This window comes from Bos taurus, chromosome 6 (assembly GCF_002263795.3).
Source record: "Bos taurus isolate L1 Dominette 01449 registration number 42190680 breed Hereford chromosome 6, ARS-UCD2.0, whole genome shotgun sequence".
Taxonomy (NCBI): Eukaryota; Metazoa; Chordata; class Mammalia; order Artiodactyla; family Bovidae; genus Bos; species Bos taurus.
In genome coordinates, this window is record NC_037333.1 from 87247123 (window position 1) to 87823838 (window position 576716).

General features: G+C 39.0%; 2 protein-coding genes and 1 non-coding gene across 4 annotated transcripts; 1 reads left to right on the plus strand and 2 right to left on the minus strand.

Moving 5' to 3' along the window:
* Window positions 1–1843: 1843 nt before the first annotated feature.
* On the plus strand, window positions 1844–78122 carry NPFFR2 (neuropeptide FF receptor 2). The gene is made up of 5 exons (XM_005208126.5): window positions 1844–2124; window positions 66716–66771; window positions 70515–70846; window positions 73544–73643; window positions 76817–78122. The coding sequence occupies exons 2-5, from the start codon at window positions 66728–66730 to the stop codon at window positions 77649–77651; spliced, it is 1311 nt and encodes a 436-aa protein (XP_005208183.1). The 5' UTR covers window positions 1844–2124; window positions 66716–66727; the 3' UTR covers window positions 77652–78122.
* A 100585-nt stretch (window positions 78123–178707) lies between these two features.
* On the minus strand, window positions 178708–459027 carry ADAMTS3 (ADAM metallopeptidase with thrombospondin type 1 motif 3). 2 transcript variants are annotated; one of them, XM_024993300.2, is made up of 22 exons: window positions 458071–458209; window positions 457631–457658; window positions 437147–437553; window positions 312665–312821; window positions 242597–242796; window positions 218664–218747; window positions 216276–216432; window positions 215303–215408; window positions 214764–214907; window positions 214001–214133; window positions 211940–212053; window positions 209749–209894; window positions 208378–208553; window positions 206667–206800; window positions 204918–205041; window positions 201412–201492; window positions 199451–199614; window positions 193830–193995; window positions 190634–190766; window positions 187840–188047; window positions 186000–186117; window positions 178708–181419 (listed from the first exon to the last, which is right to left on the minus strand). In XM_024993300.2, the coding sequence occupies exons 2-22, from the start codon at window positions 457641–457643 to the stop codon at window positions 180845–180847; spliced, it is 3540 nt and encodes a 1179-aa protein (XP_024849068.1). In that variant the 5' UTR covers window positions 457644–457658; window positions 458071–458209; the 3' UTR covers window positions 178708–180844. The 2 variants fall into 2 exon arrangements, with proteins under 2 accessions (XP_024849068.1, NP_001179726.1); NM_001192797.1 differs by lacking the exon at window positions 458071–458209 and adding an exon at window positions 458959–459027 and having other exon boundaries at window positions 180845–181419.
* Window positions 459028–477253: 18226 nt separating this feature from the next.
* On the minus strand, window positions 477254–477325 carry TRNAC-GCA (transfer RNA cysteine (anticodon GCA)). Its single transcript has one exon. It is a non-coding gene; the product is annotated as a tRNA-Cys (tRNA).
* Window positions 477326–576716: the final 99391 nt, after the last annotated feature.

The window sequence follows — 576716 nt, forward strand, 5'->3', positions numbered from 1 at the left end:
TTTTAATTTGTAATAGAATTCTTGCAAGCTAGACATTACCTCACTGTCTCATTAGAAGCTTTGCCATTATTCCTAATTCATTCTGGTGATATATTTTTCAAGTGGTGGTAAGTAGAATCATACGGGGGTGTGTGTGCACTCAGTTTCTTAGTCAGTGTCCGACTCTTTGCAACCCCATGAACAGTAGTCCACCAGGTTCTTCTGTCCATGGAATTTTCCAGGCAAGAAATACTGGAGTGGGTGGCCATTTCCTATTCTAGGGGATCTTCTGGACTCAGGGATCTAACCCACATCTACTGTGTCTCCTGCATTGGCAGGCAGATTCTTTACCACTGAGCCACCTGGGAAACCCTATGATATGGAGTGATGGGTCATAATTTTTTTTTTTTTTTTTTGCTTTGACTTGAGAATTTCTGATTAGATACAGAATGCCTTTCTCTTTTTAGCTTTATTTTGATGAACTTTTACTTCTAAGTCCTGCCTCCTATTAGTATCTGTTTATCTGTTTAATGTCTTTTATCCTAAGACTTCCTATGCCTTTAAATGTGGTTGCTGCTGTTGTTGCTGTTGCTAAGTCGCTTCAGTCGTGTCTAACTCTGTGCGGCCCCATAGACGGCAGCCCACCAGGTTCCACCGTCCCTGGGATTCTCTAGGCAAGAACACTGAAGTGGGTTACCATTTCCTTCTCCAATGCATGAAAGTGAAAAGTGAAAGTGAAGTCGCTCAGTCGTGCCCGGCTCTTAGCGACCCCATGGATTGCAGCCTACCAGGCTCCTCTGTCCATGGGATTTTCCAGGCAAGAGTACTGGAGTGGCAAACTCACAAAGTGTGACTAGCATCTCTGCCCTGAACTATGCAAAGGTTTGGGAAAGATAGCCCTTTCAGGATCCTGAACACAGGATCCAGGTTTAAACACACACATGTCTGAACCTACGACCTTAATCCAAGACCAAAGAATCCTATTTTAAAAGATTTCTCCAAGCAGCTTTTTCTTGTATCTCACAATCTGCAACAATTTAAGGCAGAGATATGTAACAGAGAGCTGAATTTTCAGCTCCTTGAGCCTATTATGTCATTTAAAAACAACCTCTGTGATATTGGACAAGCCATTGAATTTCGTGCCTTGGTATCGACTGGAAATAATTGTACACTATGACTTAACAAGTCTGTTGTGGTTTCCCATAGCTGTCGTGCTGTGAAGGTCCAATCTGATAACTTATGCAAACAAAGACCCTTCACAGACTTTCCCCACACCTGACCCTCATCTCTGTTACTCTCCTAAATCACCTTTATCCCTTTCTCATAATTGTACAAACCTATAAGTTAGTTACATATTAGGCACGATTTCTCTATTAGCGACTTCCAACAAAGCACATTCTTCTTGTTAGAATCACTGAGTTTTTCTTTCAGGTTCATTCCTTTCTCCTTCTAATTACAGCATGAATTCACATTTCCACAATTCCAGAGAGGATTTCTTGCAAGCTAAAAGGTCTTTGCAAGAACTCACGGATCAGGGTCCACTTTGGAGAACGGGAGGGTTTTCGCAGTCTGCATGCAGCCTGCAATGAACTCTTTATCCCTAAGAGAATGTTACAACAATAAGGTTTACCGAATGCTTACTATGTACCAATCACCACCCCAGGCATTTTGCACAGACACACTCATTCTCAGATTACCCGGTGACTATTATCAGCCTTATCTGTAGTTTACAATGAAATCCCAGACATAGGGAAGCTCAATCACCTGCCCAAAGTATGGAGCCAGGCAATCAAAGACGCAGTATTAGTCATAGTGATGCTTTCCTTTGCTGCACACGGATTCTGAATTTCACAAGGAGGTATCCGGATGCCCCTTATCGGGATATGAATACTTTCTTTGGGCTCCCAGCAGCTGGCTGCTGCCCCCTGGAGAGTGACGTTACATCGGAGGGGGGCCAGGAGGCAGAGGGCGAGCCAGCGTGCGAGCACACAGCCCCAAGCGTGAAGCCTGCAGGCAGGCGCCGGCAGGGTCCGAGACGCCAGGCGGTGGCAGGTGGAACCGGGACAGGATCATCGGAACCTGTTGCTGAAACCCAGCCAGGACACTTCGACGCCGCTGGGGCTCTGCCCTGGGCGTGGTCTGCAGGTAGGGGAGCGGGTCAGACTGGGCTGGGAACCCCAGTGCCCGCGGCTGGCTTGGATGATTCGCATTAGCGATTGGGGAGTGTTATCTTGGATTTTGCGACTTTATTCTTTCCACTTTCCCCAAATCCCTTCCTAATCCCACGGGGCACTGTCTGTGGACTCCCTTTGGTCACCAGCGTGACTTTTTGGGGCTTCTGTGCCCAGGCTGTCCAGACCACTGATGCCTCTTCCCAGGCTGCTAGTGCTGGGATGGGGCTAGGAACCGGGAAGAGGGAGCCACTTAAAACCCCTCCATAGCAACCCCCAGCCCCCTTTTAAAATAACTTTCCTGTTGAGTCTTCTTGAAGTCCATGCCGGATACTAGCGAGTTTTCTAAACTTCTGTCTACATTTGTGATGATTTAAGCAATGATCTTTGGGTATGTGAGTGAGGCTGCATCTTGTATGCTTTTATTTGCCAGAAAGGCTAAAATGTGTTTTTTTATCCAGGTCCAGCACAGAGCCTCCACTGAAGGCTCTTGGAGAGATTTTTGTAAAGCTCTTTCTAGGGTGTGAGAAAGAATTTCCAGACAATGCCAAGGTTAGCCTGTCTTTTACCAAAACTCCAGGCATTTGCCAGAAGTTCAGCCCTTGGTCAAAGACAGTGTCCGGTGTGGAAAACCAGGAGCATTCTCTGCTCTGCGCTATGGTTTTTGTTTAAAGACAGAACTATAAACTAAGAAACAAAGATTCATTTGCTTATCCCTTCTTTTGCCCTCAGCTAGACTAGGTATTTCAAAAAATTATTTATTTTAAAGAGTCAAATCTAAAGATGGCATGTTGTAAGAATATGATAGATTTCTTTTCTGATCAAAGTATTAAAAGTTATTTTAACCATGTGTCTAAATTTCTCTTTCCATTATACATCCAAATCATTTTCAACTGATAATGACCAAAGAGGGGAAAGATAGGCAAATTCTGGTTTGTAATGTGTAAACACATTTCTGTTTCCAGCTTCAACTCTAACTATGTAAACCGAAGTAGCTTGTGTAAAATCATCTTAATATTTTAAGTTATGATTGAATTTGCAAAATTGCTGTGAAATGCTCAAGATAGAACCATTACCATGAACAGAGAGTTGAGTGGCAACTGTAAACAGAGTTTGGTTAGCGTCTTTCATCTGTTAAAAGCTGCTATCATTTAGGAGAACAGGTCTTCACTGTATACTGCATTATCATCATTAAAAAGTAGTTGTTATAATAACCTAAAATGTAATTTCAATATTGCTTGATGATGCATTAATGTGTTATTCATATGTTATCTTCTGCTTTTTTATTAGCATAAATATTTTTCTAAAATCCATATCATCCAAGAAGATCTTCCTAATAGCCATTTTTCTTGATGTCCATAGGCATCTTCAGGAAAGTTTGAATCTCAAACATTTTTTTCTTAGTCTATCATCTATCTGTCTATTTTATCTTACATTTTTATTCCTGAGCATTTTATGAATAAATTATGAAGTATTTAAAAGTCTGTATTAGAAATTTGTTGTCTTGTTTTTATGATTCTTTAAGTCATAGCTCCTTTTAAGTACACCAGTATTCTTTTTTTACAGATTCAAAGGCTGTAGAATGTATAGATATAAATTTACTATTAACCAGTGAATGATTTGCTCCTGCAAAAATTGTTTATTGTTCTTGTATTTATTATTATTTATCAGTGTGTGTGATTGCTGATAAAAAAATTCATGAAAATGACTCTCTGATAAATATTCATGAATGTTTTCACTGTAGTGCCCTAGAGTGGATCTCCAGCTGTAATACAGACATAAGAATAACTGTTCCTCAAAGCATCATATATTAAAAAATAATCATTTTGTAAAATATTACTTTCCTTATTCTGGAGAGGGTAAGTTGATTTTAAATGAAAACTTTAAAACTGTTGTACATATTGAAAGAAAGATAAATATAACCTCATGTTCCTAAAACAGATCTATATAGTTTTATATTAATCTTACCAAGTAGTTCTCTTAAAGACATGAATTTTATGCCTGCGATTAGCCTGCTGTTGACAGCTGATTTTTCTTTCCTTCCTAATTACCTTTAGTTTTAAGTTCTAGCTCTGGGGGATAAACTGGCTCTTAAATGAATTTTCCAATTGCCTTGAAACTGAACATTCGGAGTCTAGAAGGTCCCTTACTCTATCAAACCAAAGGCAGATGGAAAGATACTGCCCCAGCAATGAGTTACAATGGTCACCACAACAGACAGCTTTTTTGAATGAGTTTCATGGAAATGGCAACCCACTCCAGTGTTCTTGCCTGGAGAATCCCAGGGATGGAGGAGCCTGGTGGGCTGCCGTCTATGGGGTCACACAGAGTCGGACACTACTGAAGTGACTTAGCAGCAGCAGCAGCAGCATGTCCTTTAAGCATCTTGTGGAATTCTGAGATACCAGAGTTACAAAAATGAAGAGATAAAGTTCTTTTCTCAGTCAGGCTTCTCATTGGCTCTGTGCCTAAGGCAAATCATTTAACTTGAGTCTAAATTTCTCAAATATAAATGGATAAGTTAGAATATGCTTTCTAAAATCTTTTCACCCCTCTGGGTTTCCATTTCCCAGGCAAGAGTACTGGAGTGGGGTGCCATTGCCTTCTCCGATGATAAGAGGGCAGACGACCCAGGGTGAGAAGTCACAGATATCCTTGTTTTGCTACTTGAAAGCAGCCACCCTTAGGCAAGGCCCTGAAAATTCTATAAAATCATTATCTCCTGTCTCCACTGGGCGATTAGAAGGAATGAATGGAGCGGTATAGGTGACTGTGCTGGGTGCAGCCTCTGGCACAGCATTGTTCTTTAGGACACCCATCTCTGACAGATCTAAAGTCTTTCCTGTCTCCAGTGGGGAGGAGATGAGAGAAGTGCATAGAAATTCCTTCCATGTGTTCAAGTGGCTGTTACCAGTACATGCATGCGTGCTAAGTTGCTTCAGTCATGTCTGACTTCACGACCCTATGGGCTGTAGCCTATCAGGCTCCTCTGTCCATGGGATTTTACAAGCAAGAATACTGGAGTGGGTTGCCATTTCCTTCTCTGGGGGAGCTTCCTGACCCAGGGATCAAACCTGTATCTCTTGTGTCTCCTGCATTGGCAGCAAGTTCTTTACCACTAGCCCCCCCCCTCCCCCCGGGGAAGCCCTACCAGTGCAGCTTCCCCAGGATGTATCAAGGATTGGGACACAGGATGATCAGAGCTTCAGGCATGGGGTGAATGCCTCTTTGATATTTCACCAACTCTCCCCTCATACACAAAAAGTCAAAATGAGTCAGAACAGCACAAAAGTCAAGCTCCATGCCACACAGACTGAGAAGACAAGCCCTATTCCAGTTCCCTGCCAACCTGGGTGTAGTTCTGTTCCAGTTTAACACACCAGACACATTATATCAGGGGAATCATAACAGCTGCAGAATCCCAATCACACCACTGCAGTAATTTAAAGAAAGAAAGAAACTACAAACAAAATAACACCTGAAATGCCAAGAAATTGGTTCTCTCTTAACTTTGTTGCTACTGAAAATTTAACATGTCTAAACACTACCAATATTTCTGATTTTCTTTTTGGGCTGTTGAGAGGCTTCATTTAAGTGTCTGCATAAAATCTGGGTTCCACTGAGGCACTTACAGACTAAGGCATCTTCTGCTGGAACTAATGCATCTTTGAATTGCAGTTGACCTTCATTTTCAAAATTCTAAAGGGTCTACCAAGCATATGAGAATATTTTAGTTCTGCTTGTTTTGGAAAACAGTTTCTGAAAGTCAAATGAGATAGTGAGAGCTAATCTTCAGTGAGTTTTGTCGATAAGGAAACAGAGGCTTGGAAATGATTTTGCCCAAAGTAAGCTAGACTGAGGAATTGGGATAATGAATTCATGTAGCCTTCAAGTCCATGAGCTTAAATTCAATCCTGCAGGGCCCCTGAGTACATAGTAATAGCAGCTTACAATCAAAGTACTTATTTCTGCATATGCCAAGCCTTTCTAAACAAACAAAGCTGCATTCTTAGGAAGAAATAAATATTACAGGCTTGATTAAGTTTCTTATAAACCAAAATAGGAAACATTCATTACTTGTGAAACTTTTTCAAATGCCTATACCTAAGTCCCACCACTGGACATAAATTGATCTGGAGTTAGCTCTAAGTATTTGTATTTTTTATTTCACTTAGAAATGAAAAGAATCTGCATGCTTACTCTTAAGTGAAAATAATGGGTCCCAACCCACATTGCTGTTTTCAGAAATAGATAGAAGAAACTCAAGTATTATCTGGGAAAAGAGATATTTAAAGAAAACAGGGCAAGGGGATAAAGATTTTGTGAATCCATTCTCCTCAGAACTCCAGCCAAATCAAATAGTTGTGTATATTAGTTTATTTCCTGTGAACATAAAACTCAATAAGGGGAAATTTCAGATCAAGAAGTTGCTCATGACTTTAAAGATTCTCCTTTTCTTCGGGGAAGAAAACAGCAGGGATCTGTAAGTTTTGCAAACTACTTCTTTCACAGAGCATCATCTCACACATCCTGTCTCCTTGCAAAACTGAGACATTTAGAGAGGTGTCACCTGAACTCTCCTACTTTCCTTTAAAGTAGGGTATCTTATTTAATGGCTTTTCTTAAAGACTCAAATAAACTGAAGTGAACTGAAAGAACCTAAAGTTTCTAACTTTTCCTTTACCATTTCATCCCTGTCCCTGCAATCTTACACAATGGTATTAAAGTGAAGGTAGGCTCGCTAGGGACTCAGCTTCCTACCCTTATAAGCAGAGTGCATTGCATGATTAACAGGTACCCTCTAGTAGAGTTTGGCCTTCTCTGGTAGCTCAGATGGTAAAGTGTCTGCCTACAACGAGAGTTTGGCCTTCTCTGGTAGCTCAGATGGTAAAGTGTCTGCCTACAACGCAGGAGACCCAGGTTCAATCCCTGGGTTGGGAAGATCCTCTGGAGAAGGAAATGGCAACTCACTCCAGTACTCTTGCCTGGAAAATCCCATGGATGGAGGAGTGTGGTAGGCTACAGTCCATGGGGTCACAAAGAGTTGGACATGATTCTCTAGTAGAGTTTATAGCCTCTTGCTTCCTCGGTCTTTTACTCATATCCCCTGGTTGCCTTTCTGGAATTCCCCATCCTCAACAGGTTTGCAAAGTCTTTTTGTCCTTGGATGGCTGCTGATGTCATCAATATCACAGTGCTCCTTCAGGCTTGAAAGTCTTTGGCTAGAATCCTGCTGCTTTGAGGAGATTTGTTCTCTTTGTCGCCACTTCTTTCCCTTGGAAAAGCTGCTTTGAGTGGTTTCTGACCCAGAGCACGGTTCACACTTCTCCCACAACTGGCAGCCCTGGGGGTTCACTGCAGACTGTGAGGAGCCTGCCCAAGTACCCCATCCTGAGCGTGCAGTTCATCATATTTTGATTGTCCAGGTTTTAGGAACTTCTAATTCAAGTTTTTCTATAGAAGCAGGCCCTCGAAGTGTCTACAGTCTGCAAGCCTGATGAATTTTGAGTTCATGCTTAGTGCTCATTCCCCTTGTCCTTATGTGGTGCCTCCAGCCCGGAACATTCCAAGCTCAGACCTCCTTACAGGTTTTGGACTTGCCTTCTCCCCACCTGAGAACCTCAAACGTCAGAGCTGCACAGGCAGGGATCAGGTCTGGTGTGCTCCTAAGGCTACTTGTCCTCACAGTGTCCTCTGGTCTGTGCCTGAGCTACTGAGACTACCTTTGTGTCTGTGTTCTCTTGCTTCTGAGCTTCCTCTCCCTAAGGAGAATGTAAACTCCACAAGAGATCAACTTGATGCTTTTACATTAACTCCTGGCTTCAGTGTCTAGAACAATGTGGCACACAGTAGAGACTCAGCAAATATTTGCCTAGTGAAAATTTCATTTCCATTAACCCATCAGATTCTCCTGTATCCTTTTGCATATCCAATCAAGATGCTAAAACTTCAGTCTTTAAATCCCATTCTTCCTTTATGCTTTTTTATCCTCCTTTCCACTCATCCTAGCTTAACTAAAAGGTCAATCTGTACATATTTTTTCATTTCATGTGGCAGAAAAAGCTTTTAAAAAGCCACTTAGTTACCACTGACTGCACTATTTGAATATATGTGGGTTCCATGGTATCTGTGTATGTGGATTTTTAAAAATAATCTGGGCCTAAGCACTAAGAAAGACTAAAATATGGTAAAAAATACTACAACATTTACTTTTAAGTAAAGTTAAATCCACCCATTCTATTATTGTAATCAGCATATTATAATTTCATCTTTAAAATATTTTGTTTTTAAAATATATGCATATGTAATTTTATATAAGTGCCCAAATTATATCATATTCTGTGGCTACTAAATTCTTAATTCTTCAGTTTACTTTGGTAATTGCCTCTGCCCACTCTTTTCTCCTCTGTTACTGAATCATAAGTAACTCATGTTGGCAATTGAGTTCTATTATTCTAGCTTTTCCTGTGCTTTTTATAACCATTCACATGTATACATATGAACACATGCTTGTGTATATACACATGCACAATCTTTTTATTTCCAGTTTTCAAAATTGTATAATTTTTCTTATTCATTAACACTTCATGAAAAGCCCTTCATTGCAACTGTTCAGTTCAGTCACTCAGTCATGTCCGACTCTTTGCAACCCCATGGACTGCAGCATGCCAGACTTCCCTGTCCATCACCAACTCTGAGAGCTTGCTCAAACTCATGTCCATTGAGTCAGTGATGCCATCCAACCATCTCATCCTCTGTCATCCCCTTCTAGTCTTGCCTTAAATCTTTCCCAGCATCAGGGTTTTTTACGAGTCAGGTCTTTTCCAATGAGTCAGTTCTTTACATCAGTTGGCTAAACTATTGGAGCTTCAGTTTCAGCATCAGTCCTTCCAATGAATATTCAGGACTGATTTCCTTTAGGATTGACTGGATTGATCTCCTTGCAGTCCAAAGGACATTCAAGAGTCTTCTCCAAAACCACAGTTCAAAAGCAACTATTCTTCAGCACTCAACCTTCTTTATGGTCCAACTTTCACATCCATACATGACTACTGGAAAAACCATAGCTTTGACTAGATGGACCTTTGTTGGCAAAGTCATGTCTCTGCTTTTTAATATGCTGTCTAGGTTGGTCATAGCTTTTCTTCCAAGGAGCAAGCATCTTTTAATTTCATGGCTGAAGTCACCATCTGAAGTGATTTGGGAGCCCAAAAAACTAAAGTCTCTCACTATTTCCATTGTTTCCCCATCTATTTGCCATGAAGTAAGTGATGGGACTAGATGCCATGATCTTGGGTTTTTGAATGTTGAGTTTTAAGCCAGCTTCTTCACTCTCCTCTTTCACTTTCATCAAGAGACTCTTTAGTTCTTCTTCACTTTCTGCCATAAGGGTGGGATCATCTGCATATCTGAGGTTATTGATATTTCTCCCGGCAATCTTGATTCCAGCTTGTGCTTCATCCAGTCCAGCATTTCTCATGATGTACTCTGCATAGAAGTTAAATAAGCAAGGTGACAAATACAGCCTTGACATACTCCTTTCACAATTTGGAAACAGTCTGTTGTTTCATGTCCAGTTCTAGCTGTTGCTTCTTGACCTGCATACAGATTTCTCAGGAGGCAGGTAAGATGGTCTGGTATTTCCATCTCTTGAACAATTTAATAGTTTGCTGTGATCCACACAGTCAATGGCTTTGGTGTAGTTAATGAAGCAGAAATAGATGTTTTTCTGGAACTCTCTTGCTTTTCCAAAATTCAACAGATGTTGGCAATTTGATCTCTGATTCCTCTGCCTTTTCTAAATCCAGCTTGAACATCTGGAAGTTCTCAGTATATGTACTATTCTCGTTTGGAGAATTTTGAGCATTACTTTACTAGTGTGTGAAATGAGTGCAACTGTGCGATAGTTTGAACATTCTTTGGCATTGCCTTTCTTTGGGATTGGAATGAAAACTGGCCTTTTCCAGTCCTGTGGCCACTGCTGAGTTTTCCAAATTTGCTGGCATATTGAGTGCAGTACTGTAACAGCATCTTCTTTTAGAATTTGAAATAGCTCAACTGAAATTCCATCACCTCCACTAACTATATTCATAGTGATGCTTCCTAACACCCACTTGACTTAGGCTTCCAGGATGTCTGGCTCTAGGTGAATAACCACACCATCATGGTTATCTGGGTCATGAAGGTCTTTTTTGTACAGTTCTTGTGTATTCTTGCCACCTCTTCTTAAGATCTTCTGTTTCTGTTAGGTCCATGCCATTTCTGTCCTTTATAGTGCCCATCTTTGCATGAAATGTTCACTTGGTATTTCCAATTTTCTTGATGAGATCTCTAGTCTTTCCCATTCTATTGTTTTTCTCTATTTCATTGTTATTCACTTAAGCAGGCTTTCTTTTCTCTCCTTGTCATTCTCTGGAACTGTATTCAGTTGGGTGAATCTTTCCCTTTCTCCTTTGCCTTTTGCTTCTTTTATTTTCTCAACTATTTGTAAGGCCTCCTCATAAAATCACTTTGCCTTTTTGCATTTTTTCCTTGGGGATGGTTTTGGTCACTGCCTCCTATACAATATTATGAACCTCCATCCATAGTTCTTCAGGAACTGTGTATACCAGATCTAATCCCTTGAATCTATTCATCACCCCTACTGTATAATCATAAGGGATTTGATTTAGGTCATACCTGAATGATCTAGTGGTTTTCCTTACTTTCTTCAATTTAAGCCTGAATTTTGCAATAAGGAGCTGATGATCTGAGCCTCAGTCAGCTCCAGGTCTTGTTTATGATGAATGTATAGCTCCATGTATTTGCTCCATCTTTGGCTGCAAAAAAATATAATCAATCTGATTTCGTTGTTGACCATCTGGTGATGTCCATGCATAAAGTCATTGCTTGTGTTGTTGGAAAAGGGTGTTTGCTGTGACCATTGTGTTCTCTTTACAAAATTCTGTTAGCCTTTGGCCTGCTACATTTTGTAGTCCAAGGCCAACATGCCTGTTACTCCAGGTATCTCTTGACTTCCTACTTTTGCATTCCAATCCCCTGTGATGCAAGGACATCTTTTTTTGGTGTTAGTTTTAGAAGATCTTATAGGTCTTCACAGAACCATTCAACTTCATCTTCTTTAGCATTAGTATTTGGGACATAGACTTGGATTACTGTGATGTTGAATGGTTTGCCTTGGAAACAAACTGAGTTCATTTAATCATTTTTCAGATTGCACCTAAGTACTACATTTAGGAATATTTTGTTGACTATAAGGGTTACTCAATTTCTTCTAAGGGATTCTTGCCCACAGTAGTATATCTAATGGTCATCTGAATTAAATTTGCCTGTTCCCACCCATTTTAGTTCATTGATTGCTAAAATTTTGATATTCACTCTTACCCTCTCCTGCTTGACCACTTCCAATTTACCTTGACTCATGGACCTAACATTCCAGGTTCCTATGCAGTATTGTTCTTTACAGCATCGGAGTTTACTTTCACCACCAGACAGATTCACAACTGAGCATTGTTTCTGCTTTGGCCTAGCCTCTTCATTCTTTCTAGAGCTACTTCTCCTCTCTTTCCCAGTAGCATATTGGATACCTACTGACCTGGGGGGCTCATCTTACAGTGTCATATCATTTTTGCCTTTTCATTCTGTTCATGGGGTTTCAAGGCAAGAATACTGAAGTGATTTGTCATTCCCTTGTCCAGTAGACCACTGGAGCTTTATCAGAACTCTCCACCATGACTATAGTTAACAATATTGTTTTATATACTTAAAAGATTTAAGAGAGTAAATCTTAGCTGTTCTCACCACCAAGAAAAATGGTAATTATGTGAGGTAACTGACCCTAATGTGGTAATCATTTTGCAATATATATGCACATTGAATTTTAAAGACTTACACAATGCTATATCTTATAAAGCCAGGAAAAAAAATTTTTTTAATTAGCATGGAGACATTTGAACTCAGGCTTAAAGAGAGATTGAATTATATGGAATATTATACTGCTAATTTCCTCTTGAGCTCTTTGGTTTGTATTTCTTTAAAGCGGTATTCTGAATTTTAGAGGAAAAATGTTTTCATTCTGGAGTACTGAGGGAGACCCAGTGCTATACTTATATGTAACCTGAACCAGTATTAAATGGAGGCTAAATTGGGGTGATTAATAAAATTATAAAAATTTTAGATCAAACTAGAAAAAAAATGAATACAGGGTATCTTTTGCAATCATCAGATTGAAAAAAATTAGGAAGGCTATGTTCAAGCTGGTTTTAGAAAAGGCAGAGGAACCAGAGATCAAATTGCCAACATCCACTGGATCATGGAAAAAGCAAGAGAGTTCCAGAAAAACATTTACTTCTGCTTTTTTGACTATGCCAAAGCCTTTGACTGTATGGATCACAATAAACTGTGGGAAATTCTGAAAGAGATGGGAATACCAGACCACCTGATCTGCCTCTTGAGAAATTTGTATGCAGGTCAGGAAGCAACAGTTAGAAGTGGACATGGAACAACAGACTGGTTCCAAATAGGAAAAGGAGTACGTCAAGGCTGTATATTGTCACGCTTATTTAACTTATATGCAGAGTACATCATGAGAAACGCTGGACTGAAAGAAACACAATCTGGAATCAAGATTTTTGGGAGAAATATCAATAACCTCAGATATGCAGATGACACCACCCTTATGGCAGAAAGTGAAGAGGAACTAAAAAGCCTGTTGATGAAAGTGAAAGTGGAGAGTGAAAAAGTTGGCTTAAACCTCAACATTCAGAAAACGAAGATCATGGCATCCGGTCCCATCACTTCATGGGAAATAGATGGGCAAACAGTGAAACCAGTGTCAGACTTTATTTTTCTGGGCTCCAAAATCACTGCAGATGGTGACTGCAGCCATGAAATTAAAAGACGCTTACTCCTTGGAAGGAAAGTTATGACCAACCTAGATAGCATATTCAAAAGCAGAGACATTACTTTGCCAACAAAGGTTCGTCTAGTCAAGGCTATGGTTTTTCTAGTGGTCATGTATGGATGTGAGAGTTGGACTGTGAAGAAGGCTGAGTGCCTAAGAATTGATGCTTTTGAACTGTGGTGTTGGAGAAGACTCTTCCGAGTCCCTTGGACTGCAAGGAGATCCAACCAGTCCATTCTGAAGGAGATCAGCCCTGGGATTTCTTTGGAAGGAATGATGCTAAAGCTGAAAGTCCAGTACTTTGGCCACCTCATGCGAAGAGTTGACTCTTTGGAAAAGCGGAGGGACTGGGGGCAAGAGGAGAAGGGGATGACAAAGGATGAGATGGCTGGATGGCATCACTGACTCGATGGATGTGAGTCTGAGTGAACTCCGGGAGTTGGTGGACTGGGAGGCCTGGCGTGCTGCGATTCAGGGGGTCGCAAAGAGTCGGACACGACTGAGTGACTGATCTGATCTGATCTGATCAGAGCCAAGCACTAGAGCAATGGAAACTCTTATTTAGTTTGATCACTTTGGAAAGTGATGAAAGTGAAAGTGTTAGTCGCTCAGTCCTGTCTGACTCTTTGCGACCCCATGGACTGTAGCCTACCAGGCTCATCTGTCCATAGAATTCTCCAGGCAAGAATACTAGAGTGGGTTGCCATTTCCTTCTCCAGAGGATCTTCCTGACCCAGGGATCAAACCTGGGTCTCCTGCATTCCAGGCAGACCCTTTACCATATGAGCCACCAGGGAAGCCATCATATTTGGTAAAATTGAAAATGGACATGCTTGATATATGTACATAAGGAGACATGTATAATCTCATTGTCATAGAGTATTGATGAGAGCATTATCTGCAATTAGAAAATGGAAACAAGTCTCTAGAAAATGGATAAATGCTCATATGAGGAATACTACCACTAAGGACGAAGAGAAGCTGTCATGCATTGGTTAAATGGAGAGACTGGGAAGATTTGAGCACTGCTCTGTTTTAACTTGGGACTTGCCTGTTGGCTCAAATGATAAAGAATCTGCCTGCAATATGGGAGACCTGAGTTTGATCCCGCAGTCCCCTGGAGAAGGGGATGGCAACTCACTCCAGTGTTCTTGCCTGGAGAATTCAAGGGACTGAGGAGCCTGGTGGGCTGTATTCCTTGGGGTTACAAAGAGTTGGACAGACTGAGCGACTAACACTGTCATAACTTTAGACAGCTATTTATCCTGTAGCTCTGTAAAATATGGATAATACCTACCTCAACAGTTAAGTATAAACAAGTTAATGCATGTAATGTGTGTAGAACATTGGCTGTTACACAGAGAAAATTCATTAAGTGTTTTATTATTATTATTCAGAGAGTCAAAGAATGAACTAGATCTATCTATATGCACATGGAAGTATCTTGAAAAACACTATATTGAGTTAAAAAGAAAAAAGTTTCAGAATTAAATACTCACTATGGCCTGGAAAATCCCATGGATGGAAGGAGCCTGTTAGGCTGCAATCCATGGGGTCGCTGAGTCGGACATGACTGAGCGACTTCACTTTCACTTTTCACTTTCATGCATTGGAGAAGGAAATGGCAGCCCACTCCAGTGTTCTTGCCTGGAGAATCCCAGAGACGGGGGAGCCTGGTGGGCTGCCGTCTATGGGGTCGCACAGAGTCGGACACGACTGAAGTGACTTAGCATAGCATAGCATAGCATGATAACTAAAGATCCAGAGTAACCCAAATCCCCACAAATCAATACATTTTACTGCTTGCACATATTTGTAGGGAGAATGTAAAATGATTGCCTGAAGCCAAAAAGACAAAGCATTGGGAAGCTTTACTTCATCACATTTTATTTCATTTATAAAATAACAGTCTTGCAACAAATAAGATAGATATTAATACTTATCAATATGTAAGTCTTATCTATAATATTATGACCTTTATATTGATACTTAAAATGTTTCAAAAAATAAAAAGATAAAAATATAGTAAAAATTTTAAGTTGAAAAGTCAGAAAAATGTGGGGAAAGTTTTCTAAAAGTGTAAAAAAAAAATTAAAACATTATTTGATAAAAGCTTCATTTAAATAAGTAAGAAAAACACTAAGATTGATTTCATATATTAATGGACAAGTTTCATGCAAAATCAATTACCAAATAGAAAAAATATATAAATAGCTTAAATATTTATAAAGATTCTGTCATTTTAATAACAACTTTAAAAATGTTGAAGCAAAAATATAGTTTTGTTGATCTCTAACAACTAATGTCACTGATTCAATGGACGTGAGTTTGGGCAAACGCCAGGAGATAGAAAAGGACAGGGAAGACTGACATGCTGCAGTCCATGGGGTCGCAGAGTTGGACATAACTGAGTGACTGAACAGCAGTAGCTTATAACTAAATTTTTTAAAAATTATATTAGTGAAACAAGCACTGTATATCTTATGGTTGTGGCACTGTAAAGTTTTAGGTAATTTCAAAATAATTTAGTATAGATATAAAATAGTATTTAATCATCTGAAACATTTTTGAAATGCAGCTTTAATATAAATACTAGTAAATAAAAAATGCTGAATTAAACCCCCCATAAGCAATAATGTTTGGTTATGTTTAACATCCATTGCCCTTAGGATGTGTGTGTGCTGTTGCTCCAGTCATGTCCACGCAAAGAGTTTCTTTGCGACCCCATGGACTATAGCCCACCAGGCTCCTCTGTCCACGGGGATTTTCCAGGCAAGACTATTGGAGTGGGTTGCCGTGCCCTCCTCCAGGGAATCTTCCCAACCCAGTGATCAAACCTGTGTCTCTTAGGTCTCCTGCATTGGCAGGCAGGTTCTTTACCACTAGTGACACCTGGGAAACCCCTGCCCTTAGGGTAACCACCTAAGTTTTTGTTACAGCCTAAAAGGTGCTTTTTGATTCGATCCATATCTGCTTATTATGTGGAGCTTCCCTTGCATGATGCTATCTCTCCATCTCTAGGCTGTAACCAAAGTGAACTTCTGCCAGGGTCTCTTCCCTCTCAGTTTTGGTGAATATTGAATTCTGTAATTCTCACTGACCTCCCCCCACCCAAGTGGTATTCTCTGCCTCAATACGACTTATTCTTGACTTAATTTTTTCCCGCCCCCCCACAGGAGGCCTGTTCAGTCCAGGTTAGAGAGGTTTCTCTGATATGCTTGCCTTAGAGCTCAGGGTCCACACTCATACTAGTCATCATCCTTGTATTATAGTTAACTGACTACTGTTTGTCTTTTATGCAGGACTATTAGCTTTTTGAAGGCTGGTAAGTCTGAGTATTGTGTTTAGTTAATAGCAGAATATACTGAATGAATGCATGAATTAATGTATGAATGAATGAATAAAAATTATAGAAAAATATGCTGATGTGTTAGTAGTTGGGGTTCTATGAAGTTTTATACTTTATAATAATTTCTTTTCTGCCCACTTGAGTTTGGAGCCTTTTAGATATAGATGCAGCAGTTTAAGTCATGGAGACTTAAAATAATAGCTTTCTTACCCCTCTACACTGTTGGTGTGAGTGTAAATTGGTGAAGCCACATGGAGAACAGTATGGAGGTTCCTTAAAAAGCTGAGAATAGAGCTACTACCATGTGACCTGGCAATCCCACTCTGGAGCATGTATCTGGAAAAGATGAAAGCTCTAATTTGAAAAGATTCATATACCTCAGTGTTCATGGTGACACTATTTACAATAGCCAAGACACGGGAGCAACCTAAGTGTCTATTAACAGACAACTGGTTTAAAAATATTTGGCGTGTGTATACAATAGAATACTATGTAGACTTAACAAAGTGAAATATTGCCATCTGCAGGAAAGTGGATGGACCTAGAGAATATCATATTAAGGGAAGTAAGTAAGACAGAGGTAAATATTGTATGATATCATTTATATATTGAAACTAAAAACAAATACCAATGAACTTATTTACAAAATAGAAACAGACTCACAAACAGTGAGAACAATATTATGGTTACCAAAGGGGAAAGGGTGAGGGGAGGGATAAATTATTAATAGATACACGCTACTATATATAAAATAGATAAATAAGGACCTACTGTATAACACAGGGAACTATATTCAACATCTTGCAATAGACTATGATGAAGAAGAATCTGAAAAAAAATATTTATATCTATCTATCTGAACTTGAGATATATATATATATATTTTTAGCTGTGCCTCATGGCTTGTGGGATCTTAGTTCCCTAAGCAGGATTGAAACTTGCACCCTCGGCAGTGAAAGCAAGGAGTCCTAACCACTGGACTGCCAGGAAATTCCCTCCATCTATCTATTTGAATCACTTTTCATGTATACCTGAAACTAACACAATATTGTAAGTCAGCTATATTTCAATTAAAGAAACAGCTTTATTACTGATGAGACTGTGGGCAAGGGAATTTCCTCTAAAAGTTATTCCTAAATTGGACCATTTTCCACTTAATTCCTCAAATACAGGGAAACAACCCAGTTCACACAATTTATATGATTGTGAATACAGATCATATAATCCTTATAGGCAGCAAGTTCCAAAAGAGTAATAGAAAGGACAGATTCTTTAGCTTTTTTCTCCCAGATTCCTTAAGTCTTATGAGAGGAGTAAGTGACTGAAGCCTCAGAAGGCTCATCTGAGAAAATTTCTTTCAATATGGAAACATTTTAAGAGGAGGGGATTCTACCTCTGGTGGTAGTAATTTGGGTTTTCCAATTTTGTTTATATTTTCTGTATTTTCTAATTATCATGCACTCTTTTTAATTTGATATTTATTAATATCAAAAATATTAAGTTTTTGAAAAAAATAAGTTTGAAACGTAAGTTGCAATAGTAATTTTCCTTTGCTACTTATTATCTCACAAGTGTTAGTTGAGGCAATCTGCAATACATTTATATTCATGTGAAAGATCTCATGTGAGAGAATGAAAGAAGTACCTAATGGAAAAAATAAACAAATTTCTTGAAAATTAGCTAAAAGAAAAATATACATATTAATGATATACAACTGTACAAGGCCTCTTGTGTGAGAAAATTATGTTTTAAATGAAGTGATCGGTGGCAAGAGATATGAGCACTGAGGCTTTCTTTATAGTCCTTTGGTAATGTGACCAAAATTTTTTCCCTTATCTCCTTTTGCAATATGTTCACACTATTTTTCCACTTGTGATCAGTAATCTTGAGTTTCATTGAAGCTAATATGAACTTTTAGAGCTAGAAAGAACATTAGCCATAATTTTTCTTTTCTTCTTAATTTTATAGATTATCAAACTATAATGTATAAATATCAAACTAAAATGTATAAATATCAAGCCACATAACTTAGGGACAGCCAAGATGAGGTGTCACATTTCCTATCCTCCTACTTGATGTCTTTTCTGCTAGAGCATACATCCATCCACCACAAGGTCACAACTTTTGAGGATCTTGTAAAGAAAAATAGCAATACACCTTCCAACAGAGAAAAGGAAAACACTCCCCCTCCTCTGAACACTTTGTGAGTAAAGCATTAAGGAGTACTACTAGGTCAACTAACGTGTTCTCTGTGGAACATGTCATTAAAATTGAAAGCACTTATCTCATATGCAAATACTTAAAAACCTAGCTTTTAGGTTTGTGTTTAATAGTTTTAGTGCTCTGTTATACAACATAATTGGGTGGTTTTCTATATAAGTGAATAACAAGGATAACAGTGCAAAAGCAAAACTGTTTGAGTTTAGAGCTTGTCTTCTTAAAATTACTATTTGGAAACAAGAGCCACGGTACATTTAATTATATGGAATTTGACAGTTTCAAGATTGAGTTGTTTCTTTGATTATCCTTTTGTTATACCTTTGTGTCTTCATAAAGGATATGTGTATGTTCCAATGCATTCAGTATGGACAAATTTTAATATAGCTTGCTAGGATACTGTGCAATAAGGCTTTTGAGAGTGGTTAAATTGGAGAAGGCAAAAGCACCCCACTCCAGTACTGTTGCCTGGAAAATCCCATGGATGGAGGAGCCTGATAGGCTGCAGTCCATGGGGTCGATGGGAGTCGGACACGACTGAGCGACTTCACTTTCACTTTCCACTTTCATGCATTGGAGAAGGAAATGGAAACCCACTCCAGTGTTCTTGCCTGGAGAGTCCCGTGGATGGAGAGGCCTGGTAGGCTGCAGTCCATGGGGTCACACAGAGTTAGACACGAGTGAAGCGACTTAGCAGCATTTTGGTTAATATGGGCAAAAGGACCTAAGAAGCTATCTTTTAACTAAAGCTGTAGAACATAGACTACCATGGATCTACAGAATGTTATTTGCTGTTTATTTTAAAGAGATGGAAAATGTTTGATAGGGGAATTTTTTAAACTATAACAATTGTAGCCTTGAACATGATAGTATTTGATAACTAAGATTTAACTTACAAAGTGTGATCCACGAGCTGTGTTCTCTTGGGTTCATAAGTTCATGTTTATATCAAGAATTCCAAATATCAGTTATTAGACCTTGCAGATTTTGTATTAGCTGAAGAGAATGCTAGCCTTTGAGGTGAGATAGATATAAGCTCAGTTTAGAATAAAGCTATAGTCACACACTACTTAATGGCCTTTATCTGAATACCAAAAAGTTGGGGGGAAGACTTCCACATTTCTAGTTCATTTTTAAAAATCTATTTTTAATTAGAGGATAATTACCTTACAATATTGTGTTCATTTCTGTCATATATCAACTTGAATCAGCCACAGGTATACATATGTCCCCTCCTTCTTAAACCTTCCTCCCACTTTCCTCCCACCTCCCATCCCATCCCACGCCTCTAGGTTGTCAGAGAGCATCAGATTTGAGCTCCCTGAGTCATACAGCAAATTCCCACTGGTTATCTACTTTACATATGGTAATGTATATGTTTTAATGCTACTCTCTCAGTTTCTCCCACCCTCTCTTTCACTCACTGTGTCCACAATTCTATTCTCGATAGGAGCAATTATTTTATAGACATCTAATTAAAACTGTTCTCACATTAGTATCTCCTTACCTGGAAAACCAGTACCAGTGAATTTTCTTTGTCTATGCAAGACATTTATGTAGCCATAGAAGACAGAACTGTAATAGTAATATAAATAAAAGGAAAATCATATCAGTAAAGGTTGACCAAGTGGATACAGTAATTGCAGAAGAAACAATTTGATATCATCAGTGATAAATCTAGTGCCCACAGGTCAAGTTATAAGAAAAGGGATTTAAATAGGGCACTATTTCCAATTGAAATGCATCATTCACTTGTACTAGAGTTATCTAAGATAAAATAACAAGTTTTTTTCCTTCTTCCCACAACTTTCCCATGTAGTGTGTTATTTTTGCACATCAAATATGAAATTTAACCCTAGGTTGGTGGCACAGTGGTAAAGAATCTGCCTACCAATGCAAAAGATACAGGACATACAAATTTGATCCCTGGGTTGGGAAGATCCCCTGGAGAAGGAAATGAAAGCCACTCCAGTATTCTTGCCTGGAAAATTCCATGAACATAGAAACCTGGTGGGCTACAGTCCATGGGGTCTCAAAGGGTCAGACACGACTGGGCATGTATGCAACGCCAAACACATTCTTCCATTTAGGAAGACTGGTTAATTTTTAATTAGTTTTTATTGGAGTATAGTTACATTACAATGTTGGTTACTTTCTGCTGTACCACAAAGCAAATCAGACATGGATTCATATTTATCCCCTCTTTTTCATATTTCCTTCCCATTGAGGTCACCACAGAGCACTGAGTAGAGTTGCCTGTGCTATACAGTAGGTTCTCATTCAGTTCAGTTCAGTTCAGTCACTCAGTCATGTCTGACTCTCTGCGACCCCATGAATCCCAGCACGCCAGGCCTCCCTGTCCATCACCAACTCCTGGAGTTCACTCAGACTCACGTCCATCGAGTCCATGATGCCATCCAGCCATCTCATCCTCTGTCATCCCCTTCTCTTCTTGCCCCCAATCCCTCCCAGCATCAGAGTCTTTTCTAATGAGTCAACTCTTCGCATGAGGTGGCCAAAGTACTGGACTTTCAGCTTTAGCATCATTCCTTCCAAAGAAATCCCAGGGCTGATCTCCTTCAGAATGGACTGGTTGTATCTCCTTGCAGTCCAAGGGACTCTCAAGAATCTTATCCAACACCACAGTTCAAAAGCATCAATTCTTCAGCACTCAGCCTTCTTCACAGTCCAACTCTCACATCCATACATGACCACTAGAAAAACCATAGCCTTGACTAGATGGACCTTTGTTGGCAAAGTAATGTCTCTGCTTTTGAATATGCTATCTAGGTTGGTCATAATTTTCTTCCAAGGAGTAAGAGTCTTTTAATTTCATGGCTGCAGTCACCATCTGCAGTGATTTTGGAGCCCCCAAAAATAAAGTCTGACACTGTTTCCACTGTTTCCCCATCTATTTCCCATGAAGTGATGGGACCGGATGCCATGATCTTCGTTTTCTGAATGTTGAGCTTTAAGCCAACTTTTTCACTCTCCACTTTCACTTTCATCAAGAGGCTTTTTAGTTCCTCTTCACTTTCTTCCATAAGAGTGCTGTCATCTGCATATCTGAGGTTATTGATATTTCTCCCGGCAATTTTGATTCCAGCTTGTGCTTCTTCCAGCCCAGCGTTTCTCATGATGTACTCTGCATATAAGTTAAAAAAGCAGGGTGACAATATACAGCCTTGACGTACTCCTTTTCCTATTTAGAACCAGTCTTTTGTTCCATTAGTTATATATTTTATACATGATTGCAGCCATGAAATTAAAAGATGCTTGTATCTTAGAAGACAAGCTATGACAAACCTCAGTTCAGTTCAGTTCAGTCACTCAGTCATGTCCGACTCTTTGCGACCCCATGAATCGCAGCACGCCAGGCCTCCCTGTCCATCACCAATTCCTGGAGTTCACCCAGACTCATGTGCATCGAGTTGGTGATGCCGTCCAGCCATCTCATCCTCTGTTGTCCCCTTCTCCTCCTGCCCCCAATCCCTCCCAGCATCAGGGTCTTTTCCAATGAGTCAACTCTTCTCATGAGGTGGCCAAAGTATTGGAGTTTCAGATTTAGCATCAGTCCTTCCAATGAACACCCAGGACTGGACTCCTTTAGGATGGACTGGTTGGATCTCCTTGCTATCCAAGGAACTCGCAAGAGTCTTCTCCAACACCACAGTTCAAAAGCATCAATTCTTCGGCACTCAGCTTTCTTTGTAGTCCAACTTTCACATCCATACATGACCACTGGAAAAACCATAGCCTTGACTAGATGGACCTTTGTTGGCAAACTAATGTCTCTGCTTTTCAATATGCTATCTAGGTTGGTCATCCAATCCCAAAGAAAGGAAGTGCCAAAGAATGCCCAAACTACCACACAATTGCACTCATCTCACATGGTAGTAAAGTAATGCTCAAAATTCTCCAAGCCAGGCTTCAGCAATACATGAACCGTGAACTACCAGATGTTCAAGCTGGTTTTAGGAAAGGCAGAGGAACCAGAGGTCAGATTGCCAACATCTGCTGGATCATTGAAAAAGCAAGAGAGTTCCAGAAAAACATCTATTTCTGCTTTATTGACTATGCCAAAGCCTTTGACTGTGTGGATCACAATAAACTGTGGAAAATTCTGAAAGAGATGGGAATACAGGACCACCTGACCTGCCTCTTGAGAAACCTGTATGCAGGTCAGGAAGCAACAGTTAGAACTGGACATGGAACAACAGACTGGTTCCAAATAAGAAAAGGAGTACGTCAAGGCTGTACATTGTCACCCTGCTTATTTAACTTATATGCATATTACATCATGAGAAACGCTGGGCTGGAAGAAGCACAAGCTGGAATCAAGATTTCCGGGAGAAATATCAATAACCTCAGGTATGCAGATGACACCACCCTTATGGCAGAAAGTGAAGAGGGACTAAAAAGCCTCTTGATGAAAGTGAAAGTGGAGAGTGAAAAAGTTGGCTTAAAGCTCAACATTCAGAAAACTAAGATCATGGCATCCGGTCCCATCACTTCATGGGAAATAGATGGGGAAACAGTGGAAACAGTATGACATTAAAGCAGTGTAAATGCATTGTTGCCTATTCCTTATTGAGAGGTACAATTTTCAGTGATTTTCCAAAACTATGATAGCAAGTTTATGGTTTGCATAGATGTTTGTTATCATGTAGAGGTAATTCTCTTATATTCCTAGCTTTAAATATCATAAGTAGTGGTAAATACCATATTTATATGTTGAATCCACATTCATGGATTTGAAAACTCAATTTTGAGATTTTTAGCTTGCTTCAAATTGATTTGCAGATACAATATAATCCAAGCACATCTCAGCATACTTTTTTTTAAGAAAATGGTAAGATGTTAATCTATAAGGAAAAGCAAAGAACCTAGAAGAGACAAACTCTTTTCAAGTGAACAAATTTGGAGGATTTAGACTACTTAATTTCAAGATTTATTGTAAAGCTACAGTAATTAAGATAGTGTTATTAGTTTAAGCATAGACATATAGATCAGTAGAACAATAATAGAGAAATAGACCCACGGTTATTTGGTAAATTTATTTTAGAAAAATTATCCAATGTAAGTCAATCAGAAAAGGACAATATTTTGAATAAATTACAATGAAACAACTGGATATCTCCACGAAAAAAAATTTTTTTTCTCGACCCTTACCTCATATCACAAAAGGTGAACCAAAATTGAGCACAAGCATAATATGAGCTAAAAATATTTAATTTCCATTAAAAAATAGAAAATCTTTTCAAATTCGTGTAGGTAAAGATTTCCTAAATATGGCAGAAGAACAATAAGCCATTAAAAAAAGATATCGTTAACTATCAAAATCAAAGGAAAAAATTTATACTCTTTAAGAGACAATCAGAAAAACAATCCACAAACTAGAAGTAAATATTGTAACAGAACACATAACTTACAAAGGGCTTATATCCAGAATACATAAACAATTTTTATAACTCAAGAATACAAGGGGATTCTTTGGTGGTCCCGTGGGTTAAAAATCTGCCTGTCAATGCTGAGGATATGGTTTCGATCCCCGGTCCAGGAGGATTCTACATGCCTCGGGGCAACTAAGCCCATGCACCCCAACTACTGAGCCTGCACTCTAGAGCCTGTGCTCCACAAGAGAATCTACAACAATAAGTGCACACAATGCAACTGGAGAGTAGCTCTTGCTCACCACAATTAGAGGAAGCCCAGGGATCGAACCCAGGTCTCCCACATTGCAGTTTTTGGGAAGCCACAATTCAACCCATGACACTGAGAAATGGGATATTTACATTATCTCGGAGTGTTTCCCACCATATACTTTTAAGTGGAAAGGGAAAAAGACTCCACATTGGAGAAACCTGGCAAATGAAGGTCAGCATCCTCTGTGATAGTACACATCCTAGTGTGTGCTTTCTTATATGGTGCCCTCCACAAAATTGCTTCTGTGGTACTTCTGCCAAAAATGCAGAATGTGAATCTACTCCTGAGGAAACACTAGACAATGGGGTGACATCCTATAATACTTTCCAGGAAGTCAAGGTTATGAAAGATAGGAAGGGAGGATGGAAAGACGTCACCAGAGAAAGATTTCTTTGGTTCTAAAGGACAGTGTCGGGAGGTGGTAATATTTGAGTGAGACCTATGAGATAGTGCTTTTATCAATGATAATTTCCTGATTTTGATCATTGTTTTGCAGCTGTGAAAGAGACCAAAGTTCTTAGGGGCTTAAGGGGACTTATATCAGTATCTTACTGCCACAGAGTTCAGAAAATACTACACATACGTAGAAAAATAATGATAGAATAAATATGGCAAAATGTCAGCAGCTGGGGAATCTGAGTGAAAACTATATGGAAGTTATTTATATTATTGTTGTAACTGTCCTGTAATTCTGGAATTGCTTACAAATAAAAAGTCTGAAATTTTAAAATTTTGAAAATGTAACTCTGTACTTAAGAGGAGTCTGATTCTAGAATGTCAGTCTGGCTGGAAAACTCATGTTACATGTGCCCTGTCTTCTGTAACCTGGCTTTTGGCGACAGTCTAGCAACCTGACTGGTTTTCTAAAGTATCCATGGTTAGTTAGAGAATAATCTGTTCTAAGGACTTCCCTGGTGGTCCAGTGGTTAAGAATTCGCCTTCCAACGCAGGTGACATGGGTTCAATCCCTGGTCAGGGAACTAATGCCCACATGCCACTGGGAAGCCTGGGTGCCAAAACTAAGACCCGATGCAGCCAAAAATAGACAAACAAACAAACAAAAAAGAATAGTCACCTCTTTGACAACCCGTGAACAAGCTTAGGGAAAATAAAATTTCTGGACTGTTAATGATTTATTTTGAATTATTTGACTAAGTTTTTTTTAATTTAGAGTTTCATCTGTTTTTTTTTGATAAAGATTAACTCTGCTCTGGAATTAAACCAAATTGGAGTTTCAGGACCAGTTCATTGGAATATGTAGTTGTTTTCCTGCAATGTGGGTCAGAGTGCTGCCATCGTGTCCTGGTGTCCCAATAATAGATTGTATCTTTAGACATGTGGGTTTTCTTCTATCATCTTAATGGTTGTTAAAGCCAATTTGTGCTTTCTGTAGTGGTGCTCTGTGTACTTAATGATTAGAAGGAGAGATGATGGCTAGGTTGCTGACTGGTGAAAGAACTTTGTTACAATGGGAAATGTGTTTCTATGTTCCTTATCTTATTTTATGGCAGTGAGCAGTGTCATAAACAGCTAGTATTCTAGTGTGATCTAAGGTTTTTCTTAAGTATGTTTGGTTAAAATGTAGTTGCCAGAATAATTTAGGGAAAATGTCGAGTGGAACTTCTGGGAAAGGAAAGCTTGACTTATATATGATAAAAACTAAGAGGATGAGGTCTTGGAAGCATGCAATATTAATACTGGGTGTTGTACTACAAGGCATTAAGAGGTGCTCTGGGACAGAGACAGTTTCACTTTAGAGGTTCAACATCTGTTTTTCCTATTTGTTGCAGCCCTTTATACCTTTTAGGACAATAGGTTAAGTTTACAAATCAATTTTAAAATATGCCATCACAAAGCTAATCCTTTTGTTTAACTTTTAAAAATTCAATTTTTTCTTCCCACTGCTAGTGCCTTTTGCAGGTAGTAATAAAGTTAAACTGTTGCACAATAAAATTTCCCAGTTTATTTTCTTCTTAACCAGTGAAATACTTCTCTTTGTCACTGACAATGTAAAAAGATCAGGCTAATGTGGGAATGCAAGCTATCACTTTTTTTTAAACTGTAATTGAATCAGATCTTCTGCAAAGACAATCCTCCATCCTTTCACGTAATGAAGGTACAACTAGAAAACAGTAACTACCCACTTGCCTGGAAGTCAAATAAAATGCATTTTTAGGCTTAAGGAAGGAACCAAGGAATTAGCCTTACTGTCACAATTGATCAAAAGATTTCCCTATGTTATAAGCTTGACATGATGTGAAGTGATAGCCCTAATATGTTTTGGTAAGATTATATTAAGGCAATATTTCTTAGCCTGAATTATCTTCCCTTCTTTGTTCATATTAGACATAAAATATAAAAGTAGGATAGGGAAGAATATTTAGAGTCTATCAGATCCACAGCTTATCAGCATGTGGAAAAAAAAAAAAAGCTTGTCTTTCTTCAGTTCTTTTTTCTGGGGTTGGATCTTGCAAAGTGGACATATTCCAAAGGATTTATTACTTTTTAAATTGAAAATGAATTCAGTTGAAGGGAAGAAACAAAAGCATGAAAGACTGCTACCTAAACTTCCAAGAAAAGTTAATCTTTCCACACCACATTAGTATTTTCATTTTTAGTCTTGATGTCTTGAATGAAGTATATTGCAAAGGGTCTGAATATCTGGAATTACATACACTGTACATAAGTCCCTCTCACTATAAGTAAACAATATCTTATTACAAAAGAGAAAAAAATGCTTAATTTTTCTCAAAAGAATGATAGTAAATAGCAAAGCATAGAAGAACTGTTAGATCAAATATAATCTTAAATGCAGGCTTCCCTCATAACTCAGTCCATAAATAATCTGCCTGCAATGCTGGAGACCCAGGTTCAATTTCTGTGTCAGGAAGATCCTCTGGAGAAGGAAATGGCAACCCACTCCAGTATTATTGCCTGGAGAATCCCATGGACAGAGGAGCCAGGCGGGCTACAGTCCATGGGGTAGCAAGAATTAGACATGACTGAAGACTAAACCACTAGCACCATTATGTTAAATGAAATATACATAAAAATAGACAATAGCAGCACAGTTGAAGTGTTAGCCTCTAATTTGAGTCCAACTCTACGACCTCATAGATTGTAGCCTTCCAGGCTCCCCTGTCTATGGAAAGAAAACTGGAATGGGTGAGAAAACTGGAATGGGTAGGCGTTCTCTTCTTCAGGGGGACTTCCCAACCCAGGGAGTGAAGCCATGTCTCCTGTACTTCAGGTGGATTCTTTACTGTCTGAGCCACCAGGGAAGCCAAGTAGTCTAGCAATGCAAAGACTAATACAGAACTCTGAATTTGTCATTTTCATGGTCACTAGCGTTATAATAAATAGCTTTAGTTTTAGCTTAAAAAACATAGAACTATTGACTATTTTAAACATGATAATAGCTCAGCTATCGCAGGTAAGTTCAATATTTGCAAATTAATATCAAAAAGCAACAGAGACTTTAAAATATCACTCAAAAATTTAAGAGAAATAATTTTTGTAGGTCAACATTTTCAGGATTACACAAGCACAAATTTTGACATATATTAGAACAGTTAAATTTTATCTATTTTGTTCTTCTTGCAGTTTTAAAATGTATTAAGGTATCTACTAAAATATCTAAGGGTTTTTTTAATGTTTGGTTTATCTCTAGAAATTTTATATTTTTATGCAAATACAATTTAGTTAAGTTTGAATTTTATAACTTATCTATCCAAATATCCAAACTTTTCTTTGAGTTAAAGTATGCCATGCTCCACATTTATCTTTCTGTAGCAACTAAATGATCAACATGGAAGAGGAATATAACTGATTTTGAAGGAGATTGCTGGGCACAAAAGCTTATATTGAAGAAACAATGTAGCCTAAGGATATTGTATCAGTAAGGTTCCAGTTAGAAAACCAGAGACCTATTCTATTTTAATCAAGAAGAAATTTGATACAGATTATTAGGTGTTGGCAAAATCGTGGGAAGAAATGGAACCATGAAAGTCAAGGACAGCTACCGCTAGATCTCATATTTGCTCCAAACTTTCAGAGAACCAGGACACAAAAGAAACTGCCACTAGTGATCACAGCTCCCCATCACGGGGGTACATGACTTACAAGAAGGCCCTGAGTCTGCCAAAGCCCTTGCTACTTCTATTTTTGCTGCCAGAGGAGTTGTAGTATCATTTCTACCTCTCTTCCACCTTCCAAACAACATTTGAATAGCTCATATCAGTGTCTAACATGAAACTCTGCTGGTAAGGTAAGATACAAAGAAGTGCATTGAAGGATCTGGGAATGCTGCTGAGTTGGGAACAGCCATATGGGGAAGTCTATCCCTTTGGCTAGTCAGCATTTTTACACATCTTTCCATGCATATTGACCCTCCAAATTATAAGATTAACAATGTAAGTCTGCTAAATTTGTGACAATCTCTCTCATGGAAATGAAAATGTGCTTAATCTCTTCCAAAATATAGGAAACCTCCTAATCATTATATCCATTACTGAGTGTTGCTCAATCCTCTCTGAACTGTCACAATTTCACTTTGATATCTAGTAATCTGAAGACTAATTCTACATTTAAACACTACCACACTGTATATAATATACTGGTGGAAGAGGAGAAAGTAAAAATAAAATAGTACATGTATATACACACACATACACATACACAAATATATTACCTAAAAAATTAAGAAGAAAGTATTCATAGTTAATATAGTCTTCATTTATGCACTTTGTCATCGGACCAAAATTGATATTTATAACTTTGTTCAATACTTATTCATTGTTCATTTGATCTCAGTAGGGATGCTTACAGACTGTGTTCTTTACCAAGTTGACTGACCCAAACCTTCATTCTTGATGTCCTACCTGTGCTGGCTTGTATAGATTCCATTCAGTTTTACTACTGAACATGAAGGTATTAAGAAAATCCTCTAGGATCTAGACACACTTTCACTGTATATAACAACCATCCTACTCCCTCTTGATAATCTGATAAGTTACTTCACCTGGTACAGTAATCTCCTTTGCCTCTTGGTTCAATGACACTGTGATTCCAAAGTAGTTAAGTGTGATCTCAACCACCTGTTCACAAGAGCCATTTTTGTGTCCCCTAGCAGTAGTATTTCTCTTTAAGAACTAAAAGTTTAAGCCAAAAGAGCCTAAAGGTGGTGGGCTGGGATGGAAAAGTTTTGCAATTGGATTATTACAAGTGCTAAAGAACAGAGTTGCTGCTACTTTTACCCCTGGTACAAGAATTTATGTATTCTGTTGTAGGGAAAAATAGCATCTTATTGTTGGTTCAGAGAAAATAAGAGTAGTTTGTAGAACTGGTTTCATTCCAAGTTTTTGTTTCTCAAGGAGACAAGTCTACTGTTTTATAAAACCCATTATTTCTGAATGATAGATTCCATGGAAAGATTGATGAATCCATTAGGTACCATATGATTGCATCCTTCTTTTCCTATAAAATATTTCTTGAGCAGAAGCATAATGGGCAACACACTATGGAAATGAACAATGTATTCAGTAAGAATTTAGATAGTAGTGCTGACAAAAGTGTTTTAAGGAGAAAAGGCACATTTATATCCATAGTAAGAGTCTTTTTTGCAAGAAAGGAACCTCACTGCAGTGGTGTTAGCTTAGTCAGTTTCAAAGAAAGAAGACATGTTATTGAACCCAGATGCAATATCCATGGATACTTTGTTGATGAAACAGTTAACTAACCACAGAGCAGCTTGGGAAAGAGGCTAAATAACTATCTGGAACAGGTCATATTATATACCTGACTATTGAGAGCCTCTCTTTGGTGGGCATTTCCATGAGACACAGACTTACAATATGTGCTCATTTAAATTGCTTGATCTGTATACTTCTTCCCCAGACCCTGTACAATCCTCCAGAATTGGTCCATTAGTCATTGACAATTAATCATTGTATATCAATATCTTTGGTAATCACTCAAGACAAACTATACAACCAGATGTGCTAAGCAACTTGGGGTCTACCAAGATTGACCTGATGCCTCTCAGAGCCACTTCTGTTTCTTTTGGTTGGTGTCATCACATCTCATGGGACCATTTAGCTTGTCATCAGGAATTTTTCAAGAGGCCTTAGGTGTGGATGCAGGGAGAGGTGGTGACACAGCAAGAATAGATGTGATAGGAGATGAACTTATTTGTATAACTTATAGTTTCTGGACCTACTCAAGTCTGATCATATATGTTGTAGCCTGGTGTATCAGGTAATACCCAGAGTGCAAGAGACAAATCAGGTCACATCATCTTTTATTTTTCTACCGTCAGCAGTTCTCTCTCAACCTAAGCACAAGAGCAAGCTAGAAACTGTTTTTGAAAAGGTAATTTGCCATTTTCAAGGAAGAATACAGATTTTCTGTGAAACCCTTAGAATTGCATGTGTTTTTATCACTCTAAAGAGGATTTCCATTTATTATCGCTGCCTGTCAAAATCTTTTAAGCACAACTGGATCTCTACAACCTTAAGACCAAGGTGGCAGAGTAGCTGAGGACCCACAGCCCAAATCTCCTGCAAAACCTCTTGCTCTGGGCTTCTCTAGAATTTAGAAATATTAGGGGTTAGTTAGCAAATACATCAGTTATCTATGAGTAAATATTTTTTATAAAATCCAGATGAGCCCATCAAGTGCGGTGTTTCCTAGTTGCTGAAGGGAAAAAACACAGCAACTGGCTTTCCCTTTGCAGTTATCTGGACCTTGGACCATTATCTCTCTGGACACTTCATTAAGATGCCAGATTCCTGAATTTTCATGGCTATTATCTTCTACCTGCTGGTATTCATGTGTTTTATCAAGGCATCAACTGTATTAGCTAATGTCTGCTCAACAGGTCTGATTAATATGATTTCTCATTTTAGTAGATCAGTAACAGGAATGTGAGTAAGGTCCCTGTGAGCTAGATTATGAAACAGGGCTGAAGAACTGACATAGTTTGACAAAGCCCTGAGGTACAGGAGTGAAGATATGCTGTCTTTACGCAGTAAAAGTAAACAAGTTCTTGTAGTCTTTGGGAGTTTCCATGGAGAGAGAGACTTTTTCAGACACAGAACTGCACCCCAGTTCCAAGGGCTCTGCTGATTTATTCCTGTAAAGAAGTACTTCTGGAATAGCAGAGGCAAGAGAATCAATACCTGATTTAAATTTACAATAATATTTTGCCGGGTTCTGAAGCTTACTTTATTTCACTTTAAAATTTTTCAAATGTATTTAATACTTCTATTGATTCATGTGTATTTGATTTTCAAAGAACTGCTTATATTCAATGTGTACAATTTAATGAGTTTGGACACATGAAAACACCTGTGATACCATCACCACAAGCAAGGTAATAGATAAATCCAATACTTCCTAGAGTTTCCTTGGGTCCCTTTGTTTTTGGTTTGCTTTGTAGTAATAACACAATATGAGATCTACCCCCTTAACACAGTCTGAAGTGCATAATATCATAATGTTAACTGTAGGCACTCTGTTGTTCAGCAGATCTCTAGAGTTTATTCATCTAGTATAACTGAAAGTTTAAAACCATTAAATAACAACTCCTCATTTCCTCTACTCCCTAGTCCTGGGCAACCAATATTGCATTCTCTGCTTCTAAGAGTGACTGTTTTAGATACCTTATGTGAGGGAATCATGCAGTATTTATCTTCCTATAACTGGCTTATTTCACTTAGCCTAATAGCCTCTTGGTCCATGCACGTTGCCACAAATGATAGGATTTCCTTTTTTGTAGGGATGAACAACAGTCCATCATGCGTGTATATATGTATGTATACACATATAAGCTAGAGGTTAGTGAAAGACTTAATCTGCTGAAGCCTATATATCTGCCCACCATTGCTGGAGGAGCAGAGTATGTTTCCTTAGCTCTCTTCCACCTTCCAAATCTCATGTAACAGCCTTTCACCACTGGTCTAACCCAGGGCAAAATAAGACTTGGTTTTCAGCCCTTGTGACCTGGGAGCATACAGATAAGGTTGAGAATGGTTCTCAGCTATTACCAGACAATCTGACATGGTGTTATGGGTATGAGCCATCCTACTTGGGGTCAGATTCTGCTTCTACCACCCACCAGTTGTGTGACCTTTGGTGAGCCACCTGGCTTCTCTGTGACTTGGTTGTGCTAGTTATGAAATGTGGATAATTTCCCTAACTTGAAGAAATTTTGAGAGTTAATGCAGATAGACTGTGTATAACAATGCTTGACATAAAATAAACCTCAATGCGGTAAGGAATTATTATTAAAATCTAGAGTATGGTTTTGCCAAAATCCAAATAAAAAGATTAGGCAAATATTCGATTTGTAACTGTGTAGTACGTGAGTTTTTTCGGTATTTTTCCCCACGAGTCATAACAATTTAACATCTCCAGGTGTACTTTATGTTTAAGGCAACATAGTCCGATAGCTAGGTTTAGGTCTAATTAGCATTGCTCTTAGGTTAAGGAGGCATCACTATCTGAAGACTCATAGTAATACACTTTAATCACTATTTTTTGAAGGCTAAGGAACAATTTTAGTTTTTAGCACTTTTTTTCTGAGTAGGATGACAGATGTGTATATTGTTTTTTTCTAATGTTCATCTTGTTGTTCAGTCACTCAGTCATGTCCAACTCATTGAGACCTGACGGACTGCAGCATGCCAGGATTTCCTGTCCTTCACTATCTCCCATCTTCAACCAATTCAGCATCACAGTAATCTAAGTCTATACCTCAACTAATAATGCCAAAGAAGATGAAGTTGAATGATTCTATGATGACCTACAAGATCTTCTAGAACTAACACCGAAAAAAAGATGTCCTTTTCATCATAGGGGACTGGAATCCAAAAGTAGGAAGCCAAGAGATACCTGGAGTAACAGACAAGTTTGGCCTTGGAGTACAAAATGAAGCAGGGAAAAGGGTAACAGAGTTTGGCCAAGAGAAGACACAGGACATACAAACACCCTCTTCCAACAACATAAGAGATTATTCTACACATGGACATCACCAGATGGTCAAAATGTTCATCTTAGGAGTCTTTAAAAAATTAAAATTCCTTGAAAGAATTTCTCCCTATCCATAACATAATAAAATAAGAACTAATGATCTTATAACCTAAATTTCTCTAGGATATTTTTCCAGAAGAACTGATTACAATATAGTCAATTAGATATTTTTCAAGCTGAATTTATAGTTTATGTTTTAAATTTTCAAAAGTAAACATACTGTAATAGATTACAAAAAAATGGTTGCAGTTCTTCATCCTCCCCTATATCTACACTCTTCTCTCCTAAAGAGATTAAGAGTTTCTCTACCCCTTGAATGTAGGCTGTGCTTATGACATTTTGTCAACAAGAAGTGATGGTATTTCCAGGACCTGAGGCTCTGTGACTTTGACTCTTTTGCTCCTCTGTCTTTATCACAAGAGCACACCATGTCCCAGCTAGTGTACTAGAGGATGAGATTTGTAAAGACACCTGAACGCAAAGCCGACTCAGCTCAGTGTCCCAATCAAAGCCTCAGACACACTGAGAAAACCCAGTCAAGAATAGCAAAGCCAACTTATAGCTGTTCAAAAACGTGTGGGTGAACCCCCCCAATCTCAGTTCAGATTATCAGACTTCCCAATAACCTTAGAAGGAAAACAAAATTATTATAGGTGTCTAAGTTTGTATGGCTGTTCATTACACAGCATTTTTGTAGCACTAGATAAGTGTGCATGACACAAAGATTAAAACAAACAAACAAAAAACCCCAAAAACCTAGCAGTGTGTATCAGTTCAGTTCAGTTCAGTCACTCAGTCGTGTCCGACTCTTTGCGACCCCATGAATTGCAGCATGCCAGGCCTCCCTGTCCATCACCAACTCCCAGAGTTCACTCAGACTCACGTCCATCAAGTCGGTGATGCTGCAGTGTGTATACTTAAATTCAAAAGTATTTTTGTTTAGGAAAGTCAGAAAAGCATCATTACCCTGTCTTTGATTCTTTTTCTAAATATGTAAAGATTTCAAAAACATTTCAGGGGAAACATGGAATATTTGTTTTCATAACCAAAAGCAGGCTTGTATTTCTTATTCTCAAAGAATCTGTAGGCAACACAAACAAGTCAGAGGAACTTATTCATTCTTAACATTTTACTTTCTACACACATTTGCTACCTCTGTTGAAATAAACAGGGTAATTTGAAGAAACGAATGGTCTCTCTTTAGTGTTGCTGTGCAGCAGGAAGTCAGACTCTAAAGAAAAAAAAAAAGTGTTGTTAAGTATTTTGGGGATGTGGAAATAATCTGAAGAAAAGTAAGAGAAAAATGTTATAGTGTTGAGCAACACAGTTTCAAGCACTCAGCACAAAAGCTTAAGGCAAAATATTAATTGACATAAATAAACAAATTCATCTACAGTATTGCTTGAGAAAGACAAGAGTAATTATTTCTCAGTAACTCCACTTTAACTTAGGACCAAGTGAAATTTTCCAGCTGAAGAAACAGGGCATGGAGAAAACTGCCAGAGAGGGTTTAAGTTAGTGCAGGAAAAACCAGTCTTTCAACTATAATGTGCTAGTCACCCTACTAGGTGCTAAGGACACGGTCTTAGCCAAAAGAAATGACTGGTAATCTATATGAAAAGCAGAATGAAAGCGTATATAAGATGGGAGTCATAAAATTTGCCTACATAATCAGAGAATGAGTTGCAGAGGAGAAAGTTGGTGACTGTGTCTCAATTTATGTTTATAGTTTACCAGATAGGGGGAAAAAATGGCGGAAATAAAAAGAAGTTGTGTATACAAAGGAATGGAGATGTATACAAGTAACTCATAATGGGAAGACTCCAGCTAATAGGAGCATAAGTGCTCTGAGACAGAAAATGATAGAAATAAAATATGATTATTGATGGGATGTTAATTTGTCTGCAGCAATAGGTAACTGTCTCAAAACTCAGTTGCTTAAAGGGCTTCCCAGGTGGTGCTAGTGGCAAAGGACACGGCTCGATCGCTGGGTCAGGAAGATCCCTTGGAGGAGGAAATGGCAACCCACTCCAGTATTCTTGCCTGAAGAATCCCATGGACAGAGGAGCCTGGTGGGCTACAGTCCATAGGGTCGGCACAGAGTGGGACACGACTGAAGCGACTTAGCACACACTCACACACAGTTGTTTAAAAGAACATTTATCTTATAGTTTCTGTGGCTCAAGAAGCAAAGAGGTATGTTTTAGCTGTGTCTTCTGGCTCATAATCTCTCATGTGACCGCAATGAAGTTGAATACCAGAGTTGTGGATTCATCTGGTGACACGGAAGGGGAGGGGTGTGCTTCTAAGCTCACTTACATGGTAGGAAGATTCAGTTTCTTGTGCCCTGTGGGCCCTAGGTCCCCTTCAGTTCCTTGTTCCTCTCTCTAGGCCACTTACAACTTGTCAGCTTGCTTCATCAAAATAAACAAGCAAGAAGAGCCAGAGACAGAGAATGAACAAGATGGAAGTCACTGTCCTTTGTAACCTAACCTCAGTAGTGACTTCCATAAATTTTGTCATATTCTATCCTTTAAAAGCAAGGTTCTAGGTCCACCACCCATTCAAGGAAGAGGGAGGGCAGATGACACGAAGGCATAGATATAGATACCAGGAGGCAGAGATTATTGGGGCTATTTTAGAAATAGCTTCCAAAAGATGGCAAATGCAATTTCATCCATCAGGAGGAGTAGTACTCTGGAAGAGATGGATGATGAAGAAAAGTGAAACTGATGATGTATGCAAGAGGCAAATTGGGGAGGGCATTTAGCAGCCCGGTGGAGTGACAGGAGAGTTTGCACAAGAGGGATATATTGATCCCTGAGCTTGAGACTAAGAAATACTAATGCTTATCACCAGAGATCTAGGAATAAAAGGGTTTCAAGTGCCTCAGCAAAGGTTTACAGCTTTCAGATGAGCACAGCATTAGCCCACAGTGGTGGGAACCCTTGTTCCCTACTCGTCCCTCAGAGGTGTGCTGCTGCTAGGGTGATGCTTGCAGCAACACCTGCTTGTCAAACTTGAACCTGGACATGAGTCGGCAAATGTCAATCCACCTGAGGAGCCCCACGGTCAGAGAGAAGAATCCTAAAGCAACCAGCACAGGCAGCTCAGGAAGAAACTACTGAATATGACAGGTAATTTGCATAAAAATGGTATCAAGAACCTTTTAGAAATTTAACACAGAGCACTGAAAGACAGAATGAAAATCATTCCTTTGGAATCAAATCATTTTGTAGGCAAGTGGAAGGAGATAATGTTAATAATTGAAGACTTAATTAGTGACCTGGAATATCAAGTTAAAGAAATGGCCCTTTGGAAAAAATTGAGATAAAATACAATGAGATGGAAATAATGGATACCTGAAATGCAAATAATATTAATTCTAGAAGAAGGAAAAGGAATGGAGAAATAATAAGCAATTGTTAAAGAAATGGGAGAAAAAGTTTGGTCTGAAGGAAGCTTTCTTTTTCAAGAAATTGAAAGAGAAAGAAAGATCCAATATTCATGTTTTTAAAGCAACTGCTAGTCATGTGTTAGCATAAATATTTAATTCTGATGAAAATGAATTTATTTTCCTTTTATAATAGAAAGTAATAAAAATTTACTGGTTTTCCTCTCATGCATGCTATTCCAGCCAAACGGTCCATTTGGTGGTCCATCCCACCACAATTCCCAGTCTCATTTCCTTCTGCTGGTGCACCCTTCCCCCAGTGACAGAGGGACTATTCGCTTTTATTGGAAAACAAAAGGGCGTGCTTTAAAAGTTACATCAAGACAGCAGCCTATGAGATCTGCAGGTCTCACCACCGCACTGCTTCAGGAATCTTGGCTCAGCCTATCAGCTTCCCTGTTGACCCCATATGAAATAGCAATCACCACTACCGTTGCAATTCCTATCCCCCTTTCCCTGCTTAATATTCCACCTTGCATATTATGCATGCACTTGTTATTAGCTCTTCCCAACTCTGAGAGTAGGACCTCCTTTGTCTTGTGTTTACTGCTGTATCTCCAGTCCCTAGAACAGATAGGGGCACGTGGTAGGCATTCAACAAATATGTGTTGAATGACTCAATTAACAAATGAGTAAATGAGCAAAGTAGAAAACTCAAATAGACCAATTTTTGTAGAAAAAAATGGGAAGGGAGCAAGCAGATGGGTCTAGCTGACATAGCATAGAGGTGATCAAGTATAAGCTTCTGGAGTTTTCCTGAGGTTCATGTATGTGACTTTTCCTTCATTAGCTGAATGTCTTTGGACACATTTCTTTATTTCCAAGTTTCCTCAGTTTTGAAATAGAGATGATAATTACAGCTTATAACTGATAATTCAATCATGAGGATTGACTGTCTTAATAAGAGTAAAGCACATAGATCAGTGAGTGGCATAAAAGTACTCTATTTTTTTAAATCTTTTGGAGAATAACACCCATGCTATTTAAGCTACTTTAATGAGGAAAGCAGAAAAATATAATGCTATGCCTTGTAAAGAGCATCTAAATCTCACCTTTGACTAATTTTATTTATGACTACAGATTGTTTTTCTAACAATCTGAAAATCAGCTGTGTCCAAAGAGCAATGGAGTATGACCTACAAAAGAGTATCCTATGAACACAAATAATTAATTGTAGATTGTCAAAATGAGTCATTAGATCAACACAATTTTTAAAACTAATTTTATCATTGCATCCTAGGAGGAATTTCATAAAATTTGACAGTCTTTCCTAATTAATGCACTAAAATACAGAAATAAATGAAAACTGTTTAAGTATGACAGAGTCTTCAAAGTCCAGCTGGAAAAATTCTAGGAAGTGGATGGCTTAAGCCGTTTTTATTAAAATAGAAATAAGATAAAGATGGCCCTGATCGCTGCAGGTGTTGTGTTTATTATCACTCAACACGAAAGTTCCAAAGCATCTGCATTAAGACAAGAAAATAAACAATTCTGATGAAAGCTATAATACAGTCAAATAACCTTTCCACTGACTGAGAAAAAAACCCAACTTTCAGGGGGAAACATACAGAGAACTTCTACAAATTAGTAAAGAAATGGCAACCAGCTCAATAGAGATGTTGCTTGAGATAGAGATAGGAAGTTCTCAGCAAAGTAAATCTAAATAGTAACCACATGGAAATATATTTAACTTAGTAATAATGAACTATACATTAAATTAAAAATTAGATCATACCTATCCCATGTGAAGTCAGAAGGGGTGATCATACCCACTTCCCTTATTAATTGCTGACATTTATCAAGCATTGATGATGTACTAAGCACTATTTTCATGCTCCATATATATTAATTCACTTATTCTTAATAACAAATACATGAATTAGGTACTATTATAATTATTCCCATTAGTAATTTGTTCAAAGTCATAGAATTAAAAAGTTGCAAAGCTAGAATTTGAACCCAAGCAGACTGGCTCCAGACTGTGGCCTTAACCACTACTCCAGACTTCCTCATTGCTGTCAGCAGTATAGGAAGAGAGCCCTCCTCGTATGTTACTCATTGCAATGAGAATTCTAGCCTCTTTAGAGAGTAACAGCACAATATCTATTGAGATTAAAATGTTGTTTATACTTTGGCCCCACATTTTACGCCAAGGAGTCCATTCCCTAGGGAAAAACAACTCAAGAATGTAAGGGTATGTGTATGAGACTATGGATTACATGGAGTACTCAGGAATCGAGGTTAAATGGATGCATAATTGTAGAATAACAATTAAAAGACTATTTCATTCTTGTAATGAAACTTGTAATTGCTTCCTTAATATTCATTTCCATATTCTTAGAAACTTTATTTTTATTTGACAATTTTTTCTATATATACCCCCTTCAACCAATGCCAATAGTCTATGCTCTTTGAAAAATGGTGACAGCTAGTTCTACCTTAGTTCTAAGCATGACCTACCTAACTGAGGTCATATTACTGCTATAAAACAGAGCTTTCTGCAGTGATGGAAATGTGCAATATAGTAGCCAGCAATCAATAAGCTACTGAGTACTCAAAATGTGGCCAGTGTAACTAAGAAAACAACTTAACTTTAGTCACATGTGGCCAGTATTTACTGTATTACTGCAACCTCAACTAATCAGTGCAATATCATCACCTAAGCACAATAATTAGTACAAGGATGTTACTGATTCAAATCATGGGGAATAATCAAGCTTTCCCAGGGTCTTCTGGGAAAGAAGTTTTCTGCCTATTTTTAGAACATGCTTCTGACAAACTCTCTTTGGACGTGGATAAGGCATTATGTAGCCTCAGAAGTAATTGAGGGTCTTACTGGAAACCATGAAAGAAAGCCATCTTTAGAATAAGTAGAAACAATGGAAGACAAGTGTAGACAAACACAAACCAGTTTCTTTTTGATGCTAAACTATTGAATAAAACTAACTCTGTAGTTGATCCTACTTCTCTTAATATATTTTCCAGTAACATATGCCATGAATCACTCTTATTATTAAACACATCTTTTGTGGGTCTCCTCTTGGATTGCAGTACGTAATAGATTGTATCAATCAAAATAAGATTTAAAACTTTCAGTTGAACTGAAATTAGTTCTAAGAAATATTTTAAAGGCAAAAAGCAAGATGCATAAAGATTATGATGTTACATTTAAATGAATGATTCAAAAATACTTAGAAGTGAGAGATTATTGACAAAGGGAGAAGGTTAGAATGATGCATATGGTAAAGGATTAGAACTGGAGGTATCAGTATGAACTCACATTTAGGTTAATATAGAGAAACAGGGTGGCATATAAAAATAGGTGTGCATATATAGGTGCTGGTGTCCATATTTCTATTTCCCTGCTCTGTCAGCTAAGATGGCTTAGAAGCAACAATTCTGTTCTTTCCCACAACAAGCACACCTAGACCTAGATCTGGGTTTCTAAAACTATTCTCCAATAAGCAAAGCTCCTTAGAGAAAAAGCTAATTATGAGATTGGGACAAGAAACTCACGAGGTGAACCTGAAGCATCTCATAGTGCCAAAAAGTAAGCAAGTGCCCCCCTCACCTCAAGAAAAAAAGATCAGGGGGTATGTTAAAGGAAACAAATGTGAGAGCTCCCAGTAACCAAAGCTGAAACATCCGAGCAACAAAACAAATGAACTAGTATTCAATGATAACCCAAAGTATAAGGTATATCTCATGAGTCCATCTTGATATAAAAATGAATTAAGAAATGGGGAAAAGGAGACAATTCTCTCATAAAGAATTCCTAATAATTTATATAGCTGTACAATGGCACCCCACTCCAGTACTCTTGCCTGGAAAATCCCATGGGCAGAGGAGCCTGGTAGGCTGCAGTCCATGGGGTAGGGAAGAGTCGGACATGACTGAGCGACTTCACTTTCACTTTTCACTTTCATGCATTGGAGAAGGAAATGGCAACCCATTCCAGTGTTCTTGCCTAGAGAATCCTAGGGATGGGGGAGCCTCGTGGGCTGCTGTCTATGGGGTCGCACAGAGTCGGACACAACTGAAGTGACTTAGCAGCAGCAGCAGCATACTTCATCTTCAAGATGCTGGAGGAGACCACTCAACTCCTTTAAGCATGGGCTATGCGTAGTAACTTCCTTCCAAAGACTACAGTATGGAGGGTGGGGGGAAGAGTGACTCTATGGAAGAAAAATCTGACAAATACACCTCAGTCAGGAAATTAAAGTCAATGTCAAAAGTGATAGTCATACTAATAATAGATACCCTTGATGTATAATTAGAATAACACTGTACCTGTGGTCTCTCTCCAAAATACACAACCATCATGTAATCATGGGGAAAACAGGAGATAAATGTCATTTTGAGGGACTTTTTACAAAATACATGACCAACACTTTTTACAACTGTCAAGGTTATCAGAAACAATGAAAGTGTGAAAAGTTGTCGCATCCAAGTGGAACTTAAGGAGACATGATGGCTAAATGCATTGTGGTCTTGTGAATGGGGTTCTGGAACAGGAAAGGACAGTAGGTAAAAACTACGGAAATATGAATAGTTAGCAATAACGCACCAGTATTGATTCAGTAATTTAACAAGCATACCACACTAATATAAAATATCAATAATAGGGAAAACTGAGTTTAGAATATATGGAAATTCTCTGTGCTATCCTCTAAGACAGGAGTCTAAGTATCATGTAATAATGATTGAGGGAGTGAGGAATTAGAAGGGAAAATCAGAGGGAAAATGACTGTAGCAACATGGAAAATACCTAGAGCATAAATCAATCAGAGCACAGAATGTAAAATGTATCAATCATATTGTAGGTAAATAATACTTAAATATGCTTGTGAACAATTCAAATATTCCAGAAATAAATGAGGATACTGATGAAATCTTAGTATCAAGCAGGGAGGTTTTTATTCTTTTGTTTATGTTATTTTTATGCAGTACCAATAGTAAAATATCAACACTCGATGAGGGAAAAAACATAATTCTGGACATCATCCACAGAAATTATGATCAATTGATCTAGGGTTATTTAGCTTGAAGAATTTGCTTTTATTTATTTACATTTTTAGCAAACCAATCCCTCAGGCCCCAGTGTTTCTCATTCCCTAACATGTTTAATAAACAAACTGAAATACAATGAATGTCAGTACTTTTGGGTAATCTCACCCAGCAGAGCCATGGATTCAGGGAGAAGAGTATAATTAAATATAAAGATCAGAAGGACATGAAGGAACTGATATTATATTGACTTTTGACAAGTGAGTAGGATTCTGGGCTGTAAGAAAAAGAGTGTGGCCTAAAAACGAAATACAGATAGCACAGGCAAGGTAGGAAGGAATGAATGACATACTTTATGTGTTTGGGAAAAAGCAAAAGGGCCCCTCAGGCCACAGGGCGTAAGGGATGGGCAATAAGTCTAGGAAGATCCTGTGTTAGTCACTCGGTCCTATACGACTCTTAGTGAACCCACAGACTGTAGCCCACCAGGCTTCTCTGTCCATGGAATTCTCCAAGCAAGAATCAGATCAGATCAGATCAGTCGCTCAGTCATGTCCGACTCTTTGCAACCCCATGAATTGCAGCACGCCAGGTCTCCCTGACCATAACCAACTTCCAGAGTTCACCCAGACTCACGTCCATCGAGTCAGTGATGCCATCCAGCCAGCTCATCCTCTGTCATCCCCTCTCCTCCTGCCCCCAATCCCTCCCAGCATCAGAGTCTTTTCCAATGAGTCAACTCTTCACATGGGGTGGCCAAAGGACTGGAGTTTCAGCTTTAGCATCATTCCTTCCAAAGAAATCCCAGGGCTAATCTATTTCAGAATGGACCGGTTGGATCTCCTTGCAGTCCAAGGGACTCTCAAGAGTCTTCTCCAACACCACAGTTCAAAAGCATCAATTCTTTGGTGCTCAGCCTTCTTCACAGTCCAACTCTCACATCCATACAGGACCACAGGAAAAACCATAGCCTTTACTAGATGGACTTTTGTTGGACAAGTAATGTCTCTGCTTTTGAATATGCTATCTAGGTTGGTCATAACTTTCCTCCAAGGAGTAAGGGTCTTTTAATTTCATGGCTGCAGTCACCATCTGCAGTGATTTTGGAGCCCCCAAAAATAAAGTCTGACACTGTTTCCACTGTTTCCCCATCTATTTCCCATGAAGTGATGGGACCAGAGGCCATGATCTTCGTTTTCTGAATGTTGAACTTTAAGCCAACTTTTTCACTCTCCACTTTCACTTTCATCAACAGGCTTTTTAGTTCCTCTTCACTTTCTGCCATAAGGGTGGTGTCATCTGCATACCTGAGGTTATTGATATTTCTCCTGGCAATCTTGATTCCAGCTTGTGTTTCTTCCAGTCCAGTGTTTCTCATGATGTACTCTGCATAGAAGTTAAATGAGCAGGGTGACAATATACAGCCTTGACGTACTCCTTTTCCTATTTGGAACCAGTCTGTTGTTCCATGTCCAGTTCTAACTTGCTTCCTGACCTGCATACAGATTTCTCAAGAGGCAGATCAGGTGGTCCTGTATTCCCATCTCTTTCAGAATTTTCCACAGTTTATTATGATCCACACAGTCAAAGGCTTTGGCATAGTCAATAAAGCAGAAATAGATGTTTTTCTGGAACTCTCTTGCTTTTTCCATGATCCAGGGATTGTTGGCAATTTGGTCTCTGGTTCCTCGGCCTTTTCTAAAACCAGCTTGAACATCAGAAAGTTCACAGTTCGCATATTGCTGAAGCCTGGCTTGGAGAATTTTGAGCATTACTTTACTAGCATGTGAGATGAGTGCAATTGGGTGGTAGTTTGAGCATTCTTTGGCATTGCCTTTCTTTGGGATTGGAATGAAAACTGACTTTTTCCAGTCCTGTGGCCACTGCCAAGTTTTCCAAATTTGCTGACATATTGAGTGCAGCACTTTCACAGCATCATCTTTCAGGATTTGAAATAGCTCAACTGGAATTCCATCACCTCCACTAGCTTTGTTTGTAGTGATGCTTTCTAAGGCCCACTTGACTTCACATTCCAGGATGTCTGGCTCTATGTCTGGCTCTAGTGATCACACCATCGTGATTATCTTGGTCCTGAAGATCCCTTTTGTACAGTTCTTCTGTGTATTCTTGCCATCTCTTCTTAATATCTTCTGCTTCTGTTAGGTCCATACCATTTCTGTACTTTATCAAGCCCATCTTTGCATGAAATGTTCCCTTGATATCTCTAATTTTCTTTTTTTTTAAATTTTATTTTATTTTTAAACTTTTAATAATTGTATTAGTTTTGCCAAAGGAGTGGATTGCCTTTCCCTTCTCCAGAGGAACTTCCCAACCCAGGGATTGAACCCTGGTCTCCTGCCTCACAGGCAGATTCTTTACCATTTGAGCTACAGGGAAGGAAGATAGGTAAATGCCAAATGCAGCAAATCATCAAGTGCTACTCTGTGAAACCTTTTTCTTACAGTTTATCACTAATCCATTTTTGTATTAAAGAATGAAATAACCTAATTTGGTCTATGTCATAGGAAAAATACTATGAAAGGATTGATTTCAAGAAGAAAGTTGGGTGAGACATGTTTTGTATATTTGATATTTGGGGAAAACTCAATATTTTATCTTTCTTATAACTAAATAAAATTGATTTTACACATTTGTTTATATCTCACTTTTAGAAAACTGCATGCAAACTACTCCCCTAACAACCATGTACCCCCAAAATGGATATGAAGCATCAAATACATTAGAATAGACAAGAAGTCAAGATTAGACTGAAAAGAAGTCATTGGCTCTGACCATTAGGAAGTAGCCTTAAGAACAGATTCACTGAAGAGTGAAGGCAGGCACCACTATGGACTAAAGACAGAGAATATTATTTTTCTTCAGGAAAACTGATGAGTGAGTGCTATACAGAGGCAAGTTTGAGAGTCATTTTAGCACAAATACGACCTAATGTATCCAAATCATGAGAGAGGGAGAGTCCATGTGATAGTCATCCCCAGAGAAGGATCACTCATCACTTACTTATGTTGCACTCCTAGACTGGAGATCTGTGATGTAATCATAGAATGGAGTTAAAGAAGCAGTGTACACCATCAGCAAAACATATTTTTAATTCTTATTCAATGATGCTGCCTATAGCAAATGGCATTTTTAATAAAGAGTAAAATATTTCCCTTTTAATTGCAAAGTAATAAATGATCTAAATGTAACCTTATATTTTCTTCAAAAAGAGAAAATATCCCCCCACCTCTGTCTATCTAGTAATGACTTTCCAAGGTACATAGAAAAATAAAATGTTTTAAAATAACATCTTTTGTACATGTGTTCAGCCAGTCAGTTCAGTTGCTCAGTCATGTCCGACTCTTTGCGACCCCATGGACTGTAGCACGTCAGGCCTCCCTGTCCAACACAACTCCCAGAGTTTGCTCAGACTCATGTCCATCGAGTTGGTGATGCCATCCAACCATCTCATCCTCTGTTGACTCCTTCTCTTCCTGCCTTCAATCTTTCCCAGCATCAGGGTCTAGGGTCTAGGTGCGTGTGCTAGGTTTCCATTAGCTACCCCTACATTTATCCTAATGTTCAAGCTATTTAAAAATTTGTCGTTGTTATTTCATTGCTAAGTCATGTCCCACTCTTTTGTGAATCCATGGTCTGAGTCCGCCAGGCTCCTCTGTCCATGGGAATTTTCTAGGCAAGAATACTGAAGTGGGTTGCCATCTCTGCCTCTAGGGGATATTCCTGACCCAGGGATGGAACCTGAGTCTCTTGTGTTTCCTGCATTGGCAGACTGGTTCTTTACCATTAGTGCCACCAGGAAAGGCACTATTTAAAAGTACTCCTTTCCTAAATCAACTATACTCCAATGAAAAGTAAAAATACTCTTTCCTGACTTTCTTTCATCCAGACTTTCACCAGTGTAACCTGTGTATGTGATACGACATATTTATTACATTTTTCTGTTTGCAGGCATAAACTACTATTAGAAAAACATTCTGTGCCTATAGAACATATTGTGGGACCACTTTAAGTACTCCTACTACCACTTCCAGGAGCTGAGGTGGGCTAGGCAAGTGGAAAAGTAATGGCTAAATCTAATAAAAAGTAAAATTAAATATAAAGAGAAGGAACATTCAACCGCTCTCCTATTCACCATCCTCTCACAACTGAAGTCCCTTGCTTCTATTTCCAGATGACCGTCAGTGAAGAGAATACAAAATTTATTTGTACGAATTTAGTCCTGGGGTAAATGAAGTTGTTTTAAAAGGAGGTAGAATATTAATGTAGGGCTTTCCTGGTGGCTCATTGGTAAAGAATCTGCCTGCTAATGCAGGGGACATGGGTTCAATCCCTCATCAGAAAGATCCCCTAGAGAGGGAAATGGCATCCCACTTCAGTGTTCTTATCTGGTGAACCCCATGGACAGAGGAGCCTGGTGTGCTGCAGGCCACGGGGTCACAAAAAGTGAGACACAACTTAGTGAATGAACAACAACAACAAAGAATATTAATTAGCATCCCAAAATGTTGTTTCCTTTGCCAGTCTTTAAAAATGAAAGTGCTACAGGCTTTGCCAGGCAGCCATGTAGGAGCTCACAGCTCAGATAAGAGCTTCCTCTGGAACCATCTAATCTCTTAGTACAGATGTGTCTGATTTCTACAGCAAACCTTCCATGAGGTTCTAATTTTCACTTCATTCCATTTGCCTGTTTAGATATGACAGTTATTTTTAGACATTTTAGCTCTAAGGAAGCCAGTATTTACTGACATATTCTTATAAAATTTTGATTTGCCTCAGAGGATATTTCACTCTAGAGTGAGTGTAAATTAGGTTGAGTTTTCCTCCTCCATAGATTTTAAAGGTCATTTATATTGTTTGTATGTGTGTTGGGATGGAATGGTGGTGGCATTTCCTCCTTTCTTTGATAGAACTATTCTTATATTAAAAGTAAAAAGCACATATAAATTAGAAAAATAATGGTATCTGATCTCTTACAATGTATAGTTGATGTGTTATCTCAATGTTTGTTCAAAAAGGCATGTTATATTTTATCAGGCAAACTTATCATGCTTTAGCATTTTGGAATTCCTCAGTAGTAGACTGTCTTATCCATCACTAAAACACAATCTTAAAAAACCACATTTTTATTTCAATGTAGCAGCTAATTTGTAATAAAAGTTGATATGTAGATTATTTGGCTATATGTTTTATTCTACAGTGAGGATTTGCATGCATAATACCACTAAAATGTTTAAAAGACAGTACTGTTTGAAAGCACACAATAATTTTTTAACTAGGAACTAAAGAAACAAAGACCAAATCATTTCTCTTCCATCTTTTTAAAAGGCATTTTAGTTTGAGATGACTGTCAATTCACATACAGTTGTAAAAATAAAACAGAGAGATTCTATGTCCATTGATCAAGCCTCCCAAAATGGTAATATCTTACATAACTATTGCATACTGCTACAACCAGGAATTTGATACAATTCATTGACCTTACTCAGATTTTTCCAGTTTTATATATTCTTCCAGTTTTATATATTCTTCTTATATATATTCTTTATATATATATATTCTTCCAGTTTTATATATTCTTATATATGTGTGTTTCTCTTTAGTTCTATGCAGTTTTATACCATGTGCAGATTAGTTGGGCCACCACGATAGTCAAGGTACAGAACAGCTGCATCTCAAGTGTCCCTCATGCTACCTATAGTAACAACCACCTCCCATTCTCCAACCTCCTTAGGCCCTGGCAACCACTAATCTGTTCTCTATCTCTAGAATTTTGTGACCTCTAGAATGTTGTATAAGTGAAATGATATGGCATAAAAAAGTTTGAGATTGATCTTTTCCACTCAGCATAGTTCTTCTGAGTTGCTTTTGCACATTAGTCAAAAAATAGTTGGGCATGTTTATGTAGATCTACTTCTGGGTTCTCTATTCTGTTCTGTTGATCTATGTGTCTATCTATCCCAAGTTGATCTATACTTTTATTTCATTTCTATCAAAATCCACACAAGATTTTTTTTGTGGACATAAGCGAGTTCTTTCTGAACTTTATATGAAAAGGCACAGGGCCACGAAGAGCTTAAACAACTTTGGAAAGAAGAAAGTGAAAGGAATCTCTCTACTTGATACTAAGGCTTTCTATATAGCTATTCATAAAGGAAATGTGGTAGTGATACAAAAATTAACTCAAAATGGATCAGAGACATAAATGTAAAACTTCAAGATAAAAAAAAGGAAATCTAGCGACTTCCCTGGTGGTCCAGTGGCTAAGACCCCAGGTTCCCAATGCAGGCGGCCTCAGTTTGATCCCTGATTGAGGAACTAAGACCCCACATTCCACAAGAAAAGATCCTACATACCATGACTGAAAAACAAACATACAAACAAACTCTAAGTGCTGCAACGAAGACTGATGATCTCTCATGCTGCAACTACCACCCAATGCAGCCAGACAGCCAAATAAATAAATCAGTTTAGTTGCTTAGTCGTGTCAGACTCTTTGTGACCTCATGGACTGCTGCATGCCAGGCTTTCCTGTCCATCATAATAAATAAATAAATAAATGTTATTTTAAAAACCTAGAAGAAAATAGGAAGAAAGATTTTGTGATCTTGGTTAGGGAAAGATAAAATCCATAAATTAGACTTCATAAAAATTATGAACTTCTACTCTTCAAAATTCTGATTGAACCTTTACCAATATACTACCTGACCAGGACATGTAAAGGAGAAAGCTAATAACTGATTTCATAAATTTTAGTTGACCTCCCAATATCCACTTCTGAAAAAATTTAGAGAGGCCGAGTGCAGTGAACACTTGAAGAGAGTATTTTGTTGAAGAAAACTGGTAAAGGATGATTAGGAGAAAATATTTGCAAACGAACACATCTGATAAATGACATATCCAAATACATAAAACTCTAAAAATTCAATATTAAGAAAATAAACAGTCCAGTGAAAGCTTGGCAAAAAATTTAAGCAAACACATAAGATATATACATAACAAATAAACACATGGAAATGTGCTTCACCACCATTATCATTAGGGAAATGGAAATTAAAACCATACTGATTAGATAAGGCCAGAAGACAATGGAGTTGAAAACCTTCGGCTCACCTCCTCTCTAAGAGCACACCAAAGTCACAACTATCTGTAGAATAATCATCTGTGAAAAAAGACCAAAACCTACCAGAAAACAGCTACAACTAAAAATAAGATGAAGGAACCACAAGCCAGGCAGACTCATAATACAATCAAGTCCCCTATCCCCAGGTGGCTAACCCAGAAACTGGAGAATTATATTACAGCAGTTCTCCTACAGAAGTGAGGATTCTGAGCCCCACGGTGGACTCCCTAGTCCAGGGTACTGCACTAGAAGACAAGCCCCACTCCCACCCCAAGCATTTGGCTCTGAAGACTACCAGGGTTTAATTTCAGGAGTCCCACAGGACTAACAGAATAGAGACTCTGCTCTTAAAGGACTCACAAATAACCTCACTTGCCCCAAGACACAGAGCGAAAGCAGTAATTTGATAAGAGGCTGAACCAGTCTTACCTCTGGTCTTGTGTCTTCTGGAGAGGCTGGGGTCAGCTGTCGTGTCCAACTCTTTGAGACCCCATGGACTGTAGCCCACCAAGTTTCTCTGTCCATGGGGTTTCTCTGGGCAAGAGTACTGGAGTGGGTTCCCATGCCCTCCTCCAGGGGATCTTCCCAACCCAGGGATAGAATCCTGGTCTCTGGTATTGCAGGAAGATTCTTTACCATCTTGGGCTTCCCTGATGACTCAGATGGTAAAGCATTTGCCTGCAATGTGGGAGACCTGGGTTCCATCCCTGGGTCAGGAAGATCCTCTGGAAAAGGAAATGGTAAGCCACTGCAGTACTCTTGCCTGGAAAATCCCATGGACCGAGGAGCCTGGTAGGCTACAGTCCATGTGGATGCAAAGAGTCGGATATGATTGAGCAACTTCACTCTCTCTACCATCTGAGTCACCAGGGGAGCCTAGCAATCAATCAGGCTGGGGGCCAACCAGGCCTACCAGACTATGGCACAGTCAGCCTACCATGACAGGGGGACCCAAGCAATTATCTTGGGGGAACCCTTAGAGCATATATTGGGTTGGCCAAAAAGTTCGTTAGGTTTTGGTGTAAGATGATATGGGAAAACCTGAACAGACGTTTTGGCCAACACGATAGCTGGGGTGAGGAGCTGGGAGTGTACTGCTGGGGTGCACAGAATATTTCCTACAGAAGGCCACCTCTCTAAGGTTGAGAAACCTAACCCACCACAGACATAAAAATACCAATAGCAACCTTGACCAAATGAGGCAGCAGAGGAACAAGTTCCAGGTGAAACAACAAGATAAAACCCTCAAAGAAGAACTAAGTGAAGTGGATATAGGCAATCTATCTGAGAAAGACTTCAGAGTAATGATTGTAAGGATGATGAAAAACTCAGGAGACTGGATGCACAGTGCACAATGTTAGAAGTTTTTCTAAAAGAGTTGGAAATTATGAAGAACAACCAGAGATAAAGAATGCTGTTGTTCAGTCCCTGAGTCCTGTCTGACTCATTGCAACCTCATGGACTGCAGCATGCCAGGCTTCCCTGTCCTTCAGTTGTTCCCTGTCCCTCAGAGTTTGCTCAAACTCATGTCCATTGAGTCGGTGATGCCATCCAACCATCTCCTCCTCTGCCGCCCCCTGCTCCTCCTGCCCTCAATCTTTCCCAGCATCAGGGTCTTTTCCAATGAGTCAGCTCTTTACATCAGGCAGCCAGAGTATTGGAGCTTTAGCTTCAGCATCAGTTCTTCCAAATAATATCCAGGGTTGATTTCCTTTGGGATTGACTGGTTTGAGCTCCTTGCTGTCCAAGGACTCTCAAGAGTCTTCTCAAGGATCCCAATTCAAAAGCATCAATTCTTCAGTGCTCAGCCTTCTTTATGGTCCAACTTTCACATCCATACTTGACTACTGGAAAAACCATAGCTTTGATTATACAGACCTTTGTCAGCAAGGTGATGTCTCTACTTTTTGATACACTATCTAGGTTTGTCAAGAATACAATCATTGAAGTGAAAAATACACTAGGAGAAATCAACAGGAGATGGCAGAGAAGGGCAAACTGACTACAGCTCCACTGCCTGTGTGTGTTTTAATGAAGTTCTATTACAAAATAACTCTGCTTATTTGTTTAAAAACTGCCTACAGCTGTTTTGTACTGTACAACAGAGTTGAATAGTTTATTACAGAGAACTTTTGACCCACAAAGCCAAAAACACTTACAATCTGTTTTTTTTTTTTTTTTTTTTTTTTTACAGGAAACATTTGTTGACCTCTGTATATAGTTCCTATAAGAATTCCATGTCCCACATGGTTCTTCCTTCCTGGCTGAGCCCTTACTGATACAGCACCTGTATCAGTGGACATAGAAAGAAGAAGGCTAATAATTGATTTAGTAATTCTTAGTTGGCTTCCCAGTAACCACCTCTGAAAAAATTTAGAGAAGCCAAGAGTACAGTGAACACTTGGAGAGGGTATTTTGTTGCAGAAAATTGAAGGACTATAGCATTTTCCCTTGCCTATGGTTTCCCCAGCCACCTACAACATTCACACACTTCATAAGCAGGAGACAGATATATTCCTACCATATCCAGCCTAGTCACAGAGTGGGATGGAAATAAGAGGGAATTTAAGAAAACCACCATGAGTTTGAGACTTAAGACTCATAACTGACTCAGAGGGCAACAGACTGTCTGGCACTACCTATGGCAGCAAATAGATGGTTGCTTTTGGAAAGTAACTGTACTCCCAGTCAATGTCTATAGCATGGCTCTCAGGTAAACACAGAATTATTACTGTTCTTTACTCCCAGCTTTATATCTTTTGTCGTTGGTATCGCAGACTTCTTTGTTGTTGAGTCACTAAGTGATGTCTCACTCTTTTGCAACTCCATGGACTGTGGTCCACCAGGCTTCTCTGTACTGTCATCCCATCCCTCTGTATGGGATTTCCCAGGCAAGAATACTGAAATGAGTTGCCACTTCCTTCTCCAGGAGATCTTCCCCAACCAGGGACTGAACCCCCAACTTCTGTATTGGCAAGCAGATTTTTATGACTGAGCCCATCTGAAACTTCTAGAAAACCAAATAATCTTCAACTATGAAGGAGAAGGAAAGATAGTCTATTGGGAGAAAGGATCAATAACTTGGATTTTTTTATATATATATTTTGCATTTCAACACTTAGTTATGAAGTTGTTTGGTTTTTTATTCCCTGCATTTTTTTTCTTCCCTTTCCCATACATGTTCTAGGTTGTTTTTTTTTGTTGTTGTTGTTCAACTAAATATACGTCATGCTGAGATTATCACAGAATAAAACATGTTTTAATTTTAGACTTGTTTCTGCCTAATTGCCCGGGCAAATGATGTTCTATTATATTTTTTCACTTTTTATTGACATAATTACTGATTAACAAGAGCAACTGAATTATGTCAGGTTCAATGAATTAGATCTGTGAGACAATTTAGATGTAAAGAGTTGTTAATTGCTATCTAATTAAAAACAAAAGCCTTTGAACCCTCCTACAATGATTATACTCCCACCCCTCTCAGCAATGCCTTAGTAGAGAAAACTAAAATTTTGAAATGAAGCGAATGTCAAGTGACATTTTTGTAATTCTTGGGACTACCAATTAAGACATGCATGCATATAGCCATAGCAAGCCAAAATCTAAGAAAGGAAAGAATGGGTTGAAAGTGTGGGTTTCCTAATTTTATAAACCGAAAGAGGACAGGAGCTGTGTATGACTCGCATGATACACACTAACAAGAGGCTCAATAATGACTCCTGGTCAACAACGTGCCCCACAGGGTCCTTATGGACATTCTTTATGTGAAATAATGCATCAGGAATTACTGAGTACCAAGTACACAGTAAGGGCTTCCCAGGTGGCTCAGTGGTAAAGAATCTGCCTGCCAATGTAGGGGCTGCAGGTTCAATCCTGGGTTAGGAATATCCCCTGGAGAAAGAAATGGCGACCCACTTCAGTACTCTTGCCTGGAAAATCCCATGGACAGAGAAGCCTGGCAGGCTATGGTCCATGGGGTTGCAAAGAATTGGACATGACTGAGCAACTGATGAGCACTGAGTACAAGTTCATAATAAGTACAAAATAAATGTCTTTTCCTTGGTATCGCCTATTATGTTCTTGGTGATAAAATGTCAACCATCGCTCTCTACTGAAGGCAGAAAGTATTTTAAAAAATAGTCCATGAACTAGCTTAGACAAGATACAAATATTTAGATACTTTTTGTTTTGCAATGTGTTTCAGCTCTTTAAAGCCCTCAAAGTCTTCTACTAGTTCTGATGGTCTGGTGCATGGATTTCATTAACAGCTCTATTTCTGTCAGTCTAACTGTAGGCAGGCTACATTACTTAAAGCTATTCTTGCTATCTGTAGTGTTCTACTGAGGCCTCTTAGCATGTGAGTTGATAAACTTACCACTGAAAAATAGATCTTAATTAGGTAAAAGCATTCTAGAAATTCAGATATAGAAAAATAAGCTACATATATCTACATGTTTTTTTTTCTGATTTTTCCCTGATTATAAGAAAATAACCTCATGTCCATTTACTTGAACATTTTAAACTCTATAACAAAGAAAAAGTTTAAATTGATGGTTGGATTAGTTCTATTTAGTATTCAAAATACAATCACATTACTTAAATAGTATGCAATTCTTCAAAAATAGATCCTCTGAAAGATGTTTGACAGAAAACCACAAAATTCTGTAAAGCAATTATCCTTCAAAAAAACAGTGGCAAAAACAACAAAATAAAGAAGATTTTTTAGAAGAATATTAACAGCTTATTGATAATGCAGAATAGATAGCAAAATTATTGTTGGTAGAGACCAAGTTGAATATAAATAGTGTAAGATTACACAGGGTTTAAAAAAGTTATGTTTGTTATGAGAACACCAGAGTGTATATTTTAAATGACTAAACTGTTGATTAAATTTGAAATGCATATTTAATGATAAGAAAGTTAGTAAGTATTTTTACAAGTCTGTAATTTCCTTATAAATATTCTTAGAAATACTGGGATAAAAAAGGAAACAAGTTTAAAACTATATAATGTTAATAGACTGTTAGACACCATCAGAAACACCTGTTGCAGTCGAGTGGCTATTTCAGGCTAATATTTCAGTGGTGTCCATCAGTATTTTGATGTGTGGGTGTGCTCTGAAGTACACGACAGCTTGTAGTTTAATTTTTAACACTAACCTCTGAGCTTTGAAATATATGAGTTGTGATCCACACATCAGCTTGTTAGAAATATGTTTAAGACCCACTATAGAGTCTGTGAATTGCTTTGATAAATGCCTTGCTGTTTGCTGCTGTGGCTAATACATTGGAAAGAAAAATTAAAATAACATTCAAAAATTTTCCATGGCCCTTTGTGTTTCTTCTGGAAAGATAGCTAATATGCTTTCTACTGCTTTCAACTTACAGAGATTGTTGCAGAAGTAGACAGACTTGGCTAAAAATATAATTGAGGAAAAGTTAAACCAAAACTTGAAATTTTGCTCTTTTTTTTTAATTGCTACGATTTAAGCATTAGTAAATTCTCTTATTTAGGTAATTTTTATTCAGTTATGACAAGTGAAAAGCCCTCTAAAGGATCTAGAAGAATCAGAAAAATACATCAACTTTCTGAATAACAAATTAACATGAGTGTGAGGTCCATAGGCTGAAGATAAAAGGGCATTTGTTTGCTTTCTGGAATCAGGTGGCTAGGATTGGATGAGAGAAAATGAAGGGAATGAATAGGGAGGGTTAGAGCAGTTCCCATAAATTGAGGTTAAAAGAAATTTCCCCCCAAAAAACTCTGATTATGGTAGGTATGGCTGGGGGGACTGTAAGAAAAATGCGACGTAACATTCAGTTTAAGGTTGTTTTCATCTCTAGCTCTATTGCAATTCCCCAACATCATCCCAGATCAAATACCTAACATAAGTGTACTTTGAAAACTTAGCGCGGAGAGGCCAAGAAGTCTAAAGGAACAGAGAATTTAGTGAGAGCCAGAATCAGGAACAAGAAGGAAGCAGATGTCCCATGTCATCACTTTTCCCACATGCTTGCACACGTAAATGAGTGTTAGTTTTCTTAACACACACCTAATGTCTGGATTTGTTCCTTCAGAAATACTAAAGTATTTTGATTCCTAAGAATAATTTTAGGCTGTTTGTGCTAAAGTTCTAATTTCATATTTGATATTGTCAAACTTTATAATAAACAGGTATATGGTTTAGCCAGCAAAATCAAGTTTATTCAGGGATAGCAGAGGAATGGGCTTCCTCGGTGGTGATAGCAGTAAAGATCCTGCCTGCCAGTGCGGGAGACCCAGGAGACACGAGTTCCATACCTTGGGATTCCCCTGGAAGAGGGCATGGCAACCTACTCCAGTATTCTTTCCTAGAGAATCCCATGGACAGAGGAGCCTGGCAGGCTACAGTCCATAGCGTTTCAAAGAGTCAGACACAACTGAAGGGACTTTACACACACACATACACACACACATGCACAGAGCAGAGGAATCACAATTTGAGACAAACTCTGGTTCACCATAAGTAAGTCTGGAACACAAAAAGGGAAAGCATTCTTTTGCAGAGGAAAGGAGGAAATTGGACTGTTTTGAATGAAAGTTTACTGGAGAAGAGCAAGCCTTTGTGGGGTGTGACAGCTTCTCATTGGCTGAGTTGCAGCAGTTTTTTCATAGGCTGGGTTGTTTACAAGGAGAAAATCTTGCTTCTTCCTGCTGGGATCTGTAAAATAAGATTCTTCCTGCTGGGGTATGTAAAATAAGCTTCCATAGGTGGTACAAGTGGTGTATATGTGGTACATGCTCCAGCGCTCTAGGAGGCTTTCTGACTCCATTTTGAATGGGGCTTTCCTTTATCCATTTCATATAAATTTGATATTTAACTTAATATTTGATAATTCTACTGCAGTTCAGATACTGTATTTTCAACATTCAATATTATGTGCTTCAAAAATTAATAGTTTTTCATTATCCATAAAATATCTATATTTTATTAATACAAATGGGGAAACTGCTTACTTCAGACTAAAATGAATCAATAACTCAAGAACTGAATCCATAACTTAAGAACTGATAATAGACTGTATAGACTTTGCATTTAGACTTGAATTCAAATTTCACCTTTGTTGTTTAATTTCTGTACAATGATGAATAAGAATATTTTGAACTTTCAGTCTTTTCATTTATAAAATAGGGATAATCATACATGAATTTCAGAGTTGCTGGGATTATTAAGTGAAATAATAAATGTAAAGCAACTAACATGTGACTCAATAAATTTTTAACTGTTAGTAGAATATTCTGGTCTCTATAATAGGAATAATAACAACAATGATAATAATAATGTTATAATAACAATAATAATAGTATTATTATAATTTTTACCAATTTGTTTGGGTCATCTTTAAGTTCAGATAGGACAGGAAGTTTTGCTTGTTTTTTTCTTTGTGTATCATTAGCAGGAGATTGAATTTGGGGAAGGAGGTTTCCTGTTAATATAATTTCTTGAATTTGCATGCAGAGTGTAATAAAATGCCATCTGAACAAAAAGGTAGTTATGCTATAATTGAACACATAAGGAGCAGTGAATTGAAAGTGATGAAGATTTCAGAAATTTCTTAAGTGTTTGTTAGATAACTACTGCCAAGAAGATGGTTTACTTTCAGGCTGTTATCATTTTCAACCAGCTAGAGAGAACTCAGGGTCTTTTCATAGCTTCATATTGAGATAAATGATTCTATTTTCTTGTCAATGACAGTTTCCAGTTGCTAAAATATAATTACTTGAAAACAGTTTTCAAGAGCTAATTTTCTATAGAGGAAGAAGAAATATCTATGCTATTTCCACTCATTTACACATTAAGTAATGAAGTTCCATTAAGAAAAATAAAACAAATAGTTGGTCATAAAAATCTGTCTTTGTCCTGTACATTACTTCATTTTAACAAATTTATTGGGATAATTCATATACCATTAAATTCACTGACTTCTGTACATTAATTCTTTTTTTGAAGTCATTAATTTATTCATTCACTATTGTTTACCTACTAGTAATTCTTAATAAAGATATGCTTAGTTCCATGCAATCTAAGATTCCAAAAACAAGGTCAAAATAAGTATATTTGTATTGAATACCAAATTTGTAAAAAGAACTAAAGGAAATAGAGTAGGTCCTCAAAAGAGACAGATATTTACAATATATTTTCTCCCTTGAGGCAATAACATTAAAATTAGAGGAACTGGACATAGGTACATAAGAAAGATTAAATTTAAACAGATTTAAATTTAAAGATTAAAATTTAAAATATATATGTGGAATGCCCCTCTTGAGGAGAGTGGCACATATATTATCCAACTGATATGCTCATGAGTAAGGTTGTTAGTCAGGAGGTTCACAAAGCCACAAGGTATGTGCCATACTTTTCAGAAATATTATATTTTAACAGGAGAAATTAATAAAACCAATATAATATTGTAAAGTTAAAAAATAAAATTTAAAAAAAGGAAAAAAAAGAAAATATTTTTTATTCTGAAAAATTCAGATATATTATGAGGTGAAAATGTATAAGTCATTCTAAGTTCAGCTACTTCCCCAAATTTCATGGGTATAGGTCCATTCTCCTTAACCACGAGTCCCTTAGTGGAATAACCTGAGTACTAAGAATTGAAGATAAGGCTCATGAGATCCATTGGGTATAGTTTGTGAAAGAAATTAAATGACAGATTAGTGAGTTTGGAGTTCAACTGGTAGGAATGAGAAGCCTTTGAAGAATGCTAAAGAGTGGGAAACCCCAAAATACACTATTTTAGGAAATTACTACCTATACTGCGATAATTACAACTTAATATACAGGATGAGAAAGAATTTACAGGATGGATGAATGAAGAGAAATTATAGGCTGAGACCAACTTAGAAAATGTAAACACAAAGGATTTGTTAAGAGAATTGCCTTGTTTTGAGAGTCAATTCTATAATGTGATTCATAAGAACTGTCTAGGGTTCCTTCTTGATTATTCTTGAAGATTAAAAAGATTATTTCATTGGGTCCCTCAATTACTAATCTAAAATCTAAGAATAGTTTATAGTGAAAGAGAAAACCTATGAAGTTTTGACTTTAAGGGAATACAAAGAGACAGTAAGATATAGTGCCATGTCATTTCTAAACTGTACTAACGAAACAGAGCAGAACCCTACGGTCCTTCTCCACCATGTCCTCAGCCTGTCTTTAGTCTATAGAAAAACTTTAGCCAAAGAGTAAGTTTAATCAAAGAAGCGAGAAAATGTAGAAGCAAAGAATAATAGGACAAAACTATAATAACTGAGTCAGTAAGAAAAATGAAAGACCTTTAGTTCCTTTTCAAGGGCTATAGATACTATTCTGAGCCTTTATCTGTGAGCTGTCTTATAGATACTGAAACCTTCACCGGGTGGAAGAAGTTAATTCCAAGAATTGGCCCCAAGGAAATAGGAACAAACCAACTCTGGAAGTGAAGATTAACTTTGGCTCAAATGGTAAAGAATCTGCCTGCCATGCAGGAGACCAGGGTTCGATTCCTGGGTTGGGAAGTTCCTCTGGAGAAGGGAATGGCAATCCACTCCAGTATTCTTGCCTGGAGAATTCCATGGACAGAGAAGCCTGGTAGGCTACAGTCCGTGGGGTTGCAAAGAGTCAGACACGACTGAGCAACTAACACACACACACACACAAAGGAATCAAGATGGTGCAGGTCAGACCACCCCATAACCAATTCCAAGATGACTGTCAGAACTCACTGTGCTCTTTCTCCATGTAGATCCCTCCCTCTGGCTATAAAAGCTCTTGACCTCTGATTGTCAGAGTTGTGGGGAATTGGCCTTTGGACAGGCATCTGCCCTCTCCCCTCACACCACCCTTGTTGTTGGCATCCAAAGCTCAGATGGTAAAGCATCTGCCTGCAATGTGGGAGACCCAGGTTTGATCTCTGGGTTGGGAATATCTCCTGGAGAAGGAAATGGTAACCCACTCCAGTATTCTTGCCTGGAGAATCCCACGGACAGAGGAGCCTGGTAGGCTACAGTCCATGGAGTCACAAAGAGTCGGACACAACTGAGCAACTTCACTTCCTTTCCACTAATCTTGTCTCTTTATTGGCTTTTGAGGAGTGAGCAGCCAGACCCCACTTTCAGTTACAGTCTTAGAAAATAATTACAAATTAGTAATCTGTGTTGATTTGTCTTCATCAGAAAGAAATACACTTTCCAAATAAATCTTATCAGAAGTTATTAAAAATACATCTTATTTACCATAAGAAATTGAAATAGATGCAATCGCAAGCTACTCTAAATAGCAACCTTTCTTAGAAAAATAGCAGTGATCTCAAAGGTGATAATGTTTTGGAGGACTGGCCTTGTTGGTAGAAATATTTAATGATCAGTTTAATTGTGGCTCCCTGGGGATAAAGAGGTCTTAGAATCGTAGAAACTATGACAGAGTAACTAGCCAAGTCTCATTTCTGCCCAGATGGATCTGTGCTTCAGCCACCTAAGCCTTCAGCTGTATTTAATTCTCTCCATTTCTGTAGATGGTAAAACATTCCTACACAGGAAGTAAAGAAGTGACCATAAGAGCAAAACTCTTGGTATTCCCCATCAGTCCTAGGCTCCTCTTGAAGATAAGTCTGTTATTTTTGACCACAAAAGTAAGGGTCAGCTTCCAAGCTCTGTCAAATCCAAAGAACACCCCAGTGGCAACCCTAGAAAGAAAATCGAGACTTTTCCTGGTCCTTTCCATCTCCCTAACCTCTCCACCTACAACTCTGGCAAGGATGGAAACTGAGATTAATGAGATGAAAGTGGAGATATGTTAGAGCAAGTCAGCAAAGAGACAAGACAAGAGGCATCCTTAGTGGAGATTTAGTTTATTATACTTGTATGGCTATGTTAATAACTATGCTGCTTTTTATCATCAGAAAATGATTAGAAAATATTAAGACTTCTTCCAAATTTTACCCAGGGACAATGGGGAAATTAGCCTTAAATAATAAAATTAAAGGGTCAGTAGTATACAGATATAACTGTTTTTACATTGCATCTCACAAATCATGCTTGTTCAGTGTAGCTGTTACATTCAAATAAAATTGTCTCCCTCCCATGTGCTTTAGAGAATCCAGTATCCACATGTCTTCCCTACCACAGTGTCTCCAGGAATTCTCTGGATAAATATGAAGAATTCTGTTCCAATCTTTTCCTTTAGAGCTGCTCTTTTTTCTCTGCCCTACACTAGCCCAAATATTAGAACAGTTCCCTTGATAATTGAAAAATACCTCTCACAATGGCAGTTATATCTAACAGATTTGCTGACAATTTGGGAATCTGGGCATGGAGTAGTATAAGAGTGAGTTTAAAATCAAATATTAGGCATGATAGATCTTATGACTTCCCTGGTGGCTCAGACGGTAAAGAATCTGCTTGCAATTTGTGAGAGCTGGGTTCCACCCCTGGGTTGGGAAGATCCTCTGGAGAAGGGAATGGCAACCCACTCCAGTATTCTTGCCTGGAGAATTCCACAGAGGAGCCTGGCAGGCTGCAATCCATGGGATCGCAAAGAGTTGGACATGACTGAGCAACTAACACTTTCACTTTCATAATAGAGTCTAGAACTTTCTCAGCCATATCCATCTCATTGAACTTGATTCTGGCCAGTTTCCAACTTTCAAGTTGTCCACTCCCTCAGCTGTGTTGCTGACCCTCCACTCTTAGGATACCCTTTCTCTCTTTCCCAACTTTTCCAGTTATTAGCTGTGGAGCCTGCGTCAGGTCACGTAACATTTTTCTCTCTTACTTTCTTTATATATTAAATTGAGATACAGTTAGTATCTACTTCATACTGTGATTAAATGACATACATAAAGCAATTACCACAGTTTCCAGCACAGAGGTGATATTAAAATACTCAAAGGTAATAAAGTTCTTAAGGTAATTTAAAAATGTAAGTATAATAAAGTATTTAACTATATCTTTGGTTATTCTACTCAAACTCATTATGCCCTAGAGGGTAAGGCTGTATGACGTTAGTCACTTTCTTATATGAAGAGAACCCTTCTAAGTATTTTTCTAAGTGAAACATTTCTCACTCCAGTAGAAGCCATAACTTCCTTGAAAATAATATTACAATTATTCACAGGACATTAATGGAAAATATAAAGTAAAAACACCAGTAGGAGATAGACTGAAATATTAGTCTGTGCATTTCTGGATATAAAGATAGGAAAAGTTATTCAATTCTCTGTGCATATTGTATTTTATAGCTAAAACCTGAATCACTTTCTTTGAAATCTTACTCAATTTCATGACTTACTAATAATTTCAAGGCAATTAAGAGGCTTAATCGAAGAAGGTCTGGAATACTGAAGGTGACTCCTTAGGAACCCTCTTCTGGGATTAGATGCTCACTCTCTAGCCCAGAGTAATAGGTGAGGTCTCTAAGTTAGGTTTTGTAGTATCACCTATCCAGCAGAGCGAGTATTCAATCCATGATATATCTTCATTTTATATCTCAGCTTACATAACATTTTCTAAGGAGTCATACCTCCTCAATCCATAGACTCTAGGTTTATTTATTCTAAGCAAGTCTTAGGAATATCCTATTAAAACCTTTAAATAGATAAGGCCATAATCTTAGATAATAACATTACTTTACCTGGAGATCTAGTTATTATGTTCACATAATAGTCTGAATAGTCTGAATCATCAGCCTTCTTTTCTTCTCTGAAGGCTTTCTCATGATGTTTGGGGGAAAAGTGGGCTACCAACCAGCTGCTTCAACACCTCCAATCAGTTCACTCTCTAACCGCAGTTAAAATTTCTTTGCTACAAGTTTCTGAAATTTTTATTATATCACCACACCCTTTAATATTTTAAACAAAGAATAGTGTCTCTCATACCTTGACGGTCACCAATATTTGAAATACCCGACAAGGAGTAGAAATAAGCCATGTTCACAGTGAACATAACTCTTTCAACATCTTTTGATATGCTTTTTCCATCTCAATTACTGATATCGTCAATTGTGCATAGCTATTTGAAACTTCTTCCCTGGTGGTTCAGCTGGTAAAGAGCATGCCTGCCAATGTAGGAGACATAAGAGGCACAGGTTCAATCCCTGGGTTTGAAAGATCCCCTGGAGGAGGAAATGGCAACCCAGTCCAGTATTCCTGGCTGCAGAATTCCATGGACAGAGGAGCCTGGCGGGTTATGGTCCATGGAGTCACAAAGAGTTGGACATGAGTGAAGCTACTTAGCACACATGCAACCTTCTTTATTCAGAGGAAAGAAGTCTAAGGGTTTTCTCCCAACACCAGCTATTAATCAGCACCAGGTATGAGAATGGTGTTAGTAAAGTTCCTCTTACACTCTCTGAGGCGTCCAAACTTTTTTTTGATCCAAGGGAGCGCTGGAATCTCTCTTCAACCGGAACTTCTACAGAGGCTCTCTCTTCTGTGGATGTCTTCCCTTCTCAGCATCCTGCAGGTTTTCCCAGCTGTGGCAGAAGACAGCTGGAACCAGTTCATGGGCTCGTACTGGTTCCAAAGCCCATGTGAAGTTTGTCTGCCTATTAAGCAATGCCCAGGTGGGAGAGACTCCTCCTGAGTCCTTTGGCATTCGGCGCTGGACCCCACAACTCCCACAGTGGCACTTTCGTTCATAAATGAATACCAAATTTTAGTTGTTAAATGGGGGTGGAAAAAGGAAGGACATTTTGTACTTACATGATACTACTGCCCTCTGGTGATATATTTGAAATTGTTTTGAAAATTAAAATATTAGGTCATATCATTCTGTCTCTTGTAGTTTTTCACCCCCAGTTTAAGCATGTGCCTTTTCAGCACTTCTGTTACTGCTGTTTTCTGTCTCAACTAAATGATTTTACCAATTTAAGTTGTCATAACTGCTTGCATTCAATTTAGTCAGTTCATAATTATTAAATTAGTTGCTTAATAACTACAATACCTTTTAATAAAAATAATTAGACCTTCAGTTCAGTTCAGTCACTCAGTCATTTCCGACTCTTTGTGACCCCATGAATCGCAGCACACCAGGCCTCCCTGTCCATCACCAACTCCCGGAGTTCACTCAGACTCACGTCCATCAAATCAGTAATGCCATCCAGCCATCTCATCCTCTCTCGTCCCCTTCTCCTCCTGCCCCCAATCTCTCCCAGCATTAGAGTCTTTTCCAATGAGTCACCACTTCACATGAAGTGGCCAAAGTACTGGAGTTTCAGCTTTAGCATCATTCCTTCCAAAGAAATCCCAGGGCTGATCTCCTTCAGAATGGACTGGTTGGATCTCCTTGCAATCCAAGGGACACTCAAGAGTCTTCTCCAACACCACAGTTCAGAAGCATCAATTCTTTGGCACTCAGCTTTCTTCACAGTCCAAATCTCACATCCATACATGACCACTGGAAAAACTATAGCCTTGACTAGATGGACTTTTGTTGGACAAGTAATGTCTCTGCTTTTGAATATGCTATCTGGGTTGGTCATAACTTTCCTTCCAAGGAGTAAGCATCTTTTAATTTCATGGCTGAAGTCACCATCTGCAGTGATTTTGGAGCCCAGAAAAATAAAGTCTGATACTGTTTCCACTGTTTCCCCATCTATTTCCCATGAAGTGGTGGGACCGGATGCCATGACCTTTGTTTTCTGAATGTTGAGCTTTAAGCCAACTTTTTTACCACTTTCACTTTCATCAAGAAGCTTTTTAGTTCCTCTTCACTTTCTGCCATAAGGGTGGTGTCATCTGCATATCTAAGGTTATTGATATTTCTCCTGGCAATCTTGATTCCAGCTTGTGCCTCTTCCAGTCCAGCATTTCTCATGATGTACTCTGCATAGAAGTTAAATAAACAGGGTGACAATATACAGCCTTGACATACTCCTTTTCCTATTTGGAACCAGTCTGTTGTTCCATGTCCAGTTCTAACTGTTGCTTCCTGACCTGCATACAAATTTCTCAAGAGGTAGGTCAGGTGGTCTGGTATTCCCATCTCTTTCAGAATTTTCCACAGTTTATTGTGATCCACACAGTCAAAGGCTTTGGCATAGTCAATAAAGCAGAAATAGATGTTTTTCTGGAACTCTCTTGCCTTTTCAATGATCCAGTGGATGTTGGCAATTTGGCCTCTGGTTCCTCTGCCTTTTCTAAAACCAGCTTGAACATCAGGAAGTTCACGGTTCACATATTGCTGAAGCCTGGCTTGGAGAATTTTGAGCATTACTTTACTAGCGTATGAGATGAGTACAATTGTGCAGTAGTTTTAGCATTCTTTGGCATTGCCTTTCTTTGGGACTGGAATGAAAACTGACCATTTCCAGTCCTGTGGCCACTGCTGAGTTTTCCAAATTTGCTGGTATATTGAGTGTAGCACTTTCACAGCATCATCTTTCAGGATTTGAAATAGCTCAACTGGAATTCCATCACCTCCACTAGCTTTGTTCGTAGTGATGCTTTCTAAGGCCCACTTGACTTCACATTCCTGGATATCTGGCTCTAGGTGAGTGATCACACCATTGTGATTATCTGGGTCATGAAGATCTTTTTTGTACAGTTCTTCTGTGTATTCTTGCCACCTCTTCTTAATATCTTCTGCTTCTGTTAGGTCCATACCATTTCTGTCCTTTATCGAGCCCATCTTTGCATGAAATGTTCCCTTGGTATCTCTGATTTTCTTGAAGAGATCTCTAGTCTTTCCCGTTCTGTTGTTTTCCTCTATTTCTTTGCATTGATCGCTGAAGAAGGCTTTCTTATCTCTTCTTTCTATTCTTTGGAACTCTGCATTCAGATGCTTATATCTTTCCTTTTCTCCTTTGCTTTTCACTTCTCTTCTTTTCACAGCTATTTGTAAGGCATCCCCAGACAGCCATTTTGCTTTTCTGCATTTCTTTTCCATGGGGATAGTCTTGATCCCTGTCTCTTGTGCAATGTCATGAACCTCATTCCATAGTTCCTCAGGCACTCTATCTATCAGATCTAGGCCCTTAAATCTATTTCTCACTTTCACTGTATAATCATAAGGGATTTGATTTAGGTCATACCTGAATGGTCTAGTGGTTTTCCCTACTTTCTTCAATTTAAGTCTGAATTTGGCAATAAGGAGTTCATCATCTGAGCCACAGTCAGCTCCCAGTCTTGTTTTTGTTGACTGTATGGAGCTTCTCCGTCTTTGGCTGCAAAGAATATAATCAATCTGATTTTGGTGTTGACCATCTGATGATGTCCACGTGTAGAGTCTTCTCCTGTGTTGTTGGAAGAGGGTGTTTGTTATGACCAGTGCATTTTCTTGGCAAAATTCTATTAGACTTTGCCCTGCTTCATTCAGTATTCAAAGGCCAAATTTGCCTGTTACTCCAGGTGTTTCTTGACTTCCTACTTTTGCATTCCAGTCCCCTATAATGAAAAGGACATCCTTTTGAGTGTAGTTCTAAAAGGTCTTGTAGGTCTTCACAGAACCGTTCAGCTTCAGTTTCTTCAGCGTTACTAGTTGGGGCATAGACTTGGATGACTGTGATATTGAATGGTTTGCCTTGGAAATCAACAGAGATCATTCTGTCGTTTTTGAGATTGCATCCAAGTACTGCATTTCGAACTCTCTTGTTGACCATGATGGCTACTCCATTTCTTCTGAGGGACTTCATTAGACCTTAGATAATCCAAAATAGATAGAAGTAAATACCACCACCTTCCTGTCCTTAAGTCCTTGTACAAATACACATAAATAAAAAGGAAAACATGAAGAATACAGTAAAATTAATAATAACAAGCATAATAATAGAGGCAATAGGGGAAAGTCCAAAGAGAGAAGGATGACAAAAATGGAGAGGGCTTGCCATGGTCAGCTTTGGTGTGTCTCACAGTCTAAGTAAACAATGCTTGCTGACATTTGCCAACTTGGTCTATTTAATGAGTCTTTGATATAAGAATAAAGAATATGGACTCTTCTTTCAGATGGATAATTCTTTCTATAGTATGTGTAAACACTGTATTATAGTATATTTAAACCTAATAAATTAGAGTCTCTATGGATTCTTTCCTAATTGAAATTTGGGGGATACAACTATTTTGGGTAAAGTAACACCATTTATAGCCAGAAAGGCAGGAGACTTACAGGAGACGTGGGTTTGATCCCTGTGTCAGGAAGATCCCCTGGCATAGGAAATGGCAAAGCATCCAAATATTCTTGCCTAGAGAGAACCATGGACAGAGGAGCCTGGCATGCTACAACCCATGGGGCCACAAAAGAGTCAAATGTGAGTGAGCAACTAAACAACAACATATAACTTATTACTATTGTGAACTTATAAGAGGAACTTAAGCTATGTCAAGTGGTTTATTCTATACAAATGAATTCAGATAATAATATGGAAGCATTTTTCCCAGACTATAAAAAAATCTGGAAATAAGAAAAAAGTTGAGAAATATAAATAAGCAAAAAAAAAAAAAAGATATTATCCAACCATTCCATCTTCCAGAGTAATCTATCTATCTACTGGCAGTGTTTTGGCAAGTACAATTCCAAGAAGGAAAAAATTTTAAATCATTTCTTCTCCTGACTTCTCTTCCTGAAGACCTAGATACTCTTCCTATAGATGAATCTGAATAAATACAATTTTTAAAATTAATTAGCCTCCAATTAAAATAAATAAATTTATATTTTTAAAAAATGAGTAAATTGTCATAACAGGATTGTAAATGGAACTCATGAAGTTTATCCTATTATTCCTATTTTTTCTCTCCAGAATTGAAGATGAATGAATGAAAAAGAAAGCTCACAACCAAGTTTTGTATTCATCAGGTATTTTCCCATGTAGAAATAGAGAATATAAGACTAATTTTTGGTAAAATGGCTTATGTTTACAATTTATCTATTTAGCATGTATGTTCTAACTTGTAACATTTAGACTTTCTGTTATTAAAAAGACATTACACATTTTCAGTGAAGCATTTTGAAACTACTGAATCATCAGTATGTGTAAATTTGCCTTCCTCAAACTGATGTACTCAAGTTTCTTACTCCTTATATTATTTCATCTAGAAACAAATATGGTTCACAGAGTATACTTTAAATAATTTTAGTTTTAAAGGTGTTCAACCAGGGGTACATTTTATTTAAAGCTTTTTAATCAACGGTATGGAACTTTTAAGTGCCCAGTAAGAAAGATGCCTGATACATGAATAGCAAAGAGCAGTTGCCCCTGATGTATTACATTGAGATAAATCAGGATCTGACTTTTCTCCACTTCACTATAGTAATTCTATGAGTGATGATGTTGTTCCCAAAGTCACATTATTATAGGTTAATCTAATGGTCAAAGCTCTGACCTCATGCACAAAAATTCTATAATTGAATGTTAGGAGAAAATAACACTTAAAATGATGGACTCTTTAACTCTTTGCATTGCATTTTGCGTGCTATTTTGCAGTTAGCAAACCAATAATAGGATTAGTGAAATCCATATTGGCACCCAAAACAAAATATGATTTTAGTTTATAAAAAATCTACTGGGTGACTTTCCTGGTTGAGAATATGCCTTGCAATGCTGGGGACGTGGGTTTGATCCCTGGTTGGTTGGGAACTAAGATCCCACAAGCTTTAGAACAACTAAATCCACACATCACAACTAGAGAGTCCATGAGCAGCAACTAAATATCCTTCACGCCACAACTAAGACCCGAGCTATCCAAATTAAAAGAAAAAAAATTGATTGGAATAAGAGGAAAAGAGACTCTTCTGTCTTGAAAGACTGACATGGAGTGTAATATAATACACTGGAAGATTCTGTATTAATCCTCCTAACCCTCTAATCTCAACAGATACATCATGGATGCATATCTGCTTCGGACACATGTGGTTGCTTTCAGCCTGGTTATAAGAAAAAAGAATGTGTAAATATAAAGCATTATATCTTACGATGTATTCTACCCATATGTTTGCCAGCTCTAATTGAATCCACAGAAAAATGTTTTTTATTAGTAACTCTTACCTTCCTACATTTTTCTCATGTCTTTCTCATTTGTATTTAAAGTGCTTCCTTGCCTTAGGTACAAATATCTTTAAATATTTGTGTGAAAGCTTTTCTTTTGGAAACTTTAAAATGATTTTTGTCAAGCTGGTAGGTTTTCTCAGTGCGTCTCTGGACCCCAAAGACTTTCTCAGCTTGAATTTGTATAGCAGCCTACCGTTGGTTCCACTCAAATTCCTTTCTTTTTCTCTTCTCCAAGCCCTCACCCGATCCCATGCTCACTTTGCTTTTCACTTCCAGTTTTTGTCTAACTTTAGGAATATGAAGTGCAGAAAAGCAAAGATGAATTTTAAAAATTTGAGGAAAGGGAAGAAATTAAATGGTAAAATAATGGGAGCTGTTGGAGAAAAATGATCCTCACTGAGTTATTTTTTATTAGTAAAAAACTTGTTTACCCTTCCCTGTACCTAAAATACAAAAACTATCCAAAGTCAAGTATCAGAAGTAAGTAACACATATATTAATCTTATATAGCACTGACAAAAATAGACATGCTCCCCTAATATGATGTAAATGTGTACTTGGTAAAAGACTAAAAAATGCTAAATGATAATGAGGTCATTAAATGGTTCAGTCTCTGCAAACTAGGGTCTGATTATCTACCTGTAAAGACATTTGGATTTACCCTCAACAATTCAACTACTAAAAACACAAATATGGGAGCTCCATAGTACATGTCCACTATCAAGTTGATTTTCATTTAAGGACACATATAACATTCTATCCAATTTACAAGGCATGCAGAAAAGAGTTAACAAGTAGGCCCGAGTGTGCTATCTTTAGAAGGGCCCAGTTTGCAAGCTGGATTAGAGTCTGGGAATTTAAATAAATTCTAAACAGCTCCCTATCTTGATACAAGCTTTCCTTAAATGGCAGAGTGGCTCACAGTGCCTAGTTTGTTTATACAATCACAAAGTTCATGCTGCACATTGAATTTCCATCTGGGAGCCTAGAATTTAGACACATACTAAAAAGAAGTTGCCCATCTGATCTCTCTCTAAAAACCTTGGAATGGAGTAACAAGCCTTCCTCCTAGACAACATTTAACACTTGTTGTCAAACTTGTCACTGAAAGAATTAAGCATGTCCTGTGAGACTCCACTGGGCTAGGACTCTTGGAACCCTGTGCCTGGTTTCCTGAAGATTTTACTCCATGTGTAAAGCTGATTTTGCTTGGGATCACTTTGCTATACTAAAACTAGCTGTGAATACACTATACGCTGGTCTTCCCAGGTGGCTCAGTGGTAAAGAATCCACCTGCAATGCAGGAAATGCAGGTTCGATCCCTGGGTTTGGAAGATCCCCTGGTATAGGAAATGGCAGCCTCACTCCAGTATTCTTGCCTGGAAAATCCCATGGACAGAGGGAGCCCGGAAGGCTACAGTCTATAGAGTCGCAAAAAGTCAGACACCACTGAGTGACTTAGCACACACACACAGTATGCTGAGTCCTGTGAGTCTTTCTAATAAACCACCAAACTTGGGAGTGTTACCAGGGACCTCTGACACCCATTGATTTTTGTCTTTCTTAAGATATATAGATTTTAAATAAATATTTATCGCATAAATACTATGTGAATTGAATTATGCTATGTGAAACCAAGATAAGTAACCCAGGCCTACTTTAAGAAATTCAGTTTTGTGGCTATGTCTACATACAGAACTATATAAAAAGAATATCCAATTAACTGAGTCAAAGCAGAATAAGGAAAATACAGTAAGCTCTTTTCAATGCAACTTTTGAGATGTATACATTTCATCTCATCCAAATACCAGGAAAGCTCAAGGCATGTTAGTTAGAACAAGTAGATTTTGACAGGTTATGATATTTGAAGGCAAAAGAAAGAGGAGTTTTGCAGGATTTCCCTTGAAATTTTGCAAGTGGATAGAAAGTATGGTAAATAAATGAATAATATAGAATATATCAAGGAAAATGACATAATAATAATTTTTACTTGTAGCACAAAGTGGAATTTTCAAATGCTCTTGATTAGAATCCTAATAATTTGAATGTCTGATTTATAACTCATTTCTATTATTGGAGTGTGTAACCATTCCCTTTCTGCAGGGGATCTTCCTGACCCAGAGATCAAACCTGGGTTTCCAGCATTGCAGGCAGATTCTTTACCATCTGAACCACCACGGAAGCCCTTTTAAGCAAAACTTATGGGTCACTGTGTGTGTGTGTGTGTGTGTGTGTGTGTGTGTGTATTTGCTCAGTTGTGTCTGATTCCTTGCAACCCCATGGACTGCCGCCCACCAGTCTAGAATACTAGAGTGGGCTGCTGTTTCCTTCTCCAGAAGATCTTCTTGACCCAAGGACCAAACCCACATCTCCTGCATCTTCTGTATTGGTAGGTGGATTCTTTACCACTGAGCCATCAGAGAAGCCCAGGGGTCCTTAGAGAAAATCCATCAAAATTCCATGGAATTTTAAAAGCATCTTTCTAAAGCTCTCTTAAGCTTATATTCTCTTGATTTTTAATCATGTTTTTCTTTTCTGCCTCTTTGTTCAGGTCCATCATGAGTGAGGAATGGGATTCAAACTCTACAGAAAACTGGCATTACATTTGGAATAATGCCACAACACATGATCTGTACTCAGATATCAATATTACCTATGTGAACTACTATCTTCACCAGCCTCAAGTGGCAGCGATTTTCATTATTTCCTACTTTTTGATCTTCTTCCTATGCATGGTGGGAAACACAGTGGTTTGCTTCATTGTAATGAGGAACAAACATATGCACACAGTCACTAATCTCTTCATCTTGAACCTGGCCATAAGTGATCTACTAGTTGGTATATTCTGTATGCCTATCACACTGCTGGACAATATTATAGCAGGTATGTTGATCCACTCCAGTATTCTTGCCTGGAAAATCCCATGGATGGAGGAGCCTGGTGGGCTACAGTCTATGGGGTCACAAACAGCTGGAAATGACTGAGTGACTTCACTTATGTTGATTTGTGTACAGCTCAAAGATAATATAAAAAAATATTTGTCCCATATCCCTGCAGCTATGGTACAGTCATCCATTCATTTCAAATATTTACGGAGTTCCAAGAACTTCTCCAAGTAGCTGTCCTCATGAGGCCTACATTATAAAGGAGGATAAAAAAACAACAAACAAAAAACTATATAAACAGAGAATAAAAAGAATTATGGGGAAAAGTAAAGCAAGTGACAGAGATGAGATGTGGAGGCTGATTTTTATAGAGTTCACTGACGGTCATCCATGAATGATGACACTTCTTACTGAAGACTATGAATTTCCTTGGCAGTTCTGAGCACATATAGTATGGTAGGAATGTTATTGAGACTATATGCATCATAAAGCTCTAAGAACTGCTAAGTGTGGTTTCCATTAATATGATGTCTTCAATATAACGTAAATAGATATTTAGACCCTCTTGTGGTTAGCTGGGCTTCTCTGGTGGTTGGGAGATTTCCAACAGTTTTTGATGGAAGGCAAGCAGCAGGACCAATGATATGTCACAAAGTGGTAGTTTCATTCATGGAGTAGTAATTTACATGTGCAACATAAACAATGGTTCGGGTGCTACCCTAGAGGACTTCCAGGTCCGTATTACCACTTCCTAACACAACTTTATGTCCCTCTCTTGTGGCTCAGCTGGTAAAGAATCCACCTGTAATCAATCCCTGGGTTGGGAAGATTCCCCTGGAGGATGACATGGCAACCCACTCTAGTTTTCTTGTCTGGAAAATCCCCATGGACAGAAGAGCCTGGCAGGCTGCAGTCCATGGGGTCACAAACAGTTGGACACAACTGAGCGACCAAGCACAAAACATCACATTATATACCCCAGAAGTATAGGAATGGTGTATCTATGGCTCCTGGTAGAGTTTTGGTACATAGTACCTGATTAATAAATATTTGTTGTACAAACTAATGAATAGCACTCAAGATACTCATATTCCAAATCTGTATAAGAAAATATAAAAAGTATTTAGATCAAACAAGCCATATCATGGGGCTACTGTGGTGGCTCAGGAGTAAAGAATTTGCCTGCAATGCAGGAGATGCAGAGATGTGGGTTCAATCCCTGGGTCGGAAAGATTCCCTGAAGGAGAAAATGGCAACCCACTCCAGTAATCTTGCCCAGAAAGTAAACTGATGTTGAATGCCACAAAAGGGAAAGAACTGTGGTGTGGTTTGTTGTTACTGCTGTGTAGTCAGACACGACTGAGTGACTAAACAATAATAACACAAGTCATATCACAGTTCTTTTCCATTATGGCATTCAACATAGGTTTACTGAAAAATGGAGATTTAAGAATTTATTTCTGTTTCTTTCCTTTCTCTGAAGTGGGAGTCAGGGAATGTTTGAGTGGCTATTCTATCATAATATACTACATAAATTCTGTGTTTCCATGATGCTTGTCATTTAAAAGCAATATTTATTAATGATGTACATTTAAAAAAAATGATGTACATTTTTAAGATGTGCTAGACAAAAAGAGTTGATAAAAATTGTTGTCTCAATAAACTTAAGAAATGATCTCAATATGTCTCCCATAAATATCTATAATTAAATTACTAGTTAAGTTTTTTCATATACAGTATCCTTCCCTACCCCTGATTCCTATTCCCAGGAGGCAGCCACATTCAGCATTTTTGCATTTATTTTTGGTAATTACTATAATATTTCTGAATAACATGTTTTTATTCTAGTATATTATCCAACTGCAGAAGATGCAATTTAGTTCTCATTATCCTCTTCTACCCCAAGAGATAGTTTCCCTCACCAAACTCCACTGAACTGACAGCACTAGGGCAAAAGAATGTAAATCCATAGAAACTGTCTGAATGTGAAATTGGAAAAACAACATGACTGGTTGAAATTTGGTATAAATACCAACAGACACATTTATACAGAGCCACAAATATACATTCATTTTTCACCTCCCTCATTCTCTCAATATGAGCACGTCATTGTTTTTTGTTAAATCAATATTTAGGGTATGCATTACTATTATTATATGTACCTTACCCCTGCTGAACCATGTAGAGTACTATGATAGCAACCTTTTCTCTTATAAAATGTTTTTGTTTTCCTGGATTTAATAAGGGCATAATCTTTTGATTTGTTTAATGTTTTGAGTATAGCTATCAATAATGTTTTCTCAGATTTTCTTCCAGGAGAGTTAAGTTTCTTGCCAATACCTTCAAACATATAAAGTACATATATGTGTTTTTAACACATCAAAAAGATGTAAATGAGGTGAATAATAAAGCTTCCAAGCTTGTTGTGGGGATTAGATATGTTAATAGATGCAAAATATTTATTAGAGCATATAGAATGTTGAAACTACTGTATAAGCTTTGACATTATTAATATACTGAAAAACAAAGCTCTAAATATATTAATGAAAATAATGGGAAATGTTGATTGTTCCCTGGATCTTTTAGGAAACAGTTACATGCATCTAATTTCATGTCTTTCTCTTCAAAATTTCAGTGAAATTAAAATATACATGTATGATCTCTCTGAAGACTAACTGTTCCATTTCCCTTTCAGGATGGCCTTTTGGAAGTACAATGTGCAAGATCAGTGGCTTGGTTCAGGGAATATCTGTTGCGGCTTCTGTCTTTACTTTAGTTGCAATAGCAGTGGATAGGTAGGTCAACCCCAAACTCTGAATCCAGAAAATTGAGCATGTCTGCAACTATTCTACCTAACCAGTGAAAAATGTGTCATCTACTACATTTGGGCATATCTGTTTAAAATTGTATTCATAATATATCCTTTTATATATATATATATATGTAGTATATAATATATATACATATGCATAGTATATATGTGTGTGTATATATATTTGTGCATTATATATACATAAATTGTATCCACAGTATGTATCCCTTTATATATATATATATATAGAGAGAGAGAGAGAGGGAGATAGGGTGTATGCATGTGCATGCTCAGTTACTCAGTCATTTCTGATTCTTTGTGACCACATGGACTGTGGCCTGCCAAGTTCCTCTGTCCATGGAATTTTCTAGGCAAGAATACTGGAGTGGGTTGCCATTTCCTACTCCAGGGGATCTTCCTGAGCCAGGGATCAAACCCATGCCTCCTGCATTTGCAGGAGCATTCTTTACCACTGCACCACCTGAGAAACCACACACACACACACACACACTAAGAGTTCAGTAATAAAATAAAACTAGTAAAGTTTTCATATTTTAAAATTAAATAATTAGAGATGATTCATGTCCTAGTTTGGCCTGCTATAACAAGGTATAATACGTTATTTGATGAATGAATAAATGAAAAAATAATACTTGAAGTTTCCATAATTGTTTTACAAAAGGAGCAAAAATACCTAGAACAGCACCTATGAAGTTATCCGTAATTTAAGGGTGAGTAAATGGGAGAATTCACTGATTAGAAGACTAGATGAACACTTGGAGGTTAAGACAGAAGACCTATCACTTCATGGAAAATAGATGGGAACAAAGTAGAAACAGTGGCAGATTTTATTTTCTTGGATTCCAAAATCACTGTGGATGGTGACCACAGCCACGAAATGAAATGATGCTTGCTTCTTGGAAGTTACAAGGGAAGCCTGGTGACAAACCTATACAGTGTATTACAAAGCAGAGACATCACTTTGTGGACAAAACTCACATAGTCCAACCTATGGTTTTTCCAGTAGTCCTCTAGGGATGTGAGAGTTGGACCATGAAGAAGGCTGAGAGCCAAAGAATTGATGCTTTAGAACTGTGCTGCTGGAGAAGACTCTTGAGAGTTCCTTGGACTGCAAAGAGATCAAACCAGTCAATCCTAAAGGAAATCAACCGTGAATATTCATTGGAAGGACTGATGCTGAAGCTGAAACTACAATTGATGTGAAGAACCAACTCATTGGAAAACACTCTGATGCTGGGAAAGATTGAGGGCAGGAGGAGAAGTGGGTGACAGAGAATTAGATGGTTGGAGAGCTTCACCGACTCAATGGAGATGAAATTGAACAAACTCTGGGAGATAGTGGAGGACAGAGAAGCCTAGCGTGGTGCAGTCCATGGGGTTGCAAAGAGCTGAACACAACTTAGCAACTGAGCAACAACAAAAACAAGACTTTACATATGCTTTGAAGGAGTTGTAAAGAAAGACAACAGAGTAGTAAAAGCTCAAGCTAACTAGTCGTTATATAAAGATATTAGATAAATTAGTTTGGGTTGCTTCTAAGCCATTTAAAAACTCTGTTTTCTTACCTGCAGATCTGGAAAACAGTAAGTTTCATAACATTTCAGTTTTATAGAGTCATCAAAAAAATCCTAGAAAATTCAATAGATGATAATACTTTGAAAAATGTGTTATGCAGTTGCATAGTTGTATGGTTATCTTATACTGCAGAAGGAAATGGCAACCCAGTCCAGTATTCTTGCCTGGAAAATTCCATGGAAAGAGGAGCCTGGCAGGCTACAGTTCATGAGGTCACAAAGAGTCAGACATGACTGAATGACTGAGCACATGGTTATCTTATAATGAACATAATGAACATCAATAATAACATTAAGAATCACAATGACAAAAATTAACAGCAGTAAAATGAACCAGTGTTACTCTTCATATTGATGTTGAATTTTCATGCTCCTTAGAAGATATGGAACACCAGGAAGGTGTATAAACAGAACTCATAATTGGCAACTCTCAGAGTCTTACAGCTCTGAAAAAAACCACCAAGACACTTGGTGGCTCAAAACAGCAGTGTTCAGTACTTCCCACAACTCTGTAGATTGGCTGGGTGTGGTTCTCCTACTCTATGTCTTATAGCTGAAATTGCTCATGCTTCCACTTATACCATGCTTGCTAATGTTCAACTAACTGGCCAAAGCAAATTGCATGTCCAAGCACACAGATCATATGTGAGGGGACCACAGAAGGGCATGAAGGAAAGTATAAGAATATGGGCTCTGGAGCCAAACCACATGTGCAACAATCATGTGTGATTATGGGCAAGAATTTTTACCCTTTCTAAGACTTTTCCCCATAAAAGGCTTAAAGATACAATCCATGCAAACCAATGAAAAGGACCTTAGAACAGAATATTAAATGTTCAATATGGGCTGCTTAACACTAACATTTTTATTATAACTTTAAAATTTTTATTGGAGTAGAGTTGATTTACAATGTTGTGTTAATTTCTGCTATACAGAAAAGTGAATCAGTTGTAAATACATATGCATACATCCGTGCTTTTTTTCTAAAGGTTTATTGTATTTATTTATTTAATTTACTTTTTGGCTGTGCTGGGTCTTCGTTGCTGTGCATAGGCTTTTCTCTAACTGCAGCGAGTGGGGCTACTCTCCGTTGTGATGCACAGGCTTCTTGTTGCAGCAGCTTCTCTTGTTACGGAGCACAGGATCTAGGTGCGCAGGTTTCAGTAGCTGCAGCACATGGGCTCTGTAATTGTGGTTCACAGGCTCTAGACGCTGGCTCAGTAGTTGTGATGCATCAACTTAGCCACTCTGCGGCATGTGAGATCCTCCCAGACCAGGGATCAAACCAGCATCCCTTGCACTGCAAGACGGATTCCTAATCGCTGGACCACCAGGGAAGCCTGAGTACTTTTACTATTAATAGTGTCTGATATACTCCACTTATTCGTATTTTGAGTTGAAATTAATCTCATATAATAATTACAGAAAATGCGTCTCTCCTAATTCTAACTTTCTACATTTTAGGGAGAACGTGGATGAAGACTGCAGTTACTGAAATTTAATTAATGACTCAGCCAGAAGTTATGAGCAGTCCTTCACTGATATTTGCCTTTCGTTACAGGTTCCGGTGTGTCATCTACCCTTTTAAACCAAAGCTCACTATCAAGACGGCGTTTGTCATCATTATGATTATCTGGGTCCTGGCCATTGCCATCATGTCCCCATCTGCAGTAATGTTACATGTACAGGAAGAAAAAAATTACCGAGTGAGATTCAACTCCCAGGATAAAACCAGCCCAGTCTACTGGTGCCGGGAAGACTGGCCAAGTCAGGAAATGAGGAGGATTTATACCACAGTGCTGTTTGCCAATATCTACCTGGCTCCCCTGTCCCTCATTGTCATCATGTATGGAAGGATTGGAATTTCACTGTTCAAGAGGAAAGTGCCCCACACAGGCAAACAGAACCGGGAGCAGTGGCATGTGGTATCCAAGAAGAAGCAGAAGATCATTAAGATGCTCCTGACCGTGGCTCTGCTTTTCATTCTCTCCTGGTTGCCCCTGTGGACCCTGATGATGCTCTCAGATTATGTTGACCTGTCTGCAAATGAACTGCAGGTCATCAATATCTACATCTACCCTTTTGCACACTGGCTGGCCTTCTGCAACAGCAGCGTCAACCCCATCATTTATGGTTTCTTCAATGAAAATTTTCGTCGTGGTTTCCAAGATGCTTTTCACCTCCAGCTCTGCCAAAAAAGAGCAAAGTCCAAGGAAGTCTACACTCTGAGAGCTAAAAACACTGTGGTCATCAACACATCTCATCTGTCAGCACAGGAATCAACAGTTAAAAACCCACACGAGGAAACTGTGCTTTGTAGGATAAGTGCTGAAAAGCCCTTACAGGAATTAATGATGGAAGAATTAGGAGAAATTACCAGTAGCAATGAGATGTAAAAAGAGCTGGTGTGATGATTTTAACTCTGCTGTGTGATATATATTGAAATATTGTTGATGTCTATGGCTTCGTTCTTTAGTTCTTTCTATGAATGTTAGAAACCCTCTCTGAAAAAAAGTCAACAAAATGAACCTCCTGTTTGTAATCAACCTTATTGTATTTAAAATATATACAGAAACATACACAAATTGGCATGGATAAATCTATTTTCTAGGACTAGTTTTCAAAGCCTCATCTTTTCCAACTTTGCTGTGTATATATATGCAACACACATACACACACATTTTCATCAAATGGTGATAAATGGGCAGTTCTTTGCATGAGAGCATGTTTTGCAAACTCTCCTTTTGCTTTTGAATTGGAAATTTCAGACTACAGAACTATTTATCTGTGTGTGCTTTTAAAATGTACTCAGCTTTCTTAGAATAAGAACTGCAATAGCAAATAAAGGGACACTGTATTTCTTTGTATTTAAAGGCTGACTTTTTTCCTTTTAAAAAGTACAAAGTTGGTAACAATTGCTCCAAATGAGTTATTGTTGAGTTTTAATACTTCCATAAATGAATTTAAGCCCTAGCTGAACCCACGTTTCTTGTAGAGATGATTCAGGATCCCAAGTTGACCTCCTTTCTAATAGAATCCCTGACATAAAAAAGTCAATCTTGTAATAAAGCAGCAGTTGTCAGAGGAAAGCAGCTCTCTTTTGAAGGGCTTGATCAGAGATGTTCAACAGTCATCGTAAGACTCCCAGAAAATTTGAACTGATTATTCCAGATTTCCTACTGGGCAGGACATTTAAATCTGGAAGTCCTACTTGATTAGCAAATTAATACTGCTACTAAGAGAATGGTGAACCCCTGGATTCTGCCTGGTTAGGATTATGTAGTGACAATAGTCATAAATGCTGGCTTTTATTCTGGGGTGGGATAGACCCTAGAAAATTGGGAATTATAAAATAACAAACAGTTTTGCAAATAAAAATAAATGTCTGGGCTTGGACCTATCACGTTTTCTCAGGCTGTAATGTGGTTTAAGGTAAAAGCTTTCCAACACTATAGGCCTTTGAGAAAATGATTGTTTTAGTTGGGTTTATGCTATATAATATTTAAATCCATATGTGTTACATATTTCCAAAACCTTTTTTGAATTTCATTATTTCTTCTATATCATGTTGTCTATGTGTTATGAAGAACTTATTTGGGACTTCCTTAATAACCACTTTTGTGATTATAAAATAATAAAATTTACATTACGAAATATCAAAACATATATTATCAAAATAACACCTGTTACTAGTGGAATTTTCGTGAAAAACAGAATGGTGCAAAAATTGCATGTAATTCCTCTTCAAAGGAGAAATAAAACAGTGAAAACACTATGTAGATCAGCATCCTGTATGTACATCTTTGCCAAGAGTGATTATTCAGGAATGATTATTTTGCCATTGTCTACCTTACAATATCATTAATACATATTAAATTTCTACAATTGTGCTACTTTAATGGTGAAAAATCATTTAAACTTGTGGTTTTGATTACTAGTGTGGCTGAATATTATTTCATGTTTCTTATTGATTTGTATTTATTCCTCTTCCCATTCACTGGCCATTTTCCCATTGTAGTTTTGTTGTTGTCTTTTATCTATTACTATGTACTTTGGGGGGCTTCCCTTGTAGCTCAGTTTGTAAAGAATCTGCCACCTGCATTTGATCCCTGGGTCGGGAAGATCCCCTGGAGAAGGAAATGGCAACCCACTCCAGTATTCTTGGCTGGAGAATCCATGAACAGAGTAGCCTGGCGGGCTACAGTCCATGGGGTTGCAAGAGTTGGACACAACTTAGCGACTAAACCACCACCGTGCACCTTTTGTATCAACCATCAATAACAGGCAGAATTGGTCTTTAAAAAAAAAAAAAAACATAAAAATGTTGTCTTTTCTCTGCTTAAAAGCCATTAATCATTTCTTTTCAAATTAGGGGAAAAATAACAACAACAACAAACTCCTTATCAGGACTTACACATTTTTAGTTTTTCTGCCCCCTGTCCACCCCTTAATCTTGTCTCATATCCTACACACATCATTCACACTACTTATCTAGTTACCTAGTGGTAACCATTCTTACTGTCATTTGGGGGCATATTTACATGCTTTCTTTAATAAAGTAATGATTCTGGGACATGTACTTTATAACTTCTTATTCATTTAGTATATCAAGAACACATGTCCATGTTGTTTAATATTCTTCAAATATCCATTCCTTAATTTACTAAGTTTCCTTTCTGAGGATGAAAATATAAGCTATTTCCTAAATCTATAAAATGATGCAGTTATGTGTACTTGTATAATACTGGGCATATTTATAATTATCTTAGAATAGACATATAAAAACACAACTGCATGTCCAAATGCAGGTACATTTGATAATGTTTTAATACACATTGTCAAATATTTCTTAAATAGGTTTTAATATTTCATACTTCCCTTAGTGGTGTAACTGAGCTATCCATAAAGCCTATCCCACTCCAGTATTCTTGGGCTTCCTTGTGGCTCAGCTGGTAAAGAATCTGCCTGCAATTATTTTGCAGACCTGAGTTTGATGTCTGGGTTGGGAAGATCCCGTGGAGAGGGGAAAGGCTACCCACTCCAGTATTCTGGCCTGGAAAATTCCATGGACTGTACAGTTCATGGGGTCACAGAGTTGAACATGAATGAGTGACTTTCACTTTCACTTTAGTGGTGTAACAGGGTTTGCTCACTCACACACTTATAATATGGCATATTCCATAGAACATGGACTTCCCTGGTGGCTCAGACAGTAAAGCGTCTGTCTACCATGCTGGAGACCTGGGTTCGATCCCTGGGTCAGGAAGATCCCCTGGAGAAGGAAATGGCAATCCGCTCCAGTACTATTGCCTGGAAAATCCATGGACAGAGGAGCCTGGTAGGCTACAGTCCATGGGGTCGCAAAGAGTCGGACATGACTGAGCGACTTCACTTCACTTCATCTTTACTTCATAGAACAAAATTATCTTGTCAGTTTGGTCAGAGAGAACTTGTATACCTATGTTTGTTTCATTCCATTGTTATGCAGCCGGACATTAAAATAATCTTCATTTAATTTGATTCATTTGTATTCACTTATCTTCACTTGTATTTGTAGCAGAAGAAAACATTTCCCTTTTCTTTCTAGTTTGTTCACTGATCTATAATTAAATTGACATAAGACGGTACAGAAGGGAAACAAATTTAATTACAAATGTATGGGAGCCCCATGAAGACATGAGAGGCTCCCAGAGAGTCAGGCAACTGAGGCTTTTATGCATCCTGGACTAAGAAGAAGAAGGGTAGGCGATGGAATGTCAAAGGAGAGGAAGATAATTCACAGGAAAATGGAAAGAGAAAATATTTGTTAAGGAAATGTTTGTCACACCATGCAAAGTCTTTTTTATGTAAAAAAATATATATATATGTATATAGATATCAATTCAGTTTAGTTCAGTTGCTCAGTTGCGTCTGACTCTTTGTGACCCCATGGACTGCAGCACGCCAGGTCTTCCTGTCCATCACCAATTCCCAGAGTTTACCCAAACTCATGTCCATTGACTCGGCAATGCCATACAACCATCTCATCCTCTGTTGTTCCCTTATATATATATATATGTTTACAATAGCTCTCTTCCTGGTAGGCTCCCATCTAAATTATTTTAGGGAGTTAAGGGACAGATAAAAAGTTCTTCTTGAGTCTGTTGGGCCTTTATCATGTTCAGCTTGAAATAACCCACCTGCCACAATGGCATATTCTGGGGTGGCCTCCTCTGAAGCCCATCATATTCACTTGTATCTCTTTCTTAGTTAATTCCCTCTTCCTGTTCTTTACTTCCTATTTGGTTAGATTATTTGATTTTTTTCTCAACAGTGTATAAAAGTGCTCCCTAAGTCAAGATATTAATCTTTGACTAGCAGACATGTTTCAAACATTTTTTCTATTTGATGTGTGACTATGTATGTGTATATGCACAGATATGAGGACAAAGTTTCAGCCACTATGACAGAATCCTGAAACACACTGGATTCTTAAAGGATATAGATGTTGATTTTGTGCTTGATGTTAGCAGTCCAGCTCAGTGGGGACCTTATTACCACATATTAGCCTTTACAGATGAGGAACTGACTTCACAGAGGTAAAGGAAGTTGTTCAGGGTTATGCAACCATAACCCTGAACATAAACAGTGACTCATGGAGCCAAATTCTAACCCATTTCAGCATTTAATGAATATTTATTATGTGGCAGGCACTACATTAAGCTCTTTACAGGAATCATCTCATTGAATCCTTATATACTAGGAAGTAAGTTTTAATATTCACCTTTTCAAACAGACACAAAGGCTGAAGCTTTCAAATATTAACATAAGGAACTATTTAAGAATATTTATTCAGGAGTCAGATTGTCTAGGGCTGCATCTTGACTCTGCCATCTAGATATCAGTTCCTAAAATTCTCAATAACTCAGTTTCCTCAACTGTAAAATGGACATAATAATAGAAATCATTTAGCAATTTAATGCAATACCATTTGTAAATAGACTAGAACTATACCTAGTATTCTTCCATTTATTAAGAGGAAACATAGTTTGTATCAGCCTAATGTCTGTAATCAATTTTTAAGAGGCTTATTCCCACTTAGGTAAAACTCAGAGGTTGAAGATAACTGTTCTAAACTGGCTGCTTGGATAATAACCATAAAAAACAAACAATATAAAACTCAATCTTTTATTGTACCTTATGTACTAGAAAATAAATATGCATCATGATTTTCTACTTTGTTGCTTTCTTATATATTTCTAGCTAGCTTTCTTTTTCAAGCAGTATTTTTTTCAAAAAGATATTTACCTCATTACAAAATGAATTATCCTATACATATGTCTTCCAAAGATGTTTCCATGTAAACAGACAGTGCTCAAGTATACATTTTCCCAGACAGTGGGAAAACAATGGAATGGTACTGCAGAATAACAAAACGGTGAATGAACACAACAATATAAAAGTAAAAGCCCAGTGGGCCTCAGTCCATGGAGTTGCAGAAGAGTCGGATACAACTTAGCAGCTAAACAACAACAATAACAACAGTATTTTCTATTCAAGTTCCATTTATAAGATTATAACCCAGATATAACGAGGACCTTATAGTTATATATTGATTACAACATTGAATTGTTCTTGTTTTATTTCAACCTTGGGGCAGGATTCAACACTTTTCTTCACTTCCTAAAATAAATCCTCACAACAACTGCAAAATATATACCAGCCACATTTCACATCAGAATACTAAAACCCAGAGAGGCCAAATAAGGTTACTCAACAAAGAAATTTGAAACTGGTATTTAAATTCAGGAGTGCTGAATGCCAAAACCCATAAAATAATTGGTTAAAAGAAAAGTATTTTATGAATTCTTGTTTGCAAACAAATCTTAAGTAAAAATGGCATTTGCTTTTTTCAAGGCAGTTTGATGTAGATAAAGAGCACAGGCTGGAACCTGAGGCATTAAAATTTTAATTCTGCAACTTGCTAGCTGCATAACTATAGGAAATTTACCAAGATATTCTAAGGACTCACTTTCCTTATGGATGAAAAAGAACATATTTATCACATTATTTATAGAAAGTAGTACAGTGTTTAATACATATGGGAAGTTGTGGCCTTTATCAGTTTAAGTGGCAAATAATTTCAAGATATTTGATTTTGTATGTGTGTAAGGCTGTAACAACTTAAGCCCAGAGACCTGAGACAACAGTGAAAAGATAATTCAAGTTTATTAATCCTGAAAAGCCTTAAGTAGACTTACTCAAGACTTTCCATCTTAAGTACTTAAAATCAGCCACATTCATCATCTGGTAACTTGCAAAGAAATGTTACATTTTTCTATTTATGAAGTATCAGTTCTTTAAAGAAAATGATGCATTGTAGGTTCAGATGAGTTGGACTGAGTGTATTGCATCCATCGTCAAGGCGCAGTTCATGAGCTTTAGGGGGTAAATAGAATATGTGCTGCTGTTGTTTAGTTGCTGAGTCTAGTCTGCCAGGCTCCTCTGTGTGTGGGGTTTTCCAAGCAAGAATTTTGGAGTGAGTTGCCATTTCTCCAGGGGATATGGGCTTCCCTGGTGGCTCAGAGTTAAAGACTCTGCCTGCAATATGGGAGACCTGAGTTTGATCCCTGGGTCAGAAAGACCTCCTGGAGAAGGAAATGCAAGCCACTCCAGTATTCTTGCCCAGAAAATTCCATGGGCAGAGGAGCCCGGCAGACTATAGTTCATGGGGTCCCAAAAAGTCAGACACAACTGAATGACGAACACTGTACTTTTTCTCCAGGGGATCTTCCCGAGCCAGGGATCAAATCTGTGTCTCCTGCATTGGCAGGCAGATTCTTTACCCCTGAGCCACCCTGGAAGCCCTTATGCCAGATAAATCCTGCCCCAAAGACTGTAAACCTTTCTCTGAACAATCTCGAACACTTTCATGCCCCTGTATTTTTGCTCATGATGTGGTCACTTTAACAAACAAAAAACGTTTTAAGGAAAATGATAGCGTTTTTTTTTTAATAATAAAAAATGCAAAGACTAGTCTAGCTTTTCATTATACAGGCAAAATTGAGTGGGTCAGAAAATATATTCCATCTGCAATAACCACATAATTTACCCATTATACTGCTATTTACTGCTCCCCTATCTAACGGCAAACTTTCTACTTGTGCATCCTTCTCACTTATCCAAGAGCTTTCCTCCTGTGATTATGCATCATAAATTCCCTGTCTCATTCTTTACTAGATCATGTCTTGAGAATCAAAAATACTGTAGTGGGCTTCCCTGGAAGGTCAGTGGTAAGGAATCTGCCTGGCAATGCAGGAGACACCAGTTTGATCCCTGATTCAGGAAGATTCCACATGTAGCAGAGCAACTGAGCCCGTGCACCCCAACTATTGACCCTGTGCTCTAGAGCCTGGGACCTCCAACTATTAAGTCCATGTGCCTTGACTACTGAAGCCTATGAAGCCTGGAGTTTGTGCTCTGCCACAAGAGAAGCCGCTGCAATGAGAAGCCAGAGCACCACAACTAGAGAATAGCCTTCTCTCTCTGCAGCTAGAGAAAAAGCTTGGGCAGCAATGAAGACCTAGTAAAGCCAAAAATAAAAAAAATAAAATAAAATTTAATTCAGAAAATACTATAGTATCTGCAATTGTAAAATCAAACATAAGAATTTTCTCCTAAGTACTCATCTTTTTCCTAGTCCTTCTGCTTTACTTTACAGCAAAATTCACAAGAGGTATTTTTAAAGTCAGTGTTTACTTTCTTTGCCTTTTCATACTGTTCGTGGGGTTCTCACACCAAGAATACTGGAATGGTTTGCCATTCCTTTCTCCAGTGGACCACGTTTTGTCAGAACTCTCCACCATGACCCATCTGTCTTGGGTGCTCCTGCACAGCATGGCTCATAGCTTTATCAAGTTATGCAAGCCCCTTCAGCACCACAAGGCTGTGATCCATGAAGTTGTCAACTGCAATACTTTGGCCACCTGATGTGGAAAACTGACTCTTTGGAAAAGACCCTGATGCTGGCAAAGAGTGAAGGCAAAAGGAGAAGTGGGCAACAGAGAATGAGATTGTTAGATAGTATGACCAACTCAATGGACATGAATTTGAACAAACTCCAGGAGATAGTGACAGACAGGGAAGCCTGGTGGGCTACAGTCCATGGGGTCCCAAAGAGTCAGACACGACTTAGTGAGTGATCAACAACAAAGTACTATTTTTAGTTATTCTCCATGGAGACCACTTCAATCAATCTCTTACCTCTTCCACTCCACCGAAAATGCTCTAGTCAAGGTAACATTGATTGCCATGGTGCTATCCAGTGGTTATGATAAGGCTATGATCAGGTCTTATTATACCAGACCACTTGTCAGCATTTTTGCCAACTGATCATTCCTTCCTTCCTTCGAAAACACTTTCTTCACTTAGCTTTTGAATCATCACTACCAAGGAATTTATCCTCTACCTTACTTACAACATATTCCCATCGGCCTTTCCGGGACCTTTCTCCTACTGGTGATCAGGAACTCAAATATTTCTGCTGAGATTTAAATTTCATGTGCCAAATGAAAGGAAATTTATTTGGTAGTTAACAGAGTGATATGATGAATGCTGTGGATGATGTGATTAGAAGATGAAGATTTTTTTCAGCTTAGTGAAAGTAACAGTAAAGGACAAAGGCTCAAATCAGGAAATAGCCTTTCTAAATTGTTTTAGTAGGGGGCTGTTATTAAAATGGGGAGAAATAATTGAAGGCTGACAGAAAAATCAATAATATTTGGAAACTAATAGGCAGTGGGAGGAAAAAATAAAATATTTAAACTGTTATTTTGATAACCTAATCTGAGTATCTTCTTGGCATGGTTTGGAATATTTTTAGAAAATGCTTTATTTTCAATACATAAAAGAGTGATCAAGGCAAATAATTTGTAAGAGAAATCCCTTGGTCAATGAGGATTAAAGTAACAAATGTGTTTTGGCATATTGTGGTTTGTGGAAGAAATGAATTGAATTCATTTTTGTGGAAGACACTGTATGCTATGCTTAGTTGCTCAGTGGTGTCCGACTCTTTGCAACCCCAGGGACTGTAGCCTGCCAGGCTCCTCTGTCCATGAAATTCTCCAGGCAAGAATACTGAAGTGGGTAGCCTTTCCCTTCTCCAAGGGATCTTCCCAACCCAGGGATGGAACTCAGGTCTTCTGAATTACAGGTGGATTCTTTACCATCTGAGCCCCCAGGGAAGTTCAAGAATTCTGGAGTGGGTAGCCTATCCCTTCTCCAGGAGATCTTCCCAACCCAGGGATCGAACCAGGATCTTCTACATTGAAGGCAGATTCTTTACCAGTTGAGCTGCCAGGGAAGCCCGGAATACATTATACGTTGGATTAAAAAGGAAAGAGATACACTTTCATAGAACCCCATGTGACCTTGTTAGGAAAGCAGGGACATTTGATATTTTTATTTGTTGTTGTTTAGTTGCTAATTCTGTTCAACTCTTTTGTAATCCCTAGGACTGTAGCCCACCAGGCTCCTCTGTCTATGGGATTTCCCAGGCAAGAATACTGGAGTGGGTTGCCATTTCCTCCTCCAGGGGATATTCCCCACCCAGGAATTGAACCCATGTCTCCTGCATTGGCAGGTGGATTCTTTACCACTGAGCCACCAGGCTCCTGCTGTCATTATGTAAACAGGTTTTGCAGAAAAGAGCTCTCTGCAGGACGCACTTTTCTGCCTTGTCACTAACCTTAAACACTCGCCCCCCCGCCCCACCCGTGCTGTACTCATCTAGCTCTAGCACACGTTTCAGATCTTTTGATCACCCAATATCTTGCCTAACCTGTTGCTTCTTCTGATCAAAGAAACAGAAATGATGAATAAGTAATTAACAGATGACTAGATCTCTTCCTTACTCTGCCTTTCAGTAATATCTAGAACAATCTTTGTGAATAAGAAGGCAGCTAAAGAAAAATGACAAGACATCGACAAGCCTGCCCACAAGCCTGCATGCAGTAGGGGAGGTTACTACTCTGACCTTGTCTCAATGATTAACTGAGATTACTTACTTGTGTCTCTTTAAAAGGCTTCATGGCCAAGCGGAATCTTCATAGATCTTTTTTTTTTTTTTCATTTCCCCAGACTGCCAGCATTCTGATTAAAAGCAACTAGTCTTTCTAGCAACATTGACTTCCCTGGTAGTTCAGTGGTAAAGAAAAACCCACCTGCCATGTGGGTTTGATCCTTGATCCAGCAAGATCCCCTGGAGAAGAAAATGGCAACCTACTCCAGTATTCTTGCCTGGAGAATCCCATTGACAGAGAAGTCTACAGTCCATGAGGTCATAAAGAGTTGGATACGACTTAGTGACTAAGCAGCAATCCTTTCTACTAACACACCTCTCTCCCACACACACATACCTCTCATACTGAATTAAATTATGCCTAATAGCTAATTTCAGAACAGAATCTGATAAAATCAGAGAAATGCAAACTTCTCTGCGCCTGTCCTCTCTGGGATGTTTTCTTCAGTGTCCTAATATTCATTGCTGTGAAAGATGGAGAATGAGAATTAAATTTCCTATAGAATGAAATTTTTAATTTTTCTAAGGTTAAGCTAAATAAATGTCATAGAACCACAGGTGGTTATAAGCACTCTGATTTCACATAAGAAAAACAACTGATGGATATGAAAAAAATGAAAAATGTGAAAGTGTTAGTCACTCTGTCATGTCCAACTCTTTGGGTCCCCATGGACTTTAGCCCACCAGGCTCTTCTGTCCATGTGATTTCCCAGGCAAGAATACAGGAATAATGCAGGCGGACTCTTTCCTGTCTGAGCCACCAGGGAAACCCAATGGATGTGAAGAAACTTGAAATCATGTGCTCAAGGCAATCAAGTCAAAGTTGCTTGGCTGGCCATTGCTGGCTGTCAGTGGAACTCATTGTGAGGCATATACAAGAAAAACAGGGTAACAAAGGAGGATGTTTTGCTGGGAGCTTTCTGATGAAGGTGAGCAATTTGCAAACTACATACCAAGAAAGATTATAGAAAAAGAGAAGAGTGAAATAATCGGGCTGCCTCTTGATCAGATCTACCCCAACATTTAAAATGAAAAGTGACATATGTCAACTTATACTTGCTGGACTTCTATTCAAGCCCTGAATTTTAACTTTTATCCTTGAGACTCTAACAAACCACATGAATACTAATGTCTTACAGCCTTATGTCTGTAAGACATAAGTATTATGTCTTAGTATAGACATAATTATTAGACATTAGTATTCCCCCATCCACTTCAGTGGAGTAAAACCTGGATTATTTAACCACTAAATAATTTTGCAATTAGTTTTCTATTGTTTAACACTCATGCTTGAGAAGCCAAAGTAACATATGACATGAAATAAGGATGTATAATACATTTTTAAAAACTGAAAATATGTTGGGTTTAAAGTATTTGAAGGAATAAATCTGATGATCTTCCTTGTATCTCATAATAACATTAAAATTTTAATCCAAAACATATTTTGCAAAAAGAAATAAATGTACAACATTACTGAGGACAGGAAGTGGTAGTTAGCATATAAAGTATTTTTGTAAATATATAGAAGATGGTAAACAGAATCACATTGATGGATGAACCACAAAAGAATATAGAACATACAGAGAGGAAGACTGCAGAGAAGTGACAAATATTTTTCCTGAAAAAGAAAGGTTTATAGGTCCTGACAACCCACCCATCATACTTCATATCCTCCCCTACCTCCAAATACAGAAGCATTTGCCTGCAAGCTAAATGACAGTTGCATTATGTATACACTGCTGAAACAGAAATATAGACTAAAATATTTAAATTTTAGTTTTAAAAGTGTTGAAATAAGATACTTTAACACCTTACAAATTCAAACATAAAATCAGATTTTTTAAAACTTTCTATTTTATATTGGAATAAAGCAGATTGACAATGTTGTGATAATTTCAGGTGGGCAGCAGAGCGACTCAGCCAAACATATACATGTATCTTTCCCCCCGGAAACTCCCCTCCTATCCAGGCTGCCATATAACATTAAGCAGAGTTCCATGTGCTGTACAGTAGGTACTTGTTGGTCATCCATTTTAAATATAGCAGTGTGTACATGTCCATCCCAAATTCTCTACTATTTATGGTAACCATACATTCATTCTCTAGGCTTGTGAATCTGTTTCTGTTTTGTAAAGTTTTGCAGATTGTTGAAAGAAACATAAAATTGATGGAATTCCATAGGATGTAATACATCATGGACTATAGAAGATGGATACGCCAGTTCTCACTCTGCCCTAGATTCACTACTGTCTAGAAAGTTTCCTACAGAAGTTCTTCTCACCTCACACTCCCTGCCCTACTCCCCAGTCCTATCTGAAGACAAAGGGCTTTTCCCTCAGATGGCCTTCCTAGTCTTTGTTTTGTTTTGTTTCAGTATATTTATCCCTGGTTGCTCAGATGGTAAAGAATCTGCCGGCAATACAGGAGACCCAGGTTTGATCCCTGGGTTGGAAAGATCCCCTGGAGAAAGAGATGGCAACTCACTCCAGTATTCTTGCCTGGAGAATTCCATGAACAGAGGAGTCTGGCAGGCCCCAGTCCATGGGCTCACAAAGAGTCCGATGCAACTGAAGCAATTTAACATACAAACAGTCCTCTTAAAGATTAAAAACAATGTCTAACTGATTATCTGTATAATCTGACCAGCTGAGTAATTCCTCCCTGGAGCCACTGGAAAAGGCAGCCACAGGTCTTGGGTCCTGTGCACCCCTACTCTGGTGGCTGAGTTGCCCACATTGACACCAGTAAAGTTTGGCACTTGGTCTGAAGGGCAGGGGCTTCCCTGGTAGCTCAGATGGTAAAGAATCTGTTTGCAGTGAAGGAGATCTGGGTTCGATCCCTGGGTGGGGAAGATCCCCTGGAGAGGGCATGACAACCCATTCCAGTATTCTTGCCTGGAGAATCCCATGGACAGAGGAGTCTGGCAAGCTACAGACCACCGGGTTGCAAGGAGTCAGACATGACTGAGTAGCTAATAGACAAGGCCAGGGCCTGCTGACATTTTCAAAGTGACCGGCAGGTGGCAGTGTTTCCCTCACCGGTAGAGCCTAGCAGGGTCTACACTGAGGGCTCTGGAAGAGACCTGAAGATAAAGTCACCTGCCAAGATATTGTTTGTTTTGCCCTTTTCTACATTTAATTTTTGAAACATTTTAGTAAAAATAAGCAAGGCATGCTTTTGTGAAGATGGTAGAGATAAGCAGGTGCCTCCCTTCCCATGTCACTGGATGTGCTTGACCTCCTGAGCACCTCTCTGTGATGTCCCCAGTGGAGCTGTCCTAGAGACACCCAGGGAGATGATTTCCAATCCTTAACGTCCTCCACCCGTCCTGCCAGCCCAGCCAATTTGCTGCCCCACTTCCTTCAAAGCTGGCTACCACCATTGGTCGCTCTCCTCAGCTGCAATTCTCCTGGGAGACCCAAGCACACTTCCTGGAGGAGGCTGTGTGGGAGACCAAGTCCTCTGAGAAAAGGAGTAACTAATGGCCACAGCTACTGGCTGCAAGGAAAACCCGTCAGGAGTGATGGAGACTTTGCCAGGTCTGTGCCTGCATGGCCCATGGACAACTACTTCTAGTTCAACTACAAGCGACAGTCGAGAAGTGTCTCATTTTCCACCCGTAGCCTCCATATAAATATGTCTTTCTACAATCAGTCACACAGCCTATTAAGTCTCAGTACTGGAGATATAGTTTTGATTTTGACAATGGTCAGGTTTTCAAGAACTTGCTGTTAAAAGTTTAAATGCAGCATGTGTGCTAAGTCGCTTCAGTCGTGTCCAACTCTTTGTGACCGCATGGACTATAGCCCTCCATATTCCTCTTTCCATGGGATTCTTCTGGCAAGAATACTGGAGTGGGTTGCCATGCCCTCTTCCAGGGGATATTCCCAACCCAGGGATTGAACCCGCATCTCTTATGTCTCCTGCACTGACAGGTGGGTTCTTTACCATTAGCAGCATATGATGCACAGATATATCAACCTATGACGACCTATGACATCTGACTGTTGTCCTCTGACTCTTGATGTATGACCCCCGACTTTTTGATCTATGACTTCCGACCTTCGATCCTTGACATTTGATCCTGGACCCTTGACCCAGCACATTTTATCACTGGCCTTTTGACCTCTGATTTTTGACCCCCAGTGAAGCAAACCATTTTGGTTAGTGAAAACAAGTTCATGTGCCCAATGCACAGTGAGACTAAATAAACCCAAAACATTGGAATTCGGAGCAGAGAAAGGTTTACTGCAAGGAGATACTGAACTCTGAACTCCACAAAGTGTTTCAGCAAAGCATTTTAAAAGTCCAGGAGTGGGACAGGTATCCTAGAGTCTGAAAGGGCAACAACTAGAGGCCCTTGATCTATGAGTTCTGACCCTTGAACTGTGACCCTTGAAAGTGAAAGTGAAGTCGCTCAGTCATGTCCGACTCTTTGCGACCCCTTGGACTTGTAGCCCACCAGGCTCCTCCGTCCATGGGATTTTCCAGGCAAGAATACTGGAGTGGGTTGCCATTTCCTTCTCCAAGAGATCTTCCCGACCCAGGGATTGAAGCCGGGTCTCCTGCATTGTAGGCAGATGCTTTACCGTCTGAGCCACCAGGGAAGTGACCCTTGACCACCATACAAAAAGTGAAATGGTGCAGCCACCACTGTGGAAGACATTATAGCAGCAGCTCAAAAACTTTGCATAAAATTAACATGATATGTCAATTTCTGACATATGTCTTTTGAAACCATGGTTTCAAATGAATTATACTAGGTGTCAGAAGATAGCCCTTACTTCCCCTTTTCTCTAAACAGGAATATGAGCAAAGGCTGTCATTGGCATCAAGGAGGAGCATATACCAAATCTTCCTCTGTTAATACTGTGATAAGTTTCCATTGTTTATACTTAAGTATGGCTTTTCTGGGTGATGCTCAATGGCCATGCTGCATGATGTTCTCCACCACTAGAGGGGCAAATACAGATAAATGACAAGGCCATCTCTTTGCCCCTATTGTGCAGGTCTATGTCTTATTTTTTCCTCCTCTCCAAAAAGAAGAGAATCAAGATCAACAAAAAATTTAAGAAAAATACTATATGCAGTAACATCTAATTACTATACAAGTCTATAAGTACTTAGAGCAGCTGGGAGAAATAAAAGGGAGGAACGACAATATGTGCTCTGTTCTGTGTTCATTAGCTGAGCTGTTGGGTATTTGTATATGATTTAGTCTTTTTAATCCCTGACTTAATTGCATTATCTGTTTTGTGCTTGGAGCCACACAGGTTTTATTGTGACTTTCTTCCACTGCATATTTGATGACTTACCTCTGCATAAACACCAATGTGACATGCAATATTAATAGACATTAACAGCAAAATTACCATGAGACAGTTTTATCCCATTTCACACTGTAAAGTTAACAGGTGGTTTAACTTAGTGTTGCAAGTGATTTTTTTTTTTCATTCTCAGAAACTTCATGAATTTGTTACTGAATATTTAATGAACTTAAGTACATAGCTTCCCATCTGTGCCTCAGGTTTTTCATCTTTCAAATGACAAAATGAGTGGCTTTCCTTCTATTTTTTCAATTGAAAAATCTTTCAACTGAAATAACACACTGAAGGATAAAGCAAACCAAAAATGTTAAATTTCCTCATTGGAATGGATACAAGGCTTTCAGCCTCCTCTGCACCCACCCCGTCTTCCTCCACACTTCCTAAGGGTTCCTTTCAGAACTCCCAGCTCTGGAAACACTTCTGAAACTACCAAGCTAGATCTTCTCTAAGGTTCTTTTTGGCTCTAATGTTCAGATGATACAAAAACAGGAAGCCTAAAGCTTCAGCACACGAGGGACCATTGCTATTTAACAGAAGAGAAAAAAATGTGTCCATACATTTGCACTTGATGAATACTGATTAATAAAGGTGACAAATTAGAAAACAGTTTGAACCTCACTGTTTCAATGTGAGGTTCAAACCATTAAGAGGGAATCAAGAACTTTACCTTGCTGCTCAAAGTGTGATACTATTTCATCTTAGTGTGAGAGCGGCACTCTGCTGCTGTTGCTAAGTCACTTCAGTTGTGTCCAACTCTTCACAACCCCATGGACTGCAGCCTTCCAGGCTCCTCCGTCCATGGGATTTTCCAGGCAAGAGTATGGAGCACTCTGCAATAACTCTCAACTCTGGCCACCCAGTAGAATTCACCTGAAAAGTTTTAAAGAAACACTGATCACCAACCTCAGACATTCTCTTTTAATTGGTCTATAATGGGACATTGTTAGTTTTATAGTTCTCAGATGATTTAAATATGCAGCTAGGGGTGAAAAACATCATTCTAAGTAAATAATAGAGCCCTACTCAAGAAACTAGACAAATCTCTCAGGCATAACCAAACAGAAGACATGTTTCAATCCAGACCCCAGAGGAAGAGCCACGCGTCATGATAAGTGACTGAGGCACTCTGCTGAAAAGGGTACATGTCACTTATTAGTGATCTGACAACCCTCAGAGGGGTAGGTACTGGCATTCCAAAGCAAGTAACTGAAGACAACAAACCTCACCTGACAAATGGATGGTTGAGTCTTGTAGAGACAGATATGAAAGTATTAACTATTAAAAATGAAGATCTAGATGGCTTAGTAAGACACTTTCAAATGATTTTGCTTTTCAGATCATAGATTATGAAAACAAATGCACTCACTGTTAGCTATGGGTAAGTGCATCTCATAAAAGATGAAAACAACTTTTAAGTTAGGTAAGGGTTAATTTATCCATGTTTTCTACTCAGAGATGCTAGCTTCCAACAGAGGTCCATGGAAGCCAACTACAGCCAAATCCTTTAGGCAATTGATTCAAGAATATTGAGGCGGCATGTCAGGCCACTGGTTTACCATGCCATATAGCTTAGAATGCAAGCCTTAAATCCTGGACTTCTCACCACACCAGAAGAGGGGTTGATGACCTCTCAGCCAATGAATGCGAAGTTGTATAGTTGGCCTGGATCCTAACCAATAGCTACAACAGGGCAGGGACTCTTGCCTCTCTAATCTTGTAAAGTTCTAAGTCATGGAAGACAGCATGCCTCTCCTCGAGTCCTCGAATCTGATGTCAGGTGTGACTGGATCCTTGTGCACTATTTCGGAATTCTCTGAGCAACAGTATACCCACACACATCTGATACTGCTACTCTCTGCGCATTCCTCCCTGAAGGTACTACTCCGTAAGACTGGATATGTGTGATCTCCAGTATTTGCTTAACAGATACATTTGTTTGGAGGATTATCAAATGATCAGTAAAGGTACAAAATGAAATCTGTAAAAAAGAAAAGAGAGAGAAAAAATATCCAAACAAGACAATAAGATGGGCATTTTGGAGAATGTGATAGCTAATATTATGTGTCAATTTGTCAGAGCCACAGTGACTGGATACGTGGTAAAATATTATGGTGTATGCTTCTGTGAGAGTATTTTTTTGGATGAGATTATCGTTTAAATTTGTGGACTTGAAGTAAAGCAGTTGCCCTGCATATAGTTGGGCCTTATCCAATTAGTTGAAGGCATGAATAGAACAAAAGACTCACCTCCCCTGAAACAGCAAATTCTTGCCAGCCGATGGCTTTCCAACTTAGACTGTAATATCAGCTCTTCTCTGGGTCTTCAGTCTGCCAGCCCACCCTGAAGATTTTGGACTTGCTAGCCTCCATTTAAAAAAGTAGAGACAGTACTTTGCTGACAAAGATCCATATAGTCAAAGCTATGGTTTTTCCAGTAGTCATGTATGGATGTGAGAGTTGGACTATAAAGAAAGCTGAGTGCCAAAGAATTGATGCTTTTGACTGTGGTGTTGGAGAAGACTCTTGAGAGTCCCTTGGACTGCAAGGAGATCCAACCAATCCATCCTAAAGGAAATCAGTCCTGAATGTTCACTGGCAACCTGATGCGAAGAGCTGACTCATTGGAAAAGACCCTGATGCTGGGAAAGATTGAGGGCAAGAGGAGAAGGGAACGACAGAGGATGAGATGGTTGGATAGCATCACCAACTCAATGGACATGAGTTTGGGTGGACTCCAGGAGTTGGTGATGGACAGGAAGGCCTGGTGTGCTGCAGTACATGGGGTCGCAAAGAGTTGGACATGACTGAGCGACTGAACTGAACTGATTCCCTGTGGGCAAAGCAAGGAGATATTTTGCAAGATAAATGGCATTTTTACTTTACTTCCTCACTGCCTCTCCCTCTCTGATTCTATAAAAGAAGCTGGCATCCAGACCCTGATAACAGTCTGCCAGCTTTCCAAATAAAGTCATATTTCTTGCCTCAACCCCTCATCTCCTGATTTATTGGCCTGTCATGCAGCAAGCAGAGCAAGCTTGGACTTGGTAATAATTTCTTCCATTTGGTGGTGGGTTTTATCATCTAAAAAACTCTGGAAATATGCATGAGATACTATTACCTGGGTACTTCAGAGAGGAACTACCACAGAGGATATGGAGGAGGGGTCTGTCCCAGGAAGACCCTATTGGGTCCTGCTAGCTTTTTGGTAGACACCTTCCTCCTAACTACCCATTCCCCACTGTGCTGCTGATTATTTCATTTCTATTGAATGAATTTTGCTATATTTTTCTACCAATATTCAAATGTGTTTTTGACATCACCCAAGATCAGTTTCTCTGGCCTCAGACTCTGATAATCTTCCACAGTGGGGAACGTTTCCACAAATATTCACTAATCAAGCTAGCAATTGTCTTTCAAAGTGGTTATTAGGAGCGGATGTCTCAAGCAGCCTTTCAGTGTGAACTCAGTGGTCTCCATGCACAGTCATTTGATTTCTACCTGTTAATAAATAATATTTAGCTGAACTCCAATACTGGGGTTACAAAGTAGGCCTTGAAGCCTACAGTGACATACTTTCCTCTCTTCCTCCACACACCCATGACATGCTCCCTTCTACAGTCTTTACTATATCAGATATTGCTGAGCAATAGGATGAGTCATCTCATATATTCCATTGTTAATCAGGAGATAGCTATCTGAGGGAATGACCAGTCAGACTATTTTAAGAGGAACTAGTGTGAAACAAAGGTCAAGTCTCACTCACTTCCTAATCAGAGCAGTGATTTTAAGGCTTTGACCAAAGCATCTGCCTCATCTCTCCAATCTCCCTCTAAGCTGCATCTACTTGACGCTTTTAATTCTTTCCCTAAATCTCTACGTCACTTACTCTTTTGGAATTCTTTACTGCAAAGAAGACTCAAAGACAACTCCAAGGTTACCATTTAGCATGACTCATTAAAACTGTGCATGTTCTCAGAACTATAAATGTCCCAAAAAGGTAAGGGAGTAGATAGGATATAAACATTTTGCTGAAAAATAAAACAGACAAACTAAGAAATGGAGTATTTCCTGCCACATCAGTAAACAAGGATGTCACAGTCATCAGGGATTCTGACCTTCCAAATGTGAATTCCTGAGCCCTAAGGGCACTCAGGAAAGAGAAGAATACCTGTGATCCAGCAGTTATTAGGCTGTGGCCACTCCCTACAGTGAGCACTGAGGGACTCAGAATGTGAAAAAAAGGGGAAGAAACTGACTCCAGATAGCTCAGATGCCTATGAACGGTGACAGGACCTACATGGGGCCTCATTGTTAAAATGGCTCATTATGTTGACCTCACAAACAAATAATAAAATCACAGTGATCCTTGAGACTGACCAAACTGCCCAAAGGACATTCTGTTTTCCAACTGGCGCCTGCCTTCTCAACGCTACAAGACCACCGGATTCCAGACCTCCAGCTATGTGACCACAGGACTCCGCTACAGGCTAAACATTAACCATCCCTTCAGATAGTTTTTCATTGGTGGGGTATAAAGAAGACCCTGTCAGAAAGGGAGGATGCTGGTTCTCCTTAGGGGCCAGTCATCCTCTCGTTTCCCTCTAGTAAATTTCCCTTTTCTTTGCCTGACTGCCTGGCTCCCTCTTTTTTTCTCCACATTCGCCTTAAAAAAGGAATGATTTCAGGGAGCCCAGATTCTTGTATCTTTAGAAAAACCACTAAATTCCTTAACTTGGTATATCTGGTTTTCTTTAATTCACAAAAATACTTTTTATGTTCAGACTACCTGCTTTTTGTTGAAAACTTCTATATAATATGACTCTTCTCCCCATCTCCTTAAAACAGTTGTCTCAGGGCTTCTTGAGATGCTGTCTCCTGGGCTTCAAGTCCTAAAAATTCCCACAGAATAAAATATAATTCTCAAGATTTAGGTTGTGACTATATTAAGTCTACAAAACAAAATTAAAAAAAACAAACAAACCATGAGGTTTAACATAGAAAGATAATTGCTAATCACACACACACACACAAAACCCAGACATCTCAAGTTACTGATTTTAGTAATATTCTATGTATGGAAAGATGCAAAGTCTAGGCTTACTGAAATTATGCCTTTGCTTCGTATTTTAACTCTCAAATGCCAGTATCCTATTTTTTTCCATCCTGAATTCCACTCAGGGCACACCATTAGGAACAGCTGCAGTGACTGATGGCAGGCAACATTCTTTGTTTACCAGAATGGCAGACACGTTTTTGAGTTCATGTGAGCCAGCAGGTCAGTCATTGCCTCCTGCATATTATTTTAGCTTCACAAGAACCAGCTTATCTCTTCTAGGTTTTCTTGTAGGTGGAAGAGCAAATACAAATTAAAAATGAGAGGCTTAATTTTCCTTGAGAAAGATAAGGGAAGAGACTTCTCACTCTCCTTTCTTAGAGCATTTTTTTTTTTACAACTTTCAAATAACTTTAATTAACACTTAGGAGACATACAGGTATAGGACGTTAAACAAATTTAAAAATGCTTATTCTGAAGGCTGAATCAGAGAAAATAATAGCAAATCAAGCAACTGACAAAAAATTAATCTCAAAAATATACAAGCAACTCCTGCAGCTCAATTCCAAAAAATGGGCCAAAGAACTAAACAGACATTTCTCCAAGGAAGACATACAGATGGCTAACAAACACATGAAAAGATGCTCAACATCATTCATTATCAGAGAAATGCAAATCAAAACCACAGTGAGGTATCATCTCACGCCAGTCAGAATGGCTGCTATCCAAAAGTCTACAAGCAATAAATGTTGGAGAGGGTGTGGAGAAAAGGGAACCCTCTTACACTGTTGGTGGGAATGCAAACTAGTACAGCCACTATGGAGAACAGTGTGGAGATTCCTTAAAAAACTGGAAATAGAACTGCCTTATGACCCATCAATCCCACTGCTGGGCATACACACCAAGGAAACCAGAATTGAAAGAGAAAACATGTACCCCAATGTTCATCGCAGCACTGTTTATAATAGCCAGGACATGGAAGCAACCTAGATGTCCATCGGCAGGCGAATGGATAAGAAAGCTGAGGTATGTATACCCAATGGAATATTCAGTTCAGTTCAGTTCAGTTCAGTCGCTCAGTCGTGTCTGACTCTTTGTGAACCCATGAATCGCAACATGCCAGGCCTCCCTGTCCATCACCAACTTCCGGAGTTCACTCAGACTCACATCCATGGAGTCGGTGATGCCACCTAGCCATCTCATCCTCTGTCATCCCCTTTTCCTCCTGCCCCCAATCCCTCTCAGCATCAGAGTCTTTTCCAGTGAGTCAACTCTTCACATGAGGTGGCCAAAGTACTGGAGTTTCAGCTTTAGCATCATTCCTTCCAAAGAAATCCCAGGGCTGATCTCCTTCAGAATGGACTGGTTGGATCTCCTTGAAGTCCAAGGGACTCTCAAGAGTCTTCTCCAACATCACAGTTCAAAAGCATCAATTCTTCGGCACTCAGCCTTCTTCACAGTCCAACTCTCACATCCATACATGACTACTGGAAAAACCATAGCCTTGACTAGATGGACCTTTGTTGGCAAAGCAATGTCTCTGCTTTTGAATATGCTATCTAGGTTGGTCATAACTTTCCTTCCAAGGAGTAAGCATCTTTTAATTTCATGGCTGCAGTCACCATCTGCAGTGATTTTGGAGCCCAAAAAAATAAAGTCTGACACTGTTTCCACTGTTTCCCCATCTATTTCCCATGAAGTGATGGGACCGGATGCCATGATCTTCATTTTCTGAATGTTGAGCTTTAAGCCAACTTTTTCACTCTCCACTTTCACTTTCATCAAGAGGCTTTTTAGTTCCTCTTCACTTTCTGCCATAAGGGTGGTGTCATCTGCTTTTAAAAAGAATACATTTGAATCAGTTCTAATGAGGTGGATGAAACTGGAGCCTATTATATAGAGTGAAGTAAGCCAGAAAGAAAAACACCAATACAGTATACTAACGCATATATATGGAATTTAGAAAGATGGTAACAATAACCCTATATGCGAGATAGCAAAAGAGACACAGATGTATAGAACAGTCTTTTGGACTCTGTGGGAGAGGGAGAGGGTGAGATGATCTGAGAGAATAGCATTGAAACATGTATATTATCATATGTGAAACAGACCGCCAGTCCAGGTTTGTTACATGAGACAGGGTGCTCAGGGCTGGTGCACTGGGATGACCCTGAGGGATGGGATGGGGAGGGAGGTGGGAGGGGGACTCAGGATGGGGAACACATGTACACCCGTGGCAGATTCATGTCAATGTATGGCAAAACTACTACAATATTGTAAAGTAAGTAGCCTCCAATTAAAATAAATAAATTTTTTAAAAAGTTTATTGAGGTATAATTGATATATAACATTATTATTAGTTTTAGGTGTACAACATAATGATTTTATATCTATATATTATCAAATGATCATCACATAAGTCTGATTAACATATGTGATTTTTATTGCAGAGTAATATGACAGGGTAATCAATAAAAATTTTTTAAAGTAATGATGTTACATTAAGATAAAATTATATGGAAGATATGGAAAGGAAATATAAGTGGAAGGGACATTGTAGAGGAGACAGGGATCAAGAGTATCCCCATGGAAAAGAAATGGAAAAAAGCAAAATAGCAGTCTGGGGAGGCCTTACAAATAGCTGTGAAAAGAAGAGAAGCAAAAAGCAAAGGAGAAAAGGAAAGATATAAACATCTGAATGCAGAGTTCCAAAGAATAGCAAGGAGAAGTAAGAAAGCCTTCCTCAGCGACCAAGGCAAAGAAATAGAGGAAAACAACAGAATGGGAAAGACTAGAGATCTCTTCAAGAAAATTAGAGAACCCAAGGGAACATTTCATGCAAAGCTGGGCTTCATAAAGGACAGAAATGGTATGGACCTAACAGAAGCAGAAGATATTAAGAAGAGGTGGCACAGAAGAACTAAGAAGAATATTATTCTATATTCTTCTGTATTAAGAAGAATACACAGAAGAACTCTACCAAAAGATCTTCATGACCAAGATAATCACAGTGGTGTGATCACTCACCTAGAATCAGACATCCTGGAATGTGAAGTCAAGTGGGCCTTAGAAAGCATCACTAACAAAGCTAGTGGAGGTGATGGAATTCCAGTTGAGCTCTTTCAAATCCTAAAAGATGATGCTGTGAAAGTGCTGCACTCAATATGCCAGCAAATTTGGAAAACAGCAGTGGCCACAGGACTGGAAAAGGTCAGTTTTCATTACAATCCCAAGAAAGGCAATGCCAAAGAATACTCAAAAAGTGAAGTGAAAGTCACTCAGTCGTGTCCGACTCTTTGTAACCCCATGAACTATAACATCCATGGAATTCTCTAGGTCAGAATATTGGAGTGGGTAGCCTTTTCCTTCTCCAGGGGATCTTCCCAACCCAGGGATAGAACCCAGGTCTCCCACATTGCAGGCGGCTTCTTTATCTGCTGAGCCACAAAGGAAGCCCAAAATAGTAGTTAGTAGTTGGAATGGTCAAACTACCGCACAGTTGCACTCATCTCACACACTAGTAAAGTAATGCTCAAAATTCTCCAAGCCAGGCTTCAGCAATACGTGAACCATGAACTTCTGTATGTTCAAGTTGGTTTTAGAAAAGGCATAGGAACCAGAGATCAAATTGCCAACATCCGCTGGATCATGGAAAAAGTAAGAGAGTTCCAGAAAAAACATCTATTTTTGCTATTGACTATGCCAAAGCCTTTGACTGTGTGGATCACAATAAACTGTGGGAAATTTTTAAGAGATTGGAATACCAGACCACCTGACCTGCCTCTTGAGAAACCTATATGCAGGTCAGGAAGCAACAGTTAGAATTGGACATGGAACAACAGACTGGTTCCAAATAGGAAAAGGAGTACATCAAGGCTGTATATTGTCACCCTGGTTGTTTAACTTATATGCAGAGTACATCATGAGAAACACTGGGCTGGAAGAAGCACAAGCTGGAATCAAGATTACCGGGAGAAATATCAGTAACCTCAGACATGCAGATGACACCACCCTTATGGCAGAAAGTGAAAAGGGACTAAAAAGCCTCTTGATGAAAGTGAAAGCGGAGAGTGGAAAAGTTGGCTTAATGCTCAACATTCAGAAAATGAAGGTCATGAAACTGGAGCCTATTATACAGAGTGAAGTAAGCCAGAAGGAAAAACATAAATACAGTATACTAACGCATATATATGGAATTTAGAAAGATGGTAACAATAACCCAGTGTACGAGACAGCAAAAGAGACACTGATGTATAGAACAGTCTTATGGACTCTGTGGGAGAAGGAGAGGGTGGGAAGATTTGGGAGAATGGCATTGAAACATGTAAAATATCATGTAAGAAACGAGTTGCCAGTCCAGGTTCGATACACGATACTGGATGCTTGGGGCTAGTGCACTGGGACGACCCAGAGGGATGGTATGGGGAGGGAGGAAGGAGGAGGGTTCAGGATGGGGAACACATGTATACCTGTGGCGGATTCATTTTGATATTTGGCAAAACTAATACAATTATGTAAAGTTTAAAAATAAAATAAAATTAAAAAAATAATAATAATAAAAAAAAAGAAAATGAAGGTCATGGCATCTGGTCCCATCACTTCATGGGAAATAGATGGGGAAACAGTGGAAACAGTGGCCTACTGTATTTTGGGGGGGCTCCAAAATCACTGCAGATGGTGATTGCAGCCATGAAATTGAAAGATGCTTACTCCTTGGAAGGAAAGTTATGACCAACCTAGATAGCATATTCAAAAGCAGAGACATTGCTTTGCCAACAAAGGTCCTTCTAGTCAAGGCTATGGTTTTTCCAGTAGTCATGTATGGATGTGAGAGTTGGACTGTGAAGAAAGCTGAGCACCAAAGAATTGATGCTTTTGAACTGTGGTGTTGGAGAAGACTCTTGAGAGTCCCTTGGACTTCAAGGAGATCCAACCAGTCCATTCTGAAGGAGATCAGCCCTGGGATTTCTTTGGAAGGAATGATGCTAAAGCTGAAACTCCAGTACTTTGGCCACCTCATGCAAAGAGGTGACTCATTGGAAAAGACTCTGATGCTGGGAAGGATTGGGGGCAGGAGGAGAAGGGGACCACAGAGGATGAGATGGCTGGATGGCATCACTGACTCGATGGATGTGAGTATGAGTGAACTCCGGGAGTTGGTGAAGGACAGGGAGGCCTAGCGTGCTGCGATTCATGGGGTTGCAGAGTCGGACATGACTAAGCGACTAAACTGAACTGAACTGAAGAAGGAATTTTCTTTAGAAAACTTTAGATTGTAAATTCTTCCTCTGCTTCTTTGAAATTTATGCAAATCATTTTAAGAGCTAAAGAAAGCTCTTGCCTGTTTTACAACTCAGGAATGTCTTTTTCAAGGACCTGGGAGTTATTTCCTTGAAATGTAACCATCAAAGAAGAAAGTGCCCCACCTCCCAGTTTCTGTGAGAGGGCAGAGGCTAAACTCAGGCGGGCACCTCACTCAACACTACCTCCTATTAAGACAGGCTGGGGCCTGGGACCCTTTGCTGCAGTGCTGCAATGGGTGCATCTGGCCACACCTTGAGCAACAAGATACAAAGAAACTGTATGGAACTAAAATAACAGCAAGCATGCACAGTTAGGGAAAATTCTGGCCAAAAGATACAAAGAGACCAAACACCCAACTGCCACTTCTGAAGAGCCCAGAGCTAAGGTAGGTTAGCAAGCCTACGGTTTGCACACAACACCACCTAAGGAATGGCATGGCAAACCACTAAACACTGGCTAGACCCCTCGATACAAGCCTGCATAAGAAAAAAAATCTCACCACCCTCCCCCAGCCAGCAACACAGCAAAGGGAACAAGAAACAAAAGAATCTGTATTTTTCTTCTCTCCCCTCCCCTGATGAAACAGAGGCCCCCAATAAACTGAATTTCTATCTGAATTTCTTGTGTGGCCTCTGATCAATTTGTATTGATTAAGAAATCTTCACGACCCAGATAACCACGATAGTGTGATCACTCATCTAGAGCCAGGCATCCTGGAATGTGTAGTCAAGTGGGCCTTAGGAAGCATCTCTATGAACAAAGCTAGTAGAGGTGACGGAATCCCAGTTGAGCTATTTCAAATCCTAAAAGATGATGCTGTGAAAGTGCTACACTCAATATGAGAGCAAATCTGGAAAACTCAGCAGTAGCCACAGGACTAGAAAAGGTCAGTTTTCATTCCAATCCCAAAGAAAGGCAATGCCAAGGAATGTTCAAACTACCGAACAATTGCATTCCTCTCACCTGCTAGCAAATAATGCTCAAAATTCTCCAAGCTGGGCTTCAACAATACATGAACCATGAACTTCCAGATGTTTAAGCTGGATTTAGAAAAGGCAGAGGAACCAGAGATCAAACTGCCAACATCCACTGGATCTTTGAAAGAGCAAGAGAGTTTCAGAAAAACATCTATTTCTGCTTTATTGACTATGCCAAAGCCTTTGACTGTGTTCAGTTCAGTTCAGTCGCTCAGTCATGTCTGACTCTTTGCGAACCCATGAATTGCAGCACGCCAGGCCTCCCTGTCCATCACCAACTCCCGGAGTTCACCCAAACTCATGTCCATCAAGTCGGTGATGCCATCCAGGCATCTCATCCTATGTTGTCCCCTTCTCCTCCTGCTCCCAATCCCTCCCAGCATCAGAGTCCTTTCCAACGAATCAACTCTTTGCATGAGGTGGCCAAAGTATTGGACTTTCAGCTTCAGCATCAGTCTTTCCAAGAACACCAGGACTGATCTCTTTAGAATGGACTGGTTGGATCTCCTTGCAGTCCAAGGGACTCTCAAGAGTCTTCTCCAACACCACAGTTCAAAAACATAAATTCTTCAGTGCTCAGCTTTCTTCACAGTCCAACTCTCACATCCGTACATGACCACTGGAAAAACCATAGCCTTGACTAGACGGACCTTTGTTGGCAAAGTGGCTCACAATAAACTGTGGAAAATTCTGAAAGAGATGGGAATAACAGACCACCTGACCTGCTTCTTGAGAAATCTGTATGCAGGTTAGGAAGCAACAGTTAGAACTGGACATGGAACAACAGACTGGTTCCAAATAGGAAAAGGAGTACGTCAAGGCCGTATATCGTCACCCTGCTTATTTAACTTACATGCAGAGTACATCACGAGAAACTTTGGGCTGGAGGAAACGCAAGCTGGAATCAAGATTGCCGGGAGAATTATCGATAACCTCAGATATGCAGATGACACCACCCTTCTGGCAGAAAGTGAAGAAGAACTAAAGAGCCTCTTGATAAAAGTGAAAGAAGAGAGTGAAAAAGTTGGCTTAAAACTCAACACTCAGAAAACTAAAATCATGGCATCTGGTCCCATCACTTCATGGGAAATAGATGGGGAAACAGTGGAAACAGTGGCCTACTGTATTTTTGGGGGGCTCCAAAATCACTGCAGATGGTGATTGCAGCCATGAAATTAAAAGACAGTTGCTCCTTGGAAGGAAAGTTATGTCCAACCTAGACAGGATATTAAAAAGTAGAGATATTACTTTGTCAACAAAGGTCCGTCTAGTCAAGGCTATTGTTTTTCAAGTAGTCATGTATGGATGTGAGAGTTAGACTATAAAGAAAGCTGAGCAACAAAGAATTGATGATTTTTGAACTGTGGTGTTGGAGAAGACTCTTGAGAGTCCCTTGGATGGCAAGGAGTTCCAATCAGTCCATTCGAAAGGAGATCAGTCCTGGGTGTTCATTGGAAGGACTGATATTGAAGCTGAAGGTCCAATATTTTGGCCACCTGATGCAAAGAGCTGACTCATTGGAAAAGACCCTGATGCTGGAAACGATTGAGGGCAGGAGGAGAAGGGGACGACAGAGGATGAGCTAGTTGGATGGCATCACTGAGTCAATGGACATGAGTTTGAGTAAACTCCAGGAGTTGGTGATTGACAGGGAGGCCTGCCGTGCTGTGGTTCATGGGATTGCAAAGAGTCAGACATGACTGAGCAACTCAACTTAACTGAACTGAAGGAGACCAAGAACACTGGTCTGTAGCACTATCATGAAGGTATGAAAAGCTGCTGCTTCCACTGGATAAAACTATTGATAATTAGTTAACCCAGTTGGCCACCCCAATTACTGAGAGAGTATAGGACGAACTGTGTGAAAAGAGGTGTTAAGTCCTCCTACCTGAGGATTAGACATTGTTCATTTTGCGAACATCTGTGTCATGGATCCTGTCTACTCGGCTACATAAATTCTGGTAAGGAAAATCGGATGAGTCTCACAGGTCTTGAATTGAATAGGTGACCTGAACAACCTAGGGACACACAAAAATTGGGTCAGAGACCCTGAATAATTCAGCTTCCCTTCTAGTTCTCTGCTCTTTTAATTTTTAAAATATTTATTTATTTGGCTGTGTCAGGTCTTAGTTGCAGCACACGGGACATTCCTTGCATCATGCGAGGTCTTTCATTGTGACACACTGGCTTCTTATTTGTGGCGTATGGGCTTAGTAGTTACTGTACGTGAGCTTAGTTGGCATGTGGGACCTTAGTTCCTGTTGTTGTTGTTCAGTTGTCAAGTTGTGTCTGACTCTTTGTGGCCCCATGAACTGCAGCATGCCAGATTGCCCTGTCCCTCTCCAATGCTGGAGTTTGCCCAAGTTTATGTCCATTGAATTGGTGATGCCATCCAAACATCTCATCCTCTGTTGGCCTCTTCTCTTGCCTTCAATCTTTCCCAGTATCAGGGTGTTTTCCAATGAGTCAGCTGTTCACATCAAGTGGTTAAAATAATGGAGCTTCAGCTTCAGCTTCAGCATCAGTCCTTTAACCATAACAACTCCCTACTTGGTTGGAGAACTAGGTCTCGTGATCCAGCTCTGTGTCTCCTTCGTGTATCAGCCCAGGAGTATTCCACCTCCAGGAGTTTCTTCTTATCACACAATCACATATCCTATAGCTAGAAAAGCAGACATGACAAAGTGACTTGATCAGGAAATAATTAAGAACTTTGATAAAAGATCATTCCCCATATGAAAGACAACAGGATAAGTAGCAGCTGCACTCATTACTTGGAAAAAGACAAACAAATGAAACATTAAGTTGATGAACGACAACATGGGAGAGAAACCAATTTATATACATAGATGTAGAGACAGATTATACAGCGGGTGTGACAAATAGATTCAGAGGGTTAGATCTGATAGAGTGTCTGAAGAACAATGGACAGAGGTTCCTGACATTGTACAGGAGCAGTGATTAAGACCATCCCCCAAAAAAATAAATGCAAAAAGGCAAAATGGTTTTTCTGATGAGGTCTTACAAACAGCTATGGAAAGAAGAGAAGAGAAATGCAAGGAGAAAAGGAAAGATATACCCATCTGAATGTAGAGTTCCAAGGATAGCAGGAGGGATAAGAAAGCCTTCGTCAGTGATCAATGCAAAGAAATAGAGGAAAACAACAGAATGGGAAAGACTAGAGATCTCTTCAAGAAAATTAGAGATACCAAGGGAACATTTCATGCAAAGACGGGCTCGATAAAGGACAGAAATGGTCTGGACCTAACAGAAGCAGAAGATATTAAGAAGAGGTGGCAAGAATACACAGAAACTATACAAAAAAGATCTTCATGACCCAGATAACCACAATCGTGTGATCACTCACCTAGAGCCAGATATCCTGGAATGTGAAGTCAAGTGGCCCTTAGGAAGCATCACTATGAACAAAGCTAGTAGAGGTGATGGAATCCCAGTTGAGCTATTTCAAATCCTAAAAGATGATGCTGTGAAAGTGCTGCACTCAATGTGAGAGCAAATCTGGAAAACTCAGCAGTAGCCACAGGACTAGAAAAGGTCAGTTTTCATTCCAATCCCAAAGAAAGGCAATGCCAAGGAATGTTCAAACTACCGAACAATTGCATTCCTCTCACCCACTAGCAAATAATGCTCAAAATTCTCCAAGCTGGGCTTCAACAATACATGAACCATGAACTTCCAGATGTTTAAGCTGGATTTAGAAAAGGCAGAGGAACCAGAGGTCAAATTACCAACATCCAATGGATCATTGAAAGAGCAAGAGAATTTAAGAAAAACACCTACTTCTGCTTTATGCTCTACGCCAAAGCCTTTGACTATGTGGATCACAACAAACTGCGAAAATTCTTTAAGAAATGGGAATACCAGACCACCTGACCTGCCTCCTGAGAAATCTGTATGCAGGTCAAGAAGCAACAGTTAGAACTGGATGTGAAACAACAGATTGGTTCCAAATCAGGAAAGGAGTACATCAAGGCTATATATTATCACCCTGCTTATTTAACTTATATGCAGAGTACATCATGTGAAATGTTGGGCTGGATGAAGCACAAGCTGTAATCAAGACTACTGGGAGAAATATCAATAACTTCAGATATGCAGATGACACCACCCTTATGGCAGAAAGCTAAGAGGAACTAAAGAGCCTCTTGATGAAAGTGAAAGAGGAGAGTGAAAAAGTTGGCTTAAAGTAATATTCAGAAAACTAAGATCATAGCATATGGTCCCATCCCTTCATGGCAAATAGATGGAGAAACAGTGGAAACAGTGTCAGACTTTATTTTTTGGGGCCCCAAAATCACTGCAGATGGTGACTGCAGCCATGAAATGAAAAGACGTTTGTCCTGGGAAGAAAAACTGTGACCGACCTCGATAGCAAATTAAAAAGCAGAGACATTACTTTACCAAGAAAAGTCCGTCTAGTCAAAGGTATGGTTTTTCCAGTAGTCAGGTATGTATGTGAGAGCTGGACTATAAAGAAAGCTGAGCTCTCAAGAATTGATACTTTTGAACTGTGGTGTTGTAGAAGACTTGAGAGTCCCTTGGACTGCAAGGAGATCCAACCAGTCTATTATAAAGGAAATCAATCCTGAATATTCGTTGGGAGGACTGATGCTGAAGCTGAAACTCCAATACTTTGGACACCTGATGCAGAGAACTGAGTCATTTGAAAAGACCCTGATGCTGGGAAAGATTGAAGGTGAGAGGAAAAAGGGACAACAGAGGATGAGATGGTTGGATAGCATCACCGATACGATGCACATGAGTTTCAGTAGGCTCTGGGAGTTGGTGATGGACAGGGAAGCCTGAAGTGCTGCAGTCAATGGGGTTGCAAAGATTTGGACATGACTGAGTTACTGAACTGAACTGACTATAGAGACAGAGATAGAGCTAGAGATTTCTTTCTGTCCCAAAGGGAGAAAAACCAGCTCTTTATTCCTTTTTTGGACCACCAAAAAAGTTGATGCCACTGATAAGCTACCCAGGGCTCCCAGATAGTCATATGCTTTTCTTGCTAATAGATATTTTTCACATAAAGACTTCTTTCCCTGTGTGCCCCAGATGTTTGCAGAAGCACTCTGCAGCAAGTTTTTAGCTTACTGCCCCCCATGTGGGTGTATGCACTGTCTGCAGGGTGGAATTATGCAACAACAGCTACACAGAATTATACAAGCAGCAACTTGCTCCTTTCATGGAGCAAGCTTGTCTGGGGTCAGAAGGAAGATCACACGACAAGGGATAAAGTAGCCAAGTGAAGCTGACTATTCACTCCCCTCCCACAACTATGAATAATCTAAGGACATTAGAGACCAGGGTTGCTGACGTCTATACCTGAAGACTTTTTGCTAAAGGTGAACTGAAGAAGGAGCAGCATTGTGCTCAGAAGACAGTTGAATACCCCATTGATTTTCCAGCAGTGTTTCACTAAGGCTTTATTGAAATGTATTGACATGAACCCAAGGGCAGGTCAAAATGCCCTGTGATGCTAAACACCTTTGTCTCAGCTCTCTTGCTGACTATCCAAACTCAAATTAGGGAAAAGACCACAGATGGCAAGACCAGAATATTACTCAAATTTTAATAGTAGCTTCTTAGTTTGGGGAACAATCTAGAGAAATATGAAGAAGAAAATAATATATTTAAAACTGCGCTGTTAGGGGCTCAGTTAGAACTGTTTACTAAAAGGAAACAACCCCTACCCTGGACAGCCCATAAAGGGAAGAAAGGTAAAAAGGAGGTGATGTTCTTATTGCGAGATGCCAGGAAGGCAGAGAGAGGCTGTGAGACAAGACCTGGGGGAAGCAGGAATTGCAGGGACAGGAGAATCAGACGAGTCTCAGAGGGCAAAACTCTGTGAAAATACTTGGCAAAAGAGCTCAGTTGAGGGGAATCTTGGTGGAAATCAGTGAACCATGTGTCAATAACTTTTCCTCAGTAATTGATCTCGCCATTTCGGATAGATACTGTTTTTACTTGTTCTGCCATTTCCTTGGGAACTTTACCCTTTCTGTTTGGTGACAGATCAATACAGGTTTTTGGTATTTGGGATCAGCTCTCTGCTTGTTGCTTTCCCTCCATCATTCAGGCAGAGCCTCTTATTAGGAACTTGTGCTGTCACTTTCTCCTGATTCTCCTGTTGAGGAGAGACATGCTGTACAATTAAAGGCTGCCATATTCTGCATGGGCTTCCCAAGTGGCACTAGTGGTAAAGAACCTGCCTGCCAATGCAGATGTAAGAGACATGGGTTCAATCCCTGGGTCAGGAAGATCCCCTGTAAGAGGGCATGGCAACCCATTCCATTATTCTTGCCTGGAGAATCCCATGGACAGAGAAGCCTGGTGGACTACAGTCCATGGTGTCACAAAGAGTCGGACACAACTCAAGTGGCTTATCACGCACACATGCATATTCTATACTCTGGGTGAAACATCTGTGGACCTTGTGGAACGCCTTGGAAAAGACTCCCTGAGCTGGTTACTCTACTTTATGAAAAAAAAAAATGGAGTGTAGGAGACAATGGCAGTCTTATATTAGAAAGGTAATCTGAGCTGAAACAAACTGATACACTTTGAGCCCTAGGAAATAATGTTGCTGTTGGTGTTTAGGGACTTCCCTGGTGGCTCAGATGTTAAAAGCATCTGCCTACAATGAGGGGAGACCCAGGTTCGATCCCTGGGTTGGGAAGGTCCCATAGAGAAGGAAATGGCAACCCACTCCAGTATTCTTGCCTGGAAAATCCCATGGACAGAGGAGGGTGGCAGGCTACAGTCCATGGGGTCGCAAAGAGTCAGACACAACTGAGCAACTTCACTTTGTGTCTGACTCTGTTGCAGGCCCCTCTGTCCATTGGATTTCCCAGACAAGAATACTGGAGTAGGTTGCCTTTTCCTTCTCCAGGGGATCTTCCCAACCCAGGGATCAATATGGTGTCTCCTACTTGGCAAGCAGATTCTTTACCACTGAGCCACCTGTGAAGCCATAATGCTAGTATAATTCAAGATAATAGAATCAATGGCTTCCCAGGTGGCTCAGTGGTAAAGAATCTGCCTACTAATGTAGGAGCCTCAGGAAATTCAAGTGGGATCCCTGGGCTGGGAAGATCTCCTGGAGAAGCGAATGGCTACCCACTCCAATATTCTTGCCTAGAGAATCCCATGAGTGGAGGAGTCTGATGGGCTACAGTCTATGGGGTTGCAAAGAGTTGGACACAACTGAGCACAACAGAATCAGTGATAAATTTACCAGAGAGGTAATCCATGGCCCTGTGTAAAATAATATCTTTTGTCAAGCGCTCAGTTAAAAGGGATAAAATCAGTTATAAAATAATTAGAAAAATAAAGAATCATTTTTAAAAGGATGTTTTAGCCCATTCAGGGTGCTATAGCAGATTATCATAGACTAGGTATCTTATAAATAATAGAAACTTATTCTTCACAGTTCTGGAGGCTGGGACGTCCAAGCTCAAGGGGGCTCCAGCAGATTAGGTGTCTGGTAAGAACCCACTTCCTGGATCACAGACAGTGGTCTTTTTGCTGTCACTTCACAAAGCAGTACGAATAAGGGCTAGTTGAGCATCTCTTATAAGAGTCCTAATCCCACTCTTGGGGACTCCACTCTCATGACCTAAACCCCTCCCAAAGGGCCCCACATCCAAATATCATCATATGAGGGTTAGATTTTAACCCTCATGAATTTGAGGGGACACAGCCAGTTTATGGCAAGGGAGTAATCCCCCTTAACACTCCCATAGTGCCAGTAATGAAAGAGGTAAATGTGATAAACATGGTCAATCATTTTATAGATTTGTCAAGAATTTAGCCATTAATCCCTGTAGTTCCTAACCCTGCAACTGTTCCGATTTCTGACTTTAGTACATTTATCTGCAAAGTTATTTCTCCGTGATTGACCTATGTTCTGCATTTTCTTTCTCTCTTTTCTCTCTATTTTTCTTTGTCTTTCTCTAGCAGATGAGTCTAAATTCTTGTTTGCTTTTACTTACAGTGTCTGATACTTACATCAAAAGATTCCTCAAGGGTTTCACAATTCTTCTAGTGTGCTTTTCTCATTATTAAAGAAAAAAAGAACAGTAGAGGAATTTGTCTCACCCAAGAGATGTATAATTAATAAAAATGCAGATGATTTGCCAGTAGCGGCAGAAACTAGAGAACAAAAATGGATATTTTGCCTCTGATACAACACTTTGCTTTGCAGGAGCCTAAGACCTCACTAGACAAATGGTAATAGTCCCACGAGGTAAAAGATTTAGGGCATCTGGGTCAGCTGGGGTCCACCAAGTGTGATAATCTTAGAGTCAGCCCATTTTGCAGATAAAATGGCCAGCTATCAAAACAAAACAAACAAACAACTAAGACAATATTTGGAATTGGTACAGAATAGTGAATAGTGCAAAAGGACACACCTTTTGCAGAATGAACAAAACCTCTGATAACAATTAATTATACAATTCTCCAGAACCTCCAATTTGTCTCTACACTCTCAAGAGGCTTTTGAGCAACTAAAATTGACTACATATTCTCCCCCAGCTTTGACATCTCCTAATTAAAAAAAAAAAAAAAAACTGATTGATTTTTCTGTGGGAGGGTAAGAGTCCAAATCTGAAAGTTTGTCATAAAAATATAAAAATTATACTTATTTATTTTAGGGCTTCCCTGGTGGTTCAGCTGGTAAAGAATCTGCCTGCAATGCAGGAGACACTGGTTTGATTCCTGGGTCGGGAAGATAGCCTGGAGAAGGGAACAGCTTCCCACTCCAGTAGAACTGCCTAGAGAATTCCATGGACAGAAAAGCCTGGCAGGCTACAGTGCATGGGGTCGCAAAGAGTTGGACATGACTGAACGACTTTCACTTTCATTTATTTATTTTGGATAAAGTCAATTAACAAACCCAACCCCAGATGGCCACCCATTTACCAAGTGATATATGATGAACTATGTGTGACAAATGGTGTTGTCAAGTCCTCTTACTTGAGGACTAGGTGTCGTTCATCTTGTGAATATGTCTAAAATAAGTTGTATCTGCTTGGCTATATGAGAGAGTGAGATTTACCTCTGTCTTTGAAATCTCTGTAGTGAATTGCCTGTAACACATGTCATGTTCTGGTTTAATGCTTATTTAATAACAAAATAGTTTACTTTCTCTTCTACCACTGGAGAGATTTTTTGGTTTAACAGGAGACTTTATTTTTAATTACATTTTCCCAATACACACAGGCCGTGCCTATCACTTCAGAAAGAGTATTTAATTCATGGGTTGAAAAGGAGATGTATCAGTTACCTTTTTCAGAGTAAATTGGTCAATCTCTTACCTTCATCAAATGTAGGAGATCAACCGTCATACCATCTGGAGATATCTGCTCACAAAAGTTCTTAGCCATTTGGAGATCAGTCGTCAAACACACTTTTTTTTTTTTCTATTCTGCAGTATCCATCATTACGTTGTACCAGTTATGATTTGCCAGCCTTCTGCTGGCAGAAGGCAATCTCTCAGAAGTGGCCTCATCTTTACTGAATACACTTGGAATTCTGCAGCCATCTAGTCTTGGCCTCCTACTACCTGTTTAGAATTTGATCGATCCGTTGACTTCACATGGTAAGTGAGTAAGTGAATATAACATCTTTCCAGGTTGCCCCCAAAATTACTAGGCTTCTCAATAAAAAGGGGAAAGTGATATTACTGCCTTTTTTTTTTTTTCCCCCTAATCGCCACATCTCTTAGAAGACGTGCTTTAAAGGGAAAAGGAAAGGAAGTGAAGTCACTCAGTAGTGTCCAGCTCTTTGCGACCCCATGGACTGTAGCCTACCAGACTCCTCCGTCCATGGGATTTTCCAGGTAAGATACTGGAGTGGGTTGCCATTTCCTTCTCCAGGAGATCTGCCTGACCCAGAGATTGAACCCGGGTCTCCTACATTGTAGGCAGATGCTTTACCATCTGAGCCACCAGGGAAGTCCTTTAAAGGGGGCTATAAATAAAATTTTCATCAATTTGCTTTCTGTCTGCCACTCTCTATTTTCCCCAAATCTCATGAGAAAGATTGTTCTCCTGTAGTCTGTCCCAAGGTGTTTCCTACTTCAATCCAGGGATGGGTAGACAGCCATGCTGACAGCTAGTCATCATCATGTTTTGACGTCCTGTCTCAGTCTACCTGGGCTATGTAACAAAACAGCCAGCCTGGGAGGCTTAAACAATAGACATTTATCTTTCACTGTACTGCTTAATCACTTTAGTTGCATCTGACTCTGTGCAGCCCTATGGACTGTAGCCCGCCAGGCTCATCTGTCCATGGAATTTTTCAGGCAAGAGTACTAGAGTGGATTGCCATGCCCTCCTCCAGAGGATCTTCCCAACCCAGGGATTGAGCCCTGGTCTCCTGCATTGCAGGCAGATTCTTTACCACTGAGCCACCATGTAGAGGTTGGAAAATCCAAGATTAAGGGGCTAGAAGATTTGATTCTTGGCAAGGGCCCTCTTCCTGGCTAATACATTTTTTTATGTGTCCTCATATGATGGAGAAAGCTCTAGTCTCTTCTTATAAGGTCACTAACCCCATTATGGGAGCTTCTCCCTCACAACCTCATCTTAATTTATTTCCAGATGCCCCATATCCTAATACTACTACATTAACCCAGATAATCACGATGGTGTGATCACTGACCTAGAGCCAGACATCCTGGAATGTGAAGTTAAGTGGGCTTTAGAAAGCACTACAAACAAAGCTAGTGGAGGTGATGGAATTCCAGTTGAGCTGTTCCAAATCCTGAAAGATGATGCTGTGAAAGTACTGCACTCAATATGCCAGCAAATTTGGAAAACTCAACAGTGGCCACAGGACTGGAAAAGGTCAGTTTTTTTTCCAATCACAAAAAAGGCAATGCCAAAGAATGCTCAAACTACCGCACAATTGCACTCATCTCACACGCTAGCAAAGTAATGCTCAAAATTCTCTAAGCCAGGCTTCAGCAATATGTGAACCGTGAACTTCCTGATGTTCAAGCTGGTTTTAGAAAAGGCAGAGGAACCAGACATCAAATTGCCAACATCTGCTGGATCATGGAAAAAGCAAGAGAATTCCAGAAAAACATCTATTTCTGCTTTATTGACTATGCCAAAGCCTTTGACTGTGTGGATCATAATAAACTGTGGGAAATTCTGAAAGAGATGGGAATACCAGACCATCTGACCTGCTTCTTAAGAAATTCGTATGCAGGTCAGGAAGCAACAGTTAGAACTGGACATGGAACAACAGACTGGTTCCAAATAGGAAAAGGAGTACATCAAGGCTGTATATTGTCACCCTGCTTATTTAACTTATATGCAGAGTACATCATGAGAAACGCTGGACTGTATGAAACACAAGCTGGAATCAAGATTGCTGGGAGAATTATCAATAACCTCAGATACGCAGATGACACCACCCTTATGGCAGATAGTGAAGAGGAACTCAAAAGTCTCTTGATGAAAGTGAAAGTGGAGAGTGAAAAAGTTGGCTTAAAGCTCAATGTTCAGAAAACAAAGATCATGGCATCCGGTCCCATCACTTCATGGGAAATAGATGGGGAAACAGTGGAAACAGTGTCAGACTTTATTTTTCTGGGCTCCAGAATCACTGCAGATGGTGACTGCAGCCATGAAATTAAAAGACGCTTACTCCTTGGAAGGAAAGTTATGACCAACCTAGATAGCATATTCAAAAACAGAGACATTACTTTGCCAACAAAGGTCCGTCTAGTTAAGGCTATGATTTTTCCTGTGGTCATGTATGGATGTGAGAGTTGGACCGTGAAGAAGGCTGAGCACCAAAGAATTGATGCTTTTGAACTGTGGTGTTGGAGAAGACTCTTGAGAGTCCCTTGGACTGCAAGGAGATCCAACCAGTCCATTCTGAAGGAGATCAGCCCTGAGATTTCTTTGGAAGGAATGATGCTAAAGCTGAAACTCCAGTACTTTGGCCACCTCAGGCGAAGAGTTGACTCACTGGAAAAGACTCTGATGCTGGGAGGGATTGGGGCCAGGAGGAGAAGGGGACGACGGAGGATGAGATGGCTGGATGGCATCACTGACTCGATGGACGTGAGTCTCAGTGAACTCCGGGAATTGGTGTTAGACAGGGAGGCCTAGCGTGCTGTGATTCATGGGGTTGCAAAGAGTCAGACACGACTCAGCGACTGATCTGGTATGCTTTTTTTTTTGAGGGGGAGAGGAGACACAAACATTGAGTCCATAACACATCTCATCGTTTTTTCTTACCAAAATTGTCTTAGCCATTTTGATTGATGGGTCCAAAAAACAACTCTGCCACAGTGCCAATCTGATCTGACTGAAAGGATTGCACAGTTCATTCAGATATCCACTAGTTAGAAAGCCTGCCGAGAATCAAGAATTACTAATTATTTCCAGGGCATAATCATTAAGGAGCACAGGTAGATCAGGGAGAAATCTAGGTCTCTATTGCAGCTCCGGGGTCCTTTCTTGCTTCTCGACTTGAAGATTAGCATAAACCTCTCTAAGCAATATTTGTTGTTCTATCACTTACATTTAAAGATCATACAATTTTAAAGCCATTTAAAAGGTCATACAATGTCTCCATTTATCTATTTTTTTAAGTTATTTATTTATTATTTTGGCTGTGTCAGGTCTTCTTTGCATTATGCGGGATCTTTTATTGATGTGGGATCTTTCATTGTGGTGCACAGACTCTCTAGTTGTGGCCCGTGGGCTCAGTAGTTGTAGCCCACAGGCTTAATTGCTCCATGGCATGGAGGATCTTAGTTCCTGGACCAGGGTTGGAACCTGCATCCCCTGCTTTGCAAGGCGGATTCTTAATCCTTTCCCAGGGAAGTCCCACTGTCTCCATTTATACTCAGACATTTACATAGCTTAGGTGACATTTTCCAGGGAGCCATCCTCTATAAATTGAAAAGTCATAGCTCTGTTTGCGGTTTGCACTCAGTTTCTCAGTGACCCAGTGGACTGTAGCCCACCAGGCTTTTCTGTCCATGAAATTCTGCAGGCAAGTATATTGGAGTGCAATGCTATTTCCTCCTCCAGGGGATCTTCCTGACCCAGGGATCGAATCCGCATCTCATGTGTCTCCCGTGTTGGCAGGTGGATTCTTTACTACTGGGCCACAGCAGCAATCCCAAATAGCCATGGCCATATCGCTAGAAGAATTCCATAAAATGATTCTCCTGCTGGCAAAAACTTCAGACTGTGCTGACAGTAACATGTTTACAGGAAAATTTGATCAGCCCCCTTTTTCTTTCCTCGAATGTTTCCATGATGAACTATAATTTATTTGGTGTTTTCTGATTACCACTGTTACATGTCTCTGATGACCAAACAGTTTCTAAATCAAGGAACCATTGGATATTGAGTTAGAAGCAATGCCTAGATTTCTGAGTTTGGGTTTGAGCCAAGACAAATGTGATATAACTGAAAATTAAACCAATCTTTTATAGCCTCATCAAGCATATGAACATGTATGCTTTCCATCTCTCCCTGACTATTAGGTGAGAGTAAGGAATCACTCGGAGAAGGCAATGGCACCCCACTCCAGTACTCTTGCCTGGAAAATCCCATGGATGGAGGAGCCTGGTATGCTGCAGTCATGGGGTCGCGAAGAGTCGGACACTTACTGGGCAACTTCCCTTTCACTTTTCACTTTCATGCATTGGAGAAGGAAATGGCAACCCACTCCAGGGTTCTTGCCTGGAGAATTCCAGGGATGGCAGAGCCTGGTGGGCTGCCATTTATGGGGTCGCACAGAGTCGGACACGACTGAAGAGACTTAGCAGCAGCAGCAGCAGCAGCAGCAGCAAGTAATCACTACTCCATTTGTCTGTAATAATCCAATGTCACCCTCCCTAAGCAGAAAGTCCTTTGAATGAAACTGTTTAAGAATTGAAAGCACCCAAATAGAACGACACACTTCTTTCTTATGAAATAAGGCAAGTTGCTTTACACTGAAAGTACTTTCTAAGAGATTAATGCATTTATGACATGTCTGTTTAATTTTTTTATTTGCTCAAACTAACATCTCCATATTCAAGCAGGGGTGATAATTGTGGCAGTATGAAACTCATCTCCTTTAATAGAAAATTATAAATAATTCAGACGAAAGGACATAAGGAGAGCAGGCAGAATCCCTTTCTAGTGTTTTTCTCCCACCAAAGGATCCATTTGCTTTATTTTTTCACACTAGTAAAAATATGGTAAATTTGCTCCTGTCTTATCTCATTTGTATTTGGGTTGGGTTGTAGGTGAAGAAAATTACTCTCTTTATGAGTGTAACCACAGGGAGAGAGAGAGTAATTTGATTTACGATCACATGGCATAAAGTTTTACTTTTACCTTTGTTCTTTTTGGTTTCCCTGTAATATGTAGTTTAAACTCTGCTTTTCAAAGGTGTGTTTGTGCTAAGTCACTTCAGTCATGTCTGACTCCCACCAGACTCTTCTGTCCATGGGATTCTCCTGGCAAGAATACTGGAGGGGAGTGCTGTGCCCTCCTCCATGGGATCTTCCCAACCCAGGAAATGTAAATTCTTGGCCCCACTCCAGATTACAGAATCAGAATCTCGGGATGATTACCCAGGATTCTGTGTTTTATCAGCTCTGTGGGTGATTCTTCTGAATTCTTCTTATGAATGCTCATGGCTGAGAAGTATTTATTTAAACTGGCCTTGTGTAAATGCTTGCCGGTATTGAAAAAGCGTGGCTCGTATCTGCGAGTTCCTCAGGTGCAGACCAAGAATACGGCAATGTTCTTGGGTGAATACGTCTTTAACCTCCAGACCTCTGAATGGTATTGTCACAGTTCGAGGAATCACCCACTCCTCTGCCTGCATAAATGATACTTAACCTCCCTGGGATCTTATTTCTTCACCTATAACCTGGTTTGCTCTGGTCTGGAGAGATAAGCTTAACAGGGCAAAGAATACTCAGAGAGAACTCCAGGTGTCTTCTCTATGCTTGGTCAGCCTGGGTCAAGAGTACAATCTCATCCCCCAAATTCCTCAAACGTTATTCAACATAGAGGACTTAGTGATGATGTACCCGATGATTCATAGATGTCCAGTTTGTCAAGATGTCAACTGAGACTTTGCTAAGTGATGTCAAGCTCAGAACTATGTAGCTGGAAACAGTGTTGGGGCCAGTCATGGACCCCTGACTCCTGATCCATTTCGTCTTCACAGTTTGGTGCTCCATCTCTACAATCAGACACGTTTAGTTGGTGGTATAGAAATGAAGTAAAGTGAACTGACAAATTGTGTTCTATGGAGAATGAAAAAACTAGAGATATAAAGTCAGTTTCTGTTAAACCTTGAAAGTAAATGGGATGTGATCATGGGCAGCAAATGATTTTTATTAATTTTATCTTCATTAAGTTTGAATTTTTCAATGGCATGGATTTCTCCCTATCAAGTTATAAATATATAGTATCTATATAATTATATGTAAATATCTATAGAGATATATATAAAGCAAAATTAGGAAAATTACATAATTTCAAATGAAATCTTTAGGTGAATTGAAGTTGTAGAAAAAAGATGTGAATAGCTGGAATCCAGAAGAAACTCTGAAATCAGCTGCAAAGTCTCCACCTTTCTGCCAGCAAGTTCTTTCTTCTTCAGAAACAGAATGAACCAAACACAGTGAAATAAAGGCCACAGATGGACTGCATTCACCTTCTACTGAACTCATCAATTAAAGGCAAATTAAATTCTAACATTAAAATCACATTTCTCACAGTGCCTTTATTTTTAACTCATCTCTTTTTAGCTCTAAATAAAGAAGATGGGATAATTGATAATTACTGAAAAACTTTTAAAACAATTATGGCTAGATTTTTAGAGAAATAATGAATCAAAATTAGCCCTCATTTTACAGATGAAGAATTTCTCAAGGTCACACAGATAGTACATTATCAAGTCAGGTCTAGAAATCAGATTCCTGATATTAAAGCTTAATGCTCTTTCTGCCTGTCTTTGCTGAACTGAGGTCAAAACAAAGAGGAATAAAAGTATATAAAATGATAACCCCCAAAACACATAGTTTGGGTGAAGCAGCCTTTAAATTCAATTGATTCCCCAATGACATTGTTTAATTTCTCTTTTGATAGCTTGTATGACAGAGACTTTTCTAACTGTTTTATATTAATTAACTCATCCAATAATTTTTTCATACACAAGATAAACAAAATCAAGAAGCTAGAGGAGAAAATTAACATATCTATGTGATAGACACTACAATCACCCCTATTTTACACATAAGGAAACAGAGGTCCAACTTTTAAGTTGTTTATGGTTAAATGGACAGTAAGTGATGGTTCTGCAATATGAACTCAGAACCTCCAATAGCCACTACATTATACAGACTCCCCACTGATTCTATAAATCATTCAATGTCTCCAGGTTGAAACGCCCCAATTTTAAAAAGGCAGCACATTTTCATTATCTAATAATCATACTTTCCTTTAAGTTTTAAAGCTATTTTAAAATGTAAAGAAGCACAAATTAAAGATACCAATAATTCTACCTACAACCCCAAAGTTACCATTGTTAACATCACATTTTGTATTATTTTCAGTATTTTCCTCACACTTTTTATATTTTTTTACAAATATGAACCACTTTTTCCTCAAGCTTAATTATCTTTGAGTAGAGATAAAATTCTGACTTCACAATATCCCAGTTCCTAGTACTTACAGACCATCTGGTGATGTCCACATGTAGAGTCATCTCTTGTGTTGTTGGAAGAGGGTGTTTGCTAAGACTGAAGTACTCATAGAAGTCCCTCAGATGTCCAGCAAATGCTACCATAAAGAAAGCTAAGCACCAAAAAACTGATGCTTTTGAACTGTGGTGTTGGAGAAGACTCTTGAGAGTCCCTTGGCCTGCAAGGAGATCCACCCAGTCCATCCTAAAGGAAATCAGTCCTGAATATTCTTCGGAAGGACTGATGGTGAAGCTGAAACTCCAATACTTTGGCCACCTGATGCAAAGAACTGACTCACTGGAAAAGACCCTGATGCTGGGAAATATTGAAGCCTGGAGGAGAAAGGGATGACAGAGGATGAGATGGTTGGAGGCATCACGCACTCGATGGACATGAGTTTGAGTGGGCTCCAGGGGGTTGGTGATGGACAAGAAAGCCCAGCATACTGCAGTCCATGGGGTTACAAAGAGAGGGACATGACTGAGCAACTGAACTGAACTGAAGTACTTACGAATATCCCTCAGATGTTTAGCAAATTTTACCAAGTAAACTAAATGCCTGGGCTTCCCAGGTGGCTCACTGGTAAAGAATCTGCCTGTCAATACAGGAGATGTAGGGGACACGGGTTTGATCCCTGGGTTGGGAAAATCCCCTGGAGGAGGAAATGGCAACCCACTCCAGTATTCTCACCTGAAAAATTCCATGGACAGAGGAGCCTGGCGGGCTACAGTCCATGGAGTCGCAAAGTGGTTGAGTGTTCAGGCAAACTAAAATGCCCAGCACTACGTTGGACAACATGGTTCCAGGTTGGGTGCTGCTGTCCTACAAGCACCATGACTCCAAATGGAAGTCACTTCTTTTCTCTGGCCACTGTGGTCTCCACTAGCCACCACTGCCCCCCTCCTGTGTGTCCCCACTAGTATATCAGATCCTTCAAACTGTCAAAGATGCACAGTAGATAAAGGAAAGTGGACCGTGCTTACTTGGTTGAATGAATGGGTAAAAGAGGGGTCTCCTGAGGCTTGCTTAATCCTTAGTGGTTTGAAAAGTTTTCCATCTATCAGTTTCTCCTCCAGCCTTGTCTGAAAGCACGGATCTGTGGTGCTAGCGGCCACCTTATCACAGGTTCTGACTCAACTCACTGAGTTTTTTTCACTCACAGAAGGGTCCTAGTACCCTGTACATAAATTTCTCCTTGACCTTTCTGGTCCATGTGTCAGACAGAGCAAACAAGCTTGAATTACCTCCCAAGAGGCCCCTTATTCACCAGCAAGTAAATTTTTGTGAATTTTTTGGGTTGCTGGGTGATATGTCCGTCTGCACTATATCTGTAACAATTCCCCTTCTTGGCAGCAAGTATTCTTATTTTTTTAAATATTTTCTATGTCACTAGATTAAGAAAATGACTCAATAGCCTTTTTAAATGGAAGTTTTTATTAGTAATGAGACAATACTTACTATGTTTTAGTATTATTCTATTAAATCAGTTCATAAGAAAATTCTTCACTTTTCAAGAATATGGTTTATTGCTTTACTGGTTTCATTTATTCCCTAATTTTTTGTATAAATAATTTCCCACTCTTATGTCTTTTTAAGATATTGCTACTTTACTAAATCAATTCACAAGCAAATTCTTCATTTATCAACAATATGATTTATTACTTTGCTGGTTTCATTTATTTCCTAATTTTTTGTATAAATAATTTCCCTCTGTTATGTCTTTTTAAGATATTACTGCTCTACCAAATCAATTCTTAAGCAAATTCTTCATTTATCACGGATATGATTTATTACTTTGCTGGTTTCATTTATTCCCTAATTTTTTATATAAATAATGTCCCACTTTTATGTCTTTTTAAGATATAACTACTCTACTAAATCAATTCATAAGAAAATTCTTTACTTATCAAGAACATGATTTATTGCTTTACTGGTTTCATTTACCCACTAATTTTTATATAAATAGTTTCCCACTCTTCTTTATTATAATATGACTTAACTCTTAGCTGAATGATACCTTGTGCTCTTTTAATAGAAGTTTACCTGAATGGCAGAAAGCATTAAAAATTTCTATTTGCAAGCTGAGGGGGCCTCTGGGCATTTACATGGTGCTACTGTTCCTTCTCCTGAGAAGACATGGAATTGATAAACTCTCCCTCTCGACACCACATGACTCTAGAGCAGGGACATTACAAAGCCCTGAGGAAGCCCTCCAAAGAGCAAATGTATGCTTCTTGCTATTTCATGATATATCTACTCAGTAGTAGAGGGGTCCTGGCTTTGTGCCCTACTGAAAATGTATCTATGACTTTAGAAATAATCAGAGTCAGCCATTTGGATTATAAATGGGTGGTTAGGACAACCTTCCCATTGGACGCAGTTGATAGGCCCTATCCACAGAATATTGTTTGTAAACGACAGTGCCTTTAGGTTCCTAAGGAGAGAGCCAACTGCATTAGAATTTAATCTAAAGCAGAGGACTGGGCAACTAGTCCTCCCAAGACCTGCTAGTCACCTAGTATTATTTATATGATCTTGCATGGAAATCTTTATTTGGTAATCTCTCTCTTTTGATATTCTGGATGCACTTCTCATCACTTTAAAAAGGATCAAATAACTAAGGAGGACATGAGGAATAAAAGGAGTTACTCTGGAAGAAAGCAAGATTTCGAAAACAGCTGTACTTTGCAAATCTCAGACTCTCTTCGCATATGATTGAGTTTGACTGAATATAAAATTATGATCTCATAAATTTCCTTTTAAAATGGCATTTTCTGAAAACACCAAACAGGAAAATTTAGTCAGACTAACTTATGCCACATTGCTGCTCATTTTAATCTTAATAATTTTGTGGTTTACTGTGTTAAACTGAATCCTAGGTGAGGTTTTTTTGCATTTAAATTTCAAGGGTGATGTTTTCATCACTTTAATGTGAATATGCAGAATTCTTGTAGCTCAGGCTCAAGATTGTGTTTATATGTTTATTTTAATCATAAAAATTACCCTGTGTTATAGATCTCATGACTCTTTTTACTTCACTTTTTTTTTTTTCTCAGATCTTCTTGGGATTATCTGCTTTCTAAGATTTGATATTCATTTTATGTCATAAATTTTTTCTATCACTCCTATAATTTTCTTCTTTTATGTAGTCACTATTGCATAGGAACCTGGAATGTCAGGTCCATGAATCAAGGCAAATTGGAAGTGGTCAAACAAGAGATGGCAAGAGTGAATGTCGACATTCTAGGAATCAGCGAACTCAAATGGACTGGAATGGGTGAATTTAACTCAGATGACCATTATATCTACTACTGTGGGCAGGAATCCCTCAGAAGAAATGGAGTAGACATCATGGTCAACAAAAGAGTCCGAAATGCAGTACTTGGATGAAATCTCAAAAACGACAGAATGATCTCTGTTTATTTCTAAGGCAAACAGTTCAATATCACAGTTACCAAGTCTATGTCCCAACCAGTAATGCTGAAGAAGCTGAAGTTGAAGGGTTCTATGAAGACCTACAAGACCTTTTAGAACTAACACCCAAGAAAGATGTCCTTTTCATTATAGGGGACTGGAATGCAAAAGTAGGAAGTCAAGAAACACCTGGAGTAACAGGCAAATTTGGCCTTGGAATACGGAATGAAGCAGGGCAAAGACTAATAGAGTTTTGCCAAGAAAATGCACTGGTCATAACAAACACCCTCTTCCAACAACACAAGAGAAGAATCTACACATGGACATCACCAGATGGTCAACACCGAAATCAGATTAATTATATTCTTTGCAGCCAAAGATGGAGAAGCTCTATACAGTCAGCAAAAACAAGACCTGGAGCTGACTGTGGCTCAGATCATGAACTCCATATTGCCAAATTCAGACTTAAATTGAAGCAAGTAGGGAAAACCACTAGACCATTCAGAAATGACCTAAATCAAATCCCTTATGATTATACAGTGGAAGTGAGAAATAGATTTAAGGGCCTAGATCTGATAGATAGAGTGCCTGATGAACTATGGAATGAGGTTCATGACATTGTACAGGAGACAGGGATCAAGACCATTCCCATAGAAAAGAAATGCAAAAAAGCAAAATGGCTGTCTGGGGAGGCCTTACAAATAGCTGTGAAAAGAAGAGAAGTGAAAAGCAAAGGAGAAAAGGAAAGATATAAGCATCTGAATGCAGAGTTCCAAAGAATAGCAAGAAGAGATAAGAAAGCCTTCTTCAGCGATCAATGCAAAGAAATAGAGGAAAATAACAGAATGGGAAAGACTAGAGATCTCTTCAAGAAAATTAGAGATACCGAAGAACACTTCATGCAAAAATGGGCTCAAGAAAGGACAGAAATGGTATGGACCTAACAGAAGCAGAAGATATTAAGAAGACATGGCAAGAATACACAGAAGAACTGTACAAAAAAGATCTTCATGACCCAGATAATCACGATGGTGTGATTACTGACCTAGAGCCAGACATACTGGTATGTGAAATCAAGTGGGCCTTAGAAAGCATCACTATGAACAAAGCTAGTGGAGGTGATAGAATTCCAGTTGAGCTATTCCAAATCCTGAAAGATGATGCTGTGAAAGTGCTGCACTCAATATGCCAACAATTTGGAAAACTCAGCAGTGGACACAGGACTGGAAAAGGTCAGTTTTCATTCCAATCCCAAAGAAAGGCAATGCCAAAGAATGCTAAAACTACCGCGCAATTGCACTCATCTCACACACTAGTAAAGTAATGCTCAAAATTCTCCAAGCCAAGCTTCAGCAATGGGTGAACCATGAAGTTCCTGATGTTCAAGCTGGTCTTAGAAAAGGCAGAAGAACCAGAGATCAAATTGCCAACATCTGCTGGATCATGGAAAAAGCAAGAGAGTTCCAGAAAAACATCTATTTCTGCTTTATTGACTATGCCAAAGCCTTTGACTGTGTGGATCACAATAAACTGTGGAAAATTCTTCAAGAGATGAGAATACCAGACCACCTGACCTGCCTCTTGAGAAATTTGTATGCAGGTCAGGAAGCAACAGTTAGAACTGGACATGGAACAACAAACTGGTTCCAAATAGGAAAAGGAGTACGTCAAGGCTGTATATTGTCACCCTGTTTATTTAACTTATATGCAGAGTACATCATGAGAAACGCTGGACTGGAAGAAACACAAGCTGGAATCAAGGTTGCCAGGAGAAATATCAATAACCTCAGATATGCAGATGACACCACCCTTATGGCAGAAAGTGAAGAGGAACTCAAAAGCCTCTTGATGAAAGTGAAAGTGGAGAGTGAAAAAGTTGGCTTAAAGCTCAACATTCAGAAAATGAAGGTCATGGCCTCTGGTCCCATCACTTCATGGGAAATAGATGGGGAAACAGTGGAAACAGTGTCAGACTTTATTTTTCTGGGCTCCAAAATCACTGCAGATGGTGACTGTGGCCATGAAATTAAAAGATGCTTACTCCTTGGAAGGAAAGTTATGACCAACCTAGATAGCATATTCAAAAGCAGAGACATTACTTTGCCAACAAAGGTTCATCTAGTCAAGGCTATGGTTTTTCCTGTGGTCATGTATGGATGTGAGAGTTGGACTGTGAAGAAGGCTGAGCGCTGAAGAATTGATGCTTTTGAACTGTGGTGTTGGAGAAGACTCTCGAGAGTCCCTTGGACTGCAAGGAGATCCAACCAGTCCATTCTGAAGGAGATCAGCCCTGGGATTTCTTTGGAAGGAATGATGCTAAAGATGAAACTCCAGTACTTTGGCCACCTCATGCGAAGAGTTGACTCATTGGAGAAGACTCTGATGATGGGAGGGATTGGGGTCAAGAGGAGAAGGGGATGACAGAGGATGAGATGGCTGGATGGCATCACTGACTCGATGGATGTGAGTCTGAGTGAACTCTGGGAGTTTGTGATGGACAGGGAGGCCTGGCGTGCTGCGATTCATGGGGTCGCAAAGAGTCGGACATGACTGAGCGACTGATCTGATCTTATCTGATTGCTGTTAGGGCTATTTTCACATGAGACTAATTAAGTGTTAAGTCATAAATCGCACTACTAGCAATAAAATCAGTAACTACATATTGAGAAAAAGTAAGACAAGTAAAGAATTTCATAAAACAAGTAAAAGAATTCTGAACTTACATGTAAGTATACACAGATAAGAGTATGTTCAGTTCAGTTCAGTCACTGAGTTGTGTCCAACTCTTTGCGACCCCATGAACAGCAGCACGCCAGGCCTCCCTGTCCATCAGCAACTCCTGGAGTCCACCCAAAGCCATGTCCATTGAGTTGGTGATGCCATCTAACTATCTCATCCTCTGTCGTCCCCTTCTCCTCCTGCCCTCAATCTTTCCCAGTATCTGGGTCTTTTCAAATGCGTCAGCTCTTCACATCAGGTGCCAAAGTATTGAAATTTCAGCTTCAACATCAGTCCTTCCAATGAACACCCAGGACTGATTTCCTTCAGGATGGACTGGTTGGATCTCCTTGCAGTCCAAGGGACTCTTAACAGTCTTCTCCAACACCACAGTTCAAAAGCATCAATTCTTCGGCGTTCAGCTTTCTTTACAGTCCAACTCTCACATCCGTACATGACCACTGGGAAAACCAAAGCCTTGACTAGGTGGACCTTTGTTGACAAAGTAATGTCTCTGCTTTTCAATATGCTGTCTAGGTTGGTCATAACTTTCTTTCCAAGGAGCAAACTTCTTTTAATTTCATGGCTGCAATCACCATCTGCAGTGATTTTGGAGCCCAAAAAAATAAAGTCTGACACTGTTTCCACTGTTTCTCCATCTATTTGCCACGAAGTGATGGGACCAGATGCCATGATCTTAGTTTTCTGAATGTTGAGCTTTAAGCCAACTTTTTCACTCTCCACTTTCACTTTCATCAAGAGGCTCTTTAGTTCTTCTTCACTTTCTGCCATAAGGGTGGTGTCATCTGCATATCTGAGGTTATTGATATTTCTCCCGTCAATCTTGATTCCAGCTTGTGCTTCCTCCAGCCCAGTGTTTCTCATGATGTACTCTGCATATAAGTTAAATAAGCAGGCTGACAATATACAGCCTTGATGTACTCCTTTTCCTATTTGGAACCAGTCTGTTGTTCCATGTCCAGTTCTAACTGTTGCTTCCTGACCTGTATAACAGTATAGCCCCCAAATATATTAAGAATATACTGACATATGCAAATGTCTATATGATATTTCTCAGAACTGTTGAATATGTTCTCTTATATGTCTGAAGAGCCAGGATAGTGAGGGGATTATCCTGGATAAATACAAGTGGGCCCAATATAATCACATGAGTCCTCAAAAGCAGAGGAGATTTGCCTGCTGTTGTCAAAGAAAGATGGTAGCATGAAAAAAGATTGAATGCTGTCTTTTGCTGGTTCTGAAATGTAGCGGACTAGGTGCAAGACCCAGGGAGAGCCATTGAAGAGCTGGACAGGCAAGGAAATGGCTTATTCCCTTCAGCCTCTAGAAAGGAATATCTGCTAACACCTTGACTTTAGTCCAGTGTTACCAGTATCAGTCCTCAAGCCTACACAACAGTAAGGTAATATACTTGGATTATTTTAAGTCATATATATGTGTGTGTGTGTGTGTGTATACACCATGTTCATTATATATATTATAAATAATATATATATATATGCATACACAGACACACGTAAAAAGTCTAATCAAAAAGGCCATTACATTAGTAAACCAAAACTTAAGCCAGAATAAATGCATTCAAATCTGAGAAAAGGAAGCTTAAAAACAACCAATCACAAGTGGCCACCTAAGATCTGAAAAAGGATATGTGTGTGTATATATATATATATATATATATATATGGATTGCTTTGCAGTATACCTGAAACTAACACAACACTGCAAATCAACTCTATTTCAATCAAAAATGAAAAGAAAAAAGAACGGTCAGCTAGGCTTTCCCAAATAAGACACCACTGAGGATGAGATGGTTGGATGACATCATTGACTCGATGCACAGAAGCTTGAGCAAACTCGGGGAGATAGTGAAGGACAGGGAAGCCTGGCGTGCTGCAGTTCATGGGGTTGCAGAGTCAGACGTGACTTAGCGACTGAACAACATCAACAAAGCTTTAGCCAGTCAAATAATTTTCCTTGCTATTCTTCCAAGGCTGCGCTGCTCTATGAAAATCTGTCTCCCGCTCCTGTTGATGTAATGCTCTTAGCCAAATTCAGTTTGGCACTGCTCAATTCAAATTGATGTTTGCTCAAATAGTCTTGAAAACTTAATATGCCTCAGTTTATCAAACCTGGGTCTTCTACATTGCAGGCAGATTCTTTACTGTCTGTACCACCAGGGAAGCCCTATCCTTTGTCAATAAATATATATCTATATCTGTTCATACTCATTCCAGTCCAAAACCAGAGTGTTCATTTCAGCGTTTTCGCTTTCACTCCTCTCTCATTTCTAATTTCTTTCTCTGACAGTGGGAAACCTGTCTCTCCTTACTACAATGTAGAGTGTATAGTAAATAATTATTATTCAGGAATACTACATACAGAAAGTAGTTTCAAAAGTGCTAGCCTATACATTTGTGAGAAAAAAATGTTTATCAACTGTACAGTTCTTTCTGGATTCACCCTTACAATATCTACTAAAAACATCATTTTACCAGATTTCTTGTCAGCTCCTTTCTTTCCCACCATGAGGCACATTTTCCACCTCTAAGCAGCCGCTTCCTGCATTTCTGCCTTGTGGCTCCAACCAGTTAGCGATCAGTCAACAAACTAAGGGAGGGGTAAAGTTGTTGTTATTGCTTAGTCACTAAGTCATGCCTGACTCTTCTGTGACCCCATGGACTGTAGCCCACCAGGTTCCCCTGCTCATGTGAATTCCCAGGCAAGAATCCTGGAGTGGGTTGCCATTTCCTTCTTCAGGGGATCTTCCTGACCCAGGAATCAAACCCGAGTCCCCTGTATTGAAGGCAGATTCTTTACCACTGAGTCGCCAGGAGCCCCAAGGAGAAAAGTAGCTCAGGCAATTGGGCTCCCTCTTCTGCCTTTCTTTCTTGGGTATCTACACTTCATTTTTGGTTGTTATTGTTGTTGCCTTGTCCAGTTGGAACTTATTTTTGTTTAAAGGCTCACAAGATTGTTCCATACTCTCTTCAGTTTCCTCACCTCTTAACAGCCATTTTCTGCTTGACTTCTAAGTATCCCTAAAGAATACTAAACTAATCTCAGTATTTCATTTTTTCACTAAAACCTTGGCTCCTTAGTTCTTGGCTGCCTTAGGTGCAATCCAAAGCTTTACAACAGATGGGATGTTTGATTGTTTTTCTATTTTTTTCCTTAAGCTTCTCAGTTATTCTTGGGAGCTCTGATCACCAACAAGGTAGCCCTTTATAGCTAGAAGGAGAAATCCCCAAAACCTGTAACTATTTCCCTGGATGATATTTTTAGTGTTTAGTTTTAGTTTGTTTCTCAGTTAATCCAAAATTAGCAACCTGAAACTGTTATTTCTCCTGTCCCCATATTTTTCTTAATAGTGAATTATCTTTGGTCTTAAATTGTATTGCCCTTCTTCACCATTTTTAGAACTTCTAATTGGAATTTTGAAGAGAACATGAGTCTTTGTATGCAGGTTATCATTTGGTCTGGACATATTTTAGGTTTGGAATCAAATTGTTTTTTCTCTTACTCAAAGAATAGAACACTTTTTTAAGTCAAAAAACTTTCATTATCATTGTGGGTAATTCCAGAATATTTTAAGAAGTCATTTTCCCTGGAGAGTGTCTTCAATTATCCATATATTAGCAAAAAGCATTTTAGGCTTTAGAAAAGAGAGAGTGAATTAATATGTAAAAAGTGTTCACAAACCAAAAAATAGCTTTCATCTTTTCAAATACACCATTAAATAAAGGAATTCTTTACTTATTATCAATTTCATATTTCAAAAAGTGCAGTTGCAATTATTTTCTATATAGATACACATAATGAATATTCCAAAAGTGATATTGTGTGACTGACACAGACACATCCTCCATAGAACCTCCAGTTTCCCATTGAGATATCAAGTGGGCTAGCTGAGACCCAGGAAGGCAGCAGAGAGAGCTCAATATATGGAGTTTATGTGCAAGTATCACAAGTCAATGGCTAAATCTTATACAGATATATTATATCCAGCAGAAAACAATTTTCCTGTCACAAGAAAGGCTCATGCTATTGTATGTCAAGAAAAATTTCTTATCTTATAGTTTAATGAAATGTCCCTCAAGATGATCCCACTCTTTCACCTCTAAATCAAGGTACCCCCAGAAACTTGCTAATTATCAGTTTTGTTATGCTGTTTAAATATTTACCACCCGAATCATGTAACTGCATTGTGTGGTAATATCAGCAATGTTAGGGTTTGCTTGAAATTGCAATAGTATCCCATTATCCACAGTTTACTTTTCATGGTTTCATTTACCAGTGGTCATCAGCACTGGTCCAAAAATGTTAAAAGGCAAATTCCAGAAATAAACAACTCATGAATTTTAAGTTGCACGCAGTTCTGAAGGATGTAATGAACTCTCTCTCTTTCTGCCTAGGACATAGTGGTGGTGGTGGTGGTTTAGTTTGCTAGGTCGTGTCCGACTACTGCGACTCCATGGACTGTAACCCTCCATGCTCCTCTGTCCACAGGATTTCCCAGGCAAGGATACTGGAGTAGGTTGCCATTTCCTACTCCAGGGGATCTTCAAAACCCAGGGATCGAATCTGTGTCTCCTGCATTGCAGACAGTCTAGACTGCCCAGGATATGATCCTCCCTTTGTCCAGTGTACCCACCTTTTAGTCACTTCATAGCCGTCTCAGTTAACTGATCAGCTGTCACAGTATTGCAATGCTTGGGCTCAAGTCACCCTTATTTTGCTTAATAATGGCCCCAAACGGCAAGAGTAGTGATGCTGGCAATTCGAACATGACAAAGACAAGCAATAAAGTGCTTCCTTTAAGTTAAAAGGTGAAGGTTTTCAGTCTAATAAGGAAAGAAAAAATATTGCCTTCCCAGATTGCTAAAATCTATGGTAAGAGCAAATGCATCTGAGAGTTTATGAAAAATAAAAGGAAATTTGTGTTAGTTTTGTTATTGCACCACAAAGTACACAAATTATGGCCTCTGTGCATGATAAGTACTTAGTTAATGTGGAAAAGGCATAAAGTTTAAATAATAATAGAGATTGAGAGAAACCATATTTACATAACTTATTAGAATTTGTTACAATTGTTCTATTTTATCATTAATTATTATTGTTCACATCTTACTGTGCCTAAAGTTTATAAATTAAACTTTATAATAGATATGTGTGTATAGGAAAAATCATAGTAGTAGTGTTTGATACTACCCATGCATGGTTTAGGGCATCCACTGGAGGTCTTGGAATGTATCCTCCATGGTGAGGGGGACAGTTGTATTTCTATAGCACATTAATGACCATGAACAAATCTCATAACCTTAAATGTAAAACACTGGGAGCCATGTAAAGAGGAATAAGTCTATTTGTTTTTATTTCTAACAAACAATTGATCCTGTGTGCTTTAGGAGAACCTCCGTTCTCCAGTGGTCATGTATGGATGTGAGAGTTGGACTATAAAGAAAGCTGAGCACAGAAGAATTGATGCTTTTGAACCATGGTGTTGGAGAAGACTCTTGAGAGTCCCTTGGACTGCAAGGACATCCAACCAGCCCATCCTTAAGGAGATCAGTCCTGGGTGTTCATTGGAAGGACTGATGTTGAAGCTGAAACTCCAATACTTTGGCCACCTGATGCGAAGAGCTGACTCATTTGAAAAGACTCTGATGCTGGGAAAGATTGAGGGCAGGAGGAGAAGGGGACAACAGAGGATGAGATGGTTGGATAGCATCACTGACTCAATGGATATGAGTTTGGGTGGACTCCGGCAGTTGGTGATGGACAGGGAGGCCTGGCATGCTGTGGTTCATGGGGTTGCAAAGAGTCAGACACAACTGAGCAACTGGAGTGAACTAAACTGAAAGGAGAAGGGGACAGTAGTAGATGAGATGGTTAGATAGCATCACTGACTCAATGGACATGAATTTGAACAAACTCCGGGATAGATAGTGAAGGACAGAGAAGCCTGGCATACCACAATCCATGGAGTCACAAAGAGTTGGACATGAGTGAGTCACTGAACAACAAAGAACAACAGGCCACCTGTTGTACTGTAAGTATGAATTAGTGATACTAGTTCATGTTGCTGTGTATCACAGAATTAGGTATTTCTATAACTGCCAAACTGACTGTTCTCCATTGGTAAGTGTAATGATGACTTTCTAAATCACACACTTATCTAAATTAGAATTTAGATACAGAGTAAGTAAAATCTATCCATATCTCCTCGGCCTTACTCATGCTGACGTGCTATATTAGGATTTCAGTTCGATTAGGGTTCTGTGCCTATAGAACTAGGGCTTCCCTTGTGGCTCAGCTGGTAAAGAATCCACCTGCAATGCAGGAGATCTGGTTTCGATTCCTGGGTTGGGAAGATCCCTGGAGAAGGAGAAGGCTACCCACTCCAGTATTCTGGCCTGGAGAACTCCGTGGACTGCATAGTCCACGGGGTGGCAAGGAGTTGGACACGACTGAGCAACTTTCACTTTCATTTTCACTTTTCACCTGTAGAACTGAGGCATTAATTCGACCCCAGTGACATCTCCAGATACTGCCATCATCCTTGGGAATCAGCTTAAAGCCAATTTACCTTTCTATTTATCTTTCCAACTATAATACTTTTACATACTAATTGAATATTTCCTGGGAAAGAGCAAAATATTGTTTTCTTGTGGTTTTGTTGTTTAAAAACCAACATACAAGGGAGCAATTTACATTCACAGGTTGATAAAGGCACAAACTTGTCTGTTTTGTTCATTAGTATGTTTTGCAGAGCCTAGCACAGCTCTTGTACAAGTATTCAATAAATACCAGATGAATTAAACAACCAATTAATTACACAGAGTATTATACTAGCTCTTGCAACTGAAAATAGGTGTAGACATAAAGATATTGTTTGCTTTTGCTGCTGCTGCTAAGTCGCTTCAGTCGTGTCCGACTCTGTGCGAACCCATGGACTGCAGCCTACCAGGCTTCTCTGTCCATGGGATTCTCCAGGCAAGAACACTGGAGTGGGTTGCCATTTCCTTCTCCAATGCGTGAAAGTGAAAAGTGAAAGTGAATTTGCTCAGTCGTGTCCGACTCTTAGCGACCCTTATGGATTGCAGCCTACCAGGCTCCTCCGTCCATGGGATTTTCCAGGCAAGAGTACTGGAGTGGGGTGCCATTGCCTTCTCCCAAGATATTGTTTACTTTGGGGTAATTTTCATTGTATTCTTATAGCTCAATATTGATCTTTATATCATCTATCTGTTGAATTTGGGAAATTATGGACAGTTTATTTTTAAGATGTATATTTAAACAGTCTAAAGACTATTTTTTGTTGTAAATGTTTTAGTCTAACATATATGTTCTTCCAAAATTCTCAAATAATTGCTTGATATAATAGCATTGTGGGGATTTATTATAAAAAAGGTTATAGTAAATTGAAGTGTTTGCTAATATACCAGTAATTCATCTATGATCTAGATTTTCTTCTAATGAAAATATAGTTTGTAAGTCATGATTTATGGTAATTTTTAAAAATCATTTTATCTATATTTATTTATTTATTTTGATTGTGTTGGGTCTTGTTTCTGCTTGGGCTTTTCTCTAATTGCTGCAAATGGAGCCTGCTCTCTAGATGTGGTGCATGAGCTTCTCATTGCAGGGACTTCTCTTGTTATGCAGCAAAGGCTCTAGGATATGTGAAGTGAAGTGAAATGAACTGGCTAGTCATGTCTGACTCTTTGCGACCCTCTGTAGCCCACCAGGCTCCTCTGTCCATGGGATTCTCCAGGCAAGAGTACTGGAGTGGGTAGCCATTTCCTTCTCCAGGGGATCTTCCCGACCCAGGGATTGAACCTGGGCATCCCACATTGGAGGCAGATGCGTTACCCTCGGAGCCACATGTGGGCTCAGTAAAACAGTAAGGTAGTTGCGGCTCCTGGGCTCTGGAGTTGCAGGCTAAATAGTTGTGACACACAGGTTCAGTTGCTCCACTACCTGTGAGATCTTCCTGGATCAGGGATTGAACCTGTGTCTCCTGTATTGGCAGGTGAATTCTTTACCACTGAGCCACCTGGGAAGCTGCAGTAATACTTTTTAAAATTGAAACTATGAGGATATGATTTCACTTCCTTATAATAATTTAATTAAAATTATGAAAAGTTTAACTTCATCTAAGATATATAACTTCACCTTTTACACATTCTCTACCCTTCTGTCCTCCATGAACCTCACTCCTGCATACCATTAGTCGACATTCTAGGAATCAGCGGACTCAAATGGACTAGAATGGGTGAATTTAACTCAGATGACCATTATATCTACTACTGTGGGCAGGAATCCCTCAGAAGAAATGGAGTAGACATCATGGTCAACAAAAGAGTCTGAAATGCAGTACTTAGATGCAATCTCAAAAATGACAGAATGATCTCTGTTCGTTTCCAAGGCAAACCATTCAATATCACAGTAATCCAAGTCTATGACCCAAACAGTAATGCTGAAGAAGCTGAAGTTCAATGGTTCTATGAAGACCTACAAGACCTTTTAGAACTAACACCCAAGAAAGATGTCCTTTTCATTATAGGGGACTGGAATGCAAAAGTAGGAAGTCAAGAAACACCTGGAGTAACAAGTAAATTTGGCCTTGGAATACAGAATGAAGCAGGGCAAAGACTAATAGAGTTTTGCCAACAAAATGCACTGGTCAGAGCAAACACCCTCTTTCAACAACACAAGAGAAGACTTTACACATGGACATCACCAGATGGTCAACACCGAAATCAGACTGATTATGTTCTTTGCAGCCAAAGATGGAGAAGCTTTATACAGTCAACAAAAACAAGACCGGGAGCTGAATGTGGCTCAGGTCATGAACTCCTTATTGCCAAATTCAGACTGAAATTGAAGAAAGTAGGGAAAATCACTAGACCATTCAGGTATGACCTAAATCAAATTCCTTATGATTATACAGTGGAGGTGAGAAATGGATTTAAGGGCCTAGATCTGATAGATAGAGTGCCTGATGAACTATGGAATGAGGTTCGTGACACTGTACAGGAGACAGGGATCAAGACCATCCCGATGGAAAAGAAATGCAGAAAAGCAAAATGGCTGTCTGGGGAGGCCTTACAAATAGCTGTGAAAAGAAGAGAAGCGAAAAGCAAAGGAGAAAAGGAAAGATATAAGCATCTGAATGGAGAGTTCCAAAGAATGGCAAGAAGAGATAGGAAAGCCTTCTTCAGTGATCAATGCAAAGAAATAGAGGGAAACAACAGAATGGGAAAGACTAGAGATCTCTTCAAGAAAATTAGAGATACCGAAGAACACTTCATGCAAAGATGGGCTTGATAAAGACAGAAATGGTATGGACCTAAAAGAAGCAGAAGATATTAAGAAGAGGTGGCAAGAAAACACAGAAGAACTGTACAAAAAAGACCTTCATGGCCCAGATAATCACGATGGTGTGACTACTGACCTAGAGCCAGACATCCTGGAATGTGAAGTCAAGTGGGCCTTAGAAAGCATCACTATGAACAAAGCTAGTGGAGGTGATGGAATTCCAGTGGAGCTATTTCACATCCTGAAAGATGATGCTGTGAAAGTGCTGAACTCAATATGCCAGCAAATTTGGAAAACTCAGCAGTGGCCACAGGACTGGAAAAGGTCAGTTTTCATTCCAATCCCAAAGAAAGGCAATGCCAAAGAATGCTAAAACTACCACGCAATTGCACTCAGCTCACACTCTAGTAAAGTAATGCTCAAAATTCTCCAAGCCAGGCTTCAGCAATATGTGAACCATGAACTTCCAGATGTTCAAGCTAGTTTTAGAAAAGGCAGAGGAACCAGAGATCCAATTGCCAACGTCCACCGCATCATAGAAAAAGCAAGAGAGTTCCAGAAAAACATCTATTTCTGCTTTATTGACTATGCCAAAGTCTTTGACTGTGTGGATCACAATAAACTGTGGGAAATTCTGAAAGAGATGGTAATACAAGACCACCTGATCTTCCTCTTGAGAAATCTGTATGCAGGTCAGGAAGCAACAGTTAGAACTGGACATGGAACAACAGACTGGTTCCAAATAGGAAAAGGAGTCCGTCAAGGCTGTGTATTGTCACCCTGGTTATTTAACTTATATGCAGAGTACATCATGAGAAACACTGGGCTGGAAGAAGCACAAGCTGGAATCAAGATTGCTGGGACAAATATCAATAACCTCAGATATGCAGATGACACCACCCTTATGGCAGAAAGTGAAGAGGAACTCAAAAGCCTCTTGATGAAAGTGAAAGTGGAGAGTGAAAAAGTTGGCTTAAAGCTCAACATTCAGAAAACTAAGATCATGGCATCTGGTCCCATCACTTCATGGGAAATAGATGGCGAAACAGTGGAAACATTGTCAGACTTTACTTTTTTGGGCTCCAAAATCACTGCAGATCGTGACTACAGCCATGAAGTTAAAAGATGCTTACTCCTTGGAAGGAAAGTTATGACTAACCTAGATAGCATATTCAAAAGCTAGACATTACTTTGCCAACAAAGGTTCATCTAGTCAAGGCTATGGTTTTTCCTGTGGTCATGTATGGATGTGAGAGTTGGACTGTGAAGAAGGCTGAGCACTGAAGAATTGATGCTTTTAAACTGTGGTATTGCAGAAGACTCTTGAGAGTCCCTTGGACTGCAAGGAGATCCAACCAGTCCATTCTGAAGGAGATCAGCCCTGGGATTTCTTTTGAGGGAATGATGCTGAAGCAGAAACTCCAGTACTTTGGCCACCTCATGGGAAGAGCTGATTCATTGGAAAAGACTCTGATGCTGGGAGGGATTGAGGGCAGGAGGAGAAGGGAACGCCAGAGGATGAGATGGCTGGATGGCATCACTGACTCGATGGACTTGAGTCTGAGTGAACTCCGGGAGTTCGTGATGGACAGGGAGGCTTGGCATGCTGCAATTCATGGGGTCGCAAAAAGTCAGACACGTTTGAGTGACTGAACTGAACTGAAGTACAGATTCTACTGAATGTGTATCACTTTCATACCACTGTAAAGTAAAAACATTTGAGGTTGGACTGACACTGTCCAGCATTCTTGGTCTTCTCCAATCAATAGAAATTGATAAGGCCAGTCAAGAAATTCAAGCAAGGCTTTATTGGGGTCCCTGCTACATCAAGCAGAGCAAGAACAATAACCATTTCCCTTGCTTTCTCAGTGAGGAAGTCATGCTCCCTAACCTGCTTTTTCTCCTGACACCCTGTTTTTGCTCCCAGATCTTGAGAAGTTCAGTTTAGTTCAGTTCCGTCACTCAGTCGTGTCCGACTCTTTGGGACCCCATGAACCGCAGCATGCCAGGCCTCCCTGTCCATCACCAACTCCCAGAGTCCACTCAAAGCCATGTCCATTGAGTCAGTAATGCCATCCAGCCATCTCATCCTCTGTCGTCCCCTTCTCCTCCTGCCCTCAGTCTTTCCCAGCATCAGAGTCTTTTCAAATGAGTCAGCTCTTCGGATCAGGTGGCCAAAGTATTGGAGCTTCAGCTTCAACATCAGTCCTCCCAAAGAACATCTAGGATTGATCTCCTTTAGGATGGACTGGTTGGATCTCCTTGCAGTCCAAGGGACTCTCAGGAGCCTTCTCCCACACCACAGTTCAAAAGCATCAATTCTTCTGTGCTCAGCTTTCTTTATACCCCAACTCTCACATCCATACATGACCACTGGAAAAACCATAGCCTTGACTAGACAGACCTTTGTTAGCAAAGTAATGTCTCTGCTTTTGAATATGCTATCTAGGTTGGTCATAACTTGCCTTCCAAGGAGTAAGCGTCTTTTAATTTCATGGCTCCAGTCACCATCTGCAGTGACTTTGGAGCTCAGAAAAATAAAGTCAGCCACTGTTTCCAATGTTTCTCCATTTATTTCCCATGAAGTGATGGGACCAGATGCCATGATCTTAGTTTTCTGAATGTTGAGCTTTAAGCCAACATTTTCACTCTCCTCTTTCACTTTCATCAAGAGGCTCTTTAGTTCTTCACTTTCTGCCATAAGGGTGGTGTCATCTGCATATCTGAGGTTATTGCTATTTCTCCCGTCAATCTTGATTCCAGCTTGTGCTTCTTCCAGTCCAGCATTTCTCATGATGTACTCTGCATATAAGTTAAATAGGCAGGGTGGCAATATACAACCTTGAAGTATTCCTTTTCCTATTTGGAACCAGTCTGTTGTTCCATGTCCAGTTGTAACTGTTGCTTCCTGACCTGCATATAGGTTTCTCAAGAGACAGGTCAGGTGGTCTGGTATTCCCATCTCTTTCAGAATTTTCCACAGTTTATTGTGATCCACACAGTTAAAGGCTTTGGCATAGCCAATAAAGCAGAAGTAGATGTTTCTCTGGAACTGTCTTGCTTTTTCGATAATCCAGCGGATGTTGGCAATTTGATCTCTGGTTCCTCTGCCTTTTTTAAAACTGGCTTGAACATCTGGAAGTTCACGGTTCACATATTGCTGAACCCTGGCTGGGAGAATTTTGAGCATTACTTTGCTAGCGTGTGAGATTAGTGCAATTGTGCGGTAGTTTGAACATTCTTTGGCATATTACATATCATGATTCTTGAGATGTAGCAGTTGGTTTTTTTAGTCTTTTTGTATCTTTTGTCCATAATTTGCCACAACTGCACATGCATGCACTTATTTTTAGTCCCTTACAGTTTCTTTGTATTTTGTTGCCCAAGGAGACATTTAACCAGGTGCACCCTTTGCTGTACACAAGCAAATGGTGCCAGGTCCCAATCTATCTTCAAACATTCATAAGTTTGGGATCACCTGTGATTCAATTAGATTTTTGTTCAAATAACTTCATCAGAGGGTTTTTTTTTTTTTTTTTTTTTTTACTATTCTAGGTCAAGTAGTGCATCCCTTTATCATTTCCTAGGTTCATTACCCTACTTTATTATTTTATACTCGAGTACTAATTAATAGTTTATTGATTGTCTCTCCTCACTAGAATGTCAGGTTTTGAAAGTTGGGACTTATCTGCACTATGCTTAGTAGTAGGTATTCAATACACTTTTGTTCAATGAATTAACTGCACATCTTGAAACTTTTGGGGTAAAGTAATTTTCTAAATAGAATATTTATCTTCCCCCTTAATTTATACTTTGAAAGAAAGATGAGAAGTAAGTTTTCAAGTTTTTTTAGTTAGTTACAATAAAGGGAACAAACCATTTTTGAAGAGTAAAAGAATCCTTAAGACTACATGATATATTTTGTCTTATTTTTTCTTTGATGTTAGAAAGAATCATAGAGGAAGAAAAGATTTTTTTAAATTCTGAAGCTATTTTATGTATTACATATTATGATTAAAAAAGGCCAGTCATATGAGTAACGCAAGGCAGGTAAAAGACTCAAAGATTTACAGGGGGTTTTCAAACTCAAATGTCTACATGGACAAGGAGGATAACATAGAAGCGTATAATAGGCCAATTTAAAAAAAACAGAATAAAGTGGTAATATGTTAAACCAGAGGCTTTATGCTCAGTCTAAAGGTATTAGTACTTATTTTTAAAAAACAACTATCTGTGGCAGATTCATTTTGATATATGGCAAAACCAATACAATATTGTAAAGTTAAATAAAATAAAATTTAAAAAATAAAAAATAAATAAAAAACAACTAAGTGAAAACAAGTGTCTGCTTATAGACATGTCCTATTTGTGATCTCTTCTATAGAAAGAAAAATATCAAAAGGAATAATATCTATAGTATCATAGTGCTACAAGATTTTATTACCCATATAAATAATCACTCCTCCTTTGGATATCAGGTGTGAATCTTTGAAAATACTGAATGTAGAATGGTAGCTCCAGAGTCCAAATGTAAATGAGAAAAGAATACTGCTCAGTGGTTAAATGGAAAGAATAGCTTAGAGGAATATCTACATATATCATTTAGGAAAATATGATTATAATTATTTTCACAATAGTTGTTTAAATGTCATTACAACCAATTACTAGTCATGATGCAGAGGTAAGAATTCACAGAGCTTCTACTCGCACTCACTTTGAGCTTCAAAAATCAGTTGATATACAGAGAACTCTGACCATAAGTGCATCCACTTATGAAGTGAATTTTTCAGTGTCACTCCTATTACCCAATAAACCCATATTTTATGCTCAATTTCACTTTAATATGCCAACAAAGCATATTCAGGCGCCATAAACAAGTAGAAGTCCTTAGACCTGATTTGTGAAATGAAGCTGAGCTTTAAATGAAAGTGATGTCTCATAAACCTCAATATCCCCATGAGAAATGAGATAGAAATGGAAACTACTGTAATCCAAAATTCATTTCAGTGCTATTGCTGAGGACTTTTTGTTTTCTTTTAAAAAATCAGGGCAATGAATCCATCTTAAATTGCAGTCTCTTGTGTTGTAGTTACACACAAAATAAATGTTCTTGTGCCAGGTAATCCTGTAGCAGAAAGGGATTGAATAACTTTCTGGAGAATTTGCCATAACTTATTATTTTTCAGAAGCTTTCACATGTATTTTCTCTGTCATCCATATCAGAGGCTTCCTATTTCATTTGTAAAACTTAGATATTAAAGATACTCATTTTTCTAGTGTGCTGTGGGGACTGCATGAAATAATACAGAGCAGTATTGACCAGGAGCAGTATTTGAAACATATTAGATACTAGAAGAGAGAAATCAAAGAGAAATGGAAATCAATGGAATCTACTTTACACTTGACAAAATTTTAACCATGCTTTAAACAGTCTTGCCTGTTGTGAATGCTTGACAAATAAGGTTTGTTTTCATTGTAAGAAGATGGTGTTGGTTGGAATTCAGATCACAGATGAGTGAGCATAGGCACAGATGTGAACTGGAAGCAGGCCTATTTTTCTTACATAACACTCAAGTTCTATTCATGTTTTTATCCAAAAATTATTTATTGAACTATGGATCAGCTCAAGAGATACTCCAGTGGAAATTTAAGACAAAACCCTATTCTAATGTAACATATTTTCTAAAGGATGCTATTATTGTATTTTATGGTATGTTGGAAAGTTAAACACACGCACAAAGGCCCAGACACATCTTCTTGAGTCAGTCACAAGAGCCTGAATTATGGAAAGGACAAGTAGAATGAGAAAGGAATAGAAATAGTATTGATATAATTGAGATGATATGCCTCTAGTTTCTCCCACCTTTTCCTGTCAATGATCTGGTTATTTCAGTTCACATGTGTGTGCGTGCTGAGTCACTTCAGTAGTGTCCAACTCTTCGTGACACTATGGACCGTAGCCTGCCAGGCTCCTCTGTCCATGGGATTCTCCAGGCAAGAATAGTGGAGTAGGTTGCCATGTTCCCCTCCAAGGGATCTTCCCAACCCAGGGATCGAACCTGCAGTTATTAAGTCTCCTGCATTGATAAGCATGTTCTTTACTACTAGCACCACCTGGGAAGCTGATTTCAGCCCACAGAGTTTCTCTCAAAGAGCTCCATTGCCTCTTGCTCCTAAGTTCTTCAACTAAGGACATAAAATCAAGAGATTATTTTGTATTCCATTTAATTTCTGAAATCACTTAGCCATCAATTGAATGCCTTATAAATCAACAGTGCTGGATACAGAGTATTAGGCTGTCTGGTGACATGGTGTCCCCTCTCAAGGAGGTTACTTTCTCTTTTCTACAGAGCTTTTTAATAGATAGCTCTGAGATATATGCATAATTTTGTTGCTAAAGTATTATTTCTATAGAATGTAATATTTATGATACTTGCCAGGAAGATTTAATTCTACAGAAAAAGTTGGTTGCCTAGCCTAAATATATTTGGGTTATGTTTGCCTATAAACAGCAAACAGCACACAACAGTACCTTTAGGTAAAATTCTCATTCTTCATCCATTCACCATCCATTTCCACTATCTCTCAGTACTTACTTAAGATCTCCATCTTCCGCTCAACCTTCTCTGACCAGTCCAGCCTAAGCTGTCCAGCTTTTGGAATCCTAAAAAGATTTGGACTGTTTCTGTGAGCATACAATGATCATCTCTTGATGTGCTGCTTCAAAAAGCATTCTGTTTATATGACATGTCTTAACAAGAGGATTGTAATGTCTTTTAAGTCAGTGTTTTTTTCCCCCCTTTAACGTATTTCAGAATGCAACATAAATATTTATTGAATGCCTGTGTGAATTTGACTAAAACCAGTGTACCAAAAAAGAGTTCACTGAAGACACATCAGAATATAATGAAGTGGTATTCTTAATAAGCATATAGAATAGTAAGAGGAGTAAAATATGTACCTGAATAGTGATGCTGTGCTCAGTCACTCAATCATGGCTGACTATTTGCAACTCCATGCACTGTAACCCACTGGGCTCCTCTGTCCACGGAATTTTCCAGGCAAGAATACTGGAGTTGGTTGTCATTTCCTGCTCCAGAATAGTAGTAATACTGTGCAATATATACTCAAGTGCCATAAGATATACAAGGTGATCCCAGTACAAAAGTTTGTACAATTTCCTCAGTACAATTTGTCTGCACCTCAAAGAAGTACAGTTGATCTTAGTAACAGATAATGTTACTTTCAGATTGGTCAGAGGCGTGGGGTAGGTGACAGGCTGAGATTTTCAAATAGAAACAGTTTGTTGTTGATCAGTTGCTGTCATGTGGGACTCTATGTGACCCCAGGGACTGCAGCATGCCAGGCTTCCGGGTCCACCACCACCACCAGAGAGTAAAGCAGGGCCTTTGGCCATTTGTCTTGGCTACAAATTACATGCCTTTCTTTTTTCCCTTCTTTATCCTGATTACCTCACTTCCTGTCTTCATATCCAACACTTGGAACTTGCTTTCTGCTTATTTAACTTCAGAGTTCCACAAATGTTAATAAATAAGCACTTTTTGGTTGACATTTTGCCTCTGTCATGTTTCTCCCCTTAACAGTCTCCCCAAAATATACAAGAAAATTTCTGAGATGAAAAATTAGAGATCCATTTTTCACAATACTATTTACTTAAACTAAGACACACATCTACTTTGAGACAAATGTTGTGTAGATTTTTTTTGATATATTATAAAAATGTCCTGACCAGAATTTTCTACTGGAACATGGCATATGAAATTTATAACAAAATTTAAGGACTTTCCTGGTGGTCCAGTGGTTAAGGATCCACCTACCAATGCAGGGCACGTGAATTTGATCTCTGATCCAGGAGATCCCACATGCCTCAGAGCAACTAAACCCATGGGCCTTAACTACAGAGCTTGCTTTACTTATCAAAATATTTGATTTATTTATCAAATATCTGGACACCTTCTATCTGCTAAACATTGTGCTCCTTGCTAAGAATACAGATTGAATGGAAAGACAGAGTTCTTGCCTACACAGAAATCACAGACTAGAGGAAGACACCGTTTCATTGACTATTTCTGCCATGATGAATGTTATTTTCTAAATCCTATCTTCATTCATTTTTTAGGTGACCATTTCCAATATTTAAGTTTTGAGAATATTATCAGACTTTGACATGACCTCAACATCTGGCACAATCAAAATGTTGATGCTGAGTTTCTAGACTCCCTGGCATCTGGAGGTGGGAGGAAGACATGAGATGGTTGACAGAGTCAGCCTGGGCTCCAGCACAGCCTACCGAACTTAAATCACCATTAATTATCCGGCTCCTCCAATAGGCTGGAAGGTTCTGGGAAAGCATGAATGCAAGGTGAATGATTTATTCACTGTGTGATTTGCTCTTCTTCCTTTATGTCAGCTCATTACCTGAGAGATTCACCCACGCCAAGGGGGTCATTCAGCTCTTCCTTGTATGCCCACCCCCAGCCACCCAACACACTGAGGTAAACACACAAAGGTGTGTTCTTGGATGGTATTCAGCATTTTTGTTAGCAACAAAAGCCGTGTTATTATTGTGATTCTTCTCTCACCTGCTGTGAAGGTATTGTGTAATATATTTGATGCCCATTCATAGCACTGTACCAGCCCGTGTGATGTACTTTCTCTTTCCTTTTGTTGAGTTTTATTTTCTATTTTTGTGGCTGTTTTGATATCTTTATTGTATATGTCCGTTTATTTAAAACACTTCAACCTGTTTCCCTTAATAATAGGTTCACACAAATGGCATTGCTTCCAAGACAGAACTGAAGTAAAAGAGTTGAGACTAAAATTATTGCTTCATATAAACTGCAAGGAATAAATAAGAAAGCATCTTGGTAAGTTAATAACAAAGTTTGCTTTCATTCATTTTTCTTGTATGTTGAAGCATCATGATGTGTGGCATTTTGTGGTTTAGTTTTGCCAACTTAAAAAAGACATGAAAAATACTTATTTCTGCTGCTTGCTGAATCCTGCAAAAATTATCCTTCCTTTTCCTTTTCTAACTTCAGTGATGTCATTTAGATGGATTTTGGAGCAGCTTAAGAATTTAAAATTTGTTGTAACTAAATTCTGCCTTGACTATTTATATAATCCAAAAAAATGCTGCAATTTTTACATCAGATGCTTAGAGGAGGAAACTATGCTTGTGTTTATTGGGTGTTTCAGAACAAATAATGGAAAGATCCAAGTTGTACCTATGACTCATACTTCTATTCTCCTGCTCTAACCAGGTCACTCTGTGACCTAGGTGTTTTTCATCAAGATGGATGTGGCTGGTAATGTATATGCTGCTAGTGACCCCTTTTGAACAATGATACAACTGTGTGTGCACATGTGCTTGATTGCTCAGTAGTGACTGACTCTTTGCCATCCCATGAACTATAGACCCCTAGGCGCCTCTGTCCTTGGAATTTTCCAGGCAAGAACCTGAAGTGGGTTGCCATTTCCTCCTCCAGGAGATCTTCTCAACCCAGGGATCAAACCTAGGTCTCCTGTCATTGCAAACAGATTCTCTACTAAGTCATCAGGGAAGCCACTTTACTCTATAATCTTACTTAAATTAGTTAATATATTTCCAAAAGAAAGTGAAAGTGTTAATCTCTCAGTTGTGTCCAATTCTTTGTGACCCCATGGACTGTAGCCTGCCAGGCTCCTCTGTCCATGGAATTCTCCAGGAAAGAATACTGGAGTAGGTAACAATTCCCTTCTCCAGGGGATCTCCCCAACCCAGGGATCGAACCCAGGTCTCCTATGTTGCAGGCAGATTCTTCACCATCTGAGAGACCAGGGAAGCCCAAAGTGTTCTGTTATCCTGAGAATAATAACAGGCAACCATTTGTAACAGTGATTCTGGGTCAGGCATTGCATACATTATTTTATTTAGCCCTCTCAATAATCCCATAAAGCACATATTTTTTTCCTATTCCCTACTTGATAGATGAAACACTGAGGCACTGGCTGTTAAATACCAACAAGTGATGATCCACAATTTGAGCCAAAATCTGCGTGACCAACAAAGCCGATATTAAACTTTCCTAAGCAGCTTCTCAAGAAAAAAGAGAACAGAAAATGAGAGGAGAGTATCCTTTCATGGTCACCCCAGGCGGCTGAGATGCTGGCTCTTAAAGTGGTACTGCTCCATTCATAAAAGCACATCTCAACAACCTCATAATGCTGCTATTTTAAAACAAATTGTAGGAAATATATCTCACAGCAAGGGAGATATAGGCTTTCCTGGTGGCTCAGATAGTAAAGAATCTGCCTGCAATGCCGGGCCCTGGGTTTGATCCCTGCTTTGGGAAGATCCTCTGCAGAAGGAAATAGCAACCCACTCCAGTATTAGAGAATACCATGGACAGAGAAACCTGGTGGGCTACAGTCTATGGGGTTGCAAAGCATTGGACACAACTGAACAATTAACATTTCCACTTTCAAGCGAGATAAAAGACTGGTAAAAAGAGAAGCAAAATCGGTGACCCACATAATGCTGTTTTTCACCCCAGTGTGGACAATTTCTTCTAGTAATTATGTCAGTTTAAAGAATGAAACTTGCTAATAAAAATATCCCTGTAGCAAAAGACCTGCCAGATCTATACAAAGCCCCGAGGCTTGAAATGAACCTACTATTTGAGACATTAATTTTAATTAATTGAACAAATATTTTAATAGTATATGGGCATTGAAATTCCACCAGCACTATTTCCTACTAGGCTAGAAACTGTAATTATTTAATATCTGTTACCATTAGATAATAACATCTGTTTTTGTTCATTGTAATATATCAAGCTGAATGGAGGACTTATTAGCTATGCTTGCAAAAGCTGTGAATTTATAGGCAGACTGTTCTTTGTCCTTAGAAATGGTTTCCCCTAATATTTGCTTATCTGTATTATCCATGAAGAAAGAAGTAACCATAAAAGGGTTGCTTATGTGGAAGTACTATCCTAATTTGACCCAGTTTCTTTGTTCTTATAACACCCAGTATGTGTACCTCCACCGAACATCAGTTACTATACTCTGTGTCACCCATGACAGATAATTTGACAATTCAGTGTTTGAACACAAAGGTAAGACAGATGTATTTCCTGCCCTCCTGTAGAATATATTCTAGTAAGTGATGCATGTAAATAGCAAAGATAAACAGAACAGGATGACAAACAAGATGATATGAGCGTGCTGTGTAGAATAATATATCAAGAAAGACAAAAGGAGATCTCTTTTAGGTGTGGTGATAAGGGAAGATGTTTCAGTGGAACTAGCATTTTCTCATGCTGAGAATGAAAGGCTGAGAAAAAAAGAATTGTGTAAAAAGTGGGAGAAAGAGCATTTCAGGCTGAGGAAGTAGCAGGTGCTGTAACCCTGTAGTATGGGAGGTTTCAGTGTGCTGAAGGAACTTACAAGCATATTTCTGGCTGAGAAATAGTGATGGTTGGGAGGAAGGGTCGAAATGAGCTTACACAGATGGATAGGATCAGATCATGGAGGATCAAAGGCCATATTTGGAAATACCATTCTAAATGCAACCAGAAGTCTCTGACTTGGTTTAAATAGGAGGGAAATATGATTCTGATTGGGTTTCCCTCATAGCTCAGTTGATAAAGAATCTTCCTGCAATGTAGGAGGTCTGGGATTGATCCCTGGGTGGGAAGATCCCCTGGAGAAGGAAATGGCAACCCACTCCAGTATTCTTGCCTGGAGAATCCCATGGACAGAGAAGCCTGGCATGGGGTCACAAGAGTCTGATACAACTTTCTGACTAAATCACCACATGATTCTGATTGGAAGCTTAAGACAAATCACTCCAACTGAGCTGTTGAAAGCAGATTGTAAAGAAAACATTTAAGAGGTATTTTTTACCATCCAGGTGAGTGATGATAGTAGCCAAGACTTGGGTGGCTTCTACAATTACAAATTCAGTCAATGATGGTAAGAGAGATGAATGAACTGCAGTTCTATCTAATAAAAAATCTAATGATCAAGTAGCCAGGACCAGGTCCTTTGGAAGATGTACTGCAACAGTAGGAAGGGAATATTGAGATTAATTGCTTCACTGGTTTAGTGGAAGCCCAAATATTCCAGAGAATAATATAAGATCCAAAAGAGTGGAGAATTCTCAATAATGAATAATGATTTTATCAATTCAGTTCAGTTGCTCAGTCATGTCCAACTCTTTGTGACCCCATGGACTGCAGCACACCAGGCTTCCCTGTCCATTACCAACTCCAGGAGTCAATTCAAACTTATGTCCATCACATCTGTGATGCCATCCAACCATCTCATCCTCTGTCATCCCCTTCTCCTCCAGCCTTCAATCTTTCCCAGCATCAGGGTCTTTTCCAATGAGTCAGTTCATCACATCAGGTGGCCAAAGTATTGAGTTTCAGCTTCAGCATCAGTCCTCCCAGTGTATATTCAGGACTGATTTCCTTTAGGATTGACTGGTTGGATCTCCTTGCAGTCCAAGGGAATCTCCAGAGTCTTCTCCAACACCACAGTTCAAAAAAATCAATTCTTCGGCATTCAGCTTTCTTTATAGTCCAACTCTCACATCCATACATGACTACTGGAAAAACCATAGCTTTGACTAGATGAACCTTTGTTGGCAAAGTAACATCTCTGTTTTTGAATATGCTATCTAGGTTGGTCATGACTTTCCTTCCAAGGAGTAAGCGACTTTTAATTTCATGGCTGCAGTCACCATTTGTAGTGATATTGGAGCCCAGAAAAATAAAGTCTCTCACTGTTTCCATTGATTCCCCATCTATTTGCCATAAAGTGATGGGACTGGATGCCATGATCTTAGTTTTCTGAATGTTGAGCTTTAAGCCAACTTTTTCACTCTCCTCTTTCACTGTCATCAAGAAGCTCTTTAGTTCTTCCTCACTTTCTGCCATAAGGGTGGTGTCATCTGCATGTCTCAGGTTATTGATATTTCTCCTGGCAGTCTTGATTTCAGCTTGTGTTTCATCCAGCCTGGCATTTCTCATGATGTACTCTGCATATAAATTAAATAAGCAGGGTGACAATATACAGCCTTGATGTACTCCTTTCCTGATTTGAACCAGTCTGTTGTTTCATGTCCAGTTCTAACTGTTGCTTCTTGACCTGCATACAGATTTCTCAGGAGACAGGTCAGGTGGTCTGGTATTCCCATCTCTTTCAGAATTTTCACAGTTTGTTGTGATCCACACAGTCAAAGGCTTTGGCATAGTCAATAAAGCAGAAATAGATGTTTTTCTGGAACTCTCTTGCTTTTTTGATGATTCAGCAGATGTTGGTAATTTGATCTCTGGTTCCTCTGCCTTTTCTAAATCCAGCTTGAACATCTGGAAGTTCATGATTCATATACTGTTGAAGCCTTGCTTGGAGAATTTTGAGCATTACTTTGCTAGCGTGTGAGATGAGTGCAATTGTGCAGTAGTTTGAGCATTCTTTGGCATTACCTTTCTTTGGGTTTGGAATGAAAATTGACCTTTTCCAGTCCTGTGGCTTCTACTGAGTTTTCCAGATTTGTGGCATATTGAGCACAGCACTTTCACAGCATCATCTCTTAGGATTTTAAATAGCTCAACTGGAATTCCATCACCTCCACTAGCTTTGTTCATACTGATGCTTCCTAAGGCCACTTAACTTTGCATTCCAGGATGTCTGCCTCAAGATAAGTGATCACACCATCATGGTTATATGGCTCATGAAGACCTTTTTCATATAGTTCTTCTGTGTATTCTTGCCACCTCTTCTTAATATCTGCAACTTCTGTTAGGTCCATACCATTTCTGTCCTTTATTGTGCCCATCTGTGCATGAAATATTCCCTTGCTATCGCTAATTTTGTTGAAGATATCTCTAGTCTTTCACATTCTATTGTTTTCCTCTATTTATTTGCATTGATCACCGAGGAAGGCTTTCTTATCTCTCCTTGCTATTCTTTGGAACTCTGCATTCAGATGCTTATATCTTTCCTTTTCTCCTTTGCATTTCGCTTCTCTTCTTTTCTCAGCTATTTGTAAGGCCTCCTCAGACAACCACTTTGCCTTTTTTACATTCCTTTTTCTTGGGAAAAATGTTTTTATATGTATAAATAATGACTTCATTTTACTGTGAACTCCTTCATGTCACAATAATTATTACTTGCTATTTACAGTGAACACCCCATTTGTGTGACATTTGAAGTGCAATTATAGAGATAATTGCTATGTCTGAAACTGTTCTGACTCCTCAGGACCAAAGGTCGCACTGAGTGAGCACTTACTTGGTGGTTCAGATGATAAATAATCTGTCTGTAATGCAGGAGACCCGAGTTAGATCCTTTGCTCAGGAAGATCCCTTGGAGAAGGGAATGATGACCCACTCAAATATTCTTGCCTGGAGAATTCCTGGGACAGAGCAGCCAGGTGGGCTACAGTCCATGGGGTTGCAAAGAGTCAGAAATGACAGAGAAACTAACACTTTCACTAAGAGGAACCAGACATGGCCTTTTCCCTTCATTATCTCATTTAACTCTCAACAGAGTCCCATGAAGTAGATCTAATCATCCTCAATTTAAAGACAAGGAAATGGATATTTAAAACTCTTAAGTATATCTCTTATAAATGAAATGAATGAATTCTATTCTAAGTTTTCCTGACAAGAAAGACTCCAGTATTTTCATTACACACTGATTTAATTGCAATTTATTACAAATTGAGAGGCATGTCTGAGGGCAAATTAAGTTCCTCAATTTGAATAGATTAGGTTAACTTGAATCTATGCATAATTTGCCAATTTATATAAAGGAATCTATTAAATTCCAAATCTTCATTACCTCCAATCTAATTTAGTGAGCTTTATCTTTATTTACCTACAGTTGGGAGATGATGACAAGTCAGTACCAGCCACAAAGTTCACTAATTCAGAGCCAGTGAATTGTTTAGCACTTCTTAAACCTAGCAAAGCAGTATATTAAAACACTCAAACAAGCTTTATGAGCATAAAATTCACCTTAACTTCTTGAAATTTTAAGTAAAATTCTTGCTTAATACCAGGACAAAGGAAAGAAAATCACTTGATTCATCTCTATCTTTTCTTGACACTCATGATCTTTTTTTATCTTTTCTACATTATGGGAAGATCCCCTAGTGGCCCAAATGGTAAAGGATCTGCCTACAATGCAGGAGACTCAGTTTCAATTGCTGGATTGGGAAGATCCACCAGAGAAGGAAATTGCAATTCATTCCAATGTTCTTGCCCAGAGAATTCCATAGACAGGGTCACAAAGAGTTGGACATGATTGAAGAGACTTAGCACTCACCTTTCAACCATACCTGAGTTTATGTTGATGAGGTGACTTGTGGGAAACACCTAAAGATGAGGAGCATTGACAAAGAAAACAACTATGTGATTGGAGGCTTATAATTATCATTCCTACCCCCACCCTCCTCCAAGGAAGGAACAGGGGCTACAGATTGACTTCAATTACCAATAATCAATGATTTTTCAGTCCTGCCTATATAATGGAATTTCCCAGAAGTACAGGGTTCAGAGAGCTTCTGTGTTGGTGAACACACTGAGATGTGGGGAGGTTGGTCCATGGAATTCTCCAGGCCAGGATACTGAAGTGGGTAGCCTTTCCCTTCTCCAGGGGATCTTCTCAACCCAGGGATCAAACCCAGGTTTCCTGCATCGCAGGCTGATTCTTTATGAACTGAGCTATCAGGGAAGCCCTGATACATCTAGAAGGCAATGAATGTCTAGAAGGCAATGGGTAAGAGAAAAAGCTAAAGAAGAATACATTGTCCATTATTTCCTGAGTTCTTGGTGACATTGTCCTGCAGATCCAGTGGTGAACTTCATAGCTGGCAGTGAGGCAAACATAGGGCAAGTCTCTAGATTTATAGGATGAATCATGTGCATTTAATTTTTCCTCAATAACTTCCTAATGGAATTACAGGAAGAAGGTAGTAATTGGGAAAATATCAATAAGAAATGAAATTATGTATTTGATAAAACTGAATATGAACTCTCTAAGCATATGCATTCCGCTAATAAACCCTGTCTATGAAACTAATGGAGATATGTACTTTTACTTTGCTTTTTCATTAGCCTCTTGTTTTTGACCATTTTAATATTTATTAGTATTTTAATGAAGCAACAGCTATTCAAAGGAAATGTTTGAGAAAAAAATCAAATTGTTATTTGTTAGTATAGTAACTCCAGGGATTAGCTCAGAGGGCAGGAAGGAGAAAGATATTGACTTCAAAATAAAGTCGACATTCTGATTATGAATTCAGCCCAATAATTAACCATATTACTATGTACCATCACATGTGTATAATTAGATATTGCTATTGACTTGGATGTACTTATTTGTATTGCTCTAAAGAAAGGAGTGCATACCAGGAATATTTCTACCCCATTTCTGAAGGGCAAGCTCTCTCTTTAGAAAAACAGAGTAAACCCTCAGAATAAATGTGTGCCCATGATACATTTGATGAATCACCAATGGAATTACATTTATAAAAATAAATATGTCAGAATTTGTGTCAGAAACAGAAAAAACTAGAGAGGTTGCCATCATATAAATATTTGTATTAAAACATTCCACCTATACACTAAGGGATTCACGATGTAACAATAGTGTTTCCCCAAAGGGCATTTTAAAGAGCATGAACCCATTTTAAGTTTCATGAATATGAAACTCCATAAGTTTCATAGTCAAGAATATGTTTGCAGAACATATTCTTCAAAACAGGGGAAGGAAGATTTTTTATAGTCAAATGAATTTTGGGTAAAATATGTATTTTTGGAGGCAACTGCAGTATCTAGAAGAAGCATGATGGAACACTATTCTTGAACCATCATTTTGATTCATTAAATGGAGCGTGGGTTCAGTTTAGTTCAGTTCAGTTGCTCAGTCATGTATGACTCTTTGCGACCCCATGAATCGCAGCATGCCAGGCCTCCCTGTCTATCACCAACCCCTGGAGTTCACTCAGACTCACGTCCATCGAGTCAGTGATGCCATCCAGCCATCTCATCCTCTGTCGTCCCCTTCTCCTCCTGCCCCCAATCCCTCCCAGCATCAGAGTCTTTTCTAGTGAGTCAGCTCTTTGCATGAGGTGGCCAAAGTACTGGAGTTTCAGCTTTAGCATCATTGCTTCCTAAGAACACTCAGGACTGATCTCCTTTAGAATGGATTGGTTGGATCTCCTTGTAGTCCAAGGGACTCTCAAGAGTCTTCTCCAACACCATAGTTCAAAAGCATCAATTCTTCGGTGCTCAGCTTTCTTCACAGTCCAACTCTCACATCCATATGTGACTACTGGCAAAATCATAGCCTTAACTAGACGGACCTTTGTTGGCAAAGTAATGTCCCTGCTTTTGAATATGGTATCTAGATTGGTCATAACTTTCCTTCCAAGGAGTAAGTGTCTTTTAATTTCATGGCTGCAGTCACCATCTGCAGTGATTTTGGAGCCCAGAAAAATAAAGTCTGACACTGGTTTCACTGTTTGCCCATCTATTTCCCCTGAAGTGATGGGACCAGATGCCATGATCTTAGTTTTCTGAATGTTGAGCTTTAAGCCAACTTTTTCACTCTCCTCTTTCACTTTCATCAAGAGGCTTTTGAGTTCCTCTTCACTTTCTGCCATAAGGCTGGTGTCATCTGTATATCTGAGGTTATTGAGATTTCTCCCAGCAATCTTGATTCCAGCTTGTGTTTCTTCCAGTCCAGGGTTTCTCATGAGGTACTCTGCATATAAGTTAAATAAGCAGGGTGACAATATACAGCCTTGACATACTCCTTTTACGATTTGGAACCAGTCTGTTGTTCCATGTCCAGTTGTAACTGTTGCTTCCTGACCTGCATATAGGTTTCTCAAGAGGCAGGTCAGGTGGTCTGGTATTCCCATCTCTTTCAGAATTTTCCAAAGTTTATTGTGATCCACACAGTCAAAGACTTTGGCATAGTCAATAAAGCAGAAATTGATGTTTTTCTGCAACTCTCTTGCTTTTTCCACGATCCAGTGGATGTTGGCAATTTGATGTCTGGTTCCTCTGCCTTTTCTAAAACTAGCTTGAACATCTGGAAGTTCACGGTTCACGTATTGCTGAAGCCTGGCTTGGAGAATTTTGAGCATTACTTTACTAGTGTGTGAGATGAGTGTAATTGTGCGGTAGTTTGAGCCTTTTTTGGCATTGCCTTTCTTTGGAATTGGAATGAAAACTGACCTTCTCCAGTCCTGTGGCCACTGCTGAGTTTTCCAAATTTGCTGGCATATTGAGTTCAGCACTTTCACAGCATCATCTTTCAGGATTTGAAATAGCTCCACTGGAATTCCATCACCTCCACTAGCTTTGTTGGTAGTGATGCTTCCTAAGGCCCACTTGACTTCACATTCCAGGATGTCTGGCTCTAGGTGAGTGAGCACACCATCGTGATTATCTTGGTCCTGAAGATCTTTTTTGTACAGTTCTTCTGTATATTCCTGCCTCCTCTTCTTAATATCTTCTGCTTCTGTTAGGTCCATACCATTTCTGTCCTTTATTGAGCTCATCTTTGCATGAAATGTTCCCTTGGTATCTCTAATTTTCTTGAAGAGATCTCTAGTCTTTCCCATTCTGTTGTTTTCCTCTATTTCTTTGCATTGATTGCTGAGGAAGTCTTTGTTACCTCTTCTTGCTATTCTTTGGAACTCTGCATTCAGATGTTTATATCTTTCCTTTTCTCCTTTGCTTTTCGCTTCTCTTCTTTTCACAGCTATTTGTAAGGCCTCCCCAGACAGGAGCTTGGGTGGTATTAGTATTAATATGCACCATCTACTAATTTTCTATGTTAAAAATTATGCTTGTTAGATGGGTAGTAAATTCTAAAAAGTATTACTAGTATTTTAAAATTTGCAGCTTCTGAACTCTGGAGTCTAGGGGCAAGGGTTTCCATTGTTATGCCATAAAGTGGATTCTGACTTATTCTACTTTTAAAGATTCACTCACTTAAACATAGAAAAGGCTATGTCAAGTTCTGCAGCTAAGAAATCTATTTAACTTTGTTTTATTAGGACTTTTAATATTTGGTTTGGTGTTTACTCTTTTTTTTTTTTTTTAAGAAGTATGTTTTAGCCATGTCAACAAGCTTTATTTTAAGCTTAATACCGTGGAGACTGTAGGGTAATGAAGATGCAGAAGGCAGGGAGAAATAATAAAAAATTGCAATGTTCATTCTGGATCAAACAGTCATTTTAGCTTATCTCTTTTCTTACAACTTTCTTAGGGTTTATTGTCTTTTGAGCTTATTTTAATTTCTAATCTGTGCCTGTGGCCATAGTCATTTTTATATCTGCTCTAGAATTAATGTTTTTGGAGGAAAATTAATATCAAGAAAATCAAAGAGTTATACTCTGATCTTCAAGTATTTGGTGGTAAACATTTCATAAGTCTGTCATCACGAATATCTACTAAGCTTTTCCCCTGTATATAGTAGTAGTGTTCATGTGTGAAACCGCACAATAAGGGTAGAGAAATGTTATCACAGATCACAAGGAATTTTCTATCTAATAATGAATACCAGCTATTCAGGGGAAATTTTAGCAAAGTTGGAGCAGGCACTGTTCTCAGTCTTGAGATTACAGCATAAAAGATTCAGTTCCTGGAAGTCTAGAGGTCATTGTCCAACAGAAAGCATAATGGTGTTCAAAACCCAGTAGAAGGATGCCAGTATATATATAGCATTTAGATCCTCTGGATTATATTGTTCCTACTTAATCTGTCAGACTGAGAGAGGTACATTTAAATTCACCCACTTCTATTATACTCTATCAACTTATATTATGTTCCTCTTGACCATAGTACACGTCTGTGTGCGTGCGTGCTCAGTCTTGTTTGACTCTTTGTGACCCCATGGACTGTAGCCCTCCAGGCTCCTCTGTCCATGGGATTTTCCAGGCAAGAATACTGGAGTGGGTTGCCATTTCCTCCTCTAGGGGATCTTCCTCACTCAGAGACTGAACCCACATCTCCTGTATCTCCTGCATTGCAGGCAGATTCTTTACTGCTGAGCCATCAGGAAAGCCCCAATAACATGTCTAAATTAGAGAAATTAGAAAATACTGTGGATTGGAATAATATCTTGTCACAATTTCTCTTGATTTATTTTTAAGTAACTCTTATCTCTCTGACAATAAACAGGAGGGTGTTAATAAGAAAATCTCAATTTTCTATATATGAGTATAGCAACTCCTTTAATTTGCTTTCACTCAAAATATTTATAATAGGTTATTCATCTTTCTAGATTATGTAAAGTATTGCAGATCACATGTCTTGTGGTAAGTATATCAACAATGTCAACTTGGATTTCATCTCATTTTGAATGTTATGTAAATAATTTAATAAATACAATTAGAAATATCTCCATCACCTGATTCAAAGGAAGATACAATGAAGCTCCCTTGAGAAAGGGTTTTACAAACTCCCCCAGGGCAATTCAAATACATGCTTTAAAATTAATATTATCATGTTACACCTACTTGCTGCCAGGACAATGAGTGCGTGTATGCATATGTGTGTGTTTGTGTGTCCATGAGTACAAGTTTTCTCCTTTTTATTTGTTCTCCCTCATGTACATGATGACTTATCAGAAATTGTAAGGAGATCTAGAGCTCACATTCCAAAAACTGCTGAGAGCTCTGTGCTCCACCTTCAAATTTAAAGCAATCTAACATTTGACCAGATGAGTTGTACTATCATATATTACTCATCTGTGGCCTTTCAGAAGGCAACTTCTTGACAGAGGACAGTTACAGTTTAAGATGAAGCAGTGCATGTGTGCTAAGTCACTTCAGTCATGTCCAACTCTTTGCGACCCTGTGGACTGTTGTTCTCCAGGTTCTCTGTCCATGGGATTCTCCAGGAAAGAATACTGGAGTGGGTTGCCATGTGCTCCTCTGGGGATCTTCATGACCCAGATCAAACCTGTGTCTCTTGTGTCTCTCAAATGGGCAGGCAGGTTCTTTACCATTAGCGCCACCTGGGGAGCCCAAGGTGAAGTAGATATGAATTTAAATGAAAGCCTGACTTCGGAGGCATTAGGGATAGAGAACACCAGCCACAAGTACTTACAGCATTTTATCCAAGGAGAATAAACTGCTCTATTTTAATTCTTATTTAAAAATAGTGAACACTGATTTAATGATATTCTAGAAGATTACTTTTGGGGTTTTTTTTTTGTTTGTTTGTTTGTTTTACAAAATATCTAAAATGAGAGTGAACTCTTCAGGGTGCCAACACAGCCCCTAACCAACTTGGCAAGGCTTCCAATGAGTTTTCTAGACATAAGTGAAAGTGAACGTCACTCAGTCATGTCCGACTCTTTGCAACCCCATGTACTATAAAGTCTATGGAATTCTCCAGGCCAGAATACTGGAGTGGAGCCATTCCCTTCTCCAGGGGATCTTCCCAACCCAGGGATCAAACCCAGGTATCCTGCATTGCAGTCAGATTCTTTACCAGTTGAGCCACCAGGGAAGCCCAAGAATACTGGGAGTGGGTAGCCTGTCCCCTCTCCCCTTCTCCAGAGGATCTTCCTGACCCAGGAATTGAACTGGGGTCTCCTTCATTGAAGGTGGATTCTTTACCAGCTGATCTACCATAAATACAGGGAAATTCATTAAATGAACAACTCCTGAGGGTTCACAGGGCTCTGTGGGTGACCCCAGATCCTTAGTGTTAGCCAAGTTTTCTGTGTGTGTTTTTTCAGTCACTCAGTCCTGTCTGACTCTTGTGATCCCATGAACTGTAGCCCACTAGGCTCTTCTGCCCAAAGAGTTCCCCAGGCAGGAACACTGTCGTGGGTTGCCATTTCTTCATCCAGGTAATCTTCCCAACCCAGGGATTGAACCTGCGTCTCCTGTTTGGCAAGCAGATTCTTTACCACTGAGCGTTATTTGCTAAATTTGAGTCTGTTGTATTCTTTAGACACTATAAGCACAGTGCCCAGGGATGCTATGCTTCTCAGGAGCCTATCACATTTTTGAAGACAGGAAAAATATTATTCACTTAGCAAGAGAAAAATAAGAATACAAATGAGAAATTAAATATTTACCAGTAAACAAACATAACAATGCTAGCTGCATTATGGTTAAATTTAGTATTCATAATATTTCTATTGCACTTTGGAACTAGCTGTAAATTAGATTCTCTTCACTTTGCAAGACTTTTCATATATCCATGGTGACTTGAGAGAAATCAGAGTCAATTATAAGCTATTTGCATTGCTTATGGCTAAATAAAATTCAAAATGATATTATAAATACACTTTTAATTTTTTATGTCAATTTTTATGTATAATGTATGAGGGAAAATGTTGTAATGTATTTAATACAATGTGGCATGAGGCCAGAAATCTGCTGAGCAATTTCATCTCCATTCTTTTTCTTCATATCTTATTGATTCCTGAAGAATTAAAATCCATCTCTGAATATAGTTCATGCTAAGTCTCTTCAGTCATGTCCAGTTCTTTGCAATTCTGTGGACTGTAGCCCATCAGGCTCCTTTGTCCGTGGGATTCTTCAGGCAAGAATACTGGAGTGGATTGCTGTGCCCTCCTCCAGGGGATCTTCCTAACCCAGGGATCTAAACTGCGGTTCTTACTTCTCCTGCATTGACAGGTGGATTCTTTACCACTAGCACCACCTGAGAAAAGCTCAGGGAACTCTATTCAGGGCTGTGTGATGATCTATAAAATAACAAGTATTTTGCTTGTAAATATTTCCTAAAGTTACAAGTAGTTCCGCACAAAGAATAATTCTCACAATTACTAGGACACAACTTAGCAACTAAATAACAACAAAAGCCAAACTGCCCGTCTAAATGCTGGTTCTACCAGCCAGCTAACTGTGACCTGAGTGAAGGGCTCCACGTGCTTCAGCCTCAGTCTGCTCATCTGTAAAATGAGAGTGATAATGATTCATGGGGCTGTTTGAGCATACAATAAGATAATCCAGGAAAAGTCATGAACACAGGGCCTGAGAGACATTAAATGTTTAATAATTGAGTTTTGCCAAGAGAACGCACTGGTCATAGCAAACACCCTCTTCCAACAACACAAGAGAAGACTCTACACATGGACATCACCAGATGGGCAACACCAAAATCAGATTGATTATATTCTTTGCAGCCAAAGATGGAGAAGCTCTATACAGTCAGCAAAAACAAGACTGGGAGCTGACTGTGGCTCAGGTCATGAACTCCTTATTGCCAAATTCAGACTGAAATTGAAGAAAGTAGGGAAAACCACTAGACCATTCAGGTATGACCCAAATCAAATCCCTTATGATTATACAGTGGAAGTGAGAAATAGATTTAAGGACCTAGATCTGATAGATAGAGTGCCTGATGAACTATTGGCAGAGGTTCATGACATTGTACAGGAGACAGGGATCAAGACCATCCCCATGGAAAAGAAATGCAAAAAAGAAAAATGGCTGTCTGGGGAGGCCTTACAAATAGTTGTGAAAAGAAGAGAAGTGAAAAGCAAAGGAGAAAAGGAAAGATATAAGCATCTGAATGCAGAGTTCCAAAGAATAGCAAGGAGAGATAAGAAAGCCTTCCTCAGCAATCGACGCAAAGAAATAGAGGAAAACAACAGAATGGGAAAGACTAGAGATCTCTTCAAGAAAATTAGAGATATCAAGGGAACATTTCATGCAAAGATGGGCTCGAGAAAGGACAGAAATGATATGGACTTAACAGAAGTAGAAGATATTAAGAAGAGGTGGCAAGAATACACAGAAGAACTGTACAAAAAAGATCTTCATGACCAAGATAATCACGATGGTATGCTCACTCACCTAGAGCCAGACATCCTGGAATGTGAAGCCAAGTGGGCCTTAGAAAGCATCACTACAAACAAAGCTAGTGGAGGTAATGGAATTCCAGTGGAGCTATTTCAAATCCTGAAAGATGATGCTGTGAAAGTGCTGCGCTCAATATGCCAGCAAATTTGGAAAACTCAGCAGTGGCCACAGGACTGGAAAGAGTCAATTTTCATTCCAATCCCAAAGAAAGGCAATGCCAAAGAATGCTCAAACTACCGCACAATTGCACTCATCTCACACACTAGTAAAGTAATGCTCAAAATTCTCCAAGCCAGGCTTCAGCAATATGTGAACTGTGAACTTCCAGATGTTCAAGCTAGTTTTAGAAAAGGCAGAGGAACCAGAGATCAAATTGCCAATATCTGCTGGATCATGGAAAAAGCAAGAGAGTTCCAGAAAAACATCTACTTCTGCTTTATTGACTATGCCAAAGCCTTTGACTGTGTGGATCATAATAAACTGAAAAATTCTGAAAGAGATGGGAATAGCAGACCACCTGATCTGCCTCTTGAGAAATTTGTATGCAGGTCAGGAAGCAACAGTTAGAACTGGACATGGAACAACAGACTGGTTCCAAATAGGAAAAGGAGTACATCAAGGCTGTATATTGTCACCCTGCTTATTTAACTTACATGCAGAGTACATCATGAGAAACCCTGGACTGGAAGAAGCACAAGCTGGAATCAAGATTGCTGGGAGAAATATCAATAACCTCAGATATGCAGATGACACCACCCTTATGGCAGAAAGTGAAGAGGAACTCAAAAGCCTCTTGATGAAAGTGAAAGTGGAGAGTGAAAAAGTTGGCTTAAAGCTCAACATTCAGAAAACGAAGATCATGACATCTGGTCTCATCACTTCATGGGAAATAGATGGGGAAACAGTGGAAACAGTGTCAGACTTTATTTTTTTGGGCTCCAAAATCACCGAAGATAGTGATTGCAGCCATGAAATTAAAATATTCAAAAGCAGAGACATTAGTTTGCCAACAAAGGTCCGTCTAGTCAAGGCTATGATTTTTCCAGTAGTCATGTATGGATGTGAGAGTTAGACTGTGAAGAAGGCTGAGCACCAAAGAATTGATGATTTTGAACTGTGGTGTTGGAGAAGACTCTTGAGAGTCCCTTGGACTGCAAGGAGATCTAACCAGTCCATTCAAAGGAGATCAGTCCTGGGTGTTTTGGAAGGAATGATGCTAAAGGTGAAACTCCAGTACTTTGGCCACCTCATGCAAAGAGTTGACTCACTGGAAAAGACCCTGATGCTGGGAGGGATTGGGGGCAGGAGGAGAAGGGGACGACAGAGGATGAGATGGCTGGATGGCATCACCGATTCGATGGACGTGAGTTTGAGTGAATTCCGGGAGTTGGTGATGGACAGGGAGGCCTGGTGTGCTGTGATTCATGGGGTTGCAAAGAGTCGGACACGACTGAGCGACTGAACTGAACTGACCTGAACTGAAAGGTTTACAATTATTATTTCCTTCAGATAATCTTTTTTTTTTAAAGATATATATTTTTATGCGGTCAGAAAGAGTCCGACACAACTGAGCACATGGAACATATCTTTATATGGATGACAAACAAACCTCAAAGACCCAATTTGATTTTATTCAAATCAAGATCACAATTTTCACAAAGTCCCATCTGCCTGCAAGTGTCTGATATAGCCTGAAAACTGTGGAGACAAGTAGAGAGTTGTAGGAACTATGCATGCAATGTGACAGCGATGCATTCGTAATTGACACAACCTGTGAACCACTGCAAAGACCTAGGGAACTATCTTCTCATAGAGGTAACATGCACTGCAACATACTGTCCATAGACTTCCTGCCTCCAAATGCTCTTCAGAGGGTGAACATCCCTTCTCTGGATCCAGGAGAGGGCCTCTGGCTATTATGTGCTAAGGGAAGAAGGACTCACATATGACCTTTGATTATAAATTGACATAACAAACTTTCTATTTCTTTTGCTTTCTTCCTTAGTACCTCGAGTTCTGCTTTGGCCACTGTAAAAATGTTTGACCCTCCTACTCCAGACAGTAAGGCTCTGCTGTGGAGCCCAGATCTCCTAGTTATGACTGTGGTGGTCCTTCTGTTCTCAGCCTTTTCCCTTCTCTGTTATTATATTTGTCAGGATTGGAAACTAGCTATTTTTGATCCAGAAAGACCTGGATCTACTACTGGATTTAGTCCAGTGCTCTTCATTCTTCAGGAATAACATTAAGGATCAAACGTGAATTTTGAGCATAAAATTAGATGAGCTCATCTCACTTCTAAGCTTGACTAGAACTGGGCTTAGAATTGGAATTAGTATTGCAAATATATTCCTCCATGGCCAGTCTCCTTCTATTCTGTAGAAATAAGGGGCTCCAAGGTAAAAGAAGGCCATTACCTCTGGATAAGCAAGAGTCTATGTTGTTGTTCAGCTGCTAAGTTGTGTCCGACTCTGTGACCCCATGGGCTGCAGCACGCCAAGCTTGCCTGTCCTTCAGTATTTCCCAGAGTTTGCTCACACTCATGTCCATTGAGTTGGTGATGCCATCCAATCATCTCATCCTCTGTCATTCCCTCCTCCTCCTGCCCTCAATCTTTCCCAGCATCAGGGTCTTTTCCAATGAGTTAGCTCTTCGCATCAGGTGCCCAAAGTACTGAAGCTTCAGCTTCTTCATCAATCCTTCCAATGAATATTCAGGACTGATTTGCTTTAAGATTGACTGGCTTGATTTTTTTGAAGTCCAAAGGGATTCTCAAGAGTTCTCCAGCACTGCCATTCAAAAGCATCAATTCGTTGGCACTCAGCCTTTTTTATGGTGCAACTCTCACATGTGTTCATGATTGCTGGGAAAACCATAGCTTTGACTGTATGAGCTTTTGTTGGTGAAGTGATGTCTCTGCTTTGTGATCCACCTAAATAAGTGAGCAGAAATGTGCATTTTGAGAGATAAATTCTGAAGGCTTTTTAGTATATTACGCTTATTAGTATATTACACTTTCAAATAAGCCCATTGCAAACCTCCAGACTGCACAAGTATACATCCAGCTATATGCATGGGACATCTTCATTTGCATATATGGCTACTGAGATGAGTCACATTTTTCTAGCCTGATTTCCAGTAGAGCTATCTAATGACACACACAATGAGATGTACTCTGTTGAATTTCTTAATTTTTATCTTCGCATCTCAGATGTTGCCTGGTGCTTGGAGACAGCAACCAGCCTCTGGCTGAATGCTTTATTATTTATGATGTTCTCAACATGCAACTCAAGTTGTCAGAAGCAATAGCCAATCTTATTCACTTTACCTTTGCTTTGGGTGTTCACGTTTGTTAGAAATGCGTTTGAATAATGTGGGTGGTCTGGATAAATAGTTTCTTTAACTACCTAGCCAGTTTTTTAGTTTTCTTCCCTCTGTCTTCCCCCTTCTGACTTGGAATCGTATCCTATTCTCCTCCACAGATTCCTTAAGCTTACATGTATGCTCATGTCCTCCCCATCACTCAAGGTGGAACCAAATTTCTGCTTGGGTCTGCTTCTGCCTCGTTAGCCACTATCTGTTTTGTTTACCACCAGACTACTCAAGAGCTTGGCCTCACTTCATTGCCTCTTCTGTCCCATCCCTCACCAACCTTCACTGTGGCATCCCCTACAGCCTGTCTTCTCTCTTTAGCATTTGACAGAAAGTGCTTTCTGGAAGGTTACACAAATTTCTGTTGAGCTCTGATCGTGTGGCAGACATTGTTCTAGGTGCTTAGAATACAGTCATGTGCAAACTGGAAAAAATACCTTCCCTCTAAGTGGAGTGTCCTTTGTAGCAGAGGAAGCAAAAAAACAATCATCATAATACATTGGTTTGCTATATAATATATTAAAAGGTGATTTTAAAAAGAGCATATTGTGATATGAAATAGGATGTTGGTGTTAGAACTCATTAGAAGATGGCAGTAAAGATTTTTTAATATAAATTTATTTATTTTAATTGGAGGCTAATTATTTTACAATATTGTATTGGTTTTGGCATTTGAAGGAGGTAAGAGAATTCTGGGAAAGAACATTCCAGCAGGAAGGAATGACAAATGCAAAGTAACTCAAATACTCTATTTTTGAGTCCTGCCTCATCTTTTTATACTCCTAACCCACAAAATCCCATCCTAGACATTTCTTTTATTACATCTTTATTGTCACCATAAAACTGCCTCTAGCTTTTTTAGCCCCCATAAAATATGCTTCTTGGTCTTCTACTATACTTGCAAATTTGATTTTAGTGAAGGAAAGGACCATGACCTTTGATTTACTCAAAATCTATAACTGAAATAACTCTGATCATAGCTGTCAAGATTGATAATGTCTGAAAAATATCTTAAACTTCTGAGGCTGCAATTTTATTATTTTTTGTCTTCAATTTTAGAATGTCTCCAATGCGTTGTTTTTTCACCCTGGATTCTCTGTGCTAGTCATGCACTTACTGTTATGCTGGTTAAAATTTAAAATATTATTTTCTAAAGTGACATTTGAAGTATCCATGATTCAGAAGATGGGAAAGGTGAGTCATGGCTATAGGAAGTCAGCAATTTCCTCAGTGAGCCCTGCTCCATTTCTACACACTTTAAGGCTAAATATCTACTTGCTACACCAAGTTTAAAGAGCTGGGATTCTGCCCACTTCAGGAGTATGTGCTTGATTTTCATGTAAATCATCATTGTCCAAAGTATATTTTATGGAACACCTAGTTAATTTCATGTGTCAGCTTCAATGAGTTTAAGGATAATAACTGGTAAAATAGTATTTCTGAGTGTGTCTTTGAGCTTGTTTCTAGCCTTTGGTTCAGTAGACCGAGTGAAAAAAGATCTCTCTACTCAAAGTCACTGGATATCATCCAATCTGTCTAGGGTTTGAATAGAACAAAGAATCAGAGAAAGGGTGAATGCCCTCTGCCTGAGTTTGAGATGTCCATCTTCTCTGGCCTTCAAACACTGTCTCTCCTGTTCTCAGGCTTTCAGACTCAGACCAGAATTTATACTGTTGGCCACCAATGCTTAAGCCTTATTCAGACTGAATGTTACCACCAGCTTTCCTGAATTTCCAGCTTGCAGATGGCAAATGTGGTACTTTCTGGCCTCTGTAATCACTTGGCCATTTCCTTTAATAAGTCTCCCTTTACCTATATGTGTATCTGCTTTATTGGTGTTCATGTTTCAAATTTATGTTTTCCTGTTCAATGTTCAGGCTGATGCTATATAACCTCTTCCTATTTTGTTGCTTCCACTGTTCCACAAACTGCTTTCCTCAATTTTAATTCACTGTCTCTGCTTTGATTCTGAATGACAAGGGAGAAGACACTGATAGCTCTGTTGTTGTTCATTCGCTGAGTCATGTCTAACTGTTCACCAGGCTCCTTTGTCCGTGAAATTTCCCAGGCAAGAATACTGGAGTGGGTTGCCATTTCTTTCTCCAGAGGATAAGATTCTTTGCCACTGAATCACCTGGGAAGCCCACAATGATAGTTTATCAAAGTCTAAAAAAGAGAGAAAAGTACAATACAATGAATTACATTGCACTTGAAAACTATCTGCTCTATTTATGATGTGTAGTGATTAACAAATAAGCTCCTGAATCAAACTGCTAGAATTCAGACTCAGACTCTAGATCTCAATTTTTTCTTCTACAAAGTGAGGGATATAAGTGTGCCTACTTTATAAGGTTGTGTAAGGATAAATTGGACTTTCCTGGTGGCTCCATGGTAAAGAATCTGCCTGCCAAAGCAAGACACATGGGTTTGATCCCTGGGCCAGAAAGATCCTCTGGAGGAGGAAGTGGCAACCCACTCCAGTACTCTTGCCTGGGAAATCCCACGGACAGAGGAGACTGGTGGGCTTCAGTCCATGGGGTCACAAAGAGTCAAATACGACTTAGCAACTAAACAACAACAACAAGAAGGATACATCAGATAATATATTTTTTAAATGCTGGTGTTTAACTGGTGGTAGGGGAAACAATGCACTAAGACATTTCATTTATTATTTAATTTGTGATTAGTCCTTGGTTAATCTTTCTTTCCTTGTGCCTTTATTCCAAATCTATTTTACATTTACTATATTTATTCCAAATATGAAAGCATAAAAAACAGAGAGATATGTTACTACTGACCTAATGCATTCTTAACTGATATAAATTGGAAAAAGTAGAGAAAATGCCTCCTTTAAAAGAACAGTAAAATATAGAAGATGCATTCCATCATGCTATGTAGTAAGTCTGCTCATTAATAGATATGAGAATTGGCATCTAACTTTTTCCCCCTCATTTTAACAAAAATAATGAGTAAAGATGTTTCTAATGGCTATAAGACTTGTAGCAGACTTTGCTACATTGGTTTCACAGGAAATGGGGCCCCTGGACAATTACAGGTTCCTAGTGATTTTAACCCAAAGCATGAGGGCTAGTGTAGTGGTCATGGCAACAAGATGGTCATGCTGAGGAGAGGGCTTTGCAGTCTTCTTAATGTGCAAATACACTTCCACGTTAGACAACACAATTCTGATGCCCTGGAGCTGGAAATTCTTTTGATGAAGAGTGTAGAATTCAAAATTACTCATTAAGAACAATTTCATTTATAAGTCCATATAATCAGTGGAGAATCATATTTTGGAACTGTTAAATTAGGAGAGCCTAGCCACTCATGTTCCTATTGTATTAACTGCCCTTAGTCAACTTCTGCCTTCCTTTTATCTTTGTTTCTAATTCACATTCAATTGGTATAGCTCAGAGATTCATAAAAGCATCCCCTACTTAATTTGCCATGAAAAATTGATAACACGAAGACAACCCTAACTTTCAGGTTCTAAGTTAGGGAACATATATGGTGTTTAATTTGGGAAATAAAATAGCTATGGGGCTTGTTATCTAATATACGATGCCAGACAAATTGTAGAAGTTAAATGTGGCAACATAGACAAATGCATGGGACAGAGAATTCAGGATGTAAGAATATTAATCCAGCTGGAATAGTTATAAAAACAGAAAGAAAGAGTTTGGTTATTTTTCTGTTTTCAAAATAAACAAGCTAAACAGCAAAGATTACTGTCAAAGTGACAGCACTGTAAGGGTGCTAGGATGTAGCATCATAAATGGTGCTCAGAAGGTCACAAAGGATAAGGCAAATGTGTTTCTTGGCTTAGGATTTCAAAGCCTTTAAAAAAGATTCAAAGGTTTCCTCATCAGAAGATAAATATCCAAAGGATACATGTGTATGTACGACTGAGTCCCTTTGCTGTCCACCTAAAACCATCATGACATTGTTAACTGACTATACTCTAATACAAAATAAGAAAGTTTAATGAAAAAATAAAAAAGATGACTATCAATATCTATTCCAAATCTACTTAATAATATGTCAGATTTCTAGCTTAAGGAAATACTTGTTTTCTTCCACATTAATAAGCTGGCAATCTAACTAAACTGTATTTCAGTTTTCTCTTGCTGTTTTCTGAAAAAATTCCTTTTGGCTCTCTGCTCATTTTTTCCAAATATGTTTTCCTGTCATCATCAGTTAATCTGAAAAATTAATGAGCTCACACTTTATTGTGAATTTTCTACCAGAAGAGAAAGAGGTGACAGAGACCTTCTTTGTTTTAAGGAAGTCTGGTTTTGGTTACACACGTTTACAAAACATTTTCTTTGCTTGTTGGAGAATTGAAAATAGCCAGACTTCCTCATCAATGGTAATTATTCCATTTTATTTTATCATCACTAGCAAGGCAATGTCATTTTCAGGATTACATTTATTAATAAACTTGTATGTCCATATAATTGAAGCTATGGTTTTTCTAGCAGTAGTACAGATGTGAGAGCTGGATGCTTTCGAATGGTGGTGCTTGAGAAGTCTCTGGAGAGTCCCTTGAACTGCAGGGAAGTCAAACCAGTCAATCCTAAAGGAAATCAACCCTAAATATTCATTGGAAGGACAGATACTGAGGCTTTAATACTTTGGCCACCTGATGTGAAGAGCCGACTCAGGAAAAGACCCTGATGCTGGAAACGATTGAAGGCAAAAGGAGAAGGGATCAGCAGAGGATGAGATGGTTAGACAGCATCACCAATTCAATGGACATGACTTTGTGCAAACTTCAGAAGATAGTAAACAGCCTGGAGGGCTATAGTCCATGAGGTCTCAAAGAGTCAGACATGACTTAGTGACTGAACAGTAACAAAATACAACCTGCATACAAGCTTAGTCGCTAAGATGTATCTGACTCTTTGCAACCCCATGAACTGCTGCCCACCAGGCTCCTCTGCCCATGAGATTTCCCAGCAAAAATACCAGCTTAGGTTGCCACTTCTTCCTCCAGGGGATCTTCCCAATCCAGGGATCGAACTCATGTCTCCTGCATTTCCTACATTGGCAGGCAGATTCTTTACCATACAGTCACCCGGGAAGACCCATGTATAACAAATAAATGTGTGTATAATTGTATATAATTTTGAGAATATAATGCTGAGTTTATCCTACAAATATAAATATTATCCTTAAGCAATAGTTAGCAAATATTTAGTAAATTAGTAAATTTACATTAGAAAATATTTACAACGTGACAATAGATTGCCTTGACTTTTGACTTAAGCATATTACTTCATAAACCTCTAACTCCCAGAATATTGAGTAGAAAAAATGAATTATAAAGTCCTTGCATGACAACAAGTATTATTAGCCTCATCTATTTGTTTGTTTGTTTTTAATTTGGCTGTGCTGGATCTTCGTTGTAACATGTGGAATCTTCTCGAGCCATGCAGGATCTGGTTACTTGACCAGGGATTGAACCAAGGCCCCATACATTGGAAGTATAAAGTCTTAACCACTGGATCACCAGGGAAATCCCAAGCTTCATTTATCAAGTCTTATTTTTTAGTTTTTAAATACTTATTCATATGACTACCAAGTACAGCATATAGGAAATTCAAAACCAGAAAAGATTAAAAGCAATGCCAGAGTTATTTCTCTAAAGATAGGAACTGGATCACATCATCACATCATCTTCCTCCTTTAGTTTATTTGGTTTCTCAAAACTCTGGGCCTTTGCACATGCTGCCTCTTATACCAAGTCCATTCCTTCCTCAAGCTCCATACCCCTTTTCCCTTCTTCTAACTGCTATTCATAACGTAAGATTATCTCACACTTTTTCTGACTCCCCCATACTGACCTCTTCTGTATTTCCATTGTGCCATGTACAGACTTTTAACTACCTTTCTAATAATAAAATATTATTTTTATTACTTGTCTTCTCCTACATTGCACTGTAAAGTTTTTGGAGCCCAAAGTTTTATTGCAGTAGAGTGCTAGATGCTAGGGATGTTGAATAATAAATGAGAAAATGAATGGACATAGGAATGATTGAAGTAACACAATAACAGAAATCATCACTGCTTAAATCATCACAGCTTAAAATGAACAAAAAGGATAAAGATTAAAATTCCATAAAAATGATGAATGGTATTGATAAAAGTCATGATTTAAATAATGCTTCATTTTTTTTCTATGTAAAGAGTGGAAGAAGAACATACATTATTAAAGAAAATTTTCCAAAAATTGATTATAAGTTATTTCATTGGTAAGGAACTAATTTCATCTAGCTGCAAAACTTATCTTGTTGCCTGACAATATCAGGTAAATATATATGGAATATATATATGGAATATATATCCACACAAAAACTTTCACTGATTCCTATTCTTTTGGCATTTGGTAGTTGTTAAATATTGCTGGTACAATTGTTATGGGAAAAAAGGCTTTGAATGGTGAGTGAACTCAGAGTTAAATGACATAATGACCAGAGAAAAATATTATCAAGAGCTCTTTTAGCAAAAAGACAGTTTATTTTTCTTTCTTTGGTATTGACATTTGGCATTTCCTATGTGACAAGTGAACATACTCAGAATATGTATATATATGCACTGCCTTGTGTTAAAAAAGTATTATTCACCCTGCATTTATGTTTTAAGTTAATAGTTGCCAAAATATATACCACTCCTGGTACTCTCTACAAATTATTTGTTGCAATTTTAAAGGAGGATATTCTAAGACACAAACCAAATGAATGCAGATTGTAAAATGCCCTTTAAATGCCCCTAAGTAGACCTCTAATTCTAGTTTAGAAAACATAGGGCTCCCAGGGATAAAAAGATGAATAATGTTTTTGAAGAAGTTTAGGGTCCCACTTTAAGTGTTTTTTAAAACAGAATGCAACATATAAAGACAATTTTAATAAAAATAAAACATATATATAATTAGCAATGCTGTCCTAATTCCAAGTTTTGCTTACAAAAGCTCACTAAGTATAAATTTCCTTCAATATGGGAAATTACGATTATATTAAAATTTTGCAATGAATCTTTGAGAAAAGTAAAAACAACAGGCATAGAGATCCAGTTCTTAAAGTACCTGCCAACCATGTGTGATGAGAAAAAGAGATTGACATAATCTCTGAGATCGACGTAATGAGACAGACAAAACCAGGGCTCAGAATGGCAGGAAATGGCAAAATTTGAAATTAACAAACAACAAAAAACAAGACAAACATTTAGATGAGGGAGCAAGCATGTTTTGGAAAAAAATGTAAGTCTTTTGGTATGTACATTTTCTGCAAAAAAAAAAAAAAAGAAAATCACGTGTAAGAGAAGTATATAACTGAAAATATCTATCAAACAAGTGATGGACAGTGTAAATTTAGTGGACGGTATTTGTCTTTACTAACAATGAGCTAGCAGAGAGCTAGAGCAAGGGGTTTGGAACCAGAACACCTGGTCCTGGAATTTGCTCTCCAGCTTACTAGCTTTGTACAATCTCTGTCCTAGTTCTGGCAGTCTACATGATCAGTCTTGCTATGGTCTCTTCATTTGTAAAATGGAGATTCTACTGATACCTAGGGTACAACTACTAATGTGCTAATAGGTTACTTATGAATAAAATATGTTGAGCATATCACTTTATAAAGCACTGGGTACCTGTTTCCATTCTTAATTTAAGGAGTGGAAAATTTTATTGATACTTCCCTTTCAGTTCAGTTCAGTTCAGTCACTCAGTTGTGTCCAACTCTTTGCAACCCCATGAATTGCAGCACGCCAGGCCTCCCTGTCCATCACCAACTGAACTCTGTCCAGTGGACCGGAGTTCACTGAAACTCATGTCCATCGAGTCGGTGATGCCATCCAGCCATCTCATCCTCTGTCATCCCCTGCTCCTCCTGCCCCCAATCCCTCCCAGCATCAGAGTCTTTTCCAATGAGTCAGCTCTTCGCATCAGGTGGCCAAAGTACTGGAGTTTCAGCTTCAGCATCATTCCTTCCGATTAACACCCAGGACTGATCTCCTTTAGGATGGACTGGTTGGATCTCCTTACAGTCCAAGAGACTCTCAAGAGTCTTCTCCAACACCCCAGTTCAAAAGCATCAATTCTTCGGTGCTCAGCTTTCTTCATAGTCCAACTCTCACATCCATACATGAGCACACTATATTTATTGTTTGATTTATATTATTTTATATGTTCTTTAAAGTAACTGGCAATTTGTACCATTTATAGGTGGTCATATTTTTCTGACACAGCACCCCTAGAAGCATCTATATATAGATTTCTCTAGCCTCCTGCAATACCAAAGCATGCCAATTTTATCTTAGAGGGAGTGTTTAATTATTAGAGATTAAATTTAAAGAGAGGAGAACTGTTGTATCTTAATTCACCAGGTCACAAGTATGTGGTTGACAGCATGAAGTAAAAAGTAGAGTAGAAACCAGCCAGCACCACAAAATAGTCTAGTAATTTATGTGGACAGTCTCATCCATGGTTATGGTATTAACTTACCATTTATTACATGCCAATCTCATGCGTGCTCTCTTTCTCTGTCTCTCTCTCATTGTCCCTCTCTTTCTGTCTCTATATCTCTGTCTCTTTCTCTCTCTCACACACACACACACACACTCACCTACCTTCCCTTCTTGTTTCTGCTCAGTGTAGCATTCAAAAGACTCCAAAAGCAGTTTTACTAAAGTCTTGTGGAATGTCTCTGTGAGTGGGGAGGAGAGTGGGGGTACATACAACAAAAACAAGGATTTTTAAAAACTCGTTATAAAAGAATCCTCACTTCCACACACCTGCTTCTTGAAGTCCTCTATGATGCCCCCCAAAACTCCAGGTTCCTCTCTCGAGGGTTCAAATGCTTTCCTCCAAAAGGAGGTACTTTTCTGTGGACCCCAGTCTATCTTATCTAAGTGTCTTCAATTCTGCCACCAGGAGCCTCTTTCACTATATCCTGAAAAGAGATGATGGCAAGTGATAGATAAGTGTTTCCTTTTTTTCTTTTTTTAAAATTTTATTGGAGTATAGTTGCTTTACAATGTTGTGTTAGTTTCTGTTCTGTAGCAAAGTGAATCAGCCATACACACATATATCTCCTCTTTTTTGGATATCCTTCCCACTTTGTTATTTTATGTGTTTATTCAGCAGAGGACTGTAGAAGAGCTTTGTTTGCTTTTTTTTGTTTTTTTTGGTTTAAGCTTTGGGAATGATACTATAGAGTAGGATATTAACACTTGTGATCTGAGTGTGAATAACACTTGGGTGTGAATGATTATTTTCTTCCTTGACATCAAAATATTTTTTGGGGGAGGTGATAGTTTAAAAAGACAGGCAACACTACTCAGCCCCAGGGAAATTGCTAACAATCAAGTGATTAAAAGCTAATTGGTCAAATCAACAATTTAACTAAAACTGTGAGTTGACTGGAAAAGAGCAGCTTTTCTGACCAACCATATTAAGGAAGTAACACTAGTGTCACCAGGGAAGTAGCTGAGTAACCTTTTTACACCCGTGCCATAAGTCAGGATGGGAGAAATTTAGGGGTCATTCCAAATCTTTGGTAAACTCTACAATGAGTTTGCAGAATTTATAACACCTTGTTTTGGTTTAGAATTTGTGCTTTTGTTGACAAATTTATTTCAGTAGATTATGTTTTTCTTGATAGGAATATTTTAAATAAATTAAAAATTTTATCACTAGCTCACTAGCTCAAAGTGTATTATTCAAAAGTGTCTGGGCTCAGAATGTTTTCGAATGTATTAATTGATGTGTTAATAAAGCCTGTTTGTTATATTTTACTTATGCATCTGATATTTTACCTCATTTTATGCAGTTTTGAAGTGAAGTGAAAGTTGCTCTGTCGTGTTGGACTCTTTGGGATCCCATGGATAGTCCATGGAATTCTCCAGGCCAGAATACTGTAGTGGGTAGCCTTCTCCAGGGGATCTTCCCAACGCAGGGATTGAGCCCAGGTCTTCCACATTGCTGGCAGATTCTTTATCCGCTGAGCCACAGGGGCAAAATCTCGTTTAGAATAAAACCCCAAGCCCCACACGCACCAGAGATGCTCAGAGGACTCAAACAAAACCTCACGAGCACCAGGAGATCCCACAGATTGAGCAAGACCTGCCTTTCAATGTCTTAGTGTCTCCTATGGAGGTACGGGTGAGCAGTGGCCCGTCGCAGAGACAGGGGCTCTGGGTACAGTAGACCCGACAGTAAGCCCTCCTGGAGGAGGTCACCATTAACCCCACCATAGTGCCACCAGAACTTACACAGGACTTGGGAAACAAACTCTTGGAGGACACAAACAAAACCTTGTGTGCACCAAGGAGGGAACACAGCCCCACCCATCAACAGAAAATTGGATTCAAGAACATGGCCCTGCCCATCAGAACAAGTTTTCCCCACAGTCAGTCTCTCCCACCAGGAAGCTTCCATAAGCCTCTAATCCTTATCCCTCAGAGGGCAGACAGATTGAAAACTATAATCACAGAAAACTAATCAAACTGATCACATGGACCACAGTCTTGTCTAACTCAATGAAACTATGAGCCATGCCATGTAGGGCCACCCAAGACAGATGGATCATGGTGGAGAGTTCTGACAAAATGTGGCCCACAGGAGAAGGGAATGGCAAACCACTTCAGTATTCTTGAGAACCCCATGAAAAGGCAAAAAGATATGACACTGAAAGATGGACTCCCCAGGTCAGTAGGTGCCCAATATGCTACTAGAGATCAGTGGAGAAATAACTCCAGAAAGAATGAAGAGATGGAGCCAAAGCAAAAACAACGTCCAGTTGTGGATGTGACTGGTGATGGAATTAAAATCCAATGCTGTAAAGAACAATATTGCATAGGAATCTCGAATGTTTGGTCCATGAATCGAGGCAATTTGGAAGTGGTCAAACAGGAGATGGAAGAGTGAAAATCGACATTTTAGGAATCAGTGAACTAAAATGGACTGGAATCAGGGAATTTAACTCAGACGACTATATCTACTACTACGGGTAAGAATACCTTAGAAGAAATGGAGTAACCGTCATAGTCAACAAAAGAGTCTAAAATGCAGTACTTGAGTGCAACCTCAAAAATGACAGAATGATCTCTGTTCATTTCCAAAGCAAACCATTCAATATCACAGTAATCCAAGTCTATGCCCCAACTAATAATGCTGAAGAAGCTGAAGTTGAGTGGTTCTATGAAGACCTACAAGATCTTCTAGAACTAACACCCAAAATAGATGTCCTTTTCATCATAGGGGACTGGAATGCAAAAGTAGGAATTCAAGACATACCTAGAGTAACAGGCAAGTTTGGCCTTGGAGTAAAAAATTAAGCAGGGCAAAGACTGACAGAATTTTCAGAGTTTTGTCAAGAGAAAGCATTGATCAGAGCAAACACCCTCTTCCAGCAACACAAGAAAAGACTCTATACCTGGACATCACCAGATGGTCAATACTGAAATCAGATTGATTATATTCTTTGCAGCCAAAGATGGAGAAGCTCTACACAGCAAAAATAAGACCAGGAGCTGACTATGGCTCAGATCGTGAAGGCTTTATTGCCAAATTCAGATTAAATTGAAGAAAGTAGGGAAAACATTAGACTTTAGACTCTAGGCATTCAGGTATGACCTAAATCAAATCCCTTACAATTTTACAGTGGAAGTGACAAATAGATTCAAGTGATTAGATCTGATAGACAGAATGCCTGAAGAACTAGGGATGGAGGTTCATGACATTGTACAGAAGGCAGAGATCAAGACCATCCCCAAGAAAAAGAAATGCAAAAGAGGCCAAAATGTTTGTCTGAGGAGGCCTTACAAATAGCTGAGAAAAGAAGAGAAGCTAAGGGCAAAGGAGAAAAGGAAAGATATAAACATCTGAATGTAGAGTTCTAAAGAATAGCAAGGAAAGATAAGAAAGCCTTCCTCAGTAATGAATGAAAAGAAAGGGAGGAAAACAATAGAATGGGAAAGACTAGAGAGCTCTTCAAGAAAATTAGAGATACCAAGGGAACTTTTCATGCAAAGATGGGCACAATAAAGGACAGAAATGGTATGTACCTAACAGAAGCAGCAGATATCAAGAAGAGGGGGCAAGAATACACAGAAGAGACTTTCCTGACCTAGACAATCACGATGCTGTGATCACTCACCTAGAGCCTGACATCCTGGAATGTGAAGTCAAGTGGGCCTCAGGAAGCATCACTACAAACAAAGCTAGTGGAGGTGATGGAATTCCAGTTGAAGTATTTCAAATCCTAAAAGATGATGCTGTGAAAGTGTTGCACTCAATGTGCCAGCAAATTTGGAAAACTGAGCAGTGGCCACAGGACTGGAAAAGGCCAGTTTTCATTCCAATTCCAAAGAAAGGCAATGCCAAAGAATGTTCAAACTACCTCACAATTGCACTCACCTCACAGGCTAGCAAAGTAATGCTCAAAATTCTCCAAGCTAGGGTTCAACAGTATGTGAACTGTGAACTTCCAGATGTTCAAGCTGGATTTAGAAAAGGCATAGGAACCAGAGATCAGATTGCCAACATTTGTTGGATCCTAGAACTACTACTGCTTTATTGACTATGCCAAAGCCTTTGTGTGGATCACAACAAACAGTGGAAAATCCTTAAAGAGATGGGAATACCAGACCACCTTACCTGCCTCCTGAGAAATATATATGCTGGTTAAGAAGCAACAGTTAGAACTGGACACGGAACAACAGACTAGTTCCAAATTGGGAAAGGAGTACGCCAAAGCTGTATACTGTCACCCTGCTTCATGCCGGGCTGAATGAAGCAAAAGCTAGAATCAAGATAGCCAGGAGAAATATCAATAACCTCAGATACGCAGATGGCACCACTCTTATGGCAGAAAGTGAAGAAGAACTAAAGAGCCTCTTGATGAAAGTGAAAGAAGAGAGTGAAAAAGTTGGCTTAAAACTCAACACTAAAAAAATGAAGATCATAGCATCTGGTCCCATCTCCATGGCAAAGATAATGGGGACATTTCTTTTATTTCATGGCAAACAGATGGGGAAACAATGCAAACAGTGAAAGACTTTATTTTGGGGAGGCTCCAAAATCACTACAGAGGGTGACTGCAGCCATGAAATTAAAACTGCTATGACCAACTAGATAGCATATTCAAAAGCAGAGACATTACTTTGCCAACAAAGGTCCATATAATCAAAGCCATGGTTTTTCCAGTAGTCATGTGAGAGTTGAATTGTAAAGAAAGCTGAGCAATGAAGAATTAATGCTTTTGAACTGTGATGTTGGAGAAGACTATTGAGAGTCCTTTGGACTGCAAGGAGATCCAACCAGTCCATCCTAAAGGAAATCAGTCCTGAATATTCATTGGAAGGACTGATGTTGAAGCTGAAACTCCAATACTCTGACCATCTAATGTAAAGAACTGACTCATTGGAAAAGACCCTGATGCAGGGAAATACTGAAGGCTGGAGGAGAAGCAGACGACAGAGGGTGAGATGTTTGGATGGCATCACTGACTTGATGGACATGAATTTGAGCAAGCTCTGGGAGTTGATGGACAGGGAGGCCTGGCGTGATGCAGTCCATGGGTTCCCAAGGAGTTGGACACGACTGAGCGACTGAACTGAATTGACTGAATGCAGTTTTACTTTAGCATTTTACTTTTTAACTCTTTAGTATTTTAAAAAACAAGTATTATCCTTTTCTATGTTTTCATCATTTCAATTAATTTTTTTCTCTTATATCTTACATTTCAGTGTCTTCATAATATGTAGAAAGGAATGACTTGACATTTTTACAAAGTGTATTAATTAATGTCAATACATGAGAAACATTTTATTTGCTAATAATTTTGGGCATTATTGTACCACTTACCATCTTTGCAGAGATACATAATTATTCCTTACTTTCACTATTTATTGTTCATAAATGGGGAGTGGGTATATTCTGCTAAAATTCTTTCAAATCAATGATCGGAGATTATTTGCAAATAGTTTGTCCTTCCTATCAATTTTTAAAGATAAATTGTTTGTCTTTTGATCCTGAAACGTTGTTCTCTACAACCATTAATGAGGCATGGTGACCATAAGCCAAGCAAATTGCAGAGTCTAAAAAAATGCTGTGATTTTGCTACATAGTGAAGATGATGGATGATAAAGAAAGCTGAGTGCCGAAGAATTGATGCTTTTGAACAGTGGTGTTGGAAAAGATTCTTGAGAGTCCCCTGGACTGCAAGGAGATCCAACCAGTCCATCTTTAAGGAGATCAGTCCTGGGTGTTAACTGGAAGGACTGATGTTGAAGCTGAAACTCCAATACTTTGGCCACCTGATGCGAAGAGTTGACTCACTGGTAAAGACCCTGATGCTGGAAAAGATTGAGGGCAGGAGGAGAAGGGGATGACAGAGGATGAGATGGTTGGATGGCATCACTGACTCAATGGACATGAGTTTGGGTAAACTCTGGGAGTTGGTGACGAACAGGGAGGCCTGGCGTGCTGCAGTTCATGGGGTTGCAAAAAGTCAGATGCAACTGAGCAACTGAATTGAACTGAACTGAAGATGATGAGGAGATTGGAGGAACCACAATGACGCAGTTGATATTTATTTTGAATTACTATATGTTAGGGCTTGGCTAACAGTTTTACTTAAGCTCATTTTTAACAGCAGTTCCACAGTGAAATTTGATAATTCTGCCTCCCGTTTGGCAGATGAGGAAACTGAAATCTAGTTAGATCACCCAAGATCAATTCAGGTGTGAAGTGGTAGGTGGGGTGCAAACCTGAGTCGTCAGCCTTTGCAGCTTAGACTAGAAACTGTGGCAACACTGTATCTCCTTGTTACATGACGAAGTCCCCTCCTCTGGATGGTCCTCCTGAGTCCTGGGTCATGTATTTCCAGCAGTCCTCAGGGTTCAGAGCTGATGGCAGCTTTTCTAAAAACTATCCTGAGATGACACATTTTAAAACTAGAAGGACCCCTTTTCCTTCTTATCCCAATAGATTATTGCCACTTTCTCTCTCTTCAAGTTCTGTGGAATGGACTTAGACAAAAAAAGTCACCTCACAACCTCTTATTTTCTTTTGTAAAAAATTGTATGATACACCCTGATATGAAAAGAAGAGCCCCTGTCACTTTCTTTGAGCCCCTTTGGAGAAAGTATAAGTAGCAATTGAACTTGATACTATTTCATTTTGTGGGAGGAAAGAACTTGGTTACCATTACTCAGTGATGAATCTAATGATAAAAATGTCAATTGAGCCAGGTCTATACTTTGTTAACATTTTTATTGCTACGTGCTCCCAATACAACAATCAGCATCAGTAGTGTACACTTTGATAAAAAGGAATTTTTAGCTTAGTAGAAAAGGAAGCTCAAAGATCAGAAGTATAATGAATATATACATCTTTATGAGAGGTGTATGTGTGTGACCAGCTTTCTTTGTAATCCCCTGTGGACTAGATGCATGCACACGCAAGCGAACTAGAGAGAATTTCATTCTGAAATTTTAGGGGAAAAAAAAAAAAAAGATTTCTGCTTGAGGCTCAGAGATTTCCAATCTGGAATTCACCTAATTCATTTGACCTTCAAAAGTCTTGCACCAAGTAGCAGCGATTCTTTAGAGGTATAGAGTCAATAGGTGAAGCTGTTATTTTTACCATGGTTAAAATGCAAAAAGTTTTTGCACATTTTCTGTGTTGAGAGGTTAACATATTTACATTTTAGATGGTTCAGAAACTGACTTCAAAATCATTATGCTGACAACATTTATCTTTCTTTTTCCTTTTAAGTGTAATTCATGAAATACTCATTTCTTTCACATACTTCTTTTCTGGTATTTCTAATTTACTATTTCATTAAACAGCTAGCTGTCTGAGCCCATACAATTTTATGTTTCATTGAAGGGGAACAAGTTATCAACTTTGCATCAACTCCTCTAAAATTGCAAAAGGTTTGCATAACATCAATTTTGTTCAAATTTAGTTCTTTGATTTGGCTGCTTTATTTTGCTTAAATTTCTCCTCTATGTACAGAACAAAGCATGCAGCTCTAATTATGTCTCTCTAGTTTACCAAAATATGGCATTGGTATTAGAGTAAATATTTAGTACATAAAAATACTATCAAGAAAAAAAATCAAATTTTAATAAATATCTTCAGTTCTGAATTCTATATACAGATACTTTACATCTACTCCCTGGAATTTCTGGCTTCACTGTAAGTAAACTGATCACTGACATAAATTACTAGCACATTATTGCAGTCAGATGCATTGTGGTTGTGAGCATGTGAATATGAACCATGCGGAAAATAAATATCGCAACCATTGACAAATACTTTCTTGAACCTGCTTCTAGAGCCCTACAGCCCTGCTCTATTGAGTGTTAATCTAGTTTCATGATGCTTTTCTCAGCTACCAACATACAAATGATCTCAGAACATTTTTCATTATTATTACAGTACATTGAGTATACACATTTGTATATGTCAACAATGGGACGATTAAAAACAACACAAGAACAGAGGACAATCAATGGTGTCTATTGAAGCCCTGCTAAAAAGGTTTCTGTTTTGTCTTGCATGGGCTCATTTACTGGTCTCTGTTCCCTGTGACTACACGTATGCTAAGACACTAATCTTATTCTTCTTTATTTAAAGGATGGAAGGTAATATCTGCAGCTTATCTATTCTTTTTCTCTAATTTAAGTGTCACATTGTTGATCAAACAAAACTACATAACACCACCCTTTGTATTGTCAGTAGCTGCAATTCTAACTTCTTTGTAATATTCTCCTTTGAAAATCAACTCATACAATGTCAAATAAGGCAATACTCAATGACAGGCACCTAGAACATCCAGAAATGTAACACAGTAAACAATCATTTGAGAACACATCTCTTAAAATAATACTGATTTCTGCAATATACAGTATTTACACAAACAGCTGCAAATTTGCTCATACAATATTTCTAATATAGATAAATAGGAATACAAGTCTAAGAATTCATTGCTTCAAAACTTTTTGTTAAAGTGTAAACCATTGGCATCTCTTTCTTCTTTTTACTGAATTTTTTTAAAATTAAAAAAGAAATCAGCTGATATGCACAATTGGTTCCAGTCCCTTTCCTGCTTTAGAAAATGACCCACACACCTAGCAACTTACTTTCCTCCGGTCAATAATCTTTGGTGCTTTCTTCCAATGAATTCTGGTAAATGAGTCGAGGCAGAACAAAAGGAGGACGAAAGCAACTAGAAAGTGAACCAGCACTTTTTTTTCTTCCACTCACAGAGAAAATGAGCTGACGATTTATGGAGAATTCCACTTTAAACAAGCTGTATGCACCATGGAGAGAGGCAGGTCCTCCAGATTTTTCACCGACGTTGAGCCTTATGGCTTCACTTGCTCATCTTTCCAATGTGGATGATCTTAGCGGACGTCTCTTGTCTATAAGCTTTTCATCTTTCTTTGAGGTTCTTGCTTGAGAAGAAGCACCTATGGAACCACTGGCTGCAAGGAAGCGGGCAGCAGCCAGTTGTGGAGATGAACTGAGGTGGCCACTCTTGGTGGGTGGGGAGGCGGGTCCTAGAGTTGCATTTTCTGCTGGCTGTGCTTGCCTCTGGGATAGGTTAGCACCATTGGATTTACTGTTTGACCTGAAAGCAGCAGGCTCATTTGGACCTGCTATGGAAGAGATTCTGCTCAAAGATTTCTTCTTTTCAGCAGGAGTCTCTGAATAGTATGGAACCAAAGATGTAGGCATCACTAGAGATCCGGGGAGGTCACTGGGGTCACCGGGGAGGTCACTAAAGATAGCATCATCGTGAGTTTCAGCAGCTTCTGAAAGGTACGGCGGTGGCAGGGTGCTACTGCGCTTGCTGCAGGACTCACAACATAACTTGTTATAACCTGGTATGGAGCAGTATCGTGCCAGCACCTCCATTTGACAGAATATGGACTTATCTCCCAAACATGGCTCATCTACAGAGATTCAAAGAAAAACAAAATAAGACATATGTCCAAACATAAACGGTGGACAATATGCATGGAGCTAGAGGGCATTATGCTAAGTGAAATAAGACAGACGGAAAAGGATATATATTGTATGAACTCACTTATATGTGGAATCTAAAAAAAAACACAAAAAAACAGAATCATAGATTCAGAGAACAAAGGAGTGGTTGCTAAGGGAGGGGCAAAATAGGTAAAGGAGATTAAGAGGTACAAACCTCCAATTACAAAATAAATAAGCCATAGGGATGTCCCACGGAGCATAAGGAATATGGCCAGTCATATGGTGATAACTTTGTATGGGGACAGACTTATTGTGGTCCTCATTACATAATGAAATAATACTGTATGCCAACTATATTTCATTTTAAATATAAAATAAATATAGCTAAAAATAAATAAAAGGAGGAAAAGCATGAAAATCATTTATGAATATAAAAAGATTTAACTAAGATCTAACATTGATGGGTGTTTTCCACATGAACCTTTGAGTTAAAATATGAATATTAGAATAAATTTACTTAAAAAAGTTGTTCTCTCTGTGCAAAGCACTTGGATTGACCAGCACTTTCACATTCCCATCAAGAGTCTTCAGATAGAGGGTATTGTTTTCTTCTTAGGAATGTATTTCTGATTTTAGAAAATAGAATATTGGATTTATCATACTTTTAAGATACAGAGAGGCATCTGTTTTTTAAAATTTTATGATACTTCTGTCTTTATGATAGAGTACTCTTGCCTGGAAAATCCCATGGACAGAGGAGCCTGGTAGGCTGCAGTCCATGGAGTCGCTAAGCGTCCGGCACGACGGAGCGACTTCACTTTCACTTTTCACTTTCATGCATTGGAGAAGGAAATGGCAACCCACTCCAGTGTTCTTGCCTGGAGAATCCCAGGGACGGAGGAGCCTAATGGGCTGCCGTCTATGGGGTCGCACAGAGTTGGATACGACTGAAGCGGCTTAGCAGCAGCAGCAGTCTCTATATTAAGTTTAAATTTAAAATAAAAAATACTAAAGATCTGTTGGAACATATTAAATCTTAAAACTATATTACTAAAAGAAAAATCAAGATATAATTTTGATTCAGAGGGTATTCTCCAGAGTGAAGCAATGGTTTCATGTTTACCATTGAATGTTCTCAGGTTATTTGTTATTTGAAAGCACAAATCTGGGTAACATGTGCCAACTTTCTTATGAATAATACATGGTTAATTTTATCGAATTGACAGTACTTTAAAGAATACTAAGTACCACTTATAAAACACTTGGTAGGTGTGTTTGTACATACTATTTCCATTATTTTAAAATTTTATTAATCATAAGTTGTAAGAATTAGATTTCAAAAAATCCAAACGTTGAGTTCATAAAAAGTCTGTACTTCTTTTTAGCCATTCCAGGGCACATTCTATGCAGAGCCCATGTGCATAATCCAACACAGAATACTGATCTCATATCCAAATAATAAATGCAAATAATTATAAATTGTGTCATTTATGTAATACAATCACAATGACAATGTAATGTTGGGTAATTCTACATTGCTAGGTAAGGAACTTGCTATATAACTTGCCAAAGAAATTGAATCCCTTTTCTAAAGTTTGAGGGGGGGATCAAAAAAGGAGGGTCAGTTGGCAAGACCAATAAAAATTAAACCTTCTCACCTTTGTTAGAGTTAGAATGTCATGTCCACTTCCTAAACTCTAAGATGACTTGTCTTTGCCTGATATTTACATGCCTATGATATAGTATGATGCATTTGAATATCTCATACTAGGAAAGAATTAGGTTGTAATCCTAATTAGGTTGCAAATACCTGCAAATTAATGGGTTTTACGTCAAGTATCAATTCCTTATTGTATCCAAATTATTTTTTCTATGCTTATGTCTTTCTATGCCTATAATATTTTCTTTTGGATTAAGGAAGAGAATCAAGCACATACCTGCTGACAATTGGGCATATTTGCAAAAATACGCAGCTCTACCAGTTGTTAAGATCAATAAAGCTTACTCACAAAGTGTTTACCCTTCTGACAGTAACACTTATATAAGAGTAAAATATTATGGTGACAGTAAATTTTACAGCTTCTGAGTAGGTAAATTTGTTATTTTGGCTTTGACTTGTGCTTTGATATATATATATCAAAATATACTTTCCAGAGAAAAATGATTAAGTATGTAAGTCCTTTGTCTCCCCCTCATGGTCATACTTATTCATGCCACCCAACATTAGCAAAGGGAAATATGCAGAGAAATAATTCATAAGGTTACTTTGGAAGATTAGACAGGCAATGGGAGAATAGGAAGGGAGAGACAGACAGCCACGGAGAGTCAGAAGGGAAGGGACACCGGGAGTTGGGAAAGAAAGAAGGCGGGGAAGACAAGAGATAGGGAAGAAATGGGAAGATGGAGAGACAGACAAGTAATGGCAGAGACAGAGGGGAGAAAAGGACAGAAAAAAGTGGAGGAGAAAGAAAGACACTTTTAGACACATGTGCCAGAAAGGGAAGGATGAGGGGTATCAGGGAGAAAAAGAGGGAAATGAAGAAAAAGAAGAGTCAGGAAGACACTGGGAGAGAGAGAAGAGGAAAGGGAGAGAGAGAGATGAGGAGGAGGCAGGGAGACTAGGAGAGAAAGAGTGAGTGAAAGAGGGAGAGAAGAAAAAGTGAGTGGAAAAAAACATGTGTGGTGCACACAGGACGTGAGCAACCCACAAATAGCAGGTGACAGCAAATCAGAAACAGGGAGTGAGACCCACAGAGCAAATGAGAGGAGAGTGAAGTGGAGACACAAAATGAGACAGACAGCACACAGGCAGATGTAGAGAGAGTGACAGAAAAGGAAGAAGAGGGAGACAGAGTTATAGAAGCGGAAACCATCCAATATATGCTATTTATTACAACAGCAAATTGAATTATACAGACATCCCGGACTCATGACAGTCCCACTTTTGATTTATGGATTTCACAATGGCATGAAAGCCATATACATTCAGTAGAAACTGTACTTCAAATTTTGAATTTGGATCTTTTCTGGGTTAGTGATAAGTGGAATGGTCCTCTCGTGATGCAGGGCAGCAGCCGCAGCTCCCAGTCAGTCAGGTGATCACCAGGGCAAACAACTTTTAATCACACTGTACCCAGACAACTGTTCATAGGCTTTGGGTTAGATGATTTTGCCCAAGTGTAGGCTAACGTAAGTGTTAAGAGCATGTTTAAGGCTAGGGTACAGTATTCAGTAAGTTGTGCACATGTGATGACATACGCATGCATGCTCAGTCATGTCTGACTCTTTGAGACCCTAGTCCACCAGGCTCCTCTGTCTATGGAATTTTCCAGGCAAGAAAACTGGAGTGGGTTGCCATTTCCTCCTTCAGGGAATCTTCCCCACCTAGGGATGGAATCTACATCTCTTGCATTGGCAGGCAGGTTCTTTATCACTGAGCCACTTTGGAAGCCCTATTCTGTAAGTTAGTTGTATTAAATGCATTTTTGACTGAATGCATTTTCAACTCAGAAAGAGTTTATCAGGATATAACTCTCTTGTAAATTGAGGAAGATCTGCACTTTAAAATAAAGAAAAGAGACTCTGTTTTTGCAATACTGAAGGAATAGGTCAAGTAAATTTTAGCCTAGGTACAAGGTGCCTATTTTGCAAGCACATTTGTTGAATATTTGGGCTTTCCTCATAGCTCAATTGGTAAAGAATCACCTGCAATGCAGGAGACCTGGGTTCAATCCCTGGGTTGGGAAGATCCCCTGGAGAAGGGAAAGGCTACTCATTCCAGTATTCTGGCCTGGAAAATTCCATGGACTGTATAGTCCAAGGGGTCGCAAAGAGACATGACTGAGTGACTTTCACTTTCATGGATATGGATGCATTTGGAAACGGCTTTGTGAATGACATTTATCATCTGCATGTCTCAACTGAATAATTTTAGTAAAACATTGCATAACATTCTGCATTATTATGCCTTTAACAATACTGTGAAGTTATAAAGAAAATCAGAGAGAAAATAAGCAGCTTCTTCTAGAAACACAGATTGACAGAAACTTCATATGGGATGATAAGGCCCTCACCCCAGCATTACCGTCGACTGGGAACCATGGAGGCTGCAGTGGTGACGCTGGAGGGGATACTGCCTCAGACACCCATCTTAAAGAACTGTATTAGGCTAATATTTCAAATGTGTTTTCCTAAAGTTATTTTTCAATAAGTAAATGAAAATTCCAGAGCTTGTCCCCAGAGGAAATTCTCCTTTTTTGAGGCTCAAAAACATGGTCATAGTGCAAGTCTGATGCATGAAGCAGGGTACTCAAAGCCGATGCTCTGGGACAACCTAGAGCAATAGGGGAGGGGAGGGAGGTAGGGAGGAGTTTCAGCATGGAGGGACACATGTATACCTATGGCCGATTCTTGTTCGTGTATGGCAAAAGCCATCACAGTAAAGTAATTGTCCTCCAATTAAAATAAATGAATTAATTAAAAAATCAAAATAAAGAAAAAAGTTAACCATGGTCAGAGCAGAGAAATCAATCAGTGTCACACCTACCATTACAGGGAGGCAGCTGACAAGCTCGGACAGACTCAGGCTTCTCCCCGTCGCAGTGGTCACCGGCCCTGCAGAGGACCTGCCTCACCTCTGTTCCCTCACCGCAGGTCACTGAACACTACAGAAACAAAGGCTATGATTTGTAGACGTTTTACTCCACCAAGACTGCCTTCCTTCCTTTCCCCATGTGCACACTCAGGCACACACATGCACACACAAGCACACATGCATACACAGCTCTGGAGTTCTTTCTCTGCTGCGCAGTGTTACAGTGACTTTGGAGACAGAGAATCCTGTTTATAACCTGGCTCCATCCTTCACCAGCCTGGGAACATTGCTCTTTCTCTGAAAGCCTCACAGAATTGTTGGAGTAAATGAAGCAAAGGAAACAATGTATGTAAAGCAGATAAGTCTGGCACTTAGGAAGCATTTGATGCTGAAGAAGTCATTGTTACAGTGTTAACACTTTCTGCAGGTTCCTAAAACCAGTGGTGGAGTCCATTTTCAGGGAGTGGATCTCAGACTGAGCTTCCCCTTCTCTCACCTTCCTTACAGATGGCAAACTGACTCATGTGCTATGCTGGAACTATTATTACTCTATTCCCACATATTCATTTATTTAAGGAAGGGGCTAACTGCTCTAAAACTAAGCCCAGAAACAGCCGTGCTATTGATCTTCGTAGGATCTGTAGAGGAAGAAGGCTTCTTCTCGGGCTCTGAAGAGAGTGAAAGGTGAGTTCTTCTAGTCCTGTGCAGATAACTTTCATTGGCTTGTTCCTTCCATCCTGGGTCTGTTCTCCACTTCCTCTTTCATTTTCTATCTGCTTTTTTGAGTCCCTGTCCTCCTAGCCACTCTTCTATGGCCCCATAATTCCTTATTTGGAATCTTTAGAAACATCAAAGATCTGTGGTTAATACACGGACCGAGACACTGATTCAGCCAAGCACCAAACAGACGTTATTCAGACAGGCACCAACTGGGCACTGGGGAAGCAAAGTACCTTTCTTTTTTTTTTTTTTGAGAAATGGCTGGACTAGTGCTGAGCACAAGCTCAAAGACAGGAGTTATGATACACTGCCATGATCAGCAAGCCATTGGTAGGCTTCTGCTTTTGGAATGAAGAAGAAGGACTGCAGAAAAGGCACCCCATGGTATTTTGGACCATGAAGCTGAGCCTTGATGGATGATGGGCAGATAGTCAGATAGACAGAAAGGGAAGGGCAAGCCAGCCAGAAGGCAGGAGGCACCAACCAGCTGGTCTTTGGAACAGTGAACAGTTTCCTCAGACTGGGACAAAGAGGTGGAATAAAGGAAGACAGATTAAGAAGAGTTATCGTGGGATTTATTTGTTTGTTGTTGGTGATCATTTTGCAATGTATACAAATACCAAATCATTAAGTTGTACACCTGAATCTAAGGTAATGTTGTATCAATTATACCTCAATTAAAACACACACACACACACACACACACACACACACACACACAAAGCAATGCGGTGTCAAACAGGGCAGGACCCTGCATTCAAGGTTAGGGATTTGAAACACATCTAGGAGGGACAGTGCGGTTGACACTATTAGAAAATCAGTCACCTTTTAGACAACTTTGTATCCCAAAGCATCCAAATGTGGTTTGCCCCCATCAATGAATCTTATATGCAAACACTGTTTTAAAATATCAATTTTTTCTTTATATGCCCAGGTGCTTAGTGATTCCAAACAATGTGACAGTTTCTCCATTCACACAAAGCCCACCTGATACAGAAGTGAAATTAAAATATGTTTTCACATGCTTTCACACACATACTCCCCCCCGGCCCCACAGAGTTCGCACACCCACCTCGTTCCAAGGCCCCGTTTTCCACTGGGCCGGGCAGGGCACTCTGTTGCAGGGCCGGCGGCTCTCGGGCCGGTCGCCCGCGCAGTACTTGCTGTGCACCGAGCGGTTGGTGCCGTCGTGGAGCGGCTGGAGGCAGCGCACCGTGCGCAGCTGGTAGCCGGAAGTGCCGCAGGTTTTGGTGCAGTGCTCCCACTCTTCCGCCGCCCAGCTGCAGGGGTGGGGGTGAGGGGTTAACATTGCCCATGGTAACCCCGGTGCGCCGTGCGCCCCTTCCTGCACCGTAAGCCTAGGTTTTCCTACTCTCTGGGTGAGGTACCGCCCAGGAGGCAACTTCAGAAATATGGATACATCAGTCTCAGAACTTTCTAACAAAAATAGATCTGACACTTCTGTGTTTTAGGCCCTGTTATCCTGTCTCCCCCGTGACTTTGAAACCACCTTCTCTCTTCCACAAGGATCATCTACAGAGGGCTTTGGAAACTCATCCTAAGGTTTTCCCCTCAGATTCAGGCATGTTTCAAAACTAGCCCCCACTGGTAAACAGGATGTGGTATACTGATTGCTATTACTCATCAAAAAAAGAAGGAAATAATACCATATACACTATCATGGATGGACCTGGAGATTATCATAGGAAGTGAAGTCAGTCAGAAAAAGACAAATATCATGTGATATCACTTATATGTGGAATCTAAAAATATGATACCAATGAACTTATTTTGCCTCAGGGTGTTAAATATCTCATAGGAAATATAAAAAGGATCCATCTGGTCCCTGCCATGACAAACTGATTTGACTGCTGCTGCTTTTTCATTACTTCATGACTTTACTCATGTTTTAATATTCTGAGATTTCTGTTCCATCTCTATGGTTGTTGCTGTGAAGGCTACCTGACATATCCATTATGTTTGAAAAATTCTGTTCTTCATATAGGCCCTTTTTGACCTGATAAAAGTTGTGTGCCTGAGCAGAAACCGCTTCCATGAATATACCTGATAGAAACATTTCCAAGCAGATATTTTAAAAAAGATTTCCTCGGGGACATTCCCAAATTACACATCCAAATTCAATGTCAGTGTCCCAGCACTCTCCAAATTAGCTACGGATACACTATTACAGACAGTTCTTCATTACATATATCCCAAAGGGTTGTCACCATTGATTACCTCCAGTTAATCAGTCTGTCAGAATGTAATGGAAGCATACTATTTGTCCTTTCCAAAGTTACTTTCTCTCTGCATTTTTAAAAATTTCTGTATATACAGAGCTTGTTGTTGTTGCCGTTTAGTCACTAAGTCAGGTCTGACTGTTTCATCACCTCATGGACTGTAGTCCACCAGGTTCCTTTGCCCATGAGATTTCCCAAGCAGGAATATTGGAGTGGGTTGCCAGTTTTTTTCTCCAACCTAGCTATCGTGACTCCTGCATTGGCAGGCAGATTCTTTACCACTGAGCCGCCTGGGAAGCCCATATATGCAGCACCAAAATATAAGCAAGTTAAAACCTTGGCCGTTTTTGCTCTTCAGAGTTTAAGATTGCCCTTGTTTGTCAACTGACAGTAAGAATGAATGGTGGCAACTGAGAAAGTTTACTCAGTTTTGAAGACTTCAATAGTGACTCTCATTTGAAGATAGGTATTACATGAGAGGTATATACTTCATAGTCACAGGTACTTTTGGCCACCAGGGAAACCTGGACATATGGTAATTAACTCAGCAGACCCAAGAAGGATAAAGTCAAGTTCCTGGTGGCTCAGATGGTAAGGAATCCACCTGCAATGTGGGAAACCTGGGTTCGATCCCTGGGTTGGGAAAATCCCCTGGAGGAGGGCATGACAACCCACTCCAGTATTCTTGCCTGGAGAATCCTCATGGACAGAGGAGCCTGGCAGGCTACAGTCCATCGGGTCACAAAGAATCAGACATGACTGAGTGACTAAGCACAGCACACACATACAAACAAATCTATATACAAAACAGAAACAGGTTCACAGACATAGAAAACAAACTTATGGTTACCAAAGGGGAAAGGGAGGTGAGGAGGAATAAATTAAGAGTACGGGATTAAGAGATACAAACTACTATACCTAAAATAGAGAAGCAAAAAGGATTTACTGTGTAGTACAGGGAACTGCAAGGAGATCCAACCAGTCCATTCTGAAGGAGATCAGCCCTGGGATTTCTTTGGAAGGAATGATGTTAAAGCTGAAACTCCAGTACTTTGGCCACCTCATGCGAAGAGTTGACTCATTGGAAAAGACTCTGATGCTGGGAGGGATTGGGGGCAGGTGGAGAAGGGGACGACAGAGGATGAGATGGCTGGATGCCATCACTGACTCAATGAACGTGAGTCTGAGTGAACTCTGGGAGTTGGTGATGGACAGGGAGGCCTGGCGTGCTGTGATTCATGGGGTCGCAAAGAGTAGGACACGACTGAGAGACTGAACTGACTGAACTGACTGACAGGGAACTATATTCAACATCTTGTAATAGCCTATAAAGTCAGGTAATCTGAAAAAAAAGGAATCATTTCTTGCACACCTGAAATTAACACAATATTGTAAATCAACTATACTTCAATAAAGAAGAGAGGCAGAAATAAAAGCGAGAAGCAGAAATATGGTTTAAAAACACGGGACTAAAGGTTTGTATAATTCCTATGAAATGATCTGATCACTGTAAGCAGGTACACGTATTAGCTTTGACTAAAAATTAAAACTAAAAAGAGCTAATGACATTTAAATCCCTTTCATTTTCTTCCTTGATATATAAGGATAGGTCAAATAAATGCTTACAGTGGATGTGTGCACTCCTGAATATTGCACATTCTTCTAATAGGTTTTGGCTTTTTGTTGACCTCACAGAAGCTGCGATGAACCATTTTGTTATCACTTTTCCTACGGCATCCGTATTTAGTGTACTGGAAACCTGAGGAGGCAAATATATGTTTGATTTAATCATTTATTCATTCTGTCACCTGTTTGACCATTTATTCATTCATTTCATTCGTCAAGTATTTATTGAGCCAGGCACTGTTCTAGGTGGTCTAGTTCCAGAAGCAAATTAAATAATGAAATAAAAATCAACAAAAATCCTTTAATAAGTATTAAATAGCAACTGCATGCTTGTTAATGAACTAGATCCTGAAATACAGTCTAGTAAGATAGTCAGATAGGAAAACTATGTCATACCTAGTGACATAGGCTTCTACAAAGCTATGTCAATAATTGACTGTAGAGGGCGGCAAAGGAACACAGAGGGGACGTTCTCTACCTTAGCTGGAGGAGAGACAGAGAATGTTTACGAGATCAGCACTTCCCTGGGCAGAATCCTCAAGTTCAGACAGCACCAGTAAAGGGCATGGACTTCACTGGTGGCTCAGTGGTAAAGAACCTGCTTGCCCCTGTAGAAGACATGAGTTCGATCCCTAGGTCAGGAAGATCGCCTGGAGTAGGAAATGGCAAGCCTCTCCAGTATCTGTGTCTGGGTCCCAAAAGAGTTGGCCATGACTTAGAGACTGAACACAACAAAGAGAATGAAGCAGAATAAAATTCCAAGCAAATGAAATGACATAGAAAACGCAGGGCTCTTTGAATGGCTGAAGTATGGGATCTGATCTTAAAAGACCTGTGGGCCAGACAAATGTTTGGACTTTATCCAGGGAGTTATTGAGGGTCTCCCCAGGCACCAACTTGGATGTTGAAAAAACATATATATATATATATATATATATATATATAATTTTTTAATTTTGGAAAATTTCAAATCTAAAAAACTGTAAGGAAAGCACAATGAATATGCCTTACACCTAGATTAATCTCTTGTTACCATGTCAGCATATTTGATATACATATTTTTACATCATATATATTAATTATAACATATAATAAACAAATTATATCAGTAAAGAATCTGCTTGCAACGCAGGAGACCCGGATTCGATTCCTGGGTTGGGAAGATCCTCTGGAGAAAGAAATGGCAGCCCACTTCAATATTCTTGCCTGGAGAATCCCATGGACAGAGGAGCCTGGCAGGCTATAGTCCATGGGATCCCAAGAGTCAGACACGACTTAGCAACTAAACCAGTACCACATATACGTTTACATATAAAATGTTGCTGAACCTTTTGAGAGTAAGTTGCTAACATTCTGATTCTTCACTTCCAAATACCTCATCATATAGCTCATAACAAGCACATTTCCCCACACAACCACAATATACTCTTAAAATCAGAATATTTAACCCAAATATAATACTATTATATAAAGATGATATTCAAAATTTATCAATTGCCCTATAATGTACTCTATAAAAATGTTTCTCCAATCAAAGATCATGCACTGCATTTAGTAGTCATGGAATTAATCAGGAATAGTTTTAATCTCTTTCTGTCTTTTAATATTTTTGAGATGATAAGCCAGTTGTTTTGTAAAATGTCCCACAGTCTGGGTTTATCTGTCTCATAATGGTTCAATTCAGGTTTTCACTTTGGTCAAGAATATTACATAAATTATGTTTTGTCTTCAGGGTAACATATTGAGAGAATGAAGGATCTGAATCAGGGAATATAATTCTACTCATTCATTCATTCATTTATTCATCCATTCAAGAAATTACCTAGAAATGAAGAGAAGAAAATCAAATTTAGTTGGCTAGTTAGGAAACTTCTGCAATAATCTTCCCTTTCAAAGTCGAGAAGGAAGCTGATGAGGGAGGAATAGATCTAGTAGATATTAAAAAGGTGTATCTGAAAGTCTAGTGACCAAGTAGATGTTGACGATGCAGTGGTGGTTGGAGGTGGTTTAGTCACTAAGTCGTATCCAACTCTTGTGACTCCAAGGACTATAACCCACCAGGCTCCTTTTTCCATAGGACTTTCCAGTCAAGAATACTGGAGTAGATTGCCATTTCCTTTTCCAGGGGATCTTCCTGACCCAGGGATCAAACCTGGGTCTCCTGTACTGCAGGCAGATGCAGTAGATCCAAATTAAATAATCATTTTTGTGGTAGATAGAGTATCGTTTTTATTTTATTTAGTTTTGGGCCACACCTGTGGCACACAGTATCTTAGTTCCTTGACCAGGGACTGAATCTGTGCCCTCTGCAGTAGAAGTGCAGTCTTAGCCACTGAACCACTAAGGAAGTACATAAAGTGTCATTTTAAATAATTATCTAAAAACATTTTATGTCCCTTCTAGACAAAAACCTTTAAAAATACACCTTTGAATTTAAAAGTATACATATTTACCCAGGCATTCCCTACTATGAATTATTTCTTGTTTTCAACTATTAAGTGTTACTATTATGAGAGAATTCTGTGTAGGCTAGCTCCATTGTGGAGCACTTGTTGTTCCAAACTAGAGGAATGGATAATGGGAGAGGCTGAGAAACTTTGAGATGAGCTTAATGGACCTACTCCAGAAAGAGAGCAGACAGGTAGCAGAATGCAGTACAAACAGGCACGAAGAAGCCAGGCTACCTACCTGGGTTTGTACTGATCTTCCCTGTGCGTCAGTTTCCCCATCAGTATGACAGAGGTTAAAACAGTACCAACCTCTTAGAGCCCTTCATCATTAAAGTATAAAACACTTAAAGTAGTATCTGGTACACAGTGCAACTAAGAGCTCTTTCATTATTAATGCTGAAAAGATATGCGTAGGTATGGAAAGTAAAAGTGGAGGAGAAGGAAGGTAAGAACAAAAGACACTGAGGTTTGGGAGAGTTAGGAAAGAATAAAGTGACTAAGGGTACCACTGCATGGATATAAGACAAGGGGAAAAGGCCAAGGAATTTTAAGATGGTCTACTATATATGAATGGATTCCTATCATTTGTAGATCCTGAGATTTCAGTCAAAATGCTTTAAGTTCTGGTTATGTCTGGTGTTTCTCAGGTTGTATCCTCAGTTAGACACAATCCTTAAGGCAGAAGGAAGAAGATTGGCTTTTATATGAATTACATTTTAGTATAATAAATGTGTTCAATTTGTTACCTCCACCACAGGGTTTGGAACACTGAGACCAGCTCTTCAATGCCCACTCAAAAGTATCTAATTCTTCCTGGATGACATTGTTGCTGTTGATTGTAGGTGCAGAGTCCTCATGGATGATGTACTTATATGTCAGGCTAGAGCGGGTATCGTTCTCCTGAGGTATAATCTAATGTATACATGAAATAGATATGTAAATCGCCTGAGTTTTAATTTGAATGAAAAATTACAAATATTTCAGAATACATATCTTATTAAAACTGGAAGACTTTCAAGTAGTTTCTAAAAATAGAGTGTTTTTTTCTTTCTATTACTAAAGTACAGGTATGTCTTGATTAAGAAAAAAATGCAAATATATAAAGTATCTTGACATTAAAAAGTTTAAAAAAATACAACAAAATTCAATTTTATTTTAAAATTTGAAATTCCTCAAGTTACATAACTCCTGAGTGCACTTAATTGTTACTCTTTACAGTAGACTTTTGTTATGGTGATAAAGATAATAATGTTCCATCCAGAAAATATAGACATCATGAAAAAATATAAAGAAAATAAAAATCATCCATAATGCCACTAAACCAGAGAAAACTAAAGTCATTTTTATTATTCTGGGATAGAACCTCAAGATATTTGCATATGTGTGTGTGTGTGAGTGTGTGTGTATATGTATACATACATACTTTTCTGGTCTTGCTTATTTCACTTGACATGTCACACATTTCCCAAGACAGTAAAAATTCATATATTCATATAAATATAAAATATTTTCTAAATGCCAGCATAGTGTTTACTGGTAGTGCACGTGTGCATGTTCAGTCACTCAGTCGTGTCCAACTCTTTGCAGCCCCATGGACTGCAAAAGCTCCTCTGTAGAGCCTTTTTATAGACTGCTTTTTGTAGGACAGGCTCCTCTGTCCACGGGATTCTCCAGCAAGAATACTGGAGTGGGTAATCATTTCCTATTCCAGGGGATCTTCCTGACTCACGGGTCTAACCCAGGTCTCCAGTATCCCCCACATTGGCAGGTGGATCCTTAACCACTGTTCCACCTGGGCAGCCCATTTAATCCTAGTGTACCTTATTTAATCAGAAAAATTAATATCTGTATTTTGATTAAAATTTATCCCCACTTTTGTGATAATTTCTGATTTTCCTTAATGTGGTAAAGGGTACAAACACATTTTTATAGTTCTCAGACCAGTGAATGGCCTTTCAGAATAGTTAAAACAATTATTATTTTCATAATGAGAGTATATGAAGGTGCTCCCATTCAGCACAGCATATTAAATCATTTTCCTCTTTGTTAACTGAATGGGCAAAAGATTGTTGTTTTAATTGCTATTTATTTGATAAATAGTAAAGATTAATTTTCCTAAGTTTATCGGTCCCTTGTATTTTGTCCACCATGCACTGCGTGTTCATGTCAGATCCTCTTTATTTTATTGTTATACATATTCTTTTTTTCATGTAATCCAAGCAATAGAAATATTAATCCTTTTATAATAAACTTTGCAAGCATATTCTCAGCTTTTTATGTTATCTTTTCTAGCAAAGCACTCTTTTTTATATATAGTTTTTATTGACTTTCATGTAGTTTTTACAGGATTGTATCAATTATACATGGCTCCCTGGGGTCACTCTAATATTATTGGTGAAGCCCTGCAAGAAGGCTCCGAGGCCAGACACCTGTGCTGCTGGAGAAGAATGCAATGCAATTACATATGAGTAAAATAGAGCTTCTGATCACCAACTAATCAAACTTAAAATAATCTAAATAAAATTTGATTGATATGTATTTTCCTATAAAATTATCTAACCTATGGAACAGAATGACAGTCCAGAAATAAGCACACATAAATTTGGGTAATTAACTTTTGACATAGATGAAAAGAGAACTTAATGGAGAATGGACATTGCTTTCAACAAATGGTGCTGGACACTGCAGTGGCTTTAAAAATGTGTGTGCAGGTCCTTTGACACTTTCTCTCTCTCAAGAAGTGGAGCTTAATTCTTCTCTCCTTCAGTGGATCCTGGACCAGTGGCTTGCTTCTAGCAAATAGCGGCAGATGTGAAAGGATGTCATTTCTAAGGTTAGGTTAAAAAGATTGATTTCTGTCTTGGTTGCATTCTCACTTTCTGGATCATTTGAATCACTCACTTTGGGAAGACAATTGTCATGTGATAAGGACACTTTAGCATCCTATTTAAGCATCCATGTGAAGAAGCCTGGGAGCAGTCTCCCAAGGGCTTTCAACTCTCATGTGACTGAACCAGGAACTGAGAAGATTCTCTCCAGTGGAGCCCTGAGGTGACTGTAGCCTCAGCTGAGAGCATCCTCATGAGATACCCTGAGCCAGAACTAGTCATGGAAGCTATTCCCAGATTCCTGACCCAGAGAAACTATGAGATAATAATGTTGCTTGTGTTCAGCCACCAAGTTTGGGGTGATCTGTTATGTAAGAATAGATAATGTATGGACATCCATGTACAAAACTAAGACCCTAACGTAGACAAAGTGTGTATAAAATTAGCTTAAATGGTTAATAAAATTAAAATGGTTAAATGTAAAACTATAAAAGTTACAATAAAAAGAAGAAAAAGAATTTTGATCCTGGATCAGGAAAAGAAAAAAAAAACAACCTTATATAATAAGAAAGTCTTGATCCATAAAAGGAAAAATTGATAAACTGGACTTCAATAAAGTTAAAATATTTTTCTTTATGAAAAACACTGCTAAGAGAAGGAAAAGAAACTACATATTAGAAGAGAATATCTGAAAAATCACATTTCATAGAGGATTTATATATTGAGTATATATAAAAACTCTGAAAAGTTAAAAAGAAAAAAGCAACCTACTTTAACAATGGACAAAAGATCTGAATAGACACTTTATCAAAGAGAAATAATTTTCAAATGAAAAAAGATTTGAAATTTAGTGAGATGATTTATTTTAGATTGGTATAATATTTTTATAGGGAATCCAATAAATATTGGTTTGGTATACAGAATCTAACAATATTTTTCAAGTCAAAATGATCGTTTCTGCTTTCATTCATGAGGAAGTAATAGAGTTGCCTTCCTGATATTAAAAATAATAAAACTGGATACAATATTTGAGGGAATTTTTTTCTTGCAATGAATAACATGGCAAAGGATAATGATCTCCATGAGGAGAGTAACACGTTAAGTACTGGCTTCTGGACAGGGCCAGGTCTGGACCCTGGTATGGAGAGCAGGAACCCTAGCCAAGTCAGTGTCTCACTGAGCTGAGGAGGAGGGGGAAGTTTGGGACTTTCAGAGACATGGGCACTAAAGAAAAGAGGGCTTCAGAGAGGGGGGTCCAGAAAGCTGCATGGGTTTTCTACACAGAGGACTGGTCTGTGCATGCTCAGGCCAAGAAACCATGCTGTCTACCAATGAGTGGCTGCCATGGGGCTGGAAGCAGGACAGAGGTACCTCAGCACAGGCAGGGATGAGGGCCCTAGGTGCTCTCATGGCCTCCCTAACACTTCAGGTATGCAGTTAAGGCACCAGAAAGTCAAGACATAAGAATAAGAACAAAATTGAAACAGATCAACCCTCAGAAAGGAAAACCAAGCCTCCAAGGATCAGTGGAAACTGACAATAAATTAACTGCCAGACAGAGTAAAACCCAATGCTTTTAAGGAAGGCAAGGTATACTAAATGCTTGACAACTTAACATTTTTAATGCTCAGTGTACAATAAAAAAACATATAGGAAGTATGAAAATGTGAACTATAATCAAGAAAAAAAGAGCCCACAAAATCAGGCAATATGAAGTTTCAGGACTTAGAGGAAAAGTTGGACATAATGAGTGAAAATATGTGGACATCTCAGCAGAAAAATGGAAATTATAAGAAAAGAAAAAAAAAAAGGAAATTCTAGAAAACAAAATACACTATCTGACACGAAAACTTTACTGTATGGGCTCAGTGGCAGACTGGAGACCACATAAGACAGTCAATGAATTTGAACACAGTTCAGTAGAAATTATCCAATTTGAAGGACAGAGAAAAGACAGCGATTACAAAAGGATGAACAAAGTTCACAAGTCTCGTGAACCAACTTCAACTGGTTTAACATACATGTAAATGAGTCCCAGGAATAGAAAGAGAGAGATGGGGAAAAATAAACTTGAAGACATATGGAAAATTTACCTCAATTTAGTGAACAACATCAATCTATAGAGCCAAGATACTTGGTGACCCCCAAGCAAGATAAACACAAAGAACATCACAAACTAAGCATGCCACAGTCAAACTACAAACCATCCAAGACAAAAAGATAAGGAGAAAATTGTAAAATGCAGCCAGAGAATATTGACACACTAAATGCACAGCAGCAACCTAAATGAAGCTTACTTCTCATCATAAACAATGGACTCGAGAGGACAAATGTTATATAAATGAGTCAATGATGGCTCCTGTATATTGGCCCCTAGGTCGTTTATTCATATACAGCAAGTTCAGACCAGTTAGCTCAAAAGTCCATTGGCACCAAACTTGGATTTTCACATAGCCAATTGTTTCAAGTGTAGCCCAAACAAGTAGATCTCTAACCATCTAGAAGAGAAGGGGGAGACAGGATGAGATGGTTGGATGGCTTCATTGACATGAGTTTGAGCAAACTCCAGGAGAGAGTGAAAGACAGGGAAACCTGGTTTTCTGCAGTCCATGGGGTCACAAAGAGTCAGACACGACTGAGCAACTGAAGAACAGAGCCTGTTTACTTTGCATATCCTTATGAAACTGGACCCCAAATCCACTAATTATAAATAAGACTTTGTGGTTATCGGGATCCCAAGCTGCTGCTGCTGCCTGTTGAAGCTCTCTAACCCAGAGTTTCCCTGCTGTGCTGCTGGGCAACATCACGTGGACACATAATCCCCTCTTGAGTTTCCCTTCCCCCAAAAGTTCCTTTGCCCTTGTCTTCTTCCTGAAGGTGGCCTCACATGCAAACCTGCTAAGGCATCACCTGAACAATATGTTTGGGTGCCACCTCATGGTCATATCTATTTCCTAGATGAGACCCCAAATTCCTGGACCTCTCTACAATGATAGAAAAACATCTTTAAAGTGCTGAGAAAAAAACAAACAAGTTAGCCACTTCCAATTTTATATCCAGTGAAGATATCCTTTAAGAATGAGAGTGAAATAAAGACTTTTTCAGAGAATTGAAAGCAGAGAGAGCAACTTGCTAGCATGCATACCCATAGCACAAGAAATATTAAAGGAAGTTCATTATATCAAAGGTAAAGGGTACTAAATGGAAAATCAGATTTACCAGGAAAAATGAAGAGCATCAACAATGCTAAATATGTGAGTAAATATAAAAATCTATTTTTTCTTTTCTTGTCTTTAAAAGATAACTGATTACCAAAATCAAAGATAATAATACTGTATTTATAATGTATACATAATAAAATATATGACAAAGTTCCCCAAAGAATAAAGAGGAAGGGTAAATGGAATTATTAAAAACAAGCAAGTAAATAAAATTAATTATATTAAATATTTAATTATAAAATTAATTATAATTGAGATAGATTAATTATAAAAATATAAAGTAAACCAACTACACAGTGAGCCTGTAATGCCACATACCAAAACAATAACAGGATCATGTAAAGGTCCATCAGTGTGAAGAGTTTCAATGTCATCTTCAATGTTATAATCCCATTCCACACCAAGATCTATGAAGGTCTTTGACTTGGCTTCCTCCCCTTTGCCATTTAAAATATAGTGGCCTGTAGCCTGATTCTTAATTGCTAAGGAAAGAAAAATGAGTAACCGGCATACATTTTATCTTATTACAGCTTTGACGATTCACAGTTAAGTCTTTCCTTCTATAAATGAAAGACCGTGTTTACGAGTATCAAAGCAACTAAAATGAGTGTTACTTCTGATAGGACTCATACTTCATTCAGTAGGCATTCAAAATTCTCAAAAAGCCTTCCTAACCAGTTAAAAATAGTGGTGAGGTGGTGAGATAGAAAGTAAAAATTAACAAATATTCCCATTCGAAAACACTGCCAAAGCAGTTAACACTTTCTAACTCATTCATCCCGTACATTTCCTCAGGAAGCTGGAAATATTTTTAAAATGAAGGCTTCTTCTACAACAAGTAATACAAATGATTTATACTAGGGCAGCATACAACATAATGCCTTTTTTTTTTTTTAACTGTGTAATTCTTTCAAGTTAAGTCAAAATATTAGAGGTACTCAAAGTAGTTGAACTAATTTTTAGGCCGACAAGCAATCAGTCCTGACAACTGTAAATTCTAAGGTCACATTACCTACTTAAATGGTCACGAAAAGCTCTTTACTGGTGACAAAAATTGTAATATATTACAGATTTACTATATATTATTAAATAAAATGCTTTCTCTAATGAATAAAAATAACAAATGGCATTTTAAAGTTTGGAGGTACATTGGCATTTAATGATATTAGAAAATAAAATTTCAAAAGTTATTACTATTACTAAAAATGTGTAGAAAACATGACTAATTTTAGTTAAATACATTTATTCCTCTTGAGATTTTAAACTAATTTTTCCAAAGATAATAATCTGAATTCCAGAATAAAAAGTAGGGAATTTCAATTATAGGATAAAGGACTGCAGCTAGACAGTGGAGACTGTTTTGAAATCTAGTAGTAAATATATTTTAAATACTAAGAAAAAATTCCATGAAACACCAAAAAACAATACATTTTGAAGTTACATGTATGTAGAAAAGCAATTTACTATAAATTTTCATAGGTTTGACAGATGTGTCAGTTTCAGAAATCTTCTTAGTGATTTAATGGCTCAAGGAATATGTGAAAGCTATGTTTACATTTGTGCATTCACTTTAAATATAAACCCCTCTAGAATGACATTTCTCCATGATCTTCTAATGTTGAAAGGAGGAAAAAAATCTTTTGGAAATTATAAATGGGATAATTTGCAGATAATAAACAGAAAGCATGCAGAAAACGAATCTGCATGTGCCAGTCAAACTGGACACATAACAGATATCAGGAAATTTGTACTGGACTAGCACAACCTGGATGTGGTTGCTTTTCAGTCAAAGAACTTAAAACGCACTAAAAGAAGAGGCATACAGGATGGCATCAACCAAAATATCAGAATTAATTTGTCAACAAATATGGCAAATTTTTCTGATATTATTCCTTAATTTAGTGCATTTTATTAATATTTTATTTTTTCTCATCTCCCAATAACAGAATAAAAATGTATAACAAATTCACACTTACCAAATTATTTTTTCCTTCATGTCCTAATGAACCAAACCAAGTTTCACCAGAAATTAAAACTCTAGTTGTGAATATTTCTTATGATAAAGAAAGAATAGTTGGGAGAAATGACCACGGAAAACCAGGTAATGATGAATTTATACATAATTTTGAACCTTGCAGACCTATACGTGTACATAGACATAGATATATATGTGTATACATGGATACACATACACATGTATCTATATCTATGTATCATTTCTTTGACATTTCTACATTTCAGTGCATGTTAAAGCACAGCCAGTGGACAGAAACACTTACCAAGAACATGAGGAGAAGCCTCGTCTTCTTGGATTAACACATGTCTAGCACCAGGGGGTATATCAAACATCTTAAGGTACCCTTTGCATGTGTAGTAAATATTGGAGGAAGCAAAGAAGAAAACAAAAGCAACAACCATGGTTAGTCAGGCATTACGTTCCTACGGCTCCTGCATGCAGAAGAAGGCATCCATAAACTGAAAAAAGCAGTTTCAGAAATTAACTTCAAAGCACTGGCAGATTTTATGACATCTGGCACAGGATCAGAGGCATATTTTTCTTTATAATTATTAAGTCGATAAAAAATTAATCTTGTTTCTAACCCACTAGTCACTTATTTTGTATTGACCTACAAATTGTGGCAACAATAATTCAGGCAAATATAATACTATACTCGCCTGTGTCCCTCCATGCAACTTTAGTTTTTTAAATCATCCTTTTGAATAGGGGCTCATTTATAGTGTGATTAGTTGGTGAATTTCTTGAGATATTTTATTGGTCTATATATTATTTTAAAAGTCTAAGTGGCAAATATAGACAGCTAATTATTATTTCTAATTATTTCTAATATTTCTATTATTTCTAATCTATTTCTAATTAATGAAATAGCTTCAGATTTAAAAGCCTGCTCTATTCTAAAGAAATTACAAAAGAAAAACCAGTGAGTAGTTTTCATTTATATCGTGATTAGCAACTACTTTTAAGGCTTTACACAGTTATAAATAGCAATGTTGTAAAATATATTTTGTAGATTGGCTGGAAAACATCTGCAAGTTATGTCATGGTGCCTTTACACTGACCCTAAGTTCAATCTTCTAATTGAGAAACTGCAAACCAAAATGCTTAATAGGTTGTCTTAGGTTTTAAGGTCCTATTGTCCTGTATAATAAACCTTCCTAGTATTATCACATTTCCTAAAAGTTATCTTAACTGAACTGAAAAATTATCTTAAGATCATTTAGAATTAAGGTCCTAGCTATAAATCAACAATAGTCAGGGGAAATAGAGAAACCAAAATGTTTCTTCTCGTTTCCATAAAAAATGAATACAGGAAGATTATGCAACTTGTACCTTCATTACATTATGAAACCTATAACTCACACATTATAAGTAATGACAGAAATCCAGTTATAAATACAAAATTGCTGGTGGAGTCAGAAAGAAATCTGTTTTTTGGTCATTTCTTTATGGACAATGATTACCTATAGGTAGATTTACCTGACTTTTTAAATAATATTTATTAGTGTCTTAACTAAGTGGAGCGGTCATTTTGGGGTCAGGGTTTTCAGCACCTGAGCCTGGGTGATAATCAGTACATGAAACGTACCATGTTTGCCTGAGTATCAGAAGCTGGAAGTAATGTGGTTAAGATACCAAGGGTAGTAAAACAGCTTGATGCCATTTATGGATGCCCATCTTTCTGCAGTTTGCTATAACTTACCCAATACATTTTTAGCTTCCCTTGTTTCAGCAAGAGAAACACTACGAGCTCCTTTGGGTAAAGTGAAAGCTCCTCTTGTCTTCCCTTAAATAGAACGTCTTTAATTAGTAGAGAGTTCGTTTATCCAAGTCTTGCTGTTTCATTGACTATACTATAAGCTTTGTATAATTTTATTAGGTAACATATAAAATATGTTTCATAATCATATATATTGAAGTCAAAATGCATTCATAATAGTTAGCTAATGCCAATAAACTGTTAATAGTCAATGAAAGTAAGACTAAGCATGAACGAGAAATGATATAGGTGATTTGAAGTCGAATACTTGCAGATTTCATTTTCCAGCAACTTGAGTTCTTTATGGCATCTCTTGCTTAAATTTTTCCCTGTTGGAAAAGGTTAATTAGTCTATTGAATAACTATGATGATAATATTAGTGCAAAAAAATGGATGTTAGATTATCTTGGAACAGTCTGAAAGCTTTCCTCTCTTCTTCTGAACTTAATTTGGAGGTTTAGCATAATTTTTGAGGTATCTGAAAAAAAAAAGTATTACTACCTTTTATTAAAAATAATATAGAGTGGATAACAATGGTAAAAAACATTTTGTTTACATTTATTCACTCTGGAAATAAGAAAAATTAATTATTTAACACCTAAATGAACAATTCATAATTGCAATAAAGCATAGTAAATTATTTCACATTAAGATGGAGAAAACCATGTTACTCTACTAAATGCATATAATTTATGTACATAATTCTAATTTTGTTTGCTTTATTAAAATAATGCCATCAACCAGAAATGGCAATATTTGCTTTTTACAATTTTCAAAGTACAAACTATAGTAAATTATCACAGAGAAACAGCAAAGATATCAGTAACTAGAGTAGGGAATACCTAAGGAAAGCACATTAGAATACAGTCACCTACTTCTGCCTAAATACATCACCTACTTCTGTTCTAAATATATCAAAGAGCAAAGCTGATATGTGTGGAAATGGCTTGAGGTGGGTGACTGGGGGATAATGGGAGTAAAAAGAACTAAGAGAATTATTCCATTTGGATAAAGACTAGTTGTTTTTTTTTTAATATATATAGTTTCCTATTTTTCTAAAAGGAAAAATTACCGCAATGACAATGTGTTCAATGTGAACCAAATCTTTGTCTTTGTTTTATCTTGTTTTCTATTATTCTGTAAGAGACTATATCTTGGATGTAAGAGAAGCTTTTAAGGGAAGCCTCACATTAAATTAATCTTTAAATGTTGAATTCTTACAAACTTTTGTTCAATAAATGTTTGTTGAATAACTAAATAATAATTGTTCCAAACTTAAATCATTCAGTAATCCATGTTTGTATATAAATCTTTTGTGAAAATTCCAATGTATAATTATGAAAATACGAATAATGTTGCATATTATTTGTTGCTTTGGTTCCATCTAATGAACCTTCACCATATGCCTAAGTCCAGGCCATTGACTGTGTAACAAGCACAGAAATTTACACTGTAAGCAATTATACCTCAGGTTATTTTTTGTTGTATGTACCTTCAAACTTGTTTAATATAAAATTATAAATATTAACTGAAATATGAACCCAAGATTTATAGTTTTATAAATAGGATAAACTTGTTCACTTTTAAAAGAAGCAAAGTGACTGTAATACACTAAAAATTGTATTAAAAGTTTCTGAATATTTTTAACTTCTGATCAGTAATTTATGTCAAACAGAAAATTCAAAATAAGCATTAATTCTAATAATTAGGTTTAATACATTTTATTAAAAACACAAAATTAAACAGAACACATATTTTAATGAACTACTATAATTGATATTGGTTTCTTTTGTTCCTTATCTAAATTTAGTAGATACGTTTTCATCATGGATGCTATAGAATATGGATTCTCAAAGTTATTTCAATAATTTCTTGAAAGGTAATCTGGATGAAAATAAATTAGCAGCTAATTTTTTGTGTGTGTGTTTATAGAGAAAATGGTGCATTCCTAAAAGAAGTCTCAAAAAAGGCAAATTATGGATACTGAATTCATGAGAACTTCATCTTACCAAGCTTCCTGGGTGTCCTGGTAAATGTCCCCTTTACAGTTCGACAATGGGAATTATCTCCTCCACAGACACCACACTTATCCTCAACCTTGTTAGAACCGATTTCTTTATCACAGCCCACTTTCTGGGGAGAGAAGATATTAGATGTAGCTCATTTTAACGTGCCAAGCAAGTAAAGGTCAACATACTGGAGCATGATACACCATTTGTTCCGTCATGAACCCACAGCCAGGCACGAAACTCCCTCTCTAACTCTAATTTTTAATATCTTGGTCTTTTAAAGAACTATTATGAAATCAAATGACTTGCACCCTGGGTAATTATAAAAGATAAATTTCCCTCAGCCTAATGAAGTGTTTCTCCTATCATATGTAGTCAATCATCAAACATTTATTGAACACAGATATTGTAGCTGATGCTGAGGAGACAAAAATTAAGATGTGGATGTGTTTTTCCCCGGTTGCCTTTATATTTATAAAGAAGAAAATCAAAATAGAGAATTTTCCATTAGTACAAACTTTACAAGTTGGTAAGGGATGTGAGACAAAACATCACCAATGATGAGATTTTCAAAGTAACTTGAAGGAACAGAGGGTGCAGAAGGCAATTCAAGAACGCAAAGGGATTCAAACGAAGCCAAGGAAGTCATCCATTTGTGGAAAGTGGGTTCAGAAAACAATTATTTTCTTTGTTTGTTTTAGTGGTTAAGTCATGTCCAACTCTTTTGCTACCCCATGAACTGAAGTCTGCCAGGCCCCTCTGTTCATGGGATTTCCCAGGCAAGAATACTAGAATGGGTTGCCATTTTCTTCTCCAGGGGATCTTCCCAACCCAGGGATGGAACCTGTGTCTCCTGCATTGGCAGGCAGATTCTGTACCATTGAGTCACCACGGAAGTCCAACTGGGGTGGATTTTTAATGTGAATTGCTGTTGGGTAATGATGAGTCTGCACTTGTAAGTTTGAGACAAGAGTGAGCAGAGAAAATGATGACACATATATACTTATCGCACTCCCAGATACTGTGGGAGGTGAAGGATGAATAAAACACAGATTCTACTTTCAGGGAAATTTTAGTTCAACTATGAGGCATCACATATTTGAGATTCTTTTATATTAACACCTTAGTTGTACCTAGGTCAAAAGGAATCAAGCAGCAGCAACATGTTCAGTTAATGAGATAATTCCTTATCATTTAAACGTGTGAACATGGACAAGAAATAAACGACATAAAAAAAGACTAAATGGACAAAAAGCTTTTCATCTTCACCAGTGTTTTTGTTCTGATGTGGAATTAAGTGTTTAAAGTTAGAAATAATTGGAAGGTGAGACAGGGAGAAAAAGAAGTTTTTTAAGATGATAAAGCACATCTTGCATTGAATTAAAAAAAAAAAAAAAGACTTGGTATTGTACTAGTGGATGGCTAGGATAAAATACTCAAAGCAAAGGCATGGTTCCAGTTGTATTCCCAGCCCTGAGGCCTCAGGAACCCCCTGAAATGCATTTGACTGGAAATGAGAAAAACAAATTAAATATTGAAAAATTTTCTCTGGTGACCAAAGTTTGATTTTATTAAGTGCAATTTCTTCCAAATTTAGTTGAGCTACAGAACTATTCATAGACTCTCACTGTAATGTGATCTCACATAAGAAAGAGTTAAAAAAAATTCTGAAAATATGCCGATGAATGAGAAGAAAAGGAGAATGACACAGTACTGTAGGAAGCTTTGGTGGAAGCAACCTGAACTCACCACACACTCTCCGCGCACACATATGCTGTACGGGTCTTTGTAGGAACAGCGTGTTCCATCGTGCACCAGCTGTTTCATATAAGCAACATCTCCAGTCTCTTTGGATTGACAGTAAAGGTGGCATCTTTTCTTGGCTGTATAAGATGGAGGATTATTAAGTCAACTATTTATGCAAAATGGTATATTTGAATAGTATAGTTTGTTTTTAAAATATACAGTTTCAACATGGCTTCCTGGAAACAAATTGTATAAATAAAGAGTGGGGGGGGTACGCATACTTGGCATACTTATTTTAGCCAGGGTGACCCTATGATTTGTCATCTAAACTGGGATAATTCAGATAGTGAAAAGGAGCTCTATTAATGATATAGAAAGGGATGAAAGTGAAAGTGTTAGTTGCTCAGTCATATCTGATTCTTTGTGACCCTATGGACTGTAGCCCGCCAGGCTTCTCTGTCCATGGAATTCTCCAGGCAAGAATACTGGTATGGGTTGCCATTCTCTTCTCCAGGGATCTTCCCGATCCAAAGGTAGAACCCGGGTTTTCTGCAGAGCAGGCAGATTCTTTACCATCTGAGCCACTAGCAAAGCCCCTAACAATATAAATTGGTATGACTGGTCCCATACAACCCAGGCTCTCTGGCTACCCTAGATTTAACCAGGGTTATTCAATAAATTTCATTCAAAATCAATTTAGTTTTAGTGACACTTAGAGCACTGACGGAGGAGCCTGGTAGGCTGCAGTCCATGGGGTCGCTAGGAGTCGGACACGACTGAGTGACTTCACTTTCACTTTTCACTTTCATGCACTGGAGAAGGAAATGGCAACCCACTCCAGTGTTCTTGCCTGGAGAATCCCAGGGACACAGGAGCCTGGTAGGCTGCCGTCTATGGGATCACGCAGAGTCGGACACGACTGAAGCGACTTAACAGCAGCAGCAGCAGTAGCAGCAGAGCACTGAAAAGGTTTCTCTTTTGTTTGACCCAGTGGCCTAGTACAATTTTTGCTTCTTGTAGGATCTCATTAATTAAATCTAATTTATGTGACTCACTTTCCTCAAATTAATCAAAATAATGCATTGCAATTCTGAATTCTTCCACATGTGCATCTTTCCTTTAAAACAGATTTAAACTGAACTCAGCAGTGTATTCACACAAATAAGACATATGTCAAGAAGTTCCCATCTGAACAGATTTAACTGAAAATTCACAGCTAAGGAGTGAAACATGATAGGGAAATTTCCCAGTGTATTTCTTAATAACTAATGTACGGTACAAAAGTAAAGGGTTATGAAGTGCCTTTGTTATTCAATAATGCTCTTTGTCTTGTTCCTGACTTGATTGTAAAATAGCTGTACTTTCTCTAGTTGTTCAGAAAAGAAAAATCACAATATTCCAGAGGCATTTCCCAGCAGAGCGATTTCAGTTGCATGAGGAAACTCAGCATCTCTCCCAGGCATTGCTTTCCACTCGTCTTTTCAATAGTGATGGTGGCTGTACTGCCTGCCAGGAACTATTCCATAATTCTCACCTCTCTAGAGAAAGGAGTGTATTAGCCTTATTCTTGGAAACCCAGGAGGACTCACCCCTATAAGCACCAAGTTTTCTAAATTGCCAAGTGAGGATCGAAAGTCCAAGGGATTGTGTGTTGGCAAAGCTTAAGCTCTAAGTAACTGTCCACACAGCAGGAGAAGCGTGGGTGTCTACTCACAGTCAGGATGTTCATATGGCAACCAATGGTGTTTGGTATTCTGGTATTCAAAGTGGGAGTTACGCTGCTGGCACTGCTGGGCTCTGAAGTCCTCAAAGTGTTTTTGGCATTCTTCTGTATTACAAAGCTGGTACTCAAAATTAACGCCAGGACAATCCTGACCACCATTGATGGGCCTAAAGAAAAGACAACGTTGAGAAAGGCCTTTTGGCTCTGGTCCAGTGGCTGAAGCTTGCAGGCACAGTGCTGGAGGGCAGAAAGCCAGAGCTTCTGAGCTGCCAGCCGCGTGAATGGACTCATACTTCCTAATTTCAATCCCTTTTCCAAAGCACTGTCCTCTCCCTGCTAGGGTTTGCTGGAGGGAAGCCCCAAACTCAAATCAGTATATTTTAAAACAGTGTATTCCTTCAAATGATATGTTTTAAACGCACAAAAAAGTATATAAAGAATCAACAAACAGGCATGTGGTCTCAGGAAAATTATATATTTTTATCATGCATAAAACATGTATTTGCAACCCAAAGAAACATTAATCATGGCTCTATGCCTGTTTCTTAATACATCCAATGCAAACAATAATCCTATCTTCCTTAGAGAAAAATTGCAAGGATTAAATGAGTTACTGTGTTTAAAACACTTAAAAAAGAGTGTGGCATGTGGTGAGCCCTTGCTGTTCTTACTACTATAATTTTTATTGTTTTTGTTGCTTCTGTGAATACTGCCATCATCTCTTCCTGTGAAACAGATCCCTCAGTCTTTGTACAAAGATGTGCTCAGAGCCATCCTGCTGCCAGACAAAAAAAACGGGTCCCAAATGTTAAACCCTTCCCAAGGAAGACTGTCCTAATAACCCTGATAGTTCACTTTTTTTTTCCCTGCAGAAAATAAGATTTACTAAGCACACAACAGGGATTCCAAAAATGTTCTCTGGGAGGACAAATGGATAACTTTCCCCCCAACAGTTCGTTGGTCTTTCTTTTACCGTCTTTGTGGCTCGGCTCTGAAGTACTCCTCTCCTGACTCTGAAGTGAGGGAGCCTCTGTGGTTAGTGCTGCTTCTGCCAATAGGCCTGTGCTTCCCAGAGCAGGTCTCGCAGCCTCGGTGCCCAGTCCTAAGGACACAGTGATCTGCTTTCCCTGCTCAGTTCCAGAGCCTCCTACACAGCAATTTCTTTAACAATCTCTAACCTTAATCACGGACTACTCTTCACTAGATGGATTAGTGGGGATTTACCCAAAATAGACCCTTACACACTTAGTTTTCACGGTCTGTGTTTTACATGTACTTTGTGAAACTGAACATTAATGGCATAATATTGAGGCATTTTCTGGTCTGTCCCCAAGTGATGTGCATGACAGGAGTTACACTCACGTTGGATTATTGCACTGGCGTGTTCTGAACCGGACACCAGTTCCACATGTCCGGGAACAGGAGCCAAATTTGGTCCAGGATCCCCAGTTGCCATCTTGTTTTTGCTGATTAGCATTCTTCCACATGCAATGGCCTTTATAGCACCACTTAGGAAAATGACAAAAACAATTATGAAACTTTGTGCCCATGCTCAAATTGAAGTTGTTATACAAGGACCACCAAGCGAAAGACTTCCTTTCTCTTTTACTTCTTTTTCTGGTGAAAAAACACTTAAATCATCCCAAAGTAATTACAACAATATGGTGACCTATACATACTGGGTAATTTAGACTTGCATTTTAAGTATAAAATTAAAATAAAAAATAACATTAATTCAGACAAGTTTTTAAATGACCCATTTATCAGTGAGTATCAAACATCATAATCAATAAGGAGATCGGAGCACTTAATTTGCCCAGTCGGTGCTAGTCTACCCTTCATCCCTTGTTATCCGTATTATTGGAATTTTTTAAGGGCAATATCCTCCCCTTTAAATAATGACAGGAAATTATATGCCTTAACTTCAAAAACAATTAATATAATATATCTAAAACATATATAGCTTTCATAATGATTCTAAGAAATAGATAGGTCAGATATATTATAACATATATAGCTTTCATAATGATTCTAAGAAATAGATAGGTCAGATATATTATCTTTACCTTTCAGATGAGGAAGTTGGGGCCCGGAAAGGACCATGGATAGTGTAAGACCCTCTGACCAGGAGAACTAAGTGGGGAATACTAAAACACAGATACTGTAGAGACATAGAGCTTATAGTACCCAACACACAGCAGATGCTCGAAAAGCATTAGCTCTTTTCCTTTCTAACATTTTGATTCATGTTTTTATTCTACACACAATAAAAGTGCTTCTTAAAACTCAACTTTAGGAAATTTAAACATAACACAAATATATTTAGGGAAATTGGATGTCCAGATTTGGTTTAGAGGATATCTTTTGCATAAAGCGAAAACGAATCAACTTATTGTTACTTTTGTTTTTTCAGTCATTAAGCTATAATACCAAATTTTCCAAAAGCAACATGCTGTATGTTATGAGTTTAACATAATTCCTAACAGTTTAAACGTGGATAATGACAGATTTTATTATTACTATTATGTATGTAATTCTGATAGCAAGTACAGTTTATACACATTTGAAACGGAGCTTTAAAGGGCTTTAAAAGAACTAAAAACTATATAAATCTTCTTTGCCAGGTTTTGGTCCTATCTACAATATCTTATTTCCAAACTAGTCAAAGCCCTTCAACATGAGTTCTCAACATGCCTTTGTCTGGGGTTTCGTGATCTTTCCCCTCATGAGTAGTGAAGCTTGGCACTGGGCCAGTTTCTGAGCATTGAATCCTTACTACACAACTTGAGATTGAAAACTTCTGGGCATCTTTCCCCAAGGAGCAAGGCCAAATCGTCTAAGTTCACATGACTTTATTTCTGGACAACTTTCACAAGAAGTGTGATGCCAGCAAGTAAATCAAATCCCATTAGAGCCCAGACACTCTGCTGAGCAGCCGCTTCCTATTCTATCAGTCGGGGGCTGAACAGTGGTCCCAAAGATGCCAAGTCCTAATCCTTAAAATATGTAAATGCTACCTTATTTGGAAAACAGCCTTTGCTCATGTAATTACATAAGAATTTTTAGATGGGGAGATTACCCTGGATTATTCAGGTGAACCCTAAATGCCATCACATGTATCCTTATAAGAAAGGGGCAGAGGGAAAAAGACACGCAGAGGAGAAGGGGGCAGTGTGGGCACAAAGGCAGAGATGAGAGTGGCACAGCCACAAGTCAAGGAACCCAGCCAGCCAGAAGCTGGAAGAGCCAAGAACAGGTTGTCCACGAAAGCCTCTGCGGGGAGGGCCATTCTGCCCACACACTGATTTCAGCTCAGTGAAACCAATTTTGTTCTTCTGGCCTCCAGAACTGAGAGAATAATTGTTGTTTTAAACCACTCTCTGGTAATTTGTTAGTAATTGCTAGAGCACCTCTAGGAAACTAATACATTATGTTCGTGCATTATCACAGTGAAACTTCACATCCTATAATTTTCTTAAAGATGACGATACGTGCCATTTTAAAGATGATTCTTATGCAACATATCTCTACTGTATAAACAGATTATACTCACTTTCCCAGCAGCACATTCGGTTCCATCAAGTGGGGGCCCTTTTTTAGTCTTACAAAAGTAGGGATTATCAGGATGGCTACACCAAAGCTGTTTACATGGATCAAACGTTCGGAACTGAAAGAGAGAAAAACCAAACTCTCAGTGACGTAGAGATGGAATGACTTGTACTGATAATACCGGCTATACAGTTTCTTCATGTCATGTTTCTTGGATATTTTAATTTCAAGTTAATGGTCAAAGTTGTAGCGTGTTAAGAAAACAAACATGTCTAAGAATTCCAAGTAAAGAATACTTTTATTCTGCTCTTCTAAAAGAACACTGATGAACAATGATTTGTCTGGTTCTCCAGTTGACTTTTACTATTCTGCATGCCATTTCTATTTTATGGTTTTCAGATTTTTAAAGAGTGAGTAATTATTACAAACATTGTAAATATGAAAATGTCATAGCAGTTTTGCAGCTCTCAAGCCATCAAAATGGCTTATCTTTATCCCTGTATGTATGAACCAGTTAGACATAAAAAATAAAAATGCTCATCATGAGCTCACTAAATGCAGAAATTATCTGTCAAACTTTCCATGTAAGATACTGTATTCCAAGTGTAACAAAATGTCACAATACATTCATGTAGTTTATAAAGTACTTGTATATATTTGATCTTCATACCATGGCTGAGAAATATGGGTTATATAGTTATGGATACAAACCAAACAGTAATAGAGCCAGATCAGAATCTTAGTTTTCTCATCTTAAGAATGTGTTTTTATTTTCCTAAATCACTATATTATAATATCCAAGTGTATATTTAAGCACACATATTTGTATGTACTGTTTCCTCATCTACTCTCTTCATAACAGTACATTTCTTATCATTTTTAGATATAAAAAATAAACCTGTATATCAAATGCCAGTTTATCCATATATTCATTCCCTATGCCGTTACTTAGGCTTCCTAGGTGGCACAGTGGTAAAGAATCCACCCGCAATGCAGGAGATGGCAAGAGATGCGGGTTTGATCCCTGGGTAGGGAAGATCCCCTGGAGTAGGAAGCAGCAACTCACTCTAGTAGTCCGGACTGGAAAATTCCTCAGACAGAGGAGCTTGGCAGGTTACAGTCCATGAAGCCTCAAAGCAAAGACATGACTGAGCAGACACACACATACCATTAATTATCCACATACAGTCTTATCATCATAGCTTTCTTTCTTTTCTTTAGTGTTATTTATTTATGGCTGTGCTGGATCTTCATTGCTGCACTGGCTTTTCTCTAGTTGTGAGCACAGGCTTCTCATCACGGTGGCTGCTCTTGCTGTAGGGCGAGGGGTCTAAGGTGCACAGGCTTCAGTAGTTGTGGCTCCCCGGCTCTAGAGCAGAGGCTTAATAGATGTGACGCATGGGCTTAGTTGCTCCAAGGCATGTGGGGTTTTCCGGGACCAGGGATGGAATGCATGTCTCTTGCATTGGCAGACAGATTCTTTAGCACTGAGCCACCAGGGAAACTCCGTCATAGCTTTCTTTTAAAATTAGTACTCATTTTCTATCTGGGTTTTTTGTTCTAATTCCTATTACTTAATGCAGAAATTTTAATTTTTTACAATATGAAGCCAGAGCTTTAGAATTCTCAGGTTAAAACATTAACACAGGAAAACAGGAACTGACTGTATATCTTACAGGCAAACCAAATAGCATCTGCAAAGGCAGAATTTCAACAGCAGATCAACTTCTTTCAATGAAATACATTTTTTCTTGCTCTAACACGTAAAGCTTCCTCTAACATATAAAAAGCCCTATTTACCAGATGTGTGACTTAAGCAAGTTGCATAACCTCTGTAAGTCTTGGCTTGTTCATCTGTAAAATAAAAGTGTACCAACTTCCTTCTAGCCTGTCACAAGGATTAAATAAGACAGTATATTTAAAGCACTTAGCTATAGCATGTAGAGACATAGCAAACACAAATCATTGGTTCATATTCTTGCACCAGTGAATCTGTAAAGGTCACCAAACAGGAGCTACACAAATAGATTTTAAGATGCAAAAATCTAAATTGACTGTAACGTACCGCAGTGCACATTTTATAACCAACTCCAAAGTCAAAACGACACTGCTCATCCATAGAATAATTGATTCCAGGAAGTTCTGGGAGTTTGGGCCAGTCATGTTCAAATGGGTCATCAAGGAGACAGTCATAGGAACTGGAGGAAGGAAAATGGTGCATACAGCTAAATGTTCATTTTTTTTTTTATCATGTCTCAGTGAGAAAGTATTCTTAGGTTACATACTCTGGAATTTCATCAGATCATAAAGCAAGTTCATGAAAGCATATCTTTTAAGGATTTTGGTTTCAGCTCCATTTAGAAAAAGACCATTCATCTTTATTCTTCCCAGGAAAATAAGCCAAGCATACTCAAAAACACAGTAGAACTGTAACGACCTTGTTCATGTCCCTAGCTGAACCCCCATGGTGTGGCAAGGCAGATTCTGACATCCACCCTATGGGGTACAGGTGGTATACCCTATGCAGGCATTGTGTGACCACCCTCTCTTCATTCTCAAATCAACTTTTACCATTAGTCAAAGATCCCACAGAGAATTTACTGAAAGGAAATCACATTTAAAAATTCACTTCAAGGCTAGGCTTACAGCTTCAAATATTATAATCACATTATGGAATTACTGTGCCAAAAGCTAAGTCACAAGAAAATGTTTATCATGAACAAGAGTTTTCATTCACTGGGAGTTCAGTTATGATCAATGTCCTAAGAGACAGTTTCACGTCTGTATTTCTACTGTAACGTTCTCACGACACAAAGAAGGAGACATACTGTATGTATCTTTTCAGTTCTTGGCCGCTACACCGGGACCAGTGGTAACGATGAAACGCGGCTTGCACCAAGGGAGCCATAACACTTCCCATAGCCGTCTCATCACCGCACCTGTTGCCCTGTCCATCGTGTTCCATCCCCAACCTAGAACACAGAGCAAGACCTCACTGGTAAGAATCAACATACGGACCACGGCTTTGGCATAATTTCTGTTTTGAAATGTACAGGGAAATAGGTATTTTTTTAAGCTAACAAGGCTTTTGTGGAGGAGTCACAGACACTGTGAAACGGGAAGCAATCTGGCAGAAATGCCTTTCTTGTTCTTTAGCTATGAAAAGCCCACGAGTGTCTCTGCAAGCCAGTCACTCATTTGGTTTCAGTGCATGACCTCTTCACTCTTTTCAGCTCCTCAAACTTGGCAAGAGGGTGAGAGTTGCACGCTGGCATGTGCTCTGCCCAAAGTATGAACAATACTGAGAGAGGCAGAAAGAAAAGACCTTGTTTTTTCCCCCACTCTATAGCTGTCAACAGTGACTTACACATGGCCAGTTTCATGTGCTACTACAAAGGCAGATGAAAAACCATCCTCGTGATTCAGGGTACAGCTTCTCACTGGGTGACACATGCCTGTGACTGGAGCATATCCTGTAGAGAATAACAATTACTTTTATTTTCATTTTATGAGAAAACCCATTAAGAATTACTACTGGACCTTTGCCGAGGGAAAAAGAAAAAAGCTTTTCAGGAAACAGAGGCAGTATTATTTCGCTGCTAGCATCATGCCACATTCTCTTGGGAAAGCCACAGGTAACGGGCTCTGAAAGGATTCACTGGGTCTGCAATTTTCTCCTCTCCTAGGGGAAGGAACTGCCTGGGGTTACCATTCTGCTCTGCCCACCAACTAAGCCCTACCTTTCTGCTGTGGTGAATGTTCCTTCAAATCATGGTACTGATGAAGGGAGCCAGAGATTCCATCCACGTTGAAAAGAAAGTGGTCAGTCTAACTTTTTTTTTTTTTTTTGAAGTCTACATCAGAGTTTATTAGATAGATAGATGTAAGCTGACTTGGGGAGAAAGTTCTTTGGCAACAGACGTTTCCCATAGCACCTCCTTTCCCCTTCCAAGTACTCAGTGGAAATTGCACTGCATTTTATAGCAGCCCCTCTGTACCCCAAATGTACACCTATTATTGTAAAGGAGAGCATAATATGTCATGGCATTTAGGTGGCATTTAACATTGTGAATTCCACAGAAGTCACTGGAAGCAACAGAAAGCAAATGCACGCGTGGCTGAGGCAAAGATGAAAATGATGGTGGAGATGTGAACATGTGAACAGACTCCCTGATTCAGGATTGGTCTTTTTTTTTTAAGTTTTAAAAAACTTTTATATTACGTTGTAGAATAGTTGATATATACTGCTGTGTTAGTTTCAAATGTACAGCAAAGTGATTCACTTATACTCTTGAAAAGTCATGCCCTTAAGTTTTTCTGCTACATAGTAATGGAAATACCTTGCATTCCAGCAGGTCCAAAGTCTTGCCTGGTTAAGAAAATTGCGTGATCATGGTGTTCAGAGTGATTGGGATCAGACTTTTGTTGTTGGCAAGCCCAGCGACACACATTTTCCAGGCTCCTGGATGGATTTCCCCTTTCTATGAGGCTGATGGACTAGGAGAAAACAATATGTTAAAGACATACATAATATTAATATTTTCCCAAAGGCTTCATTGAATAACTTTCTCTGAAATTAACATTTGAGATTACAGTAATTAAATAATGTACAATAATACTATTGGGGGCTTGTTTAGATAACTAATCTCATTTGGAAATTCTAAATGCACTTAAGGGATACCTTTATGACGATCAACATTATCTGTGTGAAAGGTGGCTGACACCATTAACTGAAATATGTGATGATGAATTATTTTGCTACTGTGAAGCAACTCAGTATTAATCAACTGCGTAAAAAATCTCAATAAATATTAAGAACAGTAACAGAAGATAGATGGAAATATTTGGAACTTTTTCTCTAGAAATGTTAAAGCCAAAGATCTTCAGTTTCTTTTTTTTTGCTTCAAAATTAATCAAAGCTGGTTTATATAATTTGAGGAGCAAATTATATAAACTTCACACTGAAAAAAATAACTACTCTTTATTTTAACCTCACAGCAATGAAGAGAGGGGGCACTCATATCCTGCTGTTCCAAGAAATGGAGTGACATTCTTGGGAACCCTGTGCATGTGTGCTCAGCCATGTCCAACTTTTTGCGACCCTATGGACTGTAGCCCAGCAGGCTCCTCTGTCCATGAGATTCTCCAGACAAGAATACTGGAGTGGATTGCCATTTCCTTCTCTAGGGCATCTTCCTGACCTAGGGTTAAGCCCATGTCTCCTGCATCTCCTGCATTGCAGGTGGATTCTTTACCACTTAAGCCATTGGGGAATGCAGTTACTATCACATTATCATCAGGAGATAAAAGTTCAGAGCAAAAAGCCCCATCCTTGAAGAACCCAGGAGCCACACTTCCCTGAGTAGTTCTGATGGAACGAGAAACTGAATTTGGAACCTCAAATTAGTTCTTACTTGGCTGACTGGCTGAGAGTTTTGTTACATTTCAGCAGATGGTTTTATCAGTGTTTACATTCTTAATAAAAAAGTTTGGTTTGTTTTATGTTGATCACATACTTCTCCAAAGAAATGATTTACCAACCAACTGAAGGCTTTTGACATCTCCAGCTGGAGTTGACTTGCCTTGAGTGCTAGAGACACTGTCTTCATTAGGTCAGGTTTGGGGGGGAAACTAAAGATCAATGATGCCCTTTTACCAGAAATGGTAAGTTTTCATATATAAAAAATGCAAACACATGGACTTTCCCCCCTGTTCTTGCTAAATGCATATTTCATTAGTATTCCATAATCAGGAGGATTAACTGTGGGAGGGGGACATTTAATTTTAAACATTAAGAAAACTGCCAAGTTAGTCACTTCCCCTATGTTTTCTCCTCAAAGGGAGAGACTATTTCATCCACTCCATGATTTCCAAGGACAGGGAGCCAACTCGTGCCATTTTAAAGCCAGCTAAAGTTACACTACATAAAAATGCCTATTGTCTGTACTGACCCAACACTTTGTTTTCAAGATTATAAGATTAATGCCCTTTAAAAAAAATTCACTGTATGCTTCGCTTTTATTAATTGGAAAGATATGAAACATTCCTTTTAAGAAATTATGAGAGAGTAAGGATCTCTGTTATTTTGTTAATCCGCCTGTAATGTAGGACACCTGGCTTCAATACTTGGCTTGGGAAGATCCCCTGGAGAAGGGAACGGCTACTAACTCCACTTTTCTGGCCTGGAGAATTCCATGGACTGTATAGTCCATGGGGTCACAAAGAGTTGGACACGACTGAGTGACTTTCACAGCCTGACACACACACAGATATAGTTGAAGCACCTAGAAAGCATCTGACACAGAGCAGGCACTCAACATACATGTTTTGGATTAAAAAGTCAATTATAAATTTAATGCTGGTGGTGGTTGTTCAGTTGAAAAGTTGTGTCTGACTCTTTGTGACCCCAACAAACTGAAGTACACCAGGCTTCCCTGTCCTTCACTATTAAGGGAATCCTCTTTTTTTCATTATATTGTCATACCTAAAATCAGGATAATTATCTCCAACTCCATTAGACAGAGGTAAACACATCAAATGACACCAGCACAAAAATGATTCATTATCTACTCTAAGTTAGAGATCTCCATTCATTGGGGCAGTTTTCTCTTCTCAATTCAGAGCAACTGGGGTCTACGTGAGACATATCTACTATAGCTTCAGTAGACTAATCTGTTTGCTAACCCACTCTTTGATGTTCACAGTTCACATATAGGAAGACATTTTACCTTTGCATAACCCAGCATTATCATGCGCACCAGGACTACATTTATATGCACTCCCAGGGACTCATCATGGTAAATTTCATTCACCTAGAAACAAAGGAGATAATTACTACAAGAAAGGCCACACAAAGAACTTTAGGAGATGGACACTTAAGGAAATGGCCATGTAATCCCAAATACAGGAGTCAAGTCACTTTTTTTTTTTTTAGTTTAGTTTAAACTGATATCTGAAATGAAGTCATTTACTTTTAACTTTGGAATGATTCCTGGCTATGTGAATTACTGATACTGTAAACCCTGTAGTATCACGAATATAGAAACTAGGTTGTAAAGGGCTTCATTGAACTATTGAAGTGTTAAGAATCCATGTGTACTATGATCCACAGATAAAATTCATCAAAAGCAATCACAGTTAAGAATCTGCCTTCCAATGTAGTAGACACGGGTTTGATCCCTGTTCAGGAAGATCTGCTAGAGAAGGGATAGGCTACCCACTCCAATATTCTTGGGCTTCCCTTGTGGTTCAGCTGGTAAAGAATCCACCTAATGTGGGAGACCTGGGTTCAATCTCTGGGTTGGGAAGATCCACTGGAGAAAGGAAAGGCTACCCACTCCAGTATTGTGGCCTGGAGAATTCCAAAGACTGTATAGTCCATGCGGTCGCAGAGTTGGACGCGACTGAGCGGCTTTCACTTCACTTCGGGAAGATCCCACATGCCGTGGGACAACTAAGCCCGTGAGCCTTGACTACTGAAACCCAAGTGCTCTAGGGCCCATGCTTCAAAACAAGAGAAGCCACTGCAATGAGAAGCCTGTGCAGCACAACTAGAGAATAGCTTCTGCTCGCCGCAACTAAAGAAAGCCCGCCTGCAGCAATGAAAACCCAGGACAGCCAAAAAACAAACAAACAAAAGCTATAGCAAGACCACGATTCAGGTGAAGCATCTGCCAGCATGAGGGATGGCAACCATATGAAGAAAAAGAGCAAGCATGTCCTTCAGGGCGCCTCTGTCACCACCAGGGCTGCTACCTCTTGTTAGGGAAGCTGGTGTGCAGGGTCTGTGGTGGTACCTGTGGGCCAGTAACTGGTGGTCCTCCCAATGCCTCCTCCACCCCAAGAATGGGGCATCTGAGGCAATGATTATTTAGATGTCCTACAGTAAAGAAATCCTTCCACATTTGGATTACTAAGATGACTGTTCAAGTACATATAATATCAGTCCTGGGTAAACCTCAGAGGGGCAAAGTTGAGTCATTGCTCTTGATTTAATTTTAAATGTTAAATTAAAATTTCTACAGGTAATCTGGCATACTTTAAAACCATAGATATTAGAACTTACACAACCTCAGAGGTCATAGTCCAACAGATTTTTATAGATGAGGAAGATGAAGACCATAGAGATTAATTAACATGCAGAAACAGTCAATTATTGACAGTCTAAAGAGACTTCTGGGTTCCCTGAAGGCTCGGCAGTAAAGAATCTGCCTGCAACATAAGAGACACAGGAGATGCGGGTTTGACCCCTGCGTCTAGAAGACCCCCTGGAGGAGGAAATGCCAACCCACTCCAGTATTCCTGCCTGAAAAATCCCATTGGCAGAGGAGCCTGGCGGGCTATATTCCAAAGGGTTGAAAAGAGTCAGACACAACTGAACATGTATGACCATGAAGAAGAGCAAAGTGACTTCTATTTTCTGGTTCAGTTCAGTTCAGTCGCTCAGTTGTGTCTGACTCTTTGCGACCCCATGAATTGCAGCACGCCAGGCCTCTCTGTCCATCACCAACTCCCAGAGTTCACTCAAACTCACATCCATCAAGTCGGTGATGCCATCCAGCCATCTCATCCTCCGTCGTCCCCTTCTCCTCCTGCCCCCAATCCCTCCCAGCATCAGAGTCTTTTCCAACGAGTCTACTCTTCGCATGAGGTGGCCAAAGTACTGGAGTTTCAGCTTTAGCATCATTCCTTCCAAAGAACACCCAAGACTGATTTCCTTTATAATGGACTGGGTGGATCTCCTTGCAGTCCAAGGAACTCTGAAGAGTCTTCTCCAACACCACAGCACGATACTGGATGCTTGGGGCTAGTGCACTGGGACGACCCAGAGGGATGGTATGGGGAGGGAGGAGGGAGGAGGGCTCAGGATGGGGAACACATGTATACCTGTGGCGGATTCATTTTGATATTTGGCAAAACTAATACAATTATGTAAAGTTTAAAAATAAAATAAAATTTAAAAAAGACAAAAAAAAAAAACTATGTTAAAAAAAAAAAAGCATCAATTCTTCAGCGCTCAGCTTTCTTCACAGTCCAACTCTCACATCCATACATGACCCCTGGAAAAACCATAGCCTTGACTAGACGAACCTTTGTTGGCAAAGTAATGTCTCTGCTTTTGAATATTATGCTAGTTTAAAATTGGTGTGAATAAAAATTTCTAGTAAGTTGGAAATGCTAGCAGAAATGGGAAACGTGGCTTTATCTGGCTACATTTCAAAGTTCTTAGCTGTTCTCAGGAACAGGGAACCAACACTTGTCATAATAACTGAAAGAGGGATGGAAAATGAACCTCAATTCAACTCAAGACCCAGGAGGTTTGGACAGAAGGCACAGAGGGAAGATAGGCAAAATCTCATAGAGAGAAACCTTAAAAAGAAATGTAACTCATGGATAATCGAATGCTCTAAAAAAAGAAATTCATGGATTTCTTATCATACTGACCAAGAAACATACCAATAAATCTCAAATGAAAAGTTTCAGGAATATAATCAGACTACACAGAACACCATAAACATCAAAGTGTTAAATGTAGGTTAAAGGTAAGTAAGTAAAGACGCTCAGTCATGTCCAACTCTTTGTGACCCCATGGACTGTAGCCTACCAGGCTCCTCTGTCCATGGGATTTTCCAGGCAAGAGTACTGGAGTGGGTTGCCATTTCCTTCTCCAGGGGATCTTCCCAACCCAGGGATCGAACCCAGGTCTCCTGCACTGCAGCCAGACGCTTTACCGACTGAGCCACCAGGAAAGTCCTCTGGTAAAGGTACACTTACTGAATTTTGAGATGGAACAAAAAAGAGAAGAACAACTAAGATGGAGGTATAAGACCTAAGGAAGCTAATATATACTGAAGAAGATAAAGTGTAGTTTACCAAGTAAAGATTCAGGGTTCCTTTTAAGTGGAAAAATGCAGTATATATGAACATGTTAGTTGCTCACTTGTGTCCAACTTTTTGTGACCACATGGAGACTGCCAGGCTCCTTGTCCATGGGATTCTCCAGGCAACAATACTGGAGTGGGTTGCCATTCCCTTCTCCAGGGGAACTTTCTGACCCAGGGATCAAACCTGGGTCTTCTGCATTACAGGCAGATTCTCTACCATCTGAACCACCAGGGAAACCCATGTATATATAGATCTATACATTTACAAACTCACACACACACACACTTATAATGGTAAGACCCAATTTAACTACTATTCAAGACAAGCCAAGGAGTGAAAACAATCTGTAATTCACTCTTGCATTGGACAAGTATGCAGGCTGGTTGCACATGCCCAAGCCATTCAACTAGAGGCCACTGTACATCTGTAGCATTGAGTTCATTTTGTCTGTTCTGTCTGATGAAAGAGATGTATACAACAAGAGGGCTTCCCTGGTGGCTCAGTGGTAAAGAATTTGTCCACCAATGCTGGAGATGCAGATTTGATCCCTGGATTGGGAAGATCCCTTAGAGAAGGAAATGGCAACCCACTCCAGTGTTCTTGCCTAGAGAATCCCAAGGACTGGGGAACCTGGTGGGCTGCCGTCTATGGGGTCGCACAGAGTCGGACACGACTGAAGCGACTTAGCAGCAGCAGCAGCAGCAGCTGGAGATGCAGATTTGATCCCTGGTTTGGGAAGATCCCCTAGAGAAGGAAATAGCAACCCACTCCAGTATTCTTGCCTGGGAAATCCCATGGGCAGAGGAGCTTTACCATTAAAGCACATAAAAGTATAGGAAGTAGAAAAGAAAACCTGGAAGGAAAACAGCCACCGCATGGAAAAAGGGTTCAATTTGCTCTGAATGTCTACGGCAAATAAAACTAAAACCAAGGGTTCACTGTTAAAGGAGAAGATTTCAGGTCAATATAAGAAGAATTGAATGCTGGCCCAAAAGCTGTAATTTCTTATGACCCTTTTGGCCATGAGCAGATTCTGTTATCTTACTCCATATCTCACAATACCTAATTGAGGACTGAATTCTTCTTTTCTTCAGGATTATTTGATAAGAAATTTCTAGCATAATAATTCCAATACAAGTAAATGTCTGAAGCCAGGCCTGTCATCTACAGAAACTCATGGACATTCCAAGAGACTTCTCATAATGCGGTTGTTCTGAATTAGCACAAAGGTTTCACACACAAAGTTTTAACCTGTACTTAGTGTGCGCTTAGTCATTCAGTCATGTCCAACTCTTTGTGACCCCCCACACTGGAGTGGGTTGCCATTTCCTTCTCCAGGGGATCTTCCCAACAGAGGGACTGAACCCACATCTTCCGTGTCTCCCGCATTTCAGGTGAATTCTTTACCCACTGAACCATTGGGGGTGTCCTAACATGTACTTAATGTATCAATAATTGAAATGTAAATGCATTTAATGTAAAAGATGCTGAAATCAATGTTAGTGAGTTCACAAAATCAGGGAACAATATTTTTAAACTAAAGAAAAACAGATTAAAAGAACTAAATTAATTTCTGGAGGAGAAGTGATGCAGGGAAGGGAGGGCCTTACAGCCATGGCTGAATAGCAGTGACAATGATACTTTTAAATACTATGGGAGACTTTTATGTCAGAAAACTATTAGAGTCATAAAATAAATATAAGGTGGCAATTATAACAAATAGCTTGTGATACCTGAGTTAGTATAATGTACATATGAAAAATGAAAGTGAAAGTCACTCAGTCGTGTCCAACTCGATGTGACCCCCATGGACTATAGGCCATTAGGCTTCTCGGCTCATGGAATTCTCCAGGCAAGCATACTGGAGTGGGTTGCTGTGCCCTCCTCCAGGGGATCTTCCCGACCCAGGAATCGAACTCAGGTCTGGTGCATTTCAGGAGGACTCTTTACCATCTGAAACACCAGGGAAACCCATAGCATACAGATAATCACCCTAAATTAGTAAATTCATTTTTGTTTGGTAAATTTAAAAATCAGCACAGTGCCGAGAAAATATAAAGGACACAATTCATGTTCTCAATAGCAATATTATATTATAAAATGATGAAATAAAAAGGCACTTTTTAAAAGGTTAAATTTACCATTCACCAAAAGAAAAGTATTATTTAACAATAGTCACTATTATGCCAGACTAGTAAGTTAACCGGAGTACCCCAATAGAAATCAAGATCAGTTATGGAATGTTCCAAGTTGGCACAAATTTGTGAAACTGTCTCAGAGTATAACATGGATAGAAATAATCAAATATAAGGCAATAGTATTTATACATAGGAGAAAATATTCTTTCAGTGTGGCAAATCAACAAATATTAGGTGTCTCTATTGGGCAAAGCACTGGATATCATTTATTATTTTGCTTCTCAAGGTTTAAAAAGTTGCTTCCTTTACATTATTCACTTTTAAAATGTACCTAATAAATTGACTGCTTGCCATCTTGCCAGGCCTTGTCAATAACAGGATGTAAAGTTTTTTCGGCTCTGAGACACACAGGATATGATAAGAGTTGAAGAAATAATCAGCATCACAGAATTAAATATATTCTAAGACTTGAATTCTAGTCCCAAATCTGCCACTGACAAACTGAGTGACTTTCGATTGGTCGCTTAACCTCTGTGAGCCTCTGTTTTCTCACTGGCAAATTATAATCATACTTGTTCTTTTTGCTTCACACACCTGCTACTCAAATCAAACAAACTGCCACAAACTGCCCTCAGCAAAATAAAAGGCACATGAGAACACTTCTACCTATCCATACCAAAAGTCTTAAAGGTTTATGAACATATTTTCCAATCTATCCAGAAAGAGCACAGAAAAACAAACAAAAAAAAAAACAAAAAACATAACTCTCCCCATCTTAGTTTTCACTGAAAAGGATTTGAAAAATCTTGTACTGTAAATTTATTTACTCTCAACAGAATAATAATAGAATCAAAGATACAGTTTAAATTATCAAAAAAAAAAGGGGGGGGGGAATTTAACAATTTTATTTTTCAAAAATACTTTTTCCAGCAGAGGGCAGTACGCACATGTTAGAGGAGGTTGAAGGAGAGGCTGTGTTACACACCTGAATGTATTTACACACCACTGGGTATGTCTGCCTTTTGTATATTTACACGTAAATAAAATAAGCTCCTTAAAATGAAATAGGAATTTTAAAATATTCTAACCTGAGAAAAACATTGAGTGACTGGACTCTTAAATATTGAAGACATCTTTATGTAGATTGTTTTTCAGTGTCATCTGATTGACACATTATATGAGAGGCACGAAGAAACTTAGGATTTGGGTATAAATTAACCCTGAGTTTTAACAACCAATAAATGATATACAGAAAAAAATAAACAGACCATACTGAATTAAAATTTTGGATATGTTAAGATGAATGAAAATAATATTTTTTAAGAAAGCATTTTTATAACACTTAGTGATAAGGAAAGCTACTTTTTCCTAATTTAAAGCAGAATCAAGAACACAAAAAACCAGCATTAACACAGAGCTTTCCAAGTTCCAGACACAGTTTTAAATACTTTACCTATGTTAATCAAATAATGCATAATCTTTGCAACAACTTTAAGGATATCATTATCTCCATTTTACATCAAACAAAATTGAGGCCCAGAGAGGTTAAGTACTTTGCCCAAGGTCACAGCTAGTACACAGAGTAAAGGATGTACACCTATGCAGTCTGGCTCCAGCCAGAGTCAGCAGTTTTTACCAGCTCGCTACAATTCTACACACTGCAGACCACTGCACTGTCGCGATGCAAAACAAATCTAATTATAGAATAATCATCACCTCCGAGTTTAAGAAACTGATATGTAAGCATACTGATAAAGATAACTCGAAAAAACTTTTACTTATTTTTCATAATTTTCCTTTGTGTAAATTTTAAGGAAATGAATTAATTGGACATGGGTTTGGGTGGACTCTGGAAGTTGGTGATGGATAGGGAAGTCTGGCGTGCTGCGGTTCATGGGGTCACAAAGAGTCGGACACGAGCGACTGAACTAAACAATTAACTAGATTTGAAATTGACTCCAAATAAGGATTTCTTGATGGTCAATATAATCTAAAAATATATTGGGGAAAAAATGAAAAGGAGCTGGAGCAAATCACTGGAAAAACTGAATAGGAAAAGAAAAGATAGCGCTGAAATTTATAACCAGTGTTTTGGGTTGTAAGCAAAGCATTAAGCATAAACATTCTAAGAAGTCATATATCAGATATTACATAAGGCAAATCAAAGTTTATCGATGCAAAACTGAATATCCTGTCACCATGTCAGGAAACCTAAGGAGCACAGGTGGATTTTCTACAAGGTGATCAGGGTTGAGGCCAGAATATTTATTTACCTGAAAAATGGGGTAAATAGGATTTTAATTTTTAAGTAACCTTAAATTGGAAGGGATTGCCAATGTGAAGGTGGGGAAAGGTAATGATTTTAGGAATACTTGATTTACTTGATTAATTAAATCAAGTATTCCTTTCCTTAAGAGGAAAATTCCTTCCAGGTTTGTTCCCTGACAGGACCATTTCTTCCAGGACATTTCCCTGGCAGGACACTGTGACCTGCTTTGTCTGACTAGCTGATGAACAGCTTTGTCTGCCTTTGACAAAAAAAAAAAACAAAAACACTCATATTTCTTTAGGACGGAGGGATGAGGTCTTGAAAGGCCATATTGCTCAGTGCTTAAGGGTATGGGCTCCAAAGTCAAACTGCCTGGGTTTGCTCTTAGCTATGTGACCTTGGGCATCTTATTTGTCTCTGTGCCTCAGTCTTCTCATCTGTAAAATGGGATGATTACATTACTGTCCTTACAGGATTGCTGAGAGGAATAAAGGAGGTCACATATGTACAGTGCTTAAAGGTGCCTGGGCCTTGCAAATATAAAAACAAAAATTGTTAGCCATCATTAGTAACATTATATAGAAACAAATAAATGGTATACATGTATAATTTTTTTTAAAGAGACTTTTTGTTAACTAAAGGCAAAGAGGTAATGACAAGACAGCCTCGGTGACTTTGGCTGGACATAACGAATCCTATAGTAGACTGGGAAAATATATTACTCTATCCACAACCATACCTTGTTGAGCAAAAAGTTCCAAACACATATCTGCTTAGATTTGCAGTCCTGTCCTCTATATTCTTACTCAGGGTGTAGCTATCTCCTAATCTGTCAACTCCTTTCTCCTCACTTCCAATTTCAGAATAATGACTACTTTTTTAAAAAATTGAAGTATAGTAATTTAAAATGTTGTATTAGTTTCAGGTGTATAGCAAGGTGACTCAGTTATACTCTGTATTTCATATTCTTTTCCATTATGGGTTATTACAAGATATTGAATATAGTTCCCTGCACTGGATGGTAGGTCCTTGTTGACTATTTTATATACAGTAGCACTAGAGGTAAAGAACTCGCTTGCCAATGCAGGAGATGTAAGAGATGCAGGTTCGATCCCTGGGTCAGGAAGATGCCCTGGAGAAGGAAATGGCAACCCACTTTAGTATTCTTGCCTGGAGAATCCTATGGACAGAGGAGCCTGGTGGGTTACGGTCCATAGGGTTGCAAGGAGTTGCACATAACTGAGGCAAATTAGCATGATGAACACGTGTATCTCTTAATCTCAAACCACTAATTTCTCCCTCCCCTAATAACTACCTTTTATGAATAGTCTCATCTAATATTTAGTGAACTGAATTGTGCCTAAGGGTCCTAGGGGTCGGGAACTGATTGACACATGAGTTTAAGTCTCTGCTCTTACTATTGTCGTTTGGTTGCTAAGTCGTGTCCAATTCTTTTGCAACCCTATAGACTGTAGCCCACCAGGCTCCTCTGTCCAAGGGATTTCCCAGGCAAGAATACTGGAGTGAGTTGCCATTTTCTTCTCCAGGGAATCTTTCTGGCCCAGGGATCAAACCTGATTCTCCTGCATTGGCAGGCAGGTTCTTTACTGCTGAGTCTCCAGGGAACCCTGTTCTTACCATGAATATATTCTAAGAGGTAAAACAGGCACTAAGTATGGAAAATATAAATCATCACAAAAAGACATGCAGACGAGGTCATTTCAGATAGGAAAGGGTGCTATGAAGAAAATCTGAGTGATGAACTAGAGGACAAGAGAGAGAGGAAGAAGCTACCTGAAGCTGGGCAATTCAGAGCCTGAAGACCCATTTGGACAAGAAGAAAATAGGCAGTTGCCTCTCTGGGGCACAAGTGATGCAGGAAAAAGGGAAGAGCTGGTACAAAAGCTCAACCTCTGTTATCAAGAATGTCAAACACTACGGAGGAGACATCTTGATTATGTAAAAAAGAGACTGAGACCCAGAGAAGTTATGCACTTTGTTCCCCAAATGATTAGCACAGCTACAAATCCAATAAGTCTATATGACATCAATGTCTGTTCTCTGTTATAACCATCTTGCCTGTCTCTTTCTTCCTGTCATAGTGGAAGTGCTAAGGTTCCTTCCTTTGGGATCTTTCACACTTCCTTAAAGATATTTATTTGCTCCAAAAAATCAATGCCATTTTTCATATTCAATCGCCCCCCTTCTTGGGGTTCTTTTCCCTCTTTTACTAATATTCCCAATTTTCCTTCATCATGAAAAAATAAAGGCACCCATAATATTTTGTAGCATTTAGTACTGTTTATCACTACATTCATAAATGATATTATTTAAATTCATCAATGATATTCAAGTTATTTAGCTATATTTTAATAATTTCTCCTTTTCCACTGGCTCACCCACACATCAGTGTGTCTCAATATTTTGTTTTTGATCCTCTTTTCACATTCTTTCTCTGCAATATTTCATCCACTGCTGTTTCTTCAACCAATGTCTATAGACTGATGAATCTCAAATATCTCACACTGAGCCACCTCTCTCAGGCTTCACAGTCATCTGTTCAGCTTTAGTAAGAGATCTATCTATTTGGAAATACATCAATATATCTCAAAGTATACTCACCCTCTCCTGTTCTTCTCTCTGAGTATTCTATCACAGTTAAAGATGAAACCATCTTTTAAAAAAAAAATTATTTATTTTTGGCCATACTGAGTGGCAAGTGGGATCTTAGTTCCCCAAACCAGAGATCATATCCACACCCCCTGCATTGGAAGTGTGGATTCTTCACCACTGGACCACCAGGGAAGTCCTAAAGATGAAACCATCTTGATTCTTTCTTCTTCTTCAAGCATTATAGTCAGTATATTACCGAGTCCTGCAGTACCGCTCACATCTGTCTCTCCTGTCCACCTTCACGTCTAGCACCTCAGTATGTGTCCTACTCAGTTGAACTGCTGCAACCACCTCTTAAAACTTTTGCAAATGTTTTCATTTGGGTAATTTGGGCTCATTTCAGTAGTTCTCCAGAAGGACAGATTATCGGGTTCACATAGCTGTTCTCCATAAGCATGAGGCTCTCATTTTATGGTTAATTATGCTTTGACTTCCCTAGGCATCAAAGGAGCTTTGGGTGGACCAAGAATAGGCAATTCAGCTATAAGGCCTCATGAAGTCTTCCAGCCTTTGGAATAGTGGAAACATACCAAAAGCTCTGGCAGAACTGATTTCTTTCTTCAAGAATGAGAAAGACGATTTGCTTAGCAAACTAAAAAGTTTTTCTGCTGTAGGACCCTTGAAAAAATACAGGCTGAAACAAACCAGGGAAACAAGTATTTATTGCTTGTTCAGTTAAAATTAAAGGACCTATGAAACAGCAGCACTGCTTGCGTATCATGTTATGTGAATTTCACCTGTGATGAAGGGAGGTACTTCCAGAATGATGGGTCCAGGATATTCCAGGGAAGGTGTACATATTTATACAAGGGGTGGCTGAAATGATGTGTGCTTACTCCAGTCTGTCTCTGTGACCTTGTGTGTTCGATCCACATTGGGGACAGTAAGTTTTTTGAGGTAGGGAGGGATAGTATAAATCACAAGGAATGTGAAGCCAGATGGACTACAGTTTGTCCCCTAATTTGGGCTCTTATATATTAATACTATGTGTCTATGTTCATAGCACAATGTCTAACAGAGTCTCTTCCTCCAAATCATTCAATTTTATCCTGAATTCTCTTTTTAAAACACAGACTAATCTTTAAAATCCTTTTCATAAACCCTTCTTCATTAGCACCGTGAATTTCAAACTCCTCAGCATAGTACACACATTTTTCTACAGGCAGCCTCAGATTCTTTACCCAGCCTCACCTTCGGCCATCTCCATCTGCAGTAGCTCCAAAGACATCATGAGCCACCACTTTTAAAATCTTTATAAAATCTGTTCCCCATCTTCCAAAACCCATCTTCTCTTTTTCTAGCAGGGAAATGCTAATTCATTCTCTAAGTTTCAAGTCAAATGACACATCCTCTATGAAGACTTCATTCGTCAGTAATGTTACTTGCCAAACCACATCCCCTCCTTCTCAGTTACTGTTTACACAGTATTTTGTGGCTGAATCTCTTCACATTTTATTATAAAATGTGAAACTATTATTTTAAAATGTGAAACTATTTATTTATAAAATGTGAAACTATCACATGTTATTTTTATTACTTCTTGATTTGTTTATTTCACTGCTAGAGTTAGCTTCTTGTGAAAAAGGAGCTAAATTGTATTCATTTTTGCCTCCCTAGCATCTAACAAGACTCGGGTATGTCTGCTAGGTGAATAAATGTGTGGAGTGCTAATGTGAATTCAAATATAAAGAATGGATTAAAGATAATTAAAGACAATAACCCAAATCACAGAACTGCTACATGATTTGCTCAAGTTGCCTGAACATGTATACTCCCCAGATAAATCTGCCTCGAACTCACATTCAGCATTTTCAGAAACACTAGCTAAGAAATTAAAAGCAGTGAAGGGATTGAATCATCATTAAGCAACCAATAACCACATTAGTTTGCTAATCCTTAAATAAGTCCATTAATGCTCTGTTAGGATTAGCATACTTCCGGGAGCATACATTCTCCCGTAAAAGTATTAGGTAGGGAAGCTTGCCATATCCAGCAAAATACATTTATGAATTCCCAGTTCATTGTCCATCATAGGTGGCCAATTTTAGTACATGAGAAAACTGAATGCTCTTAATTATTAATGATTACTTGGAAGTACAAGATTTTTTTTTTCACACATTTAAAAAAGGGAGTTACCCTTTTTTAAATGAATTGTTTTCTCTTGGTAAATCCTGAGATTAAGGGATTGACTCAATTCTCTGCAGGGCACTGAACATTTTAATAGGCACATCAGACCCAGATCACCTCACAGATCTTAGCAAATGACAGAGATACCTGCCACCACAAAGTGTTGGTAACGAGAAACTTCGGGCACACGGAAGGAAAATACCCCACTTCCCCCTCCTCCAACTGCAGAATCTGCTTTATCATCCAGTTAGGGAGAATCTTCAACTAGATTGCTAGCTGATTTGATTCAATCACACAAGTAATTGAATTCTCAATTTTAGTGACTTGAATGGTATTCTAACAAGATAAAAGAACAAGTAAAGACATCAGAATTTTATTTGGCAACGGGGACATGACTGAGCGACTTCACTTTTTTTTTTACAATAATGCATCAACTTTGTAACAAGAGGCAGTAAAGCCTACGGAGGAAGAGCAATGGTTTCTGAAGGCAGAAGGATCTATCCAGGCTCAAGTCTTGGCTGTGCCACACTTTAGCTGTGTGACTCTGGAAAGATCACCTATGTTCTTTACATTTCAATCTCTTAATTTACAAACCAGGACTGAAAATGAACCTATAGTTGAAGAATTTTCTATAATTCTTGTGCAGCATTTAACATCATGAACAGGCACACAGCAAAGGCTAAATGTTGTGCTAGTTGATCAGTTGTGTCCAACTCTTTGCGACACCATTGGCTGCAGACCACCAGTCTCCTCTGTCCAGGGGATTTTCCAGGCAAGAATACTGGAGTGGGTTGCTATTTCCTTCTCCAGTAGTATAAACCCCCATTCTTAAAGACATTAAATCATTCTTCTGAATCTAGACCTGAAACTAGATTATTTCTAATATCTTCAAAGATTGCATTGAAGCCTTGATTCTACACAATCTTTTGTTTTTTTAAATAGGCTACCCCATCTATGTGAATGGCCCCATTATCCAGTAGTATTCAAACCAGAAAAGTGTAAATCAGGGTGGATTCCTCCCTTCCCTTGAGCTCCCTATTTGATCCACTGACAAACTCTATTGATTATACTATGAATGTTGCTGCTGCTGCTGTTTAGTCACTAAGTTTTGTCCTGCTCTTTGTGACCCCATGGACTACAACCCACCATGTTCCTTTGACCATGGGATTTCCCAGGCAAGAATACTGGAGTGGGTTGGCATTTCCTTCTCCAGGGAAACTTCCTGACCCAGGGAATGAACCCAAGTCTCCTGCCACCTGGGAAGCCACTCTACTATGAACACTCCCTTATTGTTGCAATCCTCATTGTCCAGTAAACTATCATCTGCCTAGACATCTACAATTGATTTCTAATTGATCTGTCTTCATTGTCCCTAGATCACTGCCATCTATTCTTTACAACACAGAAAGAGGCTTTCAATGACTTTCCACTAATTCTCTTAAAATTGAATTCAGTCTCCTCCCATGACCTGAAAGATGCCTGCCCTCTTCTTCAAGCTCCACCTGACTCCTTGAATGATAGACTCAAGCCACAGTGGCTTTCTTTTTATAACTAAAACACTTGCTCTTGTTCAATGGCTCTTTCTTCTATTTTCAATCTCAACTTAACCATCATTTCTTGGGAGAAGACTGTCCCTACCACCCGTTAGCCCTGTTATTCCCTTTGTAAGCAAACTGTTGGTTCCCTGTAGAGCTCTTATCATAATCTTTGATGTGCTTGCTTGATTTCCCCACCAATCTCTAATCTGAATATGAACAGGAAATGTCTTTTGTGTTCCCAACTAAATACTTGGTACACAGCATTAAAATATTTGCTAAAATACTCAATCAGTTACACTTTTATTGGATATATACTATGTGGCTGCCACTGTTTTGCATGTGTGTGTGCTAAGTCACTCAGTCGTGTCGGACTCTTTGCGACTCTGTGGACTGTAGCCTGCCAGCCTCCTCTGTCCATGGGATCCTTCAGGCAAGAATACTGGAGTGGTTCCCATGTCCTCCCATGTCAGGGGATCTTCCTGACCTAAGGATTAAACCTGCAACTCTTTAAGTCTCCTGCACTGGCAGGCAGGTTCTTTACAACTAGCACCAGGGAAGCCCTGACACTATTTTAGATGTAAATATGAAGCTTAAAAGGAGAAGGCAATGGTACCCCACTCCAGTACTCTTGCCTGGAAAATCCCATGGACGGTAGAGTCTGGTAGGCTGCAGTCCATGGGGTCCTTCGAGTCGGACAGGACTGAGCGACTTCACTTTCACTTTTTACTTTCATGCATTGAAGGAAATGGCAACCCACTCCAGTGTTCTTGCCTGGAGAATCCCAGGGACGGGGGAGCCTGGTGGGCTGCCGTCTATGGGGTCGCACAGAGTCGGACACGACTGAAGCGACTTAGCAGCAGCAACATGAAGCTTAAAAATGCATAGTACTGTACTTAAGGAGCAAACAACCTATCAGAGAGCTACTGCCAGGAATGCAAACATTTTATAATAAGAAGGGGATGATTTGTGAAAGGTTCACAGGAGCTGACAGCTGACCCTGATCTTGATAAATGAAATATTACCATAAAAGAAAAATGGAGATGAAGGGGGAGGACGGAACAATGGGAAGAAAGTTTGGAGACAACAAAGAACAAAGGCACCAGAGATGGATTTTAATTGCCATGATATCTTCTACCCATAGCCTTGGTTCTGAACACAATGGAAATTGTGGAAAGATGAGGTTTTCTGAAGCCAATACATTTAATTTCATCTGACCAACATAACTGCTGTAAGCAATATAGTACAGAATACATGTGCTGTTATTTCCTCATCTATAAAATGAAGGGATAATAATAATATGCTTCTTATGGTACTTCCAAATGGGAAATTCCATGATTCTTGATTTTCTCTTTCATAAGATTCTTAAGGGCAGGAATCATGGACTGATAGTTGAATAAATGTTTAATGAATAGATTCACTTTTACACAATTTATACTCATGTGCTATTTTTGTTTACTAGTCCCAATATATGTGGACTTCAAATTCTGATACCAATTTAATACGATTGTGAAAACCAACACAGGATCTACTTTCTGGGTTGCTTTTTGAAACAAATTAGGTAGGTTAATCTTAGTCAATATTAGAATATTAATACTTCTTTAACTTTTCTTTATCCTGTCAGAGATATTAACACATAATAAAAAGGAAAGCTTTGCATGAGACAAAGAAAGAATAACAATAAGATAGTAATGCCATCACCCTTAATCACCAAAATGTGTAAAAGTGAATATGCAAAGAAAGAAAATGATTCCCAGAGTCAAAACAAATGGTAAGTACTAGTTAGGTGTTGCAGTGGCTGAGAGAAATTCTAGCTTCTAAAAGGATTACAGTAGATGGAACATATGGCTTTTATGTCCTTTTGACTTTCACTTAATAATTTGGTAAAACTTAACCAGTTCCAGAACAACAACAGCAAAAAATGGCACGATCCCGTAGCATCAGCTTCTACTTCTTTCAAATCAAACTAACATTTAGAAGAGTGGTCTTCATTTCATCATCTTTACCAAAATCTGTGCTTCCTGGTGTTAATCTACAAAGAATTTCTTTATATTCTCCCAGTGTATTAAACATAGTAAATACCCATCCATTGTTGGCTAAGAAACTATAAGCAGAAGTAAACAAAGAGGAGCAACCTCTCTGGAAAGTTCTATAATTGCTATCTAAGTTCATTTTCTTATTTTACATTAATCTCCTTCATGTAATGTGTATGTAGTCAAATTCAAATATATGCTGTGCATCTATTTGGAACTTTGAATATTCAACCATCTTCTCTGACTGGAAGTCCCTGTTGTTCATCTTCAAAGATCTAACTTCTAACATTCAAGCATACTTCTTCTTCATACCTCTAGTTCAAAGACAACCCTAGTATTCTTCCCCCACAGCACAGAATCAATACTTGCTTTCAGTCAATTAGCCCTTTCTAGATGATTTTATACATAATAATTTACAAATCTAATTTCCCCTAGTCAAGTATATCCACAAGTGAGGAAACACCTCTATTATACTAGAAGGTTTCTGGTTTGAATAAGTGGCTGCATTAAAAGAGTCATTTACTGAGAAAAGGAAGGATAGGCAAGCTTCAATTTATTTGCTCTAAACTCTGAAAGTATCTGCAAGAACACTATGCTGAAACAAAAAATAATAATTTTTAATAAAATGTTATTAAACTTTACACTTAAAATGCATATTTTATTATATGTCAGCTATGCTTTAATGAAAGTTTATGTTTAAGAGTAAAGAGTTTTTAATATTTTAATATTGACTTTATTTACTATTGTATCATATATTCATTGCATATTTTTTTCCTATTGTGTTTAAGCAAAAACAAATAAATCACTTTCTCTGACAACCCATCTCTACCCATATTTGAAGTCTCTTAAAAAATAGCATTTTATATTATATACTTTAAAAGTTAAAAACACAATAAATGAAACAGGAGAAAACATCAGATCAGGTGTTCTTTTAATGCATTGACTTTTTTCATTAACTTCATTCTGAAGTAATTTCAGACTTACATAAAAGATTGGAAATACAGAAAAAAGAATTTCCATACACCCCTGACCCAAGTTCTTCAAATGCTAGCATTCATCATAACTACAGTACACAGTACAAATTTAGAAAATTAATTTTAATGTGATACAATCTACTGACCTAAAGAGTCACTTAAATTTTTATCAAGTGTTCCACAAATACCTTTTTACTGCTCTATGATCCAATCTATGACATTTGGTTGCCATATTTTCTTAGTGTTCCTAAATCTGGGGCAGTTCCTCAGTTTTTCTTTCAAGACTCTGATAATTTTGAAGAGTACTGGTCAGTTATTGTGTAGAATGCCCCTCAATTTAAATTATTCTGATGGCTCCTCATGTTGTTTTAAAATACAGTCATATCTGTTTATTTTTTCTTTATAGATGAGTCTGGGAGAAATTTCGAGTTCTATGAAAGAGGATGAGTTAAAAATAAACATAGATGGAAGGCAATGGAGATTCTCACTTTCACTGACTCATTTGCAAAGACGCTGGGGATTCAGTGGAGGGCATGTTTCCTCTTAAGGGATCTTAGTAAAATCACCTGGCGCCTGTTCACTTGAGACCCCAGAGCAAAGTGTTAACTCAGTGAGCTGTCTTTCCAGTGTCCAAATCCCAAGATTTCCATGACAAATCACATAAAGAACTTTAGCATGCTCATTTGCACAGTTATCACTGCCACTGGACTTCCCTGGTAGCCCAGCTGGTAAAGGATCTGCCTGCAATGCAGGAGACCCTGGTTCGATTCCTGGGTTGGGAAGATCCCCTGGAGAATGGATAGGCTACAGACCCAGTATTCTTGGACTTCCGTGGTGGCTCAGATGGTAAAAAATCTGCCTGCAATGCAGGAGACATGGTTTGGGATCCCTCGTTTGGGAAGATCCCCTGGAGGAGGGCATGGCAACCCATTCCAGTATTCTTGCCTGGAGAATCCCCATGGACAGAAGAACCTAGGGGGCTCATGGGGTCACAAAAAGTTGGACGCGACTAAGCACACACACGCTATCATTAGGCAATAAGGGCCTAAAACAAAGGAAATATATTTGTGTCAAAAAGGTGGCAACTATCTAATTTAAAATAGCAGATAAACCAAAGCTATTTAACATTACTCTTGACTTATGTTTCAAGTGTTTTTCTTGGTTATACTTAAACTATGATTAACTGGAGTTAAAATTAAATAGAACTTGAAGTTTCACCTTCCTACCTCCCAATAACCTATCTTCTTCTCTTTCTTCTTCTACTTTGTTAAAGCAGAAACAATCATTTATTCTCTCACAGTTTCCACGAGTCAGAAATTTGGGAACAACTTGGCTGGGTGGTCCCAGCTTGGTTTTACTCATGAAGTCAAAGTCAGGTGTCAGCTGCGTCTATTCACCTGAAGTCTTGATTAGGGTCTAGAGCATGCATGCTCAGTCACGTCCGACTCTTTGGGACCCCATAGACTGTAGCCCACCAGGCTCCTCTGTCCATGGGATTTTCCAGAAAGAATACTAGAATGGATTGCCATTTCCTCCTCCAAGGGATCTTCTCCACCCAGGGATTGAACACGCGTCTCTTGTGCCTCCTGCATTGGCAGGCTTGTTCTTTACCATTAGCGCCACCTGCTATAAGGATGCCACTTGGCAGGTGGATTTCCTGTATGTATGGCAGTGATGCTGGCTTCTGGCCAGAAGTATTTGATTTTCATCACATGAGCCACACCACAGAGATGCTTGAGTATTCTCACAGCATGAAAGTTGCTTTCCCCCAAGGTTTTCTTCTGCCCTAAATACTGGGGTAGACTTTTTCTCTTTAAGATGTCACTGGTCTTTGTCTGTTCCCTGAACACAATAGGCTTTTTTGCACCTCCCCCAATAAAATGCAAGACTCTTAATTTTTGGAGAAAATGGTCCCAGGAAGGGTTTTTTGCCTGTCCCTACCCCCCACTCCAGGTTAATATTGACAATGAAATCAGCTCAGTGAGGTCTGCATCCCTTTCTCTCCAGATTCTGGTCCTGGCTTATAGGTGGCAAAAGGCTCATGAGATTGAGTGCTGAGATGGGCTCCATCCTAGACTCCAGACATCACCCTAAGCAAATCCTTTGATGTTTTCTTCTCTGAGATTCTGGGAAAACTGGGGCATCAAGTAGGGGTGAGGGCTGTGCTGCCCTTGTTTAAATCCCTCACAAAACTGCCGTTTTGTTTTGGGGCAAGCCCTGTGCCTGTCAATGATTCATGGCAGATACTTGCAAGCATGTCATCTTTCTTCATATCACATGATGAGCCTTCTGCTTCCCTTTGTAGAACTTAGGGGGAAAAGCAGATTGTGGGAAGAGCTTTGAGTTCTTTACAGCCAGTGTCAGCTGGCCGTCTGCTAGGCTCCTTCTCAGTTCTAGACGTTCTATGCTCACACTCTCCTTCCTTCTTTAGAATTTTCGTGTGAGCACAGCCACCGCTATTGTCATTTTCCTAGTGAGGAAACTGAGAAGTTAGCTCTTGTACAAGGTCTCCTACCATATAGTGCTAGGGGCAGGCTAGACTCAAGACTATCTTGCCTTGCCATTATTGTCTTGCACCTCCTACATATTTATTTTTAAATGATTGATACAACTTAAGAACAGACTAATGTAAGAGATGCAGAAGGCAAGGTTTGCGGGGAGAGGTACAGAGCTTCCATGCTCTTTCCAGGCCCTCACCCTCCCAGCACTATGATGTGTTCACCAACACAGAAGCTAGTCACTGTCTTTTGTTTTTTGGCCATGCAGCATGTGGGATCCTAGTTCCCCAACCAGGGATAGAACCTGCTTCCTCTGCATTGGAAATGCAGAATCTCCACCACCGGGCTGCCAAGGAAGCCCCTTCCTTGTCTTCTTTTAATGATTACCATCATTGTATTATCATTATCTCAGATTGTTTTACAAACTTCAAATAACTGTAAAAATTTACCTCAATTTTATTGACATTTTAAGCCTCTGTCTCCTCTAGGGAAAAAAAAGTCACAATAATTTTCCATTTTGCAATATACTTGAAAAAATATTGACATGACCAAATGCTAAATTCCTTTCTAAACACTTCTTTTATTATATTGTTAAACTGATTAAAGCCTTCATGTCATTTATATCCTCTTATTTCAAATACAAAGTTTCTGTCTGTTCACAATCTACCTCTGTTACTTACACTCATTTGTTCACTTATCCATTCTTTCATTACACAGATGTTTAACATTTAATAATTTAAGAACTCTTTTCAAGACAATAAAGTATGAGATAAATATGAACATTCCTTTGAAAAGGTGTTCAGTTTAAATTAAAGAGACAACCATGAAGCAAATCACTGGGACCTAACAGTACTCCCCTGGTTCAGGAATGGCATGCTAAATATCACCTGGTTTTGGATACGGAAACTATATTTGACTATCAGGTAAACTAAAAGAAGATTGTATCTGCTGACTAGTTAACTAAGTTAAAGGTGCCAAACCAGACTAAAGGAAACTGTGATCTTTTCTCTATCACAGGGACACGTGCATGCATGCTAAATCGCTTCAGTCATGTTTGACTCTTTGTGACCCAACAGACTGTAGCCCAACAGGCTCCTTTGTCCATGGGATTCTCCAGGCAAGAAAACTAGAGCAAGTTGTTGTGCCCTTCTCCAAGGGATCTTCCCCGCCCAGGTATTGAACCCACATCTCTTGCCTCTCCTGCATTGGCAGGCATGTTCTTTACCATTAGCGCCACCTGGTAAACCCCCCATTTCTCCCCAAATCAATGCAAGGAAATAGACTTTTTGCTGTCAGTTTTCTTCTATAGTTTCTGCCTGAACCTCTGTGACATGTAAAGTGAAAGTGAAAATGAAGTCGCTCAGTCGTGTCCGACTCTTTGTGACCCCATGGACTGTAGCCTATCAGGCTCCTCCGTCTGTGGGATTTTCCAGGCAAGAGTGCTGGAGTGGGGTGCCATTGCCTTCTCCAGGGGATATTCCCGACCCAGGAATCGAACCCGGGTCTCCCGCATTGCAGAAAGATGCTTTACCGTCTGAGCCACCAGGGAAGCCCCCTGTGACATGTAAAGAAAGCCTCTATGTTTGGATAGGGCTCAAGTTTGGAGAGCCATGATTTTAGATAACCATGGGAAGCCATAAAACAAGGCTAGCATAGGAGTTACTAATTATTCCAAACTTGTCATGGAAAACAACAACAACAAAAAACCCAACTTATTTCTTTGCTTCAAATTTCCAAAAGATAATTTCATTAGAGTATCAGTATTGGTTTTTTTCATTTCTCCCACTCTTATTTAATTGATCAATTTGAGACAGGGCATTCTCATTTCAGTATTACAGATATAACGGTCTGCAACAGAGCAATGGGAGCCTAGGGAGGAAAGGAAGAGACTCAGTCTTCAGTCTCTCATGCTTACAGCTCTCTACCAGTCCTACAAAGGAAATCTGAAATTACTGAGTTTCAACTTTAATTGAAAACCTGAAATTAAGGGTTTTCTATTAAACCTTTGATTTAATTGGGGGTTGGGGATAGAGGGATGTGAGCAAGATTGTCTAATTTTTAACAAGGTTTCTAAACCTTGGCACTGTTGACATTTTAGACCAGATAATTCATATTTCTCTACTGTGTACAGCTGCCCTTTATGTTGTAGTTGTTTAGCAGCATCCCTGGCATCTCTCAGTGGTGGCAGAGCTTCCTTTCCCAGTTATGATAACCAAAAATGCCTCGGTGCATGCTAAATCGTTTCAGTTGTCTCCAACTCTTTGTGACCCCTATGGACTGTAGCCTGCCAGGCTCCTCTGTCCATGGGATTCTCCAAGCAAGAATTCTCCATGCCCCGCTCCAGGGGATCTTCCCGACCAAACACTGCCAAATGTTCCTGGGTGGCAGGGGCTGGGACAAAGTGCTCCCAGCTAATTGAGAATAAGAAAAATATTTGTGGCTACACATTTAAATGATGTGCAATTCAGCTCTTGTCAATAAGAAAACTATTTATTCTTCATCTGCCTTTTCACTATGCCTATCATTTAGTCGATTCTGAACTTGAGAAGGGAGCGGGGACTGTTATTATTACCTCCTAAAAACCTCTACATATACTAATTACTTCAGATGCAATGAACTTCAGTTTTAAAAATTATATTCCCTCTTCCAGTTCCATTCTCTGATGCTCGATTAGCTTTAGAATAATTTCTAGTATTGGAGATAGAGACTCAGCCTATTACCTAACTTTTTTAATGGTCTTAAAAACAAAATATCTTTGGCAATGGTTATAAAACCAAAAATGCAGCAGTCTTGTGTATTCCTTGACACCTCAGCTTACTGTGTGGTGAATATACTATAGCCATTTCTACTTTCCTGTCAACAGAGTCTGTCTAGAAAACCTTGACAATCCCATGTGCCCTTTGAAAAACAAAGCAGATTTTTTTAAAAATCCAGGAAACAAATCCCTACAGACCTACTTTAACCTGAAGCTTCCTGATGGATTAGAGGATTATTACATCTTGTACCATCTTTTAATTTTATAAATACAGAAACTAAATCCCAGGAAGGGACATGATTATCTAGGGTCACAAAATCAACCAGGAACATAGCTAGAACTAAAGCCTCTGCCTCCTAAGTCCCAATTGGATAATCTCAACACTTCACAGCTGCTCCCTCTAAAGTCTTAAAGAACTTACAATACAGTGCCTACTGATATGTCTTAATAATAGAATGCCTTTTATTGCTCAACCTTTGCATTTTTTTGCATCACTTTTATCTTTGACTAAATTATAAGTACTGTGAGGACAAAGACTGTTCCAAATCTCTGTGGAATTACTCCAAGAGCCTTACTAACAAGTCTGTCCTGACTGACTGCCTCCCTAGTGTAGAAGAAAGTGATCCAGGGGCACAATGAATGATGCAAGAATTAATAAAAGTAGCATCTCCAGGGGAATTTGTTTTCTGTGCGCTAAGCAGTCTTCATAACTGGGATCTGTGCCAACGAACAAATAAACATGTATCTGAGTTTCTACACTATTTTCCATTTCACAGAGACATAATATATGTAGAATTTCATACATTGGCATCTAATGAACAGAATATATGTTTAACATATTGGCTTAAATATTAGAATAAATAAAATCATGATTAATAAAATTAAGAATTGTTGGAAATCTAATCTTAAGCATGGAAAAAAGGCAAGGTACCCAAAGAAATCACACTAAAAGTCAAAAGCTGAAAGACAGAATAGGCTTAGGCAATACATTTGCCAGAGTAATATGGTATTTTATCATTCTAGGAGACAAAACATATAAAACAGAGCATACTACTATCTTAGTTATCTTTTAGAAGTAGGTAACTTATGTATTATTTCTCCTCAACTGCTCTGTGCCAGTTCACCTGGGAAAAAAGGACATCAGTTTGATGGCTAAATTTCTTCTGGATAAGATTAAGGCTGATAAGGAAGACGTAGAGAACAAATTTAGAGTCCTTTATAATTGCAGGGCAGCACTGTGCCAAGAGTTGACTGTGCGTTGTATGTATATTACATTCAACTGCATCATGGTGAAAAATATTACTCTATCCAAAAGCTCTAAAAGCAAGCATGCACACAGAGTTATTAGGCCTAAATAATTCCTCATCATCCTGGGATGCAAAATGATGCTGGAAAGATCCATCTCATTCTTCGTGGTCCACATCAAGTCAGAAGGACAGTCCTGAGAGTTTTGATTATCCCCAGAACCAAATGAAAACCATAGTTGATATTATAATTCCAGCCCATTATAATTTTTTAAATTTAAGATTTCTCTTTGGTGACAATGGATCAATAGTTGATCACGCAAAAGAAAATATCACTTCATGTTTCCTTTAGTTTTGCATCTTGTATGTTAAATCTGTAGATCAATATTTGAATTGAATGCAGTTACGTACACATTTTGAATGTGGGGTGTAGTCATGGAAGACCTCATAGAGGTTTCCAAAAGACCAGAGCAAAACAGGAGAAGTGAATTAAAAGATCAAAAAGCCTCAGAAAGGGAGTCACTACTCACAATGTTCATCAGGGTGAGGAGGTAGTTTTGGACGTGCTCTTTGCCATGGAAACGGACCACAGAGTCATCCACTCCCAGCAGTACCTCGATGTTGTAATCATTTTCTCCTGCATGTCTGCGGCGCCTCATGGTTTCATTCAGCTGCTGGTCAATGCTGCTGTAAACAGTACCTAGATCATCAAGGCCTTCCAGATCCGACTCTATTAAGAAACAAAAGGAATCCAGGCATTTCAGTTTTCCCAATGGGCCTTCTAAGGACTTCTTACAAAAAAAAGGATGTTCTTGGGGGCCTATCATTATCATCCACAGTCACCAAGATGCTGCTGGTCAGTTTATGCCTTCAATAATGTGCACATACACATGATCAGACAGATGTCCTGTAAACTCAACAATGAACAACATAGGGTAAAATAGTATTCCTGCACAGAAAGCAGTGCCACCAGCCAGACGGATGGTTGCAGGAGGAACAGAGGACTTCCTCCAGCTGTACCCTTGGTGCAGAGCACAGGAAGTGGGGGTACAGAACATGTGCAGGCTAAGCAATTATTAAATAAATGGAGGCTATTAATTTCAGTGTCACAGATTGATAAGTTTACAGTGGTTATCTTAAGTTACTTTTATCATGGACTATGGGATTTGTATCACATAAGTCTAAATCACTTCTTTTTCCAGTAGCCTCAGCTTAAAAATAAAATTGTAGCACGGCAACACAAGAGCATTTAGTGGTATGATGATCAGTCACCAAATATTACTTTATTTTTTTATAAGTATGGTTTTCTAATGAATGCTGCTAGGCGGACACTATAGGTCTTCCACATTTTACTGGCCTTCATCTGGATAGCAACCTGCTTTGATAGATATATATCTGAATCTGTGAGATACTTAAGTTAAAAAATCAGTCACCAAATTAACTATAAGAAAAATAGAACTATAAAAATTTTATTTTATGCTGTGGAAGGAATTTAAGTTTTTTACTTTCCAAATAGATATACATATACATAGACACAGACAGAGTGATATACAGATAGCCATACACATATATATCTCTAGAATATCTTTCTATCTACTTACCTACCTACTGGAGAGAAAGAGAGTAAGAGAGGCATTTTTAGGTTCTAATTGTCTCAGATTTCGATTATCATAGTTTTGGTGAAGAAAATGCTTTGGTGCATTAAAAAAATAAAATATATTCTTGAAATACTAAAAAAGATATTAATGAAAACTGCTAATATAGAACTGAAAGAATCCTCATTCCCATTTCAAATATATAAAACCTGGAAAGGATTTTATTTTACATACTGCCTTGATGACTAAAACAGTCACATATCTAAAAACAAGTTTGAAAGAACCAATTCTGACCCATGTTTTATACGAAGGCTTATTTAATGTTGTACTGAGGCCTGTAAGCCATTTGAATTGGTGTCTGACATTAATGAACAGACATTTTCCTCTCCACCTCTGTGGTTTTAGTAAAGTTGAGGGGGAAAATGTGGTGTCTCTTGGTCAAGAAGATTGATGACCAAGCCTTAGCCACATGGGAACTGAATTGCAGAAGTACAGGTCTCACTCACACTCTTTCCACTTTTAAAAAATATAGAGAGGCAGCAGCACCCTCCCCTTTAAGTATGAGTAGAGGCTCTGAATATGACTACTCAGGTTAGAAAACTAGACTGTAACTCACTTTGACCCAAGCTCAAATGCTAGATCATTAGCTGGGAATTTTCTCCTCATAAGGGAATCACATTGGCTCCACGGTATGTACATAACTCTCGCCACCATCCACATCAAACAGAAAGCTTTTCCTCAAAAGTTGTTTTTAAGAGCTGTAAACCCACACTGAGAGCAGAAGACTACACCTGCAAACAACTTTCCTATTCAACCTCAGTCTCTTCAGACACTTGAGAATGTGATAGCCAGTGTACAAATAGGAAATTCATACACAAACTCCCAGTTCTAAAAATGGCTCTCTTTGGCAGAACTGTCAGTGACAGTCTCCAATGGAAATATCCCAGTAAACTCATCATGTCATTAAGTCTGATGCATTAATGAAGAAGGCTGAATACCTATTTCAGAAGGACAGTTCATCCTGCTCTAAGTAAGGCATCTTTGGTTTGGCCTTTGCATCCCTCCTCAAACTGGTGGTCTTCTGGTAAGAGAAGAGAATCTATTTTTTCATTGCATGAGGAACTCAAGAAGGAAGTCTTTTTCTTTCAACCATTGCTTTTATTCAATCAAGAACACTTCTGCCCCTATTTCCTCCTGTGCTGTACAATGTTCTTTTCTGGGATTCCTAAAGTGGCCAAATGTCAAACATTTAAAAAAAAAAACACAGTAGTGGAATAACTTCTGGTGATTTTATTTATACACCTCCACATTAATTACAAATTGTTCTGAGGCTGTGAAATATCTTCATTCATAATGAATTTTTCCTAGTATATCTACATTACAATATAATGACCTGATACACCTGGCTTCAAATCCTGGCAGTGCCACATCCTAGCAGTATGATTTTACTTAAAACTAACCTCTCTGAGCCTCAGTTTTCTCATCTGTAAAATGGGATAATGATACCTACTTTGCAGAGCTGCTGTGATTCTGATTAATGTTAGTAAAAATAGTGTCTAAGTACTTAGTCATAAGTGCTTAACAAATAGTTCTGCTACTACTACTATGATGATGGTTATGGTGGTGATGATGATTTCCTGTTAAGAGAAGATTTCTACACTTTTTAAACCTTCCTACATTTTATTTATTTATTTTTTTACTTCTTTTTTAAATTTATTTATTTATTTTTTATTTTTTAACTTTACAATATTGTATTGGTTTTGCTATATATCAACATGAATCCGCCACAGGTATACACGTGTTCCCTATCCTGAACCCCCCTCCCTCCTCCCTCCTGTACCATCCCTCTGGGTCGTCCCAGTGCACCAGCCCCAAGCATCTTTAAAGCTTCCTACATTTTATTTTATGTATCAAAAATGAAATGGTTATATTTCTTTTGAAATAATGGTGAGAAAAAAATCTGGAAATAGTAAAGGAAAATATGAAATGCTGAAAACTTTAGAACGAATAAGGGTAACAGTATCTCTTGTGGAGCACAAAGTAGATAAAGCAGAGGAGACTCTAGAATGCTTACTTCCAGTTAAAATTAGGATTAAATTCAATCTTGCCTGCAAAATCCCATGGACAGAAGAGCCTGGCAGGTTATGGTCCACAGGGTTGCAAGAGTCGGACACGACTTAGTGACTAAACCACCACCAATGAGATAAACTTGTTTAGTAGATTAAAAACCTAATACCAAGTTGGAAAGAGTTAGTTTAGAAATAGCACTGATCTTCACTCAATGCATACTTATTGCGTACTCATGTCTGGCAGACCCTGAGAAAGTTAAAAATTCTTTACATGTTAATTCTGGGAATTACACAGTTGTACCAGATTCATATTCAGAATGAAGCTGAATTTGTGTCCTGTAGTCATAAACAATTACATAAGCTTAAACTTGTGGAAGTGTCCATGGGTTACACACTAAGTAGACCTAATCAGGGTATTGAGGGCGTGTGTGCCTACTAAGGCATTTCAATCGTGTTCAACTCTTTGCAACTCAATTGACTGTAGCCCACCAGGCTCCTCTGTCCATGGTATCTTCCTGGCAAGAACTGCAATGGGTTGCCATTTCCTTCTCCAGGAGATCTTCCCAACTCAGGGACTGAACCTGCATCTCCTGTGTCTCTTGCATTGGCAGGTGGGTTCTTTACCACTGGTATCACCTGGGAATCCCAGTGAGGGTATTAGAACATACCTATTGTTAATAATTCACGCTTTTATAAAGCTTTAGAGTTTAAAAGCGGACACACAGACTTCCCTGGTGGTCCAGTGGTTAAGAATTCACTTGCCAATGCAGGGGAGATGGATTTGGCTCCTGGTCTGGGAAGACCCACATGCCATGGGGCAACTAAGCCTGTGTGCCGTAACTACTGGGCCTGCACTCTAGGGTGTGAGCTCCACAACAAGAGAAGCCACTGCAATTGGAAGCTTGTGCACCACAACCAAGACTAACTAACCACTCTCACTGCAACGAGAGAAAGGCTGCGTGCAACAAAGAAGACCCAGCTAGCCAAAAATAAATACACAGTGTTTAAAAAATATAAAAAAAGCAGACACACACCTTGACAAAATTTTAGATACCTCTGTGTCTAATTCTGACATTCTCTTTGTGCCCCCATAAATACAGGAATAAAAACAATTAAAGGTGAATATGATGCTAATTGGGCTTCCGTGGTAGCTCAGATGGTAAAGAATCTGCCTGCAACGTGGAAGACTTGGGTTCAGTCACTGGGTTGGGAAGATCCCTTGGAGGAGGGAAAGGCAACCCACTCCAGTATTCTTGCCTGGAGAATTCCATGGACAGAGGAGCCTGGCGGGCTACAGTCCACGGCATGGCAAAGAGTCAGACACGACTAAAAACACATATACATATGATGCTAATCATGTCCAAACACTCCCTATCAGATCTGTTTTCTGCTTTAGGGACCGAAGAATCACAGGGATGTCAATAGGCAAGTTTAAGAAGTGAAACTATAGTGACATTCTGTGGTGGGTCTTGCAAACTCTGGATCTCTCATGACACCCTGCTGGCATCCTGCTTAAGTAAGTGAATTTAAGGTGATTTGAAGGGCTATGGCTGAGCTGGATAGCAAAAGTGACTGATGTGATAACAGAATTAGCAGAAAAACAGAGACTCTTAAGATACCAGTTCAGTTCAGTCGCTCAGTCACGTCTGACTATTTGGGACCCCATGGACTGCAGCACGCCAGGCCTCTCTGGCCATTGCCAACTCCAGGAGTTTACTCAAACTCATGTCTATATAGCCATCAATAATTAAGGCCCTGAAATAGCTATACTGTGCTACTACTATTTCCCACACTTCATGACAAAAATTAATCCTTAAGAGTACCTTTTCAAGCTTCACAGAATTATCAAAGGCAACCCCCTTAGCACTTAAGAGTGAGTCTTCTATTTTTCAAACTTTTTGGAAAATGTAAGTTTTGAAACTTAGCTTGAAAGCTCTGATAAGAATTTAATATTTTTTAAACATTTTGATTATATCCTTTTTTGTACCCCTGCAGCTTCTGACTTGCTATAAACTAACTTTCATAAAAAAAATGATTTTATTATAAAAGCCTATTTTTATGGAAAATATGAAGTGTTTGGAGGCAAACATATAACCAATCAAGTCATAACAAATACAGTTATCTTTAGTGTTAAATCAGAATTTTGAATTCACCAAATAGGTAAAATAGAATAAAATCTGCTTTGTGGATTATAACATTTGGGCTTAAAGACATTTTCAGGATGGAATATGGCATGTTTACATGCTTACTTATATTTACAGGAAATCTAAGTGTAGATTGGTGAAATCACTCCCCATTCTGGAAAAAAATCTTGTGATGTGAAAAATGACAGGGGGAAAAGTTAAAACTTGAAAGGTACAAGTTCTGATCAAATTCTGAATCTTTGGGGTTGGAATACAATCTTAATCATACTATGATAGAGAATATGATAGAATCATCTACCGTACAGCTGTTCCTTATGCCTAAGGAAGAATGGCAATTCTAAGTGAGGTAGCAATAAAGCCAGCTAAAAGTCATTGCAGACTTCCTTGTGACTAAGGACCACACTGGATTTAGGATAAGTCAATGAGATATAAACCAAAGTACTGCTTACACCTCAATGGCTTGACATGGTTCTTATGAGAGGCTTCTATGCAAGCTCCTCAAAGGAATGTGATTCATCTTAGTAGGTAAGCACCTTGGGTCCTTTACTTAGTAATCCTTCCAGCTGCCTGGCCCATGAACATGATACAGGAGTTCTTTGAGATAACCTTGGATTCGAGGCATGTACTTGGTTTGGTAGAGTAGCTATAAAGAAGGAATCGGATACCCCAAGGTTTTTAGGGGTAGGAGCTGGCAGCCTAGCCCTGGGCTGCCTAGCATCAGACTTTGTTATACAAAGTGTAAGGGGGATAGCACTTCCATTATGCATAGGCCATATGTGGGTTTTCTTTTATATGTCACTAAATCAAGTCTTAATAGGTATGACATTAACACTGTTTAATTTTATTCTGTATATTCCCCCACCCCATGCTCTCCTACTCCTTTTGGGAAAGCAAGTTAATGTCATGTTAATAATGAGTGATAAAGTAAGATTCACTTTACCAAAATGTCTCACAGCAGATTTCTCTGTAGTGCCTCCACTTCAGAAAATGAGGAAGAAAATGTTTGGCAGTAACAATAAACACAGAATGGATCTATAAGGAGAAATTTGGCATTCTTCATGAACAGACTCCTGCTGTGAAAATGAAGTGACTGGAATGTCACAGCTAGATTTTCCAACTGTAGGTGGAGAACCTAAGATGAGAACTAAAAATAGGTGTAAAATCCAACACATGTCATCTGTTAAGGTCAGAAGCAGAGAGGAGTTAAGTTATTGTGTTGACCTGTTTGTATCATTCAATAGTGATTTTCCCACTGATATAATTTAAATAAATGTATGCTGTTATTGGGCTCAGAGGTAAAGAATCTGCCTGCAGTGCAGGAGACTGAGGTTCTATCTCTGGGTCCAGCAGATCCCCTGGATGAGGGCATGACAACCGATTCCAATATTCTTGCCTGGGAAATCCCACGGACAGACAAGTCTGGCAGGCTACAGTCCTTAGGGTCGCAAAGAGTTGGACATGACTGAGTGACCAAGCACCTATTGTTATGATTCTAAAAAGATAGAGTAACAGCATCTCCACATATATGGGGACACCATTCTACCAAGATATAAAAGGATTCTGTGAAAAGCAGCTGAACCCTTCACCAACTGGGAAATTCCAACATGATAGTTCAAAGTAGTATATTCAGGCCAAATTATGATGTCAATTCTGAAGTTTCATTAAGTAATTGCTGCTTTTTTTAAAAAAGAGACATTACCATTGAATGAATATTAGTTTCCATGATTTCTTTTCCCTAAAGTTCTAATTCTAAAATACATGTTTGCTTTTGTTTTCACTGACTACTTTAAACGATAGCATATGGTATTTTTTAAATAGAAAACTTACCTTTTAAGTAGGAAAAAAAATGTTTTCATGATTTGAGTTTGTAATCATTGGCAAACAAACAAAACAGAAAAGTTATCTCAATGTCCAATATACAGAAAATCCTGTGTATGTGTATATGTCAGTTAGAATGTTTTTAGCTGCAGATAAAGACAACTTTAAAGCATCCCAAGTAATCAGGAAATATATTAATTTGCATTACAAGAGGTCCAGAGGTAGGGTGATTCCTGGACTACTCAGTTCATCAGTATATCAAGTACATAGTTCTTAACATCTTTTCATATCTTGCCATTCTTTATACACAGGCCTTGTCTTCAGATTAGCTTTCAGAATGGCTGCACCAATTCCCCATCACAACCAGGTATCACAAATTCTATCTTTTTGCATGTCTTTCTTAAAAGCAGGCAAAAATCTTTCCTAGAGGCCCTCTGGTACATTTAACGACATGTTTCAGTGGTTGGCATTGAATCACAGGGCCATGTAAAAATTATTCAAAGATAAGAACAAACCCACACATGTCTTATTCCAATAGAAGAAATCAACTTTTGCAACTGAAGCTGACCTCCTCTGAAGTACATGTTTAGGAAAAGTATGGGTTCGTGAATAGTACTGAGATTCTGTTTTTAAAAGATGAAAGTGGAAGGCCTTAAAATAAAAGAAGAGGGGGAAATGGAAGTTGCATAGGCAGCTCACATCGCTGAATCCTCCTTTTCAAGTCCTCCTCTTCCCAGTGAGTTAGGAGAGAAGGGGTCAGGGTACAACCTTTAAAAAAAAGGACATAGCTGCAGGATATGGCAGAAACTGATTAGAACCAATTAGATCCAAGATGGCAGATTACTGACTTCCAGTAGACCTTGAGCCTCATTATGCATTCACACACCCACCAGTGCCATGACAGTTCTGAAGCTAACAATCAGTTCAGTTTAGTTCAGTCACTCAGTCGTGTCTGACTCTTTGTGACCAAATGGACTGCAGCATGCCAGGCCTCCCTGTCCATCACCAACTCCTAGAGCTTACTCAAACTCATGTCCATTGAGTTGGTGATGCCATCCAAACATCTCATCCTCTGTCATCATCCCCTTCTCCTCCTGCCTTCAATCTTTCCCATCATCAGGGTCTTTTCCAATGAGTCAGTTCTTCATATCAGGTGGCCAAAGTATTGGAGTTTCAGCTTCACATTCAGTTCTTCCAATGAATATTCAGGACAATTTCCTTTAGGATGGACTGGTTGGATCTCCTTGCAGTCCAAGGGACTCTCGAGAGTCTTCTCCAACACCACATTCAAAAGCATCAATTCTTTAGCGTTCAGCTTTCTTTATAGTCCAGCTCTCACATCCATACATGACTACTGGAAAAACCATAGCTTTGACTAGATGGACATTTGTCGGCAAAGTAATGTCTCCACTTTTGAATAATGCTATCCAGGTTGGTCATAGCTTTTCTTCCAAGGAGCAAGCGTCTTTTAATTTCATGACTACAGTCACCATCTGCAGTGATTTTGGAGACCCCAAAAATAAAGTCTGTCACTATTTCCATTGTTTCCCCATCTATTTGCCATGAAGTGATGGGACCAGATGCCATGACTGTAGTTTTCTGAATGTTGGGTTTTAAGCCCACTTTTTCCCTCTCCTCTTTCACTTTCATCAAGAAGCTAACCATAAACGACCAAAAAGTGGGCAGTTGCCCAATTCTTGGAAATCCCTGCTTCTTCCCCCAAATAACTGAAATAATCCTTCCACTCATTAGTCTATAAAATTACCCAACCCATAAAAACTAACCATGTCATATTTTTGGGATTTTTCTCTCACCTTCTGAGATGGTCTACACTCAGCCTGAAAGTGAAAGTTGCTCAGTCATGTCCAACTCTTTGCAATCCCATAGACTATACAGTCCATGTAATTCTCAAGGCCAGAATACTGGAGTGGGTAGCCTTTCCCTTCTCCAGGGGATCTTCCCAACCCAGGAATTGAACCCAGGTCTCCTGCATTGCAGGCAGATTCTTTACCAGCTAAGTTACAAGGGAAGCCCTGTTCTCTCTAGGTAAATCCACTTCTTATTTACCACTCTGTCTCTGAATTCTTTCACTATGAAACAAGAACCTCAGAAAAGATGTACAAATTGAGAGCTGTGTGTTAAGTTTCATTTGGGGTAAAATGAGGACTGCAGCCCGGGAGGCAGCATATCAGATAGCTCTGAGAGACTGCTTCCCAAGGAGCAGTGGGGGAAAGTCAATATACAAGGTTTTGGTGAAGGGGGAGTACCATGAAGCATTTATTTTACATAAGGTTTTTTGTTAGTCATGAGGATCTGATGTCACCATGAAGGGATTTAGTGCTTCTTTGGAAGGACTGATGCTGAAGCTGAAACTCCAATACTTTGGCCACCTGATACAAATAACTGACTCATTGGAAAAGACCTTAATGCTAGGAAAGATTAAAGGCGGGAGGAGAAGGGGATGACAGAGGATGAGATGGTTGGATGGCATCACCAACTCTATGGAAGTGAGTTTGAGCAAGCTCTGGGAGTTCGTGATGGACAGGGAAGCCTGGCGTGCTACAGTCCACAGGGTTGCAAAGAGTCAGACATGACTGTGTGACTGAACTCAACTAGATATGAAGAGATGCAAGGATTGAGATCATAAAATCTGTTCCTAAAAACATCCAACTATCTAAAGACCTGTCCCACCAGATTCCCTGGAGCAGAAAGTGCCTCATTCCATCCTGAATTCCCTCAGGGGTTGGTGAAGGTCAACAGCTATAGCGGCATGGGGTTCCGTCTCCATAGATACAGATGGCAAATGTCTTTCTTTGTTGCTCAGTTGCTGGCAATGCTCTGGGTAAATGCCAATTTGTGGTTGACACTGCGAACACCACATTCCCTAGTAACAGTCTTCCGTTGGTCTCTTTTATTTTCCGTTTGCATTCACGCATTTTATGTTTCACTTCTCTTATTGTAATCTGCTTGCCTACAGAACACCTCTACAATCTTTTGGCTTAGTAATGTCTGCTGACATTCAGTTCTTCATTACTATAGGAGTGGACTCATCACTTTTGCTTGCTCAGCCCTATTTCAATCATTTCTTGAAAAAATCACTGAAATGCCTGGGTGTGGGCAGGTTTGTCAGACAAAATACTATATTCTCTGTTTAATTCAAATGTCAGATAGACAACAATTTGTTTTGTGTAAGTATGTCCCAAATATTATCATGGGACCTACCTGATTCTAAGAATTTCTTCCATGTTTATCTAATATTCCATTTTAAATGGGAATTCTATATTTTCATTTTCTATATATGGCAACTCTAGGTGTGAGGTATCTGTCTTTCTCCAGGAATTCAGGTAGCTACATTAATCTACACCCTCCTGGCTTCACTTCCCCACTCCACCCCTGAACACTCAGGTCTAGCAGTGGAAATCCATCCAGGCATGCCCAAATACTATATTCCATATCCCTGACTCTAGTAATTGGATGGGCAGATGGCCTAAATCATGGCACTGAAACTATGATATACAACTGTTTTATTTGGAACTATTAGGAAAGAGAAGTTCTCTCTTCTGGGCTTATAAACTGGCAGAATGTAGCAGTGAAGGTGCTTGGGGTGGGCATGGGAGAGTTGTTGGTTTAAATTTAGCATAAGAAGAAAGTGAAGATTATTAATGGAGACAATAGTTGTATTCCAATGATGTCATTGAGACTCTGGATTCAACCATTCTTTAAATCTTGATTTTTCAGTTTCGTGAGTCATTAAACAATACTACCACCTGATATTCTTCTCTTACTACTTTGGAAAACAACTCTTGCCAAAGACAGTTCCATGTTAGTTCCTATAACTGAAAATAAAAGAACCCTGAGAGATAAACCCATCTATACCCTTCTTGCTATAGTCACTAATTTTCCTTCCCTTTTCTTTAATAAACTATTCTTAGGCTGTAAAGTTCTCTGAAAAGGATGGTAACAATTAAATTTATATTTAATATAAATATTGTTTATAATAAAAATATCCCAAGTTATTTATGTTGTTTATATCATTTTAAATATAAGAAATTCTATCTCAGTAATCTTTTTCCTAGTTTGTTTCTTCTGTTGCTCTTATTCAGCTAAAATCATAGCTTAACTTTGGAAGATACTGCATCCTACTGATCTGATACTGCTAGAAGTTACAGTTTTCTAAGTAAAATTTCCATATACATTTAGTTGGACTTATGGAAGTTAGGTAGTAGTAACATGTTCAGTGTAACCCTGACAATACTCTTTTAATACAAAAATCATACTTTTATGGGATAGTATTCTGGACTATGTCCTTTCACATACAGTGTCATACAAAGGGAGAGAAATTGAAGACTGAGCAGTATTCAGTAAATCTCAAAAAAAAAATGTCTATTCATCTTTCTCATAAAACAATGTGAATTTCTTTGTTCATTACAAGCTGGCTAAGCCAAAGGCCTATGCTGTAAACAAGAGAGAAACTGTCTTCCAAGAGTAGCACCCTTCCCTTGCAAATCTGCTTACTACTTAACACAAACATGGAGCAAGTTCAAAAAATTAAAACCTTAGCAAACATAGGTATCGCTTTACAGTCCAAAGAATACAATGTTTGAAACAGCCACTGAAAATATTTTGCACTGAGTTTTCCAGAGACTTAGGAGCTAGACTTAAAAAAAAAAAAAAAAATCACATTTAGCTGATAGAAAATTGGGGGTGAACTTCAGGAAGTCATGTTACAGAAGCAAAGGCAAGAAATAAATTCTATAAATCAGGTTCATTGTGGGCCATCCCTTAAAATCAACAAAAGGGCCACAACAAGGAAGATGAAACTACTCACTCAAGAAAGAAATCATCTTCAGATAACTGAAAAAAAAAATGAGAGAGAGAGAGACAAGAAAGATTCATTGATGTACAAACTAGTATTGATTGCATCTAAAATTGTCTTTCTAGATTTTAAAGGTCTTTTTGCAGTCTGAGTGCAAGAAATCTAAACATTTATATGTTCAACTAAAATTGAGGAATAACATATTGAATGGATTAACATAGATGGGATGAAATCACTGATCAATGAATTGTCATCAAAGTCAATAAATGCTGATAATTTCTTTAAGTATCAGATGGGAAATCCAGACCACTGGCAGCAAGTCTATTTCTAAGTGAGTGTGAACAGATTTCATCTCTATTCATTAATTTGAAAGACCCTTTCCTGGTGGCTCAGAGGGTAAAGCGTCTGCATGCAATGCGGGAGATCCAGGTTCAATACCTGCGTTGGGAAGATCCCCAGGAGAAGGAAATAGCAACCCACTCTGGTACTCTTGCCTGGAAAATCCCGTGGACAGAGAAGCCTGGTAGTCTACAGTCCATGGGGTCAGAAAAAGTCGGACACGACTGAGTGACTTCACTTTCACCTTTTCACCTTTCATAGATCGGTAATATGAGGATAATCCTCACAAATGAAAAATGTTAGAATCACTAGAAAAGGCTCATTACCTCCTTTCCTCCTGCTCTCGTTTTCCCTCCCTCCACATCCTTTTCTTTCAGTTCCTTGTTTGCTTCGTTCCCTATTTCTTTCCTCTCTACCTTGATTCCGTCCATCCATCTATTTCCAAACATTTCTTGAGCACTTTTTCCACATAGAATCGGATCTGGTGTCTAAGAATAAAGAATGAATAAACCCAGTTTCTGTCATTGAAGTGGTTACAGCTTAATGGGAAAGAAATATAAACAGATACTTTCATACAACGTAAAGCATGTAACCTGGAAGAATCTGAGGACATTTCAACAGAGGAGGTGACGGCAGCGCTGGATTTTGAAAGATGCGCAGAAGATATGTGGAGATACACGGAGGGCCATTCCAGGCAAAGACATAGTGTGTGCAGAAGACCTGAACAGTACTGATACCCTTGCGGAACAGAACTTTAAAGAGGATGGAGCAAAAAGTAAAGTGAAGATCTGTGTTGACAGATGTGGTAACTGATGGAGGTTGAAGATCATCAAGAAGCTTATGTATTTTGTAGCTAGGCTTGGAGTTTGTTTTCTTGGGAACAGTTCTGTATCATGCCTGTTGCATGCATGAGTCCTAAGTCACTTCAGTGGTGTCTGACTCTTTGCACCCTATGGACTGTAGTCTGCCAGGCTCCTGTGTCCATGGGATTCTCCAGGCAAGAATATTGGAGTAAGCTGCCATGCCCTGCTCCATCATGCTAATTATCCTGGCATAAATACGAGTTTTTTTCTCTCCATTTTCAAATGTGGCCCAGTTTAAACAAATTAAATGGCTGCCCTACTTTGAGGTCTCTCAACATCAGAAGGTGATTTCTAGAAGGAGAACTGAATCTACATAATTCTCTTGTGTGCACATAGATTCGATGGTAACAATGGGACTGCAAGACAAGCCTCCCATGTCCTCGCTACGGTGATTACTTTCCGAGTTGAAGACATAGGGGTGTAAATCTGATGATGTGACAGTGGACATCCATTCCAGCATCCTTGTGTTGTATACTCCTGCAGGAGCTGTGAGTCCCCGTGTGCTTGCCGCTAGGCTCCCAGGTGAGCCTTTGGTTAAGCCAACTAGATGTACTCAGGTAAGATTTGAACTCAGAAGTGGTAAGTGTGGTTTGGGAGACACTGTGAGGACTGGGGTTTTCTATAGTAACATCTGAGGTCTGGTTGCCAGCTGTGTAGATGCTGAGCCAAGTACGGTTGCAGTACTGCCAGTTTGGTATCCTCAGAGAGCACCTGTAGTAGCAACTTCTTGGAGTCAACAGGTTCAGGTTAGCTCGCTCCTTCTCCCCCTCCCTGACTGGAGCAGCAATAGCAGCCGCCCAGGTGGACCAATAAGCTGCATCGTTCTGAGAACTAGTCCTGGAGCCCAAGTCTAAAAGGTCACTCTTCCAGTCCTTCCAAGAATCTAAATGTGCACTTAATTCTTTATATTAAATCCTTTCATGCTTAAAATAGCTGATGTGGTTTCAATTTCCTGGAACGGAACCTTGACACATAGATGGTAAGTTATTTAACAAAACTGGGCCTCACATCCAAAGCTGTGTAATCAGAGAGTGGGGCTATTCAGTGACCTGCAAGATCCCTTCTGCCTCTAGAAATTTTCCTTCTGTGATTCTGTACTTTGGGGGAGTTTGCCTAATACCTCTATTTTTCTCTCTCATATCCCTTAGGAACTGCTTACAATATGGCCCCTGGCTTACATTTCCATATGACTGTTTCACTAGGGTCCCCTGTTAGTACATGACAGAAAATGCACCAAAAGCTACAGGATGTGTATAAGACAGGGATGAGACAGGACCCATTCATTTAACAAACTTCTACTGGGCACCTATTACATGATGCGCCGGCATGCTAAGTCGCTTCAGTTGTGTCCGACTCTGCAGCCCTATGGACTGTAACCTGCCAGGCTCCTTTGTCCTTGGGAATCTCCAGGTAAGAATGCTGGAGTGGGTTTTCATGCCCTCCTCCAGGGTATCTTCCTGACCCACGAATCGAACCTGCGTCTCTATGCCTCCTGCATTGAACAAATGAGATTTTTACCATTAGCGCCACCTGGGGAGCACATCTGTTATGTGATGGGTGTTCTTAAGCAATATTTTATAAACCTTTTGACCTAGTCCAGACATTTGTTTACACAAAACATTCCTGGAAGTACATTTTACCTTTGTATAGTTCTCAGTGTAATAACGTTCACTCCCCAACCTGTAGCTACCCATCCTTATCCTCTTCCACTCCAGGGTACAGTCACTATAGCTGCTTCTTTACAGAAGCTGACCTGAGTCAAATTAGGACTTATTTCCCTTTGTCTCTCTAATCGTCTTCCTTTCTAACCAATTTCACTTTCTTTAATCAAGTGCATCAGCCCATATTCTCTTCACTGATGCAGTCTTCCAACTAAACATTTCATTCCTCTCTACTTTTACTTTTCCATATATCTCTTTAGGAGGTCCTTTGCTGGATGCTATGCTTGTCTCCAATTGGCTGAGAATCACCCAAGCAAGGCCCTTTGTTTTTTTATACACATTCCCTTGGACAAATTATTCAGTCATTGAGTTTTAACACGTTTTTAATCCTTGAGCTACATTTACTGAGTTACAAGACATTTCTACATTCTGCTCCGATGCCTTTTCATTATTATTATTCTCAAATCGTCAACTTATCCTAACATAATGCATTCTTCAGTAATCTTCCTGTATTCAATACTTCCTATTCAGGCAATCAAAACCCTGAGGTCATTTTTAATTTGCTTGCCTCATCAAGTCATTGCCAAATTCTGATAATTCTTGCTACACAATATTCTTAGATTTGCCATTCTGTCGGCACTTCAGACTCCAATGTCACATTCCGTGTTCTATGTATACTGGACTGTGTCTTCTCCTTCACTGTTTTGAGTCCATACTCATCCTACGTTCAGCCACTTAAATTGTCTTCCTTAAGTGTTACTCCAAGAGTACTTAGTGCAAATTTCCTTTCTTCATTAAATCTAAACTTTTTGTCACTGGCCAAATAGATGCAGGAGACGCGGATTTGATCCCTGGGTTGGGAAGATCGACTGGAGAAGGAAATGGCAACCCACTCCGGTATCCTTGCCTGGGAAATCCCATGGACAGAGGAGCCTGATGAGTAGGCTCTGTGACCTATGGGGTCACAAATAGTCAGCTATGACCGAGGGACTGAGCATGCACGTGCATGCAAATATTTCACTACCTAAACTACACACCTCTTTTTGTAGCCTACTTTTAATTCTTCTCCAGAAGGGTTAACATAATCATTAGTCATCATGCAGTCTACTCATTTTTGCCATTTTTCTTATTTCGTCAGCCTAGAATGCTGTTCACCCGAATAAAAGAATATCTTAAAAAATCCTTAAAGGAATTGATCAAAGCCTGCCCTGTTCGAGGATCCGCTCATCTGACTCTAATCAACATATTTAGCAGTCACAGATGACTTTCTACTAACATCCTTAAAGTCAAAAGTTCAAAAAAGAAAATATAATGTTCAAGGGTAACTTCACATGCTATATTTTTCCTCTTGTTTGATGAAAGTCCGAATAAGTCCTTGGTAAAGCAAAGAATGGCCACAGATAATATAACTCACCAGAGCACGTAACTTTAACAACAAGGCTGATAACTAGGCATATACTACATAGTATTTGTTAATAACAGTTGTATTTACATAAGAAGCATATAATATATTAGAGTTAGTGCATCTTTAACCTATTTGCTTTGGAACACTTCATTATATCGATTCCATGGTAATGTAGACAGAGTGCCATAAATAAATGCTTTTGAATGATATTTTTGTGAGTAAAAGTGATGCCTGATAATTAATGATTGTATCCACATTTTTAAATGGGGAAATGTGCTAAAAAGTAGTCCAATGAACCTGAAACAATAAATGTCTGTTAAACAAATAAGTGAGTAAACAAATCAGTGGGTAAGTAATTTGAGTTTAGAGAAAATGAGGACTTAGATCGATCATAATGCATTAATGCACAAAAAGTAGACTAATGGAAAAGAAAAACATAACTAATTGTTACTGAAGTTTCTAATGGTACTAGAAGTGATATCATCAAACAAAACTGGGGCTTTGCTGATGGTTCAATGGTTAAGAATCTGATTTGCAATGCAGGGGACACTGGTTCGATCCCTGGTCTGGGAAAATTCCACATGTTATGGAGCAACTAAGCCCGTGCACCACAACTATGGAGCCCATGCTCTAAAGCCCGAGAACCACAACTACTGAACCCACAACTACAACTACTGAAGCCCGAGTGCCCACAGTGTATGCTCGGCAACAAGAGAAGCTACCACAATGAGAAACCTGAGCACAGCACCTAGAGAGTCGTCCCTGCTTGCCAAAACTAGAGAAAGCCTGTGCAAAGCAGCAACGACCTAGAACAGCCAATAAATAAATAACAAATGAAATCTATGTTTAAAAAGATGATCTTCCATATCAAATATATTTTTACACAAAGAGAAAAAAATAACTGGAGAGAAGTCCTACATGTGAAGGTAGGTATATAATTAAATGGGGCTTTCCTGATGGCTCAGTGGTAAAGAACCCACCTGCCAATGCAGGAGATGTGGATTCAATCACTGGGTAGGGAAGATCCCCTGGAGAAGGAAATGGCAACCCATAATATAATACATATATTTGAATTTTATATATTAACAGCCAACAAAAACAAATGAAATTTATCAATGAAAAACTAGAAAAAAATCTTATTTAACAGAGTATAAAGACTCAAATTCTTAGGAAAAAAAAATATAATAAAGATGTGCCAGATCTCTACATTGAAACATTAATACTTAAAAGACATTGAACCACAGAGTTGGAGAAAATATTTGCAAAACATATCCAACAAAGTATTCACATCCAGAGTATATAAGCACACCTACAAACCATTAAGAACAAGACAAATGTCCAGTTTTTAAACGTGTTCTTAAATGTGCACTTCACAAAAATAAGTCTAATAGCCTACAGATATATGTAAATGTTCTCAATCTTGTTAAAACATCAGAAAAAAACAAATTAAAGTCAAGTAAAACATACCTACCACAACCACTAAAACTAGAAAATAAAACTTGACAAAATCAAGCATCGAGTGGGATTTGGATCAACTGGAACTCTCGTCTACTGCAGGTTGGAAGGTACATTGGTACACTATTTTGCAAACTGTTGGCATTATCTACTAAAGTTGAACATATGCATACCCCAAGACATGGTAATTCTACTATGTAAACACCAAGCAGAAACAAGTGCAAGTAAACACCCACCATAATACACAAACAATATTCATAGCTATTTATAATAGTTAAAACTGAAAAACACACAGGATGAATGTGTGTATGTGTTAGTCAATCAGTTGTGTCCAACTCTTTGTGATCCCACAGACTATAATCCACCAGGCTCCTCTGTCCATCGGATTCTCCAGGTAAGTGGAGAATGGAGTGTAGTAACTGGAGTGCATTGCTACATCCGTCTCCAGGGGATCTTCCCCATCCAGGAATCAAACCTGGGTCTCCTGCATTGCAGGTGGATTCTTTACCATCTAAGTCACCAGGGAAACCCAGCTAGGATGATTACATCATGCTAAATTGTACAAGGGAATAGTATAAAGCAATTAAAAAGAACAACCTGAAAAGTGAACCTTCCTACACTGCCTGCGGGAATGTAAATTGGTATAGCCACTATGGAAAACAGTATGAAGTTTCCTTAAAAAACAAGAGTTGTCATATGATCCAGCAATGTGACTCCTGGGCATATAGCCAGAGAAACCTATAATTTGAAAAGATACATGCACCCCAATGTACATGCACCCCAATGTTCTCTACAGCACTACTTAGAATAGCCAAGACATGGAAGCAACCTAAATGTCTATCAACAGATGAACAGATAAAGATGTGGTATAGTTAGACAATGTAATACTATTCAACCATAAAAAAAGAATGAAATAATGCCATATACATTAACATAGAAGGACCTAGAGATTATTATACTAAGTGAAATATATCAGAGAAAGACAAACATCATATGATATCACTTACATGTGGAATCTAAAATACGATACAAATGAACTTATTTACCAAAAAGAAATAGACTCACAGACAATAGGAAACAAATTTATGGCTACCAAAACGGAAGGAGGAGGTGAGGTAAAAATTAGAAGTTTGGGATTAATAGAGACAAACTACTATATATGAAACAGATAAACAATAAGGTCCTGTATAGCACAAGGAACTATATTCAATACCTTATAATATCAATATTCAATATCTTATAAGAAACTAATGGAAAAGAATGCATATATAGCTGAATCATCTTGCTGTATACCAGAAACTAACACAACATTGTAAATCAACTAGATTTGAAAACAAACAAATTGGTAAGAGTGAATTTTTGCAGGTGATGGATATGTTCATTATCTTGATTTTAGTGGTGGTTTCATGAGTATATTAAATTTATATATAAATTTTATATATCTAAATTTATAAAATTTAACATTTAAATGTAAATATGTTCAGCATCTTAATTGCATCTCAATAAAACTGTTTTATAAATGTAAAAAAAAAGAACAAATTGCTACTGCACACAGTAACATGAACTAACCACATAGACACAATTTTAAGTTAAAGAAATCAGACAAAAAAGAATAAATAGCGTTATTCAATTTATATTATATATACATATTAATTTCACAAAAGGTCAAAATTATACTGTGTTGATAGAATTCAGAATGGTGATTGACTTTGGTGGGTTACTGACTAGGAGATGGTACAAGGTAAGCTTTGGTGATGCTGGAGTCATTCAATAACTCGAATTTCATGATTACATTTGTAAAAATTCATTTAAGCTGAAAACTTAGGCTTGAAGTCTTTACTGCACATATACTATAGTCCAGGAAAAAAAATCACAAAAAAGAAAAAACAAAAAGATTTAAATATAAATTAAATCTTTCATATGCCAATACCTATTTGATACGAGTTTGGAAATAAAAAACTTTGGAAAACACCGTGAAGGAAATAAGGTAGAAATCTACATCAAAGCAAAATAATTTATGCAACAGTGGCAAAAGGCCACCCACAAAGACTGCTTTCCCTCCTCCCAAAACAGTGACTTGATTAAAAAAAAAAAAAACACTTTAAATCAAGCCACAAAATTTACTTCCCAGGGGGTAGAATGTCAGGTTAATGTAAGCCCAGCTAGAGCATTAGAGGACATTTGCAAGATTTTTGCCAAAGAATGCCTATGAGATCATTCTTCAAAAGGCTTCCCCTCTATGTTCCTGACATGATATAAACTACTTTGGTATTTATGTATGATGGGTACTACTTTAGTATACTTCATAGGTCTTTAAATTAAACCATCTGTCAGTCAAGCTAACCTTAAGAGAAAAAAAAAGAAACACAATTGCTCTATAGCATGCTGTGTGCATAAGAATCACCTAATTCTTAGGGTCTCTACCCAGATATTTAACTGCACACTAAGTCTACAATGGGCCCTAGAATCTGCATTTTTTTTCTTTTTTTTTTTTTGTCTTTTCACCTTGCTAATAGTTTCCTTTGATGTGCAGAAGCTTTTAAGTTTAATTAGGTCCCATTTGTTTATTTTTGCTTTTATTTCCAATATTCTGGGAGGTGGGTCATAGAGGATCCTGCTGTGATGTATGTCAGAGAGTAAGAAGCACTCCTGTAGATCCCGAATCAGGAGGCTTGGGCACATGTTTATGTTTGTTGCTGTTGTTCAGTCGCCTAGTTGTGTCTGACTTTGTGACCCCATGGACTGCAGCATGCCGGGCCTCCCTGTCCCTCAGCATCTCCCAGTTTGCCCAAGTACATGTTCATTGCATCAGTGATGCCATCCAGCCATCTTATCCTCTGACACTCACTTTTCCTTCTGCCCTCCATCTTTCCCAGCATCAGGGACTTTTCCAATGAGTCATCTCTTCACATCAGAGCACCAAAATACTGAAGCTTCAGCTTCAGCATCAGTCCTTCCAATGAATAATCAAGGTTGATCTCCCTTAAGATTGACTGGTTTGATCTCCTTACTGTCCAAGGGACTCTTGGGAGTCTTCTCCAGCACCACAGTTCGAAGGCATCAATTCTTTGGCATTCTGCCTTCTTTACAGTCCAGCTCTCACCACTGTATGTGACCACTGGGAAGACCACAGCCTTGACTGTATAGACCTTTGTTAGGAGAGTTATGTCTCTGCTTTTCAACACACTGTCTAGGTTTGTCATTGCTTTCTTGCCAAGAAGCAATAGTCTTCTGATTTCATGGCTGCAGTTACCATCTGCAGTGATTTTGGAGCCCAAGAAGAGGGAATCTGTTACTACTTCTACCTTTTTCCCTTCTATCTGCCATGCAGTAATAGGACTGGATGCCATGATTTTAGCTTTTTTAATATTTAGTCTTAATCCAGCTCTTTCACTCTCATCTTTCACCCTCATCAAGAGGTTCATTAGTTCCTCTTAGCTTTCTGCCATTAGAGTGGTATCATCTGCATATCTGAGGTTGTTGATGTTTCTCCCGCCTATTTTGATTCCAGCTTATAACTCATGTTTATGGTACATTGCTCTATATACTATGTTATGAACTAATCACTTTCTGTTTGATCTTCTTATATTAAAAATGTGATGGCTTTTGTTTCTGTGACCATAACTAGTTTGGATGACAGATAAAATAATCAATTTACCAACTGAACTATTCTTTCAAAATATACTTTAATTATAAATACTAATAAGTATCTCTATTATGCCTCTATGGTATAAAACAACATATACTATATTTACTGCAATAAAAGAGAACTTCTCTTATGGTTCCTTATTTAATACACATCTTATTAACAACAAAATTAGTACTTACTCTAGGCACCATTGTAAGAACTTTATTAACTTAATACTCACAGTAACCCTGTGGAATACATATTATTATCTCCATTTTACAGATGAGTAATATATTAATATCAATAACCTCAGATATGCAGATGACACCACCCTTATGGCAGAAAGCAAAGAACTAAAGAGCCTCTTCATGAAAGTGAAAGAGGAGAGTGAAAAAGTTAGCTTAAAATTCAACATTCAGGAAACTAAGATCATGGCATCTGGTCCCATCACTTTATGGCACATAGATGGGGAAACAATGGAAACAGTGAGAGACTATTTTTGGATTGTGACTGCAGCCTTGCAATTAAAAGACTCTCGCTCCGTGGAAGAAAAGCTATGACCAATGTAGACAGCATATTTAAAAGCAGAGACATTACTTTGCTGACAAAGGTCCATCTAGTCAAAGCTATGGTTTTTCCAGTAGTCATGTATGGATGTGAGAGCTGGACTATAAAGAAAGCTGAGCACCGAAGAATTGATGCTTTTGAATGTGGTGTTGGAGAAGACTCTCGAGAGTCCCTTGGACTGCAAGGAGATCCAACCTGAAGGATTTCCTAATGGAGATCAGTCCTGAGTGTTCATTGGAAGAACTGATGCTGAAGCTGAAACTCCAATACTTTGGCCACCTGAAGTGAAGAACTGACTCATTGGAAAAGACCCTGATGCTGGGAGAGATTGAAGGCAGGATAAGGAGATGACAGAGGATGAGATGTTTGGATGGCATCACTGATGCACATGAGTCTGAGCAAGCTCCCGCAGTTGGTGACAGACAGGGAAGCCTGGTGTGCTGTAGTCCATGCGGTTGCAAAGAGTCGATACGACAGAGTGACTGAACTGAACTGAAGATGGGGCACTGATGCACTTGCCTAGAGTCACGTAATTAAGCAGAAGAGCTAGTGTCTGAACTCAGGAAGTCTAGCTCCAGAGTCAATCCTCTTAATCATTGCTCTAGCCTACTTTTCTGAGGGCTACCCAATTTTGAACTTCTGTAGGTTAAAGGTAAAAAAAAAAAAAAACAAAAAAAACAATTTAAGGGTATAAAACAGACTTCTTAAAAAATCTGCAACACAGTAAATTAAAAAAATAGCTATGCTTTTAACACTTAAAAAATATTATTTTACATAAGAAGAGTTTGACCAATACCATGAAATTTGGGCAAGGACATTAAAAGTTAAGAAATCTAGTGGTCATTAAGTCCACTGTGATGCACCAGTGACTACAGGGCACCAAAAAGCATGAAAAATTCCAAATTCAAAACACAGACCATACTGCATGTGCACATAAATAGAAAAAGACATTGAAAGGATACATACTAAAAAGGATTTCCTTTTTTGTTTTATTTTTCCTCTCATTATACTATCATAAATAGAATAAATCAATAAATTCTACTCAAAAGAAAACAAATGGACAGAAAAGCAGACTTCAGTGCAACAGAATCTTTTTTTTTATTTTTTTAAAATTTTATTTTATTTTTAAACTTTACATAATTGTATTAGTTTTGCCAAATATCAGAATGAATCCGCCCCAGGGAATCTTAAGAATATGAATGCTTATTTAAATATAAACCACTAAATCATCCTTCGAAGATTCCTTTTATACAATAGTACTTTATAGGTACACGTATCTTATACTTCCTCTACAGTATCTTAGGTCTCTGTTCTGTTTTGGCTCTCCTACTAGTTCTGTAAAGTTGTTGGGGAATTGACCATGGATTTACTACTGTTTGCATCTCCAGGACCTAGACAACACAAAGCCTGGCACCTAAGGAGATAAGGTATGTGCCTGCTCAGTCTTGTCCTATTCATTGTGACTCCATGGAGGCTCCTCTGTCCATGGGATTTTCCTGGCAGGAATACTGGAGTAGGTTGGGAGTTCCTCCTCCAGGGGATCTTCCTGACCCAGGGATCGAACTCACAACTCCTGTGGCTCTTGCACTGGCAGGTGGATTCTTTACTACTGCGTCACCTGGGAATCCTGGCACATAAGGAGGCATTCAGTAACTGATGGTTCAGGGATTTCATACTCGTGGGAGCAAAAATGCTCAGGGCAATATTGCCTTCTACCATATACAAACAAGACTGTTTCAGAAGCTAATATCTACCAGATATGACCTCATAATTGCTTAAAGGTACACACAGCTGTGTTGTCATGAGGAGAACAGGTTATTAGCTGGAGAAATGAGAGACATTTCCAGCACAGCTGGAAAATTACTCTCATTGAATTCCCCTTCCTTAATTTCTAGTGAATACTTTACTCATACTTGACAACCTCTCCTTGGAAATATTTCCCACACCTCCACATTACAATGTCACTTATGTTGCCCACACTCTGTATGCATATCTTTATTCTATGCATAATACAGCTGCATTATAGTTTCATGTGTGACTATTCTTTGGCTGCATTGGGAGCTCTCTGAAGCCAAGGAGTGTGCATTATACCCTAGGACCACTGTACACAATCTTGCAGGCTGTGCACTGCACAAGAGCACCATTTCTAAAGTGATGCTTCTATCATCATGGGTTATCAGTGCTTGGTATATTTATGACATCAATATTTTGGTATATGACAGTAAAGTATCTTAAAGAGAGATTATTTTATCTTCTAATATTCAAAGCTCCTGAAATGTGGAAGGTACTCAAATTTTATATAAATGAACACACCAAGAATTGAACCAATAACTAGTGTACAAAAATTAATGTACTGAATACTGGTTTTATCTTACAAATGACATGTGGGGAAAGACAAATTCAATATGACAAATAATATACACAAAGTGTGATAAAAATTAGTGATCCTTTGCTAATACATATTCATGAATTTTATGGTCTGAGGACATGTAAAGCAAATTCCCTCTAAAGTGAACATTGTAAGTTCTATCATTACACTCCCAAAGCCAAAGCTACCACTATGGGAACCTGCATTCCAGAATTTTCTTCCTCTCATAGTACTTAAAAGTTTTGATGGCACAAAGCATGATAAGCACACCTATTTTAACATATGATGTTTTCACTTTGGGGCCTCGAAGAGTACTGTATCCAAAAGACCTATAAATAAGAAGTGAAGTGAAGTTGCTCAGTCCTGTTCAACTCTTTGAGACCGTATGGTAGGCTGGAGCCTGGTAGGCTCCTCTGTCCATGGGATTTTCCCGGCAATAGTCCTGAAGTGGATTGTCATTTCCTTCTCCAGGGGATCTTCCCAACCCAGGGATCGAACCTGGGTCTCCCGCATTATAGACAGATGCTTTACTGTCTGAGCCACCAGGAAGTCATAAATAAGAAAAGTGAAGTGAAATGTTAGTCGCTTATTTGTGTTCAACTCTTTGAGACCCCATGGAATATAGCCTGCCAGGCTTCTCTGTCCACGGCAAGAATACTGAAGTGGATAGCCATTCCCTTCTTCAGGGTATATTCCTGACTCAGAGATCAAACCTGGGTCTCCTGCATTGCACGCAGATTTGTTACTGTTTGAGCCACTAGGGAAACCCTTATTAAAGTAAAGAGAGTATTTACAAGATTTTTAAAACTCAATCCACTAAGAAGATATAGAAATTTTAAATTAACATGCAATATATTATATATTAATAGCTTTACGTTATATAAAGCAAAAACTGACTGAATTAAAATGAGAAAAAAATACCGTAAATCATGGTGGGTAGTTTTAAACAACCAACACAAACTAAAGAGCAAACAGATTTAGAAAAACAGTACATTTCTGATGATATGAAAACAGCCAACAAATGTGACTTGGTAACAAACAGCATTGTATCCAACAATGACAGAATTCACATTCTTTTCAAGTGATCGTGGAACATTTGTCTGTTGTTGGACCATACCGTTTTATGCTGGGCCATAAAACAAGTCTAAACAGATTTCAGAAAACAAATCATTCAATGTTCTCCCACTATAATGGAATTAAACAAGAAATCAAAAGCAAAAAGGCAATTAGAAAATCTTAATACATAGACATAAAGCAATACACTCACAAAACATGTACTTAAAAAGACATCATAGTGGAAACCAGAAAATATTTCAAACTGAACGATAGCATAGTAGAACTTGTGGGATGCATATAAGGCTGTGCTTAAAGGGAAAATTTATAGCCTTGCATGCCTATATTAGGAAAAGAAGAAAGAGTGAATATCAACTTTCTAATATTCATCTCAGAAAGTTAGAAAAGGAAAAAAAATTAAGTTACTTAACTAGATAAAATTATTAAACGTGGAAATAAAATAATAACAAATATAAATTTTAAAAATCAACACAGCCAAAAATTAAATCTGTGGGAAGATAACATAACATTAGAAGACTTTCATATAGATCAGAGAGAGGCAAGTACAAATATAAGAAATGAAAAGGGGAATACCATTAAAGATCCTTAAAAACTCTAAACATAAGAAGATAACATGAACAACTTTATGCCAATAAATTTTAAAATTTATAAGATATAAACAAATTCCTTGAAAAACACAACTTTAAAAATGATACAAGAAGAAAGAGAAAGTACAAATTGTACTACACCTGTTAAGGAAATTTTAATTAAAAACCTATCCAGAAACTTAAAGGAATCTATGGACAAAGTATAATAATTAATAGCTGAATTTAGGAAGGAAGATGGATATATTCATTATAAAAATTATGTTACAATATTTCAGAAACACACAAAATTGTTTTAAAGACAGAAATCATAATAGCATCAAAAAACATCAACTAACTACGACTATATCTTACAAAAGATATGCAATATTTACAAAATAAAAAGGATAAAATATTGAAAGAAAATAAGAAAACCTAATTAAGTAAATTAATCTTTTAAAAGTATAAACCATTCATAGTTTAGAAGACTCATTGTTATAAAGATGTCAATTCTCTGCAAACTGATTTATAGATTTAGCACAACGCCAACTGAAATTTCAGTATTTTTTGTGGAAGCTAGAAGGGTAATTTTTAAAAAAACATTTCATGGAAATTCAAAGGGCAGAAAACAGCCACAGCAATCTTTAAAAGTGGCACAGATCTAAACAACTTATACCCCCATTTATCAAAATCTAGTAGAAATCTAAACTGTTGAAAACAGTGCGATATTGATGCAAAGGCTGACAAAGAGGCCAATGGGAGAGAACGGAAAGTCTAGAACAGCCTCATACCATATGGTCACCTAAAATATTAGTTAATATGGGAAAGAATGGCTTTTACGTTAATGGATGGAAGGTCACCTGGATATCCACATGGGGAAAAAAATGAATCCTGAGCCATACTGCATGTCAAACACAAAAATTAAAAGTAGATGGTTTAAAAAGAATACATTTGAATCAGTTCTAATGAGGTGGATGAAACTGGAGCCTATTATACAGAGTGAAGTAAGCCAGAAGGAAAAACACCAATAGAGTATACTAACGCATATATATGGAATTTAGAAAGATGGTAACAATAACCCTGTGAATGAGACAGCAAAAGAGACAGTGATGTATAGAACAGTCTTATGGACTCTGTGGGAGAGGGAGAGGGTGGGAAGATTTGGGAGAATGGCATTGAAACATGTAAAATATCATGTATGAAACGAGTTGCCAGTCCAGGTTCGATGCACGATACTGGACGCTTGGGGCTAGTGCACTGGGACGACCCAGAGGGATGGTATGGGGAGGGAGGAGGGAGGAGGGTTCAGGATGGAGAACACATATATACCTGTGGTGGATTCATTTTGATATTTGGCAAAACTAATACAATTATGTAAAGTTTAAAAATTAAATAACATTAAAAAAAAAGTAGATGGTTTGTAGATCCAAATACAAAAGAAAAAAAATGAGAAAGTACTTAAATGAAAACATCAACTATCCTTATAACTTTGGAACAGGCAAAGATCAAAAGGTCATGAAAGGGCTTCCCTGGTAGCTCGGTGATGAGGCCACCTGCCAATGCAAGGGACTCAGGTTCAATTTCTGATCCAGGAGGTTCCCATATGCTATGGAGCAGCTAGACCTGTGCGCCACAACCATGGAGCCTACGCTCTAGAGCCCAGGGACCGCAGCTAGAGTCTGCATGCCCTAGAACTCATGCTTCGCAGTAAGAGAAGCCACCGCAATGAAGCCTGTGCACCTCAACTAGAGAGTAGCCCCTGCTTGCCTCAACTAGTGAAAGCCCGTGCACAGCAACAAAGACCCAGAACCGCCAATAAATAAATTAAAAAAAAGAGGTCATGAAAAGTGTTAACTATAGGAAACGTTTGCTAAATTCAATCTTAACATCTGTTCACCAAAAGATCCTTGCTGCAGCTGCTGCTGCTGCTAAGTCACTTCAGTCGTGTCCGACTCTGTGCGACCCCATTGACAGCAGCCCACCAGGCACCGCTGTCCCTGGGATTCTCCAGGCAAGAACACTGGAGTGGGTTGCCATTTCGTGAAAAATAAGCCACAGTGCAAGAAAAGATATATAGAGAGATACACACATACATATACATATATACATGAAAAAGTACTCAGATATGCATAAAGAATTCCTTTGCTACAAATCAATAACAAAAGCAGGCATTCCAATGTAAAAAAGGGTAGAGACTTAAATAGGCAATTAAGTAAAGTGGATATCCAAAAATTCAATAAGCTTAGGATAAGATGCTCAATCCTACTAGTTATCAAGGAATAGGTAACAAAAACCAGAATGACATATCTACACACGTCCAGAATCGCTAAAATTATAACAACAATAACAATACAAAGTGTTGATGAGGCTGTGGAACAATTAGACATTTCATACACTTTCTGGTAATAACACATATTTATATAGCTACTCTGAAAACTGGAAATACCTACTAAATCTGAAGAGACGACACAGAAATTTCACTTCTAAGTATAAACCCACCAGAAATATATATGTATGTGTGCCAAATAATATGTATAAGAATGTTCATAGTAGTCTTGCTTCAGTTCAGTTCAGTTCAGTCACTCAGTCGTGTCCGACTCTTTGCGACCCCATGAACCGCAGCACGCCAGGCCTCCCTGTCCGTCACCAACTCCCAGAGTTCACTCAGACTCAACGTCCATCGAGTCAGTGATGCCATCCAGCCATCTCATCCTCTGTCATCCCCTTCTCCTCCTGCCCCCAATCCCTCCCAGCATCAGAGTCTTTTCCAATGAGTCTTGCTTAGAATAGCCCAAAAATGGAAACAACTCAGTCCATTAACAATAAAAGGCATAAAGAAATTTGTGGTATCGTCATGCAGTGGAAAACTATACAACAATAAGGAAGAATGAAACACAGCCAGACACAAAAACTACCTATTGTACGATGTTGTTCATTTAAAGTTCAAAATCAGGCAAAAATAATTTATAGTACTTCTAAGTTAAAATAGTGAAGGGAAGTGTCTGGATGCTGACAATGTTCTAGGTCTCGGTCTGGAAGCAGGTATTCTAGAAAAATAAGAAGTGCTGTGGGAAATTCATGCAGACACTAATTATTTTCTCCACAGCTTAGTGAGAAATATTCTAGAATAAGCACATTTCCCATTTCTTCACTTCCCAACACAGAACGTCTTATAATGAATCTAGAAAACAAATCTAAAAGTCAAAGCTATGACTATAGCAATATGAAGAAAAAGTGCAACCTTTGTAATTAAGTCATTCTCTAGCTTCTTCATGTGACAAAATTTAAAACATATTTATTTAATTGAAAAACGGTGTGGTAGCCTATTTGTTCTATTGCATGTTTGGGAAAAGTTCCTTTTCTCTGGTGTAGAATTTTTTATTATTATTTTCTTGCTATGCTTTGAGTCATTCAAGCTGAGTTGTTTTTAGCATTAAGCAGCTAACCCAGAAGCAAAGAAAACCACTCACAAAGGATTATCTCCTTCAGGACTGTACTAGAATTATTATACACATGAAATTATGTAAAATTGGATAATTTTATGTGGCAGGAGGAAGAAGGAAGTTATAAATAGAGGAAAGTAAAAGATGTCACTAATTATTAACTAGGCAATATGAAAATAAACGTTACTATAAATAGATTTTTTATATTTTTTCCTTACACTAAATTTTCTTCCACTTCTGTTTCTTCCATCCTGTCCACATTGGTGGATTATTTATTGCTCTTTCAGCTATATATTTCAAGAGAATGAGGTGACTGATTATATTTTTGCATAGTTGCTTGGTTTAAAATGCTGTGAAAGGAATTTATTTTTAAATTTGGAACCTGTTACTATGACATCAAAAAAATGACAACAGAAAAAACTAGCAAAGAAATACTCTCAACAGCACCCTTAATTCTAGTAGTTATAATCTTTTAAACCTCTTGCCCTTGATAAAGCAGTTAATACCTCTAAATGAACATAGGCATTTCTAAGAAATGCCAAAAGTCATTTCTTAAGCTTTATGTTCTGATTCTTCACTATTATCTTAAGAAACTCTTCCCAGATCCCACAGGTTACTGCATGAAAGGAGACTGTTTTTATAGTCATAATTCTGAGCTGCTAGCCCTGAAATGTTTCCTCATATATTTCTTATTGATCTAAACCTTCCTGGCTATCCATTTTACTACCAATGCTTACCTTTCTTGTATTTATAGCACTATATCACCCTTCAGACTTTGTGCTAGGCACTCTTTCTGTCCCACAACTGTGACTCAGTAACTGGCCTCTGGTGACCCTGAGTAAATACTCCCTTTCATCCCTGTGTGTTAGCAAATTGTTCCTCAAACTTGACTTCAGTATAAGGAATTGCTCCTGAGCAGCCAGTGTATTTCTGGGAGTTCAGTCCATTCAATACCACAGATATTTCTTGAGTACCTACTACATGCTCAGCACTCTGCCAGGTGCTAAAAAGAAAACGATGAGTAAAACAGAGAGATTCCTGGCTCTTCAAAAGTTTTGATGGAAAAGACAGAGCTCAAGCAAGTAAGTGCATAGATATATGACTATAAGGAGAGCTGGGAACAGGAAGTTCTCCAGAGACATGTGATGGTTGACCTGACCCAGTCTTCAGGGTCAGGAAAGGCTTCCAAAAAAAGTAACATACAACCAAGATCTAAAGAATGATAATTAGGCAATGATTCACAGCAGGCAGGAACTTGCATGGCAGGATAAGGATTTGTGTCTGTGAAAAAACATACTTTCTATTGGGAAATTATCAAATAATTAACCAAAGATAGAGGATGGGGAAAAACTGAAAATTTGACAAGGACAACTAAATTTAAAGATACATTTCAGTGAAAGGGCTGTTTCATTCCAAAGAAGAAAAACAACCATTCATCATGAATTTTGTCAAAAGTCTCTCTATGCCTCCAAAAAATAAACTGAAAATGAGTCCAGAGCTTTGATAAAGACATTATGTGACATAAAATTCTATAAGGGAAAAAAATACAGGTGACAAGCGGGAAAGTTGCAAAACTAGATATCAATTTCCATGATGAAGAAGAAAAGATGTAAAATGTCATACATCAGAGGCAGGGAAGCAATATAAATGCAGAAGAGATGAGTTTAAGATAAACATTAAAAGAGGACCATTAGAGTCCTGTTTTTAAAAAACCCATTAGAATTTGAAAATTTTATTTTATTTATTTTTATTTTTAAAATTTTTTAAAATTAATTTTATTTTATTTTAAACTTTACATAATTGTATTAGTTTTGCCAAATATCAAAATGAATCCACCACAGGTGAAAATTTTAAATATACATACTCAAATACATTTAACACGTTACATGTAAGTGCTGTAACTGTCAATATACGTAAAACACCAAAGGGTAAACATTTGAAGTTAGATAAATTTCATTTACAATATCACATATCAGAAAAAAAGAGATATTTACACACATGTAAGTAGAAGAATATAGTTCTTTTTTTCACTCTTCTGCTTTATATTTAAACTGTATATTTAAATTTACAGATACAATGCTAGACAGTATCTAGCATAATCCCAACACTGACTACACAGAGTTCTTTCAAATTAGCTTGGACACTGGATAAATGCCTCTTTTCATGGAGGCAGAAGGGTAAAGTGAAGAGGTCCCTGACCTGAGCCCTGACTGAACCTCACTGAGGGCCTGAGTCACTGGATCTCTAAGACAGTGCATGCCAAGCATGAGAGCCTATTAGAATCACCTGCAGGCCTGTTAGACCACTTGGTCCTATCTTCAGAGTTTCTGACCCAGTAGCTCTCTGGCAGGGCCTGAAAAGTGCACTTCTAACTAGTTTAGATCTAGATAAGGCTCATGTTGCTAATATTGAACAACTCTGCTCTAACAGTATGTTTTCTTATTTGCAAAACGAAGATAGCATTGCCTTCGAGGCCCACTTCTCAAAATTGCTGAATAAAGCCAGCATGCCCTTTGAGGATATAAATTGTTTCATGTTTTCTTATACCGAAGTGCCAAGGATGGTATACTTGAATGACCAAATGTCTACATCTTATTAATAAAAAGACACTATATGACTGTGGGAATGGTGGTGGTTTAGTTGCTAAATTATGTCTGATTCTTTGCGACCCTATGGACTGTAGCCTGCCAGGGTCCTGTCCACTGGCAAGCAAGAATACTGGAGTGGGTTGCCATTTCCGTCTCTGGTGGATCTTCCTGACCCAGGGATCAAACCCATGCTTCCTGAATTGCAGGCAGACATTACCGACTGAGCCATCGGTGAAGTTCATGAGTGTGGGAGAATAATGGTCAAATAGTAAGAATTCTTCCTAAGTGGCATTTACCCAAGTGGCATGGATAAACAGGAAATTCAGATATTGAAAAAGCTAGAGAAAGACTATGTAATTATGTTGCCAGAACTGTTAGCAGCAACTTAGAGACACTGGCAAATAACTGCTGTCCCAGCCACCTCTTGAGTATTGCAGACCCACAAAGGCAATGAAAAGGGAAATGCCCAGAACAGCAAGGGACTGTCACCACACTGCCTCAGCACCTGTGCAGTGTGCGTTCTGACTGCTGTGTCCCATGCCACATTAGTAGTGAAAGGCTTTAAATATCACCCTTAGAAAGGCGAGGGGATGAAATGATTACTATCTCTTTGCAGACATCTTTTCAAATAATCAGTGCAAATCCTGTATTTACAACCATAGTTGGTTCTTCCTCTGCATCTTTACTCCATGTGAATTCACATAAGAAGTCCCATGAGAATAGAAAATAGAAAATATCAAAAGGATTAAAGGATTTAGGATTATATATGATTGCAGAATAATTCCACTCAGGTACTATTAAAACCTGCTCAGAAACATCAATTTAGAAAGGCCTACCTAGATTGCTAAAGAGAAAAGACACAGCAGTCACCAAGCATGACTGGTCTAGCTCTGCCTCTCTGTTCCAGCACTTTCCAAAGCTATGTAAACCTTTCTTCCCCAGGTGCTCGAAGTATCCCATGTTGCCACTTGATGTGACTAGTTCCATTGCCAGCAGCTCTGCCACCTTGGGCCACTTAGGTCCACAGTCTCTATATTCTGAGTGGCCTTTGACATTGCCAGATACTGAACAGAACTAAAGAATTCCTACTTAGAGGTCAGTCTTTTCTGTGTGTGTATGTGTGTGTGTGTGTGTGTGTGTGTGTTAGTCACTCAGTCATGTCCAACTCTTTGAGACCCCATGGACTGTAGCCTGCCAGGCTCCTCCGACCATGGGATTTCCCAGGCAAGTATAACAGAGTGGGTTGCCATTCCCTTCTCCAGGGGATCTTCCTGACACAGGGATCAAATCCAGGGCTTCTGCGTTGCAGGCAGGTTCTTTACCATCTGAGTCACCAGGAAAACCCCAGTCTTCTCTCTACTTGTGTTAAAAAAAGGGGGCATTTTTTTCCCATTATTTGTGCTTCCATTTCTTACACAAATACTGGGATTCACAAACCAACAATGCAAAACCTAGGAAAATCTGGAAAAAACAGTGAAGGAGCACTTTGAATTTCTTCAAGTATTCACCTCTGAGTAAACTACATGGGACCTTTAAACAATATGAGTTTGAACTGCACAGGCCTGCTTATATGTGGATGTTTGTCAACAGTAGATACTACAGTGCTACACAAAGGCAAGGTTGGAAGGTCCCCAGATGCAGAACTGCAGATACAAAAGAACCACGCACAGGGGAAGGCCAACTATAAGTTATACGTGGATTTTTGACTGCTGTGAGGGTGGCACCCCTAACCCCTACATTGTTAAAGGGTCAACTGTACTTCAACCTGAGCTGACTCTTTCTGCATATTATGAGTAATGACCAGGTAAAGAAAGCAGGCTTAGAGTAACATTATAAGAAAATAGCCTTCCAGGAAATGTTTTCTGGAAAAATTCTCTTCCATATATGGAATTGCAATGGATAATGTATACATGATCTAATCTCAACTTATAAAAATCTCACACATATTAAAAGACTGATTTTTTTACTAAAGTTCCATTACTGGTTTCCATATAAAATGGTGGCATTCCTTGCACCTAACTTAGCACAAGTATAAAACACTGGGCTCAATGAACAAACTGTTTACTAAAACAAGGCTATGGTTTTTCCAGTAGTCATGTATAGATGTGAGAGTTAGACTGTGAAGAAGGCTGAGCACAGAAAAATTGATGCTTTTGAACTGTGATATTGGAGAAGACTCTTGAGAGTCCCTTGGACTGCAAGGAGATCCAATCAGTCCATCCTAAAGGAAATCAGTCCTGGATGTTCATTGAAAGGACTGATGTTGAAGCTGAAACTCCAATATTTTGGCCACCTGATGCAGAGAGCTGACTCATTTGAAAAGACCCTGATTCTGGGAAAGATTGAAGGCAGGAGAAGAAGGGGACGACAGAGGATGAGATGGTTTCACGGCATCACCGACTCTATGGACATAAGTTTGTGTAAACTCCAGGAGTTGGTGATGGAGAGGGAGGCCTGGCGTGCTGCTGTTCATGGGGTCGCAGAGTCAGACACGACTGAGCGACTGACCTGAACTGAACTGAATCCACTTAAGGGCTTCCCAGATGGTGCTAGTGGTAAAGAACTCATCTGCTAATAAAGGAGACCTAAGAGATTGGGACTCCATCCCTGGGTCGGGAAGATCCTCTAGAGGAGAGCATGGCAAACTACTCCAGTATTCTTGCCTGGAGAATCCCTTGGATAGAGGAAGGAGACTGGTGGTCTATAGTCCATGGGGTCACAAAGAGTCAGACATAACTGAAGTGACTACACATGCATGCAATGCACTTTAAATGGGATATTTTAAAATCAGTATTAAGAATGAAAATGACTATTTACCTCCTTGTGACCATTAGAAAATGTAGCAGGAACTCTTGTGGATTCTCTGTGTTTGAGGTACAGTTATTTCTATAGGTTGATCAATGAATTCAGAGCAAAAGGTACAGGTGAATATTACATTATAAAGTAATGCTTTTTTAAATATATATGGAAACTGAAGGGAGTGCCCTAGTAGTCCAGTGGTTAAGACTTCGCCTTCCAATGCATGTGCCCTTGATCCCCAGTTGGGGGGCTAAGATTCCACATGCCTTGCAGCCAAAAAACCAAAACATAGAAGCAGTCTTGTAACAAATTCAATAAAGATTTTAAAAATTGCGCATATCAAAAACTATATATATATATACTATATATAAACTATATATATATATATATATATATGGGAACTGAAAAAAACACACCTAAAAATATATTTGAGGAAAGCCATAAAGCACAGTAACAGGCTGTATATAGTGAAACTTACAGAATAAACACTTTCCCAGTCTAAACTTGGCAAAATTGTTGGTCACTATTTAGCTGTGCTCTTGGAGGCACTGCTTGAAATCCACAGTATCATTTGACTGAGATAATCTTATTTTCATCTTTTAAAACCTTCAGAAGATTTCAAAGGTAAGGGAAAAGCAAAAAAGTACACTGCAAAGATAGTAATCATGCATAAATATTAAGAGAGTAAAATAATAAGATGCTGAATGTGGCATTTCAGGAATATGGCATATCTAGTAGAAGAGATATTTACAACAAGTAAATACACACACTGAAAATCTGTATAAGTATACTTTTCATCAGTGTTTGTCGAACATCTTTTGCTCTTAAAATGATGGTTTTTAGGATCTTCAGAGAAGAGTGAGGGAGAAAGAACAGTCATGTTTTGGGAACAAGGAAGGTTCTCAGTATGACTTAAAAAGCTTTTCAACCTAATCAAACAAAGGAAGCCCTTTTTGAAACAAGAGGCAATTCAAGAATGGTGGTTAATCAAAGGTAGGGTGAAGTCACTGGGGTGAATATATGGCTGTTCTTTTACTGTTATCTGGAAAGAAGTTTTAGATTTCCATAAAACACATAAAGTAGAATTGAGCCTTGAATGAACTATAATTACTGGAATCACAAATATTTCTATTTATAAATAAAGTTCCAAGCATTTTTAAATTGATTGATTATAATGAAGTATGTCAGTTCTTTTGAAAGCCATATACTTGTAGTTATGGCTTTTTATGATCAGTATTTCTTATTGAAAGCTCTCTAGTTGAAAAATGGCATCCAAAATAATCTCATTTAAATGGGAGGCAGTGTGTAGTACATAGCAAGTGTAATATATTAAGAAGTGGACAAATGGGTTATTATTGCTGGCTTTCTCATGTTCCAAGTCAATAATTTATTTAATCTCACTGAACCTGAGATATCTCAGTAAAATGAGGATAAAAATAGGATCTATGTCATACACAATATTCTTTCATTTATTAATTCACTGGACTGTAAGATCTATATGGGCAGAAATCAAGACTTTCTATCATTATAAACTTAGTTCTTAGTGTATAACAGATAAAGCATCCTACATGTCAGGCACTATGCTGAGTGCTTGGAATTTACAGAAAATAAGACAAAAATGAAACTTACCTCAGGAAAATCAAATAAAGCACTTTACCTGCATAAAGTAAAATGTAAGTATTTCTCCTAGTGTGCTGTACATAGTAAACTTAAAATATGTTGCCCTTTGGTCTCAGGGCTGTGTGATGTTATGGTTACATCTGAGTGGCAAGAACTTAGTCGGCCTGGTGGCCTGTGGAGCCATGCCCTGTAATCATCAAACAGAATGGATAGTTGAGAGAGGGTTCTTCCCACCTCAGGTCTGGGATTCCCAGGTGGCTCAGTGGTAGAGGGGTTCGCCGGCCAATGCAGGAGACACAGGGAACACAGGTTTGATCCCTGGGTTGGGAAGATCCCCTGAAGGAGGCAATGCCAACCCACTCCAGGATTCTTGCCTGGAGAAACCCTTGGACAGAGGAGCCTGGCGAGCTATAATCCCTGGGGCTGCAAAGTTGGACATGACTGAGTGACTGAACACAGATGTCAGTTGAGTCCTGCTTCCTCATATCTTAGAGACTTGTGGGAGTTCAAAGCTTCTCCATGATTTCAGCAGATTCCCCAAAGCTGACTACTTTATGGTTCCCTCATTCCCTGCATTTGTAGAATGCTTCCTTTACATATAATGATATACATAACTATAACACCAAGTTCACTCCTTTCTCTGATTCCAAAGAAAGACCCTCTTTCAACACATATTTGCTGAGTTTACTTACTTGAGGTTCTTCTGGGAAGGGTGACCTAAGCCACAGTCTCTTACCATTTCAGTGTAACCAAACCCCTTACTGTTCCTCCCTCTCTTTGTTTTCTGGTACCCCAAGAAAATCCATCCTCTTTCCTCAAATTGGAAGGTTCTGCTCCTACTCAAATCTATTATGATCTTATTTTTTTGCTAACAGAGGTTGGTTCCTTCTTAAGGAGAATTCTCAAACTATATAATAAATATATCAAAAAATAACCTTTTTTCTGCCTATTATACCTACTACTTTCATAACTATATTATTATTGTTGTTGTCTTTGTTAGCAGAATTGATTTGTAATTCTGTACAGGACCACATGAACTCATCTTGTGTGTGTTAGTTGCTCAGCCATGTCTGACTCTGCGACTCCATGGACTGTAGCTCACCAGGCTCCTCTATCCATGAAATTCCCCAGGCAAGAATACTGGAGTGGGTTGCCATTCCATTCTCCAGGGGGTCTTCCCAACCCAAGGACTGAACCTGGGTCCCTTGCATTGCAGGCAGATTCTTTACAGTCTGAGCCACCAGGGAAGCCGAACCCATCTTAGGTGGGCCATTAATAGTAAGTGTTAGATCCTATGCAAGAGTAAGCCTTCATTATACACTGCTGAAATAGAATTGCTTCCTTTTATGTAACCCTATATGCTGTCTCCAAACTACTATCAACATGACTTACAATTTTTATCTGTAGTCACATAACTTATAATGGCTAACATTATGCCAACTCTATTAGTTTTTTCTATATGCTGTGTAACAAATAGCCACAAACTTAGCTGCTTAAATCAACACTCACTTGTTAATTCAGTCTCACGGGTCACAGTCTGGGCAGGGTAGAACTGGTCCTGCAGGTCAGAGTTTGAACAGAATTCAACTTTTTTTTTTTTTTTTCTTCAGATCTGCACAAACCTGAAATCAAGATGTCAGCCATGCTGAGGTACTCATCTCAGTTTTGGTATCCTCTTCTGAAGTCTGGGCTGTTGGTATACTTCACTTCCTTGTGGCTGTCAGACTGAGGTCCAAGGTTTCTCTCCAACTGTAAGGCAAGGCTTTAGTTCCTTTAGGCTTCCTTTTGTTTCTTGGCACAATGTCCCAAAGGCCGTTCACAACGTGACTTCCTATTTTCTCCAAGGTCAGCAAGAGCATTTAATTTTTAATAAAAAAAAAATATGGGATTCAGGTTCTGTAAGAAACTCCAGTACTTTGGCCACCTCATGCGAAGAGCTGACTCATTGGAAAAGACTCTGACACTGGGAGGGATTGGGGGCAGGAGGAGAAGGGGACGACAGAGGATGAGATGGCTGGATGGCATCACTGACTCAATGGACGTGAGTCTGAGTGAACTCCGGGAGTTGGTGATGGACAGGGAGGCCTGGCATGCTGCTGTTCATGGGGTCGCAAAGAGTCGGACATGACTGAGTGACTGAAATCAACTCAACTCGAATCAATTATTCATTCTGAAATTCTGGAAATCCATATTACTCTTATTCACCTCAGTTTCACAATAAAAATTGTGATAATCATTGTGATAATAATAAAATCTTCAAAAGACTATTGCAAAAATCAAATGAGATCATGTGTATTACAAATATAGTATAAAGTGGTATGGCTTCCCAGGTGGGTCAGTGGTACAGAATCCACTTGCCAATGCAGGAGACACAACAGATTCCGGTTCAAACTCTGCATTGGGAGGATCCCCTAGAGGAGGAAACGGCAACCTGCTCCAGTATTCTTGCCTGGAAAATTCCATGGCAGAAGAGCCTACTGGGCTACAGTCCATGGAGTTGCAAAGAGTAGGAAACGACTGAGCCACTGAACACATTAAGTGGTATACACATGTAATTATTATTTGTATTATTGGCATTATTATTAGTCTGCTCCTAACACATTTCTGCTCCTTCCCTGATTCATACCTATATGGCTCCTGGGAGTTCCACTTTACTAATTAACTAAAAATGAAAAACCTCTAGTATGCCTTATTGATACTTTTATAGGACATACAGAGATTATGCTGAAGTGGACTGTGAAAATGTTACAGGTCCATTTAAAGGTGAAGCTAAAAAATGATGAAAAGTGACAGTTCACAGTTGACTAAATTTAAGCACTATGCATCATTTGCTACCTTGTGTGGGAGGAGAAGCAGCCCAAGGTTAGGATCTACATGTCAGCTTCTAGGTTGTCTGGTCAAGTAATCATTAAAAAAAAAATTGGAATTTTGATGACCAAGAAGTTCAAAGGAAAAGTTGGGATAGAATTTTTGGAATGTAATCATGATTGGAGGATACCTGTATCCCATATGAATCATCACCAGAAATTTCCTACAGAATAATTTCTTATTCAGATGGACAGGATAACTCCTTCTGCTGTTGTAGTTTAGTCACTAAGTCATGTCCAGCTCTTTGCAACTCCATGGATTGTAACCCGCTGGGGTCCTCTGTCCATGGGACTTGCCAGGGAAGAATACTGCAGTAGGTTGCCATTTCCTTCTCCAGGGGATCTTCCCAATCCAAGGATCCAATCTGCATCTCCTGCATTGCAGGTGGATTCTTTACTGCTGAGCCACTAGGAAAGGCCAACTCCTTCAGCACATGTCAGTTAGTCTGCTTGCTCAACCAGCTCAGCAGTGAATAAGGCTGTGCATGGGATCAACAACATGAATGTAAGCTCTTCGTCTAGTCTGGATATCTCCGCTGCTGGTGGTTCATTTGCCAAGTACAGGATCCGTCCCCAGTATGATGCCATACTATGAAGGAAGATATCTGTATAACCTATTTCACATCATGGCACACATGATGTGAAATCATCTGAGTCATCCAACAACAGCACTCAGAACTCTTCCATGACTCTGCAAATGAAGAGCTCAAAGTGGCCTTATTCTTGTAAGTCTGCACTTATTTGCTCAGTTCTTTGATTCTTTGACCTACGCAGGATTTTTTCAATTAATTCCTTGTTATCTTTGCTTAAGTTAGTATAGCCATATTCTGCTGTTTGCAGGCAAACAACTCTAAGATTTTTTTGGCTTCCCATGTAGCTCAGGGGTAAAGAATCCACCTGCCAATGCAGGAGCCGCAGGAGACGGAGGTTTGAGGTAAAGAAAATCCCCTAAAGGAGGAAATGGCAACCCACTCCAGTGTTCTTGCTGGGGTAATCCCATGAGGAAGGGAGACTGGCAGGCTATAGTTCATGAAGTCACAAGGAGTTGGACACGACGGAGCACAGCACTAAGAATAAATGCCTTGGGAGTCACGGACCTAACTTGTAAAACCACTGAGAAATGTCCTTCCTCCTTAAATTCTCATTCACAATTATCCTGGGAAGCTCTAAATCTGAGTTGGGGTTAAATGATGTACCAGTTTTTCTTGAACCCAGCAGTGGAACAAGAATTACAATGTTTTAACAATATATATGCTTAGGCAACACCCCAAGCTTATCAAATCAGAATATCTAGGGATGGAAACCAGGAATTTGTATTTTGTACAAATGCTGTGGACTAATATGCTGCACATTAAGGATTAAAAGCTACTTGATTAGACTCACAAATTGAAATCTGGAAGCCACTGGACAATTCAGTTGATATGATATTAAAATATATTCAATAACATATTCAAATATATTTCTGTATCTTCAGCCACCAATGTATAAACTTTTCAACTTTTAAATTTCAGGAGAGACAGTAAACAATATCTGTCTCTTAAAAGTTTAATTTTAGCTGTTAAAAAATTTTTAAAGCATGATATTCTTTAAAAGATTATTTCCACAGAATAAATCAAGTTCATGTCAAATAATTTGATAACAACCTGGCAAAAGTAAAAATACGGATTAAAAAGATTACTCTGATACAACTAGAATGATCTTCCTTAAAGAAAGCAAAGTAGTATGAAATATAAATTAATATACTAATGTAGCATGATGTAGCATGATTCATCTAATTTTATTTGCTTACCTCTTATGCACATGTTCACACACTGTCTCGACTGTTTGCTCTCTTGTTCTCATTGTCTCTGGCTCTCTCTCCTGTTGCCACCTGTGCGAGTGTACACATGCACACACACACATATGATACACCTCCCAACCAGGCAGAGACTCCATTAATGAGCCCATCTTGCAAGAGCCTTATATAACTCTGTAATGTGTATAAAGCACAGTAGCTCACAGAAGAGATTTTGCCCTCTGCCTCAACCACTGCTCCTTAGCCTTTCACACAAAATAGTGTGCTCTCTACAGTTCAGTCTTGTACCTTTCCTGATTTCTCTTTTTAAAGCTTTTTTCAGATATCACCCAAATGTGAAGAACACTTTAAGATTTCTTATTTTCATAAGTGGTACCCATTTTTGTATATTCCTACTCTCCCCTCCCAACTCCATGAACCCAAATTCCAAATAGGTAAGGATTAAAAGAAGTATAACACTTAGTTTGGCAAATGCCAAAAATGCTGTGTAATTTAAAAGTTTGAATATAAAGATATGTCCAAAGAAGATCTATCATCAAGTAACATGTTTCTTTTTAAACAGTTATTTTAAAATACCTCTGGGGTCTGCAGTAGAATTTAATATGGTTTAACTTTTATTTAAATTATCTTCTGCTGGACAAATAGTTGTCTCCCTGAAGCAAAGTTTATTGCTTTTAGGATAGGAATAGAAAGGTTCTTATTTCAAGAAGAAATGTTTTTCCCACTATTTTTTATTTATAGTTGATGAAACTTCCATGTAAGTGTTTCCAAATAAATGATAGCAATTCATTTCTGGTATGACTGAGTAGAATCTACTCAACTAACTCTCTTACAATAAACTGTAAACACTAAGGAAAAGTCAGAAATAAAACTTCCTGAAGTCACTGGACTTCTTGAAGTGTGTATATATATATATATATATGTAGATACATATATACACATATATGCTGCTGCTGCTAAGTCGCTTCAGTCGTGTCCAACTCTCTGCGACCCCAAAGACGGCAGCCCACCAGGCTCTGCCATCCCTGGGATTTTCCAGGCAAGAACACTGGAGTAGGCTGCCATTTCCTTCTCCAATGCATGAAAGTGAAAAGTGAAAGGGAAGTCGCTCAGTCGTGTCCAACTGTTCGCGACCCCATGGACTGCAGCCTACCAGGCTCCTCCGTCCACGGGATTTTCCAGGCAAGAGTACTGGAGTGGGGTGCCATCGCCTTCTCCAATACACATATATAGGTAACCATTAAGAAATAAAATGATACATTAAAGGGGTAAATTAAAATGAAATTACATAAAATATTCAATTAACCCAAGAAAAGACAAGAAAGAGGACACAGAGTAAAAGAACAGGTAAGACAAACAGAAACAAATAGTAAAACATTAATAATAAGACATATCTCCAACCTATCAATAATTAAATAATATAATTAAATGAAATATTCCAAACCAAAGGAAGAGATTATAAAAATGGATAAGGATAATGTAATGAAAAGCTAGACCAAACTATATGCTAGGACTGTTTGAAAACAAAAATATAAAAAAATAGACAGCATATATAAAGTGGATATGTTAGCTGACTGCTATATTACTATCAGATAAAGTAATATAAGAAAAAATATTTAAATTTATAAATTTCATAATTATAAAAATTTAATTATAAAGATTTTTTTTAAAGTTGGACTTCCCTAATTTGTCAGAAAGACATAAAAATCAATTGCTTTTAAGTATATTCAAACCCTATTCAGTTAAGTGATCATATGTATCATTTTTAATTTTCAGCCATTACACTTGCTATGAAGTTTTGTCAAAAAGCCAATTAATTTCTATGTTGGTATTCCTTCAAAAAGTCTCCAAGCTCACTCAAGGGATGCCATTCTTAGTAGCCTCCCTAAAATACATCATCTGCCAACCAAACTACTTCCTATAATCAGTAACCGAATAGAATTTCTTTTTACTTTCACGTCTTTTTTTTCATCCAAATTGTTTGTGTACATGGATGCATATATATGGACATATGTTTACATGTATACATACATTCTTATTTTTAAATGCACGTTTCATCCATATGGGTCCCCCTAACCATATTGAAGTTAAAATTCCTACTCAAAAATATTGACAAAGAACATTTTGCAAAGAAAGTAAGCAACAAAAAGCAAGAATCCTGTGCTCTTTTAGTTCTCTAATTTAAAAAAAATTAACCATATGATTAGTGCAACAAAAGAGATGGATAATCTGAATTATTTTTCAAATGTGTTTTCAAGTGTTAAAGTAAGTAGAAGAGAAGAGAGGGGAGTAGAAGGGCAGGGGAGAGAGGAGGAACAACTGGATAAATACCCAGGGAGCCATTACAACTTTTCCATGAGCTGGTGACAAATCACAGGGTAACTAGCTTTTCCAGTACTCTACATCTATTAAGTGTGAACCTGGGGTTCAAATGCAGGCAGACTGACTTGAGAGCCCTTCTGTTAAACCCACTGTACCATGTCATGAAAAATAACTAGGGTATAAAAACACTGTGATGTTTTGAAGGGTTCACAATGAGGTAGATCTTCAGTACAATGAACTAGTCTTTTTGAAAATCTGATCCACAAGCACATCTATTAAAAAACAAGGTGAATGATAGAAATATAGTATGTAGCTGACACATAAGAGTTCATTTAGAAATAAAAACTCTTATTAATGTAAGAGTACACTCTGAGCACATTCCCTGTAAAGGACTAAATCTGATAGCTGATATAAAGTATCAGAGAACTAAAATTCACAAGAAATTTTCAGGTTAAAAGATGCTTCTCATATAAGCATTTCATTTAATCCTCATTACAAGTGTGTGAGGTAAGCATCCCATGTAATTAAACCCATGAAACAGAGATTCCACAGAAAGGTAACCATGCTCCCAAGCTGAAATGGCAACCCACTCCAGTACTCTTGCATCCATGGACTGTCGCCTCCATGGACTGTCACCTGAGGAGCCCGGTAGGTGACAGTCCATGGAGTCGCAAAGAGTCAGACACGAGTGAGCAACTTCACAACTTCACGAAGCTTGCGATGTGAATCCCATGCTCAGTCGACTATTCTTGCTATGTCTTCAATTTATCATAAATCATTATAGAAATAAAAACTATCTTCCAAAAATAATGGTATCATAAGCCAGGCACTATTCCGCTGTCACCTTCTGTGTTTGAATCTCCTAAGTAAAACGAGGATGCAAAGTCGCCTGGAGGTTGACACTTGAACAGAGACAGTCAGGCTTGGAGGTGTTTGTTGGGGTTGTCATGGGTGAATCTTATCTCACTTGAGCTATAGTGCATAAGGGTAATTAGCAAGAAAAGGCATCTACAATTTGGGGCTGAACTTGTTATAGTGAATACAGTACTATCAAAATTTCCCAGGGGCATTCACTTGAATTTGGTACCCAGGGCCACTTAAATGGTATTGGTCAAAACACAAAGATGTCTGTCTCCTTCTAGCTAGTTGATCAAAAAGCTCAGACTCAAAAATGCTACTTATTGATGTTCCACAACACATAATTAACAAAAAAGGGGAAAAAAACAGCTTTTTTTTGTAAGTGCCTAAAGAATGTTATTTAGCAACATCAGACACAACAGAGGTAATTTTCTAATATCAAAGTATAAAAGCATAAATCCAGGTAATTAGCAAATAACTACTGGCAGCCAATCTGTCTCATTTGTTAGTGAGATAGAAAATAACTGAAAACATATTATTCATTACCGAAGAAACAAGCCATTAATCACATATAAAGAAAATAGTAATATCCACCTTTGAACAGTTAATGTACTCATTCTGAGGTGTATTTTTCATGTTGCAGTAGAAATGATAGCTCTACTCTGTCTAAACCATATTGCCCTGTTCCTCTTTCTCTGCGACAAATGAAAATAATGTATAAGGTATCAAGCCAAGGCCAGGAGTACAAGCACTGTTCATAGAAGAGATACTGAGTAATTCATCCAACAGAGTAGATGGTCTTATTTGCAGGTAGCATTAAGCAACTCCAAATTTTATTTTAAATGAAAGGAGTAAAGGAGAGAAGGAAGGGGCAGAGGGACTAAGAGGCTCAGGGTACAAAGGAGAGAAAAAAGGAAGAGAGACAGGTCATTCTTAAATAAAAGCAACTGGGGTGTTTTGTTTAATCATAAATTTATACTTAGCAATACAGACACAATTCTAAAAGCATCTTCTCTCCTGGAGAATAACAACATTTTCCTTAGTGGCCTTCTTCCATGTTGAATTTATAACTGTTTCCAGAAGTATATCAAAGAGAAAGACTTACAGTGTGTATATCTGGATAAATTGTAAAAATAACTTCTCATAAACTTATTTATGGTCCATCGGTGACCAACTCATTCTCAACTCTTTGGAACACAAAGCCAAAAACAGAATTCTAGGGCTGGTCAACATGATATCACTTATATGGGGAATTTAAAAAATACAAATGAATGTTATGGTTACCAAACAAACTTACAGCTACCAAAGGGGAAAGGGAGAGTGGAAGGATAAATTAGGAATATAGGATTAAGGATTAACAGATACAAACTACTATACACCAAATAGATAAACAACAATATATTAACAGTGCCCTGTGTTACAGCACAGGGAACTATATTTAGTAGTTTTGTAATAACCTATGATGAAAAAGAATACATATATTCAGATTCTTTTGGACCATAGGTTATTATATATATATATCTGAATCACTTTGTTGTACATCTGAAACTAACATAACATTGTAAATCAACTACAAAGCTAAGAGAGAAAGCATGGTGTGCTTTGTCACTCAGTCATGTCTGACTCTTTGCGACCCTGTGGACTGGCACCTCTGTCCATGGGGATTCTCCAGGCAAGAATACTGGAGTGGGTTGCCTTGCCCTTCTCCACAGAATCTTCTCAACCCAGAGATCGAACTCAGGTCTCCCACACTGCAGGTGAAGTCTTTACCATCTGAGCAACCAGGGAAGCCCAAGAATTCATATATGAAAGAAAAAAAATATATTTATTCAAATAGGAAGTGCTGGATGATTTTATATAGTTATCATATCCCTGAAGTATTTTTTTGAAAAATTCTACAGAAGAATTACAACATTAAATATTAACCAACTCGTTTAAAGCCCTGAGGATTCTGCATGACTGTTACCAGAAGTGGAGTCCAGTTGCTTGCCACTCAAAAGCCAATAAAGTGGCCAGATTGGTGGAAAAGGGAAATTTGCTTTATTTTCTATGCTGGCAAATGTGGGGAGGCGGTGAGGGCAGACACCTATCCTCCTCACCCTCACGATCGGATTTGTTTCATTTCCTTGAGGCCAATTCTCGGAACCATGGCAGCTTATGATTCTTGGCTATACTCTGGTCATCATGTAGTTAACTTCTTCACTTGAGGTTTCAGTATCTATAAGACAGCCTACAGGCATGGATTAGAATACTACCTATAGCCCTTGAGAAGGAACTAAAAATCCTTGACTATGCTAAACGACTATATTATTCGGTCTCCTTAGACTATTTTCCTTTGTTTCTGCACTTTCCTATTTCTCTAATTAAACTTCTTTGGCTAAAGTTTTTCCTCAGACAAAAGGCAGACAGAGGACATGGGGAACGAGGACCATAGCATAGGGTCCTGCTCCATTTCATGACCACTTATATTTGAAATAATATTAAGTACCCCTGGAGAAAGGCATGGCAACCCATGCCAGTATTCTTGCCTGGAGAATTCCAAGGACAGAGGAGCCTGGCAGGATACAGTCCATGGGATCACAGAGAGTCAGACACGACTGAGTGACTAACACTTCCGCTTTTTTTTCCATATTTATTTTATGATAATGTTGTTGATGATGTGCCAGCTGTTGCTGTTAAGCACTTTATCTCATTTAATTCTTGAAAGAATCCAATGAGGAAGACACGGGTTTTCCCCATTTCATGTGCTGAAACTGAGGCACAGAGCTAAGGAAACTGTCTAAAGTGGAGCCTGTATTCACACAGGTAGCCTAGATCCAAAGCCTGTATTTTTTTTTTAACGTATTTTCCCCACTTCATTTCCTATTATCTCATACTTTATGAAAACATAATATTCAACCAAAAATAACTACATTTCCTATACTGATTACTCATAATTTTGGCAAAGTTAATGTTATTATACAGGAAGGAGCAAAAGGGTATGTTTCTCCTGTGAATTAAAAGAAGGCTTCAGTAGCATTTCTCCCTGAGCAGTATCCAAAGCATAGCAAAAACACCTGTCTAGGAAAGCACTTCATTTCCTAGGCTGTACTATAAATACTTGAAAGCCATTTAATAAAATAAAATAAACTGTTCCTCAAAATTGTCCTGACTTCTTAACTTCCCAGTGATGACCTCTTTTTCCTGGGCTCCTAGAAGAAAGAAATTCTGGCCAAACTTTTTTTTAAGTTCCTTTTATGTTCAAGATGATGGAAAATCACTATGAGCTCACAGGGATAACCGATTGCCTTAGAAAATCTTACTGACAGAATTATAGGGCCCCAACAAGGGCATGCATCTTTGTCCTGCTGTAATCTCTGCTCACTGGACCACATCTGTGGTACTGTGTTCAGTTTTGGTGCTGCCATTTAAATGGGACATTAGAAATGTAGGGTCAGGGGTAATTAACAGGGAAGAAAATGCTTCTCTCAACAGCACTTTTCACTTCTAAAATATGAAATAGTCCATGGTTATTTATTATGTGTATACTATCCTTCTCAGTTGATGAAATGGGTGTTGGTCAAGCTAGGCTCCAGGTTTGAGGGGTGGAGAAGAAGGGAAGGAAAAGGAGGGCATTTCCAGCAGAAGACATGACATTTCCAAAGGCCCACACTGAAGAGCAAGCTTGGCAGTCTGGGAACTGAAAGTTCTGTGCAGCTGGAGTGGAGACAGTGAGAGAGACTGGTAATAGAATAAACCAGCTGGGAAAGAGAGGGTCAGATCTCCAAGCCCTTGTGAGTCAGGACAAGAAGGGGCTGAGCAGGGATCATTGGGAGTGGGTGGAGAGGCAGAGGAGTAATGAGAAGCCACTTAAATATTTAAAGAAGGGGCCAAGTGTCTGTGACTACAGTTTGGATAGAGAACTATAGTTGTACCAACTGAAATTGTCAATATTCCACTGTCCTGGACCCATATAGATGGCAGTTCCCTCTGGTTCAACCTCATCAATTTCTTCCTAAGAGGAAGCAGGACCAGAGACCAGGAAACAGTTAAACACTGCAGGTAAAAAAGATGAGGAAAAACCACACAGTGACTGAGAGGCTATGGTTACTGAAGCTGAGAAGCTGGGATGACAAAATGTCAAGGTTATTATGGATGGGATCATTGTGCAGAAATAATAATTAACTAGATGACCTAGTTAATCTGCATAGGAACCTGGAATGTTAAGTACATGAATCAAGGCAAATTGGAAGTAGTCAAACAGGAGATGGCAAGAGTGAACGTCGACATTCTAGGAATCAGCGAACTAAAATGGACTGGAATGGGTGAATTTAACTCAGATGACCATTATATCTACTACTGTGGGCAGGAATCTCTGAGAACAACTGGAGTAGCCATCATGGTCAACAAAAGAGTCTGAAATGCAGTACTTGGATGCAATCTCAAAAATGACAGAATGATCTCTGTTCGCTTCCAAGGCAACCCATTCAATATCACAGTAATCCAAGTCTATGCCCCAAACAGTAATGCTGAAGAAGCTGAAGCTGAATGGTTCTATGAAGACCTACAAGAACTTTTAGAACTAACACCCAAAAAATATGTCCTCTTCATTATAGGGGACTGGAATGCAAAAGTAGGAAGTCAAGAAACACCTGGGGTAACAGGCAAATTTATCCTTGGAATACAGAATGAAGCAGGGCAAAGGCTAATAGAGTTTTGCCAAGAGAATGCACTGGTCATAGTAAACACCCTCTTCCAACAACACAAGAGAAGACTCTACACATGGACATCCGAGATGGTCAACACCGAAATCAGATTGATTATATTCTTTGCAGCCAAAGATGGAGAAGCTCTATAGAGTCAGCAAAAATAAGACTGGGAGCTGACTGTGGCTTAGATCATGAACCCCTTATTGCCAAATTCAGACTTAAATTGAAGAAAGTAAGGAAAACCACTAGACCATTCAGGTATGACCTAAATCAAATCCCTTATGATTATACAGTAGAAGTAAGAAATAGATTTAAGGGACTAGATCTTATAGATAGAGTGCCTGATGAACTATGAACGGAGGTTCGCGACACTGTACAGGAGACAGGGATCAACACCATCCCCATGGAAAAGAAATGCAAAAAAGCAAAATGGCTGTCTGGGGAGGTCTTACAAATAGCTGTGAAAAGAAGAGAAGCAAAAAGCAAAGGAGAAAAGGAAAGATATAAGCATCTGAATGCAGAGTTCCAAAGAAAAGCAAGGAGAGATAAGAAAGCCTTCCTCAGCGATCAATGCAAAGAAATAGAGGAAAAGAACAGAATGGGAAAGACTAGAGATCTCTTCAAGAAAATTAGAGATACCAAGGGAATATTTCATGCAAAGATGGGCTCGATAAAGGAAAGAAATGGTATGGACCTAACAGAAGCAGAAGATATTAAGAAGAGGTGGCAAGAATAACAGAAGAACTGTACAAAAAAGATCTTCATGACCCAGATAATCACGATGGTGTGATCACTGACCTAGAGCCAGACATCCTGGAATATGAAGTCAAGTGGGCCTTAGAAACCATCATTATGAACAAAGCTTGTGGAGGTGATGGAATTCTAGTTGTGCTATTTCAAATCCTGGAAGATGATGCTGTGAAAGTGCTGCACTCAATATGCCAGCAAATTTGGAAAACTCAGCAGTGGCCACAGGACTGGAAAAGGTCAGTTTTCATTCCAATCCCAAAGAAAGGCAACGCTAAAGAATGCTAAAACTACTGCACAATTGCACTCATCTCACACGCTAGTAAAGTAATGCTCAAAATTCTCCAAGCCAGATTTCAGTGATATGTGAACCATGAACTTCCAGATGTTCAAGCTGGTTTTAGAAAAGGCAAAGGAACCACACATCAAATTGCCAACATCCGCTGGATAATGGAAAAAGCAAGAGAGTTCCAGAAAAACATCTATTTCTGTTTTATTGACTATTCCAAAGCCTCTGACTGTGTGGATCACAATAAACTGTGGAAAATTCTGAAAGAGATGGGAATACCAGACCACCTGACCTGCCTCTTGAGAAACCTATATGCAGGTCAGGAAGCAACAGTTTGAACTGGACATGGAGCAACAGACTGGTTCCAAATAGGAAAAGGAGTACATCAAGGCCGTATATTGTCACCCTATATGCAGAGTACATCATGAGAAACGCTGGGTTGGAAGAAGCACAAGCTGGAATCAGGATTGCCAGGAGAAATATCAATAACCTCAGATACGCAGATGACACCACCCTTATGGCAGAAAGTGTAGAAGAACTAAAAAGCATTTTGATGAAAGAGGAGAGTAAAAAAGTTGGCTTAAAACTCAACATGCAGAAAACTAAGATCATGGCATCTGGTCCCATCACTTCATGGGAAATAGATGGCGAAACAGTGGAAACAGTGTCACACTTTATTTTTTGGGGCTCCAAAATCACTGCAGATGGTGACTGCAGCCATGAAATTAAAAGACTCTTACTCCTTGGAAGGAAAGTTTTGACCAACCTAGATAGCATATTCAAAAGCAGAGACATTACTTTGCCAACAAAGGTCCGTCTAGTCAAGGCTACGGTTTTTCCAGTAGTCATGTATGGATGTGAGAGTTGGACTGTGAAGAAAGCTAAGCGCTGAAGAATTGATGCTTTTAACTGTGGTGTTGGAGAAGACTCTTGAGAGTCCCTTGGACTGCAAGGAGATCCAACTAGTCCATTCTGAAGGAGATCAGTCCTGGGTGTTCTTTGGAAGGAATGATGCTAAAGCTGAAACTCAAATACTTTGGCCACCTGATGCGAAGAGTTGACTCATTGGAAAAGACTCTGATGCTGGGAGGTATTAGGGGCAGGAGGAGAAGGGAACGACAGAGGATGAGATGGCTGGATGGCATCACCGACTTGATGGACGTGGGTCTAGGTGAACTCCGGGAGTTGGTGATGGACAGGGAGGCCTGGCGTGCTGCAGTTCATGGGGTCGCAAAGAGTTGGACGCGACTGAGCGACTGAACTGAAATGAGATGACCTAAAATCTCAATTTAAGAGTTTGAAGGGATCTTTGGAAACATGACAACCAACTCTAACCATCCAACCCCACCCTATTTTAGCAATTAGAAAAATGATGTATTTTCACTCAAAAAATTGATTATGAGTATATTCCAGGTGTCAATACCTATGCTGATCACAATGCGTATAAAGATTCTTCAAGGAGCTTAAGACCTAGTATGTCCTTCTGGAGGGTGGTTACAAGCAGAACAGAAAAGCAAGCTCCTTAAATCTCACTGCCAGAAGCAAATGAGGACCAGAACTCATATTTTCCCTGACTCCTAGAGACAAAGACACTTTCCACCATACTCAGTTGCTCAGGACTCCTAGGCTTCACCTGATATGGGCAGCTAGAGGCAGGTCTCAGCCTCACCATGCTATCTAGGAGCCAGAGAGGCAGCCCGGATAGGACAGAGTTTAATGGCAAGCAGTTCTAACTGACCCCAGTCCTGTTCCCTCCCTTAACTCTCCTTATTATGGTGGATTCTGTGCTCCATGAGCTCAGGGCTTTTATGTCACTAAATCTGTTTACCCAAGTATTGCTTGATCTATCACTACCCTGCTCCACCAATTTCTTCTTGGCCTCATGCACGTCAAAAAAAATTCCACCTCCGTAATCCAAAGTAGTGGGAAAATTGTATGCTTATACCATAACATTGTAACTGAAAATTCACTGTATCTGAATATCCAAATTACCCTTATATTTTTGTCTCTGCATGCCCTGAAATCAAACACTGGGATAAGGTGATAGCTAAGTTTAATTTTCTAATTAAAAATTACTAATTTTTAAGTCACTAATTTTCTCTAAGAATAGCTCTAGAGTGGGGAAAGTGAGAAAGAGGGGTCAAAGAATTTAAATTCTTTCATTGACTTACTTGCCTAAACACAATTTATTTCTTTTTTCACTTTATTTAACTCTGCTGCTGCCACTGCTAAGTCGCTTCAGTCGTGTCCGACTCTGTGCGACCCCATAGACGGCAGCCCACCAGGGTCCCCCGTCCCTGGGATTCTCCAGGCAAGAACACTGGAGTGGGTTGCCATTTCCTTCTCCAATGCATGAAAGTGAAAAGTTAACGTGAAATCGCTCAGTCGTGTCCGACTCTTAGTGACCCCATGGACTGCAACCTACCAGGGTCCTCCATCCATGGGATTTTCCAGGCAAGAGTACTGGAGTGGGGTGCCATTGCCTTCTCCTATTTACAATATTTCAAAGATAAATGGAAGAAGCTAGCTTTATGTCTAACAGAAACTAGAAAGGAAATTTCAAAGCATTCTGTCTTCAAGAAAATTATGCCTAAAACACATTCTACTTCTATCCTACATATATTTTGCAATATAAGTATTAGTTCTAATCTCCTATCCTTCTTCTTGAGCTTCCCCAGTGGCTCAGATGGTAAAGAATTTGCCTACAATGCAAGAGACCTGGGTTCGATCCCTGGGTTGGCAAGATATGCTGGAGGAGGGCATGGTTACCCACTCCAGTATTCTTGCCTGCTGAATCCCATGGACAGAGGAGCCTGGAGGGCTACAGTGCATGGGGTTCAAAAGAGTCAGACATGACTAAGCAACTAACATTTAGTCTTCTTCCTAATGACTTGGAGTTTTTAGATTAATTTTTAGATAGGAATTGGAGCCTTTTACAAGATACAATCTTTATAAGTCGAGTAGCAGAATAAACAGATGAACATGAAATAAAATGATCACCACTTCTCTCGGGTGAATAAATTTTCCTCTTTGTTATTTCACTTTTCTTCAAATATACAAGCAATACATGAATGCATGATTCCATTTTTTAAAAATTGAGCAGTTTTGCTGCTGTATCTGTGGGCCTGTTTCATCCCCAGGAACTGTACCTGCTCAGATATCCGGGGCTCAGGGTCAACCGATTCTTAATTTGAAGAGAATTCTGTTCTTCCAGAACATGAGGAATTATCAGGGACTGAACTCTCCCCCTCAAATTCTTGTGTTGAAGTCCCAACCCCTACGTCTTCAGAATGTGACTAATTTAGGGAATCCTTAAGGAGATAATTAAGTAAAGTGAGATCGCTAGCATGAAACCTAATCCAAATGATCAGCATCCTTGTAAGACGAGTAGATGTGGACAGAGACACACAGGCAAAGAAGACCGTGTGAAGACGGCCATCTGCAAGCCAAGGAGGAACATCTCAGAAGGAACCAGCCCTACTGACGCCTTGACCTCAGACTCTAGGCTCTGGATCTATGAGAAGATAAACTTCTGCTGTTTAAGCTTCCTCATCTGGGGTGCTTAGTTGTGGCAGCCCAAGCGAATAAACAGAGGAGCAAACCAGAATCTACAGGAGGACATGTCTCATTTGAAAAAGTCTACTTCATATTATATTACAGTGGTTAACACTGGAAAACAATGGCAGAAAACCCTCTAAAGCCTGGCCAAATCCAGGTGGCAGGTAGCACTGTGTTAGTGAATGCTGAGGGACAGATGGTCCGCTACTTACACTGACTTAAGATTTTTCAGCTTTATGATGGTGTAAAAGCAGTCCTCACTCAGTAGAAACCATACTTTGACTTTTGACTTTTGCTCTTTCTCTGGGCTAGCAGTAGACAGTACAGTCCTCTCCGGTGATGCTGGCTTCCAATCAGCCATGTGATCATAAGAGCAAACAACTGATACACTTACAACTACTCTGTGCCAGATAACCACCCTGTTTTTCACTTTCAGTACAGTCTTCAGTACATCATAGGAGATACTCAGCACTTTATGATAAAAGAGGCTTTGTGTTGGATGATTCAACTGTAGACTACTCTAAGTGTTCTGAGCACATTTAAGGTGCTACGCTAAGCAGTGGTGTTCCATAGGTTAGGTGTATTAAATGCATTTTTACTTGTGAGATTTTCAATTTACAGTGGATGTATTGGGATGTGAGCCCACCATAGGATAGGGAAAATCTGTGCTAATGTGTAATATTTATTGAGCACTCACAGTTGGCTGGACCCAAGGAGAAGGGTCTTGTCTACATGACCTCTTTGAGTCTTCACCACATTCCTGTGAGGTGGGGGCTATTATTCTCTCCATCTTATAAGTGAGGAAACCGAGACAAAGAGGTTAAGCGACATCTGTGTGATTCAGAGCCAGTCTTCCTCCAGGTTTGTCCACGTTTTTGCTTTGCCAGCCCTGGGAGGTCAAGGCTGGGGAAGGTGTGGTTATCTGATCTATGATGGCTATTGGTCAAAAGATATCGGAGCTTGCTATCTTACATCATGTTTTTGGTCCCACCTCCAGAGTGAAGCTATCAAATGTATTGAGTGTGGTGAAGATGTTGCTAGTCAATAATAATAATCGCTCGTTTTACAAAGCACTTAGTGTGAGCCCTGATCTGAGCTTTGAAACTGTCTATGTGACTCTCACAGCATCCTAAGAGATTTTGCCAGCGTCTGCCCACAGCCCACCTCCAAGTGATGGGCTCTGGCACTTGCACCCCTCACCACCAGATGCCTGCCTCCCCCATAAGCCCAGTACTTGCCCAGGATCTGCATCTGTCATGGGGAAAGGAAAAAGGGTGGCTGATGTTCAAATTTTAAAATAGAAGAAATTTTGTTCTTTTTCCCCTTATTACAAAAACATTTTATGATAATTGTAAAAAAAAAAATGTTGAAACCAGAGCAAAAAGAAATAAATCATCCACAGTCCCACCCCCTAAAACAAATTCAACAGTAAAAAAGCATGCAAAAGTCTTCGCTCATCATCCCATCTTCCAATTACTGTCCCATTCCCAACAGAAATATTGTTTGTGTTATCGCTGTCACCAGCTTTGTCATGAAAAGTCAAGAGCTAAATCTTGCTACCCTCAAACATAGCATTTTGACATATCATGACAAGATACACAATCAATGATTTCCATATACATAATATATAAACTCAGAACCAGGGAAATGTAACAAAGATGTAAAGATCATTTATCTCTCAAAACAATAAAATAGCACATACTTATTTTAAGAAATATGTAATAGCTGCTGGATTAATGAAATAGTAATTCAGGGTAAGAAACAGAGTTAAAAATTAAGATCAACTCATCAGCTTTGACACATGACTGGTTAAAAGTATCAAGGACAGCATGTGAAAGTGAAAGTGAAAGTGAAGTCAGTAATCCATGACTGAATTTTTGGAATTTTTTTTCTTTATTAAAGAACTGAAGTTGAAATCAAGCTATTTTCATGCAAAGAACAGTACTAAATTAAAAGCAAACAGTCTAAACAGTCCATATCTGGATGTAAATACTGGCTTGCCCTCTTTTTTTTTTTTTCCACTGATTTTCCCACAGGAAGGAACAGATTAGAGGGTGGATTACTTCAAGCACTATAAAGGTCTCTAGACTGACCCCACTCTTCGAGGGAACTCTTTCAGAGGAATAATGCTAAAAAGAACAGTGAAAGCCCAAGAAAACCCACAACTGAGCCCTTCAGAAGGCCCTCATTCACCAGTCCCCATTGACTGCTCTGGCCTCTCTGAGGGAATTCAAAATAATTCACTGCCCACCATAACACTGAATTCACAACAGAGAGGAAAAAAGTGATGGAGCTGCTTTGCATCTGTTTAATTTTTTTACAGAAATGTTAAGGGGGTTAATCTTCTACAAGCCCAGTCATGTGCTTTCACAAAGAGCCAAGAAAGGAGTCGCAAAGCCTGCCATGATTCAAAGGGAGGCTCTTTGTGTCTTCTTTTCTGCACCTCGTCTGACAAAGAGGCTGCCTGAGTTCTTCGGCTTCGGGCTCTTTCCTGAATTCTGAAGTCAGTGAAGCAACAATGATGTCATTGCTTCTGAAGACCACTGTTGGTTGAGATAATGAAGATCTTTTCATCCGAAGCATTATCATTTTCATGGCACACATTTCCTGTATTTCTTCAAATACAAATGTATCCTATGTGTTGGAAGGGGTGCCATATCTTTATCTTCTGCATTATTGAAAAGGAAGCATACTGCAATACGTTTCCCTCCCACTGAAACATATCATTTTTATCTTTAGCCAGAAGGTACTACTAGACTAGAGTACATTTAAAAGGGCAAAAAAGATTACATTTTTTACTGAGGGATAAGTATATTATTCAATTAATATTCTCATACTAAAAGTCCAAAGTGTTAGGCAACATAGTCATTTTATAAGGAAGACCCACTTCTCACCCTGTTAGTTCTGAATATATGTATATAAATAGCTTGGAAGAGCATATCGAGTTACTCAAAGAGAATTAAAACAGTTTGAGAACAGTTTCCATACCACCAATTTTAAAATAATGGACCCTATTGAAAATCCTTTGCAAGGTATGAAACCTCTCTGGGAGAGAAGGGACAACACAAATATGAATATAGAAATATATATTATGAATATAGAAAATAAATTCAAGAAGCTGTTAGACCTATTGATGTCCTTGCAGATTAAGAATGTCTTCTTTATCAGAGTACAATTTCTTTAGAAAAAAATTCTGTTCAGATATTTCTTGGAAGTATCTGGAGAACAATGACTTTTTTAAGAGACTGAACATTTTCTCAAAGTATTTTCTACTTTCCCCCTCTGATATGTGTTAATGGTAGGCCCTATCTCAATCACATACAATGCCAGTTAAGAAAAAATTGACCTCCCTTAAATTATTATACATAAGAAACTTGAAGCTTTTAATCTTTAAAATTCAAATAAAATTTTAATCTTTCTTCTCAAGAGTTTGTTGGATGAGATTAGATGAAAATAAGAGGTAATATATGAATTAAAACAGTCAAACCTGTGGCAGATTCATTTTGATATTTGGCAAAACTAATACAATTATGTAAAGTTTAAAAATAAAATAAAATAACAAAAAAAAAGGAAAAAAAACAAAACAACAACAACAAAAAAAACAGTCAAACCATGTGTGCTAGAAGCTGAAGTTAATTATCTCATTTCATTGAGTCTCATATATGAGATAAAAATTATCTACCTTTCAGATTTTACAAAACTGAAGGCAGACATTTATTCTCTTCTCAAAAAGATGGTCTAGTGGTTAAACCTGATATAGACACATTCCAATATCTTAAAAGAAAGAGATATGTGGTCTATCATATCTAAGGACAAACAAGAAAGTAGAGTGGGGGAAAATGTATGTTTATGGAATTCAGAGTTCAGTAAAGTTCAAAGTAAACAGTGTATAGTGGGAAATGGGTGTCACTAATGACAGTAAGAGAGAAAAAATAGGTGAACAGATTCCAGGTGCTGCCTGAGGACAATGCTAAAATGGTTATATTCTATCCAATAATGAATGGGGAAAGAAAATTACCCCAAAATTAAAAGGTTTAGACTACATAGTGATATTATAAGTATTTCAGTTCAGAAAGGTTACTAAATTTTCCATCAAAAGCAGCAATCTCCAAAGCAGGATACCAGTGTACTTACATTACAGAGATATATAAAAATATGTACTGGAATATGGAGAAAAAATAGCACTTCTATCAAAGTTATCTCTGTTATATTCTTTTTAATTTCTACCCCTGAGAACGTCATATATGTTACACATATTCTGTAATATATAAACTATAATAATACATTTGTGTCTATGCAAACACACACACTAACATGGTGTAGGTACATGATCCACAACATTTGGTAACATCTCAAAATGGACTAGAGTGACCTGGGTTTAGAACTGGAGAACAGTCAAGGGACTGCTGCAGTACTCAAAACAGAAAACTATTAGGTTCTGAACAGAAGTAGAAAATTGGAGACTGAAGGGGCTATCTTGAGAGCTTTCTGGGTAGATAACTTGCCGGTCTTGCTGCCAACTAGATAAAGGATATGGAAATCAGAAGGATTAACTGGGTGGATACCAGTACCATTCACTAAGACTAAAATCTAATATGAGAATCAAGGAGCAGTTTAGGAACTGGTTGATGGTTAAAGACAAGTTCAATGTTGGCCATATTGAGTTAAAGGTCTTCCCGGGAAATCTAAGTGCAGGTGGCTAAAAAGTTCTTGAATATACAGTCTTGGAGTTCAAGAGGAATCTAGATGATATACACGACCATGCAATTCTCCCAGAGATCACTAATGGTATAAGACATGAGAAAGAAGAAGGAGACTTGTGTGAAAAGGATGGGAAGAGGAAAAATTATAAAGGAAGGAGGCTTAAGAAAGAAATCCAAGTAAGACGCTAGTCATGAAACCCAAAGGGGGAGTCTAAGGCCACACGGAGGTAAAGAGAAGTAAAAATCAAAATGGAGCAGCATAGTTTATCAATAAAAAGTGTTATTTATTTTGAAAATAAATGAAATACCAGGAGCTGAAAAACAGATCTCAATAAATTAAGGAAAAAATTCATATTATAAAAGATGGTATATGGCAAAGGGTACAAAAGAACTTTTAAGAACTATGAAATTTCAGGGAAAAAAATTAACATTTTCATTAAAAAATGACCTTCAAGCTGGATAATAAACACTAAATAGAGGTGACAAGAATATATTCCAAAAAAGAGTAATAACAAACAAGTGACACAATAAGGAAGCTTATTTAACTACATTAGATATTTCTTCCAAAGTTACATCTAGCTAGGCACAAAAATGTCTTTTTACTTCTAATAAAGATGAACATGTAACATTACTTTTGAAGCACACTGAGTTTGGGTGTGTTGTTGTTGTTCAGTCACTAAGTCACGTCCAGCTATTTGTGACCCCATGGATTGCAGCACGCCAGGTCTCCCTGTCTTTCATGGTCTCCCAGAGTTTGCTCAAATTCATGTCCATTGAGTCAGTGATGCTATCTAACTATCTCATCCTCTGCTATCCCCTTCCCTTTTTGTGTTCAATCTTTTCCAGCATCAGGGTCTGTTCATAGTTATTCCACAAATTAAAATTTTAAAATTATTTTTCTGTATAATAATTTTAAAACTAAGCAATGCATGTAACAGAGAACCCTTATCTCTGCCCCATCCCTGAACACTCTGCTCAGAGATTGAGTAGGGGTCAGGGATAATATAAGACATTCTGTTGGGCATGTTACTTAAAAATTTTTGATGTTAACACAAAGCCAATTACTGGGAAGCCTTTGGGCTAAAACTATACTAAATAAAAAATATGCTTGCCAATCAATAGCAGCTAGGACACTGAATCAATCTGGTTGAATTAGTTATTACATAAAAAACAAACCAACCAAAAAAAAAATCCTTGAGGTAACATGATTCATATATGTGTGTTTTCTACTTTTAGTTATTAATAATAATGTCAACATCACATCATCACTATCATGTCTTTACCTAAACCTTTGTCTTGGTTCCTTAGGATTGCTTCCTTTTTTCCCAGTCATCACTTCCAGGCATCCTTCACTATCAGCCTGAAGTCCCTCAAGCACTTCAGCCTTCACTGGTATCTCTAAAGTCACTGAACATGCTTCCTAGATCAGTTATTAAAAAGCTAATTTTGTAACTGATTAGTTTAATTGCATTTTTTAAAATCAATCTTGATATGTATCTTTATCAATCTTGGAAATATGTGTTTCCCTGGTGGCTCTGATGGTAAATAATCTGCCTGCAATGCAGGAGATCCAGGTTCCATCCCTGGGTCGAGACGATCCCCTGGAGAAAGGAATGGCCACCCACTCCAGTATTCTTGCCTGAAGAATTCCATGGACAAAGGATCCTGGAAGGGGGTCATGGGGTCCCAAAGAATTGGACAGGACTGAGCAACTAACATTTACTTACTTATAGAAGTATATTATACTCTATGGGAAAGCATATGTTAAGTACTTATAATAAATACATGTTAGCCTAAAACTCACCATTAACAATTATACATTGTGTCTGCATACTCTGTGAAGGCATAAGCTGTAGACACCTATTCTATTTCTGATAAATACTTTAGTTTTCTAATGAACTAGCTGAAAAAATGTGAGCTTTCCCCCCTTTCTCTGTGAGATAGGAAATAGAAAAGAATGTTGAAAAGATACATGTTAGTACTCTTGTATCAAAAAAAGTCACTGTTTAGATTTTCAGATTTCTTTAGTGTTCTAAAGACCCAGTTTGAAGATCTAATTTTAAAACTGGCTCAGGAGATCATATTCAAATGCTTGAGTCTGTTTTTACAGGATATCCTTGGCTAACTTTACTCTAAGAAATTTAACACAGTTGGACTGTATTCCTTTGGCTATGAAATACCTTTCACAGGAATGGCCATTAAGGTGGGGTTAAAGTATGTGTGCAAAGGGGTGGAACAGAGAATGTGTGTGATCCCATCTTAATGCAACATGTTCTTATATCAAAATATGTTTTCTAAAATAACCACTTATATTTTGTCTTTATTCATGAAAATATAAGGGGTATTCTCGATGGATTAAATACTGAGCACTTACAGTTCCCCCCTCCCATTAGTTTTTCTGCTGTCTATCACATTTAAGTTGTTCTTTTTAAGCTATAGTTACTGGAGCTGGGGACCGAAGGTAAGGGACTGCCTTCACGACTGTTCTTATTCATTTTTCCTTTGTTATTGCCAAGAACTGAAGAAGACTAAAACAGATGACCTCCCTATTTGTACTGAAGGATGGCTGGACATGGTACCTCTGTCACTTTCAACACCATTAGTCTATCTCTGGACCAAAAGTTAGAAAAATCTGCAAAAGTAAGTAACTGGGCTTCTGAGGACTATATTTATGCTACTGTTCTCTAATATGCATAAAAGTCACTTCTTGTTTTAATCATATCAGAAAGAAAACATCAGGACTCTATATTCATAAGGAGAATAAATTTGATATCTTCTTTTGATCACAAGTATTATAGAATTTGAGATAAAATTCCATATTTTCAGATATTAGTTAGAAAAAGAAAACAACTATCAAGCAAGAGTTAAGATTCCAAATTTATATATATAGACACTGGAAAACTGAAAATTCCAAGGTTCTCCTGATGCATCACTCAGGATGTCCAAACTGTATCTGTGATTCATTTTAGATTACAAGTCATGAGGTAAGGTATGCTTGGGTTATAAAGATAATATTTATTTTTTCTGACATCAATTCCACTTTAATCCTGTTTTTTGGGGTTTTTTTTTTTGCTATTTTGTACTTGACATCTTATTATTCTTCATCCCAAATTACATGTATATAGTCAGAGGAGACAGGATTCTAACAAAAGCCCTTTCAATATATATGGTTTTTGCAACTACAACAATGTGAACCCCAGAAGTAGAGTAATCTGTGACATGGCAATGATATTTTAAGAATATATTATTCTTCTCTGCCTTCATGCATAGATAACCTGCTAATGACCCCCAAACTCTAGCTGGAAGACTGGGAAGGGAAAGGAAAGTGGCTGTTAGACACTAGGATTGTTGCACCAAGAATATAAAGACTTGGTATTCAACTTCTGCAGTTCAAATAAGGTTTTTCAAAATAAAGAGATCTGTAGGTTAAAAAAGAATTAATTTTCTAATTCTTCATAGCTCTCATGTAACATATCAATGCTAGGCCTGGAGACCACAATACAGAGGGTTTTTTTGTTTTGTTTTTATGTTTTCCTCCTAGAGAGAAAGTCCTGGTCATCATTAGTCTTAATCATGAGGCTAGAGCAGTGAGGAAAAAATATTTAATTACAGGAATAAAAAGGCAAGCTTGGCCCTTCTGATTCTGGACTGCTTATGGAGAGGATACAGTGATTCTGATTTCTTCCCAGTTCCCTTCAAGGCAAAATCTCAAAAGAAGGGGCACAGCACTAAAACACACAGATCTCTGAAGACCTCCAAGGGCCAAAGCCTGTTCTCCCACTCTACTCTGGGGACACTGGAAGAACACTTAACTTCCTAGCACATAGATCCAGTTGTAGCCAAGGAAGCCATGACACCCCTTGGTTCCTATGCTGTAAGAATGCCAGCACCAACTCGATGGACTTCAGTTTGAGCAAGCCCTGGGAGTTGGTGACAGACAGGGAAGCTTGGCATGCCATAGTCTGTGGGTTGCAAAAAGTCAGACACAACTGAGCAACTGAACTGAACTGAAAAATAGCACGATCTGAGTTTCCTGTCATAAAGGACTGCTGAACCACCATGATGTGCTCCCACACAGAAGCTGTGGGCAGATCACATGGGCTGGGGAAACATTAGTCCTAGTCAGAGCTGAGGGTGGGTGGTCTGCTGCATCCCTGAGAGCAGATGGAGTCCGACTGAGAAAGCCCAGCGTTGAATGCCAGTAGGTCTCACAGTGGCCAGGCAGACCAGGAATATCAGTCCAGTGAGGCCCACTCAGCCAGCCAAAGCAGCCCACATACCAGTTAACATCTAAAACTTCTGTACAAAATCAAAACGTGATGCATTCTGCATTTGGAATATCTCTGCTTTCCTTTTTCTTCTTTTCCCTCCAATATGTGCTACAAAGTCATCGTTCTATTAATAAAAGGAAGGTCCAATTTCATAATTCCTACTACTTAAACTCTTGGCTTCCCAGTTCCTTAATTTCTATTCAGAATACAAAACTTGAACTTAATTCAGATTATTTGAGTTACTTTATCAAAGTTGTCATAAGGTCACAAGAGGAGAAATAGAGTGGAGTGAGGTGCTACTGGATGCTATGAGTTGACCTCTGAGTCTCATTATAACTGGGCCTTATAACTAGGAAAGACTGAAAATCCAAAAAAGTTGGGACTTTACTTAAGAATAAAAATCCGGGTGGTTCATATAATAATGATTTTGTCCAACATCAAAGCTTATAGATCTCAAGTCTACAAAAATAATTCCTATGTATATCATGAAAGTTCATTAATAATTTGTAGAAGTCTGAAATAACAGGATGTTAGAATATGTCTTCCATAAATTTAAGTGGAAGAGAAGTAGGGAGTGACAGTGTTTTTAAAATGCCCAGAGGAACTCAAATGATAGCAACCCCTATAACAACTACAAATACTTCCTCTGACTTTTCAAATGTTGGATCATCACAGATAAGAGAAAGGTGTTGAAGAGACAAAATCAATATATCTAACTTGATTAAATTAATTGTACCCCCTTTAAACATAAATTGGAAGGTGCATCTACTACACCCTGCGCTGATTTCCTCTGGACTTCCTACTGGATTCAAAAGCCAACCCCAGCATCACAGAATGAGAAGGGGCAATGTTTATTTGCATAAAATTCCTATATTGCCTTTATCTGCATACATCATCCAAAACGGGAAATGGAGATATTTAAAAGCTGTCCTAATATCCTAATTTCTTGTTACCTAAAGGCTGTTTAATGACATTTTACCAGTACAGAGCACAGGACATAAAAAGAGTCTGCTTTTATCACTCATTTGTCTCACCAAAAAGGGTTTAAACATTGCTTTTCTCCCCTGAGTATGCAAGGTAAGACCTGATAAAACTAAAAATGTGAAAACAAAACCTGCCATGCTGAAGCAGATGATTGAACTTAGAATGTAAAAAGGTTTAGTCCCACACAGACTTGATTCTTAACATTCAAAAACCACACATAAATCTATAAATCACACAAGAGATATAAGCCTTGAGTATTGGCTTATACTCAGGTAGCATCTAAAAAACACTTAAAGACTATCCTTTGGACAAGAATATACACAAAATCTTAGGATGCTTGGTATTATTAATCAGAGTCCTGAAATAATGAACAAATAGCACGAAACCAAAAGAACAAGTTAATGTGGAACAGCAGGTAAGTGGTTATAATAGTTGTGAAAGATGAGAAGAAAACCAAACAAATAGACAAAAAAAAAAAAATTTTGAATCAATGTCTCTTATCAAAATTTTGATAGTAATCCAGCAACTTTGAATTCTCAACACAAGTTGTGCATTTCCATATTCAATACTTTATTAGAAAAAATACAGACTAATATTTTGTGCACTTTAAGCCTGGTCTATATAAACACTCCTTTCATTGTACCTATTCATGAAGAGATAGAATAGGCCCAGTAAGACATGCTAATAAGGGAAATAAAGTATTATCTTTCATGTTTCACATCTGAAAGCTCCTTTAATCTTCACTCTGCTTCCTGATTACTTTATATAATAATTCAATCTTCAATTGCCTCCTTTTGTCAATAATTATTATAAATACCTAGATTATGAAATATAAAAAAAACCAACCTGAAAAGGAATCCCATAAATGTCATTAGTATTTCTATGTGAAGCCAATGGGAGTAGCTTTGACAAATAGTTGACCCTTAAATTATATAGACTAAACTATGCAGCTGTGAAAATTTTATCATTTAACATCTACCTAAAAGAATATTTGCTATTGACAGAACTTAATGATTTAGTAATATTATCTTTCTTGCTTCATTCATAAGAAAACATCTGTGAAAATTAAATTATCGTTTGATTTTTTTTTTTTGGGGGGGGGGTGGGTTACAATGCCCACCAAAGTTTCTCCTTGATTAGGGCATAGGTCATGAGAACTTCCAAATACAAAGGATTACAGCACCTACTGATGTGTCTACAGATCAAGGAAGGACTCTGTGCCTAGGAAGTTCCTAGTGTCACTAAAATAAGGAATAGTCTTCCCATTATTCTAGTTCTTGTTTCATAGTTCCATTCCCTGGCAACCAGGAGCAACTCCCAAATCATTTCTGACTTGTACATGTTTCCCACCTGGGACAAAGACACTCCTTCACAGCACCATGACAACCACACCAGCAACACAAGCACTTGGGTTCATGCAGGAAAATGAAAATCCTGAAAGGAAGCTGGGAGATAAAGGCTTACTATTCCTTGTTTCCCACTGGTAGGAAGTAATTACAAAAATTACTTTAACACAAAGCTTCTGGTGAATGAATAGTTTGTAATTTGAGGGGAGAAGCCTAAGGGCCTAGAGATTAAGAAAAAAAATTATGAGAAGCTGAATGATGTCATACAAGTACAGTCTACCCCACCCCCAGAAAAATAGACTACCTAAAACAAACTACTTATTGATGACAATGTAGACATTCTTCAGAGATGATCAGACATGTATTTTCCTTTTTATCTGGGTTTAGACTGATGACTAATTTAAACAGTGGTGGTGAATTTTATGACCCTTTAAGAGTTTATTAGCCATGTTTTTACCAAGTAAAATTCAAATCAGTAATATATAAAACAATTTTATCCAAACTAAAGATGCCAAAAATGGATGTAATTCCCATACTCCCAAAACAGAAATCAGAAAAGAAGTAACTTCAACTCTCCCCCATGATGAAGTAGACAATTTTCTTTATCGTAGCATGCCAAGTTTATATTTGTCCTTTAATGAAAAGGATGGTATTCTTTGCCAGAACCTGGGTGTGGTATGTGTTGTGAACACCTGCCAGTTCTGTACTGGAAAATATTATTTATATTGCCAAATATAAAACTGTTTTAGGTCTTATTCTTGAAAGAATAATTCTAGAACAGAGCACTGTATTTGTGACTTTATAAGTTCAAGTTCAATATATTTTTAAACAGATATTTATATTTTTCCACATTTCAAAAACAATATAACCTCTTTAAGGGTCAAGGAAAGAAAATCTGTGCAATATATGAGAATGACGGAGGATTTGCTGATGTTGTTGTTGAATTGTACTATATAATCTATCATCTCAACAGGTTCAAAGCTGTGACTTTTAATGGAAACCTAGGTAAATATTTTTAAAGATAAGGAATCAAAATAGATGTTTGCTTTCAGTCAAGTGGAATACCTTAGGGCTCTTGAGTATGGTAGAACCAAACTTTTTTTTTTTTCTTTTTTTGTTTGTTTTTAAGAACATAATCTTCTTTCCTATAGTGATAGGTAGCAAAGATCTTTCATGGGTTCCCAAAGTTGTGCGATGTTCAATTTCTGATTCTCACTGATATGGAGTTAGGAATGAAAGAGTAAAAGGCAAGCAGAGCCATTCTAAGCAACCGTGAGCCAGTATCTGCTACCTGACTCCCAAGATCACTTCTACCCATCCCCACTGCAACAGGTATATAACAGTCATGCACTGATGTTGGGACATGATTTTGAAAATATACTATGAATTTTTTAGAGCACTTACTGTCCCAATGGATCTTCAAAGTTAATGTATCCAAAATTATTCTCACTTGTCATTCTTCACCAAGTCTATTCCAACTTCTCATTTGAAATACCTGAATTCTGGAAACAGAATTCTCTATAGTCTTCCAGATTAGGATTCTGAGTCATCCATGATCACTCTTCCTCTCTCTCTACCCCAACAACTACTCTATCAAATAACCCCATCTATTTTACTTCAATCTCAACCCAGTCTGGCTCCTTCTTTCCAAGTCACTACTCCTCACCTAGTTCATGTCATAATTGGTTTTAACTTAGAACACTTGCCTGGGAAATCCCATGGGCAGAGGAGCCTGGTAGGCCGCAGTCCATGGGGTCGCTGAGGGTCGGACACGAATGAGCGACTTCACTTTCACTTTTCACTTTCATGCATTGGAGAAGGAAATGGCAACCCACTCCAGTGTTCTTGCCTGGAGAATCCCAGGGACGGGGGAGCCTGGTGGGCTGCCGTCTATGGGGTCGCACAGAGTCAGACACGACTGAAGCGACTTAGCAGCAGCAGCAGCAGAACACTTGCAACAAATTACAGACCTCAAATGAATGGCATTTCTGAACTGCTAAACTGACAAAGCAAGAAATGTGGCCAGGCAATGTGTGATGACTAGCAAAATAACAGCAGAGCATTTATTTACAAGGGCCCCACTGATGAAGCTGTAAAGGGATAGAAGTGCCTTGCTTATGATCCAAACCCCTCCTGATGAGTGTTTATATTAACCTATTAGAGAAATTTATGAAGACTGTGGCCCTCAAATACATTTCTTTCTGAGGAAGGCTTATCTTATATATTTTATTCCTCTTCCTATAACTCATTGAAGAGAGACCTTATATCTCCTAAAACAGCATCCTATATTGACCCCCCAAATTAATATTTTATATCATACTATAGTTTTCATTTATAAATCAATATATCTTTATAATTCTGGAACCTGTTTAATTTTAAATTTCAGAATGATGGAATGAATTATAAAAATATATTCTTAATTTTCACTTGGAAAGTATTTAGTCCATGAAAAATCTTGGCTCTCAGTCCTGAAACCAAGAAATTAAAAGAATAATTTAAATATTATAGTCGGTATTTCAGGTTCTAAATTTGAATCTCTATTTACCCTAGGAAGATATTTACATTTTTAAAATATATCGTTACAATTTAAGACTCTCCAAAAGAGGTAAATTGATAGCACCAGCAACTCAGTTCAATTGGAACTACATAAATAAGAAAATAAAAATTGTGAAGTTCATACTAAGGTTTATCATGGAATGTTCTAAGAGAACTGAATGGCTCTATTTTGGTTCCAGTTTTAAGGTAACTGAGAGTTAACAAAGGAACCCCTTTTGCTTTGACCCATTGACAGTTGAAAACCTTTCCAAAATATATTACCCTAGGTTGTGGCTTACTTTTTACTATAAAGTAATCCTCTATTCGAAGAGTTGACTCATTGGAAAAGACCCTGATGCTGGGAGGGATTGGGGGCAGGAGGAGAAGGGGACGACAGAGGGTGAGATGGCTGGATGGCTTCACTGACTCAACAGACATGAGTTTGAGTGAACTCTGGGAAATGGTGAAGGACAGGGAGGCCTGGCGTGCTGTGTGATTCATGGGGTCACAAGGAGTCGGACATAACTGACCAACTGAACTGAACTGAATCCTCTATTCGCAATTGGAAAACTGTTTTCAGAGTCTGTCTTCTTAAAAATTCTTCACATAATCTGATTATACTGATACTGATGCTACTGGAATTTATATTTTTAATGGTCTCCTAAAATAATGTCCCAAATTAATTATATCCAATTCTTTTAAATGTATATACCTTGACTCCTGAATTATTTTGTCTAATTTAACATCCAAAAATATAATAGGTATTAAATGTAATATTTCTTACAATTTTATTATTTCAATAAAAAAATAATCTCTCTTCCCCTATAGATATCAGACTATTGGAAAGCACCAAAGGGTGCTATTTATAGAAATAGATATCTTCAGAGACTGCAGTGGAGGAACAGGGTACAGTTTGGTGAAACTACAGTATGATAGATGGAGCAGAGGACAGTCGTAGAGGCTATCTGGTTTCCAGTCCTCCAAGACCATTCTATAGTCTGTGGGGCTATGCTTTTCTAAAAGATGTTTGTTGCTTCAAAAAAGATATTACTTTTAACATACAACAATCAGGATTATAGAAAAAGCACTGTATCCTACTATCTATCTTTTGATATCACCATCTTTTGATTTAGATTAACATTTCTAAAGCATGAAGATATTTATAAATGAGAATTAATGGTAATGCATTCACAACATGTGAGAAAGCAATGTCTAACTATTCAACTTTAATAAAACTCCTATTATGTAAACTTTTGCACAAAATAATTAATATCAATAATTAATAACAATAACCACAGCTAACATTGATTCAGGACCTATTATTGCTGAGGGTTACACTCAGCAATCTGTGTATGTTATTTCTAATACTTATTACAACCGTGTGATATATATTTCTGATCTCTATTCACAGATAAAGAAACTGAGGCTCCAAAATGTTAACTACTAATCTAACAACTTATGTTGTAGAGCTGTTACTCACATTATTATTATTACTTATTATCATTATTATGTCTCTCTAACTGCAGAGTGTATTTCCTTCTATTATACTACAGTGACCCCCTGGGATAGATACACATTTCATAGCACTGCATCTGTTAACACAGACCTATTGTTTCAAATCAGAAATTTCTCAAAAAATTTTCAGACAATGTTAATTTTAAATGCATGTAAAAGGAAGATGGTGGCATCTGATCCTCAGACTAATAACTAGGCAACAACTCTCAGAAGACATCATTAATCTAGAAGACAGATGGCTTCTGACTTAAGAAGATTATCTGTATCCCTGACATTTCCCTAGGGGAAATTTCTATTGCCTTTAATTTAGAAAGTTGGCCTTACAAAAGAAAATACAGTTGACCCTTGAACAACAGGGGTTTGAACTACCTGGGTCGACTTCTAAGTGGATTTTTTTTCTACAGTAAATACTACCATATTGCATGATCCACTGATTCCTAGTTGGTTGAATCCAGAGTTGGTTGAATCTGAGGATAGGGAACCTCAGATACAGAGGACCCAAATGTAAGGGATGAGGCTATAAATCATATGTGGATTTTCAAGGGCAAGGAGGATTGATACTCCAACTCCAGTGCTGTTCAAGGGTCAATTGTACAGGCTTTTTGAGATTTGGTTAAAAAACATATTCCTATTATTCTTTTATTTTCCATAAAGGGAATTTCAATACCAAACTTATAAAAGCATCTCTTTAATACCAAGTTACTTTCCAATCCCATTAAAAAAAAAATAAACAGAAAACCTTGACAGGCAATAATTCACTTGACTTTAGTGGCCTAGCCTACCTTAAAATAAAATTTGACAGAATCACTCAACTAATTGTCACTTTTACATTGTAAAAAGTTTTGCAAAATAGGCGAAATCAAAGAGCATTCTTATTTCCAAATGTTATCTATCACACTGGACTTCAAACAAAATACAATTCTTTGCTGTGTCAATATATCTCATTTTAAAAGTTTTAAAATAATATTAATAATGCATAATTTAGATTATCCTGAAAGACACACTTTGAAATTTTAACCCAAGCTAGAGAAAAGTTCATTTTAATGTGAAAATTTAAAAGAAATAAAAAATAACAAATTGGGAGAATGATGCCTTGAAGTAAAATAATACCTGTAATATGTATTTCTCTTATGCATTTAAAAATTGGCAAGCCATATGTTATAATTTATAAATATAAGCTTCTTTTGCTTCTTCCACATTATATAAAGGCACATGACTATCACATTCTCTTAACTGATGGGAGAGTTGTTTTCATCATTATCTTAGAACCACAGTTAACTATTGAGGCTTGTCAAAGATGCCTACCTCTGTAGTGGAAGTCTTGGGACATGTCTATGGGAGCCCGTTCTACTGCTGATCTCTTGTAGACAACATGAATCCTTCCTTTTTCTTCCTCCATCTGCTTACCTCTTTCCAAGGGTTCAATGAAATACTCATCATTATCACTTTTTATCATTCCAGCCTAGAGAAAACATAAAATGTGTTACGTTAAAAGAAATATCTATTATCTCTAGCTTACAATTAGTGTTTTAAATGGTAAGAATACAATTTTTGAAAACTAATGAACTTTCTTTCCACTTTTGGTTATAAATTCAAACTGGCTAGTTACTGTTAGTTGTTCAGTTGTGTCCAACTCTTTGCAACTCCAAGGACTGTAGTCCACCACGCTCCTCTGTCCAGGGGATTCTCCAGGCAAGAGTACTGGAGTGGGTTGCCATTCCCTTCTCTAGGGGGTCTTCCCAACTCAGGGAACGAACCTATGTCTCCTGCATTGCAGGCAGACTCTTTACCATCTGAGCCACCAGATTAAAATGGTTAAGCTATAAATATCAGTCATTCAAAGGTAGAAATTCATATATGGTAGGAATAAAATATTCCTAGGTGTTGTTGATCCTGTTTGTGACATCAATTGTCTTGCTGTTCACACTGTTTGCTGAACCCAGGGTAGGCAATGCAGGAAATCAGAGGCTGGATGAAGACTCAAGGAACAGTAGGAACTGCAGACACATTTATTTTCTCCTGGCTGGCACGGCAGCCATAACACAGCCTCTCTCCTGGCTGATGAAGCAGGCAGGAGAGAAGCAGCCATAGCAGCAGCCATAACATAACCATAATGTAGCCAAAACATAACCCCATATAAGCTAACCATGGGTCACTCCAGTGTAGCCCTGATGCAGCAGCAGCCAGGGCTCTCATGGTGAAGTTCATAACAGGCATACTACACAAAGTAGCCCATGGCCAAGTGAGTACCTCGTGAGGTGCATGTGTAGTGCTATGTGATCTCAGCAGTTACATTAACACTGCAAAGTCACTCTTCATAGAACATGGGGCTAGATGGCGTGAGAGTGTGGGGCGAGACAGCCTGACTGGCAGCATCTTGTTAATTTGTTCTTTCCCGACATAAGGTAAAATGGACTTCCCAGGTGGCACTACTGGTAAAGAACCCACCTGCCAATGCAGGAGACAGAAGAGATGTGGTCTGAACCGTGGGTAGGGAAGATCTCTGAAGGAGTGCATGGCAACCTACTCCAGTATTCTTGCCTGGAAAATCCCATGGGCACAGGAGCCTGTTGGGCTATAGTCCATAGGGTCACAAAGAGTCTGACACGACTGAAGTGACTTAGCACACACGCACATAAGGCAAAATAAGAGCTTTACATAGGGTAAGAATAAGAAAATCATACAATCTATATAATTTCATCGGTCTATAGATGAAGCACATTTATGTATTCTACTTAGCATTTTATCTCTAAAAAAACTTACAGGGACATAAATTCAAGAAAAATCTCTGATTTCCCATAGTAACCCACTGTGGGGCTGTTGTCCACTGCTGCTAAGTATTTTTGTAACCCATTTATATCTTCCCATCATATCACCATGGTATGAGAAGAATGAGTTCCATGGAGCACTCCATACATAAAGTTACTTCTGTCCTTAATTCACCTCAGTTTCATTGGAAACTCTATATTTCTAACATTTATTAATTTGAAGAACTAGCTCAAATTTTGCCCATATTAATCTAATTTCATGATTTTACATATTTCATTCCTTCTCCAGCTTCATCCTTTTGAATGAAAAGGTTATCTGATATTCAGTTCCTTCCTTTCACCTCACTGGTGTTTTTATGACTCTGTTTCATCTTTGATTTTCTTAGAAAACACCAGGACTACACTATTCACTACTATAGTTGAAGAGAAATGATAGTTTGTCTGAAATTTATTCTTCATTAAGTATTGAGTCCACATTACATTCAAATAGCTACAGCTCATATTCCTACTGTAAAGGTCATACACTAATTGTTATTTTGTTGTTTTAGTCTCTAAGTCATGTCTGACTTTTTTGTGACTTTGTAGACTGCCAAGCTCCTCTGTCCATAGGATTTCCCAGGCAAGAATACTGGAGTGGGTTACCATTTCCCTCTCCAGAGGATCTTCCTAACCCAGGGATCAAACCCACGGCTCCTGCATTGGCAGGAGGATTCTTTATGGCTCAGCCATGAGGCAAGTCCCACATACACTAATGTTGTTGTTCCGTCACTCATTAGCTTCCCACCCTTGGCAATCCCATGGACTGCAGAACGCCAGACTTTCCTGTCCTTCACCATCTCCCAGAGCATGCTCAAACTCATGTCCATTAAGTCAGTAATGCCTTCCAACAATCTCATGCTGTCATCCCCTTCTCCTCCCGCCTTCAATCTTTCCCAGATTCAGGGTCTTTTCTAATGAGTCCGCTCTTTGCATCAGGTGGCCAAAGCACTGGAGCTTCAGCTTCAGCATCAGTCCTTTAAATGAATATTCAGGATTGAATTCTTTCAGGACTGATTGGTTTGATCTCTTTGCAGTCCAAGGGACTCTCCAGAGTCTTCAATATCACAGTTCAAAAGCGTCAATTAATACTTCAGTGCTCAGCCTTCTATATGGTCCAACTCTCACATCCATACATGACTACTGGAAAAACCACAGCTTTGACTAAACGGACCTTTGTTGGAAAAATGATGTTTCTGCTTTCTAATATGCTGTCTATGGTTGCCATAGCTTTTCTTCCAAGGAGCAAATATGTTTTAATTTCATGGCAGCAGTCATGATCTGCAGTGATTTTGGAGCCCAAGAAAATAAAGTCTGCCACTCTTTTCATTGTTTCCCCATCTATTTGCCATGAAGTGAAGGGACCGGATTCCATTATCTTAGTTTTTTGAATGTTGAATTTTAAGCCAGCTTTTACACTCTCCCCTTTCACTTTAACCAATAGGCTCTTTAGTTCCTCTTCACTTTCTGTCATAAGGATGGTGTCATCTGCATATCTAAGGTTATTGATAGTTCTCCTGGCAAACCTGATTCCAGCTTGTGCCTCACCTAGCTGGGCATTTTGCATGATAAACTCTGCATATAAGTTAAATAAGCAGGGTGACAATATACAGCCTTGATGTACTCCTTTCCCAATTTAGAACCAGTCCATTGATCCTTATATGGTTCTAACTGTTGCTTTTTGACCTGCATACAAGTTTCTCAGGAGGCAGGTAAGGTGCTCTGGCATTCCCATCTCTTTAAGAATCTTCTAGTTTGTTGTGATTCACAGAGTGAAAGGCTTTAGTCATCAGTGAAGCTGAAGTAGATATTTGTCTGGAATTCCCTTGCTTTTTCTATGATCCAACAGATGTTGGCAATTTGATCTCTGGTTCCTCTGCCTTTTCTAAATCCAGCTTGAACATCTGGAATTCTTCATTCATGTACTGTTGAAACCTAGCTTAGAGAATTTTAAGCATTACTTTCCTAGCATGTGAGATGAGTGTGATCGTATGGTAGTTTGAATATCCTTTGGCATTGCCTTTGTTTGGGATTGGAATGAAAATTGACCTTTTCTATGCCTGTGGCCACTGCTGAGTTTTCCAAATTTGCTGGCATATTGAGTGCAGCACTTTCATAGCATCATCTTTTAGGATTTGAAACAGATCAGCTGGAATTCCATCACCTCCACTAGCTTTGTTTGTAGTGATTCTTCCTAAGGCCCACTTGACTTCACATTCCAGGATGTCTGGCTCTAGGTGAGTGATCACACCATCATGGTTATCTGGGTCATTAAGATCTCTTTTGTATAGTTCTTCTGTGTATTCTTGTCACCTCTTCTTAACATCCTCTGCTTCTGTTAGGTCCACACCATTTTTGCCCTTTATTGTGCCCATCTTTGCACGAAATGTCCTTTGTTATCTCTAATTTTCTTGAAGAGATCTCTGCTGCTGCTGCTGCTGCTAAGTCGCTTCAGTCGTGTTCAACTCTGTGCGACCCCATAGATGGCAGCCCACCAGGCTTCCCTGTCCCTGGGATTCTCCAGGCAAGAACACTGGAGTGGGTTGCCATTTCCTTCTCCAATGCATGAAAGTGAAAACTGAAAGTGAAGTTGCTCAGTCGTGTCCGACTCTTAGCGACCCCATGGACTGCATCCCACCAGGCTCCTCCGTCCAGTCCTTCCCATTCTGTCGTTTTCCTCTATTTCTTTGCACTGATGACTGAGGAAAGCTTTCTTATCTCTCCTTGCTATTCTTTGGGACTCTGCATTCAGATGGGTATATCTTCCCTTTTCTCCTTTGCCTTTCCCTTCTCTTTTTTTCTCAGCTCTTTGTAAGGCCCACTAACACAACCATTTCACCTTTTTTTCATTTTTTTTTCTTGGGGATGGTTTTGATCACCACCTCCTGTACAATGTTGTGAACCTCTGTCCATAGTTCTTCAGGCACTCTATCATATCTAATCCCTTGTATCTATTTGTCACTTTCATTGTATAATCATAAGGGATTTAATTTAGATCATACCTGAATGGCCTAGTGGTTTTCCCTCCTCTTTTCAATTTAAGTCTAAATTTTGCAATAAGGAGTTCATGATCTGAGCCACAGTCAACTTTTGGTCTTGATTTGATGACTGTATAGAGCTTCTCCATCTTTGGCTACAAAGAATATAATCAGTCTAATAAAATCTAACATTTCGTAGACTAATATAATTAATATTACATTAATATTATATGCACTAATATGGAATATTAATTTAAATAGCAGTACATTGGAAAACAAAGTTGAAAAAATAATGTATTAGTGTGGAATTGTAATTATTTGAAAATATTTATCAGATCTAAGTCATCTTCTTCTGAGGCTCTTATTCTTTATTTACAAACGTGAGGTCACTCACTCTCACGGAATATAGGCAAGGGGAAGGGGGGATGATTCCAACCACTTCTAACTGCAGGTCTAATGGCTCTACTGCTCCGTGTCAAGCAGCACAGACATGAAATGTAGGTAAACCTTGCCTCATAGCATCTGTTTTCAGCAAATATGCCTATTACTATTGCTTTTCTGTTGCATCCACATCTGTCCCCATTTTCTGTTCTGTCTTCTCCTCCTAGATATGGTCTCACCCCCGCTCCCTCTGTGTAAGCCTCAGAGGGCATTCTCAGAAGCTCTGGTGTCTTCACGTGCCATCTCTACACCCCCCTAACTACTGTGCACATCCAAACAGCCTTTGACTTTATGTCACCTTGTCTTACAAGGAAATATCACTACAGCTTTTCCACAGTGGTTAGTTTTACCCTCTTGAAAAAACTTCTACCCTTTCACTACAAAGAACATTGAGCTAGTAGGCATTCAGTAGTAATGTTATCTTCCAGACACAACTCCAATATCCGGGGTTGTTTCCTCATCTGGTCAATTACTTTTCCCCTAGTGCTGTACTGAAAAAATGCTTTTTTTCACAAGCGGCCTGATTAGATCTTGACCTTTCCGAGTTGTTCCTCTTGTTAATGGATTCATCTCCTCTACAAACACAATTTCCAACATCTTTCTCATGCTTTTCACTTTTTGTTTTAATCTCTTTAGCATTAATGTCATATTCTTAAATCTCTTTTTCTCAGTAATTTTGAAATCACTTTTTTGATGGGTTAATAGTATTCATAGATAGTGAAAGTGAAGTCACTCAGTTGTGTCTGACTCTTTGCCACCCTATGGAGTATAGTCTGTCAGGCTCCTCTGTCCATGGGATTTTCCAGGCAAGAATACTGGAGTGGGTTGCCATTTCCTTCTCCAGGGGATCTTTCCAACCTGGGGATGGAACTCAGGTCTCCTACATTGTGGGCAGACTCTTTCCCATCTGAGCCACCAGGGGTAATGTTCATAAAACACATGCAAACTAAGCATAAACATAGTAAACATATAAAAAGTTAACTAACAGGACTACATCCAAGGCTGAAATGTCCAGCCTCATTCCTAATGCCACCTGTGGATGGGAGGCAGTGTTAACTGGCTTTATTACGGAAACACAGGTCTGTTGTATACCAAAGTCTACAGACTGAAGTTTATCAGTATTCATCTTCATTCAAGTCTTTTTTTTTTTTTTTTTTTGGCCCTAAATCCATTCAGTCACATGGTTCTGTAAAGTCTCTTCCATTCTTTTCTCATCTATTTACACTGCCACTTCCTTAGTTACAGACCTCATCATTGCTCATTTGGATTACAGAAATTGCCTCCTGTTGTGCCTAAACCTAAGTGGACACAGTGGTCACTGAAGCAGCCAGCAACCTCTTAGCAATGGGCAATGACTACTGGGGACACTTGAAAGCCATGGGGAAAGCAGGTAGGATTAGCCCGCATACCATTAAAAATCATTTCTACATACCTTCTATTGGAAATGTTCAAATCTCAGGCCCCATGACGTTACTTTCTCCACTAGGTCACAGGTAAAATTTAAAACATCTAATCCTTCCCCTTAGAAGACAATGAAAATTTAAATGAGGTTGAGGCAGAGTCATTGGCAAGGCAAAAGCTGGATCACAAAACCTCTGACAACTCCAAGGACAGGAAATCTGAGAGCCTGCCTTCTTTAAAAAATTTTTTTCATTAGAATATAGTTGCTTTACAATGTTGTGTTAGTTTCTGCTCTATAGCAAAGTGAATCAGCTATGCAAATACATACATCCCCTCTTTTTTGGATTTCCTTCCCATTTAGTGAGAGCCTACCCTTTTATTCATCATGTAAGCAAAGTTAAATGGAAAAAAAAAAAAAAAAAAGTCTTATCTAAAGCACTGTACCGGATACCTTAGTAAAATAAAAATTCTTAAAGACATGGTTCACCTACCCTCCAGTTGAGGGCAATCTAGCCAAATAAATGAAATATATGCCTAAAGGTATTCAGTGATGTATATTATGAAAAGTCCAGACAGTAAATGGTAACGGCAGTTGAAAGTCAAATTAGGAAGATTCTTTGCCCACAAGCCTACTGCACAAGCCAACTGTCAAAGGAGCTCTTGATTCTCCACCCAAAATCTATTTCAGCTGAAATCTCCCTAATGCCTATGGGAATTTCACTTTGGCCATTGTTACTGTTCACACTGTCTCACTTTTCCACATAGTACAGCAGCCAAAAATTACTATTTCAAATTATGGTATTATTTTAGACAAGCTAGAATGTGATAACAAATGGACAGACTATGTAAGGGCTCAAAACATCAGGTGCTGCTTTCCTGCTCAGATAGAAGCTCAGAATATTTCTAGGTCAGCCAGGCGGGGGTTCCGCTCCACAAGCCATGTGGGTGTCCAGACTGACGGTGGTTCTGCCATTTCAATACGGGCTGCCATGTTTGCCCAGTCAGAAGGGGGAACAGCAGGAGGAAGCCCACACGGAAGATTTTTCTGAGTTAACCCTGGTCATGTCACCGGTACCACTTACTTCCACGGGCAGGATACAGTCGCATGGCTGGCTCACAGCCAATTGCAAAGAAAGTCAGGAAACAGAATCTGGCTGTGTGCCCAGGGAGGAAAGACAATGTATTTGATGAACAAGTGGCCATCTCAAACTCAGATAAGATCATGTCACTCCTTCGCTTGAAACACTTCAGTTGCTTCCCATCGCATTTAAAACCACACTCCTTCAAGGCCTGTATCACCCCAGCCCTGCCTGTCGACCCCCAAGAACTGCCCCTGTTCCCCGTACTTCCAGTGCCCCAGCCTGAGGGGCCTGTGTTCAGTGTCGCTTTTCTTTTGATATTCCCACCTTCTTTATGGCCTCAGACCTTTGAAACGTTGTTGGTTCTATTTAGAATGTTCCTCTCCTGCCATGCTACACTTCCCTTAGCTGGCTGTGTTTTATTCTCCAGGTCTCAGTTTATTTTTTTTGTTTGTTTGTTTTCTTTTTTTAATTTTATTTTATTTTTAAACTTAACAATATTGTATTGGTTTTGCCAAATATCAAAATGAATCCACCACAGGTATACATGTGTTCCCCATTCTGAACCCTCCTCCCTCCTCCCTCCCCATACCATCCCTCTGGGTCATCCCAGTGCACTAGCCCCAAGCATCCAGTATCGTGCATCGAACCTGGACTGGCGACTCGTTTCATACATGATAGTATACATGTTTCAATGCCATTCTCCCAAATCTTCCCACCCTCTCCCTCTCCCACAGAGTCCATAAGACTGTTCTATACATCAGTGTCTCTTTTGCTGTCTCGTATACAGGGTTATTGTTACCATCTTTCTAAATTCCATATATATGTGTTAGTATACTGTATTGGTGTTTTTCTTTCTGGCTTACTACACTCTGTATAATAGGCTCCAGTTTCATCCATCTATTTAGAACTGATTCAAATGAATTCTTTTTAATGGCTGAGTAATACTCCATTGTGTATATGAACCACAGCTTTCTTATCCATTCATCTGCTGATGGGCATCTAGGTTGCTTCCATGTCCTGGCTATTATAAACAGTGCTGCGATGAACATTGGGGTACACGTGTCTCTTTCCCTTCTGGTTTCCTCAGTGTGTATGCCCAGCAGTGGGATTGCTGGATCATCTTGCCTGGAAAATCCCATGGATGGAGGAGCCTGGTGGGCTGCAGTCCGTGGGGTCACTAAGAGTTGGACACGACTGAGCGACTTCACTTTCACTTTTCACTTTCATGCATTGGAGAAGGAAATGGCAACCCACTCCAGTATTCTTGCCTGGAGAATCCCAGGGATGGGGGAGCCTGGTGGGCTGCTCAGTTTAAAGGCAGGTGATGCAAGAAACATGAGTTTGATCCCTGGGTGAGGAAGATCCTTTGGAATCAAAAATGGCAACCCACTCTAGTATTTTTGCCTGGAAAATTTCATGGACAGAGGAGCCTGGCAGGCTACAGTCCATGGGGGTCACAAAGAGTTGGACACAACTGAGTACGGATGCACTAAGATCACAGTTTAAATGTTACTTCCTTAGAAATTATTTTCTGATTCCCTCATCCGCATATAGACTAGGTATCCCCATGTAAATCAGGACCTATCTTTTAGCCAATTAGTCTGACAGAGCAATGTATTTTCTCTCACAGCCCTTAACACAAATCCCAGGTTGACTCACTTAAGTGTTACCTTTATTATTTTCTGTCTCCCTCATGGCACTGTTGGGATTCCCTGCTGGCTCAGATGATAAAGAATCCGCCTGCAGTGTGGGAGACCTGGATTCAATCTCTGGGTTCGGAAGATCCCCTGGAGGAGGGCATGGAGAATCCCCATGGACAGAGGTGCCTGGCGAGCTACAGTCCACGGGGTTGCAAAGAGTCGGACGTGACTGAGCGACTAAGCCCAGAGCACATATGGCACTGCCAGCTCCTGAAGCGAACTTGTGTCTCTTAAGTCATCTTTGTCTCCTTAAGTACCAGCACGACGGCCACACAAAATATGCTTTCAATACATTTCTGATGAAAAATGACATGAACGCAAGGTAAAGTGAGGGGACGGAGAATTTTTAGAGGTTCAAAAGGTGGGAGGATTGCTGTGCTGGCTGTGTGAGAGAAGGCATTAGAAGTGAGACAGTCCAGGCTTGAACAAAGGTTGTGAAGCGCAAAACCCCAACACATGCTTGAGGGCAGTGGGTACCCCGCTCATTCAAAGCAGAGTCTGTGCAGGGCAGCTCTGGGAAACAGCTTACGGAAGATTTGTGTCACTTTGTATCTGAATTTTTAACTTGTAGCATGGAGAACAACTAAGGTTGATCAGATGGGCTAAAAGAAAGTGGGATTTTAAAATAATTTGTATTTATTTATCATTTTTGTCTGTGCTGGGTCTTTGTTGCTGTGCATGTTTTTCGTAGCTGTGGAGAGTGGGGGCTACTCTTTGACTGCCGTGTGTGGGCTTCTCACTTGGCTGGCTTCTCTTGCTGTGGATCTCAGCCTTCAGGGCACAAGGGCTTCAGTAGTGGCCGCACGTGGGCTCAGAAGTTGTGGCTTGCAGGCTCTCAAGCACAGGCTCAACAGCTGTGGCACACAGGCTTAGTAGCTTCACCACATGAGGGATCTTCCCAGATCAGGGACTGATCTTGTGTCTCCTGCACTGGTACGCAGACTCCTTAACACTGAGCCACCATGAAGCCCCATGAAGTGATGTTTTAAGATTTATCTGAGGATTAAGTTCCAGATGGAAGAAAGACTAGGAAACAAGCAAGCATGAGGCTAAAAGTTCAGGTGGCAGAAGTGGAAATGGGAAGAGAAAAGGGGAAAGAGAAAGAAAAAAGGAATAAAGTCAAGAGTGATTATTATAGGAAAAAATAAATACTTGGTCACTTGTTAACATGGAGGCTCCTCTGCTTAAAACCTTCCAAAGGGGACTTCCCTGGTAGTCTAGTGGCTAAAACTCCATGCTCTCAGTGCAGGGGACCCAGGTTCCCACATGTCACAAGTAAGAGTTTGGAGTTCACAGGCTGCAACTGAGACCCGGTACAGTCAAATAAATAATTAATTAAAAAAAAAAAAAACCCAAGCAAAACCTTCCAAGGATACCCATGGCATGTACAAGCAAAACCTTCCAAGGATACCCATGCCATGTATATTAATAATCAAAGTTCTCAAGATGCCCATTCTTGGCACCACCATCTCCTGGGCCTTATCTCTTTACTCTTGCCCTTGCTGGTTCCACTTTATTTATTTACTTTTTTTTGAGAAATTTTATCTTTGTTTTATTGTATTTTACTAGCTTTTAGATATTGATTTTATTTTATTATTTATTATTATTATTTTACTTTACAATATTGTATTGGTTTTGCCATACATCAACACGCACTTTAGCCACAACGGGCTCCCTGCTGATCCCTGATATCCCAGGTAGGTGCCTTTGTTAAGGCCTTTACACTGGAAAGGCACTTCCACCTGTATTTTCCCTTTCTGAAATCTTTCTCCCCCTGGAATTCCACATGTCTAACTCCTCACCTCCTTCACCTAAGTAAAGCACACCCTGACTATCTACCTGCTTCCCCCACCCAGCACCCCAAACTCTCTTACCCTGCCCATCTTTTCCACTGCACTCACTGCTTTCTGATGCACTAGCTAACCTAACCATTTATCATGTTCCTTGTTTACAGTCAATGTCCCAGCAATATCCTGCTTGTCAGGAATTTACTTTTAGTCTGTTCTGTTCATTCTGTATCTCAAGTGCCTAAAACAGTGTCTGGCACAAACTAGATGCTCAATAAGTATTTACTAGATGACAAAATGAGAAGCAAAGATAAAGGAAAGGAAGAAGGTGCAATCTCCAAAATTTTGAAGTTGGGTGACTAGGAAATTAATACTTCTGCTCACAGAAATAGAAAAGTTAAAAGAGAAAGCTGATTAGAAAGGCAGGAAGATGATCAGTTCATTAAGCATGTTCACTTGCGGTAAGGGTGAAAATACTCAACATGCAAAAGAGAGATGCAGAATTTTTATTCAGAAAAATTGCCATGGCCACAAATATATTGGAAATGGGTTGCTTCTCAAAGGCAATAGCTAAAACTGTTGGGGAAAAAATGAACAGGAAAAGTTCATAAAGACATCTGAGGGAGAGCCAACAGCAAATCTTGGGGAAAGCTCACAGAACCTCAGAATATTACTATACAGGAAATTCCTAAGATCTGAACTCAGGACCATGGTCTACAGGGTCCTATATGGCCTGAAATTCTCTATTTGTCTCACTTCTCCTAACACTTCACATCTTGCTCTTTTGGCTCTAGCCATACGGCCTCTAGCCCTCCTGCCCCCACCCCTACAAGCACTTTCCCCACCTACATAAATTAGCTTCCCCTTCTCTCTCTATCCTAGCCTTTTTCCTTTTGAGGCATTACCTCAATTAGCTACATGAGTGTCTGTTATCCTTTTGAGACACAAACTTAATTAAACACAGACTGTGTCAAATTCACTGCTGTATCTCAAGGCCTAGAACAGATCTTGGCTTGCAGCAGGTGCCTAGTATTTGACGGACACTGGGAGAGGAAATTAATGTAAAAAGTGGACAAGTGAAAATAAAACATCTTAGAAGGAAAATTTAAAACATGGTAAGAGAGGTGGGAGGAAAACTAAGTAGCGTTTCATGGGCATCAAAATAGAAATTTCCTCAACGTTAACACAATGGCAGTGAAGAGGACACAAAAGATGAAGGCTGTGGAGAGAAACAAAAGTGATGGAGTGGTGGGGCTGAAGAGATACTACAATGAGTTATGAAAGGACCAGGGGGTAAAGCCACATATATTTCAGATCCTAGACTGTTCAGAGCCATTATAGGTAGATTCTCAGCCTGCTCTTCCTACCACATCATATGGATTTTCCTTCCTCAGCAGTTACCAAAAATGGAGTGACTAAAAGATGGGGTATATATGTGTGTTTATGTGCATGCAACGGAATATTACTCTGCCATAAAAAAGAATGAAATACTGACATATGCTGACATTGGTAGCATGGATAGAGAATATTATGCTCAGTGAAATAAGTCTGACAGAGAACAACAAATGCTATATGATTTCACTTATATGTGGAATATAAAAAATGAGACAACTGAATCTATATACAAAAAAGAAACAGACTCACAGACATAGAAAAAAAACTTACACTTACCAAAGGGGAGGAGAGGAGGATGGGCAAGTTAGAAGCAAGGATACAAACAGATAAAAACTACTATATGCAAAATAGATAAGCAGTGAGGATGTACTGTATAGCAGAGGAAATTATAGTCAATATCTTATAATAACCTATAATAGAATATAACCTACACAGTATTGTAAATGAACTGTACTTCAATTAAAGGGGGAAAAAAATCTCGTGTTCTTAGACAAGACTGACCCATGCAAAAAATCGTCAGTACTCATAGTTAAGTAGTAAAGACTCTTTTATCTATACGATATTCATTTATGTAGTCAGGAATTCAACAAATATATTTGGAAGCTCAAAGACCATGAATTGTTGACCTTAATATTAAATAACTCACACTCCTGCTCTCAGTCCTCACAATTTTATTTCACAGGATACAGTGGAGTGATTTAAAGGAATAAAATTCAATATGTATAAAATTAGGCAGTTTCAAACTATGACATTCTAAGTATTGGTATTGCTTTCAATGCTGCCAGAAATTTACAACTTTTAATTATAACTTAGAAATGTCACACATAAGATTACATATGGCCCTAAAAGATTCTGTTTAAACAGATGCAATAATTTCTTATGTATCTTAAATGTTATTTAATTTATATATGGTGTGTGCTCAGTTGCTCAGTCATGTCTATTTGCGGCCCCATGAACTATAGCCTGCAGTTCCTTTGCCCATGGAATTTTCCAGGCAAGAATACTAGAGTGGGGTGCCATTTCTTACTCCAGAGGATCTATTCGACCCAGCGATTGAACCCATGTCTTCTGTGTCTCCTGAACTGGCAGGCAGATTCTTTAACACTAGCACCACCTGGGAAGTATGGTATCAAGGCAATATTTCATAAATTTCCCTTTATGACACAAAACCTCCACATTTACCCTTCTGTGATCTTATATAGCAATACAGGAAATATTTATGGTATTTCTCAAACTATTTTCCAAATTTTAACACAGATAAATTTTTAAAATATCTACTATATTTAGTACAACATGAAATTAAACATATTCTATTAAATTTTCATTAAATCTTCACACAATTCTTTGACATCGATGTAGAGAGGATATTTATAAAACAATGATCCATGCTAAAAAGCCAGCTGCATAATTACTCTCTCATCTGGTCAACTCTTCCAGCTACATCACTCAGCTCAAACACTGCCAAGAATACAGAATTAAGCCAACAGCTTAATAATAGCTTCTGATCATGGAAATAGCCATCATAAAGGCCACCCTCCTCATTCACTAGATGAGGTCCCTGCAGTCATATCTGACACCCAATTCTACTAAACCAAGTTAGATGGTTTCCTAATCCTCATCAAAATGCAAATGGCAAACAAAAGTAAAGGGTGTGGGGTCCAGGGAGTTTCAGTTGAGATAATGTCCATGAATCCCCTTTGTAAACCATAAAGACTTACCACAAATGTGAAATCCTAGTCCTTATATATCGACAATAATAAACAGTAGTCACTAAGAAAAGACTAAATTGTGTTCAACTTGGTTTAAAATGAAAATCAATATAAAAGACCTTTAAAGAATTTAAACATTTACTAAGGTTTTTTGAAAATTCTGTGCCAGATATTCTAAAAATCTTCTGCTATGGAAACCTTCTATTTTCAGCTGTGACACCTAAATGCTGCTTTAATGCAACAATTCTCAACTCTATGAAGGAAGGAGAGGAGAGCTAGGCAGCTTTTTTAGAATTCCAGGAAATATGCACCAAATAATGGGATACATAATTGAAGCTGAAGTTAAATATCCATTATTTTGTGGTAAACTGGTTACAATCTTAAACTAGGTCATAAATAGGAAAGTAGTGATGTTTTAAATGTTTGGTTTGCTTTAACTAAACTACTTTAATTAAATTTAGTTTAGTTTTAGATGTCTAGAAGAACACTGAGAAAATTTTATATTAATGTTGTATATGTATATAAGAGAGAATAAATGCAGAAGTAATATTTAAGAAAACCTATCATGATACCTTAGTGGTACAACAAGTCCGTCTTAGCTCACTAAGGTTCATAAAAACACGTTTTGAGAGTCACCATTTGACTATGTTGCTTCCTCTAATATCTATTCTATCCCTATGTCAATAACGCACGTTGCCTAATTCCATTTTATCATTAGAATGGACAGATGTTATTATATGAACATGATTTCAACACTTTTCCTGAATTTCAGGAAGTATTTCAATGTCATCCTCCAAATTCCTACAGAGAAGGCAAAATATCTGAGAAAGGATGGGAAAGAGAATTAGGAGAAATAACACAGCTGTATCTGTTAAAAGCACAATTTATTTACATAAAGAAGCTTATTATTTGGGATGCACCTGGATAGAGTTTATGAAGATTAAGAAATAGCTAATATATTCCCGAAACCATGCCATTGGTTACTACAAAGCCTTCCCTTATTCCAAAGTCAAAAGTAATCTTTATTCATTTTGGAATCCCAGCATTGTATCTGTATTTCTATGGTACTTATCACTGTCATTCTTTTATTATAATTGTTTATGTTAACTGTGCTAGTATGGGGGAAGGAAGAGATATTGAATAAGATGTGAGCTGAACTAAAATACAAATGTAATCAAATTCAACATTCATTTTTAGGTTTGGCTGGCATTTCTTTTAACAATAATCCTTCTGGATGCTGAATCTCAACACCATCTAACATAATCCTCTGCAAACTGATATGACACTAAATGAATGTTTGCAGAATCTTTTCCATGAAGGGAGTGGATATGCCAGTCAGACAGGTGTTATAATTGGAGTCCTTAAAAAAAAATCCTATTTGACTCAATAATCTGTACTCAATTAATTCATCTTGATTCAGTTAATTGCTAAAGCAAATGGGTCTAACTTTAACCAGTGACATTAGACACGGACATCACCATGTCAGTTCCTTAGTTAGACAACATAACCTCCAACCCTCTACTGTCTGATTTTTATCAAAATCTAGGTTGCAACAAATACAATTCTAGGAAGATTTCCTGAAGGTGAAAGGATTTTCTATACATCTAGTCAAATTGCTTTATTTTTTATCATTTCCATCACCAGTCCTTTCCTCCATTAAGCCAGACCACCATTATTTGGGCCCCTTAATAAGACTGTTTTTAATCAGCTATGTGAAGCACTAAAACATAACCCTATGAAGGAGATTATACAAAAGGGTCCCAGGAAGCTCACTGTCTAATAACAGTATGTTTGTTGTTGAAGACCTCTCTCAATATCCTACAGTCTGTTTGCTATGTGAAAATCCAGGGGAACAAAAAAATCTCAGATTTTAGTAATAGAAACAGATTTGGTTCATTTTTATTTGATCAGCACTTCATATTATATAATTAACCAATATCTGTGAGAAAACTCAAATTTGTATTCTCTTTTTAAGACAATCTTGTGTCATGAAACCATGGATACTGAACTTTTTTGGACATTAGTTTTCCTGTTCTTGATTTTCCTTCTGTTTTCAATATTTTACTGTGTGACTGTATATAAATGCATATGTTTATCATATTGAAGGAGGTAAGTACTTGTTAAGTACAAGACTATATACTGCAAGCTAAAACTAAGACATGATGGTTTAATTTGAAACAAGAACACATTTTTCTGAAAATGTGTAAATTATAGGATTAAATGTATTAATGTTTATTTAGCATCATTCAATATTTCACAAACATCTTAGCATTCTTGAAAAGTTAAGGATAAATTATTTTTATTATTTTCCACAAAATTTGACAGTTTATAACTCTAAATCTTACTTTCCTCTAATTTCCTAATGGTTTGTGGTGTACAATATAAAATATAAACATTAAATGTTTTTATATTTAATTTGGATTTTGTATAGTGAGGTATCCCATCTATATTAATAAATACACACATCCAAGCTATAACCTCAATAATATTGGCAGAGGACTTATGTGAACCAAAACAGCATATTTTCTGTTATTTCCTCTCATTGCTCTTTGTAAAACATAAAGTAAACCAAATAGCATTGAAACATGTATATTATCATATGTGAAATAGATCGCCAGCCCAGGTTTGATGCATGAGACAGGGTACTCAGGGCTGGTGCACTGGGATGACCCTGAGGGATGGGATGGGGAGGGAGGTGTGAGGGGGGTTCAGGATGGGGAACACATGTACACCCACGGCTGATTCATGTCAATGTATGGCAAAAACCAGTATAATATTGTAAAGTAATTAGCCTCCAATTAAAATAAATAAATTAATTTGAAATAAAAAAAACATTATCAACAGCAACAACAAAACTGAATCAAAGCAGCCAATAAGAGCAAAAAAATCATTTAATGAAAAAAAAAAGAAGAGACGTTAGTTCAATCAAGCTTTCGACTCCAAATTCAGCAAAATGAGACAATGTACACGAGCAAGAGGCAGAGAAACAGCAAGAACTTCCGAGGAGTCCTTGTACCATTCACTATACAGGAAAAATCCATGCCAGGCCCTTCTCCATCTCCAGTATATGTGCCTGATACATATAGGCCTCAACAGTCATGATAAATGATAAATTTGTTGCTAAATACATATAAAGGTAAAATATCCCCAAATGCTAAGGCACAGAAAATACAGTTGATATTACCTTTAGCGGAGGGAAGCATAAAATGGAAAAACTGAAATTGTGCAATGCTCTTAAGTACCTTTGGCAGTTTAAAAGTCATTTTAATGACTGAGCATCCTAAAAAGAGATCATCTGTACTACGGCTTACCCATAGCTACTGTGCTTGTACAATCCTAGAGGGAAAGATGGGACACAAAAGTGAAGAAGAGGAAGAGGGAGTGAAGGAGACTGAATCTGGAGATGGATGCAGGAAGGGAGTCCCCTTACTACAAATTTCAGAAAGTCTTAAAAATATCTAGTAAAATGATTTTCAGAAGTATCTGAACATTTGTCGAGTTAATGGCATATAAATACTTTATTCATTTAAAGAAAACTTTTGTTCTTTTTCATAAAGAGAATTCATCCCTGCTCTATCTGAATGGTTTTTTCATGTTGTGTTTTTCATGTAAATGCATTTTATCTAGTTATTTCCCCAAGTCATGATGAGATTTATAAGTACGTACAAAAAAATCACTTGGAAAAAACAAATTAAATGACTAAAAGCGTCAAAGACAGCAAACCAATTCAGAAAACAAGTGGATCCCTCCTGATTAAATGTTCAAGACTTTATGATCTTGTAACATACCTAACTATACAAAAATGATTTTCACGACCCAGATAATTACAATGGTGTGATCACTCACCTAGAGCCAGACATCCTGGAATGTGAAGTCAAGTGGGCCTCAGGAAGCATTACTACGAACAAAGGTAGTGGAGATGATGGAATTCCAGTTGAGCTATTTCAAATCCTAAAAGATGATGCTGTGAAAGTGTTTCACTCAATATGCCAGCAAATTTGGAAAGCTCAGTAGTGGCCACAGGACTGGAAAAGGTCAGTTTTCATTCCAATCCCTAAGAAAGGCAATGTCAGAGAGTGCACAAACTACCACACAACTGTACTCGTCTCACATGCTAGCAAAGTAATGCTCAAAATTCTCCAAGCCAGGCTTCAACAGTATGTGAACCATGAACTTCCAGATGTTCAAACTGGATTTAAAAAAGTCCGAGGAACCAGAGATCAAATTGCCAACATCCGTTGGATCATTGAAAAAGCAAGAGAGTTCCAGAAAAACATTTACCTCTGCACTATTGACAATGCCAAAGCCTTATTGTGGATCACAACAAACTGTGGTAAATTCTTAAAGAGATGGGAATACCAGACCACCTGACCTGCCTCCTAAGAAATCTGTATGCAGGTCAGGAAGCAACAGTTACAACTAGAAATGGAACAACAGACTGGTTCCAAATTGGGAAAGGAGTACATCAAGACTGTATATTGTCACCCTGCTTATTTAATTTATATGCAGAGTACATCATGAGACATGCTGGGCTGGATGAAGCACAAACTGGAATCAGGAGTTCCGGGACAAATATCAATAACCTCAGATATGCAGATGACACAATCCTTAAGGCAGAAAGCAAAGAAGAATTAAAGAGCCTCTTGATGAAGGTGAAAGAGGAGAGTGAAAAAGTTGGCTTAAAACTCAACATTCATAAAACTAAGATCATGGCATCTGGTCCCATCACTTCATGGGAAATAGATGGTGAAACAGTGGAAACAGTGACAGACTTTATTTTGGGGGGCTTCAAAATCACTGCAGATGGTGATCAAGCCATGAAATTAAAAGACGCTTGCTCCTTGGAAGAAAAGTTATGACCAACCTAGACAGCATATTAAAAAGCAGAGACATTACTTTGCCAACAAAGGTCTGTCTAGTCAAGGCTATGGTTTTACCAGTAGTCATGTATGGATATAAGAGGTGGACTATCAAGAAAGCTAAGCACCAAATAATTTATGTTTTTGAACTGTGGTGTTGGAGAAGACTCTTGACAGTCTCTTGGAATGCAAGGAGATACAACCAGTCCATCCTAAAGGAAATCAGTTCTGAATATTCACTGGAAGGACTAATGCTGAAGCAGAAACTCCAATACTTTGGCCACCTGATGCAAAGTACTGACTCATTGGAAAAGACCCTGATGCTGGGAAAGATTGAAGGCAGGAAGAGAAGGGGACAACCAAGGATGAGATGGTTTGATGGCATCACTGACTCGACGGACATGAGTTTTGAGTAAACTCCGGGAGTTGGTGATGGACAGGGAGGCCTGGCGTGCTGCCTTCCATGGGGTCACAAAGAGTCGGACACGACTGAGCAACTGAACTGAACTGAACATACCTAAGTCAGGCTTGAAGATTAAGCAATCCTAGTTTAGAGAGCATAAAGGAGGAATCTCACTTGGTTCACACAAGATGTGGGCTCTGATCAGAGGTTTGCTGCTCACTAGTATGACTTTTGAAAAATCATTTAAGTTCTTTAGTGCTCAGTTTCATTATTTGAAAAATACAAGAGTTTTACTAGATTAATCACAAAATTGACTTCCAATTAAATTATCTTCCAAGGGTAGAGCTCCCAGGAAAGATAGGTATTTGAAAAGCTGTTCTCTGCCAATATCCCAAGACCCGTTTATTCCCATGATAAATAACTTGAAATTATGATTAGATTAATGTAAAGTAGGTCACAAACTTTAGTGTGCCAAAGAAATTAGGTCCCAGCCTCAGAGATTTTTCCATGTTTCAACTCCAGAGAGTCTGATTCAAAAGGACTGGGATGCAGATCAGAAATCTGCAATTTTAACAAGCACTTTTTAAAAAAATCCTGCAAATAGTGTTAGTATGGAAATTATAGTTTGAGAAAAACTGCTTTTAATAAATAATGTGCCAACCAAAATTAATTTGGGGATGTTTACTCCCTTATGCTAAAACAAATTTTAAGAAGACTATTTAAAGAAAACATGACTAAATGGAATCTAGGAATTGAACTCTACATAACAGTCATCTACTGTAGATATTAATAAAATATCTATACATATCCCCAGTTTTTAACAGTTTGAAGAATGAGTTAGACTATCTTAATATTTAAAAGAAAAATTAAAAATCACAGTCATTCATTTAGCAGAAAATATATATGTATACTAACAACTGTCACAAGAAAGAAAAAGTTTTATAAATTCCAACAACTAAAACTAGTTTAAGGGGAATGTTAAATCCAAAAGAACCTAAGTTTTGATCCTGGAAATTATTCAAAATAGCATTATAACATTATAGCTTCCTGGTGACTCAGATGGTAAAGAATCTGCCTGCAATACAGGAGACCTGGGTTCGATTCCTGGGTCAGGAAGATCCATTGGAGGAGGAAATGCCAACCCACCCCAGTATTCTTGCCTGGAGAATTCCATGGACAGAGAAGCCTGGAGGGCTACAGTCCATGAGGTCTCAAAGGGTCGGACGTGACTGAGTGACTAACACACACACACAGTTAACATAATAAGAAATACCAAACTACATAGCCATTCCAAATCCTCTTGAGTCAAGGAGATTAATGATTAATACTTATTTTAGCTAGCTTTGTGCATTATACTAAATTTTGAGGACATATACTGAAGATATATTTACTGTTCCTAAAAAGGTAAGCTGCTGCTGCTAAGTCACTTCAGTCGTGTCCAACTCTGTGCGACCCCATAGATGGAAGCCCACCAGGATACCCTGTCCCTGGGATTCTCCAGGCAAGAACACTGGAGTGGGTTGCCATTTCCTTCTCCAATGCATGAAAGTGAAAAGTGAAAGTGAAGTCGCTCAGTCGTGTCCAACTCTCAGCGACCCCATGGACTGCAGCCCACCGGGCTCCTCCATCCACGGGATTTTCCAGGCAAGAGTGCTAGAGTGGGGTGCCATCGCCTTCTCCGAAAAGGTAAGCTAGCTCACAATTAACAGCAATGAAATCAATATTCCTAATGACAAGTGTAATCTATGGTACTGAAATGCTGCCTGCAAATAGGAATTCAATCTGGACCACTTCAAGTATTCTTTCAGCACTTGATATTTTTCTGCCATTAGGTGGATATTGGCAAGTTGGCATCGTGGTCAGTGCCTCACACAGCAGTATTTCTCAAACTTTAAAGTATAAATGAATCAGCTGGGGATCTTGTCAATGTAAATGCTGACTGAGTGGTCTGAGATTCTGTATTTTGAAAAAACTCCCAGGGGATGTGGATGCTTCTGGTCCGTGGATGACACTTTGTGTAACAAGGCTGCAGGGCATTTCAACTGCATTGAGTTAAACAGAGGAAATCCTATGGATTAGATATAGGTCAATGCAGTAGATTTAATTTCCAAAGATGGTCCACAAGAGTCTCTCATTCCACAACGCTTTCCTCGGTGTGACTTCACCACTCCCCCATCTACAGAAAAATTTTAATTACCCTCCCTGAAACCCAAGCCAGCTTTCGTGATTCACTTGTAATGAAGACAGTGTGGTGGAGTATCATTGAATGATTTCTGAGCCTAGCATGGAAGATATCTTGAAGCTTCTGCCTCATTCTCATAGAGCACTCTCTTTCCAGATGCTTCCTGTCAGATCCAGCTGCTGTACTGTGAGAGACCCGAGCCACAGGAAGAGGCCATGCGTAGGCACCCAAGTAACAGTCCAAGTCTTTGAATCACTCATTCTAGTCACCAGACGTGTGGATGAAGAAACCACCACATAATCCCAACACTCAGCGATTCGAATCACCTCCCATTCTTTTGAACCTTCTCAGATGAGGACCCAGACATTCTGGAGCAAAGACAAATAATCCACACTTGCCGTCTCTGAATTCTTGCCACACAAAAATCCAAGAACAGGATAAAATAGCTATTGTTTTATACCCAAGTTTGCGTGGTTTGTTACATAACAATAAAAAAAAAAAGAATGGAATTAGAGTTAAGGTGAAAAAGCATGTAGTGAATGAAAGTAAATATTTAATCCCTATACATTATATTTAATTGTTTAGACTAAGCTGTATAGCTAAGAGAGGGAAAAAGTGAACATGTTAGTCACTCAGTCGAGTCCAATTCTTTGCAAACCCATGGACTGTAGCCCTCCAGGCTCCTCTGTCCGTAGAATTCTTCAGGCAGGAATACTGGAATGCGCTGCCATTCCCTTCTCCAGGGGATCTTCCTAACCCAGGGATGGAACCCAGGTCTGCTGCACTGCAGGCAGATTCTTTACCATCTGAGCCACCAGGGAAGCCCTAGAGAGGCAAGGTCTGGTGATAGAGATAAAGCTTCCAACACTGTTACAAGAACTTGAGGGAAAGTATGGCCAGAATAGAAGGTGAGTCCTCAGATCATGCAAGAGATTATAACAGAAGTTGAATAGGGACAACAGCAAAGAAACTTAGAAGGCATCAGAAATAAATTAAGTGCGAACCTGAGAACATATAAAGGAATTAAAAATTGGAATATGAACTCTTAAGACTGTATGATGGCTTCTGGTTTCATCAATGAAGCCTCTTTCACTAGACTAATGAGAATAACCATAAAGCAAATCATAAATCAAACTAGAGAAAACAAAGGAAAGGTTTTCAAGAGAGAAATGAAATTGACACAAATAGAACACGCAACGGGCATAAATAATAATGTGAAGAGCGGATTATGGCACAGTGCTAAAATGGCTCACTCAGTGCTCCAGGAATTGTAACATAAGGAGGAATACGACAAAGTCCTACACAAAAAAGTTTAAAAGACTAGTGAAGACAGTAAACAAAGTAAGTAAATAATGTACTTTCATACAGTGATAAATAGTATAAAGAAAATAAAGCAGGGTAAAGGACAGAGATACTTGGGGGAGGAGATAGGAAAGATATGTAAGATCTCTATATACTGACTATAACCAAGAAAAAGTCAACAAAGAGCAAGTAGTAATGAGGCAAAAAGGTGGGCCTTACTATGGATAAATTATCAGCAAATGAGAAGAAAGCCCAAGACAGCTTCCTAACCACAATCTAACAGGTGTTCCGCTCAGAAAGTTGGAAGGCATTCTTGACCTTACTGAGACACAGAACTTCATTTCCCCGTGTTCTCTTCAACGAAGTGTGTTCAGATGCTAGCCAATGGAATGTGGGTGGGCGTGATATATGCCACTTCTTAGACTGACCCATAAAGTCCTCCATGTCAGTAAGTGAAAGAAGAGAAAGTCAGGTGTTTGTCTCTATCTCTCCTCAATACCACAGCATATATCTGAGAGTGGTGATGTCTAGTCCCCTTGATTACCCTCTTCCATGGTCCCAGCTTTAATACCACTTACCTGCCTGGCCGTTGTTGCTTGATGAGCTCTGAGTGCCTCCCCATCCCAGGTCAGTTCCCTTAACCTTGCCCACATCCTATTAAACAGTCCCTTTATGAAACCTATGTAGTTTAAACCTTTTAAAGTTTAAACATTTTAAACTTTTAAACAGTTTAAACTTTTAAAGTTTCAGTCAGTTCAGTTCAGTTCAGTTCAGTCACTCAGTTGTGTCCGACTCTTCGTGACCCCATGAATCGCAGCAAGCCAGGCCTCCCTGTCCATCACCAACTCCCGGAGTCCACCCAGACTCACGTCCATCGAGTCAGTGATGCCATCCAGCCATCTCATCCTCTGTCATCCCCTTCTCCTCCTGCCCCTAATTCCTCCCAGCATCAGAGTCTTTTCCAATGAGTCAACTCTTCGCATGAGGTGGCCAAAGTACTGGAGTTTCAGCTTTAGCATCATTCCTTCCAAAGAAATGCCAGGGCTGAATCTCCTTCAGAATGGACTGGTTGGATCTCCTTGCAGTCCAAGGGACTCTCAAGAGTCTTCTCCAACACCACAGTTCAAAAGCATCAATTCTTCGGCGCTCAGCCTTCTTCACAGTCCAACTCTCACATCCATACATGACCACAGGAAAAACCATAGCCTTGACTAGACGGACCTTTGTTAGCAAAGTAATGTCTCTGCTTTTGAATATGCTATCCAGATTGGTCATAACTTTTCTTCCAAGGAGTAAGAGTCTTTTAATTTCATGGCTGCAGTCACCATCTGCAGTGACATTCTTTAAACATTTTAAAGAATGTCACTGCTCCTTACCAGGACCTTGATGGATATACTATTCTATATCATTCAACATTTGAATGAAAAGCATAATACCTAGGTCATTAAAAGAATCAGTAAAACTGACAGAGCTTTAGAACTGAAAGTGATCTTGGAAATCACCTTGAGTCCATTAACCTTATTTTTCACTGATGGGACCAAGGACCAAGGATGCATTTCCTTTTTACGTTTTCTATATAATCATTATATTTAGTTCACACCAGAAGAAAGTATATGCTAAACTTTTTATATATTTCAGAATATTTATTTATATTTATACTATATTCAGGGGAAAAGTAACAAAATGTTATTCTTAAAATGAACACTCAGAAATACTAGTTCTGCATTGGAACAGCAGTCATCTCAGCTGGAAAGCAGAGAACATGCACTGCTCAGTTCTCATTCTTTCAGTGAAACCCTACTCCGTTTATAGAGCTGCCAAATGGCGGAAACAGCCCAAAACAGTTTACAGTACTGAAATATACTGACTTTTTTCCTTGATGCTCTTCTTATGATGGAAAAAACAAGCTTTAACCACAGCTGACCCTGATCATTAATGTCAGCTCCTGATCAAAAGCCACACCCTGCCTGCAAGTCACATCAAAATGCCAAAGCATCTCTCCAGCTAGAAGTTCAGCAGCAGCAAATGACCATTATCAAGCTCTGTGGATGAAGACTTTTTCTAGCTCCCTCCATTTCCCTCTAAGTTTACTCTTGTTCTGCAGCACTCATCTCATATCTTGAGTATTTTTTAATGTTCTTGTTCTGAGAAACTAAATTAACTAATGCTATACTCATTGGAAAAGACTCTGATGCTGGGAGGGATTGGGGGCAAGAGGAGAAGGGGACGACAGAGGATGAGATGGCTGGATGGCATCACTGACTCGATGGACGTGAGTCTGGGTGAACTCCAGGAGTTGGTGATGGACAGGGAGGCCAAAGAGTCGGACACAACTGAGAGACTGATCTGATCTGATCCCAAGAAAACAAGATGGCATCTGTTGAAAAAAGCTACGCCATATTGCAAAGCCTCAACCTCTAGGTATCAAATATGAGGCTAAAGCATTTGTTATCTTGAATAACATTTGTTGGATCCTCCTGAATCTGTCCTCCCACACTTTTGGTCTGTGAAACAGTGTCACACAAACACGATCTTATAACAAAATTTACTAAAGTTACGGGCTGTCACTAAAATATGTCTCAATATTGTAAACTTGATTAAGTAATATACATATATATAAAACCACTGGTTAATGCTTTTGTTATCTTTAGTTGTATATCAAAGGGATGTGATAGAGATTAAAAAAAAATTTGTTTCTTTCAACAACAAAGCCATAATTCGTATGGAATGGATGGTCCTCCTGAAGTGAGCAAAGTTTCATCTGTATTTTCAGCCACTCTCCATCACTTGCATTACTGCCTGAGCTCTGCTTCCTGTTAGATCAGCAGTGGCATTAGATTCTTGCAGAAGAGTGAGCCCTACTATGTAAACTGCACATGTGCGGGATCAAGGTGGTATGTTCCTTATGGGAATCTAATGCCTGATGATTTGAGAAGTAAATCAAAATTGCTTACAGACTCATATTCAAAATTCTATCAGTGAGTGGCAAGTTACAATTGTATGATTGTTTCATTATATATTACAAGAATAATAGAAGTACACAATAAATGTAATGCACTTAAATCATCTAAAAACCATCATCCTCACCTCATTGCATGGAAAAATTGTCTTCCACGAAGCTGATCCTTGGGGACTGCTGGATTATACTAATAAGGTAGGTAAAATCCCAGTGAAAGAGTAACTAGCCAATATCCGTTCATACATACTATCAAATGCAAATGGCAAACCTCTGCCTTCAAATCCATGCCCATCTTGATCTTCAAATGGCCCTTAAGAACTCAGTAAAGAGACTGAAGTTGGCCTGTTTCCTGAGATTCATATGTTGCAAATAAAATGGAGCCTCTGTTCCCCAGGAGAATTTAGTTATGCAACTAAGTTTTTGACATCTAACTAAATGAAACCATAAAAGATAACAGTGTCAATATACACTTAATATAGCCCATTCCACATTCATTTGCTCACTCAGTCTTTCAGACAACCTTATGCTATTTAAAAACCGAAACTCAGGGAAGTTAAAATGATCCATCTGAAGTTACACAGTGAGTGGCAAAACAAGAACTTGAACCCAAATCTTTCAACCCCTAACCTGATACTCTTTCTACTAATCTTGGACCTGCAAGAAATGCAAATTCTGGAGCTCTATTGTAGGCTGACTAAATCAAATACTCTGAGATTGGGTCCTATGGGAGCCAGAATTACAAGGTAGCCCCCATTAATCTTATGATTGACAAAGATTTGAAAGAAAGATAATCCCCAGGTCTTCAAAGTTATGGAGAAACAAACACTGTTTAAAATTTCTAAGAAATATGAATTATTACAACCTTTCTAGGGATAAATTAACAATGTAAATCAAAATTCTCAAAAAGGCATATATCTGTTGACTCAGCAGTTCCACTTCTAGGAATTTAAATTTATACATCCCAAGTGGATACAATAAATAGAATTAAGTAAATCAATTATGGCACAGCCACATTAAAATTAGGTTCTTGATGCATTTTCACTGCCATGGAAAGATGCTGAGCTCTAGTGTTTAGGAAATAACAGAATGCTGTGGATAGTCTGCAACACTAGAACCATCTAATATCAAAGATGTATCAACTAACTTCATCTAACATCAAAGATTTATCAATTAACTTCCTAAAATAGTCTCAAAGTAACTAAATGTTTGTAAAAGAAAGCTCTGCATAAATTCATTGTAACACAAAGTTTATCAGATCTATAATTTTTGAGCCATGGATCTGTATCTCCCTTAGTTGATATTGGGATTTTATGGCAATGATCATAATCCAAATTCTATCACAGTGCATTACTTTCAAGAGGCATTATTTTGCTGACAAAGGTCCATCTAGTCAAGGCTATGGTTTTTCCAGTAGTCATGTATGGAGGTGAGAGCTGGACCATAAAAAAAGCTGAGTGCCAAAGAACTGATGCTTTTGAATTGTGGTGCTGGAGAAGACTCTTGAGAATCCCTTGGACTGCAAGGAGATCCAACCAGTCAATCCTAAAGGAAATCAGGCCTGAATATTCATTGGAAGGACTGATGTTGAAGCTGAAACTCCAATACTTTGGCCACCTGATGCAAAGAACTGACTCATTGGAAAAGACCCTGATGCTGGGAAAGATTGAAGGCAGGAGGAGAAGAGGACAATAGAGGATGAGATGGTTGGATGGCATCACCAACAATGGACATGAGTTTGAGCAAGCTCCGGGAGTCAGTGATGGACAGGGAAGCCTGGCGTGCTGAAGTCCATGGGATCGCAGAGTCGGGACACAAATGAGCGAATGAACTGAACTGAACTATTTAGGTTGAACAGTTGTTAGTTTAACATAGGATATATTCTGCTGCAGTTATGTGGTCAATAATTCACCAGTTCCAAAGTTCAGAGCCAGGTCTCCACACTGGTCCACTATGAGTCTGTCCTCATGATGATAGAAGGCAATACTAGGATAAGCTCTGCCAGAGTCACATGACTCTGATTATTTCAGTATTAACAATAACTCAGACTCATAAAGTGAGGAAAACGAGAATCCTTTCTGACCTACAATTGCTAGGTGGAGTCATGTGGCATATATCTATATTCATAAAGATCAGTAATAGGTAATATGCTCATAGGAGTAATGCCAAGACACAGGCAGCTTTGGAGAAACAATAGTACCCCTACTACTTATAAGATTCTTTGTGCTTAAAAGAATGGATTAGTCTGATGGAACCGTTTCACACCTTTGTGTTCCCATAAGTGTTGCTGCTCTTTCTCTTTCCTGTTGAGCTTTAGCTATCATGATTGAAAGTGAAAGTAAGCCAGAGTAAATTGACAACATGCTCCTTTATAGAAATTAGGGCACAGGGAAGAAGCATGACTACACGGAGAGATAAGAAGAGTAAGACAAGAAACCATGGTCCCATAAACAAAGTCTGTTGAAAGGCTCAATGTATGATATTGTTCAGAAATAGAAGTCCCTTCTTTAACGTAGAAAAATTCTAAATCAGTATTTCTCAAACTCTTTTGTATCAAGACTCCTTTATACACCTTAAAATTATTGAGGATCCTTAAAGAGCCTTTATTTATGCAGGTTTTGTTTCTCAGTACTTATTACAATACATTAGAAACTAAGACAAAATTTTATAAATATTTATTAATCCATTTAAAAATTAATTCATTACATGGTAATATATATAAAACATTTAATGAAAGATAATGAAGATTTTCAAAACAAGGAAAATTTAATGAGAAGACATACATTTTTATAAATCTCTTCATATCTGACTTAGTTCATTCTCTGATCTGCTTCTAATTTAATCTGTTGTAAATATCTCTTGCAGTCTCTGGAAAACTCCACTGTCCATATGAGGGAGAATGAAAGTCAAAGAAGTGAATAATGCCTTAGTATAATTATAAAAATAATTTTGGACTCACAAAATCCCTAAAGATGTCCTGAGGACACACAGAGAGCAGCGTTTCTGGTTTACCTGGGACAATCCTAGTTTTGAGAGACTGAACTGAATAGAACTGACCCTAGTTTGGGGCTTCCCAGGTGGTGCTAGTGGTCAAGAACCCACCTGCCAATGCAGGAGTGTTGCTCTTAACGAGACATGAGTTCAATCTCTGGGTTGGGAAGATCCCCTGGAGGAGGGCATGGCAACCCACTCCAGTATTCTTGCCTGGAGAATCCCATCAACAGAGGAGCCTGGTGGGTTACAGTCCGTAAGGTCACAAAGAGTTGTAGACAACCGAAGCGACTTAGCATGCACGCATCTTAGTTTTAGCACCAAAAGTCCCAAGTCCTGGGGAAAGTCATTAGTCCAGGCAAACAAGGATGAGTCACCCTCTGTATAACATACTCTAAGATTAACAATGCTAAAACAAAAAGAAAAAGATCAACTTGCTTAAGATCATGACATCAACTGCTGCTATACGTTCAAAATCACAAGTCTACCTAATTCGTGGCCACACTTATTTCTTGTTAGTTTTATACTAATTTGAAATCAGCAAAATCTGCCAAGTAGCATACACTTAAACATATGCAAAGCAAAAAAATTTGGTATGTTATATTAGGAAAAGTCAAAATTAAGCTCTATTTAATTTTGTGTGGTTTGGGATCCTGGGTCTGAACCAGTATAACTTAATAAATGTCTATTAAAATATATTATTTTTGAAAGAAAAATACTACATGCCATTGCACCAAATATTTATTCACAAAATGCAAAGAGAATTCTTAGTATTATAGTAACTAATTACCTTTTGCAATAAAGTATTTAGCTTCCTGAGAATTATTTCATTTTTCAAAAAGCTTTACTGAATAAAGTATATTAAAGTTGCTTTATGACATTCAAGTGCCAAACCACATGTTTTCCCTCCATCACCTTTAGCTCCTTTTAAGTGAAATTGTGTATGAGTAAGTCTTTAGTCAAATAATGTAGTCATCTGGTTCCCTCATTTTTTCCCTTTTTTAGATGAAGTATTTCTAAAATGTTATGTATATAACAACTAACAGTGATCAGTATAATCTTTTAACAACTCCTAAGGTTCCTTTTTGTATAAAACATGAATGACAAAATCATATTATTTACATTAAAATGTTATAAGAAATCACCATCATAACCAGGTTTGTCTCCATATGAGATATTTTACATTATTGAATTGGCAATAGGCATTCATTTCAAGCTCAAGACATTTTTCTTGCCATCTTTCTCACAAAATTAAATGTGTACCTACAGTTGCTATGTTACTGGTATAAGCCTTACCTTGGCATAGTTATCTTGTTTAAATAAATCATTTTCTAAAAAGGTGTTTGCTGAAACTTTAAAATGTATTTCCAAAAGCAATAATCCCCTAAAGAAAAAATGTGACTTCCTTCTCCAATTTTTTTTTTTTTTAGTTTTTCTCACTCTTAAATTGTCTACAGACAGGTTCACTAAGACTAGGATATTTATGCTTTTTTAAGGAGGAATTATGTCCTATAATGTCAATGAAAAATTGTGGAAGATATAAAAGCACATTAATTAACAACTTTTCTATTTCAGACACAGAAAAAAGTAAAATATTTTACAGTGAAATACCACTAGCACTTCAAATTTCACAAAAAGTCACTTGCAATTGTCCCAAAGAATAATAATTATATAATATCAACAATGTAAAAATGCACCAAATAAGGCAAGTGAAAGATGAGTTTCACCATATTTTTAAAACATATTTCAAAAGAGACAAATGTCCAAATTCCATTTTATGATTAGTCATTAAACTCTGGTTAAAATAGAATTTAGCAGACATTTTTATTGTACATCAACTGCTCTACAGTAGACACATCACACACACTAAGATCCCTGACATCAGTTTCTCCAAATTTTAGCTTAATTCTCCACAAGGCCAGTCAACTCCTTGGGGGTGTGGAGGCGGGAATCACTTGCCTGCTTAAAAACTGCCATGAATATCAGTTTCCTGGAAAAGCGAGTTTGAACCTCTTTTCTTGGCATAGTATACGATGTTCACCCAATACCCCAAGCACCATATCTTTTGCCAATTCATTTCTCCAGCAAGTAGACCTTGAGTGCCTTGCAGCGCCTGGTCCACAGCGATGCTCAGTTACACTTTCTGCATCAGTAATAGCAACATCCTTACAAGCTTATGCCCGTGTACCTCGGACACATGCACCTCATGCCCATGTACCTTGGACACACTCTTCCTTCTTCCTGTTAAGATACAGCATAGTGCAGGTGAGAACTTTACACAAGAGGAAAAATTCAGGAAAATTAAGAATGTTCACTTGGTCAATTTTGCTCACCCATAAATAAAATAATTTTATTAAGTTCCACAGGAGAAAAGTATATCCATTTCATTTGGATTTCTACTCTTGCTAGAAAGATGCTGATGAGAAACTTACTACTTGTGTGTGTGTGTGTCATTTTTTATTGAAGTGAAACTGACATACAATAAAAATATAGACCTTAGGTGTTCAGTACAATGAGTCTTCACACCACAAATACCTATGTAACAAACATTAAAAACAAAATTCTGTTGGTGGGAATGCAAACTAGTACAGCCACTATGGAGAACAGTGTGGAGATTCCTTAAAAAACTGGAAATAGAACTGCCTTATGATCCAGCAATCCCACTGCTGGGCATACACACTGAGGAAACCAGAAGGGAAAGAGACACGTGTACCCCAATGTTCATCGCAGCACTGTTTATAATAGCCAGGATATGGAAGCAACCTAGATGCCCATCAGCAGATGAATGGATAAGAAAGCTGTGGTACATATACACAATGGAGTATTACTCAGCCATTAAAAAGAATACATTTGAATCCATTCTAATGAGATGGATGAAACTGGAACCTATTATACAGAGTGAAGTAAGCCAGAAAGAAAAACAGCAATACAGTATACTAACGCATATATATGGAATTTAGAAAGATGGTAACACTAACCCTGTGTACGAGACAGCAAAAGAGACACTGATGTATAGATCAGTCTTATGGACTCTGTGGGAGAGGGAGAGGGTGGGGTGATTTGGGAGAATGGCATTGAAATATGTATAATATCATGTATGAAACGAGTCACCAGTCCAGGTTCGATGCACGATACTGGATGCTTGGGGCTGGTGCACTGGGACGACCCAGAGGGAGGGTATGGGGAGGGAGGAGGGAGGAGGGTTCAGGATGGGGAACACAGGTATACCTGTGGCGGATTCATTTCGATATTTGGCAAAACTAATACAATATTGTAAAGTTTAAAAACAAAATAAAAATTTAAAACAAAATAAAGGACACAACTGTCAGAATCAAAAGGTTCTTTCATGTCCCTTTCCAGACAATTTCTCTCTCCCATCCCCAGGCCACTCTTTCTATCAATATAGATTTTTAAAAATCTATTCTCAGACTTCCTATAAATAGAACATACATAGTCAATGGAGATATTCTGAATCTGGTTTCTCTCACTCAGTATAAAACTTTTAACATTCATCCATGTTGTTCCATGAATCACTAGCTTCTTACTATTATCACTGAGTAGTATTCTACCTAGATGAATATACCTTGTATTTTTCATGTATTTATTAATATTTTGTGTATCTTCTTTTATGAGATGTCTGCTCAGTTCCTTTGTCCAATCTGACTTTTAAAATTAGATTGTTCATCTTTTCATTAGTAATTTGTAAGATTCCTTTAAATATGTAATATATTCAGATACCATTTTCAGACATGTATGTTGTGAATATTTTCCCTATCTGTGGTTTGTCCATTATTTTAATGGAATCTTACAATAAGAAGACTTTTAATTTTGATGAAGTCTAATTTGTCAAAAGCTTTTATGGTTACTGACTTTTGTGTCCTATTTAAGAAATCACTGTCTACCCCAGAACTTTCTATTTGAGGCTTTGTGCTCTAGGTACACATACAGGTCTGTTATACATCTCAAATTAATTTGGTAAATGGAGTAAAATAGAGACTGAGGGTTCATGAATGATTATTTGAACTGTGTCAGTGTTTGGGAGGGACAGGCATTCAGTCCTGTGCAGACAAAGGTGCCGAGGTAAGGGGGGCATAAAGCACTCCATTTCTCTCCTCTGAAAAGAGGCTGAGTGACCTCCTCCACCAGATTCAGACCTCAGGATTAGGGCAGAGGAGTAGGTAACACCCTGGTCTCTATGCCTTCCAAAGGAGTTGATTTAGAAACTGCATGGTTTCCAACTCTTACATATGCCCACAGATTACACAAATGATTTCAAGTATTCTCTGGAATTTTTGTTATCAAAAACTGAAACATCTGATTCTTGGTATAATGGTTCTCTCATCAGAGATTCTTTTTGCTTCACGAGAAAAAAAACAAAACACAGAGCTGGTCTTGATTTAGTCATCAGTCAACTTAATATGATAGCTATCAATCTAAATAGCCCTAGCCTTTTTCTATACAGAACCATTTTCTGGTGTACCCCAAAGCACATTAAAATGAAACAGAAGCCTTAATAAGAAGTCCTCAGTAAGTGACTACATTTACTAATCCTGAAACTTACTGATGTTGAGGTCAACATCTTAGAAATTCTTACGGCCTTTTCCTCATGGTCACCTGATAACAACTGCAGCTCCAGCCATCATGTTTTCTTTGGGTTCTGTGAGTCAGGATTTCAGAGAGGGGACAATAAGATGGCTGGAATTTCTTCCACAATGTCTGCTGATTGACTGGGAAGACTGAAAGGACTGAAAGGGACTCAAATGGCTGAGGTCTATTATCCGAAGATTTATACTTCTGGTACCCTGACTGACATACCTCAAAGACTTGCCTCCCTATATAACTAAGGCTTTTCACAATGTGGCGTCTGGATTCTGAGAGAGACACCAGAGGAGGGGACCCAAGAGGAATCACTTAGATGGACAGCACTGGAGAGCAACTGCTCTGAGAGTTAGGACAGGCGGCATTACATGAAAAACACGTACTAGTGCATTTTAAAATTTGACCAAGAAAGAGAACGTTTTCTGATTTTTTTTTTTTTAATTTTGAAACAGATCTTTGGCTACTACTTGGGAAGTTACTTGCCGCTCATGTAGAAAGAGCTAACAGACATCCCTGAGTTCAAAAACTAGGCCTGCCACTGGAATTCTCTGACCTTGGGGTAGTCACCTAATATCTCCAAACGTTTGTTTTTCCCTTTGTATAACTGTAATACTACACTAATAAGAAAATTATTATAGTTTATACTAATATAATTGTTGTTGTTTAGTCGCTAAGTCACGCCCAACTCTTTGCAACCCCGTGGACTCTAGCCCACCAGGCTCCTCTGTCCTAAGGATTTCCCAGGCAAGGATACTGGAGTGGGTTGCCATTTACTTTTCCAGGGGATCTTCCTGACCCAAAGATTGAGCCTGCATCTCCTGCATTGCAGGCGGATTCTTTACCAGCTGATTCACAAGGGAAGCCCAACAATCCTGAAGTGGGTAGCCTATCCCTTTTTCAGTGGATCCTCACAGCCCAGGAGTCAAACTCGGGTCTCCTGTATTGCAGGCAGATTCTTTACCAACTGAGCTATCAGGGAACTCCCCCCACCCCGCCCCCCGGTTAGAAGACATGTATACCTAAAATTCCCTCTCTCACCAGGGCAAAGTCAATTCCTTCCACATTTTTCATACTTCCATTATAGCCCCTTAACACAATGTTAAAATTCTGCATTCATTCATTCAACAAGTATTTGTTGAGTGCCTACTTCATGTCAGGGCTTCCCAGGCAGCACCAGTGGTAAAGAATCTGCCTGCCAATGCAGGAGGTGCAAGAAACGTGGGTTCAATCCCTGGGTGGGGAAAAATCCCCTGGAGGAGGAAATGACAACCCACTCTGGTATTCTTGCCTAGAAAATTCCATGGAAAGAGGAGGCCGGTGTGCTACAGTTCATGGGGGCACAAGCAGTTGGACACGACTGAGCATGCACGCCATCCATCCACCCATACCACATGTCAAGGACTATGTTTGAGAACATATGTACCATGTTTGAGGCACTACCATTACAGAGCTTACCCTCTAGTATTAAAATGTCTTTATCCGCAGCTGGTTGGGGGTCCCCACTGCATCGTATTTGGCACATTCCCTGGCCATTGATAGAGTCTCACAAATGTCTGTTGAATTAATTTTTCACAAAAGATAAAGTAGATTAAGCCTTGTTCACAGCTAGCTCATTGTTAGGCAATCCAGCACAATCCATGTCTAAATAAATTAATGCAATTTTAACAGGTAATATTTCCATTTAGAGGAATCTGTGATCTGAGAGATACTAGAATGGGAAGATAAATAAATAGAGAAAAAAAAAATGTAGGTCCAGGAAATCTCATTCATATTCCCAGTTCAAAAAATTTGTTCCCTGGTGGCTCAGGGGTGAAGACCCTGTCTTCTAATGCAGGAGACACAGGTTCGATCCCTGATCTGGAAAGATCCCACATGCCAAGGGGCAGCGAAGTCCATGTGCCACAACTACCGGGCCAGTGTTCTAGAGTCCAAGAGCTGCAATTACCGAGCTTATGTGCCCTAGAGCCCATGTTCCACAACAAGAGAGACCACCACAATGAGAAGCCTGCACGCCACAACGAGAGTGGCCCCTGCTCATCGCAGCTAGGGAAAGGCTGGCCCTGCAGCAGGAAAGACCCGCACAACCATCAACAAATAAGTAAAATTAGCTTTAAAACATCTTGTTCCATGTTTTTACTATTATTAGGTCAACTATTCCTCAAAATCCTGACAATATAAAAAAAAATGATAACTGGGCATTCAGTGATCCTCTGTGGTCAATCAAGTGTGATCCATAGGTTACCAGTCCCAACCAACACAAGCCTAATGGGCTACAGAACAGTTATGCAAGGGACACAGAGCCACATATTTATGGAATTGAAACACTCAGGTAAGTAATCACCCTAATGAGTGAATAGTCATTGTGTGTATCACCACATCCTGCAGGAAGCTTAAAAAGCAGCCCCCTTAGTGCCTACAGTGTCAGCAGGCAAGAAGACGCCCATTGCGAGGCTACTGCTGTGGGCGTCTGAGTGAAATTGGGCCGGTGCTGACTTCCTTTCTGAAGAGAAATACAAACACTTAAGTGCACAGACAGTTCCTTCTCCTATTCCTAGAAAAGCAAATAAGGAAAGAATTCCCTGCTACTCTCACCAAATTCTAAATCAGGAGGCAAAAGAGGTACGCAAATCTCAGGGTATGACGCATGATAAAAATGTATTCCTCTCATGTCTTTCCAAGATCATAAAAAATAAGTTGGTAGCTGTCATCATGGTCTTATCCTGGATGTTTAAAGATAAACATTAAACACCTTGGGGTATTTTTTTCCAATTTAAATATAAACCCAGGTTTACAATTTCTGTCTGTGTTAAAAGAAATGTGTTCACATGTGAATTTCTCTAGCTTTTTAAATCCAAGGATTTAAGTGTGTGAGTATTTGTGTTTGGATGTGTGTTTTCTTTCTTTTCTTCTTCTGTTGTATGAAGCTATAAACATGTTTTAAGAATTAAGCGATCAGTTAGCCTCACACATAGACATGTCATTTTAAGGCTGGATATTACAGAGGAAAATAGGATGATCAACTTTTAAATTTATCTATTTGGCTCTGCAAATTGGAACACAAATTGGAGGAAATAAAGGATAAATTCAGATTATAATAGTAGGTAACTCATAATAGCCAAGAATTCAGATCATAATAATAGCTGAAATGTGGAAATGAGCCAAATGCCCCTCAACTGAAGAATGGATAAATAAAATATGATTATAGCCATACAATGGAATACTGCTGCTGCTGCTGCTAAGTCGCTTCAGTCGTGTCCAACTCTGTGCGACCCCATAGATGGAAGCCCACCAGGCTCCCCCGTCCCTGGGATTCTCCAGGCAAGAACACTGGAGTGGGTTGCCATTTCCTTCTCCAACACATGAAAGTGAAAAGTGAAAGGGAAGTCACTCAGTCGTGTCCAACTATTCTGCAATAAAAAGTAACGAAGAACTGATGTGTGTACAACATGAAGGAACATGCTAAATGCTAAATGAAAAAAGTCAATTATAAAAGTACACATACCGTATGATTCAACTTGTACAAAATGCACGGAGTAGGCAAATCCACTGAGACAAAACACATAAGCTGTTGCCTAGAACTAAGGAGGGAGGGAAAGGAATGGGAGGAAGTGGAGAATGCTAACAGTACAAGGTTTCCTCTAGGGGTGATGAAAATGTTCTAAAATTAATTGTGGTGATGGTTGCCCAATTCTGTAAATATACTAGAAACCACTCAATTTTTAAACAGGTCAATTGTATGGTATGTGAATGATATCTCAATAAAGCCAGTATAAAATAGATAATACTTTGTAGCAGTAAATGACACAGGCATCCACTTTGTGTAGAAAAAAAGAGCATGAAATAAATTCTTATCCAGGTTTATAAGCATGAATCCGGGAGGATGGAGAGGGAGGAAAAGCTAGGAAAAGACTTCTTTTCAGTCTAATGCCACAGTGACTGTGTGCAATGAAAACATTTCAACTCATTCAGTTAGTGCAACTAGCAATATTCTAATAATCTGTGGCAAAATTTCCCAATCTGCTTCAAAGCCTCGGTTACATATACAGTCCTTAATAATGTGAGTAACGGGGGGAAAGCAGTTCTATAAAAGAGAAGGATCATTAAAATATATTGGAAAGGTTGAATAGGAAAACAGAGTCAACAAAAACAAAATATCACCTTTAACAGAAAGACCTAGTTAGAAATAGCAGACCAGCTACCCAAAGGTAATATACATCGGATAGAAGATCTTCCTTAAATAAATCATAGGCCTAAAACATCCAGGGTTAAACTAGTGATTAACTAGTGTCCACCAGTGTTAAACCCACTGCAGAAAAACACAGTTGAGTGCTTCCACCTTAACTACAGGATAAAACTTTAGAAGACAATTTGATTTCCATACCAACCATGTCATATGCCTTTGCCTATGTTTATGAATCATTAAAGAAAGGTTTTGGTTAAATATAAAAATTCCATGGAAGTGATATTACAAACAATGCTAAAGGTATCACTGATGGGTATAAGTTGCAGATAAATTAATACAAGGATGCTTAGAGCCATAAGTAACAGAAAAAAACACTATATGAAACAGAAACAGGAAAGGATTAATCATCTCATGTACAGGAACCTGTATGAAAGGAATGCTTTGCTGCTCAACTGACCTCAACAGAAAATCCTGCTATGTTGTATCTATTCTCTAGCGATGTCTCTCCTGATGTTTCCAAGGTAAGTGAAGCAGACCTAGGTGTCAACTACTGGCAATCCCACATCCATAGGAAAGAAAGAAGGAAGGAAGTGGGTAGGAAGGGTGAGAGGAAGGAAAAGAAGGAGGGAGGAAGTAAAGAAAGAAAGTATTGACTTGATGTACCCTTCACTTGGAAAAGCATCTTTTCAGAGGTCCCTGGTTGACTTTCCCTCAGGTCCCAGAGCCAGGATCAGGTCACATGACTATGCTTAAACCAACCCTTAGCAAAGAGAATGAAACCACAGTGACTGGCTCACTCTAACCATGATTTGCTCCTGGAGCTGCAGAGAGCAGTCACCCCCTAAAATCCACTGGGAGAGTAGAACAATGAACAAAGGCAGACTTGTTCCAGGAAGTACAAAACAAAAGTGATAGGACTGATACGTGATCCAAACACCATCTCACACACAGGACAAATAAATAGGCTGTAACCTCTGGAGTCGGGAAGGCAAGGATGACGTCTTCAAATATGTGAAGGACCATGAGAGAGAGAAGATCTCTGATCAATTTAATTTGAGGCCCTACAAACTATTAGCTCTCCATCAATATGTGCAGGGCAGATTCCTAAGAGGGCGGTAATTAGACCATTCACGTAAAGATTGATTCACCATCAATAGAGAATACAGTTTTGGATTAAAGGTTGAACTAGCTAATCTAAGATTTCTTGTACCCCCTTCTCTAGTTTGGCTGAATCAAGCTTGTAGGAAATTTGCCCACAATTTCCTCCCTCATCTTCCTTTATAAATCTACAAATCAAATTAAAACCCTAAAACTGATATTCTCAAGTGGCAAGAAAAGAAACAACAAGATGATTTTTCATAGGCCAAGCAGCCTTTTCTTGTATCAGACAATAAGTAAAATGAAGAAAATTCAGAGGGGTCTAAAAGACGCTTACTCCTTGGAAGAAAAGTTATGACCAACCTAGATAGCATATTCAAAAGCAGAGACATTACTTTGCCAACAAAGGTCCATCTAGTCAAGGCTATGGTTTTTCCAGTGGTCATGTATGGATGTGAGAGTTGGACTGTGAAGAAAGCTGAGAGCCGAAGAATTGATGCTTTTGAACTGTTGGAGAAGTTCAACAGTTGGAGAAGGTGTTGGAGAAGGCTCTTGAGAGTCCCTTGGACTGCAAGGAGATCCAACCAGTCCATTCTAAAGGAGATCAGCCCTGGGATTTCTTTGGAAAGAATGATGCTAAAGCTGAAACTCCAGTACTTTGGCCACCTCATGCAAAGAGTTGACTCATTGGAAAAGACTCTGATGCTGGGAGGGATTAGGGGCAGGAGGAGAAGGGGACGACAGAGGATGAGATGGCTGGATGGCATCACCGACTCAATGGACGTGAGTTTGAGTGAACTCCGGGAGTTGGTGATGGACAGGGAAGCCTGGCGTGCTACGATTCATGGGGTCACAAAGAGTTGGACATGACTGAGCGACTGAACTGAACTGAAAGCAATTCTAAGCATCAGTACCATGTGCCATTTCTTTCATCGTCTTCAATCATAATTCCATTCCTGTCACAGGCAACTCTTCTTACGGTTGGTCTAAGTAGAAGAACAGATTGCTGATCACACAAGGGCTCTGGCTTTAGTCAGAACTGACTAAATAAATACCAATGTCTGAGAATTCCTTATGCCTTTCTTTGTTGTTATTCTAACTGCCAATATGAACAAGCAAACGGAGCAATGGAACAATGTGCCATTGAGATGCATGGGGGGAGCCCGTTACTTCCAATTACACCCCTCGTCTCTGCCAAGTCCTACCTTCCACTTTCCATTCTGACCTATTTTCATGCAGTTAATGTTGACAATTATTTAGACAAATAATATGATCTCAACCCAAATTTCTTTGACCTTAAGAACAGACCTTCAGTCAATTGCAAGCAGTTACTGAGTTCATGCTCAATGACTGCAAACTTTTGAGTCAGGACACTCTCCCTGACACCACATCTGAAAATAAATTTAATAAAATATAGATGTAAAATCTACTTAGGTTTTGCTTGTGTTCAAAAACCACTCAGATTTTGACATGTGAAGCGAAAAGGTTCTAAATTTAATTGAGAAAGGCTTTGCATTAGACGCCCCCCATCACCTCAATCACTTATATTTTTATTTACACATTAGATAGCAGATATTAAATATTAAGAGCACAAGTGACTCTAAAAGGCAGGACTCCTAATGCAGCAAGTGTCAGACAACTCCTTCCCTCTGTTTTGGTGAGGAAAATACGGAGCCACTCCATGTAGTTCATATCTAAAAATGTAACAACTTCTCTCTGCTGCCCTGTAGATTTCACCAGTGTGCTATTTGTCAAGCACGTCATATTGCTACTCACACAAAAATTTCACCAAGACCTAGACCTATTTTTTCAATCCCAAATCCTAATTTTCTGAGTATAAATTCAATGAGGACATCTTTGTTTTCATCTCACCTGTTCTTTCACCTGTCCTGTATGCACTTTGCCTTATTACTCTCTCCTCCCAGAGGAAACTAAAGAAGTTTAAGGTTCAGACACCTATTTGCACAGACTACTTCTAAGGCCCAGGGAAGGGCCCTAACAATGATCCCATGATACATTTCCATGATTCCCTGCGAAAATAAGACATTTTAGCCTCAACTTGTTAGGCCATGGTCCTTCTCACTTTGCCTTCCCCTCTATCACACTTGTCTTTATGTTGGGAGGCACTGGCAAGCATTTGGGGATCTGTATAGACAGAAATAGAGCTGTGAGTATATTTAGTTTGGGTGCAGTGGGATATATTTCTATAGTTCACAGTAACTTTCTTGTAGAGCTCAGTTATTGTGAGTTGTCTCCAAGATAGAAATGCCTTACTGAATTATAAAAATATCTGTAACTTTTTATGAGTATTGTCAACGCAAAGATTTTTATGATAAGTCACTGTATGTGCAAACTTGAAATGCCCTCAAATATTAAAGCTCATATATGAAAGAAATTTGATAAACATTTCCTACATTTTAAAAATAATCCTAAAAATTTACATGATATTATCGGTAATTGGCTGAGATACTCAAAAGAATTTTTCTAAATGTATCAATAATAAAAATATAATTTCAAACAGCCATGATACTGAGTTAGTTTTCTACTCTCTTGGTAGAATATATTACAAAATTGTCTTAACATGAAGAAGCAATCTCAGAGTAAGCTCACTTCCCAAAACAAAGGAAAAGAAAAAATGTGTAAGTGCAACAGCTGTTTCAATTAATAAAATTGTTTTCACTGAATTTTGTGATATTTGTGGCATTTTTAAGCTCTTTATAATTTTCCATGGTTTCTTTCTCATTCTAAATAATCACATTAGTACCTAACTTGTATTAATAATTTTCTATTATTTATCTTAAAAAGAACCCCTACATTGATTAAGCTTCAGATTGTTGAAAATGCCATCTTTCCTTGGCCTCTGGGAAACTGCACTCTTCTCATTTTCCTCCCACTGTACTGACTACTTCTCTGTGTTATTTACTACACCCTCTTCTAGCCATAAAAAACACACACTTCATGCAGGGAGGCATGAAGAGTCTGTTCTGGACCTCCTTCTCTTTTCTGACGGTTTACTTTCCTTAGCTGATCCCATCTAATCCCGCGGCTCTAAAGAGCATTTTCCAACTGCTGATGTCACCTCCATCTCCAGCCTTAACTGCATATGAGACTCCAGTCTTGGTTACACAACCATCTACTCAACATTTTCCACAGGAACATCTCAAACTCCACGACGAAAACAGAACTCTTGAATTTGCTGTCTAAACCCACTGCCTCTCTAAATGGTCCTCATTTTAGGAAATGGCCCATCAGTGTTTTACCTCACACCTAACTTCTGAGCATTACCACTCTTTCCTCTCTTTCTCTCACTCCACAGGTCACATTAAGTTTTGTCAAACTATCCTTAAAATATATCCCAAATCCATTACTCCTTTCCATCTCCCTTTCTGCTGCTATTATAGTAAAAGCCACCACCATGTCTCATCTCAAAAACAAGGCTCTGCCTTAGACAGCAAGGTGCCTATTCCATTCTCAACACAGCAAGGTGATCTTTTTTAAACAAAGTAAATCGTACCACATCATCCTTCTGTTTAAAGTCCTCTGTGGTAACTGAAACTAAACATTTCATGCTAGCTTACAAAGGTATACAAGGGTTGCCTTCTTCCCATCTCATTGACTTTGTCTTCTAACCCAAAGTTCACCTTCTTAGCAGTTCATCTCTGTCTGATATGTTTTACTACCCAATCCTGATTTTCCTCAAATCCCACACTCTTTTCAGCTGTTGACCTAAATATCATCTCTTTGTAACCACTTAAAATACCATTCGATCCCGAGTTGGGAAGATGCCCTGGAGAAGGGAAAGGCTACCCACGCCAGTATTCTAGCCTGGAGAATCCCATGGACTGTATAGTCCATGGGGTCGCAAATAGTTGGACAAGACTGAGCGACTTTCACTTTCAAATGCCTCGGTCAAGTCTTGTCACATTACTCCATTTTATTTCTCTGCATCATACTTAGACCACTGACCGACTGAATCGAACTGAATCTTATTGTTTTCTTGTATGTTTACTGCTTTGCTCTGTACAACAGTTAGAACTGGACACGGAACAACAGACTGGTTCCAAATAGGAAAAGGAGTACGTCAAGGTTGTATATTGTCACCCTGCTTATTTAACTTCTATGCAGAGTACATCATGAGAAACGCTGGACTGGAAGAAGCACAAGCTGGGATCAAGATTTCTAGGAGAAATGTCAATAACCTTAGATATGCAGATGACACCAACCTTATGGCAGAAAGTGAAGAGGAACTCAAAAGCCTCTTGATGAAAGTGAAACAGGAGAGTGAAAAAGTTGGCTTAAAGCTCAACATGCAGAAAACTAAGATCATGGCATCTGGTCCCATCACTTCATGGGAAATAGATGGGGAAACAGTGGAAACAGTGTCAGACTTTATTCTGGGGGGCTCCAAAATCACTGCAGATGGTGACTGCAGCCATGAAATTAAAAGACGCTTACTCCTTGGAAGGAAAGTTATGACCAACCTAGATAGCATATTCAAAAGCAGAGACATTACTTTGCCAACAAAGGTCCATCTAGTCAAGGCTATGGTTTTTCCAGTGGTCATGTATGAATGTGAGAGTTGGACTGTGAAGAAAGCTGAGCGCCGAAGAATTGATGCTTTTAACTGTGGTGTTGGAGAAGACTCTTGAGAGTCCCTTGGACTGCAAGGAGATCCAACCAGTCCATTATAAAGGAGATCAGTCCTGGGTGTTCTTTGGAAGGACTAATGCTAAAGCTGGAAACTCCAAAACTTTGGCCACTTCATACCAAGTGTTGAGTCATTGGAAAAGACCCTGATGATGGGAGGGATTGGGGGCAGGAGGAGAAGGGGACGACAGAGGATGAGATGGCTGGATGGTATCACCTACTCGATGGACATGAGTTTGGGTGAACTCCGGGAGTTGGTGATGGACAGGGAGGCCTGGCATGCTGCAATTCATGGGGTAGCCAAGAGTTAGACATGACTAAGCGACTGATCTGAATTGAACTGATACATCTCTTTCTAGAAATCTTGCCTGTTATTTTCATCCTGGTGTTACCACCAGCTAGAAGAGTGCTTCACATACCATCTTAAGCCCTCAATATGCTATTCTGAAAAATGGCATGATAATCTTGATGTCAGTGATTCCAAGTTTGCCTCAAAGATTATATTACACTCTGCAAGTGTAATATATTGTGGTAACAAGGTAATATAATGTGGTAACAAGCCTGTGGTAACAAGGCTGTTACCACATCTTTCTTCACATGACCACTGCTTGGAACGATTTTTTTGTTTTGTTTTACTTCACAGAAGCACTGAACAACATAATCAGTTTTGTGGTCATAGATATGTTACAAGAGTCACGTGAACAGGCATTGACACTATAGAAAAGAGGGTAAAGCGCTCCTACACTATAAAAAACAAATCCCACTTTGTTTTTCAGTGAGATTTATTGCATCTGTGGAAGAGGCATCAAAGATACAAAGACCAACATTTAATCTATTATATGACTATTCCCAAACTGCTGTTCTTAGCAGAATTCTTTCATGGCATGGTGTTTTACCATGCCTGTGGAGAGGGAGCACTGATTTGTCTTAGAGAATGTATTCTTAGATTTTCAATGATGGCAATGTCACAAATACATATAAGGCCTGCCATGATTACACCATCTAAGAATGTCTATGGCGAACTGTGAAAGTGTTAGTCATCCACTCAGCTCCAATTCTTTGCAACTCTTTGTAGCCTGCCATGCTCCTCTGTTCATGGGATTTCCCAGGCAAAAATACTGGAGTGAGTAGTCATTCCCTTCTCCAGGGGATCTCCCCAACCCAGGGATCTAACCTCAGTCTCCTGCATTGCAGGTAGATTTTTTACCACTGAGTCACCAGGGAAGTCCTATGAAAGTGAAAGCTGCTCAGTCATATCCGACTCTGCGACCTCATGGATTATCCAGTCTATGGAATTCTCCAGTCCAGAATACTGGAGTGGGTAGCCTTTCCCTTCTCCAGCGGATCTTCCCAACCCAGGGATCGAAACCAGGTCTCCCTCACTGCAGGCAGATTCTTTACCCGCTGAGCCACAAGGGAAGCCCAAGAATACTGGAGTGGGTAGCCTATCCCTTCTGCAGCAGATCTTCCTGACCCAGGAACTGGACCGGGGTCTCCTGCATTGCAGGCAGATTCTATACCAACTGAGCTATTAGGGAAGCCAGGGAAGTCCTATATGGTGAACTATAATTGATGGCGAATGTTCTACTACTGCAAAAGTGTAGACTCCATGAAACTTCTGTCAGTCAGCATTACTGGTCCAAATCCAGCTGGTGGCTGGTGCCATTGCCACCACCTCTCTTACCTGCCTTGCTACAGAGACCTTCGTAAGGGTGCCAGCAAGAGGGACCAGAGAGACAAAAACAGCAAGTGAATGTTTCTACCCACCACCACCCTCAGAAAAAGAAGAACTAGGAGAAATAGGAGCAGTGTGTTGGTCAGGGGAGAGAGATAAAACGAGGAAGGGAGGGAAAGGGAAAGGAGAGAGGCGGTGAACAGTGAGTTAGAATGGAGCAAAAGAAAGAAAGAGAAGAAGGAAAGAAGGCAGGGAGGGAGAGAAGGAGGATGGGAAGGAGGGAGGAAAGGAGAGAGAAAGACAGTCAGAAAGAAAGAAACTGCCTTCACATAAGGTGTTCCAAAAGAAAACAGCACTAACACAATTTCCATTATTTTCACTGAAGAGACAGACTGCAGACAAATGAAAGCACAACATAGTTTTTCATGAAAGCATCCACAGGCCTTTAGGACAGTCAGAGCCTAATTCTGGCTAGAGAAGTTGGCCAGATATCTAAAACTGGAGAGGATCAAGTCTGACCCAATCCTGGCTCCATCTGTGGATTCTTGAAGGTCAAGTAGCATTTAGCACGAAGTGACTGCCTGGCTAGAGTGACTCTGAGCTACTCAGAACAGATGTCAGAAGAAAAAAAAAGAAGAAAGCAAAACAAAAAACAGAACGACTGATAGTGGGAAAAGAATGGCACAGATTTCTCAACAACGTCTGAAGTCGTTTCTTACAGGTAGATTCCAAAATGGTAGCAAACCATGAGTATACTAGATGGCCATCAAAAGAAAATATATGAAACCACATATTTAAAAGATAGGTGTGGACACACTAGTGGAAAAGGCAGCCCTATCATAATGCCAGTATACTTAGAAGTAAGGCCAGTGCTATTTTATGACGTAAATTGAATATTTTTCAGACACAGAAATTTGTAATTACAGATACAGAAATAGACTGATACTGAGGGGAACGGAGTTTGTTACACTAACTGGCTTCAGATATTTTTCAAAATTTAAAAGTAATGAAACCAAAACCCAAACCTAAAATATTTCTGAAAGGACTTTTTCATAAATAAATTACACATGTTGAAGGAAATATAATCCACTCATTATGTTCATATGTACATTGGACATTATTGAAGGTTTTAAACAATAAGCAATATTTTTGAAGTTTAAACATTTTTTCTTTTATTCAGGCATCACTTTTATAAAAACAGAAACTGATTACAAAATTAAAAGTGTGAGCTTTAAAATCTTAAAACATATTGGCCAGCTATAAACTTTATCATCTGTAAAGTATCATCTATAGCAATAGTCATTTAAAAATATATTTTCTGTATTAATATAATTAATAGAACATAATGTAATGCAACATAACTAAGTGAATTTAGTCATAGTATGTATACCAGTCAATGAACATACTTGGGATATTACTACTTCTATAAAACAGATCTTTCTTTTTCCTTCTCATAAACAAATATTGTCCCAATTACTTTGAGGAAGTATAAGCTAGAACTCAGGTATTTTACATTTCAAATTGCTTCCAAATGAAACAATGTGCTTGAGCTGCCATACCTGGCCAGCAATCAGCACATTAGCACAGGAGTCTACCTGCCAGAAAGACTCTCCTTTTCAAACTGCCTCAGCAACCAGCCTCCATCTTTCAACTAAATTTCTTAATAAATCAAAGTCAGTACTGGTCTGGGGCCCTACAGTTCTCATAATACATATGTAGACTTGAGCCAATTTTATGCATCAGAGCTAATGGGGTCCCTGCAGCACAGTTGGTCTTAGTCACATACTCCTTCCAAATGAGACAGGTTCCCTTGCCTCCCACTGCCATCTCCTTCGAAGTGTCTCCCACAACCTGAATCCACTATTTTGGCTGCAACTGACTCTTAGTCCCTTGGACAGCAAAGAGATCAAAGTAGTCAATCCTAAAGGAAATCAACCCTGAATATTCATTGGAAGGACTGATGCTGAAGCTGCAATACTTTGGCCACCTGATGCGAAGCATGACTCACTGGAAAAGACCCTGATGCTGGGAAAGACTTAAAGCAAAAGGAGAAGATGATGGCAGATGATAAGATGGTTAGATAGCATCACTGATTCAATGGACATGAATTTGAGCAAACTCTGGGAGATAGTGAAGGTAAGAGGAGCCAGGTGTGCTGCAGTCCATGGGGTTGCAAAGAGCTGGACACCACTTAGCAACTGAAAAACCACGACAACTTGCCCATGTCAAATTGTCAAATACCGTTCTATCAGGTTTCAACCTGATGATACCCTAAGGAGTGTAACAGATTTTATCTCAAAGAACACCAAACAGGAAGAACGGTCTTTAAAGATGTCAGGGAGGGGCCAGGGGAGTGGGAAATGCCCCTGATTCCATTGCTGTCTACTTTGACTCTACTTAGAAATTTGCTATGACATTTACACAACAAAAGATCTGAAGAGTCCCACTGTGAAAGAAACCCGGGTGCTTAACCAAATGCTCCTTAAACATATCTGACTACAAACCTTTGCTTTACATTTCATCATTTCATTTTTCTTACTAACTATTCACATTCTAAAGAAAACAGGCAATGTCCGATACCACTGTAGAAACTTACTTATATATGGAATCTTTAAAAAAAGGAGGGGGGGGGGGCTCCTAAAGAATAAAACAGTTTGGTTGTTGTCAGAGGCAGGAAGTGGGAGGTGGACAAAATGGTGAAAGGGCTCAAATGATACAAACTTCCAGCTATAAGGCAAATAAGTCATGGGGATGTGATGTACAGCATGGGGCTATAGATAATAACACTATACTGAGTATTTGAAAGCTGCTAAGAGAGTAGATCTTAAAAATTCTCATTATAAGAAAAAAAGTCTATGTATAGTAACAGACTGTTTTGCAAGATACACAAATATGGAACCATGTTGTACACCTGAAACTAAAATATGTTAATTATACCTTCAAGATGCAGAAATAATGACATCATCCCTCTGAGGATAATTTGCATTTATTAAGAGGTTCCTGTTGAATCTTTGGTAACATCATTTCAGATTCCATGGCTATTGGTAATAAAAATAGTTGTAGTCAGAGAATCATTCCTAACACATCTTTAATTACTCCACCTAGTAGCTAGAGAGTCTGCCTGCTATTAAAAACAACAGCTAAGATTTACTGAGAGTTTGGTGCATAGTGTTCAGGGTTCCAAGTTACTTACATATATTTACCAATTCAAGTCATCTAGCAATCCAATATTTGCTATCCATATCAGACAGATAAGGAAACTGAGGCATGAAAATGTTAAATCACTTAAAGGTAAGTAAAAAGTGTTAGTTGCTCAGTCGGTCTGACTCTTGGTGACCCCATAGACTGTAGCCTGCCAAGCGCTTTTTTCCATGAAACTCTAGGCAAAAAATACTGGAGTGGGTTGCTGTCCTCTTCTCCAGGGCATCTTCCTGACCCAGGGAAAGAATCGGGGTCTGCTGCATTCTATGCAGATTCTTTACCAATTGAGCCACCAGGGAAGCCCTAGTATGGAGTGGCAGTGGGATTCAAATCCAAGCCTGGCTCCAGAATCCATGCATATCAATATCTTTAATAAATATTTAAAATGAGATAAATCTGTTTGGTTAGACAACTACCTTTTGGAGAACAACCAAGTGACACAATACAAATATTGTATGGTCCCAGTAAACACAGGTTGTCTTTGAGACTGGCACTTGTGGATTTGCTCTCCCTTTGCCTGTGAAAAAAAAAGTGTGTTAAAACAAGGACTAGAAGGAAAAGTCATTAGGGATGATTATCATGATATTTAAGTACCACAACTGAGCTTTGGGAGTTAAAAAAAGAGACCTCCTTCCTTCAAAAATAGCAAACCTCTTTCAACAGTGAGAAAAGGAAGAATTGGATAGATTTTGACTCTAACGGTTGTATTAACTTTATCTATTTGCTTGGCAAAGGCGGGAATATGTATAGACACATACACATGCTTCTGAACCTTTATAACAAAGATGAGGAAAACTAATATTTTACACTTATTCACAAAGACCGAAAGCATTTTGAATTAAAAAACTGGTGAAATAAGTAAATTCTATATTTCAACTAATAAGGACTGGCCTTTACATTTTGTGGCACGAATTTTTTGAATTAAGTATTGAATCTTGTCTTACTATAAACAAGTACATTTATTGTGTAAAATTCTGAAATATTAAATTTTATCCTAATAATTCCCCCTGACCAGAACATTTTTGGTTTTACAAATAATTCACTCTAAAATGATTTGCTGCTAAAAGGATTAGAACTATACATTCAGAAAACCCAAGGGTATGGGAATTGTAATTAGCAAATATAGAGTAAGAATGACTGTCTTTTCTTATTAATATTTTATTAATATACTAATATTAATATAAAGGTAGGGTCATATGTGATTTCAAACCATCCCATCACAAGTTTACATTGCTGAAGAGGTTTGTAATGGTTTGGAACACGAGCTTTGGAGTCTGACATACCTGAGCAGAAATTTCAACAAGTTCAATGTTCTCATCAATAATACTGAGATCAGTACAGAAATCACCCCAGAGACTCACTTCAAGGATTGTGGGCTCAACAACTCAGCACAAGGTTGACATAGAGCACTTGACACTTGAGGGCTGTTATTACTGCTATTCTTATTAGTCAGTAGGCCTTGTCCTAGGTAATATCACGTTAGTTTAAAAATGACCTCAATAAAATATAGTACTGATAGATTGAGGAAGACCAGAAGAGGCATCTTCATAGTATTAAGAGGATGAAAGAAATATAGAAACAAAAGCAAAGGAGAAAAGGAAAGATATTCCCATTTGAATGCAGAGTTCCAAAGAATAGCAAGGAGAGATAAGAAAGCCTTCCTCAGTGATCAATGCAAAGAAATAGAGGAAAAGAACAGAATGGGAAAGACTAGAGATCTATTAAAGAAAACCAGAGATACCAAAGGAACATTACACGCAAAGGTGGGCTCGATAAAGGACAGAAATGGTATGGACCTAACAGAAGCAGAAGATATTAAGAAGATGTGGCAAGAATACACAGAAGAACTGTACAAAAAAGAGCTTCACGACCAGATAATCATGATGGTGTGATCACTCACCTAGAGCCAGACATCCTGGAATGTGAAGTCAAGTGGGCCTTAGAAAGCATCACTATAAACAAAGCTAGCGGAGGTGATGGAATTCCAGTTGAGCTATTCCAAATCCTGAAAGATGATGCTGTGAAAGTGCTGCACTCAATATGCCAGCAAATTTGGAAAACTCAGCAGTGGCCACAGGACTGGAAAAGGTCAGTTTTCATTCCAATCCCAAAGAAAGGCAATGCCAAAGAATGCTCAAACTACCACACAATTGCACTCATCTCACATGCTAGTAAAGTAATGCTCAAAATTCTCCAAGCCAGGCTTCAGCAATACGTGAACTGTGAACTTCCAGATGTTCAAGCTGGTTTTAGGAAAGGCAGAGGAACCAGAGATCAAATTGCCACCATCCGCTGGATCATCAAAAAAGCAAGAGAGTTCCAGAAACACATCTATTTCTGCTTTATTGACTATGCCAAAGCCTTTGACTGTGTGGATCACAATAAACTGTGGGAAATTCTTCAAGAGATGGGAATACCAGACCACTTGACCTGCCTCTTCAGAAAGCTATATGCAGGTCAGGAAGCAACAGTTAGAATTGGACATGGAACAACAGACTGGTTCCAAATTAGGGAAGGAGTACATCAAGGCTGTATATTGTCACCCTGCTTTTTTAACTTATATGCAGAGTACATCATGGGAAACGCTGGGCTGGAGGAAGCACAAACTGGAATCAAGAGTGCCGGGACAAACACCAGTAACCTCAGATATGCAGATGACACCACCCTTATGGCAGAAAGTGAAGAGGAACTAAAAAGCCTATTGATGAAACTGAAAGAGGAGAGTAAAAAGTTGGCTTAAAGCTCAACATTCAGAAAACTAAGATCATGGAATCTGGTCCCAACACTTCATAGGAAATAGATGGGGAAACAGTGGAAAGAGTGTCACACTTTGTTTTTGGGGGATCCAAAATCACTGCAGATGGTGACTGCAGCCATGAAAGTAAAAGACGCTTACTCTTTGGAAGTAAAGTTATGACCAACCTAGATATCATATTCAAAAGCAGAGACATTACTTTGCCAACAAAGATCCATCTAGTCAAGGCTATGGTTTTTCCAGTGGTCATGTATGAATGTGAGAGTTGGACTGTGAAGAAAGCTGAGCACCGAAGAATTGATGCTTTTGAATTGTGATGTTGGAGAAGACTCTTGAGAGTCCCTTGGACTGCAAGGAGATTCAACCAGTCCATTCTAATGAAGATTAGTCCTGGGTGTTCATTGGAAGGACTGATGCTGAAGCTGAAACTCCAATACTTTGGACACCTGATGCGAAGAGTTGACTCATTGGAAAAGACCCTGATGCTGGGAGGGACTGGGGGCAGGAGGAGAAGTGGACAACAGAGGATGAGATGGCTGGATGGTATCACCGACTCAATGGACATGAGTTTGGGTAAACTCTGCGAGTTGGTGATGGACAGGGAGGCCTGGCGTGCTGCGATTCGTGGGGTCATAAAGAGTTGGACACGACTGAGCGACTGACGTGAACTGAACTGAGCTGAACCAGGCTTGATCTGGATGTGTATGAGTAGCAGAGAAGAAACAGGGTTTGAAATACATGAAGATAGAATCTGGGCTGTGGAAAATTTTCCCATCCCTCAGATGTGTAAAATTTTAAGTGAAGGAACTGATATCAGTGGCTGCTCAAAATGGAAATTCACCCCGTTGTAAAGATATTTGATAATTCAACGTATATAATTACAAAACTGTGTACTGATTTTTTTCTTTTACGATGAGAAATGTATGAGATTGAATTTATCAGAATCGTTTTGTTTGTAAGGCTCAACCAATGGCAGTACTACAAATAATAAAGATGACTGCATGCACATTTTGTATGCATCTCAATTTTCATTAATAAAATACTAATTCTGATCACGCTAATAGAAAAACTGACAACTTTTCAAATTCTCTGCAAAAATGATTTTGCAAAACCATTGATAAATAAAGAGGCAGGATGGGAGCCAAAAATTGGAGGAAAAAAAAACACAGAAACATGTCAAGCAGCCACTTAATAAGAACATTATGTGTCTTCTGGATTTTGAGATCTTAATAATATTTGTCAGCTTTATCAGTTTGTCATTTTTATGATTCTTTTTCCCGTGCCAAATAAATAGTCAATATCTTAGCTAATTTTACACAAGTTTCACACCCCACAAAACCTGAATCCACCAAACTTTAATATACCCTCTACCAGAAATGTCCATAGACATTTCTATGGAGTTGCTTAAAGGTCTGTTATATCCTATAGCTAAAGGGAAATACATTTTAAATCAATTCTAAATTATTTTTAGAAGTAGCAAGATCTGCTGAAAATGCTGTTAATTCACTTATAAAAGCACTCACTTAGCCCTGCCAGTATTCATGTCCTCATGAGCCCTATCTTTCCTGCTAAGCCACCACTGGAAATGCACTAGGGAGAAAATGTGAGTTTTCTACATACATGCTGCTGAGAATGGTAGGCTCCTCTTGCATGGTTTGTTCATTATTTATACTTGTATATTTGCTTCTTCCTTTGTTCTGCAACTTAGTGCTCAGTCATGTCCAACTCTGCAACACCATGGACTGTAGCTCAGCAGGTCCTTTTGTCCTTGGGAATTTTCCAGGCAAGAAAACTGGAGCGGGTTGACATTTCCTCCTCCAGGGGATCTTCCCAACCCAGGGATCAAACCCGCATCCCTTCCAGCTTCTGCATTGGCAGGATGATTCTTTACCACTGAGCCACCTGGGAAGCCCAATGATCATGTACACATGTGAGAGTTGGACTATAAAGAAGTCTGAATGCCGAAGACTTGATGCTTTTGAATTGCGTAGCTGGAGAAGATTCTTGAGAGTGCCTTGGACTGCAAGGAGACCAAACCAGTCAATCCTAAAGGAAATCAGTGCTGAATCTTCATTGGAAGGACTGATGCTAAAGCTCCAATACTTTGGCCACCTGATGCGAAGAGCCGATTCACTGGGAAAGACTGATGTTGGGAAAGACCAAGGGCAAAAGAAGAAGAGAGCAGCAGAGGACGAGATGGTTGGACAGCATCACCAACTCAACGGACATGAATTTAAGCAAACTCCAGCAGATAGTGAAGGACAGTAGAAACCGGTGTGCTGCAGTCCATGGAGTTGCAAAGAGTCAGACACGACTTGGTGACTGAACAACAGCAACAACATTTGTTCTCTTTTAAACAGACTGCTTCCTGTGCAGTGCTCCAAGACAACACAGGGAGGAACTACAAAGGATCAAAAGACAGAAGAAAGTTCTTGAGAAACTTACTCAAGTGAACATATTCAAAGTGACACGTATTGGAAGATAACCGTCTTCAACTGGGGAGGAAATTACCCAAGATGTAAATAATAGAGATCTTTGAGTTGTAGGGTTATGAGCATTTTTTCTCCTTTTATGTCTCAAGTTCTTTTGGCATGTCTAAATGCAAAATGAAATCAAGATGTGCTATATTTACAATGAACAATAAAAATCAATAAATGACAAGTGCTTTTTCTAATAATCCAAATGTCCTACACGAGAGAGTACATTTTATTTGCTCACTGTCGATGGGTATTACTTACCGGAAACTGGCAGAACATAGTATAGATTAGAGGCAAATCATTTACTTTTACAGGCTGAAAATCCTTAAACACATATACAACAGTAGTAACACTCAATTCATTTGCAACATAAAGGAATAAAATCAATTTTAATAAATTTGGAATGTTCAGTAATCTGGTATCTAGGCAGGTAGAGAGGAATAAGAGTTGCTCCAAATTAGATATTACATGCTTCTGGAATTAGTTAATACAGGTTGTTGGATGTTTTACTTTTAAATAGAAGTAGTTGTTTTACTTTAAACAGAATATAGCCGTTTCTAGATAAGTCACTAAAAGTGAGAGACATCAAAAGATGTCTCCATGTCAATGATAAATAAACAAATATTTATTGAGGACTTACTATGTGCTACCCAAATGCCTGCTCTATCCCCAGCCTGGAGCCACACTACTGTTCCATTTTACCGAGTTGTAAACACGTTACAGCTAAGGAATGGCAGGACTAAGATAAACAGACCCCACAGTTAATTACTATACAGTAATTAAGTCTTCTCTAAGAATCAGGAAAACCTGATCTAAAACCAACATTTATCCTTAAAATGTATAGCACATTTCATATTCTTCTTTCATAATCTCTCTGCATTTTCATTCAGGAAACAAACTCATTATCTCTGTTAGACAATTATAGTAAAGACAGTAATTCATCTTTGGGAGATAGAATACAAAGTGAAGAGTGAGGAATCACAAATGACAGGGAGTCCTTGGCATTGACTGACTGTCTTTAGTCATTCAGTGACTGAAGTCTGTCCCAGATTGACAAGAGAGCAGAGCTTAATCGAGTGAGTTCAACACTGGTAATATTCAGAGGTGGAGGTAGTGGTCTTCATGGTGATGAGGAGAAAAAAAAAAAAAACTGATAAATTAATTTTCTTACTGAAGAGGGAATCATAGGACTGTGTTTAAGATTATTAGAATGGACATCACTGAAATAACAGGTTTTGAATATCCTGTTCAAATATCAGCCAATCATTCAGAATCCTACATTCTCCAAATTATAGTCAATTAGTCTCTCTTTCTTGCTGCCCTCAACCCACAGCTCACTCTCTCCCTCTCTTTTCTCTCTGTCTCTGTCTCTCTGAAATACAGCCACTTATGCAACTAGAGTTCCAAACAGGAAAAGGAGTGTGTCAAGGCTATATATTGTCACTCTGCTTATTAAACTTATATGCAGAGTACATCATGAGAAATGCTGGGCTGGAAGAAGCACGAGCTGGAATCAAGATTGCCGGGAGAAATATCAATAATCTCAGACAGGCAGATGACACCACCCTTATGACAGAAAGTGAAGAGGAACTCAAAAGCTTCTTGATGAAAGTGAAAGTGGAGAGTGAAAAAGTTGGCTTAAAGCTCAACATTCAGAAGATGAAGATCATGGCATCTGGTCCCACCACTTCATGGGAAATAGATGGGGAAACAGTGGAAACAGTGGCAGACTTTATTTTGGGGGGCTCCAAAATCACTGCAGATGGTGACTGCAGTCATGAAATTAAAAGACTCCTACTCCTTGGAAGAAAAGTTATGGCCAACCTAGATAGCATATTCAAAAGCAGAGACATTACTTTGCCAACAAAGGTCCGTCTAGTCAAGGCTATGGTTTTTCCTGTGGTCATGTATGGATGTGAGAGTTGGACTGTGAAGAAAGCTGAGCGCCGAAGTATTGATGCTTTTGAACTGTGGTGTTGGAGAAGACTCTTGAGAGTCCCTTGGACCGCAAGGAGATCCAACCAGTCCATTCTGAAGGAGATCAGCCCTGGCATTTCTTTGGAAGGAATGATGCTAAAGCTGAAACTCCAGTACTTTGGCCACCTCATGCGAAGAGTTGACTCATTGGAAAAGACTCTGAGGGACTGGGGGCAGGAGGAGAAGGGGACGACAGAGGATGAGATGGCTGGATGGCATCACTGACTCGATGGTCATGAGTCTGAGTGAACTCCGGGAGTTGGTGATGGACAGGGAGGCCTGGCGTGCTGCGATTCATGGGGTCGCAAAGAGTCGGACACGACTGAGAGACTGAACTGAACTGAACTGATGCAACTAGAGACAAACTGAATCATGCTGTTAATTAAAAACAAACATAGACCAAATGTCCATGCCCTCCTTGCCTTAAAAACAAAATCAGCAGCAGTCAAAAAATGCTAAAAGTTAAACAAAGGAAATTAACAAAAAAATAAGAACAGAACATATGGTCAAAACGTTGTATCTTAAAAGGTCTGACCTTGAGATGTGGTTAAATACAATGCAGAAGGGGTTTTGAGAATATGAATGTTTTATAACTTTCTTTGGATCTAGTTTTCTTTTGTGGAATTTGAGTGGATGATAATTCAATGAATAACTGAATGAATGATGAAAACTATGAACTGTTTTTAAAATGGTCCTATGACACTTTTTTTCTTTCCACACTCTAGGCTTTTCTAAGATACACTGAAACCCTCTCCATGGTCCCCAACTTAAGAACTTCTAAAGTAAATAACTGCTGTGATTATAAATGGGTATGTAATGGCTAACTCTAGATACCAGAAAGGGCTTCGGCTTATATATGCCACCCCATTTTCAGTAACAGTAGGGCTAAATGTAACAAGGACTTTGAAAGAACACTTAAATATTCTATTGGAAACTGGTGACCACAAATGACGCAATGTAATCAAGCTCGGTTTGTTTACTGCCCATAGGGCATCAGTTGCCGAATACTGGCAGAACATACGAAATATTAATGAAAAAATGCTAATGAAATACAGCTTTGTATACAAAAAGACCTTTTAACTTTTCAGAGGTGTTTTTTTCACACTGTAAAATATTAAATATGAAAACTACTATTAGAGAATGAATGTATTACAAATGCTTACGACCAAGATCAATTCTAATTTGATTAAGTCTGGAGTTGGATGAAGGATGAGGATTCTGTTTAAGGAAGAAGTCTAGGACTAGAGAACAGATTGAAACCAGAGGATAAAGCTTAAAGAGAACCAGTAACTTTGTAGCTACTGGATAAAAATTTTTAATCTCCAATACTTTGGCCACCTGATGCAAAGAGCTGACTCATTAGAAAAGACCTTGATGCTGGGAAAGATTGAGGGCAGGAGGAGAAGGGGATGACAGAGGATGAGATGGTTGGATGGCATCACCGACTCAATGGACATGGGCTTGGGTAAACTCCGGGAGTTGGTGATGGACAGGGAGGTTAGGCATGCTGAGGTTCATGGGGTCGCAAAGAGTTGGACACGACTGAGCGACTGCACTGAACTGATCTACATAATATGTCAACTCTGAGAAGGTCATACAAATCCACACAATCAGAAATACTTTTGAAAATAAATACTTAGGGACAAACGCAAATTATCAAAACTAATATATATAGCAGAGCATCATGATAAGACATAGAATTTGAAAGCTGGACAGACCCAAGTCTGAGCACTGAGTCCACCTCTAAGAAACAGTTAACTTCTCAAAGTCTCAGTTTCATCATCTGTGAAAAGGGGATAATTATAGGACCAAATGAGAAAATGAACAAGAAATCCAGTGACTTACACATATAAAAATCTCAAATTATACTTATCATCCTAACATCAATAACAAAACTATTATCATAAAGCTATATTAAAAGGGGACGATTTTAGTGTTCCAATAACTTAGATTAAATTTTTAAACAGAGCCAAAAAAAGTTAAGTATCAAGTGTATCTCCTTTTTTCTTTTTTACTGTCCATTAGCTAATTTTTAATGGAGATATGGTCATCTTACATAGTCAGAGATTTCTTTTCTTGTTTACTAGAGCTGCTCAAGATGGATTTTCTAGTTTATTCTGCTCCTTTATAAAGTAACCAAGCTGTGGAAGGAATGGTAATTATGTACCACATATCATATGAATGTGTGTGTATGTGTTAACAATTTGAAATGACTTCAAAAGCCACCAGAATTTCAAAAAACTGACAGAGAGAAGAAAAAAGAGTTTTAGAATACCAAAGTTTTAGAGACCTCACATGAAGAAAGATTTTTAAGATACTAAGATAGCAACAATAATAGTAAGTGGTCCAAGCTCAAAGATCTCTAAATTCCTTGAAAAATTAATGGGATGCATAATTTATAACAAAATCATATATTAATAAAAGCCATAAACATGCTATCACTCTTCAAAAAACAGACTCAGAATTAAAAAAAAAAAAAAGATTAAAATAAGTTGTTACCTGTATCTAAATCTGAAGAATACCTTTAGTCAAAATGTGTTAGAAAGAAGAAATTACCACTACTAATGCCAGATAAGGTTTAAAAAATACCCTTGTTTATTTTATAAAATCAAAGGAATATTCAAACTTGGAAAGTATCATAACATTCATAATCAAGAGATACAAAAATGTTTGAGAAATTTCCCTTGGGAATTATTTATAAGCCTGTGAGTCAAAAGTATCATTAAACCAACCATATGCACTCAGTCACTGAATCATTACCTACAAAATCAATAACCAGAAAGTAGCTAAATGTCCTGTCATAAAGCAAAGGATAAATATATTTGGAATATTCAATTAAAATCAACAGTCACAGATTATGATCTACATGCCAGGCAAACAGCTAACATAAGAAGAGCCTTGCTCTCAATACAGTCTCACTCTAACCTATCAATTTGATGAACTACAATATAATTTTTGGAGCCTTGTTCTCAAAACAGTCTCGCTCTAACATATCAGTTTGATGAAATACAATACAATCTTTAGGAAGACAGCAAAACAAAACAGATAAATCTTTATGGCAAAAGTTAATACATAAAGATATGAAAAGAAAATACAAAATGCAATGATCTGAATCATATAAAAAGTGGGCCTAAAGTGGAAGTTAATTATAGGATGCTCATTAATTCATTATCACCAGTCTTAATTTGACAGGCTACTTCTCATGCCATCTGTTATTCATCAAATGTCCCCTTTAAACATTTTTTTCTTTAGTGGACAGGAGAAATTTTCTTCTGTCAATTCCATCTGTTTGTGGCAACATGTGCTACCACAGCACCATAAATGCTACTATACTCAGAGAACAGGTATAAGCAACAGACAGAGACTCTCAAACTGACACATCTACCCCCTTTAAAAAGAGAGGGTCTTGTAGGCAAGTGAATTTTAAATGTACTCTTATGACCAATGGTAAATGTTCCAAACTCATGTTCTTTTAACATTTTTATTCCAACAAATTTAACTTCTCTGCTCAACCCTTCAGTTCAACCATGCCGCAAAATGTTTTCATATTCCCTGATCTTTGGCTGACTAATTTCATTTACTTGGACTAAGTGTTATGTTTGCTACATGAAATTCAGCTTTTACTCCAAGTTTTATTAAATGTAATATTAATAAATACTTCTCATGTGCAAGGTTGATAGACTGTCCTATCCTGGTTGAACTAGTGACATATCAAATGATGTTATCTGCGAAACAGTCCTTATTTTCTTTCTCTGCATCATCCTTTATTGTTTCTTTCCATTTCTTATTTATACAGTCATTCAACACATATTTATCATGCACTTACTGTATCCTGTATTCTCTTTTGAGTGCTGAGGGTTAAGAAATGAATAAAAAAATAATGTATGTCCTCACAGAACCTGCACTGCGGCTGAGGAGATACAAATATATATATATATATATATATATATATATATATATATATATATATATATAATTCCAGATCATGATAACAGCTATGAAAACAATAAAGCAAGGAAGTCATTAAAGAGTGACTTAAAGTGGGTGGCTGCTGTTTTGACTTTCCTGAGAGGTGGAAAGTTTGAGCAAAATCCTGAGCAGAGTGAGGGACTGATAAGGTCACCAGCCTCAGAGGACTATCAACACCTGTAACAACTTAAGCAATATTAGAAACCCCTCTTGAGAAACATAAACCAGAGAGATGATTTATTTTTGCTTCCTTTCTGTGTTGTTGGCTCTAAAAAGTCTAGTTATGGCCCATGGCTTTTGGAACAATGAATGGTCATGAAGACTGAGGGCAGTCAAATCCCAAGCACACCAAACAAGAGTGTGTTTTACACAAGTACAGTCGGTCTGCGGCTCTGAAGTGCCCCAATTGTCAAAAAGCCAAACCCTTTCAGGTTTTTGTCAGGTTATCTACGCTCGAATATTTACACCAAGTAGCATCATATATTGCGATCATTTGAACAAAAGCATCTTATCGAGACCAAAGAAAGAGTAAGACAAAAGCCATCACAAAGAGCAGAGTTAATTATTCTAACAAAGTCTCTTGTCACAGGTTCTCAAATCTCTAACTACAAGAGCATCCATTCTCCATAGCCTCTGTCCAAAAACAGTGATGGGATTTAGGTGATTTTTTTTTTCTTACTTTCTTTTGCAGTGTTTTAAAATCTATTTTGGATACTAAAACAAACAGACAAACAAGAACAACAAAAATGAAGTGTTTGGCGTTTTTTTGGTTGTTGTTTTTTAAGAAAAATTCCCTCTTCCACATCTCTGAATCTATTTTTTTCCCAACTTGGCCTGTTACAGGTGGCTAGCAGCAAAGAACTCTACCCTGCCATTAACCAAATAGAAGCCTCACTGAAAGGGATCAAGAGCTCTGTGTTTCATCAATTTAACATCCCAGCATTAGCACCAGCCAAGCAGACACAGCCAGGCTGCCAAGACAAACAAATGGGGCTTGGCAGAAGGGGGGCAAGTTTCTGGAGACAACCCTCCAGTCTAAACTTCTTAAGGAGTCGGTATAAACGTGCTTTTATTGAAAAGGTACTGCTTCATCGAAAAAGCACAGATTCAGTTCAAACACTGCTACCTTTCACTGGTTATGTTGGCTGAAGGTGTGTGCAGCCCAGTGACTCTGCAAAAGCTGCGTCACAGCTACCTGCCGCTCGCTCTTTTAATCCCCTAACCAAAACTTTTGGAGCCGCATGGAACACTGGCCGTTTTATCAGAAAGAAAATAAGAGTAAAGAGGGATGCTGGGCCACAGAGCCTCCACCCCGACCTCATCCAAACAGGGAGTTAACAGTCGGTGAATAAATGATTACAGGTCCCCTCTGTTTCTCCAGCCTGGTGGACAGAATTTAAATTTAGTATAGGATAGCACTCCTTCATTCCTCTTCTGCAGTTGGTCAGTAACCAAATATTTCTTAAAACTTAAGCTTCCTAGAGATGGTGAGGGTGGGGTCGAGGGGTAGGTTCAGTTCTAAAACCTAAAAACACTGGAAATACTTTACAGGAAATTCTAAATTTTTTAATGCAAATTTTTAAAAAAATTACCATTGATCAACATTTATTGAACCTCTTCATCTGCTCTGGATAAGGTATAGGGGTTACAATAGGGAGTACAGTACTCAGTCTGCTTGAGGAAGTAGCAATCTAATCCAGTCAAATACTTTTGGCAACAACTAAAAATAAAGTTACAACATTCTGACAGTCTGAGAGACTTGGGTTCCTAAGAATTTGCAAACAGAATCTCTATAAAGTAATGTACTGGAATTTCATGAGCCAGTTTGAAAGGTAGTCTCATTACTGAATGTTCCAACTGCATAACCTTCATCCTTCTTAGAAGTTTTAGCATTTATTTAAACTGCTGCTACTGCTGCTGCTGCTAAGTCGCTTCAGTCGTGTCCAACTCTGTGCAACCCCATAGACGGCAGCCCACCAGGCGCTCCCGTCCCTGGGATTCTCTAGGCAAGAACACTGGAGTGGGTTGCCATTTCCTTCTCCATATTTAAACTGTATTGTCACGAAAAGAGGATTCTAGTACTCCCAGTAGCAGTGAGCCACCTTCATAGGAGGGGCAGAACTATTTCATTCATTTATCCTGTAAGTATTGGGCTTTTAAGAGAATCAAAGCCCTCCATTTCAGATGCTGGGATTATGACAGCAAATAAAACAGAAAAAGCCTCCACCCTAATGAAATTTATATCCCAGCTTGAGAGAGAGAATAATAATAAGTAGATAAATGAGCATGATCGCTTAGTCAGTGATAATCACAATGATCACAGTTAGCTGAGTCACGGGAAGAGCCAGGTGGAGAGACTAGCATTGGGAGGGCTGTTTCTAGAGAGTCTATTTTGCAGAAGCAATACTTGAGCAAAGATATGAAAGGTCAAAAGGAGCCAGCCAGGTAGAAGGAGCGGCTGGAGGAGTGAGCAGCGAGAGGAAGAAATGAGCTTAGCGAGTTCTAGGAAGAACAAGAAGGCCAGAGTGGCTGGAATGTCATCAACCAGGGAGGAAGGCAAGACTAGGGGTTGGTTTCAGCCAAGGTCCAGACCACTGAAGGTCTTGGAGAGCATGGGAAAGAGTCTGGATTTTATTCTGACAGTAATGGGAGACTACTAAAGTGGGAGGGTTAAATGGGGTCTGGGGAGTGGGGAGATGATCTGATTTACTTGTTTTTAAAAGTCAATCTGGCTGCATTCACTCATCCAAATATTTGTTGGGCATTTACTATATTCTAGATCTTAGGGATACAGGAATGAACAACAACAAAAAAAACTCTCTACCTTCATGAAGTTTGGGCATGAGCAGAGATTTGAGGGGCAATTAACATGAAGCAAATAAACAAGATTAATACATCCAGTGATGAAACCTTTGATGCAGAAAAAGACAGTGAAGAAGCAGAATATGATAATGGAAGGTGCTATTTCAGACAGGTTGGCTGGGGAAAGTCTCTCTTATAGAGTAACAGAGATCAGCTGGGGAAGTGTTTCAAGAAGGCAGTCAATGGAATGGTCCAGAAAGACAGCATACTCGGCTTTGGCTGGCAGTGTGGCCTGGGGGAGGCGATAAAAGAAAAAATCAGAGAGGAAGCCTGTGGCAGAGCCATGGCTGCCCTGTGAACTGCGGTAGTTTGGATTATATTTTGATTGACAAGGAAGATGGTTCTGAGCAGAGGGCTGACAACCTGATCTACATTTTGAAATGCCCGGTCTTGCTGCTGGGTGGACAAAAGATGGTAAAACAACAAGGATAGGTGCAGGAAATTCTTTTCGAGCATAGGAAACCACCTTGCCATCGCTCCTTCTCTGTCTATACATTCTTCCTGTATACACCCATTTTTCCTCTGTACCCAAATGGAACATTTTCCTGTATACCCATCACTTCAGTTATAGTTGTCTGTGATGATTCCCAAAGTAACTGAGTGGGAAAAGGTTGAGCTTTAGGGTCAGATAGACCTAGATTCACTTCCAAATTCCAGCACTTCCAGTTTTGTGATCTGAGGTCAACTATGTGACCTCCCTGAAACAGCTTCATCATCCATCAATTACAGATAGTAATACCTCCAGGGGATACGGAGAGAATTAAATACATTACAAATAGTACTGTATCTCCATACATTAAAAGTATTCAAAGATAATGTCAGAGCTGTGTTTTCTTTTCTTTCCATCTTTATCCCCAGCTCAAGGTCCCTCACAAAAGCTTGCTCCTCTCCTCTCTTTTCCACAGTCAGCCTCCTTCAGCCTTTTCAGGGCCAACTTCCAATTGCTGTTTGAGCAGATTCAAACTCCTACAGATCTCTCCATGTCACTCCCTCCTGTTAATCCTATGCCTACTTACCTCTGGATTCTGCTGACCATCATCTCAAGTGTTACTATGGCAGCCTTGTCTCAGACCAATTCTCACTGAATCTATCTCTGCCTTCTCCCAAAGACTGTGCTTGTGATTCTCCTAAAACTCAGGATCATATCATTCCTTACAAAAAAGCAATGAATGGTTTCCTATTATTGAACTAAGTTCCAAACTTACTCAGGATACACTACTGTCAGACCCACTGCAGATCCAACTTACTTTTCTGTGTTATCCTATCTTTATATTCTTACAGTTGAAAAGAGTCATACTATCCTCTGGTGGCTCACATGGTAAAGAATCTGCCTGCAATGCAGAAGACCTGTGTTTGATCCCTGGGTCAGGAAAAGCCCCTGGACAAGGAAATGACTACCCACACCAGTATTCTCGCCTGGAGAATTCCATGGCAGAGGAGTCTGACGGGCTACAATCCATGCGGCTGCAAAGAATTGGACACAATTAGGTGACGAACAGTAACATCCTCTTACATTAGATTTGTTCCATGTTATTTCCTCTGCTCAAAATTTTCCCTTCCTTCCAGCTCTCTGAAGCATCTTTATGGCATGTGTCCCAGATGAACTTGGTATCTCTTTTGGTGATACCATAGTAGCAAGCTTGCATCACGTTTTTACTACCCCCACTACATCTCATTATAATTGTTTGCTTACTATTAGAGTGCCTACTGGACTGTCATCTTTGAATAAATAACTAGTGATTCATCTTTCTATCCTCAGAAGCTACCACCCCACAGCAATTTTACAGTCCAATTACATCCCAACATTAAAGAATTTGTAGCTATTCCAACATTCCACATGTCTTAAATTACCAAAACAAATAAGATTATGATCCCTGGCCCATTTTGCTCCAACAGCCATATTTCAAAATCAGAATCATGTAAAGATACATTATTTCAGTAATCCTTCAGAGATTTTCAGAGTTTAGAAAAAAATCTCAATATGTAGAGCTCAAGAAAAGTCTTCATTGTAGCTAAAAATAGTTGAATGAGAAGGCAATGGCAACCCACTCCAGTACTCTTGCCTGGAAAATCCCATGGACGGAGGAGCCTGGTAAGCTGCCGTCCATGGGGTCGCACAGAGTCGGACACAACTGAAGCGACTTAGCAGTAACAGATAAACTATTTTAGATCATCTAATTTACAACTTTAACTAATAACAGGCAGCAAAGAGGAATTAATAGCCTCTTGAAAAGGGTGAAAGAGGAGAGTGAAAAATCTGGCTTAAAACTCAAAATCCAAAAAACTAAGATCATGGCATCCAGTCCCATCACTTCATGCCAAATAGATGGGGAAACAGTGGGAACAGTGGCTCATTTTATTTTCTTAGGCTCCAGAATTACTGCAGATGGTGACTGCAGCACGAAATTAAAAGTCGCTTGCTCCTTGGAAGAAAAGCTATGACCAACCTAGAGAGCATATTAAAAAGCAGACACATCACTTTGCTAACAAATGTCTGTATAGTCAAAGCTATGGTTTTTCCAATAGTCATGTATGGATGTGAGAGCTGGACCATAAAAAAGGCTGAGCACTGAAGAACTGATGCTTTCAAATTATGATGCTAGAGAAGACTCTTGAGAATCCCTTGGACTAGGAGATCAAACCAATCAATCCTAAAGGAAATCAAACCTGAATATTCATTGGAAGGACTGATGTTGAAGCTGAAACTTCAATACTTTAGCCACCTGGTACAAAGAGTCAACTCATTGGAAAAAAACCCTGAAGCTGGGAAAAATTGAGGACTGGAGAAGGGGGCGACAGAGGATGGGATAGCTGGATGGCATCACCGACTCAGTGGACATGAGTTTGAGCAAGCTCCTGGAAATAATGAAGGACAAGAAAGCCTGGCGTGCTGTAGTTCATGAGGTTGCAAAGAGTCGGACATGACATAGCTACTGAATGACAAAAACAACTCGGTGAAAACATACAAACAGTACACAGATAAGAATCTGGTTGGCGAAATGTCTATTAAGTTCTTTGGCCCATTTTTTGATTGGGTCATTTATTTTTCTGGAGTTGAGCTGTAGGAGTTGCTTGTATATTTTTGAGATTAGTTGTTTGTCCGTTGCTTCATTTGCTATTATTTTCTCCCATTCTGAAGCCTGCCTTTTCACCTTGCTAATAGTTTCCTTTGTTGTGCAGAAGCTTTTAAGTTTAATTAGGTCCCATTTGTTTATTTTTGCTTTTATTTCCAATATTCTGGGAGGTGGGTCATAGAGGATCCTGCTATGGTGTATGTCGGACAGTGTTTTGCCTATGTTCTCCTCTAGGAGTTTTATAGTTTCTGGTCTTACGTTTAGATCTTTAATCCATTTTGAGTTTATTTTTGTGTAAGGTGTTAGATAGTGTTCTAGTTTCATTCTTTTACAAGTGGTTGACCAGTTTTCCCAGCACCACTTGTTAAAGAGATTGTCTTTAATCCATTGTATATTCTTGCCTCCTTTGTCAAAGATAAGGTGTCCATAGGTGCGTGGATTTATCTCTGGGCTTTCTATTTTGTTCCATTGATCAATATTTCTGTCTTTGTGCCAGTACCATACTGTCTTGATAACTGTGGCTTTGTAATAGAGCCTGAAGTCAGGTAGGTTGATTCCTCCAGTTCCATTCTTCTTTCTCAGGATCGCTTTGGCTATTCGAGGTTTTTTGTATTTCCATACAAATTGTGAAATTATTTGTTCTAGCTCTGTGAAGAATACCGTTGGTAGCTTGATAGGGATTGCATTGAACCTATTATACAGAGTGAAGTAAGCCAGAAAGAAAAACACCAATACAGTATACTAACACATATATATGGAATTTAGAAAGATGGTAACAATAACCCCGTGTACGAGACTGCAAAAGAGACACCGATGTATAGATCAGTCTTATGGACTCTGTGGGAGAGGGAGAGGGTGGGGAGATTTGGCAGAATAGCAGTGAAACATGTATAATATCATGTATGAAACGAGTCGCCAGTCCAGGTTCGATGCACAGTACTGGATGCTTGGGGCTGGTGCACTGGGACGACCCGGAGGGAGGAGGGAGGAGGGTTCAGGATGGGGAGCGCGGGTATACCTGTGGTGAATTCATTTCGATATTTGGCAAAACTAATACAATATTGTAAAGTTTAAAAATAAAATAAAAAAAAAAAAAAAGAAGAATCTGGTTGGCAAAGTTTCACAATTAAAATGGTTATGATGCTCTAAAATTCTAATTTTTCTCACAGTAATCATCATCCAAAGCTTATAGGAGTCTTCAGTTCAGTTCAGTTTAGTCGCTCAGACCTGTCCGTCTTTGTGACCCCATGAATCACAGCACGTCAGGCCCCCCCGTCCATCACCAACTCCCGGAGTTCACTCAAACTCATGTCCATCGAGTCAATGATGCCATCCAGCCATCTCATCCTCTGTCGTCCCCTTCTCCTCCTGCCCCCAATCCCTCCAAGCATCGGAGTCTTTTCCAATGAGTCAACTCTTCGCATGAGGTGACCAAAGTACTGGAGTTTCAGCTTTAGCATCATTCCTTTCAATGAACACCCAGGACTGGTTTCCTTTAGGATGGACTGGTTGGATCTCCTTGCAGTCCAGGGGACTCTCAAGAGTCTTCTCCAACACCACAGTTCAAAAGCATCAATTCTTAGGAAGCAACAGTTAGAATTGGACGTGGAACAATGGACTGGTTCCAAATCGGAAAAGGAGTACGTCAAGGCTGTATATTGTCACCCTGCTTATTTAACTTCTATGCAGAGTACATCATGAGAAACGCTGGGCTGGAAGAAGCACAAGCTGGAATCAAGATTGCTGGGAGAAATATCAATAACCTCAGATATGCAGATGACACCACCCTTATGGCAGAAAGTGAAGAGGAACTAAAAAGCCTCTTGATGAAAGTGAAAGAGGAGAGTGAAAAAGTTAGCTTAAAGCTCAACATTCAGAAGACGAAGATCATGGTATCTGGTCCCATCACTTCATGGGAAATATATGGGAAAACAGTGGAAACAGTGTCAAACTTTATTTTTTGGGCTCCCAAATCACTGCAGATGGTGACTGCAGCCATGAAATTAAAAGACGCTTACTCCTTGGAAGGAAAAATTATAGGAGTCTTAACAAACAATAAATCAGAACAACAGTCAAAATTTATTTTTAAAAATGAATATTTAATAGCAAATATTATGTAATTATTTCACAGTTTACAGTTTTCATTTTTTTAAAAAAAAGCACTGCATAATTTTACTATAAATTACCCACATGGAAATTATATAAGTGAGGAGCTAGATATACCACATATTTTAAGGAACTCTCTGTATCTGTGCTATGCTTAGTCACTCAGTCATGTCCAACTCTTTGCAACCCCATGGACTGTAGTCCGCCAGGCTCCTCTGTCCATGGGGATTCTCTAGGCAAGACTACTGGAGTGGGTTGCCATGCCCTCCTCCAGGGTATCTTCCCAACCCAGGTATCGAACCCAGATCTTCTGCATTGCAGGTGGATTCTTAATGGTTAATAAAAGCATTATCCAAATGCAAAAAGGCACCTAATACTATCCTTTAAGGTTTAAATAATGACTTAGGAAAGTCTTATCACTTCTTTCAGATACCACTGCATTAAACAGATCATAAGAAAATTAAACTAATTTCATTAAAATTTTCAGGTATTCAAACAAACAGATTTGAGACCAGAATTTGAATCTTCCTGACTTGGATTACTGCTAATTTTGCCAATCTACATCACTTGATCCCTCCCTTCAACTGCCAGTCACACTTGTGAGTTAACTATACCTCATTTATTTTTCCCACTTGGGGGGCAAAGGAGGAGTGTAGTCTCCTAGGTTTCAATAAGAAAATAGCACAGCATCTTTCTTAGACTTCCCTGGTGGCTCAGCGGATGAAGAATTCGCCTACAATGGAAGGAGATGATCCCCTAGAGAAGGAAATGTCAACCCACTCCACTATTTTTGCCTGGAAAAAACCATGGACAGAGGAGCCTGGCAAGCTACATACCATGGGGGTGCAAAGAGTCAGACACAACTGAGCAATTAAGCACATACACAGAATGTTTCTTACCAGGAACAATAATCAGATAATTGTTCAGACTTTTCCATATACAATATCCTACAGAACATACTTTTAATTACAAAGCATTCTATAATCACTTAATTTAATCCCTGCTGCTGCTGCTGCTAAGTCGCTTTAGTTGTGTCCGACTGTGTGTGACCCCATAGACGGCAGCCCACCAGGCTTCCCCATCCCTGGGATTCTCCAGGCAAGAACACTGGAGTGGGTTGCCATTTCCTTCTCAATGCATGAAAGTGAAAAGTGAAAGTGAAGTCACTCAGTCGTGTCCGACTCTTAGCGACCCCATGGACTGCAGCCTTCCAGACTCCTCCATCCATGGGATTTTCCAGGCAAGAGTACTGGAGTATGGTGCCATCAGTTATTACCTACAGAACAAGTTGGCACTCTTGCACCCCCTAGTGGATGAATGAATACAAAATTGTGTTTGTTTTTCCCACATTAAGCCTGAAGCGTATGCACGTACAGTCATTCATTGGTATCTGAGGGGGATTGATTGCAGGTCCCCTGAGTGGATATCAAAATCTGTGGATGCTCAAGTCCCTTATATAAAATGCAATCTGCATATAACCCACAAACGTCCTCCCATACAGAGATGAATAGTTATCTCTAGACTACTTACAATACTCTGCCAAGCCACATGGGGTGGCTCAGTGGTAAAAGAATCCACCTGCCAATGCAGGAGACAAGAGATGCAAGTTTGATCCCTTGGTCAGGAAGATCCCCTGGAGGAGGCAATGGAAACCCATTCCAGTATTCCTGTCTGGGAAATCCCATGGACAGAGGAGCCCAGCATACTACAGTTCATGGTGTCAGAGTCAGACACAACTGAATATGCATGCATTTATTATACCTTTGTTGTTCAGCTGTTCAGTCGTGTCCAACTCTTTGCTACCCCATGGACAGCAGCACCCCAGGCTTCCCTGTCCTTCACTATCACTAGGAGTTTTCTCAAACTCATGTCTATTGAGTCAATGATGCAATCCAACCATCTCATTCTCTGTTGCCCCCTTCTCCTCTGGCTCTCAATCTTTCTCAGCATCTCATTTTTTCCAATGAATTGGCTCTTTGATCAGGTGGCCAAAGTACTGGAGCTTCAAATTCAGCATCAGTCCTTCCAATGAATATTCAGGGTTCGTTTCCTTTAGGATTGACTGGTTTTATTTCCTTGCAGTCCAAAGGACTCTCGAGGTCTTCTCCAGCAGCGCAGTTAGAAAGCATCAATTCTTCAGCGTATAACACCTACTACCATGTAAATACTATGTGCCTGCTTGCATGCATGGGAGTTAAGTCTCTTCAGTTGTGTCGGACTCTTTGCAACCCCATGGACTACAGCCCTCCAGGCTCCTCTGTCCCTGAGATTCTCCAGGCAAGAATACTGGAGTGGGTTACCAGGCCCTCCTCCAGGGGATCTTCCCAACCCAGGGATCCAACCCACTTCTCTTACATCTCCTGCATTGGCAGGCGTGTTCTCTACCACTGGCACCAAACAGGAATTCCCGTAAATGCTATGTAAATGGTTGTAAATACAATATAAATGCTATGTCAATAACTGTCAGCACATGGCAAATTCAAATTTTGCTTTTGGGAAGTTTCCAGAAATATTTTTTAGAATATTTTTTATCCATAGTTGGTTGTACCTGCAGGTGCAGAACATGTGGATATAGAGGGCTCACTATATATTCAAAAACACGCTTAGAAGACAGATAAGAGTAACTGTTAACTAGTTAACAGTGTAGTCAAAGAGACTCACACAGACTAATGGCAAAGAACCATATTATCGTGAAGAGAGATGGTTCAAACTCCAACTCCAACCCATAGGAGCAATGTCATCTCAGGGTAGCTGTTTAACATCTGAAGCTCCATGTCATCAATTCTAAAATGAGTCTGATAATAGTGACTTCACAGGTTTGTTGTGAGGTAACATAAAGTGCCTTGCACAGTACGTGGCACACATAAGGACACTAATAAAATCAGCTTCACTTTCTCACTCCTCACATCTCAATGGTTGGCATACCCAAGTTTCTCAGGCCTGCTCCTTCTGATATTCTGAATGGGCCATATTTTTTGAGATAGTTGTTCTTGTTGTTCTTTAGTTGGTAAGTCAGGTCTGAGTCTTTTGTGACCCCCCCATAGACTGTAGCCCACCAGGCTCCTCTGTCCATGGAATTCTCCAGACAAGAATACTGGAGTGGGTTGCCATTTCCTCTCCAGGGGATCTTCCCGATCCAGGGATTGAACCTGTGTCTCCTACATGGCAGGTGAATTCTTTACCACTGAGCCTCTAGGAAATACTTAAAATCTGTGCACAAGATGAGAAGAGAGGATTGGTCTCCACTTACACTCAGTTATCACTTTAGTCCAGGCAGACATTGGCTCTCCTGTTGGTTTCATTCTGACTCAGGATCCCATCCCTTTCAGGATATCATCTGGACACACACACAGGCTTAGCTATACTGACTGAACTTCTCCACCTGTCAGGCCGATACTCTGACTGCTACCTACTTCTCAAGGCTACATGCTGCTGCTACTACTGCTAAGTCGTTTCAGTCGTGTCCGACTCTGTGTAACCCCATAGACAGCAGCCCACCAGGCTCCCCCGTCCCTGGGATTCTCCAGGCAAGAACACTGGAGTGGGTTGCCATTTCCTTCTCCAATGCATGAAAGTGAGAAGTGAAAGTGAAGTCACTCAGTAATGTCAGACTCTTAGTGACCCCATGGACTGCAGCCCACCAGGCTCCTCCGTCCATGGGATTTGCCAGGCAAGAGTACTGGAGTGGGTGCCATTGCCTTCTCCCCAAGGCTACATGAGTACTCCCCAATGCTATTTTTTATAAGTTCCTTCCAATTTCAAAGCAACAAATGAAAAAAGTATATGCATCAGTAAGCATTTTTTAAACAACATATGTTTTATCCTATACATTGACTTAGAGCAGTGGTTCTCAAAGTTTGTTCTGTGCATCCCTGGGGGTCCTGAGACCCAGGCTCTTAAAGGAGTTTTGCAAGGTCAAAACTATTCTCATCTTAATATGCGGTTGATCTTGCCTTTTCACGGTGTTGATCTTTGCACTGATGGCACAAAAGCAATTGTGAGTGAAGCTTCTGATCCCTTAGTGTAACTCTAGGCATTGGGACCAAGCTGTCTTAACAATCATGATATTCTTTACTGCAGTATACTTACAACAAAATAATAATAATAATTTTAAAAAGCCAGCTGAACTTAACAATGTCCTGTAAAGCCATAACATTTTTATTAAATCTTTAGTCTTAAGTACAAAATTTTAAATATTCTGTGACATAGTGGAAGTACACAACCATAATCACACTTCTACTGCATACCAAAATATAAGGGCAATCTCAAGGAAGATCACTTATGCAATTGTTTAAGGTATGTGACTTGAACTAGCCACTTTTTTTCATGGTCCATCATTTCGTGAAGTAACAGCCTACATAAATTATGGTTATTCAGACTTGGGTATTTGGCAAACATGTTGAAAATGAAGAAAGTGAGCCATTCAAGGAAAACAACTGACAGGCTTTGTTGCCAATGATAAAATTCAGGCTTTTAAGTGAAAATTAGAATTTTGGAGTACTTGTATCTTCCACTGTAAGCCTGACAGCTCCCAACACTAAAATTACTTCTGATTGTGTGATTAACTAAGGTTGATATAGCAATATTTCATAACTCAGTGAACCAATATTTTCCAAATGACCAATGCATGAAATTACAAAATCATACATGGCTAAATGATCCACCAAAAGTACAACATGGATTTTGGTGTAACAGATTACAAAAATATTTGATATGATTTCAGATTCCACATTGCAGCTAACCTTTACAATGTTACCATTTGTTAAGTTTTAGGATAGGATAAAAGAATAGCCTCAATTATCTGAAAAGGCTATTAAAATACTTTCCTTTCTAACTGCATATGTTCATAAAACCAAGTTTTCGTCATACACTTCAACCAAAATCAACACACTAAAATACAAAAGCAGATACGAAAACCCGGCAATCTTCTATTAAGTCAGATATTAAAGAGGTCTGAGAAGATTAAAAATCAATGCCATCCTCCTAATATTTTTGATGGCTATTTTTTTGTAAAGAGTTTTTCATGTTAACAATATATAATGAGCTTTTTGTCGTTATTTTAAGTAAACTGATAAACCAACATTTGAACACTGTCTCAGCTTTAATTCGATGTGGTAAACGTAGACAGAAATAATCTGTATTAACAAAATCTCACTGAGGTTGTCAATAATTTTTCAGTGTGTAAAAGTTCCAAAGTCCAAAAGTTTGGGAACTGCTGTCTTAGAGAAATCAACCCCCCACCGAAGAAGGCTATCAGTAGAGCTCACCTCTCCCTCCGTTTGAAGCTGGAATGTCAAAAATGATGCAACATAAAGCAGATACTTTAAATTCCTAAGATAAACACAAAGAAGAACTAGAAACGAGAACTGAGTTTCTGAAAGTGATATTATTTCACATCTGGAAATCCTGGTCCAGGAAAAAATGAGATGGGACTTGACAATATAGATGACACATAGAAAAAGTAATAATGTTTTTATACATATTCAGATATTCATACATTCTCAATTCCACTGCATCTCTTGTTTTCGCCAAGGCCAAAATCATGCCCCATAGGAGAAGAGAAGCCTATAAAAAACAAACTACATACTGATCATTTTTCTCCTGAAAATAAAATGCTATCCTCTGTTATGGCAGAATACATGCCAAATACAGAAAGATCCCCGGTGAAATATCTTTTTAACAGCATGCAAAGCAATTCACTGTAGGTTTATACAATATAGTAAGGACACAAAAATGGTGCTTTTGAACATAAAAGTTACTCACAAGCTTTTGCTTTCATGAAGAATCTAACAATGCCATCTTGTCCATTCCCCAACATTTATTTGAAAAGAAGGCATAAAAATGGGATTCCACTCAAAGGAAGCATTGATTCTTTCATTTTGCAGTTCTAGTGAATCCCCAATATATATAAGGGAAAATCGGAGGTGTGTATCACGTGTTCTCATGGTGCTGTTACTGGATATGCCACATAAAGGACAGTCAACATGAAGGGTAAAAGTGATTCTTTTTTTTTTATAAATAGCTCATGCTGACAGCTGTACAATAACTTAAGTGTCGCAGGAAACTTTGGCTAATGATTTGTTTAATGTTAAGACTCTTGTTAATCTGAGTTGCCTCAAACTGAATTGTAATATTTTATGATCATAAATATGAGTGAGTGAGAAATTCATCTCAAAATTAGCATAAAGCATAGCAAACAAAATCGGAAACTTGCAACAAAGAAATGTGCAATAAAACTGACAAGCCTCTAGCAAGACTGACAACAAATAAAAGAGAAGACAACTTGCTGAGATCAGGAACAAAACAGGAGATTTGTTCAAGACCCTACAGACATCAAAAGGAGAGCAAGGGAATACAATGAACTCCACAAAAATGAATTTGACAACGTACACAAATAAACTACATTTTTTTTTAAGATGTGGTACCTTATTTCTGAACTTCAAAAAAGAATAAAATGTCAGTATTAATAAAAACAACGGTAACTAACATATGAAGAACCTTGTTTATCTCATGCTTATCCTAAGCTACAGCTCCGAGATCTTGTTTAAATCGCAGGTGGTAGACTCCCACATCCAGGAAAATAGGATAGACCTACTCCTACTCCATCGAGGATTTCTTTCCAGTAAGTGCAGCTGAATATGCTGGATATTATATATATACACACACACACACACACACACACACACATACACATATATATATATACACAAGGACATATGGCTCTAAAGATGCAGAGAAGAGAGAGTAGTTAGAGACCCCAGGATCTGCTATGAGATACTCGCTTTTGTTCTTGCCTCATGTTCTCCAGACTTAGAGAGGAAAAAGCTGGCAAGTCAGAAATAACAAGAGGCTCAGACAAAAAACAAAAGCTCCGACAAAAGACTGCTCTCTTTAGCCAAAGGACCAGGAAGGGGCCAGCCTCTGAAGATAGAAAATCTTAGACAATAACAGCTCTACTCCAGCCAAACATCACAGAAAAAAAAAAAAAAAAACTACGGTTCTATCCACACCCACATCAGCATCAGCCAAGCGAAGAGCCTAGACTTCCACTCTCTCAAGCTGTAATGAGTCACCCAACACTCTGGCTGACGTGTGAGGGAAAGCCAAGTGCGAAGCTGGAAATTCTATCCCCACCAGTCGGTAACCAGCCTTTCCACAGTCTCCTGTATTACCAGTGAAGATTTCCATGGGAAGCCAACAGTCCCACCACCACCCGGGAATAAAGAAGCATCCATCCCTCTGCACATGATCAGAGTATGTGCTGATTACAAGCAATCTACAACCTCACTTCAAATATAACATTATAAACAAGATGAAAATAAAACAATGAAAAGATATGCCCTCTAAACAGCAATCAGAGGAAATCACAAGTGGCCACATTAATATCAGATAAAATAGACTTCAGAGCAAATAAAAGTACCCAACATCATAAGTCTACCAAGAAGATACAGCAGTCTTAGGTGTACAGACCAAATAACAGAGCTAAAAAATATGTTACACAAAAACACTGACGAAATTGAAAGGAGAAATAGACAAATCGACAATTATACTTGGTGTCTTCCACATGCCTCACGCAAGAATTGATAGAATCACTAGACAGAAATTAGCAAAGATATGGAAGACCTCAACAACACCATCAACCAACAAGATCTAATCAGTATTTACACAACATTCCACCCAAGAACAGCAAAATACACATATTTTCAAGAGCCCACAAAAAACAGACCATCTTGTTGGCCATAAAAAATCTCCCCAAACTTAATATAACTGAAATCAGACAGAGTGTGTTCTCTCACTACAGGGGAATCAAACTAAAAATAATAGGAATATCCTCCAAACACTGAGAAATTAAACAACTACTTTAAGTAATGAGTCAAAAGGAATTTTCAAGGAAAAAAATGTTTTTAATTTAATGAATATACAACACATCAGTATTTGGCAGACTCACCAAAAGCAGCATAGAGTGGGAAATTGATGATATGAAATGAATACATTAGAAAAAGGAGAAGTCTCAAATCAATAATTTAAGTTCCCAATTGAAGAAACTGGGAGGAGGAATAGCAAAATAAAGGCAAAACACATAGAAAGAAAAAAATAATAATAAGGAGTATAAATGAATGAATAGAAAAGAGAAAAATAACAGAGAAAATCAATGAAACAAAGAGCTGGCCATTTGAAAACTTTAATAAAATTGACAAGTCTCTAGCAAAGACTGACAACAAATAAAAGAGAGACAACGTACTGATATCAAGAATGAAACAGGAGATTTGTTCAAGATCCCACAGACATCAAAAGGCAAATAAGGGAATACAATGAATTAAAAAACAACACCATGTACAGTCTTTCAGGGGGAAGAAGATGAAGTCATAGGTGTAAATCTAAGAAAACAAGTGCAGGGCTTACATGCTGAGGACTATACAATGCTGATGAAAGAATCAATGCAGATCTAATATGTGATCACGGATTGCTCATGGCAAAGACATCAATCCTCCCAAGTTTTTATATAAGTTTAATACGATCCCTACCAAAATTCAAGAAAGATTTTTATAGATGCAGAAAGGATAACTCATAAATGTATACAGAAAGGAAAAGGAACTAGGATAGCTGAAACAATTTCAAAAAGAACAATGTGGAAGTAATCTGTCTAAAAGACAATTAGAATAGGAAAGACTAGAGACCTCTTCAAGTAAATTAGAGATACCAAGGGAATATTTCATGCAAAGATGGGCACAATAAAGGACAAAACAGCATGGACCTAACAGACGCAGAAGATATTTAGAAGAGGTGGCAAGAATACACAGAAGAAGAAAAAAAAAAAGAATACACAGAAGAACTATACAAAAAAGATCTTCATGACCCAGATAACCACAATGATGTGATCACTAACATAGAGCCAGACATCCTGGAATGTGAAGTCAAGTGGGCCTTAGGAAGCATCACTATGAACAAAGCTAGTAAAAGTGATGGAATTCCAGATGAGCTATTTCAAGCCCTAAAAGGTGATGCTGTAAAAGTGCTGCACTCAATATGCCAGCAAATTTGGAAAACGCAGCACTGGCCACAGGACTGAGAAAAGGTCAGTTTTCATGGCAATCCCAAAGAAAGGCAACGCCAAAGAATGTTTAAACTACCTCACAATTGCACTCATTTCACATGCTAGAAAAGCAATGCACAAAATTCTCCAAGTTAGGCTTCAACAGTATATGAACCAAGAACTTCCAGATGTATAAGCTAGATTTAGAAAAGGCAGAGGAACCAGAGATCAAATTGCCAACATCCACAGGATCATAGAGAAAGCAAGAGAATTCCAGAAAAACATCTACTTCTACTTTATTGACTATGCTAAAGCCTTTGACTGTGTGGATCAAAACAAACTGTGGAAAACTATTAAAGAGATGGGAATACCAGACAACCTTACCTGCCTCCTGAGAAACCTGTATGCAGGTCAAGAAGCAACAGTTAGAACTAGACGTGGAACAACAAATTGGTTCCAAATTGGGAAAGGAGTATGTCAAGGCTGTATATTGTCACCCTGCTTATTTAACTTATATGCAGAGAACTTCATGTGAAATGCCGGGCTGGATGAAGCACAAGCTGGAATCAAGATTGCAGGGAGAAATATCAATAACCTTAGATGTGCAGATAATACCACCCTTATGGCAGAAAGCGAAAAGGGAGTAAAGAGCCTCTTGATGAAAGTGAAAGAGAAGAGTGAAAAGGCTGGCTTAAAACTCAACATTCAAAAAAATGATCATGGCATCCAGTCCAATCACTTCATGAAAAAGAGATGGGGAAATAATGGAAACAGTGACAGGCTTTATTTTCTTCGGCTCCAAAATCACTGCAGATGGTGACTGTAGCCCTGAAATTAAAAGACACCTGCTCCTTGGAAGGAAAGCTATGACAAACCTAGACAGCATATTAAAAAGCAGAGATGTTACTTTGCAGACAAAGGTCCGTATAGTTAAAGCTATGGTTCTTTCCAGTAGTCATGTATGGAGGTGAGAGTTGAACCATAAAGAAAGCTGAGTGCTGAAGAATTAATGCTTTTGTACTGTGGTATTGGAGAAGACTCTTGAGAGTCCCTCGGACTGCAAGGAGATCAAACCAGTCAATCCTAAAGGAAACCAGTCCTGAATATTCATTGGAAGGACTGATGCTGAAGCTGAAGCACCAATACTTTGGCCACCTGATGTGAGGAACTGATTCATTGGAAAAGACCCTGATTCTGGGAAAGACTGAGGGCAGGAGGAGAATGGGACAACAAAGGATGAGATGATTGGATAGCATCACCAACTCGATGGACGTGAGTCTGTGCAAGCTTCGGGAGTGGGTGATGGACAGGGAAGCCTGGCATACTGCAGTCCACAGGGTCACAAAGAGTCATACACCACTGAGCAACTGCACTTAACTGAATCTGTCTAAATTCATGCATGGGTGCATACTCAGTCGTGTCTGACTCTTGGTGACCCCGTGTCAAGCTACTCTCCACAGTATTTTCCCTTGAGTGGGTTGCTATTTCCTCCTCCAGGGGATCTTCTCTAACCAGGGATCAAACTCACATCTCCTGCATCTCTTGCATTGGTGGCGGATTCTTTACCAGTGACACACCTGAGAAGCCCAATCTGTTCCAACAGATTAGACTAAATATACAGACTAAAGCTACAAAATTTCTTGGAATTAAGCATTTTGAGTTTGTCAAAGATTTCTTAAAATAGGACACAAAGATCATGAACATAAAAGAAAACATCAAAAAATCAGACTACAATGTTTTTTTAAACTGTACTCTTAAAAAAAAAAAAAGCAATGGAAATGAAAAGGCTAGCCACAGACAGAAGAAAATACAATATTATTGTCCAGAATAGTAAAAGAATTCCTAGACTCTAGAACAAAATTTATTTTTTAAAATCAGCAAAAAAAAAAAAAATTGCATATCTCAAAGGGAAGATATATGAATGACAAATACACACACAGGAAAAAATACTCAACACCACCAATAAGTACAGCAATTAAAATAATCAAAATCTTTATGAGATATCCTTAGACACATAAGAATAACTAAAATTGAAAAGACTGACATTACCTAATGTTGGCAAGGATGCAGAGGAACTGGAACTCTCTTACTTTGCTATGAGCAATGAAAAGTGGTGAGGCCCAGTTCATAAAATAGTCTCGCAGTTTGTTATAAAGTTAAAAATATACTTATTATATGATCTGACAAATCTACTCCTAAATATTTACTTGAATGAATTGAACACTTATCCATGCAAAGACTTCTACTCTAAGGCTCATATCAGGTTTATTTGGAATAACCAAAAAAACTAGAAAAATCCAAAGGTCTTTCTTGACTGGTGAATGGATAAACAAATTCTGATGTATCCATACAGTGGAATAGTAAGTATTCTGCAATAAAATTACACAAATTATAGATTCAGTAATAATATGGCTGAATCTTAAAAGCATTATAATTGAAAGAACCCAAATACACACACACACATACTGACACACACATAATACCCACTATATGATTTCATTTGTATAAAATTCTAGAAGAAGTAAAATTATAGTGAAAGGAAGCAGATCATCAGTTGCTAGAACTGTAGGAAGGGAACTGACTGCAAAGGCACACGAGGGAACTATTTAAAATCATGGTGTGGTGCTGGCTCTATGCCTGTATACAATTGTCAGAATTTATCAAGTATTTTGCCTCAAATTGGTGGATTTCATTTATCTACATTATGCCTCAACAAATCTGAGTCTTTAAATTCTATAGCTAAACTAAATCTTCAGCTAAACTAAATCTGCTAGTCTTGGTTAGGCAGTAGCAGTGATTAATCTTATAATAAATGTTTTGTTTTTGTTTCTGTTTCTGGTAAACCCCTCCCTCGTTTATTTCTCCTCTTCCCAAAATAATAAGCCCAACCCCGCAACAATGAATTCCAAGAAACACCCTCTTCATTTGTATCCAAGGTAGACATATAAATATACCTGGTCTATCCTGGTGTCGGATGGAGAATAAATGTTGTTAACAGTGGTCCTCAGAAAAGTTTACACTGCCCCTACTGTGCATTCTCCATGCAAAATAATATACTGATTAGCATAAAGGGGAGAGGGGCAGGCAAGGAGTGTCCAAATTTCATTAGGATAGCATTACGTATGCTATATTCCTATTTTAAAATAACCTTTGCTCCTTCTCCCTTCCCCACACAATTTACCCCAATTCCATTCTCCCTTAAACACATCAGAATTACTATAACGTGTAAAAAAGGAAAGCAAAAGAATAACGAATCCTTAAAAACCTGACAATAAATTATACAACATGTTACACATAAGGGAACCATCCTTGTTTGTCTCACATGTGAAATTCTTCAAGGGATGTCCTGAAAGCTATCAGCCTTCTTTTTTCTTTTAAAGTATTTTTCATTATTATTCATTAAACAAACATCTACCTTTAGCTTTTCAAATCTCAGAAACCTGACCCCCCATGTCTTAGTAGAATATTCCTGAGTGAAGCAGGCTTAAAGCAGAAGAACAAAAGACCAAGAGACAGATGAGTGTGTCTGAATCTCATCTAGGCACAGATGGAGTTACATCTGAATCACTGCATCTGCTCTACATTTCTACAAGAGATCAGAGATGCAGTTGGGAAAATTCAATTCTCATGACTTCTATACTCACCTTAGGGCAAATGGGGTGGAGCTCCCAAGCTACTCACAGCAAACTGGCTGTGCCCACAAGTTTCCTATAGGGAAAATCAGCAATTTCCCCAGATGATAAAGATAGGCATCCTCACAGGAAGTGCACAAAGAGTGATGTAACTATTATTGCTGTTGTTATGATTATATCCTAGATTTAAGGTGGACACCTGAAAGATACTCAAGTAACAAGGCTGTCAAACAGCTACTTATAGTTAGTTAGTTCAGTTGCTCAGTCATGTCCAACTCTTTGTAACCCATGGACTGCAAAGAAATAGAGGAAAACAAGAGAATGGGAAAGACTAGAGATCTCTTCAAGAAAATTAGAGATATCAAGGGAACATTTCATGCAAAGATGGGTTTGATAAAGGACAGAAATGGTATGGACCTAACATGAGTAGAAGATATTAAAAAGAGGTGGCAAGAATACACAGAAGAACTATACAAAAAAGATCTTCATGACCCAGATAATCACGATGGTGAGATCACTCACTCTCAACCAGACATTCTAGAATGTGAAGTCAAGTGGGCCTTAGGAAGCATCACTATGAACAAAGCTAGTGGAGGTGATGGAATTCCAGTTGAGCTATTTCAAATCCTAAAAGATGATGCTGTAAAAGTGCTGCACTCAATATGTCAGCAAATTTGGAAAACTCAGCAGTGGCCACAGGACTGGAAAAGGTCAGTTTTCATTCCAATCCCAAAGAAAGGCAATGCCAAAGAATGCTCAAACTACCACACAATTGCACTCATCTCACACGCTAGTAAAGTAATGCTCAAAATTCTCCAAGCCGGGATTCAACAATACGTGAACCATGAACTTCCAGATGTTCAAGCTGGTTTTAGAAAAGACAGAGGAACCAGAGATCAAATTGCCAATATCCGCTGGATCATCAGAAAAACAAGAGAGTTCCAGAACAACATCTATTTCTGCTTTATTGACTATGCCAAAGCCTTTGACTGTGTGGATCACAATAAACTGTAAAAACTCTGAAAGAGATGGGAATACCAGACCACCTGACCTGCCTCTTGAGAAACCTGTATGCAGGTCAGGAAGCAACAGTTAGAATTGGACATGGAACAAAAGACTGGTTCCAAATAGGAAAAGGAGTGCGTCGAGGCTGTATATTGTCACCCTGCTTATTTAACTTATATACAGAGTACATCATGAGAAATGATGGGCTGGAAGAAGCACAAGCTGGAATCAAGATTGCTGGGAGAAATATTAATAACCTCAGATATGCAGATGACACCACCCTTATGGCAGAAAGTGAAGAAGAACTAAAGAGCCTTTTGATGAAACTGAAAGAGGAGAGTAAAAAAGTTGGCTTAAAGCTCAACATTCAGAAAACTAAGATCATGGCATCCGGTCACATCACTTCATTGCAAATAGTCGGGAAACAGTGGCTGACTTTATTTTGGCGGGGGGGGGGGGGGGGGGGGCTCCAATCACTGCATATTGTGATTGCAGCCATGAAATTAAAAGACACTTACTCCTTGGAAGGAAAGTTATGACCAACCTAGATAGCATATTCAAAAGCAGAGACATTACTTTGTCCACAAAGGTCCATCTAGTCGAGGCTTTGGTTTTTCCTGTGGTCATGTATGGATGTGAGAGTTGGACTATAAAGAAAGCTGAGCCCCGAAGAATTGATGCTTTTGAACTGTGGTGTTGGAGAAGACTCTTGAGAGTCCCTTGGACTGCAAGGAGATCCAGTAAGTCCATTGTAAAGCAGATCAGTCCTGGGTTTTCATTGGAAGACTGATGTTGAAGCTGAAACTCCAATACTTTGGCCACCTGATGCAAAGAGCTGACTCATTTGAAAAGACCCTGATACTGGAAAAGATTGAGGGCAGGAGGAGAAGGGGACGACAGAGGATGAGATGGTTGGATGGCATCACCGACTCAATGGACATGGGTTTGGGTAGACTCCAGCAGTTGGTGATGGACAGGGAGGCCTGGCATGCTGCAGTTCATGGAGTCGCAAAGAGTTGGACATGACTGAGCAACTGAACTGAACTGAACTGGACTGCAGTACGGCAGTCTTCCCTGTCCATCACCAACTCCCAGAGCTTGCTCAAACTCATGTCCATAGAGTTGGTGATTCAACCATCTCATCTTCTGTCTTCCCCTTCTTCTGCCTTCAATCTTTCCTAGCATCAGGGTCATTTCCAATGAGTCAGTTCTTTGCATCAGGTGGCCAAAGTACTGGAGCTTCAGCTTCAGAATCAGTTCTTCTAATGAATATTGAGGACTGATTTCCTTTAGGATTGACTGGCTTGATCTCTTTGCAGTACAAGCGATTCTCAAGAGTCTTCTCCAACACCATGGCTCAAAAACATCAATATTTCAGGACTCAGCATTTTTTATGGTCCATCTCTCACATTGATACATGACTACTGGAAAAACCATAGCTTTGACTAGATGGATTTTTGTCAGTAATGTCTCTTTTTTAATATGCTGTCTAGGTTTGTCATAGCTTTTCTTCCGAGGAGCAAGTATTTTTTAATTTCATGGCTTCAGTCACCATCTGCAGTGATTTTGAAGCCCAAGGAAATAAAGTCTGCCACTGTTTCCATTTCTTCCCTATCTACTTGCCATGAAGTAAGTGGTGGGACTGGATGCATGATCTTTGTTTTTTGAATGTTGAGTTTTAAGTCGGCTTTTTCACTCTCCTCTTTCACCTTAATCAAGAGGCTCTTTAGTTCTTTGTTTTTTGCCATAAGGGTGGTGTCATCTGCATATCTAAGGTTATTGATATTTCTCCCTGCAATCTTGATTCCAGCTTGTGCTTCATCCAGTCCAGTTTTTCGCATGATGTTCTTTGCATATATTCTTTGTCAAACAGTAGCTACAGATAACTCCTGGGAATACATTTGTAAAAGGACAAGCCCCAACAGTTCTGTTCAACTTGAAAAATGCTGGATTATTCCTCCTCCTTTCATTTAGTAACAGGCAACTTTGGCCTTGGAGTACAAAATGAAGCAGGGCAAAGGCTAACAGAGTTTTGCCAAGAGAACACACTGGTCATAGCAAACACCCTCTTCCAACAACACAATGTCCTCTACCCATGGACATTACCAGATGGTCAATACAGATTGATTATATTCTTTACAGACTGATACATTCTTTATAGTCAAAGATAGATAAGCTCTATAGAGTCAGCAAAAACAAGACCAGGAGCTGACTGTGGCTGAGATCATGAACTCCTTATTGAAAAATTTAGACTTAAATTGAAGAAAGTACGGAAAACCACTAGGCCATTACACATGACCTAAATCAAATCCCTTACAATTTTACAGTGGAAGTGACAATAGATTCAAGGGATAGATAATAGATTCAGGGGATTAGACAGATAGACTCTGATAGACAGAGTGCCTGAAGAACTATGGACAGAGGATCACAACATTGTACAGGAGGTGGTGACCAAAACCATCCCCAAGAAAAAGAAACGCAAAAAGGCAAAATGGTTGTCTGAGGAGGTCTTACAAATAGCTGAGAAAAGAAGAGAAGCTAAAGGCAAAGGAGAAAAAGAAAGATATATCCATTTGAGTGCAGAGGTCCAAAGAATAGCAAAGATAAATAAGAAAGCTTTCCTAAGTGATCATTGCAAAGAAATAGAGGAAAACAATAGAATGGGAAAGACTAGAGATCTCTACAACAACATTAGAGATATCAAGGTTACATTTCATGCAAAGATGGGCTCAATAAAGGACAGAAATGGTATGGACCTAACAAAAGCAGAAAATATTAAGAAGAGGTGGCAAGAATACACAGAAGAACTATACAAAAAAGATCTTCATGACCCAGATAACCACAAAGGTGTGATCACTCGCCTAGAGCCAGACATCCTGGAGTGCGAAGTGAAGTGGGCCTTGGAAGCATCATTACAAACAAAACTAGTGGATATGACTGAATTCCAGCTGAGTTATTTCAAATCCTAAAAAGATGACCCTGTAAAAGTGCTGCACTCAATAAGCCAGCAAATCTGGAAAACTCAGTAGTGGCCATAGGACTGGAAAAGGTCAGGTTTCATTCCAATCCCAAAGAAAGGCAATGCCAAAGAATGTTCAAATTACTGCATAATTGCACTCATCTCACATGCTAGCAAAGTAACGCTCAAAATTCTCCAAGTGAAAAGAAATTTGTTTTCTTCAATAGTAAAGGAAACAAGAACTTCCAAATGTTCAAAGACTGATTTAGAAAAGGCAGGGGAACCAGATATCAAATTGCCAACATCCACTGGATCACAGAAAGAGCAAGATAATTCCAGAAAAACATCTACTTATCTTCAATGACTATGCTAAAGCCTTTAACTGTGTGGATCACAATAAACTGTGGAAAATTCTTAAAGAGATAGGATTACCAGACCACCTTACCTACCTCCTGAGAAACCTGTATGTATGAGGGTTCAGGATGGGGAACACATGTATACCTGTGGTGGATTCATTTTGATATTTGGCAAAACTAATACAATTATGTAAAGTTTAAAAATAAAATAAAGTTTAAAAAAAAAAAAACAAAAAAGAAACCTGTATGTAGGTCAAGAAGAAACAGTTAGAACCAGAAGGAACAATGGACTGGTTCTAAATTGATAAAGGAGTACATCAAAGCTGTATATTGTCACTGTGCTTATATAACTTATTTGCAGTGTACATTATGCGAAATGCCAGGCTGGATGAAGCACAAGCTGGAATCAAGATTGCAGGGAGAAATATCAATAACCTCAGATATGCAGATGACACCACCCTTATGGCAGAAAGCAAAGAACTAAAGAGCCTCTTGATGAAGGTGAATAAGGAGAGTGAAAAAGCTGGCTTAAAACTCAACATTCAAAAAACAATGATCATGGCATCTGGCCCGATAACTCCATGGCTAATAGAAAGGAAAACAATGAAAACAGTAACAGACTTTATTTCCTTGGGCTTCAAAATCACTGCAGATGGTGATTGCAGCCATGAAATTAAAAGACATTTGCTCCTTGGAAGAAAAGCTATGACAAAAAGCATATTAAAAAGCAGACACACTACTTTGTCAACAAAGGTCCATCTAGTCAAAGCTATGGTTTTTCCAGTAGTCATGTATGGATGTGAGAGTTGGACTATAAAGAAAGCTGAGTGCTGAAGAATTGATGTTTCAGAACTGTGGTGTTGGAGAAGACTCTTGAGAATCCCTTGGACTGCAAGAAGATTAAACTAGTCAGTCCTAAAGGAAACATTCATTGGAAGGCCTGGATATTCATTAGAAGGCCTTGACGCTGAAGCTGAAGCTCCAGTACTTCGGCCACTTGATGCAAAGAACTGACTCACTGGAAAAGACCCAGATGCTGGGAAAGATTGAAGGCAAGAGGAGAAGGGAACAACAGAGGACGAGATGGTTGAATGGCATCACTGACTCCATGGACATGAGTTAGAAGATGGTGAAGGACAGGGAAGCCTGGTGTGCTGCAGTCCATGGGGTCGCAAAGAGTCAGATATGACTGAGCAGCTGAATATCAACATTACAATTAAAAAAAAAAATGTGTCTGCATGGGACTGCATGGGATCTCAATAATTCTTGAATATAGTGCGTGAAATGTTAAAGTGAAAAGTGAAAGTGAAGTTGCTCAGTCATGTCCAACTCTTTGCGACCCTATGGACTGTAGCCCACCAGGCTCTTCCGTCCATGGGATTCTCCAGGCAAGAATACTGGAGTGGGTTGCCATTTTCTTCTCCAGGGGATCTTCCCGAACCAGGGATCAAACCCAGGTCTCCCGCATTGCAGGCAGACGCTTTAATCTCTGTTAAGTTGGATGAAATGGGTGAAAAAGAGAAATACAGCCTGTTAAACTGATTATCTCTGTAGTCACCAGGTTTTCATTAAGGCTTGGGCATAGTATTAAGATCTATTGTTTAAAGAAATGCAATCTTTCAAAATTTCTCCACATAGTCCAATACATTTCTCTTGCATATTTTGTTTTCAACTCTATTACTCCATTTCTTTTATTTTAATTTATTTATTTTAATTAGAGGCTAATTACTTTACAATTTTGTACTGGTTTTGCCATACATCAACATGAATCTGCCACGGGTGTACACGTGTTCCCAATCCTTTTCTTGAACCTCTACAGACATGCTAATCACAGCCATTCATTCACAAAGGGCTTAAGCTAAATTTTTTTATAGTCTGGGCTAAAGTTCAGTTATTAAGCAGTGATTTCAGATCTGGTATAATTTTTTTTTTAATTTAAACAGATCTTGAAAAAAAGACAATAAATCAAACTTATATTCTAACACAAAACATTAGTAAGTTTGCCTGGATCATCTTCAAATCTTAATTATTTGCATTCAGGTTATTGACTTTTTAAAAGATCATTGAGAAAACATGTTCACAATAAAATCATTCAAAGACTATCTTTCTACAAGTTTTCTTCCCAATTTTCCATTTTTTGTTCCTTTAATTTCTAAACCCTAACCCAATGGCAACCCACTCCAGTACTCTTACCTGGAAAATCCCATGGATGGAGGAACCTGGTAGGCTGCAGTGCATGGGGTCGCTACGAGTCAGACACGACTGAGCAAGCGACTTGACTTTCACTTTTCACTTTCATGCATTGGAGAAGGAAATGGCAACCCACTCCAGTGTTATTGCCTGGAGAATCCCAGGGACGGGGGAGCCTGATCGGCTGCTGTCTATGGGGTCGCACAGAGTCGGACACGACTGAAGCGACTTAGCAGCAGCAGCAGCAGCAACCACCTTTCCTTTTCTCCTTAGAGATATATTTGCTGATCCTAACCATGTTTACATTTTTAACATCTTCTATATTTCTAACAAAATTAGCAACTATGTATCTAACTTCATGAAAGCACTTTGTGCAGTAGGGTTTACATATTATCTTAGTTTAAGCCAGACCAAAAAACCTCTACAGTAAATATTATTCCTACTTCCTAAATGAGGAAACTATGGCCTACAGAAATCAATTAAACTTGCTCAATGTAACAAGGTTTCTAGATGGCAGTGTCAGGTTTTATCCAGTTTTAATTTACTTCAAAATCTAGTACTTAACTTCATCATCATTGTCAATATAGACCAACCTAGTTAAACTACCACATTTTGATATTCATATACTTTGTCTATATCCCAGGATGCTTAGTCAAATACAGAAAAGCTATCTGGTTCCCGTTTGCAAATACGAGTTTTTGAATCAGAGGTTCTATGTCTATCTCAAAAAGACAACTGACAATCTAGCTCTCCATTGCATCTCTGATTCAGTAGCCCTCCAATGTTAATAAATTCATGGCTTTGGACACGTATTTTTTAGACTGCATCAAGAGGACCAAAAGCTAGTAAATTAAATTTTAAAATAGGCAGATTTCTGATACCAAAAACATCTCATCAAAAGCTGGAGAAAAAAATGTGTATCTCCAAAACAGACTGAATTACCAGATGGAACAAAGGGTTTAAGAAAAGATTGTCAAGTTCATAATTTGAGGCAAGAATCTAGGCTTTTGACGGTCAATGCACTCATTAGAACAGCTGGTATGACAGCTTGAATAGGAAACTTCAGCCCTACTCTCTGACGCTTTTCTCTTCTCATCTGCTGTTACTTCTCAATTCCCCTCTCAGTGTTGTTAGTTTAAAAATATGGTAGGACAAAATAGTCTTGCAAATAAAAAGTGTTCAATAAGCTATCATTGTCTGTTGACTAGATTTCGTGAAAAATGTGCTCATTCACCACTTTTATAGATAAATTTTTTTTAAAAGATATTGAAAAGTTGAAATTTTCAAAGTCAAAAGAGGAGAAGCAGAGTGCCTCCTCTGTCAGATGTTGGTCTAGAGGTTTCACACTCTTTATAAAAGTATGTTGACTCAGATCATTGTCTTTTTCACAGAAAACATGACTCAGTATATATATGTACACTAGTAAGTTCTATTGACTCAATGTTCAGAAAAATAAACAGAAGACAATAAAGGAAGAAAAGGCTAACAGATTTTATTATCTCTGGAGAAGGAAAAAATGATGCCTGTGCTTAAAATAGGTCCTTAAAATTTTGCGGTAAGTAATTTCACTCATCACAAGAATCAATTACCTTCTTAAAAGGTGGCTTGGAGCCAAAACAACTCACTAGATGAGAGTAAAGGAAAGAGTCACAGAGCTATCCAGCAAATCAAAATTTTAATAGGTACTCAGACAGAAGCCCAGGCAACATACACATATAATCAATTACATCTTTCTGTAACTATCACGTTTGATTTCAGATTTACTCTGAGTGCGCAGTCTTATACGGGACAGTGACTCACTAACAATACCTTTCCCTCCATATTCAGTGTTTTATTTTCTCCCTTTACATACAATCCAAAGAATATCATTGTAAAGTCAGGTTTTATATGCTGACAAGCACAGAACCAAACAAACCCAATATACATCAGTAAAGAGTTCTATTCTGCTAAAAAGAGTTTAATGATCCAAATAAGCACTACCATCAATAAGAACTTCAATGAGGTCATAGAGTTTGATTTGTAAAAACTTTGGCCCTTTCTTTATCTATTTTCTTGGCCATATTCAAAGTAGAGAAAAAAATATAAAGAACTGTCCAAACTTTATGCACTTTGTGTTTGAGTCCAAAAATTTTTATTCCGATTACTAGAGTCAGAAAAGTTACACAATTCAGTTTCTTATTACTCAAATTGAAAAGGCTATGTTTATACTGTTAAGACACTTATACTTTATACATTATTACCTATATATTTAGAAAGAATACAGGTGACATTCAGTACCTTTTGTTACAAAAGGGAAGGAAAAAAAAAAAAAAACGAGAAAAGAAATTTTGTCAAACTGCTTCAAAACTTTGTTTTGTAGAAATACCCCAGTTGAGGTTACAATGCATGTAATAACAATTCAAAAGTAAACACCTAGAAAATAATCTAGTCACACCTACTCATTTTAGTTCAATTATTACCTTCAGCAAATTAAAAAAAAAAAAAAAACACACACACACACAAACCCACAGCTTTCCCACAATAACCCTCATCTATCAGGTGTGCTGCCAACCCAGATCTTGAGAACATTACAATTTGGTGAAAAGACTTTTCCCTGGAATATATATGTCAGCATGGTTAAAAAAAAAAAAAAAAAAAAAAAGGGAAAAGAAGCACAAACCAGACCTACTAAATAGCAGGGATTTTGTATGGAGACAAATTAACACATTATTTCCTTGTTCAATTCAGCTCTGTGTCTGTCCTACCTCTTCCCACAGAAGTAATCTTGTTCACCACAAACACATCATGAGCCCACCACATTCTCATCGTTATGCTGATAACTAGGGATAAATGATGACTATGATGGGAAAGCTTTATTCTCATTTCTTCCATTTAATCTTTTGGCATGAGTTATAATTTCGTAAAAAAGAAATTAATTAGATTCTTAACAAGATCAAGTTGTATTTCCTATAAATATGGCATAAGAAAAGAGCATATTTAACCCAACATAGGAAATTTTCAACCTACAGGCTTGGCAAAATGAATTGATAAACTCTGGAATGATTAAGGGGTCATCAAATCACTGGTTTTCATGTGGCTTTCTAGCCACATCTTTGAATGTAATAAACCAAGTGTTCTTATTTTGTGCTTTATCTTGCTGAAAGCGGCATTGTTCATGCAAGAGTTCATGTTGGAAATGCTTTACCAGTGTAAAATAACTCCATCTTGTGGATTGTCATAACCATGGCATTCAGAGCTCACCTTTCAAGACTGTAGTGACAGAGCCTGCATCACCTTGATCCCTTACAAACATCACAATCTGCAGAACACTCGTTCCCTTCTGGGTTTTAATCATCACAAGCACCCCTCTGTACTGCAAAGGTGTGTAAAATTCCTGCCACACCTGCCATCTCCGCTACTACCACCACAACTGAGCTTGGCTGTTCCAGCCCACCAAGACCAGCATTGCTTAGTGTTGGAGGTTGCACACCAGCCCTATTGATTTTTAAATGACTAAAATTCCTAAGAGGGCAGATATTAAACAGAGTGAGGAAGGTTCTTTAAGCTGAGATATGGGAGAGGCAGCCCAGTGGCTTCCCCACTCTGGGGTGTCTTCTGTCCTTTTGCAATTCTTCTTTCATTCAGTTCCTGAAGATGATAATCATGATTCTATATACTTCAACTCAAATACACCTAGGGAATAACACACTTACTGTGACAATACTCAGCCACATATCATCTTCCATTTTGTTCCCATATTTTTGAGAGCTCAAAACCTAAAGAGACCTGTCTCTTCCCATTCCCCTGCCCCTCACTTTGCACAGCAGTAGTTTCTAATATCCAGTATTTCTTCCTGGCATCCTTCCAGTTCCCACCTTGGGTGGTTGTCACAGCCCTGACACTTTGCTTGTCTAAAGGGAAGTTATTAGATATTAAATGCATAAACCAAACAATAAAAGGTTTCTTTCTTATATAATCCACAAATTAAAAAAAAATGAAATTGAAGCAAAGCTTTAGGAAATGTTTTATCATAAAGACAAATATAATACAGAGTGAAGACAGAAAAAAACAAATCTAGCATATTAACACATATATATATAAATCTAGAAAAATTATATTGATGAATCTATTTGCAGGGAAGGAATAGAGACACAGATATAAAGAAAGGACTTGGAAGTGAGGCAAGGAAAGAGTGGGATGAATGGAAAAAGTAGCATTAATGTATATACACTACCATGGGGCTTCCCAGGTGGCGCTAGTGGTAAAGAACCCGCCAGCCAATGCAGGAGACATGGAAGAGATGTGGGTTTGATCCCTGGGTCAGGAAGATCCCCTGGAGAAAGGCAACCCACTCAGTATTCATGCCTGGAGAATCCCATGGACAAAGGAGCCTGGGAGGGGCTACAGCCCGTAGGGTCTTAAAGAGTCTGACGTGACTGAAGTAAATTAGCACAAGTGTGTAAAACAGATAGCTGGTGCAAAGTTGCTATATAACACAGGGAGCCTAGCTGATGCTCTGTGATGACCTACAGGGGTGGGATGGGTGGAGGGGAGGGAGGCTCAAGAGGGAGGTGATACATGTCTAATTATGGCTGCTTTGCATTGTATGGCAGAAACCAACACACATTGTAAAGCAGTTTTCCTCCAATTGAAAAAGTAAAACAAAAGAAAAAAAAAAGTCATGTGAAGAAAGAAGAAAGAGGGAAAGAGGTCTGTTTTACATTAAAAGAGACTTGAAATCAAAAAAAAAAAGACAAATGTAAATATATTTTTTCCTATCACTTAAAGGTATACAAACTTCTACTCTGCAAATAAGTATATAGATACCAAGACAAAATCCAGAATACGTTGTGTACCATGATGAAAAAAGTAGAAATAGTAGGACCTTGGCAGGAAGTAGAATTAGCACCTCTTTTCCAGGTTTTTTTCTAGTTTAACAAGTTATTCCTTCTCTTCTAGAGGGACTTCCCTGGTCTCTCAGAGTATAAAGAATCTGCCTGCAATGCAGGAGACCCGTGTTCAATCCCTGGGTCCGGAAGATCCCCTAGGGAAGAGAATGGCAAGGATACTTGGCTGGAGTATCCTATGGACACAGGAACCTGCCGGGCTACAGTCTATGGGGTCACAAATAAGTTCTACAGAATGTAACGATAGGCACACTCTTTTGGAGAACTTGGCAGAACACCTTCCTGTCTCTCTCTTACATGATGGAATGCTATTACTGAAAACACAGCACACCATGCTGTTGTTGTTTCAGTTGCTAAGTCATGTTCAACTCTTTTGTGATCCCACCGACTGTAGTCTGCCAGGCTCCTCTGTCCATGGGATTTCCCAGGCAAGAATATTGGAGTGGGTTGCCATTTCCTTCTCCAGGAGATCTTCCTTAACCAGGGATGAAACCCGAGCCTCCTGCATTGGCAGGTGAATTCTTTACCACTGAACTACCAGGGAAGCCTTTTACTTACTATACATCATTTAATATTACATTAAACAATAAAATACTTTATCAGAATATAGCTCAGGACTTCCAGGAGACATGGATTCAATCCACAAGCTGTGGGGCAACTAAGCCCATGCATCACAACTACTGAAGCCCATGTACCCTAGAGCCTGTGCTCTGCAAAAGGAGAAGCCACCACAATGAGAAGCCCACACACATTAACTATAGAGCAGTCCCTGCTCACCGAAACCAGAGAAAACTTGTGCACAGCAATGAAGACCCAGCGCAGCTAAAAATACATAAATTGGTTAAATTAAAAAAAAAAAACTAAAAAAAAGAATATAGCTCAAAAAATAGTTAACCCCAAAGAATATCATAAAATATCAGCTGAGTTTTTAAAGAAATGTATTTCCACACTCTTAAATATAAATCATAGGATTTACAAATATTCAAGTGTTCTACAGTCACAGCACGAATACTGAAAACATGACAGTCTCTTTCCACAAAATCTCAGCTTTTCTTGTTATAGGTTAACAATCATCACCAGGAAAACAATGTCTATTTACATCAAAACTGACCAGCTAGATTCACTACCCAGAAGTCTGTCTAAATAATTTGAGCAAAAAGATTTTAACACATTACTGAATTCACATAACTAAAGATAAGCCTTTATTTGTGCTTTGAGAATCTTTCAGCTCAATTAAAAGACAAAAAATCTACTAGATTCACATTTCCAGTTGAGACCTATGGTTATTTAAGAATTGAGGTCTCACTTGTGCCGCCCTTAGCTGTCTAGCCTCTGTTGTTTATACACAGTGATGCTTCTACAGACGATTACAATACGTACGTCCGTGCCTGCTCAGTTGCTCAGTCATGTCTGACTCTCAGAGACCCTATGGACTATAGCCAGCCAGGCTCCTCTGTCCATGGGATTATCCTGGCAAGAATACGGGAGTGCGTTGCCATTTTCTCCTCTAGGGGAACTTCCGGACGCAGGGATAGAACCCCCATCTCTGGTGTCTCCTGCATTGGCAGGCAGATTATCACTGAGTCACCTGGGAAGCCCTGAGCCACGAGGGAAGCCCAGCGGTAAGTTCAGACATAACTAAAAGGACCAGTATGTAACCCAATTTTTCCATATTACATGCAGTAAAATATGTCTTTTGTTTTATGGAGTTAATCAGTATATGCTGAGGCTGGCAATATTTATAATTTTGCTCAAAATTAAACACTCTTTCTGACTGCTGGGCTCTATCCTGATCTAACTGTTCCCTATAATTTTTTTTTTTTTTTATATGATCCACAGTGCCTTTGGCAATTGCAGTCTGACTTCCTGGCATCCTTGCATTAGATCACTGACAATGTCAGGTCCACTCATGGTTAATTAAAGAAAAAAATGACATCACAATTCCAACCATCTTATGTTGAGAGAAACACATGTGATATAAAGGTTTTCTGCTAGAAAAGCCTGACAAAAACTACTTTGTTTTCAGAAGAAAAAATACATGCATGAGAATACAACTTTCAAAGGAATACAGGATGAAACTACAGTCTTGGTACACCTACTACGCTATATTTATCAGAGAATTCTGGCTTGTCACAAAACCAAGGAGAAGGGAGGGCTCCAACGCACCTTGGAAAATTCTCATATACAAAAAAAAATGTTATTAATATATATGAGAAGCATCCAGAATTAAAATGTTACTAAAGATATAGAATTTACTCACAGACTTCCCTTTCTCATTAACTTCCATATAAAGAAACCTAATATTTTCAGTAAGAATAGAATTCTTAGCCACTTATATAGAATGTGCTTCAAAAAGCAAATGATATGAATGATCAATATTATAATAATTCAACCCCAAACCTCTACTAATTAGACATAATTCTTACTACTTTGACAATATTCACAAGCTAATACAAAATCATTTAAAGCAGGGTTTTCAAAAGTGTGGTCCACAGACATCACAATCATCTGGAATATCTGATAAAACTGGAATCTTGAGCCTCCACAAGACCTATCAAGTCCAAATCCAAACGTCCCCTCTGGAAGGTGACCCAGACATCTATACTTTCAGCAATCAACCTAGGGGAGACTCATGCCAAATGACATTTGAGAATCACTGATCCAGAACCTGGAAGGTCTGTAAATGACTTCAGAGAAATTTTTTATTCTTTTGTCTACAGTGTGTGAACCACAATGAGAAATGTCTTCCCATGCTTAAAGTACAATGAGACTATCAGTGCTTGCTTCGGCAGCACATATATTAAAGTATAATGAGACTATCAAAAATGATCAATTCATAACGTAAGTGGCAAGTTTTAGATTTTTGTTGCCAGCACCGTACATGTTTTTAATTACAGTAAAGCAGGTTCTGGATTAGAAGCCAAAGAGTATACCAGAAGAAAAAGCTTATTTTAGGAGGAGAATCTACGCCTACTGATATATAGGAATACTCATAAAAGTCAGTATAAATTGTACTCAGACAAAATGATGTGAGAACATACTTCTTTGCCTAAAAATATAAACTGCCTTTATTAACAATCCCAAAAATGACTTTCCATATTAAGCTGACCTCAGAACTTGTCATATGTTACACTCTATAATAATGTATCTTTGGGGAACTCTTGTATTTCTTTAAATGTTCTCTTTGAGGGAAGAAAAGCAGCCTGTAGTATGTTACTCAATATGTCAACCACAAGAGTAGTGAATAAAGGAAAAAAACGGCAAACATTATCCAAAAGCAGTGTATAAAATACATGTGTGGGTGTGTATATATGCATATGTAAGTGTGTATAAATCTAGATTTAGTTTCAGAGAGCTCTCAAGGAGTCCATTTTTTCACTATTTTTTCAGAACTACAAAGCACCATCACTGTCCATGGCAGGCTTCTTGTGTGTGCCTGTCGAGCATCTCTCTTCCCTTGTGAGAGAAGTGCATCTCTCGGTAACCATGCCTCCCGCCTCTTCTGGAGAACAACCCCTCTGTGGTCCATCTGGCTCCAGTAGACCATCAATTATCATGCCATATTTTAAAGATTGACCCAATCCAAGATGACGTAACTGGAATCTCACTCCTGGAAATCTGAATCTAGAGAAAAGCCGTGCATAATGATGATGGCCAAAACCCAATCATTCCAACCTCCCCCAGAATAGATTTTGACTGAGTTCTTGAGCTGTCCCGGGTCCTGCCTTCCTGAAATTTGGCTCTTTGGCTTTTCCTTCCATTTTTGTGAGTTACCTAATATGATTCCAGTATTTTCCATTATTCCATATTAATCAATATTATTTCTCTTGCCAACAACAACAAAAAACCACTGGTAAGGATGGGATATGCTGAGCACACACCTCGTTTTGGTCCACTATTTGGAGGGCACTGTTTCTCACTGAGCATTTAAACCACTACAAAATACCCACTCAGTGGCAAAGAATGTGCCTGCCAATGCAGAAGATACAAGAGACTCAGGTTCAGTCCCTGGGTTGGTACGATCCCCTGGAGAAGGAAACGGCAACCCACTCCAGTATTTTTACCTGAAAAATTCCATGGACAGAGGAGCCTAGCAGGCTACAGTCCATGGGGTCACAAAGAGTTGGACACTACTGAGCAAATGAGTGCTCGCATGCACACACACACACACACACACACACACACACACAATCCCAACACTTCTTCCATGAAATCCTTTCAGAATGAAATTCTTTCAGAAAATCAAAAGTCACTCTTGCATTTATCATACTAGCCCAACATTACCAACATTATACTGTCCATAAGCACTTTATTTTCTGCCTGAGGACTTGAGGTCTCCTGCTATTAATGTCTAATACAGAGTTAAATGCCTTTATCTCTTTTATCTTGCATGTTAAATACTTTATTGCCCATCCACAAGGGTAATATAAATAAATTCCCATGTATACACGCTTATCTTTTAAAGTTATATATGCCCCTATTCACATCAGGCACATAATTTGTAGCTTAGAGAACACACAAACAATGTAATAACATGGAAATGCACACACCATGCAGGATAATACGCATAGTTATATGCCCAATTCAAAAGCCATATCGACTAACTGCAGTAAACAAACACATGCACATTATAAAAGACACGTAAGCCTTTAAAGTACAATATGGAAGTCCCCTTAGCAGACACACTTCTCTCATCCTCCAAATCTCCTCTCTACTACTACTGTTAAGTTGGGGTGTTAGCTTCCATTCTGCTCCTCAGCAATGACTCATCCATAGTAATGCTTCTGAAGAAGTCAAGAGGCAGATTGAAAATGAAGATTAAAACAGAGTACTTGTCAAAGTCTTCCACCAGTAACTCTTGGACTGAAAAACTGAATCATTTAAGATTTTACTTTTATAGGATATTTTTCAAGGCAACTGTAGAAAATGAGTATGGTCCCATTTAACATGGGGAATATCGGTCACAAAGGATTTAACTGATTTTCCAATATCTGAGAAAAACAACCATTGGGAAAACATTTTACGTTTTTAATATAGAAACTTGGAAATAGTCGGTGGATCCAACCATGAACAAATATATTTCATGAGACTTTTAATACATAAATCCAATCACTTGTAGCTATTTATCAGTAGAATCTATAAGAATTTCTTCTCAGGAATGCTATTTTGGCATTATTTGAGTGAATAATAGCAATTTTGTTTTTTACCAGTTTAAACTTGACCCTAAATTAAATCGCTTGGTTTCTATAAACATTCTGTGTGCTTAGTCGCTCAGTTGTGTCCAACTCTTTGCAACCCCATGGACTGTAGCCTGCCAGGCTCCTCTGTCCATGGGAATTCTCCAGATAAGAATACTGGAGTGGGTTGCCATGCCCTCCTCCAGGGGATCTTCCCAACACAGGGATAGAACTCAGGTCTCCTGCATTGCATTACCGTCTGAGCCACCAGGGAAGCCCAAGAATACTGGAGTGGGTAGCCTATTCCTTCTCCAGGGGATCTTCCCAACCCAGGAATCGAATCAGGGTCCCCTGCATTACAGGCAGATTCTTTACCAGCCAAGCTACCAGGGAAGCCCTATAAACATATCTACCCTTGGAGTTTGTTTCCTTTTCTCCAACATTTCTGTCTCTTCCTCTGGCCCCTACTCTTCTTGCTCTGGAAACACCTTATTCTCTGCATTTTCAGAGTGAGGGGGTACTTGGGAAATTCTGTACATTCTGCTCAATTCACTATAAACTTAAAATTTCTTTAAAAAAATCTATTTAAAAGATAGGCATCCTTGGGACTTCCCTAGGGGTCCAGTGGCTAAGACTCCATGCTCCTAATGCAGGGGGCCTGGGTTCGATCCCTAGTCGGGGAATTGGATCCCACATGCCACAACTAAGAGTTTTCATGCTGCAATTAAGACCTGGTGCAGCCAAATAAATAATATATTAAAAAATAAAAATTAAAGATAGGAATTCTCCAAAGCTCTATACTTTAGCTCTCCTATCTATACATCCTCAACTCTATCTACTGTCTAAGTTTCAGTTACCTCCTTTCTGTCCTTGTCTTCCAAATTCCTCTCTGGCTATGGCACTGCCTCCAGAGTTCCCACAACTCCCAGCTATCAGCTAAACATCACATCTGCACATCCTACTGGCAGTTCACATTCAATGTGTGTTAGGGAGAATTTATCAAATGTTTTCTCCTATTCTTCTGTTTTCCAGATTTCCTGATCATGCCTGCTCAAAACCTTCAGCTCATCTTTGATCCCCCTATACACACTCTCTTTTTCCTTCCCATCTATATTAGTTGCCAAATTGTAAAAATTCCACTCATTGTTAGGCAAACTTTCCCTTTTCATCTGTCCACAGCGACTTCTCTAGTTTCTAATTATACTACCTATTATTGTACTGTATTGTGTTATTGTATTTTAGTTACTGCACCAGCCTTCCAAACAACTGCTCTCCACCATTTCCCCTCTACTTCTATTTCACTCCACACCATGTAACCTATGCAATTAACGAACCTTCATGAATGCAGTTCTTTATTTTCTGAATGCAATTCTGATCAGGACACTTGTTTACTGCCACTTCAAAACTCTTTACAATGTTCCATGATGAAGGCAGCTAAAGTTTTCGTTATCCTCCTTCCTTCCCCATACTTGTCATGTCCATGTCTTTATTTCTATAATTCCTCCCTATGGACTGGCATTCTCTCTCTTTCTGTTTCTCTATGCTTCAATATGAAATATTTTATAAGACTCAGCCCCCTGAAGTCTTCCTTGACAGAATGAGAAATGAGAATAATCATTGTTATCATTCTGTCCTCTGAATGTCCATTTGTCCATCTCTCCATACACGATAGACAGATAGATAGATATCCATTTCATTTTCATTCATATGACAGTTCTTTCTATAACCCCTATATTATCAGGCCTTGCCCATGCTTCCCAGGTGGCGCTAGTGGTAAAGAACCCATCTGCCAATGCAGGAGATGTAAGAGACCCGGGTTTGATATCTGGGTTGGGAAGATCCCTGGAGGAGAGCACAGCAGTCCACTCCAGTATTATTCCCTGGAGAATCCCATGGACAGAGGAGCCTGGTGGGCTATAGTCCATAGGGTCACAAAGAGTCTGAAGCAACTTGGCACGCATGCACGCCCAGCTATGGGCACAGACACATGAGTCTTAACAGTAATAACTTAAATGTCACCAACTTGTATACCTACTAATATGGAATTTCTAGGTCCATAGAAGTCACAAATATTTCTGGAAGACTCCAAGAAATATTTCCCATATACCTGTGAACAAGGCTTCTCTCACTGAAGTTTTTATTTAAATGTCCTCCTACATTTCCATGGAACTCAGGCATAAATCTATCAAGAGTTACAGTAGTAAAAAAAAAAAAAGAAGAAGAAGAAGAAAAAACATTTTCTACGCTCAAAATTGTTCCATCCCTCAACGCCCAAGACCAAGCCAAGCTCAGAACAGCTGAATTCTTCTTCCCTGAGGTAAGCTCACTCCCAGGAGACTCATCAGATTTTCATGCACCAGGTTGCTCCTGACTCACCTAACCAATCCACCAGCTGCGCTCCACACCTGTCTGTATTCCTGCCCAGACTCAAACTATAGTCACTGTTCTTTCCTGTACTGTAAACTTTCACAGACCATGTTTTAATAATCTATATTCATCCTCACCAAAACATTTCACAGTTTCATACACACAATCAGTTCTTAATTACAAAATAAGTTAGAAAAGAAAAAACAAAAAATTTAAGTTAATGATAATTTAGCAACGTTTAAAAATCAATCCAAATATGTATAACCTTTAAGTCAGATAAACCAAAGTCTTAAGTATGTGAGCCTAATTCTATACAGTGAACAACCTGTCTTACCTATCTTTCCAATGCTTAGACTCCCTTAAAAGAACAAAGGTCTTTTGAAATCAGTTTCAAAAGGGTAAGATTGAGAACCTGGTACACAGTTTACAGGGTTGTTATTAAGCATAATATATAAAGTATTTAGTGGAGTGTCTGGCATGTAATCAGTACTCAAAAAAATATCTTTGTTTATATTATTTTCATTGTAAAAGCTAGATTGACTTATAATTGTTCCTAAACCAAATTCTACAGAGAAACACTCTCAAAATTGACTATTTCTTAAACTGCACATACTGTGCATTGCCTACAGTTTATGTTAAACTCTAAGTTTGTCAAGAGTCCCCTCTATTTAAATTGAAGTTATTTATAGCTTTTATTATCTACTTCCATTACTATAATAAATGGGCTTCCCTGGTGGCTTAGAGGTAAAGAATCTGCCTGCCAATGCAGGAGACACAGGTTCGACCCGTGAGTCATGAAGAGCCCCTGGAGGAGGAAATGGCAATTTGAAGTTATATATAGCATTTATTATCTACCTCCATTGCTGTAACAAAGAGCAGTTCCCAGAAAAATCAAGCCATAGTAACATATACAAATGAATGCTTTCAAGCAAACAAAATGATTTTGATGTTTCCAGGCTGTTTAACTATAGCCCTGGTCTACCTTGATCTCTGAAATAATGTCAGAATATCTTGATTTTTATTTGAGATGGCCCCAAAACTTGCCATTAAAATCAGAGCTTTAAATGTCCTCTTAACCAAAGTGGGAAGATGAACGCAACAATTTCAAGAAAAAACGTAAAAACATGGAGACTTCTACAGAAACAAAGCTTAAGTGAGATGGCAGGTTAAATTGCTGGAACCAATACAATAAAAGAAGACCTCAAAGGAGGAACATTTCACAATAAACTAGGAAATGGAACATCATTTCTCCTACACAGAAATCCATGATTGGAAAAAAACGACTGGAAACCTTTCCTCCCACAAATGACCTTCTGAGTAGGTGTGGTGGGCTGAACTTCACCCTCAACATTCCCCAGAGATTCTGATCTGTTTAACACCTGGTCCAGTCTGCAGGTTCACTAAGTCACAATTTATTCCAGTTAGCTTCTCTCCATTCAGCTTACATTTCACTTCCACGAAATTCCCCCTCTCTCAGAACAAACAAAGCTGCACCTCCTACATGCCCTGGTTCTCATCCTCTAAAGATGATAGAACACTTCACTCTGAGGACACTTCACGAACACTTAGGTTCCTTGAGACTCAGATGCCAGAAACAGAAAGGGAAACGAAGCTACCTACAAAGTTGGTGATTCCTATCATATACTACAGTGAGAAAAACAGTAATCCTCATGAGAAAACAGACTGTTCTCGTTATTGTTCAGTCACTAGGCTCTGTCTGACTCTTTGCGACCCCACAGACGTAGCACACCAGGCTTCCCTGTCCTTCACTATCTCCTGAAGGTTGCTCAAACTCATGTCCATTGAGTCAGTGATGCCATCCAACCATCTCATCCTCTGTCATCCCCTTCTCCTCCTGCCCTCAATCTTTCCCAGCATCAGGGTCTTTTCCAATGAGTCAGCTCTTTATATCAGGCAGCCAAAGTATTGGAGCTTCAGCTTCAGTCCTTCCAATGAATATTCAAGGTTGATTTCCTTTAGGATTGAGTTGCTTGATCTTGCTGTCCAAGGAACTCTTAAGAGTCCCACAGTTTGAAAGCATCAGTTCTTTTGGTACTTAGTCTTCTTTATGGTCCAACTCAAACATTTGTACATGACGATAACTTTAAAATAAATATAGGATGATTCTACGTATTAAATTGAACCTTTAAGTCTCCCCCACACCGGCTCTATTCTATATCACTACACCTTGTCTAACAGCTTTTTTTTGGAAACTGGTATAGAAATGAATCATAACCAAAAAAAAAAAAAAAGAGAGAGAACAGTCTTCATTTCTGACAATGTTAACATGTTAAGACATTTTTTTAAAGGTTAAAACCATTACAAAAGTTAAAACGTTAATGTCAGATGAAGTTAATAAAAGGAATAAAGACTCATCTAAGGCTAAGCAAATATCAAAGTGAGATAATTTCCTAACACTAGCAACTGTTTAACAGAACTGTTTTAAGTTTTAAAATATAAAATTCCAACCATAACCCCACCAGATTGAAAATAATATTTTCTCACTTTATTTTCAGACAGGGCTCTTTTCATCAAAATGAATGGGGGTAGGATAATGATGCCTGAATTTAATAATCTAATTTTTAATTTTAGAGGAGTTTGGGGCATTACCCAATAATCTCTCATATAGCAAAGAGTAAAGGCTTGACTATTCTAAAAGTTGAGTATTAGAAGAAAAAAATGTATGCACAGAGTGTTTATTCAATCCATATTTGACACATGCACTGAAAGAAAAAAAGAAACTTTCTAGTAAATTTTGAGGAAATTTCTTTACAATTTCAGAAAGATAACACAGGCCCAGAGTAATAAGTCCTTTTTATCCTGTAAAGCACAGTTTCTAGCATTCTTACCTGTTTAAATTAATAGGTAAGAATGTTAATAATGACATTAAGTATTAATGTAATGTTAATTAACATTAATGTTAACAATTGACATGAAAAAAATCTGAGGACAATGTTGTCCCATATATTTTACAAGCATTTTGTTTTTCAATTTGTGGAAACAAATTAAACCAAATAGTAAAATTTTATGCAAATATCACTCTCAGATTAAAATGAGAAATACACAAGAAAACTTGAGGTAATATGTGAAGCAAGTCTACACATTACCCTAAACTTTCATTAAAATTAAATATGGAGAATCTGTACTGAAAACTTTTAAACCATTTTTGAAATAATTGCCTGACTCATCCCTATTACCTTTGCTAATTTAAAAAATTTAGAAACTATCAAATGCAACCCACTCAAAAGTGATTCATTTGACACTGAATTACTTCCATGCCTAATCTGAACAATACCTTTAACATATAACCTGATTATAATTGTTACACAATTGTTATAACTTGAGTTTAGCCCTGTGGGGGAGAAATCATTTGCCTCTGAAGGTTTAATATATCTCTTTTTCTATTGTCAAGAAATGAGAACTGTGCGAACTCATATATCTCCTTTTAAGTTTTAACTGTCAGAAACTTGAGAGCAACCTTTATTTCCCAAGTGTTTAATCTTGTTCAGATACTTGAAAAGAGTCCTTTTTGCTTCCTTCACATAGTCTTTGTTTTGATCTTTCCTTAAATGCCTAGCTGGCATTGTCCTAAGACGTGATCTCCTCGAGTCCTTTCAAAACCAAGTAAAAATAGAGATTTCAACAAAAGGAGAAAGGGCAGTGGGATAGGGAGGCAGGAGGAGGACAGCCAGGAGAGAGGCGGGAAGGTTCCAGGCACCTACACACACCTGATCCTCAGAACTGTCACAGATCTGCTGCTCTGTCTGTGAAAATAACACTAGACTCCTCCTAAGCAAGTAAATTTTGACAGTGTTCTATGGTTTTTAAAGCTGAGGTGATGATGACCTATAGGAGTAATAAACAACAAAAACCAAACACATTTAAAAGAACAATAATAGTTAACTTGATTGAATATTTGTGTCCCAGGCACAGAACTAAGTGCTTACATGGGAATTTTATTGCTCACAATAACCCATGAAACAGTTTTTACTATTATTAATTCATTATTTATTATCTCATTTACTAATGAGAAAATGAGACTTAGAATGGTTTTATGTCTGGTATGTGCTGAAGCCAGGACTCACACTGCTAATTCCAGAGTCTGCACCCTTAGCCAGTATGCTCTCTTCATGGTTATTAAATAAAATGCCTGTTGCTCGTCTGGTATATATTTTCAGAAATATAGAACTGGCATGATGGTTCAAGAGAAGTAAGTATGGGGCAGCCAACTCAAATAAATATTGGAATGGATAATAATTTTACTATTATCAAACCAAATATTCATGTAAGCTGAGGAGAAGGAAAAGTTAGAACTGGATAAAATAGGAAGCTACCCTAAAAACTCTCATAAGTATTCTGGATTTGTAACCAAATGCTAGACAGGGAAAATGGTGGTGAGACTGGGAACCAGTTTTCCCCGCTGCTAATTAGAAATGTGGGCACTGATATCACCACTCCACTCGCCTGGGCTTTAGTTTCATCTCTAACACAAGGGAAATGGTTCCGTAACTGTCAGAACAGCGCAGCCCGCTGACAGAATCCTGCGAGGATATACAGGCCTTTATTACATTCCCCTTAGGGTTAAGTGTGCTCCCGGCTCCAGGGCAATCCACCCTGAGAAACGCATTTGCTCTGCATCATAGCTCAGTTGGTAAAGAATCCGCCTGCAATGCAGGAGACCCTGGTTTGATTCCCAGGTCAGGAAGATCTGCTGGAGAAGGAAAAGGCTACCCACTCCAATATTCTGACCTAGAGAATTCCATGAACTGTATAGTCCATGGGGTTGCAAAGAGTCAGAAACAACTGAGTGACTTTCACTGAGTGTCAGAAGAGACAGTCTCAGGACAGGCCCCTTCTGCTATTTAGTCAGTGTCAATGCCTCTCCTTTGAGAGGTAGCCCTTCACTGAGGCAGAATACTCCATACTGGATAAGCCCCGGATAAAGGACAAGAAGCAAGCCATGACCAGATGCCCCTCCCACTAAGAAGTGCTCCATCATCCCTAATATAACTTAGGAAAAAGAACTGTCAAATTTCTGCCTGAAACCTAAATTATTAGAGGGCTATTTGAGGTTAAAAAATATAATAAAATCAAAAGAAAATGACACCATCACTAAGGCCATTGGGATAACTCAGAAAACAAGCCAGTTATCAGCCATATTCAGTGTGGAAGTGTTCATCACCTTGATAGAAGCGATGCTGAAAAGAACTTACAGGAATACATCTGCGGATATCATTTTGGCTGCAAGTTCCAAAGAAAGAGAAATCGGCAGTCAAGATCAGACTTAAGTAAAACAGTGAAGAAGGGAAAAACGTGTGGTCTTTTTCTTTTGTTCATCTTTCCCTGAGGGTCTATTTTCCAAGGCATTGCCCAATTCTTCCCATCTTCCCTGACCGAAGCTTCATGTTCAGTCCCCTTCACCCGTCATTTCTCCCAGCCCTTCGGTGTCCTGCAGGAGCAAGTTTGCTCAACTGCTAATGCAATTTAAGTTAGAAACTCCTAACTAGAGAATATGACATTTGTATTTTCTAATAGTGAAAATTCCAAGCAAAATGACTATACGGAGGGGCTGGGGTAATGATCCCCTTAAATCATCCCCCGTGTACTTGTGAACAGCACAAATCCAATTCCCCCCAGAGAAACACAGGGGTGTGGAAAGGAGGACAGTGAGGTATCACAAAAGAATTTCAGAGTCTGGGATTAGCCAGGACCAGCCTTCGAGGGCTTCACCACAAGCAGGAAATTGCTGCACTGCTCCACGGCTTCCCTGCACCGGTGCCCAGGCAGCTGGCCAATTCGCTATCCCCTTCCCTGGCCTCATACAGACAGCATCATCCATGCAACACTGGCCCCACCGTAACCCTGGCTGGCTTGACAAAAGTTGGCAGAGAGAGTCCGGGCTGTGCTATTTAAAGCTATAAGCAGCTACTGTGGAAGGGGATGAGCTGCTTTAGTGGTAGAGGATAAGGCCAGACACAGAAGATTTTCACTGGCCCTAATGAAATTCACACACCTGCTGGGGAAAGGCACCCAAATCTGATAGAAAACAGCTCAGCTGCATTTATTAATTACTGTTACTCATCTATCTCTCCCAACTGGCATCTGTTTTCAGGGTTAAACTGCTTGATTTCAAATCCTTAGATTCAATTGTCAGCTTCAAAACATACTGATGAAACATATATACATTTTTGCCATACATATGCTGCCCAGAAACCCACAAGGTTACATCTTACATAACATACACATATACACCATTGCATACATACGTGTATAGGAAATACATACATAAAGAGATATCCATACATGTGTCTCTGTTGGAATTCAAGCTGCCCAAGTTTTCTGAAATATTAGGAATATCCTTTGAGAACCAGAATAATGTAACAGACTAAAGTACAGGATATGAATGCAGGTATCTGGGTCTTCCATGAGACACAGGACAAGATGGTCACTTCCCTGGGCTCTTAATCCATAAGTGGGAACTGTCATCAGGATTAAGATAATTCCTGTAAAGGACAGATCTCTGTCTGGCACATAATAATTGGCACTCATAAAATTTTCATTAGTATGAGTATTAAGATAAAACACCTAGGGTAGCTCAGGAGGACCACGACAGATTAGTTTTCTCCTGAAAGTCAAATTTTATCTCAGTCAACCTGGTTACTCTGACCTTGTGGTCTCTCTGCCCTCCTATTTCCAAAAATGTGTTCAACAAGCATGTTATCTAGGGAACTCCTATTCATCCTTAAAGTGACTGGAGAAGGAAATGGCAACCCACTCCAGTACTCTTGCCTAGAAAATCCCATGGATGGAGTAGCCTGGTGCAGGCTACTCTGTCCATGGGGTCACAAAGAGTCGGACACGACTGAGCGACTTCACTTAAAAACTCAGCTTAAATACCATTTCCTCAGGGAAACTTTCCCTAGTTTAGGTCAGATGATGGTTACTTATTTCATGAAACAATGTCCCTTTTCTCAATAGTACTTATGCCAGTTTATCTTCACTCAGTTGGATAACTTTACAAAAAGCAAAGTCTGTGTTTTCCACTTTATCAAAAACTCCATGGGAGTAAATATGATGACTATGCTTGCTGTTGCATTCCTAGCACTGAAAGTACATAGTACCCACTGAATGAATGAATGATTCAGCCAAGTTCTAGCCAGATATTAATCTATTTATATCCTCCTAAGAAGCAGAAGAACTGTACAAAAAAGATCTTCATGATCAAGATAATCATGATGGTGTGATCACTTACCTAGAACCAGACATCCTGGAATGTGAAGTCAAGTGGGCCTTAGGAAGCATCACTATGAACAAAGCTAGTGAAGGTGATGGAATTCCAGGTGAGCTATTTCAAATCCTGAAAGATGATGCTGTGAAAGTGCGGCACTCAATATGCCAGCAAATTTGGAAAACTCAGCAGTGGCCACAGGACTGAGAAAAGGTCAGTTTGCATTCCAATCCCAAAGAAAGGCAATGCCAAAGAATGCTCAAACTGCCACACAGTTGCACTCATCTCACACGCTAGTAAAGTAATGCTCAAAATTCTCTAAGTCAGGTTTCAGCAATACGTGAACCGTGAACTTCCAGATGTTCAAGCTGGTTTTAGAAAAGGCAGAGGAACCAGAGATCAAATTGCCAATATCCCCTGGATCATCGAAAAAGCAAGAGAGTTCCAGAAAAACATCTATTTCGGCTTTATTGACTATGCCAAATCCTTTGATTGTGTGGATCACAATAAACTGGAAAATTCTGAAAGAGATGGGAATACCAGACCACCTGACCTGCCTCTTGAGAAACCTATATGCAGGTCAGGAAGCAACAGTTAGAACTGGACATGGAACAACAGACTGGTTCCAAATAGGAAAAGGAGTACGTCAAGGCTGTATACTGTCACCCTGCTTATTTAACTTATATGCAGAGTACATCATGAGAAACACTGGGCTGGAAGAAGCACAAGCTGGAATCAAGATTGCTGGGAGAAATATCAATAACCTCAGATATGCAGATGACACCACCCTTATGGCAGAAAGTAAAGAGGAACTAAAAAGTCTCTTGATGAAAGTGAAAAAGGAGAGTGAAAAAGTTGGCTTAAAGCTCAACATTCAGAAAACTAAGATCATGGCATCTGGTCCCATCACTTCATGGGAAATAGATGGGGAAACAGTGGAAACAGTGTCAGACTTTATTTTTGGGGGCTCCAAAATCACTGCAGATGGTGACTGCAGCCATGAAATTAAAAGACGCTTACTCCTTGGAAGGAAAGTTATGACCACCTAGATAGCATATTCAAAAGCAGAGACATTACTTTGCCAACAAAGGTCCGTCTAGTCAAGGCTATGGTTTTTCCTGAGGTCATGTATGGATGTGAGAGTTGAACTGTGAAGAAAGCTGAGCGCCGAAGAATTGATGCTTTTGAACTGTGGTGTTGGAGAAGACTCTTGAGAGTCCCTTGGACTGCAAGGAGATCCAACCAGTCCATTCTAAAGGAGATCAGTCCTGGGTGTTTATTGGAAGGACTGATGCTGAGGCTGAAACTCCAATACTTTGGCCACCTCATGCGAAGAGTTGACTCATTGGAAAAGACTCTGATGCTGGGAGAGATTAGGGGCAGGAGGAGAAGGGGACGACAGAGGATGAGATGGCTGGATGACATCACCGACTTGATGGACATGAGTTTGAGTGAACTCTGGGAGTTGGTGATAGACAGGGAGGCCCGGTGTGCTGCAATTCATGGGGTTGCAAAGAGTCGGACATGACTGTGCGACTGAACCGAACTGAAAAAACAGAAAGGGGCCTCCTGGGTGGCACTAGTGGTTAAAAAAAAAAAAAAAAAAAAAAACACCTGTCTGCCAATGCAGGAGACATAAGAGACACAGGTTTGATTCCTGGGTTGGGAAGATCCCCTGGAGGAGGACATGGCAACCCACTCTGGTATTCTTGCCTGGGAAATACCATGGACATAGGAGCCTGGCAGGCTACAGTCTATAGGGTTGCAAAGAGTGAGACATGACTGAAGCAACTTAGGGGCTCAGATGGTAAAGAATCTGCATGTAATGTGGGAGACCTGGGTCCGATCCCTGGGTTTGGAAGATCCCCTGGAGGAGGACATGGCAATCCACTCCAGTATTCTTGCCTGGAGAATCCCCATGGACAAAGGAGCCTGGCAGACTACATTTCAAGGGGTCACACAGAGTCTAACACAACTGAGCAACCAAACACATATAGCAGCAGCAAGAAGCAAGAAGGGACTTCCCAGGTGGTACTAGTGGTGAAAAAAAAAAAAAAAAACCTGCCTGCCAATGCAGGAGACATGAGACACAGGTCCCCTGGGTCCGGAAGTTCCCTTGGAGGAGGGCATGGCAACCCACTCCATTATTCTTGCCTGGGCAATCCTAAGGACAGAGGAACCTTTCAGGATACAGTCCATGGTGTCACAAAGAGTTGATGCAACTGAATCAACTTAGAACGCACACATGCGAGAGGCAGAAAGAGAGAAAACTCACTCACGGGGATATAAAGACTGAGAGTTACCAAGAGACACAAAACTTGGAAAAACCCATTTCTTGTCTAAAAGAAGTCAAACAAGAGGAATGGTTTTCTGTAATTTTTACTTTCCATCAAGGAGAAATCATGGAAAAAAATGAAAGGTTACCAGGTAGTGTTCTGGGTAGCAAAGAGGAAGGTGGAGGGAGACTCTGTACAAAAGCATTTATTCAATTAAAGTTCATAAAACCTAGAAGATGACAGTGAACAGATTATAGCATGTGACACAGAGTTAATGTCCTGTGTCTTCATTCACTGTGTGTCTCATCAGATGTTTACCTGCACCTACTATTGTAAGGGATGGTGCCTGGTTTTGAAGACATAGGAGTAAGCACTACAAACACAATTCCAACTCTCATGGAGTTTCCAGTTTAGCAGGCTGGGAAAGCATTAAATAATTTATGTGTGATCAGTGCTCAGAAAGAAGAACCATAGGTTGCTGCAGTAACAACCTTGACAAGAAAGTCAATATGCTTATTTTCTTCCAAGAAATTAGTCCAAAGTATAACATGTATATAATGTCTTTTATTTTAATTCTATATTTTTTTGGCAACATGATGACATGCTGATTTCTGTTTCCTTTTTTTAACAGGAGTAAATCAATTTTAGAGACATACGATACTTCTACTATGCTACTGAACAAAAATGTGGGCGTGGATAACTACAGCCCAATATTTGTTTCAGCACTGTTTATGATAGCCAAAACATGGAAGCAACCTAAATGTCCATCCACAGATGAATGGATAAGGAAGATGTGGTGTATGTGTGCGTGCTGAGTCACTTCAGTTGTGTCCAACTCTGTGTGACCCTATGGACTGTAGCCTGCTAGGTTCCTCTGTCTATTAGATTCCCCAGGCAAGAATACTGGAGTGGGTTGCCATGCCCTCCTCCAAGAGATCTTCCCGACCCAGGGATTGAACCCGTGTCTCTCACGTCTCCTGCATTGGCAGGCAGGGTGGTGCATATACATGCAATAGAATATTAGCCATTAAAAAGAGTGAAACAGTGCCATTTGCAGCAGCATGGATGGACCTAGAGATTGTTGAACTGAATGAAGTGGGTCAGATAGAGAGGGAGGTATTGTACAATATCTCTTACATGCAGAATCTTAAAAAAAAAAAAAAGATACAAATGAACTTGTTTGCAAAGCAGAAATAAACTCACTGACTTAGTCATGCAAAAGTTACACACTGGAAAATTTGAAGACACCAATAAAAGGTCTCTAATTCACATTGCAAGCAGCAATCAATCTCCTATTCTAATATTCACACCGTTCAATCTGTCAACATTGGTTTGTTGAGCACATAGCGTGCCAAACATTGCTAAAGATCCAGGGAAAACAGTCCTCATCCTCAGTAGAGAGAGTCCCCCAACAATAAACGTAAAAAATAAATTCAAGATAAATTTGAGATGCCAATAATGGCTACAAATAGTTTAAAAACACTACTATACTGTAGACTGACTGAAGTTTCTGTTCTGCCTAGAATGACCAAAAAATATTTTATTTCTCAACCCAATATTTCTCAACCCAAAGGATGAGAAGGAACCTCTATTTGAAGATCTAGAAAAGAATGTTCTGAGCTAAAGAGACATTTACAAAAGGTTAGAGACAGAAAAATAATTGGATTTGAAAAACAAAAGGCAGACCAGAGAGACTGAATATAATAAACAAGGGAATGGCATCAGAGAAGTGTGCCGAGACTGGATCTTGTAATACAGGGGTTTCCAAAGGTAGTGTTTGGAACTAGTTAGGAATGCAGATTTTCAGGCTCCTCTTCAGAAACCCCAAAGTGGCACCTAGAAATCTATGGTGCAACAATCCCTTCATGGGATTCTCATCCACACTAAGGTTAGAGGCCTTTTGGAGAGAACAATGATTCTAAAGTCTAGTTACATATTGGGAAGCCCAGGTGGCTCAGTGGTAAAGAATCCACCTGCGTAGCTTGGGAGATGTCAGTTTGATCCCTGGGTAGGGAAGATTCCCTGGAGAAGGAAATGGCAACCCACTCCAGTATTCTTGCCTGAAAAATCCCATGGACAGAGGAGCCTGGTGGGCTACAGTACATGGGGTTGCAAAGAGTCAGACACAACTTAGTGACTAAATCTCCACCAATACCACCCCAGACAAATGAATTTGTATTTTGGAGTTGCTATTTAGGCCTCTTTATCTTTAAAATAGCTCTTTAGGTGATTATGAGACATAATGATTATTAGAACAACTGACATAGGGTCTTAAAAGTCATAGTAATAATTCTGAATTTTAATGAGAAGTGACTAAAGGGTTTTAAATAGAGAAAAATTCATCAAATTTAGAAAGGTCACCTCAATTTCTATGTGAAGGGTGAAGAGGGGCAAAAATAGACCAAAAATAAAAAATAGGAGGTCACTGTAGTATCCAGGAAAGAGATGACAGGGGTTTATATCAAAGTTGTAGCACTGGAGATTTCATAAGTAGATTTGGAACATGTTTTATAAAACAACTTTCAGATCATGTTTTATAAAACAACTTCAAGACTTACATTATGGATTTTGTAAAGAAATGAGGAAAAAGAGGAATCTGGCATAAGCCTAGGTTTCTGGCTAGAGAATTAGGGTCCAAACTTTCCTTTGTGGACAAATCACACAGGGGTAGCTGTCAAGGGACCATTTTCGGTCGTGTTAAATTTGAGATGGTTATCTGACATCCGTGTGGAGAAGCTGAATGGACAGCAGGACACATATCCAAGTCCAGAGGTCAGAGCAGAGGTCAGGGCCAGACACAGAGGGTCGTTACTGCTTTGTGGTATTTGAAGCCATGAAATCACAAGAGATCATCTAGGCTGAGAGCGTAGATACAGCTCAGTGTAGTATTGAGATGGTGTATGGATGGACAGAGTATGGGACTGACTCATAAGAGCTCAAAATCTGTGATGGCCCCAGACTGCTAAAGCTCAGGACAGCTGGAGAACTCAAGGTCTCCAAGTTGCCCCACAGCACAATCCCACCACCAAAGGGAAAAGTGAAAGTCACTCAGTTGTGTACAACTCTTTGTGACTTCATGGACTATATAGTCCATGGAATTCTCTAGGCCAGAGTACTAGAGTGGGTAGCCTTTCCCTTCTCCAGGGGATCTTCCCAACCCAGGGATCGAACCCAGGTCTCCCACGTTGCAGGTGGATTCTTTACTAGCTGAGCCACAGGAAAGCCGAAGAATACTGGAGTGGGAAGCCTATCCCTTCTCCAGTGGATCTTTCCAACCCAGGAACCGAACAGGGTCTCCTGCACTGCAAGCGGATTCTCTACCAACTGGGCTATCAGGGAAGCCCAACCAGTTCTCCAAAGCAAAGTGATGTTAGAAAACTGCAAGCACTTGGTAGTGAATATTGGTTACTGAAGAAATTAAAACGAGGATACACTTCAAAGCTCCCCCTACCATCAGGAAATCTTTGCATGAATCAAAAAGGAATATAAGGATCAGACACATTAAGGTATGTGTCCAAGTTCACAGTTTCTTTAAGTTTCTGTATTCTGCCAGAACTTGGCCTGGGAAGATGGCATTCTGAGGTTTCCAATGTATATGTTGCCTCTGGGCAAGGAGACCAAGAGACAAAGTTGCAGTTGTGCATAGTTAATTCAATCTGGGACTGATGGGTGCTGAGTCAAACTGGCTGGGATGATAACTGGGCAGTGGGCAAGGGCCAAGACAGTATTACAGACCAAAAAAAAAAAAGTTCCAATTCCTTACTTGAGAAAGCAAGTCAGCTGGGAAAAGCCAGTATCCAGAGTCATTGCACACAAACAAGAAACAGACAGTTGAGTTATGGTGTCTGGCACTAACTGGGAACGTATTAGAAATGTAAACTGTCAGGTCCATCTACAGACCCACTAAATCAAAAACTCGGAGTGGCTATAAGCAAGCTGTGTTTTAACAGACCCTCAGGAGATCCTGATACACACTAAGATTAGAGGCCCCTTGGGGAAAACAATGACTCTCAACTTTGATTTCATATACGTCAAATGTAACCTATGAGGAACTGTTCCAGGGAAATGACTGCATCAACAGAGCCGTCACACATTCCTATCCCGGGGTAATTCGGTACTCCTCCTACAACACAGCCAAGGGTAGTCTCTTCTGCTTTTAATATTTTATAAAAATATAAATGTTTCTCTCTCTACATATACATACACATACACATACATATGTAGGTCGAGAGATAGGTAGGTAGGTAGATAGATTTCTCTCTACACTGATTATTTCCACATTTCATTAGGAGTTAAGCTATTAATCTCCCAAAATGGTAATAGAAGCTGGGTCCTTTGGAGCCTTCTAGAATACAGGATTTGTTCATAGTTCGTGGATTTAAAATAAATTTTAAAAAACAGAAAGAGCATATTAGAGAGTAACCATTTCTCAAAAGTGGCACTCATACATGCAATTTCCACTCCCAACCATGATAAATGAAAAATGATGAGTAGGAAGCAATGATTTCTTCCTTGGCCAGGAATGCACTCTCCACAAGGATAAAGAGACCACAAACTTAGTTACAGAGTTACAGAACATTAGTTCTAGAAGGAATCTCTGGAAACTTAGAGTCAACAGTTTCCTAATTTTAGATCTCTGGGCTTCTAGGAACCAGTGGAGGCAACAATTCAGATCTGGCAATGACTGTTACTGTGTCATAAGGTTGAACAAAACAGTACAGGTTTATGAATAATCAAACCTTTTTACTGGAAAAGATCATCAGTCAGTATAAAGAGACTATAATTCATACTTACTGGAGACTTTGACCAGCAATTTTGTATATTTTTGATAGTTAATGTGTAAAATTGTTAATTACTTAATAGTTTATCTGGTTTACAAAGTATTTCAAAACATTAGATGGAACAGGCAGAACAAAAACAATCACTGATGTCATTCAAACCCCTAAGTTTTAAGTATGGGGAAGATTAAGAAGGTAGTTTCATGGGTAAAGTTCAAATTTCAAAACATCCTCATAGGTTAACATGTTTCTAAAACTTTTCCAAGCATAGCATATAAAAATGGGCCTATCCTTGAAATTTTTAGATTAATGGTTAGGATCTAGGACCAATATAAAAGGTTCAGGGACTTCCTACAGCATTATGCTAAGTCTGGGTGTGGTACCATATTAAGCCAAAGGTGACCATGACATGCAGCTGACCAAACAGAAACAGAGATCTTACAGTGATTTAACTTTATCTGGATACACATCACTATGATTGGTCTGCTTTTTTGTCTGGGCAGCCAGTTAATATTATCCTCAAAGCTAGGATTGAAAAATAAAGGACTATATGAAGCCAAGCAGGAAAGCATGATATAGTGGCACCCTATAAGCGAGATCAAATATCCTGCAAGCCCAAAGGAAGTATTACTCCAAGATTTTAATCACTATGTTAAATGCATATTGTTTTACACATAGTGCTAAATAAAACATTTCCCACTGTGTTTGGGTTGCTAACATTTACAGAATCTCTTGCTAAGTGCTGTTCTGCATTTTTTCTTAGGCTTACATGCTCAGACTGGGTCCTGCTATATTCTTACGACACCCAAGCATCAACTTTTAGAGACATCACCAGACAGAAGTAAGCCTTCCAGAACTGTTTTATATTGGAATTGGAAAGTCCTATCAGCTAATCAAAAAACTCAGTGAAGACCCCAAAAGTCTACTCTGATAATGCCATTTAAGTTTAAAAATGCATTTTCTAGCAATTGGAGCTAGGGACCCACCATGCCACCTTTATCTCCACCTCTACCCCTCACAACTGCCTCCACAGACTTGCAGAAAATGCTGTATGCTTTTTTTTTTTTTTCAAGTAGAACTTTAGACTGGAAACAAAAATAGATATAAGACAGCATATTAACTACCATCAACAAATAAAAGAGATATGAGATAAGATATGAAAACTAGACTCTGAACAACAGCAGTATATACCATCTAATGCCGTGGACTCTTTATTGCTATTTCCTTAATGTCTCACTCTGAGATTCATAATTTAAAATACTGACCAAAATGAAAAGCCTGAGAGGTATGTTAAAATTATGACCTATGCCTCATTAACTCCATTCCAGCCAGGGTATGGGTTCTATCAGACCACTAAAGGGAACTATTCCTAAAGCAGAAGGAGTATACTGTGTGATGCACTGAATGAGTGTTCAAGTGCAAGAAACTGAAGTTTTATAATAATAACAACAAGAAGTCCATCACACTTAATATGCCTGTGTCAACTGCAAAGAATCTAATACATGGAATAAGATATTTTCACTTTATATTTCTAAGTAGAATCTAAGGAAGAACTTTCTGTATGGCTGCTGCTGCTGCTGCTAAGTCACTTCAGTCGTGTCCGACTCTGTGCAACCCCACAGACGGCAGCCCACCAGGCTCCCCTGTCCCTGGGATTCTCCAGGCAAGAACACTGGAGTGGGTTGCCATTTCCTTCTCCAATGCATGAAAGTGAAAAGTGAAAGTGAAGTCGCTCAGTCATGTCTGACTCTTAGCGACCCCATGGACTGCAGCCTACCAGGCTCCTCTGTCAATCGGATTTTTCTATATGGCAGAGCTACATATTAATAAGATGGAAAGTAGAGAGCTTCTCATCATTAGAAGTCTTCAAGAAAGCACAGATTAGAGTACCCCTCAGAGAAGATGATGCAAAAGGAGCCCTGCATCAGTTGGAGAAGGTCATCTAAAAGTTACAGGATTTTTACTATTCACTTCATAGAAGACTATTTTCCATATGTTAGGTCACAGGCTGAGTTGAGTAACTGCAGCACTTTTTTTTAACTTTGCAAACTTAATCATAATACAAAAAGCATAGTTGAGCTTTTTATTCTAAACAGTTTTTTCAAGTTCACTGTTGTAGACTGACAATAATAAAATTGCCCTTTTAAGTTGTATTTCTGATTAATCTCTCTATGTTTCTAACAGTATTAAAAATCTACAAGCTAGTTCATGTCATGATCTCTGTTAACCACCCACACTGTGAGGAGCATATTTAAGTAACTTGGGGTGATAAAACTGTTATGTTTTGTTGTCAACAGACCTGAGTGCCATTCCAGCTCTGCACCAACTCTAAACACCTAACAACAAATTTTGCCACTGGTCTTTGAATCAAAATATTTAATTAAACATTGATTTTTCTCGACTTTTTCTATGGTTTTTCATATATATGGGTGCATATAAGTATGTTTGTATGTATATAAACATATATGCATGCATATATATGTTTCTACACACATATATACATTTGGTAGATATGATAAATGACATAAAATAAAATGAGATTTAACACTGAAATCAATTCATTCATTGACAGGGTTATCTTGGTGTGTCTTGTTTTTTGAAAGTTCGGTAAACTTGATCAAATTACTCTTTAGGCTGGAAGCAAAAATCACTAAAACAACATTAGAAATACTCCTTTGAGAATAAAAAAGAAGTAAGGGATAGGAACAAACAGTCAACACAGTAAGAAAGTGAGAAGAACACTTCAGATGGAAGAAATTATAGCCAAGCTGCTGCTATAATTGTGTCCAACTCTGTGCAACTCTATGGAGGCTCCTCTGTCCACAGGATTCTCTAGGCAGGAATACTGGAGTGGCCTTCCATTTCCTTCTCCAATACAAAGAGGTTAAATGAGGCACTTCATTCACCAAACTTGAAAGACTGAAGGACCCAGATGATGGGAGAAGTCAGATTTTTAAAAATCAACTTTCTTAACCCTCTTAGAAAAAATTTGGGGAATAAATTCTAGAAAAAAAAACAACAAAAAAAGCTACTGAGAAAAATCTCTCTAAACTCCAGAGAAAAAGCTCCATAACTTTAGCAAAGACTTTCTACAAAGAAAAGCAACATAATTAAGGAATACGAATCTTGCCCTCCTCTCATCCTGAATATCCATGCAAGCATGTCATTATCAAGTACAGTTACTGAATTTGGTCTTAATACATACACCTCTAGGATCTACCCTCTTTTGTCTCTCTCTCCCTCTTGCATTAAACTTGCTCCTGTGCGTGCATGCACACTCAGTCTCTTTGGTCGTGTCTGACTCTTTGCAGCCCCAAGGAGTGTAGGCTTCCAAGCTCCTATGTCCGTGGGATTCTCCAGGCAAGAATACTGGAGTGGGTTGCCATGCTCTCCTTCAGGGGTTTTTCCTGACCCAGGGATTGAACCCACATCCTCTGTGTCTCCTGCACTGCAGGTGGATTCTTTACCACTGAGCCACAGGGGAAGCCGCACTTGCTCCTTCATTCAGCTAAATACTGACCAAGACTACTTTGGCTCGCCCATGTATTCATTACATATATTACAAAGTTCATGAAATCTTCTTACCCCATCCTCTCTTCATGTTTATGGCCATCACAAATATCTCCTACTTTCCTCAGAGGCTCTTCCTCTTACCCATCCCAACCTCTGCCATCATCAGTGGTCACTTTAACATACATGGTTATCTTTCCAATTGTCTGGGATCACAAATACTGCTTTCTCCAGGAAGCCTTCTATCATCCTTCCAGGTATAAATAATCTTTCCATCACCTGGATTCTCACATTTCATCTACTCTAGTCTTAGAGCATATAAAACATTCCTGCCTTGTACTTTAGTTCTATTTTTGCATATCTTATATCTAGCATTCCTGGAGGAAGACAAAGGTTATGCCCAGCTTACCTCAATATTGCTCACAGCAATCAGTCTAGCCCTTTACATATCCTAGCTCTTCCAAAAGCTTTATTAACTTGATCAGTATTCCTAGAAGCAAAGATGCAGCCACACGATTAACAGTTTTTGCACTCGAGGACCTTGAGGCTGGGTTTAGTTTGCAAGAACTCTGTGACTTCAAAGCCTGATTATGCACAAAGGTGTCATATCAATATCTTGCTGTGCTTTTGTTCTTGTTTTAGTGATAATTTACCGAGAAGAAGAAGAAACTAAAGATGTGGTCAGCACTATTTTCACAGTTCCTAAAGTGTCTTGAATATCTTTAAAAATCTGTATTAAAGTTATAATGAAGTCCTAGTTGCCATGGCACTGAGAAGAATAGGAAGCATTACTTCTCAGGTCAACTTTCCCTCCCCTTTTATTTATTTTCTGTTTTCCATTCCTATACAAAGAAAGATGTGAAATACCACATTTATTTTTTCCCCAATTTTTAGCTCACCCTTAAACTTAATTTAAAAATGTACTATATCAAAGTTAGAGACAGTAATGGGAAATAAACCATAATCAAATTGATGTAAATAAAATCATAAGCTGAAGGGGCTTCCCTGGTGGTTCCATGGTTAAGAATCTGCCTGCCAATGCAGGGGACATGGGTTCGATCCCTGGTCTGAGAAGATCCCACACGTCACGAGGCAACTAAAGCCATGCACCACAGCTACTGAAGCCCGAGCACTCTGTAACCTGTGAGCCGCAACAAGAGAGGCCACTGCAATGGGAAGCCTGAGCATATCAACTAGAAAGTAGCCTGCGCTTGTGTGAAGGAAGACCCAGTGTGGCCGAAAATATAAATAAATAAAATAAACGTAAGTTGAACGAGTGGTACCCACAAACATGAATAGTTTATATCAGCTACAAAATAACTATTAAAAAGAAGTATTTTCAAAATCACACAAGAGAAATATGGCCAAAAATTTTGCAAAAGGCTTGACATATGTATAATTCTGGATTTATACAAATTAAGTGCAAAATGTGAAAATGATCAAAGACTTGCTAAATTTTTCCGCTTCACCACAGATAAGCATAACCAGGCTGCCTATCTGAGAGGAAGGCAGGGTAGGAAATGTAACCAACAGCCCAGATCCAGCACAGGCAGGATTAATACTGTCAGCTCCTATGGGGCCAAATCTCAGGTAAGAAGCAATGAGGCTTATCACAGTACTGGTTCTCCCAAACTAGTTAAACTAGAGGACTTATAACTAGTTTTTCCTTTCTACTTATGGAAATAAAAGGGTATAGGTGCTTTGAGCATCTTCTAACCCTGCATTGCTAAAAGCAGCCTGGTGTAGGTGGCTGGAAGTGAAACGAGGTTTCAGTCCTTTGTTCCCCAGACCTACTGAAGTGTCTTAAATCAACATGTACACGGTTAAGACACAAAACTCCCTCTGTCCCATCAGGAAAATACACATCTTCCATAGACAAGTTCCTTGGGGGAAAAAAGGTGGGAGGCAACTGGCTTTTAGAGATTAGGTTCTCCTCATAAAAGCAGACGTTCAAATGTCAACATCTAAAGATCAGTCCTTGAAAACTCTAAACCCACTATAAATAGCTACGGATTTGTATCTATTTTTAGTATCAAACATTTCATTTACCAGATTGAGCTGTATTTATAATCACTAGTCAAATATTCTTAATCCCAGGCACACTGGCTCATAATACTTTTTAAAATAGACTTTTTAAAAAGTGCCTCTGCAGTTGGACTTAGTGAAATAGGCATACAGAGGACATGTTTCTGAAGGGACCAAATCCCAAAGCAGAAGTCTTAAGGCAGGGACGCCTGAAGGCTGTTTGCTTTATAAGTTTGTGGTTGTCCACAAAGACTTCATTTGGCCATGCCCCAAATCTAAAAAGGGTAAATTACCTCCAATACTAATCAGATGTGACTATCACACATTTTAGAAAAGAGGTTTTGCCTATGGCTCCCAAGTTTTAAGCTTCCAAGACTCCCTAACCTAATAGTGGAGATGTCCTATTAGAAGCCTCAGGATGGCTAAGAGTGGTCTCAAGAACAAGGCAGGATAAACAGGAGTTAGGAGGGAAAAAAAACACCTATGTTTTTACTGGCCTTTCCTGAGTTTATCCATTTTACATGTTATTTTATTAGATAACCCCTAGTGACTTCATTTGAGAAGGGCCTGGCAACCCGCTCCAGTATTCTTGCCTGGAGAATCCCGTGGACAGAGGAGCCTGGCAGGATATAGTCTGCAGCATCGTGAAGAGTCAGACACAACTGAAACAATTTAGCATGCATGCACGCACAGTGATTTCATCTGGAAGAAGGATTTCAAATGTTGCAAAATATTGAAAATTTCTGTCCTCGATAAGCTGCCTTGATCATAAAGTCAGCCCACAAGGAAATCATTGAGTTGGATAATCCAAAATAGCCATCATCAGTCAGTTCTTCCAGTCTCAACCAGTTTCCTCTGATGACAATCCAGAGCAATTAACAAAGGGATATCGTTCTCATAAGTCTAGAAAAATCCAGTTCCCTTATGTTATGAACACACGACATAAAGACTACTAACCAAATAACCCTTTATTTTGGCAAATTTGAAGACCACAAAATATGACTGTGAGTCGCCACTACTCACAGGGGAGATTTAATAGTGTTATAGGGCAAATGCCAGGGCTCTGTGGAATAAAGAAATCTATTTTCAGCTGGAATTCTCAGCCAGAAGCATCTTCCCACTTAGAAGTGTGTGAAATGCCTGCCATCACCATGACTCCTGACCACTGGACTCTCACTGTAGAGACGCAGAAGCAGAAGGGTAACACACGTCAATGGCCTCCAGCCAAAGACCACTAGGAACTCATCTGCAGTTGACAAGCTGGGTTTATTATGTTGCCGGGAGCCAGAACACACACCAGAGGGAAGCATAAGCATCTCAGTAAGAGAGCTTTAGAAAGAACCTATTAACAGGATTTAGGCTTTGGCAGGATAATTTGGAGGAGGATCTAGAGAATTGGGCTTTTTAAAAATTGGATGCTGTCAGAAAACAAGGACAACTCCATGACTGAATATCGTAACAATTCTCACTTACAGTAAGAGAAGACATAAAGCTGTAATCGGTAAAGAATTAGCTATCATTCATAAAAGATAATCTTGACAAAGATTCAAAAAAGGTCATCCTAGGCAGAACAGATATGGTTCTTGGCCACAGTGGGTGAAAATCACTGTCAATTCCTTCATGCAGAACACTTTGATGTTGATTTCAGAAATGCACAGAATAATACTTTAGATATCATGTACATCTATGTCCAGGCTTCCCTGGTGGTTCAGGCAGTAAAGAATCTGCCTGCAATGCAGGAGACATAGATTTGATCCCTGGGTTGGGAAGATCCCCTGGAGAAAGGAATGGCTACTCACTCCAGCATTCTTTCCTGGAGAACCACATGGACAGAAAAGCCTGGTGGGCTACAGTCCATGGGGTTGTAGAGTCAGACACGAGTCAGACATCTTTTTCATATCACATTCTAGACCTTGGCTCTGCATATGTCACTTAAGGCAATTTACTGTCTTCCTCCATAATGTCCAAGTTAAGGGAACTTTCCTGTGATCACTTCATGCTGCTGCTGCTAAGTTGCTTCAGTTGTGTCTGACTCTGTGCGACCCCATAGATGGCAGCCCACCAGGCTCCCCCATCCCTCGGATTCTTCAGGCAAAAACACTGGAGTGGGTTGCCATTTCCTTCTCCAACGCCTTCTCTGGACCATTTCATAGTTACCTGGAATAAGTAGTATTCAGTCAAGTTTCTGATGTTCAGAGGAATAGGAATAGCTAAGTATTACTACTTGCTTTTCAAACTACCTGGGGTAAATAAACTGTTTCTTTTCTCCCCAATTGTTCTTGGGCTGATAATTTTGTAAAATACAAGAAAAACTAATTACTAGGAAAAAAGCAAAAAAGACACAAAATAGCAGCCTCAGCTTTTTATTTTTTGTTTTTACTGTTAGGTCGGAGCCTGGTGGGCTGCTGTCTATGGGGTCACACACAGTTGGACACGACTGAAGTGACTTAGCAGCAGCAGCAGCCAACACAAATATAATAACTATGTCAAAGTGTCATAAAGTTTCTTTATATAGTCTCACCTTCAGTATTTATCTTGACCTGGGTGTATGGACACTCTTTGAGCAGTACTGTTGTTTTTATTTTTTTTTACAAATCACAGCCTTCTGTTTAATATAAATTAATTCTGTCTCAGACCACTATCTATTTCACATATACATAGTTTGCCGCAAGGTAGCATTAGAGAAAAAGAGGTAAGGGGTTTCACTCAGGGAAAAGGCCATGGTAAGAGCTTCCCAATCTCAGTGAAAAATAAATACCTGTGGCTGCTCCCTATGACTAAGAGTTTCAAAAGACCCACGTAGATAATCAGATCACAGGAATCTCATCGACAATAATCTACATTAGACCCATCCAGGTAGGGCTTCACTGGCTTTCTCTTCCATAGCAGGATACTTCACTTCATCTTGCTGAGCAGAGATGGTCCCATTGGCATTTTTAGGCCAGGAGGGGCTCTGCTTTCTGCTAAGACAACTTAGATTTGGTTATAATCCCAGAGTTTCCCAGGGAAATGGCTTTCTAGCCCATCAGCTTAATCCTCAGGCATCTATGTGATCTCAGTATCCCTGTTTCTCTTCCTAAGGTCAAGAAGGTCAAACTTAAATCCCCTACACAGCAAGTTAAAGGAACAAAAAAGGGTTTAAGAATCTGCTAATTAGCCAAGTTTATTTACATTCACATCAATTTTACTTCCTACTTAATTTCAGCTAAGATGCTTATTCTATCCAATGCAATTTTAAGAATTTGTCCCCAGCTTAATGAAGCAGTAGTCATCACTCTATTGATCTGCTCTCTATTACTGAGCTTCTAGTCCTGCCATCATCTTTATTCTTCCTCCATAGCTGCTATGAGCTGGAAACTCTAAAAAGCCTTCTGTTTAGGTACACCCACATAGTCAGCACTGCCTGCTATAGGCTGGACTCCTCTCTTTTCCAAGATCAAGCTCAAGGCCTGAGCCATGTATGCCTGGTTAGAAACTCTGTCCCCATTCATAAAATCTCTCCAGAAGATACTTCCCTTTATCACAACTTTTTTAAGTTGAACATAATTTTAGTATGCATGTGTGTGTGTGTGTGTGTATACACATACACGTATACCAGATATTTTGACACTTAAAATCTATGGCAAATTTAACCTCTTTGAGCTCCATGAGAATGGTAATCATGACCATTCATCATTTCACAATGCCTGGAACAGCGCTTGCCCAGAATTGACTTCTCAAAAATATGTTTTAATTAATTAAAGGATCAAAGAATGGAACAAATAAATACACTGGTTGAGTTGTGCACATGCACACAAGACACACTATGTCAACAGTTAACACCATACCTTAAAAATGAGAAATCAATCCTAATAATTAATGTATATTCATACTGTATACCTATTTTCCTCTTCCTTACAACTATTGCCCTATATTTCTGTATCTATGATTAGATCATTTGACATGTGCAGTAAGAAAAACACTGATTGCTAAGTCAGGTTTAAAAACTCACTATTAAAATAATTTTCTTGCCTTTTGCCTTCCTTAAACTGATTTTCAAGTTTCAAATCTCCTAGCCCAAGCTTCAGTCTTAACCAGGGAGATAAAAAGTACATAATCTTCTTATGCAATAAAACTTAAAAATAACATTGAATTAAGTTTTATACTCAATATACTTAGAAGTATTATAAAATAGTACCTTTTATGGAATTTATTTCCTTTTATACTCTAGTACTGTTGAATCAAGCTCTTGGTGAATATTTTAAACTTTGTCTTCTAGAAGATGTTTTCTTTCTATTGTTTTAGTCAGTAATTTAGTTAAGTCAGATCTATTAAACATTTGTGTGGAATGAGAAGAATCTTAGAGATTCCTTGTGTCTTCAAGCCCCATAGCATGGTCTAGCACCAATGAGATGCTGTGAATCTTAAACTGAAAGGGTCCAACTAGGAGACCTGCCACACACGCTCTCTTCAGTTTTCTGTTCAGGCTTCTAAAGCCCTATAGAATATCTAGAGGCAGTACAAGACCTCCAGATAAAGCCTGCAACCATGAACTCAACAGGCCTTGAGTAAAAAATACGGCATCATAACTCCTTTGGGTTGTGCTTATGCATTAAGAGGACAGTAGCAGAAGATTCCAGAGAAGGCACTGGCGACCCACTCCAGTACTCTTGCCTGGAAAATCCCATGGGCGGAGGAGCCTGGTAGGCTGCAGTCCATGGGGTCGCTAAGAGTCAGACACGACTGAACAACTTCACTTTCACTTTTCACTCATGCATTGGAGAAGGAAATGGCAACCCACTCCAGTGTTCTTGCCTGGAGAATCCTAGGGACAGGGGAGCCTGGTGGGCTGCCATCTATAGGGTCGCACAGCGTCGGACACGACTAACGTGACTTAACAGCAGCAGCAGCAGAAGATTCAAGGTACTGTTTGGGACGAGCCAAGGTAGAAGGAATACAAGGATTGTTTTGAGAACTCCCAGAAGAGAGACAAAACAAAAAGAATAGCTGTGAACTCCCAAGAAACAGCAGCCTGGCAACCACAGAAAGAAAAATGGTTGCTCTTTTTGAACAAAGGCTTGGAGTCAATTATGAATGGAAGAGGCATAAACATTGACACACTTCTCAAATAACATCTGGAGATGCAAGACAAAAATATTTCACATCCTCAGAGTGTGTGAAGAAGGGTCAGTTACTATTAGCCTCAACCACAAAAGTGAATAACAATATATAGGTATTTCATTCAAAAGCAAGAGAAAATGAAGTAAAGCCACCATAGCGAGAGAACTACACCTCAGGTTCATACACTAATGCAATCTGAACAAATTCTGACAGAGAAGCACCTTGTTTCCCATTTCAGCATTCTGAGGAGTGTGCAAAAGAATGCTTTCTAAATATTTTCTTTAATAAAATACCTAATGTTTCCTCATAAGAACGGAAATACTATCATTTTGAAGGAATCTGTGCTTCTTTAAAAAGTTGTCAGGATGATTTTAAAGAAGTAAGGAAATAAAATTCCCAATGTGACGCAAGTGGACATATAAGCAAACAACGCTAAAGTAGTTGTCTTTGGTTTCTTAGACTAATGTCTTCATGTCAAAATGAAGCCAAAGCACACATCTTTGACAGTGAAATGCTTTCTAATGCTTGTTCCTGAACTTGAAATATAATAATGAGGCTTTCTTTCCACCTCTACCTTCCAAACCATGCTGAAGCCATGCTGCACTCCCAAACACCTGCAAACACACAGACACAAAAGGCAAGGAGTCTTACCAGACCATCACAGTTGCTAATGGCAACAGAAGTTCCTGGAATGTCCATGATGTCACCAACATAAGCACAGTTGGTCTGCAAAGGCTCGGTTTTCCAGATTCTCTCCGAAGTACTTCCTGGCTGATGATCATTAATGGGGTCGGTTATATTCCCAGGCACCGGAGATGCCTCATGCCATTCCACAACAGCACCAGGAGCTACCAGCTGAGTGTTGGGCTTTAGTCGCAGATGAAAATCTCTTCCAAATGCCGTGATGTTAAAGAACAATTGCTCAGAGTTGGAAGACACGTCCCTCGTTGACCTCTTTTTGTGATTTGCAGAAAGAATATGGGAGAGATAGTGTCCTTCAAAATTCGTGCTGACAGGAGTCACCAGCTCATACTCTCTCTGTCTCTTTATTGGTAAATCTGTGGGGTGAAAAAACAGAACTGTAGAATCCTGTGTAACAAGAGAACACAGGAAGATGTAACACAGGCATCAAGGGTCCACCTCACAAGACTGCACCTCAACTTGCATAATAAATATATTCTTGAATTGTCTCATAAGCAGTAAGTTTTGAGAACTCAAATCATTTCTCAAACACATTTAGGTAACTCTGTGTTAAATTAATCATTTTTTTTTAATTTTTAAAAAATTTCACTACATGTGAATACTCATCTCATTTATGTGTTTGAGAATATGAATAAAATAACTTTCCATAAATTGTATCAAGCTTGCTTATAACCAAGACATACACTCAATTAATGTATCATTGATATAATTAATAACTGATACAGACTTTTAACAAAGTTGCTACTATGTAGAAGATATTTTCCCTAATTGCTTTAATTTTTTCCTTATAAGAATCCTAGAATTTATACTTATCACAATAGTTTTGTGTATTAAATACAATGTACTTTGTACTATATCTACCACTGGCCTGTAATTTATACACTGTAGTTTATGGTGCTGCAGTTGATACATATTTTTCCACCATACCAACCCTAATAAGCATACTTCACAGGTGAGGAAACTGAGATTCAGGAGGTGTGTGTCCAAGGTCACATAACTGTGAAGCTCAGCTGTATCTTCACATCACACTCCAAAGCCCATACACTTCCTTTGCTTTATCATGTTTGTGTCCCATAAATCACAAAACATTTTCAGCAAATGAGGAGAATGGAGTAAAAAGGATCTATAAGTTGAATACACAAGTACTGGTTAGTCAAGAGCAGACAGCATTGTTATTTTGCACCATACTCCTTACACGGGAAGACCCTCATTGGAATACAAATTCAATATTAAGGGTCCACTTTATAACATGGGTGGCCACTCACATGTTTAATTGAATTGCACAGTTAGAACTTAACTGTTTAGCCAAGTTTCGCCAGATGTGAGTATTGTGTCAGCTGAAATGCAAACATCCTTGGGAAAGACAACACATTAAATGAACCATTTCTTCCTTAACAGAAACAATTTTGAAGGCAAAAGGAAACAAGCAGGGCAACAAGAATGAAGAAAGAACACATGGAAAAGAAACTCTAAGAGCATGGATTTAAAAGTTCTCCACCTTCATAATTCTAGCCTCAGACTAGCCCTATAGGTATGACAAAGTAAGTATGAAAAAAATTATATGATTCACAAAGATTCCTCACCTATGGAAGCTTCATGATTTTATGTAATACATTAGCATATTGGACCCATAAATGAATCTACAACCTATGTTCTTAAAGTGTTTTATAAAATCACTGTGAAAGGTGAAGTCACTCAGTCATGTCCAACTCTTTGAGACCCTATGGACTGTAGCCCACCAAGCTCCTCCATCCACGTGATTTTCCACACTGGAGTGGGTTGCCATTTCCTTCTCCAGGGTATCTTCCTGACCCAGGGATCAAACTAGGGTCTTCCACATTGCAGGCAGACTCTACCATCTGAGCCACCAGGGAATCCCATGAAGTGAAAGTCACTCAGTCATGTCCAACTCTTTGTGATCCCACAAACTATACAGTCCTTGGAATTCTCCAGGCCAGAATACTGGAGTGGGCAGCTCTTCCCTTCTCCAGGGGATCTTCCCAACCCAGGGATCAAACCCAGATCTCCCACATTGCAGAATCTGGGTTGGATTCCACAGAATCCACATTGGATTCTTTACCAGCTGAGCTACCAGAGAAGCCCCAACAATCAGTAAGTTTTCATTATTTTCCTACTTTTTAAATAACTCAAACAACGTGTAAAGTACCAAAAGACAAATGAAGGTATTTTGCAACCTGGAAATTCCTTGACTGCATGTTTGTTACCATTACACCACTTATAATGACCAGTGCATTTAAACATAATACCTGTTTTTATCAAGTGTATACAGCAAGTGACACAGCTGTACATATTCACTAGGCAGAGAAGGAGTGAGGAGGGTCATATCACAGAGTAAAGTGAAACCTGCTTCCAGGGAGCAGAAGCAACCCAATTCCTGCCTCTCTACAGTCTCTCTACATCATGAAGACCTGCATAGGTGTTGGTGTATGCACAGATGCTTTCATAAAATCTGGCTGAGAGAAAGAACTTGAAATTTGAGAGAATGAACTCAAGTGTCACAGAAACAGGGTGATGGAGGGGGAGGTTTCCACAGGAAGGGATGAACTGGGCTCTTGGAAATGGACTGACACAGCCAACCCCAAACTAATTCCTGGAGGATAAGTAATTCCCCATTTATCTCAGTATTCCCAGTATCATCTCATACAAGACTTTGTCCTCGCCAGGGACTCTTATCAGTAGGATGTGTTTACTATGTATGAGTTAGTAACGCGGGTAACTGGAGAACATTTGCTTTGTCTCTGCTGATCCACAACTCTGACTTAACTATCCACAGCCCAGGAGCATCTCGCCGCACCAATGATTCCAGCTGTAACTCTTTCTTTAACCATCGGTTTACTGTTTCGGGGAAAGAAAGAACAACATTTCATTTTAACGCATGGATTTCTCATCTCCATTGAAGGGAATTCACACACCCAAAATCTAGACAATATACTGATGCCTGGATTAAGCAACTGAACAACTAGAAAATTTAGGAAAAATGCAGGGTGTCTCCTCCACACCCAAGAGGATACCCAGAGTTTCATGCTGACAGTAAGCCATACATCCTAGATTTTCTGGGGTGAATCCATTTTTCCACTGTGAGACAATATGTTCTGAACTTTTATTCAAAATAAAGATGATATGTTTATATAGAGCTTTGTCTTCTCCAACTTTAAATAATAAACCATTCCTAAAATGTACACACAAGAAACAATTTTGAAATTAAACTCTGAATGAGTCATTTTCCAGGTGGGAATTAAAGAAAAAGATGCATTTAATATTCCCTCAAGCTACCACCCCGTAGGACAGTAGTTAATGGAACGGACAACGGAGCTACCCAGTCACCTGCCATGTATTACAGAATAAATATCAGGCACTGTGCTTTGTCCTGGGGAATACACCTTCTCTAATTCTTACAACAATCACAGTTGGTAAGTATTATTACCCTTAGTTTATAAATGAGAAAGCAGACCTAGAAAGCCTGACACATAGCAAACAAGGAGCCAAAGAAAATTTTCAATTCTGATCACCTTGACACTGAAGATCACACTCATTCAGAATAGAGGGAACATCTTGCTGGCAATTTCTAATTGAACACCTGAGTTATAAAGGAAAACAAGAATGATGATGGCCTATCTGCAGCCAACCAACCAATTTTTCCTCTACTGCAGCTTCAAAAACTTTGTAAAAGGCTCTTAAATTCTAGGTCTTGGGGAGAAAAATAAAGGGATGGGTGGGTAAAACTCAAAGTTATCAACGGTAATCTCATGCTACAATCACATATGCAAACCAATGTTAATTTACTGCATTCAGAAATGATACATTTCACAGCACCAAATACTTCCACAAAGCAATAGAGTATGGTCAAGGAACAGATTATAGTGTCAAAAAGCAGCAAGTCGACACGTGAACTTGAGCAAGTTCTTTTTCCTAAAGGCTCAGCTTCCTCAATTGTTAACTGAGGCTGCTGCGGCAGCGGCGGCGGCTGCAGCATCGCTTCAGTCGTGTCCGACTCTGTGCGACCCCACAGACGGCAGCCCACCCAGCTCTCCCATCCCTGGGATTCTCCAGGCAAGAACTGGAGTGGGTTGCCATTTCCTTCTCCCATGCATGAAAGTGAAAGTGAAAGTGAAGTTGCTGGGTCCTGTCTGACTCCTAGCGACCCTGTGGACTGCAGCCTACCAGGCTCCTCCGTCCATGGGATTTTCCAGGCAAGAGTACTGGAGTGGGGTGCCATTGCCCTCTCCACAGTTGTTAACTAGAGGTTAGTAATAGTTCTAAAGTCATAGAAGAGGTTTAAGTGAGATTAAAATTTAAATCCAAAGGATTCTGTAAGTTTTAACTATTTTAACTTAAATGTAAATTAGCTACTTATTAAAATATTACCCATGTGCAATTTTAAAATGCAAAACTAGGGACTTCCTGGTGGTCCAGTGGTTAAGAGTCTGAGCTTCCAATGCAAGGGGCATGAGTTTGATCCCTGGTCTGAGAACTAAGATCCCACATCCCTGTGATGTAGCCAAAAAAGTATAAATAAAATAAAGTGCAAAACTCTACAACTGTCATCCCGCATGGCTGAAGGGCCACAGTTATAGGCATGTAAAGGTTTGTGTGAGCCATAAGTTCCATAAGCACAGAGAGCCAGGGCCACACTAAAGCCACATTGCAGTCACTAATTACCCAAGCCTGACTCAGAAGCAGTGAATTTTGATACAACCCACTGGCATTTCTGCATGCCTGGTCCATCCCACTCTCCTATCCCCAGTATGGATGAACTGTCTGTGATCTTACTTAGGAGCAAAGCCTTCCTTCATGTACACAACCTAGCGCCTCTTGCCTTTGCAAGACAGCTTTAGCAACTGTCCTCTTTTTCTTTCCTCATCAATTTCCCCCATCACTAGACTGTCCCCACCAGCAAATAAATAAACTGCCATATTTCCCATCTTTAACAAACACACAAAAACCTTCTTGATGCCACATCCATCTCTAGCTAATTTCCTATTACTTCACTGCCCTTTATAGCAAAACATTTCCGAAAAATTGACGGTATTAGATTTCTCGAATCTTCTCTTCCCAATCTTGTTCTTTCTTGAACCCAGTCCAATCATGCTCTTGCCAAAGTCACTAGTAACTCCACAGTGCTAAAACTGATGGTCCAGACTCCATCTTCTTACTTGCTGTTTCTCTTTCCTAAGAAACACCCCCTTTTTTTAGCTTCCAAAACACCATTCTCCACTGGTTCTCATCTTTCCCTCGGTGGTCTCCTCTTCTCATTCTCCCTTCTCACATTCCTCTATTCTCATGACTGATACACACTGGAGTGCTGCACGACCTGGTCACAGACTTCTCTTCTCCATGTACCCTCCCTAACGTGGTGTAGTCATTCTGTCTCATGAATTCCAATGCATTCACCATTGTATATCTCCAGCCCAGGATTCCTACATAAGTTCTTCTCTCATCAATTCAACTGCCCCTGGATCCTCTCCCTGTGCATAGTCACTAGGCACATCAACACATCCAAAAGTAAACTTCTAACCTTCCTACTCCCAAACTTGCACCTCTTCACCATGTCAGTAGATGGCAACTCCATCCTCCCAGTTACTCTAAGGACCAAAAACTCGACTAAATCATCCTTAATTCTTCTCACACCACACACAAAATCTTTTAACAAATTTTATTGACTCTACCTTCAAAATACATCCAGACTCTTATGACTGCTCACCACCTCCCCTACTGCTACCCTAGTCCAGACCACCATGCTCCCCTTCACAAGTCGTCCTCAAACCACAGCCAGAGGGATACAAATGGAAGACCACGCCACCCTTCTCCTCAAAACTCATTTCGCTCAGAGTAAAATGGCTTGAAAGGTCCAGCACTGGGAATTCTCACATCTCAAGGTCACTGTGCTCACCATTTCCTCCGCCGAAATATCTTCCCCGACAACTGCATGGCTCAGCCCTCCATGCCTTCAGGTCTTCACTTAAACTTGGCCCTGCCATTGTCTTTCCTGACCCCAGGAACTGTCTTATTACTATCTTGCTTCTGCATGTTACTTTTCTCCATAAAAGTTGTCACCACCTCACATACTATATATTTTATGTATGTCCATTTGATCACTTCTTAATGTGCATGCTTAGTCGCTCAGTCATGTCCGACTCTTTGAAACCTCATGGACTATAGCCCACCAGGATTCTCTGTCTGTGGAATTCTCCAGGCAAGAATATTGGAGTGGGTTTCCATTCCCTTCTCAAGGGATCTTCCCAACCCAGGGACTCCTGCATTGCAGGCGGATTCTTTACCATCTGAGCCACCATGAAAACCCTTGTTTCTTTATACTTGCTAGCATCCAAGCTTCAGGGGGTAGGAATTTGTATCTGCTCTCCTTACTATAGGTCTCCAGTGCCTAAAACTGACTCTAAAGTCACCCAATAAATATCTGCGAATGAATAAATGAGAGCAACTTGAGCCTAAAGAAGCACCAAAAATTAGAATGTGTCTTTTCCCCAAACAGTAATTATCATCAAGTGATCAATGACAGCAAACCACACAAGTTGTCATAAACCTCTGTAGCCTGAATCTGCTCAAAAATGTGGGGGTATTTCTCACAGTGTCTGCTGGCCTATAAATTCAAACAATTCACAATATCCTGAACTTACATTTTAAGCCACTAAGAACAACAACAAAAGTGTATCTAATCATTAAAACAGATCTCCTGGAATGCAAACACAGAGCCCCCTCATACTGAGGAACCAGAGGCAGGAAATTAGCCCCTCCTCTGCAATCCCTTTGGATATTCATAGAATTATAACCACACAGTCAAAAATAAACAAGACCTTGAAAAACCATCTCATCCTTGCCTCTTTCTTACAACTAAGGTATCTCAAGTAGAAAACATCATGTTTTCTTAAGGTAGGGGTGCAGTGCCTTTCACCTGCTCCCATTCTCTGTAAGGGAAGATTTTTCTCTGAATATCCTGGCCTCTCTGCCCTCCTTAACTCACTATTCCCCAGTGAAGAGGCATGATGGATGTGAATAGCCAGTCTGGGAAAAATAAGCAGTTGGTGACGCTTAGCATGCCCTCACCGTCATTCTTCCTGGGAAGGAAGGACCCTGTCCTTTCTGATAAGGACCCTGTTCTCTTTCACTTCACGCCGCCCTACCCCGGTTCAGGCCCTGTCTCAGCCCAGCAGTCCTGACACACTCACATGGAGTGAGGTGTCCTGTCAGCTCGCCCACTGCCTGCCCGTGCAGAGCCTTGTGCTCCACCCTGGCCTCTTTTGTAAGAGATCTTTTAACCATGTTTTCAGATCTGCTATTTCTCAACATGTTCAGACCACGCAGGACAGAGGAATATGTTTAATTGTGACTCTGGACACTAAGACTTTTTATGTCATCACTCACCTGAAAAAATTAGAGCAATAGACTTTAATTCATAGACTTGCTTTAAGAATTGAATGGCCTAATCCAAAGTGATTAGGATCTAGCACTTAGTAAGTGCTCAATAAAAGTTAGGTATTAATATTACCCTGTTATTTTTTCCTGAATAGTTTCGACTAACTGATCATTATTTCAGGATAAGATTAATTAGAAAACTGATATCTTTATTTCTAAGTCAGATCTGAAAATTTCTTAGGATACTATCGACTAATCAAATCCTCTCACTTCACACATAAGAAACGGAAACTCAAAGTTAGGTAATTTAGCCTGAATCAAAAAGTTAAGTCGTCATTTAAGGCTCTCTGCATTCTGCCCCCAACTTCTTTTTGATTTCATCTCCCATATTACCTACAGCAGCATGCTAATGTGCTCCCTACACCTTAATCACACCACTGATTAATCACTCTTACCTTTAGAGACCTTTCAGGATTGAAAGGTCTGTTGCTTTCCACCCATCTATTCAAATCTAACCCAAGCCTCACGGCCTTTCTCAAACCCCAGCTTTTCCAGGAAAACTTGCCTGCTTACTTGCCTTAAAGTACAGACTTCATGGTCTAAGCTTCCTAGCTCTGTCATACATTGTCTGCACAACAGTTATAAAATAAATCCCTATGGGTGAGAAGTTACATGCCGATGTCATGTCCTTTCAGAGATTTTAAGCACTTTGGGGGCAGAAGGGTGATGTTAAATGTGTTTAAATATCCCCAGTGTACACCAGTTTTGGGGGAAAAGAGAAATTAACATCTATTTTTGGAAGTGGGGATCCCTGGGGGGAGGGCTCTCACAGCAGGACCCCATGACCCAGGCTTTGGGATCATCTTAACGCCTTCACACATTTGGCCACATGCACTCACAACTGGGGACAGGCAGCTTGGTATCCTTCTAAATATGCTGTAGGACGCTACATAAATGTCTCCCAGAGGAGACTAGATGTCCCCAGCACATTACGAAGACCACAATCTACAACAGCAAGAGAAAAGAAGCCTACGATCAACAGTGCTAGGACCAAGAATGGCTGCAGAATAAGGTTCTCATGTATCACAGCAATTTTTAGCTGATCTAATTAAAACCAAAGCTACCCCAGGCACACAGAATATTGGAATACTTATGATTGATACAATGTGGCTTTGCATGCTAAGTTGTTTCAGTCATGTCTGACTCTTTGCAACCCTATGATCTGCAACCTCCCAGGCTCCTCCGTCCATGGGATTCTCAAGGCAACAATACTGGAGTGGACTGCCATGTCCTTCTCCTGGGGATCTTCCCAACTCAGGGATCGAATCCGTGTTTCTTATGTTTCCTGCATTCAGGTGGGTTCTTTACCACTAGTGCCACCTGGGAAGCCCAACGTGGCTTTAGTTCCCAAGTAAAGAAGGAAGTGGGATATGACGGTTCTATATGAAAAGTCTGGAGTCAAAAAGCACTTCATTTGAATGCTGGTTTCAAGCTGATGTGCTCTTTGGCATCCTGCGAACAAATTACGAAAATACAAGGCTCAGATAGGTTACCTGTAAAATAGGAAGAAGAGATAAAACCACATAAAGGCCTTGGTCCATCTAAGAACATCCCAGTAAATGTAAAGTTAGCTGCTGGTACTATCCTCATCCAGCTAGAGCTGTACAAGAAGGAAGTCACTTGTGTCCCAGCTGCCCTCGGGCCTCTCCCCTCTCCATTCCCAACCCAAGCTATTGTTTCTGGTGGTTAGGAGGGATCTTGAACGCCATTACACCAAATGGCCTGAAGTCCAGACTGGCTCTACAAACCCATTCTCCATTACCCAAGTCAGAGACTGGGATTCTCTCCCATGAATTGGCTGATTGCCCTACTATAGAGGTAGTCACACAGGCAATTTCCTTTATCAGGTATAAATTCTCAGCATGCAACAATCTGGCCACAAGAATGAAATAAATAAGCATTTTCAAGATTTGCTCAAGAAGCCGCTCCAACAACAACATTTCCAAATCCTGAGCCAAGGGTAAGAGAATGAATTTCATCAGAAATGACAGGGGCCAGCTGTTCCAAGAGAGATGTGAGTGGGGTGAAGAGCGGACCTTAAGAGGACATCACGTGCCAGAGGCCTCACCCAGGCTGTAAACACCAACAGAGATGGGGACACATCTTCTATCAAAGGCAATTAAAAAGTAATCATGATAACAGGCTGAACTTCTGAATGCAGCCAAATTCCTTTTTCCTCACTTCATCTCCTCTAAGCTGTGATCGCCACAAGGCAGAGAAACGCTTTGATGTCTTTTAGTGTAGTTGCAAACCTATTTTCACAACTCTTGGGGGGGTTGCTTTTTTTTAATACTCATTATTAAGAAAGAACAAATACTTGTGAACTTCAAAATTCTTCTCATTTTTTAAAAAATCTGGCTTTTTCATAAATATTTGTTGCAATTGCACAATGTTTATGTTCAAGAGAGCCATTTAGGAAAGAACAGCACATTCTTTCGCATTCCAGAACATGAAATCAGGTAAGAGGAGATCTTTTACGAAAAGAACAACTATTTTACAGAAATATATCCAACTATTTTCTTTGTTTGCTACATCTTCAAATAATCAAATAATCAATAACAAGCTAACAAGTAGAGTTTGTTTTTTCTTTTGGTGCTGTGCTGTGCGTGTGCTCAGTCACTCAGTCATGGCCAACTCTTTGAGATTCCAAGGACTATAGGCTCCTCTGTCCATGGGATTCTTCAGGCAAGAATACTGGGGCGGGTTGCCATGTCCTCCTCCAAGAGATCTTCCCAACCAGGGATCAAACCCCCATCTCCTGTGTCTCCTGCATTGCAGGTGGATTCTTTACCACTGCATCACCTGGGATGCTCCTTTACTTTATTAAGTGAAGCCCAAATGCCAAAATCTTAACATTTCAAACTCAGTTTTTAAGAAGCACTTTTACTGGTTACGTTTATCATCATTGGAAACTTTACAGACACAAGAGAACTATCAGACATTCTAAAAATTAATATTTCTCATACGTCTTACAATTTTTTGATGGATAATACTTTTAGAGACTAATATTGAGTCTAGAATTTAAAGCCAGGAAAAGTAGCATTTATCCCCAGGGCCAAAGGCTGAGGAAAATATGACAGATAAGAAATGTGGATAGCAGCTTTAAAGGTTTTCACTGAAATGTTACTTGTGGTAATTATTTTTTCCAAATCTAAAATAGTCTGGTTCATGGTTTGACAAAAAGTACGAAAAACCATCTGATATGAAATAACCAACCTTAACTCCATCTGAAGACTTAATCCCTCTTTGCCATGTGATGTATTTACATCTTCCAGGAATTCAGACACAGACATCTTGGGGGTCCGTTCCTCTGCTGGCCACGGCCACCAGTTCCCATCAAGGTGCTGGAAGTCCTCACAGCTGTGGTGTTATTGGACATTTGTGACTCCCAGCATCCATCCCCTTTTAATCTTTAATTGAACCTCAGTTTTCCCTCAGGTTAACTGTCTCACGCTCCACTCTCAGTCCCTATACATCAAGAATGAAACAGCTCAATGCAGGCTAACCTGAGCACTTGCCTCACTGAGCACTAGGCATGGCTTGAAAATAAGGTGTTGTGTTTTATTTTTTTTTGCAAGAGCCTGGCACATGCACATCTAATTAATACTGGTAAAGACAACAAAAAAGGAACTTTTCCATGTCTTAGCAGCAACCCAATTCCCTCTATCCCAAGATATAACATTTTAGACTCTTTTTGACTGTTCCATTTCTTTTCTCTGGGATGTTAGAGCCAATGCCCAAGGAGGAGGACTGTCAATAGGTAATACTGTGGTGAAGGGTCTGCAAGCATGGGGTTCAGGAGAGGGCTCAGGCTTAGGTAGCTAGGATGTAAATCAGGAAACTGAGTGGACTGTCGTGACAGGGGCAGCTCTGGTGGACACACATTCACTGAACGGTTTTCCACACCTAATGATAAAAAAACGACATATGCCTCAAGCCGAGTAGCAAATAAAAGCTCTACCAGGAACTACTACTGGAGCTGCCAGGACAGAAGTGTCTTGTCTAGTAGGGTGAAAGGTAGGATGATAGCCCAGAGTAGCTGGTGATGGTCTTTGCCACAACTTGGATCTTGGATGGTCACAGTCTTATGCTACTAGAGAAATAAAGCCAACACAAAGGAAAAATGAGAGAGAAAGAAAGAGAGAAGGAAGAGAGGAAAGGAGAAAAGGGACGGGGAGAAGGATAGAAGGAGAGGCAAAGGAGGAATGGGGTGAGAGAGAGATTGATTTTTGACATTATTTGAGACCTAAATCCAGCTATACCTGACTTTGAATATCTGATCAATTTTGTTTTCCTTAACCACTATCAACTGGGTTCCTGTTTTTTGCATCCCAAGGAGTTATGATTAATATAGAAACTTTTGCTCAGTGAAATGGAAAAAAGGGATATCGATAAATAAAGTGAAATGAAGAAAGAATTATGTCCAGTATATACAAAATATACTTGGTGTGGAATCCACATGGAATAACTGTTTCTGCACTATTCCTTATCCAACTCCTCCCTCTACTACTATATTCCAATGAGTTAAGCAACACTATGTTGAAATGCCAACATGAAGCTAATACATGAAAATAGAACTCTTAAAGAGCTGTCACATGGTAAGTTGAGTGGCTGGATAGCATACAAGTCCATGACACACTAAATTAAGGTACTTGGAAAGCCATGGTGGTGGGCAGACCTATCAGAAATGTAGGGACAAAAAAAAAAAAAAAGAAATGTAGCATGTGTATACCCGAAATTTAAAAATGTTAAAAATTATTTAAAAAAATAAATAAATAAATATGAAAATATAAAACTTGAACAAAAAAAAACAAAAAAAGAAATGTAGGGACTAGTGTGAGGCAGCTCTCCCTGAGTAAAACTGTTTTTTAAAAAGCACAAGACTAAGACATACCCACAGGTAATAGGTAATAATAATATGTATTATTCTAGCTGGCTCACCACGTGGCAGCATTATATGAATCCATTAAAACTCTATGAAATAGAATACTTCTGTCACATACAAGACAAAGACACTTTTTCAGGTTAAGGTCATAAGCTAGAAAGTGGTACAGTCAGGATTTTAAACGACAAAGTGAAAAGCATCTGTGCCACTGACCATTTGACAGAGGAAAGGAAATGAATATTAGTCGGTCCTCTAAAAGAAGACTCTCGAGAGTCCCTTGGACTGCAAAGAGATGAAACCAGTCAATCCTAAAGGAAATCAATCCTAAATATTCATCAGAAGGACTGATGCTAAAGCTGAAGCTGCAATACTTTGGCCACCTGATACAAAAAGCCCATTCATTAGAAAAGACCCTGATACTGGGAAAGATTGAAGGCAGGAAGAGAAGGGGATGGCAGAGAATGAGATGGTTGGATCATCTCTGAGAATCACTGAATCAATGGAAATGAGTTTGAACAAGTTCTGGGAGATGATGAAGGACAGGGAAGCCTGGCGTGTTGCAGTCCATGGGGTCACAAAAAGTTGGACACGACTGAGCGACTGACCAACAAATCCATACACTAGTTAGATTTTAGATTAAGGAATGGACTCTACTTGTAAAAAAGAAAGGATTTTACATGTAAAATAAAGAGAATGCAAATTAACATGAATAATCATTTCAATCATTCTTTTATCTTTATTTGTGTGCATTAGCACATACAAAAATATATGTATTAAGTATTTAAAAAATTCTCGGCAATGTGATTTATCATCCAAATATTTGAAGATCTATATGTTTAATCCTCCTTTACTTTCTAGAAGTTTCCTAAATATTTTTTTTGTTTTATCAGTCACTTTGAGAACAAGACTATTTCATGCTTCTCACAATTTGTTCTAAATTCCAAAAAGATTCATCATGCTGAATTTGTGGCACTCATTTTTATACACAAGATACTGACACTTTACCACAAATCTCTCCTAGGGCTTTACAGTGAGTCAGCAAAATGTGTAAACATATTCAGAAAATTAGGATGGATCAATTACATGTGGGAACAGAGATTCCTAAGCTAGGAAACTTCCCGCTCTTTACTAGGCATTGTAAAGAACATACATCTCTCAAATTCTGTTCTAGGAGTTGGACAAGTCGTCCTCCAGTACTGATAAAATTACAAAACCTTTTTATAATATGAAAGTGAAAGTGAAAATCGCTGAGTCGTGTCTAACTCTTTGCAACCCCATGGACTATACTGTTCATGGAATCCTCCAGGCCAGAATACTGGTGTGGGTAGCCTTTCCCTTCTCCATAATGGTTCACATTTGGATGTACTTGATAACTTAAAAAATGATTAATTCATTGCATCTTTCAGAGACTAATAACCAGATACTTAAAAATTATGTTCAAACATCAAGAAGAGCAGAACCAAATCTAAAATTAAAATATTTTAAATCAACACTTTCCTATATATTGCTAGTCAGAATTCGGGTCTTAGAAACTTCTTCAAAAGTCACTTGTCAAAATGCACCCTGTTAATTTGGTTTTACTCAGGAATCAGCTTCTAGGACTCTCTCCAGAACTAGTCATTGGAAACGTGAACAATAATCTACATGCAACACTGCGCGGCAACATTCATTATCATAAGAAGGTGGAGGCCGTTAGGGAAACGATCACGTAAATTAAGGTTAATTAATAGATGGGGAAACAGTGGGAACAGTGTCAGACTTTATTTTTGGGGGCTCCAAAATCACTGCAGATGGTGATTGCAGCCATGAAATTAAAAGACGCTTACTCCTTGGAAGGAAAGTTATGACCAACCTAGATAGCATGTTCAAAAGCAGGGACATTACTTTGCCAACAAAGGTCCCTCTAGTCAAGGCTATGGTTTTTCCAGTGGTCATGTATGGACGTGAAAATTGGACTGTGAAGAAAGCTGAGGGCCGAAGAATTGATGCTTTTGAACTGTGGTGTTGGAGAAGACTCTTGAGAGTCCCTTGGACTGCAAGGAGATCCAACCAGTCCATCCTAAAGGAGATCAGTCCTGGGTGTTCATTGGAAGGACTGATGCTGAGGCTGAAACTCCAATACTTTGGCCACCTCATGCGAAGAGTTGACTCATTGGAAAAGACCCTGATGCTGGGAGGGATTGGGGGCAGGAGGAGAAGGGGACAACAGAGGATGAGATGGCTGGATGGTATCACCGTCTCGACGGACATGAGTTTGCATGAACTCTGGGAGCTGGTGATGGACAGGGAGGCCTGGCGTGCTGTGATTCATAGGGTCGCAAAGAGTCAGACATGACTGAGCAACTGAACTGAACTGAACTGAACTGAATGATGCTTACAAGGGGTTTGTAATGATATGGAAAATTATACTAAAATATTAAAGAAAACAAAAACAGGTATACAAAAAAATCCCACAATCTGTGTATTAAAAGAAGACTGAACAAGAGTATTCTAAGTTATAACAAGAGCTTGATATCTGGAATGATTGTCTAAAACCTGGGGAATACAGAAAAAGAAGATAACCACAAGGGGCACATGTAAAGCATTTATAATCAGAACCATAACTGATTAATTACAAAGCACAATTCAACAACTTAGAATAGAATAGAAGTAGTACAGCTTAAAAGTAAAAGCCGATCTCTTATTAGAGGAAGTGTAAGATGAGAGTTCCCCAAATTCTGATAATAGCAATCCTTTTTGAGGAAGCACTGGGATTCCATTCAAGTCCTCACTGTCAATAGATCCAGCCCAAGCATGAGTCCAACCACTCATGATTTCAGCAGGCAATTTGGAACTGTCCCTGATGGATTTCCAAGGTAATCTGGGTTGGCTACCCATAAGCAAAGAGTGCTTAAAGATAATCATCCTGGAAACAGAGGTGACCCTGGAGATTTCATAACATTTCTGAGCAATATCATGATTATATGGTACAACGACAAAAGAAAACAGTGACGTATGGGGAAGAAACAGTTCAGCTAAAGAGCAGTAAGTTGCCAGTGATAGGTAGCATACTGCATCTAATAACATCTTTACACAAGACACTTAAAGCACTTAACTTAGATCATTATGGTGCTCAATGGTGGGACAGGAGCTAAATCAGTAAAGTCAAGTGTATGATCTTTAGTTACAGAGAAGAGCAATGGCTTAGGTGGCTGAAGTTCTAAATTTTACAAGGGATCACTTTAAACTTCCTTTAGACCACATTTTGAGTGTTGCTGCTGGCAAACTAGATTGACAGATTACAATCATTGCTTATCTTATTTCCACTGATGCCAGAAACATGGCAAGTTATCTCAAATAGATTTCAGGGCAAAATTAGCAGACATTTCAAACTTGCACATAATTTGATTCAATTTGACAAATACTTGTGGAACACAAACACAAAAACATAAAAAACCAGTAAGCCTAAGTCCTTGGCTTTGTGGAATGAAAAAGGAAGTCACAAGGAGCCTTGATAACACAGAATGATTAATTGTACATCCATTGTCTCTATCCTCATTTTCCTAGGGATCAATTAAACCTGGAAAGGAGCACAGAACAAGAATATTTTAAGAAAACCAGAACACAGGCAAATCCTAAAGTGCTAATAACCTGGTTACTAGATCTATGCACTGGACAACAGATATTTGAGAGTCACAAGGTACCAAGCCCTGTTTACGGGCAGGAGATAGACACAGCAGTCGTCAAGACAGTCTTTGCTCTCTCAAGGTCTACATCAGTGGAAACACTTATTCTATACTTCACCTTGAAATGAGTACCTATAAATAATGAAAAATTATTTCTCAGGAAACCAGATATCTGAGAGTATAAGATTAGCAACTTCATTTAGTTAAGAATGAAATGCAATGGAATTTGAAACTGGAAACAGTAATAGGGCAGAAAAAGATTGACATGTCTCAATTCCAAGAGCAGGGGACGGGGTGGGATGGGATAGGGGGAGAGGGAAGGTGGCTGAACACCAAAGCCTCACAGTAGTTTTCCCTCTGATGATACTCAAGTGATCTCAAAGCTGTGGTTTATGAAACAAAAGGACTCAGAGAATTCTTTTTCAGATTCTCCAATTTATAAAGAACTATGATTATTTCCTCAGAGAAGGCAATGGCACCCCACTCTAGTACTTTTGTCTGGAAAATCCCATGGACGGAGGAGCCTGGTAGGCTGCAGTCCATGGGGTCGATACAGTTGGGACATGACTGAACAACTTCACTTTCACTTTTCACTTTTCATTGGAGAAGGAAATGGCAACCCACTCCAGTGTTCTTGCCTGGAGAATCTCAGGGATGGGGAAGCCTGGTGGGCTGCCATCTATGGGGTCGCACAGAGTCAGACACGACTGAAGCGACTTAGCAGCAGCAGCAGCAGCATGATTATTTCCTAAGCCACATGTGTCACAGAGCAAACCTCCTTATCCCATCAGGCCAGCCAGCAAGCTACTCACAATTACCCTAGGCAACCTACCAAGGTCATAGTCTGAGTCAGAAATGAGAGTTCCTTGGTATGTCACAGAACATGCTACCTATCTCATGAAACACATTTACACATGTATACACAGTGCACACACATTTACATATGCACCTATATGTATGTGTGTGCACAAACGTATGTGTGTGTATGTATGTGGATGTATGTATGTGTGCATATATGTGGATGTATGTATGTATGGGTATATATGGATGTATGTATATACTGTGTATGGGCTTCCCTGATGGCTCAATGGTAAAGAATCTGCCTGCAATGCAGGAGAACACGGGTTCGATCCCTGTGTCGGGAAGATCCTCTGGAAGAGGAAATGGCAATCCACTCCAGTATTCTTGCCTGAAAAATTCCATGAGCAGAAGAGCCTGGTGGGCTACAGCCCAAAGGGTCACAAAAAGTCAGACATGACTGAGCGACTGAGCACACATATACTCTGTATGCATGTATGCATGGGTGTAGACAGGTAGATGAGGCTTCCCTGGTGGCTCAGCAGTAAAGAATGCAGGAGATGAAGGCTCTGTTCCTAGGTCAGGAAGATCCTCTGAAGAAAGGCACAGCAACCCACTCTAGTATTCTTGCCTGGAAAATCCCATCGACAGAGCAGCCTGGCGGGCTATAGTCCTTGAGGTCGCAAAGAGTCGGACACGACTTAGTGACTATACCACCAAGTAGACAGCTCCTCTCTGGTGAATGAAAGAGAAGATAACTAGACAGATCAAAACTCATTTGCCTGTTTTCCTGAGAGCCAAACATACTTTCCCTCATACCATACCTCATTTCCATTGCGTGGGAAAAAAAGTAAAGAAGCCATATCTCCTACTCCACACTTAATGGATGACATCTGTATACACTCCAACCTGCCCCCACCAAAGACTGCCCTCTCCACATTTCATGGGTGACATCTGTATACACTCAATTTTCCCCTATCACAGACTGCCCTTCTCCACACTTCATGGGTGACAGCTGTATATACTCCAACCTGCCCCCATCACAGACTGCTCTCTCCCCAACTAAGTAAAAGCCTTCCTAGTCTAAGGGATTGAAGCACATCAGATATATATTTTTTAAATTGGTTTCCTAAGGCAAATATTAAAAAGTGTACATTATTTTTGTTTATAAAAAGCATCTAAAAACTGGCTAAATTAATCTATCCTATTAGAAGTCACCTTTCATATGGGGATCCTGCTAGGAAAGTGACACAAATCACTAGTAATGATCTTATTGATCCAGGTGCTGGTCACCTAGAAGTGTCCCCTTCATGAAGAATCAGCAAAGTGTACGCTTATATTCACCACCTGTGTGTGTGTGTGTGTGTGTGTGTATATAGTAAGTATTTTTAAAATTTAGCTTCCTAACAATTTGTGGTCTGTTATTAATTTATATTTACTCTTCCTGAGACATTCACAAATTGTTCTGAAACATGGAATTTTACCTAACCAATTTGTAGATCAATAAATATAAATTCATTAATTTTTCTAACCTTATTAGTCTTTCCTAATAAGTTGTTCAAAACTACTTTCAATCAATTATTAGAAAAAAATTACTTAATTATATGTAGAAAAGTACGCTTTACCAAACCTCCAGGTTAGCAATCCCTTGATGCACAGGGATAGGAGAATGAAATCTCATTACTGCACATCACATTTTTTAAATATATTTTACAAATAAAATTTTATATCCCTCTTAAGAAAACACAAATGATTATAACCCAAAGCCAAATGATACACTTTTGCTAGCACAGGATTCATGAGTCAAGTCTACTTTCATCTATATGTCTTCCCTTCAACTCAATTTGAAAATGGTAAGTAAAACTGATAATAATCAAAGAGAGAAATCTCATAAAGCAGAGGCACTTGCTGAGAGCAAATAAACTTGCAGAGGAGAAAATAAATCTCCAGCAACACAACCTAAGAGTGCCCTGACCTCTTCTCTTCTGTGCTGTTACTCATCTCCCTCTTATCAAAATAAAGCAGACCTGTACTCCTTTCTTCCCTGAGGACAAGAGCTACCAAAGTAGTTTCTGTTGGCTAAAGGATTGGACCACTGTCTCAACCAGGCCCTCTTACATATGAACATGCTGAGTCTATCTGAAAATTTAATCAAAGCAATATATTTTATTCCTTATAGAATGAGTAATCTTAAAATAGTTTTTTAATTTACATATTGAAATGCTAGGACATTTAAGTAATCAAATGCTTAAGACATAAAAAGTAAGACAGCTTTCTTTTCCCTATTTGCTTGAAGACTGGTTAGAAAGGAAAAAATCCTTCTTTAAAAAGATAACTTGTTGATGGCTGAATGCTATCAACTACAAATAACAAATGTCTCTTCATAGACATCGTATTTTCAATGCAGTTCTCAGTCCGTCTCCTCCCATCTGTTCTCCTCTTCCTGCGAAGGTCTAAGCTTGGGGAGGAGTTCCAACAATGCCAGGCACTGAGTAGGAAGGGAGCACTGTGACACAGGATGACAGGCGGCTACACACAGATGCCTCTGGGCCTGGATCTTGGGGCGCCTCCATTTAGTTTACACCTCTGGAGTCCCCCAGCTCTCCACTATGCACTATAGCAGGTTGCTGTATAACCTCTCAAGCTTATTTCCTTCAAATCTAAAATAGGCACAAATGTGTCCCTACCTCCTAGTGCAGTTGTGACAAATAGATGACATAAGGCACATAAAGCAATTAGCACTGTGCCTGGCACACAGCACATAGGCAACAATTTGTAACTAAGTCTGCAGTAATAAAAACTTTTCATCTAAAAGATGACTTTACAGTATCACTTGACAAACACAGAATATACAGACTACTGTGCCAAAAAGAAAATTACCTTTTAAAGTAACTCAAGTTAAATATGTATGAAAAGACTGAAGCCCAGCTTCTTGACAGATGACTTTCAGTCTCTGAATTCAGAACAAATATATTATTATAAACAGCTTCAAAAAAAGATCATGTACTTTGAAGGGACATTTTACAACACACTCTGTGAGCCTCAGTCTCCTCACCCATAAAATGGGAATAAGTCCTTTATCATCAGGCAATACTGAGGTTTTAGATGTTTTCTGCAAAAGGCCTAACATATATTACACAATAGTAGAATGATTTTTAAGCAGATGGTATAAAAGTCATCAGAGGGATTATTCAAAGCTGGAAAAAAATTTAAGAGAAAACTTTCCATCATCTGTACTTTATTTTTCTCTTCTTTGTAGCATTCTTACACTTGATTTCTCTTCTAATCAAATGTGTTCCACCTAACCTTACAGAAGTTGATTTCATTTGATTTATCTCTGAATCTTCTTCTAGTCCCTCCATCACCTTTAAAGTACCTACCAGTGGCTTGTCCAAAGACAGATAATAAATTGACACCTGAAAAGCCCAACTGCAGGACAATTTTTACATCACTACAATTCAGCCTGAGGAAAGTGACTCCCTCCTCTGTAAAGAGGAAGAGAAGAATAGAAATGTTCCTGGACCACCAATTACTTCTTTAACCATCAATGGGAGAAATTTCAGAAACAATATTTTGCTTTAGCTTACTTCATTCCCTACGAAGATAAGAGTGACATCTGAGAATAAGGCTTACCTATTTGCACCATTTCTTCATTACCAGCCTGGAAAGGAGGGGGGAAAGTAAGAAAAAGAAACAGTTACTGGGTTTCATCTTATCACCTCATGCGTTTTATTTCTACTATTAATGCTTTTCAGGAGCTGACTAATCAGGCGACGCCGGAGACTGGGATTGGTGCCTAACCGCTGCACCCCGGTTTGTAGAAGGTTCCTGTGACGGGGAGCACGAGCCAATGCAACAGCAATTTGGGACAGGGTGTCGTTTGCTCGTTTTAACTTCTAACATTTACGAAGCCAGCAAAAATAAATCCTGACACTCAATATTCTCTTTGGAAAACTCCATATATTGGGTCAGGAGTAGAAAAGAAAGTCTCCGAATTTATACGTGCAAAACAGAAGTCTAAATCCTGATTGATCAGATTTGAGGTCAGGCAGCAAGTAGAACGAGTCTCTTACTTTTTCACCCTATGGTCAGACCAAGCAGACCAAGAGACGCTACAAAAACTCAGGGAGAAATTCTGTACCCAGAGCCCCAGCGGCCCTGCGCTGCTGTGACTGACTACACAGGGCTCGGCTCGTCCCGCCGAGCCTTCTCAAGGACTCTTCTGAGAGCATCGGGCTTCACCTTGAGGCTCCAAAGGGTGGGGGCTGGGCCGAAAAGAAACAGAGCAGCACTCAACTTCGCTTTAAAAAGAGGAGGAGTTGTGCAGAGGGGGAGGGGAGAAGAGCAGCCGGCGCCTCCAGCCTCTCTGCCCAGGAAAACGCAGGGCAGGAAACGTCCCCGGGGGCCCCCCTCCCCAACTGTCAAACCCCAGCCCGGCCGCGGTACTCCCAGGACACGTGTCTACTGGATCGCTCTCTGTCCGGCCCAAGGATTTCCTGAAACCCCCGCCTCCGGCTGCCCGAAAAAAGCTGTGAGTCAGTGAGCAGGAGAGAAAGCCCCGCGAACTCGACTCCGGCTGCCGCAGTCGGAGCCCTGGGATCCTGGACCCAGCGTCCAGAACTTCATTCAAGCGCCCACACTGCCCTCCGGAAAAGGGAAACCCAGATGGCCCGGCGAGGATGCGGATTGACTGCAGTCGGGTCACCGGGAATTGTTCCGAATGCCGCAAAGTGAAGCCCGAGCGGTGACAAGCCTGGGCTCCCATGCGATGTAACCCCCTCCACCCCCAAAAGCCCCGCACGCTGCGCCCAGCCCTCGAAAAACACCGACCGTGAAGGCACCAGATAACAGAGAAAGGGTGGGAGGGGGGAGGAGGAGAGAGAGGAGGGGAAAGAGGGGGAGGAACTGTTTCGGGGAAAAGGTTGGGTTTGAGTTTTTTATTGTTATTATTTTCCACTTACTTGTCCATCAGCTGAAGTCTTAACCTCTACCAGAGCGGCTGCTATCAACCAAAGTGACAGGAGAACCATCACGAGTCGAGTTCACTTTTCAACTGCTGGGCAAAGCAAATGCCCAGAGCAAAACCTTCCCCCCCAAAGTAAGTTTCTTGGAAAAAAGGAAAAAAAAAAAAAAAAAGGCAGAATTAAAAAAAAAAAACAAAAACAAAAACTGATCTTCCGTGCTTGGCTTCAATGAAAATGAAATTTGAGCTCTGAGCCTGGCCCCCTCTGCTCTGCAGTTCTTTCCACTTCACCTTCTCACCCCGTCCTCCCAAACAGAGTGTTCAGGAGAGAAGGTGCTGCGAGCCGGGCACGGGCTGCGCCGGCAGAGGCGGGGGGGAGAGACGAGGGGCTTCCAACTATCTCTGTCCGCAGCGGCTTTTTTCTAGGCTTTTCGCGCACCGTGGGTCCCTAAGGTTAGCGCTGAGAATGCTTGGGTCCCCGGGAGCACGGCAGGGGGAAGTATTAGCGAGAGAGACGGACGAGCGAGCGAGAGCGGGAGAAAGAGGCAGGGAGAGGGCGCCTCCGCGGCTCGCTCCGAGGTGGGGGCGGGAGAAGCCGGAGGGGAGGAGGCAGGCGGAGGAGTGGGAGGAGTGGGCCGCTCGCCGGCTCCCGTGGCTCGCTGAGCGGTTGTCTGCTCGCTGCCGGCGACCCGCGGGGCGCTAATAAGTCGGCCGGAGCCCCCCCTCGACCCGCGCCCGGGCGGCCCCTCCCGCCGCGGCGCCCACGTCACGCGGGGCCCGGGCCCGGGCCCGCGCCTCCCGCGCGCCCGCCGGGACGGCCCGGGGCGGGCGCTGCAGGCGCGGGGAGGCGTGGGGAGGACGGTCGGTGCCCGCGGCCGGCCCCAGGCAGGGTCGGGCTTTGAAGCCGCACGGGGGCCGGGTGGGGAGGCAGGGCGAGGGGGAGGGGGGCGCTTGAGTGGCCGGGGTTTACCGCCCGCACCCTTCCCCATCCCGGGATCTTCTCCTTCCCCGCGACGGGGCGGAGGAGAGGTGGCGATCCCAGGGGAGCTGCTGGCCCCCCCTAGAGGGACCGGCTTTGAGTTCATTCTAGGAATCGGGAGGGTCCCAGGCTCGGTCCTGGGCTTTAGGAAATTCACCTCCTGCTACCCTGCCTGCTTTCCCAGCCGGGCCTCCCGGGGAGAACTCCCTCCACCCCGCCCCCGCCCCAGAACCTCCAGGTTGTCACAACTCAGAAGTCTCCCCTCCGCACACCAGCTCCCTACCACGTTTGGTGGGGATGGTTCCTACCCGCGTTCAGTTCTTGTTTACGCCTTATTAGTTTGTATTAATTTTAAACGTTGCCATGTCTGTTCCTTGAGTCACCCGGGTGCTTCCGTTTATCACTGGAGTACACAGGCCTAGGCGTCTCTTCCTCTCACCAAGATTAAGTTATCAAATGATTTCTGCCCTTTGTGGCCCGGATCTTTCTGGGAGGAGATAGCGCCAACCTGAGCTCCAGAGAGTTGAGAAGGGTTTGCTGGAATCCAGGGACAGGCCCTAGGAATCCTAGGGCAGACTCTCATGGGCGCTTTCCAGGGAGCAAGAGAGGTGGAAAAGGAAATATTTCCAACTTCTACTGACCGATTTGTGACACTCCCTCCCCAGCTCAGACCATGAGAGAAGAATGAATAGGCACAAATTTAGGTATAATTTTCAAGACTTCCACTGGAAGGAGTCTCACAGAGACCTGTCTAAAATAAAGTGTAGAAGTTACTGGGTGTTTTGCTAAGGAATGCTTCGATAAGTCATAGTTCCTTTTCTTTTCAGAAAACATGGTGTGCGTTTAGAGGGAATACTTCAAATTCATTATTTAAAGCTTGCATCTTTAGCTTACACATGGAGGGGTTTGTGTTTACTGCTGTGTTATCTAAGTCTTCTCAGAATCATAGATACAGAACACTCACACGTTCAAGTGAGAAACCAAACAACTGAATGGCCCCACCAGTAATGGGTTAATTAGTTAGTGATTAGCTTTGAATTATAATTAGACTGCAGCACTAAAGTATCTCTAAATTACATTTTTCCTTCAATTAAAGCCGTAAGCATTTTTGTAACCTATCATTGACTTACTGTCTGGGAATGATTTGCTGAATTCTGTGCCTATTTTTCTTACTTATTAAAAAGAAATAATCTCATGTTCTATAAATAAAAATTATGTCGATTTATGTTGACAACTGGGGCTTCCCTAGTAGCTTAGCAGTAAAGAATCCACCTGCAATGCCAGAGACCCAGGAGACATGGGTTTGATCCCTGGGTTGGGAACATCCCCTGAAGGAGGAAATGGCAACCCACTCCAGTATTCTTGCCAGGAAAATCCCGTGGACAGAGGAGCCTGGTTGACTACAGTTCATGGGGTTGCAAAGAATTAGACACGAATGAGCGCATGGGCATACACACACACACACACACACACACACACACACCACACATCCTGACAAGTAAAAGAATATTAGTGTACAAATCAGAAACTCTGTGTTCTAGGCCAAGCTAACAGCTGTCTGACCTTGACAAATCACTAAAATTCTATTTTGGTTTTCCCTCTACGAGATAATTCAGCTCTAAAATTACCTAATTTTAAGTAATAGCTAGTTTTTTTAGTTGCCCATGGAATTACAGTTAATTTCATACAGTTCAAGCATTTGTTATCATCATAATTCCTGCATAATGAGCAATTCATGCGACTTTCATAAAAGGAGTGGCTTTAGATGTTCTTGGCCATGATCATGGAAAGAAATGTATTCTACACTGTGCCCCAGTAAAATTTTTCATGATTCAGTGCTTACTGCATGCAACCCTGATATTTTCTATCCTATTTGTTTTACTTTGTTTCCCACATACTGCTTAGGATCCACTTCATTGATTTCACAACCCAATGAGTTCATGACCCTCATTCTGACAAACATTAATTTGAGAGTATATAATAAGGTTTATATTTCTTGGATTCTAAATAAGTTGAGTTCTTATTAATAAGTTTCTTCCAATATACAAAGTTTCCCAAAGTATGTCCTGGAATGTTAAATGTTTTACCAAAAAAAAAAAAAAGAATTCTCTGACAGTTTGTAAAATGCTCATATGAAGAAAATGAAATGGGTTTCTTTGTTTCAGAAATACATAGGGACTTTAATATCCTAAGCGCATGGAGAGTCTTTAAGAGAGGGAGTGTGCTCTGGTCCTCTTACTGACATAATCACAGAATGCTTTTTCGTCATGCTTTATCCTTCGAGGAACTTACTTGCAGAAATACCATCACAAAGACCAATTACTAGAATAAAGTGAACTTTGAGATAGGTAGGATTCACATACAGATTCCATTTTAGTGTTCTCAACTCTAAAACCAGTTTACTAATACTGCTGTTGCAAAATGCATGAAAATTAGCATAACTTTGCATGTAAGCTATCAAGCACATGGTCTAGAACATTAGTAAGGACTTAAATGAAGAATTGTTTAGGTGAATCTGTATGGCCTACATATAGAAAGCTCAACACAATATTGTAAAGTAAAAAAAATAATAATAATTTAAAAAATTTTAAAAAAGCTCACTGATAATGAATATGGCAACTTCTAAGAAAAGTAGAAAAATATAAACAGCTAAAATATTATGAACTTTTAAGTTTACCAGAGATATTGTTAGGAATAAAAGGCAAAGAAGTTATTGAGTTCCTGTCACAAACTGACCCCTGCCCGCCGGCCTCACATCAAATCTCTGCCCTTCCTTGCATGTTTCTTTGCCCTCAGCAGCAGTGCTTTTTCCCCATGTGCCACATCGCACGTCCACACACTTGCTTATATTGATTTTTCAGTTTTAAGACCCTTCCTCTTCCTGCCCACAAGTCAAAGAAAGGCACGTGAGGCAGGAGATGCTAATATGTGCTCCATAAAATACTAAAGCAATACTTGTGAGTATGTTTTCTTCCAAAATATGTTTTTTAAATCATTTTATTTATTTAATTTTGGCTGTGCTGGATCTTCATTGCTGCACAGGAAACTTTTCTCTTGTAGAGGCTTCTCTTGTTGCGGAGGACAGACTCTAGGGAGCATGGACTTCAGTAACTGCAACACGAGGGCTCAGTAGTTGTGGCTCTTAGGTTCTAGAGAGCAGGCTCAATAGCTGTGGTGAATGGGCTTAGTTGCTTCTTAGTATGTGACATCTTCCTGGCTCAGGGATCAAACCCATGTCTCCTGCATTGGCATGTGGATGCTTTACCACTCAGCCAACAGGGAAACCCTCAAACTATGTTTTAAGTAAAGAAATAATTTAAAAAGTAATCGTGTGTATGTAGTCTCCCTAATTGTGAAGTCATCTTTTTTAGGACTTAAGTTTCATGAAATCAATTGATATATGGATATTTTAACCTGTTCATTCTTATATTGGCAACAGATAACTAAGCAGAGAGTTGTGTGTGTATGTGTGTATTTTCTGTTTGATACTGACAAGTCAATGTTGTCTATCTTTTCATAACTTAACATTTTAATACTTAATGTTTATTGTATATTAAACATAAAATTTTAAATTTTGTTATTTCTTACAGTGAATAATTCTTTTACAGGTTTGTTGTTTCTGCTGTTTATCTTTCCCACACTTTTTTGTTTCTGAGAGTTTTTTAGAGCAGTTTAAAGTTCACAGCAGAATTGAGGGGGAAGTACAAAGAATTCCCATACTCTCCCTGCCTCTAAACATGCATAGCTTACCATGTTATCAACATCCCCAAAAATGTAACAAAAGAGTAGTACATTTGTTAATACTGATGAACCTGCATTGACACATCATAATCACCCAAACTCTACAGTATACATTAAGTATACATTACAGTGAGGCTTTTGAGTTCCTCTTCACTTTCTGCCATAAGGGTGGTGTCATCTGCATACCTGAGGTTATTGATATTTCTCCCGGCAATCTTGATTCCAGCTTGTGTTTCTTCCAGTCCAGCGTTTCTCATGATGTACTCTGCATATAAGTTAAATAAACAGGGTGACAATATACAGCCTTGACGAACTCCTTTCCCTATTTGGAACCAATCTGTTGTTCCATGTCCAGTTCTAACTGTTGCTTCCTGACCTGCATACAAATTTCTCAAGAGGCAGATCAAGTGGTCTGGTATTCCCATCTCTTTCAGAATTTCCCACAGTTTATTGTGATCCACACAGTCAAAGGCTCTGGCATAGTCAATAAAGCAGAAATAGATGTTTTTCTGGAACTCTCTTGCTTTTTCCATGATCCAGGGGATGTTGGCAATTTGATCTCTGGTTCCTCTGCCTTTTCTAAAACCAGCTTGAACATCAGGAAGTTCACGGTTCACATATTGCTGAAGCCTGGCTTGGAGAATTTTGAGCATTACTTTACTAGCGTGTGAGATGAGTGCAATTGTGCGGTAGTTTGAGCATTCTTTGGCATTGCCTTTCTTTGGGATTGGAATGAAAACTGACCTTTTCCAGTCCTGTGGCCACTGCTGAGTTTTCCAAATTTGCTGGCATATTGAGTGCAGCACTTTCACAGCATCATCTTTCAGGATTTGGAATAGCTCAACTGAAACTCCATCACCTCCACTAGCTTTGTTCATAGTGATGCTTTCTAAGGCCCACTTGACTCCACATTCCAGGATGTCTGGCTCTAGGTTAGTGACCACACCATCGTGATTATCTGGGTTGTGAAGATCTTTTTTGTACAGTTCTTCTGTGTATTCTTCCCATCTCTTCTTAATATCTTCTGCTTCTGTTAGGTCCATACCATTTCTGTCCTTTATCAAGCTCATCTTTGCATGAAATGTTCCTTTGGTATCTCTGATTTTCTTGAAGAGATCCCTAGTCTTTCCCATTCTGTTGTTTTCCTCTATTTCTTTGCATTGATTGCTAAAGAAGGCTTTCTTATCTCTTCTTGCTATTCTTTGGAACTCTGCATTCAGATGTTTATATCTTTCCTTTTCTCCTTTGCTTTTCGCTTCTCTTCTTTTCACAGCTATTTGTAAGGCCTCCCCAGACAGCCATTTTGCTTTTTTGCATTTCTTTTCCATGGGGATGGTCTTGATCCCTGTCTCCTGTACAATAATGTCACAAACCTCATTCCATAGTTCATCAGGCACTCTATCTATCAGATCTAGGCCCTTATATCTATTTCTCACTTCCACTGTATAATCATAAGGGATTTGATTTAGGTCATACCTGAATGGTCTAGTGGTTTTCCCTACTTTCTTCAATTTAAGTCTGAATTTGGCAAGAAAGTGTTCATGGTCTGAGCCACAGTCAGCTCCTGGTCTTGTTTTTGCTGACTGTATAGACCTTCTCCATCTTTGGCTGCAAAGAATATAATCAATCTGATTTCGGTGTTGACCATCTAGTGATGTCCATGTATACAGTCTTCTCTTGTGTTGTTGGAAGAGGGTTTTTGTTATGACCAGTGCATTTTCTTGGCAAAACTCTATTAGTCTTTGCCCTGCTTCATTCCCTATTCCAAGGCCAAATTTGCCTGTTACTCCAGGTGTTTCTTGACTTCCTACTTTTGCATTCCAGTCCCCTATAATGAAGAGGACATCTTTTTTGGGTGTTAGTTCTAAAAGGTCTTGTAGGTCTTCATAGAACCGCTCAACTTCAGCTTCTTCAGCGTTACTGGTTGGGGCATAGACTTGGATTACTGTGATATTGAATGGTTTGCCTTGGAAACGAACAGAGATCATTCTGTCATTTTTGAGATTGCATCCAAGTACTGCATTTTGGACTCTTTTGTTGACCATGATGGCCACTCCATTTCTTCCGAGGGATTCCTGCCCGCAGTAGTAGATATAATGGTCATCTGAGTTAAATTCACCCATTCCAGTCCATTTCAGTTTGCTGATTCCTAGAAAGTCAACATTCACTCTTGCCATCCCTTGTTTGACCACTTCCAATTTGCCTTGATTCATGGACCTGACATTTCAGGTTCCTATGCAATATTGCTCTTTATAGCATTGGTCCTTGCTTCTATCACCAGTCACATCAACAGCTGGGTATTGTTTTTGCTTTGGCTCCATCCCTTCATGCTTTCTGGAGTTATTTCTCCACGGATCTCCAGTAGCATATTGGGCACCTATTGACCTGGGGAGTTTCTCTTTCAGTATCCTATCATTTTGCCTTTTCATATTGTTCATGGGGTTCTCAAGGCAAGAATACTGAAGTGGTTTGCCATTCCCTTCTCCAGTGGACCACATTCTGTCAAATCTCTCTACCATGACCTGCCCGTCTTGGGTTGCCCCACGGGCATGGCTTAGTTTCATTGAGTTAGACAAGGCTGTGGTCCTAGTGTGATTAGATTGACTAGTTTTCTGTGAGTATGGTTTCAGTGTGTTTGCCCTCTGATGCCCTCTTGCAACACCTGCGGTCTTACTTGGGTTTCTCTTACCTTGGGCGTGGGGTATCTCTTCACGGCTGCTCCAGCAAAGTGCAGACATTGCTCCTTATCTTGGATGAGGGGTATCTCCTCACCGCTGCCCTTCCTGACCTTCAATGTGGGATAGCTCCTCTAAGCCCTCCTGCGCCCGGGAAACCACGGCTCCTTGGACGTGGGGTTGGTCCTCCCCGCCGCCGCCCTTGGCCTCGGGCTTGGGGCGTGGGGTATCTCCTCCCGGCCGCCGCCCCTGGCCTCAGAAGTTGGCTTAAAGCTCAACATTCAGAAAACTAAGATCATGGCATCCAGTCCCACCACTTCATGGGAAATAGATGGGGAAACAGTGGAAACAGTGTCAGACTTTATTTTTCTGGGCTCCAAAATCACTACAGATGGTGACTACAGCCATGAAATTAAAAGACGCTTACTCCTTGGAAGGAAAGTTATGACCAACCTAGATAGCATATTCAAAAGCAGAGACATTACTTTGCCAACGAAGGTTCGTCTAGTCAAGGCTATGATTTTTCCTGTGGTCATGTATGGATGTGAGAGTTGGACTGTGAAGAAGGCTGAGCGCCGAAGAATTGATGCTTTTGAACTGTGGTGTTGGAGAAGACTCTTGAGAGTCCCTTGGACTGCAAGGAGATCCAACCAGTCCATTCTGAAGGAGATCAGCCCTGGGATTTCTTTGGAAGGAATGATTCTAAGGCTGAAACTCCAGTACTTTGGCCACCTCATGTGAAGAGTTGACTCATTGGAAAAGACTCTGATGCTGGGGGGGGATTGGGGGCAGGAGGAAAAGGGGACGACAGAAGATGAGATGGCTGGATGGCATCACTGACTCGATGGACGTGAGTCTGAGTAAACTCTGGGAGTTGGTGATGGACAGGGAGGCCTGGCGTGCTGCGATTCATGGGGTCGCAAAGAGTCAAACACGACTGAGCGACTGATCTGATCTGATCTGATACATACTTTATCTTTGTACACTGTATGTATCTGGACAAATATATAATGACACGTATCTATCATTATAATATTATACAGAGTATTTTCACTGCCCTAAAGATCTTGTATCCTCCACCTATTCGTCCCTCTTACCCCTGGCAACCACTGATCTCTTTTACAGTCTCCATAGTTTTGCCTTTTCCAGAACGTCATATAGATGAGATCATACAGTGTGGAGCTTTTTCAGATTGGTTTCTTCCACTTAGCAATATATGTTTATTTTTCCTCCATGTCTTTTCATGACTTGATAGCTCATTTCTTTTTAGCACTGAATAATATTCCGTTGTCTGACTGTACTGCCATAATTTATCTATTCAACTACTGAAGGACATCTTGGTTGCTTCTAAGTCTTGTCAGTTATTAATAAAACTGCTATAAATATCCATGTACTGGTTTTCATGTGGACATAAATTTTCTACTCCTTTGGATCTATACCAAGGAGCATGATCACAGCATGTGATTATGTGAATATGCTGAGTATTTTTATTAGTTTTGTAAGGTACTGCCCAACTGTCTTCCAGAGTGGCAATGCCATTTTGCACTCTCACCAGCAATAAATGAGACTCCCTATTCGTACTGCATCTCACCAGCATTTGGTGCTTCTCTGTTCCATATTTTGGCCATTGTAATTGGTGTGTAGTGGTATCTCGTTGTGTTAATGTGTATTTTCCTGATGACATATGAAAAAGAACATCTTTTCACATGCTTATTTGCCATCTGTATATTTTCTTTGGTGAGATGTCTGTTAAAAGATTTTGGGCCATTTTTACATAGAGTTCTTTTTTTTTTCTTGTTGCATTTTTTAAAAGTTCTTTGTATATTTTAGATAGCAGTCCTTTATCTTTATTTTTGCACAAAAAAAGACTTTTGTAAATATTTCCTCTAAGTCTGTGGCTTGTCTTGTCATCCTTTTGACCTTGACTTTCACAGAGCAGAAGTTTTTAATTTTAATGAAGTACTTTCCCACACTTTTAATATATTTAATAACCTTCTGGCTATATTGATTAAAGAGATTATATATTTAAAAAAATTTTTTCATATAGTCAAATAAATATGAGAAACTCACTACTTAACTTTGTTCCAAATGTAAGTACATAACTTTACTACGTCATAATTGACTAGATTTATATTCACCTCCCTCTCTAAACTGCAAGATCCTTGAGGGCATTGACCTCTGCTTTATTCACTCTCAGTTATAAGTTTCTGGCAGATTTCCATCCCACAGAATTTGCAGAGTGCTTTAACTACTATATCCCAAGCAAGTCTGGGGAAAATCATGCCTTTTTTCCCAATCTAGTGTTAAGTTGGAGAAAACTCTTGAGAGTCCCTTGGACTGCAAGGAGATCCAACCAGTCCATCCTAAAAGAAATCAGTCCTGAATATTCACTGGAAGAACTGATGCTGAAGCTGAAACTCCAATACTTTGGCTACCTGATGCGAAGAACCAACTCATCTGAAAAGACCCTGATGCTGGGAAAGATTGAAGACAGGAGGAAAAGGAAACAACAGAGGATGAGATGGTTGGATGGCATCACCAACTCAATGGACATGCATTTGAGTAAACTCCAGGAGTTGGTGATGGACAGGGAGGCCTGACGTGCTACAGTCCCTGGGGTTGCAAATAGTTGGACAGGACTGAGCGACTGAACTGAGTGTTAAGTTGTATCCCAGGTCCTAGGGATCGTGTTACCTAGACCTAACACAGGGAAATATTAAAGCAGATACAGGGGACTGACCATGAAAACTGGACCATCTTCTCCAACACTCCGCCCTCTATAGTCTCAAAGAGCACAGCTACAAGACTTGCAAAATGAGGAAATGGGATGGGTAGCAGCACATATAGAATGACTTTTTTGATAATTGAGGACAAGAATATTTTTCTTATATAGACTCCTTTCCGGTTTTATGTAACTAATATGGACTTTTCATTTGTGAAGCACACTATGTATCAGTTCAGTTCAGTTCAGTCACTCAGTATGTCTAACTCTTTGAGACCCCATGAATTGCAGCACGCCAGGCCTCTCTGTCCATCACCAACTTCTGGAGTTCACCCAAACTCCTGTCCATCCAGTCGGTGATGCCATCCAGCCATCTCATCCTCTGTCGTCTCCTTCTCCTCCTGCCCCCAATCCCTCCCAGCATCAGAGTCTTTTCCAATGAGTCAACTCTTCACATGAGGTGGCTAAAGTATTGGAGTTTCAGCCTCAGCATCAGTCCTTCCAAAGAACACCCAGGACTGATCTCCTTTAGGATGGACTGGTTGGATCTCTTTGCAGTCCAAGGGACTCTCAAGAGTCTTTTCCAACACCACAGTTCAAAAGCATCAATTCTTCGGCGCTCAGCTTTCTTCACAGTCAAACTTTCACATCCATACACGACCACTGGAAAAACCATAGCCTTGACTAGACAGACCTTTGTGGGCAAAGTAATGTCTCTGCTTTTGAATATGCTATCTAGGTTGGTCATAACTTTCCTTCCAAGGAGTAAGCGTCTTTTAATTTCATGGCTGCAGTCACCATCTGCAGTGATTTTGGAGCTCCCCAAAATAAAGTCTGACACTGTTTCCACTGTTTCCCCATCTATTTCCCATGAAGTGATGGGACCAGATGCCATGATCTTAGTTTTCTGAATGTTGAGCTTTAGACATTACTCTTAATATTATTATTTCTTTAATCATGGCATTAGATTGATTAGGAATTAAGATGCTAACATTTCATACATATAAAATAGAGCCTGGCACACACCAGACACTCAAATATTTGTTGTATGAATGAGGGAGTGAATATTTACTGTATCTGCTTAACAGGAGTTTCTCTGGTGGCTCAGATGGTAAAGAATCTGCCTACAGTGCAGAAGACTTGAGTTTGATCCCTGCCTGGGAAAGATCCCCTGAAGAAGGGAAATGGCAACCCACTCCAGTATTCTTGCCTAGAGAATCCCATGGTCAGAGGAGCCTGGTGAGCTACAGTCCAGGGGGTTGCAAAGAGTCAGGCGTGACTGAGTGATGAACAATAACTAACTTAACAGAGTGAAATGAATAGGTTTTCTTTTCCCCTTACTATCAGAGAATAAGCAGTTTTCATTTTGGACTTTTTTTTTTTTACCAGAGTTTTGGGACTCCCATTGACAGCACAAAAATTAAACAAGAAAATTTATGAATATAAGGGTCTAGAAATTAGAAATGGAAAAGCCCTACTAGGTAATCTAGTTCGTGCTTTGGCTAGCAGTTGAGACAATGTTGTTTCCACAGCCTTTTCCTACAGAGGAAAATCAGTATCTTACAAGGGTAAATTGGGACTTTGGGATTTTTATTCAATCATTTGCTTTTAGAAAAATAATTTCACTATGGGACAAAACGTAAAGAAAAAATATTTATCATTTGTCTTGGTTTTCCTTATTTTTCTTGATTTAAAAATATTCATTTCATCCTTATCTTTGTCACCATAATTAGCCTCTTTCCTTGTTAAAGTTTGGCTTATCAATTAACATGTTTAACTGTTTATACTCAACTAATATAAACAGATAACTTTGTCTACCCTCCATTGTTTTTATAATTTTCCTCTTTTTCCTCAAGTCTGTGGAATATTTGTGCTTGGAAATTCTGAATGATAATAGAAAATGGGGTTTAAACAGAAGTAAGGGAGAAATTAAAATTTAAAATTCTTCCAAATGTTCCTTGATATGATTCCAAAAGGGTTCCTGGACCCAATTCCAACTTGCTTGTGTTTGGAGGCCTCCCCACATCAACAAGCAATTCCAGGGCACCAGCAGGCTGTCCAAGAATTCAGTTCGATTCTGACGCTATACATCTCAAGGTTGCATCAGATTCCTCAGGTAAAGAGCTCAGTCTTACTGTACTCTTCTCCACTTCAGACACCAAAGGGAAGCCCAGATTGTTACCTGTGCTTCTAACTGATGGGCTAAAACTGGAGGTAACTATGCTGCTGCTAAGTCGCTTCAGTCGTGTCCGACTCTGTGTGACCCTATAGACGGCAGCCCACCAGGCTCCCCCATCCCTGGGATTCTCCAAGAAAGAACACTGGAGTGGGTTGCCATTTCCTTCTCCAATGCATGAAAGTGAAAAGTGAAAGTGAAGTCGCTCAGTAGTGTCTGACTCTTAGCGACCCCATGGACTGCAGCCCACCAGGCTCCTCCGTCCATGGGATTTTCCAGGCAAGAGTACTGGAGTGGGGTGCCATCTCCTTCTCCTGGAGGTAACTATGACCCCCTCCAACTCAGTATGCCAGTCCCAAATGCAGGTTATTTATTATACGTACCTCTGACTGACTTGCTATAAATCAAGAGGTTCCCACCACTTCTCAGGTTTGAATAATTTGCTAGAATGGCTCAGAGAACTCAGAAAAACCTGTTGACTCACTGGATTACCAATTTTTTATAAAAAGGATACTAAAATACAGGAATCAATAGCCAGATGAAGAGATCCTAGGAGAAAACACAGAAAAAGGGCAGAGCCTCCAAGCCCTCCTCAGACCCACCGCTTTCCCCATTATCCACATGTTTACCAACTCAGAAGCTCTCCAAACCCTAGAAACTTCATTACATGGGCATGGTTGATCATTGGCCATCGGTGATAGATTCAACCTCCAGGCCTTCTCCTCCACTTCCACAGGTGGAGCAAGCTAGACTGAAAGTTCCTCTCTAATAACCCCCACCTTTGGACGGGATCAAAAAGTCACCTTTCCAGAAGTGTTCTGAGGAACTAAGTACAAGAGACTAAATATTATTTCATTGCTCCTTTTGCTCAGAAAATCCCAAGGGTTTTGAAAGCTTTAAGCCAGGAACTATGGATGAGAACCAAATATATGTGAGAGGACCAAATATACATTTCCCCTATAAATTACAATTTGGCAATGACATGACTTAGTAGTTATAGCTATTCTTATTAGAGAAGCCTTCAGAATTATCAGATTACTTTGCACTGATTCCATGGTCTTCCTCTTGGTAGCTCAAGGAATTCTAAAATAGTAGAATTTGAGATAAAACAGATGAGTATGTAAAATTTTTGAATAGAGTTGATGTATTCTCATGGAGAGACAGACATTCAAAATCAGAGATGTGGCATAGTGCTTTTCATGTAGCAGACCATTCCATAAATGTACAATAAACTTAGTTAACTGACTCCTACTAATTATACCAACACTTATTTTGAAGTGCGATCAAATTTGTTGACTTCAGAATTGTGCTTTTTTTTTTTTAATAACTGTCAATTCAATGCTACAAAACATTTGGGAGGTACCTCATAATACCCTTTGTACTGTGAATTAATTACCATTTTAAAATATTAGAATAGGATTCACCATTTTCATTGAGGCTCAATAGGATTTACTGAGGGAGAGACTCAGCAAATTAGCAGTTACTGCTCATAAATTAGGTTCTCTTATAAGCGGAGAATGTAGATTATCTTCCAGTCAGAAATTTACTTAAGTGTTCTACATTTACACTAGAATCAAAGCAAGATGAAAAGGGTTTCCATGGGGGCAAAACTATATTAAAATTACATTTGAGAGAACCCTTCTACTTAAGACTTATTACCATTAGTTAACAAAGCAATTTCTGTAGTAAAATTGATTAGATTTTTGAGATTAGGATACTCCACTTTTTCCATGCTGTCTGAAAGCAGAGAGTCAGAAGTCTTCTGGGTATTTAATCCAATGACTACACAGAAAACTACAATTCTGCTATATTGTGAGGCACAATATATTTTGCACATCTTTACAGTTTAAACTAACAGGGAGAGTTTATATTTTATTACCAATTTTTTGAAACCTCATATTATTTATCCATTGGCTGGAGGTCTTCACAAAATGTTTATGAGGGTTTTGTCTCGTTTTTTTTTGAAGAGAAAGAACAAACAAATTTTGTATTCCACTGAGTCGCCAAAAATCATCCCCAATTTTACCTCGTAAAACTTTTCAATAAAATCAATTCTTTAGTTCTCAGGGTATCATGTGTATTCATCAAAGTATCAATTAATGTTCCAGAATAAATTAGAAATAATTTGCACAGAGAAAAGGGGCAAAATAAAACAATACACCAAAGCAAATAAAAAATGATTATCAACAATCCTAAACTGTCTCTCCTTAAAAAAACACAACACACAATCTTAGAATCTAGCTTTTTATGAATCAAAACAAAACTGAACCTGAACTTTGGTCTGAAATTTTTGCGTTTTTATTCAAATAGATTTTACCAGATGAAAAACCAGAGTAATCAAGCTAGAAATTGTTACTGCTCTTATTTGGCTGCTATTATTACAAAAGCTCACTTTTTTAAGACAGAAAAAAAAAAATTCACTAAAATTTATATCTAGGGTCCTTATTCTGTTATTTTCACACTAAACAAAGCAAGAACCCAGAAGTTACCACTATTCTGGAAAATTCCAATAATAAATTCTTACTATCTATGATGTTATGCTAACTCGCATCAGTCATGTCTGACTCTTTGTGACCCCATGGACTAAGCCTGCAGGCTCTTCTGTCTGGGATTTCTCAGGCAAGTTTGCCATTTCCTTCTCCAGAGTATTTTCCTGACCCAGGGATCTAAATTACATCTCCTGCATTGCAAGTGGATTCCTTACCTCTGAGCCCCAGTGTTAGTCCCTTAGTTGTGTACAGCTCTTTACGACCCCATGGACTGGAGCTCACAAGGCTCCTCTGTACACGGAATTCTCCAGGCAAGAATACTAGAGTGGGTTGCCATTTCCTTCTCCAGGGGATCTTCCTGACCCAGGGATCATCTCCCCATCTCTTATGTCTCCTGCATTGCCAGATGGGCTCTTTACCACTAGTGCCACCTGGGAAGCCCATAAATGCTTACTAGAGACAGTTCAAATGTGAAATTACACAATCATTTTAGTAGTCATATACCATCCCAGAAAAAACTTTTGCCATAAATGTAACAACACAGAATCAAATATTCTAATGACATTTTAATGCTTTGTACACATTAGGAAAAAAGTATAAAAAATATTTATTCCCCAATTTATTTTCCAATTATTCAAATTGTTAATTCATAAGAATCTATAAACTCTAGCTAATCCTCAAATCTGTTGCCTTAATTAAAAAAAAATTTGCACCACTTGAACTGAATACCTGTTGATGACAATTCATGCTGAAAGCATGGTTCCATTTACTATTGTAGTTTTATTCCCACTATTACAAGAAATGTTAGAAGTACAAACAAATTTGACCTGTGAGGTTTTTTTAAAAAAATGCATGTTGCATGCAACTCCAGTTATTCTAATTCAGTAGATCTACTATGGAAATTTGGCATCCATAGTTTTCCAAAGTTTCACAAATAATTCAGTCTAAACTGTGTCCAAAGACATGCTGTTTAAACTTTTATGTACCTAATAAATGCAGATTCTGATTCAGTAAGTTTGGGCTGGGTCAGTTTTAACAAGTTCCCCAGTGATGGTGACATGCCTGTTCTTCAGAAAACACTGAATTGACAGACCCTAGGACTTACTATTCATAGATAATTACAGAAAATTGAAGCCATTTGACATTAAAACCAGGCAGGAGCTATTTAGAATAGCATCTAATTTTGTCCCCTATTCCTTACTAAACATCAATTACACACAATCAACATATAATTCAAAACTGGGTAGAAATAAATGCAAGAAAGCATCTCTGTGGCTTTGATTAGAAAATTAAATGTCCTTTTACTCAAGAATCATGTGCTTTCTTACACAGCAAGCACATTAAATAAAACCAGTTTAAGGAAGGTTAATTATTAATTTAAAAAAAATCACAGTCCACAGTCTATGATGCTGCTCAGAAATGTTTGGCGCCCACGGGAACTCGGGACCAACATTTCCTTTTGCAGTGCTACACATCTGAACTGCCTACGACCAAGCATGCGGAAATGCTCACGAGGAGCTCTCCATTAGCACTTTACCCAAAATGCGCATCAGAATTCAGGGAACTGTCTGAGATCATTCATCTTTAGGAAAATGAAGATGAAAGACTTAGTTGATGCTGATATTGAAAGACTAACTGCAAGGCGCTCTTTAGGACTGTAGTTGTTTTTGTTCAGTCGCTCAGTTGTGTCCGACTCTCTGCGACCCCATGGACTGCAGCACCCCAGGCTTCCCTGTCCTTCACAATCCCCCAGAGCTTGCTCAAACTCATGTCCATTGAGTCAGTGATATCATCCAATCATCTCTTCCTCTGTTGTCCCCTTCTTGTGCCTTCAATTTTTCCGGCATCAGGGTCTTTTCCAATGAATCGGCTTTTCACATTAGGTGGCCAAAATATTGAGCTTCAGCTTTAGCATCAGTCCTTCCAATATTCAGGACTGATCTCCTTTAGGATGGACTGGTTGGATCTCCTTGCAGTCCATGGGACTCTCAAGAGTCTTCTCCAACACCACAGTTCAAAAGCATCGATTCTTTGGCATTCAGCCTTCTTTATGATCCTACTGTCACATCCATACGTGACCACTGGAAAAACCATAGCTTTGATTAGACAGACCTTTGTCGGCAAAGTAATGTCTCTGCTTTTTAATATGCTGTCTAGGTTGGTCACAGCTTTTCTTCCAAGGAGCAAGCATCTTTTAATTTTGTGGTTGCAGTTACCATCTGCAGTGATTTGAGGGATTTCAATTACTCTTACTCTTAGATTCATTACTTATAAGAGTAAGTCTTAAGTACTTTTGGGCTTCTCTGATAGCTCAGTTGGTAAAGAATCTGCTTGCAATGCAGGAGACCCTGGTTCGGTTCCTGGGTCCAGAAGATCCCCTGGAGAAGGGATAGGCTACCCACTCCAGTATTCTGGCCTAGAGAATTCCATGGACTGTATAGTCCACAGGGTCCCAAAGAGTTGGACACAACTGAATGACTTTCAAACTCTCACTTTTAAGTAATTCTAATATTCTAGCGTATACTTGAAGCCATGGAATTTCTTAGATTCCTGATACCTGCGAATCTCTTATATCCATAGAATGAAAGTGAAAGTGAAGTTGCTCAGTCGTGTCAGACTCTTTGCGACCCCGTGGACTGTAGCCCACTAGGCTCCTCCATCCATGGGATTCTCCAGGCAAGAATATGAATAGGGCCTCATTAAACCTATTTCTGGGTATATAAATGTCCCATTAATCCCTTTGATCACTCTAGAAAATGCTGTTTTTTTTCATCTTCTATGAGAATAGATGAACTGTTCTCATTATTAACATGCGGATACAGGTAAGTCCTGTTACGAGCATGTTCTGTAAAAGATGTTACCTACCTGTGAAGCAGCACATCCTGTTTTATTTTGTTCTATCACTATTCTTTTTACTATATCCTCTCCACCCCTAATCCTGCCACACACACCAAGTTCTGTGTTTCTTTGCTTTGAGGAAAGACCAAAAAGAAAAAGAAATGTCCCACATACAGCTTTTCTTTTGTGTTTTTGTTTCCCCAGCTTAAAGGGACAGACGTGGGTGACTTCTCATAATTGGTGAAAAAGACAGAATCAGAGATATGGAGCTATCTCATTTCCATAAGGCCTGGGGAGTTACGGCCCACAGAGTTAGCGAGGCTCTAACTGGGCCTGGAGAAGCTAAAACCCAGCACGTGTGGGTGGCTCACCATGCCACAGAGCCTGGTTCACAGGGCATCACAAAGGTAACCTGTGCTGCCCAAACCAAGAGGGATCACCTTCTGCATTTTGGTGAGTTTGAAATTCCAGGAAGTGAGGGACCAAGTAACTGAGATTGAATTTCCTGCCAGCCTTGATATCTGGAGATTTAAAAATGTTTTTGTGTGTTAGTCACTCAGTAGTGTCTGATTCTTTGCAACCCCACGGATGGTAGCCTGCCAGGCTCCTCTCTCTATGAAATTCTCCAGGCAAGAATACTGGAGTGGGTTGCCATTTCCTTCTCCAGGGTATCTTCCCAACCCAGGGATTGAACCTGGGTCTCCTGCATTGCAGGCAGATGCTTTACCATCTGAGCTAGTAGGGAAGCCCTAAATATGTTTTAGCTAAATTTAAATCAAAGTAACATTTCTTGAACACCCCAATTGCTGCAAAATTATACCTGGTGAACTTACATTTGTCCATTGCAGGCATGAGATTATAATAAGGAGATGGTATCCACCTATAGTTACAACAATATTTAGGAAAGTTTCTAAGTTGAGACTTTGCAAAATTTAGAGAAAAAAAATTATTGAGAGAAATCATACCCCTACAACGGACAGAAAGGGAAAGTTCAAATGTATTTTACCTCGTGGTTATGTAAAAACAAACAACGATAGAATAAACTGCTCTTGCCTTGAACTAGGGAATTGGTGAGACTCTCTGGAGTGGCTAAGCGGCTGTTACCTTAACATTAAATTGGGTCTGGATTTACTTCCTCAAATTTTTCAAGCTTGGCTGATTATTTGTGTGAATCAAGCCAATTTTGTTCCTTGTTCAAAGTGACCAGTCATTTCCTCTATCAAGAGCCTCTTTGCTGAAAGATGTTCTGCTTTGCAACTGCAAATGTTCATGGCCACCTTTAAAATCATTACCAACCAATTTCTCTTGAGTTCCAGTGGTTTCCTCCTTCTTATCGACTTAAAAAATGCCAGCAGTCTATTGTTTTCCTTCTGGGAGAGATGTCTAGGAACTTAGCCCTGGTGCATTCTAGCCTGGGGCCCCTTCATCCTGTTGTGGCGGAGGGAGGGACACTTTAAATTCCAGTTGGTAGAAAGAATCAGTTCCAGCTCAGAATCCCAGGTACAAAACAACTCTTTTCCAGGAAGAACTGAACTTCCATAACAGGGTCTTTTCACCTGTGAAAGTTTTCACTTGGAGCTATTATCACATGGATAACCAAGGTACTCTCCACTTTTCCACTCTGTGTTTTTCTTTAAACTTTGTATTGTGATGTGTACATGAAGCTAAACAAATACGTAAACAAACTTCCATTTCCTATAAGCAAAGATAAGCTGAAAATATCACTGGCAGATAATCAACATTTAACCATGAAAAATCTACTTATCACTTCATAAAAATGCTTTTCATAGAATACCCCATCTAGGCCCAATTCAATAACATATTCTAAACTCCTCTTCTTCAAGTATTATAGATTGTCCTTTAAAAACAGTATATATTTAATTTATTAAATTAAATATGTGTCTATTGCTAAATACTTTCCCATACATGTCAGAGACTTGAAAAGTGAAATCTTATTTTAATCAGAGAAAACCCACTATTACAACAGCCATGCATGAATAATGAACCGTCTTAGGAAGTTTTCTGAAAAGCTATTTATTACATTAATATAAGTAAAACTTTCTATACTGATATTCTAACAAATGCCCTGAGAATATAACTCCTTTAGATTCAGTAAGCCTGGGGAAAACCAAATAAAACAAAATTCTTGCAACTATGCAAACCAGAGGCTGCTTAATTTGGTAAACAACAAAGGTACCTGAGTATGCAGCACCGATTGACTTCAGAAATTAAAGCTCTCAGGAAGGGACTTCCCTGGTGGTCCAGTGATTAAGAATCCATCTTGCAATGAAGTGGATGGGGGGTTGATCCCTGGTCAGGGAACTAAGATCCCACATGCTGCAGAACAACTGAGTCAGTGCACCGTAATAGGGAGCTGCATGCCTCAACTAAGATCCTGCATGCTGCACTAAGACAACACAACTGAACAAATAATTATTTAAAGAAAACTGTTAAGATTTTATCTGAATCAAACTGACTTTCTCCATCTTTTTAGGTCTGGATGGTACTCTATGCTGTTCCCTCTCAGTCATGGAACTGTTTCCATTCTAGCTCTAACCTTCCAGTGAGGCAGAATCTTGAAAGGAAGCTGACTTGACTTTAAAGTCAATTCTTTTATCTATTTTACTGTGTAATATTTGTGTTATACTGTTACTTTTACATACTTATATGTGTAACATTGTGTGGGTTCCCTGGAGGCTCAACGGTAGGGAATCCGTCTGCCAATGCAGAAGACGTGGGTTTGATCCCTGGATCAGAAATGGCAACTCACGCCAGTACTCTTGCCTAGAAAATCTCATGGGCAGAGGAACCTGGCAAGCTACAGTCCATGGGGTCGCAAAGAGTTGGACATGACTTAGTGACTGAACAATAAAATTATAATGCTACCATAGTTAAACATCCAGATTATGTATTATCTGCAATATTGTGATTTATAAGAAATATGTATGTTTGGTCACTCAGATGATCAAAATATTTCTCATATATATCTGGTCTTTATCCACAGTTCCAGGCTCACAGCTCTTGAATCCCAAATTTCCTGAGCAATGGGTGCATCTTTTATTATTGTATTTGGTCTCTTGTCCTCAGTTCTTGAAAATGATTCAGAGCCACAAAGGTGAAATGAGTGTTGTGTTATTCAGAAGTCCCTTTCCACATAACTGATTTATTTTAATTAAGGTAGCTTTTGAAAACACCTCAGAAAGTGAGCTGGTGGCAAGGAAGACCAATCTTGAAGAGAGGGTTGATTTACAGGGAGGAAAGAAGGGCTAGATTGCTTGGCCAATCAATCATCATTGACTGATGATTTAATCAATCATGCTTAAGTAATGAGGACTCCAAAAAAACCCAAAGGAGAAGGTTCAGAGAGTTTCCAAGCTGGGGAATTAGAATATTTCCATATGCTACAGTGCTGAACCATAAGCTCCTTGACGACAGAAGTTCTTCTGTTTGGGATCTCACCCTATGAAACCCTTCATCTGGCTGTGGATCTGTATACCCTTTAATAGCCTTTGTTATTGTTGTTGTTCAGTCACTAAGCTGTATCCAACTCTTTGCTACCCCATGGTCTGCAGCAGGTCAGGCTTCCCTGCCCTTCACTATCTCCGAGTTTGCTCAGATTCATGTCCATAGAGTCAGTGATGCTATCCAACCATTTTATCCTCTGTCATCCCCTTTTCTTCCCCTCAGTCTTTCCTAGCATCAGGGCTTTTCCAATGAGTAGGCTCTTGACATCAGCTGGCCAAAGTATTGGAGCTTCAGCTTTAGCATCAGTCCTTCCAATGAATATTCAGGGTTTATTTCCTTTAGGATTGACTAGTTTGATCTCCTTGCAGTCCAAGGGACTCTCAAGAGTCTTCTCTAGCACCAAAGTTCGAAAGCATCAACTCCTCGGTGCTCAGCCTTCTTTATGGTCCAACTCTCACATCCATACATGGCTACTAGAAAAAACACAGATTTGACTATACAGACCTTTGTCTGCAAAGTGATATCTCTGCTTTTTTAATACACTGTCTAAGTTTGTCATAGCTTTCCTTCAAGGAGCAAGCATCTTTTAATTTAGTGGCTGCCGTCACAGTCCATTGTCATTTTGGAGCCCAAGAAAATAAAATCTGTCACTATTTCCACTTTTTACCCATCCATTTGCCATGAAGTGATGAGATTAGATGTCATGATCTTTGTTTTTTGAATGTTTTATTTTAAGCAAGTTTTTTCACTCTCTTCTTTCACCTTCATTAAGATGCTCTTTAATTCCTCTTTACTTTCTTCCATTAGAGTGGTATCACCTGCATATCTGAGATTGCTGACATTTCTCCAGGCAATCTTCATTCTAGCTTGTGCTTCATCCAGCTGGGCATTTCGTGTGATGTGCTCTGCATATAAATGAAAGAAGCAGGATGAAAAAATACAGCCATGATGTACTCCTCTCCAATTTGGAAGCGGTCAGTTGTTCCATATCCTGTTCTAACTATTGCTTCTTGTCCTGCATACAGGTTTCTCAGGAGACGGGTAAGGTGGTCTGGCATTCCCATCTGTTTATGAATTTTCCACAGTTTGTTGTGATCTACACAGTCCACAGTCAAAGGCTATAACATAGTCAACAAAGCAGAAGTAGATGTTTTTCTGGAATTCCCTTTCTTTTTCTATGATCCAGTAGATTGTGGCAATTTGATCTCTGCTTCCTCTGCTTTTTCTAAATGCAGCTTGTATATCTGGAAGTTCTCAGTGCAAGTACTATTGAAGTCTAGCTTGAAGGATTTTGAGCATTATCTTGCTAGCATGTGAAATGAGTGCAATTATGTGGTAGTTTGAAGATTCTTTGGCACTGCCATTTTTGGGGATTGAAATTAAAACTGACCTTTACCAGTCCTGTGGCCATTGCTGGTTTTCCAAATTTGCTGGCATATTGACTGCAGCACTTTAACAGCATCATTTTTTAGGATTTGAAATAACTTAGCTAGAATTCCATCACCTCCACTAGATTTATTCATGTAATACTTCCTAAGGACCACTTTACTTCACACTCCAGGATGTCTGGCTTTAGGTGACCACATCATCGTGGTTATTCTGGTCATTAAGATCTTTTTTTGTATAATTCCTCTGTATATTCTTGCCACCTTTTCTTAATCTCTTATAAATTGGTAATCTAGCGAGTAAACATGTTTCCACAGTTCTGTGAAACAGTCTAGCAAATTATTCAAAATGATAAGGGGGTCATGGGAATGTCTGATCTATAACCAGTTGCTCAGAAGTATAGGTAACAACCTGGACCTATGGTTGGCATCTAGAATTGGAGGGGTTGTTAGAACCTCAAATCTGAAGCTGGTTGGTCAGGAGCAGTTACAACCCAGGTTTGCGTTTGGTGCCTGAAGTGGAGGCAGTCCTACCCTTTACTTGTAGAATCTATGCTGTCTCTGGATAGAATTGAGTTGATTTCTCATCTGAGAATTGCTTGTTGACACACACATATTGGAATTGGGTCCAGGATCCAAAATGTTATTTACATAACATTCACATTGTATTAGGTATTATAAGTAATATGGAGATGACTTAGAGTTTAGGAGAGAATGTGCATAGGTTAAGCAAATACAGGACATTTATAAAAGGGACTTGAGCATCAGTAGATTTTGGTATCCATGGGTGGGAGGTGGGGAGAGGCCCTGGTGGATATGAAGTGATGACTGTATTTTAATCTCCATTTGTTTGAGTCCTTTCCCTACGTCTCAGTTGGTTCATAGGAGGAGTAGCAAGTAAGATAATAAAAGTCATTTGTTGCCCTCTCCCCACCACCCCACATCAAAGACCAATAAATATTTATGTAGCCTTTCTTCCTTGGCCAATGGTTGCTATGCACTGCTTTATTAATTTCTTGACTTTAAGCCATTCTTATTTTCTAGTATAGTTCATACTCAGTCATGATGTGTTATTGTATTAAAATCATGTTGTATTACATTTGCTGTATATTTAGAATGTTTACATTGTCTTAACTGAGAAACAACTGCAGATTTCTATACTTTGTAAGATTTTGCTAGTAGGTTTATATTAGCTGAGTTAGAAAATTTTCTTCTTTTCCTAGGCTCTTTATATTTTCTTTTTTTTGAATGTTTAGAAGAATTCACCTGTAAAACTATCAAGATGGAAACCTTAAAAAAATAACACAATTTTTAATTATTCCTCAGCTTGGAGGTTTTTTGAGGTTTTCTAATTTTTTTTAGAATCTATCTTATCAATTTATATTTTCTGTAAAATACATATCATTAAGTTTTTTAACATTGCAGGAGACATAAGAGACATGGGTTTGATCCCTGGGTCAGGAAGATCCCTTGGAGTAGGAAATGGCAACCTACTTCAGTATTCTTGCCTGGAAAGTTCCATGGACAAAGGAACCTGGCTGACTATAGTCCATGAGTCACAAAGAGTCAGACACAGCTGAGGGCACATACACACACAAACACATACACACACACACATACACACAATATAGTTATATAATAGCTAATTAAAATTTTTTTATAGATATCTCATTTTAACATGCTAATTCTTTTTGTTGTTATTTAGATTTACCAGCATGTTTTATATATTTGATGTATTTAAAAGGTCCAGGTCCTAGCTTTTAACATTGTCTATAGATCTTTAATTTGCAATTACTTTTTTATGTATTGTATTAGTTTCTTTCTCCTGCTTTCCTTAAATTTTACAACTCATTTTCAAATGTTTTGAGGTTTGAAATCATTTCTTTTCATTCATTTGTATTTAATAATAGAAACGACACGTAGGCTAGTGTTTTGTAGATTGGCTTTGATCCTTTACTGTAAGTTTTAACACACTAAATTTCATTGTTCTTATTTTCTGTGTAGTCTCTCAACTATCTTTACTATCTGTAAACTTTCTCTTTTGTTCATGAGTTGCTTAGAAATAATTGAACTTATTTTCTTTAAACCTACACTCTCTTTTCATTTATTTTTCCTTGTGTTCAGGGAACCATTTTAGTTTCAGACTCAGACTTTCTTCATCCAATTAAAACTTCTTTATATTTACATTAGTACTTCTTTGGCTTTTTTTTCTCTTTTTTAGTAATATAGGCATATTGAATTCCTTCCTTCTGTCAGCCCAAATGAAGAGATAAACTGAGACAAGCTCAAATTACAAGACACTGAGTTTATTCGAGAATAGAAAAGGAATAGCAATTTGGGAAATACATGCTGTGGCAAGCTACAGACAAGTCTTTTGAGGGTTTGGGATGGGTTGTTGTTATGGGCAAGGAGTGCAAAAAGAGAAGTCCAGCCAGAGACCAAGTAAGTTCACTGGCTTGAGAATGGCCAGGGATTTTTAGCAGATGTTCATTGGTCAGGAGATAATCCTTAGTCATTTGTAAATGAAGCATTTATGGGAAGGCAGTCTCTCAGTTCTTAAGTACCATTCTTCGGAGGGTGCACGTGTGAGATTCTCCATTTCAGAGTCTTCCGTTCCATTTTAGATGGAAATTCTTTCATGTGTCTGTACTTCATCTTTTCTTTCATCATTTTAATCTGTTTTGCTTTATTTGGGCTCTTGGACAATTTATTGAACATGTCAAACTCTCAAAATTTACTTTACTAAAATATGCAAACTTTTCTTCAAGAGGTCTTGCACTGTTTCTTATTTGATAGCCATCTTTTTTTTTTTTAATCTCCTTTAAATGATAGTTGAGTTGGGCTTTTTCATTACTGACCATATTGGTTACATAATGTGGTACATTCTAGAATCTGACTGAGTAAACAAAGTTTGAAAATTTACTTCTTAGAGTAAGTTCTAATGTTTCAGAGCAGTCCCCTTCCTTTGTCCTAAAAATAACTGATGTGCCTAATGATTTTTCTGTCTCCTCAGACACACCTGAAACAAAAAAAATTCTCTCATTACCCACAAATAGAAGCTGATCAAGGACTATGTGGGTTTTCTTTCTAGCATAAAAACACACACATAGGAAGAGTTAAGATTTACTGTAATCATACTTGCTAGTTCAGAGGTACAGTGGCCTGGGGAGAAATAGGAAGTATCTGAAGCCAAAGACAGCAAGTAGTGGCCAGGAATTAGCTGGCAGAGGACCACCATTCTTTGCCTGGCACAGCTGCATCTGTTAGAAGTTAGCCAATGAAGAGCCCCATTCCTTACCTAGTGGGCCAAATAGGCAGGGAGTAAATGCCACTTTGGGCGCCTCTGCTTGCCATGACCTCCTGGAACCAGTTGTGTTTCCCAGAAGCGGTAATAGGATCCACATTGTTCCACTGACTTGGATGGTGGAAAAGGGAAAGGGCTGGTGGCTCACATGGATTTTGCCAGGTCTTCTGCATTTGCTCTCAGTACTTCACCTGTGGAGGATCATGTGTTCCATCCACCATTTCTTTATTTCAATCCTGTTTATTCAAGCAACTCTAAATTCCTCAAAGTTTCTCTGAGAGGAAAAAAATCACTGCTTCCTGGGTTATCAGATTTAATGAAGTTACTCCTTACTTTTATATTTCATTGGTAATTTTATTTCAAGTAGTATGATCATTAGTCTTATATAATTAACTAATACTCTTTGTTAATGTAGAACTTTTCTGTCAGTTTTTGACATTAAAATGCCTTCTGTTGACATTCCACAATATGGTTCTATACTTTCTGTTTTATCTCTTCCTCTGATTATGAAGTCTCTGAAAACAGTGCTTAGCAACTGAGTCAGTTTGTCCTTTGACATCTGGGAAAGTACTAGACTTACTTTTGTCCATGAGTGGAAGAAAAGTCTATGCTGCTCTCTTCACATTTTCCCCAGCTTCCAGCATATTCTAAAACAGCTGCAAAGAGAGTTTTGTTCCAGGACTTCAGAGATTCCTTTAGCCATTTTGTTCAGAGAGAATGTATTTCCTCCATGGATTAACAATAATCCATTTCATTTTGTGTAATAAATTTCTTTCACTTTAAATATAAAGAGTAGGCTATGTTGGAGGTTCACTTTTTTTGCCCCAGTTTTATTGAAGTACAGCACTGTATAAATTTAAGATACACAACATAATGATTTGACTTACATACATCATGAAAGGATTATAACAATAGGTTTAGTGACCATCCATCATTTCATATAAACATTAAAGAAACAGAAAAAATATTTGTCTTTTTGATGGGCACTTGCAGGATTTATTCTCTTATGAACTTTCATTTATAAAGTAGAGCAGGGTTAATTATCTTATCATGTTGGACATTACATCGTTAATACTTATAACTGGAAATGTTATACCTTTTGACTACCTTCATCTAACTCCCCCTCCCTGTCCCCTCACCTTCTGCATGCCTGCCCTGTTTCTCAGTTGTGTCTGACTCTTTGTGACTTCAATGATGGTAACTCATCAGGCTCCTTTTGTCTGTGGGATTATCCTGGCAAGAAAACTGGAGTGGGTTGCTATTTTCTTCTCCAGGGGATCTTCCTCACCCAGGGATCAAACCTTCGTCTTCTGTGGTTCCTGCATTGGCAGGAGGATTCAAAACCCATCCCCTCACCTCTGGTAGCCACAAATTATGATCTTTTTTCCTATGAGATTTTTTTGTTCATTTGTTATTGAAGTATAATTGACCTACTACACTATATTATTTCCTGGTGCATACAATAGTGATTCAGTATTTCCAAACATTTCAAAATGATCACCATAATAATTCTAGTTGCCATCTGCTACTATACAAAGATATTGCATAATTATTGACTGTATTCCCCATGCTTCCCATTTCATACTGTGACATTTATTTTGTACCTCTTAATTTCTCTCACTTTTCTCCTCCCTCTCCCATCTCCCCTCTACCAACTACTTTTTGTTCTCTATATCCATGACCCTATTTTTATTTGATTACATTTGTTCATTTGTTTTGTTCTTAGATTCCACATATAAGTGAAATCATACAGTATTATTTCCTTGTCTGACTTGTTTTACTTAGCATAGTACCTTCTAGGTCCATCTATGCTGTCCCAAACGGCAAGATTTCATTCTTTTTTATGGCTGAGTAATACTGCACTGTGTATCTGGGTGTGTATCTCACATTTTTATCCATTCATCTATCCATGGTCACTTAATTACTTTCATATCTTAGCTATTGTAAATAGTGCTGCAATAAACACAGGCATACATTAATCATTTCTAATCAGAGTTTTCCTTTTCTATAGACTAAATACCTAGGAGTAGAAATTCTGGATCATATGGTAGCCTATTTTTAATTTTTTTTTTTTTTTTCAGAAATCTCCAAGACCCTGATGCTGGGAGGGATTGAGGGCAGGAGGAAAAGGGGATGACAGAGGATGAGATGGCTGGATAGCATCACCGACTCAATGGACATGAGTTTTGGGTAAACTCTGGGAGTTGGTGATGGACAGGGAGGCCTGGCGTACTGTGATTCACAGGGTCGCAAAGAGTCGGACACAAATGAGTGACTGAAATGAACTGAACTGAATAACGTTTTCCACAGTGGCTGCATCTATTTACATTCTCACCAGTGGTGCACAGGGGTTTCCTTTTCTCCATGTCTGGCCAATGCTTAATATTTGTGGTCTTTTTTATAGTAGCAATCCTGACAGGTATGAAAGGATATCTCATTGTAGTTTTGGTTTGCATTTCCCTGATAATTAGCAATGTTGAACATCTTTTCATGCGTCTGTTAGCCATCTGTTATCTTCTTTGGAAAAAAATGTTTATTCAGGTCTTCTGCTATTTTTTAATCAGCCTTTTTGTTTTATTTTATTTTGAGTTGTATGAGTTCTTTGTATATTTTAGATATTAACCCCTGTTGGATATGCCATTTGCAAATATCTTTGGCCATTCAGCAGGCAGAGTTTTTATTTTGTTGATAGCTTCCTTTGCTGTGTAAAACCTTTTCGGTTTGATGTATTCATTTATTTTTGCTTTCTTCCCCCTTGCCTAAGGAGACATATACAGTAAATATTCCTAAGATTCATGTCACAGAGTGTATTGCCTCTGTTTTCTTCCAGAAGTTTTATGGTTTCAGGTCTTATTAATACATTTAAGCCTTTAATCTATTTTGAGTTTGTGTATATGTTGTGAAAAAGTAATCCAGTTTGATTTTTTTACATGTAGTTGTCCACTTTTCCCAACACCATTTAGTGAAGAGTCTGTCTCTACCCCCCTGCTGCCTACTTTTTTGCAGGTTAATTGAGCTTATACATATGGGTTTATTTCTGGGCTCTCTGTTTGATTCCATTCATCTATGTGTTTGCTTTTGTGCAAGTACCATACTGTTTTGATTACTGTATCTTCGTAGCATAGTTTGACATCAGGGGGCATGGTATATCCTCTTTTGTTCTTTTTTCTTAAGATTGTCTTGGCTATAGAGGATCTTTTGTTTCCATACAAATTTTAGAATTATTAGTTCTAGTTTTGTGAAAAATGCCATTGGTATTTTGATAGGGATTGTCCTGAATCTATAAATTGCCTCAGATAGAATAGTCATCTTAACAATATTAATTCTTCTTTTTTTTTTTTTTTGAGCTATTTTTTTAAAGATTTTTTAACATTTGTTAAATTTTATTTTATTTTTAAACTTTACAATATTGTATTAGTTTTGCCAAATATCTAAATGAATCCGCCACAGGTATACCTGTGTTCCCCATCCTGAACCCTCCTCCCTCCTCCCTCCCCATACCCTCCCTTTGGGTTGTCCGAGTGCACCAGCCCCAAGCATCCAGTATCCTGCATCGAACCTGGACTGGCGACTCGTTTCATACATGATATTATACATGTTTCAATGCCATTCTCCCAAATCTCCCCACCCTCTCCCTCTCCCACAGAGTCCATAATACTGATCTATACATCGGTGTCTCTTTTGCTGTCTCGTACACAGGGTTATTGTTACCATCTTTCTAAATTCCATATATATGCGTTAGTATACTATATTGGTGTTTTTCTTTCTGGCTTACTTCACTCTGTATAATAGGTTCCAGTTTCATCCATCTCATCATTGTGTATATGTACCACAGCTTTCTTATCCATTCATCTGCTGATGGGCATCTAGGTTGCTTCCATTATAAACAGTGCTGCAATGAACACTGGGGTACATGTGTCTCTTTCCCTTCTGGTTTCCTCAGTGTGTATGCCCAGCAGTGGGATTTCTGGATCATAAGGCAGTTCTATTTCCAGTTTTTTAAGGAATCTCCACACTGTTCTCCATAGTGGCTGTACTAGTTTGCATTCCCACAACAGTGTAAGAGAGTTCCCTTTTCTCTACACCCTCTCCAGCATTTATTGCTTGTAGACTTATGGATCGCAGCCATTCTGACTGGCGTGAAATGGTACCTCATAGTGGTTTTGATTTGCATTTCTCTGATAATGAGTGATGTTGAGCATCTTTTCATGTGTTTGTTAGCCATCTGTATGTCTTCTTTGGAGAAATGTCTATTTAGTTCTTTGGCCCATGAGTGTGATGTATCTTTTTATCTGTTTGTGTTTATCTTTTTATCTGTTTGTGTTTATCTTCAATGTATTTCACCAGTGTCTCCTACTTTTCCAAGTACAAGTCTTTTACCTCCTTCATTAGATTTATTCTCAAATATCTTATTCTTTTTGATGCAATTGATATTTCTCCATTAGCCATCCCATTGATTGATTAAGAGCTAAATCAATATTCCCTTTCTCTTTCACTCTTTAAGTAACAGGATCAGTTCAGGGAGCTGCATCAGTAAGGATCGATTTTGACTTCATAGAGTACTAAGTGAAGCTATTTTCCTCAGATAACTAGAAGTCTGGTAGTAATATGCCCAGGCTAGCATAGTCACTCGAAAATATTTTTAAGATCTGGCTGTCCATCTCTTTATCCTACTCTCCTTAGTGTGTGAGCTGCAGCCTTACAATTATGCCCTCATAGTCACAGAATTATTCCTACACTCTGGGTTTAGAATTGGTGTTACAGAAAGGAAGGAAAAATGAGAAACAATGAAGATAATATTTTTCACTTTCTCTGTAAGAGACTTGGGTTTGATCCCTGGGTTGGGAAGATCCCTGTAGAAGGGAAAGGCTACTCACTCCAGTATTCTGGCCTGGAGAATTTCATAGACTGTATAGTCCATGGGGTCACAAAGAGTCAGACATGACTGAGCAACTTTCACTATAATCCTCATTGGCCACAATTGTATTCCATAGACAGCTCTAGTTTCAAGGATGTTGGCATATTGAATTATTTTAGGTGGTTCATTGCCTCCCTTAACAAAATTGAGGACCTTTCAATAACAGAAACAAGCCACAGACATTGAATAGACAAAGAACATTATTTGTTGAACAGCCTTCTCTGACAGAAGCATCTTCTTTGCTCTAAATAGTGTATATCTAGAGACTGGTTCTATAACAGCTGATTCCTACTATTTACATGAGTTCTATGTAATGGCTCTATAAATATCTGAACAACATGAATATTATGCTTATTTTAAATTATCACAGAAATAAATTTTGTTCCATGAACAATTTAAATACATTCTTCTTCACATAAACAATTTAAAAAATTTACACAATGTACTTACTGATATTCACCCTAAAATTTCTATTGAATTTACTACTTCAAATCTTTCATATCATTTTCAAGAACACAATTTCCTCCAAACCTGTCATATTTCAGAATATCCCACTTGATGTCTACTTTATTGAGAATACTCAAGCCATTTCTTCTCCTGTAAGTTCAGTTCTTCTCCTCAAAAACTGAACAGACCTAGCCTTTTGTCCACAAGAAGGGAAAAAAAGATAAGATCTCTATTTTAAGAGTAATTTTTAAAAATTGCTGTTTTTTTTAAAATGAGCATCTTATTTTACAGTAGCTTATGATTTACAGAAAATTTGCAAAGATAGTACAGAGAATTCCCATAAACCCCATTCAGTTTCTCCTGTAATTAACATCTTGCACGTAGGCATGCTGAGTCACTCAGTCATGTCCAACTCTTTGCAACCCCATAGACTGTAGCCTGCCAGGCTCCTCTATCCGTGGGATTCTCCAGGCAAGAATACTGGAGTGGGTTGCCATTTCCTCCTCCAGGGGATCTTCCTGACCCAGGGATTAAACCCACATCTCCTGCATTGCAGGCAGATTCTTTGTCACTGAGTCTCCAGAGAAGCCCATAGTATAATACATTTGTCACAACTGATGAGCCAATATTGACACTTTATTAACTTATTCCTTTTTTTGTCCATGCCATACAACTTGAAGGATTTAGTTCCCCAACCAGCGATCAAACCTGGGCTCTGGCAGTAACCACTGGATCACTAGGGAATTTCCAATACTTTATTAACTAAAGTCTATACTTTATTCATATGTTTGTTTTTACCTGATGCCCCTTTTCTATCCTAGAATCACATTCAGAATACCACATTACAATTAGTTGCCATATCTGCTTAGATTCCTCTTGTAATTTTGTAAAATATCTCTAAGATGGATAATGATCACACTGGGATTATGAATTTTGGGGAGGAAGACCACAGAGGTAAAGTACTTTTCATCACATTATATCAAGGGTACATGCTGTCACTATGACTTTATTGTTGATATTAGCCTTGATCCTTTACTGAGGTAGTGTCTTCAAGTTTCTCTCCTGTAAAGTTATTTTTTTCTGGGTTGTTCTCTTTGGACTGAAGTCATTAGACATATCCCATGCTTAAGAAGTAGGGAGTTAGTCTCCTGCTTCTTGAGGGGGAGAGTAGTTACATAAATCATTTGGAATTCTTCTGCTTGGGAGATTTGTCTGTTCTCCCCAAATTATTCCTTTATAATCATTTATTTATATCCTCATGGACTCACAGGTATTTATTTTATCCTCTGGATTATAATCCAATACTATATTATGTCATTGTTCAAACTGTTCCAATTCTTGCCATCAGGAGCTCTTCAGTTGAATCTGGTGCCCTTTGACATACTCCCATCACTGGTATCTGTGTTTTTGTTTGTTTGGTTAGTTTTTTCAGCATTTCCATACTTTTTTGGCACTATATGTTATTCCAAGATCATCTCCTACCCAAGCCCTGGAATCAGCTATTTCTCCAAAAAACTTTGGTTCCTTTTACTAGAAAATGGTATTAGAAACTACAACCTGATTTAATATCATTTCACAATGTGTATAAATCAAAATCAAACCATCATACTGTACCTTGAATTTATATATTGATGCACATCAATTATTTCCCAATAAACTTGGAAAAAATACACAATGTACCCTCTTCCCTAAAAGACAGAAAGGAATCGAGACCTGGATGATGGGTACAAATTTACTTTTAGGTGCCAATTGTGATATAGTGTGGGAAGTGCACTTGAATTGGATTCAAACTTGGGAAAAACAGATTCAAACTTGGTTCTATCATTTTTTAACTGTGTAATTTTTACTATGTTACTTAAATTCTAGGATGCTTCATTTCCTTCTATGTAAGCAGCAGTAATAATAGCTAATATCTGTAAAACAGGGTTTCTCAGCCTTGGCACTATTGACATATGTGTCAGATGAGTCTTTGTTGGGAGGCACCATCCTGTGCATTGTAGCACATTTAACAGCATCTCTGGTCTCCACCCACCAGCTGCCAGTGGCATGCACCTGTCAAAAATGATTCCAGACATTGCTAAATATCCACTTGGGAACAAAACTACCCCACTTGAAAACTGCTGCAGCAGAATAGTCTCAGGAATTAAAGATTTCAGATACATTATTTCTTTAGTGCTTACAAAACCCCCATGAGATTGAAATTATTTTACAGATAAGACAAGTGAAAGAAAAAGTAAAAAACTTGCTCAGGTGTTCCTAGCTAATTAGATATGCTGAGGTTTGAGCCTTAGAAAGTCTAACTACAAAACTCATGGTCTTAACAGCAATACCACAACGGCCTTTATAAAAGATATAAATAATAATTCTGCCCTTACAGAGCTGTAATGAGAATTAAATGGAATATCATCTGTAAGAACATCTCATATGGTACTTAGGGATGAGGAGGCATTCAGTAAATGTTGGGGAAACCTGTGTATCTGAATCACCTCTTTCCTCCACAGCAAGCTTTCTCTACTTATTATACTTCTGGTATTTCCCTTTTGTTCTTACTTCTACAAGTTTCTTACCTTCTGCCTACAAATGTACTTAGATCTTTTCCTAAGGAAAAAGAATTTTCCCTTCATTTGTTTTCTCTTTCAAGGTATTATATTTTAACATAATATTCATATCTATTTCCCCTTCATAATCATTTACTCATTTCATAATGCTTTAAAGTCTGACTCCCTTGCTGCCTGTGAATTCCTGCCAACCTAATCAGGGTGATAGCACCAAAGGGAGTTTGACAGACATATATATTCACCCTCTCTTTATACAGATGAGAAGGTTGAAGCAATGCTTCATGATATGCCAAGGACACATAACCAGTTATTTTTATAAAAGCCCTTCGTGTTTTCATCCCTATGGGTCTCTGCTTCATATGCAGTTGCTAAACATTCCTTTTTAAAACTTCCTTTTTTTAATTTTTGTGACATCTATTTTATATTATGTTTTCTGTGTGTGTTAGTCGCTCAGTCATGTCCAACTCTTTGCAAGCCCATATGGGCTGTAGCCCGCCAGGCTCCTCTGTCCATGGAATTCTCCAGGCAAGAATACTGGAGCGGGTTGCCATTTCTTATTCCAGGGGATCTTCCTGACCCAGGGATCAGACCCAGGGATCAAACCCAGGTCTCCTGCATTGCAAGCAGACTCATTATAGTCTGAGCCACCAGGAAAGAATTATGTTTTCTACCATGTATCCAACCTTAACCTTTTCCACATTCTTAACTAGTTTCTTTTTCTTTTCTGACATATAAACATTCAGCAAGGTGATTCCCTTAACTATGCTTAATCTATTTTCATTAACTGTTTTGTCTCCCATGACCCCAGCAGTCATATATATTTCTCTCAGATCTGTACGTTTTACCTACTCCATATTCTGAGCCACAGGCTCACAGCTTCAATTACCTAACAAGAATTCTTACTTAGATGTCCTACAACTACCTTGAACAGCATCTATAAATTGGAAGCCATCATTTTTACCACTAAAGTATTCCTTTTAACATTCTCAGTTTTCTGGCTAGGAAACAAGTCATTCTTAGCTATTTTAATCTTTTAAATCTCTATCACCCTTATATCAACTATTAGTCAGATTCTATATATTTTTACCTCTGAGGTCTTTAGTATTTCTTTGTTTCACTCCAATTTCTATTACTCTAGTTTAAGCTTTTTAAAATTATGCCTGGAATGTTTACATAATACAATAAACAGCCTTCTCCTTCAGTTTTTTTCTTCTCCAAATAATCTTGAAAACCATAACACATTAAGCTGTTGAAAAGCAACACAGTATGTGAGTACTGTGATAGGTGGCTCAAAAACTATCAATGGCTCCCCATTACCGAAACACCTGCAGTTCAATACAAGACCTGTGCAGTTCAACACACTAGCCACTAACCACCTGTGGCTATTGAGCCCGAAGCATGGTTATTAAAAAGTTAGATGATGCAACTAGAGATTATCATACTAAGTGAAGTCAGAAAGAGAATGACAAATACCATATGATATCACTTATATGTGAAATCTAAAATATGACACAAATTAATCTATGAAACATAAACAGAGGTATGGACATAAGAGAATAGACTGGTGGTGGAAGAGGGATAGACTGGGAGTCTGGGATTAGCAGATGCAAATGGGTATATATAGAATGGATAAGCAACACGGTCCTACTGTACAGCACAGGGAGCTATATTCAATATCCTGTGACAGAGCATAATGGAAAAGAACATGAAAAGGAATCCATGCGTAACTGAGTTATTTGCTGTACAGCAGTAATTAACACAACATTGTGAATCAATTATACTTCAATAAAAAATGCGAGATGAACTGGAAGTGTAAATACATACTGAGTTTTGAGGCTAGACCCAGACATTATAAAATATCTTCACGATTTTACATATATATATATATATATAGATAGTATTTATTGACTATGCCAAAAGCTATGGTTTTTCCAGTGGTCATGTATGGATGTGAGAGTTGGACTATAAAGAAAGCTGAGCACAGAAGAATTGATGCTTTTGAACTGTGGTGTTGGAGAAAACTCTTGAGAGTCCCTTGGACAGCAAGGAGATCCAACCAGTCCATTCTAAAGGAGATCAGTCCTGCGTGTTCACTGGAAGGACTGATGTTGAAGCTGAAATTCCAATACTTTGGCCACCTGATGTGAAGAGCTTACTCATTTGAAAAGACCCCAGTGCTGGGAAAGATTGAGGGCAGGAGGAGAAAGGGATGACAGAGGATGAGATGGTTGGATGGCATCACCAAATCAATGGACATGGGTTTGGGTGGACTCCAGGAGCTGGTGATGGACAGGGAGGCCTGGTGTGCTGTGGTTCATGGGATCGCAAAGACTCAGACACAACTGAGTGACTGAACTGGATATATTATATGCTTACATGGTAATACTATGGATGTGTTGTGTCAGAGGACATTGTTAAAATTAATTTTGCCTTTATTAAGTGAGTAATAGAAATTAATAATTGCGTATGTGGTTCAAATTATGTTTCTATTAGACAGTGATGGCTCAGATAGTCACACACTGTTCGGATTTTCATGCTAAATCCACTGTAATTTCCCAACAGTAGATGATTGCTATTCCCTAACCATGCCCTCATTTTTTAAAAATTTGTTTCTTTTTAACTGAAGGAGATTTGTGTTGGTTTCTGCCATACATCAACATGAATCAGCCATAGGTATATGTATGTCCCCTCCTTCTTGAACCTCCCTCCCAACTCCCAGCCCATCCCACACCTCTAGGTTATCACAGAGCACTGGTTAGAGCTCTCTGAATCATACAGCAAGTTCCCACTGGCTATCTATACATCAGTTCAGTCGCTCAGTCATGTGTGACTCTTTGCAACCCCATGAATTGCAGCACGCTAGGCCTCCCTGTCCATCACCAACTCCTGGAGTTCACCCAGACTCACGTCCATCGAGTCAGTGATGCCATCCAGCCATCTCATCCTCTGTCGTCCACTTCTCCTCCTGCCTCCAATCCCTCCTAGCATCAGAGTCTTTTCCAATGAGTCAACTCTTCGCATGAGGTGGCCAAAGTACTGGAGTTTCAGCCTTAGAATCATTCCTTCCAAAGAAATCCCAGGGCTGATCTTCAGAATGGACTGGTTGGATCTCCTTGCAGTCCAAGGGACTCCCAAGAGTCTTCTCCAACACCACAGTTCAAAAGCATCAATTCTTCAGCGCTCAGCTTTCTTCACAGTCTAACTCTCACATCCATACATGACCACTGGAAAAACCATAGCCTTGACTAGATGGACCTTTGTTGGCAAAGTAATGTCTCTGCTTTTCAATATGCTATCTAGGGTGGTCATAACTTTTCTTCCAAGGAGTAAGCGTCTTTTAATTTCATGGCTGCAGCCACCATCTGCAGTGATTTTGGAGCCCCCAAAAATAAAGTCTGACACTGTTTCCACTGTTTCCCCATCTATTTCCCATGAAGTGATGGGACCAGATGCCATGATCTTAGTTTTCTGAATGTTGAGCTTTAAGCCAACTTTTTCACTCTCCACTTTCAGTTTCATCAAGAGGCTTTATAGTTCCTCTTCACTTTCTGCCATAAGGATGGTATCATCTGCATATCTGAGGTTATTGCTGTTTCTCCTGGCAATCTTGATTCCAGCTTGTGCTTCTTCCAGCCCAGTGTTTCTCATGATGTACTCTGCATATACGTTAAATATGGTAGTGTATATATTTCCATGGTACTCTCTCCCTTCGTCCCACCTTCTCCTTCCCCCTCTGTATCCATAAGCCTGTTCTCTATCATGCCCCTACTTGTTACCACGTTCATGCCTCTGCTCATTCTGTTTGCTTCTAATATAGCTTCCTGTCCCCTATTCCTGCCCATTAGGACTCTTTTATTAATGAATAACTAAAACCTAATTCAAGAAACTATAAGCAAAAACACATTTTACTGGCTGTGTAGCTGAAAAGTCTAGATATTAATATGAGAAACAGTTGCACACGGAGGCTTGGATAATGTTATCACGATGTGAAGTTCATTCTCATCCTCCCTACCTTTTTCTTTTTTCTCTCTCTGCCCCCGTTCATTTGTTTCTCTTCATCCCTCACCTCTTCTTTCCTTTGCGTTGGTTTCAATTTACTTTCAAAATCTCTCTATGTAGTAACTTGGAGCAACATGGTCCTACCATACAGCACAGGGAACTATATTCAATATTCTGTGATAAAGCATAACAGAACTAAAAAAAAAAAAAAGCATAACAGAAAAGAACATGAAAAAATGTATGTATAACTGAGTTACTTTGCTATACAGCAGTAATTAACAAAACATTGTGAATCAATTATACTTCAACAAAAAACATGAGATGAGCAGGAAGTGTAAAATACATACTGAGTTTTGAGGAGAGTAGTAACTTGGAGGGGAGAAGGCAATGGCAATCTGCTCTAATACTCTTGCCTGGAAAATCCCATGGATGGAGGAGCCTGGTAGGCTGCAGTCCATGGGGTCGCACAGAGTCGGACACGACTGAAGCGACTTAGCAGCAGCAGCAGCAGTAACTTGGAGAGTAGTAACTTAACTTCTGTAACTCCAAGTTCAGCAACCCCCAAATTAAACACCGCCTTTCCACTGTATCAGATCACATACCTTCAAGGTATTAATCGCTGCCTGATTGGTCAAGTTTGACCCACATGGAAATCGTGAAACAAGGATGGGGTCAACCTCACCCAACAACATAGCCTGAAAAGATGGAAGATAGCTTATCTCTGGATGAAAATCAAGGTGAAAATATCAGAAGACAAGAAAATGCTTTTTGAGCTGATGAAATTAACAGATATAATTGACATCTTTTTCAAAGTATATCTCAAATAGATTTCATCATCAAAAGCTTTCACATCCCAAATTGATTGTGACTTCTCCCTTCTCTAAATTCCCAGGCCATACCTTTTGTATCTGTTCTGTGCCAACTGCCATATTCTATATTGTATTGTATTTATTTCTGTGGTCACATTAGACTCCTTTCCTCCAACTCTCATTTTATTGTTTATTACAGTATTCTAATGAAGTCCTCATGGGTCACTGAATGCATAATAGAAATTATGTATTTATTGAATTGAATTGTTCTTTAGCCCTGAATGTTTCTCAAGTAGGAGATTTATGCATCTAAATAATTAATTTAGAGCCATTAGTAATTAAAAGTAATTTAATATAGTGTTAAAAAGTAATGGTTAATTGCTGTATTCATACAGTATGAACAGAAAATCCAAATTTGTAATAGTATATTAAAATATTTTAAAATAACCTCCATTTAACCTCCAGGTTCTTTAGATTTTCCTATAAATGTTCAAATCAGTCTGTCAATTTGTGCAAAAACTCCTGCTGGTATTTTGATTGGTATTACAATGAATGTGTAAATCAGTTTAGGGAGAGTAGACATCTTAATATATTGAATCTTTCCATCTATGGACATAAAATAGGTATCTATTAAATTGCCTTTAATTTCTTACAGTAATGTTTTGTGTTTGTTAGGTCTTAGTCATCTTTTGTTAAATGTATTCCTATAAGTGTCATGTTTTATGATAATATTTTAGTGTCATTTAAATTTTTTAATTGCTTTCTATAAATAAATGCAATAAATTATTTTTTTGACTTAAAAAAAAACCCTCCATTTTTATATATGACTATACTTTGCCAACAAAGGTCTGTCTAGTCAAGGCTATGGTTTTTCCAGTGGTCATGTATGGATGTGAGAGTTAGACTGTGAAGAAAGCTGAGCACCAAAGAATTGATGCTTTCAATCTGTGGTGCTGGAGAAGACTCTTGAGAGTCCCTTGGACTGCAAGGAGATCCAACCAGTCCATTCTGAAGGAGATCAGCCCTGGGATTTCTTTGGAGGGAATGATGCTAAAGCTGAAACTCCAGTACTTTGGCCACCTAATGTGAAGAGTTGACTCATTGGAAAAGACTCTGATGCTGGGAGGGATTGGGGGCAGGAGGAGAAGGGGACGACAGAGGATGAGATGGCTGGATGGCATCACTGACTTGATGGATGTGAGTCTGAGTGAACTCCAGGAGTTGGTGATGGACAGGGAGGCCTGGCGTGCTGCGATTCATGGGGTCGCAAAGAGTCGGACATGACTGAGCAACTAAAGTGAACTGAACTGAACTGATACTTAGAGTCATATATAAATAGGGAGGGGTTTCCCAAGTGGTGCAGTAGTAAAGAATCCGCCTGCCAGTGTAGGAAACTCAAGAGATGTGGGTTTGATCCAAGGGTCAGGAAGATCCCCTGGAGAAGGAAATGGCAACCTAATCCAGTATTCTTGCCTGGAAAATCCCATGGACAGGACAGAGGAGCCTGGAGGGATACAGTCCATGGGGTCACAAAGAGTCAGACACAACTGAGCACCTGAGCACACGCTTTGCCTCTGTAATTAGGTGTGGAATCATCCATGGGGTCACGAAGAGTCAGACACAACTTGGCGACTGAACAACAACAATATTTAGAGTTACAGGAGAAAAAGGTATTAGAAAGTGAGAAAATCAGAAAGCGTAAGAAAACAGGCATAAGGAAGGGAGAACCAGGCAGAGCAGGAGGAAGAAAGGCTGAATGTCACAGACAGAAGAACTGCAAAATCAGCAGAGTGAAACATCAAGATCGGAAATCTGATTCCTAAGCATTAAAGACAAGGGGAAAGAAAAACAGGGAAGCAAAAATTTGATCATATGTGGTAAAAATAATCTCAGACTAAAATTAAAAGGCAAATAGAACTTTGCAGAAAAAAATGTTAACAAGGATTACAGATTAAGAACAGTGCCTGACACATAGATTTGCTGAATAAATGAATAAAGCCTTGGATGTCTAATATATAATGTAAGGAGCTCTTACAAATAAATAAAGATATGGTAGAAAAATTGTCAAAGGATATGATCAAAAGGAGAAATATAAATGATTAAAAAGCTGTGAAATTAAAAGTGAAATTTTAATGAATGCAAAATCAAGCCATGAGCTACTTTTACCTCATATAATGCTATGGGAACGTGAATTTATACTTTTCCCATGGAAAAAATTGATATTGTATCGCTTGACTATCACTGTATATCAAACACCTTTAAGATTGCAGTGGCTTTCAAAAATAAGCATTTATTTCTCACTTACATGTTTCTGGGGCAGCAAGGATGGCTCTGCTCCATATTGAAATTCCTGTTGGTGTGGTCTCCTCTAACATACATCTCATTCTTCTCCTAAAATGTGCTGGCCAGAGCAAGATTTTCTCATAATAAAGGGAGAGGTACAGAAGGGCAACCTCAGGACTCAGGCTCAGCACAGAGCATGGAGCAAAGCGAATCACAAGACTTACTGTGAGCCAAAGAGCAAAGACATATGCTCCATCTAAATGAGACCACCACAGGGTCGTGGATTTAGTGAAGGAGGAAGAATGGAGCCAAGCATTCAATCTCCTGCAGGTATTTTACTTTTCTGGAAAATGTTAATAAATGTCCAGAAGTAGTCAAACTAGCAACAATGTCCAATTCTTCCTCTATTGCTATCGCTGCTTTGGTGGTTGTGGTTTTAATACACTTCCACAGGGCATGCATTCTCCAGTATCTACCACAGACCTCATGACTCCATATTGTCTCAGGCTTAACGGTTTTGTAGAGACTTGACCTGGTCCTGCAGGCATTTGAGCTTGACTTTCCTGGTTTAGAGTGACACCACTTCACCACTACAGTTAACTGTGAACAAATTTCCTCAAAGGTCCAAATATAAGAAAATAGATAAAATAAGGTTCAGATATAATATGCAACATTATATAGATAAATATTATTTTTGTAAATTATATTTAATAATATATGGAAATCCTTCCAATGTGATAATGGAAAAGGTATCACTGTATGTGTGCATGCTCAGTCACTCAGTCATATTGGACTCTTTGTGACACCATGGACTGTAGCCCGCCAGGCTCCATTGTCCATGGAATTTTCCAGGCAAAAATACTGGAGCAGGTTGCCATTTCCTACTCCAGGGTATCTTCCTGACCCAGGGATTGAACCCATGTCTCCTGTGTCTCCTGCATTAGTAGGTGGATTCTTTACTACTGAGCCACCTGGGGCCATTACTCTATAGCTATATATAATTATGTTTTAAGTTTTATAAGTGAAATAACATATACATACATTAAATACACTTATTTAAAGAGGACTGGTAGAAAATATGTCCAATATATGTGACCATCTCCTAAAGTTAAATTTACCACTAATTGTCGTTTTCTTCTTCGTATTGCTCTATATCATTGTAATTCTGTACAATGAATATTATTACTTTTTAAGTCCAGAAATAAATAAATATAAAAAAAAACTGCTCTCTTGCCCACAAATCTAGATAGTACATTTGAACATTAATCATACTGCAAGGACTTAAAAGTAATCTCACACAGTACCATCCCTTTCAGTTTGCAACTTGGAAGCTGAATAGAGTGGTTCCATTCTTGGCTGACACAGGGCATGCCTTGCGGATATTGTGGCCTTAGTTCTAGATCGCCACAATGAAGCAAGCATTGCAATAAAGCAGAACATATGAATTTTTTTTATCTCCTAGTGCATGCAAGTTATATTTATAGTATGGTGTGCTCTAGTAAATGTGCAATAGCATTATGTCTTTAAAAAGGCCCCAAAATGTACATACCTTAATTTAAAAAATACTTTATTGTTAAACAATTCTGATCATCATCTGACCATGTAGGGTTGCCACAATACTTCAATTTGCAAAAACTGCAACGTCTGTGAAACACAATAAAACACAGTACAACTGTGTGCAACATTCACTCCCCCTCTGTATGGGGATAACATTCCCTTATGTTATTTAGCAATGTATTTTCTTCTTCAAGTAGATTACACATGACTTTGGGGATGGTGATGGCTTTGTTAACATTTCTCATGACACCTAGTACAATGTTTTATACAGTAATAATGATAATAATAACATGCTAAATACATTATTTCATCTTCACCACAGCCTTACAACGTGTATAATGGCATTCCTACATGGTCCTTATTTTATAGATGGGGAAGATGAGACTTAGATTAAATAATTTACCCAAGGTTACACACAGAATTAGTAGTAAAGCCAGGATTTGAGTCCAAGCAATTTGGTTCCAGAGCCTTCCCTGAACAAAGAAGTCATGAAAGGTGCCGGTCTTGGGTCAGTATCCGTCAGACTCATTTCTTCTCTTTGTCTGCTCTCCTTACGCCTGTTTTTCTCACATTCCCTTGTTAACTCATTTGCTTGAGTTCGACCAGTGAAAGGCACTAGTGGAATCACGGCAGATGGGAAGAAGGGAGAAAGAGAAGATCCCTCGCTCCTCTTGCTGTCAGCTGCCTCTCGACTCGGGTCTCCAGCTCCTGCTAGGCTGAGCCAGCCTGGTTCCAGCTTCTGCTATGTGGCCCTGGCTCCCTTGCACCTTCTGCTTTTCCCTTTCAGCCAGGGCTTCCACAGCTTCTTGTCGCTAATCTCTGCCTCAGTGACCTCTGTTTGGCTTCTCGGCTCCTTCCTGATCTGTTTAACCAGTTCCAGGGATTAAATTCCCTGTTTCAAATATGTACATTTTCCACAAAACATCTTCTTAGTTACAATTTTCCCAGAAGACTGCCTACTGGTCTTTACATCCAAACTTCATAGATTATATGAATTTCTCAGAACAATGTTTTTTGATTGACATTCATAAAATAAATGTTTATATTTATATCCCCAAACTCTGCATACCATTTTAAATAAAGTAAAGTCCTAGTATGAGGGGAAAGCCTTGCACCACACTCCAAATACAAACGGTAACACACCAGCATCACCTTTGTTGTTGCTGTTATTTAGTTGGTAAGTCGTGTCTGACTCTTTTGCGACCCTGTACGACTGTGGCCCACCAGGCTCCTCTGTCCATGGAGTTTCCCAGGCAAGAATCCTGGAGTGGGTTGCCATTTCCTTCTCCAATCAGAATCACTTACAGACATTTTAAAAAATCCGCCAACACCATCCACGGACTATTACTGTGTCACTCTTGGAGCCCTGACCTCACATGTTTGTTTGAAATCGACCTATGAGGGCAGGTGATTTCTTTGCTTACTGCTAGAATTCCATCTTTTAGAATGATGTTTTACATACATTAGATGCTCATCAGCTATCTTGTTAAATTAAGCACCTAGTGGGTGCTTTAGTTATTTCATCTATACATTTCAGAGGATTTCCACCACAATATCTTTGATAGAGTTGAAAATGAAGCAATTTACCACTTTTTGATTTAAAACTCTACAGAATATTCACTGACTGAAGACAGAAGACCACAGAATTAAAGAATTTATCCTTGGCCAGCAGTGACCATATCTTGTGTTACTTTAGAGTTGTCCTAAAAACCAAAGAACTTCAGAGATCCAGAGAAGGAGAGAAGGAACTTTTCTAAAACCACTACAAAAATGAAAATTAAAAAGCAGAGACTGGAATGGAGTCTCCGAGAGTCAGAATTTCCCCTTTTACCGGCTCTAGCACAAGAATTAGGAGACTTTTGAGAAACAATATAGTTTTGGCAAAGAAAGATATGATTTTGGATAGTGACTTAAGCTCCATTGTATCACATGTAATATGTAGATAATAATATTTACCCTAAGCTACATCATAGGAATTGGAGAAGATAAAATCATCTAAAATTTCTCTGTGTAAAAGGTAGCATTTTATGATCTGTCAAATTCCATACCATCAAAATACTTTGAAAAGAAGAAAACTCAATATATTGTGCACATCTAATTTATAAACACTCAAATGACTTTGGATGACAGCATGGGCTACTGTAGTGAAATAGATTGAAGTATTTCAAGCCAAAAACCCTATCTAAAACAACTATGAAAGTGTTAGTCACTCAGTCGTGTCTGACTTTTCGTGAACTGTGTAGCCTGCCACACTCCTCTGTCCATGGAATTCTCCAGGCAAGATTACTGGAATGGGTTATCATGCCCGCCTCCATGGGATCTTCCCCACCCAGGGATCAAACCCAGGATTCCTGCATCACTGGCAGATTCTTTACCCTCTGAGCCACTAGGATAAAAACCTATATGGTGATGAAAAACTAAAAATTTCCACCAGTCCATAATGCTTTCAAATATTGATTTACAAAGACACATGTCAAGAACAACAGAAATTTTACAAATATCCATTTCCATTTATATCAGTATTTCATACCAGAAATTAATATAAAGACTAAATGATTACTGTTCACCAATGGGAAGCAGGAGCTGAGGAGCCCCTGAGTTGTAAGCTTTGTGATATTTAAACAGCCAGTAGGAAAAGAAAAAGATTATGTAAAAAAAACCTGAAAGCCAAAATCTGGGGTAGGGAAGTCTCCTACAATCCAGACACTGACTGCAAGCCATCTACCCTGAAACATGTAAGCAAATCAGCTGCAAAAGCTTTGCTACCTTTCTCAACCAGGCGTCATCTTTCCCTGTGCCAGAGGGCTGCATGGAGAAAATACTCCTTAACTGCTTTCATCTGTGCTTATAATGAGTGATATTTTTGAAACGAATCTCTAAATGACCTCTTCTTTTCCTCACTACCGATTTGATATGGGTTGTTTTTCAATCCTCGCTGTGAGCTTAGTCAGGCAACGCCGTGCGGTCCTAACCGTCTGGGGCTCAGGTAGTGACACTGTGGGGTTCTAGCTGTGAGGTCTATGGGAGGTACTTTTGTACTAAAAAGTATGGACCCTGGATACTCCACGAAAAGGTCGGCATTGTCACTTTGGACTTCTCTTTTCTCACGGTAGCCTGGCAACCAGACTGTGTCTCTTTGATGGAGGGCGTTCCAACTAGAAAACAGCTTTATGAAAAGTGTCAGGGTCATCTTTAGAAACCCGAAGAAAACAAAACAAAACCCCCAAAAAAAGCCTACCACCAAGAAGGCAAAGAAAAAAAAAAAACCTCCACACAACTCAATTATTCAGCTCCACACAACTGCGCCTGTCAGGTCTTCGCAACAGCACTCACTTGAATTTAATTAAGTTTGTCCCTGTCGCCTGTGAACTGCTCTGCCGGACCTGCCTGAACGGGATGAAAAGCCTGAAGGCAGACCCCGTGAGGCCATTGTTGATAAGGAGGGGCTCTGCATTCTGAAGTTAGGTAAATTCCCATCCCCTCGCACAGAAATTGCCCCGGGGGAGAACATTTTGTAGACAGCATTGGTAGTTGGGTGGCCCAAGAGACAAGACAGATGAGAGCTTTTCCCACCAGGGACGTGTCTGCCTCTTTTGGGTGCCTGGTGCTGAGGATAAAATGCTGGTTTTTGGAACTTTGAAGTCAAACAATTAGATTCAAATGCCAGCTCTGCCACTTACTAGCTCTGTTACTTTGGGGAAGTTAACTACCCTCTCTGAGTGTCAGTTCCTTCATTTTGTGAGCCAAGAGAGGTCATGATTAAGGGAAGGAAAATTGGTAAAATGCCAGACACTATTGGCTCTCAAGGACTCTATTCCTTATTTTTCGATTTAAATCCTCTAAAATGTATTATACTTTATTACAAAATAATTTCCAAACTTGATAACATGATAGAGGACCTTCAAAATACAACGCTAGCAGTACATATCTGTTGCTTCCAGATGCCTCACAGAATGCCCTGCCTTCTGCACTCACCTTTCTCCCTCCTGCACCCGGGGAATAAGTGTGTCCTCTGGATAGAAATAGAAATACAGATTTCTAGTGATTCTTCAAGATCCCATCCTAATGTCTCCAAACCCGCCTGTCTTACTCTCCCAGGACGCCAGTCCTTACAGCCCTTGGGTTCTCAGAGCACTTTGTACTTTCTTCAGTCTTCACTGGTGGCTCAGTGGTAAAGAATCTGCCTGCCAAGCAGGAGACACGGGTTAGATCCCTGGGTCGGGAGGATTTCCTGGAGAAGGAAATGGCAACTCACCCCAGTATTCTTGCCCAGAAAATCCCATGGACCGAGGAGCCTGGCAGGCTACAGTCCATGGAGTTGCAAAAGAACTGGACACAACTGAGCAACCAAACACAACAACCCATTGAATTTCTCCCCAAATGAATCATAATCTTCTCATGGACATGGTTGGGTACCATTTGTTTTTATATTATTCTGATATTTAATAAAGTGTTCAATAAACATTTAATTGATGAAGGGATAGCTTCCAGAACAGCTTTATTTATCACTTCTAAATTTACATTTAAAATATTCTAGGAGTGAATTATTATTTTTGATACCTCCCTACAGGGAGGGATTGGGGGCAGGAGGAAAAGGGGACGACAGAGGATGAGATGGCTGGATGGCATCACGGACTCGGGACGTGAGTTTGAGTGAACTCCGGGAGATGGTGATGGACAGGGAGGCCTGGCGTGCTGCAGTTCATGGGGTCACAAAGAGTCGGACACGACTGAGTGACTGAACTGAACTAACTGACGGTACCACAGAGTATATAGAAATGAATAAACCTAAAGTTTGAATCATGGTGAAGAGTACGATGGCATAAGAATAAAAAAGCTAGAAAGTGAATGAATACTAACTTCTCAACCTATAGACAGCCTGACCAGCGTATGCTGGAGACTTTTCCAAATAAGATAACAAATCGAGTTCAGAAACAAAATATGGTAAATATTAGAAATTTTAGCTATTCAGATATTTTCTAGTAGTTTCATCTCACTAAAATAAAATTATTGTTTTGATTCTAGCTTTGATTAATTTGATTTAAATCATTTTGTTTCAATTAAAAATAGTCAAAATTATTTTTATTAATCTGATTTTAATTTAGCAAGTTCTTTTCATTCTGAAAAGTTTATTCTGTTGAGAAAAGACTCAACTGGAATCAGAGATTTATAAAATTTTCAAATTTAGAAGTACTGGAGATATTAGCTAGTCCTGTTTTTTACGAATGAGAAAACTAGGACCTGGAAATATTAAGAAACTTTTATCAAGCCTCCTATTAGTTAGACTAAAATTGACTTATCTGGTCTCCCCATTTAGATCCAGCATGCCACTGAAGGGAGGCACCACCCGATGCTATGGAAATGGTAGGAACCTTGGAAGAATGTGGACATTTTGCCAGTGTGGACATTTTTTATAATGAACTCACCCTGCTCAGATCTAAGCTTCTGGGAAGTTTAGGATAAAGAGGGTCCCATTTTCTTCACAGCTGACTGTGAAAACCAAATCTTCGTTATGAGCACTCTCTGTCTGGCTAACACTTAAATCGTGGCTTCTTATCACAGTCATTTTGACCTCTGCCTTTCTGCCTTTCTAGTGAAGAATATTTCACCACTTATGCAAAGTGTGGTGCCTGCACCAAACCCCACCTACAAGAGTGAGGCTAAGAAAGTTACACAGCATTTGATTCCACATTCATGTGTATGATTGGTGGGCAAAGCTAAATGATCAGTATGTATTAATTGCCTAGGTGCACACTGTCAGTGAATGTGTAACCATTTTAAAATTTCTTAGTGTTATCCTTGTTCTCATATCACTTAATGAAATATGCTCTTATGCTTCTGAATCTAGTTAAGAAATATGAGCTTGTATTTTGTATGTGGCCTTCTTCATTTCATTTTCATGATAATTTTTATTGTATTTTATAAAAGTAGGGCAAAATTTTTAAAAACTGCCCTTCACCACAGATAGTTTGAGAAACACTGTTCTAGAAACCTGCTTCTTGTTCATGTTTTAGCCCTGCTCTTTGTTTCTTACTCCTACCCCTGTGCTCCCCTAACTTTCCCAGCAAGACACGCTCTCTCTGCCTTTTCTCTCAGAACTCCTCCTGCCTCTAATGCCCTGCCCACAGGTCTCTGCGAGGCCTGCTCCTTCTTTCTCTTAGTCTCAGTGTTACCACCCCAGGGGAGCCCTGGTGACACTCCCTCAACCTCCACTCCAAGCCGTGTGCCTCCATCTAATGACTTCAAGGTCACCCAGTCAGTGCTTTGCCTAGCTCTCACCATTAATGGCACCCCACTCCAGTACTCTTGCCTGGAAAATCCCACAGGCAGAGGAGCCTGGTGGGCTGCAGTCCATGGGGTCGCTAAGAGTCAGACACAACTGAGTGACTTCACTTTGACTTTTCACTTTCATGCATTGAGAAGGAAATGGCAACCCACTCCAGTGTTCTTGCCTGGAGAATCCCAGGGACGGGGAAGCCTGGTGGGCTGCCGTCTCTGGGGTCGCACAGAGTCAGACACGACTGAAGCGGCTTAGCAGCACCATTTTTTAAACTCCCCTTGTTTCATTGTTTCTTGGCTTCTTCATTACCTGACAGCGATCTTGTCTAGTTCATTCTCATCCCCTGGTGCCTAGGACTATACCTACCACATCTTGTCAGGGCCCCAGTACTTGTGGGATGTTGCAGAAGGAAGCGCCCTGTGTTGTTTCAGGCCTATTACAAAACTTATATTACTGTCCTCTTTGCCACAGGTCTATAAGGTAGTTATTATCATCCCCATTAACGGTTGAGGATCTGACATTCAGAGCCATTAAGGAACTTGTCTAAGATTACGCAGTCATGGCTGCGTTTATGATTCCTAAGCTTTCCACTGTGGTAGGTAAGAAACTCTTTCAAACACTGACATCAGTTGTCAATTATCAACATTAGAGCCAACAAGAGGTATTATTCAAGAATTCAAGAATTCTGGAATGTTTTCTGCTTCCGATATAGGCAGAAAAGAGGTATGCTACATTTTAAAGTGAAAACACAGTTTTCATGAGTGCTTTTCAAAGTATCTCATTAGGGTTGCCAGATACTGCAAACAAAATTACAGGATTACTAGTCAAATCTGAATTTTGGATAAGCACTAAGTAATTTTTTAATATATGAAACATACTATACTATTCACTATTTGTCTGATATTCAGATTTAAGTGAGCATTTGTATTTTGTCTGGCAATCCTAACTTAGGAGTAAGAACAATAATGTTAGTCACAGAAATTTGTGGCCATTTCACAAATGGACTGAAGTTTAAGTACAGCTAAGGAAGTGTTTCTGGAATATGCAAATTTCTTCCAAAAAGTTTTATAGAAAATTTCTGAACAGTGACATTCCTTACAGAGTTTTACCACCAAGAGGACATGGGTTAGTTTATTTGCCAGAAATGAAACAAATGTTTGTTTCAAGGTGACAGATTTAAAAGGAACTAGGATAATTCATCATTCTAAAGGAAACAGCTAAGGAATGATCTGCTAACAGTAAATAAATATATGAGAATGATTATATAATAGTTATCAGCTGCTTTGAATTTCCACTGAGGTTAGAACCAGAAATACATGACTGAAGCTAGAGCATGAGGCATTTAATTTGTTTTGGATGTAGTATTTAAGGACTTCCTGAGAGTCAAGTTTCTAAAAGCTTGTGTGTGGCATCCTTTGATTAAAAAACACTCAATCTGGCTTCAGTCAGTTCCTTTGACAAGCCAGGACTGGTTTCAGCTCTAGGCCAAAGGCACTGTGTCAGGGGTGTAAAATGAGGAAAGACTGATTTGGATCTCAAGATGTCAAGGAATAAAAATGTCACCATAATCAAGATCAGGCTGCTATGGTTAATTGTAGACTTTCCTAAACCAGCCATGAACACTAGTGTATCAGGTTGTTATGAGGGCTTATAATGAACTACCCTAGAGAAGTGCCCCATGCCATCACCCACTCCAGAGTCACAACTCACATAAATATACTGTGTAAAAATCCTGATTGTTTTTATCCTGAGTTTCCCTATTTGACAAAAACAAGGAAAAGCCTCTCCTCCCCTGATCTTTTTTTTCCCTAAGGAATACCTATTAGCATGGCTCAGGCAGGGGTATTTTGCATGAGAACTTTCTGCAGCTTCTGGGCATCATCTGAATTCTGTCTGAAAGCTTAGAGGAGGCCCCTGCTTCACCTTCTGAAGAAGAATCTGACAGCTGCTGCTGCTGCTAAGTCGCTTCAGTCGTGTCCGACTCTGTGCGACCCCACAGACGGCAGCTCACCAGGCTCCCCCCGTCCCTGGGATTCTCCAGGCAAGAACACTGGAGTGGGTTGCCATTTCCTTCTCCAATGCATGAAAGTGAAAAGTGAAAGTGAAGTCGCTCAGTCATGTCCGACTCCTAGCGACCCCATGGACTGCAGCCTACCAGGCTTCTCCGTCCATGGGATTTTCCAGGCAAGAGTACTGGAGTGGGTGCCATTGCCTTCTCCGAATCTGACAGCAACACCTGCCAAAAGTCAATGCTAATGAAGACTTTTGTGACACCGAGTCTCTGCCCCCCAGCATGTTCTGGCCCATGGCTGCTCCAGACCCTAAATGTTAACATCAGGATAGGCAGCCACTGATCTGCCTTAACCATCAAAGTCAACATGGCTGTCCTCTCGGACAGCGGTCCCCAACCCTTTTGGCACTGGGATCAGTTTGGTAGATGACAATTTTTCCACTGACCTGGAGAAAGGAAAGATAGAAGATGGTTTCAGAACAAATCAAGTGCATTACATTTATTGTGCATTTTGTTTCTATTATTATGACATCAGTTCCACCTCAGATCAATAGGCATTAGATCCTGGAAGTTGGGGACCCCTGCTCTTGGAGTTTAACCTAGTAACACAGATGAGCTGTGGTGTACCTCACCTCATTTGAGGTGAAACAACCATCACCTCAAATGATGGCTGAGCCCAGTTTAGATCATTATAGTTCAGTCACTCAGTCCTGTCTGACTCTTTGCAATCTCATGGACTGCAGCATGCCAGGCTTCCATGTCTATCACCAATTCCCAGAGCCTGCTCAAACTCATGTCGGTTGAGTCGCTGATGCTATCCAACCATCTCATCCTCTGTTGTCCCCTTCTCCTTCTTCTTCAATCTTTCCCAGCATCAGGGTCTTTTCCAATGAGTCAGTTCTTCACATCAGGTAGCCAAATTATTGTGTTTCAGCTTCAGCATTAGTCCTTCCAATGAATATTCAGGGTTGATTTCCTTTAGGATTGACTGGTTGAATCGCCTTGCAGTCCAAGGGACTCTCAACAGTCTTTTCCAACACCACAGTCCAAAAGCATCAATTCTTCGGCACTCAGCTTTCTTTGTGATTCAACATGACTACTGGAAAAACCATAGCTTTGACTAGACAGACCTTTGTCAGCAAAGTAATGTCTCTTTGCTGTCTAGGTTGGTCAAAGCTTTTCTTCCAAGGAGCAAGCGTCTTTTAATTTCAGGCTCCAGTCATCATCTGAACTGATTTTGGAGCCCCCTCAAAATAAAGTCTCTCACTGTTTCCATTGTTTCCCTATCTATTTGTCATGAAGTGATGGGACCAGATGCCATGATCTTAGTTTTCTGAATGTTGAGCTTTAAGCCAACTTTTTCACTCTCCTCTTTCACTTTCATCAAGAGGCTCTTTAGTTCCTCTTTGCTTTCTGCCATAAGGGTGGTGTCATCTGCCTATCTGAAGTTATTGATATTTCTCCCAGCAATCTTGATTCCAACTTGTGCTTCATCCAGCCCAGCATTTTGCATGATGTACTCTGCATATAAGTTATGTAATCACAGTGATAATATACAGCCTTGATGTACTTTTTTACCAATTTGGAACCAGTCCATTGTTCCTTGTCCGGTTATAACTGTTGCTTCTTGACCTGTATACAGATTTCTCAGGTGGCAGATAAGGTAGTCTGGTATTCCCATCTCTTAAAGAATTTTCCAGTTTGTTGTGATCCACATAGTCAAAGGCTTTGGCATGGTCAATAAAACAGAAGTAGATGATTTACGGAATTCTCTTGCTTTTTCTATGATCCAGCGTATGTTGGCAATTTGATCTCTGGTTCGTCTGCCTTTCCTAAAACCAGCCTGAACATCTGGAAGTTCTTGGTGCATGTATTGTTGAAGCCTTGCTTGGATAATTTTGTACATTACTTTGCTAGCATGTGAGATAAGTGCAATTGTTCGGTAGTTTGAACATTCTTTGGTATTACCCTTTTTTGGGATTGGAATGAAAACTGACCTTTTCCAGTCCTGTGGCCACTGCTGAGTTTTCCAAATTTGCTGGCATATTGAGTGCAGCACTTTCACAGCATCATCTTTTATGATTTGAAATAGCTTAGCTGGAATTCAGTCGCCTCCACTAGCTTTGTTCGTAGTGATGCTTCCTAAGGCCCACTTGACTTCGCATTCCAGGATGTCTGACTCTATGTTAGTGATCACATAGTCGTGGTTATCTGGGTCATGAAGATATTTTTTGTATAGTTCTTCAGTGTATTCTTGCCACCTCTTCTTAATATCTTTTCTTTCTGTTAGGTCCATACCATTTCTGTCCTTTATTGAGCCCATCTTTGCATGAAATGTTCCCTTGGTATCTCTAATTGTCTTCAAGACATCTCTAATCTTTCCCATTTTATTGTTTTCCTCTATTTCTTTGCATTGATCACTGAGGAAGGCTTTCTTACCATGCTTTGCTATTCTTTGGAACTCTGCATTCAGATGGATATCTCTTTCCTTTTTTCCTTTGCCTTTAGCTTCTCTTCTTTTCTCAATTATTTTAAGGCCTCATCAGACAACCATTTTGCCTTTTTGCATTTCTTTTTCTTGGGAGCAGTCTTGATCACTGCTTCCTATACAATGTCACTAACCTCCATCAATAGTTCTCAGGCACTCTGTCTATCAGATCTAATCCCTTGAATCTCTGAAATAAAAGGGAATTCCATCTCATTACTAATGACTTTCTCTAATGTGTTTACCTTAGTTCTCAACAACTCCTTAAGAGCTGTTTGGCTTTCTTGACAAGTTTGCCTCTTCTCAAAAGCACTTAACAGATGATAAGTAAGACACAAAGAAACTTGTATGAATGAAGACCCACTATCCCTCTAAGTACCTAACTTGCCGTAAGAGAGTGAGGAGACAATGGAAAGGTGTGTTCAACTTTTGTGTAACTCCACTAAGAAAAGGTGTTGGTCCTTCCCTCCTTTGTGAATTTTCACTTATTCTCTAGACTAGGTTATACCACTCTAGATGTCTGTTCTCTCAAAACTCCTTGCATTCTTTTTTTAAAAAAATCAACATCTGGTTTTTCTGTTAGACTGTAAACAGTGTGGATACAGACATTCTCTGTATCTCATTCACTGCTGTCTCCTCAGCACTTCACCCAGAGTAGGCACTCAATAAGTATTTTGACCTTAATTCAGTTTCTTCCTAGTATCACTAGCTTGGTGCCTATTGAGGCAGAATGCATAGATATACTTTACCTTTAATAGAAACAAAATCAATGCTAATCAAATACATTAAAAGTTGAGAAAATACACAAATAAGTGAAGAAAATGGCCCAGTATTCACACTCACAAATTGGGGATATGTGGCCAATCAACATTGCTAACTGAAATTGTTGAGAACCTTCATGCCAAACCCGTGGTAAAGCTCTGCTCTTTGGGCTTGGAGTTCAGGAATGAGTAATCCTGCCTCAGTAAAGCAGAGACATTACTTTACCAGCAAAGGTCAGTCTAGTCAAAGCTATGGTTTTTCCAGTAGTCATATATGGATGTGAGAGTTGAACTATTTTAAGAAAGCTGAGCACTGAAGAATTGATGCTTTTGAACTGTGGTGTTGGAAAAGACTCTTGAGTTCATTGGACTCCAGGGAGATCCAACGGGTCCATCCTAAAGGGAATCAGTCCTGAATATTCATTGGAGGGACTGATGCTGAAACTGAAACTTCAATATTTTGGCCACTCGATGCAAAGAACTGACTCATTGGAAAAGACTCTGATGCTGGGAAAGATTGAAGGCAGGAGGAGAAGGGGACAACAGAGGATGAGATGGTTGAATGGCATCACCGACTCAATGGACATGAGTTTGACTAGGCTCTGGGAATTGGTGATGGACAGGGAAGTGTGCTGCAGTCAACAGGGTCACGAAGAGTCGGATACAACTGAGCGACTGAACTGAACTGTACTGAAAACCTATCCAACCTTATTTCTTGCTGATGACAAGTAAGAAGTCTGTAATCCAGACAGCTTGATAGCCCCGGCCCACACATATTCATGCCACGCACGCACGCGCACACACACACACACACACACACACACAATTACTCCTATTTTTATACCTTAATTCAACTGTTTCCTTGTCTAGAATTCCCTCCTTCTCTTGCCCATATGTTCATAGGACACCTATCCTTCCAGGGCCTACTCAAAATTTTCTCTAAAAGCCTCAGGACTCTGTGGTCTTTATTCCCTTAAGTTTCTTTTTAATCCCTGCAGAACAACTAGCACTTTTACACTATCTTGCTCTCCTCTTGGCCCCATATAATTCAGCACCTCGCTATGTCAATATAACTTTATATAATGTCATCTCACTGCCAAGTTGTTTATATATGTAGCACATTTTAAAGTATTGAAATATTATTTAACATCTCATAGTTCTTTCATGACCTACAGTATATATTCTGAAATTACTTTGGTTTCCTGGTAATGAGTATATTATACAAAAATTGCCATTTGAGGCCCACTTGACATTTTTTAAAGATTAACATTCATAAAGTGTGGGATTTCTAAATATCAACACTTTATCATGAGGAGATTGAGTGGAGGAAATGGAAAATAATGCATTATGTAGAGGCAATCTGAGTAATACTTTACTTGTATCATCAAATTAAATTCCTAAAACACACTAGGAAGTATATTATCATACTTGCTTTTAAAGATGTGAAAATTGAGGATTAGACGCATGAAGTAATGTATTCAGGGACATTGAGACAGGAGAGAGACAGATTGATAGAAAGAGAGAGACAGAGATGCAGAGAGAGACAAAGAACAGAGGGAGACAGAGCAAGAGAGAAAGAATTTGAACTAACATGTTTTTGCTGTTTGAAATCTATGACAAATACGAATTTACTTCTAAGTCTACTGTGACTTAAACCTGTTTTTTGCAGACTTTATCTGAGAATGAAGATATTAAAAAGACATTCAGTTCAGTTCAGTTCAGTCACTCAGTCGTGTGCGACTCTCTGCAACCCCATGAACTGCAGCACACCAGGCCTCCCTGGCCATCACCAACTTTAGAGTTCTATTTTTCAGTAGACTCCTAAATATTATTTAGTCTGCTTATACTTTTATACTTGGAATAACTACTCAAACACTGGAACACCATTAAAATTATTAGTGGTTAATAAACAAGTTTTTTTTGTTGTTATTCTTTTATTATGTGTTCCCCATCCTGAACCATAAACAAGTTTTATAGTAAAAGGTAAATTTTATAGTTAAACCTTCCTTGTTGTTGCTGTTGTTCAGTTGCTTAGTCACGTCTGACTCTTTGCGACCCCACGGACGGCAGCAGGCCAGGCTTCCCTGTCCTTCACCATCTTCCTGAGTTTGCTCAAACTCATGTCCATTGAGTTGGTGATGCCATCCAACCATCTCTTCCTCTGTCACCCCCTTCTGCTTCCTTCAATCTTTCCTAGCATCAGGGTCTTTTCCAGTGAGTCGGAAAAGATTCAAACTTTTGCATCAGGTGGCCAAAGTACTGGAATTTCAGCTTCAGCATCAGTCTTTCCAATAAATATTCAGGATTGATTTCCTTTAGGATTGACTGGTATCATCTCCTTGTTGTCCAAGGGACTCTCAAGAGTCTTCTCCAGCACCACAGTTAAATATGGATAATTATAACATTTATAAAGTTATCTTATTGGAGGATTTCCCTGGTGACTCAGTGAAAGAATCTGCCTGCCAATGCAGAAGACTTGCATTTGATCCCCAAACCAATAAGATCACACATGCTGCAGAGCAGCTAACCTTGTTTGCCATAATCATTGAGCATGTGCTCTAGAGCAGAGGAGCCATAACTATTAAGTCCATGTGCCACAACTACTGAAGCCCACATGCTCTAGAACCTGTACTCCATAAAAAAAGAAACCACCACAATGAGAAGTCCAAGCACTCAAAAAAGAGTAGCCCCTGATTGCTGCAACTAGGAGCCTGGTGGACTGCTGTCTATGGGGTCTCACAGAGTCGGACACAACTGAAGCGACTTCGCAGCAGCAGCAGCAGCAGCAGAGAGCCTGGGCAGCAACAAACACCCAGTGAAACCCCCAACATTAATGAATTATTAAAATTTTAAAAATATATATCTTATTGGGTTACTGTGGGAATGAATAAACTAATAAAGGTAAACTGCATAGCATACCATAGGAAGCACTAAACTAATACCAACTTTCTTACTATTATTACCTTGTTATTATTACTGTCAATCCGGTACCAACAAAACTGATACTTTATTCCATAATCATGTTGATTCTCCATATATACACCATTCTGGATCAGAATCTGAGATATCAGAAGCTCTTTTTTTTTGCAGCTTGACTGATTTTTTTTTTTTTTTTTTTATGAATTTGATGACATGTAGCTTGGTACATGAGGAAAAAAGTACAATACTTGGAAGGCAAACTCTACATTGTGACCCATTTTCCTCACCGCTGCTCTGCCCAGGAAAGTTCTCAGTAGGACAAGCAGAGAGCACCTCAGACTCTAAAACATTAGGCAGAGTTGATGGGGCATGGCATGGAGCAAAACCAAGGTTCCACCCATTTCCTTTCTAGCATTTTATTCCACTTGAAAGCTTTATATTTTGAGGATAATAATAATGCTCAGACACTCAGTCATCTTTGACTGTTTGCAACCCTGTGGACTGTCGCCCTCGGCTTCTCTGTCCATGGGATTTTTCAGGCAAGAATACTGGAATGGGTAGCCCTTTCCTTCTCCAGGGGATCTTCTCCACCCAGGGATCAAACCTGGGTCCCCTGCATTGCAGGTGGATTCTTTACATTTTTGGGAAACAAATCTAAATTTTATTCTTCCTTCTCTGCTATGCTAATGACGCAGGCCCTTGCTTTCTATGATGTCTTGTTTTCTAAGAAGGAAATATATAGTTTGAAAAAGCACATTACCATTAAAATACATAGTGGTTAAGACTCCAGCTTCCAATGCAGGGGGTGCGGTTTCCCTGGTCAGGAAACTAAGACCCCTCATGCCTTGGGGTGTGACCAGAAATTAAATAAATAAATAAACTTGTTAAAGAAATACTTTTTGAATTTCAACATAGGCATTGAGATATAAATAAGCAAGTATTATACCTTAGCACATAAAAAGTATAAAATGAGCAAACTATTCAACTAATACTTAAACTTAAAAGTATTAAATGAGCAAACTATTCAACTTTAATATTCAAATTTGAGCTCTCATTCATAGTTATACATCTAAAGAGCATATACTTTTTTTCTGTCTTGAAAAACATAGTTTTTCAGTCACAGTAAATTGGTTTCAACGTATCCACAGATACTCTGGCAAATGTTTTCCAGTGAGAGATTCAGGAAACAGGATCAATGAGTTTCATTGAACACATCCAAAACAGAACTGTAGAGAAATCCTGAACACTTAAGATATTAAGAGTATCTTATATTCTTGGAATTTAATTTCCTTGATCCAAGTGAATAAATACTATATCATTTTATAGTATCACAAAAGGATTCCATAATACATTTGCTACTGTTATAATGAATCATGACTTTCATGATCCTTGGTGGAGAGCAGTACAGCAAATATATGACAGCTGAAGACTGAAGAGATCTAATTGTCCAAAATTTTTCTAGTAGTAAACATTTTAAGGTGATCAGAAAGGCATAAAAAAAAAAAAAAACATATAGCAGTGGTTTGTAATTTGTCATTCTTGGATTAGGTATGTATTTATGTATGTATTTTAAATGATTCTTATAACTGACATGCTATATTTAATTTCCTTGATCCAAGTGAATAAATACTATATCATTTTATGAAAAACCCACACAAGCTTTGAGAATGATCAATTCTGGTACAAAAGCCTATTGAATTGTAGGTTGATTAAATATGATGAAATGAAATTTTGAATAAAGAAAAAAAGTAAGGCTTAAAGTCTACTAGATCATACATATATATACATATATTTTTTTTTTTCCTCCTTTCCAATTAACGTCTATGGTTGCAGCTGTGTCAAGGCTACTCTGAGGCTATTGTCCTCTAATCTCTCCCGGTTCCCAGCACATATTACCACGTTTCTCAGAGGGTGAGCTCTGGCCCTAAATGCCTAAGCAGTGTAGCGAAATCTCCAAGATACCTGATTGTGGCCACTGGAGAGCAGAAGACAGGCTCAAGAAAGCCCCTGGGTAGCTGTATTTCTTCTTTTCACTATGAGGTAAATTTGCTAGAAAACTTTAACAAAGAAAATAGTTCTTGGTTCATCTTGTTCATGTTTAGGTTTTTGTGTGGGCTTAACCCCTTCTACAGTAGGATGACATCTTAAGCCACTAGATCTAATATCTCCAGCCACTCTGATTTTCTCATTGTCTGCTGAGCTTTCCTAGCAAATCATCACCCTAGGCTTAATTTTGAACAATAAAGGCCTGAGATATGAATGACTCCATGTGCTCTTAATCTATTCCCTTCTAGACAACAAACTCCTTCTAAAGTGTGTAAAATATTTTGCTATTGTCCTGACAGTGGCAAGATATAACTTACTTTGAGATATTATTCAATGTATATTTTACACCACCCTTACAGTAAATTACTCACTTTATATAAAAAGGTCAATTTTTTTCTGAGAATAAAATTGTAATCCTTTTAGTTTAACACTAGATAAGTGATGGATATGAATTCAAGAAAATACAAGAGTATGTTATTAAAGTGATAGATTGTATTAAACAAAAAGTAGATAAATCTGATTATAAAAATAAGTCTATAAATTTTATAAATTATCCCCATCAGTTGAATTTTATGTAAAATTTGAACACAACACATATTATTGTAAATGAGATATTACTGGAATAAATGGATAAAGCAAGTAATTGGATAATTAAAGGAAATCACAGTAAAAATCTAATTAGCATGACTAGAAGGAAACTCAATGGGAAATGCTGATGCCTGTAGTCTCAACAGTATGAGTGCAAAAAGAGAAAAGAAAAAGGAAAATAAGTACTGATAGTGAATTGAAAAAAAATGTAGAGTTGTACAGCCAAAGGAGATACTTAAATATCTCCAAGAAGGTTATCAAATGTCAAAACTATCATTTATACTAAGAACATAATAAAATGAAAACATTCAAGTCAGAAAAGACCCAGAACATGAAACAAATTCATCTAGGTCTGGAACTAATCACCATGTAGGTAAATTATTATTTTAAATCCAGTTAAATTCAGTATTTTGCTGGTCTTATGATACCTCCTAAAGTTGAAAGCACTGTGACAGATACACATAAAAGAGAAGAAAGTGATTTTAGAATGATTTGTTGAATCAGTACACTACAGGGTTGCTTAGATTATGATCCTTAGTCCTTGTGTATTAAATTCACCAAGGGTTCTTGTTTAAAATGCAAAAAATATAGTCTTATTCACCTTATAGAAGCAAAACAGATATGTGGGTAGAGAATAAACAATTTCATCAAGCACACCAATTTTATGTACTCTAAAGTTTGGATATCTTCTAAGATTTTAATTGTGAAGGTAGAAGCAGTTCTGTAGCATAGAAGATGGGAAAAGATCAAAGATAAAAAGTTCTTTACAGACCAATTCCCATCATAATTCAAGATACAACAAAGTTTTCTTGTCAGTTGGTAAAAATAGTTATTCTGATTTTCAGATTTATAAGGTAGAGATTGGATGTTATAAACATAGAATAAATTTAAATCTTTGTTAAAAGTTATAAGAAAACATTTTAGATTGTTTCTAATAAAACATTTTAACTGCCGACTGTAGCAAACCAATTTTCAATCCATTCCTACCTTTATACGAAAGGATTCATCATGAAAATTATTGCTAAAAGATGTTCACCCTCTTTGAAGAAATGAACAAATGAAAGGTCTTTCTCATGTGATTGAATTCCTGGAACATGAAAGACATAGGCCAGCTGAGAGAACAGCTTAGAAACCCAAGATGACCGTCCATGTGGATAGAGAGAAATGTTTTACGTAATTCTCAGTGGAAAACCAAGTCTAGATGAATAGTGATGATTAAAGACAGTTTAAAAATGTTTACTGCCACATCAGCAATGTGGCTATGCCCTAAAATATCACCTCCACGTAAACATGAAGATACTAGGTAAATAATGACAAAAATGGCATTAAATAAATTTCTCAATCACCATAAAATAAAAGAATAACAAAATCACCAAAGGTCAAACAAAACTAACCAAGTGAACAACCAAAAGAACAAACAAATGAATCATAAGCTGAAACCAAGATAGCAAGAAAAAACTGAAAACAAGGCTAACCTGGGTTAAATGACAACATCAGCATCATATATCATCAGGACTCAATGGCTGTATGTGGAGGGCCAGTAAGCAGAACCTAGGATCTAAGCAAAATAGGGTGACTGAACTGAAAACCCCATAAAAAGCTAGTACAACCAAACCAACTATTTATTCTGTGAAAATGTTGACTGAGAAAAATTGGCATAACAGGTCAAGGAACTAAGAGGAAATTTATTTGTCTCTGGAACTCTGAGTGCAAAAAATAAAAATAATATATTCTCCTCTGAGATTTAAAAATTCCAAAACTTCTCCCTCACATGCATAGCTAGGATTCAAATTTACATTATTCCATGTGTTCACAGAAAATCCAAACTGAAGAATTAAATTTATCTGGTCTCAGATCGATAGAAATCCCCTGGCAACGTTTGAAAAATAAATGCCTGGGAATTTTCAGAATTATCAAAAGATATAAATACATTTATAAGAAGCATAATGATAAGCTGCATACAAAAAATTAAACCAGATCCATACCTCAGTAATTATAGTGAAACTGAAGAACACCAAAGACAAATAAAGACTCTTAAGATCAGCTAGAGAGAAAAGTCATATAAGGATATGATTGACACATCCTAAAATGTGAGTCCTTAATGTGTTACATCTTTAAGTATAATTTCCTCCCCTTGTGTTCAGGCTGAATCTGTGACTTGCTTCTAGCCAACAGAATATGACAAAGGTGATGGGGTATTTATTCTCTTGATTAAATTTCATTACATAAGATTGGCTCCAGAAAGGAATGCAGCCCAGTTGACACCTTGATAACAGGCTTGCTGCTGCTAAGTCGCTTCAGTCGTGTCCGACTCTGTGCAGCTCCATAGACGGCAGCCCACCAGGCTTCCCCGTCCCTGGGATTCTCCAGGCAAGAACATTGGAGTGGGTTGCCATTTCCTTCTCCAATGCAGGAAAGTGAAAAGTGAAAGGGAAGTCGATCAATTCGTGTCCGACTCTTAGTGATCCCATGGACTGCAGCCTACCAGGCTCCTCTGTCCATGGGATTTTCCAGACAAGAGTACTGGAGTAGGGGATAACAGGCTTAAGAGACCCTAAACAGAGGAACCAGCTTAGCCATGCCTGAACTTCTGACCCACAGAAACCGTTGAAATAACAAATATATGTTTTTCTAAGCTGCTAGTTGGTGCTAACTCGTTAGGTAGTTTTGTGCTTGTATGATCAGTTACTAAATTGTGTCTGACTGTTTGTGACAACACTGACTGTAGCCAGCTCAGCTCGTCCGTCCATGGGATTTTCCAGATGAGAATACTGGAATAGGTTGCCATTTCCTCCTCTAGGGGATCTTTCTAATCCCAGGGACAGAACCTGCATCTCCTGTGTCTTCTGCATTGGCAGGCAGATTCTTTACCACTGAGCTGCCTGGAAAACCTCCATGTTAGGTAGTGTTAGGGAAATTAAAATGGAGAAGATTTGTTCAGGCTTCAGAAGCAGGAGCACAGGCCTCTGACCTTACTTCTGACCTGCCTAGACCCTTCCCGGATTCCATGCCTGCCTGCAACCACAGTTAGTCAGGCAGCAGTTTAGATAAGGAAAGGATTTGCTCTTGGAATTCTTGAGCTCCTGGAGGCCTAGCCAACTGCACCCAGGGTTTAAGGAAATCCTATGACTCATTAGATAAACAGCATTGTAAAAATGTTAAAGTAAAACAAGAGCTGCATCTTTGCATATAAACTGATGATGATATCAGTTTGTGGCCTGGGATTATAAGTGGGAGACCCCAAAACTACAATTTGAAATCTCACCTGTGGAGTGGACACATTTCCTAGGACATTTTCCCAGATGGGATACAAGACTGCTGTTAACAAGGGACTTCCCAGCAAGCTGTTTAAGACTGGATGTTGATCGGCCTACTTTGGTGATGTCTGTGCTGTTACTCTATTGTTTCTGTTTCTCTTTTTGATAGGGGGAAAACAGTGACTGAAACTGCCCACCCTGGCCAGGCACCATAGTAACCATTTGTATGAGTTGTTTTATAACAGGGAATCCCAGTAAGGAACACAGAACTAAAAAATCACCAAAAGAATTCAGGAGGGTCAAGAGAAGATGCCATGTGTTCTATTATCTCCCAGAATCCTCATTGGCATCCATTTTGGCTGAGCAATGTGTGCGCCACCAGGAAGGACCCTGAGTCAGAGTGATTAACCAGAGACAACCCAGAAATTAACCCCATTAACAAAAAACCCAAGACTGTGAGCCATGTGATGGGACAGTTCTCCTGGGCTCCCTAACCCGGATATTCTCCACCTGGGTATCCCTTCCCAATAAAGTTTCTTGCTTTGTCAGCACATGTGTCTCCTTGGACAATTCATTTCTGTTAGACAAGAACCCACTTTCAGGCCCTGAAAGGGGCCTTTCCTGCAACATTTTCTTTTAATGATTGTATATTGAAATTAAATTAAATAGGTCTCTGTTAAACGTTGAAATTGTTTGTGTGCAAAGGGTGGTACCTTTGGATAATGACGCCTTCAAAACTGAAACGGAAGTAAAATTTTCAGGAAAACATAAATGTGGTGCTGTGAGCAGGATTCATGAAACAAAATGCCACTCCAAGAAGAAAGAGGTTAAGATTAATGAAGCTTCCCGTTCCTCAGATGGGAAGGTTGGCCTTATTGCTTGTTGTTGCTGTTGTTCACTTGGTCATGTGAGACTCTTTGAGATCCCATGGACTGCAGCATGCCAGGCTTCCCTGTCCTTCACCATCTCCTGGAGTTTGCTCAAACTCATGTCCATTGAGTCAGAGATGCCATCCAACCATTTCATCCTCTGTCATCCCCTTCTCTTTCTGCCTTCAATCTTTCCAAGGATCAGGGTCTTTTCTAAAGAGTCAGCTCTTCACGTCAGGTGGCCAAAGTATTGGAGTGTCAGCTTTAGCGTCTGTCCATCCAATGAATATTCACGGTTGATTTCCTTTAGGATTGAGTGGCTTGATTTCCTTGCAGTCCAAGGGACTCTCAAGAGTCTTCTCCAACACCGCAGTTCAAAAGCATCAATTATTTGGCACTCAGCCTTCTTTATGATCCACCTCTCACATCCATACATGACTACTGGAAAAACCATTGATTTGACTATCTGGACCTTTGTTGGCAAAGTATTATCTCTGCTATTAATACACTGTCTAGGTATGTCATAGCTTTTCTTCTTTACTGCTTGTTAGTTACTGAATGGGGCATATACATTGCACTGCATGAGAAATGGGACCCTAAATTAAAGTGGACCAAACTTTTTGAATGCCTATGGCTGGTGCCAATTGAGAAAGGACAAGAATGTACCACTCTGGGTTGAAGAGGCTGGATCCTCTTCTCTGCATACAATGAAACCAAATTAAAATTGATTGAAGAGAAGTCACAATTGGAGATATAATTATGTGATATGCAAGGACAATTGTCTAGGTTACAATGTCAAAATTACACTTTAGCTGACCAAGTCTCCACTTTCTAGTTGGTAGCTGAAAGAACTGCTATAAAGTTTACACAGGTTAAATACTGAAAGTGGTGAGACAAGCTTAACAAAAAGAAAGTTCATCTGGTAATAGTTAAAGCAAGGATAGATTGGAATAGGAGATTAATTCCTCCAAAATTTAGGGACCCACTGGACTGTAAAGTTTGGGACTTATATCTCTACTACATAGAGAGATATTACCAAAGACACTGGTGGCACAATGGTAAAGAAACCGTCTGCCAGTGAAAGAGATGCAAGAGACACAAGTTCAGCCCCTGGATTGGGAAGATCCCCTGGAGGGGGAAATGGCAACCAGCTCCAGTATTCTTGCCTGGAAAATTTCATGGACAGAGGCACTTGTGAACTACAGTCCATGGCGCTGCAAAGAGTTGGACACAACTGAGCATCTAAGCACACACACACACACACACACACACTCACAAAGATAATGGAATTTAAAAATCCCAGGACAAAAAGGAGGCTCAAAACTTTATAGGGATATTTGGTTTCTAGTGACAGCATATTTCACATTTGGGCCAGACTTTGAATCTGCTTTACAAAGTAACTTGATGGGAAGAAATTTTTAAGAAAAGAAAAAGTAAATGAGATAAGAGCTTTTAGATAAAATTTCAGTTCAGTTCAGTTCAGTTAAGTCGCTCAGTCGTGTCCGACTCTTTGCGACCCCATGAATCACAGGCCAGGCCTCCCTGTCCATCACCAACTCCCGGAATTCACTCAGACACATCCATCAAGTCAGTGATGCCATCCAGACATCTCATCCTCTGTCATCCCCTTCTCCTCCTGCCCCCAATCCCTCCCAGCATCAGAGTCTTTTCCAATGAGTCAACTCTTCGCATGAGGTGGCCAAAGTACTGGAGTTTCAGCTTTAGCATCATTCCTTCCAAAGAAATCCCAGGGCTGATCTCCTTCAAAATGGACGGGTTGGACCTCCTTGCAGTCCAAGGGACTCTCAAGAGTCTTCTCCAACACCACAATTCAAAAGCATCAATTCTTTTGCCCTCAGCTTTCTTCACAGTCCAACTTTCACATCCATACATGACCACTGGAAAAACCATAGCCTTGACTAGACAGACCTTTGTTGGCAAAGTTATGTCTCTGCTTTTCAATATGCTATCTAGGTTGGTCAATAAGAGATAAAGTTTATTAAGAAAAATTATGCTTTAGGAATGTCTACCTAAAATAGTTTTCCCAGGTTTTGATAAACTGAATTAATAGGGTTGTGCTAAATTAAGTTAAATGATGGAATTTTAAATAATTAGGTCATTTCCAAATAAAACAAGATGCTAAAACAGTAATTACTAAACACTGACTTTTTTTTAATACAGAGAAGCAAAAAATGTAAAATTATTAATGAATATATTTGGTACCATTTTGAGATGGTACCAAAGAAACTAAAATTTTTTAGAAATTATCAGTGATGTTTATGCTTACAGAATGCTAATATAAAGGAGAGTTCATGGTTGCTTAAGGAAAGTAGGATGTGTGTTTTTAGTAAAGAAGCTATGAGGAATGGAATTGCATGTTGTTAAGGGAAAAGGAAGTACAATAGGCCTGACTTACAGGTGTCTGTTTCTGAATGGGAAAATAAAGTGATAAATATAAAAATGATAAGAAAGATCAGTGGAAAGTGGACCCTGAGAAAAGAGTTTTATGCATGGTACAAGTTTTCTTGGGATGTTGAACTACCTTTGATAACATATATTAAGTTTTTTACCTCCTAAGTGATTTGCTTCTGAAATCTTTTATTGTTACTTTGGCTGAGTAAATAACTGTTATTTCATAGTGACCTATGATCTTATCTGACTGATGTTCTAAATCCTTAGATATTTTTGACAGAACGTCTTAAAATCAAAGTCTAATGATTTCTCTTGACATCTAGATGACTTTGGGGTGCTTTAGAGGGCGTCTGGTCCCAGCACTTCATGACAAATAGATGGGGAAAAAAAGAGGAAACAGTGACAGACTTTATTTTCTTGGGCTCCAAAATCACTGCAGATGGTGATTGCAGCCATGAAATGAAAAGACACTTGCTCCTTTGAAGAGAAGCTATGACAAACCTGGACAGCATATTAAAAAGCAGAGACATCATTGCTTTGTCAACCAAGGTCCATATAGTCAAAGCTGTGGTTTTTCCAATAGTCATGTATGGATGTGAGAGTTGGACCATAAAGAAATCTGAACACCAAAGAATTGATGCTTTCAAATCATGGTGCTGGAGAAGACTCTTGAGAGTCCCTTGGACAGCAAGGACATCAAACCAGTCAATCCTAAAGGAAATCAAACCTGAATATCCTTTAGAAGCTCTGATGCTGAAACCGAAGCTCCAATACTTGTGACAGCTGATAGGAAGAGCTGACTCATTGGAAATGACCCTGATGCTGGGAAAGATTGAGGACAGGAGGAGAAGAGGACAACAGAGGATGAGATGGTTGGATGACATCACCAACTCAATGGACATGAGTCTGAGAAAACTCAGAGAGATAGTGAATAACACATGAGCCTGGCATGCTATAGTCCATGGGGTTGCAAAGAGTTAGACTCTTGGTGACTGAATAACAACAATAGGAGAATCAGAACCTCCTTAACCTGGAGAGGGAAATGACAACCCACTCCAGTATTCTTGTCTGAAAAATCCCATAACTGAAGAGTCTGGTGGGCTAGAGCCCATGGGGGTCGCAAAGAGCTGGACATGACTGAGCCAAGCACACATACAGACACACACACACGTGAGCCCAGCCTGATTAATTAAGCCTAGACTAAGGAGACTCAGCAGTTAATAAATGTTTAGTATCTTTTACCACTGAGATTTTGTAGTCCTTTATCATGCAACTTTATTGTAGTAGCAGATATCTGATTATAGCATATTACTTGGAGAAGGCAATGGCAACCCACTCCAGTACTCTTGCCTGGAAAATCCCATGGATGGAGGAGCCTGGTAGACTGCAGTCCATGGGGTCGCTAGGAGTCGGACACGACTATGTAACTTTCAAGTAGTCAACCTGAGAGACTTCACTTTCACTTTTCACTTTGATGCATTGGAGAAGGAAATGGCAAGCCATTCCAGTGTTCTTGCCTGGAGAATCTCAGGGATGGGGGAGCCTGGTGGGCTGCTGTCTCTGGGGTCGCACAGAGTCAGACACAACTGAAGCGACTTAGCAGCAGCAGCAGCAGCATATTACCAAGTGTTCTGCATTTAAGTTTAAAATCATATTATCCTATAAATCTTCTCTGACATTATGCATGTAACAAATTGACATTAACTCACTGTTTCTTTCTTTTTTTTTTTTTAATAAAAAGAACCTCCTTTAAAGAGAATGACTATTCCAAACTTAAAGATTCATAAAAACAGACTTCTATACTGAAAGTGAAAGTGAAGTCTCACAGTCATGTCTGACTCTTTGCGACCGCATGGACTGTAGCCTACCAGGTGCCACTGTCCATGGGATTTTCCAGGCAATAGTATTGGAGTGGATTGCCATTTCCTTCTCCAGGGGATCTTCCCAACCCAGGAATCGAACCCAGGTCTCCCGCATTGTAGACAGATGCTTTACCGTCTGAGCCACCAGAGAAGTCCAAACAATTGAGTATTGGGAAATTAGCCCAGGAGCATTAGCTCCTTTCTGAGCTACTCCTGAGGCCACTGGACTGGATTTGTACTCTATATTTGAACATAGATTTACTAAAAGATTGATAGGTGATATTGCAACTGGTCTTGGAATCAAAATGCCTCCTGGACACTTTGGATTAATCAACGATTGTTCCAGTTTAGCATATAAAGATAACTATGTATGTAGGGGAATTATAGGCTCATACTACCCAGGAGAAATTTGAGTAATTTTACAAAGTGAAGGAAAGTATGATCTCTTTATTAATAAACATGATTGAATTGCTCAGCTGCTGATTTTTCCATGTGTAATTGGCAAAGCGCAAAAAGGAGAACCTCCCATCTTATTAATGGTTAGGGCTGATGAAGGGTTTGGATCCACAAATGAAATACATGCAATTGGAGTAAAGTCTAAGTAAAGGGGCCTAATGGTCCTCCCATACCTGCTGATGTGATTTTGCGGGGGAAGACGAATACCCTATTAGTGATGACCCCTGGACAGAAAGCATGGAAATATGTGCCACTAACTCACTGTTATTCTCATAAGTAGATTATTCTTGAAAGCCTGACTGTAATATGGGTTGTCATTCATACTTCAGCCTTCAAGGATACGCTACAATTAAAAGAAAAATATGAAGAAAGCTATTGGAGAATCTTCAGCTGGAGAAACATGAGCTGGACCTAAACTCAGGACAGCTTCACCTGCCCAGCAAATAAGGCCTGACCTTTCCTAATTTTGACTTTCTATGGAAAAAATTTATCTGTCTGCTAGGTTATAAAGCCCTGGTAAAGATATAACTCAATACTTGAACATAAGTATTATGTGCCAATTTCATGTGTTCCTTTAACAGTCATATCCACTTACTGATAGACTATGACAAGGCTACTGAGGGATTGCTATATGGACCAACTTCTCGCATTGGGGAACCCTGCTTATTGGAGAACTCTACCAACGATTGTGAATGGACTCTTCCCCAAATCCTGTTTTTTGAAATAGCCTCTCAGTTTGTATGTATTGTAACCAATGATGTAGGAACTACTACATATCAGTTAGGAACCCCTTTTTCTGGAAGCTTAACACATATTGATCATTTATATTGGAAGTGGAAGTGCGGAAGTGTTAGGGGAGCACCTATTATTTTTCCCTCATAAAAACTCAGGTGTTATCAACTCAAATGCTATTTACTACTTTGTTCCTAATATTAGCTTTTTCTTAGAACCCCTATGTAAAATTTGCAAGAAACCAAAGTATTATAAAATTTCATAGAAAAATTTAATCATACCTTGATAGAACATTTTGTTGTTACTGCTATTGCAGCTGATGAGTTCATAGGTATAGGAGTTAGTGTACAAAAACATACTTCTCATTCATGGTGGGACTTTTTCTTTACTACATCCCTTACTGCTGAGAAATTGTTTTCTGCATTGTTTAACCTCTTGGTTATTTCTTTGGTTATCTTGCTTCTTACCTTTTGAAATTGTTATTTGACCTATAGAATTAACAAGACTACTCATGTTATTTTGCCTTATTCCTATGACCTTCAGCCTGAACAATCCTGAAGTTGACTGCTAGAGAAATTAAAATGGAGCAAGTGTTATTCAGGCTTCAGAAGCAGGAGAGCAGAGCTCTGACCTTGCTTCTGACCTTCTTGGACACTGCCCTGATTCCATGCCTGCCCACAAGCACAGTTAGTCAGGCAGCACTTTAGAAAGGAGGTGGGTCTTGGAATTCTTGAGCCCCTGGAGGCCTGGCCAACTGTGCCCAGGGTTTAAGGAAATCCTATGATTAACAAGATAAAACAAACAAAATTGTAAAAATGTTAAAGTAAAATCAGAGCTGCATTTTTGCACACAAATGGATGATGATGTCAGTTTGTGGCCTGGGATTATAGGTGGGAGCCCCCAAAATTGCAATTTAAAGTCTCTCCGTGGAGGGTATGCACTGCCTAGGACCCTTTCCAAATTGGGACTCCAGACTGCTGTTAATCAGGACTTCACAGTGCTGTTTAAGTCGGATGTTGTTCAGCACAATTTGGTGATGTATGTGCTGTTACTCTTCTCTATTATTTCAATTTCTTTTTTCTTTTAATAATTGTATATTGAAATTAAGCTAATTAGTCCTCTACTAAACATTGAAATTATTTGTGTGTAATGAGTGATTTGTTAATGAATCCTTTGACTCTGAAATGAAAGTAAAACTTTGGCAAAATAGGTAGCAATAGAAATCTGTTACATATTTTGGTACCAGGAATGGAGTTCAAATCCACACATACATTCAGAGTAATGGGGCATAGCTAAAGCAGCTATCTGAAGAAATTCACAGCATTTAATACATGTAGAAATAAAATGAAAACAATAAAACATGTAATTCAAAAATAATAGAAAAAGACCAACAAAGTAAAGCAGAAAAATATAAACGGAAGAAATTACTAAAGGTAAATATTGAGTTAGAAAACAGAACAAAAAGTTGATTCTCAAAAAATATAAGATAGACAAATTTACTAGCTGAGAAAGGGAAACATCTCAGAAGGAATGGCAAATGTGAAAAATAAGAAATGAAAAGGGGGTAATATCCAAAACATAAATATTCAAAAATTTTTTGAGATTATATTACATAACTACATACACATGAAAAATATACAGCTTGTTAGGAAGACATAATTTATAAAAACAAGCTTCAATAGATGTAGATGTTTTAAACTGTCCAATTTTCATAGATGAAATAAAATAAGTTGTCAAAGAGCCTCTCCATCCTATTGTTGCTATTGTTCAGTTGGTAAGTCAAGTCTGAGTCTTTTGCAACCTCGTGGACTGTCGCCCACCAGGCTCCTTTGTACATGGGGTTTTCCAGGCAAGAATACTGGATTGGGTTGCCATTTCCTTCTCCAGGGGATCTTCCCAGACCAGGGATCAAACCCACATCTCCTGCATTGTCAGGCAGGTTTTTTAATCACTGAGCCACAGAAGTCATCAAAACAAATGGTATGAAAGGGGAATTCTACAAAACTGTGAAGACCAAATAACCTTAATGATTTAAACTATGCTGGAGCATTGATAAAGAAGTGAGTGTGTGCATGCTCAATCACTTAAGTTATGTCTGACTCTTTGTAACCCTTATCAACTGTAGCCGACCAGGCTCCTCTGTCCGTGGGATTCTCCAGGCAAGAATACTAGAGTGGGTTGCCATACCCTCCTTCAGGGGGATCTTCCTGACCCAGGGATCGAAACTGCACCTCATGTTTCCTTCATTGTCAGGCAGGTTCTTTACCACTAGTGCCACCTGGGAAGCCCCTGATAAAGAAGTTCTTCTCAATTCTTTTCATTATGTGAGTTTACATTGTTATAAAACACACACTCAAAACTAAAGGTCAATCTCATTTCTAAATGTAAATATGAAAGCTTAAATATAATATTAGTAAACAGAATCCAGCAGTACTTCAAGATCAAGTGGATATTTCAACATTAGGAGATCTATCAATAGAAATTAATCCTACTAATAGATGGAAGAGAAATTTATATGATCATATCCATATATGTCAGGGAGGCATTTCACATAAGTAAACCTCAATTTCAATTTTTTTAAAAAAATTGATAAAATAGAAACTGATGGGTCATTTCTTACTGCTCTTGTTGTTGTTCAGTCACTAAGTCATGTCTGACTCTTTGTGACCCCATGAACTGTGGCACATCAGGCTTCCCTGTCCTTCACCACCTCCCAGAGTTTGGTCAAACTCATGTTCATTGAGTTGGTGATGCATTCCAACCATCTCATCTTCTATTGTCCCCTTCTTCTCCTGCCTTCAATCTTTCCCAGCATCAGGGTCTTTTCCAGTGAGTCAATTCTTCATATCAGGTGGCCGAAATATTGGAGCTTCAGTTTCAGCATCAGTCCTTCCAATAAATATTCAGGGTTAATTTCCTTTAGGATTGACTGGTTTGATCTCCTTGCTGTCCAAGGGACTCTCAAGAGTCTTCTCCAGCACCATAATTCAAAAGCATCAGTTCTTTGGTGCTCAACCTTCTTTATGGTCCAACTCTCAAATCCATACATGACTACTGGAAAAACCATAGCTTTGACTAGATGGACCTTTGTCGGCTAAGCGATGTCTCTGCTTTTTAATATGCTGCCAGTTTTGTCATAGCTTTCCTTTCATGGCTACAGTCACAATCTGCAGTGATTTTGGATCCCAAGAAAATTAAATCTTAACTCTTACAGGTTCTGTTTCTTAAACTGCATGCTGGTCTGTTGGGAGTTTGCTTTATTATTATTGGGGGTGGGTGATATGTATGAATATTTTCATACTTCATGAACAGAGGGAAAAAGCATAGATATAAATTATCCTCCAAACTAATATTTCTTTTAATTTTATTGTATCATCTTCACAAGTAAATATAATTATTGATACTGTACAAGCAATGGCACTTAGGTTTCATTTTTCACTATGAAAAAGAAGACTATACTGGCCTTCTTTTCAGACAACCAAATCTTTCTATAGGATGTTTCAAACATGATGTCATGACCAAGGAAGGCTTCCCAGGTGGCTCAGTGGTAAAAAATCTGCCTTCCAATGTAACAGATGTAAGAGATGCAGGTTCAGTCCCTGGGTCAGGAAGATCCCCTGGAGGAGGGCATGGCAATGCACTCCAGTATTCCTGCCTAGAGAATCACATGGACAGAGGAACCTGTTAGGCTACAGTCTATAGGGTTCTAAAGACTTGGACACGACTGAAGTGACTTAGTATGCATGCATGCACCCAGGTTATGACCAAGGTATCATTGCTGCTAAGTCGCTTCAGTCATGTCTGACTCTGTGCGACCCCAGAGACGACAGCCCACCAGGCTCCCCCATCCCTGGGATTCTCCAGGCAAGAACACTGGAGTGGGTTGCCGTTTCCTTCTCCAATGCATGATAGTGAAAAGTGAAAGTGAAGTCACTCAGTCATGTCCGACTCCTAGCGACCCCGTGGACTGCAGCCTACCAGGCTCCTCTGTCCATGGGATTTTCCAGGCAAGAGTACTGGAGTGGGGTGCCATTGCCTTCTCCAGGTATCATTACCTACCTGCTAAAATCTAGAATAAAACAGCTTCATGAGGATTGTTGCAAATTTAACCTTATTAAATAAAAGAAAGAATTTCAGAACACCTAAAATGTTTATTTTGGGAAAGGGAAATTTGGTTGTTTCCTGAGAAAGGTCCAAAGTAAGGTAACTCATCCTTTGCTCTGACACAAATAGCACATTCTAGAATTCTGTGATTGGAGAGAAAAATTCACCACTTTTCCAATGTTTCATTGTTTCTCAGGATTAAAAATGTCAGTGGTCCATGTTTTATATGTGACTGATGACAAACAAAATGCAAACAAATTCAAATATTTGTATTATTTAGATTTAATTATATTTTGATCCGTTCACTGAATCAAATATTGGCATGTGTCTGTTTTGTTACAATCATACTGATCAGATGACATCTGATATTTTAATAATTAGTCAAATTGCCTTAGCAACTGCTTACTATATTCCTATCTTTTGTGACTTTGGCTGCTGTCTTTCAGTGAGTTTCACTCAAACAAGCTCTAATGTGTCCCATTCTCTAATAATATCTCCATGTGACTCCCAGGACCTTGACCTTGACAGACAGCATGATGCATTGCTCAGATCACAGATTGAACCATATATTCACCTTTGCTTCTGAACAACAGACCAAGCTGGCCATTGGTTTTAACACCACCTGGGTTCCCATGTGGGCCTTCTCCAGTGGCTCAGAGGTGAAGAATCTACCTACAGTGCAGGAGCCACCAGGAGATGTGAGTTTGATCCCTGGGTCAGGAAGATCCCTTGAAGGAGGGCATGGAAACCCACTCCAGTATTCTTGCCTGGGGAAGCCCATGGGCAGAGGAGCCTAGAGGGCTACAGTCTGTGAGGTTGCAAAGAGGTAGACATGATTGAGGAACTGAGCACATATGCATGCCCTGTGCTATGCATTATGTCCCTGTAACTTATTTTATAACTGGTAGTTTGTACCTTTTAATTCCTCTCACCTATTTCATCCCTCCTCCTACCTTATTCTCTTTGGTAACTACTAGTTTGTTCTCTTTTCTCTGTTATGTTAAGCAAAATAATTTAGACAAAAAAGACAACTGCAGTATACTTTCACGTGTAAGTGGAAGCTAAAAAACAACATAAATGAACAAATATGGCAAAACAGAAACGGACTCTAGGAAATTGTTTTGATGGGCTTTACTGCTGACCAGGGCCATGGCACCATCTTTTGCATTGTAGATGTGCTCACATACACAAAAAGGAATGATCTTTTCTCTGCATAAAATTGCCCCCTGCCCTTTACCATGTTCAACATGGCTACCCTTTTAAGGAGAAATATCTAGAGTTCTGCAATCCAAGGTCAGGTAATCCTGAACTGTGGGCCTCTGCTCATTTGCCCCTTTGAGAAGGATCAGTGTCTGTATTAGCTTTCTCTTGTTGCATAACAAATCTCTACAAATTTAGACACTTAAGTCAATATTCATTTATGAGCACTCTGCTTCTGTGGGTTGAAATTCTGGCCATACCTTAAGCTGGGTCCTCTGCTTAGGGCTTCGTAAGGCTGAAACAGAGGTGCTAGACAGACTGCGTTCTCATCTGCAGGCTCTACCAGGAATGGAGCAGCATTTAAGCTCTGGCAGGTTGTTGACAGGATTTATATCCTTGATGGAGAAGGCAGTGGCACCCCACTCCAGTACTCTTGCCTGGAAAATCCCATGGATGGAGGAGCCTGGTGGGCTGCAGTCCACGGAGTTGCTAGGAGTCGGACACGACTGAGCAACTTCACTTTCACTTTTCACTTTCATGCATTGGAGAAGGATACGGCATCCCACTCCAGTATTCTGCATCTCTGTTTGCTTCCTGAAGACCTGAAAGAAAGTGAAAGTGAAAGTCATTCAGTCGAGTCTGACTCTTTACGAGGACCTGAAACAGGGAGGAAAAGAGAACAACTGCTGCTTGTAGTTTTTGCCTTCAGCGAAGCCTAGGCTCTGGTGTTTTAAGGCTCACCTGATTAGTGCAGGCCAATCTAGGATTCTCACTCTTTTGATTAACTTACTATCTACTGATTAAGGATCTATACGTGAAAAATCCCTTTATCTCTGCCATATTCCATTGGTTAGAAGGGGACCACAGTGTCCACTCATACTCAAGGAAGGGGACCACAGTGTCCACTCACACTCAAGGAAAGGGTGTGACTCAGTGAGCACACCTAGGCTGTACGTGCTGCAGTATCCTCAAATGAAGGTGCACTTGTCTTCTGCTATTATCCACAGTGCAAAGACGAGGACAAACAGGAAATGTGCATGCTGGATCAGCACTGACAGGGCTGCATGAATCAACTTTATCCCTGTCATCCTTCTTCCTCCCTGTGGAGTTATAGCTTAGTATTGAAAATTGTACCTACACCAAGAACACTTAGGCTACGGTTGCTGGGCATTTTCATTTTGGACCATATCACCCAGATTTGTTGGCACAACAAGTGTCGTAAATAACTGAGGAGCAGAACTGTGAGCAGGCCAGCTCACTATAGGCCAGCTATAGTGAAAAATTTTCTTGATGAACACCATGCAATGCAGTTGACTCTTTCTTCCAACAGGTTCAAATTATATAAAAATTTAAATTCAAACTTTCTTTCTGTATAGAATGATTGAACTCACCTTGTCCTTGCCTCTCTTTTGTTTTATTTTGCTTCTTATTTTCTATTAAATTATCTTCTTTTCACGCAAGTATTTTTTTTAAGTTTCTTTTGGGCATGCATTCTTCACTTTAACAAAGTTTTAAGGACTAAAATTGTAGGAAGAATGATTTAAGACCCCCATTGCTTATTTGGCTGGTGTTGTAGAAGATTTTAAGAAAGCAAGTTCAAAATAATAGCATGCCTTCACAGCAACTTGAGAAATATAATACAGCAAAAAGTTCAGCAAAAGTCTGATAAACCCATGCTTCTCTGGCAGAGGTATGTCTTTTGATTTTCTCCAGCTTCCTCCACAACCCCTATGCCCAGTCACTGGTCTGAAGAAGACAAGTGGTTCAGACATGCCCCCACCACATTCTCAGAGTAGAAGGATATTATTTCTGCTATTCCTATTGCTTTGCCTTCCACTCTTTCCCTGCTTTCTGGAGTTTAGTCTGTTTTTTGGCAAAAGTAAATAAAGACTGAAGGTTTATTTGCCTAAAATATTGATTGTGAGAATTGTTATCCTGAGCATCATCCATTTTAGAGTCAAATAAAATAGCTCTGGGGACTTCCCCAACAGTTCAGAGGTAAAGAATCTGCCTACCAATGCAGAAGACACAGATTTAATCCCTGGGTCAGGAAGATTCCTGGAGTAGGAAATCCCAAGGTCAGAGGAGCCTGGTAGGCTACAGTCCATGGTGTTGCAAAGAGCCAGACATGACTTAGCGACTAAACAACCACCACAGAATAGCTCTGAGTCAAAGAAAAAGGAGAAGGCACTGCTCACAAATTTTCAAACCACAAGTTCAGGACCACACACTTCTCACTGCAAGGATGATATTCATAGATATTATGACACCACAGGATCCCTCGGAGTAGTGAACCGTATCTAGTAATCCTGCTGACCAATCCCTTTACTTGGCTATTTAAAAGCTACGTTAATCTCCATAACCCTCCCTGAGTTCCAAGATTTTAATACCAAGGATTCTTTTCCGTGACTTTCTCTGGGCTTGAGGCAAACACATTGTCCCTCAGGTTCTTTGTCTCCACACTCCATCTGCAACCTCACTTCTCTTACTTCCAAAACAATAGACTGGAAATGTGAATATATCTTCCAGACTCTGTCAGGCACTATTCAGTGCCAAGGTGGTGGCTGGAGGACATGGATGATCACAGGTCCAAGAAATTGACCAGAAAGACTGCTGCACATCTTAATGGCAACCCAGATAAATTTGGACACTCATGTTTCTTGGTTTCCACACAAAAATCCTGTATTATAAGGGGTAGAAGATTAGATTGGAGTTGTGTGGTATCGGGTGTAGAAAATTACCTTGAAGACACTATGCAGTGAGCTCATGCCTGGAGCATAAAGTGAGGCATTATCTTGCTAACGAGACACTGTCCAGAAGTGGAGATAGCCCTAAAACTCACTTCCTGTGTTCTCATCTCCTGTTACCTCTGCTGCTTTCTCTACGAACTAATCCTTGGCTTGTTCTCTTGGCTACTCCTCCAGCACCCACCCTGCTCAGTCTCTGGCAGGGTTCCAGTGCCCAGCTTTGACTGCCTCTTTGCTGGTGGATTGAATCTGATGCTTGCTCTAGTTTTCCTGGACTGACGGGCAAGTCCTACAGTTTTGACCCAGTGTAGCCCCATGTCACCATCTTGTTTGAACTACCTTTTCAACAGCAGCTTTTATAAACAATGACAGAACTCTTCAATGCTTCTTCAGAATCTCCAGTCACTTTTTTTTTTTAGGGAGTGTATCTTCTTCCTCCTTGCCAGATTTTGGAAGATATATCCTAATTTTAAATTTAGTAAATTTTTCTTTAAATAACGATGGGGCAAGCATCTTTTTAATGAATAAAATTCAACACATTTTAATGAATAAATTCAATTTTAAATTTTAATAAGTCAATTATAGGAAGGTATGAAATTTATTCTATCTTGCATATAAAAAATGAGAAATTTATTAATTCATACATCATATATTTTTTTTTTAAGACAAGGGCATCAAAATCTGTATTGGAAATACCTTAAATGAGGAGCAGCTGTATTGTGGTAGAATAAACATTGAAAATACATCAGAGCACTTGGATTTATGTCCCGATTCCGCCTTTTATAAGGGAAAGTCACTTTTCTAAGAGTCAGTTTTTATTAACTCTAAAAGAGGTATGGCAACCCACTCCAGTATTCTTGCCTGGGAAATCCCATGGACAGAGGAGCCTGGTGGACTGCAGTCCATGGGATTGCAGAGTCAGACACGACTAAAGTGACTTAGTATAAGGACACAAATATGGTGGCTCAGACAGTAAAGAATCCACCTGCAATGCGGGAGACCCGGGCTGGATCCCTGGGTTGGGAAGATCTCCTGGAGGACAGCATGACAACCCACTCCAGTATTCTTGCCTGGAGAATCCCCATGGACAGAGGAGCCTGGCAGGCTAAAGTCCATAGGGTCACAAAGAGTCGGACACAACTGAGTGACTAAGCACATGATATTTTATTTATAATGAATGCTTTATATATTATGAGAATTAAATATAATCTCTATTTCTCTGGCTTTCTTTTCGGAAGGATTCCTTCCCTTTATTCTGAGACTCATCAGGGGACGTCTCAAATGTGCTCACCAAGTATGCAGTCACCTGTGTCATTACACACTCAGAACACACTTTTGCCTCTGCTGGTACTGCTGGTAATGTCAACATTTCTGGGTACCATAACCCCTTACGCTAGGTACTGCCAAGATCTACTTGATGCCAGATCAACTAAGTATCACTTCTCATAAAGAAAACAGGAGCCAGACAAGTCAAAGCAGTGAAAGCAGCTCTCACTCTGGAAGGAACTATTGCAATGAGGAAAAGGAGATCTTGGTATATAGAACTGGGCTCAATTTCGAATACAACATGGACAAATGAGGCATAGCCAAGGGGCAGAATGGAGGTCAGTGGATGAAAAATTACAAAGAGGAAACACCAAGGGTAAGCAAGGAGGAATTCTTTGGTTAAACCAATTTGACAAGATTATTAATGAAGGTAGGCCCGAGTGATCAGATGCCAAATATGGGAGATGAAGAATTTGATCAGACAGATTCTGAGGGTGGAAATTCTTATAAAACTGACAGCAAGATTGTTTCTACAACTGGGTGTTTCAGGCCCTATAAGGAAAGATGCCAGAGTTCAGGCCTAGAGGGTATAGAGGAGGCTGACTGAAGTTTAATACAGAAGAGAGTCCTGCCACTTATCGAACGGAGAATTGCTCCACTTACCTGTTGGTTCCTCTGTGTGTTTCTGGGCCTGCCAGGCACTCCTCCTGCTTTGCACAGCTATTTCTCCTTCACTCATTAGTTTCTGTCACCAGACTCCAAAGCCATCTTCCACAAAGCACCAGTCTCCTAGTTGACGCTATGGTGAATGCTCGGAAGGGCCAAGGTAGGGGGATCTAACTTTTTTTTTTTTTTAAGAAGAACTAAAGCAATGTTGCTTCTGACTGTGCACAAGTTTCAATAAAATAACTTTTTCCTCTAGTTTACTTCCACTTCCTCCCAGACAACTTAGACATACATCCGTGGAAGCAGAGCCAATGACTAACACAAGTGAAAAAATGATTATGCAGAGTCACCTCTCCCCTCCAACTCTGTGGGTCTATTTTGGGGCCAGGCTTGTGAGTGACTCTATCTTCCTCAGCAGTCTTCCTAGTCACTCATCTGACCAGACTCCTGGCAGGCTGCCTTCCGGTTCACTGCACATGCCTCGGTGGATCTAAATCCCGGCTTATGCTCAAGTCAGATCCCCTGAGTAAACACACAATATGTTGCTATAATAATAAAGATTAAAAGAAAGGTCACAAATCATTTAAGAGGAGAGAAGGTGTTGTAGTTGGATTTCCCTTCCTGGTAGCTTTTAATGATTTTAGGAATTCCGGGTGAGATTATTATTATAATTAAGCCATACTTTCCACTCTAAGCTTTCTGGCTGCCAAGATGAACATAATGCAGTCAGTGTGTCCCCAAACCTCACCTACTTGTAATGCAAAATAAAACTACGGTTCTTGTAATATCCAAATCAATTTCAGGAAGTCCATTTTTGTGCTGTGTTCCTCTTCCCATGTGATTTCTGGGAATCGGGAATTGCTGAGGAATTCTTACATGTTCTATGAATCCATCCTGGTGGTCTCTTTTCAGCTCAGCCAGACATTTGGACTCACAACCTTTGTTCCAGAGGCCTTGCAGGTCAAATCACATCATCTCATAATCGGATTCTGCGAGCTCACTCCTTAGCCCAGCCTTCTCCAAGCAGGGACACAAAGCCCTTGATTAATTTTCCAAAAGTGTCTACAGACTTCCTGCGGTGTTCTGAAAAATTTCATTGAATATTAAAGGAATGATAGAAGTATAAGTTTCAGTGTCTCACATGGCTATTCCTGACTTTTATAGGAATAATTGTTATTCAGTCATTTCCGACTCTTGGTGACTCCATGGATTGCAGCATGCCCGCCTTCCCTGTCCTTCACCATCTCCCAGAGTTTGCTCAAACTCCTGTCCATTGAGTTGGTGATGCTATAACACCAACTCATCCTGTTTCCGCCTTTTACTTCTGCCCTCAATCTTTCCCAGGTCTTTTCCAATATGTCAACTCTTAACATCAGTGGCCAAAGTATTGGTGCTTCAACTTCAAAATCATGTGTGAAAAGTCACTTCAGTCAAGGCCAATTCTTTTTGACCGTATGGACCATACTGTAGCCCACCAGGCTTCTCTGTCCATGGGATTCTCCAGGCAAGAATACTGGAGTGGGTTGCCATGCCCTCTTCCAGGGGATCTTCTCCACCCAGGGATTGAACTCATGTTTCTTATATCTCTAGGATTGGCAGGCAGGTTCTTTACCACTAGCGCCTGGGAAGCCTTAACTTCAGCATCAGTCCTTCCAGTGAATATTCAGGGTTGATTTCCTTTAGGATTGACTGGTTTGTTCTCCTTGCAGTCCAAGGGACTCTCAAGCGTCTTTTCCAGCACCACAGTTCTGGTGGGCATTTATCCTGTTCCTTTACCTGCTGGGTATTCCTCTGTCTCTTCATCTTGTTTATATTGCTGTGTTTGGAGTGGCCTTTCTGTATTCTGGCAGTTTGTGGATTTCTCTTTATTGTGGAGTTTTCTCACTGTGGGTGGGGTTGTATCGGTGGCTTGTCAAGGTTTCTTGATTAGGGAAGCTTGTGTCGGTGTTCTGGTGGGTGGAGCTGGAGTTCTTCTCTCTGGAGTGCAATGAAGTGTCCAGTAATGAGTTATGAGATGTCAATGGGTTTGGAGTGACTTTGGGCAGCCTGTATATTGAAGCTCAGGGCTGTGTTCCTGTGTTGCTGGAGAATTTGCATGGTATGTCTTGCTCTGGAACTTGTTGGCCCTTGGGTGATGCTTGGTTTCAGTGTAGGTATGGAGGCGTTTGATGAGCTACTGTCAATTAATGTTCCCTGGAGTCAGGAGTTCTCTGGTGTTCTCAGGATTTGGACTTAAGCCTCCTGCTTCTAGTTTTCAGTCTTATTTTTACAGTACCCTCAAGACTTCATGTATTCAGCACCATTGCTAAAACATCTCCTTCTGAAGACAATGGGCTGCTTTTCTGGTTGCCTAATGTCCTCTGCCGGCATTCGGAAGTTGTTTTGTGGAATTTACTCAGCGTTCAAATGTTCTTTTGATGAATTTGTCGGGGAGAAAGTGACCTCCCCATCCTATTCCTCCCCATCTTCTCCAGCACTACAGTTCTAAACCATCGATTCTTTGGCACCTGACTTTCTTTATGATCCAACTCACATCTGTACATGACTACTGATAAAACCATTGCTTTGAGCATATGGACCTTTGTTAGCAAAGTGACATCTCTGCTTTTTAATACTCTGTCTAGGTTTGTCACACCTTTCCTTCTGAGGAGCAAATATCTTTTAATTTTATGGTTGGATGAAATCATAGGAATTAAACATACCTTAAGATCCCAACCAGTTTTTCCACAGCAGTTACCAGATTAACCTCCACCAGCTTTATCCTTCGTGGTGTTTGTGTTTTGGATATTTCCATGTCTCCAAGTCTGATCCTGAAACTCTTACTCTTACAGAATGGAAGGTCATCTTCCCATGTTAAAATTCCTCATCCACCACCCAGGGAAGATCATAGGTTGGAATATCTTTTTCTTCAAAAAAAGTCTTCTCTACAACCCTTCTCTACTCAGGGACTATGACCTAGAGTCTATCTAGGACAATAATAATAGTAAATAGAATATTTCCTGAATGTTGCTTTAATCTTAAACAGCATCATATGAGGCATGTCTACGATTCAGTCAAAATCTATGCTTTATATAATGACTACTCTGATTTTTCAAAGGAATAAAGCAGAAAAACTACAACTTTTGCTAGTGAACAAACAGAAAACAACACAATTTGCAGCATCTATATTCAAATATAAGATGACCTCATATTACCACCCCTTGGATTGGTACTTAGTGGGGTAACTCAAGAGTCTAACTGGTGATTTTATTAAAATGTATCTGTTTTAAAAATTTGCTTCCACACTGCCCCAAACACAAAGCTTTCAGAAACTCACAAATACCAATTGTTTCTTTTAAAATATTAAAGTTCTGGCTTTATCAGGTACTCTAGGACTACCTCTATTACTACAGTTATTTATAGAAGTATTATTTCATAAAATATGTGAGTTCCCATTATGTCCTAAGCAATGCACTTGGAGCTGATGCTATATAATGAACAAGACAGAGAAACTCCTGGCACCCAGGGAATTGATAGCTTAACCATTAATAAGTGTCAGTCACTGTTTTAATTGCATGGTCTCATTGAATAGTTTGTAATCTCAACAGCTTATTGAGAGTTAGTATTTTTCTTTCATTCTATAAATAAATTTTTTTTAAAACTGAGGTTTAGAGAGCTAATCCAATTAATGCAACAAACAAATCGCAGAACTAGTATTTGAAGCAAAATCCTAAATTGACCACAAAAATACATTTATCAAGAACCCATAGAAAGAAAATGTTACTCTGGAACCTACACATCATCTGAGAACAACTGTTTAGTTGCAGATAGAGAATAATGCTGCTTTGGTCAAATTTAGATTGACTAAATTAATGGCATCAAAGGTGAATTAAATATCCAATTCTATCAGATAATCTCTGGACAGGTGGCTGCCCATGACCCAAAACATCACAATTATAAAGCATCAAGGTTAACACACAGGTTAACCTGTGTGTGAGATGGGTTAAGTATGTCTCAGGTTTACAAAAACTCCACAACCGTTTTTATATTATTATTCATTAACTATCTTTACACTGATTGTGCCTGCTAGTACTGGCATTCAATTTCTTACATTTCATATACCTGCATAGTTTAAAATTATATATATAAGTATATATTTATCCAACTGTTTAGTGTTTAATAACAGGAATTCTAAAATTAAAGTTTGAAATTCTTCATAGGTGGGGTTGCCAGCCTTAGCAAATACAAAATAAAAATAGAGAATACTCATTATGTTTGAATTTCAGATACATAATAAATGCTTTTTTAGTATAAGTATGTCCTATATAATGTTTGGGACATATTTATACTAAGAGAAAGCTATCTATTGCTTCTCTGAAATTCAAATGTAAACTGGGTGCCCTGTATTTTATCTGGCACCCTTATTCCACACACACAGGCTTAAATGTCTAAGATGCTACCTTAACTTTGTCTATTGGTTATTTCGGGGTACTCCATGAGAAATGAACACTTGTTGCAATCTGTTTGGACATTCTGGTGTGGACCACTTAAATTGCTAAATGGCTCAGTAGATAGGTCCCTGATAGTTACTTGCCATTACAAAGATTTATAGCATATGTGGGCCTTGATCTGAACTATAGTCAACTCAAAAAACTGTCTATGAAACTCTGTTATTTTCTGCTGTGCAGAAGCCAAGGTAATTATGGATTTCTCTGGAGAAAAACACATCCATTGATTTTAAGTTGTTTGGGGGAATGTTAATTTAATGTAAGTTTCCTTTTGCCATGACTGAGACTTTCATATATTGTACACAACAGTTGGGTAGAACACAAAATGCCTTTTGTTGAGAAGTCTGGAGTTTTGCCGTTTTTGTTTGTTTAGCTTTAGGGAGGCAATTTGGAGAGAGGGGTTGGTGAAGGGCAGAGGAAGTTAGTGGAGGCGAAGCAAAGTTCTTTCACCTTAGGTCACTGAACTTCTGAGATGAAGGTTACATTTTGGTTTGGAGATTTTTATTTGCCTCAAGTAGCCATCTCAGCAGTACACCACAGACTAGACAGAAACATGAACGCCCATCTGTCACTCCGCTAATGTTGGCTCTCAAGACCTCATGAAACAAGCTCCACAGGAAAGCCTAATATTTGAACTTTTCACTCTGCGTTATTTTATTAGACAGCAGTGAAAGTCAGCTTCATACTAAATGCTAAAGAGAAAGTGTAAGACACCCTTATCAATTAGTCTTTGCATTTCTCCTTTCTTTAGATAGATTTTAAAAGAAGTTCTTTCCTTTTAATTCACTTGTCTGATATTGAAACATGTTTGAAAATATAGGTGATAAGAAGAAGAAAAAAAAAGATGAGTTACAGGGAGGCCACCCAAGAAAAATGTTTTTATATTCTATTAAAGATTTTCCAGTCTTTCAAATTCATTTTTACTTCTGACCTGAACAGACTAGAACTTCTAAAATATTTTTCAAAAAGAGGAAAATAACATAGTCTGTGTCCAAATTCTTCACAGAACTTGTGGAAAAATCTATACTGTGTTATAACATTTTATATATATCCTAAGACTTCCTACATAAATAAATATTAAAAAAAAAATAAGAATTGATTTTAAGATGGAACAAATGAACCAGTGAAGTTGCTCAGTCGTGTCCGACTCTTAGTGATCTCATGGACTATAGCCTACCAGGCTCATCCATCTACGGAATTTTTCAGGCAAGAGTACTGGAGTGGGTTGCCATTTTCTTCTCCAAGGGATCTTCCCAACCCAGGGACAGAACCCATGTCTCCTGCATTGCAGGAAGACGCTTTACCATCTGAGCCACCAAGGAAGCCCAACTATAACTGAATCATTGAATCCTCATTTTTTTTTTTTCTTTCTTTCTTGATGCTATATAGTCAAAGTGTTATCTATGCCAGAGAACCTCAACACAGAGCTGGGGACCTTTTCAGCCAAAAATCAAAAGAGAGAAATTGTACTGGAATAAAAAAGAGTCAGAAATAACTCTATCCAAATATTGTATTTAATTTTTATATCTTATCTAGTATTATAGAATTATATGTGTAAAATGAAAAGTGAAAGTATTAGTTGCTTAGTCATGTCCAACTTTTTGTGACCCTATGGACTGTAACCCACCAGGCTTCTCTGTCTATTGGATTCTCTAGGCAAAAGTACTGGAGTGGTATCCATTCCCTTCTCCAAGGGATCGTCCCAACCCAGGGATCAAACCTGGGTCTCCCACATTGCAGGCAGATTTCTTTACTGTCTGGGACACCCTGAACATTAAAAAATAAAAAGACTGTCTCTCTTATAGGTTGTTAAATGTGATGCATAGTCACTGAAGTGGATGAGTTTTTGGAGGTCCTGGGCTCTGTGTCCCCACACACCTGGACAGGTTACAAAGCTGTGAAGCACCCCCACCAGGCGTGTCCCAGAAGAAATGCACCTGAGCCCTCAAAAAGAGCCCTCAGCTTTACTTTTCTCTACCCACTTCACATTTATTGATCACCTACATGGGCATGATGTTGTTTGCTCTATGCCAGGATTACAGCACCATTGATATTCTGGGCTGGATAATTTTTTTGTTGTTGTTCTGGGGATTGTCCTGTGTATGGCAGGATGTTGAGCAACATCCCTGGCTTCTACCCTCTAGACACCAGCAGCATCCACTTACTCTGTGTCCTCTTAGGGGCAAAATCACTTCCAGTTAAGAACTGCTGCTCTATGCTAAGATAGAGATTCTCAAACTTTACTGAACCCAAGACTCAATTAAGATGCTGATTTAAAAGTAAGGTCCTTTGTAAGGTAATGGTCCAGATGAGATATACTGTAGATTTTATCCCCAGCCCCAATTCTGTTTTTCCAGGATTAGAACACACTGCAAGATCTCTGAAGAGCCTCAGGTCTAAAGCTGAGCTTGGCTCAGGTCAAAGCTCTCTGGGCCGATTGGGACAAAATGACTCCTGTCTCTACTGAACTAAGTGAATAAGCACTTTTGCTTTCCCTTTGAAATACCTAGAGTCTGGGGAGATGAAGAAAAAAATTTTCAAGCAACTTTGCAGCATCTCTTTCAGTCCCCGGCCACCATGATACCTCCAGGGCCCTAAATGTCAGTCATAGCCTACTTCTGTTTTACAGGTTATTGGTTCAAACCCACGCTGACCTCCTTGAAGACATATAAACTCTGTGCTTAGTAGAGTGTTTATTGTATAAAGGTGTTGGATAAAAGCTATTTTTTGAGTGATTTATTCAATAAATTGATTATTCAGTACTCTTTATCACTATTGGTTCCAGAGTGTTTGACTTCTACATTGTTCTAAACTAAGCTATTTGGATGGCCTTGCTGTTAGAGGTAATCTAACTGAAACTACTGAGAATTACATAAAGTCTTTTAGCCAAAGTAGAACCATCTTTCCTTTTTCCAAGCTCCTGCTCACCTTTTGGACATCCACAATGCCCTGCTTCCTGTCTGAGATTCTTCAGCCCTAAGTTAATTTGTGGAGATAACTGATGTCATGAGAAACTTCTGGCCACCATTTGTAACCAGTTTTTGAATGTCTCTGCTATTGAAGACATGTGTAGACATTTCCAAGGGCAAGGTGGAGCTCCCACTACTTTAATAGCATTCACATAAAACATTATATATTAAACATGGATGTTATGCAATGATAATTCTTAGTCAGAAGGTTGTTTTTCCCAAACTCATAAAATTTACTTCTGCTAGAAGAATACTGATTTTCCATTTATGTATTTTCATTGAAAATTTATATCAGCTGGAATGGCTTGCTTACTATAAAATTCTACAATATGTCTTTAGAGAAATAATCCTAAATTTAGAAGTATTTTCCTAACTTTATTATCTTTACAACTAATTTCAGCCATCAAACTCCAAACTAAACAAAAAATTCCAATGAAAGACAAATTATGGCTAAAGTCAGCAGAATAATAGTCAATTCTTATTGAAAATAATGGTTATTGATTATAAATAACAGTGCAATATATATTAAGACTACAAAATATAAATCATAATGCATAAGTTATATGCTTGTATTAATGCTTCTTACCTTATTCTATGATTCTTTCCATCTCAATCAGAATGTATTTGTTTTTCCTATAGTCATTTCCACTTTCTCTTTATATGAGTAATGCATGTGCGTGTTCAGTCATTTCAGTTGTTTGCTCTTTGCGACCCCATGGATTGTAGCCCACCAGGCACCTCTTTGCATAGGATTCTCCTGGCAAGAATACTGGAGTGGATTGCCACACCCTCCGCCAGGAGATCTTTCTGACCCAAGGTTTGAACCTGCATCTCCTTTGTCTCCTGCATTTCTGAAGGATTCTTTACCCACTAAGCCACCTGAGAAGCCCTTATATGAGTGGAGTTGTTTTTCATTCTAGTACCAGTAGTCTCACGTTAGATGGGTAACATGTTTTATCATAAAAATATAATTGTATTAATAAACAACACATGGTGAGTTAATGCTCCTCTAAGAAATCTAGGTTATAGGAGTGTCTTAGTCTGTTTGGGCTGCTATAACAATATCCTACAGATGGGTAGCTTATAAACGACAGAAATTTATTTCCTACAGTTCGAGGCCTTATCACTTCCCAAAGTTCCCACCTCCTATTACCATCACTTTAGAGGATTTCAACCTGTGACTTTTGAGGGGACACAAATATTAAGCCCCTAGTGGCTCAAACAGTAAAGAGTCTGCCTGAAATGCAGAAGACCCAGGTTAGATCCCTGGGTCAGGAAGATCCCCTGGAGAAGGAAATAGCAAGCCACTCCAGTATTCTTGCCGGGGTAATCCCATGGACAGAGGAGCCTGGCGGGGTACACCCTATAGGGTTGCAAAGAATCTGACACAAATGAGCAACTAACACACACACAAATATTCAGACCAGAGCAAGGAGTAATTAATAATATGCTTTCTAAAGTGAACAGCATATGCTTAAACATCATTAACCATCTGTGTGACCTTGGACAAATGTCTTAATCCCAATAAGTTTTAGTTTCCTTCTCTATACAATGAGAATGATGTTAGTATCTACTTCACAAGGTTGGTGAAGAAATTAAATAAAATCAGGCATTAAATGTTCATAAAAGTGTATGTGGAACAAAATAAACAGTAACTTAATTGTTAGTTATTGCTTTTTATCTTATTTTTTTAAATTTTTTCTCTGATTTAGGGATAAAATAAGTTAGTTAAACTTTTTGCCATTTATTTATTTTGTCTGTGAGAAAATAATTTGGTTCTATTCTATCAAACTCATTTTTAAAGCAGTTTTTTTGAAGTCCGTCTACAAAGGTGCTGAACACTGGAGGTTACAAAAGTGAAACCACAAATGATCCTCACCTTCTTGGCACATAAAATCACTTTGGGGGACAAGACTCCGATGAAAGTGGGTAAATAACCAAAGAAGGCAGTCTATAATTTAGTGCTAGAGTCAGGAGTTGAAACATTAATTTGGAAATAAGTTCTAAAAACTTAGAAACCAATGAGAAAAGTTGTAGCCATGGAAAAGTTGAGATTTAGGTTGATAAAGAGGAAGATCAGAGGAAAGAGTATATTAATCAAAAGATGAGGTGGGATCCCACCTCCCAGAATACTGGAAATAAAAGCAAAAATAAACAAATGGGATCTAATTTAAATTAAAAGCTTCTGCACAACAAAGGAAACTATAAGCAAGGTGAAAAGACAGCCTTCGGAATGGGACAAAATAATAGCAAATGAAGCAACTGACAAACAACTAATCTCAAAAATATACAAGCAACTCCTGCAGCTCAATTCCAGAAAAATAAATGACCCAATCAGAAAATGGGCCAAAGAACTAAATAGACATTTCTCCAAAGAAGACATACAGATGGCTAACAAACACATGAAAAGATGCTCAACATCACTCATTATCAGTGAAATGCAAATCAAATCCACAATGAGATACCATTTCACGCCAGTCAGAATGGCTGCGATTCAAAAGTCTACAAGCAATAAGTGCTGGAGAGGGTGTGGAGAAAAGGGAACCCTCTTACACTGTTGGTGGGAATGCAAACTAGTACAGCCACTATGGAGAACAGTGTGGAGATTCCTTAAAAAACTGGAAATAGAACTGCCATATGACCCAGCAATCCTACTGCTGGGCATACACACCAAGGAAACCAGAAGGGAAAGAGACACGTGTACCCCAATGTTCATCGCAGCACTGTTTATAATAGCCAGGACATGGAAGCAACCTAGATGTCCATCAGCAGATGAATGGATAAGAAAGCTGTGGTACATATACACAATGGAGTATTACTCAGCCATTAAAAATAATACATTTGAATCGGTTCTAATGAGGTGGATGAAACTGGAGCCTATTATACAGAGTGAAGTAAGCCAGAAGGAAAAACACCATTACAGTATACTAACGCATATATATGGAATTTAGAAAGATGGTAATGATAACCCTGTATGCAAGACAGCAAAAGAGACACAGATGTATGGAACAGTCTTTTGAACTCTGTGGGAGAGGGAGAGGGTGGGATGATTTGGGAGAATGGCATTGAAACATGTATAATATCATATAAGAAACGAACTGACAGTCCAGGTTCGATGCATGATACAGGATGCTCGGGACTGGTGCACTGGGATGACCCAGAGGGATGGGATGGAGAGGGAGGTGGGAGGGGGGTTCAGGATGGGGAACATGTGTATACCAGTGGCAAATTCATGTTGATGTATGGCAAAACCAATACAATATTGTAAAGTAATTAGCCTCCAATTAAAAAAAAAAAAAAGATGAGGTGTGGAGGAAATCTCAGAAAAACATGAAATTGAAAAATGTCAACAGTGTAGCATAGTGAAGGGTGTGTGTGAATGGATACTGGAATCAAGGAGTATCCGTTGTAGGCGGTGAGGAACCATAAGGTGGTATGAACAGATGAGTAAGAGAACAACAGCAGTATTTTAAGAATGCTAGTTTGGAATGCCTGCAGGTTGGAAAGAGGGAAAAGGGATGTAGTTCACAGATTGGATAGGAGAAAGAAGAGGCTGGAGGCAGGGAAAGCAGTTAAGAAACCATTACACTCATCCAGGAAGAAGGCGATGAGGTCCTGGAGTCAGCTCTTGATATAAAAGGGGCAAATGATGTATTTTTGTCAAAGATGAATTGATAGGACTGGGTAAATTCATTGGATGTATGGGGTGAAGTAAAGGGATGAGAAATTGACTCCAATTCTAATCATAAAAATCCAAGGACAGATGTGTCCTCCTGTAGTCATCTAAATCCTTTCCATTGACCTTGTCCTCACAAAACTCACACAACCACATTTGAGAATCCGTGTTGTTTTTTTAGATTCCCAGGGATGCAGTACCTAAAACCTAAATTCAACAACACTGGCAGTACAAATTTTGAAAAGCAAAGTTTAAATTCTGCATACTCAGAATATTTTACAGATAATGGTCTATCTACTTACTGTTTCAACCACACGCCTCTGTTTATTCAAAGTGCCATTAAAAATGTTCAGTGTTCATTCCTGAAACCAACCCTGGACTTCTGGATCCAACAGTAGAGTCAATTAAATGATTGCTTAAACATCAAAGCTTTTCTTCACTAATGTCCTTACCAGGGGACATAAATAGGCAGGTCTTTTCTCTTGGTTGGGGCAAACGCCTATGTAGTTCAGACCAGCATACTGTACATTCCTGTGTGATTTTATGTGTTTGATTGTTGGCAGATGGAATATCTGCTTTTCCCATTGCTATCAGCTGAATGTGTGCAGTGCACACCCTGCTCAAAGCAGGCCTGTTTTGCCAGGCAGAAGTCAGGGCGCACTGCCCTGGGACAGCCTATTTCTTGGAAATGCTCATAGGATCTTCAGTTTCCCTTTATGAGGTATACAAGGAAAATATTACCCTGGGGAAATAGCAAAGGATTTCCTGACATCAGCCAAAGAAACAGGTGCACGTATATTAGATTTGATTAAAAAAAAAAAAAATGAGGGATAGGAGTACAGTGGCCAGAGCCCAAGCATAACATTCCCCCATTAACAATTTCAATGGTCCACTCAGAAAACCTGCATCCTCAGTGATCACTGTCTCAATAATAATTTGAATGCCTTAGTCTGGAATTCAGGTTCCTCACAATCTGGCCCCAGCTGACCTTTCCTACCATATTATGCTCTACACCCATTCAAGATCCTGCCAAACTAAGCCACTTGCTGTTCCTTGATCTTCAACCCAAGTTCTGTGCTTGCTTATGCAATTTCTCCAATTTAAAATTATCTTTCCCTACAATCCTAATTCTTGGCATCCTAAAAGTCCCATTCATCCACCAGGCAGGGAAGACGTTTCCCTTCCCCCAGAGGGAAATCAGCTTTCACTCTTTTATCCTCCCATTGCAAGTTACTTGGTTTCTCTGATGGTATTTCCAATTTCTACTTGAATAATGGTCATTTGTGCGGACCCTATACTTGGACAGTTTATGACTGATTCAGCTGTGAGTTCTCCACCAGAAGGTTGTGCATCTATGACATGATGGAAAGAACACCTGGAGTGAGAAGATTTAGATTCAATTTACCTCTTTAAGCTGTGTCACTGTGGTCAAGACCTATCAGTTCCTAAATTTCAATATATTTTTTAGAGATTAGATGTGATAATGGCATGAAAGCCATTACTTAAACTACAAAAGTTAAGATAATTTAATATGTTTTATGTTGTATAAAATATAATACAATTTATTTAATAAATTAATAATATATCATGAATGAAATTATTGATGGTGAAAAAGTAAATACATTTCTTGACATTGCTGGAAAGATTATTCTTCTGTGTGACCTCACATACCTGACCAGCTTGTTTCACAGTTGGGACACCCCCAAATTGGACTTGCTCATGAAAAGAGGACAAATTAAAATATGATTCTTTCATTAAAATTGCTGAGCCCTCCTTCCCTATTTCCTAATCATTGGTCTAGCATTTTGATGTTTTTATACTGTAGCCAGGCTATGTTACAGTGATTCACAGATGCTGTTAATCAGGTGAAACTTAGGTAGTTCAATCCCTGAGACCAAAACTATTCATTTATTCCATAAGTATTTACTGAGTGATTGGAAAAGGAAATGGCAACCCACTCCAGTGTTCCTGGGGAATCCCAGGAACGGAGGAGCCTGGTGGGCTGCCATCTCAGGTTGCACAGAGTCAGACACGACTAAAGAGACTTAGCAGCAGCAGCATTTACTGAGTGTTCTTAATGGTAAAGAATCTGCCTGAAATGCACAAGACCCAGGTTCGATCCCTGGGTCAGGAAGATCCTCTGGAGAAGGGAATGGCAACCCACTCCCCCATTCTTGCCTGGAGAATCCCATGGACAGAGGAGCCTGGTGAGCTACAGTCTGGGGAGTTGAAAAGAGTCGGACACGACTGAGCGACTAACACTACTACTACTACTAAGACTTCCCTGATGGTGCAGATGCTAAAGACTCTGCCTGTCAGGCAGGAGACCTGGTTCAATCCCTGGGTCAGAAAGATCCCTTGGAGAAGAGAATGGAAACCCATTCCAGAATTCTTGCCTGGAGAATTCCATGGACAGAACAGCCTGGTAGGCTACAGTCCATGGGGTCACAAAGAATCAGACACGAATGAGCAACTAACACTTCACTTTCTTTTCACTTTCATGGGTCAGGCACACTTCTAGTTGAGTTAGAGAAGTGAATAAGAAAAAATTCATCTTCCTCTTGAGATGTTTACAAACTGCTGTTGTGTTGCTAAGTCGGTTCAGTCATGTCCGACTCTGTGTGACCCGGTACACTGAAGTCAACCAGGCTTCCCCATCCCTGCGATTCTCCAGGTAAGAACACTGGAGTGGGTTGCCATTTCCTTCTCCAATGCATGAAAGTGAAAAATTGAAAGTGAAGTCACTCAGCCGTGTCCAACTCTTAGTGACCCCATGGACTGCAGCCTACCAGGCTCCGCCATCCATGGGATTTACCAGGCAAGAGTACTGGAGTGGGGTGCCATTGCCTTCTCTGGTTTATAAACTAGCAGAAGAGAAATTTGGCTTCACATACAAATTTCATTGCAATACAACATAGTATTTAGGTTTTAGAGTGAGGTAGGGAGTGGTCAATCAAGAACTTACCTGATTAAACTAATTCTATGGTTTACCATATCCATTCATCATCAAACAAAATGTATCTCCCACTTCGATGTTCCTTCAAAGTACATTTCAGTCCATCACGAAAAATGTGGATGGAGAGTATATAATTTACGTCTGTTCCCCACATGCTACGGTGGACTTGAATCTTAAAATTCCCTAGAAAAAGGTGTGCTTGAAACTGAAGAAATATGCTGTTTGCCTTTCATTATCACTAACAAAAGGCCAAGGCAGGGAAGTACTGAGAAGGAGAGAGAACTTTCTTAGGATTCTATTCCCTAAGGGGGAAAGAGAAAACAAGCAGAGTAAGAGTTGGTTAGTGTTTCCAAGGAAAACCGTTCAATATCACAGTCATCCAAGTCTATGCCCTGACCAGTAATGCTGAAAAGCTGAAGTTGAACGGTTCTATGAAGACCTACAAGACCTTTTAGAACTAACACCCAAAAAAGATATCCTTTTCATTATTGGGGACTGGAATACAAAAGTAGGAAATCAAGAAACACCTGGAGTAACAGGCAAATTTGGCCTTGGAGTACAGAATGAAACAGGGCAAAGGCTAATAGAGTTTTACCAAGAGAACACACTGGTCATAGCAAACACCCTCTTTCAACAACATAAGAGAAGACTCTACACATGGACATCACTAGACGGTCAACACCGAAATCAAACTGATTATATTCTTTGAAGCCAAAGATGGAGAAGCTCTATACAGTCAGCAAAAACAAGACTGGGAGCTGACTGTGGCTCATATCATGAACACTTTCTTGCCAAATTCAGACTGAAATTGAAGAAAGTAGGGAAAACCACTAGACCATTCAGGTATGACTGAAATGAAATCCCTTACGATTATACAGTGGAAGTGAGAAATAGATTTAAGGGACTAGATCTATTAGACAGAGTACCTGATGAACTATGAATGGAGGTCATGACACTGTACAGGAGGCAGGGATGAAGACCATCCCCAAGAAAAAGAAATGAAAAAGAGCAAAACAGCTGTCTGAGAAGCCTTACAAATAGCTGTGAAAAGAAGGGAAGTGAAAAGCAAAGGCGAACAGGAAAGATATACCCATTTGAATGCAGAGTTCCAAAAAATAACAAGGAGAGATAAAAAAAAGCCTTCCTCAGTGATCAATGCAAAGAAATAGAGAAAAATAATAGAATGGGAAAGACTAGAGATCTCTTCAAGAAAACTAGAGATATCAAGGGAATATTTCATGCAAAGATTCGTTCAATAAAGAACAGAAATGGTATGGACTTAACAGAAGCAGAAGATATTAAGAAGAGGTGGCAAGAATACACAGAATAACTGTACAAAAAAGATCTTCACGACCCAGATAATCATGATGGTGTGATCACTCACCTAGAGCCAGACATCCTGGAATGAAAAGTCAAGTGGGTCTTTAGGAAGCATCACTATGAACAAAGCTAGTGGAAGTGATGGAATTCCAGTTGAGCTATTTCAAATTCTGAAAGATGATGCTGTGAAAGTGCTGCATTCAATATGCCAGCAAATTTGGAAAACTCAGTGGTCACAAGACTGGAAAAAGTCAGTTTTCATTCCAATCCCAAAGAAAGGCAATGCCAAAGAATGCTCAAACTACCACACAACTGTACTCATCTCACATACTAGTAAAGTAATGCTCAAAATTCTCCAAACCAGGCTCCAACAATATGTGAACCGTGAACTTCCTGATGTTCAAGCTGGTTTTAGAAAAGGCAGGAGAACCAGAGATCAAATTGCCAACATCTGCTGGATCATGGAAAAAGCAAGAGAGTTCCAGAAAAACATCTATTTCTGCTTTATTGACTATGCCAAAGCCTTTGACTGTGTGGATCACAATAAACTGTGGAAAATTCTGAAAGAAATGGGAATACCAGACCACCTGACCTGCCTCTTGAGAAACCTGTATGCAGGTCAGGAAGCAACAGTTAGAACTGGACACAGAACAACAGACTGGTTCCAAATAGGAAAAGGAGTACATCAAGGCTGTATATTGTCACCCTGCTTATTTAACATATATGCAGAGTACATCCTGAGAAATGCTGGGCTGGATGAAGCACAGGCTGGAATCAAGATTGCCGGGAGAAATATCAATAACTTCAGATATGCAGATGACACCACCCTTATGGCAGAAAGTGAAGAAGAACTAAAGGGCCTCTTGATGAAAGTGAAAGAGGAGAGTGAAAAAGTTGGCTTAAAGCTCAATGTTCAGAAAATGAAGATCATGGCATCCGGTCCCATCACCTTATGGCAAATGAATGGGGAAACAGTTGCACACTTTATTTTTTGGGGTTCCAAAATCACTGCAGATGGTGACTGCAGCCATGAAATTAAAAGACATTTACTCCTTGGAAGGAAAGTTATGACCAACCTAGATAGCATATTCAAAAGCAGAGACATTACTTTGCCAACAAAGGTCCATCTAGTCAAGGTTATGGTTTTTCCTGTGGTCATGTATGGATGTGAGAGTTGGACTGTGAAGAAGCTGAGCACCGAAGAATTGATGCTTTTGAACTGTGGTGTTGGAGAAGACTCTTGAGAGTCCCTTGGAATGCAAGGAGATCCAACCAGATCATCCTAAAGGAGATCAGTCCCGAGTGTTCATTGGAAGGACTGATGCTGAAGCTGAAACTCCAATACTTTGGCCACCTGTTGCAAACAGCTGACTCAGTGGAAAAGACCCTGATGCTGGGTAAGATTGAGTGCAGGAGGAGAAGGGGACGACAGAGGATGAGATGGTTTGATGGCATCACCAACTCAATGGACATGATTTTGAGTAAACTCTGCAAGTTGGTGATGGACAGGGAGGCCTGGCGTGCTGCAGGCCTTGGGGTCACAAAGAGTCGGACATGACTGAGTGACTGAACTGAACTAAACTGAATGTTGAAAAGAGAGGGATTCAGTCTACCACGTTAGGCAGAATGTGTGTATGTGTGTGTTATGGGGGAGATGACTGAACACGTGTAAGTTTAGTAATATAAGGCCTGAGGCAAACTCTGCTGTCCCTTTCTCGGAGGGTCCTAGAAAAGGGAGCAAGATCTTTGGATCCCTGTAAACATGATAGAGGGGCATAACTGGGAGGCTAACAGGGAACGTTTAGTCGGTGGGAACTCAGAAAGGACCAAGATTAACATTCAAAATATCACTATTCCCTAGAGAAGACGAAGAACTTCTTTATAATGAAGTTGTTTTAACTGACAATGACTGACAATCTCTGAATGTTATTATAATCACTCTTAAATTATGTAAGTTGTGTAATTTTCAGATTTTATTTTATATAATATCTCTATATGGTCTGAATTGAGAAAAATCTAGATGTTGAAATGAAAAAGAAAATTCTGGAACTCAGGATTGTATTAATTTTATTAAGGTTCATAACATTTGTGTGAAGTAACACACAAAAAACTAGACTGTCTTATTTTTACATTCTTTCTCATTTATTTGGCATTTTATTGAGGCATCCTCTTAGTCACTAAATTTGCTTAGATCTGTGACATGTCATCTTTGAAAACAGTTCTTATTATATTTTGGAATTAATTTAGTAGCTTAAGGATCATTTACGGTGGCTGGGTTTGCTCAGACAGTTTCAGGGTCACATACCTGGGAACTCCTCTGTTTGGAGCATATTTAGAAGTTGATGAATGAGGGTGACCACAAAATGCTAGGGAATGACTTCCATGGTGGTTCAATGTAGGTCACATTTTTAAAATTCTTGCTTCATCTCAAATTATTTTCTCTTTTGCGGCCCAACATTTTGTGGTCTGACTTTCAATATTTCTAAAATCTTCTCTAATTTACTGGTATTACTTAATATTTATTTACCAATACAGTATATAAACATTTAATTTGATAAAATTAGATCCTTGGTCCATGCTATGAATGCCTTTATAAAGCAATGTATCTATTAAGAAAAATTTTTCAAAAGATCTTTTTCTACCTCTTCAATAATTAGAAAATATTTCATGGATTTCTTCAATTAGTAAACATTTGACTCTGTTAGTTAAACTGGAATATATTGACAACATTATTTCTAATTTTACACTAATCTGGAATTGTGCAGATAATATAATCCACACATGTATTTATAGTATATATATTTTTCATATATACATTGATATATATACACACACATATATATATAATTGAACAGATAATATAGCTCACACTCACATGTTATTTTTATAACACATAAAATTGTTTAGTGTGTACAATAATAGTTTTAAAAAATTCTCATACTCCTTGACCAATTCTTGTGGATCTATTCTAAGGAAGTAATTATAAAAACACAAGAAACATTAGCCACAAATTGCATCATTATTTGTGCTAGAAAGAAATTCAAACCTGCTTTAATTTGCAGAACAGAACACCTAGGTAACTGGTAATATAGCTATGTGATGGAATATGATGCAAACAATAGTTACATTTTATGACAGTATAGAAAATGCTTGTAATATAATGTTAATTGAAAAGGAATTTAGATACAAAATTGCACGTGGGCTGATAGAAACTGGAAAGTAGAGCTTTCAAATTATCCATTCTTCAGACATTTTACTCACTACTTAATTCTATTTCCATTATAGGGAGAAAAAGAAAAAAAGCCCTAGATATATACAGGTATGTTTGCTCGAACTCAAATATCCAGTTGTTTTAAAGGCTACAAATTTTAACCAAACAAGAATTAAGTCCCTTTAGTTACAATACAGAACTTGGCATAATTGCTATGTGTTTTTGAATAATTTCTTTAACTTCCCTGAGTCAATTTCATTTATAGAGTAGTGATAATAATGGCACCATCTTCTTGAGATTTTGTGAGAACTAAATTAGTCCACTTGCTTTGGGGTTGAGTTACAACTACAGAGTAGTAAACACAGTTTCGTAGATACACCATAACTCTTCAAATCAAAAGGAAACAGAAACTTAAAGGGGAGAAATGGGTAACTCACCAAGAGGCAATTTTTTAAGAGGCCTGTTTTAAAAAACCAAAATTACATTTCACATGGTCTAAACTATCCCTCCTAACACCATCATGAAACTCCTTCACAGTCCTTACTTGGTGCAATTTGAAAACCAAACTACTGTTTGAGAAGCTTTTTAGGAATCTTGCCTTGGTTGTGTGTGGGCAAGTTCAGTCGTTCAGTTGTATACAACTCTTTGTGACCTCAGGGACTGCAGCCCCTCAGGCTCCTCTGTTCATGGGATTTTCCAGGCAAGAATACTGGAGTGGGTTGCCATTCCCTTCTCCAGGGGAATCTTCCCAACCCAAGGATTGACTCAGGGACCAAACCTGCATCTCCTGTGTCTCCCGAAATGGCAGGCAGGTTCTTTACCACTGAGACATCTGGAAATCTTGCCTCAGTTATCACCCACCTAAAGCCTGAGGTGACATCGAAGAAAGCAGAGAGTGACACTGGATTCATTCTCAGATCCAATTGCTCCCTGAATGATTCTCCCAATTTTCAAGCTAAAAGAGCTACTGGGGAGCTAAATGGGTGTGTAGCTGAAATATTCTAGTCTGTCCTGCGCAATCCCATCAGAAGTCCAGTTTAGGCCAAATTCTCGACTGCCCCTCCCAGTTGGCAATGTGGTAAAAGCTATACTTCTCTGGTTTAGCTACCAATTATTCTGAGTAATGACTTTTATGGTACCACAAGCTGCTGAGTCAAAATACTATGGGGTCATAAAAGAGGAATGCTTCCTGCAAAAATTGTCCCCATACACATGGCATTGGAGAGCAGCAGAGGGGAAACGAGGGCATCTACTTTCCTGTTGTTGTTAATATCAAGGTCAGTAGTGGAGGCCAACCAGGAAAGCTGAAACCTTTATAGTCCTTCCTAAGTGGACAATCTCAAATCGGAACAAGTACCCCTGAGATTCTCCAGAGTTGATTACATCTGGCCTGACACTGGACACATCTTGCTTTCTCATAGTTAAAATTGCAAACAAGTTCTCTGTCCAAATGGTATTTATTTGCCTCATGACACATGCTGCAGTGATAGATTTGATAGAAGAGAGAAAGAAAATAAGAGTTCAGGTTTGGTGTCTCTTTTGTGACACTGCTCTGCTGGCACTTAGGTTTTTTTCTTCTGACATGGTACAAACTTGGCCTTCACTTTCACTCCCACCTATGCACACCCTTGAGGTTTCCTGAGAAGTTAGACCATCATGAGCTGCCCCTGGAGTGCAATGCAGTGCCATACGTTTTCACATGGTTTTGTACTTCATGATCACTCCCGGTGGATTTTTGAGGCAGCAAGCTGCATTATCACATCTTTAAGCCTGGATGGACATTTGGTTGCATCTAAGTAGAAGTTCTTTTGCTTTTTCTCAGATTCAAATGTTACAGGAGCCAGGTGATGAGGATAGGGAGCAGCCTCTATTCTTGTTATGAAACAATTAGGAGACAGTGTTTAGTGATGTCCATAGTACAGAGTTGAGACTTTCAGAACATTGAACCTAATAAAATGGATTCTCCCCACCACTGAGAAAGGGAAACAGGCAGGCAAGCAAGCATGAGAGTGTGCTGATCTGAATTTATAAAAGATGGTGCGTGTGTTGGCCTAAGAGTGCCAGGGTCCAGGCAGGACAGGTGGAAACATGTCTTGTGGAAATAGGTCGTGAGAAGTGAAGTGTGAGAGAGAAGAGAATCTGTCTTCTCTCCACCTAATAGAGAGTCTGAAAATTAGGCTCATAAAGTGAAATGTTAAATTTTGAGACTGAAACAATGTGAATATCATAACTTGCTATTGTCATTCAATATTTGGGACGTGTGATGGGAAATGAAATGTATATCAGCATAGACATTCATAAAGTTTATAACCACATCCTGTATTAAAGGCTATTCTCATACAATCTTATAAAGAGTTATGTGATATTTAAGATACACACAGGTTTAAAGAATAACATTGTTAGCTTTAAAATAAAATATTACTATAATAAAGTATTTCATTTACCCCTCTTGGCTTGTCACCCTCTCTCATCCTTAAAGTAATCAATATCTTGGCTTGAGTGTCCATTATTTCTGTGGAATTCTTTATTTACTATTATATGGGCATTAAACAACATGCAGTACAATTTTACGTCTAACTTTTTCTTCACTGATGCCATATTTCAACACATATACTCTACTTTGGTGTTAATGAAAATAATGTAAATGCTCTCATTTCCCCTCTACGAGTCTCCAGATGCCATCTGCATGGAGACACGTTTCAGTGGAGGCATTCCTCCACTAACATTAGAATATTGACGAGTGGCTCCATTTTCTCTGCAGGACTAAGTAGCTCACACTCAGTTTCACATAATTCTTTCAAAATCCCAGATATCTAGGGTTATGTTCATTTAAGGTATCCTATTATAGACAAGTAACATGAAGTTCAGATTGAAGTCCTGGCTCTGTTCAACACAGAATGCGTTTGTCAAATCATTTGTCTTCCTAGAACTCGTTTTGGTGAATTATATAATGGAGAAGGTAAAGTGCACACACATTATCTCCACTGAATTTTCCAACTGTAATACTTCTCCTTTTATTTGACTCTTCTCCCTCTGCATGGAGGAATAGACTCCCTATTCTCATTACCACATTTTCTTTCTTTAAACCCTCTTTTGTCAATTTCTTAAAAAAAAATTACTGAAAAGTAGAGTTGAGAATGTTTCTACACATTCTTTTCAAAGTATAAACTAAACCTGTTTTCAGGAAGCATTTTCTGGCCAGGTTTGGTTCACGTAACTTATCTTAGCCTGCTTAGGATTCTTTGGGATCTGCTGAGGAACCAAAAATATTGCTACTAGTAGTCTGAATGTGAGATACAATACCCTTTGCCACACAACAGAAATCAACATTAGGCTCAATTTGAACCCCACCTACGGCAATTACTAACCCAAGTATCTCAAAACAAATATGTATCTACCCCAATGAAGTCTTCCTAGGAAAGGAGTCAAAGATAGCCTCATACAAAGACACGGGTGAGGTGAGGATATAATTTCCATTCTCATAGTTTTTGCATAGTTGGCTGTTACTCCTGAAAAAAAAATCACAGTAAACTGAGACATTCCATGTTTAATCCCTGTCCACTTTTTACTGAAGAGTGTAAGGAAGATCCATTGAAAAAATGTTAATTTTCAAGAAAACGAAATAGACTTTTATTATACTATTATAAAATAATAAATTTCCATTTTCTTTCCTTCAATGAATGTAAGAAGTCACGTACAAGATTCTCTGCTTAGGAAAAGCAGGTGCTCGGTTGCTGTAAAGATTGTGTGTTCTGCTTTTAATCATTACATGTTATTTGCCCTATACAGTATATATTTACAGTCCTTGAAATAGGGATGTTTACTGAATTTAAAGAAAGAAACTTTATTTCTATGAACAGATCTCCAGAGCAAGACTGAATTTTCAGTATTTCTGGCTAATGTGCATTAAATAACAGTGACAGTCAACAAGAGGTGCATTACTCATGGGTCAGCATCTGTTCATTCATTCAAATGAGATTTCCAAGTGCTAACTACTAGTTTCAGCTCAGCAAACATTTACTGAATGCTGCCTGTGTGCCTGGCACTGCTGCGGTGTTGATGCATCTGGATGTAGAATATGTGTATGGTAAGGGTCGCACGCCATAGTATATACCCAGGAGATCCATGTCACAGAAAGGCCTCAAGTTTCCCCTTTAAAATAGGAAAACTAAAGGAGTTGTGGGGGGCATTTGTATTCACAGCCTCTGAAGATATAAACATTACATTTAAGAGTTTGTTAACATGTTTTTGAGTCCATTCACCTTTGCTCAGTCAAGCTAGAAGTAAACACTATAAAAATCTAGAACATATTACTTCTGTGCTGGTATCCAAGGGAATTTGAATTAAATGGCATATTTTCCTTTATAACTACAATCTTATTTTTTAAATTTATTTATTTTAGTTGGAGGCTAATTACTTTACAATATTGTAGTGGTTTTAGCCATACATTGACATGAATCAGCCATGGGTGTACATGTGTTCTCCATCCTGAACCCCCCCTCCCACCTCCCTCCCCATCCCATCCCTCTGGGTCATCCCAGTGCACCAGCCCTGAGCACCTGTCTCATACATCAAACCTGGACTGGAGATCTGTTTCACATATGATAATATACATGTTTCAATGCTATTCTCTCAGATCATCCCACCCTCGCCTTCTCCCACAGAGTCCAAAAGACTGTTCTATATATCTGTGTCTCTTTTGCTGTCTCGCATACAGGATTGTCATTACCATCTTTCTAAATTCCATATATGTGTGTTAGTATACTGTATTGGTGTTTTTCTTTCTGGCTTACTTCACTCTGTATAATAGTCTCCAGCTTCATCCACCTCATTAGAACTGATTCAAATGTATTCTTTTTAATGGCTGAGTAATACTCCATTGTGTATATGTACTACTCCTTTCTTAACCATTCATCTGCTGATGGACATCTAGGTTGCTTCCATGTCCTGGCTATTATAAGCAGTGCTGCAATGAACATTGGGGTACACGTGTCTCTTTCCCTTCTGGTTTCCTTGGTGTGTATGCCCAGCAGTGGGATTGCTGGGTCATATGGCAGTTCTATTTCCAGTTTTTTAAGGAATCTCCACACTGTTCTCCATAGTGGCTGTACTAGTTTGCATTCCCACCAACAGTGTAAGAGGGTTCCCTTTTCTCCACACCCTCTCCAGCATTTATTGCTTGTAGACTTTTGGATCGCAGCCATTCTGACTGGCGTGAAATGGTTCCTCACTGTGGTTTTGATTTGCATTTCTCTGATAATGAGTGATGTTGAGCATCTTTTCATGTGTTTGTTAGCCATCTGTATGTCTTCTTGGAGAAATGTCTGTTTAGTTCTTTGGCCCATTTTTTGATTGGGTCGTTTATTTTTCTGGAATTGAGCTGCAGGAGTTGCTTGTATATTTTTGTGATTAATTCTTCGTCAGTTGCTTCATTAGCTATTATTTTCTCCCATTCTGAAGGCTGTCTTTTCACCTTGCTTATAGTTTCCTTTGTTGTGCAAAAGCTTTTAAGTTTAACTAGGTCCCATTTGTTTATTTTTGCTTTTATTTCCAATATTCTGGGAAGTGGGTCATAGAGGATCCTCTTCTGATTTATGTAGGAGAATGTTTTGCCTATGTTCTCCTCTAGGAGTTTTATAGTTTCTGGTCTTATGTTTAGATCTTTAATCCATTTTGAGTTTATTTTTGTGTATGGTGTTAGAAAGTGTTCTAGTTTCATTCTTTTACAAGTGGTTGACCAGTTTTCCCAGCATCACTTATTAAAGAGATTGTCTTTTCTCCATTGTATATTCTAGCCTCCTTTGTTGAAGATAAGGTGTCCATAGGTATGTGGATTTATCTCTGGGCTTTCTATTTTGTTCCATTGATCTATATTTCTGTATTTGTGCCAGTACCATACTGTCTTGATGACCGTGGCTTTGTAGTAGAGAGCCTGAAGTCAGGCAGGTTGATTCCGCCAGTTCCATTCTTCTTTCTCAAGATTGCTTTGACTATTTGAGGTTTTTTGTATTTCCATACAAATTGTGAAATTATTTGTTCTAGCTCTGTGAAAAATATCATTGGTAGCTTGATAGGGATTGCATTGAATCTATAGATTGCTTTGGGTATAATTACAATCTTGATATCCTATTTTTTTCTTTAAGTTTGACTGAGATACAGTTGACACACAGCACTGCATAAGTTTAAGGTGCATAATGATTTGGCTTCCATGTATCATGAAACGATTACAAGAAGCTCAGTGAACATCCATCATCTCTATACATACAAATTGAAGAAACATAAAAAATTTCTTTCTTGTGATAAGACTTAGGATTTATTTACTTTCTTAACAACTTTCATAGATAGCATACAGCAGTGTTAACTGTATTTATCCTGTTGTTCATTACATCCCTTGTACTTATTTATCTTAAAAATGGAAGTTTGTATCTTTTGACTACCTTCGTCCAATTTCCCCTCCCTTTACTCTCTGCAAACCTGGTTCTCTTTTTCTAAGAGTTTTTGTTTATTTGTTTGTTTGTTTTTGTATGATAATTGGTCTATAACACTGTTAGTTCCTGTTACACAACACTGTGATTTGTATTTCTATTATATTTCAAAATGATCGCAATAAGTCTAGTTATGATATGTCACTATACAAAGATATTACATGGTTATTAACTATATATATATATATATATGTATATGATTATTTTAAGTAGCTGATCTCCTAAATTCAGACTCATTTTAACAACCCTGCATTTTTAGCCATCATGTTTACTGTTTTAACATTACATTCGACACCAGTTTCTTTCGTGTATCACTTAACTACTTATTGCTGATAGAAATAATTTTAGTACTTTTGTCTTTTAACCTTCCTGCTAGCTTTGTACATTTGCCTTTACCAAGAGGTTTTTCCTTTCATAATTTTCACATTTCAAGTTGCAGCCTTTTCTTTTTCACCTAAGAGAAGTCACTGTAACATTTCTTGTAGACCTGGTTTGGTGGTGCCTAACTGCTTTAGCTTTTGTTTGTAAAAATTGTAGTTCTCGCCATCAAGTCTGAATGGAAACCTTGCTGCTGCTGCTGCTAAGTCGCTTCAGTCGTGTCCAACTCTGTGCAACCCCATAGACGGCAGCCCACCAGAATCCCTGGGATTCTCCAGGCAAGAACACTGGAGTGGGTTGCCATTTCCTTCTCAATGCATGAAAGTGAAAAGTGAAACTAAAGTCGCTCAGTCGTGTCCGACCCTTAGCGACCCCATGGACTGCAGCCCACCAGGCTCCTCTGTCCATGGGATTTTCCAGGTGAGAGCACTGGAGTGGGTGCCATCGCCTTCTCCGGAAACGCTGCTGGGTGGAGTATTCTCAGTTGTAGGTTTTTCACTTTCGTCACTTTAAAGTTATCATGCCACCCCCTTCCGGCCTGCAGAGTTTTTGGTTAAAAGTCAGCTGATAGCCTAGTGGGAACTCCCTGGATGCTTTTAATATTCTCTTTATCTTTCACTTTTTGCCATTTTAATTACAGTGTACCTTGGTGTGTTCCTCTTTGAGTTGATTTTGTTTGGGACTCTCTGCTTCCTGGACCTGGATGTTTCCTGGGTTAGGGAAGTTTTCAGCTATTATGTCTTCAAATATGTTCTCTACCCCTTTCTGCCTCTCTTCTCCTTCTGGAATCCCTGTAATTCAAATGTTAATATACTTGTTATTGCAGATGTCTCAAACTGTCCTCATTTATTTTTACTATTTTTTTCTAGTCAGCTGTCTTCCATGATTTCCACTACTCTGTCTTCCAATGCACTGATCCATTCTTCTGGATCATTATTTAATCTACTGTTGATTTCTTCTAGTGTATTTTTTACTTCAGTTATTGTTTTCTTCATTTCTGGTTCTTCTTTATATTAATATCTTTATTTTATATTATAACTCTGTTTTTATCTTTATGTTAATCTTATTTATATTTATAACTCTTTGTTAAAAACTTCTAACTTCCTACTCTGTGTATCCATTCTTCTCCCAAGTTCTTTGAACATCTCTAGGATAATTACCTTAAATAATCCATAGGGTAGATTGCCTATGTTCACTTCACTTAGGTTTATCCTGTTTCTTTGGTTAAAAGATATTCCTTAATCACCTCATTTTGCCTAATTTGCTCCTTTTATTTCTATGTATATGGTAGATTCATTATGTTTTCTGACCTTGGAGAAGTGGCTTTTTGTGAAGATGTCCTTTGCTTCCCCCAAAATTCATTCCCCTCTGATCTCTAGTGGGTATCTGCTCTAGGAGGTACCCCCAGTTTGGACTGCATGGGTCCTAGATTTAGTGCTTCAGCTCTCTGGTGGGCAAAATAGTGGGCAAAAGGGCCAGTGCCTACTTGCTGGTGGGTGAAGCTGGTCCCACTGATGGGCAAATAGGTCACAGGGTCACTGGCTGCAGGACCCTGCGGGTTCCAGGGCTAGTGCCAGCATACTAGTATAGGGGGCTGGGTCCTGGGCTCTCTGATGCACAGGGCCAGGTCTTGGGACAGCTGTAGGCCCAGGGGGGTCTTAAAGCATCGGGCTTTCTGGTCAGTGGAGCTTTCTCCTTGCCTGGCTAGTTACTTGGCCTGGAGTGTCTCAGTACTGATGCCAAAAGGCTGGTGGATGGGGCTAGGTCCTGGCACTAATAAGCTTGAGGGAGGATTTCAAAACAGTGTTTGGCAGCACCATGTCCATGTCCATGTGATAGGACAAGCTCCCAATGATGGCTGCTACCAGGTTCTATGTCTCCAGGGTGAGCTCCATTTGTCCCTCTCTGGGAGGCTCTCCAAGGTCAGTGGGTGGTTCTGACGCAAGCTTCTTTCAAATGACTGATTCTGCCCTGAGTCTTACAGCATATGAGATTTTGTGTGTGCCTTTTAAGAGTGAAGTCTCCATTTCCCACTGCCCTCTGATTCTCCAAAAGGAAGCCAAGTTACACATTCTAGGAGCTTATCTTCTGGGTGCAGAACCCCAGAGCTGAGGAACCTGACATGAGACTCAGATCATTAGATCCTCATCTCTCTTGTATTTGGAAGGAAGCCCAGCTTCATACTCGTGTCTCTCCTCCATAATTGCAGTAGTCCTGCATAAAATTTGCCATCACCACTTTAACCTCTGTCCCTCTTTGATTTTGATAGTACTTTCTTTTTGATAGCAGGTGGTTTCTGCTCAGGCAGAAACAGCACTTCTGAATATCCCAGACAACTAGAGTGACCCAACTTGGAGCCTGTCTTTCTTCGTAGCTTTCCATATGAGCCCCAGCATTTTCTCCAGAGAATTGGTGGCAATGTGCCACTTTTAAAACTGACACTTGTGCTCCCTGCATTTATAGTTGTCCTCCCTTTTGTGGGTTGCCCCCCCTAGAACTTGACTAAACCACATTTCTGCCTTCCTACCTATCTTCTTGTGGTTTCTTTTTTATATCTTTAGTTGTATAACATCTTTTCTGCGAGTCTTCTGATTTTTCCATTGATAGGTACTCTGTAAATAGCTGTGATTTTGGTGTGCCCATGGCAGGAGGTGAGCTCAGGGTCCCCCTAGTCTACTCTCTTGGCCACTCATCCCCTTTACATTTTATTTTGAATGAATGCATTTATGAAAGAATTGTGCTTTCTCTCTCAACCTCAGTTTTTACCTCTGGCAGATATTTACAATATCAAACTTTTTTTTTAAAGATATTTTTCTATGCTTGCTGATAGACATAGCAGTGGAAAGTGCCACTTCCCCCTTATAAGTTGAAGTTATTAGAATTGTTAACAATATATGTGAAAATGGCACATTGCCAAACTAATTGTTGAGTCTGAGTAATCCACATCTCAACAAGTGCACTATTTTCTTTCAAAATCATGAGACTATTCATATTTAGCTTCCAAAATCTCATTAGACTGTCTCCTTTTGGCAACCAAGTTGCTTAACAATAAATAATTCATCAACCTCAAGAGGCTAAGAAAATTTTGAAAGGTATTCTGGTTTAACAGAAGTGAAATGGTTTAGTTTATAAAATGTACCAGGGAACTAATAATAGGTGAAAAGTTCATATTTGTACTTCGGAAGGATTCTTGATGAATAATAAAATAGCATTTCAATCGCATTATGTAAAATGTTTGTTGGGTCACATCACCTTTTTTACCCACTAACTATAGCATGTGACTTTTTTGATATATGTACTGTCTAAATTTAATCAGATTAGCTTCTCTTTAGTATATTTCTTATACCTCTAAAACTTGCTCTTCTAGAGTAAAGATTCAATTATGTAAAGATCTATGTCTTCATAATATCTCTACTCAAATAGTTGCTACTCTCTGGAATATATTATTGGGAAAGATTATATGATACTCTTTCTTAGAGCTCTTCAAGAAGAAAATTTGTCTGCAGTCATTTACAATAGCCATACAAATAAGCACTCCTCCTGCCTTCCTTCACTTCTTTCTTTTCTTTTCCTTTTCTTATATTTCCTCTTATTTTTCTTTCTTCAAAGATATTGTGTACATATTATATGAAAACTATCACGCTGGATGCTGGGAATAAAAAGATGAGTAAGTCATGATCCCATAATATCTGTTGTGGTACATTATAATAATTACAAAAGAATCAGTGACATAATACAGATTATGTCACAATATGTCATTTATGAAAGATAAAGAAAACACTATTGAGACATGCAGGACCATACAACAGATGCTCTGGAGGCCTGGTATTTAATTGCAATTTTCTGATTCCATTTGTCTGAGTTCTGCGAGGATCCATTAACCCCAAACTAACTGGGAAATCTCATCAAGATTAATTGGTCCCTAGGGCTAAATGAGAAATCAATAGCTATAATGCTTCTACAATTTCATTTTATAGATTTTTAAACAGCCAAATCTCCCCATTCTCTTTCTCACATTACCCCCCATGTTCCCATGCATTCAGTTCCAACCCAGAGGCTACTGTCCTTCTTCTTTTATTCTTTAATTCTTTCTGAGTTGCACAGCAGGCATGCAGAGAAGGAAGACAGAAAACAGAAAACTTTTCAAGCTGTCAGCCTGTTTCTGCCATATCACTCTGATCCACTTCTCCCCCACTAGCCCCAGTATGACACTGCTTATCTACCAAGTGCCAAAAAGGGAAAGGAAACCCACAATACAAGATGGTCTCCCCAATTAATGACAAAACTCTTTTATGCCTGTACAATTCACTGAGAACATAAAGAAAGTATTTGCAGGGCAATTTTCCAAGAGAACCTCACAGCCTAGTCCCAAGCAGAAGAAACAGGCTCATGAGACAATAGCCGAGAGGCACTGAGCAGTTACCTATGTCTAATATGCTTCACATACATACATGTAGTTCACCTCAATCTACAAGGTAGCTACATGATTACTCCCCATTTTACAGTTAAGAAAAATGAGGCATGGAAAAATCATAGGTGCCAGAACTATAAAAACATCTCAAGCAGCACTCTAGAATTCCTATCTTCCTCACCTCCATCCAATATTCACTCTACCAAAGCAGCCTCTGTAAACACTGGCAGAGCATGAAGTCAGCTCCATGACCTCTGTCAGATTATTTTTACATATTTTTAAAATTTTTCAGAAGGAAAAAATTTATAATAATATGATAAATATCTGCAGGATACCAGAGGATCTCTTATAGAAGGTCCTTACTATGGGTTGCCCTTTTGTACAAACAGAGGAGGGTGTAAGAATCAATAATACGGCAGGCATAATTCTGTTCCAAAAATTAAGCCAAAATTCTGCTAATTTTTGAGAAAATATGATAATGTGAGACAGTTATAAATGCCAGTTTTTTAGCTCTCCAACTCTCTGCACTGACTGGAGTTGGGTCATCTGAGAATAATTTTTACTGTTATATCAACATGGAAATGAAGACAGAAACTTGGTAAAGCTATTCGCAGCCTGGTAATTGAGGAGTTAAACTGTAGAACTGACACTCCACCATTTGGTACTCCTCCCACCACATACTTAGTTTTGGCTATAAAATCTATGAAGCCTCCTTCCGGAAGTCAGGTTTTCTTGTAATACCATAATTGGTTAAGTATGTATTATGGTGAATTTAATAACTTAGCCCCTTGGTTTCCATAACAAATGGCCCCCACATGCTTGCTATTAACCTTCTGAGTTGTGAATAAGATGCACTAGCCTGGTGGCTTAGCAGTAAAGAATCTGCCTGCAATGCAGGAGACCTGGGTTTGATCCATGTGTCGGGAAGATCCCCTGGAGAAGGGAATGACTAACCACTCCAGTATTCTTGCCTGGAGAATCTCATGGACAGAAGAGCCTGATGGGCTACAGTCTATGTGGTCACAAAGAGTTGGACAGGACTGAGCGATTAACACTTTCACTTTCAGGCTGCCATAAACCTGGGTCTTCAAATAACACACTCTGTATGAGATGCTATCTCCTCTGTAATGAAATGACAAGACAGAATTGTGTTGGAAAGAGACCACCCATAGATACACCCTAAATTATGCAGATGAACATTTTGAAATTTAGTGGTAAGTTAGGAAGGTGTCCTGTAGTGGACTTCCTTGTTTTACATAGGTAAAGTTCACTATTGTGTTGCAAAGCAAAATGGAAGCCTACTGCAATTTTTCTTGCAACTAACATATTACAAGTCAATCGCTGCTGGTAAAATAAGGGTAACTTTGTTATATGCTTCAGAATTTACAACTAATTGTAGAAATAACTAACATATGTAGTCATTTGGAAAGGGTTCACATTGTGAAAACTGCCAACACAGAATATTTACTTGGCCATACTACATCTTGATACACTAAACTTCCAAGTATAACTTTAGAACATTCATGTTAAAGTCAGAGTTCTGTTCCATCTTCAGATAAATCATCTGAAGTTCAACCAGAAGCCTGAAATACAGTTGCATCAGAAGCAAAAGCAACTGACTTATTCGCCCAGAAATTCATTAGCTTTGTATACCACAAGCAAAATAAATTCATGACATGCAACAGAAATACTTACAGTCAGTGCAATTGAGTATGGTAGTTAGCTAAGTAATTGGATATGCAGTTAACTTAGGGAACAACAAAAATTAGAGGTATTATAAATATTTTGTGTTAAATATGTATTCAAGTTCTAATCTTTTGATGTGAGAAGAAAGCTGCTCCCTTGAGAATATATCCACCGATGGGAATTCCATCTGGCCTTCTCTGTGTAAACCACATCCGTAACATTGACTAAGATTTCCAGTTTTAGTTTTTTAAAAGGTTCAAGAATTTAAATTCTTCAGTGAAGCAAAAACATTTTAAATCCTTTTAGATTTCCATGGCTTTATAATCTTTTCTAAATATCTTGCTGACACCTAATTTGACATCATTTTCAGCTGTTTCTCTTTATTGGGACATTCCAGAGCATGAATTTAATCTTGATACAAATATTTCACTTCTTTTTCCAATCATATTTTATTGATTTACATAGATATTTAATTAAATTATATCATTAAAATATTAAATACCACTAGCATAAAATGTTTTGGAATAAACAAAACTATCCTTCAACAAGTGGGAGCTACAGTGCATTTATAAAAATATAACAGAATAAATTACAGGCCATAAGCACTCAGAAGGCTATAGGATTGAGACTGTACCTTTCATAGGGAATGAAGAATGTTGGTTAATGTATAAAATGTATCAATGAAAGTAAGTTAAGTGGAACTTAATTTGGAGTAGGTAAAATAGTTGAGGGCAACAATATGTTGTGAGAATATACTAGTAAATTGCAATATATCTTATGAAAATTTATATACATTTCAGTTATTTCTTATTATATAAAACAGATAGTTTGGAGAATAATTTTGTCCATGAATTCAAAAAATTTCAACTATCAAGGAAAACCTAGAAAGATATTTATTATTTCAGCTCAGGAAATCCATAACGTGAAAGCCAGCAGTGCCAGGATTCTCTTAGTCTTCACTCATGCTTATCAAACACTGCTGTAGCACCAGGTATTTGAATTTAAAATTTTTCATTTATTGCCAGATTCATATTATGCCTTCTTATATCTGACATTTTAATCTGTTTTCTATTCCCACTAGCTTTAACTACCCTCTTTCTTTGGTCAGAAGATTATTTTCTCTATTCTATCATTTACTAGATGGAGAATATATAATATTCCATTTTTATTCTCCTCATATCTACTGTTAAACAAGGATGAATATTCATAATCAAATTTAATATTTTCTAATATCTAGAGTGTATAGATGTTTATGACTTTCCCCAGAACATGTCAAAAACTTGAAAAATCTTTTACTTTCCTAATTTGTTCTTCTTTTTTTTTTCACATTTAATATTTGAGGAGAATTAATAAGTTTGTATAATGTCTCTGTTCACTATCAAGTCTCATATACCATTACTTGTTCCTGGAGTCATTAAGCTTCTTTCTGGACTACATTTTTGAGTCTTTTAATAGTTATCATTCATTTTATGCCTGAAATGTGCTGTTTTTATTTCTCAAAACCTTAAGTACACTCCAGAGCCTAGTATAATGCCTGGCACATAAAATATGTTATTACATATTTGTCCACTGTGAGAATGAGCAAATGAATATGGAGGTATGTTATGTGTGTATGTATAATTGTTACAAACACTCTGCAAGGTAGGCATTCTCTCCATTTATGAAGGAGGAAACAGCTTCAGAGAGGTTACTAAAACTTGCCCAAGGTCATATCACTAGTAAAGTTTTAACATTTGGATCCAAGTCTATGCCTATTCAACATCAAATTGCATATTTTGTCAAAGTCTTCTGTTCTTGAACCTAGGAAATGAAGGATCTCACAATAGAAAAAGGGATATTGAGGTTAATGAAGATGATACATTTATGGATAAAAATATACAAGGAGAGACCTTTGTCTCTTTTCTTATGTTCACCATTCCCTTGTTTGCTTTCATTTGATATTTACCCTCCACTTTCACTACCAAAGAAATGACCAACGTACCATAGAATTGACAAGCCTAGAACTCAAAGAGTAGAATTAATATAGCTTGTAGTGGAAAAGACAATCAAAAGGTGAGAAAAGACATGAGCAGGAAATAAGAAGGAAGATGCAGAGATTATGAACACATGGATTCATAGATATTTTCATAATAAAAAGAAGCATCTTAGATTCAATCACTGCTTTGTAGAAAGTTATGTAGCAAATACTAAATGTAGTATTTTCAGGCTTTTGCAGAAGCTTTCCTTTAAAGTATTTTATATTCAATATTTTTGTCACTACAATTTAAGTTTGAAAAATGATGATTAGGTGAATGCACTAAAATAACCCCATTGAAATCTAGATTATTTTTAGATTGCAAACTTAGAGATACTGTCCTTAGCTGACTTTCTTACTGTAATTTATTGTACTAAGATCCAAACTTTAAAAACTCTAGAAATCCTGGATTTATTATGCACTACATTTAAGTTTCAAATACTTGAAACATTAATTCCATTTATAATGGAGAAACCTTTTCAAGTGACTGTACTGCTTAAATTGCAGTGGGAATAAAAACAGGGCAAAAAAGAGCAAACATAAATAAAATAGAATATCTTTTTGAGATATGGATGTTGTGGTCAGGTTACAGAAGTAATTTTTTTTTTAAATTAAGAGCTGAGAAATTTTTTTCCTAGGTTCCACCAATATAACCTGTCTCAGTTACATTTGAAAGAGTCAGCTTAGTGTTTTCTAAGATAAAATGTCTCTGCTTTAACATGCTATCTAGATTGGTCATAGCTTTTCTGCCAAGGAGCAAGTGTCTTTTAATTTCCTGGCTGCAGTCACCATCTGCAGTGATTTTGGAGCCCCCCAAAATAAAGCCACTGTTTCCTTATTTATTTGCCATGAAGTGATGGGACTGGATGCCATGATCTTAGTTTTCTGAATGTTGAGTTTTAAGCCAACTTTTTCACTCTCCTGTTTCACTTTCATCAAGAGGCTCTTTAGTTTCTTTACTTTGCCAACAAAGGTCTGTCTAGTCAAAGCTATGGTTTTTCCAGTAGTCATGTATGGATATGAGAGGTGGACTATAAAGAAAGCTGAGCACTGAAGAAATGATGCTTCTGAACTGTGGTGTTGAAGACTCTTGAGAGTCCCTTGGACTACAAGGAGATCCAACCAGTCCATCCTAAAGGAGATCAGTCCTGGGTGTTCACTGGAAGGACTGATGTTGAAGCTGAAACTCTGGCCACCTGACAAGAACAACTGACTCATTGGAAAAGACCCTAATGCTGGGAAAGATTGAAGGCAGGAGGAGAAGGGGATGACAGAGGATAAGATGGTTGGCAGGTATCACTGACTCAACGGACATGAGTTTGAGCAAGCTCCAGGAGTTGGTGGTGGACAGGGAAGCCTGGTGTTCTGCAGTCCTTAGGGCTGCAAAGAGTCGGACATGACTGAGAGACTGAACTGAACTGAACTGAAGATAAAATGTAATTGATTTCCAAAAAATTGTTTCTGATTTTTCCCAACATATGAATGAAAATAAATGCTTTATGGATTCAACTTGAGAACTAGAAAAAAAAAAAAAAAAAAACAGGAAGAAGTAATTCATAAATAAAAAAGCAGAAGTTGTTTAAGTTAATTGAAAAGAAAAAACAATCAAATTAGGTCGTAGTTATCTCAAGGTGTGTCTGTTCAAAGCTATAAGAAATCTGGTCAAAATCATGGGTTCTTTGTCCTGTTTGATATTTGCTGTGTTTCTGTCTTGATATTTTATGTATTTTCTCAGTGGGGTGATACTTCAGTTTACCAATTACTTGCCACTCAAACAAGAGATTTGGCTCTTTTAATTAAATTCTGCTTGTTAAAATAAGAATGACAGGGGTATATCTGATTTGGAATGTACCAATAAAGACCTCATTTCTCAGGAATCTTTCCTAGGCTGTATTTGCATTGGGGACAGCACTTGGCTGCATCCACAGAAATCTGACTATACTGGTTTAATGAAATAGAGTCTTGAGTTGGGTTCCCTAGAAACATATTCAGAGATGGAGAGTTGCACTTGGAAGATAAATTGGGAAGTCCTCTCAGGACACACAGCTATAAGACAGCAAGGAAGGCAAAATTGGGCAGAGAAGAAACACATATACAGTATTCTACAACTAAGGCCTCAGCTAGTCCCACAGCAAGTTCTGGAGCTATAATGACCTCTCAGAGTTGTCCCAAATTGAGGCAAAGAGCTTGGGCTTTTGTGTCCCCACATCAGATAGTCATTGACAGATGGCCACACCCTTTGAAGTAACATAATCTTAGACACAATCTTCCTTCTAGCCAAGAGCTATTCCCAGTGAGGGGCATATATATGAGTAATCAATAGCTGTACTTATTAGCAGCTAGTGATAGGCATGCCACCCTGAGGAGGGGCTCTGGGCTAAATGTCACAGTATATACTGTAGGAGTGTATGCCCAACTGGGGCCAGTTTTTCCAAGATGCCAGTTGCTCTCATTCTTAGGGGAAACATAAAAAGAGACTTAGCAAGGATAGGAACTACATTTCAAGTTGGTGCTTGATTTCCAACCAGTAATCAGTATTTATCATCCTCCTCTTTTCTCCACTTAATCTAGATTCCCTTACTTTCAGCTAGTACCTTAGCTGATGAAGCAACCCACAGCCTCATTCCCTGAGGTGTCTGAACTCCAGGTTACCATGCCCATGTGTAGGCCATAACAACTGTTTTTTTGACTGTTCACTGTTAAAACTGGGCATGGGAGCACCAATAGACATCTCAGTGGATTAGCTTAGCACCAAACATATTCTTCCCTACCTCCCAGTTCATGCCGAGCCATGATTGGACTACATGGCTCACCTACGTTGCAAGGTCTCACTCTCTGATGCTTGAAGTATGAGGGAAAGATGAAACTGTGGAACTGGGTAGCTGTTACTAAGTATCACTGTATCCCTGAAGAGAGATAAGGAGAGATATAGAGTGATAAATTAAAACAAGGCAAAATTCAAAAGCCAGAGTGTGTCCTAATCCCATTTCATAAAACCCATAATCTCTTGTAGATGAGGGAAAGAATTGGGAACAATCTCAGGACAATTATAAGAGTAGCAGAGCTTCATTGGAAGGCTGAAATCTCAGCACTAACAGGCCCTTCATGTCAAGGCCAAAATCATGTAGGAGAAGGAAATCAAGACTTGGGTTGGAGAAATCTGGGTGGATGCACTGAGATCATTAACCTCCCAAATACCCATAAATGTGCTGGACCTGCATAAACAGTCATCTCAATCCTATACAAAGATACTGCTTTAAAGCCCACTGCTTAATATTGTACACAGGTCTGAAACAAGACAGGAGTCTTACAAGATAATGCTTGTCCCCTCAAGATCTATCCTCATATCATTTCCTGTTGACCAAGCCAATAACAAGGATAAAACCCCAGTCTAGCCCAATTTGAAATAAAGGGATATTTGGCTAACACATCTTGGAAGGAACTTGGGAAATTAAGCAATGAACTGTCTCTTGGTGGTTCTAGATCAAGGGAGTGAAACATTAAATTGGATAAGAGAGACTCAATTTTCATAACATTGTCATAATATAGAATGTAACAACACAGGCAAAGCCTCTGGAACTTAAAGTTACTACTTTACCCGTATGGCTCTTGAAAATGAAAACAGCAATTGCTGTCTATCAGGAAATTATAAATGGCAGAACTATTATGCTATATGGTAAAGAAATGGATACAAATGCTCAGTAAAGTGGACAGGATAGAATAGATATGTTCAGTTCAGTTCAGTTGCTCAGTCGTGTCCGACTCTTTGTGACCCCAAGAATCGCAGCACGCCAGGCCTCCCTGTCCCTCACCAACTCCCGGAGTTCACTCAGATTGACGTCCATCGAGTCAGTGATGCCATCCAGCCGTTTCATCCTCTGTCGTCCCCTTCTCCTCCTGCCCCCAATCCCTCCCATCATCAGAGTCTTTTCCAATGAGTCAACTCTTCGCATGAGGTGGCCAAAGTATTGGAGTTATGTTAGGTAGTTAGTAGGAAAAAGGAGTCCATAATGGCGGTGGCTAAAAGACAAAGAAAGGAAAAAGCCCACAGAAATAGAACAAAGGAAGGTCCAAGGACCAGAGCCTCAGGTAAAACAAACAGCCCTCCTGGCTAGCCCAATTTACATAGGACAGGCTCAAGCAGAGGAGAAATAACACATAAAAAGAGGAGACAAAATTAGCCCCTGGCTTCTCTTCTCTTTGAATCTTTTGGGTCAGCCAGCCCTCATGTCTCAGGGATGTATTTTCCTTTGCTTGCCAAATAAAACTGAGCTGTAACACCAGATCCGTCCATCGCTTCAACTTTTTGCTGCGGGGAAACAGGACCAAGGAAATTACAAACTCCCCCAACATCTATGGTACCGTTTCTCAGGCTTAACTTGGCTGAAACAACCTTGGCTTGGCCCCTGGGAGGTGGAGGGCAAGCACAGCAGAAGCCCAACTCAGCCAAAGCTCCCACGGTGGAAGATGAACGTGAAGAAAATCCAGCACAGGGGTAGTGACAAAAAGCCCAGCATGCTGGAAACCAGGACAGCAAAAACAAACTCAGCAGGAAGCTCGCGTGGCTCAGTCTCAGATTTCAGAAGATCTTCGGTTGGGGTAGGAAGTCCTCGCCCTCATGGCTGGAAGGACATATAGCTAACAAAATCTTAATTCCTTTACAATCTCTCGTTTCTTGTTTCCTCAAACCCCTGTGAACAGGCAAGTGGCAGTGGGTGCAGTTGAGGGACTCTGGCAGGGGCTACCCCCCAGCGTGTCCTGAAGGCTCCACTGTCTGCTGTGCCCTAGTAGCTATTGCCCAAGTGGATGAGGGTTCTTCTGCCCTTAATCTTCTTTGTGTCAAGAATCAGGCCAATGAAAACTGTGAGCACAGGTCAGGTATTTAGCAAATTTTCCAGTAGGTTATGGAGGGGGAGTCCTCAGCACATTTTTCCCACTGTTTTTTTTCTCCCATCCTTCAGCTCCTCTCTTGGAACTTGCGCCTGGCCAGAACCCATGGTGCCTGGTTTTAGGACCTAATGGAACTCGGGCTCTTGATGTCTCATTGCAAAAAAATTAGGTGAGAGACACAGTGATAGGTAAGAGGTGGATTTGTTCAGATTTAGAGAGAAGCACACTCCACAGAGTGTGGACAATCACAAGAGCAAGCAAGGTGGC

Excerpts from the sequence above, each read along its gene's own strand:
- ADAMTS3 (NM_001192797.1), bottom strand. The coding sequence starts at position 459,027 with ATGGTTCTCCTGTCACTTTGGTTGATAGCAGCCGCTCTGGTAGAGGTT. Across the intron at positions 214,134-214,763 it reads GAACTGAAAAGATACATACA|TTCCTATGACTGTCTCCTTG; the intron begins GTATGTCTCCTT and ends TCCTTCCTCCAG. Across the intron at positions 205,042-206,666 it reads GTGTGCGCGGAGAGTGTGTG|AAAGTGGGCTGTGATAAAGA; the intron begins GTGAGTTCAGGT and ends TTCTCTCCCCAG.
- NPFFR2 (XM_005208126.5), top strand. The coding sequence starts at position 66,728 with ATGAATGAAAAAGAAAGCTCACAACCAAGTTTTGTATTCATCAG. Across the intron at positions 66,772-70,514 it reads CCAAGTTTTGTATTCATCAG|GTCCATCATGAGTGAGGAAT; the intron begins GTATTTTCCCAT and ends CTCTTTGTTCAG. Across the intron at positions 73,644-76,816 it reads GTTGCAATAGCAGTGGATAG|GTTCCGGTGTGTCATCTACC; the intron begins GTAGGTCAACCC and ends CTTTCGTTACAG.